We start from the raw sequence: 405086 nt of genomic DNA, 5'->3' as shown, positions 1-405086 counted from the left end.
TATTCTGAACTGTTTACTACTTGTTACTCTAATTCTTGGAGTGCTTCATTCATTTGTGTCTCACCATAGCTATTCATATAAGCTCTGAATGCTTGGTATGTCAAATTCAAAGCCTGTCACCTGTGCTCTTTGTACAACTTCTGTGCTAACTGCAGGAATTTTGCATTCTAAATACATCATTCTTTTAACAATATTAGCCCACACTTGTTGCCAAATAATTAAGACACACACACACACACACACCTGTTACTTTAACCCAGGCTTCTTTGGTATTGCCAAAAGATTTATCATTTGTTATATAGTTAATTATACTCTTGTTTAATCCTTTATCCAAGTGTAAGCAAATTTTGCATGTGAAAGTATCTTCACAACTAGGCTACTTGTATACACAGGCTGTTGACTTTTCATCAGTAGCCTCAGTACCCAGTAATGTAAAGTGCACTTCCTTTTGAACATGTATATTACTATGCATGATGGGAAGGGTCACTACCCATATCACGGAGATAACAAGATTTGAATTAATGCAGACGTCATATTTTCCATGTGGTAAATAGGACCCTATTATTAAAATACTCTGGATCAGAGATAGTGTTGAAAATAGTTCAAGGGCAAACACTTGGATAAAGAAAATGTAAAAAGAAAAATATTTTTTATCAAGTATAACTTGCATTGTAACCAGGTGAAAAAAACTTTTTACAACTATTTCTGATCCAGAGTGTTTCAATAATGCTCGCCTGCCAGCATAGTGCCCTGTTTGGCCAAGTAGTTAGTGTATCTCCTCTCCAGCCAAAAGGCTGAGAGAGTTCGAATCCTGCTGTGGGCATGGATGATTGTGATAGTCTGTTATCTGTAAGATACTAGTTGTGGCGGGCAGTAGATGGCATTGGTGTAGATGATGATGGTAGTTGCAGTTAGCTGTAGAGTGGGTGTCCTCCTTCAATGAGTCTTTGGACTCCTTGGAGGCATCACATAATAAGGGGAATATGCTTTTTTTAAATAATTATATAATTTCATATAAATTTTTATATGGAAATTATATGAATTCTGCATTAATTCAACGATGGTATCTTCCTGGGTCATAACCCTTACTATGATGTATGGCATTGCAAATGTTTGAAAGGAAGTGCACTTTTCATTATGAGGTACTGAAGTTTGTTTGCTTACATTTAAACAAGAGCATGATTTACTTTGTGATGTAATTTTTACAGAAGTCTTGTAATTGAACTTTTTTTGACCATTGTCAGCTTCCAATAGCAAACTAAAAGTGCATCTCAGATAGTAGGTTAAAGACTGCTAACTATTCCCTGGTTCATTAGTTGTGAAATTGTGTGTTTGGCAAGAGAAACATTGCTTCAACAGGAATTCGTGTTTGAAGGTTAGCCTAGAGCATTGTCCAGGAGCAAAAGTGCCATTGGTTTGAAATAACATTGGACAGCAGGATAAAAACAGCGGACAACAACCTAGTTTGGTAAACATGTCCATTTCAGGCTTTTCAATTATGCCTGGAAAAATCCCTTCATAACACAACTTGTTTCAGACAAGTAAACAGGCATTTTTTTATCTTCATATCTCCAGATGTATTTGCTCTCCATCAGTAGCATTAATTGGCCTTTGGCTTCTTTTAACTAGGAAGCTCTTTTCTCATTCCTGGAGATGAAAGCTTTGGAAGGCAAATGCTTCCAGAACAGACCACTTTCATTCACATTAAATCCCCCATTCAGCAGATAACTTCCTTTAGCTTTGTCCTCATGCTATGATGTTGTGCCATATCATATTACCTATCCAAACAATTAACTCCCCTCCCCACGTTCTGTTTCTATTTATGTGTTAATTTAGATGCTGTAAGATCTTTATAGTTTTGTACAGAATTCTTAATTTTATCGGTTTGATTTAAAATTAATTTTAAAGTTGATTGTGCCAACCCTGTGCTAGACAACTAAATATTTTATTTTTTATCAAAAATAACTCTGTGTACCTACGGTTTGCACAGCATAAATGACCATTAAGTACTCCTCCATGTAACATGATTTTGTTTACATCAAAAATGCCTACTATAACCTGCATATGTACAATAGCATATTTGCAAACTTCATTATAAAGAAGCTTTGTTCCTAGAGTTTTGCATTATACAAGATATTACTGTATTCTGAATCATGTACCAAGTGATTTTATTGCAAAAGCGCAACATTTATTAAATAGTTGATTATGAACATACTTTAAATTAAAGCGTCATCATTTCTGGATTTTATAAAGACACTCAACTGGGGACTACATAAGTTGATATTTAAGCTACAGCATATGCATTTTGACATCAGAGTGGAGTGCATTGGAAATTGGCTGTCTGATAGATATCGGAGAGCAATCAGGTTCAGTACTGGGATCTTTGATGCCAGTACTGAATTAGTCGAGTGACTAGCCTGAAACTGAAAGTTTCAAGCTAGTCACTTGACTAGCTTGAGTGCAGGGAGATTTTCAGTTGTTTGTAGATGTGGAGCCTTAGAGAATTATTAGTAATAGTGTCACTGTTGTAGCACTTCAGGAGGATACGAATTAGCTGGAAAGGTGGGTGGGTGAATGAATTGTGCTATGGAGGAATTTTATAGGAAGAGCACTCTGGGTAGTATGGTTGATACTCCAAGATCAAGACCTTTCATTTAGCTGCATTAAACCAATATTACCATTCATTCAAGGGCTTTTCAGCTGAAAATGAGTTAGCCAGTCTCACATGGAGGTGACAGGGTTTAGCAGCCAGACAATGCAACAATACGTAGTTGGCAGACGGACTACTACCTATTTTGCGACGAGGGATGTCCTCATCACAAAACATGGCTAAGTAACTTAGCTTTATAGAAAATTGTTTCATAACAATTTTCCAAAAAGATTAACCATGTTTTGTCAATAGCATGGTCCCCCCCCCATAAGACTTCAGTCTTATGGGGGGGGAACCCCTCTATGGGTGTTAGCTATTGGACAGGAGGGGCTAAGAATTAGTTTCTCAGACCTTGGGAAGTTTAGCACAACCATGCTTATTAAAATTAGGCTAGCTTTTTTAAATCTGTTGATCCAATTTTATCTGAGAAACATTCTCCATATTTGTATGGCCAAATAGCGAACACATCATCAACATAACAAAACCAAGTGGAGGGACAAGAAGTGATGGCATTGAAGAGATTCCAAGTGTTCATGAAGCAATTTGCTAGAAGTGGTGACACTGGTGAACCCATGGTGCAATCTATTTAAGATTGCACCATGGGTTCAATCTATATAGATTCCCTTGCTATGAAGTGTTTCTGGAGTGTGTAGCAAAATTAAATAATTTAGGAATGTGAGGTGGAAAGTTCTTAGAAAGTTGTATCTAATTGAATGTTGAAGAGGGAAACAATGTCAAAACTCACCACAATGTCAGAGCAGCAAAGATGGATGTTTCTCACTTCAGCAATGAAATCTGTGATATTCTTTATGTAGGAAGGAGATCTGATAGGATGGTAAAATCTTCCTGGATGAAGAATACAACAGATGTAAAAGTTAGCACCATGGGACATGTCATCTGTTCTTCTGAAGATACCCTCAGACTAGAATTAAAATTTATAAAAGACAATATCATTCTCAATGGATATTTTCTAGTCGTAATACAGAACCCCTTGGATAAATATTCCCTTATTAAATAGCTCATCATCGGATACCAAGAGAATTTCCATTCTGTGCATAAAAAATATTTCTGAATGCGACTGAAGTTTAAAGAAATCTGAATTCCTGGCAAACTTCAAGCCAATAACCAATATTTCCTTGTTTCTTCAATGCCTCGTATTTTGGCCAGACTAGTCATACTATGCTTCCTATCATATTATGTAGACAGCTGATGATCAGAACATATGGATTACATCCCTTTTCTCCAAGTAAAGAAATCTGAACTTGCAGAACATGGAGTTTCTACTAAGCCAGAGAATGAGACAACACAATTTGTTTCCATTAGATCTTTCCAATTTGAAAGACTCTTTAAGGATTGTTATGAAACTGTTTCCAGTCAATCCAGTTTTAATCTGAATGATGCTCTAAAAATTGCTAATTTTAGGAAATAGTCAATATGTTTATAATGCTTACACAAAGTTTTTTTTTCCTAGTTTACTTCCAACAGCATATTATTATTATGTGACACCTCCAAGGAATCATCAAGGAAGGATACCTACTCTACAACTGTCTCCACCGAATTGCAACTGCCATCATCTACATTTACGCGATTTAGCGCCCACTACCACTAGTATTTTCACAGATAATCACAAACATCAATGCCCGTGACAGGATTTGAATCTACATCCTCTTGGCTGGAGAGGGAATACGCTAACCAATCAGGCTGGCAATATTAGCAAAGTTATGATACAAGAAACTGATGATGCTAGGGATCTGTGGATGGGAATTTGAAGTTCAAAGCTCACAGCAAAAATTGCAAATACAACTCTGAGGATAATTGCAATGTTGAAACGAACCTTGATATGTATGTAAGGATAAAACAGTCATCTTTGATTTTCAAAATGTTCCATGTAGCAGTTGGCTAGTAAGTGAAAAGAGCGGAACCCATAGCACTCTCATCTAGCTGTTTATTTTTCCTTTCCATAAGAAATTACCAGAATACATGGTGAATTTGAATAATTCATTTATATTAGAGGGGAAATGTGGCTTAATGAGTTCAAGTGTCTATGCTAAAGGTACATAACCATAATGTCACTTCACTGGTAAGGTTCAAATTTTTATTAAGGTGCAGGGAATTTTTAATAAGGGAGATTTGAATCAAAATCAAGTGGATTACCCATTTCTTAACTACTCTGGAGTAGTAATGCATGTGACATTGATTTTTTTTTTTAAAGGCAAACCTGTTTAGTCAAACAAAATACCTTCTGGACCGTGAGTACCTTGAAAGAAATGAATGCCCTACGTTTTGAGACGAAATTTTAGGATTATGTAAATAGGTGTTTTAATACTATTGAGCCAATCCATGTTGAACGAAATAAAACTAATAATAAAAAAAATGGATGAAAGAAGAATGCGTCTGATAGATTTGATGAAACAATCAGAAATTGCTAAACATATCTCGGTACGGAAGATTTCGGCTGTCGTAAGTAAAGAACGTTGCTCAACGAAATTACTAAGAATAAATGTAACCCGTAATGTGCGATGAAGCAGGATAAAATTTGGTATAATGGTGCACAATCGAATAAAAATGAAATGAGGAGACAGCGAAAAATGTTGGAGAGGTATAAGGAACATAGCATGTACATATCTAACGACCAAACAAGACGACAGCAACGAACGATGCTCCGTTGAACGGTATATATATAAGACTGTAGTGACAAATGGTGGCAGTTGCCGCACGATGTGATAATTAAGGATGTCAGACGTTCAACAACATTTAAATCTAGTATTTAAATACTAAATATCATTTAAATGTGTGCTAGCCTGCATGAAAAGAAAATTGGACCACCCGCACACCTACAAAATCATGAAGAGGATTCAAGGATTTGTTCTTGGTATCTCTTTCAAAAGCATTAATGTGACAGTATCGTGTTCTCTCCAGATCAAGTCTCCGTTTGTAAGTTTAACCGGGACTCATCAGAAGAGAGAGAAAAAAACTATCCTATTTGTCAGAGGACCAAGACGCGTTCATGGCACCGTTTTCGAAAAGCGCTGCGATGGCGTTAATGGAATGCAAACCAATGGCTTCTCTATTTAGAGTCGATTTAAATTGAACCCTCTGAACACATTTCAATTAGAAATGTTTTCACTTATAGCCATCTCGACAGACAGTACCAGGATATTTTAGAGATCCATCTTGCACTTAGAGCCAGACAGTGATCTGTTCTCCTGGCCAGCTCTTGTAATGGTTCCTGGCTTCATAGTGACAAACCAACATGCAAATTCACTTGCAACTGTTCAGCTCGTGCAACAATCGTCATCGCAAGGAGGCATAAATCATGATGGCTTGCCACTACGAAGGTACTGAAGAAGCCAAGAATGCGGTATAGTGTCTGTCTGTGTGGGAGTGTTGTATATATGTGTGAATGTGGTACAGTGTGTGTGGGAGTGTTGTATGTGTGTATATGAATGCGGTATAGTTTGTGTATGTGGGGGGGGGGGGGTTGTATATGTGTGTTCACTTTTTATTGGAAACAAGGAATTGAATGTCAAAATGCCTGTTATTATATCAAATATTTCGACTTGGTGACGCTAAGCATATCCATGAAAAACATTTTGTTGAGCAGCGTTGATAATCTTTTTGAAGAATACTTTTTCAATGAGTCATCAATTCAGCTGAAAAAGTACGAGAAGTATCAAGATTGTTATATTCCATCGAGTTGTTTTCGACTGCTGGTGATTCTATGAACATACATTCTCCATTCAGATCTGTCCCTGGCCATATCTTTCAGAATTTCCAAGTTTATTCCAGTTGCTTTAACTCCATCCAACCATCAAATTCTTGGTCTTCCTCTTCTGCTTCCATCAACTTTAGCATGCATCATCATCTTCTCCACTGTCATTTGCTCGTATAATATGTCCGAAGTATGACAATTTTTCCTTGACGATCATAGCTTCGAGGGAGCAATCTGGCTTTATTCTGTATCACTGATTTATTGGTTTGCTTTGCAGTCCATGATATTTTTAGTAAGCGTCTCCAAACCCGTAATTCAAATACATCGATCTTCCTTCTTTCACTCTTTCTCAGGGTCCAACTTTCACATCCATACAGCACCACAGGGAATACCATTGCTTTCACGATTCTGATTTTTTTTTTGTGAGGCTAATATCTTTATCTTCAAAGATATTGCTTAAATTTGTCATTGCTTTCTTTTCGAGTAATAATAATCTTTAACTTCTTCAGTACAATAACCATCTTTATCAATTCGGGATCCTAGGAGCACAAAATTGTTAATTGCTTCGATTTTCTCCCCATCTACTTCAAAATCATTAAGTTCACATGTTGCCATAACTTTTATCTTTTTGAGGTTAAGTTTAAGACCATATTTAGCACTTTAACTTTCATAATAAGTTCCTCCAAATCTTCTTGCATTCTTTTAGCAAGGTGGTATCATCTGCTTACCTCAAATTATTAATATTTCTTCTACCAATTTTAATTCCAACTGAAGCCCTGCCATACTTAAAATGTATTCGCTGTACAAGTTGAACAGGTACGGAGATAAAATACATCCTTGTCGCCACTCCTTTACCTATTGTGAAATACTCAGTTTCTCCAAGATCTGTTCGGACAGTAGCTTCTTGTTCATAATAAAAATTCCTCAGAAGGATAATGAAATGCACTGAACTCCCATTGTTCTTAACACATTCCACAGTTTCACATGATCTACAGAGTCAAAAGCCTTGCTATAGTCAAAGAAACAAAGGCAGACATTCTTTTGATATTCCTGTGCTCTTTCTATTATCCGTCTCACGTTGGCGATTTGATCTCTTGTTCCTCTGTCTTTTCGAAATCCTGCCTGTTTACCGGGCATTTCTCTCTATATGAATGGTTCCAGTCTTTTCCGAATGATCTTAAGTAAGACTTTACTTGCATGAGAAATCAGTGCTATAGTTCTGTAATTTTCGCACTGTCTTGCATCGTCTTTCTTCAATAAAGGTATGTAAACTGATATTCCGTCTCCTCCTGGTGCCTTCTTACTGGATAGCTGTTGCAGTGCCCACTTCACTGGTACTGGCCCTGTATATAATGTTCTTCAATTTTATCAGTAATTTTGAGTCCTTTCTGTGAAGGGCTTCTGTATACTCTCCATCTTTCTTTGATTTCTGCAGCTTCTGTAAGATATCCTTTTGTTATTACTTTTCAATATTTGTCACCTTGGCGCTAAACTTCCCTGCTAGTTCTCTGATTTTTTTGAAAAGATCTCTTGTTTTTTCTTTCTTGTTTTGGTCTTCTATTTGTTGGCCTTCCTGGTTAAAGTATTTTTCTTTGTTTCTTCTGGCTTGTCATTGAAACTCTGCATTCAAATGCTGTACTTCCTGCAAATTTCCTGTGGCCTTCATTTTCCTCCTTTCCTGAGCAGTTTTGATGGCATTTTCTGATAACAATTTCAACTTCTTCAAATTAAGTGGATATTGAATCCAACATTATTTCAAAGCAGAATAGAGAAACTACAAAAGTTTCGGCGGATGCAAGATTAAGCAAACCTTTCATGACAGGGGCAACTCGTAGTAAAGGTGAAGTAAGCTCCGATCACTACCCCTAGTATTTCCCATAATATAGCGCACATGATGTTACACATGATGTTATACATGATGGGGGAGAGGTCACTACCCAGACCGGTTTCGACTTTTTTTGAGGTTTCATCAATGAGAGCCAGACCAAGATGTAAATACTCAGGTTGAAGTGATGCAGATCTTATGCTTTACCATACGAGTTTCTAAAAAAAGGTGTCACATCACAAAAGGCACCAAGAATTACTGAAAAAGAGCCAAAATGCTTCACTTCGGCAATGCAAAATTATTCAAATCACCGGTAAGTGGATATTGAATCTAACATTATTTCAAAGCCGAATAGAGAAACTACAAGTTTCAAAGCAACCGGTCTCGGTAGTGATACCCCCCCCCCTTTTGTGATGTGACACCTTTTTTAGCAACTCGTATGGTAAAGTATAAGTTCTGCATCACTTCAACTTGAGTATTTACATCTTGGTCTGGCTCCCACTGACGAGACCTCAATAAAGGTCGAAACCGGTTGGAAGCTTGGTGAAGAATGGCAATGCTGTAGCCCATGAAGTTTTAACTGAGGCTTGGCTGTTGCTGTCATTCAGGTCCTGGGTGTGTGTGTTGGGGATAATGAATGGCCATGCTGTAGCCTGTGAAGTTAACTGAGGCACAGCTGTTGCTACCCCTCAGATGAGAAATGAGCGGCTCTGCTCGGTGGTGAGGTGAGCCTGCCACGTAGAGCCAACTGGTTCTGAGAGTTCTCAGTTGCAGGGTGAGCCTGTTACTGAGGGGAACAACGCTGAGTTTTTTGGAGTTTGACCAGTACTTGAACTTTCAAAAAAGGTCGAAACCGGTCTGGGTAGTGACCCCCCCCCCCCCATAATGTATATCATCATACATCTCCACTAGAAGATGGATGTGTTTTACATTATGGGAAATACTAAAGATAGTGATCTAATCTTACTCCACCTTTACTACGAGTTACTACTGTCATGAAAGGTTTCCTTATGCTTGGATCCTCCGAAACTTATAGTTTCTATATATTCGGTATGAAACTCTTGTAGTTTCTCTATTCGGCTTTGAAATAATGTTGGATTCAATATCCACTTAATTTCAATTTTGCATCGCCGAGGCGAAGCCTTTTGGCTCTCTTTTTCAGTAATTTAAACTTCTTACAAACTGTTGGAATATTCTTCTTTGCTTCTGTTTTAATTATATCTTTAATCTCTTCCCATAGTTCATTTGGTTCTTTTTCACACAAATGGAGTGTGTTGAATCTGTTCTGTATACTAATACTGTATTCAGCTGGTATATGTCCAAGATCATATCTGATCAACATCTGTGTTGTTTTCAGTTTCCGTAATTTCACATGTATTGTAGCCACTAACAATTCATGGTCTGCACCTGGAAAAGTCGACAGACTGAATTGCACTTCTCCCATCCATCAGGTAATATCCATGTGTACATACAATCTTCGTTTTGTGCTGTTTAAAGCAGGTGTTAACAACAAAGAATTCTCTGCACAAAACTCAACTAGTCTCTTCGCTGCAGTGTTACGAATACCTAAACCACAACGACTTGTTATTCCTTATTCCTCGGTCTCTCCCACTTTTGCATTCTAATCTCCAATAAGTAGTCATAAATCGCGCTTTGGTGTTGCATCTACCACTTCTTGTAACTTGCCATAAAATTCTTCAATGTCTTCTTCTGGTCCCTCTGTAGTGGGTGCATAAACCTGAATGATGGTCATATTCATTGGATGTCCACTCACTCTGAGAGAAATGATTCTGTCACTCACTGGATTATAACCTAATACATACCTAGCCATCTTTTTCCTGATTAAGAAAGATACTCCAAGATTACTAGTCCCGAAGGTTTTCAGGGAAGAAACTATTTCCTGTGAGATAATGACTTCAGAGTCTGTGAGAAAGAGTCATCAAATAGATAAACTGTTCTATTGTATGCAGATGAACAGGTACATGTTGAATGAAAAAGGATGTCAAGTGTTTTGGATTCTGAGGATAATGGAAAAGATTTTTGTTGAGGAGAAGTGTCAGGCCGTGAGGAGAGATAATCTTAAGTCAAATTAAGCTTTAAAGGAGTAATTTGAAAAGTTTTTTCTTTTTTTTGGATGGAAGGCAAAATTCTGTGCTTAAAACAGGATGGCATAGAAGTCGGTGTTTAGGGCACTAAAAGCACTATTACATGCAAACTGCAGATAAAGTCTCTGCATGTTAGGAAGAGAGTGGATTGAAATAAGATCCTCAAATAATATCTGCATTAATCAGAAAATATGAAGAAAGGAGACCCTCAACCATCGAATGCAGTGAAGTGCTCCATTGTTGGATTAATTATTTAACCCTCGATGCTATGTCGAGTGTTTGATCAGTTCAACTAATCGTCCATTTATACGATATACTGTTTCTGCAATAAAAAAAATAAAAAAAAAAGACGGGAAAGTTCCATTTCCACCGCTAGTTAATCAGATATAGCTGGCCCAAGTCTATTATTGAGTATAAACGGTATCCAGAAGAGATGGCTGACAAGTGCTAGTATCTAAATGAAAATCATTTCAATCGAGACAACTCCACCATTGCCGGTACCAAACCAGCATGAGGGTTGTATTGTGGTTAGCAACTATTTTTTTTTTTTCTGTTATAGTATTGAAAGAAATATGACTAAATCTGAAGAATTATTAGAGGAAATGATGTAGGTTGGTGAAAGCTCTCTTATAGAAGGAAACAGGCGCTTATAGGCCAGGAGGAGAGAAATCGAAGCAGAGAATCCTGGCGGAGAGAAATGATTGAGGCTCTGTAGAGTGTGAAGAGGAAATAAGTAAGAAAATCCACACTAACAGTATAGAAAATGAGGGAAAACGTTCCATAACTCAATTATATTTTTTAAATGAAATCACTTTGTTTTTATGAATAGGTACATAAACCCAAAGCATAATAAATGATGTAATGTAAAAAAAAAAAAATATGAACTTGAGAAATCTTTAAAATGCATGATTTCGACCATGTTAGAGTAAAAAGAAACAACCTTTAATCTCGGTGAAAGTGTTGTTAATATTGCTAACTTCCTCTACCTCAAAAATTTTTCAAATTCGTTTCTCAAACAGATTGTGGGAATTGGTTCAATAAAACATTGTATTTTTACTATTTTCACGTAATTCCTTATAAATCTCTTCCTACTAAGCTAAAGCGGTTTCGTAATTTCCTTCCAATTAAGCTGCAATCCCTGTTTGAATCAATAAGGAAATAATGGTCAAAGATGTTTGGCAATTTCGAGTCCATTAATTCCGACTTATCACGTCAGAGAATACATTTGGAAGAGAACCATTTTCATTAAATTCTCTGCCCATCACCAATACTCCCATTTCAGAAGGAAACAAATGAAATCCTTCGCTCAGCTAATGTACTAAATTTGTAATCTGAGAATGTGATTTCTGTTGGTAAAATGTTATAATTTAAATCGTGATTCCCCCCCTGTTTCTTAATTTATGGAAACCAGTGTATATACATGTTTAATAATGGTGGCCAGGAGCTCAGTGGGTAATAACAATTGCTCCTGCAAAACGGTGCAAAGTCCCTAAAGATCTTTGGGAGCCGATCAGAGATGCTCGTGACAATTAAGACCAGGGGACTGGGCTGGCCAATACATACTTACGATAGTCATCTCGAATAGATAATGATCCACGACCTTCGCTCGATGAGGACAAAAAAAATTATCACCTCATAGGATAAATAAATCCCCTATCACAACTTATTCCGTAAGTATTCTTTTCATGGATATTATAGGGATAACGTGTCCCTGGTTCTCTCCAGATCATAGCGCACACCTGGTATTACTACGTACACCACATTGGGACTCATCTGTAAACAATACCAACCCCCAGGGGACTTGGGTCCGTTTCGAATATCTCATATCGACACCTCCATAAAGCCTTTTGCACACAGTGAAAGCAGATACCAATGTTCCTGTAGCTAATGCGAAGCCACAAGAACATTGATATCTGATTCGGGGTAGCTCTCCTGTTTCAGAAACATGTTCCACCATAGCACAATAAGAAGAACAGCAGAACATTGCGCCCGTCGATTGGAAAAGACTGGTTTGATAGTCGTACCGTGGTAAATCCTTATATATGGGCATTTCCAATTGCAGGTAGTTAGCCATTCTCATATGGAGGTAGCAGGGTTATTCATCCTGCCTCCAGACAAAAATATTGTTAGTGATGGGCGGTTGATGGTAGTAGTGTCATAATTGGAGAGGGTGAGATGTGTTTAGCGAAGTAAAGTGCCCTCCCACGATGCGTCCCTAGAAGTGTCAAGTAATAATAATAGCATTCACCCACTGCAGTTGTGCAAATAGCCTATTCCCAGAATGTTTGTGTGCTGTTGAAATTGTTTCCACAATCAGTGAACCCCAGAACGAGTCGTATGCAACCATTGGGCTACCTCCGCCTGACTTTGGCCAGTCTCTAGGCTTAAATGATGTCTTGCAGCCATATCCAAGCCCGCTTTTATGCCGTTGCTCTCATTTGTATGTAGAATAAACAGCCTTCTTTTTTCCCCTTTTCTTCACGAGTTATAGCGATTTTTCTTTTGTCATTAATTATGGAAAGCCGTCTTCATGCTGATACCTTAGTGTACTATAAGTCGAATAATAAATTTGCGTGACACACTTAATAGCCACCGACTTAAAACCCTTCAATACTGTGTAGGACCTCTTTAACCCGAATTACATACATATGCAGTATTATAGATTGCACCTGCAACATACCAGGGCTTCATCAGATATTGAACTGGCTCATATTTCACAGAAGAGGAATTTGCTACGGGGTTCGTTCTTCTAACATGTTCCATACATTCCCAATGGGATTCGGACCAAGGCTTTGTGCTGAACAGGGAAGATGGTGGAAGTCACTCTCATGCTCGCTAAGCAATTTTTGATTCGATAGACAGTAGTATTCTCCAGGAAACAACCATCACCTACTGCATGAGAAGTCAACATTGCAGAAAGGAATTGTTCGGCAACAAAGTTGAGATATTCCTTAGAATCCTCATCATACCAGCTGAATATGTCCTACACCACCTCCAGAATTTTATTTACAAGAAAAGCTGGGTTCATTACTCCCTGGGGCTCCCACAAAACTGTTTACCGCCTGTACAGAAGGTGCACCACACGACTTTTTTTTTTTGAAACTTCCAGTCACAATGTTCCCACACCACTGTAGATGAACTTTCCGTTTCTTCACAGAAATCAGTGGTTTCGTATAGGCATGCAACTGCTGGTACTGATCCTTTTAAATTTTACGTGCATAGCTCGGTGAGAGATGGGTCATGAACAGCCTTCATTAAATGCTTTGGTCAATTGCAGTGGCAGCTCCGGGCTTGAAATCGTGGGGTGCTGCACTTTCGAAATATACATACACACTGTAAGTACAGTGTGTATGTGTTTTTAGATAAAATATCAAAATTATGGCAAAAATTTTAAAAAAAATATTGTTTATTATCGATAAAATTAGTTTAGTATAATTTAAAATGACTTAAAAATAAAATACATTATCATAACCCCCAATAATGTTCTAAAATAAAAATGATAACTAATGTTATATCTTTAATTGTAATGTCCAAATACTTAGAGACGGAGTAAACACGATAAGCATTACTGGCGCAAACTGCATATAAACGGACATTGCCGCATTTAGTGTTGCCAAATGAAAATGACTAAAAACAGCTAAATCTTAAAAAAAAAAAAAAAGAGCTAAAAAGGAGTTAAAAATAAAAATTGGAAGCTAAAATTATAAAACAGTGGCTGATACTTTTAAGTAAATAGGGCTAAATAGCCTCGCCTACTCCTGTATACGGGAATAAAAAGGAGTTAGCTGATTTTTTTTTTACCTCATTCAAGTTGAAGTGATACTTGCATATAAGTGGCTAAATACATCTTCCACATGGTCTTCTGCACTTAATTCACCCACGTTTTCACTTAGATTTCCAGCTTTATTATATGTGGCCATCATTCCAATATTACTCAGTGTAGATGCTGGTAAATGATAGCTTGTACAGCACTTGTTGTTACCTGAGGCCATACTTGATTGACAAAATAGCTGTCAGCATTCGCAATTCCATCTTGTTTCTTAATTTAGTTTTAACTACATTCATGGAACTAAAAATTCGTTCAATTTCCGCATTAGAATTTCGCAGTATTAATAAAATTTATTGTACACTGAGCAATTTCTTTCAATGGATTCATTCCAGATGCATCTTTATATTCTCGTACTTCAGTCCAGAATAGCTCAGTGTTTTCTATATTTGTCCATTTATTTAAGTGGACAGTATTGTGCTGGTATTCAGCAGCAACATCTCTTTCTGTTTTCAGTATTATTTCTAAGATGGGAGTAGCAGGTTCTTTTATATGTTTTAGGATATTGTCAATAGCAAAAGAAGAGATCATTCTTAAAATATTCAACTTTTCAGGCAACCTTTGCTTAAACTGTTTGAAGAGACCAAGAAAAAACTGTCTTGCTCTACTTCTAAAATTTCGTTCATCATTTTACATTATTTTCTTTTGTATCATCAATTCTGAAATTTTTCTTTCACATCTGTAACTAAGATTTGGACGGGGATCCAAATAGTCATCAATCTCTGACTCTAGAGGGTCGACTGTGGATGATGGTAGCACTAACATATTAGCAATAGAGCGAATCAAACGAGAAAGGTCTTCAAATAATCTCATCCCATCCGCACTGTTAGATGCGAAAATTTTGTTAACTGAACTAGAACAGGATGCAAATATAAAAGATACAACAGATGTCTTTCATGTTTGTACATCTCTCACAAAATTTGAGCTTTGTAACATTTCCCAGTCACACTCACGACTTCGAAGCGAGTTTTTAATTCCAACCACTGGCTGAGAATTCTGTCTACTGCAGGGTCAATGGAGAGCCACCTTGTTGCACAATTGCTTACAATTTTCAGAGGAGCATCATTTTCGTTGATAGTTTGATACAGTTCTTTGTATGCTGCTTGTCTTGAAGAATGTGAAAACCACTTTTACGTTTGGGCAACTAAAAATTCTAATTTTCCTGGGAGAGATTCTGCACAAGTGTAAGACATTGCCATACACATCTAATTAAAATTAAGGAGGGAATATATGCCTTCGGTTGTTCATAAACGCCATTACTGACACCAACCATCACACTGGCATTGTCTGTACCGATTGCAAGGAGATTTTTAATGTCCAGTTTCTTGGTCGAGCTCTTTTTTCAGTGCAGCCACAATACCACTAGCATCACACTTTTCTAGAACCACCATGCTCAGAAATGTATGCATAATTTTGTTGAATTTCCTGCTATAATAAATGATGGCCATTCCTAGAATCTTATTCACTGATATCATTCGATTCGTCTATTAGCAAGCTGAAATTTTCATCTCCATGCAATTAGATCTTTAAAATGCTCACTTAGAATATTCTTTACAATTACAGAGCACTGAGGTCGGTGCATTTTTACCTTTGGCATAACATGACTGTCTGGGATGATATTTTTGCAAAGATCTACTAGATGATCGCAATTGTTGAATAATGAGTGACAACAAAGAAATAATGCAGTCTCATCAGACTTTTTTACAAGCATATTTGTAATAGGAACACCCTTATATGGAACTGCAACAAGATGTTTAAGATGTTTCTTAGTTTCGCTATGCTTTACAAGCTGACAATATTCAGCAGCTATATCACATCTGAAAAACTTATAGTGGCCTCTTGTAGCGTCACCAGGAACTTCACACAACCATTTACTAAACATTCCCATTTGCAACCACTCCCTCCTAAATTTTTTGCTTGTAAGCTTTATTTTTCTCTTTGTTCATTTTTGAAGAAGGTTATACAACTCTTTACGATCAGTCTTTGAAAACTTCCCACTCGCTATCGCAACTACCAACCAGAACACTGTGCAAAGACTAACTTGAAGCGATGCTATCAAATTTAAAAAGACAAAATGGCACTGTTGGGCCACGTGACTGGCTGACGTCATGGATTTGAAACGTGTACGATGCTCGTACAATATAATTCCTTACCAAATACGAACATCTGGAAAACTTTTCTTTAACAGTAAGTTATAAAAACAATTAAAAGGAGCTGAAACTAATTCTGAAGGAGCTAGATTAAAATGTTGAGAGCTAGGGAAGGAAAAAAAAAACTAAATTGACAACACTAGCCGCATTACACTATGACGCGTACGTAGCAAGGACATTGTGGTAAACACAGTGCTGCTAGCGTCCTTCGCCCCCCCCCCAATGCTACAAGATGGATTTTTATTATTTTTTATCCAAAATAAGAGAATTGTATAGGATTGTTGACGATAAAATTAAATATTACAAGTAAATATAAAGTATATTTATGTATCGAGAAAAACTGGGGGTGCTAGAGTTCCATAGTGTTTATGCACGAGCCGCCCCTGGAAGTCACGTTTATCCACACAAACCAGCATGTATGCCTCCTAAATAAGTGGTTATTTTTCCACTGATTAAATGTCCCAGGTGACTAAAAATGAAAAAATAACCTGCGTGCGCAGAAGTGATGATACTGCCCCAAACTAGGAGTAAAGTGCAGCTTTTTTCTTTAGAATAAATCATTTATTCCAATGGATTTTTAAGCCTATCATCAGTGGGTCTAACAAACACTTAAATGCCCACACCCTTCCAAAGTATCCTTGTATTTCGTAACCGTAATTTGAAGATAAGCTGGTGAGCGCTATGTTCATAAGTATTCTTTTTTCTGTAAACTGCGAGTGTTCTACGAGTCTGCGGAAAGAATAACCTTGCTACCGCGATATGAGACCGGCTTACTCATCTCAAGTTCGTAAGCATTGATAAAAGTATTTTGCCTCCTAGACGCGATTAAACCAAAACTTCGTCTATATCGACTGAGCTTGGCTCGTTTGGAAATCTAGCTCATTTCCAAATAAACTCATCTATCCTCGCCGACCTGCTTGACAGTGGTTAGCATGAGCTCTGCATCCAATAGGCTGCGGGTTCGAATCCCGCCAAGGGCACGAATGTTTGATTGTAAACTCATCTATCCTCGCCGACCTGTTGGACAGTGGTTAGCATGAGCTCTGCATCCAATAGGCTGCGGGTTCGAATCCCGCCAAGGGCACGAATGTTTGATTGTCGTACTAACCGTTTACCATATGTGCTGCTGTAACCTATCACCATAAAAATCGAATCAAAATCATCTATCCTACATCACTAGTAATTATCATGGCCACTACAAATTCGTAAACTTCACAGACAGCAATTGTTCTCCTGATATATAGTTTTATGGTTGATATTTTCTGGTTACACGGTTAATAATCCATGTTCCCAAAAGAAAGAACTACTACTACTAGCCTGCGCTAAGGATCAACTAACTAGAGAGAGATAGAGACCAGAGGAAGGGATACTCTTCTTGGTGAATAGAATCGGAATAATTACATCAGTTTAGGCTATTTGGCGTCACCGTAAGGATATGCTAAATTTCTAATCACTAAGTCACAAATCCCTAGCTTTTTTCAATTTTAGCAGTACACATTGCAACACTAAAATTACTAAAGGCGACGTGGAGATACTGCAGATTAATGTCTACGCAAGTTTATAACCATGGCGTTGTGACAATCGCCATTCCACCCGGTCATTGTCACTGGTATCACGATTAAAACTAGTACATATTATAATGGAGGTATGTGCCATACTGTTCGAAATTGCTGAGTGGATGGTATGCACCGATATCACTCCAACAAAAACAAGCACGAGGCGGCTATTGCGTTTTCTGTAACTTCTTACAGACCCTATACCCGTAATCTATTTATTCTACTTACCACTGTTGTAGTGACTGTTCTCTGAATGTACAGGTAGGCTCCAGTAGGATAACGCACCCTGCTATATTTCAAGCGTTGTTCTCAGAACTTGACGCATACTTCGAGCTGTTATATTCACCCAATATACGCCGATTTCTACTCCATAGGACATCTTTGAGAGTATTCATTGCTAAATCTGGCATGCAAATCCTCTACTCCAAATACTTGATCTATAGGGGGTAATCATGGCGCCGTGGCCCAATAATTCGGGGATATATCTGATAAATGGTACCTACTTCTTTTGTGGACAGCAATTATTTAAAATAAATTGCAAATACTTATTCATAATTAATCTAGATAATACATAGCATCGTTCACTAAGAGTGCAACTCCTACACTCTTAGTGAAGATAAAGGTGACTCCTTGTGTAACAACCTTTCAAGAGGACAGTCACGTGAATTTCATCCTTGAAATAAGCATTAGTGTCTTATACCTAACTGAAAAACACCATAATTTAAACTAATAGACATAAAAGTGTAAATTATTATATACTGCCTGGAAAGAAGTCAATAGGCACCCACATGGGGAAGATGCATCATGCCATGTAACTGCTTTAAATTGGAGGGATATGATGCTCCCAAGTCAGTGCAACTGTGTCTGGGGCTAAGAGGAGAACTGACGAAGCCTGAAAGAGGTGTTGTAATGCGATGCCATGTTGCAGGCCTATCTGTTTGGCAAATTCCAGGTCAGCAATCACTGATGCCATACTGCAATGGAAGAGGAGGCAGTCAACTAAGTGCTACCGAATGTGACTAGGATAATATGTAAAAACCGCTATTCGTCGGCAGATACGTATGTGGAGTTCCGGGCATCAACGGGAACAAGAATCTGCACCAACCATTCAGAACCAAGGCTCACAACATGAGTTTCAATGCTAGGATCGCAATATGCAAGGCACACATTACCCAAACCAACATGCAATGTTGTCTTCAGTGCTGCAAAAAGAATGGATGCCTGGTAACCCCAACTATGAAATTAGGAGATGGTGTGATAGTATGGTCCTGTTTTCCCTGGTTTGGTCTCAGACCTGTTTGTGGTGCAATGAATACTGTGCTCCGAAATGTATCTGAACGAACATTATCATACTTGACTAGCCACCACAAAGGGCTGATTTCAACCCTATTGAACACCTGTGGGATGGAGTGTTGAGTGAGGTCAAGGAATGTCTGTTCCACAACAGTCCGGGCCCTCGTTACTTGCCTACAGGAAGAATGGTCCAAAATTCCCATTGTACATTTTGGAAAGTATGTCCCTTAGGATTGCTGCAGTCATTGAAGCTAAAGGAGATCTTGCATCTTATTAAGGTGGGTGCCATGACTGTTTGTTCCTCACACTATGTTGTCCTCCTTCCAAGCAGTGTATATAACATTAGCATCAACAATTTTCTCTCGACCATAGTATGCATAAGAACTGCTGGAAAACGGAATTTTAGCTCATCTATAATCTTGAGAATCTCAGAATAAATAACCAGACCTTTAAAGAAATATCTCTGTGCTGCTTTCAAATGTCATATCATGCTGGATATCCCTATCCAAGAACAACTCCCTCAAATATCAATGGCAGGTGTATATAAAATTCTCCTTGTATGTGTAAGTTGTCCTATGTTGGACAATCTGCCAACATTAGTCTGAAAAAAACAAACACATCCACCACCACAGTTATGGACAGTAAGGGCTAGTAGATCATGTCATGGCCATTACTAATCACATGTAACCAGTATATGCTCTTGCAAACAAACTGTCTTCTTCCTTTCTAGTAATAGTCTCTTCTCTTCAGTCTAGTCTAAAACAGATATCACCTTAAGTTCCTTTAAGATATTGCTATTTCTTTTGAAGTCTAGTCTATTATATCCAGCTGTTTTGCACATGAATCTCATTTCAGAACTTATTAGTCTTTTTCAATCTGCTTGAGTTATGGTCCAGGCTCGTGAACCACATGTTAGGATAGGTCTTGCTATTGAATTCTTATTCTTGTTTATTAAATATGAATTCAATATCTGGTTAATCTTTTTTGTTATTCCTATGTAACTGGTTATTTTATGTTGCATGTCTTTCTCTCTTTCATAAGATAAGTCATAACCGAGATATTTGAATGTATTAATCTGTTCAATAACATCATTGTTGATGCAAATTTTACTTCTAATTGCATCTCTGCCTTTAAATGCCATGGCTTTGGAAGTGGAGATTTCCGTATTGTATATGTTTTTTTCTATTTCATTTAATGAAAAGGCTGCTGTCTGTAGTCAATCTTCATTATCTTCAATTAGAACCTGATCGTTGGCAAATAAAATTGCATTGGTGTTGATGTAATTATTTGTGTGAATACCAAAACTGGTTGTTTCCCTCCACTCTTATATTATTATTAATGTAGATATTAAAGAAGAGTGGCAATAGACTACATCCTTGTCAGATATCTGCATTTATGTTCTGTGATTCAGATTTTTGTGCAGCTATCTTTATTTTAATTTGGTTATTATATATTGCTTGATAAACAAATCTAACCTGAATGATTAAGTTTATGTGAAATTCTCTAAGATAGTTAGCCATAATGCTTAATGCCTCTTACTCAACAGCTCAGGCTTCCCAGTCTAATAATTTCCATTTTGTTTTGTGTTTTTACTGTATGTACTGTACACTGTTCTCTCTCTTGATGTTTCTGTGACAGACAAAATACTGGAGCCATTCAAGTGTCATTTAATCAATTTCTATGTGCTATCTTAATTCCATTAACGACTTTCAACCAGCACTTAAGGCAAAATACATGCTTTAGCATCTGTACAGACCGAACCTCTATAACTTGGTCAAGAGAGCATCATGATGTTTGTTCTTTGGTTGGAAAGACCGACATTCAAATCCCATATGTAACAATGAACTTTCACTGAACATTTCAAAGGAATGCGAGTTAGTCGCATTCCTTTGTTGTAGTGTTTCTCCCATCTCCTGGAAACTTGGATTTTCAAAATTGCTTGTGTTCTCTGGCCAGTGTCCATGCTCTGCAAGTTTGAAACCTCATCATTTTTATTCATGATTTACAGACAGAGCAGAAAGCTGGTTATCAGATTGTCACTATGTAATGTCCCTCCAAGTTGGTGACAAAGTGCCCAACCTTCCCACTAAGAGGATACATGCTCTAACAGTGGAAGACAGTATATGAGTATATCCTGTCTTAATATGATAATTTCAACTGCTGATTCTAGTAATTGATTACTTTGACTGATTATCCATTTTTCCCCCCTTCCTTTCTCTCTCTGACCTGTTGTGTTCTTGTAAATTTTGAACTGATGAAATCAATGGTCAATGTGAATGAATCTTATATTCCATTTAAAAATCAGTAGTATTTCGAAACAAAGGAGCTGAAAGGCACAAACTACACTTGGTTTACATAGAAATGAGACCCACTTTGAATTATATGTCTAATGAATCATTTGTGCTCAAATTAACTGAAATGTTCTGTTATAGTTTGAAATTGAGTATGGTATGTTGTGTTGCTACTGCTGAAAGATTTGAAGGAGTGGCATATCAGTACAGCATCAGTTTAGTGAGCAGATATTCTGGGAGCACAGAAAAATGGACCAAGATCTCATAGATGCTATATTGTATATGCTGCTGATTCAGAGATATATATCATTAAGGTACCTACCTCATTAAAAAAAAAAACACTAGTGAGTAACCTCAACTGAGAGTTCTGGCAAATATACACTGACATAACTTTGAATTATGACTATCCTTATTCAGAGTGAAATATGCTCACTATAGCATAGAATAAAAGTATTTGAAGCATGCATGATGCAATTGGGTATATGTTGTACTTTATCCTAGATAAAGTTGCTATCAAGGAAAAGAAAGCAATATCAGAAAGTTTGAAAAGAGTGTCTATGTGGGATACAAGACCACAGTAGTTAACGTGTACTCAGAAGGGTGGTGGTGGGGGGAATTTCCTGGCTCTCCAGGAAACCCATGTGCCTGACACAGCTCTCAACAGAACTAAAAGATCCCGGCCTAATTCTTGTGTCTCATAACTGCCATCCCAAGCATGGCCTGGTCTCAAGGACATAACCCAATGTGTGCCTGAAGCAGAATACTCCATAGGTATTAAAATTCAAAATACCGCCATCTACGTCTACAAACCACCATCTAATCCTGGCCTGACCAGATGAACTAGTCACTACCTCAGCCCGCTATCTATGTTGATGACTTCAACTCTCATCACACCATGTGGGGCTATTTCTCTAACAACCAAGATGGTAATAATCTAGTTAATTGGATGGATATATATAATCTGTATTTGATCTACGATGCCAAGCAGGAAGGCACTCTTCAATCAGCCAGATGGAACAGAACCTACATCCCAGATTTGTGCATAGTCTCTAAAGACTCTGAAGACCACCCTCTGTCAAAAACCAGAACGACCATCCTCAACAGATTCCCTAACAGCCAGCATTGTCCTACACTAATAGAGACAGGAACATCAATCCAATCATCAGTGGAATGCCAATCGCTAGATGAAACCATCACAGATCCAACTGGAATATATTTGAGAAACAAACTGAGCAAATCGCTACAGCAATACCACCCACCCTTAATTGCTATCCCAGATTTGTTAAACTAATCAAAACTGCAGTCAAAGCCTCTATTCCTAGAGGCAACAGAAAGCAATACATCCCATGCCAGAGTAGGGAAAGTGAGGAACTTTTAGCCAAATATGAAGAAACTGAAGACCAAGTGTTGCTAAGGAGCTCATAGCAGCGCTGGACAAAAACAGAAAGGAAAGATGGATCTCAACCATCCATGAATTTGAGTTCACCAAATCTAGCTGGAAAAACTGGTCACGTCAGAGAAAATTAGGGGGGGGGGCAGAACCAACAACATATAAACCACTAGAGATAACTCCTGATCAAATGACTAATCATTTACTGAAACCTCCAAGATACATCCCAGCTCTATCACGAAAATAACTGCATAATCTTCCATCAGGAAAAAACCTGAAGATGGGCCCAGAGATTCCCTGAACTTGTACACCCAGTATCTTGGGAAGAGGTATAAGAAGTCTCAAAACTCACCAAGAATGGCAAGGCGGCAGGAATGGATGGCATCCTCCCCAAGTTTCTAAAACATCTCAGCGAAAGAGGTCAAACATGGCTGGCCACCCTTTTCTCAAAAACTATAACAACTGGGAAACTACCAAACCTGTGACAGGAAGCCAAAATAATTGCAGTTCCCAAACCAGGAAAGATCCAAATGATGTCAAAAAATCTATGACCTATCTCCTTGCTTTGCTCCACCTTTAACTCTTTGAAAGAATTCTCCTTAAAAGAATTTCACCACTCATCGAAAGAGCACTTCTGACTGAACAAGCTAGCTTCAGGCCAGGAAGAAGAGTTGCTGTAACCTGACCCTGACAGCACAGACTGAAGCAGGCTTCCAGAAAAAACTTACATCTGTAGTCACTTTCATTGACCTAACAAAAGCTTATGACACAGTCTGGATCAGGGGGGCCTCCTCCTAAAGCTAGGCAATATTATAAGGTGCAAAAAAATTTTCCAGCTTTTTGAATCCATTCTCTCCAACAGAAAGATCCGGGTCCATACTGGTGGGGGAAAAAAAAGCAAGCCTAGATTCTTCCACAGTGGTCTCCCACAGGACTCTGTGTTAGCCCCCCCCCCCTTATTCTTTAACATCTACGTGTCCAACTTAGCACATACCAGCTCAAGCAAATATATGTATGGCAATGACGATCCTACACCAATCTACCTCCTTTGCCAACCTGGAATTCATACCTGAACATCCTAGGAGAGAACTTCAAGCAGTACCTGAAGCCAAATCCAACAAAAACTGTGTCCACAGTATTCCACATGAACAATGCAGAGGCAAATTGACACCTCAACATCTCTTTCTGTGGCAAAATGAAATACCTCACCCAAAATACCTTGGAGTGAGCGTGGACAGAAGCCTAACCTATAAAAGGCACATCACCAACCTGTCCAACAAAATTAAAATGAGGAATATCATTTCAAGGCTTGCTGAACAACCTGGAGTTGTGGTGCAGAAGTCCTAAGGTCGCCTGCATTAGCCCTCACATTCTCTGCGGCAGAATATTGTGCCCTCATCTAGGATAGTGTGCACTCTAACATTATAGACACCCAGCTAAACTCTACCATGCGCACAATTAGTAGGACACTGAGAAGCACCCCTCTCCCCTGGCTGCCTGTCCTATCTAATGTTGCTCCACCAAATATATGGAAAAGACAAGCCTTGATTAAAGAATTTAATAAAGTAATGAGCAACCTACTCCTGCACCAAACTCTTATAAATCCACCTAGTCTTCACTTAAAATCAAGAAACCCTTTCTGGTCCATGGACGAACTCTCTTCAGCTGCCTTACCATCAACACCTGACATGCGGAGAGAACATTGGTCCAACAATCTTCCAACAAATGGTTTCCTGGTTGAAGATCCCTCTGTTCTGCAGCCTGGTTTTGCCCTTCCTAGGAAGATTTGGTCATCTATCAACAAGATCGGAACTAACCAGGGCAGATGTGGCTACATACTACATAAAAGGAGACTGTCAGACCACCCTTATTGTGATTGTTCCCCTGTGGCCAAGATGATTACTCATATTGTGAATGACTGCTCAAGGCATTAATTTCATGGTGGTGACCCCCAAGGCATCCATGAGGTGATGGATGAGGCCCTGGATTGGCTTTCTAGACTGGACATTGACCTGTAGCTGCTTTGTATTCCTTTTGCCATAAGAATAAATAAATAAATATAATAATATATAAAAATAATACAGAAATTACAAAATATATTGTTGGTTGCTGCTTATAGATCTGAGGGTCCACAGGACAATGTGGATGCCTTGAATTGGCAGATTAGCACAAATGAGTGCAGGCTGAGCAATTATTATGGGAGACTTCAACTATGGGAATATGGATTGGCAAGACGAAAGGGAACATGGCAAGACGGATGTGGAATTTATACAGTTACTAAGGGAAAATTACCCGAAGCAGCACATGATGGAGAAGATCTGGGATTTGAGAGTGTTGGATCTGATAATAGCATTTGATGAGCTATGTATAACTGCAGTAGCAACTCTACCTCCAATTGGGGAAAGTGACCATGTAGTCTTATTCTGGGAGTCTCAACATGCAGAATTCTCATTCAAGAAAGAGTTTACAAAGCTGGCGATTATGACAAACTTAGGTGGCAGCTTGGAGGAGAGCAGTGTTATGACATAAGCAGCTACAAGGAATTAATGTCAGTATTGCATGGAAAGTAATCACGGATTCTGAGAAAGGCAGTATCAGACTGCATACCCACTGTCTGAAGAATAAAATGAGTAGGAATTAAGTGGATGAGTTGAAATATAAAACATGAGCTGCAAAAAAAAAAGCATTGTGGAAGGAATATAAACAGCTTGCTCATGAGAAATACAAAGTGCAGATAAGAAGGTAACTAGTATGATAAGGAAGGCTAAATCAAATCAGACTATGACAGAAAATTAGCTAAGCAGGCTAAAGTAAATCCAAAAGATTTTCTTTACTGTGTAGTAAATAAATAAATTAAAAAAAAAAAAAAGAATGATTATGGAAGGAGAACTTTAATGTGCCAATAGCAGGAAAGTGACAGAAGCAGAAAAAATACTTGTGTTACTATATGAGAATTGAGATAGATGAACGGGTAGTACTCAACATACTGAAAAAACTATCAATGTGAAACAGCAGTGGATCTGGATAGCACATATCTATCAGATCTCATAGCACACAAGAGAACTAGCAGTTCCTCTGAAGTTGTTTAATCTAAGTCTCAGCTCTGGCAAGGTTCCAAGGGAGTGGAAAGAGGTTAAGATAGTTCCATTATATAAAGATGGCTCCAAGACAGAAGTAGCAATTACAGACCAATTAGTATCTCTGAAGTGGTGGTTAAAGTATTGCAAAAGTTGGTTAAAGGTAAAATTTGAGAATGGGTGAGAGGAATATGATACTCTATAGCAGGCCTGCACAACTTGATTGTCTTTGAGGGCCAAACCCACCTTGGACTACCTGACCAAGGGGCCAGATCACTTCGGACCTTGAATCTTAGACTAGTCCACTGTAGCTAAACTTAAGTAAATTTGTTAGTAGGTCTACAGTAAATACTAATTAATATGCATATTTAAATTTTTTAGAGAGTTACAATTAAAATTATAATCAAAATTATAATTTTAATTCTCAATAAAATCACTTAAACATAAACACAAAGTTTACTAATAATTTCACTGAGAATATCACACTTATTCTCAGTGAAATATCAGTGACTGAATGTCACATTGTGACATTCAGAATGGGAATGTGACATTCCCATTTCTTTGTTGCCACTATTTTATCAAAGTTTGATGTTATGTTTGAAGTGGCCGTTCTTAATATAGCCTCTAAACTGATATCATTTAAAGATGAACACTGTTTGGTTTTGTTCAAGTTCATGACTGAAAATGTTTGTTCACAAGTATATGTGCTCCCAAACATACAAAATACCTTGTAGGCAGTATCCAACAAACTTTTAAATTTGAATGATATTCTGATGGAATATTCTGTTGACAAGTTGCGACATATCCCCATTAGCAAGTTGATTTTCAAACAAACTTAATTTCATTTTGAATGCCTTTATAAGAGACATTAACTGAAAAAGAAACATTTTTTCCTTGAAGCTGTAAGTTAAGGTCATTCAAGTGACCCAAAATGTCACACAAGGAAAATAAATCTTGATTCCATTTTTCATCCATTATTTCTGGGAATTTTTCTATATCTTCTTGAGATTCCAAAAATTCAACTAGTTCATTTTTTAGAGTGACAAAGCGTGAAAAAACTTTACCGGCTCAACCAATGTACATCAGTGTGGTATGGTAGATTCCTGTACTCGGCAGCTTTTTCTTCTAGAAACGCCTGAAACGTGTTTCAAATCCCAAGCTCGAATATAGTTGACCAGAGCAAATACTACTTTAATCACATGATCAAACTGCAAAACCTTTGTTCAAGTACGTTGAACATAACACCTGCTGATGAATTAGGTAGTGAAATTTTGTCAATGGTTTACCTGAATACTGTTCGATAAATGTTATAGCACCAATATTTTTTCCACACATAGATGGGGCACCATCAGTGCAAACTGCTACTAAATTCTTGAAATTTAAGGATAGTTTTTCGTACTTACACACATCTTAACATTTTCTGCAATCTCCTTTCCTGTTGTTCTTCCTTTCATCGAACACAAACCAGCAAGCGCCTCTGTTACCTCAAAATTCTTATTAATGCCTCTTACATATATTAAAAGCTGTGTAGTATCTTTCACGTCAGTACTTTCATCCATAGCAAGAGAATAATAGACAAATTCACTAGCCGATTTTTGCAGGTTATCTTTAAGATCCTCGGCAATATCAGCCACCCTGAGCTGAACAGTCATATGGGACAAACTGATATTTTCAAAATTATTTTTCTTATCAGGACAAAATTCGGAAACGGCAATCATCACACACTTTTTTTTATCAAGTCTCCCTCAGTAAATGATTTGCCAGCACAAACTATTTCTTGTGATATTTTTTTAGCTTACCTTTGTGGCAACTTCATTTGCAGATGTCACTTTTTTAAAGGCTTGTTGCTCACCACTAAGGACGTTCAATAACTTTGCTGCTTTTATTTGCTTTTCACTTGCATCCAACTTGAGAAGGTTAGGATGTTTCGATTCAAAATGACTTCTCAGATTGTACTCTTTTGGTACAGCGATAGATTCCTGGCAAATCTGTTCCAATGACATTGCTCTCACTGCTGAACTTTCTCACCTACGACACACCTTCTTAACCAACAGTTATAATCCCCATAAAATAGATAACATACTAAATGCTACCCAAAAATCCCCTCTATCTACCACAGAAGACTACAACAAAACTATCACCATCCCATACATTAAAGGCACACCTGAAAAGATATCTAGAGTGCTTAACAAACACCAACTACGCACAGTATTTAAACCTTATGTAAAATTCCACACCTTTAGCCACCTGGGAGGTGGCTAAAGGTGTGGAATTTTCGATTAAGACAGGGTATATGTGGAATTACCGTGTTGGCAAGTATGACAAGCTTAGGAGATTGCTTGGATCAGTGTCATGGCATGTAAAACTGCAAGAGCAGGATGTCAATAGAGCATGGGAAGTGATCAAGGAGCATTTACAGGAGGTTATGGCTGATTGTATACCTAGGGTCTGAGTAGTAAAATAAGTAGGATGAATAACACCATTAAGCTTGAGCTGCAAAAAAAAGAAAAACTATGGAGGGAATTTAAAGAGAAAGGTGACCTGCAGGTACATGAATGGTATAATAAAGCACAGGCCAGAAGGGTAACTAGTGAAGTCGTTACCCTTCTCGATTATGAAAGGAAACTAGCTATGCAAGCTAAAGAGAATCCCAAACAGTTCTTTAAATATGCTGCAAGCAAAAAAAAAACTATACACGGCAGAATGAATTTAAGGAATGCAATGGTAGGGAGGTCACTGAATCAGTCGATATAGTGGAATTACTGAGTGAGCACTTTGCAAGAGTATATCATCCAGGTGGTGACATTGAAAAAATGAAGGAACCATTAGTTTATATGGGAATTATGATGAATGAAGTGGAGGTGAATAGTCTATTACAGAACCTTAATGTGAATACATCTGTGGGATTGGATGGTATACCGGCACGGGTCTTGTGTGAAGCGGCTAAAGAATTATCAGTGCCCTTGACCATGTTGTTTAATCTGAGTCTTGGGTCTGGTTTAGTCCTAAAGGTGTGGAAAGAGGGGAAAATAGTTCCATTGCATAAAGGATCTAAGACTACTGTTGCAAATTACTGACCGATCAGCATATCAGGAGTCGTTGTCAAGGTCTTGGAGAAAGTAGTCAAGGGAAAAATACAAGAATGGATTAATGAAAATGAGATACTGTAAGGGGTACAGCATGGCTTTGTGAAGGGTAGATCATGCCAAAGTAACTTGCTCAAGTTTTATAACACAGTGACGGCTGAACTGGATAAGGGTAATGGATTTACAGTGATACTACTGGACCTGGCTAACGCCTTTGACAGGATACCACATGGAATTCTAATCCGTAAACTGCAACATATGGGAATGGATATAGGGTTGGTGAGATGGATAGGTGGGTGGTTGATGGAGAGATATCAGAGAGTGATTTATTAAGGAGTAGAATCCAAAAGATGGCCTGTGACTAGTGGTGGCCGCAGGGTTCTGTTCTTGGACCACTGCTGTTTAATTTGTTCATTAACGACATAGGGAAGGATCTAAGAGGAACGGTTCATTTGTTTGCTGTTGATGCAAAATTGGGTAGGGCAATAGTGAATGCAGATAATGTCAAAATCTTACAGGATGATTTGGATAGATTGGAGTTCTGGGCTAAGGAGAATGGATGTCAATTTAATGTGACAAAATGTAAGGTTATGCATTTTCGGGTGAAAAGATTAGCAGCAGTATACCACATTGGTGGAACTGTACTCCAGGAGATTGATGAGGCCAGGGACTTAAGAGTGTTGGTGGATAGGGAGATGAAGTTTAGGAAACACATTGCAAAAGTGGCTAAATCAGCTCATCAAATCACTTGGTTGCTGAGAAATACTTTGACGAGCAGAGACAAGCAAGTTATTGTATCGAGCCTCGATAAGACCTCATCTTGACTACTGTGCCCAGATTTGGTCACCTAGGTTTCTTCTTGATGGAAAGGAGGTGGAGAGGATCTAGAGGCGAGTGACCAAGATGATAGCAGGTCCATGGACTGAACATTATGAGAACAGGTTGAAGATTTGTGGGTTGCAGAAATTGGTTGATAGGCAGAAAAGGAGAGATATGATTGAGACATTCAAATTGTTGAAGGGTTTCTATAGGATTAATTCAGAGGATATTTTTGAGATCAGGATTGGTGGTGGGAGAACTAGGGGACATGAATGTGGTTAGCAAGGGTGTTAGAGCTGGGTTCTTTACTTTTAGAATGGTAAATGAGTGGAATAAGCTGCCAGAGTCTGTTGTGGGTGCTATGACAGTGAGTGAGTTCAAGGCAAGGTATGATAGATAGATATTAGAGTGTCGAATAGTCGTGTGGACATGATGTTTAGGGCCTCCCTCGATGAGTCAAAGGATCCCCTGGAGTCGCCAGTAATAATAGTAATAGCTAAAGATGAAAATGATGAATATGTGAAAAATAGGATGAAAATTTTGATCTTTGCACAATTTATAGGTATGCTCCACATATATTTGTAATCAAGAAAGGAAAGATTTTGATAGTAAAGCATGTTTTTCCTACACATTCTTCCTAGAAGTATGTTGCTCCACAGAATATGGATATTATGAGGCTTACCGCAGATTCACTGCCAGAAGAGAATGTTTTACAGACTTCTGTTTATTTTATACCACTAGTTTGCGATATAGGTTTATCAATTTTACTATCAGGCCTTTAAAGAAGGCCTAAGGCTACTATTTGAGGTCTGCAATATGAGGGTTCTGAGAGATTTTTCAATTTCAGACAATTTTGCTTATTCATGTTTTCTACAGAGAGACACTTGTTAAGAAACACTGCTTAACAAGCTTAAAACAGATTACCTTCAGATTACAACATAGTGGGGGAGAATGATAATTTCTTCCTTCCATTAAGAACATAGAAAACAGATGAAATGGCCAATTTCCAGATGTGTTAAAATTTAATTATCCTAATGAAAAGCTTTTGCTATTTGGATGATAATCTTCTTTTTTCTTGCATTTTTGCTGCTTTCTTTTTCATAATTTGAAGTCTTTTGTCAGCTGACATTAACGAACTTGAGCTAGCTGGCTTTGCACCACCAGCTACTATGCAAGTGCTATTGCCATTATTATTAGAGGTGGAGGACCTCCCAGAAGCAGATGCTGAGGTAGATGAAATAAGGCCAAGTCCACTTTTTGAAACCGATGTTGTTGTGGTTGCGCTGGATGCTGAATTTCCAGTCTTAGTAGTTAAAGTATTAGCAAAAGATACCAGTCCACTTACACTGCTGCTACTGTTATTATTAGTAGTGATAATTTTAGATGCCAAAGGTGGCTGAACAGAACTCGAAATGCTTTTGGTTGTAGGAAGATTCATAAGAGAAAGCAAACCAGTAAAGTTTTTTGAACCAGCTGAGTTTGTTCCACTTGTAGTTTTATTTGATGATGAACCACTTTTTGAGGATGATGTAGATGATGATGATGTTGATGTAACTGTCCAATTGGCAGCCAAGCCAGCAAGACCAGTTGGCTTATTGGCAGAGGAATGTCCACTTCCCTGAGTTACAGGAGCCTATCAGCAAATATAATAAAATATATTTTAAAACAAATATGTAAATACTAAAATATAACTGTACATTGTTACAAAAGTTATACCTTATTGTTGTAAGCTACTATATCTTCCAAAATAACTGACAAGAATACATTGTAAAATGAATTCGTCTCATGCAAAGAGCAATTTATTCTCACTGCACAGTTTTAGCGGTGTCATGCTTAATTTCTTCATATAAGAAAATTTTTAAGTTAACTCTTCCCACAGCTTTCAAAAGTTTGGCATGCTTAAAGCATCCTGCAATAAAAGTGATCAGGTCAAGTCTTGATAAATTTATACAACATGTCCCAATAAAAAGCTCTTATCACTTAAATCTGGTTACTAAGGAATTATTAAACTGATTTCCTTTAACCAGCTCCAACAAATTTCTGACTGCACAGTACTAAAACTTGAGTCCTACAAGTAACATGCTCTGTGTACAAAACTATCATTAGGTAAAACTCTGGATTACTTATGTTTTCTGGAAAAGAGGTTGTGATGTTTTTCTGAATGAGAGAACAGATGTGTCTAGGGAAATAGTAGTTGAGAGATAGGGAGACATGCTGTAAGAGATTGAAGAGAATGCGTATTTGATAAGTATGTGCAATCATGTGCATTAATTAAATGAAATGAAATTAGGATTTATTTTTTAAACATTAAACAAATAATTACAATGCAAGCAGCATAGTGAGGATGTTCTTAGCATATAGCCCAAAAATGATTGCAAAGGTCTACCTTTCATGTCTTATGATGAAAGGTAAATTGTAGTTGTTTCAATGGAAGGTAGTCTAAATTAGTATTTCAGATGTGTTTTCTGTGCTTGATTTTTTTTTTTTTTTGGCAGGAGGGGGAGGGAAGGTTGTATAATAGCATTAAATGTCTTTAGGTTGCTGTTAATTACTGAAAATTGTTAGGAAGATTTTTCTTTACCATACTTATGTTTTGTCACAACAAAATACTTTTATATTTCCTCTACTTATATGGTATTTGATGCTATGCAATGTTTCCTTCAAGACAATATTACCAGGGTTTGTAATTTAAAGTTTTTTACTGGTCAATGAATAGCACTTGTTAAGGCTGGATGGATGTCATTTTCATTTACACTGCTTCTCTTATATTTTTAAATTGCTCAATTGTACTATTTAAAAACATTTGTAGGAGAAGATTTACTCTTGATCATGATTCCCATTCTTCCATATTATAATAGTATACAGCAGCAAACTTAATTATTAGTGAAATGGTGAGGTGACTATTGTCAACATATCAGAATCATTTTTTATTTTTGATAACAGTTAATAGCAAAACATTGAGGTGAAAACCTAATAATTTTGTTTAAAATATTCAAACAAATCCATTAGCTACTTTTGATCAGTTATTCCAGTGAGACATGTGGAGAGGATGAACTTATTCCTGAAGTTCATAATGAGTATTCCCTGTTTCTTCAGCTTATTTCTTGAAGACCTGTAAATGTAATCTTCTGAAATACAAAACCTCATCAAATGCTCCACCCATACAGGCTTTTCTGCATACCTAAAAAACTGCTGAATCTCTAGAGGTGAAAGGTTTGGTAGAAGAAATGGGTGAGCTCTATGGTATGTTGATGTTGTTGAGTATAAAAAGGATTTAATGAAACTTAAGAACTCAAGCCTTAACTGCTCCTGAGAAACAACAATAACAAAAATGCAAAATCACCATCAGTTAGCAAGCAGATACAAGGAAGGTCACACAGAGAGTATTCTGGTAGTGATTCAATCAAATCTTGCAGACTCCAAAAAAACAGTCAAAGCAGATAATGAGTAATGATGGGAACGAAAAACAAAAGATGCCTGTAGGCAGATCTCTTAGTGTTGGAGAGTTACAACCACCAGAACTTGCTGTTATCAACTGGATGGCACTATTAGATGAAAGTTATGTGAGAGAGAGAGAAAGGTAATCAGGAAAAAAAAACATTCCCAAACTTAGTTTGCCATTCATTGACGATCTCTTCATCATCATCAAATTCCTGACATGTACTCTCAACGGGTGTACAGGATATGATAGTACTACATGAAAAATACATCATTACTAACTTCCTATCCACAATTTTCCTCCAAATCAGTCTGTTACTTGTCAAGACTCCAACATTATCAGATCTTATATTTCTATCGTCTAAGGCACTTTGTACCGTATCAATCCACCTATATCTTGGTCTTCCTCTGGGTCGTTTTCCTGCCAACTTAGCAAAGAACACTTGTTTTGCTATTCTTTCCTCACCCATTCTTTAAGTGACCAAGCAGAACTAATCTCAGGAGGTATGGTGGTGACCATACCACCTGAGATTAGTTCTGCTAATGCATTCCTGGATGCTGACAATGTCTAGTTCTTTCCTAATATCCTCTTTTTAATATGATATTGCCATTGATGCCATCTGTTCACGCCTCTAAGCTTTCTCAGAACTCTCATATCTGCGGTCTCTAGTCTTTGGTCAAGTGTCTTATTTCTGACCCAGCTCTCAGATCCATAAGTTAAAACTGGTTTGAACACTATCTTGTATACAGCTAATTTAGTGTTCTGACTAATTTCTCTCTCTTATTCCATATGAATTTATTCAAATGACTTCCTACCATACCAGCTTTGTTGATTCTGTTGTCTATTTCCATATTTAATTTACCATCTTCACTAAAAATCGTGCCAAAGTAGTTGAAATGTTTTACTTGTTTCACAGGTTCTCCATTCACAACACAGTTGATATTTACAACGATTCTACCTATTTTCATTGTCTTTGTCTTTTTATTGCTGACCTTCATACCATATCTATTACAACAGTTATTCAATTTCGTAAGGGAATCTTGCAAACTTATAGCAGATTTATTTAGAAGTATTACATCGCCCGCATAAAGCAAAGAGCATACATTAACATCTCCAATTCTGATATCATTTTAATACCACTTTCCTTCATAATGTGATCCATATACATAATGAATAACAGAGGGGATAATGTACATCCTTGTCTCACACCAGATTTAACATTAAACCATCTTCCTGTACCTCCTTCAATCCTAAATACTGATTTATAACTCAAATAAAGACTAAGTATTGCTTGATATAATGCCTCATTGACACCATATAACTGCAGCGTATTGAACAGCTTCTCTCTTGGCACCTTGTCATATGCCTTTTACAAATCGACAAAACTTAAATACAGATCTTTGTTATATTCCCATGCTTTCTCGACTATTTGTCGTAAAGTGAAGATCTGATCCTGACAGCCTCTATTTGGCTTGAATCCAGCTTGTTCTTCCACAATTCTTCTCAACCGTTTCTCAAGTATACTGGCATAAATCTTGCCACGAACACTCAGTAGGGAAATATCTCTGTAATTCTCACATTCAGTTTTATTTCCCTTTTTATACATGAGTACTATGAGAGCTCTACTCCAATCATCGGGAATTCGTCCCTCTGTCCTCTCCTTCTGAACTATGCAGTGCAGCCACTGTAAGATTTTTATACCACCATACTTCAGCATTTCTGGTCGAATATCTACTCCTGCTGCCTTTCCACATTTCAAGCCTTTGATGGCTTTTTCTACTTCAAGTATGGATATGTATTCCTGACTGTATGCCTGTTGAGTGTTTTTACCACTGTGCTATCACTGCTTGTTTCGTTTAGCAATTTTTTGAAGTAATTACTTCATACTTCAAGGATATCTTTTTCTCCTCTTTTCATGTCACCTTTATCATCTCTAACTCCTTTTACAGCACTCTTTCCTCCATTTCTAACCTTCTTCAACAACCTCCAGAATATCTTACCACCTTCTTGATAATTATTTTCTATGTTCTTGCCAAAGTCCTCCCATGACTTTTGTTTAGCTAGTTTTACACAGTGTTTAGCTTTCTTACATTTGTCTCTGTATTCTCTAAGAGCACAAGCTGACTTATTTGCCAGGAACTTATTTGACTTATTTGATATGCTTTCTTCTTTTCCTTCACTGCCTTTTTAACTTCCTGTGTCCACCATGGAGTTCTGATTTTTCTATCCTTGCAGACAACCTCACCACATGCCTCTCTGGCTGTATCAATCAAGCTTTTCTTCAAGGCTTGCCACTGAATCTCCAAGGTTTGATTCCTGTTCTCAAACTCTTTCATTTTGTTTTCAATAATCTTTGTGTATTTTAGTCTACAGTTCACACCTGAGAGCTGCTGAACTTTTATTTGCTTTAAAACTTTCTTACATGTTATTCTTTTCAATATGAAATTCAATTTTGTCCTGCTCAAGACTAAATAGTGATCACTTCAAATTTCAAATCCTCTATACACTCTGGTGTCCTGCACCAGGGAGAAAACATCACTATCAACAATAAAATAGTCAATGAGACTTTTCTTATTCCTTGCCTCTTCTCTCCTATTTGTGCACATTTTTATGTTGGAACATGGTGTTAGTAATAACTAGTCCATGTCCTGAGCAGAAATCCAACAGGTATTTGCCATTATTATTAGCTTTGCTCTTTTCTCCAAATTTTCCCAAAATATTTTTGTATGTCTGACAATCATTTCCTACTCTGCTATTTAGATCCCCAACAAGGACCAACTTTTCCTTTTTCATTGTGTCAGTTGCTCTCTCTAAAGCATCAAAAAATTCCTCCACTTCTACCTTAGTAGAACCTTCTGTGGGACCATAGGCACAAACTCATTGTCCAATTCCCCATTTTGATATTTGCCCACATCACTCTACTTGAGACTGCCTGCCATTCAAGAAGATTAGCTTCGTATTTAGTGTTGAATAGTATGGCTACTCCTTCTTTTCCTTGATTGTCATTGCCTGAATATAACATTTTGTATTTATTGCTCAGAAAGATCTCACCAGTTTTTGTCTTTTTTTGTTTCATTCACCCCTATTATGTCGATCTGGTACTTATCTAATTCCTCAGCTAGCTCCATTTCTTTCCCATTCAGGCTTCTTATGTTGATAGTACCGATCTTTGTAACTCTGGTGATATTGAGTTGGGGTGTGCTTTCAGATTTGAGGATCTCTTAGTGACTAAAATTATAGGTGACCCAATTCCATCAAAAAGTAAAGCACAAACAACACTTAGTAGTTGGACAGAAAGATGACTATTGTGAATGCAAATGAAATGTGTCTTATATCAAAATTAAGCCATCCACAGCTCAAATTCTTTTTTTCTCTTAATACAGGAAAATCCTTCTATTTCACTGAGAGGGACTTAATAAGTACACAGAACAGCTGATTTTGAACTGGAGCAATCTAATGAATGAAACAGAAAAATACAGGTAATGAACCAGTACTTCTTAAACAGATTTGTTTGTTTTGGGGATTAATGGTGCAAAGACAGCTATGCTCTATTGCTGATATCAACTGGATGGCACTATTAGATCAAAGTCGTGAGAGAGAGAAAGGTAATCAGGAAAAAAAAAACATTCCCAAACTTAGTTTTCCATTCATTGAGGATCTCTTAGTTTCTAAAATTATAGATGACCTGATGCCATTAAAAAATAAAGCACAAACAACACTTACTGTGCCAAAAACATGTGTAATAAATAAGGGGCTTATATAGGTCTAAAAACTAGATATAAAAGTTGAAATAACAACAAAAAATAATAAATGAAATAATTCTTAGATGTGCACCATTTAATAAATAAGTAAAACAACACAAAAACAGTGGAGGAAAAAAAATGTAAAATAAAAGAAGAGTATAAAACAGATGAAAAAGTTTAAGACATTAAAATTCATAAAATGCCCATCATAAATGCAAGGTTTTCTAATAAGATATTAACCATAACTAAAAAATATTATATTATTATTATGGGCTACTCCATGGAGTAGCCCATAATAATAATAAAACTCATCGAGGGAGGCCCTAAATACCATACCAAGCACTATCCAACATTCACACAATATCTATCATACTTTGTTCTGAACTCATTCACAGTCATGGCATCCACAACAGACTCTGCCAACCTATTCCATTCATTCATCTCTCACCAAGTAAAAAATCTAATCCTGAAGCTCTTTCAAAGATGACCCCTAATCTCACACCACCAGAAACTGTTCTCAAAAATTTCCTCTATTGATTGACAGGGAGATGGTAAATCCCGTTTTATTTTATAGCCAGGTCCGAAACTCGGATCAAAATCCATAGAGTTTCATGCCGAAAAACCTATCGGCGGGCCCAAGTGTAAATGATCACTTGGGTACTACAACACCAGGGCAACTCCATGCAAAGGTGGAGCAAGCTCTGTCACTAACTTTAATATTCTCTCATAATGTAAAATCCAGCTCCTAAGAGAAGTATATATATTGTTTTACATTATGAGAAGAGGTCACTACCTAGACCTGTTTCAACCTTTTTTGAGGTCTCATCAGTGAGTAGGTATACCTGGAATATCAAGGTTTTTAAGTGAACACGAACTTACATACCTCTGCTATCGAATTGCTGAAGTGGTGCACTCCTATATTGTTAATTACTAAGATAATAAGCCGAAAGGCTATTTTACCGGTGAATTTGTTAATTGAAAGGGAGATGGTAAATCTTGTTTTATTTTATAGCCAGGTTCGAAACTCAGATCGAAATCCATAGAGTTTCATGCCGAAAAAACTATCGGCGGGCCCAAGTGTAAATGATCACTTGGGTAGTACAACACCAGGGCAACTCTATGGATTTTGATCCGAGTTTCGGATCCGGCTATAAAATAAAACGGGATTTACCATCTCCCTTTCAATTAACAAATTCACCAGTAAAATAGCCTTTCGGCTTATTATCTTAGTAATTAACAATAATTAACAATATAGGAGTGCACCACTTCGGCAATTCGATAGTAGAGGTATGTAAGTTCGTTTTCACTTAAAAACCTTGATATTCCAGGTCTACCTACTCACTGATGAGACCTCAAAAAAGGTTGAAACTGGTCTGGGTAGTGACCTCTCATAATGTAAAACAATATATATACATCTCTTAGGAGCTGGGTTTTACATTACGAGAGAATATTAAAGTTAGTGACGGAGCTTGCTCCATCTTTGCATGGAGTTGCCCTAGTGTTGTACTACCCAAGTGATCATTTACACTTCGGCCCACCGATAGTTTTTTCGGCATGAAACTCTATGGATTTTGATTCGAGTTTCAGACCCGGCTATAAAATAAAACAGTATTTACCATCTCCCTTTCAATTACAATTTTGCTGGTAAAATAGCCTTTTGGCTTATTATCTTAGTAATTTCCTCTATTGATGTTGTAAAAACCCTTCAAGTAATTTGTATGTCTCAATCATATCACTCCTTTTCTGCTTGTCGACCATTTTCTGTAACTCACAAATCTTCAACACCCACCCTCATAAGGTTTATTCCACAGACTTCATACCATTTTGGTCACTTGTCTCTGGATCCTCTCCACCTCTTCATCTGCAAGAAATCCAGGTGACCAGATCTGCACACACAGTAGTCAAGATGGGGCTTTACCAAGGCTGTATAAATAAAAAGGTATAATAACCTTCTTATCTCTGCTCGTCAGGGTATATTCTTCAGTAACCAAGTAATGTAATGAGCTGCTTTAGCCATTTTTGCGATATGCACTCTAAATTTTAATTCCCTATACATCATGAAAATTATGGAAACAACTACTACCATGTCAGAGTAAAATTTTGGTTTATATTAAACTAAAGTTTTACTCTAACACAGTAGATGTTTCCATAATTTTCATGATGTATTCTAATCACTGTGTAAGCATGAAAGAAAGGATTAATTCTCTATCTACTAACTTCCCCAAATCTATGGCTTTGTCAATTTCCTGGAGTACAGTTCCATCAATGTGGTACACAGCTGGCAATCTTTTCACCTTAAACTTTGCCGCATTACATTGACATCCATTCTCCTTTTCCCAGACTGACAGCCTATCCAAATCACCCCGATTTCAAAATTTTAACATCTGTATTAACTATTGCTGTACCCAATTTTGCATCATCGGCAAACAACTGAATAATTCCTCTGAAATCCTTCCCTACATCATTAATGCACAAATTAAATAGCAATGGTCCAAGAACAGAGTCCTCTGGCATGCTGTTAGTCACAGGCCTTCTACTGGACTCTACTACTGAATAAACTACTCTTTGATATCTCTCCATCACCACCCTCTTATCCACTTTACCAACCTTATATCCTGTGCTGCAATTTATTGATTAGAATTCCATGTGGAATCCTGTCAAAAACCTCTGCAAAGTCCAACAGTATCACTATAAACCTGTTACCTTTATCCAGCTCAGCTATTACTATTATAAAATGAGAGCAAGTTACTCAGGCACAATCTACCCTTATACGGTAAAGATTAATCATCATCGTGCGTATCAAGGATTTAGGCATAGATTGACCTCTTCCGGCCTTAGAAGTCATTGTTGAATCGTTTAAGAGGACGTCCTGGTTTTCTTTTTCCTAATGGCTTGTACTTTAAGGCTTGTTTTGGTAATCTTTCTGTTTTCATTCTATGAACATGTTCCATCCATTTATGTTTATATTTTTAAATTTTTTCTATTACTGGTTCTTGGTTTAATTCTTTCATAATTTCTTCGTTTCTTCTGTGATCAAATAGAGTATACTTTGCATTTTCTCATAACTTCATTTCTGCTGTTATTAATCTTTGTTTATCTTTTTTTTTTATTGTCCAGATTTCACTTCCATATATTAAGATTGTATATTTAATGTATACAATACATTAAGGCTAATGTATTGTACACTTTTAGTCTTGTTTGTTTTTGAACTAGGTTTGGTTTAAATATAGAGTTAATTACATCTATTTTTAAATATTTTGCAATTTTTACATTTATATCTTTTTCATTTTCATATGTGATCATACATCCTAGGTAGTTAAATAAATTCACCTGTTCTAAGATCTTGTTGTCTATTACTATTTTAGTTCTTGCTGGATCATGTCCTTTAAAGGCCATAGTTTTTGATTTTTCTGTTGATATTATCATACAATAATCTTTGGCTATCTCATTTAGATCTAAAATAGCTTTCTGTAAGTTATCTTCAGAATTTGTAATTATTATTTGGTCATCGGCAAAGAGGAGAGTGCTTACGTTTACTGTAGGAGAAAGTTTAATTCCTTGATGTAAATTTTTATTCCATTTTATTATTTCATTTAAGTAGATATTAAAAAGAGTTGCTGAGAGGGGGACATCCCTGTCCGATCCCTTGGTTTATCTCTCTCGTATATGATAGCTCGTGATTTAATCTTATTTGTATTTGATTATTTTCATATATACTTGTGATAGCTTTTAGGATATTATTTGGTATTTGTCTTTCTTTTAATATGTTAAATAATATGTTTCTTTTAACTTGGTCAAATGCTTTTTCAAAGTCAATAAATGCAATATGTGTTTCTAAATTGTATTCTCTTCTTTTCTCTATTATTAATTTTAGGCAAAAGGCCAGGTCTATACATGATCGTCCTTTTCTAAATCCATGCTGTACTTCTAAAATAAGCTTTTCGGAATATTTCATTAGTTTGCTATTTAAGATTCTGCTTTTTATATATTGTAACAGGAATTTAGTATACTGATACCTCTATGGTTTTTAGGGTCATCTCTATTACATTTTTCAAAGATAGGAATCACAATTGCCTTTTTCCATTCTATTAAAATAATAAGAGTCTTTCTTTGAATCTTGTTCCTGCATATTTATATAGTTCTGAACCTAGCTTATCTTCTCCAGGTGATTTTCCGTTTCTTGTTTCTTTCAGGCTGATTTCTAATTCTTTTTTAGTTATTTCCTTTTCATTAATTGTTTGCCAGTTGTCTTTTTTAAAATATTTGTCTGTCTACAATTCTGTGTAGTAATTTAGAAATTCTTCTAATTTCAATTCGGTGTTTATTTTTATGTTTTCTTTGGTATCTGCATTTAAGTGTTTGAAAATTTTATATACATTGGGTCTTATTTTATATAAATGATGTTCTAAATTAGAAACAAATTTGTTCCATGATTCTCTGTCTTTTTCTGACTTCTCTTTTAGCTATGGCTCTTATTCTTTTATATTCTATTTCATCTTCTAATCTTTTACTGCTTAACCATTTGTGATAGGCTTCTTTTTTCTTTTTGATTATATCATCCCAGATCTTCATTTTCCTTTCATTGAATTTTATATGGTTTTTCCTAAGCTTTCATTTGCTGCTGCATTTAGTTTCGTTATTATATTAAGCCATTCTATTTCTATTTCTTCATTTTGTTTTATTTTATCTAGATATTGGTTAATTCTTTGTTCATATAGCCATTGTATATTTGTGTCATTCAATAGTCTAGTTTTATAAACAAATGTTTCAATTTTTCTTTCTGTTCTTGTTACTTGTAGCCATTTAGGTGGTAACTACTTAATTTTATTTTAACAAGGAAGTGGTCACTGCATATTTCATATCCTCTGTGAACTCTAACATCTAATGAAAATTTTGATGTATTTTCATTTAATATAAAGTAATCTAATATTGATTTCCATCCTCTTGCTGCCCAAGTATATTTATGTATGTCTTTATGTTTATAGAAGGAATTCATTATTTTTAGATTATTATAAACTACAAAGTTAATCAATTTTTTACCATTCCTGTTTAGAGTATGTTCTCCGTGTATTCCTATATTATTATTAATTTTCCTGTTTCCAATTCTTGCATTTAAGTCTCCTGCTAAATGCAAGAATTGGAAACATTCTGGTACTCTGGTAAAGATTAATACTCTGTAAAAACCAGGTTGACAGTTGATGAGCCTGATAATGTCTGCATAAGTGGGTAGAGCTCAGACAGATTATAAGTGACTACACTCATAAGAGAATTGAGGGCAGTCAATTAAAATATGAGTGATGAATAGTCCAGAGTCACAAAAACTCACACATATGCATGTCTTCATCCCTTAGGAGTGAGTGAGATGACAATGACCTATGTAAAGCTGAGCAAGAGCAACTTCTTCTGTTCAAACCCTGCGTAGGCTAGACTGTCATAATTTAATTTCAGGCTTAATTTGGTAGAGCTTATTATTGTCTCTGTTCCAAGATAGATGCCACTGGGATAAGAGTTTTTGTCTGATAATCTGCCGATAATTTGTGTATGGTACAGGCAGATGTGTGAGAAACAAGCAGCCTCATTTCCCTTAATCCCAGAAAGGAAACAAGGCATAGGCTTAGGACCTGCAGTCAAGTTTTGATCTTATCAATGCCCTGTACAAATGAAGCAAAGAACATCTGTCAGCACTCAGTGGGTGGAAGATAGGGTACATAGAATGTTCATTGCTGTATAGCACTTGACTCGTAACTGACATATGTGAGGGAGGAAGGAAGCTGAGTTTACTGTCACATATTAGTCCCTAGAACTTGGCTTCCAATGCAACTGGGATTAGTGATTGTCCTGGTGAGAGTTCTGCAACCAAAGTGCACACAAACTATCTTCTGCTAATAATATGAAACCATTTGCAAGCACCCATTTTGAGAGATGGTTAAAGGCTTGCTGCAGCTGTCTTCCATTACCCATGTCTCATATTACATGGGTAATGGAAGATGGTAAAGTCATTCACACACATATATAGAATATTACTGTTGGAGGAAGTTGTTCTGTTATTAAAAGCATAGCACTTAACACAGAACCTTGTGGGACTCCCTCTTCTTGACTACAGGAATAGTAAAGAATAGTTCCCACTCAGACCTGGAAGTTCAGTTAGATAAGAAGTTTTTGATAGAAAAAGGGAGATTCTCTCTACGACCAAAATTAAGCAAGTCTTTCAGTATTCCAAATCTCCAAGCAGTGCCATATGCTTTTTCTATATTGAAGAAAACTGATACTAGATGCTTGCATTTTAGGAAGGCATTTCTAACGGATGCCTCCAGGAAAGCAAGATGATCAGTGGTAGAATATTTTTGGAAGCCAGATTGTGTTCTGGAGAATGGGTTGGGAGAATGGAGAATCTTGCACAAGCAGCTGGTATCTGGGATTTTTGCTCTCATAGAAAATTCTGCTGTAAAAGTGCAGCAGTTGAATGACAATTAAACAAAGCAGCTTTCATTTCTTCTTTGGTAAATGGTCTGATGTATTCTTGTGTTAAAGCTTAAAGGCTGGGAAGACATCATGTTGGAGGTTTAATGGAATGTTTAAAGAAAGGATTAGAAACTAATTTTAATGCTTCCAATATTTCGTCTCAGTCACTGAGACAAAATATTGGAAGCATTAAGCCCTCCTTTCACAGTGCCTGGAGTACTGTGAAAGGAGGTAAATCTATATAAAGTACTCTGTTCCTGCAAGTTGGCTTACTTTGGACAGACAGGTAGATCAGCAACCATTCATTTACAAGAACACAAATCTTACATCTGCAGTCATGACTACAGTCAAGCTGGCCTTGCAGGCCATGTATTGGATACAACCTACAGGATCTCCTGGAAGAAAACCATCATGCTTTACCATAGTAAATTTAAGAAGGAAAGACTGTTTTTAGAATCTACAGCAACACTCAGATCAACTGAATTTAAATAAATACAGATGCCTAAAACTTCCCAAAATTTTGGAAACAATAATTGTCAGAGGTCCCACTTTACATCATAAATCACCTACAAACACCCATAGAGGTGCACCACCTAGATAGGACTTTGGAGTCACCTACATGTTTCATTTAGCATTGTTGTCTTTGTGTGAGTGTTACAAGAGTTATTTGTAATCCCTGAATATGTCTCAGTGACTGAAACAAATATTGGAAGCATCAAAAGTAGTTTTTAATCTTTTCCTAGTACTGTAAAATATTCCATTAAATCTCCGTGTTGTTGGAAAGATTTGTTGTTTTTCTACTTTGCTTTTTTGGGCAAGGAATTTGTAGGGATAAGATGCTGCCAATGTTTTTGTTAAAGTCTGCTCAAGGGTGTCAGCAATCGCTGTTGGATCAGCAACTTTGCAACCATTGTGCTTGAGGATAGAGAGATGGAGGGTGGTATATTATATTCGCCTTTCATTTTCCAGATTTTTTCCCTACTTCTTTGCTGTTGGTGGTTCTTGATATAGAAGTAAACTGGATCCAGGACTCCTTTTGGATCTGATGCCTGATGGGTCTTGCTCAGGCTCGAACTAGTTTGAGCAATTAGTTTTGTTGTCATGAGGTAATGTGCAGAAAATACATCAAGCTGTCTTCCAGGCTTATCTTCTGGATGCTATGCAGTCATCATTCCGCCATGGCTTGGGAAAATGCAGGAACCAACTAGATGTTTTAGGAATTGCAGTTATGACTGCTGCTATAATACACTGTTACATGCTTCACTGTATTAATAAGAGGTGAACTGACTGTTGCAGAATCAAAAACTGATAATGAAAAAAATGTGGACCAGCTAGCACATGCTCAATTCTCTACCCTGATATAGTACATGGTTGCCCATGAAGAATAGCAAATATCACAGGAAAGTGATCTCTCCCAAATAGATTGTCATCAATTTCCCATTTAAACAGTAGAAAAAGGGAGGATGAGCAGATAAGTAAATGACAGTGAATGTTCAAGTAAGCATATGGAAGAAGGCGCTGCTTCCTGTGTTTAAGAGAGAGAGACTATTGTTGTCAAGCATATGATTTGATGACCTTGTTGATATGACATCAACAAGGTCATCTTGAGAAAAATCTGCTGTAGGAAGGCGGTAGTGCAACATACTGTTATTATATTTCCAATGGAAAGTCTTATAATTGCTTCTATACTGGTGTTAATTTGGATTTGTTGGAAGGGAGTATGGATGTCCATAAGGATGGCAACTTCTCTGTGGGCAGGTCTAACCCCCATCCTTATGGGGAGCAGATCATCAGTCAATTTCATGTATGTTTCCTTCAAGCAGAAGTATATTGGTTTATACCTCTGCAAGAGTTTTGATGTCATCTATGTTTTGTTGGATTCTATGACAATTCCATTGTAGGAGTGTTTCCATTATTTCTTCTTTTTGGTGGTATCATCTTAGCTGCTTATGTTTTTTAAATATTTTTTTTCATTAGTCATGGATTTTTTTTTTTGAGAATTGTGAATGGCCAGTATCCATCATTTTTTTTCTTCTTTTTCTGGAAAAATATCCAAGACTATAGCAAATTCCACTCCCTCTAGGGCACTTGGTATATTTACTGTTTTATCGTCCTGATGGAGAGCAGAGATATCCATGCTATCTGTTAATGCCATCCATGTCATGCCATCTAATGAAGGGTCTGGAGGCATGATGTTATTTGATTCTCTGTGATGCATGTTGATTTTTTTAATAAGAGGATTTTTGTGTAGTGGGATCTTTTTTGGCATATCTTCAGGAGTGAACCCATAATGATTTCTCTCTTTCATTCACTCAAAGGAGATAACAAGAAAATCATATCTTTCAGAGATGATGTAGCTGTAAGAAGGCGAAATTGAAATCGTTGTCAATGTCCTGAATGAAATTTTCTTTACAGTTGCCTTCTCACCATAAGGGGGGGGGGTAGCAGATATTGTGGTATACTGTCTCTTTGCTTCCTGTTACATGAAGCATTGTTCTGTTTTCCTTTTCGTCTTTCCACCTTTGGCATGCTCAGGAGTATGCAGGGGTGGTCTCCCTCAGAGTTAGAGCATTTTGCTCTTACTCTTTATTCTCATATTCTTTACTGTGACATTGAGCACAGGAGGCAGTAGTTTGACAATGACCATATTTCTGACATTTAAAGCACCAGAAGGGGGTTTGGGATATAGAGCCATACTGAACAGTTGAGGTATCCTGCTTTGACAGAGATTGGTGGTTTTGGTTTGTTAAAGGTATGGATGATGTTTCTAGGTGGGAACTAAATGCCCATCCCTACATATAACTATTTCCTGACTATCACTCCTTGGTCCTTGAGTTTGAAGCATAGTGGGAACATCATTGGGAACATCGAGGGAGTCCTGCTTGGATATTACACCTCTAGAAAAGTTTAAAGTTTTGTGTGTGGGGAGGGGGACTGTAATCGGTATTCCCCCAAAAGATGATGCATGGAGTAATTTTTCTGATTGCTGCTGCAGTTATTTCAATAAAGATATCTCCTGAACACAGTTTCTTTATAGTTTTTGGAATTCCTGAAAACCCTGACATTTTCCCAATCGAATATTCAACTGTTGCGTGTATGATTAGGAACAGTGGTCTATTGGTTGCAGCCTCTGATGGTTTTTTTTTTGTTTCTTACTTTGCTTTTCTGTTAATGATTCCATTATTTCTTTAACTTGTTGGGGCCTCTCATAAACAAGAGGATGAAGAAGTGTTCATTCTCAGAAATGAGTTGGACTCAGTGCTAGAGCTCACCACCCACAAATGGGTGCCTATTCATTAGCAAGCAATCACAGCACTCAGGAGCAAAACCAGGGATCCCCTGGATGCTATCACAGCAAGCCTTGGCCCTGCACCCAGACAAGGAGGAAGGAGACTTACTACAGCAACCTTGACCTTTGCAGGCAAGTCCACTAGCCAAATGATCCAGGACCACCCATCTTGCAGAAGCAGAGGCCAAAGTAATGCAAGAATATCAGGCTCCCCCTTTCTGGATGTCCATGGGTCGCACTATATAGCCAAACACAACAGCAAGGCATTAGATCCTAGTGATGCTGGTCTGGAATACAGGATAGTAAGAGACTTAGGAGAAGTAGAGCGAAGAATATGGGAAGAAAAGCATAGACAAAGAATAAGAATGCAAAGGCCAGTACATTAATAGGGGAGAGGAGGGAGATCACCTCCTCCACGAACAGGTGCCTCACATGGAGGGGGGGGGTCCTTAAACAGATGAGACTAATTATGTTAAATAGTCGCCAATCAGACTTTCTTAATAATTTTTTTTTTTTTTTGTGGTAGGGGCATTAATATTAAGTTTCATAATTTACATTATCTAAATCAAGTCTTACTACTTAAACATGAAAAACAGAAGATATCCAGTTGGTATCCTGACCATCTTTTTGAGCTTGCCAACACAATATTAGTTTCATAATGCTGAATATGCATTAAAAAGCCACTATGCCTATTTTTTTTAGCAAAACTTGCATGAATTAGTATAAATTTAACAGAGTTTATACAAACTCAACTGAAAAACAAATGTACAGTTTACAGTAATAAACTGTACACTTATTTGCTGCAATATGATATATAATTTAATTGGGTGCTGATATAATCTTTGTTAGGGAAATACTTAAAAAGATCAAATATTATATTTGTCTGATAGCAATAAAAAGGTTTAACTGAATCAGGAAAGAATACAGAAAATGTGAAGATATGCACAAATAAAAAAAGACAATAACCAATATACTGATATCCAAAACCTAAGAACGAACACTATTTCTGAAGATTACAACTGCAAATTCAGATGAATCAGCTTGTAGTCATTTGTATAACTAACAATTTTGATTAGAAAGCAGGTACACATTCAAATTTTCGAATTGTGCACAAAGGGGGTAACGCGGTAGCACTCAACAGGATAAAAGGCAAAAGGCTGTGCTAAGCGAACTGTGTCTGAAGGAAGCTCTTTTCATGATGGAATAAAGTTGCAAACTTAGATGTCTTGTGATGTGGGGAAGATTTCTAATAATCTTCCCCATGTGAAATCTAGATGATTTCACATGGGGAAGATTATTAGAAAGTTCAAAAAAGGCCACAGAATTGCTGATATTGCCAGAGAGTTTTGGAATCTCACATAGTGTTGTATGCAGGCTCTGGACAGCATTTCACAAAATGGAATGTGTTTCAGAGGTGTGCTAAGAGGTTATCCTTGCTCTACAACAGAGCATGAAGACAGATTTTTGGTTTTAACAGCAAAATATAATTGATGCACCATTGCAGGGCAGTTTGCAAGTCAGCTCCATTCAAGCACTACGTGGATATCTCGACACACTGTGGCAAGATGTCTGCAACAAGTAGGCCTATATGCCAGAAGACCTGTAACCTGAATCCCTTTATCCACAACTCATTGCAGGGCACGTTTTCAGTAGTGTTATAATTGATAAAAATTGGAAAAGATACTAATGGGTTAATGTACTCTTTACAGACGAGAGTCGTTTTAGTCTTTAATCCAATTCTAGACGATAGTTCATCTGATGTGAAAGTAGTACTGCTTACCATCGCAAGAATGTTCTTGAAAGAACCAGATATGGTGGTGCTGGGGTCATGATGTCAGGGAGGCATACTTAATGGATGTACTGAGGTAAAACTGCTGGAAAAAGGGATTATAACTGATGAATGATATTGCAACGAAGTTTTTCAATATCGTGTTTGACTGTTCCATGGTGCTGTAGGCGAAGAATTCATTTTTATGAATGACAATGCCACACCACATTGTACACGAGCAGTACAGATACTTCTGGAGACCAAGGATATTAATTGAATCAAGTGGCCTACCTGCTAGTCCAGATCTCAACCTCAAGAATACAGAACAAGGCCTCATCCTTGCTCTGAAGTTGGAGTGGGACAGTTTGCCTCAAGAACTCCTGAATCACTCGGTGCCAAATATGTTAAGACGCTGCATTGCAGTTCAGGGTGTACACATTCCATACTGAAATGTCTCTCCACATAGTTTTCTGTAAGCACTGTACATTAATTCTTTAGGATTGTAACTTTTCCCAAAAACATATTGCAATTTAATTTGTACGAAATTTATAACACATTTTTTGTGTAATATAATTTATTAGTATACTGGCAATAAATTTATGTCCACAATTTGGCTATAGTCATGGAATTACTTTCATATACAGGTAAAAATGTAGTTCGTCCTCAGCTTTTGGACACCAGTGTATTAACATTAGACCTTCACGGAGTCAAAATGACTCAGCACGGAGAGATCCCACTGTTACACAGAAAGATCATCAAACTGTGCATTAAACTCTCATTTCCTAATTTTATGCTCACCACACTCTCAAGTACTGCATTCCCCTCACAAACCACTCATCATAAAATGAAATTGCTCCTTGATCACACCTTTTAGAGATAGCCTCTTGTTCTATATTTGCTTTTTCATCATTGTGATAAAATAAAAAAAATGTCTTGCACATTAATCCCAGTAACAAACACCTCGCAATTAATGTCTCAATCATAATCCCCCTTTCATTGAGTAGTCTTTGTGAGAGGATACTACAGAATGCTTAATGAATATGACAGGCATACACTTAGTAGTGGTGGCTTTGATAATTTACTCTGGTCCTGATTGATACAAAACAATGAGTAGGGTTATTTTTCATGACAACATTCTCACAAAAATCCAAATTTCAAATGACAGAACAATACGGGCATCTCTGGTCATACGAAATGCTAGGTTCTAGACCAGGGATCAGCAACCTTTCAGACTCGCAGGCGACATTCAATTTTTATTTTTAATAATCGGACTGCATTTATTTAAGAGAAAATAGTGAGTGAAAAAAAAATACTTAAGTTATCAATTTTTATTATGTCAATCTTAAAAAACACAGAAATATTTAAAGTACAAGATATGAAACAAGTATGAAAATGAAACACAATGAAAAATTATTATCAAGTAAAAACAAAGTAAGATAGTGTGTCCATCACAAATATGTGTATATGTCTCCCTGCTTAATGTGACTTTTGTGAGTGTTTTCCTTTAGACAGATTATCTAGATCCACTTTATAATCTGAGGTGCAAATTCGAATCAAAGTATTCAAATGTTCATCAGTCAGACAAAAAGAAATTTTATTTTTTCTAAAACTCATGGCAGAAAATGCTTATTCTCAAATGTAGGTGCTTCCAAATGCTACTATTATCTTTGTGAAACTGATTAATCCTTCAAATTTTTATTTATTTTTGGTAAGCATCGATCAATGTCGACATTAAGAGCATTCAAACATAATTGCATTTCGATGCTATTTTTTATGAAAATCCACAAATCTTGTTTAAAATTCCGTTTGTAAATCTTCAATAATACCAGCAAAAGTTTCCTTTTGTTGGTATTTCGAAGTTGCACAGGAGATATCACGAAGTATAGGTATAAAATTATTTTTAATTTATTATTCATATTATAATATGTATTATTTAAATAATTCAACATACGGGACACCTGCCATGTAAGTATGGTCAACCTTTTATGGGCCGCCAAAAAAAATGCACATTTGGGCGGCATGCAGCCTGCGGGCTGCCAACTCCTGTTCTAGACCATTGTCGCATGGGGAATTTCATCATATAGCCAATCATCATTATTTTTAAACTTGTACATAAAGTGAAGTGTCATAAGATGGGACATTACTGTACATGAACCACAAGATACAACAGATAATAAAAAAGTCAGATGTCAGAGTTTTAAAATGCCACGACTTCCAAAAAACTTATTTGTATGCCAGTTACTATGTGAATTTCTTCACATATCTTTTGTATGCTTACTTCATTATTATCTTTCAGTTTCTTGTATTCCTCCCTCATGAAGGTGGTTTGAGCTGCTCAAATATAGAATATAAATAAATAATTCAGCCAAATACAATGTGAAATCTGTTTTACTTGACATAACATTTTTCACATTTTTGGAAGAAGTTTTAACTGTTTATTTTTCATTGAATATCTTAATAAATATTTCTCTGTCATGGATTTATGACTCTGCACTTATCTCATGGTGTTTTCATAGTAGATTTTTTGACGGTTGTGACTATGTATATTATACTTGATAAGAAATTATATTCTTTTCCCATTCCCATGGTTGGACTATTATTTCCGGCCTTCCAAGCCAAACATATGCACAGTATGTATCACTGAAGTAATCCTTAATGGCATGGAAACATAGATTTCTCACACTACTCTGAACTACCTGCCCCTTAACTAAACCTTGGTTCTCCAAAAGATATGCCAATGCTGTACAAATAAAAAATCAAGCATATCACAACTGGCTCACATCAAGAACTCCATCATCCTTTAGTGCTTATACTCAAGTCCGAAATAACTGCACGAAACTATCAATGCTTCCAAAACAGAGTTTGAAAGAGCAAAAAGCAAACTTGCAGCCTTTCCAAATAGTAGCTGAGCATTTTGGTCTCTTGCCAAAGCAATTGGTCATAACTTTTGTCCAACACTATTCCCACTCCTATCATACCCAGATGGCTCTATTACATCATTACCCACAGAAAAAGCCAATCTCCTGGCTTCACACTTACCTCTAATGCACTCATAACTGATAATGGTAAATCCTCCCCCCGCCCCAAAAAAAAACATTCCAGATGCCCAATATACAATGCTCCCTATATCCTTTTGCCAGAAATATTGCCCAAATTAGACATAAAAGTCTCCTGGCCCTGATGGCATTCCTCCAAGTGTCCTGAAGGTTTGTGCACCAGAACTGACTTCTATGCTATGTATACACTCTCTTACTCCACTAGTATCTATCCCACAACCTGGAAATGGCCTATATTCAACCCTTCCCAAGAAGGGCAACAAATCACTGCTGTCAAACTACCACCCTATCTCACTCACTCACCTCGGTCCTATCTAAAATAATGGAGAGAACCATCAATTCCCAGCTCCTACATTACCTTGAAGGCACTCAGCTAATAAACGGCCACCAATATAGATTCCATCGCTGCCAATCAACAGGAGATCTACTCACATATATCACCCATCTATGGACAAATGCTATGAAGAAGTTTGGTAAATCTCAAGTGGTTGCACTCAGTGGTGAGCTATGGAAATTTTAACAAAGGGCTCACATCATCGAGCAAAAAAAAAGTATTTTCACACAAAAACATGTTCTAAACATGAAATATTTGCACACAATCATATGTGTTAATTTATCTTACATAAGAAAAATATTTTTTAACTATCAAAATATAATAAGAATAAAATCTTTTATAAAATTAGACCTTGATTCTTGTTTAGATTTTCAGTTTTACGGATGACTGTAGCTGCTTCTTTAAAGGTTCTTGAATGGTAGTTATCTTCTATATATGGCATAAGGCTCTTATCCCACTCAATGTGATGGTTAGTAGAGGCAAAGTGACATGAAAGGCCTGAAATGTCTTGTCTGTTATTTCTGACATATCCTATGTGTTCTTTCTTTCTCGTTTCAAAGCTTCTAGAGGTCTGACCTACGTAACTAATACCACATGAGCAAGGTATATTATATACTCCAGAGTACTTGTAGAATGGGTGAGGATCTTTGGGTGATCTTAAAAATTTCCGAATAGTGTTGATTGGTTTGAATGCCACTCTGATCTTATGTGGTTTTAAAAGGTTAGCTAATTTTTTGGAAAGGTTGCTGACAAAAGGAATCGTAATTATACTGATGTATTGGACGTCATCATGTTGTGGATGTGGTATATCAGTAAAGAGAATCTTGTTGTAGAGTCTTTTTGGGTAACCATTTAAAGAAAGTTTGCTGGATATTGTGGTTAATTCCGTTAGTAGGTCATCCTTGTCTGTCATATACTGTATAGCTCTTTTCTTGAGACTATGGATAATGCTAAGTTTCTGAGCTATGTGATGAGCTGAGTTGAAATGGAGGTAACGTCCAGTATTTGTAGGTTTTCTGTATACAGATAGGTTGATACTATTGATTTGTTTCTTTATTAAAATGTCAAGGAATGGCAGTTTTTTATCTTTTTCCATTTCTAATGTGAATTTGATGGTATTGTGGAAACTATTGATTTGGTTGAGGTAATTCATTAATCCAAAACTGAAAATTTGGTACAGATATGTTAGATGACATCTTTATCATTTGGGATCATACGAAAGAAGAACTAATGAACTAGTGCACATTTACCAGAAAAACATCACTCCTTTACAAGTTAACATTTACAAACAATTACTTTAAGGAAATACTTATGACAATAGCTGCCACACCTTATTTCCTTCCTCCTTCATGTCTTGTGTTCGAGGATCTATAGCCAAGCAATGATTTTCTAGAAAAGATTTGACATAGGATCCAGATTAAATTCATTCAAGGGTTTCCCATTTATACATATTGTAAATCCGAAATATGTTTTACAGTGAGAGAAGATCTCTTCGTCGTTACGAAATTATTCATCACAATAAAAGCTCGTTCAGCTTCAGCGTTGCAAACGTTGCCATAATCACTTTAGCTTTTTTCACCGTGCTGGGAATTTCGTTTTGTAACTTTCCAGTCAAAGCTATTTTCACTAAATCTCTAAAATCATTAATTTTAGTTTCAAAAAAGATCTTATTCTCTTTTCTCCTAACCATGGACACGTAACTTCTCTCATATTCCATGTTTCAGGATAACATACATTTAAAATGTTTTTCAGTTCTTCATCTTCCAAATCCTCATAATTTTCATTTTTAAGTTTAAAATTATTTTGATGCATTAATCTATCCTTTAAAGACATTATAAGAGAGTTTAGTACTGTTTCTCATGGTAGTTTGTGAAATCTGATTTTGCTTTCAATTGCTATTCCTTCAAATTCTTTTGATTTTAACATGGTATCAATTTTAGATTCATAAGAACTTACAGAACTTTTAAAATCATTAATTGCATTAATTGTTTGCATGATTAAGGAGTTAGCCCTTATAATACTTATATTGCGACTTTGTAAAGCTTCTGACAAATATGATAATTCCTGTAGGATATCAATCATTAATGCTACATCTTTTAAAAATTCCAAATTGAGAAGTCGGTTTAAAAAGCCCTTATATTTATCGTTCGATGCAAAATGCTTGCATAAAGCTGGGTAATTTCTCCACACAGCAAGAGCCGTTCGTAAACTGCAAGCTGCTCATCTTGATCCGAACAGACGGCTGATCTTTAAAATTTCGATAGCAAGGACTTTTGCAATTGTATTTAATTCTCGTTGATTTTTGATGATAAAAAGTATATAATTTTTCCATAACTATTCCAAAATTATTTATTTCTTCAATGTTTTTTATCGAATCGTCTAATGCTAATTGTAAACGATGAGCTATGCAATGCCAAATCACAATGTTGGGAAATTTTTGTAGAAGTTTGATTGCAATGCCTGATTGGTTTCCTAACATTACTAGCTCCATCACAACAAAATGCAATGAGATGATTTTTTAAATAGTTATCAGAAAATCCATATTAATTTAAAGTAGCAATTATAGTTGCATGTATACATTCCGCTGTGGTATTTTCTAGTTCTACAAGATCTACAAAAATCATACATGGTTCAGTGAGCTCAACTTGCATGTGAATAACCAAAACACTTAATCGTCTGCTATTATAGAAATTTTGCAATTTTTCCTATTATTTTGGAGAATATTCCTAATTTTATTTGTTTAGAAATATATTCAACTATTCTAATTCCTGAGAATCTAGATGCAACGATAATCCTAGATCAATACCATTTTTAATTTGCACCTCGATTAAATCTGGTAAATCAGACATTCGTCGGTTTCTCTTCACCAAACTATAAACAGAATTAAACATTTTTAAAGTTATAAAAATTGTGTTTTCATTTAGTTTGTCAATTAAATTTGGTAATATAGATTTGCTGCATTCTTCATTAATTTTTAAGATTTTATTATGAGCAAATGATTCATTATGTTTGGATAACTTTTTATGCAAAGATGTGGTTCTTGAGTCTGTAGTGTTTCCATTCGGTTCTATTTTCATTTCTACCCATTTCTTTGATAGGTGACAACTTTTTTCTCCTTCAACACCTAAGTTTTTATATTTTGAGCAAACACATCCTAATTTACCATTTTTAACTTCTAACCACTTATACTGCATTTTGAAATACGATGCTTGCTTTTTGTTCCAGCAATCAGGTAAATGATTTCATTTTTCTCCACCAACTTCTTGCATATTCACTGAATCAATGTGCATATTATCTTCAACTTCATCTTCATTTGCAGTAGAATCAGCAGAATCACTTTTCATTATTTTTTCTTTCCCAAAAAAATTTAATAAATTTGACTGTCTTTTCATGTTTCATGGGTAAAAATACTTTTACAATTATAAAAAATTGCTGAATATATAGTTTTTAAATTTATTATTTTTAAATTTTAAACACAAACAATTGGTTATACATCAGTGTACTGACGAACACAGAACTAATGTCCAGTGGAACTACCAGTTGATGACAGTTTTACGAACATTTGATTGGCTACTGGTTTTACCATATGATTGGCTACCATAAGGGGAAGGGTAAAGATAATTCATGCACTTATTTTATTTTCAAACTTGGGCACATTCGTTATTATTATTACAGGCAGCTCCAAGGAGTCCTTAGACTCATTGAGAGAGGCCCAACATCATGTCAAGAACTATTCAACATTCACACAGTATCTATCATACCTCACTTTGAACTCATTTACAGTCATAGCACCCACAACAGACTCTGGCAGCTTATTCCACTCATTTACCTCTCCAAGTAAAAAACCTAGCTCTAACACCCTTGCTAACCACACTCTTACCAAGCTTCCATAGATGTCCCCTAGCTCTCCCACCACCAATCCTGATCTCAAAAATATCCTCTGAATTAATCCTATAGAAGCCCTTCAGCAATTTGAATGTCTCAATCATATCTCCCCTTTTCTGCCTATCAACCAATTTCTGCAACCCACAAATCTTCAACCTGTTCTCATAAGGTTCATTCCATGGACCTGCTATCGTCTTGGTCACTAGCCTCTAGATCCTCTCCACCTCCTTTCCATCAAGAAGAAACCTAGGTGACCATATCTGGACACAGTAGTCTAGATGGGGTCTTAACAAGGTTCGATACAGAGGAACAATAACCTGTTTGTCTCTGCTTGTTAAAGTATTTTTCAGCAACCAAGTGATTTGATGAGCTGATTTAGCCACTTTTGCAATGTGCCCCCTAAACTTCAACTCCCTATCCACCAACACTCCCAAATCCCTAGCCTCATCAATCTCCTGGAGTACGGTTCCACCAATGTGATATACTGCTGCTAATCTTTTCACCCCAAAATGCATAACCTTATACTTTGCCACATTAAATTGACATCCATTTTCCCTAGCCCAGTCCTCCAAACTATCCAAATCATCGTGCAAAATTTTGACATCCTGTGCACTCACCATTGCTCTACCCAACTTTGCATCATCAGCAAACAAATGAACACTTCCTCTCAGATCCTTTCCTATATCGTTAATGAACAAAGTGAAAAGTAGCGGTCCAAGAACAGAACCCTGTGGCACACCACTAGTCACAGGCCATCTTTTGGACTCTACTCCTGAATAAATCACACTCTGATATCTCTCCATCAACCACCCTCCCATCTATCTCACCAACCCTATATCCATCCCCATATGCTGCAGTTTACTGATTAGAATTCCATGTGGTATCATGTCAAAGGCCTTAGCAAGTCCAGTAGAATCACTGTAAACCAATTACTCTGATCCAGTTCAGCGGTCAGTGTGTTATAAAACGTGAGCAAGTTACTGAGGCATGATCTACCCTTATAGAGGAGCTGAAACAATAATTCCAAATAATCTATACACTGCCGAATAGACTAATTTTTGTTAGGTTACTGTTTTTAATATTTCAAAAAAGAATGGTTTTTTTTTTTTGGAAAAATAAAAAAGTAAACAAGAAGAACATGGGGCTCAAAAATTTGAGAAAAATTTAACAATGGGCTCATGCAAGCCCCTTATAGCTCACCACTGGTTGCACTTGATATCTCAAAGCATTTGACCAGGTTTGGCAAAAAGGGCTTACTAAGCAAATTCCTATCATTTGGTCTGTCTCATGACTTCTGCAGTTGGATTGCCAGCTTTCTGTCTGGATGTACAATTATGTGTGATGGTGGATAATTCCTTATCCTTTCACCATTCAATTAATGCCAGAGTTCCATAAGGTTCTGTTCTCTCATCACCCCTCTTCCTTCTATATATCAATGACCTACTCCAGTTGACCTCTAACCCAATGCACATCTTTGCAAATGACTGCACACTGCTCTCCTCCCTTTCATTTGATAAACTTTACTCTACACAACTCACCTCAACCTACAGAACATCAACCACCACTTCTCTCAATTCTGATCTCCAAGCAATCCTTGAATGGGATTTAGATAATCTTATCAATTTCAATGCTAATAAAAACCAGTTCTGTCTTATTTCTTATAAAAAAGAACCATTTTTTCTCAGTATTATTTCTGACAACACTCAAAAAAACCAGACAAGATGAAATTTCTCTTCTTGGAACCACCCTGACATCGAGCCTTTCCTGGCTATAAACACATCACAACCATTGCATCCTCAGCTTCTAAAAAAAAGGATTTCTCTTTCACTCAAGATGTTACTCCACCTCTGAACAGCTGTTAACCTCATACAAATCACAAATCCCATATTGAATACTGCTCTCACATTTGGAGTGAGGAAGAGCTCCCTCAAAATGCTTGACTTGATACAGAGGAGACCAATCAGACTGATTAATAATCCCTCTCTTACCAATTCACTCCTCCCAATTTTGCACAGATGTTTGATTTCTGCATTATGTGTATTCTATAAATATTTCCATGGCAATTGTTCATCTGAAATAGCATCAATAATTCCCTCAACTCAGTACTAAGTCCATTGGAACACATGCAGCTGCCGCCCAACATACTTTCCAAACAAGTTTCTTTTCCTCCTCCTCCTCCATCCCTGCTGCTTCTGTATTGTGGAACAGTCTCCCCCCCGATGTGTTTCCCAAGGAATACAACATACAGGCTTTAAAATCAAATGTAAACAAGTTTCGTCTTTCCCAACCCATACATGGTACTAACGTACCATAGGCCAATTACATTTTTCTTCAATTGTCTTAGTCTTATTATTCCATAATGCAAAAACATTATGGGAAGGATAACTACCCAGATTGGTTTTGATGAGTCTCAATAGTGACCCAAGAAAACATCAAGTTTAAATCAAGGCAGAAGTCATATATTTTCCATATACAAGTAGAAAAAAAATTAATTAATTAAAAAAAAAACCATATATATATATATATATATATATATATATATATATATATATATATATATACTCTATAATATAAAATGTTAAGCCTTTTTTGTAACGTTTTCGTGTCACGTTTTTTGTCAAATTATTTGAAAAGTTTTGCAACTTGGGCTACACTGAGTGTCGAGTCTTCAAAATTCGAGTCATCAGAATTCAAGGAGAACCGGCCTACCAGTCCGGAACTCGGGGGGGACCTTTGAATTTTGAAGACTCAAAATTCGAGTCATCTGAATTCAAGAACCGGCCTATCAGTCCGGAACTCGGGGGGGGGGTTTGCAAAGGAGCGGAAGCCCCTTTCGAGTCTTCAAAATTCGAGTCATCAGAATTCAAGGAAAACAGACCTACCAGTCCGCAACTCGGAGGATTGGGCACCGGCACCCCCCCTTTTTGAGTCTTCAAAATTCGAGTCATCAGAATTCAAGGAGAACCGGCCTACCAGTCTGGAATTCGGGGGGGGGGGGCATCAGAGCCCCCCCCCCCCCCCCCAGTGTGTGTGTGTGTGTGTGTGTGTGTGTGTGTGTGTGTGTGTGTGTGTGTGTGTGTGTGTGTGTGTGTGTGTGTGTGTGTGTGTGTGTGTGTGTGTGTGTGTGTGTCACATTATTAAAAACTTTATATAAGAGACAGTTGCAAAAATTTGTGAAGTTACTTCATGCCTTGGTTTACATTTGGGTTTTAATACAGGAATATAATTTGTCAAGTGTAATATACATTGTAACTAAGCAGAATAACTTTTCACAACTATCTCTCATCCATAGTATTTAAAAATAAGGTGACATCTTCTTTTACTACTTGAATATGAAAAATATATGAATTCTGCATTGATTTAACATTGGTATCTGAATAGCAATCCTACAATGTTTCTGCATTACAAGATACAATTGATGTGAAATAGCCTCTTTATGAGCCTCTCAAAATTTTAGTAAATCAGCACATGGTTAGTGCTTATTCTTTTCAGAAACCAAATGACTAACCTCCATAATTCTATTTATCATCATGAGATGGCAGAACCATGTATGTCTTCTGAATAACAATTAATATATTTCGGATATCATTTCTGTTCTGAGATTTCAGAGATTGCTGTTCTGAACGAGTCAGTGTGTCAATGCAGGGAAACTAGAATGCCCAAGATGGTTGGTAGCAGGGGTGGCCTCTTGTGGGAAAGGGTACTTGGGAGAAGGAGGATGACATCAGGTAATGCTGAGCTCAGTGGAGTCTAGAGGGGATAATGCTGGGTATAGAAATAGTGGCATTTTTATGCTTTATACTAATACCAGGAGTATCCAGAATAAAGGAGAGGAATTGGTGCTGCTGATAGCATCAGCTTGGCCAAAGATTATTGGGATCACTGAAACGTGGTTGACAGAAGAGGATATAATAACAGGAATAGAAGTAGCAGGGTACAGCATTTTTTGGCAGGATAGGAAGGGAAAGTGTGGTAGTGGAGTACTGGTTATGATAAGTGACTGATAGCATCAGCCTGGCCAAAGATTGTTGGGATCACTAAGATGTGGTTGACAGAAGAGGATATAATAACAGGAATAGAAGTAGCAGGGTACAGCATTTTTTGGCAGGATAGGAAGGGAAAGGGTGGAGTACTGCTTATGATAAGTGATGCCTTATGTCCTCTAAGAATGGAGGCTTTGGAAGGCAGTGACACTAATGATTTTGAAAGCATATGGTGTGAGGTAGAGATAGGCAAGACGAAATATTTATTGGGGTGTTGCTACAAACCAAGGAGCACACAGAGTGCTGACCAGGAGATGTTTAGACGAGCTTGGCAAGTGCAAGAAGAATGATTGTTATGGGAGATTTTAACTACAGCAGTATAAATTGGGAAGAGGAAGATGCATGTAGCAATAAGGGAATGGAATTTCTAGAATTCTTGAGGGGCAGATGTCTTAGGCAACATGTAATAGAGGGAACAAGAAGTTCAAGAGTTTTGGATTCGGTCATAACATCAGAAGAGTCGATAATAACTAGATGACATCTCTCCCCACCAGTTGAAGAGAGTGACCATGTGGTTTTGACTTGGAAGATGAACAGACATGCAGGGAAACCTGGATACTGAACAAACGAGGATGGGCTGGCAATTTGGGATTTAGCTGACCAAATTGTATTCTTATTGGCTTAAACCAATATACAAAATGATGGTCCAACATGAAAATATTTCATGCCAGCTGGGGCGTCACCCGGTTAAACAAGCCCCCCCCCCCATTGTTTTCGCCAAGGAACCAGGGCAAACAGCAAAAAGCCAGCTACTGGAACAAATTTAAAAGCACACCCCAACTCAACATCACCAGAGTTAAAGATAGGTACTATCAACATAAGCCTGAATGGCAAAGAAATGGAGCTAGCTGAGGAATTAGATAAGTATCAGATCGACATAATAGAGGTGACTGAAACAAAAAAGACCAAAACTGGTGAGATCTTTCTAAGCAATAAATACAAAATGTTATATTCAGGCAATGACAATCAAGGAAAAGAAGGAGTAGCCATAGTATTCAACACAAAATATGAGGCTAATCTTCTTGAATGGCAGTCAGTCTCAAGTAGAGTAATGTGGGCAAATATGAGAATGGGTAATTGTACAATGAGACTTATTTGTGCCTATGATCCCACAGAAGGTTCTACTAAGGTAGAAGTGGAGGAATTTTTTGAAGCTTTAGAAAAAGCAACTGACACAATGAAAAAGGAAAAGTTGGTCCTTGTTGGGGATCTAAATAGCAGAGTAGGAAATGATTGTCAGACATACAATAATATCTTGGGAAAATTTGGAGAAAAGAGCAAAGCTAATAATAATGACAAATACCTGTTGGAATTCTGCTCAGGACATGGACTGGTTATTACTAACACCATGTTCCAACATAAAAATGTGCACAAATTCACATGGAGAGAAGAAGCAAGGAATAAGAAAAGTCTCATTGACTACGTTATTGTTGATATTTATGTTTTCTCCCTAGTGCAGGACACCAGAGTGTACAGGGGATTTGAAATTGGAAGTGATCACTATTTAGTCTTGAGCAGGATAAAATTGAATTTCATATTGAAAAGAATAACATGTAAGAAAGTTTTAAAGCAAATAAAAGTTGAGCAGCTTTCATATGTGAACTGTAGATTAAAATACACAAAGATTATTGAAGAAAAAATGAAAGAGTTCGAGAACAGAAACCAAACCTTGAAGAAAACCCTGATTGATTCACCCAGAGAGGCATGTGGTGAGGTAGTCTGCAAGGATAGAAAAATCAGAACTCCATGGTGACATAGGAAATTAAAGGGACAGTGAAGGAAAAGAAGAAAGCATATCAAAAGTTCCTGGCAAATAAGTCAGCTTGTGCTCTTAGAGAATACAGAGACAAATGTAAGAAAGCTAAACACTGTGTAAAACTAGCTAAACAAACGTCATGGGAGGAGTTTGGTAAAAACATAGAAAATAAATATCAAGGAAGTGGCAAGATATTCTGGAGGTTGTTGAAGAAGCTCAGAAATGAAGGAAAGAGTGCTGAAAAAGGAGTTAGAGATGATAATGATAATACATAATGATAAATATTTGAGATTTGTGCTTGAATAATTGCTTTTAAATATATTTTTACGTTACTTGGAAGTTTATTTTCCACTTGGTTAGACTATAATAAATTTAGTTTAATCCTTTAATCAAGTGTAAGCAAATGAAGTTTGCACCTGAAGTATCTTCAGGAGTGAGGCAACTCGTAGTAAAGGTGGACCAAGCTCTCATTGACTATAATAAATTTAGTTTAATCCTTTATCCAAGTGTAAGCAAAGAGAGCTTGGTCCACCTTTACTACGAGTTGCTTCAGTCCTGAAGATACCTCAGGCACAAACTTTGTTTGCTTACAGTTGGATAAAGGATTGAACTAAATTTATTTTACGTTACTTGTAGAGTGTTAAACCAAAAATATCATATTAATTGTTAAAGTACATTGTTTTATGAAAGAAATTAAATTTATGGCTGTAAAATAAAGATGGAATGTAATTATTATTGTGACATGCAGCATAATGAATCAGATAGCGATCCTCAATTATGACATTAACAAATCATATACGAAGAAAAATCAAACTTTTTTTTCTCCTGCTGATTGGTATCAAATTATCAGAACATGTAAGGAGGAAAAACATTTAATGCGATTGATCCATGACCAAGGCTTGACAAATCATGCTAAATCTTACTTGCAATGAAAAAAAAAATGTACTCATCCAGGAACCCCCCGCACACACCTATTTTTTAAATGATGTATCCAATAAGTCAATGGCAGCTCATAAAGTGATTAGTGATACTGTATTGTTGTTTGGAGAACATGTCCTTTATGTGAGAAACATTCGAAGGAGAAGAAATCAATGAATAATAAAAATAGGAAGAATAGTAAAACCAATATTGATTTTTTGGAAAATATAATTTGTTACATTAATTTTTGTAACTGGAATGGCTCTTCATTATGATACATATTTTCCTGTATAAATTTCTGTAAAATTAAAAAAAAAGTTTAGAATGTTTTTTTTTTTTAATTAAATGAAAGATATTCTGTTTAGTCCAGTCTGAAACTACTCACCAGATGACAAAATTCACTTGTTGGGTTTATTTATTTGTTGAGCCCCATTCATGAGGAATTTCTTTCCACAAAACCATTAGAAGATTTCATCACTTACAGAAAGAAAACAAATATAAGACTGTCAATGAACTGGCTCAATATACAATGGATTGTGATAAGTCTACAGGATGTGCTCTGCTGATCCTTTTCTAATAGATGTATTTAGTGAATTTTGATTCTCCCATGTAATGAAGGTTATACATTATTGAATGTGAATAAACTTGCAAACCCGCACAAGAGATGTGATAGTGGATGAATAAGATGCTTGGAAGTACTGAATACATTAAATTTTGGAAGGAGGTTGAAAATAGTTTCTTTATAATTCTTTAGTGATCTGCTGATTTTTTTTTCCGCGACAGGCCTCTGGAAGAAAGAGCAGGGGATTTCACCTTTTTATGATAAGGTTTGGGAGAATGCTGTTCTTTATAGGATACGAAACCAGCTTGATACATTGTCAACTGCCTCTGTATAAAAGTAGCTATGCTGTGAATATATTTCATGTGCATAATTCTTGCTTTCATCCTTATTTTATCCAAGTATGAGCAAGCAGAATTATGCACATGAAATATATTCACAGCATAGCTACTTTTATATAGAGGTAGTTGACAATGTATCAAGCTGGTTTCGTATCCTATAAAGAACAGCATTCTCCCATCCAGATGTCTATGTCAATGAATTATGGGAAGGCCCACTGTCCAAATCAGTTTGATTTGTGCAGTGGGCATTTGATTAGTCTCATTAGAGGGAGCAAGACTCGTAAATATACCGAGAGTAACTCAATGGCCTCAATCATATTTTCATATACAAGTAGCAGAATGGTGTATCATCGTTAAAATTCTGGTGACCATTATGATGAACAGTTAGTTTCTGGTTGATATATTTGCAGTAATAAAATTATATTCTTGTGAATATGCATATTTAATAAACGATATACAACAGACTCTCTCTCAGTCAAGTCAACCCCTCCTTCTCGAGGCATGACCTTTTTGCCCCAAAGAGACTCTGGTATCGGTGGGCATTTCCATCATAAAGGATATTGTCCTAGCTAGAGAAATGCCAAAAAAACCTACTAGGTTGTGATATTTCAAGTGGCTGTTGCCATGGTCAGTTTCTTTCTAGAGCAGGGATTCTAGGAATGCCACAACATATTGTAGAGATAGTACCTCCCCCACTTTGAATGTACAGTAGTAAAGCAGTTCTGCATGCTGGCCACCAGATAGCATACTAGACCAGACCAGACAGTAACACTCAAGAAGCTTCCTGATCAGATGGCACATAATTTCAATGCTAGGTTGTGTCTGGATAGAGCTGTATAATGGTATGTGAGGGACATTGTCGAGGTCATGTTATGGCATGGAGACAAGACACTTTCTGTACATCTAAGAGTCTGTTTCCCCTCTCCTCTGTGGTTTTTGTCTTTTCCTTTGTAATACTGGCATGAGAGTAACCTAAATAAATGGAGTGTGACTGCAGTTAAATTAAATAACACACCTGCCTAAAAAAAAATTATCTGCAAAATTTAAAACTTAGTCTTCCACATGCACTTCACTAGCATTCATGGCATAAACACCAACCTAAATGATGTACATCATAACCTGATCGCCTGTTTTTGAGTGAACCCCAAAATCTCTGCCACAACAACCTCAGCCCCTTTCAACTCCAATCTATACTCTGTATGATTCCATCTGTCATAGGTACATGTATTTTTGTACAATCGGATATTCCTTGGAAATGAATGCTAAATCTTGTATGTCCCCTTTTTGACCTTCTGTGGCTTGATTTCTCTGCTTCAAAATGCCTCATTCATCTGTTGTCTCTACCATTACACTAATTCTGATGATTTCATAATTCAAAATCCTCAACAGCAAAATTATTTTCCTTGATGACTTGTCCCTTAATTTTTCAAAATGCAATGACAAAGCTAAAAGAAAAGAATGAAGTAGAAGTGTTTGCTGTAAGTTTTGATTTTAAAAAAATCATTCCTCTCCCAACCAGAATCCATGACAATCCTCACCATTCACCCAACACTCTGGATCTTTTCCTAACCAGTTCTCCTTCCAGCTACACTGTTGAGGTGATTGCTCCACTTGGTAATTTGGATCACAATTTCAACTAGGTTTCATCTCTTGTTGAACATCTCCCCTCACAACATTCACAACCTTGTTTGGTTTGGCACTATAATAACAACTGAGAAGATCTCTGAGACATTTAGTCCTCCTTTCCATGGTCACACACTACTGTTTCTGTATTTTAAATCCAGATACTCGTGTCTTGTTACAGAAATTATCCATGTTGGAATGGAGGTTTCATTCTCACTCTATTCAAAATTGATGTCCTAAATCCAAGCCATGGTTTTTCATAAATTGCACCTGAGTAGTCCAAAAAAAGCACAGCTTATTGTAAGTGGCTTGAGACTTTCATGCAGGCTTCAGTGTAAGCTATAAACTGCATTTACAGCCTACACTGAATACTGCCAAGGTAACCCACATATAACGCAGTCTACAAACTGTAGTAACCATTTATCTTTTTATATATTTTTCCCCAAGCGACTTAAAAATCAAATTTTATCTTCATTAAATTTGCGTCTGCCCATATCGCGCAAGCAGTTATAAGTAGCAAATATATTAGGGGAAATACTGTTCGGCATGCATGTACGTCAATTGTTTACCGTATAAAGGTGTTTATTATTGAAAATTGTCTCATTTTCTGCCAGGAAAACGCATCAAAAATCATAAGTGTGTTAATCTCAAGCTGAGCACTTTATTTACTGGTGAGCAACATAAAATATGTAATGCTTTTTTTTATATAAAAATTTTATTTTTATAGTGATGACCACATAGAGGGCTTTTGTAATATGGTTGAAAACGAAATTAGTGAATTGATGGGAAAATAGATTTAAATGAGGAGGAACTGGTACAATTAATAGATGATGTCGAACTAAATGGAGGAGAAAGTTCTGCTGAAGATTCTAATTGTGATGAATCCGTTAAAAAAATGAGCAGAAGGATTGGACTTGGCAAGAAAGTCATTTTACGGATAATAATCCCTCAATGGAGCGCTCCGGAAAATTCACGAGACAATTGGATATTTCTTTAGCTCCATATTATGAACTTAATAAAAAATTGCAGCATAGTGGTAAGCGAGGTCTTATTACTGACTTCTTGATAACTAAACCAGCCAAAGTATGCAATGAAAATTATACAAATGATGTCCAAGAGATTTCAAGTGATGACGACTTCTGGCCACTCGTAAATAAAGAACATCTACGAAATGTTCGCTTTGAAGACCGTGATGCCGATTAAATTATGCACTTCGTTTTATTTTGCCTAAAACATTTATGCATTATGGGCAATGAAGTTTACGTACAATTTGTATTTTTTTTTATAAGTTTATACTATGTATTTTGTCTCATTATTTATATGTTTTCTTAACTTACATGAATTACCTGAATTAAATAAAAACATTTTTTGTTGAATATGTCATTGTTGTTTATATAATTTAAAAAAAAAAATTTAAAGTAGGAACATAACCCTACTTTTTTCTATGTGATCTGAGTCTCGCATAACGTGATTTATATAATGAGGCATTTCTGTGGAACCTAACATCCGCATTATATGAGGGTTACCTGTACTTGTAAAACCATTATTAAAAGCAGCTGATAAGTATAACTTCAATAGGGTTAAATGTAGAAAACTTGCTACCTGTACCAATTACAAATGGCAGCTATGCCTCTGATCTCTTGCAAAAGCCATGTAGGTTTAACTTTTGTCATTCTGTGCTTCCACCTCTTTCTCACCATAACACTGTAACATCACCTAAAGATAATGCCTGCATCTTGGCATGATTTTTCTCATTCAATTTCTACAAAGATGATGATGGCAAATCACCTCCTTCCTTACTTACAATGTATCACATACCTCATGCAGCCTTCCACTGAAAGACATAAGAATCTCAAATACCAAAGAACCTGAATACCAAAAAAAGCTCCTGGGTACTGATGGAATTCCACCAGCTGTGCTCAGGAGATGGGCTCCTGAGCACCTGTTTTTTATCATTTATACACTATTTTAATCAGTTGGCATCCACATACAGTCCAACTGCAAGGCAATAAGCATCTTCTATCCAGCTATCAACCTACTGCTCTCACATCAGTCTTATCCAAAGTAATGGAGGTCATCAGCAATCAACTTTTTCAGAATCTGAAGAACTGTCAACTAATCAGTGGCCACTAATATATATATATATGTCACCAATCAAGATCCATAACATTTCTCAACAGCTGTTCAAACATCCTTTTAGAATTATACTGCAGATTCACTGAACATGCTACTCCATTGTCTTTTATTCCATATATCCCAATTCTGTGGAAAAGTCTTCCCCATGAAGTAATCCCCAAGGACTATAACTTTCATCTTTTTAAGAATATCAACAGATTACTCTGCTCTTAATTCCAGTCCATACATGGTATTTATTTACTATATGCTTTACAGTCTCTCACATGTGGGAGTGATATAAAAAAAAGTTGTGAGATGTATTTTCACTGACAAAAAAAAAAAAAAAAGTAAATTAAACTTGACAAAAAAAAAAGTAAATTAAACTTGACAAAAAATTATATTGTTTTCATCCACATTTTACCAAAGCAATGGGTAAACAAAAATCTTCACAACAAAGCTACATATATATATGTCTACAAGCATGCAAAGTTTGCACCTGAAGTATTTTCAGGACTGAGCAACTTGTATATAGAAGCTAATGAATTCACATTGCTTGCCTTAGTATCCCACAATGCAAAGCACATGTCCAATGTATGGGATATGACTTCACATCACCTGCCTTAGTATCCCACAATGCAAAGCACATATCTTTACGGACATGTGCTTTGCATTGTGAGATACTAAGGCAAGTGATGTGACGTCATTAGCTTCTATATAGGAGTTGCCCAGTCCTGAAAATACTTCAGGTGCAAACTTTGTATGCTTACACTTTGATAAAGAATTAAACCAAGAATATAATTTCTTGGCATTTTTAATTTATAGTATAACCAAGTGGAAAAACTTCCAACTGTAGTTGAGCCACTATAAAATTATGGTGGCTGTGATATGGCCAAAAGTAATTCTATAATTATTATCTGAGACCTCCAGGAGTCAAGGACTCATCGAGAGAGGCAAGGCTATAAATCACCCAAAAACCAGCTGTCATACCTTCCCTTAAATTCATTCACACTAGATGCATTCGCTACCCCTAAAGGTAAACTATTCCACATACACACTGTTCTGTAAGAGAAAAACCTAGTTCTTACCCCTTTCATGAACTGTGAACAAACTTAACTTCCATGGATGCCCCAGCGTCTCTCCCCACCGTCCATATAACGAAAAATTTCTTTAGATGATATCCTATAACACCCATTCAAAAGTTTATAGACCTCTATCATATCACCCCTCTTTCTCCTGTTAACCAGAGTCTGTAATCTACATACTTGCAATATATCCTCATAATCTAAATCCCATAATCTGGATATAATCTTTGTAACTCTTCTTTACATCCTTTCCACAGCTTCTTTATCCCCTTGGAATCTGAGAGACCAAATTTGTACACAATAATCCAAGTGTGGTCTTATCAAAGCCTTATAAAGAGGCAAAATGGTTTCATTATCCTTAGATGTCAAGGTTCGCTTCAACTTCACAATTATCCTCTGAGTTGTATTTGCAACTTTTGCTATGTGATCTTTGAACTTTGGTTTCCTATCCACCAACAGATGTTCCTATCCTATGCACTGGAAATTCTTCCACCACAAAGTTTCTCATGCCAAGGAACTGCTTCAAGCTGCCTTCTCAGCTTATTATAATCACCAACCTTAGAATTTCACATATATATTCTTCTTAATGAAAGCTCCTACATATACACTGATTGGAAAGAAATCAACGGATACCATAGTGTGAGGAACAAAGAGCCATGGCACCCACCTTAATAAGATGCATGCATGATCGCCTTTAGCTGTGATGGCTGCAGCAATCCTATGGGGCATACTTTCCACAAGTGTATGGCAGCAATCAATGAAAATTTTGGACCATTCTTCCTGCAGACATGTAATGAGGTCCTAGACTGTCTGTTGTGCGGCTGACACTCCTTGATGCTCCAGTTAATCACACAGATGTTCAATAGGGTTGCAATCACGGCCGGTCAAGTGTGGTGACATTCATTTCTACAAATCACGCAGTTACAACAGAAGCCTTATGACACAGTGCATTGTCTCGCTGATAGAGACAACAGTCAGTTCCACAGAAATGTCATAAAGTAGGAAGCATTGCTTTGTCCAGAATGTTCAGATATCTTTTGGAGTTCAATATTCATGGAACCACAGAGGTCTGAAGCCAAACCAACAGGACCTTAACTGCCACCTCAGAATTTCATAGTTGAAGTTACACTCTGGTAAGAGGTTCACTGGGCATCCACCACACCTACCCCCCCCCCCATCCATCTGCTCAGTAGATGGATGAGTAAGTGTTGTGTGTAGCGTGATTTGTCACTATAACAAAGCTTTCCAAGCTTCCATGTCCCACTGTACATGCTCTTTGCACCACTGAAGACAATGCTGCATGTTGGGTCAGGTAATGTGTGGATTGTATATTGCAGTCATACCATGGAAACCAATGTTATGAGCCTCAGTTCTGAATGATTTTGTGCAGATTTGTGTTCCAGTCGATGGCTGGAACTCTGCATTCAATGTGTCAGTCAACGAATGGCAGTTTTGACATACTATCCTTCATAGCACCCTACGGTCTAGTTCAGTGAGTGTGGTGGGTCATCCACTGCAGGTAACACTTGCAACTGACTCTTGATTATTACCTGGGATGGGCCAATTTGTTGAACAGATAGGCCTGTAACATGGCATCCTATCAATGCCTTTTTTAAACTCCATCAATTCCCTTCTTGCAGCCATTTCAGTCAGACACAGTTGCAGTAACTTGGGAGCATCATATCCATCTAATTGATACTGGCTACACACACATGATTTGTTACATGGCACAATGCACCTTGTTCATTGGGGTGCCTGTTAACTTCTTTCCAAGAATAGTATTATCTCTTTCCAAGTCAAAACTGAATGATCATTCCCACCAACTGGATGCATGATAGCCAACTCATTTATAGACAGATTCTTTGATGCTATTACCAGATCCAGTGTTCTTGTGCTACAAGTCTCTTCCATCTTTGAGCAGCTCTAAAATTCGCTTTGCCTTATCCTGCATACTTCTTTTCTTCCCTCCAGTCTATATCCATAGCTTTCCAACTATCCATAATGAAAGTCTCCCTGCATCTATAAGATTTATCTGTCTAAATGGACTCATTCAGATGATCCTGATCTACAAGCACTAAATGGTATATTTTTCTATTAACCTCTTACTAATACTACTCCCAATACTGGAAATTTCTACTCTGGTTGGATTTAATTCCTCTGCAATCATTAGTAGAACTCTCCTACTTTGTCTATCCTCTCTGAATAAACTGAGCTCATTGCATTCTATTCCTGTATCCTCCTCTGCCAGCCAGAATTAAGTGACTAATTAGTAGTTTCTCTACATCTACTGATATCAAGAACTCATCTTTATTCTTGCAATTTATGCCGTTTCAAAACAAATAAACAAATAAAGTGTCAGTTTTTCAGGTTTGTATTCAAATACTGAGTCTTCCATCAGCATTTAAGGTCACTTAAATGGATAACTGGAGGGAGACTTCCACAGCTTGTACAAAATATAGAAAGCTGATTAGGACTTCTTACTTGATGTCCAGTCCTTGCTTCCTTGTGATACACTCCATTATTGAATAATGACAACTGAACCAATGAGGATGAACTAGGAATATGGGACAGAGTCGACTAAACTATATTCTGTATCAGTTTACACTAAAGAAAAATATGACACAATACAATCAAATGTTATGCTGGTACAGTATTGTCTCCTTCAACAAAGACCCCCCACTGGTTTTGTCATGAAACCAAGATGAACAATCAAAAATGAGGTACAGTATCAACAAATCAACAAAATGGAAAATAGGCATTATCAACATAAGAATAGTTAAAAGAAAAGAGATGGATCTAAAGGAGAAGAAACGCATTCATGACATAACTAGTGGTACTGCAATGTAAAAGAACAGAACCAGACTTCTAAATAATAATTGTATGATAATTAATACTTAAGGAATTGACAGCGTACATTAGAAATATAAATTAAATCAACTTTAATATATACTTTCCGATATTTCAGCAACGTCACATTGCCATCTTCATGGGAACTTAAGATAAAGACAAGTACTACAAGTAAGACAATTTACTGTAACTTCCTTGCTTCGTTTCTCATTTGCTGTTATGTACTACAGGCAAGTACTACATAACAGCAAATGAGAAACGAAGCGAGGAAGCTACTGTTTTCGAGGAAGTTACTGTAAATTGTCTTACTTTGGCCAAACAGGCAGGATAGTAAATATCAGAATCTCAGAACACAAGAACTACATCCAATTTCACCAGTACAGCCACTCTGGGCTTGCAGACCATGCTCTGGATACTCGCCACAGAATAAGGTGGAAGAAAGCCACAGTAATACACTGCAGCAAGTTCAAACATGAAAGACTATTCATGGAATCAGCCTCAGCCATTAGGAACATGCCAAACCTCAGCAAATTTGGATGCATGAGACTGCCCCAAATTTGGGAAACATGCATCAGAAGAACTTCAGTCCAAAGGCCAAGAACACCTAATATAGCCCGCCGGGGGGGGGGGGGCACCATCAGGACTTCAGGAAAACAGTAGCTTCCTTGCTTCATTTCTCATTTGCTGTTATGTAGTACTTGCGTGCACATGTCTTTATCTTAAGTTCCCATGAAGATGACAACATGACATTGCCGAAATATCAGAAAGTATATATTAAAGTTGATTTAATTTATATTTCTAGTGTACGCTGTCAATTCCTTAAGTATTAATTATCATGTTTAACCAGCGTACAAGCCTTTCTATAATAATTGTATGGTTTTATATTTAGCCCAAGGTGATCAGAGGAAGGAAACAGTAATTATAATATTCGATGCATGCATTGAATACTTGAATGGCTGAAATTTCAAAATGGGAAATTGGATAATGAGAATGATTTGTATCAATAGTGACAGAGTGACAAAAAATCTTTACTTCTCTGTTGAGAAGTAAAGATTTTTCTTCTTCTTTTTTTTTTTTTTTTTAATTAGAGAGAGCAGCTGACATTAAAGATAAGGAAAAGCCAGCTGTTGAAGAGCAAAACAGCAGAGTAAAAAATGAATTCTGGATATAAAATGTTCTGGAAATTTTTGAAAAAAAAAAGTTAATAATAATAATGATAAATACCCAGTGGACTCTGTTCAGGCCATGGATTGTTCATCACTAAAACCATGATCTAACATAAAAATGTGCACAAATTTATGTTTGTGCACATCAAGAAATAAAGAGGATCTCACTGACTATGTTATTATTAGCAGTGATATTATCATGCTCATTCAGGATAATACGAGAGTATACAGGGGATATGAAATGGAAAGTCAATTATCATTTAGTTTGAGTAGAATAAAATTGAATAACATAGTGAAAACAAAAATATGTATAAATGTTTGCAAAAGAATCTAAGTTTAGCAACATTAAGGTAAACTATACAGTCAAATATACAAATATTATTTAAGAAAAAATGAAAGAAGAACTAAACCATGGAGACTCAGCAGCAAAATCCATAGAAAACACATTGGGTGATTTAGCCTGAGAAGCATATACTAAAGTTGTGTATACAAAACTTCATGGTGGACTCAAGAAGTTAAAGAGGGAATGCTGGCAATATATATATATATATATATATATATATATATATATTTTTTTTTATAAAGAATTGAATGACTAGAACCGAGATTTAAGTAAAAAGGTTTTAATATAAAAACACGACTAGTTTCGGCTTAACAGCCTTCATCAGGTGAGATTATAAAAGAAAGAAAAAAGAAAAAACACTAAAACACTGAAGCTTAAATAAACTATGAACATCATAGAGAGTCTCTATACATAATTGACACTAAATCATTACGGTTGTATTTAAAGCTGTTCTTTCATTAGTTGTATTGTTGGGAAAGTGCATGCTAGTAGCATCTCGTGAACGCCAGTACATGATTTCAGCTGTATGACAATCTGGGAGGTTGTAGCTCAAGTTATTATTTAGATGAACAGGATTGAAGATGATTTCTCTTGATTCCACGATTTTTCTCTCTAGTTCATCATTGCAACGGAAGATGTTAGTAGATTTTTCCCAGCAGACTTTGTGACTTTGGTTTTCATCATTAGGATTAGCCGAGAAAAGGATATGACTAGATAATGCACTGGCTCGCTATCTCTTGTAAGTAATGTCCCTCATGCGTTCTTCCATAAGCAATTCGACAGATTTGTCTGTCTGCCCAAAATAAGGAATATCACAATCACACGATATTTTATATACACCAGGGTATTTGATTTGATGATGACAAGGCTTTGGATGGCTTACTAAGAAACGGATCTTTGGAAGTGGAGTGAACAAGGTTCTGATATTGTATTTTCTTAGAACTTTTGCTAATTTGTGTGAAACTGTACTTATGTAAGGAATAGATATATTGCCTTTGAATCTATTTGTTTCTTCTGAGTGATGTCTAGGAGGATTAAGAAGGAATTTTTCAATGATTCTCTTGGAATATCCATTAACTTCGAAAGAAGTTTTCAGATGGTTTATTTCTGTAAGAAGTTCATTTGGATCATCCAGAAGAGAACGGGCTCTATGTCCCAAGGTGGAAATTATTCCAAGCTTATGAGGAGGGAAGTGATGGGACTGACTATGCAGATATCTGTTGGTATGTGTTGGCTTTCTATATATCGATATTTTGAGTTTACCAGAAGAGCGAGTCAGTTTGACATCAAGAAAAGGCAAGGAGTTATCCGTTTCAAGCTCGGCAGTAAACTTAATACTTTGATGTCGGCTATTGAGATGTTTGAGAAAAACCATAAGGGAATCATGTCCATGGCTCCAAATAATGAAGACATCATCTACATAGTGTTTCCAAACTTTAGGTGTTAAAATAAAGGAAGAGATAGCTTTGGTTTCAAAATCCTGTAAGTAAATATTTGCGAGTACAGGGGATAAAGGATTACCCATAGCCAGTCCATGATTTTGTTTGTATATATTATCTTGAAATTTGAAGTAACCTGACCTGATGCAATGTGTAAGCAAGGCTAACATTTTTTTGGATAACTTGTCCTTGAGTAATGTTAGGACTTCATCTGTTGGGACATTAGTGAACAAATAAGTTATGTCCAAGCTAGCCATGATGTCATCTTCATTACTTCATTAACTGTAATATCCTTAATAGAGATGAAATGAAGAAAGGTTGTGGAAGAAAAACTTGGAGAACAAATTAGATCCTGCTCAAACAGATATTGTTACAATCAAATTTTTCCTCTGATACAAATAGTTGAGAAATCATGGGAATATAACAAGGATCTACATTTAAGGCTTTGTTGTAGATACAGAAAGAAATAGCCACCCCAATGACCCTAGTTTGGCACATCTGTCATTGGGGGGGATGTAAAGTATGGAGGGGACTTCATGTACTCCATAAAGCCCATAAGGAACTCTGAAATGGCTAAATCTAAACTGGTGAAGACTACATCACTGAAAAAGATGGACAAAGTCTTCTCAGAAGAACCAAGCACAGTAGTGAATGTGGTACAGCAAGGGTTGAGAATATTCTCAGGTCTATATAAGACAAAATTTGTTAGTCATATATGTATATCCTCCATGGAGAACCTCGAAACCTGCCGAGTATTATTCCAAGGTAACCACCATGCACCCACCTCATCCACACTGATGAAGAGATAGAAGCATTTTATGATTCACTGCAGCACTCTAGACAAAAAAAAAAAAAAAAAAAAGAAATAGCAATCAAAACTTTACTATTACTATTATTACGGGCAACTCAAGGGAGTCATTAGACTCATCAAGGGAGGCCCCAAATCATATTCATCACAACTATTCGACATCCATACAGTATCTATCATACCTCGCCTTAAACTCATTCACTGTCACAGCATCTACCACAGACTCAGGGAGCGCATTCCACTCATTCACCACTCTCCAAGTAAAAAACCTAGCTCTAACACCCTTGTCAACCACGCTCTTGCCCAGCTTCCATGCATGGCCCCTAGTCCTCCCACAACCAGCCCTGTTCTCAAAAATATCTTCTGAATTAATTTTATAGAAACCCTTCAGTAATTTGAATGTCTCAATCATATCTCCCCTCCTCCGCCTATCAACCAATTTTTGCAACCCACAAATCCTCAACCTGTTCTCATACGGTTCATTCCACAGACCTGCTATCATCTTGGTCACTCGCCTCTGGATCCTCTCCACCTCCTCCCCATCAAGAAGAAACCTAGGTGACCAAATCTGAGCACAGTAGTTGAGATGGGGTCTTATCAAGGCGCGATACAGAGGAACAATAACCTGCTTGTCTCTGCTTGTCAACATATTCTTCAGCAACCAAGTGATTTGATGAGCTGATTTGGCCACTTTTGCAACGTGTCCCCTAAATTTCAATTCCTTATCCACCAACACTCCTAAATCTCGTGCCTCATCAATTTCCTGGAGCACGGTTCCACCAATGCAGTAAACTGCCTCCAATCTTTTCACCCCAAAATGCATGACCTTACATTTTGCCACATTAAATTGACATCCATTCTCCCTAGCCCAGACCTCCAATCTATCCAAATCATCCTGCAAAATTTTGACGTCATCTGCATTCACTATTGCCCTACCCAACTTCACAGCATCCGCAAACAAATGAACTGTTCCTCTCAGATCCTTTCCTATATCATTTATGAACAAATTAAACAGCAGTGGTCCAAGAACAGATCCTTGTGGCACACCACTAGTCACTGGCCGTCTTGTGGACTCTACTCCTGAGTAAACCACTCTCTGATATCTCTCCGTCAACCACCCTCCTATCCATCTCACTAACCCTATGTCCATTCCCATATGCTGCAATTTACTGATTAGAATTCCATGTGGTATCCTGTCAAAGGCCTTAGCAAGGTCCAGTAGAATCACTGTAAACCCATTACCCTTATCCAGTTCAGCCGTCACTGTGTTATAATACATGAGCAAGTTACTGAGGCATGACCTACCCTTCACAAAACCATGCTGTCCCCGATACAGTATCCCATTTTCTTCTATCCAATCTTGTATTTTCCTCTTGACTATTTTCTCTAAGATCTTGATAATGATTCCTGTTATGCTGATTGGCCGGTAATTTTCAACAGCAGCCTTGGAACCACCTTTGTGCAGTGGAACTATTTTCCCCTCTTTCCACCCCCTTGGGACTCACCCAGTCCTGAGGCTCAAATTAAACAAAATGGTCAAGGGCACTGACAATTTTTTAGCCGCTTCACGTACGACACGAGCTGGTATACCATCCAATCCCACAGATGTATTGACATTGAGGTTCTGTAATAGACTAGTTACCTCTACTTCATTCATCACAATTCCAGTATAAGCTGTTGGTTCTTCCATTTCTGCAAAGTCACCACCTGGATGATATACTCATGCAAAGTGCTCGCTCAGTAATTCCACAACATCGACTGATTCGGTTACCTCCCTACCCTCAGCATTTTTTAAGATCATTCTACCATGAGCATTTTTCCTTTTACTTGCAACATATTGAAAAAACTGTTTGGGATTCTCTTTAGCCTGCATGGCCAATTTCCTTTCGTAATCTGCTTTTGCTTTTCTTACCACCCTTGTTACCATCCTGGCCTGAGCTTTATACTGTTCCTGCACCTGATGGTTACCCTTCTCCTTAAATTCCCTCCACAATTGTTTCTTTTTTTGCAGCTCAAGCTTAATAGTGTTATTCATCCATTTAACCCCTACTTGATTTATTATTCGGACTCTTGGTATACAGTCAGTCATTGCTTCATGCAAACACTTCTTAACTACCTCCCATGCACTGTCGACTTCTAGTCCTTGCAGTTGTACATGCCATGGCACTGAACAAATCGAACTCCTAAGCTTGTCATACTTACCAGCCCGGTAATTCCACATGTACCCTGTCTTAATTGTAAATTCGACTCCTTTAGCCACCTCCCAAGTCATGACCTTATGGTCACTCTCACCAATTGGTGGCAACATGGTCATGTTTGTTACAGCTACATTCTCAGTTGCAATTACTAGGTCCAGCACTCTCTGCCCCCTGGTATTTTCCAATACATGTTGCAGTAGATAGTTGTCCCTTAATAACTGCATAAAATCCAATTCCTTCCTCCCATGTGCCCTCTCCTCTTTCCAGTCAATGTTACCATAATTGAAATCACCCATAATAATTACCCTCCTTCCACTCATTTCTTCTATTTTCTTATGCATACTATCCCCACCATCCACTCCATCACCCGGTCTATAGCAGCACCCAATTGTATATTTTGTTCTGCTAGATTCTATCTCACACCAAACAGCCTCAAATGTGCTTTTTTCCCCATCCTGCAGTTCAACTTCTATACTCCTTGGCCGAAGCTCATCAGCTATCATCAATAACACTCCTCCCCCCTTTTTATTCACCCTGTCACTCCTGAACACGCTATACCCATCGAATTCAATCCCACTAGCTTTATCATCTTCTGTCAGCCATGTTTCACTAATACCGACAACCTGTGGCCTGGAAGTGCCAACCATGGCCAAAAACTCTTCCTTCTTGTTCCTAATACTCCTGGCATTAGTGTACATGAATAGTAATGGGTGATTTTAATGCCAAAGTTGGTCATCCCATTCACCAAATAGACACAATAAGACCATACCTATATGGTACAAGCAGCAACTCAGGAATGGCTCTTACAGAATTCTCTATCAGTAACAAGCTTTACATTATGAATACATTTTTTAAGAAAGCTCTCAAAAGAAAATGGGCATGGAGAAGTCCAAATGGAGAAATAAAAAATGAAATAGATTATATACTGTTAACAATAAAGAAATAGTTCAAGATACGCCAGTACTAAATCAGAAAGAATAAAATGGCTAAACAACAAAAAATCAAGAAGTTTTGTGACTTAAAACCTATTGAAACCAAGAAGGATTACGAAGAAAAACTCATTCATAAACTAGACTTAATATATTTGAAGAAGACATAAATAAAATAAGCAGAAACCTAACAGAAGTAATCTCAGCAGCCAACAAATTCAAATGCAACAAACAACAAAACGACCATAAACTTGCAAAGAAAACCTTACAACTACTAAAAAAAAAAAAGAGACAAATATGAAACAAGACAAAAATTTAATTTCTAAAATAGAATATGTAGAACTATGCAAAACAATAAGGAAAAAGATAAGAAATGAAATAAGATCTTATAACACTAAAAAAATAAAAGAAAAAATTGAAAACAGTAAAAATATGAAAATACTAAGAAAACATTTATCAGCTGGAAAAAGTCAAATAACTGCAATAAAAGAAAAGAATGGAACTACAATAAGGAACCAAGAACAAATTCTAAGCAGGCTAGAAGAATTTCATAAAGAACTCTAGAGTGATCCTTCAATAGATAAATCAAATATAAATAACCTCTTCTCCATTGCATATAGAATTCATCCCTCCCCCATTCACTTCAGATAAAATAAAACAAGCATTAAAACAAATGAAAAATGTTCTGGTGAAGACCTAATTCACAAAGAAATGGGGAGGAAATAATATCATTCACCAATGCCTAGAAGAGGGGAAGATACTGGAAAACTGCTACTCTGATACTGTTATTTAAAAAAGGGGACAAAGAAGAAGTAAAGAACTACAGACCAATTAGTATTCTCTCCAATTTGTACAAAATTCTCACAAAAGTAATAACAAACAGGTTAAACCCCCTTCTAGACTCAAATCAACCAGTAGAACAAGCAGAATTCTGTAAAGGCTTTAACACAATTAGTATTCTCTCCAATTTGTACAAAATTCTCACAAAAGTAATAACAAACAGGTTAAACCCCCTTCTAGACTCAAATCAACCAGTAGAACAAGCAGAATTCTGTAAAGGCTTTAACACAATCAATCATATTCATTCAGTAAAACAAATAATAGAAAAAGCAGAAGAAAACCAAGAAAAAACATTAGATTCCATCAAAACTAATGCAATAATCAAAGCACTCCAGAATCAGGGAGTTCCTGGAGAATATATGGCCCTCCTCTAGGCAGTATACCTCACTGCAACAATCCAATTTCATATGAGTAGCAATAAAATATCAATTGAAAAAGGTGTCCGACAAGGAGACTATCACCCAAAATCTTTACAGCAGTCCTTCAAGAAATATTTAATAATATAAACTGGATAAACTTTGGTATAAAAATTAATAACAGAAACTTAACACACCTAAGATATGCAGATGATATAATTTTTGCACACTCCAGAAGACCTTAATATAATGATAGAAGACCTATATCATAAAAGAAGAAAAGTCGGTCTAAAAATAAACAGAGAAAAAACTAAAATCATGTTTAATCATTTTGTAACACCAAAAAACTTAATAATAGAAAACAATTTCTTGGAAAGAGTCTCTTCATATACATACTTAGGTCATCTCACTGATCTAAACTAATGACTCCCAAAACAAAATAAATAGGAGAGTTGAACTTGCCAATGGTGCATTCAGAAAATTGAAAAGCATTTTACAAAACAATGATGTCCCACTCTGTTTAAAAAGGAAGACATTTAACCAGTGTATATTTCCATCATCACATATGGTTGTGAAACTTGGTCGCTAACCAAAGCACTGGCAAATAAACTAACAATAACTCAAAAAAAATGGAGAGGTTGATGCTAGGCATCACATTAAAAGATAAGCGAAACACCTGGATAAGAAGCCAGACTCACATCACTGACATCATTCTTCACCATAAGCAACTAAAATGGAAATGAGTCAGACATCTATCCAGGAGAGAAGATGAGCGATAGACCACTATACTAACCAACTGGATTCCAGAAGAAGGGAAACGAGGCAAAGGAAGTCCTAAAAGAAGGTTGAGTGATGAAGTGTCAAAATTTGTTGGGAAAAATTACCAAGAACAGAGAAAGGTGGAAAGGACTGGAGCAGGCCTTCGTCCAGCAGTGGACAGAAAATGGTTGAAAAGAAGAACCACCACCATGTCAATACACTTAAAGAATATGTGTAATACAGATCAGGTTAGAACTCCTGTAAACTTATCTGTTTCAAACTACAGGAAAAAAAAAAAGCTAGGATTATCAGAAGAATGATAACAGTGAAGTCATTCAGTTCTTCCAACATTCAATATTGTTACTTTGAAAATGTAAGAACACTGGATTTCAAAAGTTTATCAGAAGTTTATTTCAAAAAGGCAAACTAAAAAATATCAAATAAGAAATGGAAGAAATTAACATCAACATCCTTGGAATGAGTGATGTTAGATACACGGGATCTGCTGAGATTAAGACAGGTACCTCCACTGCGGTTTTTTTTAGGTGGAAGTAAGCATAAAATGAAACAACAATTTTAATAGACACTTACACTTCAAAATCTTTACATAGCTTCTGGCTCATCTCAAACAGAATTATTAAGCTGATAGCCGCATCAAACAATTTATGCATATTACAGATATATGCCCCTACTTCAAACCATCCAGATGACAAAATTGAAAGGGTGTATGAAAAGAAGGAAGCATTAAAACAAGCAAAAACAGATGAGTTCTTGATAGTGATAAGCGGCATGAATGTCACAGTTGGCAATGAAAGATAAGAAAATATAATGGGGAAATTGCGGATTGGGAGAAAGAAATGACTGTAGTGAAAAACTAATTGACTTTTGAAGCCATATTACTTAATAATTACTAATACTTGGCTCAAACATAATACAAAACAATTCTATACATGAAGGACCATGAGGACCTGACAAGAGGTTATTTTGATTTTATGATTGAAAACAGTTTTAGAAACTCTGTAAGACATCTAGTCCAGTGCTGATTGTAATTCATAACCTATTAGTAGCCACAAAAGAAATTAAACTGAATAAGTTAATCAAAAGTAGTAATAAAAACTTATTACTAACAAAATGAGTAATAGGCATCCAATAAGTGCTAAAATTAATAATCAATTTAAAGAATTATTTCACAGTGAGGATGAGGAACTGGAAAATGAGGGCAGTGAAGCAGGTGTAATAATGAAAACTAGAAATGAAGGAAATAATGTTCAAAATATCAGAAGACCTAACCTCTAGGAGAAAAAGGAAAAAATGCAAGAAGGGTGACTAATGAAATTATGCAGTTAGTTAAAAAAAAAAAAAAAAAATATATATATATATATATATATATATATATAGGAAATTAAATAAAGAAAACTGAAAAATGTAAGGAGACAAAGGAAATATGGTTGAATGGTAATTGTCAAGAAAGTGAAGAGAGCTGCCGTGATTTTACAAAATACAAGATCTTACAGGAAAGAGCAAAGAACTTATATTAGTCTGATATCCTAGAACACTGGGAGAAATATATTAAAATACATTCACACCATAGGAAACATCTAAAAACTAGTACAAAGACTGAAATACATATCCCTCCAAATCTAACTGAAGAAGACAGAAAGACACTTAAAAAATTAAAAGAAAAATAAAAAAAAAATGGCTCCTGATCTAGTTACAAATGAAATGCTAAAAATTCAGCAGATAATCATTCAGTTAACAAGAATCTTTAATTTAACATGTTTTAACATAACATATAATTTTTAACTTAACCTAATAATTTTCAACTTAATGTGTTAACAATTTTTAACATAACATATGATATCTTGCCTGAAATTATGGAAACTTCAATAATCATCACAATACAAAAATGCCAAATTCACTCAGATGTGTTGATAAAAGAGTTTAATGAACAATGGCTTGAAATGATTTCTTAGAATAGTACTAGACAGATGCCAAAAGCAGATAAAATAACTGAAAAACAATCTGGATTCAGAAGTATAAAAGCACAAGTGAAGAATGATGTAATACTAAAGTTCAGAATGATATGTGAAAGATCAAATGTTGTAGATAAACTGGTCTACCTCTGCTTTATAGATTTTGAAATATTGACACTGTCAGTTTTTTCAGAATCTGTCCTTAAATCTTGGTCTGGACTTCAAAAGATTTGAGGGTAATAAAAAACATACACTGGAATCAACAATCTGCAATAAAAATAAACAATATGCTTTCACAATGGATGGACATATAAAAAAAGGAGTCTGACAGAGATATGTATTATCACCACAGCTGTTTGGGATCTTCTCATGAAGAATCGTGCAAGAAATTGAAACACAAAGGAATTTCTGCCACTATACTGGCAGAAAAACACAAATAACTTAAAATATGCAGATGATCTACAAAATGTATTTTTGTTAATAAACCACCAACAGAGAGTTGTGATAAATTTGGACATAAATAACTAAAATATGCAGATGATCTGCAAAATGTATTTTGTTAATAATCCAACAGAGAGTTGTGATAAAGCTGGACTAAAAATAAACACAGAATAAACAAAATAATTGATAATCACTAGTAAAGCATTAGATAAAAACCTACACATAAAGCCAATGTAAATAAAAGAATATAACTATTGATTTACTATGTATATTCTTCATCATCATCATCATATACCTCAGAGACACAGACTATCAGAAAATAATTGGGGGAAAAAACAAAGACTGATGGCTCTGGAGATGTGGTTACTAAGAAGAGTAAAAGTAAAAAGAAGCTTACTGAATGTGATCAGAAAGGGGAAAATTAAATTCTTAAAACATGTACTAAGAGAAGGAAGATAATTCAATACAATCATCATACTACAGAGAAGAAGCTGATCAAGATATCACTATATGTAGGATATGGAACATAGACAAGCAAAATACATAAAGATCTTTAGAGATATGCAAAGGGTAATAGCCACCAACCACCAGACTGGAGACAGTACTTAAATAAATGAGGTAAGGAAAAGATACATGGTATGACATCAACACTATTCAAACCTTACAATTATATGGAGTAAATGGGACATTATATAGTGCAATATATAATCCATATTTAAAGGTATAATTAAGAAGTTAGAACTGAAGGATAAATAACAAGATGATCTGATGTAAAAGTAGTCTCTGATCAACTTGTATTCTTCATCTATGTTGGTCACATTATGAATGAAAGAGGAATTAAACTTGATATAAAATCAGAGATGTTAAACATTACCTTTTATATAGATGATGTTATACTCCCTAAATAAATGAAGTACAAACTCTTTAGGACTCTTGAAATTAAGCTAAATAAATTGAACTGAATAACAGGTGTAAAATCGAGATTAAGAATGGTTAAAAAAAACATGAAACTAAGAAAATCATCTGTATTTTTTATGGGAAACCTACAGAACAAATAAAACATTTCAGCTACTTAGATTGAATAATGAGTGAAGATGGAAAAATATCAAATATACGATAGTATAATCAAGTATTATGGTTGGAAGAACTCAAAGAAATTTATATCAGACATTATATAGTTTTTTGAAAAAAAAAAATGGTACTGAAATTTACTCCATAACATATGTCATTGTAGTTATTCAATAGGATTTTTTTTTTTTTTTTTTTTTTTTTTTTTTTTTTTTTTTTTTTGCGCACCATACTGTATTAGCAGTATACAAGACCATGTTCAAATCCATTCTAACCCAGAGATCTGAGAACCAAAACAGAAATAAAAAACAGCTGATCAAATACTAAAGACGACATATGAGAAAAACTGGAGAAGGAGAAGTGAACAGATGTCATGGCATTAATGGCAAAATTACATTAAAAATGAAGATATCAGAAGAAACTTGACATCATTAATATAATGTCAAGTTTCTACTACTGTCCCATACTATTGTAAATAGAGGTACTCTGAAATGGTATGGTTATTTAAATAAAGTGGAAGAGGAAAAGTTATCGAAACAAGCATGATGTCAGAATGGCAAGAAAAAAGATCTGGACAAAGATAAGATTTAAGTTACAAAGTGCTAGTTGTAGCAAGTTTTTCTGTTGGCTACACATAACAAAATTATATTCTTAGTTTTATCACTATCTCTATGAAAGCATATGAAGTAACCAGCACAATATGCAACTTTTAACATGGAGGCAGATAACTTCACATCAAATTGTCCTATTAGCCTATAATGCACAGGACACAATGTGTCCTGTGTAGTATAGGATATCTAATGTGTGTATACTGTCATGCATTATGGGAAGGATCACTACCCAAGTCAGTTCCAACTTTACTGAAGTCACATCACTGGGATCTAGACTCAGTGAAATACTGAGCGCTGAAACATGGTAGAAATCATTGGGAAGAGGATAAAAACAGAAATGTTAAGTACAATTGAATCAGCTAACAAGCTTTCACATTTGGGAAGGGGAGTTGGTTGCTCCCATTCTACTGTATAAAGGGTGCACCAGGAATGGATTAACTGACTCCTACATGTATCTTGCATTCCTGTTTCTTTGATTTGTTTGTTTCTATGCACTGATGATGTACTGTTATTTTCAGTACAAAATATCTGTTACTTTCATTTCATTCAAGTTAATTATTGTGGTTATCGTGTAATTTATTGTTTATAGTCATGCTAAAGGTACCTTCAAAGATTAAGCTTTCACATTATTGCTGACCTGACAAATAACACAGATTGAGTTGAAAGAAGATTGATGATAGGAAGTTTATATGCAAACTTCCTATAATCAATCTTCTTTCAACTCAATCTGTGTTATTTGTCAGGTTAGCAATAATGTCAAAGCTTGCTAGCTGATTACTAGCGAGGGAATCCAGCATACCATAAAACAATGATACTTTTTCCATTCATTTTCTAAACTGGATATCCAGCAAATTCCATTCTTGCAGCAAGAATTTCAATAGGTTTGGTTTGAGAGATGTAGGTCAGTAAGTTCACTTTGTTCAATCAGGTGTGGTTCTTGGCAATGCTGTGAAAAGATGCCCACAACAGACAATTGGTCTTCTATACATCACATTCCAATCCCATCTTCCTTTCACGTTAAACTCAATGGCCTGCATTGACCAAGTTACTTGGTATCTTTGAAATCTGCTTACTGCAGATAACAAGGCAGTTAATACTATCTGGATTGTGTACTATGTCTGTAAATTGTATGTGTTCTTCTGTTTGGGGTGTGTGTGAGTCTGTGGAATGACAAGTGTGGGTTTTCAGAAGGAAAAACCCTTCTATCTCTGACTGAAGGGTTTTTCTTATGAGATTGGCTAACTCATCTTTAGCTGAAGAACCCTGATACCAACTGAGCTATGGAGACTCATGTTTGCAACACATACTTGTCTTTTTCTTCATAATTAGGAATAGTAACTTTCTCCATTGGCTCTACTGCCCACCCTTACCACCCCAAGAAAAGCACACTTCAAGGTTGGCTGAATCATGCCAGATCACAGGAGAGCAACTACACTGAGTTAACTTTGCATTAGGAACACCCTCCACAATTTACATATTTGGCACGATAACAAGTACCACATGATATCAATGTTATGTGTAGCTACTGTAAATGGGCACACCTATCCTCTGTACATAATCAGTAAACATTTGCCAGTAATGGAGAAACATGGAGATGTAAGACAATTTGACCACAGGCAAAAGGTGGGACCAGAGAGCGAGTGTCAGTATTTTGGAAACAGCCACATTTGTTGGTTGCTACCATACTAGTGTACCAGGACTGGATTAACCATGAACAGACATCCAGCAGAAGGGTTCGTATTGATCAGCCATGCATGGTTGATTTTAGAGGTGAATATCAGGTGTCATGACTGGTATCTCAACAATGACGTGCAACAGTCACACAGCTCATTCACCAGCAGAACAGTGGGGAAGTTCGACCCATTTCCACATGTACCATACTTAGGCTGGTGGGCTCCACAGCCAGAGACCAACAAAGGTACCCATGATGACGGCCAGACATTGCAAACAATGCCTCGCATGGGCCAAGGAACATCGGCAATGAACCCTCGACATATGGAAGAAGGTCACCTGGAGTGATGAGTCCCATTTCCTGTTGTACCATGTTGATGGCCAGGTTTGCATTTGAAGTAAACAGCATGAAGCTCTATCTCCTGGTTGCGTAGTTGGGGTTCAACAGGCCAGTGGAGGCAGTGTTATAGTCTAGGGAGCTTTTTCCTGGCGCACCCTAGGACCGTTGGTTATTATCCCACAAATACGGAATGGCGAATGCTACAGGGACCTGTTAGTCGACCATCTCCATCCATATCTGCAGAAGGTCTACCCTGACGACAGTGCTACTTTCAACAGGACAATGCACCTTGTTATTAGGCTCATACAACTACTGAGTGGTTGGGGGAACACGACAATGAATTCACCATGACTTGGTCACAAAACTCCCCCAACTGTAACCCAATTGAACATGTATGGGATATGCTAGAATGGGGGTGTGAGAACTGCTGATCCTCCTCCATGGAATCAGCATGAACTGACAGAGTTGCTGCAGCAGACATGGGTCGAGTTATGCATGGAGGACATTCGACACTTTGTGGAATCTGTTCCTAGGTATCTGTGAGCCGTGATTGTAGAGAGGTGGACCAACATGTTATTAGGCGAGTGTTCCTAATGCAAAGCTAACTGAGTGTAGTATGCTGTTGTTCTTTCATTTCACTCACTTTCCACAGCAATTATGCAACAGATGTACTGCTTACATTTTCTCTTGATCTCTCGAATGATAATCAAAATATAACAAACTATAAATAACAAGCTTGTTTTAACACTTTTGGTTGCACACTAATGAGATTTTTCAGTAAACTGTCAAAATACATAACAAGAACTGTCAGGCAGGTTCACGTAGCTACAACTACAACCTTTCTTTACCAAAAGATTCTAAAAAAACGTATGGTGGGGAAACACCAAACTAGTTTCAAATCCACACAGGCTCTGCCTTGTGTCAAAGATGCTTCCAGTGCATAGCTCAAAATATAACGTTATTTTAAAATAACCCAACAGATTTTAGCTTTTTTAGGAGGAATAAATAAATTACCATAAATTATAAGATCAGTAATTTTAAAACTATTTTTTACATTTTTAAATGAAAATACACATAAATTTATTTTTGTTAGAAAATATTTAAAAATTTGACCTACTTAATTATGCATGAGTGACATGCTGACTGATTTGCATGTATTATTACATAGGTAATAATAGACTCACTCTGAGAGATCCATTATTCAAACAATATCTATTATACCTCTCCATCAACACATTCACTGATGAAGCATTTACAATTACCTCTGGCAACCAATTCCACCAATTCACCACTGTCTAAGAAAAAAATCTAGTCATAGCATCCTCAATAACCACACTCTTGCACAATTTTCACTCTTGCTCTCTCCCTTCCTGCCATGAAAACTGAAAAAAATTCTTCAGTGTTAATCCTATAAAATCCCATTTAATAACTGATATGCTTTTATCATGTCTTCTCTTTTTTATCTATCAGCTAGTTTTTGAAGCCCACAGACCATCAATCTATTCTCATAGGCAGCATTCCATAGCATTCCTGTCACAATTTTTGTCACTTGCCCTGGATCCACTCCACCAGGGCTTCATTCCAACAGAATCCAGGTGTCCAGATCTGTGCATACTAGTCCAGATGTGGCCTTATATAAGGAAATAATACCTTTCTATCTCTACTTGTTAGTGTGTTCTTCAAAACAACATAATCTGATGTGCTGTTTTTTTGTTGCCTTTGCAATATGCCCTCTAAACCTCAATTCCCTGTCCAAAATCAACTCCATCGCCTCAACAGTTTCCTGCAGTTCAGTTCCCTAATACAGTACACAGCTTATGATCTCTTCCACCACTTGGCCACATTACTGGCAGCCTTTGCCTATACTGCTACTCTATTTAAGCATTCCAGCAGGATTGCTGAATCACCTTCATTTACCATTTCTGTTCTCAATTTGGCATCATCGCCAAACAACTGAATATTCCCTGTCAAATCATTTCTTATATCATTGCTATACAAAATAAACAACAGAGGACCAAGTACTGAGTCTTGTTGTACACCAATGGTCACCTGCATTCTCTTGGATCAACTCTTGCATAAACCACTCTTTAAATAACACTATATGCAGCCAACAAGATGTACACAGCAATATCAGCCAGTTCTGTTTACAATTCATGTGGCACATACAATGTAAGCTGTTAAAAATTATTTTTAATACATCATAATGCCAAAAGTTTATTTAAAAGTTAGTTAAAAGAAGTGAGTGATAATCCTAGTAGAGTACACTGCAGGCTATGCAAAATGCATACTACTGCCAAATCGAGTGAGCTAGCATCCATGTGTGTTAAGGCTTAAGTGCTGAGAGATACTCATGTTAAAAGTTGGATGGAGTGAAACAGCACTGGGAAGGGATTAAAAATAATATTTAATTCTTCCAGTCTTTCGTCTCAGTTATATACCGAGACATCATCAGCAAGTACAATATGAGATTTGTAAAGCACACACACAAGAGACTAGAGTTCTAACTAAGTGGGATACCTCTATGAGCCCCTGTCGACAACCTAGGATATCTCGAAGTATTACTGTTTCCTATATGGGTGTTAAAGACCATGCTTTGGGACATAGAATCAATTGGTAAAAAGACTGTTACATTGCAGTAAATTTAGAAGAGCAAATATTTTTAGAATCTGTTGCTGCTCTCTTAAAAATAAACCTAATATGAATAGAAACGGTTGCATAAAACTTCCCAAATTATGGGAAACACTAATACTTCACGATCCCAGTTTATATCCTATTCTGCCAAAAGGTGTCTATAGTGGGAATCCCACCTGGTTATGATATAGGCCACATTTCACTTAGTTTTGTGTTGCTGTGTGTATTACAAGTCTCATACTGTGGTCCCTCATGAGGGCTCTGTAAATGAGATGAAATACTGGAAGAGTTATATATTATTTTTAATCCTTTCCCAGTGCTGTTTCACTTTATTAAACTTCTAACATGAGTGATCTAGCAAATCATATGAAATCTAATAAATACATTAAAGTCAGTGGCATTCCTTTAACACCACTGCCAGTAATGTAGTTCATTAAGGAGAAGCTTAATGAAGTTGCTGTTTTAGAAAGTAATGTCACAATGTTTTTTTGGCGTGCCATTTAGCTGTTATAATTTGTGATCATTTGATAAATGTGCTTAAAAATACAATTTTAATGACAGTAAAATAACCTCAAAGCTTAAACTGCATCAAATAGTGTTCTCAAATAATTAAGGTTTCTTTTGGATGAGTTAAAACACTATCACTATTGACAAAATGCATAGTATAACAATAACTTATTTTAGTAAAAACTACAACACAGTTGTTTCTTTGTTGATCAAAGCCTTATACAATTGAACTAGAACCTCTTTATTTCTACAAATTAAAGCTCTCTGCATCATTGTCATGATCTGATGTGATGTCTTCACATCTTGTGCAATGTAACCTCTGATTTTCAGATCTTTGTCACCACTCCAAGGTCTCTTATCTCAACTTCCTCCAAAATTTCCCCACCAAGTGTATACCTTGCATCTCATTGTTACCTACCAAATTTCAGAACCTTACGCTTGGCAAAATTAAACTGACAGTTCCATATGCCCACTCATACAATCTATTCAAGTCCTCCTATAAGGCCAAAACAGCTGCTTGATTCCTCATCACTCTCCTGAGTTGTAGCCTTATAGAAGCAAAAGAACGTAATGCTGCTAGTATAGTAGTCAAAGCTCTATACACTGAACTTGAATTAATACAAAATCTAAAGTCTAAAAATCCAAAATCTACAAACTTCATATAAATAAGCATTTGTAGCAATTGCCACCGATAAAGTGAATGCAATGATCAGCATTAATAACAGTGTTTATAAAAAAACTTAAAAATCCCACCACTGATTTTATCTAAATGCCTATGCTATTCACTTCAAGCAGCAGTTACATATGAATCTTTGGAATCCCTTCCAAGAAAATTAAAATTTATCACAGACACACACTAGTGATTCTCTCTATCATCAATGAGGCAATTATCTTATAAGACTATATTAAGCTATAAATGAAGGCAAAACAGATGGTTTTCCAATGAACCTGGTAGTGCAAGAATCATAACACTAAATTAAGAAAAGATGAAATTTGTTATTAACATTAGACCTCCATGGAGTCTAAATACTCATCGTGGGAGACAAACACTGTTACACACAAAGCCCATCAAAGCATGCTTTAAGCTCATTCAACGTATCTGCATTCACCACAATGTCAGGTAAAGAATTCCACTGACCAACCACTCTCCATGCAATGAACCTACTCCTTATACTCCTGCTCACACTCTCCTTATACAACTTCCAGGGATGTTCCCTTGTTCTATCCTTTCCACCATTCTACACAAAATTTCTTCCACATTAACCTGGTAACAACCTCTTACCAACTTAAATGTTTCAATCATATCCTCTCTCTCTCTCTCTTCTTATTCACAAGGTTTTGCAAACTGCATTCCCTAAATCTGTTCCTCTTATCCCACATCCCAAAGACCAGTAACAATCTTAGTCTTCTCTGGATCCTTTCCAACATATCCTCATCACCATGAAAACCAGGGATACAAAATCTGTGCACAATAATCCATACGAAGCCTGATCAAGGCCTTATACAACGGAACTAGAACCTCTTTATTTCTACAAGTTAAGACTTTCTGCATCATTGTCATAATCTGATGTGATGTCTTCACATCTTGTGCAATGTAACCTCTGATTTTCAGATCCTTGTCCACAACTCCAAGGTCTCTTATCTCAACTTCCTCCAAAATTTCCCCACCAAGTGTATACCTTGCATCTCATTGTTACCTACCAATTTCAGAACCTTACACTTGGCAAAATTAAATTGACAGTTCCATACACCCACTCACACAATCTATTCAAGTCCTCCTATAAGGCCACAACAGCTGCTTGATTCCTCTTCACTCTCCTGAGTTTTGCATCATCTGCAAACAGTTGTATATCACCAGTTAAACCTATCCCAATAGATTAAATAACAATGGTTCCAAAACTGATCCTAGTGATTTCCACTTTCGAGATATTGTCCCCCCACCCCCCCATACACAACTTGCTGATATCTGATAACCATTGAATATTTTATATGAAATGTACAAAAATGAAAAGAACCTAATCTTCATACTCTTTCTGTATGCAATTATTGAAGAGTTAAGAATGTTAATAAATTTGTTGAATCAAAGTACTATTAATAAAGTGAAGTTTCTAGATGATCTCACTATTCCTATAACATCAGTTGCTAGTAAACTGATACTTTCAATTGCAAAAGTGGATCGTGTTAATTCTAGTATTGAGGAATTTCTAGACCAAAGCTTTAGATGCTGGGATATAGATTTGAAAGAAAAATTGAAGAATTAAGAATACGATGTAAATATTTTCTTTTGGCTTTATTTAAACAACTGAAGCAGAGACTACCAGCAAATTTGTGTATTCTCAAAAAATATCTTATTTTTATCTCTTGATAAAGTCCTTCAACCAATTAAGGAATCAACTGTTAGTTTGTGGAACATATGGAAGCATCCAAAAAGAAAAAAAAAGTCGTAATCAGCCTTGGATTATCAGTTTTAAAAAATGCATTTAAATTGACTAGAAATGTAGCACCAATACTGAAGTTTTCTGAAGTGCAGTTCTACAGTATAAACATACATCAGAATGTGACCCATTCAAAGAACTTTCAAAATTTGCAATTTCGATATTAATTTTTCTGCATTCAAATGCTGAAGTTGAATGAATAACAAAATCTAAATTAAATGGAATGGAAGCAAAAATGTTAACTGCTTTACAAAAAAAAAATGTAAAATTTGGTTTGATGCAGCATAACAAATGCTGCAGTACTTACTTATCTTCTTCACGCCTCATGGCACATAAGACTGAGACCTGTTTCTTCCAGATATTTTTTTTCTTTCATTTTCTATCATTCTCTGTCAAGTTAATTTAAGCATTCCCCTTTTTCGTTTTCCTTCTAGATAAAGCCACTCTAAGAATCTCTCTGCTGTTCATTCTCAGTATGTGCCCAATCCATTTCCATCTGCATTTTTTTTTAATTTTATTGGTTATGCTTTTTTTGGCTCAGTCAGCTTATTTAAGTCATTTGTTATACATAGGGGCCAAAATATTTTAATATTTTATGCAGACATTTTGTTTGAAAACTATTTCATTAACTTCCTGTTTTTTGGTCAGCTTTCATGTCTATGATCCATATAAAAATACAATCTTAACACTGCTATTGAAGATCTTTATTTTGGCTTTATTACGATATTTTTGAAGAAAATTTCTTCTTCTTCTACAGCATGCTGATCGATTTTGATTTCATCATGGCATTTGCTGTTTAGTTTAAGAAATTTTGTTTTAGTCATATTTATTTTAAGACCAACCATGGCAGATGTTTTATATGTCTTCTAATTTTATATCATTGTATTTTGATGATATCAAAACATCATTTAATTCCACTTCTTGTACCTGTAACTTTTCTCATAATCCAATCAATGACTATGTTTAAACAATAAACCAGATATTAAACAACCATGCCTTAAACCAGATCTTATCTCAAACCAATCAGATGTTTGCTGTGCAATATTATTATTATTATGTAACACCTCCAGGGAGTCCAAAGACTCATTGAGGGAGGGCATCCACTGCACAACTCTCCGTCTCCATCACTCAATCCAACACTATCTATCACCCACTGCCACCACTAGTATTTTCACAGATAATTACAAATATCCATGCCTATGGCAGGATTCGAACTTGATGCCTTTTTGCTGGAGAGCAGATATGCTAACCACTCGGCCAACCAGGCTGGCATATAACACAACTTTTACTCCCCTTATGCATTTCTTTGATTACTTAAAACTATAAAGTGTGTGTGATATGTATAAACTATGCAACAAACGGATGATGAAAGCCAACCCTAACCATATCTACTGAGCTTTATCCTTCTTTATCAACACAAGACAAGAAAGTAACCTTAGTTAAAAATCAGTTTAAATTATTTTTTATTTAGACTTATTTCATATTAATATTATATAGTATGCAACATTATTAATGCTTGTTTCTCCTAGCTATAATTTTATTGCTAAAAAGGGAAAAAAAAGTACTTATTTTATTAGAAATTTAGCTCAAAATAACAAATTTGAGTTGGCAACCCTGATATGCTTTTTACGATAGTATATTCTTACTTCACTTCAGTAAAGATGGCACATTGTTGGAAAGGCATAAGTTCAAGTCCTGGCTAGGGAGTAGAGAGCTTCTATATAAAAGCCTTTCAACTGTAGATTAGTGAACATGTAGAATTACTCTAGTAGATTTCAACTAACTTTTTTTATGAAACCAATTGATTGACAGTTTATTGGCTTTTAAACAGTTTATTACAGTTTTCTTCTGTGTGATGTGATGCAAAATTTAAATTCAGTCAGCAGTGGCCATTTTAGAATTAATCTAGTGAAATTCAACTAACTGATTTGTTGAAACTGGTTTGAGTGATTGATTGCTTGCTTGCTTTATGGTCTATCGGTGAAATGAAAGCAAAGGTGATGCTGTGCCAAAGCAAAGACCACAGAAGATAATAAAGTGATAAAATTAGCAAATAATATGCACTACACAAAAAAGAAAATTTAAAAAAAAATTATAAATTAAGTAATTCAGTATCTGCAATTTGCCTGAGTCTGATAACATCTGCCTGCGTGTATATGGCTCAGCTAAATTAGTAAAAATTTTATTCCTCTCTCATGTAAAGTGCTGGCACTCCACTAGAATATGACAAATGGTGAGACATGCATTGCATTTTCACACATGGGGGGGGGGGGGGGTTCCCATCAGTCAGTAACAAGAATGTGTAAGATGACTGACTTATGTGGAGCCTAGCAAGAACAACTTCCTCTCTTCACTTTCTTTGTCGACTAAACTGCCAATGTTAATTTCAGGCATAATTTCATGCATTTTGTTTGTCAGTACTTCCTGTCATGAAGTCAGTCATTGGGTAATTATCCTTGATTTTATAAGATCTTATAAGCTGTCTGAAAGTTTATTTTTCACTTGGTTAGACTATAATAAATTTAGTTTAATCCTTTATCCAAGTGTGAGCAAACAAAGTTTGTGCAAAATATCTTCAGGACTGAGGTAAGGTAGTACAACACCAGGCAACTCCCAGTGTTGTACTACCTTACCTCAGTCCTGAAGATATTTTCAGGAGCAAACTTTGTTTGCTCACACGTGGATAAAGGATTAAACTAAATTTATTAAAGTTGTCTGAAGTCTGTGCATGGGACTGTTAAAAAGTACAAGAAAATAGTAAGAGCTGATCTGGCAGCTGCAATCCCTTTAATTCCAATGTGGTTGGTAATCCAGCAAAACCGAACATCAGAATTAAGAGTCTTCATTTTGTATCATACAACAGTTGAAAAATCTTACAAAGCACTGTATACGGACTGTACACTAGAGAATCAACCAACGGACCAACAATTCAAGCATGCTCTCCCTTGGAGAACTGTAAACCTGGGACTCATAATCAAGATTTAACCATATAAGTGCACAATAAAGATAGAGAGAAATATAGATCAGCAACCTATTCTGTAGAAAGTAGAGTGTGAAGTAGATTCGATGCATTCTGCATTTGTCCCTAAGTTATGTAAGCTTTCTGTCAAAGATAAGTCCCAAGAACTTGGCCTCTGATCATACTGGAATAATACTTGGTCCTATTCTTAAATAAGGATCTGAGTGAAAAAACCTTTTGGCAGAAGTGTATACAGTTTTTTACTGCTGAAAACCTGAGTTCACTCTAAGAGCTGATGAAGAGACTTGATTAATTGCATGTTGAAGTTGTCTTTCAATTACCCTCACATTACAGGAGTGACAGAAAATTGTGAAGTCATTGATGTTAAGAGCATTGCTTATTGTGGGAGTAAGCTATTCACAATGAATGAATTAACTATGACACAAAGAATACTACACACACTTAAGACAGAACCTTCAGGAATACCTTCTTCTTGATGATGATATGGTTGAGATCAAGTGCTTCCCACTTAGAGTTGGAAGACTTGGCTGGACAGAAAGTTTAAATAAAAGCATGAAGGTTCCCCCCTCCGACAATGATTAAAGAGGTTTTTTAACCTCTGCTGTCATAAGCTTTTTTTTCATGTTAAAGAAGACTGAAACCAGAAGATGTTCTTATTTCAGAAAAGCATCTCTTATACATGTTTCAAAATGGACCAAATGGTCTAATTTTGAATGATGTCTATGAAAACTGCATTAGATGTCAGAGAGCAGTTTGTTACTTTCCAAATACCAGAGAAGCCTGACATTTACCATTTTCTCCAATAATTAACAAAGACAGCTGGTCAGAGTGATATGTTGATAACTGCTTGCTTGTGGTAGATCCTTTCCTGGTTTTGGGATTGACAATGATAACTGACTTAAGCCAGGAATCTGGAAATTCTTCCTCTGTAAGTATTCTGTTGTACAGTAAGAGAAACAGATCCACAGATGATGTTTTATCATTTTGTAATAGATGTCATCCGAATCCACTGCACTAGCATGACAGAGTAGAAGAGCTCTTTTTAGTTCCTCCTTAATAAGTCTGATTGTATAGTTCTCGAGCATTGGTAGAAAAGTTTAGCTCCTATTTTTCTTTCAACATTAAAAATTCAGGAGGATAGGCAGCCGTTGCCGAGATTCTAGTAAAATTATCTCCCAAAATGCCTGTAATAGCTTTAGGATCAGCAACAACACATCCATTATGTTCTAAATGGTGCATTCTATATCTACCCTTCATTTTCCAGATTTTATCCCCATACAGTTTTTGCACTGGCTGTTTGACTAATCAGTGATGTAAACTGGATCCAAGACTGTTTTTGAGTCTGACATCTCATATAACATGCTTCGCCTGAGCACATTCAAAGGCTATTAAAGTTTGACATTCTGATTTCACCAGCGTTTTGGATAGAGTGGAAATTGAATGATGTTTTGAGACTGCAGACTGACAATACAACTAATCTGCTTCAATGATAAGTATTTGACAGACTGCTTCAGCATTAAATTTTTCAAGATGAGAAAAGCATTCCAGTCACCGTGGTCCGTTTGCCACGTGGATATGTCTAGGAGAACATGATTCTGTAAAGATATAGTGCAAACAACAGGAAAATGATTGCTTCCATAGATGTTCTTCTGAACATCCCAAAATGATCAGTGGAATGATGGCAAGGGAGCAAATTATAAGATCTATTGCAGAATAAGAACGGGAAGACATGTGAAAAAAAAAGAAAAGTAGCGACTATTATTAAGGAGGGAGAGTTCATGATTGTTGAGCATTCACTCCATGATATGACCTCATCCATTTGTGCTGGCATTACTCCAAAGAGTGTTGTGTCATAACCTCAGATTTAACTCATAACCTGTGGTAAATAAGTGGAACATGATACTGTAATAGGAAATTCCACAAATATGTAAGCTGCTTTCAGAACAATCATACTCCTTTTCAACATATCCAGCTTAATGCTGGGCATGTTGGAAAGGAGTATGATTGTCCACTAGGATAGCTATTCCACCATGAGCCAGGTCATCTCCAATTCTGTCCTCATGAACAATAAAATCCCTTAAGGTTGGATATCACCGGGTTTCAAATATGCTTCCTGCAGACAGAAACAAAGGTTTGTGTTTCTGCAGCAGAATCGTCATATAATCAATATTATGGTAAAACCCATGAGAGTTCCACTGTAGAAATTTTCCTATTGTCTTGGCTTTGTAGGCTTGTTGGATTTCCAAGATGTTGAGAACTTATTTCTGTCAGGCTTACATTTATCTATTGATTTAGGGAAGTATGGGTGCCAGTGTCCATATCCTTTTCTAGAAAAACATTTAATATGTCATTGGATGAGTCAGGATCATTTGGTGAGTTTCCTATTCATAATTTTCTTGACAAGTGGATTCTCATTAAATAGGATCATTTTTAGAATTGTTTCAGGAGTGAGACCATAAGTGGTATGACTGATGTGCTCCACAGAGAAGAACTCACAATCATGAAGTTCAGGTTTGAGGAAATCATCTGATGGTGGAAATGACATATGGGTTTGAGTTACTCTTGATATTTTTTTAATTGTCACCTTTTCAGCATAAAAGATTTCAGGATAGGTGTGGTGGCAGCTAGCTTCTTCTTTGCATCCTGATATGATATATTTTGTTCTGTTTTTATCTTTTGTATTTCTTTTTCATCCATACACCTCTGGCATGTAAGGGAGTAGGCTGGATGATCTCCCTGACAGTTGACACATTTTGCTTTCTTGGTAGAGCAAGATTAATTATTATGGTAGAACAAGATGAGCCAGTAGGCTGGATGATCTCTCTGACAGTTAGCACATTTTTGCTTTCTTGGTAGAGCAAGATTTATTATTATGCTCTTTACTACCACAGTGGGTACAGGTTCTACAACCTGTGCCCACTGCCATGACAGACAGTTTGGGCACACCTGTATTTCTGACATCATCTCAGTGGATTAGGGATGTACAGCCAAACAAGACAATTAAGATATCCTGCTTTTACAGATGTTGGAAGTTTATGTGTATCAAAAGAAGGTTGATGTTCTTGGTTGGAACCAGGTGACCATCTGTATGTATCAGAATGTGCCTCATACCAGTTACTCCATGTTATTTAAGTTCTGAACATATTCCCTCATCTGAAATATCAAGAAGATTCCATTCTGATATCACTCCTCCAGAAATGTTTAGCAATTTATGAGGTATTACTGTAATTGATATTCCTCCCATTGATGAAGCAATGATTGATTTTCTGGGTGCTGCTGCTGATGTGATGTTTCAACGAGGATATCACCAGATCATATTTTTTTTTAAGTGTTCCGGTGCTTCTGAACCCTTTCTGAATAAAGGGTGACGTTTTCCCTACTGACTCTGCACCTGTTGCATGAATGCTGAGAAAAACTGGTATATTTATAATGTTGTCAAGTCTTTTGTTTTTCACTTCTCTAAACAGCTGATGATCTACAGTACGAGTACTTGGCTGGGACCTTGTGAGGGCCTCTGAAAAAAAATTTGAGGATTGAAAAATTCACGGTAAAGGGATTTTTTGTTCAATGCCAGAGCTCCTCAGCCACCATAGAACCACACATAGCCATCCACTGATCAGAAAAGCAATGACTGTACTCGGGAAAGAAATGCCAGGTTGCCCTGGATGCTCTACTCACACCATAGCAAGCATTGGGCTCTGACTCCAGACTATGGGCAACACCATATCATTTGGCTAGTTTGGTTTGCAGGCAAACCAACTAGCCAAATGATTAAAACACTGAACTGAATTTTATACTGCACATGCATGCAATGTAGGAGCTCACTTAATTGCATATCATGTTCTTTCTGTAAAACAAATCTGAAAACAAACCCCAACTCAACATCACCAGAGTTAAAGATCGGTACTATCAAGTAAGAAGCCTGAATGGCAAAGAAACGGAGCTAGCTGAGGAATTAGATAAGTACCAGATCGACATAATAGGGGTGACTGAAACAAAAAAGACCAAAATGGGTGAGATCTTTCTGAGCAATATATACAAAATGTTATATTCAGGCAATGGCAATCAAGGAAAAGAAGGAGTAGCCATAGTATTCAACACAAAATATGAGGCTAATCTTCTTGAATGGCAGTCAGTCTCAAGCAGAGAAATGTGGGCAAATATGAGAATGGGGAACTGGACAATGAGCCTTATTTGTGCCTATGGTCCCACAGAAAGTTCTACTAAGGTGGAGGAATTTTTTGAGGCTTTAGAAAAAGCAACTGACACAATGAAAAAGGAAAAGTTGGTCCTTCTTGGTGATCTAAATAGCAGAGTAGGAAATGATTGTGAGATATATATTTGGGAAAATTTGGAGAAAAGAGCAAGGCTAATAATAATGGCAAATATCTGTTGGATTTCTGCTCAGGACATGGACTGGTTATTACTAACACCATGTTCCAACATAAAAATGTGCACAAATTCACATGGAGAGAAGAGGCTAGGAATAAGAAAAGTCTCATTGACTATGTTATTGTTGACAGTAATGTTTTCTAACTGGTGCAGGACACCAGAATGTACAGAGGATTTGAAATTGGAAGTGATCACTATTTAGTCTTGAGCAGGATAAAATTGAATTTCATATTGTAAAGAATAACATGTAAGAAAGTTTTAAAGTGTATAAAAGTTGAGGAGCTTTCAGATGTGAACTGTAGACTAAAATACACAAAGATTATTGAAGAAAAAATGAAAGAGTTTGAGAACAGCAACCAAACCTTGGAGATTCAGGGGCAAACTCTGAAGAAAACATTGATTGATTCTGCCAGAGAGGCATGTGAGGTTGTCTGCAAGTATAAAAAAAATCAGAACTCCCTTGTGGACACAGGAAGTTAAAGAGGAAGTGAAGGAAAAGAAGAAAGCATATCAAAAGTTCCTGGCAAATAAGTCAGCTTGTGCTCTTAGAGAATATAGAGACAAATGCAAGAATGCAAAACACTGTGTAAAACTAGCTAAACAAAAGTCATGGGAGGACCTTGGCAGGAAAACAGAAAATAAATATCAAGAAGGTAGTAAGATATTCTGGAGGTTGTTGAAGAAGCTTAAAAATGGAGGAAAGAGTGCTGTAAAAGGAGTTAGAGATGATAAAGGTGACATGAAAACAGGAGAAAAAGATATCCTTGAAGTATGGAGTAATTACTTTGAAAAACTGCTAAATGAAACAAGCAGTGATAAAAAACACTGACCAGGCATGCAGTCAGGAATACATATCCATACTTGAAGTAGAAAAAGCCATCAAAGGCTTGAAATGTGTAAAGGCAGCTGGAGTAGATGATATTCGACCAGAAATGCTGAAGTATGGTGGTATAAGAGTCTTACAGTGGCTGCACTGCATAGTTCAGAAAGCCTGGACAGAGGGACGAATTCCCGATGATTGGAGTAAAGCTCTCATAGTACCCATATATAAAAAGGGAAATAAAACTGAATGTGAGAATTACAGAGGTATTTCCCTACTGAGTGTTCCTGGCAAGATCTATGCAAGTATACTTGAGAAACGGTTGAGAAGAATTGTGGAAGAAAAGCTTGGTGAAGAACAAGCTGGATTCAGGACAAACAGAGGCTGTCAGGATCAGATCTTCACTTTACGACAAATAGTCGAGAAAGCATGGGAATATAACAAAGATCTGTATTTAAGTTTTGTCGATTTGGAAAAGGCATATGATAAGGTGCCAAGAGAGAATAGCTATTCAATACACTGCAGTTATATGGTGTCAATGGGGCATTATATTGAGCAATACTTAGTCTTTATTTGAGTTGTAAGTCAGCAGTTAGAATTGAAGGAAGTAAAGGAAGATGGCTTAATGTTAAATCTGGAGTGAGACAAGGATGTACATTATCCCCTCTGTTATTCATTATCTATATGGATCACATTATGAAGGAAAGTGGTATTAAACATGATATCAAAATTGGAGATGTCAATGTCAGCTCTTTGCTTTATGCGGATGATGTTATACTTCTAAATAAATCTGCTACAAGTCTGCAAGATTCTCTGACTAAATTGAATAGCTATTGTAATAGATATGGTATATGAAGGTCAGCAATAAAAAGACAAAGACAATGAAAATAGGTAGAATCGTTGAAAATGTCAACTGTGTTGTGACTGGAGAACCTGTGGAACAAGTAACATTTCAGCTACTTAGGCACGATTTTTACTGACGATGGTAAATTAAATATAGAAATAGACAACAGAATCAGCAAAGCTGGTATGGTGGGAAGTCAATTGAATAAATTCATATGGAATAAGAGAGAAATTAGTCGGAACACTAAATTAGCTGTATGTAAACAAGACAGTGTTCAAACAAGTTTTAACTTATGGATCTGAGAGCTGGGTCAGAAGTAAAACACTTGACCAAAGACTAGAGACTGCAGATATGCAAGTCCTGAGAAAGATTATAGGCATGAACAGATGGCATCAATGGCAATATCATATTAAAAACGAGGATATTAGGAAAGAATTAGACATTGTCAGCATCCAGGAATGCATTAGCAGAGCTAATCTCAGTTGGTATGGTCACTTAAACAGAATGGGCGAAGAAAGATTAGCAAAAGAAGTGTTCTCTGCCAGGCTGGCAGCAAAATGACCCAGAGGAAGACCAAGATATAGGTGGATTGATACGGTACAAAGTGCCTTAGACGATAGAAATATAAGATCTGATAATGTTGGAGTCTTGACAAGTAGCAGACTGATTTGGAGGAAAATTGTAGATAGGAAGTTAGTAATGATATAATTTTTTCATGTAGTACTATCATATCCTGTACACCTCTTGAGGGTACATGGTAGGAATTTGATAATGCTGATGATGATCTTTCTATATTTATTCATGTTCATTTTTACATAACTGGCAATATTCATGGGATGTCATTTCTTTTTTCTTTTGTTTGCAAAATTTCTCATTAAAAAAAATTTGTGTTTCTGAACTGTCTCAACAATCTACTTTCACAGACAACTGTCATGAAAGTAATGGTTCGTCTTATTTCAGTAATTAAAAATGACACATTTCATTTTAGGGATTCAGGCATATTCTACACCTCAAAACTAATAAAAATTTACCAGTAAAGCATGTTTACTGGTACACATAAGGCAAAATGTCAAGAAATAAGCATAAATCACTTGGAAATTTGCAAAAAGAAAACATTCTAGTATCTCAACACTAGGTGTTCAAAATGACCTCTCTAATCAGCTATGCAATCACTGAGGCATATCACCACTAACAGCTTAATCTGCTTGAAATTTCCTTGCTAGTGTCTGATGGTAGTGCATGCATATTAAAAATATTCCTCCAGTTCATTATTACTGCTCACTGAGATAGAGTGCACGAATAATTTTAAATGGCCTCACAGATGAAAATCCATTACATTTAAGTGAAGTTAACAAGGAGGCCATATAACTTGTCCATCTCAATCATCTTTCAGGAAACTTTTGATCAAAATACCCTTGGCCCTAACATATGTGTGGCAGAGCTCTGTTGTGCATGAACCACATGTTAATCCTCTACACCAAGAATGTCATCAAGTATATTGTGAAAGATATTTTCAACGAGGTTTCTGCAACAAGTTACAGTACAAAAATTCTGTAAGCAAAACATACAGCCCTATTAATCTGTCTTCAAAGACACCAGCCCATATGCTGATGGAGAACTGCTGTGGTGGTGGTGGTCTTGACTGAATAGGTTCACTACAAGCAAATGTCACTTGCTTGTGACATTTGCAAATGTCACTTGGTGAACTGATTAGATTGAACTCAATTTCAAGCAAATCTTGCTTGTAATTAGTTGTTTACAGACATGTGAATTTCACTGATCTGTGTATCTGCTTTGCAACTGTCAGCATTTGGATACAGAATCTCATGTTCGGGATTCTGGACCCATGCTTATCAGGACATTTTCATTAGTTTTGACAAATAGAATACATCTTTATGACAGGGTGGTAAAATCACCCTGCATATATGCAAAATAAATCATGATTTCATGAATACAGCATATTGCATGATCTTCAATTGCAGCATGTTAAAATAAATGAAATTTTGCAATGATCAGTATTTTTTATAAGCTGTTGAATGTTAAACTGAAGATTCAACTTTCTGTTCTTACCTCATTTCTCTCCTCACCAGAAATACTTGAACCATTTAAAACATTATGTACAAAAACAATGCCATAATTGTTTTGTGTTATCTAACTGTATTACTTCTATAAAATTTTTTTTTTATTGAGGGTGGGAGGGGGGAGGTGTCATCTGGCTTCCAACTCTTATCAGCCAACCAACCCTGTTGGAGACAAAGTTGTGCATGGGGTGCAATATCCCAAAAATAAAGGTAAGTGGGGTTATGTTCTAGTTATAATTTATATATGAATGATATAGTTCAAGGTTTTAATTTTCAGTTGTTGATGATGTCTAAATAGGAAGAGTAATGTCAGGAATATGTCTTGTTACAAAAAAATCTGACATGTTCGCTTTGGGCCAAAATATGGGGACCTCACTCAATGATGCTAAGTGTAAAGTCACGTACTTTGGCTAGAAAAGATGGAATGAGGTTCGTTACATTGGGGGAGCTTTGATCTAGGAGTGGAGGAGGTGAGGGATCTGGGAGTAGGGTTAATAGGTAATTGAAGTTCAAGGGATGCATTACAAAAGTTGTAAAGGTTAGCCCAAAAATCGCTGCTGTAATGCAAAGAACACTGACAAATAGGGATAAAGAGTTAATAACTGTATAAGTCAGGCCAAAGATTTCTGTGCAGAGATCTAGTTACATGAGTGATAAGGAGAGAGAATGCAGAAGCAACTAAGACTGTCTTAGAACAAGTATTAAATATAAAGTTAATACTTATTGTTAGGACTTCCTAACAGTAAGTATTAAAGGTTACGGATTCCTAGAGGAGAAAGGGCCAACAAATTTTTAATGAGCTACAGATAATTTTTTAATAAAGGAAAAAAATCTGTACATTAAGTACTGTTTTAGTTTTGTAGATTTTTATATTTTACCACAGAACATTAAAGAGCTTAATGGCAAATTTGCATATCTGTGCACATGGTATCATACTCAAATACTGAATACAAATTTGACTGCATATATATTAAAGAAAATTGCCATTTTTAAGAAGGGTTCCATTCTTGTTAATTAATGTTAGAATTCAGTTAATGTTTATATAAACATTCTTTACAATTATTTAAAATTAAGGAAAATGTGTTCTGAAATAATATACTAATGTGATGTTTTATAATTTTCAATTTATTAATGCATTATCATAAAGGTTTCTCATCATGAATATATTCTTTCTTTAATAATACAGCCCAAAAGACAATTGAATCAGTAAACTTTATTGTGGAGTGGTTAACATTCAACTTTCATAATCTTGTGACCCTTCACACTTAACATCCTTTGAAGGCAGATAAGTGATAATGCACATGTAAGTATTCTGTAAACATGCTTATACATTCCCCTCTTACCCCTCATGATTCCCATTTTTCTTAACATCACAATGCTGAAGGTTGCATGTGTCGTGATTACATGACCTCAGGAATGTAACATCTGGTAATACAAAAGAACTAAGCTTACTGGGAAAGGAAATGTCCTTGTAACCAACTTGTAAGGCTTAAAATTTTCAATACTTAAAATTACAGATTAAAAATAAAATTACTTTAAAGAGAATATTGACCAAAAAACATATCGGAATTTCCTTAAAGTAAAAATGTTCATATTTGTTTAACTTTTAAAGTTCGTTAAAGGATTTTTTTTTTTTTTAAATTTCATTTAGTAATGGAACTTAACAGGCTCAAAAACAGTGTAAGAGTGAAAATGTATAAAGTGCAGAATATAAAATATACATAGAAATATGATAATAAAACAAAATGAAAGAACAAAAAGCTAAAAAGATTAAGAACTCGGAAAACCTACAGAATACACGACCAGCAAGTAGTAATAATGATGTCAGGTGGAAACTAGTGATGAGCTTGTTGCAAGGCTTAGTTTTTTCTAAGAAAACTAAGCCTTTTATTACTAAAGGAAGAACCATATGGCTTCATTTCAGCGATGTAAAATTATATAGGCAAAGTGGATACTAGATCCAACATCATTTCAAAGCCAAATGTTTGGAGAAACTATGAAAGTTTCGTAAGTTGTCCTGAGAACTTATGAGAATACAATACTCAGCATCCCCAAGCTGCCTTAGCTTGCACTACTTAAAAGACATGAGCGCTACCGAAGCGTCCATATATCCACCTTTTATTAGTGCATTTGATAAAGGTTTCACTGGCCAGACAGCTGTTTTGAACTGGTTGGTTCTCTTCTGCCTGGTCTCTGAAGAGAACCAACCAAGCTCTCAGGTCAACTTACGAAACTTTCATAGTTTCTACAAACATTCGGCTTTGAAATAATGTTGGATCTAGTACCCACTTTGCTTATGTAATAACTAAGCCTTTTACACTAGACATGAAATTACATTCAAGGATACTTTTTAACACATGCAAAGGAAATTAGAATTTATTATAACTCCTATATATCTGTAACATCATTCAGGAAGGGAGCAAAAGATTTGGTTACAACACTCAAAATATTAACACAATAATCCAAAGAATCCTTAATAACCTGAACACAAACAAGGCATCTGGTCCTGATGGTATCCCACCTTTATATTAAAAAATTGAACTAACACCTATCCTGTATCTCCTCTTCAATCTATCCTATTCAACTAACTGGCATCTACCCTACAGCATGGAAACAGGTCCATGTGGATGGCAGTTAAGTAGATCTGTGTGCAAACCCAATCAAATGCCTTTGAAATATCAAGGGCAAGCAAGCGAGTTTCTCCAATTAATTAATTACTAATCAATTTTTCCATGGCTTGAATGACCTAGAGACATATCAACTAATCAGTGACCAGCAGTATGGATTCTGCCACTCATGATCTACAGCTGATTTCTTGCTTTCACCGCCCACCTTTGGACTCAAGCCATGGAAAAATTTGGAGAAACTCACTTGCTTGCTTTTGACATTTCAAAGGCATTTGATTGGGTTTTGCACACAGATCTACTTAACTGCCATTCACACTTTACAACTGGATTGCCAACTTTCTCACTGGTTGCTCACTTCATGTCATGGTGTACGCCTTACTCCCCTCAGATTTTTCCACTAACGCAGGGGAAATCTGAGAAATCACCCACTCTCTTTCTCTTGTATATAAATGAGCTGCTCTCACAGACTTCCAATCCTATCCATAGCTTTGCGCGATGACAGTACACTCCATTCCTCCTTCGTCAACAAACCTTGTAGCGCTTAAATATTGGAATCCTTAAGATCTACCACAAATAGAGACCTGAACTCAGATCTCCTAGCTATATCCCAGTGGAGCAAGGTCAAACGTAAATTTCAATGTCACCAAAACTCAGTTCTGTCCGATCTTTCACAAGAAAGAGCTCTCATCCTCCTCCCCTTACTTTCAGTAAAACTGAGATATCCAAACATAATCAGATTTTTCTTCTCGGACTAACCTGCACCTCCGATCTTTCCTGGCACAACCATATTTCAACTACAGCTTCTGCAGTCACTAAAAACATCGAACTTTTTTGCACAAGACACTACTTCACACCCTCACAGCTGCTAACCCTATACAAAGCCCAAGCCATGGAATACTGCTCCCATAATCCTCTCTAAGATTGCTTGATTCTATCCAGAAGAGGGCAATTCAGCTAATTAATGATCCCTCTCACACAAAACCTTTCTCATAGATGTTCAGTTTCTGCCTTGTGCCTCTTTTACAGATACTTTCATGGACAGTGCTCTATTGAATTGGACACTATTATTCCTCTACTCTCTTCCAAAATCATTAAAACAAGAGCCATTGCTAACCAACACCCTTTTACAGTTCATCTTGAAACTCACCAAACCAACTAAACTACCTCCTGTTTCATTCCATCTACTTCTGTTCTTTGACAGTCTCCCCCACTCTGCCTTCCCCAAAGATTACCATCCTCAGCTGTTCAAGCAAAATGTGAACACTCCTCTTAATTAAAATATAATTAAAACAAAGTCATACTTTCACATGTCTCAGTCACAGCTAAGTAAACAGGAGACAACACTATTAAAGTTCCATTGTGTACAATGCTCTTTCTAATTTTTGCTGGCCCCATTATTGCATGAAAAATTTTGTGTGCAAGTTTCTAGTTTGAGACTCAGTGTTGTGCTAATGCAATATTTCTCATATTAATGTTGCCTTTTTACATGTAGCTATAACCTGTAAAACTGTGAGCACTATATTAATTCACTTCAATCTGCATAGCTACAAAAATCCATCACCTCTGTGAACGTTCAAGTAACTACTGTCTGGAAAGTACGCTCTGAACAAATATGCTTCTGCAACTTGTTTGAATCAGTGTCAGTTCACCAACATGCTGCAGAATAAAAATAATTAATTACAGTGCATCAATTTGGAATGGGTTTGAGTAATATTGGAATGGAGACAATGCAGAAATTACTAAATAAAATAAGTGACAAGCATGATTTATCACATAATTTGCTTTTATAGTACATTCAAAATTTACTGAGTGTAAATTAGAAATTCTGAAAGCAAAAATTTTGTGCACACAGTTACTAGATGTGCGTGCTCCATTTTTTGACTAGTGTACATGTGCACATACAGCTTAGAGGGAACAATGGTTATGTAATTTAAAAAAAATAAATGATGACAATAATAATAAATAACCAGATATATCCACCCAGCTTCACATTACAATCCTTCATATAAGACAGATATTATTAAACATCTTATACACAGAATATGTACAATTTGTTCTTTGGACGCCCTTCTTTCAAAAAAATTAAATAAATTATAAAATACTTTGTTGTCTAATGGATATAAAGAAACCACCATCCAGAAAATAACTGATAATTCACATCCTTCAGCCAGACTGCAATATGATATAGAGGATTTCCATACACTACCTTAAATGGACTTCTGAACAAACAGCAAAGATTCTCTGCAAATACAATTTGTACGCTACTTTCATATGGCAGGGTGGCTAGAAAATATACTCCACATACTTTCAAACCAGTATGAAAGTTATCTTCTTTCCTATCATCATAAATTGCCTCGATTATCCTTAGCTGCTGTCTATGAAGTACCTTATTTATGTCAACTTTGTGGATAGACTTGTTATTCTGCTAAGATTAGAACAGAAGAACACCAAAATGACATAAGATTTCTAGAATAAGGGGGTTCAAGATTTGCTTCTTGTGCCATTGACAATAGACACATCAATGAAAACAGATAAAAGATGTTATACTAATAGTACATTTAAATTTGATCATCTATTCCTTTGAAGCATGTGAAACACTATGCCATCACTTTTTTTTTTTTTTTTTTTTTTTTTTTTTTTTGGTAGGTTGTAGTTGTCTGGGAATACTTCAATGAGGAAAGTGTTCCAGATGACAGGACTAGATGAAATAAAACAGGGAAAGGAGAAGCAAGTTTGTGTGTTTGCAGTTGTGTAGTAAAGGGATGCTGGGCAACTGCTGCAATTGTATTAACAGGGCAACAGAAAGTGGAAAAATTATAGTTGCCAGTGGCTACTTGTAAACTATGAGATTTGATGTGGCAGGGTGTCAAAGAAAATATACTCCATATGCTTTCTTGATCCTTTTTGGCTGCTTGGCACTTAGGATTCCACCAAAGCTTTGAATAGAATAGAAAATGAGATTAAGTCTTTGGAAATGTGGTTGTTACTGTCCGAACAATATAATCTATTACATACATCGTTGCTTCATTGATAGTTAGCTGACTGATGGCTTGAGCATTAAGTTTTGCAAGGTGGGAAAAAGTATTCCAGTCAGCCTAGTCAATGTACCACACATGCATTTGGGTAGGAGAACATGATTCCTGTGAGGAGAGTGAAAATTGCAGAAAAATTATTGCTTCCATATATGTTCCCTTCAACATTCCACATGTGCAGTGGAAGAATGGTAGGGGAGCAGATTGTAAGATCTAGTGCAGATGGATGGAATTGGCAGGGATGTGCAATATACAGCCTTTACCTGTTTTGCTATAAGCATTGATCTAATGCAAATTGTGCAATTACCTACCCGAATTCCAAATAATCCCCTCCACTTTCCTACAACTGATCTTTAACAGGTTCTACCAGACACACCATAGAGGTTACCTCTCCTCTTGGCAACTTAGATCACAATCTTGCGCAAGTTTCCAGTCTCACAGAACACACCCAATATCATGCCTTCTGGCACTACAAAGGTACAAAATGGGATGATCTCCAGAACTACTACTCTTCTTTCCCATGGCTTGACTATTGCTTCTGTTCTTCTGACCCAGACACTTGCACTGAGGGAGTCACAGAAATCATCCACAGTGGCATGAAGGCATTCATCCTTCATTCCATCCAAAATTTCAGTCCACTTTCCAAGCCCTGATTCAACAGAAGATATATGAAAGCAGTTGAAGAAAAAACTCAGCTTACTGCAAGTGGCCTACATCAAGAAATCAAGATTCATACTCAGCCTATGCAGAAGTATGCAATAAATGTAAACCAACTATTAGCAAATCCAAATCCAACTTCATAAAGGCCAATAGCAAAAACTCGTCTCTTGTCCAAATGGTAGCCCTTAGCAAAAGCCATCAAATGCACCTTCTGTTTACCTGTGCTCCCACTTCTTGACCATCCAGATGGCACCACTGTTAAGCACTCAAAGAAAAAGCTGACCACCTCGCATCACTCTTTAACTCTTACAGACAGCAAAGGCAAATCACCTTCTTCCATACTAGCAACTGAGCACCAATGCCTCCTGTGGCCATTCAGCAGCGAGACATAAGAATATTGGACAACCTGAACACTACAAAGTCGTCTGGTCCCAATGGCATCTCTCCTATTATACTCAAATATTGTGCTCCAGTGTTAACACCTGTCCTCTAATATCTCTTCAATATTCTGTACTCAGTTGGCACCTATCTCAACTCATGGAGACATATATCCAATCAATTCCAAAAAAAGGGAGACAAAAGCACCATCCAAGTACTGACCAACTGCCATCACCTCAATCCTCTCCAAAATAATGAAGAAAGTTATCAATGGTCAATTTCTTCATGACCTAGAAGCTCACCAGATAATCAGCAACTACCAGTGAGGATCTTAGCCTACTTCACTTAAAACTGGATGCATGCCATGGAAAAGTTCAGAGAAACGTTTACTGTCAACCTTGACATTTACAAGGATTTCGATCATGTTTGGCATCAAGGCCTGCTTTGCAAACTGCCTATCTTTGGTCTACCTGCCACCCTCTGAAACCAGATAACCAGCTTCCTCTCTGGTCATTCACTGCATGTCATGGTGGATGGCACCCTATCATCAAGCTTTGTCACCAATGCAGGAGTGCCTCAGGGCTCCGTTTTCTCACCCCCCCTTCTCTCTCTCTCTCTCTCATACATAAATGATCTACTCTTAATCACTACAAATCCTATCCATAGCTTTGCTGACAATAGCACTCTTTAATTATATATTGGGCTTTATCCAAGTGTTAGCAAAACAAAGTTTGCACCTGAAGTACTTTCAGGATTGGGGAAACTCATGGTAAAGGTGGTATAAGTTCTCATCACTTGCCTTAGTATCTCCCATAATGCAAAGCACATCTTGCAGACATGTATAATGCTATGCATTAAGGAAAGGGATACTACCCAGACTGGTTTCGACCTTTATTGAGGTCTCATCAGTGGGCACCAGACCCAGAGGTGGTGATACTAAGGTGGAAGTAATGGAGAAGTCATATTTATCTATACGAGTTACCAAAGGGTGTCACACCCTATTATTAAAAAATTCTCTGGATTAGAGATAAGTTTATGAAAGTTTTTTCACTTGGCTATGCTACTAATTATATATTGGGTTTTATCCTTTATCCAAGTGTTAGCAAAAACAAAGTTTGCACCTGAAAGTACTTCAGGCATCCTAAAAGTCCTGAAAGTACATCAATAGCTTCCTCAACTTAACTAGTCATTTTTTTCTGCTCAAAAAGCTATTTTACTCCCACCCAGCTGCTAACCCTATACAAATCTGCACATCCTCAGATAACTGTTCACACATTTGGAATGTCCACCTAAACCCTCTTTAAAAATTCTTGAATCTATCCAGACTCATTTCAACCTCTATCTCACAGACACAGTTTCAGCTCTGTCTCTCTTATACAGGTACTTCCATGGTCACTGCTCCAGTGAATTGCCAAACATCATTCCTCCACTTGCTGTTACGCCTGTTAAAACGAGCAGCAGCTGTCCAACATCCCTTTATAGTACAACTGCAAACTCATTGAATCTGCTTCTCTTCTTCATTTATTCCATCTACCTCTGTCCTCAGAATGTATTTCCCAACAATTTCAACCAAGAGTTGTTTAAGAACAATGTCAATAAGTTACTTCTTTCTCAACCCTTATCTATATCTCACACACAGGACTGATATGCTATAGGTTCCTGTACCACTTATGTGCGAGATATATATATATATATATAAATGGAATTACCCATAAGTAGTATGGGCTCATGCAGTTGCAATTTAAGGTTATCAAGGTTAATCCCATTTAACTAAAAACTTGGTAGTAAATACAGTAATCTACCATTTATCTGACTTTCAAAACAAAGACCCTAAAATTACCAGACCTACATGTATCAAACAACTTATGGCAGAGCACCATGTAACTGTATTTCACTCATTCAATTATCACAACAGCAAATTGCCTTCTCATTGTTGTCTATAAATGGTAGTTTATTGTAAATGGAATCCAATGAGGAGACAAATGGCTACTGCTTCCAGAGCAATATTAAGCTGGACCCATTGAAAAGGAGCAAGACTGCCTATCAGGATAGTGACTCAACCACGAACAGCCCTATCTCCAGTTCTGTCCTCATGATCAACAGTGAAATGTCTTAAGATGGGGTCCTCACTGAGTTTTAAATGTTTCCTGCACACACAAAAACAGAAGGGGTTTGTGTTTCTGCAGCAGAACCTTGATATTATCAATATTTTGGCAGAATCTATGACAGTTTTGAGGTAAAAATTTAACCTATTCTTTCAGTTTTATAGACTTGTACAACTTCCAAGAAGATGAGAACCTACTTTTGTCCAGTTTATATTTATCTACTGATTTAGAGAGTATGGATAGCCAGATCCATGTCTTCTGCTGAAAAAATATTTAATACATCATCTGATGTGTCAGGATCAACATTTGGCGAGTTTAATTTACTTTTTTGGTCGATACAGAAGTATCTATTTTTTCAACTGTGGGGGTATCTGGTAGTTTTTCAGTTATATCTTTGTGTAAAGATATATAAATTTCTTGATATGAGTTTTATGAAATATAGTTTGTTAGTTAATTAAAATTGGAATAAAATATGAATAAAAATATCCTTATGTTGATAAAATTATATTTGTTAAAACAATATTCAACTAAGAAAAAGGAGCAGCAGTACTTGTAGTTTCACTATTACTAGTTGACTAGCAAGGCTGTTTAAGACTAATCATGCCTCATGATTAAAGTCACTGGTTGAATTAATTTTCCAATTAAGCAGCAACAACAAGAACTGGCAAGATGTACATATCTTTCTATATTGCTGGAATTAAAATACGTGTATAAGTTTTTTTCTTATACTGAGTGCATTAATAGTCATTAAGTGAAAAAGAATCTTCAGACAACCAATAATCCAATTCTTATAGATAAACTTATATGTTGGTTATACATAGGTTTTAATTTTTGAGATAATGACAATGTATACTAATTAAAAACTTTAATCAATACCTTCCTATTTTTCACAATGTTACATCGTCATCTTCAGGGATTACAAAACAATGATAGTGCATGCAGGCACTAAGCAAATAAGACTGAAGAAAGGCAATTCAAGTTGATCCTAGATCCTAAAGTTGTCCCCTAGCAGGCTAAATTTGGTTGTCTTGAATGTTGGGCTGATGTTCCTAGAATGCAAACTTCCCAAATTTGCTGAGGTTTGGGAAGTTTTAAGAGCTGAAGCTGATTCCAGGAATAATCTTTCATACTTGTACTTGCTGTGGTGTAATAAAGTGGCTTACTTCCAGCATATTCTGTGGTGGGTGTCCAAATGCATGGTCAGCAAGTCCTGAGTAGTTGTATTGGTGAAACTGGATGTAGTCCTTGTGTTTGGATATCCTGATATTGGGTGTCCTGCCTGTTCGGCCATAGTAGGACAGCTTGCAACTGCAAGGGACCTGATATACTCCAGGTAGGTTTAGGGGACGTGGCTGGTCTTTGGTGGAGCAGATAAGAGATGCCAATTTCTTATGTGGTTTGTAACTAGTTGTGAGGTCATATTTTCTTAGAATCTTTGTTAGTTTTACTGAAAAAGTTTAGCACCGAAAAAGATCCCTTCTGAAGAAATAATGATACAGGTAGAACGTAGTATCCACAACCTTCCCAACCACATTGCCAACAATATCAGACTGGATGTAGCCAGTGTTCTTACCCAAGCCAAACACTAAAAAGCAACCTATCAAAAGAAGAATTCAAAGCTCTGCAAGAAATGAAAAACAACAGTAAAATAATAATTACTAAAGTACATAAGGAAAATGCCACTGTGGTTCTAAACCAAACTGACTGCTCAGATAAGCTTGCCTCTTTACTTAGATTAGTCTACCTACCTCCCTATAGAATATGATCCCACTAGCTCCCAATCACACAATATATAGGTAACACACCTTCACAAACAAAAAACTCAGCCCACTTTAAAGCCAGTATAGAAAACCTCTTACTCCAACACACTGACGTAATGGTCAGTTTTGATGTCTCCTTCTTATTCAATGTCCTACTCAAAGATCCCTTAGACCTCATCCACGCCAAATTTCCTCCCGATATCTCAACCCTATTTCAGTACACCATAATCTCAGGCTATTTCGTTTGACAAGGAAAATTCTACAAACAGATAGAAGGGACAGCCATGGGTTCTCTACTCTCTCCACCTCTGGCCAACTTCTTTATGAAAACCTTTGAAAGAAAAGCCTTAAACACTGCCCCACATAAACCCACTGTTTGGCTATGCTACGTAGATGATGTGTTTGCTATTTGGCCACATGGCCTGGATACATTCCACAATTTCTCAACATACTTAAATAAACAACACCCCAGGATCCAGTTTACCTTGGAAAAGGAAAACAACAACAGTCTCCCTTTCCTAGACTCTCCGATTACACTCCAGCCTGATGGATCCCTGGCTTTCTCTGTTTACACAAAACCTACACATATAGGTAGAAACATTCACCAGCAGTCACCCCCACCCACAACAATATGGGATTATAAAAACCTATATAACAAGGAAAAAATTAATCAGTTCAAATAACAATGCCCTAACTACTGAACTCAACCATATCCTTAACATCTTCTTAGCTAATGGCTACAACCCCCAGAAAATCCAAAAAATATTAAAACCAATAAACCACAACCCCTCTCCCATCTCCCTTCATAACAGTGATTACTCTAAATCCATCACCATTCCTTATATCCGGGGTACACCTGAAAAACTAACAAAAATCATAAGAAAATATGACCAAATAACTAGTTACAAACCACATGCGAGAGCGGTCTGAAAAGTTCACAGCCTAACAATGAAAAAACAAATTTATAATTTCAAAATTATTTTTCAACGTAAACTCCTTTAAGACTAATACATTCATTCCAGCGATGCTCCAGTGCCATTATCCTGTCCCTGCAGTGGTTCTCGGCAAGATCTGCAAAATACCCCTCTATAGCTGCAATCACCTCTTGATTCAAAGAAAAACGCTGACAAGCGAGGAAGAGTTTTAGTTTTGGGAACAGATAGAAGTCAGAGGGAGCCAAATCTGGGGAATAGGGTGGATGTTCCAACAATTCATAGCGCAGATCCCTTAATTTTCCCATTGTCAAAACACCTTTGTGGGCAGGTGCATTGTCCTGATAAAATATTACTTTTTTCTTCTTCAAACCGGGTGTTTTCTCATGAATTTTTTTGTCTAGTCTGGCTAAAAGATCGGAATAATATTCCCGGGTTATTGTTTTACCCTTTTCAAGATAATTAATAAACAAAATGCCTTTAGCAACTCAAAACACCGATGCCATGACCTTTCCTGATGGTGGAACCGACTTTGTTAACTTTGGTGCTGAGCAACCGGCTTCTGTCCATTATTTTGACTTTGGATTCTGGTGTGTAATGGTGAATCCAAGACTTATCTTTGGTAATAAATTGACACACAAAATCAGTTTTATTCTTGTTATACAACAACACTCCAAGCACTGTTCAGAGATTTTCATGCGAGCGTGTTTTTGATCTGTGAGAAAGCAGGGCACCTATCTTGTGCAAAGTTTTTTCATATGCAATTCTTCATGCAAAATATATCCTACATGTTCTTTTGAAATGCCTACAGTCTCAGTAATTTCACACACTTTGACTCACCAGTCATCCAATAAAATATCGTGCACTTGATCAATGATTTCTGGTGTCGTTACACTTTTTAGATCCTTCATATGGATCATCTTCAAGGCTGGTAGGGCCACGTTTAAACTCGGAAGCCCATTTCTTAATTGTCGAAAACGAAGGAGAAGAGTGCCCATAAACTTTTATGAACTTCGAATGAATTTCTTTAGCCGTTAAACCTTCTTTTACAAAGAATTTTATAACTGCACGATACTCAATTTTATCCATTTCAAGGGATACAGACAACACTTTTGCTTCAGACAGCTGTATAAAACAAACTACTTGATAGAATGACTTGCAATTACATATGGATGCTTATGACAGATGTACCAACTTAGAAAAAAAAAGAATCTTGCAATAGTGTTGCCATCTATGGTCGAGGCCGAGAACTTTTCCGACCACCATCATAAGAAATTGGCATCTCTTATCTGCTCCACCAAAGACCAGCCACTTCCCCTAAACTCACCTGGAGTATACCAGGTCCCTCGCAGTTGCAAACTGCCCTACTATGGCCAAACAGGCAGGACACCCAATATCAGGATATCCGAACAAGGACTACATCCAGTTTCACCAATACAGCCACTCTGGACCTGCTGATCATGCATTGGACACCACCACAGAATATGCTGGAAGCGAGCCACTTTATTACACCACAGCAAGTACAAGTATGAAAGATTATTCATGGAATCAGCCTCAGCTCTGAAAAACTTCCCAAACCTCAGCAAATACCCAAATTTGCTGAGGTTTGGGAAGTTTTTCAGAGCTGAGGCTGATTCCCGGAATAATCTTTTCTGAAAAACAGAAAAACATAAAGCATGAGATTGCTCCAAATTTGGGAAGTTTGCATTCTAAGAACATCATCCCAACATCCAAGACAACCCAATTTAGCTCATTAGGAGGGACCTTTAGGACTCTAGGATCGACTTAGTTGCTTTTCTTCAGTCTCATTTGCTTAGTGTTATTGCCTGCATGCACTTATCATTCTTTTGTGATCTCTGAAGATGGCCATGTAACATTGCTGAAATACAGGAAGGTATTGATTAAAGTTTTTAATTAACATTCTAGTATATGTTGTCATTTCCTGAAAAACTAAAAAGCTATGAAACATATCCAATCTGCCACGTTATTCATACATCACAAATAAGAGAACACAGGGTGTGATCTGCTGTGATATGAAATGAACAGCCAATAAACATGAGAGAGAGAGAGAGAGAGAGAGAATGCATTAATAGAGGGAGAAAAGCATAAAAATGTTACGGATATAAAAAGAAATGGGAGAGCTGTGAATGATTTTCTTTAATATATAAGGAATGAATATTCCCCCCCCCCTTTTTTTTGTGGATTTCTGATTACTCAAGTTCCTACTGAGAAGTTTATGTATCATCACTGCTGTAATTTTAATCTAAGAGACAAGCTTAGGTGATGAATGTCATAACTTATTTTTAATGGTATTACAACACCAAACCAACTAAAATATAAAAAGTAAAAACAGGATGTTTATTATTAACTGGCTGTAAATCCATGAACACACACACCGATTTACACCCATGAATACTTATGACAATTTGTGCAAGAGATAGGGTCCTCACCACATGTCATTACACCCATAGTTAACCATGAGTTACATCATGATAGTCAACCTCCTGGATAGGAGATGGCACTTAAATGGGAGTATTGCAATACAGTTAAAATAAGTTATGAGTATGTTGTAATCTTAGTTTTTTGACTAAAGATTACGTAGAAACTATTCTCTACCTAATCCTAAAGCATGTTTACTTGACAGCTGTCGGTTTAGGGAACCGACAGCCATCAAGTAAACATGCAGGAATGTTCCAAAATAGTTTTCTGTTTCAGTGAAGCTTATAAGATAAACTATTTATGTTTTTAATGTCTGCTTTAAACAGAAACTTAATATATATTTTGAACTATCCTCTGAAAGCATATTTTCAAAATATAGGTATGAGTTATCACTTTCTTTTTGATTGTAAGGAAATCTGTTGCTTCTGTTTTTCTTAGAGAACTTAAGAATTGATGAAGAACATGTTTTGATTTTATAGAACAAGATTAGCCAATTTTGCTGTTATATCTGAGTGACTAAAATAAGTTAATTTCTGCCATTGCAAACATTTTGTATTTAATGTCAGAAGACCCAATGTTTTAAGGTTATGAATGTGTGAGTGAGTAGAAGAGTCAATTTTTTTTTAATATATGATTTTATTCTATATATTGTGTTTATATATATACAATATATATATATATACTTTGTTAATAAAATACATAAAAAGGAAACTTAGCTTTTAAGTATTGGAAGTTTATTTTGCACTTGGTTAGACTATACTAAATTTAATTTAATCCTTTATTCAAGTGTAAGCAAACTTTGTTTGCTCACACTTGGATAAAGATGTTGGAAGTTTAGTTAAATAAACTTCCAACATCTTTCTCTAAATCCAGAGTATTTTAATAATAAGGTTGGCAACTCGTATACGTAAATATGACCTCTCCATTGCGCTTCTGCCTTAGTGTCACCACTTCTGGGTCTGCCTCCCACTGACGAGACCTCAATAAAGGTCGAAACCGGTCTGGGTAGTGGCCCTTCCCTTAATGCATAGCATTATACATGTCCACAAGGAGATGTGCTTTGCACGGTGGGAGATGCTAAGACAAGGGAGTAATGAGAGCATGGTCCACCTTTGCTATGAGCTGTCAACAGATGCACCACCTTGCCTCAGTCCTCAAGATATTTTCAGGCGCAAACTTTGTTTGCTCACACTTGGATAAAAGATTAAACTAAATTTATTATAGCTTTTAAGTAGGTAGCATAGTGAAACACCAAAGACATAGGCCAGGGGATAAAACCTGCAAAGTTGGGATAAAACATGTTTATATAATAGGATTGGTTCAAGAAATGTTTTAACACTAGCCATAATTTTCTTCATAAGAAAGGGATCATTTTTGGAGTTGTTTTAGGAGTGAGAACATAGGTTGTGCAAGTGACGCTCTCAACAGAGAAACATTCATGAGCATAAAGTTTGGGCATGGTAAAATTATCAGACTGAGTAGAAATATGTTTGAGATGGTTTTGATGTTTCTCATCTTCATAGCATAAGAGGATTTTAGTAGAGATGTGATGATGTTTAACTACCTCTTAGCATGCTGGTATGATATGTTCGTTCTTTTATCTTTTGTATTTCATTTCCATTCTTTCACCACTTGCATGCATGGGAGTAAGCCGGATGATCTCCATGGCATTTGACACATTTTGTTTTCTTGGCAGAGCAAAATTTATTATCATGCCTATGATAAAAGTTTAACAGAGTGAAAACAGCACTAGGAAATTATTAAAAATAGCTAATACTCCCAACATTTCACTCAGTTACAGAGACATCATCAGGGAGTACAAAATGAGACGTAACACACACACACACACACACACACACACACACACACACACACACACACACACACACACACACACACACACACACACACAGCACAAAACAAACACATGGACAAAAGACTAGAGTCCTAACTAATGGGGGTGACCTCTATGGACACCTGTCAGTGGCCTAGGATTAACTGGTATCTCAAAGTATTACTGTTTCTTATATTTTGAGAAATTTTATGCAACCATATTTATTTAAATTAGGTTGATTTTAAAGAGCAACAGCAGATTCTAAAAACAGCCTTTCTCTCTTAAATTTACTGTAATGGAGCATGATGGTCTTTTCCCAAATGATTCTGTGAGCTGTATCCAAAGCATGGTCTGCAAGGCAAGGCCAGATTGACCATAGTCATGACTGATGATGTATTTTTTATTTCCTTCCATTCGAATGGTAGTTAATCTTCCTGTCTGTTCATAGTAGGCCAACTTACATGAACTGTATATACACCTGGAACTCAGAAGGAGGAGGGAGTTAGTCTTTAGTGGATCCAATAAGGGTAGCTGGTTTTAAGTGGGGCTTGAAAGTGATGCAAAGATTGTATTTCTTTATTTTAAAGAAATACAATCTTTATTTTAAATTATGATGAATCTACGGTATCTGTATTTGGTTAAGACCATCCAAGGAGATGGGGAGAAAGAGAGTTAAAAAAATGTCCATCTACGTGTTTCGTTTTTATGCTGCCTTTTGTGTGTGTGTTAGCAGCAAATGGGAGATTCAAGGAGATGGGGAGATAGTTAAAAAGATCAGGAAGCAGGTAACCAAGATGACAATCTATACATAGAAGTGCACGTATGAATTGAGCATATATAGTCTTCTAAGTTTGAGGAACAGAAAAGAAGAGATATGATACAAACCTACAAAGCAGTAAGGGATACATATACAGTGTACACATAAATGAGATATTGCAGCTAATGGCTGGTATGCAGGGAGGAGTCAGGATCATTCCAGGCAGACATACTATCAGTTCTTAGTCTGGGTTTATAAGTTAACCATTGTGCCATAAAACTGAGTAAGAAAATTGAAAGTCCTGCCAGTTAAGATATCAGCAATAAAATTTTTTAATGCGAAGAATGTTTTCTAAGCTGAAATTTATTGGTAAGTCAGTGAAATGTATGGAGAAAATGCCATGAGTGAGGGAACGTTGAGTGAAGGGAGGATGAATGTGCATGATGAAATTGAACTGTCTGCCCAACACTAATTAACCAGGTGAATGAAAAGATTCAAGAAATCAGAATATTCACCATTTTTGGGATAAGTATATAATTGCATATATCTTGATCTTTATATGAAATTTCATGGAACAGTAAGGGAGGACACAGTAAGAGATTGTGTGCTGGGTGGGTGAACACAGCATCACTAATTATGTGCACGATGAGTAGCAAAAATGCTCACAGATGATCACAAAAATAAAATTCATAGTGAACTTTTTGGAATGGTATCATGATGAAGGTGAAAATTTTTGAACCACATTACAACATGAGATGAAACCTGGATTTCTCACATAACACTAGAGTAAATAGCAATCAATGCAATATTGGCATAGCATATCTCCAAAGACAAAGGAATTTAAGCAAATGCTTTCCACTATGTTTTGGGACAGATACAGCATTTTATTCATGGACTTTATACCTGAAGAAAAAAGAACAAGTGCATATTTTTACTGTGTGGCTCCACAAAAAAATTGTGGCAGTTTATCTGAAACAAAAGATGAGGCTGCCTCAGCTCTTTTTAATTCATAACAATGTGCAATCACACATTGCTGCTCAATATACCAACTACTTCAGCAATTCAACTGGGAAATCCTCCAACATCCACCTTACAGCCTGAATCTTGCACCCAGTGATCTCTGTTTTTTTTCCATCAGTTCAACATCAATGATAACATAGAGTTGGCCATGAAGGATTCAGTCAAATCATTTTGACAACAGGGTATAAAACTTGTACTCCAATATGTCGTCTCAATGTAGGAGAAAAATACATGTAGAAGTAGCTGACAGTATATGTAAACTTGTGACAATAAAGCAATACTGGAAACGTCATTTTCATTCATTTAAAATCAATCAGAACTTAGTTTCTCAATGGCTTTAGATCCAGAAACTAAATGTTGATGCACCAGACAGCAAATGAAACCACAAATGTGAAAGAATGATGTAAGCAACACAGCATGGAAAATGCAAAAAACATTGAAAAAACAAGAAAGGAGTCTACAAGACGCTCCTGTCAAATTATGTTTAGGATTTTGAAGGTGTTGATTTAACCGTAAAAAAACATGAGAAAAGTCATTGTAAGGGATCACACTAAACAGATTTTAAAGTAGTAGACAATAATATAAAAGATATGTTATCGTTGTATACAGTGATGAGTTCATTCTAGTCTTCATTAATTAATGAAGAGAACAAACTTCATGCAAATTCATCCTGGCTTCATGTTAAAAACATTTAACATGAAGAAACTCTCTGCAGATCTTAATGCTGTAACAATTTTAGATGAGATGGATCTGAATCTGGAAAAAGAAATGTAAAACTTGCATTGATGAATCAATCTGATTCTAGGAAACAAGAAGTGAAACAAACTTTTAATGCATCATTTTTTCATCCAACTTCATCATTTCAACCTTGACTATTAACCTGAAGAATTCTGCTTTCTACAAGATGAAAATGCCAATGATGTGATAGTAGACTGCAACAGCAGATCACAAATTTTATAGTTTATAAATTAAGTTGTTTATGAAAACTTATGCCAACTAATGAAATAATGTCTATCCAAGCAATTTTATGATAAATTAAAAATACTGTAAATGATAGTTGGGATTTTATTATTTTGGCTAAGCTACAAGTTACCATAGTCCCCACCCCTTATCCATGGGTTTGCTATCCACGGTAAACCTGACGTGAAAATATTAAACGGAAAATACCAGAAATAAACAATTTATAATTACATCGGCAAAGTGGATATTAGATCCAACATTATTTCAAAGCTGAATGTTTGTAGAAACTATGAAACTTTCATAAGTTGACCTGAGAGCTTACGAGAATACAATCCTTGGCATCCCAGAGTTGCCTTAGTTTATACCACTTGACTTAAGTGGCTAATGCACCTTGGGGATACTGAGGATTGTATTCTCGTAAGCTCTCAGGTCAACTTAGGAAATTTTCATAGTTTCTACAAACATTCGGCTTTGAAATAATGTTGGATCTAATATCTACTTTGCTTATGTAATTTTACATTGCTGAAATGAAGCCATATAGCTCTTTCTTTCTAGTAATAGACAATTCATAAGTTTTAAGTTGTGTACCATTCTGAGTATTATACATCACTTCTAGTTTAATGAATCATGTTTTATTTTTATTTACTTATGTGCCAATATGTTTAAAAGTCATACAACCACAGTATCCTAATTTCATGTATTTTTATTTTTACAAAAATACAGTAGGCAGTAATGATGCTCTTTAGATGGAAGACCTGGGTTCCGTTAATACATTCCAAGTGCAAAAAATCAGCCATATTAAATTATGGCTGTTTATTTCTGATCAACGTGCCCAACATTCAAACAGAGAAAAATTTATTTACGTCAAATATGTGAAATTGCAATTTTGCTCAGACCCACCACAGCAGGGTTCAAAACCACTTTTAACAGACCAGTGTGAGAGGTGAATTAGAAGTAAAACAGCTAATAAAGAACTTATTATTAAAGACTTAGAAGTAAAAAAGTGACTAGGAAAAATGAGAGAAATGAAGAAATGGCATCAATGCTATAAAGTATCTAAGAACTGTAGCTATAAATTCTCACAGATATAAAAGACAGTATGTATATAGTTGTCTATATCAACAATGCATTTATAATCCAGCAACAAAATTTTGTACACCTATCTTACATTTAGTACCATAAGTATACTAGGGTTAAATAATCCAATTCCCCTATTCCAAAAACCAAACAAGGAATGGGAAATGAAAGACTAGCAAATCAAGAGTTTGAAGCAAAAGACAAAGGAAGACCAGGATACACCTGGGTTGATGCATTCAGATTATTAAATTGTTTTGATAAAAGTCATACTACTTAGAGAGACTAAATAATTATCCATGGAATCAGTGGGTTATGCTGGGCACAGGTCCCAGTCAGTATTGTTGATGCTCTTTAGATGGAAGACCTGAGTGCACCAATACATTCCAAGTGCAAAAATGTTCTGTAGGCTAAACTGATATTTAGGAGCATAACAAAAGTGAATGAAAATTCATAAAACATAGTTCTGGTACCTTGGTTTCACCATTAATAACTGGAGATTAACAGCATCCTACGTGATAACTAAGGCTTCCTATTAGTAGCCACAGAGGACACTCCTAGCTAGGTCTCTGTTTGGTGATGCCTATGTATATGATACAATTTATACTGTATTACTGAAGAAGTCTCTGTGACAAAAATGAAATACTAGACGCATTAGTTTAATCCATTTCTTGAAATGTTTTCATTCCATTAAATGGTTAACATGTTAATTAATACAATATTCTTCCATGTTAACCTAATAATGGAACATACAGAATTGATAATTTATACTTACCAAGAAAACATGCTTGATTAAACATTCTTGTTTAATCCTTTATCCAAGTGTAAGTAAATAAAGTTTGTGCATGAAGCAGTTTCGTGACTACTATGATAGTAATATACAGAAGCTGATAACCTCAAATCAATTACTTTAGTATCCCATAATGAAAAGCACACTTCATTTTGCAAGTGAATAATGCTATGCATTAAGGAATGGAAAGTCACTATTCAGCCTAGTATCAACCTTTGAGGTCTCATCAGTGGGAGCCAGATCTAAGAAGATACCAAGGTTGAATTAAAACAGAATAGCAAAAAGATGAATCACCTTATTATTAAAATACTCTGAATCAGGGATAGTTGTAATTTTTTTTTTTTCATTTGGTTAGAATGTAAATTATTATTATTATTAACATCTGACTTCCATGGAGTTGGGGATTCATTATGGGAGGTGCACACTATCACACACAAAGCTCATCCAATGATGCCTTAAACTGATTCAATGTGTATATATTCACGACACACTCGGGTAATGCATTCCACTCGCCAACCACATCTACTCTCAGTGCAAAGAATCTTCACCTCACTCCTCTGCTCACACTCTCCTTATACAATTTCCAGGGATGGACTCTTGTTCTATTCCCTCTCCCCTCATTCTAGGAAAAATTTCTTCCATGTCAACCTGATAACAACCCTTAACTAACTTATGTCTAAATCATATACCCACCCCCCTCCTCTATTCATAAGGCTTTGCAAAACTTACATTCTTTCAATCTGTATTCACATTCCAAAGACCACCTTTGTGAATCTTGTTTGGACCCTTTCTAACATATCCTTATCACCATGAAACCCCAGTGACCAAATATGTGAATAGTAATCCATATGAGGCCTTATCAAGTCCTCATATGGTACTTGTCCACCACCACTCCCAGATCTCTCATCTCCTACCTCCTTTAAAGTTTCCCCATCAAGTGTATACTTTACATCCCATTGTTGCATACGAAATTTCAAAATCTTACACTTTGCAACATTGAACTAATAGTTCCAATTACCTGCCCATTCATAGTCTATTCAAGTCCTCCTGTAAGGCCATAACATCTGCTTGACTTTTTATTGCTCTTCCCAATTTTGCATCATCTGCAAACAGCTGCATATCATCAGTTAAGCCCATCCCAATATTATTAATATACAAATTGAACAACAATGGCCAATACAGACTCCTGCGGCACACCACTAGTGACTCTCCTCCTTTGGGACACTGCACCCCCATATAGAACTTTCTGATACCTATCTGACAGCCAGTCAATGATCCAACTCACTAGTCTCTTATCCGATCCCATTCCTTGTGTGGCAGTCTATCAGAAGCTTTTGCAAAATCTAAGTATACCACCGTAACAAGGTGACATTTGTCACCTTGTTATAATATTTAAGTTAGTAAAAAATTATCTCCCTTTAAAAAACCCATATTGACAATGCTGTTATCAATCCATTTCTGTACTGTAGTTCTCACCAATCTCTCCAGTACTTTAACCACAACTCCAAATATACAGATTGGCCTATAATTTGTAGCACAGCCTTTATGCAGTGGAACAATTTTACCTTCTTTCCACTCCCTTGGAACTTGTGCTGTTGTAACTCTTATTAAACAGGCATGGCAATGCTACTGTCAATTCCTTGGAACATTCCCTTAACATACGTGGTGATATGTCATAAAATCCTATCACCTTATTGACATCAAGATTATTTCCTCAAACACCTCCTGCTCACTCACAATTAAGCTACCCTCTCCTATATCCTCTACACTTGAGTTTTTCATGATTTCACCTGGATGAGGATGAAACACTTATAAATTGTTCACTGAATACCTCAATGATATCTTCTGCAGCAGTTACACCAGTCTACCATTTTTATCATCTTACCATAATCATTTTCCCTTCTACTTGCCACATATCCGAAAAACTCTGGAGTTTTTCTTGGCCTGAATTACTAATTTCCGTTCATACTGTAGTTTTTCTGTTCTTTCCAATTGAGTCAACTTCCTGGCCTGCTCTTTACACTCCTCATGCAACTAATTGTTACCATTACTCATTTTGTACTGCCTCCACAGTATCCTCTTCTTCTAAATTTCATGCTAAATCCCTTTATTCATCCATTTTACACTACTTTATTCAGTCTTTTGACTTTCGGAATACATTCGACATCGATAAATGCTGCATGGGAACTGACCAAAAGATATTTAACAACATATCTTTTGGTCAGTTCCCATGCAGCATTTATCTCGCCAGCTTAACACTTCATTCCATGCTATAGCTCCAAGTTGCCTCCTCAGCTTTTCATAATTACCAGCCTTGTTATGCTTACACTTCGATAAATGATTAAACAAGAGTATAATTTCTTAGCAAGTTTAATTTCCAATCAAGTGGAAAAACTCTCTCTGTAGGATTGGTATTATCTGTTATTATGTTTTTTTTTGGTCACTATAAATCTAGTTCAGATGACTGGATTCCTTGGTGCCTTGAATCCTATCTGGTTATGAAGGGGGTGGGGGTGATCTTAACATGGAATTCTCACATTGGTCCCCAGTTCCATTCACTTGGCAAACATTCTTCTATTTCATGGTTCCTAAATTCAGATTCCCAGCATTAACCCTTGTTCAAGTTCCCAATATATTCTTAATTTCCTATAAGCAATTCTCTTGACTCAGTCCTTTAATCAATGAAGTGATATTCATTGTCATTTTGCTATATGTTCTTAGCCCAGTTCAATGTTCTCTCTAAGTCATGTGCATGCACACACCAGTCAAAAAGGAAGTGAGCATGGCTAGTAATTGCACACACAAAATTTTTGCTTTCAGAATTTTTAATTTACAGTCAGTAATTTTTGAACATACTATAAAAACAAATTATATGATAAATCATACTTGTCACTGATTTTATTTAGTCATTTGTCTAATATCTCTAAGGCACTCCAATATTACTCTACCCCCATTTTAACTTAATACAAACTAATTAGTTACTTTTAGCATGTGCCATGTGGGCAAGCTGGAATCAGAAATTGCAGAAGCATATTTGTTTAGAGTGTCAGTTTGCCTGTATAGCACATGCTAAAAGTAATTAGAGTGTATTAAGTCACTTGAACTAGTGCAAAGAGTGATGGATTATTGAAGCCAAGTGAATTTAAACAAATCAATTTAATGCTTGCAATTTTGCAGTCAACTAGACAAAAAAAAGGCAACATTAATACGAAAATATTACATTAGCAGTTTTATAGTGCAAACCCTAAAAATGTCACCCTAAGAACGTCAAAATTAAAGCAGAAAAGAACTGCAAATCCATTTAAATTGGAGTGGCTGGACAAATGTAATAACTTGTTTATAAACTGCACGTATGTGAAGTATTCAAGTAGCTGAAGGAGTAAGCATTTAGGTTGGTCTTATAGAAATATTTAGCAAACAATGTACAAAATCTTTTAACAAACATGCTGTCACCAATTTTAGGCATATTCAAATTAGGAATTTGGGACTTGTGATGTTGACCATTGTGAGCATGGACAACCATGCACACTGAGTTTGAGACTGGAAACTTGCACATCAAATGTTTATCATGCACAAATGGCTGGCAAAAATTAGAGGGAATGTTAGTCCAGTTTGTCTGTTTGTAGAAAGAAACAATTCTGTCATCTCCATATTCAACAGGATAACTCACTTTCAGTAAAAATTCCTTTAATTTTTGGAGACATGTTCCTGTCAATAATGAGAAATGGAACCAAGGTCTTTTTTTTTTTTTTTTTTTTTATCACCACAGGGCATATGCTACATTATACTTTCAACAGTATTATGGAAGCACTTCTTCAAACCTGTCTATCATTCTCATATATAACACACTGTTTTACATACTGTAATATAATATATATTTTTTTTTGTGTTACTTAAGAAAGGCTGTTAACCTGTAGTACACTGGTATCCGTACTGTGGATAATCTGGAAACTTTGCTCTAGAGACCAAACTTGGATCCCCCCCAACCCCAAGCTGCTTCACGGTTAATCTCACAATTAGTTTAATTCATCATCCACCTAGAGACATTCCTAAGACATCCATGCATATCATGTGATTCATGTTATATGGGAGCAGATAGGCTAACCACTTGGCTAGGCAGGCTGGCAAGTCAAGTTGGCCAATCAGACCAGAATGAAATGTACATGAAGCTGTTATTGTTGTAATGTTTGGTACCTTTAAACTTATGAATGAAATATAATGCTGGGAATATGTAGAGAAACATTCTTGTGTAGTTCTTCACAATCCATAAGAGTTCTTGGCATTGTTTTGCCAAGTTGGGTTCAATCCACGTTAAGGAAATCTTTCGAGGTAAAAAGTCAGCCAAATTCTTGAAATTCTCAAGTACTTTTTAAGTTCTTATAACTGTGAACTCTCTTGATTAAGGCAGCCGAGTCCCAATTTTTGACCTGTTCTCCCAATTAGTTGAATTTTTTCTTCTTTTTTACTTATTATTATTTTTTAATTTTCTAATTATTCGTAAATAGTGATGAAATTATAATAATTTTGCTGTTTACATTAACTGACAGTATAACTAAGTTCACCATAATAATCAACTACAACAAATTTGTACTATTCATTCTGTTATCACTTTATATACGAGGGTGGTCTGAAAAGTTCTCGTATTAGACCATAGATGGCAACACTGCCGGAAGTTTTTTTTTCCTAAGTTGGTACATCTATCATAAGCATCCATGTGAAATTGCAAGTCACGAAATTGTTGAGACTATAGGCATTTCAAAAGAATGTGCAGAATATATTTTGCACGAAGAATTGCAAATACAGCTGTCTGAAGCAAAAGTGTTGTCTGTATCCCTTGAAATGGATAAAATTGATATCGTGCAGTTATAAAATTCTTTGTAAAAGAAGGTTTAACAGCTAAAGAAATTCATTTGAAGTTCATAAAAATTTATGGGCACTTTCCTCCTTCGTTTTCGACAATTAAGAAATGGACTGCCAAATTTAAACGTGGCCGTACCAGCCTTGAAGATGATCCAAAAAGTGGATGTCCTTCATCCTTGATTACACCAGTAATCATTGATCAAGTGCACAATATGGTATTGGATGACCGGCAAGTAAAAGTGTGTGAAATTGCTGAGACTATAGGCATTTCAAAAGAATGTGTAGGATATATTTTGCATGAAGAATTGCATTTTCTTTGCAAAAGATAGGTGCTGCGCTTGCTCACAGCAGATCAAAAATGCACTCGCATGAAAATCTCTGAACAGTGCTTGGAGCATTTTAACAAGAATAAAACTGATTTTCTGTGTCGATTTATTACTACAGATGAGACTTGGATTCACCATTACACACCAGAATCCAAACAGCAGTCAAAACAGTGGACAGAAGCCGGTTGCTCAGCACCAAAGAAGACAAAGTCGGTTCCATCAGCAGGAAAGTTTATGGCATCGGTGTTTTGGGATGCTAAAGGCATTTTGTTTATTAATTATCTTGAAAAGGGAAAAACAATAACCAGGGAATATTATTCCAATCTTTTAACCAGACTAGATAAAAAAATTCGTGAGAAAACAACCGGTTTGCAGAAGAAAAAAGTAATCTTTCATCAGGACAATGCACCTGCCCACAAAGGTGTTTTGGGAATGGGAAAATTAAGGGATCTGCACTATGAATTGCTGGAACATCTGCCCTATTCCCCAGATTTGGCTCCCCCTCTGACTTCTATTTCTTCCCAAAACTAAAATTGTTCACCGCTTGTCAGCGTTTTTCTTTGAATCAAAAGGTAATTGCAGCTGTAGAGGGGTATTTTGCAGATCTTACTGAAAACCACTACAGGGATGGGATAATGGCACTGCACCATTGCTGGAATAAATGTATTAGTCTTAAGGGAGATTATTTTGAAAACTAAAAATAATTTGGAAATTATAAATTCATTTTTTCATTGTTAGGCAGAGAACTTTTCAGACCACCCTCGTATTTAATTCACATTCTAAATAAAAATTATACCTAAATAGCTAAAATGTGTTATCTGCTCTACAGCAAGAATGTAACTCTTGCTTTCTGTTTTCCTGCTTATTTTTAGAGCAGGGGCGAATGCTGGTCTTGAAATTCACGTTTGCTCTTATTATCATTCAAAGAGTGAGAGGTGTGATTGAAATCTGATTATCGGAATAATGAATTACAGGTAACCCTCGTATAATGCAGATGTTAGGTTCCATAGAAATGCTGCATTATATAAATCGCATCATGCGAGACTCAGATCACATACGAAAAGTAGGGTTATGTTCCGAAAACGGCTTTTAAAAAAAAAATTATATAAAATACAATGACATATCCAACAAAAATATATTTTTATTTAATTCAGGTAATTCATGTAAGTTAAGAAAACAAACTATGACACAAATAGATAGTATAAAATTATAAAAATTACAAATTATAATTAAGCTTCATTGCACGTAATGCATAAATGTTTTAGGCAAAATAAAAATAAATGCATATTTTAATTCTTTCATAGCACGACGATCGGTTAATAAACATTAGTTTTGTCATGTAATCACCTGATGCATTACTACAAAACAGTGGAGTAATTCTGTCTTTGGAAACTTTGAATCCAGGAGCTGATCTTTCATTTTTCGAAATATAGGTGCATTTTGGCATATTTTTCCAATATAACCCGGGATTCATCAGCATTGAACACCTGGTCTGCATTATAAATGTTTATAAACTTTAAGAGATTTTTGTTTAATAAGATTTCCATCCAAAGGAATTTTCTTTTGAGTGCATCTTCTTTCCAAATCATTAGAAATTTCTTCATTTTTCTCTTAGAAAATTGCGTACACGAGCAACGAGCTTTGCACTTACCGTTGATCCAGCAATAAACACTTTCTCGGATTTTATGTTCATTGTGTTTGATTGTTTGAATTGTTAATTCATTTAAATTCAAAGTTCCTTATAACAACTAGTTTTTCTCCATTTTTCAACCGTTCCGTGATTTTAATTTTTTTTTCTTTTCGATATTCATTTTTTCCCTTTCAATGCAATTTGTGGCCATTACTATAAAAATAATTTTTTTTTACATAAAAAAGTATTACATATTAATTATGTATGTAACTCATCAGAAAATAAAGTGCTCAGCTTGAGATAACACACTTATGATTTTTAATGCGCTTTCCTGGCAGTAAACAAAGACAATTTTCAACAATAAACACTTTATACGGCATACAATTGATGTGCATGCGTGCTAAAGGATGTTTCCCCTAATATGAATTCGCTACTTATAACTACCTGCGTGATACGGGCAGACACAAATTTAATGAAGATAAAATTTGATTTTTAAGTCGCGCAGTGAAAAAATATGAAAAGATAAAGGGTTACTATAATTTCTAGACTGTGTTTTTGTCAAAACCGTGTTGTATAAGTACCGTGTTGAATAAGGGTTACTACAATTTGTAGACCGCGTTGTATAAGTACCGCGTTATACGAGGGTTACCTGTACTGACCACTTAAAACTATATATTTAGAAATTTATGTACATTTAATCATACAAATACAACATTTATTTTACAAATGATATTCTATATTTTTCAATTGCTACTTGAATACAAATTCTACCCTACGGTTCTTCTTTACGAACTGATCAATAACATCATAAAAAGTTGGTTGTAACTTAATTTTCCCAAGCAACAGGCACACTTGTAAAGGCTGCTGAAGCTCACTGGCTAGAGCACGTTGACTGTGTATGGCCTGTGTTTAAGCAACAGAGTGAGACGACATGAAATGGCTATGCACGTGCATGAAATCACAGTGCTGCTGCGAGGACCTGTAAGCTCCTACAACTGAGCAAGCCAAGGTAGTGTTGACTAGACGAGCAAGCAACGGCTTCGATACACAACGTAAAGCTCAATTATTGCAGCACATGCTTAAGACGTCTTCTGTCTACAAAAATAAAAGCCTAAATGGAATGCTTATAAATGCATGCATTTATTAGCAAATAAATAGTACTTTTTTCTCAATTAATGAGCTTGCACAGCAAGCATGGAGAATTTGCCACTGTTTTAGAGGATTTTTTTTTCCCTCTCTCCATTGGTATGTTGATTTTTTACACCAAATTTCTCTTATAAGTTATTTAATTTGGATAAAATACAACATCAACACGAATTTTAAAAACATGATGCATATGAAAACTAGTAATAATAGCTGATCTGCTAGAACTCTGAATTTTGATAACACCAAGACAGTACATATTTAGTTTATATGATGCACTCCTATAGATGACAAGCAAGTCAAGTATTGTCAAAACTGTAAAGCTTATTATTAAAGTATATAACATTACATGATTACCTATGTAAAGTTCTTCTGTTTTTTTAACTGAATGCCAATATATCACAAGAGCTGTTCTAATAAAAAAATATTTAAGCCATTATCGAACTTAATTACTTAACCATTTAAAATGAGCAAATATCTAGTTAACAGACAAGGATAGCATATACACAAGGCTGAACGTATACATTTGCAACTCATGTGGTAAGTAGATTTTGCCAGTCTAAAATTGATTGGATTTTGACTGGACAAAATGGAATATTTTTTATTTAAAAAAACTTCCTAAACAAAATCTTGGAATGTGTAACTCCTATCATTCTTCCTTTTATTCTTATTGTTACTATTGTATGGGCAGTACAACAATAACAATAAGAAGAAATGGAGTCTAAAAACTCACTGTGAGAGACCCAAACTATCTGCACAATATCATACCTCTCCTTGAACCCATTAATAGACAAAGCATTCTGTGACAACCCAATTCCATTCATTCATCACTCTTCTCCAAGAGAAAAATCTAGTTCCCACACCCTTAGTAACCACACACACACACACACACACACACACACTCAACTTGCAGGGATGTCTCTTGTTGTGCTCCCTCTAGTTCAAGTGGTGAAACATTTCCCCTGCATCAATCCTATAAGACCCTTTAAGTAACTTAAATATTTTTATCATATTCCTTTTTGCCCTATCAACCAACTTCTGCAACCTACAAACCTTCGGTCTATTCTCATAGGGGGCATTCCACAGATCACTCACCATCTTGGTCACTTGCCACTGGATTCACTAAATGACTTCATCATACCTAAGCAACCCAGGTGACGAGACCTCACCACAGTAATCCAAATGTGGATGTATCAAGGAATTATAAAGAGGAATAACAACTTCCTTATCTGTGCTTGTTGGTGTGTTCTTCTATAACCATGTAAACCTATGGGTTACCTTGGCAACCTTAGCAATATGCCTTCTAAATTTTAACACACTATCCACTACCACTCCTAAATCTCTAGCCTCATTTCCTGGATATAGTTCCATCAGTGTGGAACACAGCTTACAACCTATTTGTCCCAATATGCATAACATAATATTACATTATTCCATATTAAATTGATTTCCATTATCTATTGCCCATATTGACAGCCAACTAAAATCTTCCTGCAAGCTCTCCATATCACCTTGATTAATTATTACCATACCCAATTTTGCATCATCAGAAAACAACTGAATATTCCTTTCAAATGATTTCCTATATCATTTATTACAAATTAAACAGTAGTGGTGTATCACTAATCACCTGCTTTCTCCTCGATTCTGTTCTTCCATTTACTACTTTTTTTAGTATCTTGTCCATCAGCCTCATATCCATATAACCAGTTTTATATCCATTCCCATGTTCTAATCTGCATAAATGAGTTCCATGTAGTATTCTGTCAAATGCCTTTGCAAAATCCAGCAATATTATTGTGTAGCCAATCCCTGTAGACAACTCAGTCGTCACTGTTATAAAAAGTTTGTAAATTACTAAGGCATGATCAATTCTTCACAAAGCCTTGCTGCCCCTCAGAGAATAGTATTCCTATCCACCAATTCCTGAATTTTCTATTTGACCAACTTTTCCAGTACTGCAGTCTTAGAAGCTCCTTTATGCAAGGATTTCTTTTGCACTCTTTCGGCTCCCTTGGGACTCTTCCAGAGTTGAGACTTAAATTTTATGAGAATGTCAGTTCTCTAGACCATTCTCAGAAAATGTGAGCAGATATCTCATCGCCATATTCATGGAGAAACTGCAATATCCTAAGAATCTCCAATTCATCCAACCTCTGTTCTCGCATCAGTCCCCTATCTGTCACAGTAGTAACCTCGCTTGGATGATATACCCCTTCTTCTTTAACTTGAAGAAAAACACAGAAGAATATGTATCATATAAGGGGCCATTCTAGTAAACAAAATTAATGTAATAAATTACATTTTTCATACAATTAAAGTTGTTTTAACTTCCTTTTTTAACTATTTAATGACATTTTCTTTCTTTGAATGGTTCTTACATGAAGGAAGTCTTCTCCAATCACAGTACAGCACCACTTTATGAAATTCCTGTTGACTTATTGGGACATATTAAAAATGGATAAGTGTTGGGTTATTAAAAAAGGATACTTATAAATTTTTCACCAAATGCATATCCATTTATACATATTCAAATTCATACTTATTTTACTCTCCTTTATATGACCTTTTGTTTGCATATGCTTAACTATGGGTAAATCTGGATCCAATGATAACACTTTTCTTATTATGGTGTAAAATTATTTTAATATGACATTATTGTTATTTCCTATACTGTTACTATTCAAGTACTTTTTTTTTAATGTAAATTTTGTACTTACCTTTTTGCCACCTGTCATGATGCCATCTGGCGAATGGTGCAAGGCAGTCGCATGTTCTGAAGTGAACTTACTGGCAGCCTTAAAATTTTGACTTATATGAACATTGTGGCAGGGAAATATAAAGATCGCACAAACTAATAGTTTAATCAAACTTAGTCACACTTAATAAATAAATTCTGATTATTATTTTTACATGAAATAATACTGAATATGAAATGAAAATATGGTATAGTAAGGAAATTTAGTTTAGCCTTTAGATAGTGAAAGCTTCAAATACCACATAAAATAATGATGACACTAGTATTAATACCATGCTAGAAACCCTATAAAGTGTGTGTGTGGGGGGGGAGATGTGGTAGCAAAGTAGGGGAGAATAAGGTGATTAGAGCCTATTTTGTAGTTTTGAAATTTGTGTCAGTGCTGGGTTAAATAAGATACTTAGTAGGCCAAATTTATTTATTAAGGAGATTAAAAAAGCTTTTTTCTTTTTTTTAACACTGCTATTGTTTATTATTTAGTACACTGCTTTAAAATTAAAATTTTATTACTCATCATCAAATTCCTGATATGCACCTGCAACGAGTGTACATGATATAACATTACTACATAATTAAATTTATATTATTACTAGCTTCCTATCAACAATTTTCCTCCATATTCGTGTGTTATTAGTCAGGGCACCAACATTGTAAGATCTTATATTTCAGTCATCTAAGGCGCTACTAAGAGCACTCCACCGAGTCTTTTGTCTTCCTTCGGGTCTTTTCCTGTTATCAAACAACTATTTTGCTAATTTTTTGTTTTCACTCTGTGAAAGGGACCATACCACCTTAGATTAGCTGTGTTGAATGACAACAATGTCAGGATGCCTTCTGATATCTTCATTTTTAATATTCTGCCAATGATGCCATCTGTTCACTCTCACATCTGTGGTCTCTAATCTCTGATCTACTGGTTTATTAGTGCCACTTGGTGACAGTAATCATATTGTACTTTCTTGGGAAGTACCTAATTGTACTGATGCTCCGATTAAAACAGGTTACATACTGAACTACAAAGCTAGAAATTATGATCAACTTAGGAGAATACCATCTTTAGTCCCATGTTATCAGTTACTTAATGGGAAATATGTCAGCAATGCATGGAAATCTTTGAAAAAGTGCTTAAATGAGGCGCTATCTGAATGTATCCCTAGTATTCGAAGAATAAATAGTTTGGGAGTGAAATGGATGTCCAACCTTATTAAGCAAGAAATCCAGAAGAAGATGATGTGGAAAGAATATTGTGAGAATAAGAGTGAGAGGAGTTGTGAAACATATAAAGCTCAGGCCAGAAAAAATAATGAATATTGTAGGGAAAGCTACATTGGAGTATGAAAAGAAATTGGCCATGCAAGCTAAAGGCAATCCAAAAGAATTTTGTCGTTATGCCACAAATAAAAGAAAGAATGAATGTGGAAAATAACTTTATTCAATGCAGATAGTAATCGAGTGTCAGAAGCTAATGAGATTGTTCAGTTAATGAATGTTCGCTTTGCTAAGATATATAAACCAGGTGTATGTAACATGGTGCACAGTGCTACTGCTACATTGGAAAGAGTTAGAGATTCATGAAAATGAGGTTGAAGAGCTGTTGCATACTCTGGATAAGAATTTGTCTATAGGGAGATGGAATATCAGCTCGTTTGCTAAAGGAATGTTCAGCCAAATTGGCTACACCTTTCACATGTTTGTATAACTTGAGTCTCAGCTCAGGAATGGAAAGAATGTATGATAGTTCCATTGTACAAGAGTGGTGAAAAAACTGAGTCTTGTCTAACTACCGACCTATCAGTATCTCTGATGTGGTAGTGAAGATTTTAGAGAAGTTGGTAAGAACTCGCATACAGAAATGGGTAGATCATGTTTTAGCAATTTGCTAAAACATGATCTACTAAAACATGATAAAATTTGTAAGGTCATGTTTTAGCAATTCGCTCCTATTTTATAACAATGTTATGGCCAAGTTGGATAAAGTGAATAGATACACACTATGATAATGTTTGGATTTTTCCAAGGCATTTGATAGGATACCACACGAAAGGCTGTTGCATAAACTGGAGAATATGGGATTGGAATATAAACTCCCGATTTGGATCAGGGGATGAAAAAGTGGTATACAGTGGGTGTGAATCTGCCAGATTTAAGATGACCAGTGGTGTATCAGGATTCAGTCCTTGGGCCATTATTGTTCAATCTATACATTAATGACATCAGGAAGGATCTAACATCAGATGTGCAATTGTTTGCTGATGATGCAAAGATAGGCAAGGCAATCAGGGATGCTACTGATATTCAGCAATTACAAAATGATGTGAACAGATTGGAAATTTGGACAAATGAAAATGGCTGTCAATTTAATGTTAGTAAGTGTAAAGTTATGCACTTTGGCATGATTAAAGTTCCAGTGGCATATTATATTAGCGAGATTGTGCCACAAGAAACTGAAGAGGCAAGGGATCTTGATGTATTGGTGGATGGGAATTTAAAGTTCAAAGGTCACATAGCAAAAGTTGCAAATACAACTCAGAGGTTAATTGCAATCTTGAAGCAAAAAGCAAACCTTGACATGTAAGGATAAGGAAGTCATTTTGCCTTTTTATAGAGCTTTAATAAGACCACACCTTGATTATTGCATGCAGATTTGGTTTCCCAGGTTCCAAGGGGATAAAGAAGCTGTGGAAAGGGTGCAAAGAAGAGTTACAAAGATTATATCTGAATTATGGGATTTAGATTATGGGGACAGATTGTGAGTATGTCGATTGCAGACTCTAGTTTAACAGGAGAAAGAGGGGGTGATATGATAGAGGTCTATAAACTTTTGAATGGATGTTATAGGATATCAACTGATGAAATTTTTCATTATATGGAAGGTGGGGAGAGAACACGGGGACATCCATGGAAGTTAAATTTATTTGCAGTCAAGAAAGGGGTAAGAACTAGATTTTTCCTCTTACAGAGCAGTGAGTATGTGGAATAGTTTACTTTTATGGGTAGTTAGTACACCTAGTGTGAACGAATTTAAGGGAAGGTATGATAGCTGGTGTGGGTGATTTATAGCCTCCTTCGATGAGTCCTTGACTCCCTAGAGGTCTCAGATAATAATAATAATTATTTCTGACCTAGCTTTCAGATGTGCAAGTTAAAGTTTGTTTGAAATGCAATTTTAATGTAAATTTTATACTTACTTTTAGTCACTTTTGTCACAATGCAATACAGTCATACATTCTTAAGTGGTTTGATTAATTTCTCTCCTATTCCACAAAATTTTATTCAACTGATTTGGTTTATTTTTGATACCAGCTTTATTCCGTTGTCTATTTCCAAAATTAATAAATTTGGCATCTTCACTAAAATTTGTGGCTAAACATATGAAATATTTTAATTGCTCTACATATTTCGATTTGGGATGCAACTGATGTTTCATTGCTGCTACATATTTTCATGGTTTTTGTATTTTTATTGCCAATTTTCATAACAATCCTGAAAGACTTTTGTCCTGCATTTATTTAGGAATATAACATCATCTTCATAAAATAAACAGCCAAATTAAATATCTTCAATGATATTCAGATGAATGCCACTTTCCATCAATGTAAATAAGAACGCTGATAATTTGCACTTGTCTTTCACTTGATTTTACAACAAACCATCTTTCTGTATACTGCTTAATTTAGCAACTGACCTACAACCTTAATACTGACCATATATTGCTATGTATAATGTACCACTTACACCATCTAAGTGCAGAATTTTAAACAGCTTTTTCTTTTTGCCCTTATCATTTACCTTTTGCAGATCATGTTATATTCCCATTATTTCTCAATTGTTTACTTAAGTGAAAATCTGATCTTGACAACCCCTATTTGGCCTGGACACAGGTTGTTCTTCTCAAGTTTCTCTTTCTTGATTTTTATTAGCTTCTTCTCCAGTATGTTTACATAAATATTTTCTGAAACATTCAGTAAGGGTGTAATTCTGTAATTACATCCTTATTATTCGATGGTGCATTGCTTTATGGATCTAATCTAGTGCTTCCCAGTATCAATGGGAATAGGAAGGTTCTAGACTCCTATCTGGTTATGAATTTATTGACTATCAGGGCTAGGATCAATGCCCTGCCCATGAGGACCCACACAACCTGAAAGTTGCAGAGGTGACAGAAGTTGTAGGGCAGATTGTCGCTACAGTGAAACCCTTTCTCATATTGCCCAATGTTGTTTTTGAACTCATGGTATTCGGGTGAAGTGACATGATGCCGTGATCTCCATATTAAATAACCTGTTGAAAAACTGTGGTTGAACTGCACTATAGGACTATAGCTGGTATTAGAAAGCCCGATTTAATTGCAAAGAAGGATGAAAGAGTTTGGGTTATTGATGCAGAGATAGTGGGTACTGCACATTCACTTGTTGTTAGTCATAGAAACAAGGTCTCATTATGAGCAGAATATAGATCTTGCTTGACAGATTGAAGAGGAGTTTGGGGCAGCTCCTCATTTCACTAGTGCTACCATCTCCCTTCATGGTGCAATGAGAGTTACAAAGACTTGATTTCTATAGGCATTACTTCAGTAGACATTAAGATCTTGTCACTTAGAGCTTTGCAGGGCACATTGGTAGAGTGGCATTGCTGCCAATAAATGACTTCTAGAATACCTCATACTGGTGTGGAAAAGATCTTGATGTATTTTGGCTTCAGCTTTCTGGCCTATTGGAGCCATCAGCCTTTGCTCTGTTAGAACACAGTATGTAGCACTGCATTTCAGTGCAAAGATTTATAAAATAAAATGACCAGCAGTGTACTCCATGAATCAGCCTTTGGACCATTGTTGTTTAATCTATTAATATATGATATACAAGGCATGATCAAAAAAAGACCAAACTTTTCTATAAAGACTTTATTCCTCATTTTACAACATCTTAAGCACTGTCCCCTTCAAAGTAGTCCCCTCTACTGGCGATACATCGTTCCCAATGTTTCTTCCATTGTTGGAATGCTTCCTGGAATGCACTTTCTGTGATGTGCCCAGTTCTCTTATCACATTTTCCTGAATCTCTTCTATGGTTTGGAAATGATGTCCTTTCGGAATGGTTTTAAGTTTGGGAAACAGGAAAAAGTCTGTTGGGGCTAAGTCCGTAGAATAGGGGTAGATGAGGCACAACAAATGTCTGATGTTTTGCCATATAACTGTGGATGAGGAGTCGCGTTGTTGTGGTTCCACATCCAAGTCTGGTTTTCCCACAATTCAGGCCTTTTCCTGTGCACAGCGCCCTCAAATGCACTAAAACTTCCTGGTACAACTCTTTGTTTACCATCTGACCATATGGTACAAATTTATAATGGACAATGCTTTTTCAATCAAAAAACACAACCGACACCATCTTGATCTTTGATCAACTCATCCATCGATGCTTAAACCACTCATAGTACTACGTTTTGCTCACACAGTCCTCCCCATATACTTGGTTAAGCAATTGAAATGTCTCTGTAAAATGTTTACCAAGTTTGCAGCAAAATTTCACATACACACACACTGTTCTTCAATCTCTTTCATTGTCACTTTGTCACTAATCCATTGAACAGCATGTGCTCACTACAGCGGATGTAACTCGACGACTAATGCTCATAGAAGAACAGGGCAAATGGCAGTTTCTTGTCAAAACCTGATGCTAGGTGTGCTCAGTAGCCACAGAGTGCTCTCTGGGCTGGTAGGCGTGCTATTTAAAAAGTTCAGTCACTTTTTGAACGCCTCGTACCATTAATTAATGTATAATTAATTATACATTTCCAATATCATTATCAGTGTATAATCTATACATTCATGATATTGGAAAGGGACTGACTGGAGATCTTCAGCTGTGTGCCATTGATGCAAAGCCAGATAGAGTAATCAGTGTTTCTACTGAGATATACAGCATTTACAGGGTGATTTGAATAGGCTGGAAGCGCAGGCAAATAATAATGCCAATTCAATGTTAGTAAGTGTAAAGTTCTGCACTTTGGCATGATGCGATATCCAATGACACTACATTGGTGGGATTATGCTCGGGGTAATAACTGATGTGGCTACAGATCTTGGAGTTATGGTGCTTAGAAAGTTGAAGTTCAAAGGTCACATAACACAAAACTGCAAATACAATTCAGAAGATAATTGTGATGTTGCCACAGTTCCTTTATCCGTTTATCCAAACAGATAAAGAGGTTGTGGTAAAGGCCGTAAAGAAGCATTGCACAGATGATCTGGGTATTATGGAATGTTGATTACAAGGATAAACTGAGAGTTTGTGGACTGCAGATACTGGCAGGCAGAAGAAAGAGGGGTAATAGCAAAAAGTTAAGCAAGTTTGAGTGCAGTTAGTAGTTGGAAGGGGTCAATCGTTCGATGATGTTGCCACACTCTCCCTCGATGAGTCTTTGGACTTCTTGGAGATGTCACATAATAATAATAATAATATGATAGAGGTCTATAAACTTTGGAGAGGATCTATACAATATCGTTTGATAAAATTATTATTATTATTATTATTATTATTTTGACACCTCCAGGGAGTCCAAAGACTCATCGAGGGAGAGTGTGCCGACAGCATCGAACGATTGGTCCCCTTCCAACTACTAACCGCGCTCAAACTTACTTAACTGAGCCATTAGTAGCAGAGGCTCTACCAATCGACGAACCTGCGTTTCATTATATGAAAGGTGTGGAGAGAACAAGGGGGCATCCATATATGGAAGTTAAGTTCATATGGAATAAGAGTCAGATTTCTCTCCCATAGAACCGAGATTGAGCAGAACAGTTTGCTTGTTGAAGTAGTGAGTACATATGGTATGAATGGGTTTAAGAGAAGGTATGACAGCTGGTGTGGGTGATGTATGGCTTCTCTCAAGGAGTCTTTGACTTCCTAGAGGTCTAATAATAACAACATTTGGCTATTTCTGATCAAATATCATCTGCTCCTGCTTTCAACATTTCAAGTTTTTGATTTTTGAATGTTTAATTACCTGCTATTTTATATCTCTTGCATACTCTTATCTTGAATCACTGTGATGATATTACTATCAACAATAACACAGTCAATAATTTTTGACTTGTCTTCTATGCCATGTGAATTTATGCAAGTTTTTAGATTTTAACGTAACGTCAGTAATGACTCATCAGCATCTTGAACAGAAATCAAACAAGTCCCCAGGATTACTAGAGTTGGTCTTTTCTTCAAGTTTTCACAGAAAATTTCTATATCTTGTTTAATCTGTTGTTTAGATTATGACAATAACAAATGCTTCCTTTTTTTTTTTCTTTATTCAGCTGCTTTTCTAATGGCTCAAACAACTCTTCCACTTCTTTCATAGCAAAACCTGGTGGGGACCACAGGTCAAAATAAGTCTTGTTGTCCAATTCTTTGTTTTGAATCATGGCTCCAATTTTGTTATATCCTCCCTCCAAACACACACCCGCAGTTTCTTTTTTGTAGAGCGCAAACAAAAATGAATTTTTGGTGTCTTTTTTTTTTTTTTCAAACTTGATGTTCTAAGTTTTTATTTAATTACTATTTTATTTATTTAATTTTTAATACTATGAAGATTTAATGATAGATTCCAACATAAAAGTAAAGGGAAAAAGAAATAACCACTTTAATACCAATATTACCTATATTGGTATTAAAGTGGCATTCTCTTTTTTTCTGAGGCATTATCCAAGTAGAGCAAATCATTACACAGAAATGAGTAAGGGTGTGAAATATTCAAGTTAAATTAATAATGAGTGGCCTGAAATTATTTGGATTTATTCATCTACATTTATTCAAACTGGAAGTATTTGTGATATGTATGCTGGTTCTACAAGAATAATGCCCAATCTGAATAAATCTGGATCAAGAAACTATCAAAGATATGAAGTCATTCATTTTCTACCATAAACAGCAACAAAACTGTTTAGTTAGCCACCAGCTAAACCTAGGGGACAAGCATTAAGCACTCAGACACAATTTAAGTACTTTCTGAGATCACTTTACCATGATAATGGCTGAGTAACTACAGGCAAAAAGCTGTGTTTTAATGATCTAATTAAATCAAAGATGTTTACATATTTGTAAAGTCAACCATGAGACAAAAGAAGCAGAATAAAAACAGCAGGAATAAAGATATGAGAGCTCTGAGAAAAATCATGAGAGTGAATAGATGGCAGAATCATGTTAAAAATGAAGATATTAAAAAACAACTTAACATCATTAATTAATAGCTTTAATGGAACATGTGCACTAGACATATTTAACTAACTTTCATGACTTACAACAAAAATTATATGGAATTTCTTCAAAAACTCCAATATATTTCATCCAAAGTTACATGGACATTGTCAGGGAGATATACCATTAACATTCGAAAGATGAATCAAAATAATGAGTCATAAATCATGCATATATTAGCTCGTGTCTTGGTCACAGCTTAAGTATATGATATTACATGGAGTTTAGAGATACAACTGTAGTAAGTTGCATAGATAAAAATTTAAAATAATTATTACTTTGAAAAGTAATTGAATTTTAAATTACATTTTGAGATTGCCTAAATTTTATACAAAGAAAAAACCACCTCCTTTAAATATACCCTTCTCAGAAGTACAAGCTCTTCACTCCCCTGTTGTCACGAATATCACCAAGGATCCAACAAAAAGTCAAATCAATAAATTAAATAAATGATTAGACAATGTACAATTGTGGGATGCCACTACTGATGAGAAGTTACAATTTTATCATGTCCATCCACCTCATCTCTATGGTCTTCCTAAAACACATAAGGATGGCAAGCTACTACAATCAATAGTGGACTGTATTGGCTGCCCAACTTACTGCCTTGCAAAACATCTTTCTCTCTCCCCATCTTTGGAATCTCACTGGACATACCAGCTCTTATATCAAAAACAATCTTGACTTAAAGAGAAAATAAAAGATCTACATCTGTCTAATAATGAGAATATGGTTTATTCTGATGTAGTCTCCCTATTCACCAACATACCACTACAAGAGAATCTTCAGTTTTTACAAGCTGATTTCCTAGATAGTCATAAATTTAAATTGCTTGACACAGTCAAGCAATTTAAATTTACCATCAACACAGGCTATTTTATATGGCATAATAAGTTGTTCAAACAAATAGAAGAAACAGCAATGGGCAGTCTTATCTCACCAGCCTTTAGCTGATTATTTCAGCAGCATCTAAAAAAAAGAACTGACTAACAGTTTTTTCCTTAGCCTCATATATGGTTACATTTTGTCGATGAGATATTTGTAGTCTGGTACCACACTGAGCCAGAATTACTTCAGTTTCTAGAAAAAATGAACTGCTTGTACTCCTGTATCAAGTTCACAACTGAACATAAATACAATAACCAACTACCCTTTTTGAATACCTTAATAATTTGTAATCACACAGGTAATGCTGAATTTTCACTTTATCAGAAGCCAACCTTTACTGGCAGATACATTGACTCATCCTCCCACCATCATTCATCACAAAAAAAATAGGTATATCAAGTCTTGTACATGGAGCTCATACAATCCGCTCTTCTGATCCCCTTTTGTTAAATGAACTGAAGAAAATTAAAAGCAATTGGATATGTAATGGATAGAATAAAACTACCATTCAAAAAATTATTGATAATTATCATCCTTCTGCCAGACTCTACAATCTGATATGAAAAAAGTTTCAATACCCTACCTTAAAGGAACCTTAGAACAAATAGTAAGGATTTTTTTCATAAATTCAATCTATATGCTTCCTTCAAACAAGCTATTAAGTAGCCTGAACATATCATCTTTCTTATATTGAACAGATTGGCCATTCTGTCTTGATTAGAACTGAAGAACATCAGGACTATATTACATTTTTGGAATCAGATGAGTCTGGCCTTACTTCTCATGCAATTGACACTAGGCACAGAGTTCTTTCTTTGGAACAAGATAAAACTTCATTCCAACAAGTTCAAATCTGATCATCTTTTTACTTGAAACATGTGAAACAATACAAAATCAACTGAACATAAACTGATTAGACTGCATGATAATATCCAAGTTCTGGGAAGTGATCACTACAAATTATTGATTTTTTTTTTAATGAATAATTATTTAAAATAATTATTCTTCTCTGTATAGTATAGTAAAAAAAAATCATCTTAGTCAAGAGGTAATTTCCACACAGTAGTAGATAAATAAGGAAAACAGCTATTTCCAAAGAACAAAACTGGAATGTATAAAATACTTACTTTTTGTGCATAAGTTATTTTCAAAAAAAAGTGCACCAAGAGAATACAAAATAAGTACATCAACAGTGATTCAGAATAATCTAGTAGGCCTTTTTCAGCTTCTACAGATGCTATCGTTCTTTGAGTTTATTTACTGAATATATGAATATCATCCAGGGTAGAAGAAAAAATTAAATAGCCTTGATGTACTCAAACAAGTGATCATGGCTTATGTACTGACAACATAATTTCATAGGCATTTCTTAACAACTAACATGGGATAAACATTTAGTATAAAGAAATTCACTTCAGTGAATTCTATTAAATAAATAACTGTGAAACAATACTGGCTCTATTCTCTTTATTTACTATTTTACCAATCTGCACTGCATGACTATCAATGAATTTAATATCTGCAGATGACAGGAGTGAAGGATTTTCACTATAAATATTGCAAATATTAAATTAGCGAAGTCTATTTTTAATAGTTCAAATGCTAGGGGAAAAAAAAAAAAAACTTCCTGCTTGTTTCTTTTTCTGTAGAATGCTTTACTTCTACACCAGTTCCTAGCTGTTACAATGTGTGTGTACCAAAGTAACACACATTTAAGCCTAATGTGGCACAATAATGATGTATCAGATTGACAGCCACGTAAACAATAGTCAACAAAATGGTGTCCACAGTGATTGAAGTAACATACAAAATATCAAAACAAAAAACAAAACTTTCATCTATATTTTCTTGAAAGAAGAGAAGCAATTCAATAAAACATCAAGATAGTTCTGTTGTGATTGGCTGTCTAGTCCTAAGTATTAAATATTACACAGCCATGTGATGATATGAGAGAGATTTCTTTAGATCCTAGTATTTCCTTAGAAAACTTGAGAGGGGGGGGTGATTAAAGCAATAATGTTAAACAATTACCTTTATCATTTGGCTGCTATAAAAAAATAAAAAATAAATAAAAAATCAGCTAATGTCTTTTTGTTCCCATATAAGGAGTAGGCGAGGGCGTTTTAGCCCTATCTAACTTTTTGGAAACCGAGTGGGCTGTTCAATCTCCACTGGTAGCCAATCAGAGATAGCTGGTCCAAGGCTATCACTAATTAATCGGTACGCAGTGAAGAAAGTGGCTAACAAGTGCTGCTATCTCATGGTCCCTAACACAGTATTTTTAATGCCTGAAAATAGTGTGGGTTCAACGGCCAATTTTCTTGAGTTTCTGGGAGAAAAAACCCGCTTGCTAACTCAGGAACCAGGCGAAAAAAGGCTTAGAAAATGTTCCACCAGTCGACGACTAGACTCGAACTTATGTCTTTCTTTGTGCAGTCAAGTGCCGCACACAAATGCCTCTTCTACTGAGCTAACGGCACAAATTTAGCAGGCAAAAACTACATGTGAAATTCAATAATAATATAATATTTGTAAATATAACTGAATGAATCAGTTAATTTTATACTGTTCATACTCAATTATGAAAAAGTATATGAGAATTGCACAGGAATTTAATTTCTCTACTGGTATTTTATTAAGAAGAGGCAATGAAAGTGTAAGAGAAATTTGGGGAATAGGCTGTGTTTAAGCCAAATAAGGATCAGATTTTTACTTCAAGATGAATACATAAAAAAATTGTGGGAAATGCAAAAAAAAAAAAAAAAAAATGTAAATTTTGGATCTGAAAAAGTTATGATAATGTGCCAAGAGAAAACCTGTTCAAAACACTACAAATATATGGTGCAAATGGACAATATATTGCCTATATTTAAATTCTACATCAGCAGTCAGAATTTTGCACTGTCCAAATCTATATCAATCACATCATGAAGGAAACTGGCAATAAAAAATATCAAAATTGGACATATTCAACTCAACTCTAAATTATACAGATGATATACTCTTAATTAAATGAACTATAGTCATCAGAACTAATTAAAATGAATAACTGCTGTGACAAATTTTATATGAAAATCAGCAATAAAAAGGCAAAATTATGAAAACAGGCAGGAACATGGAAAAGATTAATTGCATTCTCAACCTAAGGCATATACAATAACTAAAATATTGCAGCTAGTTAGGCAGAATTTTTAATAAAAACCACAGATGAAATATCATTATTAAATAAGCTTCTCCTGAGAGTAAGGGACTTGGATGAGAGAGGAGGAACCTTTTCCAGGTCACACAATACTTAAATACTAACATCTTTGAAAACATTCACTGGTAGCCTATTCCACACAAGAAGAAAAAACAAGAAACTACAGCTCACAAAGACACATTTACTGTTTTCAAGGATGAATGACTCCCAGTTCTTCCATCCCACCTGCCATGTACTGGAAAGTCTCACTTGTATTTATACTATAAGACCCTCTTACCAACTAATATGTTTCTATCATCTCTTTTCCATTCCAATCTTTAAAGACCACATTTTGTTCAATCTATCCTCATATGCATAATTCCATCTGGACCAGATATCCTCTTAGTTACCTTCCATTGGATCTTTTCAATCATCTCTTCCTCTGAACCAGGCAACCATATTGGAGCACAGTAGTCAAGATGAGGTGTCTTATCAACCTTGTAGAGTGGGAGAATAACTTGCCTTAATTCTACAAATCAGCATTCTCTTCAATGTAATAAGTTAACTAACTTAGCAATGTGGCCCTTTAACTCTGTTTATAATCATTCCACAGGTCTCTTGTTTCATTGACCACTTGTAACAAACTACCATTAATATAACACTCTGGCTGCTATATCCTCAGTCTGCAATGTATAACTTTGCAGCTAGCAATATTGAACTGACATTTATGTCATCCCCCCCCCCCCAAAAAAAAAAGTTAGTAGTACAGAATCAATGCAATTTTCCTGCAAGGAATCTGTATAACACTGGAAATGTCCCTATCACCTTTCTCAACCTGGTATCAATTCATTATATGAAATCATTGCTAAATAGACAAATCCCAGTATCATTAATATACAAGTTGTTAAAAAAACAATGCCTGAAGTTGAGAACCATGTGGCACCCAACAGTTGTCCTGCTTTTCTAAGACTTGGTACCTTCATACATTATTCCCTGTCAGTCAGCCACTCTGCTATATATTTTGCATATCCATATCATCAAATTTGTATGAAAACCTCCAGTATGGAAACCTGTTAACTGCCTTGCAAAGTCCAGCATGCCTGTTCTTATACAACTTTTCAGTTTCTCTGTTATAAAATGTGAGCAAACTGCTAAAGCAAAATCAATCTGAAAGAGAGCCAAGTTATCCTCTAGAGAGGATCAAGGTGCTGATTACCTACCTCTAGATGCAATTAACTTCTCCAACACCTTAGTGACCACTACAGAGCTAAGGTGTTGGAGAAGCACCTTGATCCTCTCTAGAGGATAACTTGGATCTATTTCAGATTGATTTTACTTTAGCAGTTTGCTCACATTTTATAACAGAGAAACTGAAAAGTTGTATAAGAACAGACATGCTGGACTTTGCAAGGCATTTAACAGGTTTCCATACTGGAGGTTTTCATACAAATTTGGTAATATGGATATGCGAAATATATAGCAGAGTGGCTGACTGACAGGGAATAATGTATGAAGGTACCAAGTGTTAGAAAAGAAGGACAACTGTTGGGTGCCACAGGGTTCTCAACTTCAGGCATTATTTTTTAACTTGTATATTAATGATACTGGGATTTGTCTATTTAGCAATGATTTCATATAAGGAATTGATGAATTGACTGATCTATAATTAGTAGTTTCAGTCCAATCTCGAACCTTGCAAAATAGAATTATCTTGCCCTCCTTATGATTGTTAACTGTCTCAAGTTGAACAAGCAGGTCATAGGCACTGCTAATTCTCTTAATGGTCTCATCTATTCCACTGCTATGTTTGAATCCAACTCTTGCAGTATCTTACCATCTCCAACTCATCTGCTTATATCTTTTCATCTAGTTCTACTGCAGCAGCCCTAATTCTATTTCAATGCTGAGGATTACAACACCAATTATTACAAAGATTTGTGGTAAATTTTTACTTTTTTATCTATTTCTATTTCTATAAAAAGGAGGAAAGAGAAATGAAAACAGCTCTCTTCCCCCACCTCACCTTTGTTAAGTGAAACAGTCTACTATGAAGCACATTGTTTACAAGGAAACTTCCATTTTATTTCATTGTTAATTTCACCTTTTATTGTGATATGCTTATCTGAGATGTTTTTTCAATTTTCTATTGTTATTTCTAGGTAAAGTAAAAAAGAAAAATGTAATATGTCACATTAAACTCCATAACAGAAAATGTGACCGTCATTTTCCATATATCATTAAATCTCTGTTTAGGAGGGTGATTGACACACTAGATGTGTCAATCACCCCCCCCCCTCTCTCCAAAGGCAGACTAATCATATGCAGAATGGTTAAAGAAGACTAGCTTTCTTCCCATGTGTCTCCTTCCTGTTTGTAAATGGATGTAACTAATTATAAAATTCACTAAGTGCTAAAGTTTTCAGTTTATTCTTGCAATTTATTTTTGATTTCCAGGGATTTATTTTGTTTTCTTTCCCACCATTTCCTTTGTTTCATGGGAATGGAGTGGGAAGAGTCTCCCCTAAATTCACTATTGCAAACCTTGTGCTACAATAAACTATGTCTCTAATTCCTAGGATTTTACTATGTTTAATGCATTTAATGCTAATGTTTAATGTATATTCAACATACTCTAAAATGCAACAAAAATTTGAGCTGAACTTTCCACATAGCATCACAAAAAGCCCTTCCTTAATTTCTCTCCTAAAACATTATTTTAATTAATGTAACGTTTAACTTCGAGCCTGTGAAGTTTTCAACTCAGGCGTTATCTTTAAATGCTGCCATACTTTTTTAAGGACTTCTGAAACTCCTAGAATAAATCAGGCAAAGATGCACAGCATAGCTTCTATGCTCTGTGAAAAAGATCTATATTTGAATCTCATCTAGAATACAAGAAATCTTTACAAAGGCTTTTCAAAAGAAGGTGATAAATTAAAGATGCTAAGAAATTATAATCCTTTATCCAAGTGTAAACTAGGATAAAGGATTAAGCAAGAATATAATTTCTTGGCATCTTTAATTTAATCAAAAGAAGATGAGTTAACTAGTCTTGAACAGAGGTTGTATAGCTCTCCCACAAGAAACCTGTGACTTTCATCTTATAAAATTAGCAAACCAATCAGAGAATATACACATTTAATAGACATAATTCTGAGTCAATGTCACCAAACTTGGAATCAATGCCTGCTCTTCCTACTATTAAAAATAAAAAATTAAAATAAAAACTAATGAATTTATTTCTATTTCTGTAATTTCAGTATGTATATATAACAATATCTGTTATTTTCGTTTATTCACATTCTATTATGTTGTTTTTAGTTTTAACAGAAGCCAATAAATCAATCATTCTTTCCTCCAAAAGGAAGTCCACTACACTGTGAATGGCAGTAACAGTAACTGGCAAATTAGATTTTACATTGCAGTTGAAAGCTACATCTCTTTTTCATGGGACAAATGACAGAAATTCTCGCAATTTATCTTTGCAAATGATAATCTAATGAATCTTCATCAGGTGATCACCTACTGATCAAGTACTAAGCTTTGTTATAAGATATTAATTTTTAAATTTAAATGATTAATTCTTTGTTATGTAGTAATACCATAAGGTAGAATTTTATGTGATAATTAGTATATAAACTTGTAGTTTACTATTTCTTACTTTTTTAACTGCAATTATGTACAAAAAAAATGCAAAATTATTATTTTTAAAATGCATGAGAACAGAGTTTTAACAATGATGAAGATGATGACACCACAACACTGGTCAGCAACCATGAAGGCTTTTGCTGAAGTTATGTGTGATATATTTTGTTTTTTTATATTATTTTCTTATCTATTACAATTTGGCTTCATAAAAAAAATTATTCAACACTAAACAGCATTCACCAACACTAAACACAAATGTTCTTGAAAAGTAAACAATTTCAAGTAGAATGATGTGAGAAAATTCCAAAATTGGAAATTGGACTTTAAGTGGAAGAGTTTGTCAAGTCATTAGAGAAGGTAATCAACATAAAGGAAAAGCTGATTCTTTGGAAATCTAAACAGCAGATTAGAAAATAAATACCAGATGCACAGAAATGTTTTGGGAAAATCTGGAGAAAAGAGAAAAGTTAACGATAATGGTACCTGTTGAATATCTGTCCAAATCTCAAGGACCAGTCATTATTAATACTATGCTCCAATATACACATGTGCACAAACTGACATGGAGAGAAAACACAAGAAATTAAAAAAAAAAAAAAAATGTCTCACTGACTATGCTATTGTTGATAGTGATATCTTCATCATTGTTCAGCATGTAAGAGTATACAGAGTATCTGTAAAAGGAAGTGTTTACCATTTTGAGATGGATAAAAATGAATAACATACTGAAAAGAATATATGAAGTTCCAATAATGAATCATAGACAAGCAGCTTTCAATGGCAAACATTCAAGAAAAGTGGCAGTTGGAAAATAAGAACCAAACCTTGGAAACTCTAAGAAAAAATAAAATTCAACATGAAATTTACAGAGGAATTTCTTTAATGAGCATTGCAAGAAAGATTTATGCAAACATATTGGAGAAAAGGCAAAGAAACTTGGGGAAGAACATGCTGAATTAAGGTCAAACAGGCAGGGGGGGGGGGGGTTCAAGACCGGATTTTCACTTTTAGACAAACTGTTATGAAATCAGCATAATATAACAAAGATCTAAACATACAGATAGTTCCCGCCTTTATGAATTAAATGGTTCCTGACAACCGTTCATAAATCAGGAGTTCATTTGCCTTAGAAATAATGCTATAAACGAGAGTTACATTTGTAAGAAGGAATATATAAAATGAATATTAAATTATAAGAAAAGACTTCTCTGCCCAAAGATTTAACTAGCTCAAAAATTAGCTCATTTCTATATCACCGGCTGAATCAGCAGCCGTCAAGGTAGTGGGAGATATATTAGGAAGCTTCGGTGGATTTTTTTTTTTTTCCCTCCAAAGAAGGCCCCAAGTGTCATCTGCTTCGTGGACTTTTCGTTCAAAATAGCTCGATAGCAAGCAGAAACATTATTCATTTCATGGGAAAATTTACTAAATTGTTCAAAGTCTGAATCTTGTGATTCAAAGATTGTTTGAGCTTTTTCCGAGAAGTTTAAATGCTTCTTCTAGGCTTTTTAAAGTGAAAAACCGAGTTGGAGCTTCATATTCCTTACCTTCTTTGTCTTTTTCCTCTTCATTTCTTTCTTGTTCCTGTAATTCAAGGAGATCATGGGTGAGAGTTCCATAGAGTGAGATTGAAGCAGCTCATTAACATCACCTTCCAAAACTTCCATTTGGAATTGCAGCTTGCAACTTCACCTTGTACTTTAATGTTATGCCAAACAGTTTGCTTTTTATAGCGGTCGAACCATCCACCACTTGCAGCAAAAGTCTCTTTGCAGTCATCCCCTTTTTGGTCTTCCAGCATTTTAAAAATAACTAATGCCTTAGTACAAATCGTTGCATAGATGATAGGCTTGTTTCATTGAGTTTGGTCGCTTATCCAAGCAGTTAACAGTTTTTCCATATGAGGAATTATACTGCCTATTTCTTTATTACGCAACCATGTAGACTGCATAAGATTGCACATTTTTTATTTCTTTCTAATATTTTTCTTTATCCTTTAAAATGGTGCAAACTGTAGAAGTAGCAAAGGGAAATTTCCCAGAAAGAGCTTTAACAGTGTTACCCACTTGATGGCTGGTAATAATTTCGTATCTCTAACATAATTGCTTTTCTTCATTTCTTTTGCTCATTTTCTGGTTTTGCACTATTGCTTCTTTTTTGACATTGTTGCAAAAATGAAAGGGTTATAGTTAAGAAAACAAAAAAAATCAGGTATAATTGAGATAAACTACGAATAACACACTCGCGTCACAAAGACTCGTGAGTGACTGAGGATCGTTCTAACTGATCATTACATACTGTAATTCCCTGTCCACACCCCTATTGCTTCGCAGTCCACAATTTAAAATAAAAATTCCGATCCATAAAATTTGTAAAAATAAAAATTCGTAAAGTGGGATTTTGTAAAGTGAGAACTACCTGCATTTAAATTCTGTAAATCTGGAAAAGGCATATTAACTAGATGTCAAGAGAAAAACTTTTCAAAATGTTAAAGTTATATGAGCAGAAAATTATTGACTGATTGTGTAAGCCCACAAACAGAATTGAAGGTATAGGAAAATGGTTTGATGTTAAATTAGGTGTAAGACAAGGATGCACACTGTCTCTAATTTTACAATTATATAGTGTAAATTGCATATTATATAGTTTTATATATACTGTCTATTAAGGCTGTAGGCGAGTTAAAACTGAATGATGTAGAGAGAGAGAGAGGCATTGGGTGTAAAAATCAGGCATAAAGCAAGGGTGCAAACTATCTATTCACACCTTATTCGTCACCTATATGTATCATGTTATGATACATATAACACAATCTGTACAAAATAAAGGACTAAGTTTAATATCTCGAATACTGATATTAATCTGAATGCTGCTTTCCGAGATATTAAACTTAGTTCCTTTATTTTGTACAGATTGTGTTATATCCCTAAATAAATACAGACCAAGCCGTCATGCTTGGTCTGTATTTATTTAGGGATTAATCATACCTAAATTGATTAATTCATGCAAAACTACAATTCATGCAAATCTCAAGTGTCATCTGTAAGATGAATTTACAATTGTGATTGTCTCTTTCCTTTTCTGTGTGAAGGTAGAGAGAGAGAGCAGAAAAGCAATATAATAAAATGGCATAAAAATTGGCAATAAAAAAAGGGGGGTGGGAGAAAATAGTCAGGAACACTGAAAACATCAACTGCATCCTGAATGAAGAACTCATAGAACAAGTAACATATTTCAGTTATTTAGACACAATTTTCAGTGAAGGAGGCAAATTAAAAATAACATAGTAAACAAAATAAAGAAAGCTGGTATGGTGGAAAAACCAGACAAATAAATTTATATGGCATAAGAGAAAGAAATTAGCCACAACACTAAAGTAGCAAGTCTTTAACCCAATTTTAACTTACAGATCTGAGAGGTAGACTAGAAATATAACAACTGATCAATGGCTAGAGACAACAGATATGAGAGTTCTAAGAAAAATTCGTAGGATGAACAGATAGCATTGATTGTGGCATCACTTTATAAATAAAGATATTAAGAATGAACTTGACATCTTTAATATTCAAGAATAGAGCTAATTCAAGGTGATATGGTCACAATTAAACAGAATGGGAAAGTCAGCAAAAGTTAGCAAAGCAGGTGTTTTATGCAAGCAGGTCGGGAAAAATACCAAAGAAAAAGCATGATCTAGGTGGAATGTTGCAGTTAGATGTGAATTAGAAGATCAAAATATAAGATGTGACAATATTAGTCTCAGCAATAATATTCTAATGTGGAGTAAAATTGTTGATAGGAAATTAGTAATAACATAAATTTAGTCATTTAGGATTATCATAATATCCTGATCATACAATATCAGGAACTTGATGCTGCTGATGAGAAAGACTGTTTCTTTCTCATATTTAAATGATATAAATGGCACATTTAAAACTGCCTAAGTGTAAACTGCTTTAATGTGTTTTATGTTTATTTCACCTATGTGAAAGACTTTTCCCAATAGTCAACTGATTTTTTGCTTTCTCTTATGTCATTCTATATCTGCTGCAATTTGATCTTGTGCTTGGAACATATATTAATATTTTGCAAAAACATACTCTCTAGATTACATTTTTATAAAACACACTGACAAAACAATACTGGCTCTAAACCACAATTCATGCAAATCTCAAGTGTCATCTGCAAGATGAATTTTACAATTGTGATTGTCTCTTTCTCTTTCTGTGTGCAGCCAGAGAGAGGGAGAGGGAGCAGAAAAGCAATATTTTTAACATTACTAAGATTGTTTCCCACCAACAAAGGTTAAATGGTGGCAGTTAATCACTAGGATAAATAGCATGCATCCACCAAGTAACTTGTTGATTAGTATTAAAATTCTTACGTTAACTGATAAAAATACAGTTAGCAGCACAAGTTAATTCCAAGGAGAATGTGTGAGTAAACCTGCATTTCAGTAGGATGCATTCAAAACAGAGTGGGTTTTGAATCCCCCCCCCACAAATCTGAAATTTGACTTGTCAATGAGTATGCAGTTCTAATGTTTTTTTAAAGAAAGTTATTACTGAATTCTTTTAACAATTACTAATCATTACCTATGCACTCTCCAGAAAAAGAAAAATATTTTATTAAATAATTTTTGAAACATCCATCAACAAAATACAGTAACTATGATTATAATCATATACTGTGCTATTACCGCAATTCTGAATAGTGGAAAAGCTGATACAAATAATTAATGTTGGTTGTATTAAGATTGAAAAATGAGCATTAAGCCTTGAAGGTAGCTTTCAACACAGTAAGCATACTGTCACATGATATTTTCAATAATGGGATTTGCATAGTTGTCTGCTGCTTTCATAATTCCCTATTTGTCTGCACAAATATATCACATCCAGAAAAATCCAGATATTAGTCCAAAGTCATAATAATTTTGAACTTGCAGCATTGTACTATACTCAAAATTAGCTAAAAATTTCATGATCTCTAATGCAATATATATATATATATATATAATGAGTCTTAAAAAAAAAAACCTTTAATACTGATTACCTTAAGTTCAGCTCTCTTAAAAGGTAGCAAAAGTGAAGGGATTGTCTCTGATTTGATACATCTTGTAGGCTGTGTTGACTCTTTCACATTGTTATTTGACTTGGAAGATTTCTGTGTTTTGGAAGCCTTAAAGGGAAAACAAGACTATTAATATGTAGTATTTTATAACCAAAACTAGTCCATACCTAAGCTGTAACAGGAAATTATAATTCTGCATAATAAGCTGACATCTATTATACAGAAAAGATAACTTCACTATAATTTAAAATTAATTATAATTCATAACTTCTCATTAATGATTACTAATCTTTCATGTAATTAATAATCATTATGCTTCACATTAAAATATATTCAAAAATAAATGGAAGAGAAAAATATATTTTAAAGAATAACCTTTGTACTCGTCAAATAAACAACTTTTATTACTATGCATGAATATAGACCAAATTAGTCATTCAAGCTAAATAAGCAGGGCTAAAACAAAGTTGTAACCTCTCAAACTTTGAGGTCCAGGTGAAGGAGATGCTGCTACATAGGCAAAAAGTTCATAAGAAGTGTTTTTACTAAAAAATCATTGTATGCTGAAGTAAATGAGGATTATTATTTTTTACATTTTTTTTTTTGTTTTGCTTTCTATGGTAAACTTTACTGTAGTACATATTTGCAGAAAAGATTAAATTTTATATCCAGAGCATAAGAGAAATATCTACTGTACTTCTTGATGCTAGCCAACTTCCAGCCACTGTTTATATACTTTATTTAACATTGTTTTTCATTTATCTATTTACTGCCCACCTACTTTCATTTGAAAAAAGAAAAATGTCAACAGATAACTCAAATAGTGATTTGCATTTCTATATTAACATATACTCCAAAACAGATATAATTAGCAGGATATAATATATGCAATAAATTGGTTGCCTGAAAAATGACAGGAAGTGGTGTTTAGAAAAGTTTTCAAATAGCTTGGGTGTTAGAAGTAAGTACCACAGAGTTTGGTATTAGAATCCCTGTTGTTTAATACATACATAAATGATCTACATTCAAATATCATCATCATCAAATTCCTGCCATGTACCCTCAAGGGGTGTACAGGATATGACAGTACTACATGAAAAATTTACATCATTACTAACTTCCTATCTACAATTTTCCTCCAAATCAGTATGTTGCTTGTCAAGACTCCAACATTATCAGATCTTATATTTCTATCGTCTAAGGCACTTTGTACTGTATCAATCCACCTATATCTTGGTCTTCCTCTGGGTTGTTTTCCTGCCAATCTGGCTGAAAACATTTGTTTTGCTAATCTTTCTGCACCCATTTTGTTTAAGTGACCATACCACCTGAGATTAGCTCTGCTAACGCATTCCTGGATGCTGACAATGTCAAGTTCTTTCCTAATATCCTCATTTTTAATATGATATTGCCATTGATGCCATCTGTTCACGCCTCTAATCTTTCTCAGGACTCTCATATCTGCGGTCTCTAGTCTTTGGTCAAGTGTTTTACTTCTGACCCAGCTCTCAGATCCATAAGTTAAAACTGGTTTGAACACTGTCTTGTATACAGCTAATTTAGTGTTCCAACTAATTTCTCTCTTATTCCATATGAATTTATTCAATTGACTTCCCACCATACCAGCTTTGCTGATTCTGTTGTCTATTTCTATATTTAATTTACCATCTTAAGTAAAAATCGTACCTAAGTAGCTGAAATGTTTTACTTGTTCCACAGGTTCTCTATTCACAACACAGTTGACATTTTCAATGATTCTGCCTATTTTCATTGTCTTTGTCTTTTTATTGCTGACCTTCATACCATATCTATTACAACAGTTATTCAATTTAGTCAGAGAATCTTGCAGACTTGAAGAGGATTTATTTAGAAGTATAACATCATCCGCATAAAGCAAAGAGACATTAACATCTCCAATTCTGATATCAGGTTTAATACCTTTTCTTCATAATGTGATCCATATAAATAATGAATAACAGAGGGGATAATGTACATCCTTGTCTCACACCAGATTTAACATTAAACCATCTTCCTGTACTTCCTTCAATTCTAACTGCTGACTCACAACTCAAATAAAGACTAAGTATTGCTTGATATAATGCCCCATTGACACCATATAACTGCAGCATATTGAATAGCTTCTCTCTTGGCACCTTGTCATATGCCTTTTCTAAATCGACAAAACTTAAATACAGATCTTTGTTGTATTCCCATGCTTTCTCGACTATTTCTCGTAAAGTGAAGATCTGATCCTGACAGCCTCTATTTGGCCTGAATCCAGCTTGTTCTTCACCAAGCTTTTCTTCCACAATTCTGCTCAACCGTTTCTCAAGTATACTCGCATAGATCTTGCCAGGAACACTCAGAAGGGAAATACCTCTGTAATTCTCACATGCAGTTTTATTTCCCTTTTTTATATATGGGTACCATGAGTGCTCTACTCCAATCATCAGGAATTCGTCCCTCTGTCCAGGCTCTCTGAACTATGCAGTGCAGCCACTGTAAGACTTTTATACCACCATACTTCAGCATTTCTGGTTGAATATCATCTACTCCTGCTGTCTTTCCACATTTCAAGCCTTTGATGGCTTTTTCTACTTCAAGTATGGATATGTATTCCTGACTGCATGCCTGGTCAGTGTTTTTTATTACTGTGCTGTCATCACTGCTTGTTTCATTTAGCAGTTTTTCAAAGTAATTACTCCATACTTCAAGGATTTCTTTTTCTCCTGTTTTCATGTCACCTTTATCATCTCTAACTCCTTTTACAGCACTCTTTCCTCCATTCCTAAGCTTCTTCAACAACCCCCAGAATATTTTGCCACCTTCTTGATATTTATTTTCTATATTCTTGCCAAAGTCCTCCCATGACTTTTGTTTAGCTAGTTTTACACACTGTTTAGCTTTCTTACATTTGTCTCTGTATTCTGTAAGAGTAAAAGCTGACTTATTTGCCAGGAACTTTTGATATGCTTTCTTCTTTTCTTCACTGCCTCTTTAACTTCCTGTGTCCACCAGGGAGTTCTGATTTTTTTATCCTTGCACACAACCTCACCACGTGCCTCTCTGGCAGAATCAATCAATGTTTTCTGTTATTCTTGCCACTGAATCTCCAAGGTTTGATTCCTCTTCTCAAACTCTTTCATTTTCTTTACAATAATCTTTCTGTATTTAGTCTACAGTTCACATCTGAGAGCTACTCAATTTTTATTCGCTTTAAAACGTTCTTACATGTTATTCTTTTCAATATGAAATTCAATTTTATCCTGCTCAAGACTAAATAGTGATCACTTCCAATTTCAAATCCTCTGTACACTCTGGTGTCCTGCACCAGGGAGAAAACATCACTATCAACAATAACATAGTCAATGAGACTTTTCTTATTCCTAGCCTCTTCTCTCCATGTGAATTTGTGCACATTTTTATGTTGGGACATGGTGTTAGTAATAACCAGTCCATGTCCTGAGCAGAAATACAACAGATATTTGCCATTATTATTAGCTTTGCTCTTTTCTCCAAATTTTCCCAAAATATTTTTGTATGTCTCACAATCATTTCCTACTCTGCTATTTAGATCCCCAACAAGGACCAACTTTTCCTTTTTCATTGTGTCAGTTGCTTTTTCTAAAGCGTCAAAAAATACCTCCACTTCTACCTTAGTAGAACCTTCTGTGGGACCATAGGCACAAATAAGTCTCATTGTCCAGTTCCCCATTCTCATATTTGCCCACATTACTCTACTTGAGACTGACTGCCATTCAAGAAGATTAGCCTCGTATTTTGTGTTGAATACTATGGCTACTCCTTCTTTTCCTTGATAGTCATTGCCTGAATATAACATTTTGTATTTATTGTTCAGAAAGATCTCACCAGTTTTGGTCTTTTTTGTTTCAGTCACCCCTATTATGTCTATCTGATACTTATCTAATTCCTCAGCTAGCTCCATTTCTTTGCCATTCAGGCTTCTTACGTTAATAGTACCGATCTTTAACTCTGGTGATGTTGAGTTGGGGTTTGTTTTCAGATTTGTTCCAGTAGCTGACTTTTTCGCTGTTCGCCCTGGTTCCCTGGCGAAAACAACGGGGCCTTGTTTAACCGGGCGACGCCCCAGCCGGCATGAAATTTTGTTATGTTGTACCATCATTTTTTTTATTTTGGTTTAACCAATAAGAATACAATTTGGTCGGCTAAATCCCAAATTGCCAGCTCATCCTCGTTCGTTCAGTATCAATGTAGATACCCAACAGGGTGCACCACGAGAAGGTGAGGATTGGACATTAGGTCAGAAGCCCTGGTCGGTTCTCCGCATTCCTTTAAAGGCTATGTGGAGGTCTCCTCTCAGTTATACATCTTTGACCCTTCTCTATTTGTTGATGATGTAAGGTTGAACAAAAGCAGTAAAATGTTTGGATGACCTAAGTTCTTTAAAGGATAATCTTAAAATAACAATGGTGGAAGAAAGTGGTATTCAAAATTTAATGTGAACAAATGTGAATCTGTCTGAGTCGATAAAAAGATAATATTCATCAGATATAAGCTGAATGGATAAGACTTTAGAACAGAGGTCAGAAATCTTTTCACTAAAAAGGGCACCATGAATGGCTGGCTTATGACAAAGAGCACTTTAATTTTGCTGGAGGGGAAGTTGTACACTTAAAGTAAAATAAATAAAACCAAATTGTTCTTCCCCCTTTATGTTAAAGTTATAAATCTTTTTCTTTATGTTATCCATCATGGGTTGTAAGTTTACATTTAAGTTGTGAGTCAGCAGTTAGAATTCAAAAAATACAGGTTGATGGTTTGATACAAAATCAGGGATAAGACAAGGATGCATATTATCTCCACTATTATTCATCACATTATGAAAGAAAGTGGCATTAAATCTGATATAAGAAATGGAGATATCAAACTTAGTTCTTTACTTTATGCAGATGGTGATGAATTCCTAAATACATCCAGTACAAGTCTCCAGGATTCTCTAACTAATTGAATAATAGCTGTAGCAATTTTGGCATGAAAATCAGCAATAAAAATATTAAAATTATGAAAATAGGCAGGAACATACAAAGCTTCAGCTGTATTCTGATGAAGAGCCTATAGAACATGTAAAAATATTTCAGCTATTTAGGCACAGTGCAAATATGGCAAGTTAAATCTGGGAACAGACAACAGAATAAGCAAAGTTGGCATTGTGGGTAGCCAGCTGAATAAATTTATGTGGAATAAGAGAGAAATTAGCTAAAGACACCAAACTAGTAGTATACAAGATCGCGTTCAAACCAGTTTTAAGTTATGGATCTGAGAGTTTCTTTAGAAATAAAGCTCTTGATCAAAGACTAGAGACCACAGATATCAGAGTTCTTAGAAAAATCAGGGACCTGAACAGATGGCATCAATGTCAGAATCATGTGAAAAATGAACACATTAGGAAGAAACATGACATTGTTTGCATTCAAAAATGAATAGAGCTAATCTAAAATGCTATGGTCACTTAAATAGAATGGGAGAGGAAAGATTAACAAAATAGTTGTTTGATGTCAAGATGACAGGAAAAAAGACCCACTGATTCCGTCAGAAGTGCTTTAGAAGCACAAAATGTTAAATATGACAATATCGAACTGCTGACAAGTAATAGACTAATTTTGAGGAAAATTGTTGATGGGAGATTAATAATAATGTAAATTTAATCATGTGGTTTCTGTCATAATAGTCTGAACACCCCTTGAAGGTAATTATCAGGAAATTGATAATGATGAGAAAGTCTGTAATCATGTAAACTTTCATGTATTGTTATCTTAGTATCCTGTACACCTCTTGGGATTGGATATATATATATATATATATATATATATATATATATTGTTGAAATTAGGATTTACTCAGGATGTATACATTTATAAAAATAAATTTAACTGACTAGAACCCGAGAAAGTATAACAAAAACCTTTAATACATCACAACTAGTTTCATCGGTGCTCCGACTTCTTCAGGGTTTAGCTATGGGCAGCCCTCTATCTCCAGTCTTAGCTAACTTTTTTCTAGAAGATTTTGAAGAGAAAGCTATTTCCTCAGCTACTTTGAAACCTAAACTGTGGTTACGTTACATTGATGACGTCTTCCTTATTTGGGGACATAGTTTAGAGGAACTGCAAAACTTCCTAAACCATTTAAATAACCAACATCAAAACATTAAATTCACATCTGAACTAGAGATTAACGGCGTTCTCCCCTTCTTGGATCTAAAGATCAGTAGATTTCCTGACTGTCTTAAATTTTCAATTTTTCGAAAAACCACCCACACTGATAGATATTTACATGGTTCTTCTCATCACTTCCCACCTCAGAAACTGGGCATCATCTCCACCCTCGCCCATCGAGCAAGATGTCTCATTTCCACAGAAGAAGACCTTCAAACAGAGCTTAACTTCCTGAAAAACACCTTCTTAAATAATGGATATTCGTCTCGTAACATCACTAAACGTTTGAGACCACGCCAACATCCTCGACAAGAAGATGACTCCAACCCTTTCACTCATATACAGTTACCTTTTATCAGCACTCTTACCCCAAAACTAGCTAAGATTCTGAAAAAATTCAACATAAAGACCGACTATACTACGCTGCCAAAACTTCGTTCTTTTCTGAGTCGACCAAAACCAAAACACAACCATCTGCATTTTCCTGGTGTTTATAAAGTTGTGTGCAACTGTGGTCGACCTTATTTTGGCCAGACAGACAAATCTGTTTCACTTCGTCTTGAGGAACATAGACGTGACATCTCCTACAGTAGAGCACGAGCAAGCGCCCTTTCCAGTCATGTCCTTTTCTCGGCAAACTCTAACCTTGAAGAACAGCCACATCAAGTTGATTGGGAACGCACTACTAATTTATATATTTGCAAGGATGAATTCGAAAGAAGAATTATCGAATCAAAAGAAATAGTTCTGGACCCTTCACATTTAAACAATAATCTTAGCTACAATTTGCCTGATTCCCATAGCGCAGTAATCCAGTACTAGCGCTCAAAAATTAGCTGTCGCACACATTCTACTCATGTGAACGGTAGCACGCGGTCACCTATTCAAATATGACTGTTACTATTCTGCTTTTTATTAAGCTGTAAAGTTCATTTTTTACCGTGTTATTTTATATCTTATGTTTTTATTTCTCACCTGAAGAAGTCGGAGCACCGATGAAACTAGTTGTGATGTATTAAAGGTTTTTGTTATACTTTCTCGGGTTCTAGTCAGTTAAATTTATTTTTATAAATATATATATATATATATATCAGGAATTTGATGATTGTTTGTGTGAAACATTTGCAGTGTAAAGTGGTACAGAATGTTTTCTTGGCATGTTAGGTCCCTTGACACTAAAGATCTAAGTATATGATACCAAGAAAGCATTCTGAATGCCATAGCCACCATTTGAATCTTTGAATCATGTGACTAGATGCATTTCTTCATGCTACCTGGGAACTGTTACTTCCAGCAGAAGGATAATGCATCATGCCTCAATGCACATATCAAAGCTGCCCTAATTAGCTAGGTAAATATCATACCCTTTCAAATAATAGGCTGTAGGTTAAAATTACCCAATGGGCATGAATGTTTGTGAATGTCTTTAGTGGAAGATGAATTTTATCAATGTGAAACCCAACATGGAACTCCGTCAAGATCCTTTTTCAGAGATCAGCATTTCCAAATTATGTAAAATATAAATAACTATAAAAAAAAATACATAGCATAATAAAGCTTAGCTCATCCATTGTAAGATTCTGCAGATTTATATACTTTTGCTGGAAGAAGTTACTTCTTAATCCCTTAACGTACCAATTAAAAATCAGAAAGCGGTCGTTTTTCTGCCAATTTTTTGGGCGAGTTTTGGGCGAGGGTGATTTGCTGGATCAAATTCATCATTATTTGAAAAATAATGAATTTGTGCAAACGCAAACGAAATAGCTGATACACGCCATTGGCAACTTTTCTCGGCTGAAAGGAAATAGGCACAAGATTGTCTAGTGTCTATATTCGGTTGTATTTATATGTGAAACCAAAATTCAAAATCAATTTTGATGCAATAAACAAAAGACGTGTCACAGATGTTTTTGTATGTTAAGGGGTTAAAAAGACTCCTTGATCTCTTCAGTCCATGTATTCTTAAACATACCTGTCAGATGAAGTGGAACAAGTTGTTTACAAAAAGGATCTATTGCAGTCCAATCTGAGGAAACATAATAGTCTGCATGGGGTGGCACTTTAGTATGTAAAATATATATACAGTCATTCCTCGAATTATGTCTGCTCAAGTTAAGTCCATTCGAAGATACATCCATGATCCCATAAGGGAATAAATAACATTTTCGATTATACAAGGGTGGTCTGAAAAGATTTTCCCAAATTTGGGGCAGTCTCATGCATCCAAATTTGTTGAGGTTTGGCATGTTCCTAAGGGCCGAGGCTGATTCCATGAATAGTCTTTCATACTTGAACTTGCTGCGGTGTATTACTGTGGCTTTCTTCCATCTTATTCTGTGGCGAGTATCCAGAGCGTGGTCTGCAAGCACAGAGTGGCTGTACTGGTGAAATCGGATGTAATCCTTGTGTTCTGAGATTCTGATATTTGCTGTCCTGCCTGTTTGGCCAAAGTAGGACAGTTTACAGCTGCAAGGGACCTGGTATACACCAGGTAGGTCTAGGGGAAGTGGTTGGTCTTTGGTGGAGCGGATAAGGGATGCCAGTTTTCTATGTGGTCTGTAACAAGTGGTCAAGTCATGTTTTTTTAAGATTTTATTGATTTTTTCCGAGGTCCTCAGATGTAGAGAATGGTGATGGATTTAGAGTAATCTTTATTGTGAAGGGGAGGGGGTGGTGGGTTGTGGATAACTGGGTTAAGTATTTTTTGGATTTTTTGGAGGGGGTAGCCGTTGGCTGAGAAAGTGTCACGGATGTGATTTAGTTCGGTGGTTAGGGCTTGATCATTAGAACAGATTATTTTTGCCCTGTTGAATAATGTTTTAATAACTCCATATTGTTGTGAGGGGGGTGGTGAGATTGTTGGTGAATGTATCTGCCTGTATGGGTGGGTTTTCTATAAACTGAGAAAACCAAGGTTCCATCAGGTTGGTGGGTGACTAGTGTGTCTAGGAAGGGGAGGTTATTGTTTTCCTCTTTTTCCAGGGTGAATTTGATTCTAGGGTGTTGGTTGTTTAAGTGTGTTAGGAAGGAGAGGAGTGAATCCGGGCCATGTGGCCAAATAACGAAAACATCATCAACGTAGCGAAGCCATATGGTAGGTTTATTAGATCGTTCCACTTACCTGCCATATGGGGAGGTAAGTGGAACGATCTAATAATTACACAGGCAAGCTCAAGGCTTTATTATTAGATCGTTCCACTTACCTCCCCATTGATTACAATCCCACCAACTCACAAATTAGAAAACTCCATAGGCTCCTTAAGAAGGTCACTTCTTGGCCTGTGGAGATTACCAACAGACTAAAACCCTATAACTCTAGACCCCCCCCGCATATATGGGCTCCCAAAAATACACAAAGAAAATGTGCCATTACGTCCCATAGTGGATGGCATTGATTCCCCCACTTACAAACTAGCCAAGCATTTAGCCAAAGCGCTCTCACACTATACTGGCAGGCAATACACCATCACACATAAAAAACTCAGCCCATTTCAAAGCCAGTATAGAAAACCTTACACTCCAACATAATGACATAATGGTCAGTTTTGATGTCTCCTCCCTATTCACGAATGTCCCCCTCAAAGAAACCTTAGAGCCAATCCAAGCTAAATTTCCTCCCGATATCTCAGCCCTATTTCAGTTTACAATGAACTCAGGCTATTTCGTTTGGCAGGAAAAATTCTACAAACAGATAGAGGGGACAGCCATGGGTTCACCACTTTCCCCACCCTTGGCCAACTTCTTCATGGAGACGTTTGAAGAGAAAGCCTTAAACTCAGCCCCACAAAAACCTACCATATGGCTTCGCTACGTTAATGATGTTTCCGCTATTTGGCCACATGGCCCGGATTCACTCCTCTCCTTCCTAACACACTTAAACAACCAACACCCTAGAATCAAATTCACCCTGGAAAAAGAGGAAAACAATAACCTCCCCTTCCTAGACACACTAGTTCACCCGCCAACCTGATGGAACCTTGGTTTTCTCAGTTTATAGAAAACCCACCCATACAGGCAGATACATTCACCAACAATCCCCCCCCCCCCCTCACAACAATATGGAGTTATTAAAACATTATTCAACAGGGCAAAAATAATCTGTTCTAATGATCAAGCCTTAACCACCGAACTAAATCACATCCGTGACACTTTCTCAGCCAACGGCTACCCCCTCCAAAAAATACTTAACCCAGTTATCCACAACCTGCCACCCCCTCCCCTTCACAATAAAGATTACTCTAAATCCATCACCATTCCCTACATCCGAGGCACCTCGGAAAAAATCAATAAAATCTTAAAAAAACATGACTTGACCACTTGTTACAGACCACATAGAAAACTGGCATCCCTTATCCGCTCCACCAAAGACCAACCACTTCCCCTAGACCTACCTGGTGTATATCAGGTCCCTTGCAGCTGTAAACTGTCCTACTTTGGCCAAACAGGCAGGACAGCAAATATCAGAATCTCAGAACACAAGGATTACATCTGATTTCACCAGTACAGCCACTCTGTGCTTGCAGACCACGCTCTGGATACTCGCCACAGAATAAGATGGAAGAAAGCCACAGTAATACACCGCAGCAAGTTCAAGTATGAAAGACTATTCATGGAATCAGCCTCGGCCCTTAGGAACATGCCAAACCTCAACAAATTTGGATGCATGAGACTGCCCCAAATTTGGGAAACTTTTATCAGAATAACTTCAGCCCAAAGGCCAAGAACTACCAATATAGCCCGCCAGGGGGCACCATCAGGACTTTAGGAAAACGCTAGCTTCCTAGCTTCAGTCTCATTTGCTGTTATTAGTACTTGTGTGCACGTGTCTTTGTAGTAAGTTCCCAAGAAGATGGCAACGTGACGTTCGCCGAAATATCGGAAAGTATATATTAAAGTTTATTTAATCTATATTTCTAGTATACGCTGTCAATTCCTTAAATATTAGTTATCATAAAATTCTTTGTAAAAGAAGGTTTACTGCCAAAAGAAATTCATTCGAAGTTCATAAAAGTTTATGGGCACTCTTCCTTCATTTTCGACAATTAAGAAATGGGCTGCCAAGTTTAAACATGGCCATACCATCCTTGAAGATGATCCACGTGAAGGACGTCCAAAAAGTGTAACAACACTAGAAATCATTGATCAAGTGCATGATATGGTATTGGATGACAAGCAAGTTAAAGCATATGAAATTGCTGAGACTATAGGCATTTCAAAAGAACATGTAGGATATATTTTGCATGAAGAATTGCATATGAAAAAGCTTTGCACAAGATAGGTGCCGTGCTTGCTCACAGCAGATCAAAAACGCACTCGCATAAAAATCTCTGAACAGTGCTTGGAGCGTTGTTGTTTAACAAGAATAAAACTGATTTTGTGTGTCGCTTTATTACTATAGATAAGACTTGGATTCATCGTTACACAACAGAATCCAAATAACAATCAAAACAGTGGACAGAATCCGGTTGTTCAGCACCAAAGAAGAGAAAGTCGGTTCCATCAGCAGGAAAGGTCATGGCATTGGTGTTTTGGGATGCTAAAGGCATTTTGTTTATTAATTATCTTGAAAAGGGTAAAACAATAACTGGGGAATATTATTCCAATCTTTTAACCAGACCAGACGAAAAAATTCCTGAGAAAAGACCAGGGTTGCAGAAGGAAAAAATCGTCTTTCATCAGGACAATGCACCTGCCCACAAAGGTGTTTTGGCAATGGGAAAATTGAGGGATCTGCACTATGAATTGTTGGAACATCCATCCTATTCCCCAGATTTGGCTCCATCTGACATTTATTAGTCTTAAGGGAGATTATGAAAAATATAAATAATTTTGAAATTATAAATTCGTTTTTTTCATTGTTAGGCCGAGAACATTTCAGACCACCCTCGTACTTTCAAACAAGACACATGCGAGCATAAAGTAAAAAGGTTGTAATTTAGCAACAATGCACTGGCATCATGCACTAGCAACAACGCATTCGGTGACAACCTCCCTCGGCAGTCGACCCTTGTCTTGTTCCTTTGTTGATTTTGTGTTTGAGAAATAGGCTATTTGTGTAATTATCGATATTTTGTGCAACTTGTCCTCCTACATATCCAATCAAAAAACCTATTGAAGAATAACAGAAAAAGAGGCAAGCAATTGATCTTGAAATAAAGTTGCAAGTTTTAAAGCAACATGAAGCTAGTAAGCTCATGAATGTGATCGCATATCACTTCGGATGGTCTCATTCTACAGTGATGACCATTTTGAAAAATAAGGATAAAATCGTAGAGGCTGTGAAAGGATCTACTTCCATTAAATCGACGATAGCAACGATGCAATGACAAGGTCATATTAGTGATATGGAAAAGCTACTTGCATCATGGATAGAGGACCTGAACCAAAAGCACATATCCCTTAGCACTAGGACCTAACTACTAAGGCACTAAGTGCCTTCAACATGTTGAAGGAGAAAGCAGGTCTTGATTACGACTACGAATTCAATGCCTTTTTCTGTTGGTTCATGAGATTCAATCAGCATTTTGCACTGCATAATGTAAAAATATATGATGAATCTGCAAGTGTGGATGAGAAGGCTACCAAGGAGTTTGTGGAGAAAATGGATAAAATTATTATGGAAGAAAATTATTTGCCACAGCAAACATTTAATATGGATGAAACCTGCGTGTTTTGGAAAAAAAAATGTCCAAGTGGACATTTACCCAAAAAGCTAAAATCTATGTATAGTGTGTAGTGTGGGTGGATATAAACTGGATGACTCAAAAATTGTTTGAAGATGCCTTAATCAACTGTTATGTGAGTGAAATGGAAAGCTATTGTGTGAAAGAAAATGTAGAATTTAAAATTTTAAAATTATTTGCCACAGCAAACATTTAATATGGATGAAACCTGCGTGTTTTGGGGAAAAAAAATGCCCAAGTGGACATTTACCCACAAAAAGCTAAAATCTATGTATAGTGTGTAGTGTGGGTGGATATAAACTGGATGACTCAAAAATTGTTTGAAGATGCCTTAATCAACTGTTATGTGAGTGAAATAGAAAGCTATTGTGTGAAAGAAAATGCAGAATTTAAAATTTTATTAATTCTAATTCTTGTAGATAGGCTTATACATTGGTAACATGACTTAAATTATTTAAGGAATTTACAATGTATACTGGAATATTAATTAAAAGAAATTTTAATAAATACCCACTATATTTCGGCAAAGTCACATTGCCATCTTCATGGGAAGATACAACTATGACTCATGCACACAGGCACTACAAAAAGCAGAAGAGAGAAAACTACTGTTGCTCTTAGGGTCCTATAGGTGTCACCTAGCAGGCTATATTGGGTTGTCTTGGCTGGTGTGCTGAAGTTCTCAAGATGCAAGTTTCCCAAACTTGGGGCAGTCTCATGCACCCAAATTTGTTGGGGTTTGGAAAGTATTTTTTTAGAGCTGAGGCCGATTCCATGAACAATCTTTCATATTTAAATTTGCTACAGTGTATTAATGTGGCTTTCTTCCAACGTATTCTGTGGCGGATATCAAGAGCATGGTCTGCAAGTCCAGAGTGACTGTACTGGTGAAACCGGATTTAGTCTTTGTGTTGCGAAATCCTGACATTTGCTGTCTGGACTTTTTGGCAAAGTAGGACAGTTTACAGCTGCAAGGGACCTGGTATACCCCAGGTAGGTCTAGGGGGAAGTGGTTGGTCTTTGGTGGAGCAGATAAGGGGTACCAATTTTTTATTGTTCCATGAAGATGGCATCTTCATGGAATAGTAAATATAGGAGGTAGTTTCTTTTAATTAACATTCCACTATACGTTGTAAATTCCTTAAATAATTTAATAGTTATTTATTAATTCTAGATAATGTTCTAGATCATACACCTTACAGGTGACCCTCACCCCAAGACCAAGTCATGTTTCTCACTCCAAACACTACCTCATTGATCCAACTGATGGATCAGGGAGTTCTTGCAGTGTTTAAGGGTTATAATCTAAGGAGAATTTTTTACCAAGCCATTTCTGCTATTGAAGGAAATGATCAGACTCTCAAGCAATTCTGGAAAGCATTCAATATTTATCATGCTTAAGTGGGCAAATATCAGAAGGAGGAACTGGACAATGGGACTTATTTGTGCCTATGGTCCCACAGAAGGCTCTACTAAGGAAGAAGTGGAGGAATTTTTTGAGGCTCTAGAGAAAGCTACTGACACTATGAAAAAGAAACGTTGGTCCTTGTTGGGTATCTAAATAGCAGAGTAGGAAGCGATTGTCAGACATACAAAAATGTTTTGGAAAAATTTGGAGAAACGAGCAAAGCTAATAATAATGGCAAATACCTGTTGGATTTCTGCTCAGGACATCGACTGGTTATTACTAACACCATGTTCCAACATAAAAATGTGCACAAATTCACATGGAGAGAAGAGGCAAGGAATAAGAAAAGTCTCATTGACTATGTTATTGTTGATAGTGAAGTTTTCTCCTTGGTGCAGGAGACCAGATTGTACAGAGGATTTGAAATTGGAAGTGATCACTATTTAGTCTTGAGCAGGATAAAATTGAATTTCATATCGAAAAGAATGACATGTAAGAAAGTTTTAAAGCGAATAAAAGTTAAGCAGCTCTCAGATGTGAACTGTAGACTAAAATACACAATTATTGAAGAAAAAATGAAAGAGTTTGAGAACAGCAACCAAACCTTGGAGATTCAGTGGAAAGCCTTGAAGAAAACCTTGATTCATTCAGCCAGCAAGGCATGTGGTGAGGTTGTTTGCAAGGATACAAAAATCAGAACTCCATGGTGGACACAGGAAGTTAAAGAGGCAGTGAAGGAAAAGAAGAAAGCATATCAAAAGTTCCTGGCAAATAAGTCAGCTTGTGCTCTTAGAGAATACAGAGACAAATGTAAGAAAGCTAAACACTGTGTAAAACTAGCTAAACAAAAGTCATGGGAGGACATTGGCAAGAACATAGAAAATAAATATCAAGAAGGTGGTAAGATATTCTGGAGATTGTTGAAGAAGCTTAGAAATGGAGGAAAGAGTGAAAGGAGTTAGAGATGATAAAGGTGACATGAAAACAAGAGAAAAAATATCCTTGAAGTGTGGAGTAATTACTTCAAAAAATTGCTAAATGAAACAAGCAGTGATAACACAGTGGTAAAAAATACTCAACAGGCATTCAGTCATTAATACATATCCATACTTAAAGTAGAAAAAGCCATCAAAGGCATGAAATGTGGAAAGGCAGCAGGAGTAGATGATATTCGACCAGAAATGGTTAAGTATGGTGGTATAAAAGTCTTACAGTGGCTGCACTGCATAGTTCAGAAGGCGTGGACAGAGGAACAAATTCCTGATGATTGGAGTAGTGCTCTAATAGTACTCATATATAAAAAGGAAAATAAAACTGAATGTGAGAATTACAGAGGTATTTGCCTACTTAGTGTTCCGGGCAAGATTTATGCGAGGTATACTTGAGAAATGGTTGAGAAGAATTGTTGAAAATCAAGCTGGATTCAGGCCAAATAGAGGCTATCAGGATCAGATCTTCACTTTACGACAATTAGTTAAGAAATCATAGGAATATAACAAAGATCTGTTTAAGTTTTGTCGATCTGGAAAAAGGCATACGACAAGGTGCCAAGAGAGAAACTATTCAATACACTACAGTTATATGGTATCAATGGGGCATTATATCAAGCAATACTTAGTCTTTATTTGAGTTGCAAGTCAGCAGTTAGAATTGAAGTACAGGAAGATGATTTAATGTTAAATCTGGTGCGAGACAAGGATGTACATTATCCCCTCTGTTATTCATTATCTATATGAATCACATTATGAAGGAAAGTGGTATTAAACATGATATCAGAATTGGAGATGTTAATGTCAGCTCTTTGCTTTATGCGGGCGCTGTTATACTTCTGAATAAATCCGCTACAAGTTTGCAAGATTCGCTGACTAAATTGAATAACCGTTGTAATAAATATGGTATGAAGGTCAGCAATAAAAAGACAAAGACAATGAAAATAGGTAGAATCATTGAAAATGTCAACTGTGTTTTGAACGAAGAACCTGTGGAACAAGTAAAACATTTCATCTACTCAGGCACGATTCTTAGTGAAGTTGGTAAATTAAATATGGAAATAGACAACAGAATAAATTCATATGGAACAGTGTTCAAACGAGTTTTAACTTATGGATCTGAGAGCTGGGTCAGAAGTAAAACACTTGACCAAAGACTAGAGACCTCAGATATGAGAGTCCTGAGAAAGATTAGAGGCATGAACAGATGGCATCACTGGCAATATATCATATTAAAAACGAGGCTATTAGGAAAGAACTTGACATTGTCAGCATCCAGGAATGCATTAGCAGAGCTAATCTCAGGTGGTATGGTCACTTGAACAGATTGGGCAAGGAAAGATTAGCAAAACAAGTGTTCTCTGCCAGTTGGCAGGAAAACGACCCAGAATAAGACCAAGATATAGGTGGATTGATACGATACAAAGTGCCTTAGACGATAGAAATATAAGATCTGATAATGATGTTGGAGCTTGACAAGTAACAGACTAATTTGGAGGAAAATTGTAGATAGGAAGTTAGTAAGGAGATAAATTTTTCATGAAGTACTTCATATCCTGTACATCCCTTGAGGGTACATGTCAGGAATTTGATATGATGATGATGATAAAAATATTGCCGTCGCTTGGGATGAAGTGACCTCTGAATGTATGAGTGGCATATGGAAAAAGACATTAAAAAGGTCTGTGCACAATTTTGGAAGTTTTGAAAAAAAATGAAGACCTTTGTAAATTGAGTGAAGATAAAGTGTGCCTAGCAAACAATCTGAATCTCGAAGTGAATGATGACGACATAATTCAACTCATAGAAAGTGCCCCTGAAGAGCTGACCAATGAAGAATTGGTCGAACTGGAGGAACGACGTGTTGCAGAAGAGGAAGAATGAGAAAAAGAAGAACAAAAAGAGACACAAGATGAGGTAGTTAAACAATTCATAGTGAAGTGATTTACAGAAATGTTCTCAAAATGGCTAAAGACATGGAGACCCCAAGTCTTTAGCCATTTTGAGATTGATAATCTCAAATTATTGAATGCTACTTATTAGTAGAAAGGAAAGTACATGATGCATTTGTTTGCTATAAACAAATTTATGATGAAAAGAAGAAGAGGTATAAGCAAAGCACATTAGATATCTTCATAAAAAAAAAAAAAAGAAAAGCTATACCAGAAGAGCTAAGCCTGGTCCTTCACATAAGGAAGGTAACGAAGATGTGATTGTGTAGAAAGATTTGGGTGATTATTCTCCTGTTTTATAGTGGAAGTAAAGCACAGTACAGTTTTATAAGATTTAAAAACTAATGACAGTATACTTATTACAGTTAAGTCCCTAGCCCCTAAAACTCTGTTGATTCAATGTATCGATTTACGTCTTGCCAGATGGAACAGAATCCCGACATAAGTCGAGGGATGACTGTATTTTATTTCTCACGAATCTGACAGATGTAAGAGAGAAATAGGTCATCTCTTAGGTCATTATAACGTCACATAACCTGCAAGTTACTATTATATTTCATTAAACAAATACTCTTCTTATAAAAAGATTTTATTTTGATTTTTACACTGATTTGATTTTAATCATTCTATCTATCAGACAAAATCCAGAGAATACTTATGAACAGATGGAAGGTCCATGCATTCTAAGATCAGAGGAAGAATATGCACTGAATTCAGCTAAAAATGGTAAAGCCTCAGGCCCTGATAGAATACCAACAGAAAATAGTAAAGTAATTAGAAAGTGACAACATTACTATAATAATAAAATTATTTAATAAGATCTATGATATAGGCATAATGACTGGTTGCAGTCAACCTTCATCATGCTACCTAAAAAAAGCAAATGTGAAAACTTGTAATGACTATAGAATGATCAGTTTAATGTGTCATATTCTCAAAATGTTTCTGAAAATAATTCAAAAAAAGAATATACAAAAAATATGAAGACACCAACAGTGATACCTAATTCGGCTTTAGAAGCACATTGGGAATGAGATAGGCTCTTTTCTGTTTTCAAATCTTATTCCAAAAATGTAGTGACCAAAACAAGGAATTATTCATTTGCTTCATTGACTATGAGAAAGGATTTGACAAAGTCCAACATACTAAAATGATTGAATTAATAAAAAGAATTGGATTAGATGGTAAAGACATCAGGATCATCAAAAACTTATATTGGAACCAAGAGGCATCTGTTCAAGTTAATGACATTATTACAGACTCCATTAACATCAAATGAGCAGTAAGGCAAGGATATGTGCTGTTGCCTCTCCTTTTTAACATCTACTCAGAAGCCATATTTCAAAAAATCTTAAAAGGAAGGGATTAATGTAAATAGTGAATCATCAATAACATCCAATGTGCTGATGAGACAGCTATCCTGGCTGACAATATTCACGATTTTCAAAATCTTCTCAAACTAGTGAACGAAGAGAGAGTGAAAAAATGGGATTAAAAATAAATACCACCAAAACTTTAAACAGGAAACAAATAGACAGAGTGACAAAAATTAAATATCTCAGATGCTGGTTAAATGAAGAATGCAATCCAGAATGGAAATAAAAGTTAGAAATGAAATGGCAAGAAAAAGTTTTCTCCCAATGAAATCAACACTGTGTAACTATAATTTAGAGCCTAAATTATGCATGGTTAAATTCTATGTAAGGTCTGTACTGCTGTATGATGAGAAACTTGGATCTTGAAGACAACATTAATAATAATAAAAAAAAATATATTGAAGCCTTTGAGATGTGGTTATACAGGCAAATGTTAAAAAGTTAAAAATCCCATGGACAGCAAAAATGTCCAATAAAGAAGTACTGGAACAAACTGGGAAATCATGTGAACTTTAGACACCATAAAAAGAATAAAAACTGCATATCTTGGCCACCTACTTTGGAATGAAAAATATAAGGTACTTCAATTAATTATAAAAGGGAAGATAAATGGAAGAAGAGGATAAGGAAGACAAAGAAAATCTTGGCTGGCAAGAGCTCTGAAGGACTGTTCAGAGTGGCTGAGGATCGCTCAAAATTTGCCAAGGTGGTCGCCGACCTCCGATAGGAGATGGCACTCAAAGAAGAAGTCTATATTTCACTAATATGACTTACCATTTTTTTCATATTTTTTGTGCAGCGTGAACAATACCAAACGCGCCGAGGATCGTTAACATCATAGTCAGTTGCAGGTGGTCTGTGACATTCCTGAAATAAAACACATAAGCCTTAAGAAAAACAGTTATTTTCTTTCAAGTTTACTCTCCTTAAGAGTGTCCAGTTCTCTACATAATTTAATTTGTTCTTAACAATGTTAAATTTTATTTTGAGTTTGCTTCTCTTTAAATAAAAATATTTATGATCAATCCAATTTGATCATAAATATTGACAAAATAATAAAATAGAAATTTATTAAGAGCAAAGCACTATTACATTGTTTAAGAAAAAAAAACTTTTAGAAGAAACATACTAAAAAACACAAATAATGATTTAACACATGTAGGAAACAAGATTTATTGACTTATATTCTGTGTTACTTATTACAAGGATATCTTAAGAGTGCACATGGTGACATCTCCCTCTCTCGCTTGCTTACACACACATACACACAAACACACTTATAATGCAAGCTTCAGTCACAGCTCTGTATATGCAAAAAATGTACCATTAGAGTTCAGAAGAACCAATGAACATTTGCATATATATAATACTAGAATATTAATTAAAATAAGATTATAAAAAAGTTAATGATAGCTTATGGTAATTACTTCACAAAACCTGGATATTGACATAGCTGATTGATTCAAATTTGGATAGTGAAGTGGAATTTCATAGGTCTCTAAAAAGACGATCAAATCTAAATGGACTTTTGGGAAATATTTTAATTTGGTTCCAGCAAACTGTATGTCAAGTACTGCTGGCATGGAATGTAAGGTCAGATATATCAGTTCTAAGTACATAATGTAATCCAAGTGTTCTTTGATTCTGACCTCAGCTCACCGGCCAGCATAGTTTTTTCACAATAAGACAGATAATAGTAGAAGCAATTTGTCCTTCGTTGTAGGCAGAAATTTTCAATTTGGTTTAATTATTGTCAATTTTCAAAATGGTTTAAAAATAACATGCAGATTATATCTGTAAAGAACTCATGCTATCTAATCTGATATCCCTTTATGGCAAATCTTTTAGAATGTAACTGCAGATTGAGAAGATTAAGTGAATGTTAACTTAGTCATATCCATTAGTAACCATGATAGTTATGTTATCTCATTGATTTTGTAGACTAGATTCTGTAGAAAAGATGAGGCAACCTTTGTGCATCAGTGTTTTGATAATGCATGTCTTCCATGAGATGTGATGCAAGGATAATTAGACATACTGATGCTATCTATCTATATTTCACATACTGAAATATAAAATATGTACAGAAAATTTGTCCCAGCACCTATTATAAACCACTTGCTAACCTGTACAATTCTATCATACCTGCTCTCTTTCATTTGTCTACAAAACTTTGAAGCCTACATTCCCTCAAATCTATCTACATAATCAACATTCATATAAAATGATATTATCTTAGTGTTGCCTGCCTTACAATCTTAGAAATGGAGCTCTTGAATAAATTCTCATCCCCATCAATTCTTAACTAATGAAGTGTCTATCTTCATTAGTTACTCAGAGTGAATTTCCATCAAAGTAATATTCAACCAGGAAAGTGAGTCCAAAAGGCATACCTTTACATTTAACATTATAAGTTGTTCAGACCATCCTGATGGATTCTTCATCAGACATTCTTTATTGTCCTTCTCAACCTGCAAACAGACAACTGAAAGACAATATAATTAATAAAAATATGAACAAAATGGCTCAAGGTTCTGTGGTAAACCTCTACCTTAATATGCGCCTCTGCACACAACTTTGATACATATCACTTAGCTGCTTAACATGCCCAAAGCTATTTTTCAGTTCCATTTATAACAACCTTCAATGTGGTATTCTGTTAAATGTATTTGCATAATATTGCAATATATCATATTCTTTTATGTGGCATGTTGCTGATTAGTCAAAGCATAATCAGACAAAGCTAAAAAAGTGTTTATAAAGAATTGTATTTTTATCCACTTATTTCTGTACAGGGAGCCTAAACCAGTCTGCATCTATCCTAGTACCACTTGTGTAATGAAAATGCCATATAATTTTGTTCCACTTTTTTGGGTCCCTGCTTGTGTTGAAATCATGTTAAAACGATCATGTCAGGAACAATGGCAATTCTATTTCACATTCCCTAAACATGTGTTAATATCTAGAGGAAAGAAGACCTGTATTTACATTAAGTTCTTGCAACATCATTAATGTTTTAGACTTTGTTTCTCCACACCATAGTTTTTCTCTTTTTTCATCTCCATTCATTTCAGTCTACATCACAACCTTACTAATGAGGTGCAAAATATTATTATCATTAAAAAAAAAAAAAAAAAAAGCTACACAAAAGGTTATGAAGAAAGCAGTCGTGATTATTTCATCTTTGGTGAGAGGTAATTCTCGCCTTTCTCCACTGGTAAAGATTAGTCTAAATATATTATGAGCAGGACTTGACAAATTATGCAAAATCTTACTCCCCACTTCCATTTTTAACATGTTCCAATAAGTCATTAGGAGTTCTATAAAGTGATTAGTGATGTTATACCTGTTTTTTTTTTCTATTGGGTTGGTAAATAAGTTTGTTCGGTTTATGCATTAGTACAAGTTTACGTCGCTTCGCCTGCTGCTATTGTTGCGCTACCGTGCAATGCTATTGCGCAGTTAAAAGGCAACATTTCATATAACCTTTCAGTGAATTTTTGTTAGGCCTACTTCAGTTGCGTGTGTATAACCCGTGTATGTAACATATTTTTAGAAATGGAAGGAAATAACGTACATTACTGGCATATTTTGCTTTTTTATTTCAAAAAAGACAAACGAGCTGCAGAGGCCCATAAAAAAATATGCAGCGTATATGGGGATGGTGCCTTAACAGAAAGCATATGCCAAAAGTGGTTTGCCCAAATTCCATTCTGGAGATTTCGACCTCAGTGATGAGCCTCGTGCCCGACCAAGGTTGATTTGAGTATTGTGAAGGATATCGTCGACAAAAAATCCATCACAAACAGTGCGGGAGATTGCTGCAGTACTGAACATATCCCATACAAGCGTTTAAAACAATTTGCACAAGCTGGGATATTTTTCAAAATATCCCAGCTTGTTTCAAAACTCAATGTTTGGGTGCCGCATGAATTGACTGAGGCCAATATGACTAATTGCATATCCATCTGTGATTCGCTGTAATGTCGCCAGGAAAACAACCCATTTTTGAATAGGATGATTATGGGAGATGAAAAATGGGTCATGTACGATAACGTGGTATGTAAAACATCATGGAGGGACAAGAGCGAACCGCCGCAAACAACCTCAAAAGCAGGATTGTACGCAAAGAAGATCATGCTCTCTGTGTGGTGGGATTATAAAGGGGTTGTCCACTACGAGATGTTACCATCAGGCAGAACGATTGATTCAACTGTCTATTGCTCACAGTTAACGCGATTGGCCCGTGCAATTAGCACTAAACGTTCTGAATTGGCAAATCGGAAAGGAGTTGTCTTTCACCACGACAACCCCACACATCATTAACAACCAGGAGTAAATTGTTACGTCTTGGCTGGGATGTTGTGCTGCATCCTCCGTATTCACTGGACCTGGCACCTTTCGATTACCACTTATTCCGATCGTTGCAGAATTCTCTGAATGGGAAAACCTTCGCTAATGAAGAGGCTGTCAAAAGACACCTGGATCAGTTTTTCACCAGTAAACCTCAGGAGTTTTATGAACACGGCATAATGAAGTTGGTGGACAGATGGCAAGAGGTCATTGATAAAGAGGGTCAATATAAACTGACTAGTATGTATTATATATATTAAATAAAATGTGTTTCATTCTACTCTGAAAAACCGACCAAACTTATTTGCCAACCCAATAAAAAAAATTTTTTTTCTTTAAAAAATTATTTTTTTATTAAATAACAATATTCTATTTCTTAGTTAATTTTTGGTATTGAGACTGTGTGTTTTTAAACATGTAACAAGTTCAATAAAATAAACAGTATAACCCAACAAGTTTTGTAAGTTGTGGGGCTTACATCATGTTTATAATTATATCCAGGGCTCGATAAATTATGCAAAATCCTACTTGCTACAAAACATTTACTAGGTTCCTTAAAGATTATGCTGCCTAGATAGCATGTAGATCTGTGCAGTATGCAATCAGATTTAACTTTCCTATGGATCAAAGGCAATAAAAATACAATAACCAGCTGATGAATTTTCAAGAATGAAAACTTTGCAGGCTTTTTGTTAGAGCATTAGCAGATTAACTGTGACGGCTTTGTGATCAAATGGGCAGCTTTAATCAAATGGTCTCCTCTGAGACCATTTAAAAACAGTAAACTGTTCCACTTGGAAATTATGTATCAGAAACTGTCTTTCAATATTTTAACGTATTTATAAAATGTTCTATTTGGTCCAGTCTGCCTGCACACCACAGGTGAGTGGACGAACATATTTGTGAAGCCCTGAATATGAGCATATGATTAAGATACATCAAGCTATTTAATTCTGTTTTTATAATTCTGTTCAGAATTTGAAATTTTCTGATACTCTACACATTACCAATTATTACAGTTACTAAATGAAGGTTATCAGCAATTATGCATCTGACACCTCGGTTGCAAGCAAATATAAACTTAAGAGAAATGGCTTTAACAGAAATGATTATTTCTTAAATTATTCACAATTGTCTGTATGTTATTTTTATTTCTAAAATTATAGTAATATTATCAGGGCGTGGGGGAGCAGAAGTGGCAACTCTGTCTCACTTAAAACCTCACAAAGCCCAATGACAACTCGGTGACATGGCGAGTAGTGCCGCCATTAAATAAGCACCTGCTGGGGTCACTGCCCCTGACATTGGGAAGCAGCATTGTCAGTACCGACACAAGGTTGAAGCCAAATGATGACGGAAAAGCTTGTGATCAGAGATTTGCAGATGGCAATATGATTATATTGTGTATGTCTGTAATACTGCGGAGCAGAAAGCAAACGGAGAAACTACTGCTCTACCTTATCTCCAGAACAACCACCATGGCGAGCAAACCCTTACAATTGGCCCCAAGTTCCCGGCGTCCCTTAAATGGGACAGGGGTGTGAAGAATCTCAGGGCGCAAAATGATGTCCACTTTTAAAATTGCAACTTGGAATGTCAGAACTCTGTATGAAGCTGGCAAATTAAGAAATACCACAAGAGAAATGAAGAGGCTGGGCATCCAGATTTTGGGAATTTGCGAGACAAGATGGCCAGGATCTGGAAAGTGTCAACAAGATAATACAACAATGTATTACTCTGGGAATGATGAGAACAAACATCGACATGGTGTAGCTGTAATAGTAGATGAAGAAATCAATAAATCAGTACTAAATTGGATTCCATTTTCTGAAAGGATAATGCTGTTACAACTTAAGGGAAACCCCGTTAACATAAATATCATCCAAGCTTATGCATCCACAGCTGACAAAAGTGAAGAAGATGTTGAAGAGTTTTATGAACACCTAAAAGAGATTAAAAACCTAACAAAGAAACATGATATAGACATAGTGATGGGTGACTTCAATGCAAAAGTAGGAAGAGGGGGTGATGGAGAAATTGTTGGCGAACATGGCTTAGGCACCAGAAATGACAGAGGAGATCGCCTAGTCCAGTTCTGTCAGGAAGAAGCTCTAACAATAGCAAATACCTGGTTTAAACTTCCACCCAGAAGACTGTACACTTGGAAATCGCCTCAAGATAACCAACATAACATTGTTAGAAATCAAATTGATTATATACTGATAAATAAAAGATTCCACAGTACTATATAAAGAGTGCAAAGACTTATCCTGGAGCAGATATCTCATCAGACCACAATCCCATAGTTGCAGAAGTACATCTCAGATTAAAATCAGCTAAAAAATCACAAAAGAAGAAAAAGAAAATTGATGTAGAAAAACTGAAATACCCGAACATAAATAAAAATGCCAAGACACAGCTTAACCTGCGATTACAACAGATTAACATAGAAGAAAATAAAAGTGTGGAATCTCTTTGGAATAGCTTAAAGAATGCCATCGTAACAACAAGTATTGAAGAAGTAGGTTATGTGAATAATATAAAACAACAGGAATGGATGACAGATGAGATTCTTTCTCTTATTGATACAAGAAGAATGTACAAAAACAAAGACCTAGCCAGGTATACAGAAACACATAACATCATCAAGAAAAAAATAAAAGCCAAGGAAAATTGGATGAAAAATTTATGTACTGAAATTGAACTGCTTCAGAAGAAACATGATAATTTCAATCTGTATAAGAAAATCAACGAAATTTCCGGAAAACTGAGGAAAAAGCAAATAGTGTCTCTAAGAGACGAAAATGGAAAAATAGTTCTAGAAGAAGAGAATAAAGCACAGATTTGGATAAAATATGTAACAGAACTTTTCAATGATACTAGACAGAAGCCTATAAATATAAAAGATAACATTCAAGGACCAGCAATCATGAAATGCGAAATAGAGAATGCTATACGAACAAGTAAAACAGGAAAAGCCAGTGAACCAGATGGCGTGCAAACAGAATTTTTAAAATTAATAGAACCGGATAACATCAAACTTCTTGAAAAACTATTTAATGAAATATATGAAAGTGATGAATTTCCATCAGATTGGCTCAAATCTACATTTATAACTCTCCCAAAGAAACCCAAAGCGAATTCCTGTGGTGACTTCCGACTTATTAGTCTAATGAGCCAAACATTAAAAATATTTTTGAAAGTAATTCAGAATCGCATTTATAGAAAAAGTGAAGAAACTCTAAGTGAAACACAATTCGGCTTTCGGAATAGTTTTGGTACTAGAGAGGCCCTTTTCTGTACCCAAATATTGATACAAAAATGCATAGAAAAACAGAAATCTGTCTTTATGTGTTTCATAGATTTTGAAAAAGCATTCGACAAAGTCAGACACACTAACTTAATAGAAGTCCTTCAACAAATAAGGCTAGACGAACAAGACATAAGACTAATAACAAATCTGTATTGGAATCAGTCAGCTACCGTTCAATTAGACAACATTACCACCAGTGATATTAACATCAAAAGAGGAGTGAGACAAGGATGTGTGCTCTCACCACTCCTGTTCAACATATACGCAGAGGTAATCTCTAAAAGAGCATTGGAAGAATGTCCAGAGGGAATCACAATAAATGGAAAGATTGTTAACAACCTACGATATGCAGATGACACCGTGCTAATTGCAGATAACATTATGGATCTCCAAAAACTCATTGACAGAGTATACATAGAAAGCCAAAGAATGGGAATAAATATAAACATCAACAAGACAAAATACATGATCATCAGCAAACATCCAGCCTCATCAATGAAACTGACACTCAATGGGAAAAATACTGATCAAGTGTCAAGATATAAATATCTTGGTAGTTGGCTTAATGAACGGTGGGATCCAGAAATAGATATAAAGACAAGGATTGAAGTTGCACGGCAGTCCTTCATGAAAATGAGAACACTATTCTGCAATAAAGACCTAAACATGGAAGTCAGATGCCGAATGCTGAAATGTTATGTGTGGTCTATTCTGCTCTATGGAGTTGAAACATGGACATTGAAGGCGACAACCATCAAGAAAATCGAAGCCTTTGAGATGTGGCTATACAGAAGAATGCTAACGATATCATGGACAGAAAAAATTACCAATGAAGAGGTCTTAAAATCCATTGGCAAAGCTAAACATCTTGTACAAATAATCAAGAAACGAAAAATATCATATCTTGGCCACATCATGAGAAACAGCAAATACCAACTTCTACAAACTATTTTGGTAGGAAGAATTGATGGCAAAGGAACTAGAGGAAGAAAAAGAATACCATGGTTTGACAACATCAAGACGTGGACAGGAAAGTGCAGTGCACAACTGCTCAGATTAGCACAAGACCGCAGTTTGTTCGCCAAGATGGTCGCTGACCTTCGATAGAAGATAGCACAATAAGAAGAAGAATAGTAATATTAAAATAAATTTGTATGACAAACTTCGACCAAATACATACACACTTTTTTTTCCCCTAAAAAAAAAAAAAAAAAAGATTGTTTAAAAAATTAGTTCTTATTAAATAAAGATATTTCTCAGTTAATTTTTGGTATTGAGACCACGTGTTTCTAAACATATTAACAAATTCAATAAAATGAACAATATAATCCAATCCATCCACCCACACATTTAAATAATCTTCAGTTATTATATGAATATTATGTATTATCAAAACAACGTGTCCGCACGGTTAGCCGTGCTGACACATTGTTTCCATTCCAGGAAACAACGTTGTTCAATTCCACGTGGGAGTTGTTCAATTCCCCATTGGAGTTGGAACAAATGACACGTTGTTCAATTCCAGTTGGAGACGTGAGGAGAGCTCAAGGATCTTCCTCAGCCATAGCCAAGTTAACCGGTCTTGGGCATGGACAGTAGGGTTCCCCCCCCCCATTTATTCTGGGGTTTTTCATCCCGCAAACAGGCAAACCGGACCTGTGAACACACAGGATACAGCCATAGGACACAGCACGGCAAGGAAGGCAATGGGAAACCACCTTGCTCATAGTCACTTCCCTAGTATGGTAGCATAGCTGCCCCTACCATCCATAAGGATGAAAGGAAATCATTCCATCAAAACAACAACAAAAATCACTAAAATAGAAGCTCCAAGTCCAAAGTATTATAGATTTTGAACTGTGTACCTGTATCTGGAGAAAAAAAAAACTGCATATGTTCACAGTTTAGAAGGTGAAAATGAAATACTTCACTATTTCATTTCCACTTTATTTCCTCTTAAATGATAAGTATCAGATGATTTATTCAAGAGGTAGTGATCAGGGAAAGAAAGGAGTATTCAACACTAATAATGCACTTTTGCAATGGGAAGCAGTTTCAAAATAAGAAATTGGAAAATGCAACTTATATGTGCCTACTGTTTAATAGAAGATGATAGGTGAAGTAAAGGAATTCTTTGAGTTACTCTAGGACAACTGCCTCGAACTCATGAATAGCAAAGCAAGAATTGATTTTCAAATAAGAAATTAGAAAGTGCAACTTACTTGTACCTATGGTTTAACTGAAGATGTCAGTAGTGAAGAAGAAAGGAAATTCTTTAAGTAACTGGAGATGGCAACTTTAGATTAAATATATATATTTAATCTAAATATTCTCAGAATTCTTTGAGTTACTCTAGGACAACTGCCTCAAACTCATGAATAGCAAAGCAAGAATTGATTTTCAAATAAGAAATTAGAAAGTGCAACTTACTTGTACCTATGGTTTAACTGAAGATGTCAGTAGTGAAGAAGAAAGGAAATTCTTTAAGTAACTGGAGATGGCAACTTTAGATTATATATATATATATATATATATATATATATATATATATAAGAAAAACTAATTCTTGTTGAACAAATAAACAGCCTGGAATTGATTCACAGTTCTATAGAACTGTAATGAGAAAATTTGGAGAAAGAAGCAGAGCTAATAATAACAATAAAGAGCTCTTCAGAAAATGGTCTCCTTATTGCTGACACTATGTTCCAATAGATGGATGGGCATAAATTCACATGGAGAGAATACACAAAACAAGAAAGTCTTAGTGATTATATTCCTGATTATATCACCGGCCTGGTTGGCCAAATGGTTAGCGTATCCATTCTCCAGCAAAAAGGCTGCAGGCTCGAATCCCACCGAGGGCATGGATGTTTGCAATTGTCTGTGAAACTACTGGTGGTGGTGGGCAGTAAATAGCATTGGTGTAGATGATGCAGTGGAGACAGAGTTGTATAGTAGGTGTTCCCCTCAATGAGTCTTTACACTTCCTGGAATTGTTAAGTAATAATAAATAATAATTAAGTTAGTGATGTCTTCAGACTGGTTTAGGATATAAGAGTATACAAGGAATTTGAAATAGGAAGCAATCACCATCTAGTTTTGAGCTGTATAAAAATTAACATCTCAACAAATTAGAAAAATATGTATAAGTTTTTAAAAGGATTCAATGTTGAACAGTATTTTGATGTTAAATGTAGACTCAGTTATGCAAATATTATTTTGAGAAAACAAATTAAAGAGTTTGAAAATAAGAATAAAACTTTAGACACTTAGTGAAAAAATAAAAACTCTGATTGATTTAAGCTAGTGAAACATGATGTTTAAAAGGTTAACAAAATAAGTGCCTGATATCAGAATGGTAGAAAAAGACCAAAGGAGTGAAGCATTTCAGCTATTTAGACACAATTTTTAGTGAAGTTGACAAAATAAATATGGGAATTGACAACAGAATAAGCAAAACTGGTATGGTAGGGAGCCAAATGAATAATTTCATATAGAATAAAAGAAATGAATCAAAACACTGGCTGGTTTGAACACCATAGAGACAGTATTCAAATCAGTTTTAACTTATGTATTGGGTTAGAAATAAATCATCAAAACTTGATACTACAGATGTGAGAATTGTGAGAAAAATTAGGGGAACAGATGAATTTAAAGGCAGAACCATATTACAAGTGAAGTTATCATGAAGGAACTTGAAATTGTTAACATTCAGGAATGAATGTGTGAACAGAGCTAATCTCAGATTATGTGGTCAACTGAATAGAATGGAAGAGGAAAGTTTAATAACACAAATGTTTGATGACAGGATGGATCTAGATCTAGGTGTCTTGATGCAGACAGAAGTGCCTCAGAAGACCAAAATATATTATTATTACTGCACGGACACCTCCATGGAGTCCTAAGACTCATCATGGGAGACCCAAACCATTCTCCTAATATTGTGTTGAACATTCTTCTCCTTGAAACAATTAACAGACAAAGCACTCACCACTGACCCAGACAGCCATTTCATTCATTCACCACTCTCCAAGCAAAAAATCTAGTCCTCATGCCCTCACCAACCACATTCTAACCCAACTTCCAGGAATGATCTCTTGTTCTGCCTCCACTAGCTAATTGCTGAAACAATTCCCCTGCATCAATCCTATAAAATCCTTTAAGTAACTTAAATGTTTCTATCATATCCCCCCCCCCTCTCTTTTCACCTATTAACCAACTTGAACAGGGTCCTGCTCAAGAAGTATATTACGATCTCCAACAAAAGTCAGTGATATTGTGAATAAGGAACACAGAAGGTATAGGATTAATCTTAGAAGGGAATTTTACATAGGCACATGGAATGTTCAGGGTCTACAAAGAGATGGATTGGTATAAAATTGACATCCTGGGAATTACAGAGACCAGATGGAATGGAGAAGGTCACTTCAAAAGACAGGATGGTAAGTTAGCTGTTTACTCAGGAGGTGACTCAAAGCATTATGGGGTAGCTCTGACACTGAGGACAGTTCAGGCAAGAATCCTTCTTGGTTATAACCCCATTAATGATAGGATATTTTCTATTAGACTTAAGGCTCGTCCTACCAATGTATCAATCGTGGTAGTTTATGCACCCCACACAAATAGGCCTGATGAAGAGGAGAATTTAAAAATTTTACAGACCGTTTTGGACTGCCTACCATGGAGAGAGAGACATACTTTACATCTTAGGAGGCTTTAAATGCAAAAGTGGGAAAGAGTATGAGAGTTAGGCCAGAGTGTGGCATGTTTGGTCTGGGTGAGCGTAACACCCATGGTGAGACTGTTGGAATTTGCTCATGCTAACAGATTAGTTATTACCAATACCTGCTTCCAGAAATACCCACAATGGACCTATACTAGGATATCTAATACTGATAGGTCAAGGCACTAGATTGATTACATCCTGGCTCTTCAGCAGTGGAAGACAAGCATCTCTGATGTGCATACTTGTGCTGGAGCAGATTGTGGTATAGACTATCAGCTAGTAAGAGCCAAAGTAAGACTAAGTTTCCGAAAACTTCCAAGTCAGGCACATCCCACTACACTGGATGTTAGAGTAATTCCTAGTGGATTCACAGAAGAAACATCAACTCAGTTGGATGATTTTTTGGAGACCAATGCTCCTAGGAGACCTCACCAGAAATGCTTTGGGAAGGAGTCAAGATCATAATACAGGATACAGCCAAGAAGTATTCTGGTCCAATAAGAAGACCAAGAGACCCATGGATATTAGATTCAACATGGGAACTAATCAAAAAGAAGGTGGTAGGAAAAAGAAAGAGACACAGGGACTGAAGAATATAGTGATACCTCGGCTAATGAGTGACCCTGCTAACAAAATTTTCGGCTAACGAAGATTTTTTTCGCTGTTTTTCGAACTCGGCTAACGAATATGGATTCGGCTAACAAATGTTTTAGTGGATGTGCGCGCTAACATAAAGCAGCAAACATGAACGGTCGGCCCTTCCAGGAGCTTATCTTTTCCATCTGCATGTGTATGATAAAGAAATGAGCTGACCACATCACATAGGGGAGACCCACCAACCCTACTGGGTTGTTTACATTCAAGACAGCGAGAAGTGAGACACCTCATACCAGTGTCAGTACAGTGCATGCTCGGTGTGGCTGTGCATGCGAGAGGTAAGTGTGATAGTATTTATTCTTTACTTGGCTAAATTCTAATGTGGGGGATTAATTTATAATTAGTAAATTCTATTCTTATCTAATTAAATAAATAATATGCTATATGTCATATTTCTTTTATATTTTTCAGAAAAAAATTTTTCTTGACAATGGGCCCAAAAAAAGTAAGCGACAAACCCAAAGGAAGCAGAAAGTTGCTCACAATTGAGCAAAAGAAAGAAATAATTTCAGCATATGAAAGAGGAGTCAGAATTGTGGATTTAGCAGTCAAGCATGGCATAGCATCATCATCAATAGCTACAATTTTGAAGGAGGAGGAGATTAAGGCAGCTTCAGTTGCAGCTGGTGTGAAGACCTTGGCCTCTCAATCCCAAAGAAGTTCTGTGAATGGAAAAGCTTCTGATGATCTGGATAAATGAGCGTCAAATGGCTGGTGATACTATGACTCAAGAGATGATCTACAGCAAAGCCAGAATGATTTATGAAAATTTGAAGAAAAATGTGGCAGGACACAGTACAGCATAGGCAGAGGAAGAATTCAAAGGAAGCAGAGGATGGTTTGAGAAATTCAAGAGAAGGTCAGGGATCCATAGTGTAATTAGACATGGAGAAGGAGCAAGTGCAAATAAAGAGGAGGCCGAGAAGTTGGTTAGAGAATTTCAGGAGTGGACCATTATTCATGGATACAAGCTAGAACAAGTGTTTAATTGTGACGAAACTGGGTTGTTCTGGAAGCAAATGCCCAAAAGAACTTTCATCACAAAAGAAGAGAAGTGTATGCCAGGGTACAAACCTATGAAAGATAGAATAACTCTTTTATTTTGTGCTAATGCAAATGGTGATCTCAAAATTAAACCAATGTTGATCTACCACTGTTGGATTGTGATAGAGTGGAATTTTAGGAACTCCTATCTTATCACAATCTAACATGCATTTCCAAACAAAAAATGAATATAAATATAGTGATTGCCTCTGAGTATAAAATTATTGCTATGTAAATATATCAAGCAAATTTTACTATGAGAAATTAAATAAGTGTGTATTTAGTACCACTCACAAATGAGTTAAAATCAATAATGGAAGTGTAAACCTTTAGCAGAGTTTTATAAAATAATATGTATTAATAGATATAGAATGTTAGCACAAATTCAACATGAGGAGGGGGGGAGTGAAGTTCAAAGGTCACGGAGCAGTGACGCGAGGGAGCAGCTCGCTCCAAGCAAACAGCATGACGTCAGCGCATGTGCGATAGCGGAGAAGGCTGGACGCCATGATGTAAGACCACATGAGTGTGTTGGCTGGACATCGCGAAATGCGAGAAACGCCGAGAAAAAAGAGGGAAATATAAGGGTCATGCACCCCTGAAAAAAGGCTTTTTGTTCCTGGATCTCCTAGTGTTCGTCTCACGGTGGTGAAGGGTGGCAGTGCCTCCATACCGGAGGATTCCGATAAAGGCAGCAGCAGAACTCAGCGGTCGTATCTCCTCAGAAGAAATAAGCCAGGCAGTCCATAGAAAGCCAGATTGAAGCACGTGGACATTAAGGAGAGGCAGATTCCGGTAGACCATTGACGCGATACAGAACCAAAGGGCAGATAAGTAGACTTTATTTGTATTTCACTGAATGTGAATGAGAGATTTGTGCCACGTTGATAAAGCAGAAAAGGGAACATTAATGATATTGATTAAGACTGTGTTGCTATTGTTTAGAGGGGGTTGCATTAAATCTTATTATCTACCACTGTGATAAAGTTCCTTAATATGTTATAAGAAGTTACGAATATGTCTAGAGTGAGGAATTGCTAATTTATAAAGCAATTGTAAAAGATATAAATGCTATCTTGTGTGGTTTGACAGAACTACTGAGAAATAGAAAGACTGTGATAATCATGCATGATTAAGGTATTTAAGAGAAATAAGATTCTTATTCTAGAGAATTACAGTATATTCAGTTATAAGTATATTTGTAGTATTATAATATTTTAACTCTATCCTGACTGTCAGGAACTCCCTTAAGATGGGAATTAAGCTAATAGTATTGAATGTACATATTTTTGATATATAATAAACCTTGCTTTTGTATCTAACTAAGACTATCTGTGATTTCTGGAATCCGATGCACCTCTTATAAAAATAATACGAACCTATGCAGAAGACTAGAGAAAAGTAAAGTTTGGCCACATCTGCAAAGTTGCTATGTATCATTTAAGTACTGTCCTGAGACTTTCATTCTACTTTCCATTCTCCGTCTAATTGAGTAGCTGTTCATCTCAGCCTTTGGTGAGTTTTTGCCCTTTTATAGTGTGCTTTTTACTATTTTATAAAACATCTTTAAATAGAAGGCAGCATCCAGAACGAATTAAACAAATTTCTATAGAAACCTACGAGAAATCAAGTTTCGGCTAACGAATGTGATTCCGGAACGAATTATCTTCGTTAGCCGAGATATCACTGTATAAGAGATTACATAGAAAATGTCAGAAGAGCCATCAAGCAGGACAAGGAAAAGTTTTATACTAATGAATGTGAAGAGATAGAGTTCCAAGATGAGGATGTACAATTATAAAAGGATGTTTTATTTAGTTTGTGACCTAAAGCACAAGTTTAAGCTCAAATTGAATGTCATCAGAGACAGGAATGGAAAATTACTAACAGAAGAATTGGAAATCAAAAACAGATGGAAAGAATACTGTGAGGAACTGTACAATACAGTGGATAAAGAAAATTTGGAAGCGCCCTCTCACCAGGAAAATTCCGATTTGGAACCTCCTCCACTTAGGCATGAAGTTGAAACAGCAGTAAGAACCCAGGTGCAGATGGAATCCCAGCAGAGTTAATTAAGACCACAGGGAATGAAGGGTTAAGTGTTTCATTAGATTGATTATAGGGATATGGGAGACAGGATCATGGCCTAGAGACAGAAAGAAGTTGGTTTTCATACCACTACATAAAGGAGATACAAAAGGATTACAAGAACTATAGAGCTCTTAGTTTAATATCTCATGCAAGCAAGATTTTATTGAAGATCATGCTAAATAGGATTGAGGCACAGATGCCTGAGGAACAAGCAGGTTTTAGGAAAGGTAAGAGCACCAGAGATCAGATACTTTGCCTTAGACAGATTACAGTAATGTGTTTCTTAGACTACTCTAAAGATTTTGACTGTGTTTTGAGCATGTGAAACTATGAGAAGTAATGAAAAGAATGAGTTTTCCTCAATGCACTATCAGGTTGATAGCCAACTTATACAAGGAGAAAGAAGTCAAGATAAGAACATCTCTTGGATTAACTGACTGGCTTCAGGTTGGAAAGGGAGTTAGGCAAGGATGTTTATTTTCTCCTCACTTGTTTAGTATATATGCTGAGGACATCATGAATGATGAAGCATTGGATGAGCTCAAGACAAGAATTAGAATAGGTGGTAGACTGTTCAGTAATCTGAGGCATGCTGATGATACCATATTCCTCTGTAATGACAAGGAAGAACTAAGACAAATTCTTGATAAAGTTAGCAAGATCAGTAATAACAGAGGACTTCAATTCAATCCTTGCAAGATAAAGATTATGGTGCACAAAGGAAATACAAACAGGGAAACTACTGAGAAACAAGTGTACCTTAATGGAGAAAGAATTGAGGAAGTCAGCAAGTTAGAGTACTTGGGATCCATTATTAATGTGAAGAATTGCTGTTCAGAAGATGTCAGAAGAAGATTAGGAATGGCTAAAACAACAGTCAGAGACTAAATGCAACTTATGGATGTGAGACTTGGAATCTAAAGAAGTGAGATAAGAAAAGGATGGCTGCTTTTGAGATGTGGTGCTACAGAAAGCTGTTGAAGATATCATATATTGAAAGGTGTACATGAATGGGTGTTAGAAAGGATCAGTAGAACTTTAAGACTCCTTAAGGATATTGACAGAAGTAAGTTAAAATATTTTGGACACATTGAAAGGATGTAAGGAGGATTTTCTCAGAACAGTAACAGAAGTAAAGTTCCTGGAAAAAAGGAAGAGATAGACTGTCAATGAGATTGATGAATGGTGTGAGCCTAATTTTTTGCTGTGAGTGTGTGCAGAAATTTGCATGTGTGCAAAACTTGCCTTCTTTTGAAAAGTATGTGCACCCCCATACTGATCATTTAAGCAAAAAAGTTAAAAGATTTTAGTTCACTCTTTGCCTTCTGGTGTCAATGGGACGCCAGCCAGGTCACTCCAACTCCCCACAGTGTTCCCACACACGGCAGTAGCCTCCCCAGTAAACAGTTGGAAATCACGATTCACAAGCCTTGCGCAGGACTCGATCCGGGGACTTCGCGCATGCGAGGCCAACACGATACCGACTGTACTAGATAGGATTCTAAGTGTGTATTATTACCATCACTAAGTAAGTTGTGCGACATCAATCACAGAGCTAACATAAATATTTTATAATTATTTAATATTGATCTGATTAGAAGTAAGAAATAAAGTAAAAAAAAAGATAACACTAGTGACTGATTGCCTTTAATTAAATTTTCTAACTTTGCAAATAACTATAAACAAACATTCCCATTACTAATTCTCACCTTGTTAAACATTCATAATAAGTCCGTTACTAATTCTCATCTTGTTTAGTTCTAGCGTCTATCTCTTTATTTTTTCTCGCTTCTGTCTTTGGCATTCACCCACTCTTTATACACACTATCTAAATTAATTGAATTTCTATATAATTGGTAACTTTTCACTCTCATTAGCATATCCAAATGACATTCTCCTAAACGGTTTCTAAGTTGGTTTTTTATTTGATTCATTAGACTAAAACCTTACTCACAGTCTGCACTAGATGCAAGGAAGGTTCCTCCAATATCCATCAACTTTGCAAAATCACAAAACTGCTCATTTTGAAGAGCAAATACAACCACTTGTGTAAAATTTGATATCATTTTGCATTTAATTTTTTCTTGTACAGAAAATTCGAAATCATTAAACTGGCTGTTTATTTCTGTAGTATCATCCAGAAAATCATGATATTTAAGACAAAGGGCATTAACATGTTCACTACTAAATGAGAAATCACAAAGTGAAATAGAGGAGATATCAAACACTGATATCTCCTCTATTTCTTGTATCTCATTCTCAGGGAATCTGTCCTCTAAATGTGCACATAAACAATTTATAAAATTTAACAGGGGCCAAGTATCTACTGGTTCAGTCTCTTCTTGTTTAAGTAAAGCATTTACTCTGTCACTCCAGCAAGTGTCACCCTCTAAATACTGATTCCTTATTACTTAAATTAAGGGGATATTAAATCCCACATAGTTTTAAAACTGAATAAGAAACTCAAAGATTGGAATCAGAGAGTTTCTTGCCGAATATAGTAAACTATAAAGTATCGGCGACACTAGCATTGAGTATATAAGTTCTTTTCGCTATACACTTTGGTATTAGGTCTAGCTACTCACTGATGAAGCCTCAAAAAAGGCTGAAACCGGTCTGGGTAGTGACCTCCCACCATAATGTAATAACAGCATACATTTCCTAGGAAATGTGTTTTTACATTATGGAAAATACCTAAGAATAGCGATCTGAACTTCCCCCACCTTTGCAACGAGTCGTCCAGTATTGTACTATGTACTAGGATCACTTGCATTTGCTAACACTAGTGTCGCCGATACCTTATAGTTTACTATATTCGGCAAGAAACTCTCTGATTCCAATCTTTGAGTTTCTTATTCGGCTTTAAAACTATGTGGGATTTAATATCCCCTTAATTTAAGTAATGTTTTCATTGCCGAAATGAAGCTTATTAGCTCTTTATATTTAAGTAACTTAATGGTTGCACCTGTTTTAGATACTCGTTTGCAGAGTATATAAGTTCTTTTCGCTATACACTTTGGTATTAGGTCTAGCTACTCACTCATGAAGCCTCAAAAAAGGCTGAAACCGGTCTGGGTAGTGACCTCCCTCCATAATGTAATAATAGCATACATTTCCTAGGAAATGTGTTTTTACATTATGGAAAATACCTAAGAATAGCGATCTGAACTTCCCCCACCTTTGCAACGAGTCATCCGGTATTGTACTACGTACTAGGATCACTTGCATTTGCTAACGCTAGTTTCCCCGATACCTTATAGTTTACTATATTCGGCAAGAAACTCTCTGATTCCAATCTTTGAGTTTCTTATTCGGTTTTAAAACTATGTGGGATTTAATATCCCCTTAATTTAAGTAATGTTTTCATTGCCGAAATGAAGCTTATTAGCTCTTTATATTTAAGTAACTGACTCCTTATTTTGTTAATCTTCTCTCTGGCAAAATGATGACTGTCTAGTGGTGTAAAGTTACTCCTTTGTAAGATTTTGCACAGGGAAGCCATTTCTTCAAAAACATCACTTAAAACATTAACAGCTACTTTGAATGTCACGTTTGTTAATTTATTGTGACAATAATTAACCACGGGATCATTTGATTTGTCTTTTTCAAAATATGTGATCAGTCCCTCATAGTTTCTTATTATTGCCTGTAATGCAAAATGTCTGGATAGTCACCGCACTTCATTGAGTGGTCTGAAGGCAATAGCTTAATTTTCAGACGCTTCGACAATTTCTTTAAATTCATGTCTTTTCACTCTGGAACGAGAAAAGAGTGTGTACACTGTTCTCATTAATGTATCAATATCTCTGATTAGTTTAATTTCCTTTCACGTATCACAGATCCCCACGGTGAGCTACACAGTATTGCTGGACAAGATGTGGAACTTCTAATTTAAGTTTTGCAGCAACAACATTAACCTTGCCCAGCATCACTGTGGCTCCATCAGAGGTAAACATCACCATTTTTTGGAGATCAAGTTTCTTTTCTTGATAAAACTGTTTAATAGCTAACACAATGGAGGAGGCATCACATGCCTGCAACTGAATTATTCTGCCAAAATATGTTTTATATTCATTACAATCTTTAGGTCTAAACTTAAAATAGAGAATGAGACATTTGTTAACAGTTATATCAGTGCTTTCATCAATGGTTAAGGTGTGGAAATTTGCAGATGCAATTTGCTCAAACATGTCATTTTCAACAATTAAATTGATTGTTTCCAGAAATTCAAATGCATAATTTCTGCTTTGCCAGCTGTCTGGGAGTTGAACATACTTTTCCATATGTTCATTAATATGTTGAACCAAAAGTAAAGAGTTATTCATCTTAACAACTAACAAGACACTGTCAATGGGAACTTTAATCTGCTCTGGGTTCGATCGTTTTCTCTCTCGGTCATCTGAACTTTCACGTAGCATACGCAGTACTCCTGTAGCTGGCAATGAACAATTTTGTTGCCTAAGTTTGTGTCCACCATCCAGATGTATTTTACTTGTCAAATGGCATTTCAAAAAGTCCAACTTCCAAGTGACATCAAACTTCTTCCTATTAGCAAAATCCCCAGCAACCTTTGCATCACGACAATAAATACAAACAACACTAATTGTAGCATCATACATAAATATTTCACGCAGCTGAATGTTTATCAACTCACGAGCTTTTGGCGTAGCAGTTTTCACTATTTCATCCAGCCATTCACTTTTAAAGCAGCTAGCAGTTCGTTTTCACTTCACACCTTTTGCTTCCTTTGAATTTGACATGTTGCATCAGTTTTTTGCAATTTTGTTATTTGAAGAATGTTTTTTATTGTTTTTATAAATTTACAAATATACACTATTCACTGAATAACTTGGCAAGGCAAAAGCTGAACCAACACTAAACATTGCCGAGGGCAAAACAAGAGCTAAAAGATATGCCTAGAGGCTAGATTTAATTAACTTGGTTGTATCTCAATGCGTGTACACAAATGTTATTATTTAGTCTACTATTTTAAAATTCCTTTTAAAAATTAGAGAATTGAAACGCTACAATATTTTTAATTGTACTATAATTTAAGTTTTTAAAAGTATTTAATTATTTTTATTAAAATTATGAAACCATTGTTTTAATTCTTCATTATCTTGAACTAATTTGATCAGCCAAATCACGTTTGGGAATTTTCCATGAGTCAGGAAATGTAAACAAACTGCGCGCCATTTTATATGCTACTTAAAAATTACACATTTAAGCCACACCTCTTTCACTTTGGCATCAAATCGCTAGCCTCAAATAGGGTTACTGTTAATAATTTATAAGTTTTGTGCAACTTCGAGAATGTAATAAAAAATGCGAGATTATAGGCTTGAGCGTTGCCAAGTTACCGTATTTTTTAAAGAATTTATAGGGTAATGTTTAGGTGGAACTTCTTTAATTAATAAATTTTAATTTCATCTTAAAAATCTAGTGTGCGCATATTTTTGCTTTGTGCGCTAGTTGTAAAACGTGTGTGTGTGCACATGCGTACAGCTTAGAGGGAACGTTGGGTGTGAGTGGACTGACTGATCTTCAGAGAGTTGAAGCCTGCAGAAAAGCATACAACAGGACTACATGGCAAGGACTAGTGTGGCACATCACCAATTGGAGTGACTATATGGCATCTGTGGATGCCCAAAGAATAGATGATGATCCTCATAGGAAGAATTCCCCAGATGACTCACCATCTTGGTCACTCACATCTAGATCCTCTGCACCACTTCTCATCCTCAAGAAATCCAAGATGACCAGACATCAGCACAGTAATCCAGATGTGGTCATATAAAGGATTTATAAAGGGGAATGATAACTGCCTTATCTGTGCTTGTTAGTGTATTCTTCAATAAGTAAATAATCCTGTGAGTTACCCTGGCTATTTTAGCAATATGTCCTTCAACTTCAACTCTATCTACTACCACTCCTAGACACCTGGCTTCAATCAATCCATCAATTTCCTGGAGTAAAGTTCATTCAATGTGGTACATGGTTTGCACTTTTCCACATCAGATTGACATTGCCCATACTGTCAGCCTCTTTAAATCATCCTGCAAGATCTCTACATCACCTTGATTAACTATCACCCTGCCCAACTTTGCATCATCAGCAGCAAACAACTGAATATCTCCCTTCAAATTATTTCCCTTCTCATGATCTATATCATTTATGTACAAATTAAACAGCAGTTGTCCAAGCACAGAGCCTTATGGGACATCAATAGCCACCTGCCTTCTCCTAGATTCTGCTCCTCCATATACTTTTTCTTTAAGTGGTATTTCCTAATGGAGTTCAGCTACCACCTTTGCAAATTTACTTCTGTCTTTAGTGGCTCTGATTAAAATCCCTATGTTCAATTTTTAGTTCCATTTTTTATACTGTCTAGCCATGATATTTGTCTTCTTCTAGGTTTTCTCTTTCTGTTGATTTTATCTTCTAGTATTACTTGGAGAATGTTATATTTATCATTTCTCGTTAGATGTCCTAAGTAGGCAGTTTTTCTTCTTTTCACAATATTAATTCTCGATTTTCATTTATTCTTCTCAGTACCACTTCATTCTTCATCTTTTCAGTCCATAGGATCTTGAGCATTCTTCTAAATATCCACATTTCAAAGGCTTCCAGTTTTCTTTATTGTATTTGCCTTTAACGTCCACGTTTCGACTCCATATAGTAAACTTGACCATACGAATCACTTCATCATTCGTACTCAAATTTCAATGTTTAAGTCATTGTTACATAAAATGCATTTCATGTTGATAAAGGACTGTCTTGCAATTTCAATATCTCCATTTCACAGTCCAAACTTTCATTTAGCCAGAATCCCAGGTATCTGAATTTGTACACTTGTTCAATTTTATTTACATTTAGAATTAAGTCTGTGCTTTCTTCTTGAAGATCGTGAATATTTGTTGTAATTAAAGCGTTATCATCTGCATAGTGTAAGTTACTTATTAATTGGATGTTTATTACTCCTTCCAAGGCCTTGAGAAATAAGACTTCTGAGTAGATGTCCAACAGAAATGGAGATAGTACACATCCTTGTCTCACTCCTCTTTCGATTTTGATATTGCTTGTCCTGATGTTGTCTGTTAGAACAGACACAGTCTGGCCCCAGTAAAGGTTTTTAATGATTCTAACATCCTTATCATCTAGGCCCAATTGTTAAGATGTTTATGAGTTTATTATGCTGGACCTTATCAAAAGCCTTTTCGAAATCAATCAAACAAATATAAAGGTCAGTTTTGTTTTCTGCATTTTTGTGCCAAGATACGTGAGCAGAAAAGTGCTTCTCTTGTTCCTAGGCCATTTCTGAAACCAAACTGGGTTTCACTAATGAGATCATTTCATTTTTGGTATATTCTGTTATGAATAATTTTTAGGAATATTTTGAGAGTCTGGCTCATTAGGCTAACCAATCTAAAATATCACAAGATTTTGTATTAGGTTTTTCAGGCAATACAATGAAGATTGAGTTCATCTAGTCAGAGGGTAGTTTACCAGTATCATAAATTCTGTTGAATAATTTTATCAATATTACTCTCATTGATTAGTTTATCATTTCTGCTGGTAGTTCATTGGTCCACACGCTTTACCAGTTCTTGATAATTTGAACATCTTTACTATTTCAGACTTCAAGATAGGTGGGCCTGTGACTACATTCCTTGAATTTGTTAAGTCTTGTATATTATCAGAAAGTAGTGACTTAATGTATTCAGTCCAAACTTGTTTTTTTAGATCATGTTTTTTTAGGCACATTTTTATTAATGATAGAAGTTAAATATGTAAATAATTAATATAATAAATAAAACTAATTTAGTAGGAAGTCAGATGAGTAAATTTATAGTTACCAGTACAGATGAGTCTTCAAACCAATTTTAACTGAATCTGAAAGGTTGTGTTGGAGGTAAAACAATGAGTGAGTTGGGGATAAAATAATAGAAGACTAAAGCCATGAGGGTTCTAAACAATGAGTGAGTTGGGGATAAAATAATAGAAGACTAAAGCCATGAGGGTTCTTAACAATGAGTGAGTTGGAGATAAAATAATAGAAGACTAAAGCCATGAGGGTTCTAAATGAAATTAGGGAGTGATCAGATGGCACAGTGTACATGACAGAATCATATTAACAATTAAAATCCAAAATCATTAAATTTTAATGTGTGAATAGATTTAATCTAAGGTGATTTGGTCACTTAAACAGAATGGGCAGCAGTAAAGAGCAGTGAAGTGTTTTGGCACCTTTTCCTTAAACAGAGGAAAAGGGTAGCAAAACAGTTGATGACAAGATGGCAGGAAAAGATGCAGAGGAAGACCAAATTGGTGATATATAAAATTGTTATTTATTTTTAGAATAGTAATTTATACATGAAAATATACTGTGTGACCAAGTACACGTTTCAAAAGAAGAAAATCATGATAAATATGTCTGTGCCAGGCACTGAACTACATCATGATGTTTTACTTACTCATGGGGCAGAATGCTATAAACTGTATCATGCTTTCTATTGGCACATCAGACATATATATGACAAATTGTAGCATACTTTCTACAGTAAGTACATGGTATAATTTGTCACATTCTCCCACATTGATTTTAGTTATATAAGTAACCAACAATTAAAACAAATTCTATGTTTGGGTGGCATGTTTAAATTAGTAAATATGTAGTGAATTATATGCCAACTAAATCATATGATTTAGCACATTTAAGGGGGGGAAAACAATAAGAATGAACACAAATTTGTTTCAGAAAAATAAATATATATCACAGTAATAAATAAAAATAAATATCACAAATATGCTTTCAGAAGACTGGAATGAAACTCACTGTATAATGAACCCCCCCCCCATCACAAGCAAAACAAAGTTTTATTGCAGCTGCAGCCAATGCAATGTCGTAACAAACTATTAAAAAAAAAAAGAGATTTGAGGATGAACAAAGGTTATTTCCAAGAAAAGACCTAAATCCTTTAATCTCGTCACAAATCAAGGACTATTTTTTTTTTTTTTTTTTTTAAATATTGGCCCATATATGAGAGGTTGGCTGTTGTCAACCTCTCATATATGGGCAATATGAGAGGTTGACCTCCTATTGTACGTTAGTACCGTATATGGGTAGCTGTAATTGTAACATGTTGGACACATCTAGATAAAATCAAAGAATTATGTTATTAAATTTTCAAATAAGAAGCCCACTTCAAATTAATACATTTTTTCAAAAATGAGTAACTTTAATAGAAAGGGGGATGGTAAATCCCTTTATGTTTTAAAAGCCGGGTACGAAACTCGGATCGAAATCCATAGAGTTTCATGCCGAAAAAACTATCGGCAGGCCCAAGTGTAAATGATCACTTGGGTAGTACCACACAGGGCAACTCCGAGCAAAGGTGGAGCAAGCTCCCTCACTAACTTTAATATTCTCTCATAATGTAAAAGCCAACTCCTAAGAGATGTGTATATATTGTTTTACATTATGAGAAGAGTTCACTACCCAGACCGGTTTCAACCTTTTTTGAGGGCTCATCAGTGAGTAGGTAGACCTGGAATATCAAGGTTTTAAGTGAACATGAACTTACATACCTGTACTAGTTCATGTTGTAGAAGTATGTAAGGTCTACCTACTCACTGATGAGACCTCAAAAAAGGTTGAAACCGGTCTGGGTAGTGACCTCTTCTCATAATGTAAAACAATATATATACATCTCTTAGGAGTTGGCTTTTACATTATGAGAGAATATTAAAGTTAGTGAGGGAGCTTGCCTCCACCTTTGCTCAGAGTTGCCCTTGTGTGGTACTACCCAAGTGATCATTTACACTTGGGCCTGCTGATAGTTTTTTCGGCACGAAACTCTATGGATTTCGATCCGAGTTTCGTACCTGGCTTTTAAAACATAAAGGGATTTACCATCCCCCTTTCTATTAACAATTTTGCCAGTAAAATAGCCTTTTGGCTTATTAAATTAATGAGTAACTTTGTTATAATGGTATCTGCCATTGTGAGAGTCAAGCAGAGAAGGAAGTATACGAAAGGAAAAGAGCCTTATGGAATTCCATTATTAGCTTGAGAATAAAGAATCATCTGACATCACATAATATGCAACCAGAGAGAGAAGGCAATCCACAAGTCAGAAGACAATAGGCCTTTGACTTATTACAATCAAATGCTTAAGAAATATCAAGAACAACCAACCACTTGAGATTTTCCATACTTTTCCAAAACATTTAATTAAGGAGGAAATTAATGATCATTCCTCATTAATTATTGATCCTACACTGTCCACTTTCTAGAAGTTACATATCCAAGAAGATTTGCAGATGATTTACAATGGTGGAATCCATAGTGACAATCATTTATTGGTCAACAGGTTTCCCAGATAATATAGTAGTTAATGGTTAAGTTTTTCTACGTTACTTTCGAAAGAATTGAAGTTAGAGAAATAGGAATAGGAATGTCAAAATCATAACTTGACAATAAAGATTTGTCAAGTTATGATTTTGACAATAAAGAGAATAAAAAGGTGACAAAGAGATCAAATCTAAAGCACAATCCCTTAGAGCAGTTACAGAAATGCCACCAGCCCAAGATTTCTTTGATTTGATATTCAGTTTGGACAAGATTTGTCAGATCTCCTTCTAGTGAAAAATCAAAGTTGGGAGGGGGGATTAAATGTTGTGTGCCTGAAATGATAAAATATTTCCAGGAGAATGGTTCTTCTGTGTGTACTAATTCAACAGACCCATCTGAAGGTAAAAGAGGTGGAAGCAAGGATGCACAGAAATTAGTGAACAACTCTACAACATTGGGAACACAGGCACATGATTTCCCTTTGGACACAAAGCAAGTTTCTTGCAGATGGCTCTTATCAAAATTAGTTTGGAATGTACTGATAATTTGCTTGCAACTATTTTAAAGCTTTAACACAGGCAGAGAAGGAAGACAAAAATTCCAGTGAAAGCCAGTTATATTCTTGATTCTTCTCTTGTACAGTCTCAGCATACTTCTTAGAGAACAGAGTTTACTAAAAGAAAGCAGAATGGGGAAATGATGGTTTCTATACCAATAAGTATTGTTTTGGTGATGCACTCAGCACAAATATTTGGATCAAAAGATTGAACAATACACCAACAAAGTGGATTACTATCTTTGCAATAATTTGATTACAATTATTGCAATAAACTTAACATATTAATTCATGAATTAGTTAAGCTTTAAATATCAGAGAGCATACTGCATTAGATTTAGTGCAATAATATTATGGCAACACATAAGACAAAGTTCTCAAGTTGCAGTTAGTATCAACTGTGATTATTATTATTAACTGTGTTGAGGAGAAAGGAGGGGAGGAATAGTTTGACAGGAAGACTTTGTAACCAAATCATATGCCATGTGAATTTTATTTAACATGAGTTTGGGAAAAGATCATAGATTGCATGACTTCTTTATGAACACTGATTACAGAGATTTTTAGTGTGCGCTTCTAACGTGAAGATGATATGAAGGGGAGGATGAAACTTTATATAAATATTATATAATTCATTCATTTAATTCAGCTAATAATTTTGGCATTATTATATTAGTCATCAATCAGTTCATGGGATAGCATAATTAGAGCGTCTGAGATCAACTATGAATAAAGGATGGAAATATGTGTAAAGAAAGCACAGAAAGAATGGGCGCAGACACTACCTGTAAGAAAGAAATGGGAACGTTGAGAAATGTTTTGCATTTTTTGTGTTGCTTTTGATCACAAGCTCAGAGCAACCATAGATATAGAGATTTATGCCAGAATGTTATATACTGAACTCCACAGTCCTGGCTTCCCTAGTGGGTCTGCTGTATACAAGCAAAACATCACCTTCAAACAATGCTTGAATTGGACTTGTACAGTCTATGATGTATAACAGACTACTGAAAGCTGTTGTATGAAAAGACAAATCACAATACATACATATTCTTCAAATCAGATAAATGACAATTGCCAAGATAACATTATTTATCAGAGTATACTGTTCAATCTATTAAGTGTGGTAAGGAGTTATAGTGGAGTCTGGTTTAGACTAGTACTCTCCCTTGTTGTAGGTGTCAGAAAAATTACCATTAAACATTACACCACAGTTCTGAAGAGACCCAGGTTAACTATCCTATGGAAGTTTATGGAAATGAGCAGTTAAATATCAACCATGACAATGCACCATGTCATAATGGAATTTTCTGTGATAACATGCATTGCAGAAATGGGAGCAAACAGACTATTCAGAATGGAGTCCTGATCAGAATTCTTATAGAGAACCATATTAGTCCACTTGGTGAAGTCCAATTTCACTACAGGATATGAGTCATTTTAGTGTTGGCATGAGCAAAGATACTAGTATTCATTCATCAACGTTTAGTACAAAGTCTACTGTGAGGAGTGACATCACTAATCAAGGTCAATGTAGGGTTAAGATTTTTAAAAAAAAAAAGAGTTTGAGGGTACATAATTTTTGTAATGTGTGTGTTTGTGCTGTGCATATCAGTCTATGCATTTCTTTTTAATTTTACTACATCCTTAAGAAACAGGAAATTTTATCACCAATATCATATTTACATACAGATTTTGCATTTTATCATAAGTTTTGGTATTATTAAGGTTGATATAAAAAGTAAGAAATCTCATAATGAAATCAGAATTCTCCAGAATCTAACATGATACTGTGGACACACACAAACTCTTTTGTTGTTGTTACTGTTGATTTCTATGGTAAAAATCAACAGGAAATTTCATCCCTAAGGACTAGCGGAAAAAAAAATGTCGACCTATAAATCTGTGGATTTATTATAACAGAAGGAAACAAGGTTCTTTGACATACCTGATGGTAGAGATTATGACATTCCTGGCATTCTATAAGTTGATTGCCTGGAGATACATCTAATTGTCTAAACAGTAGGGAGGAAAAAAATTATTAGAACCAAAATTTTCAAAAATATAATTATATAATACAGTTCTATAAATGCTAAATATAATACAATTATATACATTAATTAATAGCAACCTTAATGGAAAAGAGGTTGAGTTAGCAGAAGAATTATAGAAATACTATGTCAAGATATGATGTAGTGAGAGCCTTCTAAATAATAAAATAACTTTTTTTTTCATGCATCAGAGAAAGATGCAAGTGAATTCCATTGAAGTTCAACTTCTGTAACAGAATTCAATTTCAAATAGGGAGAAGTTGGCAAATTTCAAAATGGGAAATTGGACAATGAAACTTATTTCTTGTTGTTTTAAGGATACTTGCGACATAAGACTGAATGATATAATCACGTAATCACAAGAAAGATATTTATTTAACCAAATATTTCGGTCTGGAAATAGCAGACCATCGTCGGTGGTATTACAAGAACAGTTTAAAAAATATACAAGCTAGAATACTAACAATAGATCGTTGAAATTAGAACATGCCGCGTGATGTTATATCACTAAGTATGAAACGAAATATTTTGAAGTAGAAACATGATTGAATTTGCTATTAAAAAAAAAAAAAAAAAAAAAAAAAAAAAAAATTAATGAGTAATCTTGATTAGGCTTTCCCAGATTTTTGATATAGATATGCAGTCATTACGATTCAGGTTGGGATGATGGAGCAAGGCCTCCACGCTTTCCTTGAACAAACGTTCGAACCTATAACGGGATCTATGTAAGAGGCGCGTTTTGGACCAAAGGATGCTGTGGTCAGTTTCAATCCCGTGTTGAGCCAAACCAGACTTTTCAGGTTTATTGTGAAGAATGGATGATTGATGTTCTTGGATTCTTTTTTCAAGAGAACGTCCAGTCTGTCCAAAGTAAGAGAGATCACAGTTGCAAGGAATTTGATAAACTCCAGGAAGAGATAAAGTTGAGCGTTTGTCTTTAGGAGAAGGAAATTGAGAAGACAATTTGTTAATAGGAGAATACGTAGCTATTAAATCATATTTCTTTAAAATTCTTGCGATAGGTTCTGAAATACCGGAGATATAAGGAATAGGTACTCGACGTATTGAATCTTTGTTGTTTTGTGGAGGATTATAAGATGTAAGAAGACGTTGAATACTTTTTTCAGAAAAGCCATTGAGTTTCATGTGTTGCTGGATAGTAGAAAGTTCTTTCTGTAGATAATCAAAAGTAGAACAATTAGTTTTGGCTCTTTTGATGAGACATTTTATAATTCCTGTTTTATGACATGGATGATGGGCTGATTCTTTCAGAATATAACGACCTGTGAATGTTGGTTTCCTGTATACTGTAGTTGTAAGAATATTTGAAGATGATCGGATGAGGAGAACGTCTAAAAAAGATAACTGGTTGTTTTCTTCTAATTCCATAGTAAACTTTATGCGATGATGTAAGGAATTAATACTGTTTAAAAAGGAAGATAAAGTGTTTTTACTGTGAGGCCAAATAGCAAATATGTCATCTATATATCTTACCCAAAAAGATGGTAGAGGGAAACTAGATGTGAAGAGGACTTTTTCTAAATGTTCTAAATAAAAGTTGGCTAAAGCTGGAGAAAGAGGACTTCCCATGGCTGTTCCTTCTACTTGGCTATAAAATTTGTTTTGACATATGAAATAACCAGAATGTATAACGAAATCGAATAGTTTTATAATATCTTGAGGAAAGATGTCAGCAAGTAGTTTTAAAGTTTCCTTAAGAGGTACATTGGTGTATAAAGATTCTATATCAAAACTAACCATAAGATCTGTAGGTTGTAATGAGACATCTTTTAATTTTTCTAAGAAATCTGAGGAGTTTTTTAAAAAAGAACTCGAGTTGCCAATGTAAGATTTCAGTAATTTAGCTAGATATTTGGCTATACGGTAAGTAGGAGAATCAATGCAATCTACTATTGGACGAAGAGGATAGTCAATCTTATGGATTTTTGGAAGGCCATAAAATCTAGGAGGTCTTGCAAAATGAGTTTTAAGTCTTTCAATTGTGTCTTTATCCAAACTGATGACTTCATCAAGGAGAGAATTTAATTTCTTTAGTTGTCTGTTGGTTGGATTATAATCAATTTCTTGATATGTGGAGCGATCTCGAAGCAAAAGAGAAAGTTTTCTTCTGTAATTTACTGAGTCCATAACTACTGTTGCTTTTCCCTTGTCAGCTTTGGTGATAATGAGGTGATTATTTTTTCTCAAGGACTGTAAAGATTTCATTTCAGAAGGAGATATGTTAGAAGGAGGAAGTTTAGCCTTAAGTAGAGAAGAAGCGACTTCTAGGCGAAGAGCATTAGCTTTATCGCTGGTTAGATGATTAAGATTCCTTTCAATGTTAACTAGGAAATCTAGATATGGTATTTTTTTTGGAACAATAGAAAAATCATTCTAAATGTAGCTAAACGTTCTACTCAACGTGCTTATAATAAACTAAGTCAACATCTTAACCGTAAATATGAGGCTCTTTCGTCTAAACAATCCAAGCCATTCATAACTCCAGATAATTGGATTGTAAATATATCCGGACGTCCTTTGACTAAAAGCGAAACCCTCATCCTTTCAAAAGGACATGATTTTTCTATTGTTCCAAAAAAAATACCATATCTAGATTTCCTAGTTAACATTGAAAGGAATCTTAATCATCTAACCAGCGATAAAGCTAATGCTCTTCGCCTAGAAGTCGCTTCTTCTCTACTTAAGGCTAAACTTCCTCCTTCTAACATATCTCCTTCTGAAATGAAATCTTTACAGTCCTTGAGAAAAAATAATCACCTCATTATCACCAAAGCTGACAAGGGAAAAGCAACAGTAGTTATGGACTCAGTAAATTACAGAAGAAAACTTTCTCTTTTGCTTCGAGATCGCTCCACATATCAAGAAATTGATTATAATCCAACCAACAGACAACTAAAGAAATTAAATTCTCTCCTTGATGAAGTCATCAGTTTGGATAAAGACACAATTGAAAGACTTAAAACTCATTTTGCAAGACCTCCTAGATTTTATGGCCTTCCAAAAATCCATAAGATTGACTATCCTCTTCGTCCAATAGTAGATTGCATTGATTCTCCTACTTACCGTATAGCCAAATATCTAGCTAAATTACTGAAATCTTACATTGGCAACTCGAGTTCTTTTTTAAAAAACTCCTCAGATTTCTTAGAAAAATTAAAAGATGTCTCATTACAACCTACAGATCTTATGGTTAGTTTTGATATAGAATCTTTATACACCAATGTACCTCTTAAGGAAACTTTAAAACTACTTGCTGACATCTTTCCTCAAGATATTATAAAACTATTCGATTTCGTTATACATTCTGGTTATTTCATATGTCAAAACAAATTTTATAGCCAAGTAGAAGGAACAGCCATGGGAAGTCCTCTTTCTCCAGCTTTAGCCAACTTTTATTTAGAACATTTAGAAAAAGTCCTCTTCACATCTAGTTTCCCTCTACCATCTTTTTGGGTAAGATATATAGATGACATATTTGCTATTTGGCCTCACAGTAAAAACACTTTATCTTCCTTTTTAAACAGTATTAATTCCTTACATCATCGCATAAAGTTTACTATGGAATTAGAAGAAAACAACCAGTTATCTTTTTTAGACGTTCTCCTCATCCGATCATCTTCAAATATTCTTACAACTACAGTATACAGGAAACCAACATTCACAGGTCGTTATATTCTGAAAGAATCAGCCCATCATCCATGTCATAAAACAGGAATTATAAAATGTCTCATCAAAAGAGCCAAAACTAATTGTTCTACTTTTGATTATCTACAGAAAGAACTTTCTACTATCCAGCAACACATGAAACTCAATGGCTTTTCTGAAAAAAGTATTCAACGTCTTCTTACATCTTATAATCCTCCACAAAACAACAAAGATTCAATACGTCGAGTACCTATTCCTTATATCTCCGGTATTTCAGAACCTATCGCAAGAATTTTAAAGAAATATGATTTAACAGCTACGTATTCTCCTATTAACAAATTGTCTTCTCAATTTCCTTCTCCTAAAGACAAACGCTCAACTTTATCTCTTCCTGGAGTTTATCAAATTCCTTGCAACTGTGATCTCTCTTACTTTGGACAGACTGGACGTTCTCTTGAAAAAAGAATCCAAGAACATCAATCATCCATTCTTCACAATAAACCTGAAAAGTCTGGTTTGGCTCAACACGGGATTGAAACTGACCACAGCATCCTTTGGTCCAAAACGCGCCTCTTACATAGATCCCGTTATAGGTTCGAACGTTTGTTCAAGGAAAGCGTGGAGGCCTTGCTCCATCATCCCAACCTGAATCGTAATGACTGCATATCTATATCAAAAATCTGGGAAAGCCTAATCAAGATTACTCATTATTTTTTTTTTTTTTTTTTTTTTTTTTTTTTTTTTTTAATAGCAAATTCAATCATGTTTCTACTTCAAAATATTTCATTTCATACTTAGTGATATAACATCACGCGGCATGTTCTAATTTCAACGATCTATTGTTAGTATTCTAGCTTGTATATTTTTTAAACTGTTCTTGTAATACCACCGACGATGGTCTGCTATTTCCAGACCGAAATATTTGGTTAAATAAATATCTTTCTTGTGATTACGTGATTATATCATTCTGAAACTTATTTCTGCCTATGTACAAGAGAGGTCCTATTGTAAAAATAGTCATAATTTACAATTCGATTCCTTTTGCAATTGCTTCTAGACATTAGAAATTTTATTAGTTTCAGCTTCATAACTGCATATGATCGGCACTTGCAATGTAATCGATAAGAAATTGATAATTGCTTTTAAAAAATTGTAATGTATGTGAGATTTATTGTACTTACTGTATATCTCATAATTATAATTTCAATGGATCTTGATTCGAATTCGCAATTGTTAAGCGTACAGTGATATCGGTCATTCATTATAAAAACATTCTCTTTTTGCCTAACAATGTGTCAGTCATTACTAACTTCTACATTATGAAATTTATGGATACAACTACTGTGTTAGTGTAACCAAAATATACAATCGATGTTAAGGTCAAAATATGTTAAGGTCATCTTCTGGAGTATCGTATATATACAAAGAAACAAGCTGCACTACAATCTGCATGGAATACTAAAGTTGCTGATTAACCGTTAAAACTATTTGCCTGACCTCTGGTGTTAAAAAAAAACCTCGCTACATCAAAGCTAGAGTCCTGTTATTATTATTATCTATTAGGTTACAGAGATAAATTAAGTGGAGAATAACATGTTTATACAGAAAATAATAGATAAATAAATAAATAAAATAACTTATATAAGAATACATATAAATTGCAACAACTGGAATGGATAGTGGCCAATAAAAGATGAAAAACTGCTTCAAGTCCTAAAGTCAGAGTTTGCTGGAAATAAGTGGGCTGAATGTGTGCCACCCAAATTCTTTCGATTTTTAAGCCCACATTATTATTGTGATTAGGGTGGTTAATCAAAATTTCAGAGGCTTCTTTAAATATTTGTTCATACCAAGTTTTTGTGAAAACTCGGGTTTTTCGTCCTGTAAACTCAAGAAAATCGGCCGTAGAACCCACATTATTTCAGACATTAAATATATTGTGTTAGGATTAGGGACCACGAGATGGCGGCACATTTGAGCCGTCTCTCTTCACTGAGTACCGCTTAATTAGTGATAGCCTTGGGCCATCTATCTCTGATTGGTACCAGTGGAGATTGAACTGCCCACTCAGTCTCCAAAAGTTAGATAGGGCTAAATGGCCTCGCCTACTCCCCATATACAGGAATAGAAAGGCGTAGCTGATTTATTTATTTATTTTTTTTTTATTATTTTTTTTTTTTATTATTTTTTTTTTACCAAGTTTTTGTATGATGCAAAGAACAAGTACTTTTCCAATCAAGTTCATGTAGGGTGTTAAGAGCGTGATCTGAGAGGCCTGCTTCACCAAAATTATTATATTTTTTTTGTTTACGGATAGGGATTGTATGTCCAGTTTCCCCAATATAAGATAAGTTACAGGTGCAATAAACTCTAGGGTGTGCCAATGGAGGGAGAGGATCCTTAGAGGTGTTGAATATGTTTTTTTTTTTTTTTTCCATTTTAAAGATGGTTTAAAAGTGGCATTAAGATTATGATGATGTATGATTCTATTAACTTTTTTTTGATAATCCTTGAATGTATGGGAGTGTTATGGTTTACTGTAATCTATATTCTTTTTGACGAAGTTTCATGAACAATTTTATTAATAGTGTTTTTGCTATATCCGTTATTTATAAATGTATTGCTAATAATTTTTAATTCTTGTTTAAGAGCTTGCTCATTAGAGCAAATTGTTATAGCTTTGTTTTTGAGGGTGTTGATGACTCCAAATTTTTGCAAAGGGTGGTGATATGAGTTAGCATGTATATATTGGCCGGTGTATGTGTGTAGGCTTGTGGTAAACAGTGAAGGATAGACTGCCTGAGGGAAGACGTGTGACTAGTGTATCCAGAAACAGGAGTGAATTCTGATTTTCAATTTCAATAGTAAATTGTATGTGCTCATGTTGTTTGTTCAGATGGCTAAAGAATGTATTTAACGTTTGGCGGCCATGTGGCCAGATAACGAAAACATCATCAACGTATCTAAGCCAAACTAAGTTTTAGAGTAAAGGATTCAAGAGCACGTTGCTCAAAAGTTTCTATATAAAAATTAGCAATTGGGGGGGGGATAATGGTGAGCCCATGGCCATTCCTTCTTTTTTGTAGGTAATTTATTTTGCCACACGGCCACCAAACGTTAAACTCATTCCTTAGCCACCTGAACAAACAACATGAGCACATACAATTTACTATTGAAATTGAAAATCAGAATTCGCTCCCATTCCTAGATACACTATTCTATTCACACGTCTTCCCTTAGGTAGTCTATCCTTCACTGTTTACCACAGTCTACACACACACACACACTGGCCAATATATACATGCTCATGTCACCCCCCCTTCGCAAAAATTTGGAGTCATCAACACCCTCAAAAACAGAGCTATAACAATTTGCTCTAATGAACAAACTCTTAAACAAGAATTAAAAATTATTAGCAATACATTACATTTATAAATAATGGCTATAGCAAAAATACTATTAATAAAATTCTTCATAAAACAATATAGATTACAGTAAAAACCATAGCTTTCCCATACATTAAAGAATTATCAGAAAAAAGTAATAGAATCCTACATCATCATTATAATCTTAATGCCACTTTTAAACCACCTTTAAAATTAAAAAACATATTCAACACCTCTAAGGATCCTCCCCCCCCCCCATTGGCACACCCTTGAGTTTATTGCATCTACTGCACCTGTAACTAACCTTTGGGGAAACTGGACATACAATCCCTAACCATAAAAAAGAAAAACAACACATCAAATATAATAATTTTGGTGAAGCAGGCCTCTCAGATCATGCTCTGAACACCCTACATCAAATTGATTGGAAAAGTACTTGTTTTTTGCATCATACAAAAACTTGGTATGAATGAAAATTTAAAGAAGCCTGTGAAATTTTGATTAACCACACTAATCTTAATAATAATGGGGAAGAATTTGGATGGCACACATTCAGCCCACTTAGTTTCCAGCAAACCCTGACTTTAGGACTCAAAGCAATTTTTCACTTTTATTGGGTCAGTGAATGAATCACTTTATCCTCAGTAGATAAAGATATCTCAAAAGTACAGATTTATTTAGAAGGTCTTGGATACAAGTAGTTTTATAGTTATTAACTTAATTTTATTTACCATGTACATAGTTTTTAGCTTCATTAAATATATATATTTTTTTTTTATTTGGTCATGAGTGAGTCATTTCCTGGATTCTAAAAATCACGAAGTGAAGTCACTGCACCAAAATCGAATTGAACACTTGTAAATTTACTTAACACTAAATGTGAAAACAGTAAGCTGAATCTGAAAGAATACATCAAGTGTGTGTACACTCGTGTGTGTGTAACACATACACACAAGTCATTTTACACACAAGACATACACACAAGTTAAAAGAATGTGAAGAAATGACCAGGGCTTCTGACCTAATGTCTAATCCTTACTTTCTCTGTGTGTGTGTGTAACACATACACACAAGTCATTTTAAACACTATAGTACAAGGAGTTGCTTAAGGATCAAAAATAGATAACTGGGAGCCTTTTAAAGAATGTGAAGAAATGACCAGGGCTTCTGACCTAATGTCTAATCCTTACTTTCTCTTGGTGCACCCCATTAGCATGTATCTACCTGGACATTGAATGACCGAGGATGGGCTAGCAATTTGGGGTTAAAGAATACACCAAACAACAATGATGGCATAATAAGATGAAATATCATACTAAATGAAGAATTGCCAGGTTAAAAAATGTCCAAGTTGTTTTCATCAGGGACACTGGACAAACTTGACATTAGCAAAACCCACAACATGTACCATCATCAACAACAACAACAGCAAAAAGTATCAACGAAAAAGAAATGAAGAAAAAAAAAATATCTTTATAACTTTTATCCAATATAAGAAGCCAACTAGGAGATGCAGAAATACTGAGGTCTTATTTTACAGAGAAACTCATTGTTTTCTCAATACCAAGTTTTGACAAGGATTTTTTTTTTCCCTCTCCGAATCTTCATTCCTGTTTTCAGTCACAATGAATCTACAGGAGAAAGCACAGTGTTGAGTAGTTAAATCAAACAAAATCTGATACACAGGTCCATCAAAGGAATTTCTTCCAAGAGTTGCAACTTGTAAGGATACAACTTCAAATGTTCTGCAAGACATCATGCACTGCCAAACAGAGGCAACGGTAACTCACATGATGCAGTTCATGTTGACTTGCATGGATTTCGAACAAAAGCCTCTTGAATATGCCCTGCTCCTTTTGTGTTCCACACTTCATTTCCACAAACTTTTTATAGTTTGTGGAAACTTTTTTAAAGTTTTGTGGAAGTCAGTCTTAATGGAATGATCTGTTGTAACAAGTTCTAAACCTTTGTTGGACCTGTATATCAGACTGTTAAACCACTGTGTTCACAATGTGTGGAATAAACTCAACACATTATGAATGAGGAGAGGAATGAAGATCTGGAGGGAGGGAAAAAAAAAAAAAAAAGAAAGAGAACTCATCAAGACTTGGTATTCGGAAAACCTTACTGAGTTTCCTGTAAAATGGGCAACTCTAGTATTTCTACACCTCCTGGTTAACTTTTTTTTATATTGGATGAAAACCAATTCATTATTGGATAAAAACCATTCTATTCCAAACTATTAGTGAAATGTAGTGCTCAAAACACTACAATCATATAGTGTGAATGGGACATTATTTGGAGTTTTAGGTTGGCAATTAGAACTGAACTGAGGTACTTGATGGTTTGATTAAAATCAGATGTAAAACATAGGTGCACACTATCTTCCAATTATTCATAATCTATAAATCACATTATGACATTATGAAGGAAATGAACATCAATCCTGATATCTAAATTGTAGATATTAATATCAGACCTTTATTTTATGAAGATGATATTATACTCTTATATAAATCCAGTACAAGTTTGCAGGAATCCTTAACCAAATTAAATAACTACTATAACAAATATGGCAAGAAAATCAGTAACAAACAGATCAAAACTATGAAAATAGGGCAGAACACAAAACACTTCAACTGCATTCTAAATGGAGACACTACAGAACAGGTAAAATATTTAAGCAATTTAGGCACAATTTTTAGTGATGACAAATTAAATATGAAAACAAACAGAATTAGCAAAGTGAGTATGGTGGCGAGTCAATTAAATAAATTTATATGGAATAAGAGAGAAATTAGTCAAAACATCTAATTAGATGTATACAAGACAATATTTAAACCACTTTTCCCTTACTGATCTGAAACCTGGGTTGGAAACAAAGACCACAGAAAAGCAAGTTCTAGAAAGATTACAGGAACAAACAGAGGACATCATTGGCAGAATCCTATTAAAAATTAGGATATTATGAAAGAACATGACATTGTAAGCCTTTAGGAATGTGTTAATAGAGCTAATCACAGGTGACAAAACAAGTGTTTTTTGTCAGGATGATATGGAAAAAAAAAAGTCAGAGGAAAACCACGTGGTGAACTGATACAATAAGAAGTTCCTTCAAAGATTGATATATCATCATCAAATTCCTGCCATGTACCCTCAAAGGGTGTACAGGATATGATAGTACTACATGAAAAATTTACATCATTACTAACTTCCTATCTACAATTTTCCTCCAAATCAGTATGTTGCTTGTCAAGACTCCAACATTATCAAATCTTATATTTCTATCGTCTAAGTCAGTGCTTCCCAAACTTCTGGATGCCAGAGCCCTTTGGAAAAATTAAAATATTATACAGCCCCCCCCCCCCTCGAAAAAAATCGTAATATATAGACATATGAAGGGTGCAGGGGAAAAACAACTTCAGTTCATGATATTGACTTCCGAAAAAAACGTAATTAAATTTTCCTTGTTGTCAAAATGCAAGTAAACATAGCATAACAAAATAAATAAATAATAGATATGGTACATTCATGTATATTAACATAATTAATTTAAATAGTACTTAAAAATTAAAAAAACAAATGGCAAATAATGGCCTTTTTGTCGAAATGGCCGGACTGAAGTGGTTTTTCCCCAGTGAATTCCGGCTAAGTTGGTGCCTATATAAAAAAATGGTTGTTATGCACATTTTTTTATTAATCGGATTGGTAATATCTGATTTTTTAATTAACTAATTATTTAATTTATAAATAATGATCAGATCGCCCCTTGTTTTAAAGATAATAGGTACTAAGGGAATTATTATACTAACAAAGGTTGGTAAGTGCTTCTTTATTAAGTAAGCAATAATACACAAAAAATGAAATATGGTAAAAAGTAATAAAAATTTAAGTAGTTAAAATATTGTAGTTTTAAAATAATCATTTATTTCAATCATCTATTGGATGGTCATCAACGTTGTCGTCATCGCCACCCTCTGGAACCTCATTATACAACAAGTCTTCGTAAAATTTTTTTGAATTTGGCCGCTCTAAAAATTGAGACAGGTGGAGTAGTTTGTTATACTTCGCTAACTTTATGGGTACTTTGGCAGTGTATAAGCTCTGTAGCACAGTTTCTCTGTTATTTATTTTTTTATTCTTCTGATTCTTTATAGTTTTCTTTACAATACATGGACGCTTTTCTAGGATGCTTTCTCATTACGGGAAGGATTGTAATTAGTCCACTTAAATAAGAGTTTTGGTCATTATAGTTCCCTAATAAGTTAAAATCACAAATAATTCTTTTTCGTTCGGCATCAGGAATAGTTTCGAAACAATGATACCTTTTGCATAAACAGTCAGGACCAACTTTGTGCATTGTTGTTGCACAAAGTATTTTTACCTTTTTTCATTTCTTTGCGAGTTTTTCTTTAGTATCAGCTTCACTTTCATTAGAACTATTAGAATAATCACGTATCATTTTCACACTACTTTTTATTATTGAAAAACAATTAAATTACTCACAAAACCAAAACAGTAAAACTTACTGTTTTGGTTTTCAACAAACCACTGATAACAAAATAATGGCTGATGCAATAGTAATAATAGTTGATGGGATTGGACTGAAGTTGTTTTTCCATACAACCGCTCGGACTGAGGGTGTTCTTCCCAAGTTTAAGAAATATTCTCCGTTCATTTGTCTGGAATGAGGTTGTTTATGCAGAAAGTCGTATTTATGAGATGAAAACCTGCCTTTAATCCCCAACAGATGGCAGCATTAGGTTGAATTCACCAAAATTGGAGTGAGGTTGTTTTTCCCCTGTATCCTTCATATATTATTATAATATTTATTGTATTTACATTCAATACAAAACATACACAGTGAATATTGCAAAAATCAAATGCAAATATTACATTTTTAGCATCTTACATACACATTTGACATGGCACATTATCACATTTTTATATAGATAGATATATTGTTATTGTACATTTGCAGTACAAGCACATGAAACATAAAACGATTAGTAATAAAGAAAGAATTAAAAACATAAAAGAAGTTTAATAACAATTTAATGTGATGGATGTGTTTCAATACTGCTACACCAATATCAGCTGAAAGATTTGAAACTGCAATTCTCAGATTTCTGCTTTGAAGTGAAATTTATATGAATAAGCATATATTTACTAATACTCATTAAGCGCCGAAACACACGGGAGCAAAATTTGTGAACATGTAGCAATGTGTGATTTTTTCCCTATTAAAATATAAAAAATAACAAAAAAGAAATAATAAATAATAAAAATTAAATATGTTTTTTTTTAAGATAAAAAAATCTACTTACTCTTAAAACATTTTCAATTTGTTTTCATTATTTCACGACCACACCCAACAAAACTTACAGCCCCCAAGGGGGCCGCGGCCCACAGTTTGAGAAGCACTGGTCTAAAGCACTTTGTACCATATCAATCCATCTATATCTTGGTCTTCCTATGGGCCGTTTTCCTGCCAAACTGGCAGAGAACACTGTTTTGCTAATCTTTCCTCGCCCATTCTGTTTATGTGACCATACCACCTGAGATTAGCTCTGCTAACGCATTCCTGGATGCTGACAATGTCTAATTCTTTCCTAATTTGCTTGTTTTTAATATGATATTGCCATTAATGCCATCTGTTCACGCCTATAATCTTCCTCAGGACTCTCATATCTGCAGTCTCTAGTCTTTGGTCACGTGTTTTACTTCTGACCCAGCTCTCAGATCCATAAGTTAAAACTGGTTTGAATAATGTCTTGTATAGAGCTAATTTAGTGTTCCGACTGATTTCTCTCTTATTCCATATGAATTTATTCAATTGACATCCTACCATACCAGCTTTGTTGATTCTGTTGTCTATTTCCATATTTAATTTACCATCTTCACTAAAAATCGTGCCTAACTAGCTGAAATGTTTCACTTGTTCCACAGGTTGTCCATTCACAAGCAGTTAAAATTTTCAATGGTTCTGCTTATTTTTATTGTCTTTGTCTTTTTATTGCTGACCTTCATACCATATCTATTACAACAGTTATTCAATTTAGTCAGGGAATCTTGCCAACTTGTAGCAGATTTATTTAGAAGTATAACATCGTCTGCATAAAGCAAAGAGCTGACATTAACATCTCCAATTTTGATATCAGGTTTAATACCACTTTCCTTCATAATATGATCTATATTGATAATGAATAACAGAGGGGATAATGTACATCCTTGTCTCAACACAAGATTTAACATTAAACCATCTTCCTGTACTTCCTTTAATCCTAACTGCCGATTTACAACTCAAATAAAGACTAAGTATTACTTAATATAATGTCCATTGACACCATATAACTGTAGCGTATTGAATAGCTTCTCTCTTGGCACCTTGTCATATGCCTTTATCCGATCGACAAAACTTAAATACAGATCTTTGTTATATTCCCATGATTTCTCAACTATTTGTCGTAAAGTGAAAATCTGATCCTGACAGCCTCTATTTGGCCTGAATCCAGCTTGTTCTTCACCAAGCTTTTCTTCCACAATTCTTCTCAGGCATTTCTCGAGTATACTAGCATAAATCTTACCAGGAACACTCAGTAAGGAAATACCTCTGTAATTCTCACATTCAGTTTTATTTTCCTTTTTATATATGGGTACTATGAGAGCTCTAGTCCAATCATCGGGAATTTGTCCCTCTGTCCACGCCTTCTGAACTATGCAGTGCAGCCACTGAAAGACTTTTATACCACCATACTTAACCATTTCTGGTCAAATATCATCTACTCCTGCTGCCTTTCCACATTTGAAGCCTTTGATGGCTTTTTCTACTTCAAGTATGGATATGTACTCCTGACTGTATGCCTGTTGAGTGTTTTTTTACCACTGTGCTATCACTGCTTGTTTCATTTAGCAATTTTTTGAGGTAATTACTCCATACTTCAAGGATATTTTTTCTCCTCTTTTCATGTCACCTTTATCATCTCTAACTCCTTTTACAGCTCTTTCCTCCATTTCTAAGCTTCTTCAATAATCTCCAGAATATCTTACCACCTTCTTGATATTTATTTTCTATGTTCTTGCCAAAGTCCTCCCATGACTTTTGTTTAGCTAGTTTTACAGAGTGTTTAGCTTTCTTACATTTGTCTCTGTATTCTCTAAGAGCACAAGCTGACTTATTTGCCAGGAACTTTTGATATGCTTTCTTCTTTTCCTTCACTGCCTCTTTAACTTCCTGTGTCCACCAGGGATTTCTGATTTTTTTATTCTTGCAGACAACCTCACCACATGCCTCTTTGGCAGAATCAATCAATGTTTTCTTCAGAGTTTGCCACTGAATCTCCAAGGTTTGATTCCTGTTCTCAAACTCTTTCATTTTTTCTTCAATAATCTTTGTGTATTTTAGTCTACAGTTCACATCTGAGAGCTGCTTAACTTTTATTCGCTTTAAAACTTTCTTACATGTCATTCTTTTCGATATGAAATTCAATTTTATCCTGCTCAAGACTAAATAGTGATCACTTCCAATTTCAAATCCTCTGTACAATCTGGTCTCCTGCACCAAGGAGAAAACTTCACTATCAACAATAACATAGTCAATGAGACTTTTCTTATTCCTTGCCTCTTCTCTCCATGTGAATTTGTGCATATTTTTATGTTGGGACATGGTGTTAGTAATAACCAGTCCATGTCCTGAGCAGAAATCCAACAGGTATTTGCCAGTATTATTAGCTTTGCTCTTTTCTCCAAATTTTCCCAAAATATTTTTGTATGTCTGGCAATCACTTCCTACTCTGCTATTTAGATCCCCAACAAGGACCAACTTTTCCTTTTTTATTTAAGTCACTTTCTCTAAAGCCTCAAAAAAATCTTCCACTTCTACCTTAGTAGAGCCTTCTGTGGGACATAGACACAAATAAGTCTCATTGTCCAGTTCCCCATTCTCATATTTGCCCATATCACTCTACTTGAGACTGCCTGCCATTCAAGAAGATTAGCCTCGTATTTTGTGTTGGCTACTCCCTTCTTTTCATTGATTTTCATTACCTGAATATAACATTTTGTATTTATTGCTCAGAAAGATCTCACCAATTTTTGTCTTTTTTGTTTCAGTTACCCCTATTATATTGATCTGGTATTTATCTAATTCCTCAGCTAGCTCCATTTCTTTGCCATTCAGGCTTCTTATGTTGATAGTGCCGATCTTCAACTCTGGTGATATTGAGTTGGGTGTGTTTTAGGATTTGTTCCAATAGCTGACTTTTCGCTGTTCACCCTGGTTCCCTGGCAAAAACAACGGGGACCTTGTTTAACTGGGCGACGCCCCAGCCGGCATGAAATTTTGTTATGTTGTACCATCATTTTGTATTTTGGTTTAAGCCAAAAAGAATACAATTTGGTCGACTAAATCCCAAATTGCTAGCCCATCCTCGTTCGTTCAGTATCCAGGTAGATACCCAACAAGATGCACCACGAGAAGGTGAGGATTGGACATTAGGTCAGAAGCCGTGGTCGGTTCTCCACATTCCTTTAAAGACTATGTGGAGGTCTCCTCTCAGTTATACAGCTTTGACCCTTAAGCACCCAAATTGATATATATGAGATCTGATAATATTAAAATTCTGACAGATAACTGAATAATTCGAAGGAAGATTGTCATATATTCCCCTGAAGGTATACATGAGGATAAATTTGATTATTATGAATGCTATTAGAGAAGGTTGTGGTAGGGGGGGAAAGTACAGAAATTTTTTTAGCCATCATAGAGGTGATTATAATGGGTGACATAAAAAAAAAAGGAAAAGGTCTTTTGTACACTTAAACAGAAGCGCAAAAATGAATCCAGGCATACAAAAAAGATTTTGGAAAAATTTGGAGAAAGAGCAAAGCTAACAAAGTATATGGACTAGTACACTGATAATACAGGTAGGTATTGAAAAATCCGGCAATCTCCAGACCTGAAGGGTGCTGGATTTTTGAAAATACCGGATTTCAGATGGTTACATATGCTGTATATTTTTAACAGAAAATGACTACCTGTATAGTCCTTTAAAGAAAGAAAATTAACACTAAATGAAAAGCTGAAATTTTAATGTTCACCAACTAAATATAACGGTTCTATAGAATGTTTTTCCCCACACACCGCATGAAAGTAAGCCATGTTGCGACTTGAAACGATGCAGCCAACCTTCTGAATATTCACACTTGTGATGCAATCCCAGCTCTTCATGAAACATTTTGGCTTGTTCCTTTAATAAATCACCAGAAATTTCCACACCTTCACTTACATGAAAATTAAACCAGGTTATGAGAACTTTGTCCAGTTCCGAACTTTTTCCCTCTGTCATTGACTTCCTTACAAACATTTGCTTTTTTGATACACTGTCAGAAAAGAACTTGAACAGTTTTTTTTCTGTTTTTTAATATCATACACTGTTGAAGAGCCAATGTCGTATGTTTCACAAATGGTTCGCACAGACACGCCGCTATCAAGTTTTTTTAGCACTTCCACTCTCTCTGTGATTGACAATGAACGATGTTTACGTTTTACGCCACCTCTTTTCTTTGCTGAATCCATAATGGGGCTATACAGCAGCAAATAAATGATAAAACGAGAAGGAATAAGCAGTTATCGCAATGCTTATCGACTACAGCGCCATCAAAACATAAAACAGAAAACAGTGCCGTGCCAACGCGGTAAATTTGTAAATGCGTGCTCCGAAATCCATGCCAGAGATCTGAAGGAACCGGATTATCGATGGCTGCATTTTTGAATGCCTACCTGTACTATGTTTTAACTAAAACATAAATTCATATTCAAGAATCCTCACAACACTTATGCCTCAACACATGGAAATAAGAATCTCAGAGCACATTATTGTTGATGTTATATCTGTAGACAGACTGATCCAACATGCAAGAGTGTATAAAGAATATGAACCAGATGGTAATTACCATCTAGTGTTGAGCAGAATAAAAACGAGCACTCCACTGAAGTAGTAAAAGCATATTACAGGATTCTACAGTGTAGGATATTAAAAGGGATGGATTTGCATAATAAACTTGTGACATGGATAAAAGAGTGGACCAATAGGTATCATTTTCTGAGTCTAAGAGGAGTGTGACCAACGATGTACATCGTTGGTCACAGTCAGGCCTCCTTATTTGAGTAATTGTTGTTTAACATGTATATTAATGATATTGAGGGTCTTGAGCATGATATTTTTATATGCTAATGATGCTAAGTTAAGGAAAGTAGTTAAGAATACAGCTGAAACAGAATCCTTCCAGGCTAATTTGAACAGACTAGTTATACAGACAAATGATGATGAATGTCCAATTCAGACTACTAAGTTATGAATTCTGAATAGAGGACATTACAGGCAGCCTATTATATTAATAGGAATTTTTGACAGTAGTCAATGCATCTAGGGATATGTTACTATGGACAGTGAGTTAAAGTTTAAAGAGTCACACTGCTCAGGTGGTTAAAGTCATTGCATTGGATAAAGAAAAATACTTAAAGAGAAAGCTAACTTGTAGGAAAAGGCATTGATAAGATAACATCTGGATTAGTGTCTGCAGATATGATCACATGGATTCCAAGGTGACTTTAGTCATACATACCTTATGGGAGACAGCTGAAAAAAATGATACAAACAGCAAATAACCAAAATAATAACTAGCTTACAAAATTGTGTATATGAGGACAGAAAGAAGTACGTAAAGTCATATATACTTCATACATAAGTGGAAAACTGGAAAACTGGAAAAAACCTGAAAACAGGAACGTATCCTTCGATACATCACTATCGTTCCATGGGTAGGACAAGACACCACTGTTAGAAGTTATATAAAAAAAAGGTTATGAATGGGTGGGAACAGGTTTTTGCATGAAGAATAGTTGAGTAGATCACTGCATGACAGCATGGTGAGTATGGAAAGTTGAATGAGTTTAAGACGCAGTATGATGATGATCTTGTGTAACAGTGGGGATCTTTCATGATGAGTGTTTTAATCCCCCAACCAGCCATGGCATCTATAGATTTCCAGCTAAATCTGGATATGATTCTGTAACAACCGTTGAATAACATGCATGAGAAGTGCAATTTGGTCTCACTATTCCATCCACCTCCACCGGTAGGGAGGTTGACTCCACGGAGGGTTAATGGTAATGTCATCAGCATAGAGTAACTAATATGCAGATGACATTATCCTTAACAGACCTTCATAAAGTCATACATTCGTCATGAAAACTCCCCATCACACAAAGAGATAATTAAGTTGTCCTAAACTCATTCAATGTTTTCACACTTACCGCAATCCCATGCAAAAGAATCCACTCGCCAACTACTCACCATGCAAAAAACATGTTTCCAACTACCCAATCATACCTACCTTTATCGGCTTCCAATGTCATGTTCTATTCCTGCCTCTATCCATTCTATGAAAAAATCTCTTCCATATTAATCTGATAACAACTGAACTAAATTGAATAATTCCTGTATAACAAACATGGTAAGAAACTTAGCAATAAAATGACAAACTATAAAAACAGGCAAAAACATGAAAAACCAACTGCATTCCTAATGTAGCATCTACATAACATGAAAAACATTTCAGCATTTAGGCACAATTATGGTGAAGAAGAAAAATTATGAAACAGATAACAGAAGATACTAAGCTAGTATATAATAAAGCAGGGGTGTTCAACCCGTCGATTGCAATCGACCGGGGAGCGATTTTTGGTTGATCTCCTGTGTATTCCTCCTTACTTACAAATTTAATTAAAACTGAAAACATAATATTTTATTTATCATTATTTTGTATTATTTTTAATTCGCTTTAAGTGTACATCCATTTCAAGATGTATTGCTATTGTTTATTTACTTTTCATTAAAATTGTCAAATCAGTAATTTTCTTAAAGTCCGGGTAAATGAATTAATTTGGATCAGTGGAAGTTAAACAGCGAGCCGTGTGAATACGATTATAAGCAAAGTGTAAAAACTCGATTGTAGCTTAAATATTACAAAGCACGTTACATTGATTTTTTACTTAGGTTAAGTCCCATGTGAATATTGTAAAAAAATAAACTTTGTTTGTCTCATATAGTTTGTATTAGATGTTTTTGTAAATAACTCTTTTGAAGCTAACTGTATATACTGCTTTAATAAGAATACAATAGATTGTTAAAAACAAAGGCAATGTTTTTGTCTCCGAAGCTGTACATGGCGGCATTAGAAAGATTGTTATTGAAACTTGTATGAGAAAGGCTTGCAGGCTCTAAGTGGAAACATCTCCGAAGTCAGTCAGAAAGAGTTCAAACAACTTTCTGATGGCCAGCAACTTACAATCAAAAGACAGCGGAGGAGAACAAAAGGCATGCCGAACTTGAAACTTAAGATGAAAGACTCATACCGATTCTTTGGGGGTTGCCAAACTTCATGCGAGGTCTCAGAGGAGGCCTAATAAAAAGGGACTGAAGGAAGCAGAAGGGGTCCCGGTTCCAGAATTGCTATTAGAGAGGAGGCTGCCCGGTCCAGAGTCGCCGTCACAGAGACTGCCCAGATCCACATTGCTTGAGAGAGGAGTTTGCCGTTTCCAGAAAGAAGCTTCTTGGTTCGAGACGCCACGAGAGAGATACTACTTCTAAGCCACAGACAAGGTTTCAAATTGCCGAAAGGAAGAGTTCCAATTGCCGGAAAAAAGTTTAAAGGCCAGGTTAATGTCAGACATTCACCAGTGTGTTGTGTTTTCATTACAATTTCATGAATCAAACAACTTCACTGATATTGCTCAGTTAATGTTATTTATTCACATGGTATTTCAAGATTATTCAAGTAAAGAATAACTTTTGAAAATTATACCATTATTGGGAAGGACTAGGGGAGAAGACATTTTTTCGGCATTTGATGAATTTGTGAAACAACACAAACTTCATCATCATCATCAAATTCCTGCCATGCACCCTCAAGGTATGTACAGGATATGATAGTACAACATGAAAAAAATTACATCATTACTAACTTCCTATCTACAATTTTCCTCCAAATCAGTCTGTTACTTGTCAAGACTCCAACATTATCAGATCTTATATTTTTATCGTCTAAGGCACTTTGTACCGTATCAATCTACCTATATCTTAGTCTTTCTCTGGGTCGTTTTGCTGCCAACCTGGCAGAGAACACTTGTTTTGTTAATCTTTCTTCACCCATTCTGTTTAAGTGACCATACCACCTGAGATTAGCTCTGCTAACGCATTCCTGGATGTTGACAATGTCAAGTTCTTTCCTAATATCCTCGTTTTTAATATGATATTGCCATTGATGCCATCTGTTCACGCCTATAATCTTTCTCAGGACTCTCATATCTGAGGTCTCTAGTCTTTGGTGAAGTGTTTTACTTCTGACCCAGTTCTCAGATCCATAAGTTAAAACTGGTTTGAACACTGTCTTGTATACAGCTAACTTAGTGTTCTGACTAATTTCTCTCTTGTTCCATATGAATTTATTCAATTGACTTCCTACCATACCAGCTTTGCTGATTCTGTTGTCTATTGCTATATTTAATTTACCATCTTCAGTAAAAATCGTGCCTAAGTAGCTGAAATGTTTCACTTGTTCCACAGGTTCTCCATTGACAACACAGTTGACATTTTCAATGATTCTGCCTATTTTCATTGTCTTTGTCTTTTTATTGCTGACCTTCATACCATATCTATTACAACAGCTATTCAATTTAGTCAGAAAATCTTACAGCCTTGTAGCAGATTTATTTAGAAGTATAACATCATCCGTATAAAGCAAAGAGCTGACATTAACATCTCCAATTTTGATATCATGTTTAATACCACTTACCTTCATAATGTGATCCATATAGATAATGAATAACAGAGGGGATAATGTACATCCTTGTCTCACACCAGATTCAACATTAAACCATCTTCCTGTACTGCCTTCAATTCTAACTACTGACTTACAACTCAAATAAAGACTAAGTATTGCTTGATATAATGCCCCATTGACACCAATATAACTGTAGTGTATTGAATAGCTTCTCTCTTGGCACCTTGTCATATGCCTTTTCCAAATCGACAAAACTTAAATACAGATCTTTGTTATATTCCCATGATTTCTCGACTATTTGACGTAAAGTGAAGATCTGATCCTGACAGCCTCTATTTGGCCTGAACCCAGCTTGTTCTTCAACAAGCTTTTCTTCCACAATTCTTCTCAACCGTTTCTCAAGTATACTTGCATAAATCTTGCCAGGAACAGTCTGTAGAGAAATACTTCTGTAATTCTCACAATCAGTTTTATTTCCCTTTTTATATATGGGTACTATGAGAGCTCTACTCTAATCATCTGGAATTCGTCCCTCTGTCCACGCCTTCTGAACTATACAGTGCAGCCACTGAAAGACTTTTATACCATGAAACTTAAGCATTTCTGGTCAAATATCATCTACTCCTGCTGCATTTCCACATTTCAAGCCTTTGATGGCTTTTTCTTCTACTTCAAGTATGGATATGTATTCCTGACTACATGCCTGGTCAGTGTTTTTTACCACTGTGCTGTCATCACTGCTTGCTTGTTTAATTTAGCAGTTTTTCGAAGTAGTTACTCCATACTTCAAGGTTATCTTTTTCTCCAGTTTTCATGTCACCTTTATCATCTCTAATTCCTTTTACTCTTTCCTCCATTACTGAGCTTCTTCAACATCCTCCAGAATATTTTGCCACCTTGATGATATTTATTTTCTATGTTCTTGCCAAAGTCCTCCCATGGCTTTTGTTTAGCTAGTTTTACAGAGTGTTTAGCTTTCTTACATTTGTCTCTGTATTCTCTAAGAGCTCAAGCTGACTTATTTGCCAGGAACTTTTGATATGCTTTCTTCTTTTCCTTCACTGCCTCTTTAACTTTCTGTGTCCACCAGGGAGTTCTGATTTTTTTATTCTTGCAGGCAACCTCACTACATGCCTCTCTGGCAGAATCAATCAATGTTTTCTTCAGAGTTTGCCACTGAATCCCCAAGGTTTGATTCCTGTTCTCAAACTCTTTCATTTTTTCTTCAATAATCTTTGTGTATTTTAGTCTACAGTTCACATCTGAGAGCTGCTCAACTTTTATTCGCTTTAAAACTTTCTTACATGTTATTCTTTTCAATATGAAATTCAATTTTATCCTGCTCAAGACTAAATAGTGATCACTTCCAATTTCAAATCCTCTGTACACTCTGGTGTCCTGCACCAGGGAGAAAACATCACTATCAACAATAACATAGTCAATGAGACTTTTCTTATTCCTAGCCTCTTCTCTCCATGTGAATTTGTGCACATTTTTATGTTGGAACATGGTGTTAGTAATAACCAGTCCATGTCCTGAGCAGAAATCCAACAGATATTTACCATCATTATTAGCTTTGCTCTTTTCTCCAAATTTTCCCAAAATATTTTTATATATCTCACAATCATTTCCTACTCTGCTATTTAGATAACCAACAAGGACCAACTTTTCCTTTTTCATTGTGTCAGTTGCTTTTTCTAAAGCCTCAAAAAATTCCTCCACTTCTCTTTAGTAGAACCTTCTGTGAGACCATAGGCACAAATAAGTCTCATTGTCCAGTTCCCCATTCTCATATTTGCCCACATTACTCTACTTGAGACTGACTGCCTTTCAAGAAGATTAGCCTCGTATTTTGTGTTGAATAGTATGGCTACTCCTTCTTTTCCTTGATTGTCATTGCCTGAATATAACATTTTGTATTTATTGCTCAGAAAGATCTCACCAGTTTTTGTCTTTTTTGTTTCAGTCACCCCTATTATGTCGATCTAGTACTTATCTAATTCCTCAGCTAGTTCCATTCCTTTGCCATTCAGGCTTCTTATGTTGATGGTACCGATCTTTAACTCTGGTGATGTTGAGTTGGGGTTTGTTTTCAGATTTGTTCCAGTAGCTGACTTTTCGCTGTTCGCCCTGGTTCCCTGGCAAAAACAACAGGGGCCTTATTTAACTGGGCGACGCCCCAGCCGGCATGAAATTTTGTCATGTCGTACCATCATTTTTTTTTTTTATTTTGGTTTAAACAATAAGAATACAATTTGGTCGGCTAAATCCCAAATTGCCAGCCCATCCTTGTTCGTTCAGTATCCAAGTAGATACCCAACAGGGTGCACCACAAGAAGGTGAGGATTGGACATTAGGTCAGAAGCCCTGGTCGGTTCTCTGCATTCCTTTAAAGGTATGTGGAGGTCTCCTCTCAGTTATACAGCTTTGACCCTTAAGCACCTCACAACACAACACAAACTTCCGCTTTTTAAATGTATGTCTATTACTCTGATGGTGCTCCTGCGATGATAGGTAATAAATCAGGCTTCATTTCATTATGTAAAAATGACAAAAATCCAGATTTATTAAGTACCACTGTATTATTCACCAAAAGCACTGTGTAGTAAAAGATTAAACACAAAAGATGTTTTGGATATTACATTTAAAATTGTAAATTCTGTTCAAGGAAAATCCCTGCAATGGTGGTTATTTAAATTACAGGAAGATGATGATAGGGAACTTCTGTTGTACAATAATGTTCGCTGGCTGAGCAGAAGTCAATTTTTAGAAAGATTTCTTGTATTAATTAACGATATTAAAATTTTTCTTGATGAAAAATTAGATATTTATCCACAATTCAGTGATAAAAGATGGTTGTTACAGTTATCATTTTTAGTAGATTTCTGTATGAAATTAAGCAATTTAAATTTAGAGTTACAAGGTAGAGATAAAAATTTAATTGAGATGTTAAGTTCAATAAAAACTTTCCAACAATACTTACTATTATTAAAGAAAAATATAAATGACCACGAATTTAGACATCTCCCATATTTATTAAAATTTTTTGAACAAAATCAAGAAAAGCTTCGCTATGATTTAAAAGAATTTATTCGTGAAATAGAATTAATTGAGAAAGAAATAAATTCAAGATTTAAAGATTTTAATAAAACTGAAATGATTGTATCTTTTTTCAATAATCCATTTCAAGAAAGTTGAACATCACAGAAATTTCAAATAACATTAGTGGGCTGTTTGATATAAACCAAGCTGAAGTAGAACTTGAGATAATAAACATTCAGAATAGTTTACATTTAAAATCAATAAACAATGAAGTCATTTGGAAGTATGCACATGAAAAATTCTGTCTGGATCGACATACTTGTCAGAATCTGGTTTTTCAAATATGACCATCATAAAAAATCAATTAAGAAACCAAATTACAAATGATCATTTGGATGATTGTCTGCGACTGGCCACTTCTTCATATCAACTTGACTATGAAAATATTGCGAGGTTCAAACAATGCCAAATTTCACATTAACTTTTTTTTTTCTTATCAACCAGCATTTCCTGTAACTTGTGAGTTTGTAATTAATCTGTTGTTTTTTCTAACTTTAGTTTTCCAAAATAGAGAAATATTTTATTCCAATATATATATATATATTTTTTTTATTTTTTTTTTTTGTATTAAAATATTTGTTTTAAAATAATTAAAAGTGATAAATAAATTTTTAAATATACAAATAAAGTTTTTAGTTGTGTATTTTTTTTAGTTGTTTATTTGTGCGTAATCAGATATCAGGTTGGGGGAATGTGATTTATATAAGAGAGTAGATCGCCAAATAACTTTTTATAGAAAAGTAGCTCGCGTAGTAAAAAAGGTTGAACACCACTGCAATAAAGCTAATGGAATACATTTACAGAGAATAAGAAATTAGCACAAACACTACATTAGCATATCCCAGCCAATATGCTGTTGATGCAATTCTGCTTATATACAAGTTGTATTCATTTATTTATCTGTTTCTTTCCAGAAACTGAAGTAGTAATGCTGAGCATGCTGTAGTAAATCACCATGTCTGTAATTGCATGCATGCATGTGTGTGTGTATTTCTTAATATAAAAGTTAAAACATGAAGTAGTTATTTTAATTTAAAGTAATAATTGCAATGCAATACTTTTCTCCATAATTCTTACATAATGAATGCTGATATAAAGTAATAATGAAAGAAAGGAAAGATAGCATATAGTAATATAAAGTAATAATGAAAGAAAGGAAAGATAGCATACAATACAGTTTTCAGATCAGTTTAATATACAGATCTGAGAGTTGGTTAGAAACATAACAGTTGATCAAAAACTAAAGATTTCAGATATGAGCACAATAAAGAAAATCAGGAGAATTAACAGAGCATAGCAGAATCACACATTAAAAATGAAGACAGCAGAAAGAAACCTGATATGATTAGTATTCAAGAACGTATGGAAGTTCTGAAATGATAGGGTCATAAACAGACAGAGATGAAAGTTCAACAACAAAAAAAAAAAAAAAAAGTGCCTGATGCACAAATCAGGAAAGCCCAAAAGAAAACTGACATATAGGTGAAATGATACAATAAGGATTGCTTTAGAGCAGTGCTTCCTAAATTTATGGATGCAAAGGACCCTTTTGAAAAATTTAAATATTTCAAGAACCCCATCAAAAAAAAAAATCGTAATACAGACATATATTATTATAATATTTATTGTATTAATATTCAATATAAAACATACACAGCGAATATTACAAAAAATCATATGTAAATATTACATTTTTAGCATCTTACATACACATTTGACATGGAATACTTAGTATTAAAACATTTTAAATTTGTTTTCATTATTTCTCAACCCCCTCAACAAAACTGATGGCCCCAAAGGGGCCGCAGCTCATAGTTTGGGAAGCGCAACTTTAGAGGACTGAAATATAAGTGCTGTTGAGAAAAATTTTATTTGACTGTGTGTTTATGCATTTTTGATATTTAGACTTTCTAATCAGAAATAACATACATTTAAAAATTAATAACCACTGAATTATATTTGGTATACTGGCAAGGGTTAACAAAAGGAGGCAAAGATATTTTTTGTAATAAATTATAGTAAGTGGACTGAAAAAAGTTAAAACAAGTATATGTTAAAAAATATTATGAAACTGACAAACCAAAGATGCATTATTTATTTGGGAGATTGAACACAAAACTTTATAATTCACACCTTGAAAACCCATATTTCTAAAAGTATTCCAAATGATTAACATGAGATGGATTGCTTTATTAATTTGTATGTAAATGATATTGGGAAAGGCTTGAATGCTGATATACAGTAGTTTGCAGATGCAAAATTGGGAAGAATAAAGAGAAGTAGAATGGATGTTTTTACCTTGCAAGAGGACTTGAATAGACTAGGTCAGGGGTCTCCCGCAGGTCAGATGCGGCCCACCAATTGGACTTGTTCAATAAGAATCCGCAAATAAAAAAAAAAAAAAACACGGGGTGTTGATAAATTTCAAATGCATTAATTAAAATTGTGTTCAAATTATATTCCCGAATAGCAAAAAGTAACCGTAATCCAAGTTACGGTCTTTCTGACTGTAAAAGGTCGGTTAAAATGGATTAATGAAAAAAAAAAATTTTAAATAATTCAAAACGAAATAAAAATTACATCCGAATAAACTTTTTTATCAACAAAAAAAAATTTATGTCGTACAAAATAAGAACACTTAAAAAAGTCGATAAAAACAAAATTTCCCGATCTATATTCATCGACAAAAAACAAAAATTGAAACAAATTGTTTCCCGAACGAAAAAAAAAATGAATTCGGCTATTTCAGAAAAAAAGTATCAGTTTGCACGTAGAAATTGTCGTGAGAAGATTTTTTTTGGTAATTTTTACAAAAATTTTTTTTGAGATAAATAAAAAATTTTTTATAATTATTTATAAATTTATTTCCTTTTATAGGGTTAACATGGATGGGAAAAAGAAAAGAAAAATTGATCATGAATGCCATGTGTTTAATGAAGAATGGGGCATAAAATACTTCTTCATACAATCGAACTCAAAGGATAAAGTTGTATGTCTCATTTGTAAAGACACTGTTGCTGTGTTGAAAGAATACAATATACGCTGCCACTAGGAAACAAAACATGCTTCAACATTTTCACAATTTAGAGAAAAGGAGCGTTCAGATAAATTTGAATCATTATGCCATTGTTTGCGTTCTCAGTAAGGCTTATTTACGAAAGAAAACTCAGAAAATGAAGTCTTAACCTTGGTAAGCTACAAGGTTGCTATGTGTTGGCTAAAAAAGGAAAACCATTCATCGATGGCAATATCATCAAAGAATGTATGATGGAAGCAGTGGCCAAGTTATGCCCAGAAAAACTTAAGATTTTTAATATAATAAGTCTTTCGCCAAATACTATTGCTCGTCGGGTCGAAAATATGGGAAATAACATTATCCAACAAGTTGTAGGCAAAGCACAATGTTTTAGTAGGTATTCTCTCGCATTGGATGAATCAACTGATGTTCGTAATACTCACAATTCGTAGTATTTTTACGTGGCATTGACGATGAACTTAATGTCACACAGGAATTAGCGTCACTACACAGCATGCCTGGTACTACAACAGGAGAAGATATCTTCAAAGAAATTCAAAAAACACTAACAGAATATAATTTGGACTGGAATCATCTGCAGTGCATGACAGTTGATGGAGGAAAAAACATGTCTAGTATAAAAATGGGGTTGGTTGGGCAAATCACAAAAGCTTGTGAGGATGCAGAAATATCAAAGCCAATGTTTCTTCACTGTGTTATCCACCAACAATCACTTGGTGGAAAATACGTTGATATGAGCTGTGTCTTGAAACCTGTTATTTCTATGGTAAATTTCATTCGCTCTCATGCACTTAATCATCGCCAGTTTAGGTCTTTACTCGAGGAATGTGATTCTGAGTAGGTTGACTTGACGTATTATACTGCAGTTTACTGGCTTAGCTGTGGAAAGGTTCTTTCATGCTTCTTTCATCTCAGCAATGAAATTGATATATTTCTTACCGAGAAAAACCATTACGAACCACTTTTATCAGATACCGAGTGGGTTTGGAAATTGGCATTTTTTGCAGATCTGGTGAACCACATGCACAATTTGAATTTAAAGTTGCAGGATGAAAATAACTTAGTTTGTGATTTGTTATCTCATATCAAGGCATTCAGAGCAAAGTTGAAACTTCTGTAAGGCCAGGTGAAAAATTGTAAAATTTGCTCATATGCCATACTGTGCAGAATTGCATAAAAAGGGTGAAGAAGAATTTCCTTTCTCGTTCACAAATTTAGTTATTTCAGATCTTAAATAACAATTTCAGAAGCGATTTTCTGATTTGGACGCCAATGTTAGGGAAATAAGATTGTTTCAAAATCCATTTGACTGTATTGTTACTAATGTCCCAAGTCAACTTCAAATGAAAATTATTGAACTTCAGGCAAATGAATATATTAAAGATAAATACAAGGAAGGAAACTTGATTGATTTTTATAAATTTTTGAACTCTGAGCAGTTCCCAAATTTAAAGAAATTTGCTTGTAAATTTATCTCTATTTTTGGGGCAACGAATCTTTGCGAACAAACTTTTTCCCGAATGAAATATATCAAGTCAAAATACAGGGCAAATTTATCTAATGAACATTTGAAATCACTACTTGTAATTAGCACTTCAAAATTTGAATCTGAGTTTAATAAGATTTTAAAAACACAAACACAATTACATCATTCACATTAATGGTTTTATTATAATTTGTGATAAAAATATAAAAATGCTGATAGTGTTCGTTGTCATTAATATATGATAATTTAATCTCACATGCTCTATAATCAGTTTTTATCTGTTTTCAATAAAACTCATGTCTAGTTCAAGTTTTTTTATTACTACGGCCCACTGAACAGTGCTGAAATACCCAATGTGGCCCTCACGGTAAAAAGTTTGGAGACCACTAGACTAGGTAAATGGCCAAATCAGTAGGATTACCAGTTCAATGTAGCAAAGTTTAAGGTTTTAAAATTCAGGAAGCAAAGACGAGATGCAGAGTATAAGATTATTTGGTATATTTTAGAGAAAGTGGAGATATATGAGATCTGAGGGTGAATGGTGGATACGGATCTGAAATTTCAGAGACATTTTGCTAAAACTGTAAGGGCAGCACTGCAAATTCTGTCAACAATGTGCAGGATAGATACTGACATGCAGAAGTAAGGCTGTTATGATTCCATATGGATTATTGTGCACAGATTTGGTCAACTGGTTTTCAAAAGGATAAAGAGATATTAGAAAAGATTCAGAAATTATTGACTAAGTGGTCTCTGGAATGTTGAGTATAAAGACAGATTGAGGAAAGGCAATTTGCAGTCTAGTGTATGTGTGTGTGCACGTGTGTGTGGGAGGTAAATATGATCGAGACATTTAAGTTGGTAAGGGGTTATTACCGGATTAGTGATGAATGGGCAGAGACAGGTGGTGAGGAGAAAGAGGCCATCCCTGAAAGCTGTGTAAGAAAGGAGGAAGGTGTGAGCAAAGAGGTGAGAATAAGTTTCTTCCATAGAGTGATAAATGACTAGAATACATTGCCCAAAGGTGTGGTGAGTGCAGAGATAGTGAATGCATTTTAGTTGTAGAAGGGTGAGCTGGGTGAGAGTGGGACCACCCATAATAAGTCTTTTGACTCCACAGAGGTTTAATGCTAATAACAATTATTCACTCAAACTAAGATGAAGTCATGCTTTATTAATAAGAGACAATGTCTTAAGCTTAGATATCATGAAACACCAAATTTTTTGTTTTGGATGCAAGATACATCTGAAACATGTGACAAGACAGTAGTTAAAACTAATACAATCATGCTAACTCCAAATTTAGCCAGCACATCTTGTAAGACCAATTTTTTAGAAATAAAAAAAAAAATCCGTAAAAATACCACAATGATGCATGGTTGCAATTCAAAACATACAATGTTTATAAATAAATTATACAGATACAACCAAATAACAATACAGCAGAAAGGTGTAATAGAAGAAAATGGGCGCTAGTAACTGCCAACGATTACCACTGAGCATCTTAATTCAAGATGCTGAATGCTTGCAGCTATTTACATACATAATCCTTCAGGCAGGTTGTATTTTTAAGAAACTCATCAGTTCTGACAGATGCCAACAATTCATTAAAGCTGTGAGTCATCAGTGAATTTCATTTATAAACATATATTTGGGTCAAGTCAAACCAACAATCATTATTTTCTAATCAAGCAGAAAACATAAAACTAAGTCAAAATTTAAATAGAGCATGTTAATATGGCTTATATTAGATTCTGGTTATAGATAATAAATCAATCTAGGTAATAGGTAAGAGATCAGTTTCATCGTCTATCCGGTTAAATAGCATATCACCACTTTATCTCTTCTGGGTCTGGCTTCCACTGATGAGATCTCAACAAAGGTCAAAACCAGTCTGGGTAGTGGCCCTTCCCATAATGCAGAGCATTATACACACCCCAAAGGATGTGCTTTGCATTATGGGATACTAAGACAATTAATGTGAAGTCATTAACCTATATATACAAGTAGACTAGTCGTGAAGATACGTCATGTGCAAACTTTGTTTGCATACACTGGATAAAGGATTGAACAATAATATAATTTTTGGCATATAATTTGCTTTGGAATCTTGAGTTTAAACTGGCCAAAAATTCAAGGATTCCAAAGCAAAGAAGCCATTCATTTCTCCCCATTTCTTCCCGCACATTACAAGAGTTGTTTTCAGAGTTAAATTAGACACCATGGAGAAAGATCCAACATTTATTCCTTTTAGGAACACAAACATTATTGTGCAGAATGGTTACTAGACAGTTTACTATATCAAACACTTACTAGTATCACTTTTCCACTAATAAATAAAGTGTCACCAGATACGCTTAGTAGTATAGTGGCAAACAGAGTGGGAGTGCTATCAAGACTACTAGTTCAAGAGAAATTAGGTATAATTCTCCATGTGCGTGTGTGGGTAGGTTAGCAAAGAATCCATAATTACAATTAATAATTAATAAATTATTAATTGTAATTATTATAGGATATTGATGTCAGGAAGGGCATCTGGTCGGAAAACTTCAGTGCCAACTCAAACTATGATTATGAGTCGAAGAGAAAGTGATATAAGGGCTAGGGCGTACCCCTTAAGCGACGCGCAGCCACATCGCCCTACAGCTGTGAGAAGTGGACGAGGGCTACAGCATCAAGGGCGGGTGCGGTTAAAGAAGCGAGCCCAGCAGGTGGAGAGGATGTTGCGAGTGGGAACACTGAATGTTGGAAGCATGACTGGAAGGGGAAGATAGGTGGCAGACATGATGAGGAAGAAGAAGTTGGACATTTTATGTGTGCAGGAGACAAGGTGGAAAGGGGGAAAGGCAAAGGAACTGGGAGATGGATATAAATTGTTCTACTCTGGACCGAATAACGAGGGAAGAAATGGTGTAGGAATTGTGGTGTGTGGCAGAATGAAGGGTGAAGTACTGGACGTGGGTAGAAGGAACGACAGGATCATGCGAATGAAATTGGGTCTTGGAGAAGAGCGGGTGGTCGTATTATGTGTATATGCCCCGCAAGTTGGTTGTACAGCAGAGGAAAAAGATGAGTTCTGGAACGTGTTAGATGAAGAAATGAGGGAATTGGAAGAAAATGAGATGGTGATTGTCGGAGGAGACTTGAACGGGCACATAGGAAGACAGAATAGAGACTGTGAAAGGGTGCATGGTGGCCACGGAGTGGGAATGATGAACCAGGAAGGAGAGAGGGTTGTGGACTTTGCAGTAGCGTTTGATCTGGCAATTGTGAACTCGTTTTTCTTCAAGAGGGAAGAACATTTGATAACATTTAGAAGTGGTAACAACAGCTCACAAATTGACTACATTTTGACTAGAAGAAAACATCTTAAGGTTGTGACAAATTGTAAAGTAATTCCAACAGATCAAGTAGCAAAACAACACCGACTGCTGTGCGCAGACTTTAAAATAAGATCGAAGATAAGAACTTCTGGTTGCCATGGGATGAAGACAATTAAGTGGTTTCGCTTAAAAGAGGAGAGTGTGAGGAATCGTTTTAGGGAGAGAGTGTTAGAGAGGATTTCGGATGGACTGGAAAGTGTACAAGATTGGTGGAAACATAATTCAAAAGTAATCCTGAGCTGTGCAATCGAGGTGCTTGGTGAGACATCTGGAAAGATTAGAGAGCAGAAGGAGGGTTGGTGGTGGAATAATGATGTACAAGTGGCAGTGACAGCTAAGAGGAAGGCAAAGCAGAAGTGGGATGAGTCAAGAGTGGAAGAGGACAGAGAGGTGTACAAAGAGAGAAAGCAAGAAGCCAAGAGAGTTGTGGCACAGGCGAAGGCCATGGCATATCAAGATCTGTATGATCAATTAGAAACAAAGGAAGGACAGAGAAAAATTTACCAACTAGCGAAATGTAGAAATAAAGTAGCTAAGGACATCTTACATGTGAGGCAGATCAAAGATGCTGAAGGAAGAGTATTACGGAGGGATGTGGACATAAGAAACAGATGGAAAATATACTTTGAGGGACTTTTGAATGAGGAAAATGCAAGGACTCACAGAGGAGATGGGCAGCCTTCTGAGGGGATGGTGCAGAACATCGGTAGAATGGAAGTGACGGAGGCCATGAAGAGGATGAGGAATGGAAAAGCGGTGGGCCCCGACAGAATTCCAGTGGAGGCATGGAAGGCACTGGGGGAAGAGGGAATTAACCTGCTGTGGGACCTGTTCATGAAAGTTTGCCAACAGGAAAATATACCCGGGGAATGGATGGAGAGTACTCTTGTTCCCATCTACAAGGGTAAAGGGGATGCACAAGACTGTAAAAATTACAGAGGAATAAAGTTGATGTCGCACACAATGAAGATCCTAGAAAGGGTTCTTATTGGTAGATTGAGGGAGGAGGTGGAGATTGCAAAGGAACAATTTGGTTTCATGCCTGGTAGATCAACAACAGATGCTATCTTTGGGTTACGACAGATGATGGAAAAATATCGAGAGAAACAAAGGGAGCTACATCTGGTATTTATTGATCTGGAGAAAGTATATGATAGAGTGCCAAGGCAAGAAGTCTGGAGGTGTCTGAGGGAGAAGAAGGTGACGGAGAAATATGTCAGGTTGGTGCGGGAAATGTACAGAAATGTGAAGACAAGTGTTCGGACCTGTTTGGGACAGACAAAGTTTTCTAGTGACAGTTGGTTTGCATCAAGGGTCAGCATTAAGTCCGTTTCTGTTTAATATTGTGATGGAGGTGGTAACAGAGGAGGTGAGAGAAGATGCACCTTGGACAATGTTGTATGCAGATGACATCTTGCTGTGTGTAGATTCAAGAGAAGAAGCGGAAACTAAACTGGAAAGATGGAGAAAAGTACTGGAAGAGAGAGGTATGAGACTGAGCAGAAGTAAGACAGAGTATATGTTTCGCAGTGGGCAGTGGCCAGGAGACAGATCTGGAGCTAGAAGGAAATGTCATCAGGAAGGTGAGAGACTTTAGATACTTAGGTTCAACAGTGGAAGAAGATGGAGGAGCTGAGAAGGAAGTGGGATGCAGGATACAAGCAGGTTGGAGGAACTGGGGGGAAATGGCTGGAGTGTTATGCGATAAGAGGGTGCCGATCAATCTGAAAGGCAAAATTTATAGGACAGTAGTGAGGCCAGCTATGACATATGCTATAGAAACTGTGGCCCTGAGGAAAAATAACATTAGCAGGATGGAAGTAGCAGAGATGAGAATGCTTAGGTAGATGTGCGGTGTGACCAGAAAGGATCATCTGAGAAATGACTATGTCAGGGGAACAGTGAAAGTTACGAACTTAGGAGCGAAAATACAGGAGGCAAGGTTGAGATGGTTTGGTCATGTGATGAGGAGGGAGGACGAATATGTGGGAAGAAGGGTCATGCAGATGGATGTGCAAGGAAGGCGGAAGCGTGGGCGGCCAAAGAAGAGATGGAGGGAGCTGGTAGAAGAGGACTTGAAGATGAAGAACTTGGATGTGGTGACAGCCCAAGACAGGAAGGTGTGGAGGAGACTCATAACAAACAGTGACCCCACTTAAGTGGGAGAAGCTGCAGAAGAAGAAGAAGTAGATTATAGGATATTATTAATTTATTAATATTAATTATTAAATAATTAATATTAATAAATTAATAATAAATCAATCAAAGAGAAACATTGTATATTCGTGTTTTTTTGCTTCAAGGAAAAAACAAATCTAGGGATAATTAGAAAATTTCTTATTAAATTATTACTGATATTTCATCTTGGTAACAAAGGTATTTTCACAGGCACAAAGATCTGCTATGAATGTGCATGCAGGCCAGGAAGACAAACACAGATGGAATTTGGTGTAATATGAATGATCATCAGCAGAATGATCTTGATCATTCAGCTGAGTCTCAAGATCATAGTCTCTCAAATTTTTAGCAGAGTAAAGCATCCATGATTATTTAGATTGTGTGAATGCTGTAAAGCTGCAAAAGATTCCAAAAAGTTCCTCAGATTTATATTTACATCTGTATAGAGATAGCCAAACTAAAGGTTTAAGTATGGTTTTAGAACAATTAAAGATGGAATTTTAAATTTACATGAAATAAATTTATTAGCTGTAAAATTTTTGCCTACGTTGTCATAGGCGAAATTTATTACCGTTCCATATTAATGTACTGGGGATGCCTATGATACGAGGGAGAGGGACTAAAACATTCTGATAAACATCTAGAACAAAAATTATAATAAAACAACTGATATAACCACAAGAAAGAACATATCTTAAAACCCTTTACCCCACGTTTCATCAAATTGTAATAATTTGTTCTTTTTCTTTTAGGATATATAAGAAGACATGTCATAGGTTTTGAAGAAATTCAGAGACAGAGAAGTGTGGGCTGTCAAGTTTTTTGTGCTGCAAGAAAAGTCCACAACTAAGATTCACCAAACTTTGTGTGAGACTTTAAGGGACACAGCCCCCATCCTGAAAAAGTGAATCGTGGCATGCACTGCATCGATGTTTTCAGATGCCCTGAGGTCAGGAAGACCTTCCACAGTGATAACACCTGAAAACATCGATGCAGTGCATACCATGATCCTTGATGATTGACAAATACCAGCCAAAAACAATGCAAAGACTCGGGGGATATCCAGGAAACGAGTTGGGGTCATTATCCACCATCTGGACATGCAGATGCTCTCAGCAAAGTGGGTGCTCCAAATGATTGAATGACGACCAAAAGAGAGAACGTGTGCTGTCATCTCAAGGGATTTTGGATCATTTTGAGAAATCAAGTGGAAATTTTTTGGCTCATATTGTGACTATTGATGAAACATGGTTTTAGCACTATAACCCAGAGACCAAACAACAGTCAATGGAGAGTGGAGACACAAAGTCATAATTGAAGGCAGTTCTCAAGGAAAAACGCCACGGAAAACAGCAGAAGCTGTTGCTTTTGCAGAACTCGCACTGCTCATGAAACCCAACAGACAATACATAACTTGGGCTATCAATGTCTGCCTCACCCACCCTATTTTGCCAGACCTGGCCCACCTATTACCAAATTTAAAGAACCACTTGAAAGGAACAAAATTTACCATAGATGAAGATTTGCAGCTAAGGACTGGTTTGTGCAACAAGGGAAAGACTTTTGACTCAGAGGATTGTAAATGATGCAGCAACATTTTAACAAGTGTATACTTCATGGGGCATATGCAGAATAATATGTAAGTTACATGGTTCCTTCTCAATTCCTGCATGATGATTATTATAACTTTTCGGCACACCCTCTTATGTAGGTGAAAATTTTACAGGCTAATAAATTTATTTCATCTAAGTTTAAGTTTCCATGTTTAATTTTTCTAACCAAACTTATATACCTATATTAAAGCAAGTATGGTTTTGTTCTTTAAGGCTTTTTCCTTTTTTTTTTGAAATAAGAGACAGCAGTCTCATCATAGTTACTTGTATATGTTTTCTTTCATTGTAAAACATCCAACATGAGCAGTGAATATGAGTACTTCAAAAGGAAGTAGGACTTAATATGATCAGTAGTATTGTTCAGTGATTTATCAGTAATCAGAGATAAAAAATTAGAAAACTCTTCAAATATGGATTTAAAACACTCTGCATTTTTGAAAGTGAGGCTTTTTAAATTAGCTGAAATGAAAAGAAGTTTTATAAAGGTGGTGGGAGGTTGCCTACAAAGAAAAAGTTCTGATTTTGATAATTTTTTTTCTCTTTTTTTTCTCCACCCACCTCAACAGAAATTTGTAACACAAATGTACAATCAATCTTCACAGGGGACATTCAATATACCTTCCCTATCTTAGTCAGTTGCATCTGAACAGTCCCCACCATTTCTTCATCTGTCAGAAACAAGAAACAAATTGGTGCTTGTATCAAAGCTTTATAGAAGGCTAATTTCCACAGTTTTTTTTGACTGCATGGAATATCCATATGAATAAATAAATAATATCTTCTTCATCCCTATTTGTGTGTTCTTCAATATTCAAGTTTACATTTGAGCTATTCTACAATGCCCTCTAAACTTCGACTTCCTGTTCATCGTTATTTTCTAATCCCTAGCTTTATCAATTTCTTAAAGTTCCATGAAGGTAATACATAGCCTATAATGTTTTCATTCCAAAGGATCTTTATATCACCTTTATTAAATATTACTCTATGGAGTTTTTTTTCTTTAAATAACTGGTGAACAATCTCCTCAAATAACATCAAGATAGAAATTAAACAGCAGTGTTATAAGTATGAGCCCCATGCCTCATCACTAGTCATCTGCTTTCTCCTTGGCCATCCTCATATCCACAATAATATTCTATAATCCAAGTCCAATTTATGCAACAGTCTACTACGCTGTATTCTGTCAAAAGCCTTACAAAATCCAAAAGTATCATGGTGTATCCATTCCCCTTGTCTAGTTCAATAGTAACATTGTTACAGAATGTGAGCAAGTTGCTAAAACATGATCTTCCCTTAGTAAACCCATGTTGCTCATTGCAAAGTACAGATTCACTTTCAACCTATTTCTGAATGCGTGTGGTAACCAATTTTTCCAAAATCTTCACCACCACTCGAGATACTAATTAGTCAATAGTTGGATACATTGGTCTTTGGACCATCCTTGTGCAATGAAATTACCATACATTCTTTTCATTCCTATGGAATCATCCGTGTTTTGGGACTCATATTAAACAGCCTGGTCAAAGGAATAGTCAGTTCAGCTGAACACTCTTTTTAGCACATGTGCTGATATCCCATCAGTTTCTATTGCTGAATTCTTATTCGGTTTCTGCAACAGCTCTAATACCTCATCCTCATACTCCTGAGTTTCTTCATCCAATGAAAAGGTAGCAGAGAGCTCAATGTTGTGTATGCCAGGTTGATAGGGTTTTAACAAAAATGGGCACTCATTAGTTGAACAATCTCTTCTGAGTCTGTAACCCTCGAGAGCCATCTGCATTTATGAATCCTTTTATGAAAAGGATTCATGAATCCTTTTCTTATGAATCTCTTGCTTAATAAGATTACACATCCATTTGACTCCTACCCTATTTATTCTTCAAACTCTCAGGACACATTCTGATATCGCATCATTTAAGTATTGTTTAAATGCTTCCCATGCACTGTCTATATTCTTCCCATCTAGCAACCGATCCCATTCCACTGAACTCAGGATAGTCCTCAGTTGGTCATAATTTCCTGCTTTGTAGTTCAGCATGTAACCTTTTCTGAATGGAACATTCATAAACTTAGTCACTTACCAAGTAAGTACTGCACGATCACTGTCACCAACTGGAGGCAGAATAGTTAAGTCTTTAACCAAAATGCCCTTTGACACTATAATCAAATCTAACGCTCTTTGACCTTGAGTTCCTTCTGTCACATGCTGCCTGAGGAAGTTGTACCGCAACAGCTCAATAAATGCATTTTCATTATTCTCATGAGATTCTACTGCTACCCTATCAATATTTGGATATTGATAGGGTAGCATGAGTGCAAACATTGTAATTACTATTTCTGCACTCATCTTTTCTATTTGGTGATGCATTTCTTCATCACTAGCAACCGATCTACCAGGTCTGTAACAACACCCCGCTATGTAATTGATCTTGCTAGATTCCACCTCACACCAGAATGGCTTCAAACTCACTGCCACATGAAAAACTGTTACTAATATTGCAGTCATACATCTCAACTCTAACTGGATTCAAAACATTCGATATCATTAGCAGCACACCCCCTCCTCTCTATCCTTCCTAAAAATACTGTACCCTTTACACTCGATATAATCAAATCGAGTGTAAATGATTTGATTACATCGAGTGTATAATCTGTAAAAAGATGATATTTCTTTTTACAGAATCAGACATACCAGTTAATATGTCTGATTCTGTTAGCTAGGTCTCACTAATATCAACAATCTGAGGTCCCAACACATTGACTAAGGTAACAAACTCTACCCCTTTGTTTCTGATACTCCTAGCATTCGTGTACAGACAATAATTTACATGCATGTTCTTTTGTATGCTCTTGTCTGCAGTCTGCATGACACAGTTGGGCAACTTGGAGATCTCTATTCTTCTCTAATGCCTTATACATGTAGACATCTTTGCACACATTTCACAGATCCAACTGGATGAACAGAAAGTCGAAATCATTCTCTCCTCATCAGCATTTCCATTACAAAGCCCATTTCATTAACAGTTATATAACATTGTCACTCTTACACTCACATTCTCACCATTCCTCCCTTTATAATTTAGTTTCCCTGACTGTGTTAGGTCTCATACCAGTTATTAGTTTTTCTAGACTCCTGATACCAAATGCATTCAGGTGTAGTTATCCCTCTTATACAATTCCAATCTCCCAAACTCACTCCATGCATCCAAAACTCACATCCATTCCTTTTACACAACCTACACATCGAATTGTTTCCATCATAGCCCTTCTTCTTAATTAATTTTTATTATATCAAGGTAAAATACTAACGATTTTCACTTTCTCACTATTTACTCTTGCCTCTTCCAACAACCCTTTAATATCCTCTCTCATACTGAACTTATCACCAGTTAAGTCGTTAGTACCTACTACAATTACAATTTCATTTACTTTTCTGTTTTTGAATTGCTTCCTTTATATTCTTAATTTTCTCTCTAGAAAAACTCAAAGATAAAACTCGCTCGCATGTTTTATTATAGTCACCATACCAAATAACTTCTTTTTACAAACAACATCACTTACCTGATTTCCATTACTTCCTGACTTACCTGTTTCCATGCTTCGTTTCTTATCTTCCTCCTTAATTTTATTTTTCTTCCTCTGTTCATTTAAATGCCTCTCCACTTTTTGCAACTCCTGCATTATTTCTCTGATGATCTGCTTCAATTTTGCTATTTTGGCGGCTAATTCATTTACAAAATTTTATGATAATTTACAAAAAGCATGTGAAGGCATACCAAAAAGTGATGCTATGATTGTATTAGGAGATTAACGCTAAATTAGGGAAGGAAGATATATATACATATGAAGAGGTGTTTGGAAGATACAGTTTACACGAAGAAACTAGTAATAATGGTAACAGAGTTGCTCAGTTTGCAACAAGTAATAAATTAAGAGTGATGAGCACAAATTTCCACATAAAAAGATACATTTAGGAACATGGATTATGCCAGCTACTAATGAGTGTAATTAGATAGATCATATTTTAATTTCTAAAAGATGGGCAACATCAGTCATTGATGTAAGAGTATTTAGAGGGGTGCAAACTGCGACCACATGTTAATTGGTGCAAAATTGAGACAAAGAATATCAATAATAAATAGAGGGAAAGCAGAGAGAATTGAGAAATGGAATACTGAAGCTTTTACAAATAAAGAGATTAACTATTAAATTATACAAAGGAAAAATAAAAGACACATTAAAGAATTTGAAAATCAAAATAACATAGAAGATAAATGGAAGATAATTAAAAAACAATAATTATAAATGCAGCAGAAGTAATAATAGGGAAATATAAAAGAATCAAAAAGAAATGGTTTGATGTTGAATGCAAGAAAGCAATAGAAATTAAAAATAAAGCAAGAAAAAAATAATAATAATAAAAAAAAAATATATATATATATATATATAATATATACACAAAGAAATACAAAAATCTAATGAGGAAAATATTAAAACAAGAGAAAGGAAGCAAATAAAATATGTAATCAAAAGAAAAAAGATGATGAAAAGGAAAATAGAGTTAATAAAGTGAATATAATAAAAACAAAGAAAAGAAAATATAAAGAAATTAATTCAGTAGTACAAAATTTTAATCCTCAAATAACAGAATGGAAGAATAAAAAAGGAGAAATAATAGCTGAAAAAAAAAAATCATGAAGAGTGGAAAGAGTATTTTGAAGAATTGTTATGAAGAAGAAATTAATGAAGATGAAGATAGGAATCTGAGAGAATTTAGAATAAATGAAGAAAAAGTAAAAGAACAAACTTATGAAGAAATAGTTAAAATTATAACACAGATAAAAAAAACTTTAAAGCACCGGGAATAGATGGAATAACAGGGGTGCTTATCAAGAATGCTGGAAAACCATTATGGGAAAAAATCTGGCAATTAATAATCAAAATATGGATTGAAAAATAGGAGTGATTCAACCAAAAAAATAACCTGAATTGTAATAATTATAGAGGAATCACATTGCCAAATGTAACATAAAATTTTAGGACATTACCAATCTGGTTTTAGACCAAAGAGATCTACTGCTCATAATATATTTATGTTAAGGAATACACATGAAAAATGTATAGAATATAATATAGAATTATATAATACAAATTAAGTGGATATTGAATCCAACATTATTTAAAAGCCATATATATTTAGAAACTACAAGAGTTTCGTGGCGAATATGGTGGCACAAAAGTGTCACAAAGGCTGCACTGCATAGTTCAGAAGGCCTGCATAGAGGAACGAATTCCAGATGATTGGAGTAGAGCTCTAATAGTACCCATATATAATAAGGGAAATAAAACTGAATGTGAGAATTACAGAGGTATTTCCCTACTGAGTGTTCTGGGCAAGATTTATGCGAGTCTACTTGAGAAACGGTTGGGAAGAATTGTGGAAGAAAAGCTTGGTGAAGAACAACCTGGATTCAGGCCAAATAGAGGCTGTCAAGATCAGATCTTCACTTTACGACAAATAGTTGAGAAAGAATGGGAATATAACAAAGATCTGTATTTAAGTTTTGTCGATCTGGAAAAGGCATAACAAGGTGCCAAGAGAGAAGCTATTCAATACGCTACAGTTATATGGTGTCAATGGGGCATTACATCAAGCAATACTTAGTCTTTATTTGAGTTGCTAGTCAGCAGTTAGAATTGAAGGAAGTACAGGAAGATGGTTTAATGTTAAATCTGGTGTGAGACAAGGATGTACATTATCCCCTCTGTTATTCATTATCTATATGAATCACATCATGAAGGAAAGTGGTATTAAACATGATATCAGAATTGGAGATGTTAATGTCAGCTCTTTGCTTTATGCAGACAATGCTATACTTCTAAATAAATCCGCTACAAGTTTGCAAGAGTCCCTGACTAAATTGAATAACTGTTGTAATAGATATGGTATGAAAGTGAGCATTAAAAAGACAAAGACAATGAAAATAGGTAGAATCGTTGAAAATGTCAACTGTATTTTGAACGAAGAACCTGTGGAACAAGTAAAACATTTCATCTACTCAGGCACGATTCTTAGTGAAGATGGTAAATTAAATATGGAAATAGACAACAGAATCAACAAAGCTGGTATGGTAGGAAGTCAACTGAATAAATTCATATGGAATAAGAGAGAAATTAGTCAGAACACTAAATTAGCTGTATACAAGACAGTGTTCAAACTAGTTTTAACTTATGGATCTGAGAGCTGGGTCAGAAGTAAAACACTTGACCAAAGACTAGAGACCGCAGATATGAGAGTCCTGATAAAAATTAGAGGCATGAACAGATGGCATCAATGGTAATATCATATTAAAAACGAGGATATTAGGAAAGAACTAGACATTGTCAGCATCCAGGAATGCATTAGCAGAGCTAATCTCAGATGGTAGTCACTTAAACAGAATGGGCATTGTCAGCATCCAGGAATGCATTAGCAGAGCTAATCTCAGGTGGTAGTCACTTAAACAGAATGGGCAAGGAAAGATTAGCAAAACAAGTTTTCTCTGCCAGGTTGGCAGTAAAACGATCCAGAGGAAGACCAAGATATAGGTGGATTGATACGGTACAAAAGTGCCTTAGATGACAGAAATATAAGATCTGATAATGTTGGAGTCTTGACAAGTAACAGACTGATTTGGAGGAAAATTGTAGATAGGAAGTTAATAATGATGTAAATTTTTCATGTAGTACTATCATATCCTGTAACACCCCTTGAGGGTACGTCAGGAATTTGATGATGATGATTTTATATATGTGAGAGAGAGTTGACAGATTGGATGATAGTTTTTTATGTCTTCCTTATTCCCTTTTTTGAATAGAAGTATGGTTTTTGAGGTCTTCCGTTCCTCTGGAATCTTTCTTTCTTTGAAGTACCACGTGAATCTAGCAGCCAACGCTTTGAAAATAATTGGTCCACCTTGTTGGATTTCTTCAGCCTTAACATGATCAAGTCCTGAGGCTTTACTTTTACTCATTTTCTTAAGGACATGTTCTATTTCTTCTGGAAGTACATCTGGTATATTGCTTGGTTTTGGAATGACAGGTTCTGAAACTTGGGACTTAGTTGCATAGAGATTATAAAAATTCTGCTCAATTTCTTCTATCCTTTTTCTATTAGTATGTTTTTCTCCATTTTGATCCTGCAAAGCAGATGGAATTGACTGTTTAAAATTTAAGTCTTTCTGTATTTTTTTCAGGCTGGTTTTTGCCTGCACTGCTTCTCTTAGTTTATGCATCCTGAAAGCTATGTAGTCTTCTGGAATTCTTTTCCTTAGTAACTTACAGATAATTTTGTATTCTAGAAAATTTTCTTCAGATTTCTTCAGTTCTTTTTTTTTTTTTTCAATAGTTCTATAGTTTGAGGTGAGAGTCGTTCTCTTTTCTTTTGTTTTATAGGAATTTCTGATTTTTCTTGCACTCGTTGAATTTATTAATAAAATCAATATAGTCATCATTTATGTAATAATTATCTTAATAGTCCATTCAGTCTCTTCTATGTACTTGCTGAACTTGTGGTAGTCCATTTGTTTGGGTTGCCTTTTGTGGTTTGATGTTGCCCTGATATGTTGTTCTTTTTTGTGGTCTATTCTTATAATGGCTCTGAGGAGTCATTATAAGAATGTGGTCAGAATGGTCAGAATCTATGTTGAAGTATGTTTTGCCTATTGATATTTTGTACCAGTCTTTTACAGTCTGTTAAAATGTAGTCAATCTCATTTTTTGTGTCTCCATTCGGTGATTGCCAAGTCTATCTTCTTCCTGGGTGTTTGTTGAAAAAAGTGTTCATGATAAAGAGTTATTCAGCCGCAGCAAATTCAGCTAATCTCTCTCCTCTTCAATTTCTTTCTCCTAGGCCATGTGGTCCTATAAATGTTCGTTTTCTTTACCACATCCTATTTTGGTATTAAAGTCACCACCAACGAATGTGTATGTTGACTTGTAATTTAATGCCTGTTCAAGATTCGTGTAAAAATTTTCTATTTCTTGATTATCAGCTACAGATGTTGGAGTATAGCAGGATATTAATTTTATTGCTATATTGTTCTCTATTCCAATTACGAGTACACCTATTCTTTCAGATATGATGTTACAAGAAAAGATCGACTTGGTGAGCTTAGATTTAACAATGAAGCCCACTCCGCCTTGTTTGAGGATGCTCCGAGGAGTATCTGTGAGCCATTGTACCATTTTGCTGTCAGTTCTTTCAATCTTTTTGTTTCATTCACTAGCAGGATATCCACGTTGATATTGGTTAGTGCTTTGATTAATAAATCTATTCTGTAGTCTCTTGCCAAAGTTCGAGTATTGAGGGTACCGATTACCATTTTCATAGATTTAACAGGCGGCCTGTTTTCATCTGCGAGATTCTTAGCACCCCTGGCCTCACTTGGTGCCTTTTTGCCACTGTAGAAAAGTGAGTGTGTGCCGTGCAGGACTTGGAGCCGTTTCTGTTGTTGTAATGGCATCTTTGCTGTGGTCGCATATACACTTCTCCTAACCAAGGTTCTGAAGTGTTTGCCAGAGCTCTGTTAGTGGTGTTGGGTCAAGATCCGATAATGGTTAGGATTCCCAACACCCCAGGGTGCACCACGGGGAGGTAGAATTGGAGTTTGCACCCAGAAGAAATAAATAATAGAATAATAATTGGAAATAAATGCTATCGCATGCATAAAGGACTACTGGTAGCAAAGCTGTAGATAAGAATTCTAAACTAAAAATTTATAAATTGATTATTAGACCAGTAATAACATATGAATGTGAATCATGGACTTTACCAAGAAGAGAATAGGTTAAGGATTTCTGAAAGGAAAATCAGAAAAAATTATGGACCAATTAAAGATAAGAATAACAATTGCAGAATAAGAACAAATAATGAAATTAACGAATTAATTAATGGAGATAACTAAATACTTAAGGAATTGACAGCGTACACTAGAAATATAAATTAAATCAACTTTAATATATACTTTCCGATGTTTCGGACATCAAGTTGCCATCTTCATGGGAACTTAAGATAAAGACACATGCATGCAAGTACTACATAACAGCAAATGAAAAACAAAGCGAGGAAGCTACCATTTTCCTAAAGTCCTGATGGTTCCCCCCCTGGTGGGCTATATTAGGTGTTCTTGGCCTTTGGGCTGAAGTTCTTCTGATATACGTTTCCCAAATTTGGGGCAGTCTCAAGCATCCAAATTTGTTGAGGTTTGGCATGTTCCTAAAGGCTGATTCCATGAATAGTCTTTCATATTTGAACTTGCTGTGGTGTATTACTGTGGCTTTCTTCCACCTTATTCTGTGGTGAGTATCCAGAGTGGCTGTACTGGTGAAATCGAATGTAGTTTTTGTGTTCTGAGATTCTGATATTTGCTGTCCTGCCTGTTTGGCCAAAGTAAGACGATTTATAGCTGCAAGGGACCTGGTATACACCAGGCAGGTCTAGAGGAAGTGGTTGGTCTTTAGTGGAGCAGATAAGGGATGAATTTTCTATATGGCCTGTAACAAGAGGTCAAGTCATGTTTTTTTAGGATTTTTTCCGAGGTGCCTCGGATTTAAGGAATAGTGATGGATTTAGAGTAATCTCTTTTGTGAAGGGGGGGGAGGGTTGTGGATAACTGGTTTTAGTATTTTTTGGATTTTTTTTTTTTGGGGGGGGGGGGGTAGCCACTGGCTGAGAAAGTGTTAAGGATGTGATTTAGTTCAGTAGTTAGGGCTTGGTCATTTGAACAGAATAGTTTTGCCCTGTTTGAATAGTGTCTTAATAACTCCATATTTTTGTGGGGGTGGGATGTGGCAAATGTATCTGCCTGTATGGGTGGGTTTTCTATAAATTGAGAAAACCAAGGTTCCACCAGGCTGGCAGGTGACTTGTGTGTCTAGGAAAGGGAGGCTGTTGTTTTCCTCTTTTTCCAGGGTGAACTTGATTCTTGGGTGTTGGTTGTTTAAGTGTGTTAAGAAGGAGAGGAGTGTATCTGGGCCATATGGCCAAATAGCGAACATATCATCAATGTAGCAAAGCCATATGATAGGTTTTTGTGGGGCAGAGTTTAAGGCTTTCTCGTCAAAAGACTCCATAAAGAAGTTGGCCAAGGGTGGGGAAAGTGGTGAACCCATGGCTGTCCCCTCTATCTATTTGTAGAATTTTTCCTGCCAAATGAAATAGCCTGAGTACATTGTGAACTGAAATAGGGCTGAGATATCGGGAGGAAATTTAGCTTGGATTAGCTCTATGGTTTCTTTGAGGGGGACATTTGTGAATAAGGAGGAGACATCAAAACTGACAATTGTCATTATGTTGGAGTGTAGGATTTTCTTACACAAATATCAGAATCTCAGATATTTGTGTAAGCAAGGACCACATCCGATTTCACCAGTACAGCCACTCTGGGCTTGCAGATTATGCTCTGGATACTCACCACAGAATAAGGTGGAAGAAAGCCACATTAATACACTCACAGCAAGTTCAAATATGAAAGACTGTTCATGGAATCAGCCCTTAGGAACATGCCAAACCTCAATAAATTTGGATGCATGAGACTGTTCCAAATTTGGGAAACGTATATCAGAAGAACTTCAGCCCAAAGGCCAAGAACACCTAATATAGCCCGCCAGGGGGCACCATCGGAACTTTAGGAAAACAGTAGCTTCCTCGCTTCGTTTCTCATTTGCTGTTATGTAGTACTTGCGTGCATGTGTCTTTATCTTAAGTTCCCATGAAGATGGCAACGTGGTGTTGCTGAAATATCGGAAAGTATATATTAAAGTGAATTTAATTTATATTTCTAGTGTATGCTGTCAATTCCTTAAGTATTTAGTTATCGTGTTTAACCAGCGTATAAGCTTTACTACAGGAATAATAAATGGAGAAGATATTGTTATACTTATTAAGGCACAAAGAATAGCATGGATAGGTCATTTAGAAAGGATGGATGAAAGTAGAGGAGTTAAAAATATATAAATGAGAAATAATTGGACAAAGAAGAAGAGGAAAACCTAAAAAGAGATGGTTAGATGAAGTGTTGAGAAAGACCTTGGAATTCTTAAAGTTAAGAATTGGGAAAGTATTGCACTGAACAGAGTAGAATGGAAAAATATTGTGAAGCAAGCCAAAACCTATGAAAGATTGTAGAGCTAAAAGAAGTATAAATTGTATAGAATTGTAAAGTTTTCATGCAAGTCACATGATGTCTAGTTCATGTCATTAATAAGAGCACTGCAAGATGGTTTCTAAACAGAGGGAAAAAATGTACATACAGAATCATAAGGCTAGATAACTAAGTGTAGGTGTGCTGGCAGTTAGTAATTCTAATGGGTGTGTGTGTGCCTGAAGTACATGTTAATAACATTCTCTAATTGCTTGTGATATCCTCGGTCTCCAGAAGTATCCCCAATGCTCATGTACGATGTGGTATGGTGTGGAATTGTCATCCATAAAAAAGAATTCTTCATCTATGGTATTATGGAACAATCGAACATATCATCAAAGAACTTCATTGTAATATTATTCACTAGTCACAGTCCCTTTTTCCAGTACTTGTAGCTCAGTACATCTATTAAGCATAATGCCTCCCCACACCATTACTACCCTTTCAACAACATTCTCGCAATGGTAAGAAGTACCACTTTTACGTCAGATGAAGTGCTGTCTAGAATCAGAGGAGAGATTAAAACGACTGTCATCTGTAAAGAGTACATTAACTCATTGGTGTATTGTCCAATTTTTATGGCAATATCAGCAATTCTGCAGCCTTCTTAGAACTTTCTAATAATCTTCCCCATGTGAAATCATCTAGATGATATCTTTGAGACATTACAAGACATTAAATTTGCACCTTTAGTCTATCACAAAAAGAACTTCCTAAAAAACATAATTCACTTAGCTCAGCCTTTTGCTTTTTATTCTGTTTAGTGCTACCATGTAACCGCTTTGCACGTGACTAGAAAATATGAATGTGCACCCACTTACTACTTAAAATCATGAGTTATTGCCGCAGCTGATTCATCTGAATTTGCAATTGTAATTTTCAGAAATAGTGTTCATCCTTAGGTTTTGGACACCAGTGTATGAAAAGTGTAAATGTCAGTAACTGGAATGAGTGTTATTATTTTTTCCCTTCAGTAATTTTTGCTCTGAGTGTTTCTTTGATGTTCTCATCAGATTAGAACTGAAGTTAATTAGGACTGGTACAGCTAATTGAATCTTTGTAAATAATGTAACATAGACTGCTGTATTTCTGTTGAGATGTAAATTTAATGAGATTAATGACTCATAGCTCAGCCTTTCCTTCTTTCCATGTTAAATAACAGTTAAAATATTCCACAGCATGACAACATTGTTATATCACTAGACATCTCTCTCTCTCTCTCTCTATGAGCTCAGCAATTCACAGGTTTTATTTTTTTTTTCAATGTGAATCCCATCTATGAAAGGTTATAAACCTATTGTATATTAGTAGTAATATCATGGGTGGCCTAAGGGTTAGATAAACTAGAAATCCTGCTTTAGAGATCAAATATGGATTTTTTTTTTAAAAAAAAAAAGCTGCTTCAGCAGGCCTTTAAATACTGGGAGATGAAATTTTCAAACATCCATAATCCATGCTCACAGTGAGATTAAAATTTACAGACTGCATGGTTGGAGAGCAGGCATACTATCCAATTAGACAACCATGCCAGCAATAATATTGAAACTATATACAATAATTGTTCTAGAGCTATTCAGCTCTTACTGCTAAAGCCTCTATGATAACCACTTGTAAAATCTCTCATGACATGTAACTATGTAACTTATCATTGTTCGCTTTTACATATTTTTCTAGAGACTGCAATTAAAGAAATGTCAAATTTTGTCTGTAATAATCTTGTAATTGTAATAAGTTAACCATGAGCCTTTGTTAAAATAATGTAGTGCATGACGCCATCATGTAACACATGGCAATTTCAGAACATGCACGAAGGGATGATGTCATCATGGTTGGATGTCAATACCACATATGGAAGTTTCAAGAGACGTATGCATGTGTGCAACACAGGTCCAAGTCTATATAAGGTGGGATGTCGAGAAGGACTTTGTCTTAGGTTTCTCATTCTTCTCTTACTCGGGTCCACCGCCATGTAAGGTCTGCTGTCGGTAATCGAAAGAAAAACGTCATATATCTTAGGGTTTTCACCTTCTCTTACCTGGGTCTACCTCCCCGAGTTTCGTTGTCAGTAATTGAAAGAGAAGTGTTGTGGGTCTTGGGTTTCGGAATCTTCTACCTGGGTCCACCACCACATGAGATCCATTGTCAGTAATCAAAAGAGGAGCATCGCAATGGTTCTAAAGGGCATAGAATAATAGAGGACTTGGACAAAGAAGAAATTTGGCAGGAAATCAAGAACAAGCCAACAGAAGAAAAGAAGGACAAAAAGGAGCACTTTTGTATAAACAAAAGATTCGTGTAAAAGGCAGTGCTGAATGAAAATTGTAAGTACTTATATATGTGAGAATTCCAAACAAGAATGTACATCAAGTGTATCTGTTTATGGGTACAATAAGATAATGTAAATTGATATTGAATTAAGCTTACTCAAGGTATGCTTTAGTGTCAGTTTATGTATATTTGACTAGCAGGATATTCTAGATTGTGATTTAGCTTTAAAGGAAGAAAATTAGAACTAAATCTGAATTAGGAAGAATTGAAAATAACAAAACGAATTGTAATGCAAAAAAATTGTGTATGTGTGTGTGTGTGTATATATATATATATATATATATATATATGTTACTGTGAATCAAACTGTAAATATTCATTTTTGATTTAATTAAATGGTTTGTGAACAACATACTGGACTGATTCTGTCAATGCACTATCCTGAAAATTTCAAATCTGCATAAGATAAAGTTTAAGTGATCAATATTTAAGCCACGACTAATTCAAGGTAAAGATTACTATAAGTGGGAGAATGCTAACAGTATCTGCTTTGTCTTTAGTTTAAAATCTTATAGTCTCACACTCAGCATAGTCTAACTGGTGCAAGTTGTAAAACAAATAAATTTGTTTGATTATAGAGCATGAGAACATAAGATCTAGTAGAAATAAAAGGATGGCTGCAGTCGATAGTTAAGGCAATCGATCATTCATGAAGTTTTAAGTAAAGAGCAACAAAGACAAAGCAGGGTTGAGAAATACTTAAAAGAAGAATATAACACATTTTCTGAACCTTGACTTGCTTATACAGGGTGTCCCAAAATTCACGCAAGAAGTAATTTTGATAGAAAACACAGGTTTTTAATTAAAAATTGTAATTTCTTATTGATTCATTAAGTATACAGTATAGGGTTATGCATGGAATAGCATATCAGGTAAATGGCCTCCATGGCTTTGCTGGCACATACACACTCTTTTGTCGAAATTTTCCATGACCGTTTTGCATAAATGTGGCTGAATTTCATTGATACAGTGCTCAATTTCCTCCTTCAAGGCGTGGGTGGTCATGGGCTTGTTGGCATAAACCTTAGACTTCAAAAAACCCCAAAGAAAAAAGTCCAACGGCGTTAAGTCACATGATCTGGGCGGCCAATTCTGATCACCAAAATGGGAAATTACACGACCAGGAAATGAATCATGCAGTAATTGAATTGTTTCTCGGGCTGTATGGCATGTGGCACCGTCTTGTTGAAACCACGTCGTCCACATCCATATCTTGCAATTTAGGCACAAAAAAATGGATTATCATGTCGTGATAGCGAGCACCATTAACTGTTATTGCCTTACCAGCCGCATTTTCAAAGAGGAATGGACCGATGATGCCTCCAGCCCAAAATCCGCACCAAACAGTGACACGTTGTGGATGCATTTGTTTCTCAACAATCACTTCTGGATGTTCTGAACCCCAGATGCGACAATTTTGTCGATTAACGAAGCCATCAAGATGAAAATGAGCCTCATCGCTGAAGATGATTTTGTTCGAAAAATAAGCATCCACTTGTTGTTGTTCCATAATCCATTCAACGAACTCTCTTCGCTGTGTGTGGTCAGTAGGCTTCAGTCCTTGAGTCAATTGAACTTTGTAAGCATAAAGATGCAAATCTTTTGTGAGAATACGCTGTAGAGAGCTTCTCGAAATGCCTAATTCAAGACCACGGTGCCGAATTGATGTTCCTGGACTCTCAGCAAAACTCTCATGAACTGCTTCGATGTTTTCTGTTGAACGACTTGTTGAAGGATGGCCAGAGTGTATAAGATCACTAATTGATCCAGTTTCCTTGAATTTTTTAATTAATCTTTTCACAGTTGAAGTTAAATCACTATTCCGACCATATTTTGTACGAAAATTGCGAACTGTAGCTGCCAAACCTTCATTATTTTTAAAATATTGCTCAACAATGAAAATGCGTTGTTCTTTCGTGTAGCGCTCCATTTTTAATAACCCTGAACTGTCAGCTGTCACGCTGTCTTTTTTTTCTCGTTGGCAACACTTTACCGCACAAATGGTGCTAAATTTAAATCTTGCATGAATTTTGGGACACCCTATACAACTGATATGAGAGAACACAAGAGCATAAGAGATGGATGCCATACCATGCACTAGGAGCATGCTAATGCATGGCTAGTGTATCAAGCATTAAACATGGCATCAGTCATCTCATATTTCCAATACAAAAGATAGTGGTATTTCACCAGGTATTACAATGATAATTTGCATTTCCTCCAATTAAGGATGTTGTGTTTCTGAAGCAGTGCTTACCCAGAGTTGTCAGAGCATTGTTTGTGGACACAGGCAACACTGTACAAAGCCTATTAAATATAACTAGGTCAGCATCTAACTAAAAAATATTTTCAGTGAGGTTCAAACGAGTTTACCTTTCAGGAGAAAAATTCATATACAAAGTCTCATTTCATACACCTTCGAGGTATTATGGGGAATTCCAGCTAAAATTTTCAAAATTTTTCTTTATATTGCATTTTCATTTTTATTCATGTGGTTTAATGAATAATTATACCTGTGTTTATACCAAATTACAGACTTTGTTTGCATGAACAAATTCATAAATTCTTTGAGTGCTTTTTATCTAATTTGAAAACTTTTATAAGTTTGCACTATGACAATGCAGACAAAACATGTATCTGCCAACTCACAGATCAAAAGACTGCGAAGAGAACTACATTTCGTGATTCAAACAACTGACAACATTAATTTTGAAGACTGATCATATTATTCTTGCTGTTTCAAGTAATTATTATTATGGGCGACTCCAAGGAGTCCTCAGACTCATCGCAGGAGGCCCTAAACATCATGTCCATCATAACTATTCGACATTCACACAGTATCTATCATACTTTGCCTTGAACTCATTCACTGTCGTAGCACCCACAACAGACTCCGGCAGCTTATTCCAGTCATTCCACTCTAAAAGTAAAAAACCCAGCTCTAACACCCTTACTAACCACACTCTTGCCCAGCTTCCATAGAAGCTGGGCAAGAGTGTGGTTAGTAAGTTTCTAATGTCCCCTAGTCCTCCCACCACCAGTCCTGTTCTCAAAAATATCCTCTGAATTAATCCTATAGAAACCCTTCAGCAATTTGAATGTCTCAATCATATCTCCCCTTTTCTGCCTATCAACCAATTTCTGCAACCCACAAATCTTCAACCTGCTTTCATAAGGTTCATTCCATAGACCTGCTATCGTCACTTGCCTCTGGATCCCCCTCAACCTCCTCCCCATCAAGAAGAAACCTAGGTGACCAGATCTGGGCACAGTAATCAAGATGGGGTCTCATCAAAGCTCGATACAGAAGAACAATAACTTGCTTATCTCTGCTCGTCAAAGTATTCTTCAGCATCCAAGTGATTTGATGAGCTGATTTAGCCACTTTAACAATGTGCCCCACTAAACTTCAACTCCCTATCCACCAACACTCCCAAGTTGCTGGCCTTATCAATCTCCTGGAGTACAGTTCGACCAATGTGATACACTGCTGCTAATTTTTTCACCCAAAATGCATAACCTTACATTTTGCCACATTAAATTGATATCAATTCTCCTTAGACCAGACCTCCAATCTATCCAAATCATCCTGCAAAATTTTGACATCTTCTGCATTCACTATTGCCCTACTAAACTTAGCATCATCAGCGAACAAATGAACCATTCCTCTCACTTCCCTATATCGTTAATGAACAAATTAAACAGCAGTGGTCCAAGAACAGAACCCTGCGGCACACCACTAGTCACAGGCCATCTTTTCGACTCTACTCCTGTGTAATCTACTCTTTGGTATCTCTCCATCAACCACCCTCCTATCCATCTGACCAACCCTATATCCATTCCCATATGTTGCAGTTTACGGATTAGACTTCCATGTGGTATCCTGTCAAAGGCCTTAGCCAGGTCCAGCAGTATCACTGTAAACCCATTACCCTTATCCAGTTCAACCGTCACTGTGTTATAAAACCTGAGTAAGTTAATGAGGCATGATCTACCCTTCACAAAACCATGCCCCCATACAGTATCTCATTTTCATCAATCCATTCCTGTATTTTTCCCCTTCACTTCTTTCTCCAAGACCTTGACAACAACTCCTGATATGCTGATCGGTCGGTAATTTGCAACAGTAGTCTTGGATCCTCCTTTATGCAGTGGAACTATTTTCCCCTCTTTCCACCTCTTCAAGATTAAACCCAACCCGAGACCCAGATTAAACAATAAGGTCAAGGGAATTGACAATTGTTTAGCAGCTTCACGTAAGACCCGTGCTGATATACCATCCAATACCATAGACATATTCACATTAAGGTTCTGTAATAGACTATTCACCTCCACTTCATTCACCACAATTCCCATATAAACTAATGGTTCCTTCATTCCTTCAACATCACCACCTGGATGATATACTCTTTCAAAGTGCTCACTCAATAATTCCACTATATCGACTGATTCAGTGACCTCCCTACCAGTGGCGTTCCTTAAAATCAATCTGCCATATTTATTCCACTATTCCACAATTCAACAAAATGTGGAATTATTTATTCCACAATAATTCCACTATATCGACTGATTCAGTGACCTCCCTACCAGTGGCGTTCCTTAAAATCAATCTGCCGTGTACAGTTTTTCTTTTACTTGCAGCATATTGAAAGAACTGTTTGGGATTCTTGTTAGCTTGCATGGCTAATTTTCTTTCATAATCCGTTTTTGCTTTTCTCACCACACTCGTTACACTTCTGGCCTGCGCTTTATACCGTTCTGCCTGCAGGTCACCTTTCTCCTTAAATTCCTTCCACAGTTGTTTCTTTTTTTGCAACTCAAGGTTAATGGTGTTATTCATCCATTTAACCCCTACCTGATTTACTATTCGGACTCTATGTATACAGTCAGCCATAACCACCTGCAAATGCTCCTTGACCACTTTCCAATGCCGTATCAACATCCAGCCTTTGCAGTTTTACATGCCATGGCACTGATCCAAGCAATCTCCTAAGCTTGTCATACTTGTCAGCACAGTAATTCCACATGTACCCTGCCTTAACCGAAAATTTCACACATTTAGCCACCTCCCAGGTCAAGACCCTATAATCACTCTCACTAATAGGTGGCAACATAGTCATATTCATTAGAGTCAAATTCTCAGATGCTATTACTAGGTCAAGCACTCTCGAACCCCTAGTATTTTCCATTACATGCTGTCTCAGATAGTTATCCCTTAGTAACTGAATAAAATCCAGTTCCTTCCTCACATGTGTCCTCTCCTCCTTCCAATCAATGTTACCATACTTGAAATCCCCCATAATAACTACCCTCCTTCCACTCATTTCATCAATTTGTCTATGCATACTATCTCCACCATTTATTCCATCATCTGGTCTATAGCAGCACCCAACTGTACATTTTGTTCCATTAGTCTCAATCTCACACCAAATAGTCTCAAATGAGCTCTTTTCACTATCCTGCAATACAACTTCTATTCTCCTTGGTTGCAGTTCATCAGCTATCATCAATAACACTCCTCCCCCCATTTTATTCTCTCTGTCCCACCTGAACACACTATACCCAACACATTCTATCCGACTAACTATATCATCTTCTGTCAGCCATGTTTCACTAATGCCAATAACCTGTGGCCAGGAAGAGCCAACCAAGGCCAAAAATTCTTCCTTCTTGTTCCTAATACTCCTGGCATTAGTATACATGAAATGCAGAGGTCCATTTGTCCCACCCCTATCTTGATGCGTTATACTAACTATCCCATTCTGATTTCTTGTCCTTCATACTGGCTCGGGCACATTATAAACATTCTTACACTCAACTGCCTAACTGATGTCTGCATATCCACTTCCTCCCCTCCTTAATAGTTCTATCTAGTTTCCCTGATTTTGCACATCCACTCTCACTTCACTCAGCAACACTTTTTCCAGTCTTCGCACACCAAATCCATTCAAATGTAAGCCATCCATCTTGTACAAATCCTTTCGCCCATCAAACTCACTCCACACATCCACACCACACCGTCTGCATAACCTGCACATAAAGTCATTTGCGATTATGGCTCTCCTTCTAAACTCTTCTCTGTCATACCGTGGCAACAGACTCACTATCCTAACTCTGTCACTCTTTTCTTTCGCTACCTCTAATAATTCCTTTGCATCCTCTCATATCAAATTTATCTCCTTTCAAATCATTCGTTCCCACTACAACTATCATTTCTTTCACCCTCTGCTTCTGCGCTCCAATACTCTCACACTTACATCCTTAATTTTCACACCCAGTAAGTACGATTTAGTCAAGTTTAGGGGTAACAATCTATGATTATATGTAGTCAGATTAGCTTCAAAGTTTTGATGCAGTTTATTTGGATAAGTGGATGATGGCTGATCAGAATATGATCAGCCATCATCGACTGGCTTAGTAAGGTCAAATGAAGCAGTGGAAAAGTTCTTGTGAATGGATAGCAGAACTTATTACACTAGTGCCACTAAAAAATTGCCTGATAATCCTTGGATTGAATTTCTTGAAATGAATTGTTACCTACAATCCAAAAAAAAGAACCAACTTTGGTATTGCAATAGCACTTCTAGTCTAAATACAACAAGTGAAATGAAAACATTAAGAAAAACAGTTAATGAAACAAAATTTGATCTCATAAAAAAGATTTATGAAGAATGCCAGTCACAAACCATAAATGAATCCACAAAAAAAAGATCACAATGGAATAAAGATATTAATAGAATGGATCCGAAAAGAATAGTTAAAAAAGCAAAAGAATGGAAACCAAATATGAAAAGATCAGTTGATAGATAAAAAAAAAACAATGAACAGATTGCTTACATTACAATACTTCTAATCCAATAGTATGTCAGTTTGAGAACTAAGTCATGCTGTGCACATTTGACAAACTATGCTTAGCCAAGCATTATCACCAAGTCTTAATAGCTCATACATTTGGTACTCACAGGTAGCCTAGATATTATAAGCCAACATAATAACAACGATCAGTATCTCTTCTCTTGTTTTCAAACTTTAGTCACATTTGAGTAAAATACCATTGTGAAATGTTAGTATAATTAAGTAAGAAGCCGGCCTGGTTGGCCAAGTGGTTAGCGTATCCGTTCTCCAGTCAAAAGGCTGTGGGTTCAAATCCAATCGTGGGCATAGATGTTTGCGATTGTCTGTGAAAATACTAGTGATGATTGTGGTGTGCTGTAGATGGTGTAGTTGCAGTTCATTGTAGTTAGTGGATCAAGTGGTGGAGACAGAGTTGTAGAGCAAATGCCCTCCCTCGATGAGTTTATAGACTCTCTGGAGGTGTCATGTAATAATAATAATTAAACTAATTCATTTCAATTTACTGGGGTTTGTTAACATTTCAATTTACTGGGGTTTGTTAACATTTCAAAATTTGCTGAAAGTTGTTATTTGGTCCTTTTCATTAAAATTGAAACATACTATTTGATTTTTAAGAACCATGGATTTAATAAACATTTATACAAATCATCTACTAGTTTCGCTAGTTGTAACTATCTAGCTTTATCAAGACGAGCAAGGTTATGCTAGTATTACATGCAAAAAAACAAAAGAATGAAGTAATGGTTTAAAAACAGTTTAAATTGTTTATTAAATCCATGGTCTTAAAAATCAAATAGTATGATGCACAATAAAGAGCCAAGAGACTATTTTTTTCGGTGACGTAAATTAAGTTAAGGGGATAATAAATCCTTCATTATGTCAAAGTCGAATAAGAAACGCGAAGATCGAAATCTAAGCGTTTCATGTCAACATCTGAAGAACTTCCAGTGAATCCAAGCGTAAGTCAACACCTAGTAGTACAAAACTAGGGCAACTCAGAGCAAAGGTGGAGCAAGTTTTGATCATTGTCCTTAATATTTTCTCATAATGCAAAATGCAGCTCCTAGGAGATGTATTACTGTTTTACATTATGAGGAAAGGTCACTACCCAGACTGGTTTCGACCTTAATTGAGGTCTCATCAGTGAGTAGGTAGACTTGGATAATACCAAGGTTTAAATGAACTGAACTTACATACTTTAAAATGTAAATTTATACGAATTGCCAGAAAGGTGTACCCATATATTATTACTACAATAAAGAGCCAAGAGGCTATTTTTTTTAGCGACGTAAATTAAGTTAAGGGGATAATAAATTCTTCATTATTTCAAAGCCGAATAAGAAATGCACAGATTAAAATCTAAGCGTTTCATGCCGAAGAACTTACGGCGAGTCCAAGCATAAGTCAACACCTGGTAGTACAACACTAGGGCAACTCGGAGCAACGCAGCTCCTAGGAGATGTATTACTGTTTTACATTATGAGGGAAGGTCAATACCCAGACCGGTTTCGACCTTTATTGAGGTCTCATCAGTGAGTAGGTGAGTGAGACCTCAATAAAGATTGAAACCGGTCTGGGTAGTGACCTTCCCTCATAATGTAAAAGAGTAATACATCTCCTAGGAGCTGCATTTTACATTATAAAATATTAAGGACAGTGATCAAAACTTGCTCCACCTTTGCTCCGAGTTGCCCTAGTGTTGTACTACCAGGTGTTGACTTATGCTTGGACTCGCCGTAAGTTCTTCGGCATGAAACACTTAGATTTCAATCTTTGTGTTTCTTATTCAGCTTTGAAATAATGAAGGATTTATTATCCCCTTAACTTAATAGTATGTTTCAATTTCAAAATTTGATTATGTTACTACACATTTCTCTTAAAACTCATTTCACAATGTTTAAGATGTTTGGCTATTGAGTTTTTCACTGCCAAAGAGACTTATTATAAATGGTTTGACCTGCTTGCTGAGAGAGAAAAGATGATTCAAGATCACTGAACATAATGGTTCATATTTAGTTTGATAATTCTTTTCAAATAAGGTTTTATGATGTTAAAATAAAAACATCAATATTCCAAAGCATAATGGGCCACCCATGTACTATCAATTATATAGTACTGTTTTTAAGTAAACTTACCTACAAACTATACAAGCTAGTCCCATTTCCATTGCAAAATCATCAGCATCAGCATTTCCATCACTGCTATCACTTTCATATTCTACTTTTGGAAAAATTAACTCTTCAGTCTTAACTGGTTCTGGACTAGGTACAGCATAGTGATAGGACTGAGGGGAGTCCATACGAGGCCTCTTGTTTTCAGATGTGACAAATTCTACTTCTTGCTTTATCTGTAAGAAAAAAAAAATTTTTTCCCCAGGTTGTTAAGCTTTTCCATTATTATTTTTTTTTTGGTAAAGAAGTACTTTCAGAAATCCTATAATATTCCTGCAAACTGAACCTTACACAAATTATAGATCCATCAGTATATCAGACATGGTAAAAATACTGGAAAAATTGGTCAAAAAGATAATTCAAGAATGGGTGGATAAGAATATGATACTCTATGCAGGGCAACACGACTTTGTGAAGGGGTCAGTCATGCCTTAGTAATTTACTAACTTTTTATAATAGAGTAATAGCGGAGTTGGATAAAGGAAATGGCTACATAATGATTCTGCTGGATTTTGCAAAGGCATCTGACAGAATACCACATGGAACTCTGTTATGCAAATTAGAAGAATTGGGGATGGATATAACACTACTATCAGCAGTTACCTTCTTATGCAGATAAGAAGGTAGCTGCTGAACAGATATCAAAAAGTGGTACGTGGAGGGACAGAATCAACGCAAAAACAGTTGACTAGTGGTGTGATGCAAGGTTCAGCATTGGGATCATTGCTGTTTAATTTTGCACATGAATGATGTAGGAAATAACCCGAAAGGAAATATTCAGCTGTTTGCTGTTGATGCAAAATTGGGTAAAGTGATAGTTAATCAAGGTGATGTGGAGAGATTGCAAGATGATTTAAATAAGCTGTCAGTATGGGCAAAAGATAATGGGTGCCAGTTTAATGCAGAGAAATATACGGTTATGCATTTTGGGATAAATAGATTATCAGATGTGTAACACATCAATGAAAATGTACTCCAGGAAAAAGATGAAGCTAAAGATTTAGGGGTGATGGTAGACAGAGGACATATTGCATAGGTTGCTGAAGTAGTTCATAAGATTACTTGGCTATTGCAGAACACTAACAAGTAGAGATAAGGAAGTCATTATTCCACTTTATAAGGCCTTGATATATCCACATCTGAATTACTGTACTCAGGTCTAGTCTCCCAGGTTTCTTGGGGGATGAAGAAGCAGGGGAGATTTCAGAGGTGAGTGACCAAGATGGCGAGTGGTCTGTGGAATGTTTTCTATGAGGATTGTAGAAGTTAAAAGGAGAAAACAAGAGGATACATTTAAGTTGCTTAAAGAGTTTTATAGGATTGATGCAGGGGAAACATTTCAGCACTTGGTTAGAAGGGCCAGAACAGGAGGTCATCCCTGGAAGTTGAATAAAGGTATAGTTAGCAAGGGGTGTGAGGACTAGATTTTTTTGCTTGGAGAGTTGTGAGTGGAATGGGTTGCCAGAGTCAGTTGCGAGTGCTTTGTCTGTTAACAGGTTCAAGAAGGCATATGATAGGTTTGTGCGAAGAGTTTGGGTCTCCTGCGATGAGTCTTTGGATTCCATGGAGGTGCCTGTATACAATAATAATATTTTATCTCACAAGATTCAATGTAAGAGTGCATGTGGAAATATTATGAGAAGGTGCAAGAATTTTATTCACCACTTATTAAAACTTACAATACCATATACAGTAAATGTGCACTATAATGAATGCAACTATAGCAAAATAATGTGCTATGATAAACTATAGAAAAGTTAAGGCCTTAGTCCCAGGAGAATTAATGCTAATTTAAGCTTACTACTGCAAACAGTGCAAGTTCAAATTCTTCATAGTGAACCAAATTTCCTAGCAGATGTCACAATCCACACACTGAAATTTTCATTTGCTGAACACATGAATATATTTGAGTTTCAACTACTCAGCACAAGAGCAATGTGTTATTTGCATTGGAATGGAAATAAATTTTAAAAGCAGGTCACCATGCTTGTGTGTGTGTGTGGGTGGGTGGGGGATTAAATACTATCAGCTCGAAATACAGTTATTGGAAGTAATGCCGTGAAAGACACCGTACAATTTATTCATCATGTATTAAAACTAGAAAATAAAAGAAAAAGGACAAAAGTAGTCACCTTATATAGTAATTTCACATTTCGTATTTTGTCAATAAAAAAAAAATGTTTTAAAAAAAAATGAAAATTTATTTACTTCTGTACTAACAGAAACTACTAAGTTTACTAAAAAAAACTACTATATTGTGAGTCAACTTTAAGGCCATGGATGAAAAAAAAACAAAGCTATAGCAAAACAAGAATAAAAGGAAGGAGGGGGGGGGGTGTATAGCAAACCAGCATGCAATAGCATACAAAATTTTGACTACTACAATTTTACTATGCCCACTGCTGTTACTTGGGGAGAGGGAACTTTATTTTGTGTGTGACTTTCACTTATGAAAAGTTATAAACCTGAAGTACATTAGTACCATAGGAGGACCATTTTTTCTTTTTCTTTTTTTATTTTAACATACTCCAGAAATCCTACTCTACAAACCAAACATTTTTTAACTTTTTCAAGCCACTTCAGACCTCTGGATAAGCAGGATGATAGTGTCACACAAGAAATGAAATTCATCTCCCACCAAACGGATTCAAACCAGCAGCCTACTAGCTGAAAAGCAAATTCATTAATCTTGCCAGAAACATCTATTATTGTATTATCATTATTTTTATTATATGGTATCTCCATGTGGTCCAGAGACTCATTGTGGGAGACCCAAATTAATTATTATACATCCTCTCTTAAACTCATTCACTGTCAGGGCACTCAATTAATTCTAGTAATCCATTCCATTGTTTACCACTCTCCATGCAAAAAACTTTAGTCTGCATCCTTACTATCCACACTCTTACACAACTTCCATGGATGACCTGTAGTTCGCTATTTGTCATAAGGAAAATTTTTCTTTGCGTCAATTTTATAAAATCCCATTTAATATAAGTTTCTACTGTAAAAATAATCATAATTTAAAATTACAAATCTTTTTACAATTGTTTCTCTATTCTAATATATTATTAGTTTTGGTTTTGTAACATGTATAATCAGCACTTGTGATGTGCCCATTATTGATATTATTATTGTTAAAATGAATTGTAAAGCATTTGAGATTTGATGGACTATATTATATTCTGATAGTTGTAATAATTTTAGTCTTCTTTATTGTAATTCATATTTGTTACGTGTGGAGATATCTTTTGTTCTTTGTGAAGACATTCTCTTCACACTAACAAAAATGTGTCAGCCATTACTATATAACTTCTGGCTTGCCATTTACATGAAGTGCACATGCTCACCAAGGAGACTGATGAGTAACTGACAGCTGACATCTCGAGAGAGAGAGTGTTTGGCACCGTGGTAGCGAGGAAAACAAGAGGAGAGAGAATGAAAATTTGAGAATGGCAACCAGAGAATTTTGTTCTTTGGAAGTTTTTAAGAAAATGTGACAGTCAGGAGAATATTAATATAAGATTCTGAAAAGGAATCTTACACTGTGAATTTTTAAACTGAAAGAGTTAAGACTGTCAAACAAGTGTTTAGTAAATAAATAAGATACTGGAATTGACTTTCTAATATGAAGAGCTCTACTTAATATGTTGTTTATGATTAGTAGAAGAAACTATCTTTCTCTAGTACAAAAATTAGTAATTTGTGCATCAAATCGAACTGCTGTGAGAGGTAAGAATATCTGTACTTCAGTGAGACAGAAGGAATAATATTGTACGCTACATAAAGGAAATAAAAAAGATCCCATGGAAAAGAAGTAGAAAATTTTATATTTTCAGAAAGGGCCTAACAAAGAAACTGACTCTAATGAACATTTTTGTTGTGAAAACACAGTATTTAGTTTGGTAGACATGATTAAATATATGTTAAACAACTCAGTAATAGAATGAGCCAGAGAATAAATTATTTTTTTTAGGATAAGAAAATCTCTCAAGTGTAGACTTGTTATGAAGGCCTTGGATTTAATTAAATTTGTAGTTATTTATGTAATTTTATTTAAAATGTATATAATGTTTTAGTTTCATTAAATGTATATACTTTTTTATTTAATTGAATTTTATTTTAATTGAAAAAATTAAAAATATAAACATAGATGGATGGAACCCGTTCAAAGAATGAAAACAGAAAGATTACCAAAACAAGCCTTAAAGTACAAGCCATTAGAAACAAGAAACGGAAAATCACCTGGAGAAGATAAGCTAGGTTCAGAACTATATAAATACGCAGGAACAAGATTCAAAGGAAGACTCTTATTATTTTTAAATAAAATTTACTCAACTGGTATCCCCCCAATAGAATGGAAAAAAGCAATTGTGATTCCTATCTTTAAGAAAGGTAATAGAGATGACCCTAAAAACTATAGAGGTATCAGTATACTAAATTCATGTTACAAAATATACAGCAGAATCTTAAATAACAAACTAATGAAATATTCCAAAAACTTTATTCTAGAGGTACAAAATGGATTTAGAAAAGGACGATCATGTATAGACCCAGCCTTCTGCCTAAAATTAATAATAGAGAAAAGAAGAGAATATAATTTAGAAACACATATTGCATTTATTGACTTTGAAAAAGCATTTGACAAAGTTAAAAGAAACATATTATTTAACATATTAAAAGAAAGACAAATACCAAATAATATCCTAAAAGCTGTCACAAGTATATATGAAAATAATCAAATACAAATAAGATTAAATCATGAGCTATCATATACAAGAGAGATAAACCAAGGGGTCCGACAGGGATGTCCCCTCTCAGCAACTCTTTTTAATATCTACTTAAATGAAATAATAATAAAATGGAGTAAAATTTACATTAAGGAATTAACTTTCACCTACAGTTAACTTAAACACTCTCCTCTTTGCAGACGACCAAATAATAATTACAAATTCTGAAGATAACTTACAGAAAGCTATTTTAAATCTAAATGAGATATCCAAAGATTATGGTATGATAATATCAATGGAAAAATCAAAAACTATGGCCTTTAAAGGACAAGATCCAGCAAGAACTAAAATAGTATTAGATAACAAGATCATAGAACAGGTGAATTCATTTAACTACCTAGGATGTATGATCACTTATGAAAATGAAAAAGATATAAACATAAAAATTGCAATATTTAAAAATAACAGGAGTAATTAACTCTATATTTAAACCAAACCTAGTTCAAAAACAAACCAGGCTAAAAGTATACAATACATTAGCCCTACCGGTCTTAATGTATGGAAGCGAAATCTGGACAATAAAACAAAAAGACAAAGATTAACAAGAGCAGAAATGAAGTTTATGAGAAAAACTGCAAAGTATACCCTATTTGATCACAAAAGAAACGAAGATATTATGAAAGAATTAAACCAAGAACCAGTAATTGAAAAAATTAAAAAATATAAACATAGATGGATGGAACACGTTCTTCAAAGAATGAAAACAAAGATTACCAAAACAAGCCTTAAAGTACAAGCCATTAGGAAAAAGAAAACCAGGATATCCACTTAAACGATTCAACGATGACTTCTAAGGCCGGAACAGGCCATACTAGGCCTAAATCCTTGATACGTATGATGATGATGATGACTTTTTTATTTGGTACTTGAGTCAATAATTTTCTGGATTTTAAAAGAAATAAAATTAAAGGTTATTGCACCAATCGGAATTGAACTCCTGTGCCAATTACTTAACACTTGGTGTAAAAAACAATCTCTTTATAGAGATGAAAAATGATAAATAATAACACTATCATGTCCCCTCTTTTAAGCCTATTAATAAAACTTTATAATCCACACATCTTCAACCTATCCTCATAGGGAGTGTTCCACGTTACACCTACTTAGTCACTCATCTCTGAAACCTATCACCTAGTGATTCCCCAAGAAACACACAAGAATAATAACCTTGAAAAGAAAGTTAACTTCTCTGTCTTTACTTGTAAGCATGATTTTTAACAAAAAATAATCCACTGAACTTCAACCCTCTGTCTACCATTGTGCAGAAGTCCCTAGTATCATCAATTTCCTGCAATCTGGTACCATCAATGGATATATAGCATGCAACTTTTTCAACCTGAAGTACATAACCTTACATTTTACAACATTAAATTGAAATGATTATCCTCTGCCCAGAATGCCAATTTATTTCGATCATCCTGCAAGACATCTACATCACCTTTATCAACTATTGCCCCTCCTAGTTTTGCATCATCAGCAAACAACTGAATATCCTCTCCCCTTAAATCTTTCCCTATATCACTGATATACAAATTTAATAGTGGCCCTAGTATAAACCCCCTGAGGTACTCCACTAGTAACCCTCATTCCCTCCACCACATACTACTCTCTGATTGTCTGTCAACCCCCCCCCCATCCATGCTACTAGCTTCATATCCAGAATACCACACGGAAAACTATTACTTTTGTAATAGCAGTATCATGGTAGCTTCCTTATCCAATTCTACTGTCACTTTATTATAAAATGTGAATAAATTACAAAAACAGGCTTTAAAAAGACCCATCCTTTACAAAGCTGTGCTGTCTACTATAGAGTATCGCATTATTAATCCAGCCTAATGCTGGATTTTACCTTTAACCAACTTTTCCAATACTTTACTAGCCACTCCTGATACATTAATTGGTCTCTAGTTTGCTACCTCTGTCGTGGAGCCACTTCAGAGACAATGCCAATTCTCTTGCACATTCATGTAGCACTCAGACTGATATACCATCCAGTTCCACTGCTGTATTCATATTGATATTTTTCAATATGTTCCTGTTCATCTACCTAAATTTTGACATACATCTCTGTACATCAACAACCACAAAATCTCCCTAGATGATACACGTTTGTCAAATGATCACTCAGCAACTCAATTATTTCTTTTACCTCTATCACCTTCCTACCATCAGCACTGAGTAAAGTTCATCATCATCATCATCATCAAATTCCTGCCATGTACCCTCAAGGGGTGTACAGGATATGACAGTACTATATGAAAAAATTACATCATTACTAACTTCCTATCTACAATTTTCCTCCAAATCAGTCTGTTACTTGTCAAGACTCCAACATTATCAGATCTTATATTTCTATCGTCTAAGGCACTTTGTACCGTATCAATCCACCTATATCTTGGTCTTCCTCTGGGTCGTTTTCCTGCCAACCTGGCAGAGAACACTTGTTTTGCTAATCTTTCCTCTCCCATTCTATTTAAGTGACCATACCATCTGAGATTAGCTCTGCTAACGCATTCCTGGATGCTGACAATGTCAAGTTCTTTCCTAATATCCTCATTTTTAATATGATATTGCCATTGATGCCATCTGTTCACGCCTCTAATCTTTCTCAGGATTCTCATATCTGCGGTCTCTAGTCTTTGGTGAAGTGTTTTACTTCTGACCCAGCTCTCAGATCCATAAGTTAAAATTGGTTTGAACACAGTCTTGTATACAGCTAATTTAGTGTTCCGACTAATTTCTTTCTTATTCCATATGAATTTATTCAATTGACTTCCCACGATACCAGCTTTGCTGATTCTGTTGTCTATTTCTATATTTAGTTTACCATCTTCAGTAAAAATTGTGCCTAAGTAGCTGAAATGTTTTACTTGTTCCACAGGTTCTCCATTCACAACACAGTTGACATTTTCAATGATTCTGCCTATTTTCATTGTCTTTGTCTTTTTATTACTAACCTTCATACCATATCTATTACAACAGCTATTCAATTTAGTCAGAAAATCTTGCAGACTTGTAGCGGATTTATTTAGAAGTATAACATCATCCGCATAAAGCAAAGAGCTGACATTAACATCTCCAATTTTGATATCAGGTTTAATACCACATTCCTTCATAATGTGATCCATATAGATAATGAATAACAGAGGGGATAATGTACATCCTTGTCTCACACCAGATTTAACATTAAACCATCTTCCTGTACTTCCTTCAATTCTAACTGCTGACTCACAACTCAAATAAAGACTAAGTATTGCTTGATATAATGCTCCATTGACACCATATAACTGCAGCGTATTGAATAGCTTCTCTCTTGGCACCTTGTCATATGCCTTTTCCAAATCGACAAAACTTAAATACAGATCTTTGTTATATTCCCATGCTTTGTCGACTATTTGTCGTAAAGTGAAGATCTGATCCTGACAGCCTCTATTTGGCCTGAATCCAGCTTGTTCTTCACCAAGCTTTTCTTCCACAATTCTTCTCAACCGTTTCTCAAGTATACTTGCATAGATCTTGCCAGGAACACTCAGTAGGGAAATACCTCTGTAATTCTCACATTCAGTTTTATTTCCCTTTTTATATATGGGTACTATGAGAGCTCTACTCCAATCATCAGGAATTCGTCCCTCTGTCCAGGCTTTCTGAACTATGCAGTGCAGCCACTGTAAGACTCTTATACCACCATACTTCAGCATTTCTGGTCGAATATCATCTACTCCTGCTGCCTTTCCACATTTCAAGCCTTTGATGGCTTTTTCTACTTCAAGTATGGATATGTATTCCTGACTGCATGCCTGTTCAGTGTTTTTTTATCACTGTGCTGTCATCACTGCTTGTTTCGTTTAGCAGTTTTTCAAAGTAATTACTCCATACTTCAAGGATATCTTTTTCTCCTGTTTTCATTTCACCTTTATCATCTCTAATTCCTTTTATAGCACTCTTTCCTCCATTCCTAAGCTTCTTCAACAACCTCCAGAATATTTTGCCACCTTCTTGATATTTATTTTCTATATTCTTACCAAAGTCCTCCCATGACTTTTGTTTAGCTAGTTTTACACACTGTTTAGCTTTCTTACATTTGTCTCTGTATTCTGTAAGAGACAAAGCTGACTTATTTGCCAGGAACTTTTGATATGCTTTCTTCTTTTCCTTCACTGCCTCTTTAACTTCCTGTGTCCACCAGGGAGTTCTGATTTTTTTATCCTTGCACACAACCTCACCACATGCCTCTCTGGCAGAATCAATCAATGTTTCCTTCAGAGTTTGCCACTGAATGATATCTTTTTCTCCTGTTTTCATTTCACCTTTATCATCTCTAATTCCTTTTATAGCACTCTTTCCTCCATTCCTAAGCTTCTTCAACAACCTCCAGAATATTTTGCCACCTTCTTGATATTTATTTTCTATATTCTTACCAAAGTCCTCCCATGACTTTTGTTTAGCTAGTTTTACACACTGTTTAGCTTTCTTACATTTGTCTCTGTATTCTGTAAGAGACAAAGCTGACTTATTTGCCAGGAACTTTTGATATGCTTTCTTCTTTTCCTTCACTGCCTCTTTAACTTCCTGTGTCCACCAGGGAGTTCTGATTTTTTTATCCTTGCACACAACCTCACCACATGCTGCCTCTCTGGCAGAATCAATCAATGTTTCCTTCAGAGTTTGCCACTGAATCTCCAAGGTTTGATTCCTGTTCTCAAACACTTTCATTTTCTTTTCAATAATATTTCTGTATTTTAGTCTACAGTTCACATCTGAGAGCTGCTCAACTTTTATTCGCTTTAAAACTTTCTTACATGTTATTCTTTTCAATATGAAATTCAATTTTATCCTGCTCATGACTAAATAGTGATCACTTCCAATTTCAAATCCTCTGTACACTCTGGTGTCCTGCACCAGGGAGAAAACATCACTATCAACAATAACATAGTCAATGAGACTTTTCTTATTCCTAGCCTCTTCTCTCCATGTGAATTTGTGCACATTTTTATGTTGGAACATGGTGTTAGTAATAACCAGTCCATGTCCTGAGCAGAAATCCAACAGATATTTGCCATTAATATTAGCTTTGCTCTTTTCTCCAAATTTTCCCAAAATATTTTTGTATGTCTCACAATCATTTCCTATTCTGCTATTTAGATCCCCAACAAGGACCAACTTTTCCTTTTTCATTGTGTCAGTTGCTTTTTCTAAAGCCTCAAAAAATTCCTCCACTTCTACCTTAGTAGAACCTTCTGTGGGACCATAGGCACAAATAAGTCTCATTGTCCAGTTCCCCATTCTCATATTTGCCCACATTACTCTACTTGAGACTGACTGCCATTCAAGAAGATTAGCCTCGTATTTTGTGTTGAATACTATGGCTACTCCTTCTTTTCCTTGATTGTCATTGCCTGAATATAACATTTTGTATTTATTGCTCAGAAAGATCTCACCAGTTTTGGTCTTTTTTGTTTCAGTCACCCCTATTATGTCGATCTGGTACTTATCTAATTCCTCAGCTAGCTCCATTTCTTTGCCATTCAGGCTTCTTACGTTGATAGTACCGATCTTTAACTCTGGTGATGTTGAGTTGGGGTTTGTTTTCAGATTTGTTCCAGTAGCTGACTTTTCGCTGTTCGCCCTGGTTCCCTGGCGAAAACAACGGGGGCCTTGTTTAACCGGGCAACGCCCCAGCCGGCATGAAATTTTGTCATGTTGTACCATCATTTTTTATTTTGGTTTAACCAATAAGAATACAATTTGGTCGGCTAAATCCCAAATTGCCAGCCCATCCTCGTTCGTTCAGTATCAAAGTAGATACCCAACAGGGTGCACCACGAGAAGGTGAGGATTGGACATTAGGTCAGAAGCCCTGGTCGGTTCTCCGCATTTCTTTAAAGGCTATGTGGAGGTCTCCTCTCAGTTATACAGCTTTGACCCTTAAGTACCCCTGACCCTTAAGCACCCCCTGAGTAAAGTTATCCTTCCATAATCATTCCTTTTCTTACTTGATACATAACAAAAAAAGTTTTTTGGATTTATTTTGGCCTGCTTAATTTTTTCTTGTAATCTGATCTGGTCTTTCTTACCATACTAGTGACCCTTCTTGCTTGCACTTTGTACTGCTCATGAGTATAAGTATGCTGATCAGTTTTTTCTTTATATTACCTCCACAGTGTTTTATTTTGTTTGCAGCTCTTGCTTTATACACACATGTATCATTACTCATCCACTTATTCTCCGGACCATGCAATCTGATACTACTTCTCTCAAACAATCTCTTACTACTTCCATGTAAGAGATTGTTCCACTCTTTCCTTGTAGCATCTCAAGCCATGGCAATGCTCAAAGATGCCTCCTAAGTCTGTCATAGTTACCAGTTTTACAGTTCAACATAAACTTTCCTGACAGAGAATTCCACATGTTCAGCAACTTCCCAGAACAAGACTGCATAGTCACTCTATTCCTGATTGGAGGCAGAGTTATGATTTACTAGTTCCAGCATTCTCAAACCCCCTAGTCCTCTTTATAAACATGTTGTTTGAAGTACTCATCCCTTAGCAACTGTATAAATTCCACTTCCATCTTGCCATACCTGCTTTCCTCCCTTCAATTTATATCCCGATAGTTGAAGTCCCATAATAATTGTTTGGCCTACATTCATTCTGCTAATCTGGAGATGCATAGTATCTACATCTTCCCATAGACAAGGAGGTCCACAGGAAGATGTAGATGCCAAGAAACCCATGCAATTACATTCAACATTGCATAATCTGTACATACTCATTTATCCTAAGGATGGCCAGACAAATGCAAGAGTGCTTCTCCCTAATCTCTAATTTTCCAGGTTTTGCACTTTCAAACTCTCACAAAACAACACTTTTTCCAAAATCTAATGATAAAAACTATTCAAATGTAGTCCATCAGGCATATATAAGTACTTTCGTACATCAAATTCACCCCATACATATATAAACTGTACATTATTCCTCTGGCATAATCTTCTCATTGACTGATTAAATCATGCCCTTTCTTCTCAACTCTGTTCTATCATACTGAGGCAGCAAACTCACAATCTTTACTTATTTACACTTCATTTTAGCTTCTCTCAACAACTCTTTCACATCCTCTCTCATTGCATATTTCTCCTCTTTCAAATCATATCTTTCTGCCAAAACAATCAACTCTTTCACTTCTTCCTTCTGCAAATTAGTAACTTTAACATCCTTCATCTCTGAACTTGGGAAACCTGCTTTCATCATTTTCTCATTAAGTATATCCCTTATCATTGAATTCCATACAATATCATCTACATATTTCCAGTTCCTCACTTTCATACTTTCCCATTCATTTCTTTCTTTCTCTGGTTGTTCTAGTTCTCATTTTGTACTGTAAGGGACAGTCACCTCATCATCCACATTACTTTCATTCACTTCTTTCATGCTCTCATTTATATTTTGTGCACTAGTATCATCCACTACTTCCACATTCTCCAGAACACTTTCGCTATCTTTCCTTATATCGTCGATATTCGCCATTTCATTAATTTCCCGCTTTCTGCACAACTCACATATCTTGCACTCGCACACGAAACATTTATGACACACGTTTGCTTTAGTACCATAACCTGTTTAACCTTGGCAATGAATACAAAGAACAAACTGTTGAGTCCCAATTTACGATTATTAGGCTTTCAACTATCCTTACATGTGAAACTCTACTTGTCTTTGTCCAAATCTTATTTATATACGAGATATCATCCAAATACAAATATTCAAGCTTCTTATCCCCTTAGTGTCGCTAAATATTTATTTTATACTGTGCCTTTCAGGACATTTAGTTTAAGATATAAAATTCAAAAACAAGAAGCAATTACCAAAATATGTCTGAGTGTGAAACTAATATGCAGTCGTTGACCTTTATCTCGTAACTTAACAAATCCCCCCCCTGCGTGATTAGGTCCATACGTTGTTACAAGTGGTGCATTGAGCGGCAATCTCAGACAACTGTATTTTCAATGAACAAAAGTTTATTGAACTCTTAAACATGGTACAATCCATTCTTTATCAAATAAAACTCAATTCAATACTAAGAATATATAATACAAATTTTTCACTAGCTAAAGACAAGTATTAGGTTAAGACCCTGCATGAGAATTGTGATCATATCGCCATAACAGATTCTATACACACAAACATGTATAATCCTAGAACTAGTTCATACTTTGTCTAACCCCTTACTGGTTTGATCACGCTATAATTCTGTATTTTCTAGGAAATATATAATCAGTTACTCTAATTTTCTCACTAAGACAATTTATCCTTTCGCTGAGCTAATACACACTTTTGACCTTTAAAACTCTCTTAATTAAAATAGAATGTACATGCATAAATCTCTAGGCACATGAATTATGTATTAATTAATAATAACATGCTCCTTTTTTTTTTTTAAGTTTGACATGTACTAAAGTCCTAGTATAATTCTCATTAATCCTTTCAACTGTTCAGTAATTGAACAATGACTACAGTTACATATGATTTGAATTGACATGAGATTTTACAGTACCTTTTGACTTGGGTCTTCTACACTGGTCTCTACCCTTTTCCGACATTTTACTTTCCGAGGACGAACTCTTCTATAACTTATCACTCCTAAGTTCTTTTGGCACTAAGATGGGCTTTCACAATCTTTACCTTACATTCTTCAATCAAGGACATACATAGGATCATCTATTCTATGGCTGTGAAATTCACCAAGCGAGCACTGACTCCTTTATAGAATTTTGTTTCTCTCGTTACGATCACTGGACGATGAAACACACTGACATTATCTTCTCTCTTTTTAACTAAACGGCGTTCCCTCATTTCTTACAATAGGAACACGGAATCGAAATCCCACACACTTTGTTTCCTTATTGTGTCAGACGGAGAAAACTCCTAACCTGTCACTCAGGAAAACCGCACGAGACCTATCCGAAGACTCGTGAAGAAAAACTCTGAGGGAAAAAAGCCTTATGTGGGGGGGTTCCTAACCCTTTTATACGATGACCCCTGCTGGCACCTTCTTCAATTTCTTTTCTCCCCACCTTACTGGAGTCGATTTCACTGACCAATCAGAGTGGTGTTTTTCTGCCAAAACATCATGCGGTCTGTGTGCACACGACTGACACGAGACGAAGTCTCAATTTGGGAATTATGACCTTGAGCTTTGGTTTTTGTTTAAGCTAACCTCTATGTCATCTAGACTAACTTAATCCCCTTTCCAAAATTTTCTAAGAATTAACTCAAATCTTTAATCTCTTATTTCAATTGTAAAAACTAGCCTCTCACATACAAAATCCTATGACTAATCTTCTTTGCTTCACTTAACCTTATTTTATCATATCACAACTGTAATAAAATTCCCTTTTTTTTTTTATTTAGTTCAACAAACAATTTCAGCTATATTTTTCACTTGGATGCAAGCATGATTTTCTTTCCTTTTATTTTTTGTAATCGTTACTTTCAAAGGCTCTTAATGATATTTGCTTAGGAACAAGCTTGCTTACTTAGTTATCTATAGAGGGTTTTTATTTCTTCTCTTGTCACACTATGATAACTGAAATTTTCACATGCTTAAGTTATCAGGGTGTAACAAATAGGCACCAATGCATACTTTCCTTATATGCATTGGTGCCACATATGCAAGCCAACATGATCTTCTACTGAAGGGTGAAAAATTTAGATAGAACCCCACTGTAGCTGAAGTAAGTAAACAAATGAAATGGTGGAAAATTATACACTGACAACTGAACACAGAGAAGTGGCAAGAAGCATTCACAGAGCATAAAGAAGACAATATCAAATAGCACAAATTTAAACAATAATGGGAAGAAGAAAAGTAAGCACATGAAATTATAAAAATGCAAATCCAGAATTAATGTTTAAATTTGGAAATATTACAATAGCTTAAAAGTAATGTTGCTTACCTGAAATTTTCATAATAAACTAAACATTATTTTTGTGTTAGTATTTGAGTGTTATTTTTGATAACACCCAAATTCCCAGACAAGATGAAATTTCTCTTCTCGGAATTACCCAAACATCAAGCCTCTCCTGGCATCCTAAGCTTCCAAAAAACTAAGTTTTCTCTTTCGCTTAAGACATTACTTCACCTCTAAACAGCTGTTAACTTTATGCAAATCGCAACTCCGCCCAGCTCGAATACTGCTCTCACATTTGGAGTGGGGCTCCTAAAAGCTCCCTCAAAATGCTTGACTCAATACAGAGGAGAGCAATTAGACTGATAAATGCCTCATCTCTTACCAACTCGTTCCCCTCACTCTCACATAGATGTATGGTCTCTGAAATTTGTATATTCTATAAATATTTCCATGGGAAATGTTCATCTGAAACAGCATCAATAATTCCCCCACTCTGTACTAAGCCCATTGGAATATGTACAGCTGCTGCCCAACATCCTTTCACAGTACATCTTGAAACCCACAGAACAAGTTTCTTTTCCTCCTCCTTCATCCCTGCTACTTCTGTACTATGGAACAGTCTTCCCCCTGATGTATTTCCCAAGGAATACAACATACAGGCTTTTAAATCAAATGTAAATGAGTTCTTCCTTTCCCAAACCACTACCCATATACGGTACTAACGTACATAGGTTGACCAGCCAACCTCTCGTATATTGGCCCAACATAAAAATTACATATGGTCTATCTTAAAATCCAAAACAACCTGAAAACTTCAGCAATCAACTTTGCAATTGGTCACCTCCACTCACACTCTAGAGCAATTCTTAAACTTTTTTTTTTCTGGCTGCAGAACCCCAAATAAAAATGTTTCTTTTCTAGAAAAATTTTCAAAAAAAGTAATGGAAAGGAAATTATGAAAATGAATGACTATGCAAAAAAAGATATTTTAATCATGAAAACATGATGCATAATATTACAAATAATAAAGTAACATAACTGTTCTAGAAATAATCCAAATTAATAAAAATAATTCAACTATGAAAGTGTTTTATGCAAACTTGCTCATGTGAATAATTAGTAGTATGTATGTCTGTGTCTTAGTCATCCATTATCAGATTACTGCTTGCTAATTAACATTTAAATTTATTGACAATTGGATATCTGCAATCTTTTCATTTTATGATTTCTGATAATTTGAATGATAATGTTATGAGAGATTATGGCTGAAGCAACTAAGGCTATGAGATCTGTGTATTATGTGTTAATGGCATATGCTCTTCAGGCCTGTTTACGTTTTGCTGGATTAAAGACCCTTCTCTGCATATGAGACTGGCTAAATTACCTATGGTTAGTAACCTTGTATGGCTTTCTGTATAAGATACTAATCCCCTCTACATCTTTCATTTTTAGTTTGTTCAAAATTACTTTAAATTACATCTCTAGTTTCTTATACTGGAATTTTATATAGTATGATTCTTATTATTTATGGTTTCTTTACTTTTACACATATGATCTTTCTATGTACTATATTTGATCCACATTTTAGATTCCTGAAATGTGAATCTTGGTTATTTTGAATGCCTTATACTGCTTGCTAGACTGTTACAATTATTTTAAGTGTAGTATGAGTGAAATAACTTTTTTTTTTCCTTTTAATGTAAGCAATTTCGGCATGGCAATATAATACTTATAAGATTTTCTCTTGCAGAGAAATGTTACGCTGAAGTACAAACAAGCAACTAATTGATCAATTAATTTCTTCGGTGAAAATTAATTCAGTTAAAAAGTTAGGTTAACAGAAGTTCTTTATTCATATTGTAGGATTTTTTTAAATTGAAATAATTCAATACTAAATGTGAAATTATAAGGTGCAAAAGAATCTAGTTTAACAATGAACAGCTAAGGTTTAAATGTTTAAGATACTTCCCAACTACCAATACTTCAAATGCCACAGTGTATGGATGGCAGGATGGGGGGGGGGGGGGGTGGATTATTAATTAAGGAACAAGTAAAGTGCTCTGGATAAGAAAAAATTATGATCCAACAAAGATACTAAATCTTAGTGTGAGATAATTTCAAGAATTCATAATTACCAAACTGAATATCAATATCTTCTGGACCTTTTTGAGTATTTATATACTTCGAATAGAAATGGGGGAGCCCTCTTTTTTTTTTTTTTACCCTGAATTCATATAGTTACCTTGTACTACAACCTACCATTTCTCTGGTCTTTATGAACTTATTAAATAGTGAGTCTACTGTTGTTAAAAAGAAAGTCACCTTGTAACTATGTGCTGAAAGATACCTGAAAATTAAGGAGTGAATACTGTGAAATGTATTGGATTTGATAGATTCAAATGATATATCAATAAATGTAACATTTGAGTATATAATATTCTCACACTACATTGATTCTGTACGACACACTGAAAATCAGTACAAGGAATCAGTCTTTTATGAATTTCATTTAACTTGAAAGAATATACTAGGTATAATAAGAATTGTTTTACCTGTCGTTTCTCTGTATCTCTTTTTTTTCCTTCATCAAATACTAATTTTCCAGACATTAAAGTTTCACTTATGTGCTTTGGTGAGGTCTTTTTGTGAGAAACTGGCTTGCAGATCACATCAGGCTCCTACAAATCCAAAAAGTAGTATATATTTATCCTCAGCATCTCTATTAATGAACAGTTAACATTTGTTTACTGTAATACAAAAGTACTCTAAATAGGCTAAGGATTAGATTATCTGGAATCAGTGAGCATCTTGCAAGCTACTTCAAACCTCTATAAACAGGCTGGTGATCTCATACTAGGCAATGAAATTTATCATCTAAAGATGTGTGCAATATCCATGCCACAGTGAGATTTGAATGAATCCCACAGCAGCCTGTTGGATGGAGGGCACAGATGCTATCCACTTGGCTGACAAAGCAGCAATTAAAACTTCAAGGGAAAAAAGAGAGAGAGAGAGAGAGAGAGAGAGAGACAGAAAGAGAATGAAAGAACACTGCCTACTACACATCTTGATATAACACACACATGGTGGCCACCCTTATGAAGATAAATCATTTTATTTACAGTCCAGCTTTAATGCTGGACTTAATTATGAGAAAAAAGATTCCTCATATCCAAATGACTAGTATGCCATATCTATTAATGCAGTGCCATTAGACTGTTGTGTAGCATCCCAAGTATATTTGCAACACTTACTTGATCACATACTGCCAGTGCACAAGATTGCAGAAATGCACTTCTTGATAATACAGTGACAAGATACTTGCACATACAATATAACACTTGCATTTTAAAAGAGATGGTAATGCTCCCTGGAACATGTGATTTAAGTAGCGATAAATACAGTGTGGAAAAGAACTGCTGGAAGAAAATGCAAGCAAAGAAATGGATGTAAGATTTTAAATGTGTGGAGTGAGCTTGATGGCAGAAAAGACGTGTATGGAGGATGGCCTGCACCTGAATAAATTTGGTATCAGGAGCCCGAAGAAATTATATACTAGGTGAGACCTAATGAAGAATCAGAGAAACTAGATTAACATGGGAGGAGCGAGAATGTGTAGCTAACATACATAAGTTCAGCTAATGTATGCAAACATGATAACAACACTTATCAATGGTTATCAATCCGGAAAAAAGAGTGCACCTGAATCAAACTTTCTAAGTGGGCAAGAATAGGAAAGAAAAAGTTACCCAACTGGGACAAGTAGGCCACAGATGTGAGTATACAAAATCCAGAAGGCACGGCAAGTGTGCACCAAGACAATAGCACCCAGAAATCAGTGGCTGTGATTGGTTATTATGTCAACCAATCCAATTGAACACTGTCATTTGTCATGAGTTGCTGTTTTTGTTTTCTGAGTTTCATCTGTTTTGCATGCATGAAGTGTGAACTGACATGTTTAGGAGACACCAATATAGGCAAATTTTTAATATATAATTTCTATAAATAATTTAGAACTTTCTGTCCATATTTACAATGGGAAACAGAATTGATGATCTACTAAATGTCCCATTTGCTGCCAGAACTTTTGTCGATTGTATGATTATAGTGAAAGGAGGTAAGTCTTGTCCTCCTCTTCCAAATTTTACACCTACGAGTAATTCAAATATACTAACCAAACATAGTATTCTCCTTCATTATTGTTTTCTAATATATGTTAAAAGAAACACATTGTCCCCCACCCTATGCAGATTTGCTTACAATTAATTAATAAAATAAAGTATTCAAAGTTATCGTACAAGTAACCGCATTGGACCAATTAAGATGAACTATGCACTCTTAACATACATTGATAAAAATGCGATCATATGGTCAAATTGATGTGAATTTTGTAGTGCAGGTTACATAAGTCACATAACAGCACACCCAACCGAAATGGGATGCCACTGTAAGCCATACTTTACAAACAACAGCATGGATTTACCAAAGGGAAGTCATGGCTGAGAAATTTGCTCATATTTTATAATAATGTCAAGACTGAGTTGGATGAAGAGAATGAATACATCCAATTCAGCCTTTACATTATTATAATATAAAGGATGAAGAGAATTGATACATTATGTTAATACTGTATGGACTTGGCTAAGGTATCTAATGGAATACCACATCAAATGCTGTTGCATAAACTGAGAATACGGGATTGGAATATAAACTATTCACTTGATTATTAGAGTGCGAATCTGCTAAATTTATGGTAAGCAATGGTGTACTTCAGGGTTCAGTCCTTGGACCATTGTTCAAATCTATGTATAATGATACTGAGAATGACCTGACAGATGTTCATTGTCTGGTGATGATGCTAAGATAAGCAGGGCAATGAAAGATGCTACTGATATACTTTACTTTCACAATAATTTGAATAGGCTGAAGTGTGGGCAAATGATAATGGCCACCAAGTCAATGTCAGTAAGCATAAAGTTATTCACTTTGGCATGATGAGATATCCAGTTGAATATCATATTGGTGGGATTATACTTGGAGAAACTTTTCCCTCTTTTCACACATGCACATTACAAGACACCCTAGAATTTTTTCAGAGCTTTCTACAGGATGTAGTTTTGTAATACCTTGCTGTTTGTTGCTATTATTATTATTATGCCTTTACTCTATACTTTATATATTGTTATTCTAATCAAAAGTGCGTGCTTTCTCTCTCGTAACCTTTCTCACTTACTCTACTGCTTATTATGTTTATCCACCTTCTGTATTTACTAGTCGAATGCCTATGAATACTGGAAATTCATTTGTCAGACTGTGCCACCAATATATCATGTAATTGGCATTTCCCTTCACTCGTGAGAGAGATTTCCCTCTCTCTCACGAGCGAAGTTTCTTTTATCAATGTTTACTTTAACAGTCATGGTTCGTAAGTAACTGAACTGCGCTTTTATTGCCTTAAATTATTTTCCGCTCACAAGTCCGATTTATTTAAGAACAGTGCAGTTGTAAAATAAAAGATCAGGCAGCACTCTTTTAACAAATAATTAAAACACATTTATTTACAAATTATGCATGAATTAAACAATAGGGAGATTGCTTTCTCTATCCATTTATAAAATCTTTAGCATAAATTAGAACCTTTTTACTTTAACACTAATTAACTTCTTTAACTCACAATCTTATTTACTCTCTGATTACAAATTCAACTTATTTACTTGAAAAGAGGTTAGCTAACTCTGTTAAATTATCTTTACAATTTTTATATCAACTTCCAATATGCCAATCGATTCTCTTAATGACATTTCTTACTGCTATTAACCAAATTCTTAAAAGTCTTTCTATAACATACTATAAGAGGAATTGTACAAAAGTATGGAACTTACAACGGCTCTGTATCACACATTCAGTCAAAAGTCTTGCACAAAAAGTTCTAGGGCAATTCTTTCATCTCAGATCTTGAGCTTCCTCAGGAATGTCTGGCTTCAGTAATATCTTATCGGGAAAATAGCAAGCTGTGAACTGCAACCTGCGGTACTCATACAGCTCAGGCAAAAGGTTGTTCTCCCACGGCAAAAAGAAAACTTCCGAGCGAAGCTGCCTTGAGTAATTTTCATCGCCTTTTCTCCTCTGCCTTGGCTCACCGAAAATGCTTGACGACTGCCATCTCCAAGAAATTGAAACTGCCATCAACTCTCAACCGGGATCCCTCTCTCTGGCGTCTGGAAGCCTCTCCTTCTTCAGAAATGTCTGGAAGCTCCTCTTTCTGGCGACGACTGGAACCGGGAAGCCCCTTATGCTCCGCTCAGTCTCCTTTTATTTTGCGATCACGCAACCTTGAACTAAGAGTGGTAGCCCGAAGAATTCGGCATGACTCTCTCATCTTTCATCTTCTTTTAAGTTTGACTCGTTCTTTGTTCTCCTCCATGCAATCTTTTCATTTTGTATTTTGCCGGGTGTGGAAACTTGTCTCTAAAACTAGCAGACCTCTTTGATACTTTGCTTCTCCTTTCGGTTCACGGAAACTTCTAGCAGCACTCTTGGATACCAACTTTAAAGGTGTTAGCGCAGAGTTTGTAAGCAACTATTATATACAAAACTAGTAAACAACTTGCCTATGCTCGACACATAACTATATACAAAGTTCCCCGATGGCAAAGCATTGCCTTTGTTTTCGACGTTAAAACAGTAAATACATTCATTTCCCACAGGGTTAACTACATTAACATTTAGCAAAATATACATAGAGAAAAACAAGGTTATTTATAGTTCTCATGGGACTTGACCTATGTAAAAAATCAATGTAAAGCGCTTTGGTATTTTTAAGCTACATTGAGATTTGACAGTTTGATCTATTTCATTTTACAATTAACTTAGGTTACTTTGTGAGGAAAGATGTAAATCTATAAGTACACAAAATAAAACTAACAGTGAATATTTCATCAAATAACAAAACAGGCATAATGTCTCAGTTAGTACCAACATGTTACGTCGTCAGTCCCTCGTACATTTATATTCTATTGTTGTTATTATTTATCACTTTAGGATATCAGCTATTCCGTTGCTGACAAATTTATAATTGTTTAAAACGACTGTGCCAGCTGGCAATTGAATTCTGATACACAATTAGACAACTCTAAAATAATAAAGGGATCTCGTGATTTGCAGTCGTGGCTCCCCTCTTTCTTTCGTATGAAAATGGATTTCCCTTTTACTTATACAGGTCTGAAGATTTAATAAGTGGTAATTCAAATCTCAGAAAACAACACACTCATGAACTTTGGGTTAAAGAAATACATTTATTTTAAACACTTGCATGTATACACTTTAAGTAGTAACTTCAATACTAAAGAGTCTGAACTCCCCCCCTTTAGGCTAAGATATCCAAAATTTCTACTCCTAATTTTAATCTAACAATCCCACACCCTTTTTGTATTATTATATTTAGACTCGATTATTCCACACAGAGTTACTCAGTGCTCACATATAAAAAAAACACATGCACATAGTTATATACAATCCTTGTGTAGAGCATATCAGACGCAATCCATCTTGTATTTTAACATGGGATAATATTCTTATTTGTGCTCAAGCTTTATCCTCCCCAACTTAGTTAATATTCAAGCTAATATTTAACATGATATCATAAAGTTTCTTCCTAATAAACAGTTCGAAGGTTTGGTTCCTTCCTCAGCATAAGCTTAGAGTGGCACCAGCTTATTTGACATAGACAGACTAGTCCAAAATCAGTCCTTTAGGCATCATATGAAAGTTAAATGTGTGGCACTCCTAAATTCTTTAGTTCCTATTCCTTTCTTGCTTACTATTCTAAAATGAGTATGAAAACTTGTACATTACCATCCTTGTCTTTTCACGGAGTTGCCGGGGGCTTCCTTGCGATTACACTTCCGTGTTTTCTCACCACGTTTTCCCATGGCATCAGCGACTTCTATTATCTTCAAAAGGTTGCCCTCTCGCTGACTACACACTGGCATAACTAACCAACGGCTCTTTACTGGAATTCTGACCTCGTTCCTTTGGTGACTATACTCGACACGGCACAACAGTAACCGGGAGATTGTTGCTGGGCACCGGCAGCAAGCTTCCACAGCTATCCAGGATTGGATGGGAACACAGGAACAGAAAACAAGAGAGCGATTTGAATCTCGCGCCCTCTCTCGATGACTACGTCATGCTCATAGCTGCGGCCGATTGGTCACCGCAACTCCGAACTGTTTTGACATGGTTCTAATACATAAATCATCTTATATACATCTAATAACAACATTTCAGTACTGAGACATAATCTTCCCTTGCTAATTTCACACAGACATTATCAACTTTAAATATAGATTTCCCAAAGTTACTTAATATCTACAACCTCAGTTGGTTAGACATACCTCTGAGTGAACATATGTACACTATCCTTTTAGCTCTTCTTCTGGAGGCATAAGTATGTCCTTATCCTTAGATCTAATCGTTACCGTGTGTTGGCTCGGAAACAGGATGACTCACCAATAGTGAATCAGCACTTTTTCCGACACAACAAACAATTATGTCTGATTAAAATTAACCGTGATTAAATTAAATGTTTAATTAAAAGAAACCAATTTAGAACAGAAAACTACATTCTCACATTAGCAGATCATGTTCACATGAGAAACTGACAGAAGTCAAGAATTTTTCTCAAAGATCAATAACATCTCACCTATAATTAATTTCCTATGAAAGATCATTTGATTTTCAAAAGTGGAGTGATTTTAAGTACTGCTAAGCCTCTTTTTCTCTATTATAAAAAGTTCTATTTATTTATTCCATTCTGCAACCAAATTACCTAATGACACATTAAGAAAGAAATGCAACACACTGCAAAGAGATACCTGATAAGTAAAATTCACACATAAATCACTCACCTGCTTTATTGATAAAAACATATGCTTTGAATCTTTATAAGAACTAAAACATTGTTTCTGGGCTAGAACATCATCTAATAACTGGCGCAACTGTTCTGCAGAATCTTTTGCTTTTGAATGTAGAAGTCTCAAAGCCTTAACAAAAAGTGGATCCAATTCTAAGGCTGCCATATTTTCCTTTCACCTATAATGTAATGCAGAATTTTTTTTTGCAATTAAATGTTCATTATAAATTAATGGAGTGCCTTCTGTTCACATAATGTTTTAAAAAATACTACATTATGAAATGAAGAGAAGAAAACAGATAAAACTATGCCAACTTATAAAATAACAAATACAATTAACAATTTCAAAGTAATGAGATAAGCCACAGAGAAAAAATGTAAAACCATGTGTAATGGTATTGCAAGTGTTTATTAAGTCATTTCCATTCTGTTAGTGAAAAAAAATCAGTTTTTCACCAGGACAACCTGTCTACCTCTTATGACCAACTGTAGCTAAAGTAACCAATGGATAGAATAATTATTAATAAATAAAAAGTCCAGTTTCAATTTTGCATGAAATTTTTTATGATTTATTATTTTTAGATCTAAGACGTGTTGATTTTTAATACCAAAGTGTGGTGACAGTAGACTAATATAAAATACACACACACACAGTGGTGGTGGGGGGGGGGGATGAAAAGTTCTGATAAACACCTAGAACAAAAAGGAAAATGTCAAGGGAAAGACTTTTCTCTTAGAGGATTGCAAATTATGTAACAGCAGCATTGTAACAAGTGTATAAAACTTTGTGGGGAATATGAAGAATAATGCATAAGTTAAATGGTTCCCTCAATTGTTTCATAGTGATTATCACAACTTTTCAGCACACCCTCGTACATATATTTTTTGTGTGTGATTCCCACCCACGAAAGGTTATTATAAACCTATAGTACATTTTGCACCATTAGGCTAAGGATTTATTTTGCCATTTTTATCAATTATATATACACGGTGTGGCTATTAAATAACAAGACTGGTTGCAAAAATGTGGTTTATTATTACAATCATACAACTTAATTGTTATCCCCTTCAACATACTCCCATCCTCTATCTATACACCACTGCATACAAATTTTCCACTGTTAGAAGCAGTGCTGCAAGTCATGAGGTGTTATCTGCTTCAGTAACGCTGCCGTTTTCTCCTTTACCTCATCCACTGACTGAAAATGGGTGTCCTTCAATAGCTGAATGGGTACCAGAGGGTGAGAACAGTTAGCCAACATTATTACCTTGAGGTTCAGAGAACGAGTGAGGAAGAAGAGACCTGATTTGTGGAAGAACAATGCTTGGATTCTCCATCAGGACAACACTCCAGCCCACAGTGCACCATCTGTAAAGCAGTATCTGGCTGATAAGAAGATCCACCTTACTCACTGGACTTAGCTCCATGTGAATTTTACCTTTTTCCAAAGTTGAAATCCGCATTGAAGGGCACCCATTTTCAGTCAGTGGATGAGGTAAAGGAAAAAATGGCAGTGTTACTGAAGCAGATAACACCTGATGACTTGAAGCACTGTTTCCAACAATGGAAAATTTGTATGCAACGGTGCAAAGATAGGAGGGGAGTATGTTGAAGGGGGTAACCATTAAGTTGTACTATTGTAATGATACGCGTGGATAGGCTTATGTGTTCGTCAGACATGTTATGATAGGTTTCACGGTATACAAGAACACAGATGGTTAAGAAAATAACTATTTATTAACTTAAAAGCTAATATTTCGCTGGTCTTATATCCAGCATCTTCAGAGCACACAACACAAAGTTTGTTATAAAGGCAAGACAACCACAATCCGGTGTAACAGTGGGGACAGTATAAGTGATTGCAGCGTGCAGCACAAAACTAAAGTCCTAATATGGCGCCATCTAGGTTTAAAAAAATAAAAATAAAAAATAAAATAAAAAAATTCAAAGTTTTGAAATAGTCCAAATGATAAAAAATAAAAGTAATGAATATTAATTTGGTCTTAGGATGACTGTCTCCCAAATCTTTGGTAGATTTATACAGCCATACTTGTTAAGGTTTGGGGTATGTTTCAAGGCTTCTGTTGATTCCAGGAACAACCTCTCTGACTTGTAGAAATTATTGTATTATATTGTATTATTATATGTATTATATTGTATTGTATTATTGTAATGATAAACCACATTTATGCAACCTCTCCTATCCTTCTCATCTGTCCAGGACGAGTTGAGTCCCTTCCTAATGAGGGGTTACTGGCATATTAATGCAGCTGGTTCACCACTCCTCTGCTGCATCCCCTAAGGGAAATATTCATGACTGTATCCGTGTGTTCATGTGGTCAGTTTGCCTGCTTGCGGGATGAAAAACCCTGCTGTCCATGCCTAAGACCGGCTAACTTGGCTATGGCTGAGGAAGATCCTCAAGCTTCTCACATCGTCGACGGAAATCAAAACTAGGACACTCCTTCCCCAGGCATATGTTTTTGCAACCAGTCTCGTTATTTAATAGCCACACCTCATTTATATATATATATATATATATATATATATATATATATATATATATATTTGTAACTTTTACATAGTCCAGAAACCCTGCTCAAGAGAACAAAAACTGAAACTTTTCAAGCCACTTTAGCCCTACAATAAGTGGGGAAGTGGTCTCACACTGAGTGATGAAATTCATCTCCCATCTAAAGACAGACAATCACAAACATGGTGGGATTCGAACCTGTGACCTCTTGGTTGGAGAGAAGGTATGTTAAGCATTTGGCCAACCAAGCCAGGTGTTAACAAAGGAAGATGACTTGGTTAGTTAACAAATCATCTTACTTTGTTTACAGCTTATAGCTCAATCACACTAATAAAAATCGAAAGCCTTGTTACAGAAACAAAGTTCTCGGTTGGTTTGTTGCTGTTGTTTTGTTGATGAATAAAATAAAATTTACAGTCATCTTAATAGTGCATATTTAATAAGGAATTTTTAATTTCTCTTTTAATCAGGTTAATTTAACTAGACTGCAATTAACTACTATTAACAGGAGAGGCTTATATTTACTGAAAAAAAGTTTTATCATTTGGGGATGCTATTGTACTAAAACTTTAGTTCCTTGATTATTCTTATAGAATTTTCTTGCTACATTCTAGTTATTGATGTTAAAAAGAAAAGCCTTTTTTCTCAGCCAGAAAAAAGTTTCTCAAAACACTACAATTATATGGAGTGAAAGGAACATTACACAGAGCAATGCACAGTCTATATTTAAGTTGTCATTCTGCAGTTAGAATTGATGGAAATACAGGAAGATGGTTTGATGTAAAATCAGGGGTAAGACAAGGATGCACATGCATAAGTGAATTCTTATTCATCATCTATATTGATCACATTATGAAAGAAAATGTCAAGTATGATTAGAATTGGAGAAATATCTTGGTTAGCTCTTTACTTTATGCAGATGATGTTGTACTCCTAAACTCATCTAGTCCAAGTCTCCAGGATTCACTAACTAAATTGAACAACAGTTGTAACAAATTTGGCATGAAAATCATAAAAAAAGACCAAAACTATGAAAATAGGCAGGAGCATAGAAAACTTCAGCTCCATTCTGAATGGAGATCCTATAAAACAAGAAGATATTAGAAAGGAACTTGACATTATTAGCATTCAAGAATGAATCAGCAGAGCTAATTTAAGGTGGTATGGGAATTTAAATAGAATGGGTGAAGGAAGATTAGCAAAACAGGTGTTTACTGCCAAGATGGCAAGAAAGAGACCCAGGTCTAGGCTGATTCATTCTGTGAGAAGAGCATTAGAAGCATGGAATGTTAGATATGACAATATTATAATGTTTACTAGTAATAGATTGATTTGGAAGAAAATTGTTGTCAGGAGATTAGTAATAATGTAAACTTAATCATGTAGTGCTGTCATAGTAACCTGAACTCCCCTTGAGAGTAATATCAGGAAATCATGATGCTAATTCAGCAATATTGAGTGCAGAAAACATCTTAAACACATGTGACTATTACTATATAGGCATCTCCAGCAAGTCAAAGAACTAACTGCCAGAGAGCTACTCAATCCACACACCACTTGAGTGAGTTGAATGCCTCATCAGTTAAATCCATTCATTAATGATGCACTCACCATTATCTATGGCGATTCATTCCACCCACTCACTGATAGCTAAGAAAAAAGTGCCACATACTGCTCTAACTATTCAACGTGGTTTGTAGTCCACATTTCCTTAATCTGTCTTCATATTCACCACATTCCACATTACCAATATCTTGGTTATTCATTTATTTTATTTTTTTTATGTGGTTTCCACCCATGAAAGGTAATTAGTAATTATTAAAGTAAAGAGCTGAAAGGCTTTAGTTCGGCAATGAAAAATGACATCTCTGAAGAGAACCAACCAGTTTAAAATAGCTGTCAGGCCTGTGAAACCTCATCTCAATGGACAAATAAAAGGTGAATATATACATGCTTGGGCTGTGCCTATGTCTTTCAAGTAGTCCATGTCAAGGTAACTCGTGAAGGCCGGGGAGTGTATTCCTGTAAGCTCTCTGGTCAACTTCCCTTAAGAAATTATTTCGGCTTTGAAATAATGCTGGATCTAATATCCATTTTGGTTATGTAATTTTGTATTACCGAACTGAAGCCTTTTGGCTCTTTATTTTAGTAATTAGTTTTATGCACTGACCAAGAGTTCGTTTATGAAAAATACATTTCTCTGACATTTCAAGTTACTTAGTACTAAACGAGAGCTCTTGCTCTCTTAAGATTTCTGCCAGGTCTCTGAAGAGAACCAACCAGTTCAAAACAGCTGTCAGGCCAGTGAAACCTTATCTAAATGGAATAAAAGACAAATATATAGACACTTGGGCAGCACCAATGTCTTTTAAGTAGTCCACACTAAGGCAACTGGTGAATGCCGGAGCGTGTATTCTTGTAAGCTTTCTGGTCAACTTACCTTACAAAATTTTCATAGTTTCTACATTCGGCTTTGAAACAGGTGGGAAATATATATATATATATATATATATATATATATATATATGTATATTTTTTTTTTTAAATACATAGTCCAGAAACCCTGTTCTAGAGACCAAACATGGAAACTTTTTCAAGCAAGTTCAGGCCTGCAATAAGTGAGGCAGTGGTCTCACACTGGTAAATGAAATTCATCTCCCACCTAACACTACTCGCCTTTGTTGTCTCTTTCTGTTCACTATTTTCTCATCTACTCAGAATTTTGGAGACCAGATATAAGCAGAGTAATTGATATGTGGTCATATCAAAACAAGTACAATACTGATACTTATACATCAGTGTTCATCTCAGTATTGATAATTAGTCTGTGTTGTTTTCATTACCTTTGCAATGCAGTTTGTGAACTTTAACTTCCTATCCCCATTACTCCAAGATTCCTAGCCTCATCATCTTCTTGGAGCAAAGTCCCATCAATATAATATGCCATTTACAATCTCTTCTCAAAATGCATAACTCTAAATTGTAGGAAGAGTATTAAGAGAATCTGAAGTCTATTCAGATTCAGGGGTTACTGCAGTTTATGTATATTAATGCCTGAAGTATCAGAAATAAGATGGAGGAGTTTTGGGCATTGGTTGGCAGAACTTTGTCAAAAGTTACAGGCATTTGTAAGACTTGGCTTCTGTGACATAGCAGATAATACCATAGATAATAACATAGCTTTTTTTCTGGATTACATTTCAATCAGCATTCATTATGAATAATTATGGAGACAAACTGTGTTAGAGACCTCACTTGAATTAGACTAAAATAGCATTCAATGTTTCAACCTTTATATGAAGGTCATCCTCTGAAATGCATCCACATACACACACAGGATCACAAACTACATTGGTAAACATTAGAGTGGACTATGTATAAGTGTTCTGGCCAACTCTTGATACTAGCCTGATCTCTGGTGAAAGATAGGAAACTAAACCCTTAAGTTGCAACTGATGTAGTTTTGTTACCAGTTTATATGACTTTTTCCCCCATCTCTTTCACCAGTCATAAATAAATCAGAAGTTACTAGTTGGGAGTTTAGTTTTCTATATTTCACCAAATGTCAAGCTGGGGTTAATAGTTGACCAAAGCAGTTATACATAGCCTTCTGTACTGTATACCAGTGTGTAGCTTGTGATCCATTATATATATGTATTCCTGAGGAAGAACTTGATATAAAGGGTAAAACATCAAATATTCTTCTCTTCTTTTTCTTTTCAGCCATTTTCTGTCCACTGCTGGAAGTAGGCCTCCTAAAGGTCCTTCCATCTTTCTCTGTTCTTGACAATGGTTGACAAATTTTTCCCAACAAAATTTAACAATTCATCACTCCACCTTCTTTTAGGATAGCCTCGTTACCCTTCTTCTGGAATCCGGTTCATTAGTATGGTGGTCCATCACTCATCTTCTCTTCTGGATAGATGTCCAGCCCATTTCCATTTTAGTCACTTGTGGTGAAGAATAATGTCAGTGATATGAGTCTGGCTTCTTACCTTTTAATGTAATGCCTAGAATCAGCCTCTGCATTTTTCTTTGAGTTGTTGCAAGTTTATTTGTCAGTGCTTTTGTTAGACACCAAGTTTCACAACAATATGTGATGACTGGAAGTATACACTGGTGAAATGTCTTCCTTATTAAACAGAGTGGGATATCATTTTTTGAAAAATGCTTTTCAATTTTTTGAATGCACTCCAGGCAAGTTGACCTCTTCAATTTCCTTTTGCAGTCCACGGTTTAGATCAATGAGATGACCTAAATATGTATATGAAGAGATTCTTTCAAAGAAATTGTTTTCTATTATTATGTTTTTTGCTGTTACAAAATGATTAAATGTGATTTTAGTTTTTCTCTATTTATTTTTAGATCAACTTTTCTGTTTTTCATCAAATATTATTTGAGTCTAATTAAAGTAAGTTTTCTAAAATGGTAGTTTGTCTCCATAATTATAATGAAAGCAAATTATTTATTTATGGGAATAGAATGTGTAGGATATAGTATTTTCAGGAAGGATAAAGGAAATATGACAAGCAGAAGAGGTACTGTTGATGATAGCAAACAATTTTCAGCCACAAAAGGGTAGAGTAGGAGATGTAGAAGACAGTTCATTTTCAGTAATCTCATGAAATATAGAGGCTGTTAGGACAAAATATATAATTCTTTCTTTTATAGTGTGAGGAGTGCTAGGTAACACATGCACTGGAAAATTAGCACGAGTGCAAGTCAAGTAATTATTATGAGAGACTTCAGCTGCAGGGACATAGGAAAAATCATATTGCCAAGACTGAAAATTTATTCATTTACTAAGAGATCACTAGAAACAGCATGTGAGAGATTTTTTTTTGGGAGGGCCTCTGGATTTGAGTGCTAGATCTGGTCATTAGATCTGGCCATAAGCAAATTACCTCTCACTGGGGAGTGACCATGCACTCTTGTCATGGGAGGTTGCCATTTGTGAAACTTTCAGTTAAGAAAAGGCTGTATGTGAAAGTACAAGGCAGATGATTATGACAAGCTAAGGAGGCAACTTGAAGCAGTGCTGCATCATAAGAATCTGCAGGGGAGGAATGTTAGCGGTGTATAGGAGATGGCCAAGGAATATCTGAAGGAACCAGTATCAGACTGTATACTCATAATTTAGACAAAAAAAAAAGGGTAACTAGCAGACATGTGACAGAAGCAGACAACATAGTTTAGTTCCAAGTTAAGATGATGCTGTGACAGGAACTGATGTGGGAATACTCACATCCCTTTCCCCTTTTCTGCATGTGAATCAATTTTCGATTGGTTGACAAATTGCAATCCTGGACTCTTCAATCTGTCTTCACAGGGAGGATTTCATAGTTCTGTCATCATTTTAATCACACTTCTGGATCCTCTCTCCACCTCTTTATCATCCCCAAGAAATCTAGGTAACCATATCTGTACACAGTAACAAGATCTTGCAGGGTTTTCATCCCACATCCAGGACAATTGGCCATGAGAACACACACACAACTTACACACAAAAAATACTGTTGGTGGTGGTGGTGGTTGGGTAGATGGTAATAGTGTTGTTTTGTTGTAATTGGAGATCACTGTCTGTATCATTAATGTACAAATTAAATCAGCAGCTTAAGTACAGAGCCCAACAATACACTGCTAGTCATCTGCCTTCCATTTCTACTCCTTATAAACTACTTTGTTTCTGAGATCTGTCAGATTCTGAAATTCAGATCACCAGCTTCTTTTCTCCAATTTATGTGACACAGTTCTATGTGGTATCCTGTCACATGTCTTTAATAAGTCTGGCAGTATCACTGTACTCACTTCCTTCGTCCAACTCAGCTGTGACTTTATTATACAAAAGGGGATAATTCATTGAGGTGTGATGACCTATCCATCATAAAACAATGTTTTCTCCATATAGTATCATATTCCTATCCGCCCATTCATAACATACAAATCAGTCTATAATTTGCCACTTTTGTTGAGCCTCTTTTATAAAAGAACTATTTCATCCTTCTTCCACTCTCTATGGATCCTACCAGAGCTGAGACTTAAAAATACACTGTTTATTAAATTCAATTAATACTAATTACATAGCATATTCTCAAAATACACAGGATGATATCCCAAATAATGTAAAGTTATTACATTTTTAGTTATTATAACGATATTTTAGAATAATTATTAAACTTTTAATCCATTTATTTTATAATTTGAAGATTTATGCTATAGACAGCAGATTTAGGTAAGCGTGATTTGCTTTTGTTAATCTCAGTAACACTCCTCTTGTATTCCATAATAAACAGTAGGATCTTGATAATTATTCATGCTTCAAAATGACAGACTTATCGATATAAACATATCATTTATTACAAAATAAATATGGTTATTTTAAAAGTATTGCAACGCCAAACAAAACTAAATTATAAAAAGGATTATAAGTTTATGCTGGATTTCAAAACTATCAACTTCTGGGCAAAACAAAATGTTACAGTTTATATGTAACAATGAGTAAGTGAAACAATTCAAATTGTAATGGACAAAAGATCTAATGTCCTTTGATATTTGCTAATGTTGAATAAAAGAAGTATTACAGTTCAGCAGGAACTGATCTTCAGATGATAGTCTCTCAAATATTTGGCAGATTAATGCAGCCATATTTGTTAAGCTTAGGTAAATGTTTCATAGCTGTTGCAAATTCTAAAAATAGTCTTTCTGACCTATAACAACTTCTATATAGTACACTGGTTTTCGTCCATCTAATCCTGTGTGAAAGGGTATTTGGTAGTAACCAAAACTCTGCCATGGGATCCTTAGGGGGCTCATGCCAGTCCCAAGCCTGGATAGAGGAGGAGGGTCGGTCAGATGAGTGTCGATGCTCTGACCGTAAAGAAAAAACACGATTGTTATCTGATGCCTATACAACCAACAGCTACAACATGCCGGCTCGGGCGTCGCCCGGATAAACAAGGCCTGCGATACCAATCAAGCGATCAGGGTTGGATCGAAAAGTGGGATACCGAAAGGAAACAGAAACTGAAACTAACAGAACTGTTATCAGTAGGAACACGGAATGTGCGGACACTCTGGATGTCAGGAAAATTAGAACTACTTTGTGAGGAAATGAAGAGATATCGGTGGGATATACTAGGATTGACAGAGATGAGATGGACATCATCTGGAGAGATCAATGGATGCGAAGTAATATGATCAGGACATGACACCATGCACGAAGCAGGAGTTGGCTTCCTTCTCAGCAAAAGAGCTCGAGAGGCACTGTTAGGCTACAAACCAGTTAATGAACGAATCATAGTAGCAAGATTTCAGGCAAAGCCATTCAATAAATCAATAGTCCAGATATATGCACCCACATCTGACAGCACAGATGAGGATATTGACTTATTCTACAAAGATCTGACAGAGACAATAGAAACAATACCAAAGCAAGATGTGTTAATTATTGAAGGAGATTGGAATGCCAAAGTTGGAATAGATAATGATGGTTGGGAAAAAGTCATGGGAAAATATGGTTTCGGAGAAAGAAATGAACGAGGTGAAAAATTGTTAGAATTTGCTGTGGACCACGAGATGATGATCTGTAACACAGGATTCCAACAAAAGGAATGTAGAAAATGGATGTGGCGATCAAATGATGGGAAAACCAAAAACATGATTGATATGATTATGATTAAAAGAAAATGGATAACATCAGTACAGCAATGTCGAACTTTTCAAGGAGCGGATATAGACTCGGACCATAATTTAGTGATTGCAAACATCGAGATGAAATTGAAAAAGAAATATAAACCCCAACATCAGAATAGAAGAGATACAGCACGAATAAGTGAAGCAGAAATAGGAAAAAGGTACAGAACAGTGTTAGCAGAGAAACTTAAAAGTGTGGAGAAAGAAAAAAAACTCGAATTTAAGAGTGAAAAGAGTAATGAAGGCGATAGAAGATACAGTTGAAGAAACAGTACCAGAAGAAGAGAAGATCAAGAAGAAATGGATTACACAACAAACATTGAAGTTAGTACAGAAGAAAAGAATGTTGAAGATAAGAAGGGATACATCAGAACAAATAGAAGAGCAATATAGAAGTGTAATGAGGTGAAAAAAGCAGTCAGAATGGATAAAATGAAATGGTTAGAAGCCCAATGCAACAATATAGAACAGTACTATGGAGAGCATAAAACAAGGGAGGTATACAAAATGATCAGAACCATTAATAGAAAGTGGCAACCAAAACAGACCACAATTAAAGATGAAAAGGGTAAAGTATTCATGAATAAAGAAAAAATTGTACAGCGGTGGACAAGATAATGTAGTGAGTTATATGAAGAAAAACTAGATTCAGATAGCATTGGGAAACTCACTGAAGAATTGAAGCAGATATCACCACTAGGTAATGAGCATGATATGGACATTTTAAGAGGAGAGGTAGAAAAAGCAATAGGACGGCTAAAACACAACAAGAGTCCTGGTAACGATAACATTACTGGAGAAATGATTAAATATGGTGGTGAAAGTATGGTTACAGAAATGCACCAACTATGCAATATGGTATGGAAAGAAGGGAAAATGCCAGAGGAGTGGGTGAAATCAACATTAGTAACATTATACAAGAAAGGAAATAAGCTAGAATGTAAAAATTATAGAACAATTGCTTGATAAGTCACCTTGGTAAAGTGATGATGATCATATTGACAGAAAGATTGAGAACACAATTGGAAGCATACCTTGCAGACGAGCAAGCAGGATTTAGGAAGGATAGAACTACAATTCAACAGATTTTGACAATGAGGTTAATAGCAAAGAAAGCTAGGAGAAAAAACAAAAACATATATACTTGCTTTGTTGACTTTCAGAAAGCATTTGACAGTATTGACCAGAAAGTGACATTAGCAGTTCTGGAATCTTATGGAATTGATAAAAAACTGATAGCTATATTAAAAGATGTTTATTGGGGAAATGGTTTAAAACAAGCAGAGGTATTAGAATGTGAGACCCAATATCACCAAGCATTTTCATCGCACATCTAGAAAGAGCAATGGATAAAATGAAAGATGCCAAAGGAATATCTGTACACGGAATGAGAATTAACAATCTGAGATTTGCAGATGACATTGTTATTATTGAAGAAGACGAAAGAGAACTACAAAAAACACTGAAACTGTTAAATGAGGAAGGGAAGAGATTTGGACTTGTTATGAACTTTGAAAAAACAAAGACAATGGTATTTGGTGAGAAGAACATGAAACAAAAGATACAAATGGATGAAACTGATATAGAAAATGTAGAACAATTCACATATTTGGGAAGTAAACTGACATATGACTTGGACTGTAAAAAAGAAATAAAGATCAGGATTGCAAAGGGAAGAACAAATCTGAAGGCCATGGATAACATCTGGAAAAGTAAAGTGATCAGTCTGCAAACAAAATTAAGAGTATTGGAAACATGCATCTTCAGCGGTGTGCTGTACGGATCTGAAACGTGGGTAATAAATAAGGAATCAAGAAAAAGAATTTTGTCGTTTGAAAGAACTTGTTACAGGAAGATTCTAAGAATAAGATGGGTACAGAAAATCACCAATGAAGAGAGCTATCAGATACAACCAAAACAGAATCTAATTCCGTTTTATAATCTTCTGATTATAAAACGGAAGCTGCAATGAATGAGTGAGGACTGGAAGATAAAGACATTTATGTTTGGTATTTTGGATGGTTTAAACAGAAGAGGTAGACCATACAGAGAATGGATAGACGATATAAAAGACTGGTGTGGAATGGGTGTACAAAAACTGCGACACTGTGCACTGGACAAAGAAAGGTGGAAGAAGATAGTGAAACAGGCATCAGACATCAACGGGCAGTGAGCCCATGATTCGTAATTATGATGATGATGAAAGCATGATTGGTCATCCTGACTTGTGATAATAATGGTAGCAAATGTATTTCTTATGTTCTGCAAGGTACATATCAAAAGATCTTCCTGTCTATCTATAGCAGGCTAAGTCACAGGGAACTTCACATACAAGGGTGGTTTGAAAAGTTCTCAGCCTCGACCCTAGATGGCAACACTATCAGCAAGATTTTTTTTTCTAAGTTGGTACATCTGTCATGAGCATCCATATGAAATTGCAACTCATTCTATCAAGTAGTTTGTTTTGTAGAGCTGTCTGAAACAAATTGTCTATATCCCTTGAAATGGATAAAATTGAGTATTGTGTGGTTATAAAATATTTTATAACCACATGATATAAATTTCTTTTGGCTTTATAGCCAAAAGAAATTTATTCAAAGTTCATAAAAGTTTATGGGCACTCTTCTCCTTCGTTTTCGACAATTAAGAAATGGGCTGCCGCATTTAAACATGGCCATACCAGCCTTGAAGATGATCCACATGAAGGACGCCCAAAAAGTGTAACAACACTAGAAATCATTGATCAAGTGCACGATATGGTATTGCATGACCAGCAAGTCAACACGCACGAAATTGCTGAGACTATAGGCATTTCAAAAGAATGTGTAGAATATATTTTGCATGAAGAATTGCAAATGAAAAAGCTTAGCACAAGATGGGTACCACAAGATGGGTATCACAGCAGATCAAAAACGCACTCGCATGAAAATCTCTCACCAGTACTTGCGTTTTTCTATAACAAGAATAAAACTGATTTTGTGAGTCGATTTATTACTATGGATGAGACATGGATTCACCATTACACACCAGAATCCAAACAGCAGTCAAAACAGTGGACAGAAGCCGATTGTTCAGCGCCAAAGAAGACAAAGTCGGTTCCATCAGCAGGAACGGTCATGGCATTGATGTTTTGGGATGCTAAAGGCATTTTGTTTATTATTTATCTTGAAAATGGTAAAACAATAACCAGGGAATATTATTCCGATCTTTTAACCAGACTAGATGAAAAAATTCTTGAGAAAAGACCAGGTTTGCAGAAGAAAAAAATCATCTTTCATCAGGACAATGCACCTGCCCACAAAGGTGTTTTGGCAAAGGGAAAATAAAAGGATTTGCACTATGAATTATGGAACAGTCGCCATATTCCCCATATTTGGCTCCCTCTGACTTCTATCCATTTCCAAAACTAAAACTCTTCTTCGCTGGTCAGCATTTTTCTTTGAATCAAGAGGTAATTGCAGCTGTAGAGGAGTATTGTGCAGATCTTACTGAAAACCACTACAGGGAGGGATAATGGCACTGGAGTATCACTGGAATAAATGTATTATCTTAAGGGAGATTATGTTGAAAAATAAAAATAATTTTGAAATTATAAATTTGTTTTTTCATTGTTAGGCCAAGAACTTTTCAGACCACCCTCATACCCCAGGATATGCTAGAGGATGAAGTATGTCCTCAGAAGAGCAAACCAAAGTTGGTAATCTGACATGCAGTTTGAATTCCTATTTAGTATATCCAAGATACATCTTTTCAGATGTATTTTGGATATATGAAATAGTAATAGTGGTATTTTGCTCATGTGTGTTTGCAGAGTGGGGAGGAGTAGGAAGGGGCCATGTAGTATTTTATCTACTTTGTGGAAGCTATAGCCATTGGCCAAGAAAGTATGGCTAAGATAGTTAAGTTTTGTGGAAAGGACTGCATCAGTAGAACAGATAGCTCTGGCTCTGTGTGTGTTTTTAGAATTCCATGTTGTTGGGCTCAATGACAATGTCACTGTTTATAGATATCTTCCTGTGTGTATTGGTTTTCCATAAATTAAAAAACATCTGAAAGGTGAGTGACTAATGTGTCAAGAAAAGGCAAACAGTTATTTTATTCTTTTCTAATGTGATGTGAATTTTGGGAAGCTGGCTGTAAAGATAAGTTACAAAGTAATCCAAAGTGTCTTCTGCTCATGGGCCAAATAGCAAACATGTTATCAACAGAGCGCAATGACACTAAGGGTTTGAAAGTATCCAGGGCAGGTACTTTAAAGTGTTCCATGTAAAAGTTAACTGGGGGGGATAGACAACCAATTACCATTAATCTGTTCATAGATTTTTCCTTTCTAAGTAAAGTAACTTACATACACTGTAAAATTGAATCATTCAAAGATATCAGAAGGGGGGGGGGGAGTGACTGTTAAATCAAGAATTTCTATCAGTGGTACATTAGTAAATAAGGAAGTGAGATCAAAACCATTGTGTCTGAAATTTTAAGGATGTTATTTTTTTAACAGTGATTTGAAATACACAGATTTTTTTTTTTTTAAATAAAAGTAGAAGTGTTACACTGGACAACAAAATTTTATAAAAATCATACCTCCCAGATTAATTTAGTCATTTCTTATAGATTTAGAGGTGCTGAACATGAATGACAATGAAAATGCAAAACTAGCTACAGTTTACAAAAGATCGGCGACAGTTTCTTATATAATAGAATCTTCTTCGTCTTCTGCAGCTTTTCCCATTTAAGTAGGGTTGTTGTTTGTGGTGAGTCTCCTCCACAACCTCCTGTCTTGGGCTGTAGCCACATCCAAGTTCTTCATCCTCAATCTCTTCTTTGGCCATCTGCATGACCTTTCTTCCCACATACTCTTCCTCCCTCCTCATCACATGACTAAACCATCTCAACCTTGCCTCCTGTATCTTTGCTCCTAAGTTTGTAACTTTCACTGTTCGCCTTACATAGTCATTTCTCAGACGATCCTTTCTGGTCACACTGCACATCCACCTAAGCTTTCTCATCTCTGCTATCTCCATCCTGTTGATGTTATTTTTCCTTAGGGCCACAGTTTCCATAGCATACGTCATAGCTAGTATCACTACTGTCCTGTAGATTTTGCCTTTTAGATTGATTGGCACCCTCTTATTGCATAGAACTCCAGCCATCTCTCTCTCTCTCTCCAGGTCCTCCATCCCACTTCCTTCTCAACTTCACTATCCTCTTTCATTGTTGAACCTAAGTATCTAAAGTCACTAACCTTCCTGGTGACATTTCCTTCCATCTCCATCTCCTGGCTGACATCCACTTTGCAACACATATACTGTCTTACTTCTGCTCAGTTTCATACCTCACTCTTCCAGTGCTTTAATCCAACTTTCCAGTTTAGCTGCCACTTCTTCTCTTGATTCTGCACGCAACACGATGTCATCTGCATACAACATAGTCCAAGGCGCGTCTTCTCTCACCTCCTCCATCACAATATTAAACAGGAATGGACTTAATGCAAGCCAACTGTCACTGGAAAACTTTCTGTCTCTCCCAGGCAGGTTCGAACTCTTGTTTTTACATTTCTGTACATCTCCTGCACCAACCTGACATATTTGTCCAGTAACTTCTTCTCCCTCAGACACCTCCAGACTTCTTGCCTTGGCACTCTATCATACGCTTTCTCCAGATCAATAAATACCCGATGTAGCTCCCGTTGCTTCTCTTGAAACTTTTCCGTCATCTGTTGTAACCCAAAGATAGCATCTGTCATCGATCGACCAGGCATGAAGCCAAATTACTCCTATGCAATCTCCATCTCTTTCCTTAGTCTTCCATCAAGAACCCTCTGTAGGATTTTCATTGTGTAGGACATCAACTTTATTCCTCTGTAATTCTTACAGTCTTGGGCATCCCCTTTACTCTTGTAGATGGGGACAAAAGTACTTTCCCTCCATTCCTCAGGTATATTTTGCTGTTGACAAACTTTTATTAACAGGTCCCACAGCAGGTCAATTCCTTCTTCCCCCAGTGCCTTCCATGCCTCCACTGGGATCCTGTTAGGGCCCACCGATTTTCCATTCTTCATCCTCTTTATGGCTTCCTTCACTTCCACTCTACTAATGTTCTGCACCATCCCCTCATAAGGCTCCCCATCTTCTCTATGAGTCCTTGCATTTTCTTCATTCAAAAACCCTTCAAAGTATATTCTCCATCTGTTTCTTATACGTACTTATCACATATACTGGTAAATGTCCGCTTCTACATCCGATGTTTTGATTGTCACTTGTATAGCTGCTTAGAATCATCTCTAGTGAGCGTCCAAAAGTAATCAACCAACATGGAAGTGTGGACCACTTTCCTTGTTAATGATTGGCTGATGCAATATGTTTTAATCAATAGACTGAAATATAGCATTGCCAAATGATACCTATGTACGCAACGTAGACCGAGGTCTCTTACACAAGAACCAATCGACAGATTTTGTCATTTTCGTGTTTAGCACATCGAAATTAGTAAAGAATTGCCATTTTCATTTCAGAGGCAAATTGTGTGTTGTTCAGTGTTACCAGTGAGAGGGGGGGGGGATTATAAATTAGGCTGTGTATACTATCAACTATACAGCATAAGAGAATATTGGATTTATGGATTTTAGGTCCAACTTAAATACAGAGTGCTTTAATGTGAATAGGTATTAATTTGCTAGTGATTTGAGCCAAGAAGTAATCACAATCTATGATTTGGTAAGTAGAATGGTTATCTATGAGATTGTGCATTTTTTTGTTGTAATCTCCTTATCCATTTTAGTAATCACAATATTTTTATTCTTATATATCTTTTTTAAAGCATTAGTTCTTTCTGTGGTATATTAATTTTAGGTGGTTTAGATTTGGTTAAGGTGTCTAAACAAGGGTTATTGCCTATTGAAGGTAGAAGATTATGAAAAATCATTACAATTTAACTTGTTTCATTTACTCAATGTCATGTGAACTGTAACATGTTTTATTCAGAAGATGCTGGTTGTAATCCAGCAAAATATATGCCAGTCAATAAACATACTTTTATAATTTAGTTTTGTTTGTTGTTGTAATGCAAGTAAAATTAAAATAAATTATAACATCCAACATTTAAGTCTGTCAACTAGAGTAATTCTGTATGGTAAATGCAAAATACTGTAAAATCGTATTAATGTCCTATCAGAAGGCCTTTAAGAAGACATTACACAAAGTAATATCTAACAGTGAGAAATGACAGATTACAAAGAGAAATATTAATTATGTCACTGAATATCAGGAATTTGTTAAGGTGAATAATGAAAATGTTACCACGAAATAACACTAAAAAAACAACCAAGAAAACAATTTGAAGTTTTTGTTACAAGTGATGAATGAAAAGTGAAAAACCACGCATATTTACCTTCTGAAAAAGATGTACAAAATGCTTTAACACATTAGAGAATTGTGCAGGCGTGGAGTAACCATAACAAAATTACTACATCTGATAATGTCTGCATGCTGAAATTAAGAATACATGCAGGACAAAAACTGTTGGAATTAAAGTGAACTCTTTCTTTAGATTAATTTATTAAGAGAAAAATGGCTTTTCATCTTTCCTCTAATATTAACATTGTGATTTTGTTTTTATTACAAAAGTTTAAGAGATGCTAGGGTAATTATATATATTTCGCTCGAGAAAAAAAAAGATGTTTCTTGTCTCATCATTTCGCTTATACATAAAGGGAAATGTATACAAAATAGTATTTTTGACTGTTAGATAAGTCAAAATTAGATCTACATTTATATAAAAGAAAATGATCAAGTGGGTCTGTGTGTTATTACAAAAACTAAAATTGCAGGTCCGTTGACCTCTGAATTAGTAAGATTTTTCTATTGCTGAAATAACATCAACAATGTATTTTTTCACATAAAAACACCCACTTTCAAAAGGCAAATGTTTTTACTGTTACTACAAACTACTACTTTAGGAGAGGTTACAGATGATGAATTTGGCAAAATCTGTGAATATGAAATTACATGCATAAATCCAAAAAAAAGTATACAAATCCATAAGCAAACAAGAATGGTTTACAGTTTATCTCTGGATGCATGCACATTTATGATGCTCATCATCATATTGAGAAGATTATACTTCAGAATCATCTTAATAGTATCTAATAACTAAGAATAACAGTGTTAAAACTTTAAATTACTTGTATTTTTCTAAATATGTTAATTTTAAAAATAATTTTTAAATAAAAAAATCGATAATTTAAACTTTTCATGATTTATGGTCTATCCTTTCTACCTTAAATATTGGCAGAATCAAGAAAACGGCAGGTGATGACAAGTGCTAGAGAACATTATACATGGACACTATACTTAATATGCATGCTCATGATACTAAGGATGATTTGAGGAAAAACATAGTTGTTCTGCTGATAATATTAAAGAGATACATTAATTAATAACAAAAATGGAGATTCTGTAGGTTTAAATATGCATAAGATATGCATGTTGAATTGGATTTAAACAGTATTGATGCGAACATAGATTGATAAGAAAATAATTATTTATTAACTTAAAAGCTAATATTTCGCTGGTATTATATCCAGCATCTTGAAGATGCTGGATATAATACCAGCGAAATATTAGCTTTTAAGTTAATAAATAGTTATTTTCTTATCAATCTATGTTCGCATCAATACTGTTTAAATCCAATTCAACATGTGTGACGAACACATAAGCCTATCCACGCAATAAGATATGCATGTTTGGACAAAGAGATTACAAATTTTCCATTGCACTGATCTGTACTACAATAAACCGACAAGGCCAGAAGAATGGCCTTGATGGGGGGGTAATGGTAGATATGGTGTTGAAGTTCAGCAGACATATTTAAAAATGTTGTTTTGAATACAAGTGGCATTTAAGCTGGCTGAGTTGTTCTGATGAATGCAAGTGGAATGAATATATCTGTCAAAGTGACATTGACCATTTAACATATTCAATGTCAGTAAAGAAAACTACTTCACATCCTCCACTTACAAAATTTAAAAAAGTTCATCTGCTGTATCTCCACATTAAATTCAGGTTGATGAATAGTTTTATTAAGGTTTTAAATAAGCATGCCAATAGTTTTAGCATGTAAGTTGCAAGTTACCAAGCACCAGTGATACAAAAATTAAAAACAGAATTTATATTGGTTTAAAAATGTATATACACCTATGAAGGGCAATCCTTTATAATAATAGTAGTGATTTATAATAACAGTAATTCACTAAATAATAGTGAAAATTCGACATAGACTTCTCTACAAGCCGCCAATTTGGATCTTTAAACGGGACAGTTAGGGAGAACTACCAAAAAACGTTATAGGCATAAAAAGCAATCGGATATAGTCATTCAAGTTCCACTTTCCAGATACATTTGAATTTCTTTTCTTCTAACTTCTTCTAAAATCCTTTCAATAACATCATTGAAAGGATTATTAATATTCTATTAAGAATCCTTTCAATGATGTTATTTGTACAAAGCAATGGCAACCATTCAGTGAAACTCCGTAATGATTGCTGGTTCAAAGACTAACTATGAGTGGAAACCTTCAAACCAGTATATTAGCATAAGCGTGGTATCGGTTCATATGAATTACAATTAATATGCTGTCACTCAATACTGACTGAATGTTTCTGAAATATAACTCACCTACATTAGCTTCAAATAAAATAAAAACAAATTATCTATTTGTTGCTCAGCGTAATTAGTGCGCAATTGCAAAACTTACTTATATAGAAAAATTAAAATAGGAAATATTTCACGTATAACAAAGTTCTTCTAATGCCAAGTTAATCTAACTTCATTCGGTTTGAAAACGCAATTTCATAATAAACACTGATATATATTCACCGGGAGCAAATAAGCGACCACTCCCTCCTTTTAACGCAATAAGATTTGCTTAATAAATAACTCTCACTAGCTCTTAGTAGATATATGTACGGTTATTATTGTGATTTATTTGACCGTTCCAACATCATCCTTTTTATTGTTTGCTTCCATTAAACGCTCCGTTGTAGTACTCCACGACAGATGAATACACATACTACAGTCAAGACATGAATGCATGCAACTTCGCAAATTTTCCGCCAGAGTTCTTATATGGATATATCAATTCATAAAATAATATATATATAAATTTTTCGATATGTGGCCAGTAGAAGAAAGCATGCTTATAGAAGGATGGCATTGATTGGTGAAAATGGAGAAGTGATAACCCGCAGAGCATATAAAGATATTTTCATGCTTGTGTTTGTGGCATTATGCAGAACCTAAATGCAGTGGAAAAGGAGGATCTGTTAGTCAGTGAACAGAAGGTATATGAGGAATTGAATAAATGCGTTTTGAGGGAATGTTCCAGGGAGTTAACAAAGACTTTTATAAATCTTTTTTTTTTTTTGCACTGTACCAAATTACAAAGAAGTGGAAAGAGGGAAAAAATGTTCTGATTCATAAGGGAGATGATAAGAAGAGGGATTTGAATTACAGGCGCTGGTCTGTGTGTCTGGAGTGGTTGTGGTTAAAGTGTTAGAGAGGTTAGATAGGATCAAGATTCAGAATTGGGTTGAAAACAGAAAAATACTCTTTGGTGGCCAGCATCGACTTGTTAAAGGAAGATCGTGTTTTAGTAAACTACTTACTTCAAACACTGAATGGAAAACACTCTTTTTTTCATTTTTCAAGACAAATATTGGGAACAAAAAGGACTTGCCATGGTTCTCCAGCTCTAGCCAACCTGTTTATGGAAAATATCGAAACAAATGCATTAAAAACCTATCAGAAAAGACAAAAAGTTTGGCTACGTTACGTCGATGATATTTTCGCCATTTGTTCGGGAACTGTAGATGAGTGATTGCTTTTAAAGATCATCTAAACAACTTGCATATAAAATTCAAAATAAAAATGAATATAAAATTCACTATTGAACTAGAACAGCATAAAAAATTATCTTTCCTTGATATCCTTGTTGAAGTAAACGAAGAGGGGAAAAAAAGTTATCCTTCTCCGTATAGAGAAAACCCACCACAACGGGAAGATTTTTAAATTTCGCTTCACACAACCATCCATTGCAAAAAAAAAAAAGGCATAATTAAAACTTTGCGAAACAGGGCATGTAATATATCTAGGCATCCCGATAAAAAAACTAATTATTACACTGCCTGGTACAAAAATTCGCAATTAATGGTTTTGGACCCAAGACGATCAAAATTATTCTCAATACAACTCCTGCAACTCCCTTACTTAAACAAGATTTCACTAATGTAATCAAAATGCCGCACATCAAAAATGTTACGGACAAAGTGGCTATGTTGCTCCGCGAATACAACATAAAAGTGGCTTAAAGAAGCCGCACAAATACAGTGGTGCCTTGGTTAACAACGGCCTCAGATAATGACGTATTTGGTTAACGACGAGTGGCTGTAAGAAACAAATCTCTTGGTTAACGACTCTCGATTATGTGAACCTCTATCCGATCTAAAAAACTGGAATTTTCCGATCGCACTCAGCCACGTGCGAGAAGACATTGTCGAATAGAGAATAGCCACGCTGCACAGCTGAGAAGCTCAGATATGTTTGACCCATCATAGCCAGCTTTATGTTTTCCCTTTATTGTTTCTTTTCTTGTAGTGTACTGTGCTTTATTTTAAAATGTGTGGTTATAAACGCGTTTTATGATGAAAATGAGTATTTAAGCATTTATTTTTTGTTGGTTCATAGAGACAATAAATCGGCGGGTGCGTGTCACTGTTTGTTCGCCATCAAAAGGCAAAATCAAATCTCATCTGTATAATAATCGTATCTATAAGCTGCTAATCAGTGTATGTTAAGGTAAGTGCTGTCTCTAATATCGTCACCTTACAAGCAAAATGCACTAAGTCAAAAATTGCAGGTTTCGAATTTAACTGTTAACTTTTATTTCAAAAAGTTTTTTTTTGAACTTTTACTTTTATTTTCAGGTGATGATATGTTCTTTATATCCCTTGTTCTTAGTTTGTACAATTTGTAATAATACCGTATTTTGCGTATCTTTTTTTTTATATATATATAGTGAATTTTTTTACTGTGACAAAATGAGTCCCAAAAAGAAAGCTAGTGAGGGAAAAAAAAATTTTTCTCTATTGAACAGAAGAAAGAAATAACAGCAAAACATCATGAAGGTGTGAAAGTTATGCAGCTAGCTCGAATATATGAAACCAGTCATTTTACAATATCAACCATTTTGGCTAAGAAAGAAGAACTTATGGTAGCTAAGGGAACTTCAAGGTCGAATGTCGGAGGGCTTCTTTTTGAGCAAGTGGAAAATCTATTACTAATTTGGATCAAAGAAAGAGAAATGGCGGGCGATACTACATCTCAAAATGCAATCTGTCAGAAAGCTAAACAGATTTATCAAGATTTGAAAAACAAGACTTCGGGATCAAGTTCTGAAGTAGATGATGATGATTTCAAATGTAGCAGAGGTTGGTTTGACAACTTTAAAATAAGAACAGGAATTCATAGTGTGGTCAGACACCGAGAGGCAGCTAGTGCTGACCAAGCAGCAGCAGATAAATTTGTCAATAGCTTTATAAGAATAATAGAAGAAGGAGAATACCTACCTCAACAAGTCTTCAATTGTGATGAGACTGGGTTATTTTGGAAGAAAATGCATAAGAGGACATTTATCACAAAAGAAGAAAAAACACTTCCTGGGCATAAACCAATGAATGATAGGTTAATATTGCTTTCAGCAGCAAATGCAAGTGGAGACTGCAAGGTAAAACCAATGTTAATCTACCACTCAGAGAAACCCATTTTAACCGTGGATAACGCACTTGGCCATCCAATGGGCATACAAGAAGAGCTTCCAGAGGAATTAGATTTTATCAAGGTGACTTTTCTTCTTCCCAAGACTACATCTATGATTCAACCTATGAATCAGCTGATAATTACAAATTTTAAAAAACTTTACACAATGGCACTTTTTACCAGGTGCTTTGAAATGTGTGAGGCTACCAACATAACCCTAAGAAAATTTTGGAAGGAAGAATTCAACATTGTCATAGCAATTAGGCTTATTGTAAAGGCTTGGCAAGAAGTAACAATGAAATGTCTCAAAGCAGCATGGAAGAAACTGTGTCCTTCCTTTGGTAATGAAGAAACTTCAGATGAAGGACACAAATTGGTAAAGGATATTGTGGCAACTGCTCATTATCTTAACTTGGATGTAGAGGAAGAAGATGTTGAAGAATTATTGGAGATGCATGACCGAGAACTCACTACTGACCAGCTAAAAGAACTTTTCAAGCAGCAATGTGAAGAAAAGGAAATGGAAATTTCATCTGAAGATGAGGATGGAGAGAAAGAACTGCTGAAATCAAAAATGTTTTGGCAAAGTGGGAGGAAGTTCAAAATGTTGCTATGAAATGAAATCCAAACAAATCTGAGGTTATCAGAACTGCAGATCTATTTAATGAAAAGTCAATGCAGTTTTTCAGAAACATTTTAAAAAAGAGGTAGAAGCAAACAACCCTAGACATGTTTTTTACAGATCCATTTGTCAAAAAAACTCCGAAGTGAGCCCAATTGTCCTTCTGGTGAAGACTGATAATTAAAAACTGTTTTCGTGAACAATTCATTTTATTAATGTTAATTTTTTGTAGCAAATACATATACTGTATAATAAATAAATGATATTTACCATATTTTTATGACATTTTAAATGAGTTTTATCTGCATTTTTAATATGTACTATGGTTGAGAGGAGGAGCCGGAACAAATTAATCGATTTTCTATTAAATCATATGGGGAATCGCGCCTTGGATAACGACGGTAATCCTGGAACGGATTACCGTCGTTAACCAAGGCACCACTGTAGTTAGGATCACTACAGAGTGCAATAAAAAATCAAGGCTTGATTTTGCATTAAGTTGCGCTGCCTTCATCAAATATTTAACTGCCACGGACCTAGGATAGATCATAGGTGAACCACAGAACATGACAACAACCAGCAATCTTCAAACACACATACAGTAACGAATATGTCATTTGTATTCTAATTTATCAATTCATTTAACAGTTGTGAAGTTATTAAAAACATATAATACGTGTTATTAATTGTCAATAAGCGTTTGTTGTGTAAAACATTCATGTACCATTACCCCTGATAATGAAAGTTTTACGACGCACGAAACCTTGTCGGGATTCTTAATTGTTTATTTATAATGAACTCTTTATATTATTATGTGTTCTAAATACTTAAAATTACCTACAGAATCTGCTTACTTATTGCAATAAAGTGACAAATGCATTGGATTAGGGTAATGCATATACAGTAGTATATTTAGATTTTGCAAAGGCCTTCGATAAATTGTCAAAAGACAAGCTGGTAATTAAATTGGAACATTAGCGGCTGAACAGTAGATTAGTTCACTGGATTGGAGATTGACTGTCTGACAGGTAGAAGTGAATTGTCTAGGGAAGAGCGATTGACAGAAAGAAGAAAGTTACTAGTGGTGTATCCCAAGTGTCTGTTTTCGGTCCATTGCTGTTAAATTTGTATGTAAATGATATTGGGAGAGGTCTGAGTGGTGATATAAAGTTAGTTGCAGATGATGCAAAGTTGGGGAGCGCTATCAGTAGTAGAGCAGATGCTGTGGCTTTGCAAAAGGACTTGAATACACTGACTGAATGGGTAAATGAGGGAGGATTTCCAATTCTTTGTTGCAAAGTGTAAGTGTAAATTTGGGAAGCAGAGTATACAATCGGTGGAAATATCTTGGAAGAGGTAGGAGATGAGAGATCTGGGAAGGATTGTAGACAAGAACCTAAAATTTCGGGGATATATTGCAAAAATTGTGAGGACAGCACAGCGGATAATGGGAATGATGCAGAAAGCACTAAATTCTAAATGAGGATGCTATGGTTCCCTTGTATAAGGATTTGATCAGGCTACATATGGATTACTGGTTTTAAAAAAGATGACGATGTATTGGAAAAGCTCCAGAGACGATTGACTAAAGTGATTTCTGGTCTCTGGAATGTTGAGTATGAAGACAGATTGAGAAAATGAAATTTGCAGAAATTGGTGCATAGGAGGAGGAGAGGGAATATGATCGCGACATTCGCTGTTAAGAGTTTATTAACAGATTAATGTCGAGGGAGGTTTGCATAGAATGGGTGAAAGTAAGGAGAGAACAAGTGCATCCCTAGAAGCTGTATAAGGAGAGTGGGAGCAAGGAGGTGAGGAACAGATTTTTTGAATGGAGAGTGATGAGAAATTGGAATTCATTGCCCGAGAGTGTGATGAAAACACAGTCCAGTTATTATCAATATATGACATTTTCGTCTGTTGCCAGAGTACTTGATGGCCAGGTGGCTGTGTGAATATATTTAAGTTATAAATATGTAAAAATAAACTGTGTAACAGTGGGACCTCCCGTGGTGAGTCTTTTATTCCATTGATTTTTAATAATAATAATAATAATAATAATAATAATAATAATAATAATAATAATAATAATAATAATAATCTGTAATGTTGCAGCTCATCTTTCTGTTTAAATGCTAGGGCTAAATATAATTTCTAAACTAATGTTTCTTCTCTCATTCTGAGATTAGCTCTACCACATTCCTGAATGCTAAAAATAACAGGTTCTTTCCTAATATCTTCATATATTATGTGATACTGCTATTGTGCCACCTGTTCATTCCCCTAATGTTTCCAAGGCTCTCATATCTGTGGTTTACAGTCTTTGATCAAGAGTTTTATTTCTGACCGATCTCTCACACTCAAAAGTTCAAATTGGTTTGAACACTGTCTTGTATACAGATGGTTTAGGGTTTTGACTGATCACTCTCATATTCCACATACATTTATACAGTTGATTAAATTTATATGGTATAAGAGACAGATTAGTCAAAACAATAAATTAGCTGTATACAAAACTGTGTTCAAACCAATTTTAGCACACCCAGTAGTCCGTGGATGTGTCAGGTAATAATAATAATATTTACATGTCCGAGATGTATATGCTTGTTTCTTCAATGAGAACAGACATTTAATTTCTTAATGTTTTCATGTGATAAAATTTTCCGAAATGTTTTCAGTATAAATCCAGTTAATAATATTAGTAACCTCTGTTAAGACTGCTTGAATCTGATTAAACTGACAGAAGAAAAACAGTTTTGACAAGTAGCCAAATAGAGATCTTTTTGGAGTTTTCAAGATCATTGGTGAACAGGAACTCATTTATCGGCGAAGCTAAGATGGAGGCTGCTGCCTAACCATTTCAGAATGATTGCGCTGAAAGGAGAATGCTTGGAACATTAGAGATTCAAAGATTTATATTCATGCATGAAGTTATCTGTTTTATTCTTCAAAGATAGCAGGTGGTATACTCTTTTCGCCCTGATGATCTAGAAATCGGTAAGCAGCTCATTACCATTTCATGATGTTAGCTGAATAAATTAATGCGCCATCTTTCACGAAATGAATCCGCTCATTCTTGACCTACAATCCTTATGTAATATACTCATGTTGCAACAAAGAAAGGCAACTATTTTAAGTGAATATATTTACCAAAAAAGTTTTAGGATACAGATGAATAAACGTTGTGATTGCAGACAACAAAAATATGTACTTGGGAGAGGGAGCAAAGATATGACAAGAGATCCAGAAGTAAACAGTTACTGTTATACACATACCGGCCACTCAATTAGAAACTATTAATTAATACCATATTGGAACTCCTTTAGCCTGAATTACAGCACACACGCGGGTAAGCATAGATTTCACAATGTATTGAATTGCATCCACGTATAGAACATAGAGGTGTTCACCAGCCAGTCCTCTAACTAGCTCAGATTACATGGAAAAGTAATTTGATCCCAGATCGGGGTTCAGATTCTGACTTTGTGGTGGCCAGGGAAGATGGTGGAACTCGCTCTCATGCTTGCTGACCCACTGCTGAACAATTCATGCTTGATGGACAATAATATAGTCGTTCATGAAACAACCGTCGCCTGTTGGATAATAAGTCAACATTGCAGGATGGACTTGATCGGCAACAATAATCAGATATTCCTTGGAGGACACCCGATTTTCCAACGATATCAGGGTACCAGTTCAGTACAAATCCCACACCACGAAACCACTTCCAGAACCACAGATTTCTGTTTAGAAAGAAAACCGAGTTTACTGCTTCATGGCGCTCACGCCAAACTCTTTCTGCTTACCGTCAGTACCGAACAAAGTTTACCATGACCAATCGGACCACGTGACTTTTATGAAATCCCACAATGTCCAGTCACGGTGCTCTTGACAACACTGTAGACAAACGTTCTGGTTTTTTGCAGAAATCAGTGGTTTCCACATAGGCATGCGACTACCAGTACCGCATCTCTTCAATTACCTGCGCATAGTTCAGTGAGATTTGGGTGGGGAACAGCCTTCATTAAATGCTTCGATCAATTGCCATAGACAAGAAATTCTGCTTGTGTGTACAAGTTTCCCAAACGACGGCGATCTTGTAGTTCCTGATACACTGTTTTAAGCCCACAATTATGCCAAACAATGTAGAAATTCCTGGATATCCCACCTTTTGAGAAACCAGTCAACTCTGCTATTTTCAAAATCGTGGCTCCAACCATATTAGCTCGAACACTAATCGATTTATCCACTCCGAAAGATCTTTTGCTTTTCCCATCGTGTTCAACACTATTCACGATTAAAGATCAGCAACATTCTTAAATATTTGCCTACACCACGTTGTGAAGCATATGACCAAGTATTTTGCATATACACTGCGTAAGTGATGTTTACATATATCTACATAAATGTTTCTAATTCAGCAGGCGGTAAGTGTAGTGACGAATCACAGAGGTCGTTTTTTTTTTTTCTTCAAAAATCTGCTAAACGGCTTAAATTACCATATAGGAAGTAGGCGAGGAAGTTTATCCCTATCGAGCTTTTGGAGACTGATGAGAATGTTCAATGCCAATCAGACATAATTGGCCCACCAATAATATTAATTTTAAACGGCATAGGTAAGACGGTAGTCAAATATTGCTATCTTGTGGTCCCTAACACAATATGTTATTGAGGGAAATAGTGTAAGTCATACTGTTGATTTTTTTTTTTTTTTTTGAGTTTAAGAGCCTGTATAGCTTAGTGGATGTGGCGTTTGCACACAACGGGGCTTGGCCGCACGAAGGAAGACTTGGTTTCGAGTCTAGTCGGCGATTAGAGGAAATTTTTCTAAGCCTTTTTTTCGACCGGTTCCCGAATTAATCGATCTCTGCCACGAGCAAGCGGGTTTTTCCTCCCGTAAACTCAGGTGTTTCGTCCGGTAAACTCAAGAAAATCGACCGTAGAACCCACATTATTTCAGGCATTAAATACGAGTGTTAGGGTTAGGGACCACGAGATGGCGGCACCTGTAGAGCCGTCTATCTTCACTGCATGCCGCTTAATTAGTGATAGTCTTGGGCCAGATCTCTGATTGGGTACCAGTGGAGATTGAACTGCCCACTCAGTCTCCAAAAGTTAGATAGGGCTTAAAACGGCCTCGCCTACTCCCTATAAGGAGTAGGCGAATAAAAAGGAATAAATAGGCGAATATACGGGAATAAAAAGGCGTTAGCTGATTTTTTTTTTTTAAACGAAAACATCCACGTTTCAGGTGAATAACACCGTTTGCCCATGGCAGAGATTGACTAACTGGGAAACAGTCCAAGAAACACTTAGAAAATGTTAATCAAATTGGCGACTAGAGTTGAATTAGGTCTTTCTTCATGCGTCTTTATGCAGTGGAAACAAACGTCACCTCCACTGAGATACACAGGTCCATCGCTGCACATACGCATGGGTGTGTGTCCAGTGGCTTTGCTAGAGCTTTTTCCGCCTGGGGCGGTCCCTGAATTTGCCGTCCCCTCTCAATACACACCAAAAATGCTACAAAAAGTCAAAACGACGTATAGGGAAAGGTTCAAAGTTAAACCCGGGGAAGATCCCCCCCCCTCCTCCCCATATCTATGCTACTGGGTGTGTGTTTCAAAAGGAAGTGCATGCTACTGATATTTATATTAATTGTACAAAGCACCTGAGAGCTTGATTTATTACTATTTGAGTATAAAGAACATGTTCCTGAAAGAAAATGTACAATTTCTTCTGAGGTTCTAGGTCAACCTACGATCATGTTTCTGAAGGTGTTTCTTAACACCTTAAGTTGTTTATCCCACTACTTTGTGCATTTATCCTCTGGTGATTTAGCCTGCTACATTCACCTAAATTCTCACCGCACATGAGACAATAGTTGAAATTTTGTTTATCATACAACAACACTGGTATAATTCTTACCATCTTGACAGTGGTTAATTAGAACTGAATGAACATGCACGAATTCACCTAGAAGTCTCTTTAAATAAATGAACAACTCAGGAACTTGATCCGAAAATATTTGCATTTTAAAATGCTAGTACTTTTTTTTTGGAAACTTTTTATACACTAAAAATACTGTAATGCCCATGATTATATTGATAGTGTATATATATATATATATAAAATACCATATATATATATATATATATTATAAAGACGGTACATTTTTCCTGCACATTGCGCCAAGTGCCAGCAAAAGGAAAAGAAGAATCTGTTCACATTTTGCTTGAACAGCTGAAGACGGTATTCTTTGGAAAGATAAAATACCATCTTCCCAAAGAACAGAACAGTAATAGAGAGGCTTGTTCGCTGAGTTTCAAGATGGCTTGTAAACTGATGTTAGCAGTGGCTGTTGTTCTGATGACTTTGCAGGAAAGTGCAGGAATAATAGTGGCTAATTCAGCACAGCACTGTCAATAAAATTATTTGCTGAAGAGGCGCAAGGCATAAACTGAACGTGTGTGTGAGAGAGAGGGGGATCATTCATTAGTTTTATTACCCTCCTCTGGATAGAACAGATAAAAAATCTTGGAGAGATGGAGGAATTTTTGTGCACTACCTAAATATGGATGAAATATTACATGATTGGGCGGATATGGGATACAGTATATATAGAGTTATAGTTCGCCCACCGTTTTTAGATCTCTCCTTGGTATTTTGCCAAGAATAGTCGATTCATGCTGAAGGGGAGACAGAAATGAAGGATTTACGAATTGGTCGTCAACATGCGAAATCACGTGCTTTCTTGTCTGTCGCTGTACTAGTACTAGCTTGATTTTTGTTGTCGCTTTTTTGCATTATTTTTTATTATTAATTTGTATGATGGATCCAGTACAGTCAACAAGTTCTATTGTTACACGTTTCAGTAGCTCTTGCAAAAGAATATTGAATAATGTGCTGACATTCTGCGAAAAAGAATCGTCAGAAGGCCGTCTTCTTGTTCCCCTTTCTCAAGTCATAAAACGTGCAAGTGCAATCGCGGGCGCATCGGGGTCGACTGCTAAAAGAATTCGTAGAGAATCAAAAGGTGAAGGTAAGCCAAAATTTAAATCTCCTAAAAAAAAAGCGGCAGAGTTAAGAAAACCACCGAAACCATAGCTTTGAATGATTTTGATGTAGACGTTATAAGAAGAACTATTCACGAATTTTACGTGGTCGAGAAAAGAGTGCCAACTGTTCCGAAATTGATTCCTGTGCTTAGAAAAAAAAATTAATTTTCCTTGGAAAAGAGAAACTTTAAGGAAAATACTTCATGAAATAGGATTTTGTTTTAAAAAGTCCCAGAATAAAAGGAAACTTATCATGGAGCGAAGTGACATTGTTTTATCTAGAACGCAGTATTTGAGAGCAATAAGTCGTTTCAGGGAAGAGAAAAGACCGATTGTGTATCTAGATGAAACTTGGATTGATAGTAATTTAACTTATGGAAAATGTTGGCAGTCTAAAGAAGAATGTGGAGTGCTACAAACCGGAAATGCCTTGCGGCGCATAATAATTTTGTGTGCGGGTGGAGAAATGGGTTTTTTACCGAATTCAAACTTACTATACAAAGCCAAGTACCATAGGCAAATGAATTCTACGATCTTCGAAAAGTGGGAAGAAAAAAAACTGATTCCAAACCTTCCTAAAAATGCTGTTATTATAATTAATAACGCTTCATATCACTCTATTCGATTAAACAAAGTTCCAAATTGGTCTAATAAGAAGCAAGTTCTTATGGATTGGCTCTCTGCAAATAACATTTCTCGTTCCCCAGATATGCGAAAAATTGAATTGCTTAATTTGGTCAAAAGAAACTCGCCCACAACTAAACTATTTAAATTCGACACGACGCTCAAAGAGCATGGATTTCTAGCTTTGAGGCTACCACCATATCATTGCAATATTAATGCTATTGAGTATGTTTGGGCAGAAGTGAAAAGTTTCATTCGCCATCGTAACGTAACTGGAGATATTGACATGTCGAAACTTTTAAGCTTTCAGAACATGTGACTGCAAGTATTACAGTTCAAAACTGGGAAAAATATTGCTTTCATGTCACCTCATTGGAAAATATGTATTGGGACAGAGACGGAATTATCGAAGAATTATGCGAACCTTTGGTGATCAGTTTAAGTGAAAGTGATGGCGATTCGGACACCGATTCAGATGACTATGAAGATTAAAAGGATTTGATAATGTTATTATTATTATTATTATTATTATTATTATTATTATTATTATTATTATTATTATTATTATTATTATTATTATTATTATTATTATTATTATTATTTTAACGGTTTCTCCATGGAGTCAAAAGACTCATCGCGGGAGACCCTACATTGACACACTAACCATTATTTACACAATACATGTCATACCTCTCCTTAAATTCATTCACAGTTGAAGCATTCACAACCAGTTCTGGCAAAGCATTCCACCCATTCACAACCCTCCAAGTAAAAAATCTAGTCCTAATACCCTTGTTAACCAAACTCTTACACAATCTCCAGGGATGGCCCCTTGTTCTCTCACATCCTGCATTGGTCTTAAGAATATCATCAGTATCAATCCTGTAAAATCCCTTTAACAATTTAAATACCTTTATCATATCTCCTCTCCTACGTCTATCAGCTAGTTTTTGGAGCCCACAGATCATCAATCTATCCTCATAGGGAACATCCCACAGACCTGCAACAATCTTTGTAACCCGCCTCTGAATCCTCTCTACCACTTCCGCATCACCAAGAAATCCTGGCGACCAGATCTGTGCACAATAGTCCAAATGCGGCCTTATTAATGCCTTATAGAGTGGAACAATAACTTCCCTATCTCTTCTTGTTAGTGTATTCCTCAACAACCATGTAATTTGATGTGATGTTTTGGCAATCTTACCAATATGCCCTTTAAACTTAAGTTCTCTGTCCACAATAACTCCCAAGTCTCTTATCTCATCAACTTCCTGCAGTTCAGTTCCGTTAACATAGTAAACAGCATGCGATGTCATCCCCCGAAGTGCATAACCTTACACTTAGCCACGTTGAACTGACAGCCATTTACCTCAGTCCATAGCGTCAGCCTATTTAAGTCATCCTGTAAAATATCCACATCATTTGAATTGATTATCGCTCTTCCCAATTTTGCATCATCAGCAAACAAGTGGATATTTCCATTCAAGGTATTTCCAATATCATTGATGTACAAATTAAACAATAGAAGACCAAGAACTGAGCCCTGAGGTACACCACTAGTCACTTGCCTTTTCCTGGACTCAGCTCCTCCGTAAACCACTCTTTGATATCTGTCTGCCAGCCATCCTTTAATCCAAATCACCATCTTTGGATCCAAACCCATTTGCTCTAATTTATGTAATAACAGAGTTCCATGTGGAATCCTGTCAAAAGCCTTTGCAAAGTCAAGCAGTATTACTGAGTAAGGATTTCCTTTATCCAACTCCACTGTTACTTTATTATAGAAAGTAAGCAAATTACTTAAGCAAGACCTATCCTTCACAAAACCATGTTGCCCCTTATAAAGTATCATATTGCCGTCCACCCAGTCCTGAATTCTAATTTTAACTAATTTCTCCAAAATCTTAACCACCACTTCAGATATATTGATTGGTCTATAATTTGCAACATCCGTCTTAGAGCCTCCCTTGTGTAATGGAACTATTTCCCCCTCTTTCCACTCTATTGGCACTTTACCAGAACTGAGGCTTAAATTAAACCTCCTGGTTAGAGGAGTTGCTAATTCTCTTGCACATTCTCGTAACACATGGGCCGATATGCCATCTAACCCAATGGCAGTGTTAGTATTAAGGTTCTTTAATATATTAAGCACCTCAATTTCATCTATCTCTATACTCTCATCAGTCAATGGCACATCTGACACTGCACTATCACTACGAAGATGGTACACTTTTGCGAAATGATCACTAAGCAACTCAACTATTTGATTAGCTTCAGTAATTTCCTTACCATCAACACTTTTTAAAGTAATCTTTCCATGGATATTCTTCCTTTTACTAGCCACATAGCGAAAGAACTCTTTAGGGTTTCTTTTGGATTCATCAGCTAGCTTCCTCTCATAATTAGCTTTGGCTTTCCTTACCATACAGGTTACTCTTTTGCCTGTACCTTATATTGCTCATTGGAACGCTCATCACCTTTTTCTTTATATGTCTTCCACAACCTTTTCTTTATCTGCAACTCTTGTTTAATAGTATTAGTCATCCATTTTACTCCTACTTGATTTCTCCTTCTGACTCTGGGAATACAGTCTGATACAGCTTTCTTCAAATACTCCTTGAGAATCTCCCACGCACCATCAACATCTCTCCCCTTGAATTTCTCATGCCATAATACAGATGAAAGCTGACTTCTCAGCTTGCCATAATCACCAGCCTTGTAATTCCACATATACCCATTCTTAATCGAATATTCAGTACTTCTTTCAATCTCCCAGGTCAAGACGACATGATCGCTTTCCCCAAGTGGAGACATTGTAACTAAATTACTTATTAATATGTTCTCCGATGTTATGACCAGATCTAACACTCTAGAATCTCTTGTCCCTTCCATCACATGCTGTCTCAGGTAATTATATCTTAACAATTGTATAAACTCCATTTCCTTTGTTCCTTGTGACCATTCCTTCCCCTAATCAATGTCCCCAAAGTTAAAATCCCCCATAATAATTACTTGACCTTTACTCATCATGCTAATTTGCCAATACATGCTATCTACATTCTCCCTTATTCCCCTTGGATTATAGCAACAACCAATTACATATTTCGCCTTGTTAATCTCTATCTCACGCCAAACAGCCTCTAATGAACTGCCCTCTACATACCTGTCACAGTGAGGTACTTCTATCTTTTTTGGCTTTAATGTTTCGTCTATCATTAATAAAATCCCTCCCCCCATTCTGTCATCTCTGTCCTGCCTGAAAATACTGTACCCCTTATATTCAATCCTAATAACTATATCATTCTTGGTTAACCAAGTTTCGCTAATTCCTATAATTTTTGGCCATGTTGTACTAAGTAATGACAAAAATTCTTCACACTTATTCCTAATACTTCGAGCATTGGTATACATAAATTGCAATACTCCCTTCCTCCCATAATATCCCTGTGTGTGAATTACCCCACTCTGTATACTGTTAACATTCTGCGAACAATTAATCCCAATTTCACAACGATTAATGACCTTAGTACTATTTACAGCTAACTCTATCACCTGCCTCCCTAGCAAATCCCATTTCCCTGTTTATCACCCTTTACTCTGTCCTTTATCAATAAATGTTCTAAATGCCAAGCTCCTAATCCAGTTAAGTGCAAACCATCTCTCTTAAAGTACTCCTTCCTTTTATCAAACTCATCCCAGACATTCATAAAATGAATATTCAGTTTCATTTCTTTGCAAAACCTTTTACACAATCTGGACACCATTCCATTTACTATAATTGCTCTTCTGTTCATTTCATCACAATCAAATCGTGGTAGCACACTCATGATCTTTCCACTCTCACTCTTTGCATTCATTGCAATCATTAAATTCTTCATATCCCGTCTTACAGAAAATCTTTCGCTACGTAGATCATTCGTCCCTATAACTGCAATAATCTCACTCACTCTATCTTTCTGCAATTTCACAGCCCTAGTTATATCCTTAATCTTTGACCCTGGATAATACGCTTTAATTACTCTACCATCCTTCACACCCTTAATTATAGAATTCCCATACAGCACAACATCTTTTTTGCTTCTTCTTAACTTGACATCATTTACTCCCACTGATGCTTGTTTTTGTTCCTGAACCTCTCTCACATTCTTTAGTATATCACTCATCAATATGTGTGTATCTATTCCTGCACTATTTATTCCATGCACATATTCACTTCTGTCATTCTCATACTTTGTCATTCTTAATCCCCCCATAGTTCCTATTCCATAAAAAATATTAGAACATATTAGAATTCTAAAAGATAGATTATACAATTTGGTCTGATCAAAATTATAAAATATATTACAGTCATTTAAAAATGTCCGTTCATTTGTTTCAGGAGAACTTGCACAACACAGTCTACTCCACATGCTTCTATCCCAACCTTTTTTTTGCATGGGTTTGTTAAAAGAGCCACAACAAGTCATAAATAATTAATCGGTTTAGGACATTAAAGTGTCTCAGTTCTCTCAACTGTAAGTTTAGAATATCTAAGTTCATTTGAAAAAAATTCTGTTTTTCTGTATAATTATTTTTATTTTTTAGAAAACTTTCTTAAAAAAATAAACTTAGTTAAATATTTGTTTTATGCTATACCTTTTTTAATTTTGTTAATACTCTACGTACATTTTTCCAACTGTTATACACGCAAAATAGTTACACTTTAAAAACTACAATGTTCGTAAAAGAAAAGCTAAATTTTCCGACCTGTAATAATAAACGAACATATCCCAGAAGACAGATTGATTACCCTATTATCGGAATGGATTCTCCTTTTTCTGACATGTGCAGAAGTGTCGAGGGACCTCCAATCGGTGGGAGAACTTGAGCAGCTATGAAAGTGTAAAGTAGTGTTTTGTGTGAAAAAGTACACAGTTTTTTGGTGGTTGCAGAAGCTATAGTTCAAATGTGTTTGTGCCAGGAAAGATGGGCAGTGTAGGTCAATCCATGAAGGGAAATCTGATTATGGTTGGATATCTCATTATTATTGAAGGAAATGGGATTTCAGCTCTTTCCTGCAAGAGATCAGACAGGAGACTGAGTTTTGATGGCAGTGAAGTCTAAAAGGTTATCTTTTCCCCATTTGGATAGAGCTAAGAGGCTGGATTTCAGGCCAATGGTCACGGTTGATCTTGAGAGTTCTAATACCTGAGCATTGCAAGGTGTGTCAAATGAAATGGAGAAATGGTGTGTATTGTCATCAGCAAAGCTTTGGACAGGACTGGGAGTCTGTGAGGGCAGGTCATTTACATACAAGAGAGAGTGGACGAAAGAACGAATCCCTGGGTACACCTGCATTGGTGGGGAAAATCTGAGGAGAGGAAAAGTCCACCAGTGAGAAAGTTAGCAAACAAGTTGCATAGTGTGGATTTGAAATTGCTAAGTAGGTTGCTGTGCGAAACCCGATCAAATGTCTAGGGCAACCACGTGAGTTTCTCCGAATTTTTTCATGGTTTGGATCCAAACGTGGATGGTGAAAGCAAGAATAACTCTACATCGCAAGTGGCAGAATCTACTGGTGGTCGCTGATTAGGTCGTATGTCTCTAGGTAGTTCAAGAACTATCACCCCAGAGCAATTGGTTCATAGCTTTTTGATTGACTTTTATCACCTTTCTTTGGAACGGGCTCGATGTGGGCCTCTTTCCATATTGTAAAGTAGAGTAGATGCCAGTTGAAGAGGCGATACAAGATAGGTGTATTAGCTATAAAATAGACAAAGACAATGAAAATAGGCAGAAACACTGAAAATGTCAACTGTGTTCTGAGTAGAGAACGTATAGAATAAGTAAGACATTCCAGCTATTTAGGCACAAATTTTAGCGAAGCTGGCATTTTCAATAAGCAAATAATGAGCAAAGCTCGCATGGTAAGAACTAATGATCAAATTTATACTGATAAGAGGAATTAGTCAAAATACTAAACTAGTTGAATAAAATATAGTACTCAAACAAATTTTATCTTATGGATAGAAGAGCTGATTAGAAATAAGACATATCGACAGATTACCTCTTCTGCCATAAATACTTGTTATGCATGGGAATGTTGTGCTATAGGTGCAGTGACCTTTCGTGTGTTGGGTCATTATAAAAAGGCTGGAGATCACAGGGTAATAGGGTTCTGAGTGAACAGGTTGCATCAGTGGCAGAAACAGTTAAAATTAGTATATACGGCTGACATTCAGGAATTTGTCAGCAGTACTGATCTGAGGTTATATGGTCACTTAGGCAGAATGGGAGAAGAAAGGGTTAACAAAACAATTTCTTTTTGACAGGATGGCAGGAAAAAATCTGAGAAGACTAAAGGCTAGGTGGATGGATATATTAAGAAGTGCTTTAGAACAATGTGTCACACTTTTCTACCCACGGCCACTGGACAATTCAGTATTTCTCAGTGGTCCGCAAAACTACATACCCGCCCATTACTAATAGGTCATTTATCACAAGGGATGAGCATTCATATGCCACTCCTAATTGCAAAATAGTGGAGTAGTTGACATAGCACACAAAACCTTAATATTTGGCAGTTGAAAATTAACTTGGAGGAAAATTATTCTCAGCTTACTGCGATGACACAGTGATTTGATTTATCACTATACATTCCAATGTCGACATATACAGCATGTGGCAAAATAATATGCATATACAGATAATTATATTGAAAGTAAACAAATTATCTAAAGAATCTTTTAAATTAATAGAATTTTTAATATATCACATTCTAAACCGTATCTAAAATTTACAAATTGAGATTTATAAACATTATTTAGTAATAAAATTCTCTCGTGGCCCACGGACCCCATTTTGAGAAACGCTGTTTCAGAAGATGGAAATATAAGATGTGGCAATATTAGAGACCTGGGAGATAGCAGGTTAATCTGAAAGAAAATTGTGAATAGGAAGTTGTTTCCTATTCACAATTTTCACTTGGTATCATACTCTTATAATATCCTGTTTCCTCTCTCCCCTTTCTACTTGAGAATACATATCAGCAGTGGGTTTTTTTTGTAAAACAATGGGTGCTAGTATCATTTTTGATAGCAAGGATATGAAAAGAAACCTAAATAAAAGTATTTATCCATATTTTCATTTCATAGGGGAGAATGGTTTATTTTTTAAATATAGTAGAAGTTGTGTCTACTTTTTCCAAAATAGACAACTGCATTCTTTGATCAAGCCTTAGAAATCGTCATGTCAATTTCTTTTCTGTTCCAAGTTCTTTCCATTCGTTTACATAATGCACATCCAAGCAGGGTCGTAAACCATAAGCACCTAAGGAGCGAGCATAGAGTTGCAAAATTGAGCTATAACTATTAATAAAACACCTACTTAAAAAATGCATATTTTCTTGAAATGTACACAAACCGGCCACCGAAATAGAGACCTCTATGCAGATGAACGTATACATCACTCACACAGCGTATATGCAAAATACTTGGTTACGCACATTACCTCGTGTTCTAGTCAAATACTTAAGAATACTGGTGGTCAGTAATCGTTAGTGTATAAGAACTTTCTGAGTTCGATAAAAAGCTTATTGTTGGTGCGCGTCTGACAAGAGCCATTTTGAAAACAGCAGAGCTGACTACTTGCTCAAAAGGTGAGATATCCTGGGTGTTTTAATCCGTTTAAAAATAACTCACATTCTTTGTCTCAGAGGTGTAACTGTGGTCCTAAGTTATGTCAGGAACGAGATCACCATCGTCTGAGAAAGCTTGTATGGACAAACGACATTCATGTGTGCAGTAATTGACCAAAGCATTTAATGAAGGCAGTGAAGTTTCTTATTCAGTGGCCGATACGTGTAGGTGCGGCATGCAGTTTACCACAGTCCCTCATCCAAGTCTCTTCAAAATAACTTCTGTGCTAAGTTATATTTCACAAATATATCGGTCTGCTCAGTACATGGTGAGGCATGATTCGTTGTTCCATAATACAGCTTCTCAAGCTTCCACATACAGCTGTACAAGCTCTTGCTCTTTGCACCACTGAAGACGACGCTGCATGTTGGTTAAGATTATGTGGGGTTTGCATATTGTGGTGCAATTGAAGCCCGCGTTGTGAGCATCGGCTTTGGATTTCTTTGTCAGATTCGTACGGAACTCCGCATTCGAAGTTAGGGCCGACGAATGGCGGTTTTTATATGTTATCCTTCGTAACACCAACGGTCACGTTCGATCAGTTCTCTTGGGTCGTCTACTGTGGGCAGCACTTGCAGATGACTTCCTATGCTTTCATTTCAGTATGGTTTCAGTATGGAGCATCAGAAATTGTTGATCTCTGTTCCAATATGTTAACAATTTGAGAAACAGATTGGCCAAAAACATGGCATTCTATCACAATGCCTCTTTCAAACTTAATCAGTTCTCTTCTCGCAGCGATTCCACTCGGACACAATTACACTGACTTGGGAGCAGTGTAATTGTCCAAGATTCTATGGACAATGAACCTTGTCCATAGAATCTTGAATTCTTTCCAAGCAGTGTATACTAGAGATGTTGAAAAGTATCCAGAGAAAGACCTCTTTTGGGGGAAAATTTCGACATGCTGATGTGGTAATTTTTCCCAAAGAAATACTTCGCCTTCAAAGTACAGTGTAATCATCCGGGGGAGGAGAGAGAGAGAGAGAGAGAGAGAGAGAGAGAGAGAGTTATCAATGCCAGCTATCCATCTTTTGTTTAATAATTCCCTGGTATGAATGCAGTCGTCTTCTAGTTATTCAAATATAATCTATGCTTTCTCTAATAGTTCCTGCTTTCGTATGATATCCAGCTAAAGAAAGTGGAAATTGGATGGAGAACAAAAACACAAAAAAATGCAGGATGGGAGCCACACGGATACTGTACTTTGGTTAAAATTTCTGGTAAGAGCTTCCTGGCATGGTGCATGAAATCTGAACAGACTCCAGACAGAAGACTGTTTCCAATAAACTGCAGCTCAGGAGAGTTGGTGAATGATTCTGTAGCAAACTAGCAGGAGAGAGAGAGAGAGATTATATCTCAAGCATTAAACCATCAAGAAATACCTAGATTCTGGAAATTTGTTACATTTCATCCATTTTTCAAGGAAGTTGTTTGTCACAGGTTTCTCTCTAGTATTGGTGTTATGTCAGACTGATCTAAATAGACTCAATGGGCAGATCAGTGCAAATTTCAACTTAATATCGTGTAACGTTTTACTTTTAGAGCAAACTGGATGAAATGCAATGCATTGCATTGGTGAAAATGCACAAGAGGAAAAAGGACAGGAGAGATTTAAGAAATAATGCTGGATCTAATTTTACGTTCAGTGGACCCAAGAAAAAATTTGTAAATGACATCTAAAGGGTATTTCCCATACGGATTTTCACCAATGCAATGCATTGCATTTCATCCAGTTTGCTCTAAAAGTAAAACGTTACACGATATTAAGTTGAAATTTGCACTGATCTGCCCATTGAGTCTATTTAGATCAGTCTGACATAACACCAATACTAGAGAGAAACCTGTGACAAACAACTTCCTTGAAAAATGGATGAAATGTAACAAACCACATCTGTACTGATGTGTACAATATGATTGATCACTTGAATAGAAATAAAGAACTGCTGAAGAGGATCCAGAGATGAGCGACCAACATTATATCTGAACTACCGAATATTAAGTAACAATAGGCTGAAAAGACGTAGTTAGCTGTGCTTATAAGAAAACTGTGCATAAGCTGGTGAAACTACGGTCTAGTAGAGTACAGGACAGGAGGTAATTGAAGAGATCATTACATAAAGGATTATGAGTAAGTTGAAGAAGGTGAAATACATAGCCAGAGTTAGCAGATACATCTGACCTTAAATGTTCTCAGATCACCGATGTTGAAGAATGACCCCTACAATGCCGCTAGCCATACAATGCAAGAAATCTTTGAAATAATGATGATAATCTATTTCAGATTATGTTGCACTTTCACAAGTCAACATAATCGTAATAAAATTCCTGATATGTGTACCCTAATGGCACGGGGCATGCAGGATATTACGTTAGTACTACATGAAAGTTATTACTAAAACTTCCAATCAACAATTTTCCTACAAATTAATTTGTCAAGGCTCCGACGTTTTCAGATCTTATATTTGTTTTCTATGACAGGTCTCAAACCTTGGTTCTGCTCTGGGTATTTTTTCTGCATTATGGCAAAAAACACTTGTTTTGTATTTGCAATCATGCTATGCCACCAAAACATTCGCTTTGGAAACATTCCTGAATGCTAACATGCCTTACCTAATATCCTCATTTTTAATATCATACTACCATTGATAGCATCTGTCCACTCCCCTAATCTTTCTCAGAATCCAAATATATATACGTAGCCTCCTGTTTTTTTTTAAGTATTTTATTACCTAGCTCTCAGATCCATAAGTTAAAATAAGTTTTCTACAGGTCTGCATAGATTTCAGTTTTCGCTAATTTCTCTCTGATACCATATAAATTCATTCAGCTGACTTCCTACCATAACATCTTTGCTAATTCTGTTGTCTATGTCAATATTTACAAAATATAAATCTGTTGAAGCGTTTTATTCCCCTATTGGGAGTAAACGTGGCCGTTTTAGCACTAACTTTTGGACACTAAGGGGGGGGGATCTATTTCCACTGGTAGCCAATCAGAAGCAGAGGGCTGAAAACTATCACTAATTATTCGGCCTCCAGTGAAGAAAGGCGACGCGATCTCGTGATCCCCAATCCTAGCACTATATTTACTGTCTGATAATAGTATGGGTTCTAGGGGTTTCTTCAGTAAACTCAAGATTTTTTGTTTACAGAAGAAAAACCATAGTTTTTGGGAGGAAAAGAAAAACGCTTGCCCATACCAGAGATCAACCAACCCTGGAACTGGTCGAAAACAAAAGTTCCTTTTGCTGGTGGCTAGAATTGAACCTAGGTCGCCATTCTTTAGACGATCTAGCACTATGGTCACATACACTACTTCCACAAAACTACCCCATTTTCACTAAAAACTGTGCTTAAATGGTTGAAATAATTTTTCTGTAGGTATTCTTTTCAGTATGCAATTCATGTTTTTGATATTTTTCCTTATTTTTCACTCTCTTTTTATTGGTTTTATATCAAATTCAGTATAACAGTTACCCATTTCATGTAGGAAATCCAGAAGAGACTTTTGCTGGATTTCTTTAAGAGTATAACGCATGTAACGTAGAAAGCTGAGAATAATATCTCCAATTTTAATATCAGGTTTAGCAACTTTCCTTCAAGATAATGTGCCACGCTTGATTTAACATCAAAACATCTTTCTTTTGCTCCTTCAATTTTCATTGTTGAATTACAAATGAAACATAATATAGCTCTAGTGTTTTGAGGAAGTTTTTGTCTTGAACTTTGTCATATTCCTTTCACAGATCTATGAAAGAAAAACAGATTCTTCTTACATTCGTGGTTTCTCAACGCTTTGTCTTAAAGTGAAAATGTATTCCAGAACAAACTCCAAGTTTCGGTGAACCCAAGTTAATCTTCTCCAAGTTTCCCTTATACAATTTTTCTTTCTTTCTTTACTTTTTCTCGAGTATAATCAAATAAAAAATCAGCTAACTCCTTTTATTACCATATAAGAAGTAGGCGAGACCGTTTCAGCGCTAATTCTTGGAGACTGAGTGGGCAGTTCAATCTCCACTGATAGCTAGATACAGCTGGCCAAACTCTTATCACTAATTTAATGGGCACACTGTGAAGAGACGGCTAACAAGACTGCCATCTCGTAGATCCTAGCCCTAACACCATATTTTTAATATCCGAAAATAGTATGGGTTCGACGGTCGATTTTCGTGAGTTTACGGGAAAAAAAAAAAACGCTTGCCCGTACCAGAGATCGACTAACTTGGGAACCGGTCGAAAAAAGGCTTAGAAAATGTTCCTCTAGTCGGCGACTAGACTTGAACCCGTCTTCCGTCGGCTGCTCAAGCGCCGTGGAGTGCAAACGTCACTTCCACCGAGTTACACTCTCAAGAATACTGGCATAATCTTACAAGGCACTCAACAGAGAAATTGTTCTTTTATTTTCTGTAGTACTAAGCCTACTGCAGAATGACTCATGATCAAACAAAGTTCTGATCAGTCTTTCCAGAGTTATTTATTCAATCTTGTTCCTGCAGTACGGTAATACTATTCTATCCTTGTGCCAAATCTTAGATTCAAAGTGCCAAGTTTTTACCTTATCAAATGATGCTAGCTATAAACTCTCAATTCATTCAAATTCACTTAATAGCGAATGCATTATCTATTTCACTTGTTATCCACAGCCAGGTATAAATTCAGCAGTACAATTCAATTAGGTACAATTCAGCAGTAGATGACCAAGTGGTTGGTCATCTACTGCTGCCCGCATAGATGACCAACCACTCACCGAAAGCAACCTTAGAGTGCTATGAAGATTATGTACAAACCGCCATTCTTCATCTGACACGTCGAATGCAGAGTTCTGGAATCGGCTGGAATGCGAATCTGCTAAAAACATTTTTAAAACCGAGGCTCACATAGGTTTCCATGGTAATCCACAGGTGCAAGCACTACATTCTTCTTCTTCTTCTACGCGTTATTCCCGCTTCATATGCAGGGTCCGCGTGTTACTTAGATGCGACTTCTTGTTAGTACTACTCCCAACCGACCCGTCGCCTGGTCTGCCGCTGGGGGGGGATATATTTTTGACTGTAGAGGCGTATGTTCACGGGGCCGGTTTGCCTGTTTGCGGGATGAAAAACGCCAGATAAACTAGCGGAAAAAACCCTACTGACCGCGCCCAAGACCGGCTAACTTGGCTATGCCTGAGGAAGATCCTCAAATTCCTCACGTCTACGACGGGAATCGAACCTGGGACACTCCTTCCCCAAGCATATGGTTGCGAAGCGCAAAGCCACTAGGCTAACCGCGCGGTCGTGCAAGCACTACATTACATTACCCAAAACAACAGCGCCACCTTCCGTGGGGTGAAAAGCATGTCATGCAACGTGGAAAGCTGTTATGGAGCAACGAATCACGCCAGGGCAGATGGACCTCTCTTGAATACTTCTGTTATTGTTGTAGTTATATTAACCTGTGCAATGTTATTTTTCACTTTTCGTTATCATTTGTGCGTGTGAAATTTACACAAATAATGTCCTAATAATTTTTCTGTCAGATTATTTCAGAGAAACAATATGAAGGAGAACCAGTAGATGCCCTCGAACTTGGTGGGCATCCCAAGATCGTGGCAAAGAATTTAAAAAATGACCGATGCAAGAAATATGGCACTGTGAGCAAGAAAAATGATGAATTTTGGATATGTAATCAGTAAGGTGGAATATATCAAGGAGACTCGCTCATTCATTCGATATCAATCACTAGACGAGATGGGTCCCACTTTACTTGAACATGTGTGGATTGTGAAGTGTTTCCTCTAGGAATGGGGAAAATGGTGCAAGAACACTTCCTCAGCAGAAGCCTGAACTTTGTGAACAAGCCCAATGACCCCAAATGCAGTTTGTCAATTGGAAGACAGCCAGTTGAACAGTTTAATCAAGAATAGAGCCTAAATCAGAAATTCCACAAATGACTGAAAAGTTGCAACTGCAGCTGAGCTGTCAAATGAGAATGCTGTGGGTTCATGCAGTAGCAAGACAATTAGATTTGCCATACACAATAGCATGAAGAATGCTGCATAAAGTAGTATAATGCTGCCTGTATAACTCAGCCACAGCCAAGAATTTCAAATGCCAGGGTCCAAGAAGTGTTTGTGTTGACATTTCTAGCACGTATAGAAGTGGACAAGGATTGGCCTTGGAGTATCCTATGAAGTGATAAAGCACATTTTCATGTTTGTCCAACAGTAAACACTGAAAGCTGCACCACCTTGGATACAGAGAATCCCCATGCAGTTCAACAATTTCTCTTACATTCACTAAAGGTAATAGTATTAATAGAATTTATTACCAATTTCGTTATTGGGCCATTTTGCTTTCACGAAATCCATCAAAATGGGTCTGCAACCTGCATAGCCATGGCTACTCATTATTGGGACATGTGAGCAGTTTCATCATCCTGCAACTGCAGCAAAAGAGGGTGCCTGAACACAAGTGTTGATGCAGATAGAGAACCTGCCACAAAGGATATGAAGTTCAACAATTATCGCATCAACATTAAAATTGCCACTACATTCACAAAATCTTAACTTCTGTGGTGTTTGGCTTTCGAGTTACCCCAAAAGTTTGATGCATCAGGGAAGTTTTCCACCTGGAAGGTTTGAAAGATGAAATGGCATAGCATGTGCAAAACCTTTCGACAGATCAGTTGTCTTCTGTTGTAGAAGTATTAGCTATTGGTCCTGCACAAAGGCCAACACATTGAATAGCATCTCCACTGATCACTGGATCTCCTTGCAACCTGTCAGCTCTATGCGATGCTTTTCGTGTCATGTTATTTTATGAAATAAGCGAACTAAACATCATCGAATATCTTTGTCACTGACTTTGAATCATTTTGCAATCACATACCATCTGGTTCACAATGTAATTTTCTCTTGAATACAGCAAATTTTCATCAGTCATTTTTGAATTTTGTATATTTTATATTTCGTCAAAATCTCTGCCCCAAGTTAGACCACCAAATAAATTTGAGGGCATCTTGATTTTGTCTACTGCTGCTCTGAATAGGGGGTACATAATGTGAAACACCCTGTACAACACTGAGTGGACTAAACACCCATTGGCTGTACTCCCCCACCCCCTGCATAATACATATCCCGGCAGCCTATTATCTTCCACTTCCTACCTTTTACCAAACTTCATATTTTACCACCAGAAACGAGCATTCATATGCTGTTACCAAGTGTAAAATTGTGAAATAAGGAATTGGCATACACAATCTTAAGATTTTTCAGTGGAAAATTAGCAGAGGAATGGGTTAAAGATACCAAGCAATTTTATATGCTAGGTTTTTAATCCTTTTTCCCAAGTAAGCAAACAGACAAGTCAGTCAAGTTTGCGGCTGCACGTAGTGCAACAATAGGCAACTCGTTGTAAAGGTGGAGTGAGTTCTGATCACTTTCCCTAGAATTTTCCCCTAATGCAAAGCACATTTCCTTGCATAAATGTATGATGATGCTATGCGTTAAGGTAATGGTCACTACCCATACCGGTTTCGACCTTTATTGAGGTGCCAGTGGCAGCCAGACCTAAAATACAGAGCTTATAAATATTTTACCTAAACAAGTTGCCATAAGGTGCTTTGACCTCATTAAATAAAAATCTGAGGATGAGAGTGATATGTAAAGTTTTTTGCCTTGGGTATATATTATGTTAAAGATACCAAGCAATTTTATAAGCTAGATTTTTTAATCTTTTTTCCTAAGTAAGCAAACAGAAAAGTAATTCAAGTTTGCAGCTGCACGTAGTGCAACACTAGGCAACTCGTGGTAAAGGTGGAGCAAGCTCTGATCACTTTCCTTAGAATTTTCCCCTAATGCAAAGCACATTTCCTTGTGGAAATGTATATGATGCTATGCATTAAGGTAATGGTCACTTCCCATACCGGTTTCGACCTTTATTGAGGTCTCGTCAGTGGCAGCCAGACCTAAAAAATGCCGTAAAACAAGTTGCCATAAGGTGCTGTTTAGGTAAAATATTTATAAGCTCTATATTACTTCACCCTTGTCATTTTTTAGTTTGGCTCCTACTGACGAGACCTCGACAAAGGTCGAAACCGGTATGGGAAGTGACCATTACCTTAATGCATAACATCATATACATTTCCACAAGGAAATGTGCTTTGCATTAGGGGAAAATTCTAAGGAAAGTGATCAGAACTTACTTCACCTTTACGAGTTGCACTATGTGCAGCTGCAAATTTGACTTACTTGGGAAAAAGGATTAAAAACCTAGCTTATAAAATTGCTTGGTATCTTTAACATAATATATACCCAAGGTAAAAAACTTTCTACGAGAGGAATGGGTATTGTAAATTGTACCAAAAAGAACTGTTTATTCACATGCAAAGAATTAATTTTGCACAAAACAAGCACATTTTAATGCAGACATTAGTAAACATGTCAAGTTCCATGCAATAGATATGCAGTGAGTGGGAAAATATTATGCATATTTGTAAATAAACAAATTATGTAAAAGGACTTGAAATAGGATTTTTAACATATCATATTCTAAACATTAAGATGAACCATGCAACTCAATAGTGAACAGTACATCATACTATGAGAAAGGTTGGCCCAATAAGAAGGGTAGTGATTTCTTACTGGGTGATGAAATTCATCTACCACCTAAAAATATTTATGACCATATACGGTCACAGTAGAATTTAAATCACCAGCCTATTGTTTGGTGAGTGTAATAAGCCAACACTGCTGAGAACATTTGGCCTGATATTGGTCACCATTCCTCTTACATATAATGCAGAAACCTACTATGCCAAACTTTCGTAAAATAAAAAAATATAGCACATGCATCACTTATCTAGGACAGCTACCATCCTATTATAAAATATACTGGTGTAGCCAAAAGCTAAGAATGAACTACATTTTTACCTGTATATAAAAAAAAAAAAAAAAAGACTGCAGCCAAAAATGTGGACATGAATTTAATTTGCCAGCATTCTAATAAATTATATTACAAAAAATGTTATAAATTTTTTGGCAGGAAAACCCAGACTAGTTTTGACCATTCTTAAGGTCTCTTCAGTGGGAGCCAGCCCCAGAGGTGGAGATACCAGGCAGAAGCAATGGCAGGTCATCTTTACCTATAGGAGTTGCCAAACGGTGTGCCACCTTTTAATTAAATTACTCTGGATAGAGAAAGATGTTGAAAGTTTATTTTTCACTTGGTTAGACTATAATAAATTTAGTTTAATCCTTTCTGCAAGGGTGAGCAAACGAAGTTTGTGCCTGAAAATATCTTCAGGACCGGGTTAAGGTAGTACAACACCGGGCAACTCGCAGCAAAGGTGGAGCAAGCTAACATCACTCCTATTTTCAGGTGCAAACTTTGTTTGCTCACACTTGGATAAAGGATTAAATGAACGTACAGTGCTTACAGAAAACTATGTGAAGACATTTCAGTATGGAACATGTCTACCTTGAAGTGCAATACAGCTCTTGCACGTTATACCATGTTTAGTACCAAGTGATTCAGGCGTTCTTGATGCAAACTGACCCACTCTAAGTCTGTGCATGTTCTAAAGCAGGGTTCCCAAACTGTGTTCTACGAGAAGTTCTCCTGGAATTTGTAATTTTAGTTTTCTAAGCATTTTTTCATAAATAAATATTTTATAGTGGAAATATTCTGAGGAGAATAATATTCATTAATATGTCAAAAAGCTCAGACCCAGAATGCCTAATAACATCTGTGTAGCAAATGTTAGTGACCAAGCCATATATTTTTAAACGTGGAAGTATTCATGAATTATCGTTAATTTTCGCACATCGAAATCTTTCAACAATCGGGAAAGAGAATACTGCTATTTATGACCGATCATAAAAATTGCCTGCAAGCCGATTACAACAATGGGCGGTGTATCCTCTGTTCTAAAAACTGAAAGAAATAACATCTGTGTTTCAAATGTTAGTGACCAATCAGCAAGGAAGTATAAAGAAAATTTTTCCACTGAAATTGAAGATCAAGGCAGTCTGTATCTGGTTATCAAATCTAGTAATACTGAATACTTTCTTCACTAGTTCGTATTGTAGGGTAAAAGTTCCAAAACTCTAGTGCCATGATTTTTTAAAAGTAATAAGCCTGCAGATTTAAATTTTAATATGAATAAGAGACAAGGGACTTTGTTTAATTTTGGTATTAAGAAATCTGTTATTGAAGGTGCTTGTGACGGAACTCTTAAATACTTATAATATAAATTTTTGGTGATCAGAACGGGATATGTCAATGAAAATCAGCACAAATTAATTTAATGATGTTTATGTTTAATTAATATTAATTTATAATTATCAATTATTAATTAATAATAAAAATCAGCTAAATTAACAATTAATTAATACATCACAAATAAACCAAGGTGTTCCATGAAAATTTCAGGATTTGTCAAGTGTTCCGTCGTAGGAAAAGTTAGGAAAACGCTGTTCTAAAGCACTCTTAATGAAAAACATTGAGCTAATGGAAAGCTAGAGATGAAGTCAGGATCTTCAAAGACAACAAGGAGGCAAATACCAGAAGGATCAGATCCTACCCACACTTCTAAAATTACTAGATATTAATTTCCAGTCACATGAAACTGTTCCAAACTTAAACTTCATAATCTTTCATACTGAAGTATGAAACCATACTATCTCTCATATTAAAAATTCTGTGCACCTGAAAATTCTCTTGTTGGATAATCCTCAAAAATACATATGTTTCTGTTAACAATGAATAATTCTGAGCAGAAAGAGTTAAATTTTCATTAGTCCTGCTTTTATTCTCAAATTATTCTTAAATCATTTTTGTGGGTCTGAGATTCATTTTCTATAATGATGTAATAATAAAGAAAAAAAAAAAATCAACAGATTTTATTCTCTGATATTTAAAAATCTACTCAAATATATTCGAGTATAAGAATATTTCACTATCAAGGGTAGGAACAAACTACACTACCTTTTCTAAAAATTAAAAATGAGATTGTCAATGTCAGAGAATGAAATGTGAGAGATTTCTTATACATTGCAAAGCATTTGGCAATACGTGAAATATTCAATTTCTTTTATTTACAGTTTATAACAATTTATTCAAATCTTTATTAATGTACTTCCTTCAACTTTTTTTTTTTTTTTTTTTTTTTTTTTTTTTTTAACATTCTGAATGACCAATCCTAAAACAAAACATTTAAAATGAAACCAAGTTAGTTAATAAGAAGATATGCAATCATTAGTTGCTTAAACAGCCACAAACACAGAAACACAGCTGGTCACCAAAACCCTTCAGCATTTTACACAATACTGTTAGAAACCAAGCATCCAAGTGTGATAAACATTGATAACTGTTGTTAGGGGTATCTCATAAATTAATAATAAACATTTTAATGATATATATAAATTACAAACATGTATACCATTGTGTTTTGTAAAAATCACAAACTAGATTTTTTAAAAATTTATTTATTGAAACCACCGTTCTGCAGGAAGTCTTCCACTTCTTCACATTTCTTCTTACACAACTACTTTACAAAACAAGTTTACTCTTTATTATTCATTGAGCACACTGAAGGGGACAATATGCTAGTTTTTTTTTTAAAAAACTAGTGCAACTTTTTTTTTTATCCCAAACATTGCCAATATTTATATATATATTTTATATATAAACAATAATCTTAGGTTAATTGTCCAGAAATGAAAAATCTCATTTATTTTGTTTTGGTCTTCCCATTCCACGGCCTTGAGCAGAACCACCCCGTGGAGGTCCACCACCACGTCCTCCTCCTCGAGCACCAAAGGCACCTAAAATAAGATTTATCAACAAAAATTTATTTAATCAAGAAATTAAATTGCAAATTCATAATTATAATGAAATGTCATCTATTTACAGAGATGAGATCTCCAGGGACTCAATACAGGAGGACACATTACCTGCACCAGCTGTCATATCTATTCCTGAACTAATATTGATAAATAATGCAAACTAACTGCCTCATCACATCCAATGGCAGTCTATTCCAATCATGTACCGCCTTATGAGAGAAAAATCAAGCTCTGGTCCCCTTCTTGACATATTCATTCTCAACTTCCAAGGTTGCCATGTCTCATCTTTTCCTCACCATCCATAAAATCAAAAATTCCATGTACTGATATCAAGTATGACCATTTCAAAAGTTTGGATATCTCAATCATAACCTCTCCTTCTCCTGTTTGTTAGCATTTGCAGTCAACAAATTTTCTGCCTTCGTATACTCTTGTGTTCCACAATCCCAATATCATTTTAACGCTCTCTCTCTGCTGTATCAGAATCACCATGGAGACCAGACCTGCACACAAGAGTCCAAATGTGGTTGTATCAAGGATGTGTAAAGATACTAAATAACTTACTTAACTTTACATGTCACAGTACTGCAGTTATCCTCTGAGTTGTATTTGCAAACTTTGCTATATGGCCTTTGAACTTCAACTTCCTATTTACTAAAACTCGAAGATCCTATTTACCAGCATCAGCAAACAGATGTGTGTTACCTGTCAAAACCTTCTCAATCTCATTAATGTAAAGCGTGAATAACAATGGATCAAGGAATGATCCTTGTGATACACCCTTGTCACCAAATCCTGCAAACTCACATCCCTCACATACTACTTATTTTTGATGTGTTAGCCATCCTCTTATCCACACTCATATTTTATAATCCAATCCCATATTCTCCAATTTATGTAAGTGTTCAATGCTGTATTCCATCAAAAGCCATTGCAAAATCCAAAAGTATAGGGTGTATTCTTCCTCCTTGTGTAACTCAACAGTAACATCATTACAGAATGCAGGGCCGCGACGTGGGTAGGAGGCACCCTTGGGCAAATTTTTTTTGAGCGCCCCATAAAATAAGTTTCCAAGAAAAATTTTTGCAAAAAATTTTACTTTCAAAACAGTTTATACGCATACATAAAAATAAATTTTATTTAACAGTAGTAGAACATTGTAATCACTGAAATTCATTAATAAGGAATTTTTAATAAAAATTTTCAAATATGTTTATTCCTCAACACGTTCATTGACAATCACGCAATATCGCATGATGCGAGTTCTCACTGGGCGGCCGATCACGGGTTATCGCATGGACGTCGCTATCAAGTAAAAAAATTTGGCCACCACACGAAATTCCAATTTTCAGCTTGGCAATGAACGTGTTAATATATAAATACAAGAGAATATATATATAAACAAAAATTACATTTATTTTAATATAAAAAGAAATATTACATAACAAAGATAATTTGGATATATGCTTTTAAGTATATAACAATTAGTATAAATGTAGATTTATTTGACATAATTATCAGTCTTGCTTTAGCCGCCACAAAATTTTTAATATCTTTAATGTCAAATGAATCCATAATATTATTTTCAACTGATATAATTGAAAAATCCTTTACATTCTCTCCAGACATTGTTGACAGCAAATAATTTTTTATTAGTTTCAGTTGTGCAAAACTTCTTTCCCCTGATGCTACGGATATTGATAACGTTAAATAAATACGCATCACAATCACAGTATTCGGAAAAGTGTCGGTTAATTTATTTTCGTATATATAATTTAAAACATCCTGAGGAGCTGACTCTTTTTTAATAAAAAATTGCAAAGTTTTTAATTCCTCAAATAAAGTCATACCATCAATATCGTGATTGTCACTAAGTTTTAAGCGCAAATCTTTACAATGCTTCATTAAATCTTCATCGCTCCAATCTTTTAATTTGCTAATGTCTCTTATATAAAGTCCTCGTTATGTTCTTTTAAGAGTATGAATCTTTCCGTGACTGAAGTTATTGTCGTGTCTAAAATCGCGAAGAAAAAATTTATTTTAAAATTTTGTTTAGGATCATGCGTTGTCTCATCTGATGCTTCATACCCAAACATTTTTGTTTTTATTCTTTTGCGAATGTCCGGAAAATTAGGATCAATATTAAGATTGTTTGCTACTTCTTTTGCAGTTCTAATAATATTTTCAAAATATTGGTCTGTTTGGCAAGTATTTAATTCTTGTATAACATAATCAAGATTTTCTGTAATTTTTCCTATATTAAATGTCGGATTCTGCATTATTTTGCTTGCAACATTTACGAGACTTAAGATTTCGTACCAAACAAGCAAATAAATTTAAACGAATAAATATTTGAAATTAAGTTGTCTGCCTGAACTCTAGAATCGATATCTTTAGTTTCATCTTCCGTAATATCAAAAAGAGCCTGGTAAATTTCCTTGATATTATTTTTAAGTGGCTTTATTGCTTCTACACTACTTTCCCACCTAGTAGCAGAAAGTGGTTTCAAATTTAAAACACAAATGTTTTTTTAATATAGCCCAATGCTTCACAGTTCTTGAAAAATAATTATATAATTCCTGTATTACCAAAAAAAAATTTAGTTCCACAGGATATCTTAGCTGCATCAACTAAAAAAATTTAATGAATGAGCAGCACACGGAATAAAAAAAGCCCTTGAATTTATTTCATGGATTTTTTTCTGCAGTCCATTATGTTTGCCTTGCATATTTGAACCGTTATCATAAGCTTGGCCGCATAAATCCGAAATGTTAATATTCAATAATTTTAAATAATTTTTTATAAATTGAAATAGTCCTTGCCCAGTGGTATCTTCTAGTTTAAAAACCCAAAAAATGTTCATGAATTTCTGCTATATTTGTATCTTTATTTTGATTAACAAATCTAATAACAATAGATAATTGTTCTGTGTGGCTTATATCTGGAGTAGTGTCAAGAATTAATGAATAATATTTCGCCTCTTTAACCATTTCTAAAATTTTTTGTTTTATTGCTTCAGAAATTATACAGATGATTTCATTTTGTATTTTATCACATAAATAACGAGCAATGTTCCTTTTTTGTGATGCAAGTGTTCTGCCATTATTGAATTAAATTTAGCTACAGTTTCTACAACTTTAAAAAAATTGCCGTTATCATTTTCAAAACGTTTTTGTGAAGAACCTCTAAAAGCTATACACTGTCTTGATAAATATTGTATTATGTAGATTAACCATTCTATAACAGATTGCCAATATTTTTTCTCAGTTTCATATAATCTTTGTTGTGTGTAATCAACAAAGTTGTGCGCTGTATTTTGAACAGTTTTTAATGTGCGCGGAACTTGTCTCGTGTATTTTTAGTATATGACTCAAATGTTGCCAATCGTTACAACCGTATTCGTTAGTAAGTTGGAAATTTTGACTACCAAATATTTTGCAATAATAACAGAAAACCGAATTTCGCGATTCTGCATAAACTAAATAACTTCGTAAAACTTTTTCTCCATTTACTAAAGTTCGATAATAGTATAAATCGAAAAACTTGCGGCCAGATTCATCTTTGGGAAATTCTTTATTAACTACTTGATGCGGGCAATGCTCAACTAAACAATCTCTAACTTTGGTAGTTATATGATTTGGCCAAGTACCTGGATCATTAACATTAAAATTTGAAGTTTCGTGTTTCGCTGAATCGGAATCCAATATTTCTTCTGCTGCAACTTCTGTAGACAGTCCAGTCAGGCCAGTTTCATTTTTGCATGTAACATTTGTTTCTTCATAGTTATCTTGTGTCCTCTCTTTTTCTGTAATAGAGCTACATGGAGTACTTGCTTCGTCAGAACTTTCTGTTCTTCGTTTTTTATGTGGTACTGAAGTTAAAAATTTAATCAGTGATCCAGCCAATTTATGTTCCAGTTGTACTTGTTGCAATTGTCGTTTCCTGTTTTGTGCACCAGATAACTTCTTTGGCTTTTTTTCCGACATCTAGGGGTTAACATACTTGGTCAGACTTTAAAATAAGAGCGTTAAATGTTGTCCTCCAAAATAAATAATAATTTCTGAAAATTTTTTAAGCAGAGCAGATGTATAGAAGAAAAGTTTAGTCCAATGTTTTATTACAAGAATGTGTAGATTTTTCCATTATTATAAATACAGTCCTTCCATGTTAAAGGGATTATAACAGTCAAAATACCATGAAATCATACTGATTTTTAAAAATCTTCAGTAATTTTTCAAATAAAAAAATCTTACTATATCTAGCTTTAGTTACAAAGTTTGTAAATTTGTTCTAATAAATTTAAAATAGTTCTGATTCCAAAATTTTAAAGACAATTCAAAACTGAAGTAAAGCTTAATGCACATACCTCTTCCTCCGCCCCTGCCTCTCTGAACTGCACTGCCACGTTTTATATCACCTCTTCCTCTACCTTTTGCAAGAACATCTTCTTTAACCATATCTATAACTTCATCTGGAATCCTTAAATATTTAATTGTGCTGCCTCTAATATAGCACTCTGGCATTTTCCAGAATTTATCTCCATCCTAAAAAAAAGGAAGTCAATTTTAAGCCAGATTTATTAAAAGTAAGAATATGCATATATTAATTACAACCAATGGCCTGGTTAGCCCAGGGGACAGTTTACCCACTCTCAAACCAACATGCTGTGGATGCTTGTGATTATCATAATAATCACTTCTAGCAGACTTCAACTCCTTAAACTATGGCTGTATTTTTAAGGAAATTATAATGCAGACTACTATATTAACTAAAATAAATTTAATACTTTCAATATTTCAGCAAAGTCAGATTGTCATCGTTAGGGAATAAAAAAACATAAGATACATGCACGCAGGCACTACACTAAGCAATGAAGATGAAGCATGTCAACTGAGAGTAGACCTAAACTCCTAAATTGGGCATCCTTGGCTATTGGACTGAAGTGCAAAGGATGGGAGCTTCCCAAATTTGGAGCAGTTTCATGCAACAAATTTGTTGAGGTTAGGATAGTTGGATAAGGCAGAAGCAGATTGAAGAAAAAGTCTTTTGTATTTATATTTGCTGCAATGGAGTTTATCTTTTTTCCAGCATATTCTATGGCAAGTGTACAAAGCATGGTCAGAAAGTCCTGAGTGGCTGTAGTAATGGAAACAGATATAGTTCTTAGGTTCAGGAATTCTAATGTTAGCTGTATGCATGTGCCAAATAAATGCAGTTAGCTAGCACAATAAAGAGAGCGTGATGACACAATGCAAACCTCTGATAAGGGAAGACTATCGTGTCCAGTTTGGATAATACTGTCTTAACTCTTTCCCCACATATGGGAAAAATGTTTGTCTATAGTACGTCAGATGTTAAATATATGGCACTCCATATAACTGCTGGACAAAAAAGGAAGAAGTTTGTTTTTCTTAGGTGGACAGATGAGGGTCACTAGTTAGATATGGGAAGAAAGTTTTTTTCACTTTGTTATATATTAAATTAAACTTGCACAGTTTGGTACTATCAACATAAGAAGTCTGAATGGCAAAGAAATGGAGCTAGCTGAAGAATTAGATAAGCACCATATGGACATAATAGAGGTGACTGAAACTAAAAAGACAAAAACTGGCAAGCTCTTCCTGAGTAATAAATACAAAATATTATATTCAGGAAATGACAATCAAGGAAAAGAAGGAGTAGCCATAGTATTCAACACAAAATACGTGGCTAATCTTCTTGAATGGCAGGCAGTCTCAAGTAGAGTGATGTGGGCTAATATCAGAATAGGGAATTGGACAATGAGACTTATTTGTGCCTATGGTTCCACAAAAGGTTCTACTAAGTTAGAAGTGAAGGAATTTTTTGAAGCTTTAGAAAAAGAAACTGACACAATGAAAAAGGAAAAGTCTGTCCTAGTTGGAGATCTAAATAGCAGAGTAGGAAATGATTGTCAGACACACAAAATTATTTTGGGAAAATTTGGAGAAAAGAGCAAAGCTAATAATAATGGCAAATACCTGTTGTATTTCTGCTCAGGACATGGACTGGTTATTACTAACACCATGTTCCAACATAAAAATGTGCATAAATTCACATGGAGAGAAGAAGAAAGGAATAAGAAAAATCTCATTGACTATGTTATTGTTGATATTGATGTTTTCTCCCTGGTGCAGGACACCAGGGTGTACAGAGGATTTGAAATTAGAAGTGATCACTATTTAGTCTTGAGCAGGATAAAATTGAATTTCATATTGAAAAGAATAACACGTAAGAAAGTTTTAAAGAGAATAAAAGTTGAGTAGCTCTCAGATGTGAACTGTGGACTAAAATACACAAAGATTATAGGAAAAAAAAATGAAAGAGTTTGAGAACAAGAACTAAACCTTGGAGACTCAGTGGCAAACCTTGAAGAAAACTCTGATTGATTCAGCTAGAGAGGTGAGGTTGTCTGCAAGGATAGAAAAATCAGAACTATGTGGTGGACATAGGAAATTAAAGAGGCAGTGAAGGAAAAGAAGAAAGCATATCAAAAGTTCCTGAAAAATAAGTCAGCTTGTGCTCTTAGAGAATACAGAGACAAACGTAAGAAAGCTAAACACTGCGTAAAACTAGTTAAACAAAAGTCATGGGAGGACTTTGGCAAGAATATAGAAAATAAATATCAAGGAAGTGGCAAGATATTCCGGAGATTGTTGAAGAAGCTTAGAAATGAAGGAAAGAGTGCTGTAAAAGGAGTTAGAGATGATAAAGGCGACATGAAAAAGGGAGAAAAAGATATCCTTGGAGTATGGAGTAATTACTTCGAAAAATTGCTAAATGAAACAGTGATAGCACAGTGGTAAAAAACACTCAACAGGCATGCAGTCAGGAATACATATCCATACCTGAAGTAGAAAAAGCCATTAAGGGCTTGAAATGTGGAAAGGCAGCAGAAGTAGACGATATTCGACCAGAAATCGTTAAGTATGGTAGTATAAAAGTCTTACAGTGGCTGCACTCCATAGTTCAGAAAGCCTGGACAGAAGGACGAATTCCAGTTGATTGGAGTAGAGCTCTCATAGCACCCATATATAAAAAGGAAAATAAAACTGAATGTAAGAATAACTGAGGTATTTCTCTACTGAGTGTTCCTGCAAGATCTATGCAAGTATAGTTGAGAAATGGTTGAGAAGAATTGTGGAAGAAAAGTTTGGTGAAGAACAAGCTGGATTCAGGCCAAATAGAGGCAGTCAGGATCAGATCTTCACGTTACGACAAATAGTTGAGAAAGCATGGGAATATAACAAAGATCTGTATTTAAGTTTTGTCGAACTGGAAAAGGCATATGACAAGGTGCCTAGACAGAGGCTATTCCATACGCTACAGTTATATGGTGTCAATGGGGCATTATATCAAGCAATACTTAGTCTTTATTTGAGTTGTGAGTCAGCAGTTAGAATTGAAGGAAGTACAGGAAGATGGTTTAATGTTAAATCTGGTGTGAGACAAGGATGCACATTATCCCCCTCTGTTATTCATCATCTATACGAATCACATTATGAAGGAAAGTGGTATTAAACATGATATCAGAATTAGATATGTTAATGTCAGCTCTTTGCTTTATGCGGACGATGTTATACTTCTAAATAAATCCGCTATAAGTTTGCAAGATTCCTTGACTAAATTGAATAACTCTTGTAATAGATATGGTATGAAGGTGAGCATTAAAAAGACAAAGACAATGAAAATAGCTAGAATTGTTGAAAATGTCAACTGTGTTGTGAACAGGGAACCTTTTGAACAAGTAAAACATTTCAGCTACTTTGGCATGATTTTTAGTGAAGTTAGTAAATTAAATATGGAAATAGACAACAGAATCAACAAAGCTGGTATGGTAGGAAGTCAATGGAATAAGAGAGAAATAAGTCGGAACACTAAATTAGCTGTATACAAGACAGTGTTCAAACAAGTTTAACTTATAGATCTGAGAGCTGGGTCAGAAGTAAAACATATGCAAGACTAGAGACCACAGATATGAGAGTCCTGAGAAAGATTACAGGTGTGAACAGATGGCATCAATGGCAATATCATATTAAAAATGAGGATATTAGGAAAGAACTTGACATTGTCATCATCCAGGAATGCATTAGCAGAGCTAATCTCAGGTGATATGGTACTTAAACAGAATGGGCAAGGAAAGATTCGCAAAACAAGTGTTCTCTGCCAGGTTGGCAGGAAAACGACCCAGAGGAAGACCAAGATATAGGTGGATTGATATGGTACAAAGTGCCTTAGACGATAGAAATATAATATATGATAATGTTGGAGTCTTGACAAGTAACAGACTGATTTGGAGGAAAATTGTATATAGGAAGTTAGTAATTATGTAAATTTATCATGTAGTACTATCACATCCTGTACACCCCTTGAGGGTACATGTCAGGAATTTCATGATGATGAAGAACTTGTATAGTGGTATATCGCTAATCCGAACTCTCCAGTAATCCAAACTGCATTTTAAAAGAAAAAAAAGTTTTATTTATTATGTATGATTATTTTGTGTACTATTATTTTTAGTATTATTATTTATTTTATTATTATTACAGCACAGTATTTTTTTCATACTGTCAATTGTACAGTTATACTGTAGACCTATTTTGATTTATTGCACGTTCACGTTTGCTTTTTAATAGCGTACAGTACGTCTTGTCGGATTTACACTTTGTTTCCTCAAGAAAGAAGCCGTCATACTCCCATCTCCGGAGACATTTGAAAGCAGAAAGCTAAGCATTTCCATTCAGAAGTTTACCAGGATCAGAAATGTTATGGTATTCGGTATCTATCAATATCAGAGGGGGGGGGGGAACTGTCTAGTGACGTTTCTGCTCTAGAACCATTCCAAAAAGCTTTTTTAGAAAAAATTCTTGAATTAAATTTAACCGATGATCAAATTTCTAATACGGAAGAAAGTGGTCTTTGTTCGATATTGTTACCAGAGAAAACTCTAGTTCACAGAAATGAAGTCTCAGCACCCGGTCGAAAAACGTCCAAAGAGAGTGTCATGATAATGCCTTGTGCAAACGCTCAGGTAAACATAAATTAAAGTTACTTATGATTAGAAAGTAATTTTAATCAAAAAACCCAAGATCGTTTAAGAACTGCTGCCTTAAGGTTTTGCACCGAAGTCAACGTAAGGGATGGATGAATGTCAAACTTTTTTCAAACTGGTTTCACAACGATTTTGTACCATCTGCTAAAACTTATTTAAAATCCCAGAATTTAGAACAGAAAGCACTTTTATTATTGAATAACTGTCCTGGACATTCTCCGGTAGATGAATTGATTAGGGAGGACAGAAATTTTCGGGCTATGTTTTTGCCTCCAAAGTGTACTCCATTGTTGCAACCAATGGATCAGAACATAATACAATCCATTAAATTAAAATATCGTAAAACCTGCTTTTAAATGTAATTTTCCAAAATTATGATGTTACCACATTAAACATTAATAAAAAATATAAATTTGAAGGATGTAGCATTCTCAACTGCTGCTCCTTGGGACGCTGTCGAACCTTATGTAATTCGAGCGCCATGGAAAAAACTGTGGCCTTCTAGAATTTACAAAGATAACTATGGTGATATACATAAAGAGGAAATTCAAAACGTGCATAATTTGGTTAAAAATATAAATCCAGATGTTGAAATTTCACAAACAGATGTTACGGAATGGATTACAGGTAGAACCAAAAGTTAATTTGAAATCAAATCAGATGCTGAAATTCTAAATATGACGCTACAGAACTCGAAGAAAAAAAAAGTAAAACGTGAAGAGGCAGTTGACAGTTTTAATATGTGTATAAGAATGGGCTAAGCAGAATGATACGCCATTCGACAAAATTTTATTGCTAATGCAGCTCCGAGAAGAAGCATTCAAAAAAAGGTTAGCTTCCAAGAAACAAAAGAAAATCAGTGACTTTTTTCACAAAGAAATAAAAAAACTTTTTTTGTGTTATTTTGTGAAACTTTTTTTGTGTTGTGTACAAGAAAGTGATATTTTTTTACAAATCAAGTTATGTACTGAACTATGCAATTTTATTAAATCAGAATCCTCAACAATAAGGCACATACAAACTAAATTTTTTACTAAAATAAACTTCTGTACTGTATTATTTTTTAAGTTTTACATTACAGTAGAGTAGCTTTTTTTCTATCAGTTACTTCATTTATTTACAGAATTAAATTGACGTACCATTAGAATCTGATTACTTTTATCTTAAACGCTAGTTATTGTTGTCTCTTAGGGAAAAATTCACTAATCCGAATGAGCACGGTTTTTATTAGTTTGGATTAGCGAGATACCGCTGTATATATCCAAGCGTAAGCAAACAAAGTTTGCATGTGAAGTATCTTCACAACTAGGCTACCTTTATATAGGGCCTAATGACTTTGCCTTAGTATCTCATAATACAAAACACATATCCTTTCTGACATGTATAATGCAACCCCTTTTCACTACTTGCACATGGGATGCACTTCTACATTAATTCAACTTTGCATTTCTTCTGGGCCTAACTATAACTGATGAGACCTCGTTAAAAGTCGAAACTGGTCTGGATAGTAGCTCTTCCCCATAATGCAACTGATGTGAAGTAATTAACCTCTATACACAAGGCAGCCTAGTCATGATACTTCACATGCAAACTGTCTGCTTATACCTAGATAAAGGATTAAACAAGAATATAATTTCTCAGCAAAGCTTAATTTATTCTGTTTGATGTGGTTTATTTCATATGATATGTGGTGCACCGATTATATTGATAAAACACTTTGGATATGTCTTTGAATGTGCCCTGAATATAAGGGATCAGAATAGTTTTACTGTGGTCTTGTTATTAGAAAAAGTAAAAGGGATCTGAGGGGAAGGATTTAGTATCTTCTCTATTTTTGGGGATTGAGGAATACAGCCACTGATGGTAAGAGCAGTATCATTAGAATAGATAGCTGTATGATATGATTGTGTAAATATCTTCCAGTATGTATATGCTTTCTATAAAAATGAACCATTTGAAAAGTGTGTGAATAAGCTATTTAAGAAGAGTAAACAGTTGATTATTTTTCCCATTGTGAAGAGAATTTTAGGATGCTGGCTATTTAAATATGCTAAAAATGTATCTAATGTGTCATGGACACCATGTGGCCAAACAGCAAACTTATCACCTGTACAGTGCAACCAAACAACTGGTTTCAGTGTGACTGTGTTGAATGCTTGGCACTCTAAATGTTCTTTATAGAAATTTGCTGGGAATGGGGGCACTCTTCTATAAAAAGTAAATAAACTATATCCCAGAATCAAATGGAATTTTATCCTTTCTTGATGTTCTTAAGGGTCAAAGCTGTATAACTGAGAGGAAAACTCCACATAGTCTTTAAAGCAACGTGGAGAACCAATCGGGGCTTCTGACCTAATGTCCAATCCTCACCTTCTCGTGGTGGACCCAGTTAGGTATCTACCTGGATACTGAACGAACGAGGATGGACTGGCAATTTGGGATTTAGCCGACCAAATTATATTCTTACTGGCTTAAACCCAATATTAAATGATGGTACAACATGATAGAATTTCATGCCGGCTGGGGCATTGCCCGGTTAAAAAAAAAAAACGTTTTTGCCAGGAAACCAGGGTGAACAGCGAAAAGTCACCTACTAAAACAAATCCCAACTCAATATCACCAGAGTTAAAGATCGGTACTATCAACATAAGAAGCCTGAATGGCAAAGAAATGGAGCTAACTGAGGAATTAGATAAGTACCAGATTGACATAATAGGGGTGACTGAAACAAAAAAGACAAAAACTTGTGAGCTCTTTCTGAGCAATAAATACAAAATGTTATATTCAGGCAATGACAATCAAGGAAAAGAAGGAGTAGCCATAGTATTCAACACTAAATACAAAGCTAATCTTCTTGAATGGCAGGCAATTTGAAGTAGAGTGATGTGGGCAAATACCATAATGGGGAACTGGACAATTAGACTTATTTGTGCCTATGATCCCACAGAAGGTTCTCCTAAGGTAGAAGTGGAGGAATTTTTTGAGGCTTTAGAAAAAGCAACTGACACAATGAAAAATGAAAAGTTGGTCCTTATTGGGGATCTAAATAGCAGAGTAGGAAATGATTGTGAGACATACAAAATTATTTTGGGAAAATTTGGAAAAAAAGAACAAAGCTAATAATAATGGCAAATACTTGTTGGATTTCTGCTCAGTACATGGACTAGTTATTACTAACACCATGTTCCAACATAAAAATGTGCACAAATTCACATGGAGAGAAGAGACAAGGAATAAAAAAAAGTCTCATTGACTATGTTATTGTTGATAGTGATGTTTTCTCTCTGGTGCAGGACACTATAGTGTACAGAAGATTTGAAATTGGAGGTGATCACCATTTAGTCTTAAGGAGGATAAAATTGAATTTCATATTGAAAAGAATAACATGTAAGAAAGTTTTAAATCGAATAAAAGTTGAGCAGCTCTCAGGTAGAGTAAAATATACAAACATTATTCAAGAAAAAATGAAAGAGTTTGAGAACAGGAATCAAACAATGGAGATTCAGTGGCAAGCTCTGAAAAAAACATTGATTCTGCCAGAGACGCATGTGGTGAGGTTGTCTGCAAGGATAGAAAAATCAGAATTCCCTGATGGACACAGGAAGTTAAAGAGGCAGTGAAGGAAAAGAAGAAAGTATATCAAAAGTTCCTGGCAAATAAATCAGCTCTTAGAGAATACAGAGTAGTGGCGGCCGGTGAAAATTTTAATTGGGGGTGCTGCATATACAAAATTTAAAAAAATAAAAAAAAAAGAATTTTTTTTCCCTAATCAGTAACCAATTTGTTAATAAATAAATTTACATATAAAAAAAATTGCTTTATTAAAAATATTTCACTCTCACCACGAACCCGCACCAATAATAAAAGTTTCGTATCTCATAGAAATAATGCGCCAAGGATACGATACACTGCTCAAATGAGCAGTGTCAGAATGACTTGTAACATGCAATCACAAGCTCAAACGAATATCGGCGAGACTGGCTACGATTGGTCAAACATGATAATATCGACACTGTGTTATATAGCAGTGCATTTGTTTCGTAATCTAAAGCGTTAATCTAACATTTCCAACTATTAGCTATTCAATCACTATCGAAACATAAGCTGTAACCTTAAAAATGTTGTATTGCATTTATATAATGTTGTAAGCATTGTTATTATTTCTAAACATAAACAAAATTTCAAATTTTCATTTTTTCCTTGGGAGTACTGCAGTGTCACAGTGCATATGTACGGGCCGCCACTGATACAGAGACAAATGTAAGAAAGCTAAACAAAAGTCATGGGAAGACTTTGGTAAGTACATAGAAAATAAATATCAAGAAGTGGCAAGATATCCTGGAGGTTGTTGAAGAAGCTCAGAAATGGAGGAAAGAGTGCTGTAAAAGGAATTAGAGATGATAAAGGTAATATGAAAATGGGAGAAAAAGATATCCTTGAAGTATGGAGTAATTACTTAAAAAAATTGATAAATGAAACTAGCAGTGATGACAGCACTATGATAAAAAACACTGACCAGGCATGCAACCAGGAATACATATCCATGCTTGAAGTAGAAAAAGCCATCAAAAGTCTGAAATGTGAAAAAGCAGCTGGAGTAGATGATATTAGACCAGAAATGCTGAAGTATGGAGGTATAAAAGTTTTACAGTGGCTACACTGCATAGTTCAGGGAGCCTGGACAGAAGGACGAATTCCAGATGATCGGAGTAGAGCTCTCGTAGTACCCACGTATAAAAAGGGAAATAAAACTGATTGTGAGAATTGCAAAGGTATTTCTCTACTGAGTGTTCCTGGTAAGATTTATGCCAGTATACTTGAGAAACGGTTGAGAAGGACTGTGGAAGAGAAGCTTGGTGAGGAACAAGCTGGATTCAGGCCAAATAGAGGCTGTCAGGATCAGATATTCACTTTACGACAAATAGCTGAAAAGTCATTGGAATATAACAATGATCTGTATTTAAGTTTTGTAGATCTGGAAAAAGCATATGACAAGGTGCCAAGAAAGAAGCTATTCAAAACGCTACAGTTTTATGGTATCAATGGATCATTATATCAAGCTATACTTAGTCTTTATTTGAGTTATAAGTCAGCAGTTAGAATTAAAGGAAGTACAGGGAGATTGTTTAATGTTAAATCTTGTGTCAGACAAGGATGTACATTATGAAGAAAAGTGGTAATAAACCTGATATCAAAACTGGAGATGTTAATGTCAGCTCTTTGCTTTATGAAGATGATGTTACACTTCTAAATAAATCCTCTACAAGCCTGCAAGATTCCCTGACTAAATTGAATAACTTTTGTGATAGATATGGTATGAATGTCAGCAATAACAAGACAAAGATAATGAAAATAGGCAGAAAGATTGAAAATATCAGCTGCATTCTGAATAGAGAACCTATAGAACAAGTAAAACATTTCAGCTACTTAGGCACGATTTTTAGTGAAGATAGTAAATTAAATATGGAAATAGACAATAGAATCAACAAAGCTGGTATGGTAGGAAGTCAACTGAATAAATTTATATGGAATAAGAGAGAAATTAGTCAAAACACTAAATTAGCTGTATACAAGACAGTGTTCAAACCAATTTTAACTTATGAATCTGAGAGCTGGGTCAGAAGTAAAACACTTGACTAAAGACTAGAGGCTGCAGATATGAGTCCTGAGAAAGATTAGGGGCATGAACAGATGGCATCAATGGCAATATCATATTAAAAAAGAGGATATTAGGAAAGAACTTGACATCGTCAGCATCCAGGAATGCGTTAGCAGAGCTAATCTCGGTATAGTCACTTAAACAGAATGAGCAAGGAAAGATTAGCCAAACAAGTGTTCTTTGCCAGGTTGGCAGGAAAAAGACCCAGAGATAGACCAAGATATAGGTGGATTGATACGGTAAAAAGTGCCTTAGAAGATTGATATATAAATATAAGATCTGACAATGTTGTAGCTTTGACAGAAAATTGTAGGTAGGAAGTTAGTAATGATGTAAGTTTTTCGTGTAGTACTGTGATATCCTGTACACCCCTTGAGGGTAAATGTCAGGAATTTGATAATGATGATGTTCTATTAAGAGAAACAGATGGCTCCCTACTGCAAACTTACTTTCTCTGGCTATTATTATTCAAAGCTCAGCATTTAAATGCCTACTATCAAGAACCTGCATATTCTGTTCCTCATCAAATTTGTTCAACAAGAAATTTCTACACTAAAATAAATCTCCTCTCTCAATGTTATAACCTGAAAAAAAAATTCAATATAAAACCATCAGCTGTTTTTCTCCTAATGAAGAGGTATTGATTCCCATAGGCCATTATCCCACAGATTGGAGACGTCTCTGAACGTGTTGCTCATGTGCTTTCATCTTGCAGCCACGTTTAAGCCATGTACAATCCTTTTGCTACATGCAGCTTATCGAATTTCTTGTAATTGCTTTGTCTTACTTTGGACAAACAGGCAAACCACTTGCACAATGCAGACCTTATTACTGAATTCGACATCCCAAATCTGGCCTTACTGAATATAGGATTAATCTTCATTCCTCTGGAATGAAGCAAAATTAACCAACCAGAAATTTGAATGCCTTTTCCAGGAAAATGAAGATGTCCTTCTTTGCCCTCCAAATCTGAATCTCCACGATGGACTATGTCCAAATTTGGGAAAGTGTTATCAATAACTGTATTCCTTAATTTTTTTTTTTTTTTTAATATACTAACAGACATATACCAAATATTAACACTATCATATTACCTGACATTCTTACAACTTTAAGCAGGGGGGGGGGATCTATATAGACCTATCCAGTTACATCTACATGCCATTTTTGAATTTCCCATTATTCACTTCTATAACAGTCATGAGGGTTTAAGATACTTAAACCAAAATATCCATGTAATTCTATTTTTTAAACATTTTCTTACTGATCACACTGTTACTATATTTTCACACAAATTATATTTAATATACATACTATATTTAATACAAAATAATTTTTTGTGATATTCTCATTATACAATTATGATGTCTCTCTTCAAAGAAATAAATGATAAAGCACATTAATAGATCTCTGAACATAAAAGTAGCTAATTACCCTGGATGTGCAGATAACTTCTCTAAGGTTAATATTCATCCAATTATCACAGTTAACAAGATGACCATTGTATGTTTCACCATTCTTCAGTTCAACCAGCTGGAAAGAAATGAAACTTTATCAACAGAAAATTGAGTACATCCCTTGTTTATACAAGGCTAACAAACTAACAGAAGTAACCAAAATTTCAAACTAACTCATATAACGTACTTTTCAATAATTCTGTTAGTTGAAACTTTCAGTATATTCAAATCACCTAGTTTTATGTAAAATAAAAATTTTATTGTTTCTTAGCACACTGCAAATATACTTGGAAAGAAGTCAAGACACCCCCATAGGCAAGGTGCGCTGTGCCATGCAACAAGTCACGTGTTTGTAGCAAGTATAAATCAGAGAAATATGATACTCCCAAGTAAGTGCAACTTGTTTGTGGGTGAAATGGCTGTGAGAAAGAAACTGATGGAGTCTGAAAAAGACATTGTGATAGAATGCCATGTTGCAGGCCTATCTGTTCAGTAAATATCGGCCATTCAGGTCAACAATCAGTAATATCATACAAGTGCTACTGCAATGGACGACCTAGTCCATTGCAGTAGACTAGGTCATCCATTGCACTCACCAGTGTGGTATGGTGCTATGAGAATAATATTCCTCACAGCACCCTACATGTAAAAATCGTCATTCATCAGTCAACAAATTGAATGCAGAATTCCGGGCATCAGCTGGAACATGAATCTGCACCTTGCATCCAGCATTAATGTGCTTATAGGTCCCTGGACTTCTCATGTGTGGAAACAATATATATATATACAGGTAACCTTTGTATAACACGGATGTCAGGTTCCACAGAAATGCCGCGTTATATAAATTGCATTATACGAGACTTAGATCACATAGAAAAAGTAGGATTAGGTTCCGAAATCATTTTTTTTTAAATTATATAAACAACAATGACATATCCAACAAAAACAATATTTTTATTTAATTCAGGTAACTCATGTAAGTTAAGAAAACATAAACCATGAGACAAATATGTAGTATAAAATTATAACAATTACAAATTGCAAATAAATTTCATTGCACATAATGCATAAATGTTTTAGACACAATAAAATAAAGTGCATATTTTAATCATCATCACTGTCTTCAGAAATAACATTTCAAGATGTTCTTTAAGTGGCCAGAGGTCGTCACCGCTTGAAATCTCTTGGATATCATTTGTATAATCCTCATTGCATACTTCGGCTGGTTTAGTCATCAAGAAGTCAGTAATAAGACTTTGCTTTCCACTATGCTGCAATTTTTAATTAAGTTCATAATATGGCGCTAAACAAATATCCAATTGTCTTGTGAATTTTCCCAATCGCTCCATTGAGGGATCATTATCCGTAAAATAACTTCCTAACTTTCTTGCCAAGTCCAATACTTCTGCTAATTTCTTTTTAGATGGCAAAAAAAGTTATTTTAATATCCGGATGGCTTAAATTTGTTGGGTGGCCAGGTACGTTATCTAAAATTAGTAGAATTTTGAAGTCCATATTCTTTTTCTTTGTATAACTTTCTACATCGGGTACAAAACCCATGCCTTTTTGTTAGCCCGCCAACAAACAGGTAGGGTGGACTTGTCGAGTCCTTTCATCGCACGAGGATTTGCAAATCGGTTAATAAACATTGGTTTTGTCATGTAATCACCTGATGTATTACTACAAAACAGTAGAGTAATTCTATCTTTGGAAACTTTGAATCCAGGAGCTGATCTTTCATTTTTGGAAATATAGGTGCGTTTTAGCATTTTTTTTCCAATATAACTGAGATTCGTCTGCATTGAACACCTGGTCTGCACTGTAACCACCTTCTTTAATGATTTTTAAAAGTTCTGCTGGGTATTCTGGACAGCTTCAACGTCTGCTGATTCGCCCTGGATTTTAAGATTATACAAAGAAAACCGCTTTTTAAAGTTTTCGAACCAACCCTTACTGGCACAAAATCCATGCTGAGAGATTTCTTCTGAAAAATCTTGATCAAGTTCTTTTAAATGTTTATAAACTTTGAGTTCTTTTTGTTTAATAAGGTGTCCATCCAAAAGAATTTTCTTTTGAGTGTAATCTATCCAAATCATTAGAGATTTCTCCATTTTTTCTATTAGAATATCGCGAACACGAGCAACGTGCTTTGCACTTACCGTTGACCCAGCAATAACACTTTCTCGGATTTTATGTTCATTTTGTTTGATTGTTCGAATTGTTGATTCATTTAAATTCAGAGTCCTTGCAACAACTCCTAGTTTTTCTCCAATTTTCAACCGATCCAAGATTTTAATTTTTTCTTCGAGAGAAATGAATTTCCTCTTCATTGTTGGTTTTTTCCCTTCCATTGCAGTTTTAGTGGCCATTACAATAAAAATAAACTTTTACATAAAATAAAGCATTACATATGTAATTCACCAGAAAATTAACTGCTCAGCTTGAGAATAACACACTTATGATTTTAAATGCACTTTCTTGGCAGAAAATGAAGCCAATTTTTAACAATAAACACTTTATACAGTAAACCCCTAGATGGCGAACCTATGGCACTCGTGCCAGAGGTGGCATGAATGAGAATTTTGCTGGCATGTCAACGATTTATGCTTATAAATTATTCAAGTTTTTTTTTTTAATTGTTACAATATGCACAAGCTGAATTTTGTTTTACACAAGACAGCAGCTATAAAGACGTTCATATGATTGGTGTAGTATTAACAAAAGATCATGCGACCCAAAGACAAAAGCAACTGACAAGTGTTGAGTTGAAATGCTAATTCTCTTCAATCAAATTCCATAACATCTGAAACTGTCATAACAACATTCACTATTAGTTTTAACACATTCACAACAGGGTGTCATTTATCATTCCGATGGAACTTGTCATTACTGACTGGCTCAACTCACACAAACGTTTCAACCCTTGGTTGAATTTTATGACTTCTTGTTTGCGTTTGAGGTGGCAGGTGAACTCGCACATTCATTATATGGCATGTTTCAATTCTTGGTAGTCTTTTATTTTAAGTTAGCCTTTGTGATATGTCATAACGACATTGAGAATTTCAAATGCAATAAAACAAACACTTATTTCATAATTGAAAAACTGGACAATAGTTTTTAGTTAGATACTGTGTTTCGGTGCAACATATGGTCTTGCTTAAGTCTACACAGCATAGTTTCTGTGAGAGGAGACATGTGATTTATTAGTTAGTGCCGTTTTTATTCCATCTGTCTCTAGTTGCACTATTTGTTGAGAATGACACAGACTGCAAAAGCCTCTGTACAGTACAGTATTCAGTGATGCAATAAAACTAAGTTCGATACTTATAACTACTTGCGCGATACGGGCACACAAATTTAACGAAGATAAAATTTGATTTTTAAGTCCCGCGGTGAAAAATATGAAAAAATAAATAACGAAAGGGTTACTAGAAATTGTACACTGCGTTATATCGAAACCGCGCTGAACAAGGGATACTACAATTTGTAGACCATTGTATAAGTACCGCGTTATACAGGGGTTACCTGCATATATATATATAAAACTCATTGTAGCATGTTAAGTGTAACATGTAGTATGCTCTGAAGATGCTGGTTTAAAACCCAGCAAAATATAAGCCAGTTAATTAAACATCTTTTTTTAATATATATAATTTAGCTGGTATGGTGTTGTAATACCGTTAAAATAAGTTATGAATAATGTTCAACACCTAAGCTTATCTATTAGATTAATAAACCAGCATCTAGGCCTATCTATATGAGGGGATATTCAAAAATAACCGGAATTATTATTTTTTTAAAAATTTTATTTAAGTTTATAATACCATATCCTAGTCTCCTTCAAAATATTCTCCATGAGTCAATGCACTTATACCAACTTTTTTTTCACTTCTGGAACTGTTCAACTGGAACACTGTTTACGGCCTCCAGCGATTTTTCTTTCACTTCATCCACATCAACGAATTGCTGCTCTTTCATTGTTTTCTTTATTCATAAAAAAAAAAGAGAGAGAGAGAGATTGGCAAAGGAGGATGGTGATTAACCACCATGTTGTTTTTCTGTTAAGAACTATTGGACAGATAGGACAGTATGGGCTGGGGCATTGTCAGGGTGCAGCAACCAATCTCCACTACGCGACATTTCTGGCTGTTTTGTTACACATTCTATGTTCCTTGTGGCCATCATAAAATCATCCAACTTGCTTGTAAGCACTAACAAAAAAAAGGGGCCAGAACAACGAGCCAGTTCACACAGGATGATGCCACTTGCCAGACTGGAGTGGAAAACTCACACTCACTATACCCAGTGGCATTATAACTAGAAAATGTGCACACATTACGTTCAAATTCCTGTTATTTTTGTGTACCCGCTCGTGTGTATACAGATAGATCTAACATATATTATGGCTTAGGTACTGGTTTGAGCTCATAATTAGGTTTAATAGAATGAATACAGCACGGAATTAATGAAACATGGTTTAATCATACTAATTTTCATCTCTATCACAGAGACGTTTTCTGGGATACAATATTTTTTTTTAATTATAATAAAACAGAAAAACACATGAAAGAATTAAGTGGGAAAGTTAGACCAAAAGCCTGTAGTCCTATGAGAGATGCCTTCTATATGTGCTGTTAGCTAGCTTTAGCCACTGGGTGGCTGATCTAACAATTAATGTCTCCTGAAATCTTGGAGGTTTAATAAAACCAATTCATTTAAGATTAGACTGGTTTGTAAAAATCTGCTAATTCTAAAAAAAAAAAAAAAAGTCTTTTAAGTTTGAATTTGCTGCAGCAAAGCATAGTGTTTTTTTCCTCACTTGATGATTACATGCAAGGTATCCAAAGGCATGGTTGGCTAAGACTCTGGCTGATCATAACTGTGATGGCAGGTGTATTTTTTTGTGTTCTCCAAGGCAGATCTCCTAGTCACTCCATGATGAGTTGCAAGAGCAAGGAATCTTGTAAAACGCCTGTAACACATTCCCATATCCTCCCCCCACCGCAACAATATGGTACTGTTAAAACCCCAATTGCTCCTGTCCAACTGCTCCCAAATTAATGAGATTAACAAAATAGTTGTTCCATCACTTCACAATCCTCTCAACACATAATTATAATTTTTAATCCTTTTTTGTATATAGATTATAGTAATGCTATTACTATTCTTTAAAAATACCCAGAAAAAATTTGTACTATTTTTAAACCTCACTTGAAACTGGCAACCCTTATCTGCTTTCTTGAAGACCCAGTACCGTTCCTCTCCTCTCTGCTCCAGATGTTTACAAGGTTCATTGTTCTTGCAACTTCTCATATTATGGACCAACTGAGAGATCTGCCTTGGAAAACACAGAAATACATTTGCTGCCACAATTATGGTTAGTCAGGTCGAGCTAACCACACCTTCAATACCTTGCATGGAATCAAATGAAAAAGATAAAATAAAAATAAAATAAAATCAACTACCATTATGCTTCACTGCACCAAGTACAAACTTTTGAAAGACTTTTTAAAGTTTTAAAATACTAACCTAATCTAAAGAAATATGGTTATGTTAAACTTCCCAACATTTGGGTAACATTAATTCTTAGACCTTCTATCCAAGAAACCACATAGAGGATGTCCCTCAAAGGACTTTAGGCCTCTGATCAAAATTCTTCCACTTATTTTTTGTGATTCTGTATTATTACAATTATATTGTATCCCAGAAGATGAGTGCAACAAACAAAATATCAGAATGATTATACTTTTGTGTTTGTTTCTCTGTGCTGTATTCATTCCATTAAAACCTAATTATGAGCACAGATGAATCCACAATTTACATATAACTATCAATATCACATTAAGTATCTTATTTTACCATAGCAAAATTCTAGTGAATAAGTTATTTATAAGGACTTATTTAAGTTAAGGGATATTACATCCCATATTGTTGCTTAGCCAAATAAGAAACTCAAAGAGTTTCATGCTGAATACAGAAACTATATAAAGTTCGGCGATTCCAAGTGTCAGCAAATACCTGGAGAGTGTAAGCTGAGGCAACTCATAGCAAGGGTGGAGCAAGCTCCGATCACTATTCTTGATATTTACCCATAATGTGAACTTGGCTCCTAGGAGCTGTATTACTGTTCTACATTATGAGACATACTTTTATTCTACATTTATTAGGACGCCTTCTTAGCAATTCTCATAGAAGGGATGTAAGTTCTGTTCGCTACAAACTTGGTATTATTAACTAGGTCTACCTACTCACTGATGAGACCTCAATAAAGGTTGAAACCGGTCTGGGTAGTGACCTTCTCTCATAATGTAGATCTAATCATGACAAAGTACATGAATATGCAATTACTGACAGTGAACTGACATCCATTTTCCCATGCCCACAATTCCAGCCTACTTGCAGAATGATTCAAATTATTCTGCAAGTACTGGATACCAGCTGGATTCCTGAGTACCCTACCTATCTTGGCATGATCAGCAAACAGCTGTATGTTGCCTGTCAAATCCTTCCAAATATCATTAATATACAGATTGATTAACAGTGGACCAAGAAGGACTGATCGCTACAGTATTGGTAAGGTATCCTTTCTGCCATTTTTCTATGCATCAAAGTTCAATGGATTATTTGAAATTTAATATATTAAATGAAAAGTAATTTCTTATAAAATATCTGAAATGCAATTTGTAGGTGGGATGAAAAACCCAACCCCCTCTGCATGTGAGTGACTAACTCACCTTTGATTGAAAAATGTAAAAACTGCAGTTCACCACTAGTTACTTTAAATCTTGAGGACTCACATCCCTCGTATACCACTTTTTGATATGCGAGTCAACCATTCTCTTACTCACGTGAATATTTTATATTCCAAACCCATATTCCCTAATTTATACAACAATCTTCCATGCTATATTCTGTTAAAAGCCTTAGCAAAATCCAAAAGTATCATGGTGTATCCATTCCCCTTGTCTAGTTCAATGGTAACATTATTATAGAATGCGAGCAAGTTGATAAAACATGATCTTCTCTTAGTAAACCCATGTTGTTCATTACAAAATAGAGATTCACTGCCAATCCATTTCTAAATGCGAACCCTAACCAATTTTTCCAAAATCTTCACCACCACTCCAGAGATACTGATAGGCTGACAGCTGGATATATGTCTTTGTACCACCCATGTGCAATGGGATAACCATAAATTCTTTCCATTCCTGTGGAATCTTTCCTGTTCTGAGATTCAAATTATATAGCCTGGTCAGAGGAATAGTCAGTTCAGCTGAACTCGTTTAGCACCCGTGCAGATATCCCATCAATCCCTATTGCTGAATTATTATACAGTTTGTGCAACAGCTCTAATACCTCCTCTTCATACACGAGTTTCTTCATTCAGTAAAGAGGTAGCAGTGAACTCAATGTTGCATACACCAGGTTGATAACTTTCAGCAAAATGAGCACTCATTAGTTGAACAACCTCTTCTGCATCTGTCACCTCACGACTTCTGCATTCAGAAGTTATTCTTTCATATTCGTTCTTTCTTTTACTTGCAGCATATCGATAGAATTCTTTGGGGTTATCTTTAGTTTACAGAGCCATTTTCTTTTCATACTCAGACTCAGCTTCACAACAGTTGAGACTATTTTGGCCTGCTACTTATAATTTTATAACAGACATCATCCTTATGCACAGTATTCCTTCCACATCATCATTTTCTTACAAATCTCTTACTTGATAAGGTTACACATCCATTTGATTCCTACCCTATTTATTCTTTGAACTCTTGGGACATATTGATATTTCATCATTTAAGTATTTTTAAATGTTTCCAAATGCTGGATGGGAACAATGAACTGTCACAGTTCCCATTGTTATGTCTGTTTTTTCTATGTTGCCTTTGTTGTGGTCATTGTTCGTTCGTGGCCCTTAGATTACCTACTCTCTAACTTGTGTGAGGCATCTCCTTTTTTCTCAGACGAATTTATATACTGCAGCAGCCTGAGCTTAGGTACAGAGTATATCTTAACCTAGGGAGGGTCACAGAAATTAGCTGCCATTAATGTGGTTACAACTAAATCAGAGGCCGTAGGTGTTCTAATCTTTCAGTCGTAGCCCTTCCTTCTTAACTTACTTTGGGTATCCCCGCTGCATATACAGATAAACAGGTTCGTAATTTTTATGAGTGGTAAGAGTAAGTCTACATGGTCAGATCACACACACATATGATACTATAAAACACATTTAATGAATTCATAAGTAATACAAGACATAAACATAATGTAAGCAACACTAAGTTAAAATCATCTAAGGTTTCACTCACTCTCTCTCATACTTCAAATATACAATTTCTCATTTACATAGAATGTTTCCTTCAAATGGTTAAAATACTACATACAATTGATCAGATGCTCGTTAGGCACAAAACACATCTTGTTTTTTTTTTTTTTTTGTATGGGTTAAAACATTGGTTCTTAACAAATTCACGATTCTCGGACAGTCAGTCTAATGAGATTTAAAATGTTCTATAATCTGCTTAATCTTCAAAGTTCATTTTTTATTCTGAAACACAAAATTTCTTCCATTCACAATCATCCTAATGTTTAAGGGACAAAGAATATGTAAAGTACTTATCTACACTGCACAGGTTTTCGGGGTTCCTTCCGTCCTTCCTTCATAGTGGAAAACTTTGTTGTTCAAGGTCTGCTGCCACGTGGGTACCATGTATACACATGGTATTCCTCGAGTCTGGCGCTCGCCTCTTCAAGAATTACATTGGTGAACTTTCTTTGCCGATGGCCCGCATTTTTATCTGCCGTAATCTGCTGCGATGCCTAGCTGGGACTTACGGTAGTCAACTCTGGGAACGTAGGAGTTGGACATCGTTGACCACTGAGGAGCACACAGAGAGAAAACCGAAACAAACAAATGGGGGTGATCCAGACCTGTGTTGCTGCATATATTCTCCCTTTCCAGTGCCCTCTTTTCGAGTTAGATTTTGCATATTCGGCTTTTCGATTCGTCCCCGACTGGGTGACCTCATTGCACCGCCATACGGGGCTTCCATTTTCAGGAACACATGCCTCTGGATATTTTCCATGAACTAGCACCCATGGGCGCTTACAATACTATGATGGCATTTGAGCGACCTTTGCCCTTTCTTAGGCAGTGTACTGACATTCTTGCATGTGTAGTTATAAATCACTAGTAATTATCTTTACACATACTCTTTGATTATTTTACATTTACCATGCTAATTTAGATCTATCAAAACTTATACTAAATATTTCTTTCATCTTATTGATCATGATATAAATTCTTCTATGACATGAACTTAATTGCTGAAAAGACAAGTATGCTCTTTTTGTGGGGCATATTTTGTTAGATTCTGGATGGGCGACTTCATTGTAAGTGAGGTTGCCCATTTCAGATCTAACACCATCCAGCAACAGATACCATTCCACTGAACTCAGTATACTCTTCAGTTGGTCATAATTTCCTGCTTTGTAGTTCACAGAATGTAACTTTTTCTGAATGGAACATTCATAAACTTAGCCGCTTCCCCAAGTAAGTACCACATGATCAGTCACCAACTGGAGGCAGCATAGTTACATCTTTATATGAAATGCCCTCTGAGACTAAAATCAAACCTAACACTCTGTGACTTTGAGTTCCTTCTGTCACATGCTGCTTGAGGAAGTTGCCCTGCAGTAGCTCAATAAATTCATTTTCATTATTTTTATGAGATTCTACTGCTACCAAATCAATATTTGGATAATTAAAGTCTCCCATTATGATTACTCTTTTCATGCTCATCTATTCTATTTGATGATGCATTTTTTCACCACTAGCAACCAATCCACCAGGTCTGTAACAACACCCCACTATGTAATTGATCTTGTTAGATTCCACCTCACACCAGATGGCTTCAAATTCACTGCCACATGAAATACTGTTACTAGTACTACAATCATAGGACTCAACACTAACTGGATTCAAGACATTTGATGTCATTAGCAGCACCCCCCCCCCTCCTCTCCTATTATCTCTATCCTTCCAAAAAATACTGTACCTTTTTTTCTTTTAAATGACGAAACCCGTGGTGAGATCATAATTAAAAGAAACACACGTATTAACCACAGTGAAAATTATTTAATGTAAATATTTCAGTAGTTTAAACAATAATAGGAATAACATATACAGTTAGGGCGCATGATTACAACAGAATCTCATTAAACGAGCGTAACGTGTTACAGAAGGAAAAAAAAAACAACAACAACAAAAAAAACTAATAATTATTTTACACAATTTTGTATGACAATTTCCTATACTTTAGGAATACACAGACCAAATTTAAACCGCAACGACGTTCTTACTATTCCTAAAGTATGGGAAATTGTCATACAAAATTGCGTAAAATAATTATTATTAGTTTTTTACTTCTGTAACACGTTACGCATGTTTAATGAGATTCTATTGTAATCATGCGCCCTAACTGTATGTTATTCCTATTATTGTTTAAACTACTGTACTGATGATGTCCTAAAATACTTAGGATGAAATATTTACATTAAATAATTTTCACTGTGGTTAATACGTGTATTTTTTTTAATTACTGTACCCTTTACACTCGATACCAGTTAGTACGTCCGATTCTGTTAGCCAGGTCTCACTAATGACTACAATCTGAGGTCTCAACATATTGACTAAGGCAACAAACTCTACCCCTTTGTTTCTGATACTCCTAGCATTCGTGTACACACATAATAATCTACCTTCACATTCTTTTGTATACTCTTGTCTGCAGTCTGCATGACACAGTTAGATAATGTAAAGTTCTCGGCCTCGACCATAGATGGCAACACTATCAGCAAAATTTTTTTCTTCTAAGTTGGTACATCTGTCATAAGCATCCATGTGAAACTGCAAGTCATTCTATCAAGTAGTTTGTTTTATACAGCTGTCTGAAGCAAAAGTGTTGTCTGTATCCCTTGAAATAGATAAAATTGAGTATCGTGCAGTTATAAAATTCTTTGTCAAAGAAGGTTTAATGCCAAAAGAAATTCATTCGAAGTTTATAGGCACTCTTCTCCTTTGTTTTCGAATATTAAGTAATGGGCTGCCGAGTTTAAATGTGGCCATACCAGCCTTGAAGATGATCCACATGAAGGACATCCAAAAATTGTAACAACACCAGAAATCATTCATCGAGTGCACAATATGGTATTGGATGACTGGCAAGTAGTCAAAGTGCGTGAAATTGCTGAGACTACAGACATTTCAAAAGAATTGTAAATGAAAAGGATTTGCGAAAGATGGGGGCCGCATTTGCTCACAGCAGATCAAAAATGCACTCGCATGAAAATCTCTGAACAGTGCTAGGAGCGTTTTAACAAGAATAAAACTGATTTTCTGTGTCGATTTATTACTATGGATGAGACTTGGATTCACCATTACACACCAGAATCCAAACAGCAGACAAAACAGTAGACAGAAGCCAGTTGTTCAGTGCCAAACAAGACAAAGTTGGTTCCATCAGCAGGAAAGGTCATCGCATCGGTTTTTGGGATGCTAAAAGCATTTTGTTTATTAATTATCTTGAAAAGGATAAAACAATAACCGGGAAATATTATTCCGATCTTTTAACCAGACTAGATGAAAAAATTCACGAGAAAAGACCCGTTTTGCAGAAGAAAAAATCATCTTTCATCAGGATAATGCCCCTGCCCACAAAGGTGTTTTTGCAATGGGAAAATTAAGGGATTTGCACTATGAATTGTTGGAACATCCACCCTATTCTCCAGATTTGGCTCCCTCTGACTTCTCTTTCCAAAACTAAAACTCTTCCTTGCTGGTCAGCGTTTTTCTTTGAATCAAGAGGTGATTGCAGCTGTAACGAGGTATTTTGTAGATCTTACTGAGAACCACTACTGGGACAGGATAATGGTGCTGGAGCATCACTGAAATAAATATATTAGTCTTAAGGGAGATTATGTTGTAAAAGAAAAATAATTTTGAAATTATAAATTCGTTTTTTCATTGTTAGGCTGAGAACTTTTCAGACCACCCTCATATACAGATAAAAGAGAAATTAGCTGAATCCCAAATGAGCTATATACACAATAGTATTCAAACAAATTTTTAACTTTATGGATTTCAGAGTTTGGTTAGAAATAAAACAGCTGAATAAAGAACTGGAGATCACAGATATAAATTTATTAGAAATTAGCAGAGTGAACAAATGGATGATCAATGGCAGAACAATTATTATCATTATTGTAAGATTACTTCCATGCCAACAACTCACCCCAGGAGATTCCAACTATCTACATGATATCTATTATGCTTCTCCTTCAACTCATTGATTGACATTTTTGTAATAGATTTCACGGTTTGATATGAACACAGATGATTAAGAAAATAACTATTTATTAACTTAAAAGCTAATATTTTGCTGGTATTATATCCAGCATCTTCAAAGCACACAACACAGTTTGTTACAAATGCAAAAACAACCACAATCTGGTGTAACAGTGGGGCTAGTAAAAGTAATTGCAGCGTGCAACACAAGACTAAAGTCCTAATATGGCACCATCTAGGTTAAAAAAAATAAAATAAAAATTAAAAAAAATTCAAAGTTTTGAAATAGTAGTCCAAATGATAGTCTTAGAAAGTTTGAAAAAATTAAATAAAATAAAAGTAATAAATATTAATTTGGTCTTAAGATGACTGTCTCCCATATCTTTGGTAGATTTATACAGCCATACTTGTTAAGGTTTGGAGTATGTTTTAAAGCTTCTGCTGATTCCAGGAACAACCTCTCTGACTTGTAGAAGCTTCTGTGCATTACTTTTGTTTCTTTCCAATTGATCCTGTGTGCAGGGGTATCCAAAGCATGGTCTGCCAGACCCGACTTGCCATAGCGAAAGTGTCAGATATATTTTTTGTGTTCACTGAGGCGGATGTCCACAGTTCTTCCTGTCTGTGGTCATTGATTGACAAAAACACTCAGAATGTCAACCCATTTCACTTATTCACCACTCTCCAAGTGAAAATTCTAGTTGCAACCCACAAACCCTCGTTCCAGGGACCACTCACCACCATTTTGATCATTCATCTCTGGATCCTCTCTACCACTTCCTGAAATCCAGGTGACCAGACTCATATAGAGTAATTCAAATAGGTTCAAATCAAAGCTTATAAAGGGAAATGATAATTTACTTATTCTGCTTGTGTGTTTTTCAGTAACTAAGTAATACTATGAGTTACCATTATTACCTTAGAAATGAAAATATCAGGAAGGCACCTGACACTTGAGCATTTAAGAATCTTTACGACTAAGAGCTAATCTGGGTGGTCTTGTTAATTGAAAGAGGTATGTTTATATAATATTAATCCTGTTTATAGAGATGATCTCTATTTCTAACAATTATTTTTTTAAATTCCGAGTGTACCTATATATTTATTTATTGCACAAGGGTTCACTCCGATTGGTGCAATGACCTCTTTTTTACTATTTCTTTCAGAATCCAAATAAATCACTGACTCAAGACCAAAATACAAAATAAATACATTTAATATAACAAAAACAATATATATACACTTCAAATAAATATAACTAACTACAAATTAATTGGATCCAAGGCCTTTTAATACTTTTCTAGTCTTAAACTTACACTTAAGACTAAACACTTTGTTTTACAATGACAAAATGTTCATAGCCAGTTTCTTTCTCTGTCAAGGCCCTTTTCTGAGGATATATGACTCTATTCTTCATTTTCACAGAATCCTTTTTCAATACTTATGTAGCACACATTAATTCTTTCTGACTCAATTCTGCCTCCCTTTTTTAGTAGAAATAATAGTTAGATCCGGCGTCCTTAATCTTCCTAATCAGAGTTTTCTCAAACATTCCTTTAGAGCGTAAATAGCAATTTCTTTTTTTGTTCACTAATGCTTATCGACATTCTTAACACTTCCACTTTAAAAAATTCACAGTTCTACGATTCCCTTTTCGGAATCTACTACTAATCTCCCAATTAGCGTTTTCTCGAATATTCCTTTTAAAACATCTATAGCAATGTTTTCTTTCATTTATCAATACTTATTCCACTTTGAAACTTCATAGTTCCACTATTCCTTTTTTGGAATATACTATTGATTTTCCTCTGACTATTCAAATCCGGTAAGTACATAAATTTTTTAAATGCTTTACATATCACTGTGACAAAACAATTTGCAAGTGCCGACAATGTGTGTTATGATACTAAAACTAATAAACATACTAACATAAACAATACGTAAAAATATTCAGAATTTTAAATTATGATTATTTTTAGTCTCTTGAACTGGATGCTAGAGGAAAGGTTTGTAAAATAAGTGTTTGATGGCATGATGACAAAAAAACACTCCGGAGAAAGACCATGATCTAATCAGACTAATGTAGTCAGAAGTGCCCTAGAAGACAAAAATATCTGACAATACTCTAAGCACTCCAATGTAAGATCTGACAATATTGGAGTGCTTAGTTAATTTGGAAGAAAACTGTTGACAGGATATTAGTAATGCAAACTTGTTCATGTAGAACTGTCATAGTATTCAGCATACCCATTGAGAATACATATCAGGAAATTATGATAAATGATAGGAATATTTCTAACAATGTTTGACTCTAATAATTAAGGGGATACAAATCCCTTGTTGTTCAACTGCCAGTAAGCAAAACTCTAAGATCGAGAACTACAAATCTATGAGTTTCATATATACCGAAAAACTAAACTTGATATTTTCTCATAATGTAAAAACACAGCCCCTAGGGGATGTAATACTGTAATTACATTATGAGGAGGTCACTACCCAGTGAAAAATAGCTGTTTGGCTTTCAATTTATGTTATAATATACAAATACACCTTTATGGCATTCGTATAGTAAAGTTATGCAAGTTCTTTTCACTTAAACCTTGTTATCTTCCAGGTCTACCTACTCACTGATGAGACTTCAAAAAAGGTTGAAACCAGTCTGGGTAGTGACTCTCCTCATAATGTAATTACAGTATTACATCCCCTAGTGGCTGTGTTTTTACATTATGAGAAAATATCAAGGATAGTGAGGGAGCTTGTTCCACCTTTGCTTCGAGTTGCCTTGGTGTTGTACTACCAAGTGGTCATTTACACTTGGATTTGCCGATAGTTTTTCGGTATATATGAAACTCATAGATTCGTAGTTCTCGATCTTAGAGTTTTGCTTATTGGCAGTTGAACAACAAGGGATTTGTATCCCCTTAATTATTATTAAGGATGCCAGAAAAATAGCCATTTGGCTTTCAATTAATGTTTGACTCTTTTCATGCATGGCACTACTTCAAAGCTGCCTTCTTAATTTCTATAATCACCTGCTTTATTGTTCCATATATGCCTATTCTTAATGAAAATTAAGATGCACTGTTACCTCCCAAGTCAAAACTGAATCATCACTTTCACCAGTTGGTAGCATAATATTTATATAATATTTCAAAATTTTCAGTTTAAAGAAACTTTCAATATTATCAGCAAAACAAAATACTATACATCATTAATAATACTGGGAACCAATAGCTTGTATAAATCAAAGATAATTATTAAAAAACACTCACCATAGGATGATTCTGGGCTGTACGCAGCAGTGATAAGGGCAACTATAAACAATATAAACTATAAATCAAAATATCCATTCACACTATACACAGTACTAATTTTTACATAATAAAATTTTAATATAATAAATGGCTTGCTAAAAATTGTAGCATGACTCTGATAAGTACAACCAATTCAAACCAACCAAGATATTTTAAGCAAATGCTTCAAATATCTTGATTGGTCTGGATGGCTGAGTGAATAATAGATTTGAATCTCTCTGATATAGGATGTTTGTGAATACCTTTGCTTATGTACAATATGGAATGAATTACATTGCCCAGTGCAAGACTGTTGCTCCTGCTTACTACAGGTCTGAAGTATTTGGAAAAATCTGTTATCTGATCTAGAGCTCATTCATAGCACTAAATACAACAGGTTTCCAACTTAATGTGGATGGGAATAACACAAAATCCATTCCCACTTCAGCAAAGATATCCTTAACCTTTAAATATCTGTTCATGCACCTTTCACAAATCTTATATGCATTTTTTAATGTCAAATCCATTCCACCAAAGGTTGTAATTTATAGCATGGTACCGCAAGTACAGTAATCCCTCGATTATTGGACTGCAGTGGGAAATCAATTTACTAGTTAGATAACTGTAGGGTTAGTTAATGTGTGCTAGTAATACATAGTAGAAATGTATTGGCACCAGGGGCGAATATTCCAGTGTGCAGTGCTCATCCCTGAAATATCGGTATCACCGATATCACCGCATTTATTCCAGTTAAAGACTCCCCTAATTGTCTACAGACTTTGCGTGATTCCTAAAATTAAACACAATATACTAATGCTTCATTGCCCTCTTCACAAGGATAACAAAGCATTAGTGTTTCATGAAGAGGCACTTTTTGAAGTGTAAACATTGTGTCACATTCGCGTTAACAGCCCGGGTGTGCTTTCAAAATGCATAAACCTTTGCGCCCTTTGAAAAGATGTAAAGAGGACACAGTGGGTAAATTCTTAGTGCTCTGGTATTTTTAAACCGCTGAGAAGGCGAGGCTGAGTGAGCTCACCGAGCACCTGTGATTAGTTATCGAGTCACCCAATTCAATTGAATGTTGTCACTTTCTGTATCCGATGGCTGTATTACAAATAGCTATTAAACGTGTTTTCTGGAACTGAAAATTTGAAAGTGGATGTTAGGAGAAAAAAACCTAAATGTTTCTCTTGATATGCAGTATAGCATCTGATGAGGTTGCAAAGTTTTTTAACAGTACAGAGACATCTTTATTCTAGTCTTTGGAAACAACAGACAGTAAAAAATATCTATTCCTGAATAAAAAAGAATATTCTGTGTATTAAGAGACGTTGTTGATCTACAAAACAAAAAAAATACCAGCATGTGTGAAATTAATAAGACAGACAAGCCGATGATACTAAAAAAACTAATAAATGCAGGCTTCCCTAAAGTGTGGATAACTCCGCTAATGATTGGATCTTATGTACACCGAGTCTCGGTAAACAAAAGAAAATTCTCAGAAAATGGAGTGAAATATACACAAACCAAAGAAATACACATAACATGGCCAACAAATTTTATGAAATGATTGGCTGCTCCATCCATCCATATTTATTCCTGCCATACTCTCCGTCCCCTCTTAAGTTTTTTTATTTTTTTAATTATGCCATCATAAATTCACTTATTCATGTCTAGACTTTATAGGCACGTGCTATTCGCTCTACCCAGCAACTTATAGGATATACACCTATCACAAACGTTAATTATTAATAATTCATTTAGCATTAATGAAAGTATTTCTACTCACACTTATTCTTTCCTTTCATTTCCTATTCTCACATGTCTTATAACTGATGGTTCACATATTTTCATCTTTGAGTATTTCAAATATACCAACCAAATATAGCATTCTCTTTCATTGTTTTCTAACAAATCCTAACAAACCAATTGTTCCCCCACTGTAGAAGTATTCAAAGTTATCCTGCAATAAATTGCATTGGACCAATTAAGATGAGTGCTGATGCACTATCAATTCTCAAAATTTTCATACATCAATAAAAATGCAATCATACAGTCATGTGCGCCCGTGTGTGTGTGTGGGGGGGGGGGAATTCCCCAGGATCGAGTAAAATATTCCACAAATTATAATCGTAAAAGTGATCGAGATATGTAACCTTACACCCTCAACCATGGGATGCTTTTTCTGTCTTAAAATTTTGGGGTAGCCATAGAACACGTGTTTTATTGCAGCAATAAACCATGTGTTCCTGTTTTTGGTTCATCTTTTTCTGATTTGTGATAAAAATGTTCATTACTGTTGTGAACAGTGACCAGTGTTCATTTGCCCTGTGTCTAGTGAATCACCGAGCGAAGTGTGAATTGCAAATTTATAGTGAAACAGATTTAAACAGAAAAATACGTTTTTAAAAAGGTAAGTGTATGTAATTTAATATTATTGTACTTGTTAGTTTTAGTTTTTTCTTTTAAACTGAAATAATTTAATTTAGGATTTTAAGATTAATTAATTACGTGATTTTTAATAAAATATGCCAGTCAATTTTTTTATAAATGAAATTGTGCTAAAAATTGTGTTATTTCTGAATACTTTTTTTTTCAAGAATTCAAGATCATTAAAATTGATGTAAAATGAAAATAATGTCTTTATAGGTTTACATCGACAAATAATTACATCAAAAAATGCTAAAAGACATTTATTGATATAATTATTTAATTACATCAATAATTATAAAAATGCATTGATGTAATTATTTTGCTCTAAGCTTTGCCCCACCCGGGAAAATTTTCTTCGGATGCCCATGCATACAGTCAAATTGATGTGAAATTTGTAGCATGGGTTGCATAATCCACATGACAGCACACCCGACCGAAATGGGCATGCAACGCCACTGATTGGCACACTAACCTATTCAAGGACTGAATAACTGAAGAGTTGAGGTCAGATAATTCAGAGATCACTGTAAGTAAGGTATGAGATAAATCTGAAAACCCAGCTCTACAGGCTAAACAAGCAATATTTTCATGTCTTTCAATAAGCAGGTAATATAGAGTAGAGATAATATCCACTCAACCAACCAGGTTGGCATACACGTTATCTCCCAATGTTTTTGTTTAAAAGGTCCAAATTTCATTTCATTAAAGTAATGGTGAGATAAATATTAGATATTTAACAGTATGAAAAAAACTAGTTTAAGATTAAGAATTTTCTTGTGTCATTCATTTGCTCTCTACTGGTCTCAAAATTCTGATAACCACTAACCCTTTCATTAGTATCTTAGAAGATTGATTATCTGAACTCTAAATATCCAGAGTTAAGTCCTCCTCCTCCTTCAGGACGTTGATATTCACAACTCATATTGGCATCCCTTCTCTAGTTCCACTGTTCAAGCTGTAAGAGATGCAGGTGTAACTGCCGTTGGCAACAATATTTCGCTAATTGCCCACATGCCGGCTTAGCTGGCCGAGTGGTTAGAGTATCTGCTCTCTAGCCAAAGGCTGTGGGTTCGAATCCCGTCGTGGGCATGGATGTCTGTGAAAATACTAGTGGTGGGCAGTAGATGGCGTTTGTGGCGGAGACAGAGAGTTGTAGAGTAAATTCTCCCTTGACAAGTCTTTGGACTCCCTGGAGGTGTTACATAATAATAATAATATCCACCAGAATACCTGATAATACTCTTGTTCTCTTCTTAACCCTAATCAGTTCTCCTTCCAATATACCATGGGTGTCAGCTATTCTCTCAGTAAGCCAAACCATAAAATGTTCTAAGTTTCCTTTTCTCCAGAACATCTTTCACTCAGTCATAAGTGTTCTCATATTCATTAGCACTACAATAGCACTAAATGGGATGACAGCCATAATATCTACCTTTCCTTTCCTTGGGCCGACTACTGTTTTCACTCTTATGATCAAACATCATCATCTTCAATTGAAGAACTAAAAAAAATTCTTTGGACTGATACACCAAAAAGGTGTACCAATTCAGTCCAAAAAAGAATTCAGCAAATTGCAAATTACACTAGAGTTCATTTTGAGTATAGAGTATAACTCAAAATGAACTCTAGTGTAAACGTAGTCTCTTGTTCCCATTTGTATATTACACTATTATTTATTTACTTTATTTTACGTTATACTCTATTCTTACGTTTTACACTTTTTCTTAAGATACTACAGATTATCAATTTTCTAATATCTTGAGAACCTTGGAAAATTTATTTAATGTTACGACTATGCCACCAAGATTCCCCCTTCATAGGTATTAAATAATATTAAGATTACCTGCAGTATCTCTCTAGATCTATTTCAGGCTTTATTGACTGTCGTGGCTACTCTTATTTAACTTCGCTCACAGGTTCGCATTTTATTTAGAAACAGTGCATTAGATTAAGGATCAATGAATACAAATTCTTTAACATAAACATATTTATTAAACTAGGATGCAATGATACAGTTTCTTAAATGAATTGGCTCTTCTAAATCAAAAAAATCTAAAGCTAAGAATTACGATATCTCAATAATTGTACATACATTAAAACATGCAGCAATACTACACCAATCTATAATCTCATCCCAATACTAATTTTGTTCATGCAATATACATATACTTCAATCAATACGTTTCTCATATCTAAATTATACCAATTATTCTTCAGCCTCTTAGTCCAGAACAAATAATCACAATTTAACTTTGTAAATGTTCCGTAGAATATCAGTCAATCTTCCGCAATGTTAAACATACACATAAAGGTTTTACTCAGAGTTCTTGTCTTGACACATATATCTGAACTGGCTCTTTAATTTCTTATCTGGTCCCACTGACTTCTTTTCTGTCCTGGGCCTCAACACTCGTGTTGGCTTCTTTTTCTTTCAGTGCCATCGCATCTTGAAGGATTTCCGGGGCTTGGAACATATTTCACCGATACTGACGGCATTTCCGTCCTGGGCCTCAACATTCGTGCAGACTTCTTTTCTTTAGCGGTGTCGCATCATGGAGGGTTACCGGGACCTGATGCATATCATGGTTCGACTTCTCCTTCGACATCTCCCTACTTCTCTCCGGATGTCCAATGGACCTGCATCCGCGATGCTGGATCCCGAGATACTATGAAAGGAGACTGCGTTTCTGCCTCTGCATACCGCCGTTGCGTTGCTGCATACCGACTCTGGATACCCCTCAAGTTTTTCTTGATTCTTTCTTATACTTCCTCTTGCAGTCCCTGGATTAAGGGTTGAGAACATTAACATTCCTGTGCAAAAGGAGATGTGACCTTCAAAGTTGTTGATTACTTCTGTTTCCCACAGAACACAAAATCAATCTTATTTACCAACTGCGGGCCATCCTCTTGTTGCACTGTCCTTGAGACATGCATTAGGTTAAGTTAGAACAATTGACGGCACTACCTTTTATAAACAAAGCTTCTAAGCTATTTGCTTGAAATTGGAACCACTTCAAATGACGGGCCGCTTTCTAAGGCATTATCCTTGAAATATACAGTTTAACATTCCTACCATTTCAATATCTACTTGCATGGTTTTTCAAATCACAAAATTATAACTACAGAGTTAATATAAACCTTATATACAAAATTCAAAATCCTTATATATAAAATTCAAAAATCCACAATAAGAATTAAATTACAATATCCTTCTATATACATGTTTGCGACCTCTGTAAAAGTCGATGCAAAGTTGAGAAAAAAAATTCCTACTGTATCGTTTACACTAGCTATACACTCAGCCCAAATGACAGCATGCAACAGCTGCATTAAACTATCAACAAAATCCAAATCTGAGAGAGTGAGAGAAAAGTGTTTAAGTTAGAGAATCACACTTCCAAACAATGAAATCTAATCCAATTCTGAAAGGGGACCAAATGCAGGAAACTCTCACCTCTAGCTGAAATGCAAGTGTAATTTCTACCCTTCGAAGCTCCCACTTTCCCACTCATTCTGATGCAGAAGAATGATGCCTCTTGGCATCATTCTTCTGCATTGAACAACAAATGCAAAGTATCCCACTTTACCTAGAAATATTCACTATATGGCTCCACCAGCACCAGAAAGATATCACATGAATCTTGTATATCTTGGATATTGACAAGTCACATTGTACTGATTTATCCATCCAACTGAAACTTGTGCTCCAGAATTAATGGTGATCCTATATCATCTCTTACTCTTTCACACTAACATATAGCATGGAAGCAAGCCTTTACTCAACCCATTCCAAAGAATGGAGATAAATGTCAGGTATTCAAACTAGCATCTCATTGCACTCACATAATGAAATAATGGAAAGTCATCAATAGTCAACTCTTTTGCATCTGGAAGTCCACCAGTTAATTAATAATTGCTAATACAGATGTCTACCATTCTTGATCCACAGCACATCTTGTCAATAATATCAATTTATCTATGATCATAAGCTATGGAAAGCTTTGTCTGCTGAAATCCACATGGTTGTTCTAGACATTTTCATGACATTTAGCAGGTCTGGCATAAAGGCCTACTCACCAAATTCCATCTTATGGTCTTCTACTACTACCTTGTGCAAATGGACTGCATAATTTATTCTCTGGTCACTCACCATGTCATAAAAGATGGCTTCCTCTCTTCAGATTTCCCCCACCAATAGAACACAATGGTGAAATACCCCAGAGCTCTGAACTTTCACTAACATTTATTCTCCTATTCACAAATGACTTTCTATCATTAACCTCAAATTCTTCCCATAGTTTTGACAATGACAGTACCCTCTCTTCCACTTTTTCCTCTGACAAACTTAAGGTGCTCACATATCCCAAGCTAACAAAACTTCCATATGCTGATCTCCTTGCTATGTTTCTCTGGGTAACAGCAACCTTATCAGCATCAATGCTGTTTTGAAGAAAGACAATACTTCTCTCCTCACCTTCAATAACAATGAATCTCCAAGCAAGATCAGAAATCTCTTCTTTTTCCTCTAGCCTCTCATGACAAGTACATCACAAGAGTCAAGTCTGCTCTGCCATAAAAAAAAGTGTCCTTTTCCACTCAAGATATTACACTAGTAAAACTCCTAACACTACATAAATCCCAAATGTACTGTAAATGCACCGCTTCGGTAAATGGTGCATTCACAGTGGTACTAATTTCTATAACAAAATTTCTTCAAAACAGAACAAGTTTAATCTAGATGTGTATTATTGTATGATAATCCTCTCTTTTCCCCTTAATTATTATAGATATAAGATATCTATAATAATTAAGAGAACTGAATCTTCAGACTTAGTAGAGATGACCTTGCTAATGCTTCTGCCTGGTATCTCCACTTGGGCCTAGCTCCCACTGAAGAGACCTCAATAAAGGTCGAAACTAGTCTGGGTAGTGGCCCTTCCCTTAATGCATAACATTATACATATCCGCAAGGAGATGTGTTTTGCATTATGGGAGATACTGAGATAGGAGTGATGATATCTTGCTCCACCTTTGCAACGAGTTGCCGAGTGTTGTACTACCTTACCCCAGTCCTGAAGATACTTTCAGGCACAAACTTTGTTTGCTCACACTTGGATAAAGGATTAAACTAAATTTATTAAAATCACCTGTATATTTCTAGTACTACACAAATCCCAAATCAACCCCACCTTAAAATTATTAGTCTGGATCCGGTGCATCAAAAATCTCTCTAAATATGCTGGATGCTAGAAAATGGACAATGCAAAACACATCTCCTTGCGGAAATGTATAATGTTATGCATTAAGGGAAGGGCCCAGTTAACTGGTAACCTCCTCTCTCACATGCTCATTCCAATCACTTGCTTCCAGATGTTCTGCTTCCAACTTATACCGCTTCTGCAGGTATTTTCATAGGCACTGTTCTGCTGAACTGGCTGCTACCATTCATCAAGTCTGTATATGCACAAACGCACAAGATAGTCAACATCCATTCACAGTCAGGCATTAAAGTACAGTGATCCCTCAATTATCCAACCAAGGGAAAGCAATTTGCAGGATGGATAAAGAGGCATAATTACTTGTACTGTTTACTAATAGTCATTTAACACATTAACCCATTCAACGGTTCAGTTATTTGTAGGTCAGATAACTGAGAGATAACAGTATTTATTTATTCGTATGGAGTTTCCTCCCTTTTTCTCCCCAGTCCCTATTGGGGCAAGTTGAGCCCCCTCATGGGGGGGTTAAGTATTTATTACTGTAGGTCCGTTTGTGTTCACGGGGCCAGTTTGCCTGCTTGTGGGATGAAAAACGCCAGATAAACTGGCGGAAAAAACCCTACTGCCCGCACCCAAGACCAGCTAACTTGACTATGGCTGAGGAAGATCCTCAAATTCCTCACGTCTTCGACGGGAATCGAACCTGGGACACTCCTTCCCTAGTGGCTGTGCGCTTCGCATAGCCACCAGACTAACCGTGAGGACAGAGATAACAGGGCTACGTTTGTATGTATTATAACCTCCAAACTACATATTAACAGGTTTCCTTCTTTCTTCTTGACCACCCAATGACACATGGCACTGATATGCTCATCAATTTCGCAACCTCTTGAGTATGAGATGGGGACATGCACACATCTATATTACAGCCAGAACCAAAAAATTTCAAGCTGTGAAGTTTAAAAGCAACTATTAGAGTTGATGAGGAAACCTTGAAACCACAGAACAGCATAAAACTTTCTAAAATTGCGATTATTTTTAGCAGTTATTCTGTTTTAAATTCATTCTATGGATTAAATACTTGACTTCTTTTCTTAAATTATTTTTTAAACAAAAAATTATTTTTGCACAATACTTTAGGATGAAGAAAGCCTGAGAAGACTACTATCTGCTTACTAAATAACTTAAGGAATTCACAATGTAACAATAGAATATAAATTAAATTAAACTTTAATAAATATTTCCAATATTTCAGCAAAGTGACGTTGCCGAAGACTACTATCTGATTGCAAATTTTATCAGAAAGAAATAAATGTCTGTTTGGAATAAAGTTCCAAGGAACTAGTTTATTCTGAAAGAATTTTAACTTAATTACCTATTACTATTGTTACTACTAGGTATTTCAATTTAACACCAATTTAAGTGCTGTGCCTTAGCTCTTCACATTCCTTCACTGTTGCCTAAGTCAGAAGTAAACATTTGCATACAAAAATACTACCTTTTGCCATAACTCATCTCGGTACATTACTTCAAAATCAACTAAGTCTTTCCAAGGACATATATATTTGCTATTTACAAATATTCCTGATTAGAAGTACTTGTATGTATTCCACTGGATTATGGATATTGCATGATCAGTGGCATATGATTTCTGGTAGTTGTGAATCTGTCAGTCCATAAGTAGTATAAGAATAAAAAAGCAGGGAATCCAATAGACATGCATAGGCTAACAATCTAGTTTAACTTTCATGGTGGACAAACAAAAACCAAGTTATAAACTGAGTGTTAAGTGAAAAGGTTTGAGCTTGCTTACCAGTCAGGCAAATACCTCACTGGTTGTTAGCCTGGATGTATTTAACCACTGTCACCTAATATATTAAAGTCAATGTTTATTCCTGGATCTGGTCAATATATGCTTCTGTTAATGCTATGGCAAATTTTTATCCCGCATATCTACTAATTTTGAAGCAAATATATTAACTACTTAACATATTAGTGTATTTATCAGTTTGTGAAGAGAAAATTCATGTATGTTTATAAGTGATATGACACCATTTATTATATTTTTTATATTAATAATAGCATTTGTCACTAAACTTTTGCTGCTAACATTTATGCCTTGAATCGCTTTAATGGAGGAAAAAAAAAGCAAACAATTTCTTCTCTGTCATTAAAAGCAAATTTATCATAAGTATAATAAAAACTATCAATAAAATAAAACCCTTGGATCTACACATAACTACATTAGCACATTTCTGAGTTTTGACTGGCTCCAAAACACTGTCACCAGTGATGTCATATGACATAACAGCAACTGGTTGGGAGACCCAGCTTAAAAAAATGGAATAAATAATAAAATATATCACTCACAAAACAACACCAAAACTTCTTCCAATAAAAAATTCATAGACATTCAAGCATCAATACAAACATCCGTAACATACACCACCACCACTTGCAGCATCAAAACTTGATCACTTTTTCCTAATATAGCCTCAATTAGTATCCTACACGGCCACAGCCTGCCTGAACTGCCCCGACTATATCTTGCATGATGCATTCTACAAAAGAGAGAGAGAGGAATGCGTTTTTGTTCACTATCCTAATCCCTTGTCAAAGGTTATTCAACTTAGAATTCCTGTTTTTCAATCTGCTCTGGCTCAAGATTTCTTTACCTTACTTTACAGCCTTTACTGCTCCACTAACTCCGAGTCATGCTGCTCTTTTTGTCTACCTATCACTAAAAATTGTTTCTTACAAATTACCTAAACTACTCCAGTTTCACAGATCAAGCCAGAAGGAAAGAATCATTTGCCATAGTCATAACCTAATGCAAACAGTTAACTACCAATCAGAATACCAGACAATCCTCCACATCATTCTTCCAACATTTGACTTTTTTTTTCTTTTTTTTTAACTAGTTCTCCATCCAAGTCCATTACAGCAGCCTGCTCCCTTCTTGGCAATTCTGACCACAAACTTATTCAAGCCTCTTTCTCTACAATTTGTCCTTCTCCAAACCAATCTTCGTAATTTATGGCACTCCAAATCAGCTTCATATCTTATGGCACTAATTGTGCCAACTGGGATGACTTCCAGAATTTTTATGTCTTTTTCATGGTCAGATTACTGCTTTTGCTATCCTAATCCAAACATCAGCACTAAACTAATAACTGAAATAATCCTCATGTTTGAAAGTGCAATTTTTTTAGTAGATGAGAGAGAGAAAGAGATGCCCATAAGGGAGGAAAGTGATCTGGATAAATATTTAGCCAGTTTGTTGGTAAGGCTGTCTATGCTATCTATTACTGGGCAAATGGTACTGGGATGGTGAATTTCAGAGATCTCAGGTGGTTTGACATGGTAAGTTTTTTTGTAATTTTTTTTTTGTACAGGATGTAACTTATTTTAATAATTTGTAACTTTTTTCTTTTGGGATTTTGTAGGTTCCCAACCTATGATATGATAGGTGGAGGAGTCTTTAAGAAGTTAATTCATTTTTCTCTTGTATTCTGCTTGGGTCATAATGACAGCAGTATTTCCCTTACCAGTTTTAGCTACAATTATTGCTTATTCCTATATAGCTTTCTAAGTGCTGATATTTCTTTTGGTAGAATATCATTCTTGGGAGGTTTAGATTTACTTAGGATATTAGCCATGTCCAACCGAATGTTGTTAGCCACTGAACTTAGATACAAGTTCATATATACCACATTCTAGACTGGCCATAATTTTTAAAAATGGTACTTTTTTTTTGTACTAAATGCATTGACCGCATCCTCTGAGTGCTTACGACGACAGATTTGTAATTTGTAGTTATTTAACTCATAGAGAGCACTACATAAGGACAGAAGGTGTCAGCTGATTTGTTTCTACAATTATTCCTGTCACAGTTATCATTGTGCTCTGATGATGCTTGACAAAAACCAGCAAAATATTATGGAGTTAAATAAATGTATTTTTTGACTTGGTGTTGTTTACACCATTAAGCATTATTATGAATCACTTGGTATAAGATATCACCCTGGTTATTCCATTTGGTCACAAGAGCAAGGGTTTACAGCAGAGCTAGATTTAAAGTGGTTGTGGCCTTGTAATGTGAGGTCCTAAACAGCAGCTTGTCTAGCTTATGTGTAAATCCAGCCCTGATTTACAGATTAGCCCTTAATAATAAAATCTGCTATAAGTTTTCAAGCTTTCATGGGCAGGAATGACAAAATAAATAAAAGGCAATGTATAACATGGTATATCTACAACATGGTTTCATGCAACCATGGTTAGAGAATTGTGGCAAATCTATTATGTTGGATATAATTTTTCAACAGTTTTTTTTTTTCACTGTTGATTTGCTAACCATATGGAAAATAAAATGAAAAATCCTGTGTTAGGTTCTGTGCTACTGAGCTTCTAATCATTTTAGATATTAAAAATCATGACTTTAAAGTTCATAACTTTTAAGGTTTTCGTAAGATTATTTTGGTTTTTATTTGATCGCTTTATAAATTTTTCCAGGTATGTATTACTAAAAATTTTGTTCTTAAGAACCATATTAGAATAAATTTCTCTGGCATGAAGAAATCTGGATCATTAAGAAAAATGAACAGAAAAATTAGAACTGCTGTTGCTCCAAATCTTCCATTTCTGCAAATAATGTAATGTAAATAAAAACGTGTTACTGGTATATTGGAAAGCAAATAAAAAAGCTTGAGTAAATGCCAATTTATTTGTTTCTAAATTATTAGTTATTACTATTTTTAATAAAAATTAAATTTCCAACAGTTATAAAAATAAAATGGTTTGGTTAGCACTGGGAATGTAATCCTCCTTTTTTTTTTATTGGTTCTTATATCTGTATATAACAAGGTTTCACACTAGAGGAGATTTGATTAGAACTTAACTACTGTGTTTACTTGGGGGATTCCTGTATTATATAAATTTACATGAAGTGAAAAGACACACAGTGAATTTTAGAGAATAAAAACAAAACAAAAGAATGAAGTTCTTTTAAATAACAATTTTCAATTGTGATTTTGACGAGTGTTTACTTTTAACATATTTGAAATGCAGTAACTAACAATAACCCATTCATGGGTTAATGTTAGATCCAATATTAACAAAATATGAACAGAAGAAATGTGCTCTATTTTCAATGAGTTTTAACCTCATTTGTTATATGAACTGGGATAATGTATACTGTCTGTCTGTGTGTGTTTTGTGATATTGTGGGCCACTACTACTACTGGCCTACACATTAATCAAGTGCTAGGCACTGAAAGTCAGTGAAAAACTACAACTGAATCATATTTTGGATTAAAATGGTTTATTTTGGTAGAAAAGAAAACATTCTGAATAGGAGAATGGTTTAAAAGGAGTAACATGAAGATTATACACAAATATGTGTCAGACTGGGAAAGTACTCATTTAGAGGCTTTTATCTGTAATAAGATTCAATCTCTACCTTAATATTAAAAGATATTAAAGTGTAAATCCAGTATCTAGCTTACTGACAAAGTGGCATATATTATTATTATAATACAGGTATCTCCATGGAGTCAAGAAGGCTCATCATGGAAGATCCATTATTCACACAATACCTATCATATCTCTCCTTAAACTCATTCATTGAAGAAGCACCCACAACCACCTCCAGCAACCCAGTCACATAAAGACCCTCAAAGCAAAAAAAAATATAGTCCTAACACCCTTGCTAATCACACTCTTACACAACTTCCACTAGTGACCCCCACGTTCTCTCTCTTTTTGTCATGTACTGAAATAAATCTTCATTGTTAATCCTATAAAACCCCTTTAATAACTTAAATGCTTCTATCATATCTCCTCTTTTTTTTGCTTATTAACTAATTTTTCAAGCCTACAGACTATCAATGAAGACTTATTTCATTGATATTCTCATAAGGAGCATTTTGCAGACATGCCATAATCCAGGGTTTCCCAAATTGTGTTCCGTGAAACACCAGTGTTCTGCGGAAAGTGAATAAGTGTTCCGTGATGTCAGTGACCAAGCCGTGTATTTTTAAACATGGAAGTAATTCGCGAAAGGGAATACTGCTGTTTATGACCAGTCATAAAAATTGCCTGCAAGCCGATTACAACAATGGGCAGCATATCCTCTGACTATGCCGCCCAAACGAAATAACACAGATGTTATTTCGTTCTCAAAACTGAACGAAATAACATCTGTGTTGCAAATGTTAGTGACCAATCAGCAAGAAAGTATAAAGAAAATTTTTCCACTGAAATTGAAGATTAAGGCAGTCTATATCTGGTTCTCAAATCTAGTAATACTGAATACTTTCTTCTCAAGTTCGTATTGTAAGGTGAATGTGCTTGTTTCGAAACCGTAGTGCTGTGATTTTTATAATAAGTAATAGGCCAAGAGATTTAAATTTTAATATGAATAAGAGACAAGGGACTTTGTTTAATTTTGGTGTTAAAAAATCTCTTATTGAAGATGTTTGTGAAGCAACAAAAATTGATTCATCCACCTCCAGCCTACAAAGCAATCTCCAGGATGTACAAAAGGAGGGAAAAACTACCAGCACACAGGAGAAAAAGTATGCATTCACTCGTAAGTACTTATAATACTATAAATTTTTGGTGATCAGAATGGGATATGTCAATGAAAATCATCAAATTAATTTAATGACGTTGGCCTGAGGAAACTACAATATGCTACAACATTTCATTAGTCCAGTGATTGATAACTGATTTAAATGTAATATTATATTTGTCAACATGTCACACCATATACATAAGTGTACTAATACTCTTTATGATTATGCCATAATTAATTATTAATACATTACAAAATAACCAAGGTGTTCCATGAAAATTTCAGGATTTGTGGAGTGTTCCGTCATAGGAAAAATCTGGGAAACGCTGCCATAATCTTTGTCACTTGCATCTGGATTCTCTCCACAACTTCATCCTCATAGAATCTGGGAGTCCAGATCTGTGCAGAGTAGTCCAGATGTAGCCTTATCAAAGCCTCATATAGAAAAACAATAATCTCTCTATTTCTGCTTTGTTAGTGTGTTCATCAATAGCCATGTAATCTGATATACTGTTTTGGTTATCCTTGCAATATGCCCTCGAAACTTCAACTCCCTGTCTACAATCACTCCAAAATTGATGACCTCATCAGTTTCCTGCAGTTCAATTCCATCAATATAGTACACAGCTTGTGTTCTCTTCCCAAAGTTTACACTTGGCCAAATTAGACTGGAAGTCATTTACCTTTACCTATACTGCTAGTCTGTTTAAGTCTTCCTGCGGGATCTCTGCATCACCTTCATTTACCATTGCTCTTCCCAGTTTAGCACTATAAGCAAATAACTGAATATTTCCTGCCAAATCATTTCCTACATCACTGATAGACAAATTAAACAAAAGAGGACACTGAGACATGTGGTGCACTACTATCACTTGTCTTCTCCTGGACTTAGTTGGACTCCTGGACCATAAGACTCTTTGATATCTGTCCATCAGCCATCCTTTAATTCATTCCTATTTGCTCCAAGTTATGCAAATTGTCAAATGCTTTTGCAAAGTCCAGCAATATTATTAAGTAGCCATTTCCCTCATCTGATTCTACTACCACTTGATTATAAAAAAAACGTATGCAAATTACTACAGCAAGACCTACCCTTCACAAAATCATGTTGTTCCTTAAAGTATCATATTCCTATCCACCCAGCCCAGAATTGTCTTTTGCCAATTTCTGCAATACCTTAAACACCACTCCTGAGATGCTGATTGGCACCTATAATTTGCTACTTCTGTCTCCATTACGCAATGGGACTATTTTGCTCTCTTTCCATTCCACTGTTTAAAGGCTTAAATTAACCCTTTAACTGCTGAGAACGTATTATTATGGGCTCAGAAATACATGCCTGCTTTGCTGAGCCCATATGTACGGTTGGTGCGCTTCTCATATTCAGACAATTTTTTAGTATGGAAAGAATCGTAAGATATTCAAACTTCTCTGGTAGGTTCCTCCATCTATTGCCAACCAATTGAAGTTTATTTGACTTGGGTTTCTGTCCTTGTATGACATCTAAAGAGAAAAATTTGAACTGGTGCAACTAATCATATGCAGCACGATACATAAACCACGTGACTGTGGGTATTTCAGGGATGTCACAATATGGTGTCTACTAGTAAATATCTGCATTATCTTACTGATGATCAAATCGATGAATTATTAACAACAAATGAGTTGGGAGAAGAATTGTCCGAGTTAAGTGAATTGTGTACTTCAGATGAAGAAGATCCTAATGATTATTAGGATCTTCTTCATCTGAAGAAGATCCAAATTCAAGATGTAAGATTTCAAGCGAGCAAGATAGCGACAAAAGTCTCGATACAAATGTGTAACTGCGTACCGAAGATGTATTGTTCAAGTGCCGTGATGATGCATTTACTCCAAGTGTACATGAATTTGATAGCAGTAATTCAGGAATAATCACAGGTGATATCACTGATGATTCTTCAGCTTTAGATATTTTTGAGCAATTTTTTACCATAGAACTAATGACAACAATAGCTGATGAAACAAACAAATTTCATACCTTCACCACAAATAATAGACCATCTTCACACCTAAAGCAGTGGAAAAACACCACCACTCAAGAACTTTACATTTTTCTAGCTATCACAAAAAACTATTTTTCCACCTTCTGGATATGACCATACTCTAAATTCCCACTGTCTGTATAATGTAAAATTTGGAAAAAACACAAACTTAGCAGACTACCAACTCATGCTTTTCAGGGAACAAATTCAAAAGTACCATATCCCCTTTCAACCTCCCTGTTGTTCTGGGACGTTGAAAGGGGATATGGTAATAACGTCCATCACCTGGAGATCAACCACTGCATCTCAAAGAAAGGCATTTCCCTTTTCTTGTACCTTCTGCTGAGAAGGAGAAGAAGAATGCAGCTCAAGTTTGTTATGTCTGTTCCAATACACAGTCAGAGGAACTTGAGCAAAAGAAGTGCCATGAGAGCTGGTATATGCACCCCAAATGTGACATTGGACTCTGTGTACAGCCCTGTTTTAAAAAATATCATTCCATGCTAAATTTTTAGGATTTTCATACCCTGGCACTTGGTAAGCTGAGTAATAACTGTGTTGTAAATAATAGTGCTCTTTATATATTTTGAATAATTTCTACATAAATTAATGTGTGTGTGTAATTTCCATAATCAAGTGGACACCCCTTGATTATGCAAATTTTATAAAACGCTATTTTTGCCATTTTTGTGAGTGAACAAGTGTATATCAAGAATGTATGATGCTTTCCAGACTTCTTACTTCAGTAAGAATTTTAATTGATTTTATTTATAAATTTTTTGCAAAATTAATTCAGCACATGGGACAACGTCAGCAAAATATAAAATCAGCAGTTAAAGGGTTAAACAGCACAGTCAGAGGAACTGATAACTCCCTTACACATTCTCATAATAAATGGGCCAATATACCATCTAATCCCATGGCTGTGTTTGTATTGAGGTTCTGCAATATTCTAAGAGCCTCCATTCTTCTATCAGACAATGCCACATATGGCATTACGATGCCACCACCTAGATGGTACACTCTTGCAAAATACTCACTCCGTAGTTTAACTACAGTGGAACCTCAGTTGTCGAACGACTCTCATCTCGAACAAATTGGTTCCCGAACAGGCAAACCAGCAACCACGTGTTCAGCAGGCTGAGATGCAAGGCGGGAGAGCGTTAATTACGCGCCAGCCTCCGCTCAGTGCAGACACCTGCTTGAATTTGCAGTGCATTTTGATTTTCTTTGTGTTTTGTTGTTTTTTCATGAATTACAACTCTCCTCTGTACAGTTAAAATGAAGTTAAATTTTCATCTATATTTTATCTATTTATTGTGTTTATTCTTTTTGTGTAAGATTTATCCACTTTCATTGTTTTTGCATACGATTTTATGCACGAAGTACTGTTATAAAGGTTTAAATAAGTGATCATCTGGGGTTCTGGAATGAATTAGTCCATTTTACATTAATTCTTATGGGAAAATGGTTTCAATATTAAAACAAATCAGTTCCTGAACAGCCTTTAGGAACGAATTATGTTCGACAACCAAGGTTCCACTGTATTTGGTTTGGTTCTGTTACCTTCCCACCATTAGCACTTTTTAAAAGTCATTCCTCCTTTTACTAGCCACGCAGCAAAAGACCTCTTCAGGTTTTTTTTTTTTACCTCATCAATTAGCTTTCTCTCTCTAATAATTAGCTTTAGCCCTTCTTGTGTGCACCTTACAGTGCTGATGGGCATGCTGATCACCTTTTTCTTTATAATCATGTAACTTCTGCTCAACAAAGCTATTCATCCATCTCACTCCTACCTGATTTATCATTCTGACACTAGGTATACATTCAGATAGTGCTTTATTCAAAGTCTTTGACCACCTACCATGCATCACTGTCATCTCTTCCCTTCAAATTCTTATGCCATGGCTCTGCAGAAAGCTAACTCCTCAGCTTGTTATAATCATCTGCTTTTTAATTCCACATATATTCCTTCTTAACAGAAAATTCTGGATGTCTGGCAATTTCTCAGATCAAAACTTCATGATCACTTTCTCTAAGCGTAGGCAGCATAGCTGGATTGGCAAGTTCTCTGATGCAATGATCAGATCCAGTACTCTTGAACCTCATGTACCCCCCCCTCCATCACACTGTCTCAGGCAATCACCTCTCAGAAGCTATATAAATTCCATTTCCTTCCTTGTCTGTGACCATTCCTTCTCCCAATCTGTGTTTCCCACTTACTAACCTCTAGGTTGCCTGGACCCATGTTCAACTGTAGATGAAATCCCCTATAAGAATCACTCAACCTGTACTCCTCATGCAAATCTATGAGTACATGTTATCTATATTCTCCCATATACACACCCCCTTGACTATAGCAGCAGCCAATTACATATTTAGTCCTGTTTGCCTCACACCAGATAGCTTCAAATTAACTGCCTTTTGAATCCATGTTCCCATGATATAATTCTACTCTTTTTGGCTTTAATTCCTCTGCTATCATTAGCAACTCCCCCCCCCCATCCTGTTCCTTCTGCTCTCTTTGAAGATGCTATGCCCTTGCATTCATATGACCATATCATCCTAGGTCAACCATGTCTCACTAACGCCTATAACTTTTGGCAAAGTTGTGCTAACCAATGCCAAAAACTACTCAATCTTATTTTGATTACTTCTGGTATTAGTATGCATCAACTGCAATATCCTCTTTATTCTATAACCTCCCTTACACCTTGTGTTATTTAGACCACCAAAGTTAATCTGGAGTATATTTTGCATCATGTGATCACTTTCCCACTTACTAACCTCTAGGTTGCCTGGATCCATGTTCAACTACATCCCTCTAAACATTCTAGTTTCCCTGACTTTGTACTTTTGAACTTTCACTGAACAGCACATTTTCAAAACTGTTAACACCAAATGCATTTTGATACAAGCCATCCTGCTGATAGAAATCCTTCCTTCCATCATACTCACTCCACAAATTCCACACCATCCCTCCTGTACAATCTACAGAATAACTCATTCACAATCACAGCTCTGTCTCAGCTCACCTCGACCATATGGGAACGGACACACAACTTTTACTTTCTCACTCTTCTTTTTCATATGCATTAGCAACTCTTTCGTCTTATTGCATACTACATCTGTCACCTGCTAAATTATTTGTACTTCACATATTCATCACACTTTCCTCAAGGAGAGTGTGATGAATACATGTAGGCTACAAATGTAGCTTTGCCAGACAAACTCGCTTATGACATCCAAATAGGGCTGTTCAGATCATCCCATGTAACAAATGACTCAACTAGAGTACGTTAGAAATAATCCATCTTAATAGTATCTTCCATTTGTAGAACTTCACATATTCCTGAATTTTACCTATGTCAAATGCCTTCCTAATATCTTAATTTTTCAAATAATTTTTCTTTTATTTCTAACTTGGTTCTTAGATTTATTATTAGTTAAAACTGATTTAAATAATGTTGTATATACAGCTAGTTTAGTGGTTTGACTAATTTCTCTTTTATGCCATATAAATTTATTCAACTAAAATCCTACCCAATTAATTGGGGAGGGGGGGTTGGTTCAGTTCAATTTTCAATAGTCACCCCCTGGCCTATGACAGCAACTAATTTTATATTTTGTCCTATTGGTCTCAATCTCACACCAGATTGACTCAAAAGAACTGCTATCTACCCAACTGACTTGAGTTAGAGTCAGTCAGTATTGCAGCCAAGAAGTGTTTGTTGGCTGCAATTCATCTGCACTACCTCACTCCCTGTCCTGTCTGCTCTATCCTCCCTATAAATACTAAATCCATGACATTCTATCCCTGTAACTGTCATCTGCAGTTAGTCAAGTCTCACTAATGCCTATAGCTTTCGGCAAGGTTGCATTAAACAATGCCATAAACTTCTTATTCCTGATCATACTAGCATTAGTACACAGAAACCCCTTAGGCCTCAACCATTTTAACATTCTGAACTGACTACCCTATTCAATATTGTTGTCTAAAAACTAGATTCTGCATTTTTTGTTCATTCAGACACTCATTTGCTTCAATATGCTACTTAAATTTATAGCACTCTTGATTGTGCAAAGTATCGTGAAAAAGCAAACTCTTCAAATGCACTGGTCTAAAGAATGGAAGCTGAACATTATGCCTGCCATTTCGGCCAGAATATACAGGAATTCTAGCAGAAGCTGCTCATCCCTTCACAGTCAAATTGCATAGTCACCAAACCTGCTACTCCCAGTCATCTTTCATTCCAATGACCTCAATTCTGTGGAACAGCCTTCCCCGTGAATCATTTCCAAAGGACCACCACCACAACAACCTCCAGCAATTAAGAAGAATATCAACAGCAGATTACTCTGCTTTTGGCTCCTGTCCACACAGCATTCGTTTACTATAGTATCTTCTGTTTATCATGTGTGAGAGTAACACACACACACGCACACGGGCAGCCATAACTAAAGAGGTGTTCAGTCCTGAAGCAAAAAATATATTGGGATTTTGATTTACAGAAAAAAAAAAAAAAAAGTACAAAATTTTGCAATTAGGGGACATTTGGCACTATAAGCACGTGATTTGGGATTAAACAGTAATGGCTAGAAGAGATGCAACAAATCAATTTTCACAATCGTATAATTTACAGATGTGGTTTAATATGTCCTCCTTTCAGATGTTCTAAGAACTGGATTCTGTGAATGACATTTTCTACAGCAGAATGCAACAGATCTGCACTGATTTGCCTCACATGCTGCATTATTCTGTCTTTCATGGTTGGTAAATCAGGAACATGTCCTTCATACACCATTTCAGATGGCCCCCACAACCAAAAGTCACAGGAGTTGAGATCAGGCAAATGAGGTGGCCATGCTGTTGGAAAGGAATCCTTCGCTGCTGCAGTTGCGGAACAACAAAGGTGTGCAGCATCTCTCGATACCTAACAACAGAGAATAGTTTCACAGATATTGTAAACTGCATCTGTTCAGCCAAATACAGGACTTTTCAATTGGCAATATTAAATGAACATCCCTCCTCTCTGGCTCATCCAACATTTTCAAATCCTCATGTAATAACATTACACTGGAATTATCTTCTCTACTATTATCTTGTCCAATTCTGCATCATCTGAAAATAACTGAATATCTTTTATTCAATCTTAATTTATGTGGCAATTATATAAATCTTATCATATTACAACTTTGAAATCTTGAATACAGAGATGAAATTAGAGTGGAGATTTGCAGTAGTTGACAGAAAGATATATGACTGAGATGTATCAGATAAATGTAGAGAAAGCGCCTCCATAGCGCAATTGGAAGAACGACGGTACATTGCGCCCTTCGATTGGAATAGGCCTAAGTTCGATTCTCGTCGCGACGGGAGGAATCTTTATCTGGTCGATTTCAATCGATGGTGAGTTAGCCGATCTCATACGGAGGTAGCAGGGTTTTTTCACCCGGAAACTCGGGTGAAAAAACCCTTTTTCATCCCGCATACATACAAATCGGCCCTTCAGAACACATGCAATTTACAGACAAAAATTACTAGTTGTGGTGGTGTTGGAGGTGGGCGGTAGATGGCGTTGATTCGTAGTAGAGGTAAGGTGTAGAGACAGTTGAAGATGTCCTCTCGCGATGAGTCTTCGGACTCCTTGGAGGTATCAGGAATAATAATAATAATAATAACTATTCTTCAGGGAAATGCATGATGGGTGAACAAGAGGTCACCCATCATACATTCTGGAAGCTGATACGGGCTAAAGCAAGGAGATTCTTTGGATGTCTTAAGAATGGCAAGTGCACAGTGAAGAAATTCCAGGTGAAGCATGATAGGTATTAGTATAGAATAAAAAGATCTCCTACAATGAGTTGCCAGCCTGGTTAGCCATATGGATAGAGTAACTACTCTCCAACCAACAGGCTGCAGTTTGAATCCTGCTATAAGCATAAATGTTTATGACTGTCCTTAGGTGGTATACAGTAGAAGAATTTCACTGCCCTGTGTGAGAGCAATGCTCCACTTATTGGAAAAATTCCATGTTTGGTCTCTAAAATATTAATAAAAAAATAGAAATAAAATCTTCGGCCCACTCACAGTACTAATGTACTATACACTTACAATCTTTCATGAATGACACGCACAAAAAATTGACAAAACCATGTAACTTGCATGTATCATAAGACTGACCTCACTGGAAGTTGTGTCATTTGTGTGACACTGCACTAAAGAGATAAGAAAACATGATACCAATAAACATGATGCAGAGAAAAAACATCAAGGTGCAAAAAAAAAAAAGTAATCACATAATGGTTCCATTGATTAACACATTGATGATGGTGATGAACACAAAACAATAAAAATACCATAATAAAAACAAATCACAGGTGCTATTGCCCTTGTTTTAACAAGCCCAATAGAAAGCAAAGAAATGTTTGGCAGTTTCACCAGAGCAGTAACCATGGAAATACCTGTACAAGAGAGCTGAAAAGGTGTCTGCAAGGCAGAGGATGAAGCGAGTCTGTGAGAGATGTCACTATGAGCTGAATTGCTCTATGCTTGCATATGCTAAACTGAAGCCCTTAACAGCTCTATGCTTTAGTAATTTTAGGGTGATTTGAAAAGTGATAAATGTGAGAACAAGAACAATATTTAAAAATTGGGTAAATTTTGCAATTTTTATAGTTAAAAAGTGCTCTTTTTGTGATGGTACAGCATACTGGCAATGGCACAGCATACTAGCACTTTTATTAACGGTGATGTGCAACATATGGAAGTGATGCATTTGGAAATTTCTAATATTCAGCAACTTTTTTGCATGTTTACCTAGTAGGTAAATAAGCTGTTATTTAATTACTTTTTTTTCCCATTACATTTATTGTTAAGTTGCTATATAAAACTTAAATATTTGCTATACAAATAATTTTTATTCAAAATTATCACATATATTTTAGTTTGTTCTTATATACTTGTACAACAAATTTATGCTTAATAAACTGTGTTATACACTTAATCTGGTGTTCTTATTCCAAAAACATTATCATACTATGAAGTAAAAATATCAGTAAATAATTTTTTAGTTTTCTTTTCACATCCTTTTAATTTTCAATTTCTCCTGCTAGCAAAGAATGACTACTGGCATTCTTTGCTAGCAGGAGAAACTGTTCTACAAAAACTGCACTGTAGTTAAGATTTATTACAGGTGAGAAGATACATGATATGTTTGTGGCAATAAATGCTGGAACTGCAAGTCTGGTCAAGAATTATCAAATTTAAAAAGAAGTCAAATGAAATCTCTCCTGTGCATGAAATGATAGGAAAGAGTTTTTATAGTATTTAATTCAGTAAACTGTCCTCAGCCCATTGGAAGCAATCAGTGTTAAGAGTTACGGAAAAACTTTCATCTTGAAATTTCGAGCACTAATTGTCAAATACTGTCAGCAGCAATACTATCAGTAACATAAGTTAGCAAGATGATATAATTCATGTATAAAGGGAAGAGCAGAGGAAAAAGTATGGAACCCTGAGATTTTCAAACAATGGTAAGGAAATCTAAAGAGAGAGGCCCATCCACCTTGACACTGCATAACCAGAATGGATGTGTGCTTATTTATGTCCAGCCCAGAAGAAACAATTGCTACGACTATATGGCCAGTCTGTATTAAAGAGTGAAAAACATTTTTTGGCAATAATTATTGCCTCCATATGGGACTACATAATTTAGCATCAGATGAAATGCACTTATGTTCCTTGCATAATGAGACTTGAATTCAGGTCTTTCTAAAAACAAAAGATCTTCACTCTGGGTGAAGATCTTTACTGCCTTTTTGTGGAGACTTAAAATACTGCTATACAATACCAAGAGAGCCTCTGTAGCTCAATCAGTAGAGACGAAGCCCATTTGTTGGAAAGACCTGGGTTCGATTCCAGTTGTGAGGAACCTTTATCTGGTCTCTTTCGACTAAAGGTGAGTTAGCCAGTCTCATGCAGGGGTAGGAGGTTTTTTTCACATGGAAACTCAGGTTTTTCATCCCCCAGAACAGGCAAACTGGCCCTGTGAACACACACATTTACAGATATAAGACATTTAAGGAAGGCATAGAGCTAACTACCTTATCCTTGAATTAGGGTTGAAAAGTCCAAGAATAGTTGGAAGGTCATGGGTGCTTAAGTGCTTGTTAGAGCCACTGATATGATACAATACCAAGAAAGAGTCATTAAGTGAAGAATAAACTATCCATATTTTATATCAAGTAGCAATATTATTTTTATTTCATATCAAGAAACTGTTGGTATTCTGGCTTCAAACAGGACTGTGAGGAATATAAAAATAATAATAATAAAAATGACAGGTCACAAAAAGAAACCTTTATCAAAAAACAATTCAGTCAGTTTGACAAAGCCCTCTGGTTTGGAAGAAATAAGTTCGAATCCTGTATAGGATGCAAAGAAACATTTATCAGATCTTCTCACCAAAAGGTGAGTTTGCCGGTCTCATAGGGAGATGATAACGTTATGTGGAATAATAATAATAAACAACTTGAAAAAATCAAGTTTTATTTTATTTTCATTTTTAATTCCAAAAACAAGCAACCCACAAGCCTAAATATGTGTATAAACAAAATGTGAACTCCTGGCTGGTTTGCCTGTTTGTAGAATGAAAAACTTGAAGACTGACTACCTTATCCTAAAATGATGGTTACGAAAGCCAAACTGGCCAGGTCAACGGGGCTTAAAGGCATGCAATTAAGCCTCATTATTATAATTGTTATATAAACTCATTAGGAATTATGCCTTCTAAGTAATGCATTGCCAAATTAATTCATGCAAACCTTTGAGCTGTGCTTGAGAAAATCGGTTTAGCTTCCTATGAAATGTAGACATTGTCCACTTAAATACGTCTTAAAAAAAATATGGCATAAACAGATAAATTAATTCAAGAACTTTAAAACAAAAAATGTCACATATACTGAACAGCAGCATAGCTATAAATGCAAATTTTTGCACGAGCACCAAAGACCACAGTTACCAATGAAGTGTTGGGGCACAAGCATATGAGGAAATTTATAGCACACGTTGCTCAGGACAGCACGAGGGAGGGGAGAATAATGTTGTTTCTTTGGTGTAGGTAATTTTTATTAGTTAAGCATCCTCAATGGATGTTATTAAACTTAACCACTATTCATAATCGTTTCATATTCAACTACTTGAATAACTTTTTCTCGATTTCTCATTACTAATTCTAAATTTATGTGAATTAATTCATATAGCCAGCGGCATTTTATATAAAAGCTAATAAACATAGTTCTAAATTACATTTCCTTCTGTCAGATTCAAAATACTATCTAAATTACATTCACCTTCTGTCAGATTCAAAAGACAAAATAATTACCATTGTAGCTACTTTTAAACACGCTGCACACTATTTGTCCAGGCACAACTTACGAAGTTACTCCACCTAATTGCTTTAAAAAAACCTCATGTTTACTAAGTAGTAACACATAATTAACACTATAAACAAACCAACACGTTGCACGGCGCTAAAAACATATAAACAAAAATAACTACATAGATGGCACTATTATACTTTTAATTTGCATTCTAATATCAAATGAAAGAAAATAAGTTCACCCTCATCGAGGGTTGCTTTTGCACATGCGTATTTAGGTGTTTAGGCGCTATGCGAGATTAATTGGTTGGAAAAGGACACGCGCAAATTCAAAACCCATTCTTTTATTTCAAATGTATGTACAAGTAAGATTATTTAAATAACCTACGCATTCAAATAGAGCAACAACACAGAATCGCCTGAGTAAACTGTTGTTATTGTTATTTGCTTAATTTTATAATCAAGTGGCACTTGAGCTGGATAAGCACAGTAACTAAGAGAATGATACTGCCATGCTTTGCAAAACCTTTGACACACGGCCTGAATTCTTCTTACGTTATTACAGTGCCATATTACACCCACGCAACTACAATGTGATAATCAACGGTGCTGCGTGAATAACAGCAGTCTGGGTGACAGTAAAATAACAATATATTGTTGTTGTTGTTGTTATTATTATTATTATTATTATTATTATTATTATTATTATTAAGAGAAACCTCCAGGGAGTCAGAGACACATCGAGGGAGGCCACATACTACACACACCAGCTATCATACTTATTCTTGAATTTATTTGCAAAACCTTTGACACACGGCCTGAATTCTTCTTAAGTTATTACAGTGTCATATTACACGCACGCAACTACAATATAATAATGAACGGAGCTGCGTGAATATATGGACGTATATATTATTATCGGGCTAAGATAATACATACATAGGTTTACGAGTTTTCAAGGTCTGCGCGATTAGCCTAGTGGCTATGCGCTTCGCAACCATATACCTGGGGAAGGAGTGTCGTAGGTTCGATTCCCGTCTACGACAAGAGGAGCTTAAGGATCTTTCTCAGCCATAGCCAAGTTAGCCGGTCTTGGGCGTGGACAGCAGGGTTTTCCCCACCAGTTTATCTGGGGGTTTTCATCCGCAAGCAGGCAAACCGTCCCCTTGAACACACGCTGCTACAGTCAAAAAATACATCCCCCCCCCCATCAGCGGCAGGCCGGTTGATGTTGTACTAACAAAAAGTCGCATCCAAATGTAACACGCAAACCTCGCATTGGAAGCGGGATAAACGCGTAGAGAAAGAAGCTTATGAGTTTTCAAAGGACCCTCATATCTGTGGTCTCTGGTCTTTGATCACATGCCTTATTTCCAATATAATTCTCAGATCCATAGTTTAAAATTGGTTTGAACACTGTATTATGTACTGCTAGTTTGATGGTTTGGCTAATTTCTCTTTGCCTGCCTGGTTGGCCGAGTGGTTAGCGTATCCGCTTTCCAGCCAAAGAGCTGCAGGTTCGAATCCAGCCATGGGCATGGATGTTTGCGATCGTCTGTGAAATACTACTGGTGGTGGTTGGAGGTAGATGACATTGGTGTAGTTGCGGTTCGTTGTAGCTGGTGAATTGAGTGGTGGAGACAGAGAGTTTTAGAGTAGGTGCTCTCTCTCTCTCTCTCTCTCTCTTCATGAGTCTTTGGACGCCGTGGAGGTGTCACGTAATAATAATACCCTTCACATTCTATCCCACTAGCCATATCACCTTCTATAATACAAATAAATAAATAATTATGGTTGCCATATAAATACACCTGGTCGTCGACTTACGACAACGAAAAAATAATAATCATAATAAATTAATGAATAAATCAGGCAGCTGCGCGTACGATAACTATAGGACACGATAGTTATCGTACGATAACTATCTCTCACATACACTGAGTCGCTTTCAAGCATCTGTTGTTTATGGTGTATTAATTAAAATTCTACTGAAATACTACCCATAAAATGTCTAATCAAAGGAAAATGCCTTCATCTACAGATACGCCAGCTAAGAAGTCATGAAAAACTATTGATTTAGAGTGTAAAATGAAAGTTATCCAGAAGGCGGAAAGAAAGTGAATACGATAGCACGTGACTTGAAGTTATCACATTCCACAGTATCGACGATACTTAAGGACAAAGAAAGAATTCGGAAAGCTGTGCAAGGTTCCACACCTATGAAGTCTACAATTTTAACCAAACAACGACAGGGACCCATCGATGAAATGGAGAAATTGTTGTTTATGTGAATGGAAGATTTAATACAGAAAAATTCACCCATGAGCCTTTGCACAGTGCAAGCCTTCGCTTGCACTGTGCAAAGAGTCTCTTTCAGAGTTTAAAATCACGCGCCGGAGATGATTACGCAGATCTTCAGGATAGTACTGGATGGTTTTAGCGTTTTAAAAAAAGATTTCCTTTGCATAATGTACGTGTCGCAAGAAAAGCAGGAAGTGCAGATGAAGACAAATCCCAAAAATTCGTTGATAGTTTCGACTCTCTAATCAAAGAAGAAGGTTATCTACTGGAACAAATATTTAAAGTAGATGAAACCGGCTTCCAATGGAAACGCATGCCTAATCGTACGTACATACACATGGGCGCGCCGGCCATATGTGCAATGTGTGCGACACACACACACACACACACACACACACACACACACACACACACACACACACACACACACACACACACACACACACACACACACACACACACACACACACACACACACACACACACACACACAGGCGCTAGGAGGAAATACTTAAAAAAAACATTTTTTTAAGTGATTTTTTATTGGAGGGGGGGATAAGAGCGCCAAATAATGTTTTGCACACAGGCGCCGGACACTACTAGCGCGCCCCTGTACATACACCAAAAATCAAAAAGGATGCCAGGATTCAAAGCTTTTAAGGATCGGTTGACTTTGTTGCTTGGTGGGAATGCCGCGGTTTTAAGATGAATCCTTTTGTCATTTATCGTTCAGAAAACCCTCGTGCATTTAAGCACATCAACAAGCACACACTGCCCGTTTGCCACCGTTCAAACCATAAAGCTTGGATGATTCAAACACTGTTCGAACACTGATTCATGAACTGCTTTATTCCCCAGGCTCGTGAATATTGTGCAGAGAGAGGTATCCCTTTCAAGATTTTATTGATAATGGACAATTCCCTTGGCCACCCTCGTCATCTGGACGACCTACAACATGATGTTAGAGTGGTTTTTATGCCACCTAACACAATCGCTCTCATTCAACCCATGGATCAAGGTGCTATTTCAGCATTCAAGGCTCACTACCTCAGAACGACATTCGCACAAGCCATCGAAGCGATAGATTCTGATGCTGATTTATCTTTGCGAGACTTTTGGAAGCAGTACAACATTCTTCAGTGTATCAAGAATATTTCGACCGCATGGGGATGTGTAACAAAGAATTGTATGTCGGGAATTTGGAAAAAGTGTCTAAAATGTTATGCGAATACATTTGAAGGATTTGAAAAAGGAGAGAAACTGGAAGTGATTACAGAAAAAATAGTTAAACTTGCAAAAAATCTTAAATTACAATGTGAAATAGAAGACGTGGAGGAGTTGCTAGATTGTGAAATAAAAAAGAACTGTCGGATGAAGAGTTAATTGAATTGGAAGCACAGAGAGTGTCAGAAGAAAAAGCGAGAGAGGAAGAAGAGAAAGAAGAAGATGAGCCAGAAAAGAAATTCACTCCAAAGAGTTTATCAGATTATTTTTCGCAATGAATAAATCTCTCGCCAGTTTCGAAGTAATGGACCCTAATGTCGAACCTTTCACAAAGTTTGAATGTATCATTCAAGATGCTGTGCGTTGTTATCGTGAGATATATGAAGAAAACAAGAAACAAACTGTTCAAACAAAGCTCAGCATGTTCCTCATCAAGAGAACATCTCCTACCTCAACCCAAGAACATGACCCTGACGATCCACAATCCAGCCCAAGCACAGATTAAAAATTGATTTTGTAAATTTCATTGTATTAATTTTTACAATAATTTTATATTGTATTTTTGTGTTTACAGTACAGTATTATTTTTTACATTATGAACAATATACATAATTATAAATTTAAAAGATTATAAAAATAAATTATAAAGATGATAAAAAGATTAGAAAGGTTAAAGAATACTGTTAATAAATATATGACCGACATACGACCAGATCGACTTACGACCTGTCAGCCAGAACCGAAGTCGGTCGTAAGTCAACGACCAAGTGTATATTATTTATTTTTGTAACATTTTTACAATGCTTCATAACTATTTTCGCTACAGTAAGAAGAGATAATCATAAAAACAATTAAACTGAAAGCACTTGATATTTGCCAACCTGGTTGGCTGAGTGGTTAGCCTATATATGCTCTCGCCAAAAGGTTGCGGGTTCGAATCCCGGGCGTGGGCTCGGCATGGATGTTGGCGATTGTCTGTAAAAAGATAAGTGGTGGTGGACAGTAGATGGCGTTGGTATAGATGATGCAATTCGCTGTAGTTGTTGAATTGAGTGGTGGAGACAGAGTTTTAGAATAGGTGCCTTCCCGCGATGAGCCTTTGAACTCCCTGAAGGTGTCACGTAATAATAATAATGATGATACAAATTCATCAAGCAATTAATTCGCGAAGGTCTGATTAGATTAAATATTTTCATCTTCCGGATGTGTCTGTCATGAGCATTAGAGTACATTGCTGCTTCGCGCCACTGAATGCCAATTCTATTTAGGTCATGTTTGATATTGTCAAACATGACCTAAATAGAATTTACGAATGAGATAAGGATATCTATTTTCCCAACCCCTAGATATCTCAACACGATCTTGTTTACCAACCGAATATCCTGAATTCTGACAAATATGGCCGAAAAATCTTAGACTTTCCTTGCATAGGATAATGCTAAAAAGTTGATAATAACTCCTGCGATATCTCATTATTTTTCACGAAGTCAAACCATATTACTCCCGCATGCTGTTTAAACACCATCGATCAAAACCTTAAGTCTTCGATTATTATTCTTACATGTCTCAGTTCCATAACGCAAAGCAGAGAGAGAAAGTAGCACTAATGTAGATTTAAAGGTGTGTTTTACTTTTCTGCTGGGTTTACAAATTTTGCATAATTTTTTTTGAACACTCCAGAAGCAATCACTAATCATCTACTGTGTTATTCACTAATCACTAATATTAATAAAACATCTACCAAAATGATTGAATGAGAGGCCTCCTCTAGAGCACATCCTTTAAGAAAGAAACGTGACCTATCTTTATCACCTGTATCAATTACGTTCGTTTTCTCATTATTGGTAATCAAACATAGTTGATCCGAACATTACAAATTGCATAATTTAAAGAGTTCATTTCTCCCACATTATTTGTGGATAAGATCAAATCATCATTTTAAACCATATCAAATATATTCTAAGAATATTAGATCAGCTTCAGAGGTTTGTTAATTACAAAATCAATTATAAGAGTAAATAGAAAAGGTGACAGGACACAGCAATGTATCAGTCCAGCGGTTACTTCAAACCATTCATTATACGTGAATGTTAAACCAATTTAACATAATTCTCACTACATTATCATATAATGCGATCGTGATGCTTAGGTGTAGGTTTATGATGGTATAGGCTTGTCAGGTATTGTATAAGTTGTTACAATCTTCCATAAATTCCCAGCAGCAGAACCAAAAGTCTTTTTGAAGTAGGCTGATGTTATTTCCTTGAGACAAAAACGGAACATTGGGATGACAAAAAAGGGACGGGGATTATGTAATAATTTGTATTCATTAAAAAGTAAGACGATAAAAAAGTTTTATTACATAAACATATTGAACTTACTATTATTCTTCATTATTCCTACAAAAATGAGGTAAACGTAAAGGGGTCTATATTTCACTACGATCGTAGCATGAATATTTCGCCGATGAAGTGATCTTACACAGCATTTTTCGGTTTTTCAACACCTTATCATAAAACTTCTCCCACTCCATGACAGAATTTTGTCTTACAACAAACATAGACCTCATTGTCTCCACACTTAATCTAGATTTCTCCTTTGACCACATATTGTTAACAGAAAATATTCTCTCAACAGGTGCTGTACTTCCTGGAAGAGAAAGAATAAACTCTACAATATTACAAAAGTCTAGGAGTTTTCGCTTATTTCAGAAAAAAATCTGTAGTTTTGTTCCATCACTTGTACACAGCTTGTCCAGTTAAGTTTAAGCTTTAAAAAACAAGACTTAAAATTTTACAAAATATGAAATTTAAACCTCTGGCATTGAATAACAAAGCCACCGGTTAGCAGACAGGCAAAACAAAAACTAATGCTACAGCAGAACAGACGCCGCGTCTGAGACGCCAAGTTGGCAAGATGCATTTTTTTATTTTCTCTGAATAAATCACTGCAGATATCGATAATTAATATCGAACAATGCGACTCTATGGTTATACAAATTACTGATATCCATGATATTGATATACGATTATAGGTTATGAATAACGAAATATGGGCAAGCGGGTTTTTCCTCCCGGAAGGTTTTTCGTCCCGTAACTGAAGAAAATCGACCGTAGTACCCACATTATTTCAGATAGTGACATATCTTTAGGGTTAGGTACCAAGAGATGGCAGCACTTGTTTGCCAATCTCTTCATCGATGGCTGCTATAATTAGTGATAGACATGGGCAAGCTATCTCTGAAGGCTACCGGTGGAGATTGAACTGCCCACTCAGTCCCAAAAGCTAGATAGGGTATAAAGGCCTCGCCTACTCCCTATTAGGGAATAAAAAGGCGTTAGTTGGTTTTTTTTTGATTGATCAATATTAAAGGATATTTATAGTTTTTATTAAAAATGGGAAAATTGATATTTTTATTAAAACGACGGGATGACCAGGAAATATGATAAAAAAACAGTACTGTCCCCTTCAAAACGATACATATGGTCAGCCTATTATGAAGTCAACGAAACTTGTCATCACAGATTCCTGAAATTGTAAACATTTCTCAAGGATCTACCTCAGCGAAAATATATCCCTTTATGAATCGAACTTCCACACCTCTAACTTACTTTGCTTATCAACCAAGTCTTTTATCTTGGTGAATATAATAATACAGAGGACCTTACCATAAACCAGTGTGACTCAACGTGGGGCGTATTCCCCAAAGGGGGACAATTTGAATATTTTGGAAGGCAATTAAGAAATGTACATGAACATATTTATACATATTTATATTATACTTTTTCAGAACTTGGCTGACTATTATACTAGAGGGGTGGAATCAAAATCTTTGAGACGTTGAGGTGGGATGATCCATAAAACGTTGAGAAACACTGCCGTAAACAGACAAAAAAAAGCTGATTCCCTTAATAGTTTTACATGCTCTAGAATTCCTAACTTAAATATTGGGATCTGTGTAGCTCAGTGGAAGTGGCGCTTGTTTGCTCGAAGTTTGAACTTAAGTTCAAGTCTAGTCGCCGACTGGAGGAACTTTTTCCTAAGCCTTTCTTCGACCGACTCCAGAGTTAGTCGATATCTGGCAATGGCAAGCGGGTTTTTCCTCCCGGAAACTAGGGTTTTTCATCCCTTAAACTCAAGAAAATCGACCCTAGTACTCACATTATTTCAGACAGTGACATATCTTCTTAGGGTTAGGTACCAAGAGATGGCAGCACTTGTTTTCCAGCCTTTTCATCGGTGGCTGCTATAATTAGTGATAGACATGGGCCAGCTATTTCTGATTGGCTACCGGTGGAGATTGAAATGTCCACTCAGTCTCCAAAAGCTAGATAGGGTATAACGGCCTTGCCTACTTGCTATAAGGGAATAAAAGGCGTTACCTGATTTAATCATTCCTAACTATTGGTACTGTTATACTTCTTGCAAAGTCTCTTGGAATTTTGTCACTTTGACAGAATCTCCGGATCTCAGTGAATCGAGTCGCTATGCTCGTCTATCTCCTGGTAGCAATTCTGTAGTAGTGTTATCATATCTTGGTGATTTATAAAGTTCTAATTTATTCATGGCCAATCTAACCTCAGGTGTTGTAATGGGAGTGATATCAAATTGATAATTGGAACTAGTCAGCTCATCAAAAATAAGTGAATCACAAGACTGAATATTGCTTAAAATATTATCAAAATGCAGGAGAAGGATATTCTTCAGCGGTTATATTACCCGGATGAGAAACCGCAAAAGGGACAGATGTAATAACAGCATATATGATAAACGATTTTTCAGCTGAACTGGCTCCCTCGACATGCTCGAATAATTTCAGTCTTAGCTCAGAAAATATCATAATTTCATTGCACAAAGGTGGAGCAAAAACTGATGTGCCTTAACCTTCGACCTATTAATATCGAAGATTTCAGAGAAATTGGAAAGAATTTGCATGCAAAAATAAATGAAAAGAAAGCTTTATTTTGAAAGAAACATCAATGGTATAATAAAGGTTTCATTTGCAAGCAATTTGCTTATATTTTATCATAATGTTATCGCTCAGTTGTATAATGGGAATGTTTCTCTAGAGCAGCGCTTCCCAAACTGTGGGCCGCGGCCCCCTTGGGGGCGGTAGGTTTTGTTGAGGGGGGCCGTGAAATAATGAAAACAAATTTAAAATGTTTTAAGACTAAGTAAAAAAAAAAAAATCAGCTAGCGCCTTTTTATTCCCGTATATACGGGAGTAGGCGAGGCCATTTAGCCCTATCTAACTTTTGGAGACTGAGTGGGCAGTTCAATCTCTACTGGTACCCAATCAGAGACAGATGGCCCAAGGCTATCACTAATTAAGCGGTGCTCAGTGAAGAGAGACGGATCAAATGTGCCGCCATCTCGTGGTCTCTAACCCTAACACAATATATTTAATGTCTCTAATAATGTGGGTTCTACGATCGATTTTCTTGAGTTTACAGGACGAAAAACCCGAGTTTCCGGGAGGAAAAACCTGCTTGCCCGTGCCAGAGATCGACTAACTCGGGAACCGGTCGAAAAAAGGCTTAGAAAAATTTCCTCTAGTCGCCGACTAGACTCGAAACCAAGACTTCCTTCGTGCGGCCTAGCGCGGTGGTGTGCAAACGCCACATCCACTGAGCTACACAGGCTCATGTATGTAAGACTAAGTATGTTTTTTTATTTTAAAAGAAACGTATTTAACTTTTATTATTTCTTTTTTGTTATTTTTTATATTTTAATGGAAAATTGGTGTTGGTTCACAAACTTTGCTTTGTGCGTAATTCGGCGCTTAACGAATATTAGTAAATATTGCTTATTCATATGTTTCATTTCAAAGTGATTAATTGTATTTACTTCGAATGTTCTCCAGGGAAGTTCCAAATCTTTCTGTCCCTTTCATAACGCGTTCGTAATCAGGGACTGTTGATATTGACTTTATATACAGTACATATCAAAACTCGTTTTATATTATCACTGTCATCCGAGCTAGTTTTCTGTTACCAATAAAAGTTTCGCATATACTTCACACATGAAAAAAAGCTTAAACAAGTTCATGTGGGGATATATTAACTCGCCTGCAGTGGTAAACAACATGCCCTCCCTAAGATCAACTATACTGCAGAGGCAATAAAAATAAGTACTTTTATTATGCCAGTGAATAAGGTATGAGGAGTCTGTGTAATATATTTCTCAACAAATAGTGCAATTAGAGACAACTCGGATAAAAACACACTAATTAGTGAATCACATGTCCCTTTATACAGAAAGTATGCTGAATAGACTGAAACAAAACCATATTTTGCATGGACAAACACAGTATCTAACTAAAAACTATTGTTATTAATTAGATGTGTGTGAGTTCGATTTCCCAAGGCAGCAATAAAATTCAACCGAACGTGTTAAAATTCGTAAAAGTGTTAAAACTAAGTAATATATATATATAATGAATGTTATGGCAGTTTCACATATGGAATTCGGTTGAAGAGAGTTAGCATTTCAAATCAATTGTCAGCTATGCTTTTATCTTTCGGTTGCGCGATCTTTTGTTAATACCGCACCAATCATAAGCATATTTTAATAAACAGACTGCCTTTGCTGTCTGTTTCGCGTTAGGCATAATTACCGTAAAAGGAGAAAAGTCACAAAAGTGAAAAATATTCCTGGTCCGGGGGGATTCCCTTATTAAGGTAATATTCACTAATTTCATGTTATCAGTCTGTGGTGTGCCAGTATTAGTAAGTGGTGATATCATCATCATCATCATCATCATCAAATTCCTGCCATGTACCCTCAAGGAGTGTACAGGATGACAGTACTACATGAAAAAACTACTTCATTACCAACTTCCTATCTACAATTTTCCTCCAAATCAGTCTGTTACTTGTCAAGACTCCAACATTATCAGATCTTATATTTCTATCGTCTAAGGCACTTTGTACCATATCAATCCAGCTATATCTTGGTCTTCCTCTGGGTCGTTTTCCTGCCAACCTGGCAGAGAACACTTGTTTTGCTAATCTTTCCTTGCCCATTCTATTTAAGTGACCATACCATCTGAGATTATCTGCTATCGCATTCCTGGATGCTGACAATGTCAAGTTCTTTCCTAATATCCTCATTTTTAATATGATATTGCCATTGATGCCATCTGTTCATGCCTCTAATCTTTCTTAGGACTCTCATAATTGCGGTCTCTAGTCTTTGGTCAAGTGTTTTACATCTGACCCAGCTCTCAGATCCATAAGTTAAAATTGGTTTGAACACTGTCTTGTATACAGCTAATTTAGTGTTCTGACTAATTTCTCTCTTATTCCATATGAATTTATTCAATTGACTTCCCACCATACCAGCTTTGCTGATTCTGTTGTCTATTTCTATATTTAGTTTACCATCTTCATTAAAAATTGTGCCTAAGTAGCTGAAATGTTTTACTTGTTCCACAGGTTCTCCATTCACAACACAGTTGATATTTTCAATGATTCTGCCTATTTTCATTGTCTTTGTCTTTTTATTGCTGACCTTCATACCATATCTATTACAACAGCTATTTAATTTAGTCAGTGAATCTTGCAGATTTGTAGAGGATTTATTTAGAAGTATAACATCATCCGCATAAAGCAAAGAGCTGACATTAACATCTCCAATTTTGATATCAGGTTTAATACCACATTCCTTCATAATGTGATCCATATAGATAATGAATAACAGAGGGGATAATGTACATCCTTGTCTCACACCAGATTTAACATTAAACTATCTTCCTGTACTTCCTTCAATTCTAACTGCTGACTCACAACTCAAATAAAGACTAAGTATTGCTTGATATAATGCACCATTGACACCATATAACTGCAGCGTATTGAATAGCTTCTCTCTTGGCACCTTGTCATATGCCTTTTCCAAATCGACAAAAGTTAAATACAGATCTTTGTTATATTCCCATGCTTTCTCGACTATTTGTCGTAAAGTGAAGATCTGATCTTGACAGCCTCTATTTGGCCCGAATCCAGCTTGTTCTTCACCAAGCTTTACTTCCACAATTCTTCTCAACCGTTTCTCAAGTATACTTGCATAGATCTTGCCAGGAACACTCAGTAGGGAAATACCTCTGTAATTCTCACATTCAGTTTTATTTCCCTTTTTATATATGGGTACTATGAGAGCTCTAGTCCAATCATCGGGAATTCGTCCCTCTGTCCAGGCTTTCTGAACTATGCAGTGCAGCCACTGTAAGACTCTTATACCACCATACTTAGCATTTCTGGTCGAATATCATCTACTCCTGCTGCCTTTCCACATTTCAAGCCTTTGATGGCTTTTTCTACTCCAAGTATGGATATGTATTCCTGACTGCATGCCTGGTCAGTGTTTTTTATCACTGTGCTGTCATCACTGCTTGTTTTATTTAGCAGTTTTTCAAAGTAATTACTCCATACTTCAAGGATATCTTTTTCTCCGGTTTTCATTTCACCTTTATCATCTCTAATTCCTTTTACAGCACTCTTTCCTCCATTCCTAAGCTTCTTCAACAACCTCCAGAATATTTTGCCACCTTCTTGATATTTATTTTCTATATTCTTGCCAAAGTCCTCCCATGACTTTTGTTTAGCTAGTTTTACATACTGTTTAGCTTTCTTACATTTGTCTCTGTATTCTGTAAGAGTAAAAGCTGACTTATTTGCCAGGAACTTTTGATATGCTTTCTTCTTTTCCTTCACTGTCTCTTTAACTTCCTGTGTCCACCAGGGAGTTCTGATTTTTTTTATCCTTGCACACAACCTTACCACATGCCTCTCTGGCAGAATCAATCAATGTTTCCTTCAGAGTTTGCCACTGAATCTCCAAGGTTTGATTCCTGTTCTCAAACTCTTTCATTTTC

At 35.7% G+C, this 405086-nt stretch overlaps 2 protein-coding genes across 7 annotated transcripts; both read right to left on the bottom strand.

The window, feature by feature from the left end:
- Nucleotides 1–30601: 30601 nt before the first annotated feature.
- On the bottom strand, nucleotides 30602–304680 carry LOC150095587 (integrator complex subunit 12-like). 6 transcript variants are annotated; one of them, XM_090410188.1, is made up of 9 exons: nucleotides 304361–304680; nucleotides 284377–284560; nucleotides 278020–278145; nucleotides 260732–260943; nucleotides 202432–202498; nucleotides 174164–174256; nucleotides 154767–154892; nucleotides 133720–133797; nucleotides 30602–31413 (listed from the first exon to the last, which is right to left on the bottom strand). In XM_090410188.1, the coding sequence occupies exons 2-9, from the start codon at nucleotides 284545–284547 to the stop codon at nucleotides 30829–30831; spliced, it is 1458 nt and encodes a 485-aa protein (XP_090266314.1). In that variant the 5' UTR covers nucleotides 284548–284560; nucleotides 304361–304680; the 3' UTR covers nucleotides 30602–30828. The 6 variants fall into 6 exon arrangements, with proteins under 6 accessions (XP_090266314.1, XP_090266315.1, XP_090266316.1 ...); XM_090410189.1 differs by having other exon boundaries at nucleotides 304483–304680; XM_090410190.1 differs by having other exon boundaries at nucleotides 304550–304665.
- Nucleotides 304681–334858: 30178 nt separating this feature from the next.
- Nucleotides 334859–392922, bottom strand: LOC150095586 (U6 snRNA-associated Sm-like protein LSm4). Its single transcript, XM_090410245.1, has 5 exons — nucleotides 392693–392922; nucleotides 367036–367077; nucleotides 351392–351490; nucleotides 339595–339772; nucleotides 334859–335207 (listed from the first exon to the last, which is right to left on the bottom strand). Exons 1-5 carry the CDS (start codon nucleotides 392693–392695, stop codon nucleotides 335110–335112), a joined length of 420 nt encoding a protein of 139 aa, XP_090266371.1. The 5' UTR covers nucleotides 392696–392922; the 3' UTR covers nucleotides 334859–335109.
- Between the last annotated feature and the right edge of the window lie 12164 nt (nucleotides 392923–405086).

The sequence above is a fragment of the Typopeltis vanoorti genome, chromosome 20, assembly GCF_054136105.1.
Source record: "Typopeltis vanoorti isolate ZY-2024b chromosome 20, IOZ_Tvanoo_1.0, whole genome shotgun sequence".
NCBI classification, from domain to species: Eukaryota; Metazoa; Arthropoda; class Arachnida; order Uropygi; family Thelyphonidae; genus Typopeltis; species Typopeltis vanoorti.
Note: the sequence above shows the minus strand (reverse complement) of the source record. Positions and strands in the feature narration are given on the sequence as shown.

What these genes read in the sequence shown, in the direction of transcription:
- LOC150095587 (XM_090410188.1), bottom strand. Translation starts at nt 284,547, where the DNA reads ATGGCAGCCTTAGAATTGGATCCACTTTTTGTTAAGGCTTTGAGACTT. An exon ending in CAAAAAATATGAAAAAAATG is followed by an intron (nt 154,893 to 174,163) that starts GTAAGTCATATT and finishes TTTCCCTTTAAG; the next exon opens with GCTTCCAAAACACAGAAATC. An exon ending in TTAAGAGAGCTGAACTTAAG is followed by an intron (nt 133,798 to 154,766) that starts GTAATCAGTATT and finishes CAAAATTTTAAG; the next exon opens with GCTGCCAGTAAGTTCACTTC.
- LOC150095586 (XM_090410245.1), bottom strand. An exon ending in CAGCCCAGAATCATCCTATG is followed by an intron (nt 351,491 to 367,035) that starts GTGAGTGTTTTT and finishes ATTTCTTTCCAG; the next exon opens with CTGGTTGAACTGAAGAATGG. An exon ending in AAGTTATCTGCACATCCAGG is followed by an intron (nt 339,773 to 351,391) that starts GTAATTAGCTAC and finishes CCTTTTTTTTAG; the next exon opens with GATGGAGATAAATTCTGGAA.